The sequence below is a fragment of the Pipistrellus hanaki genome (assembly GCF_964339955.1).
Source record: "Pipistrellus hanaki genome assembly, chromosome: 3".
Taxonomy (NCBI): Eukaryota; Metazoa; Chordata; class Mammalia; order Chiroptera; family Vespertilionidae; genus Pipistrellus; species Pipistrellus hanaki.
Window position 1 is genome coordinate 182,255,741 of NC_140505.1, and position 459,642 is coordinate 182,715,382.

The window sequence follows — 459,642 nt, forward strand, 5'->3', positions numbered from 1 at the left end:
ATTGATGAGAGAGAAACATCGATCAGTTGCCTCCTGCACACCTCCTACTGGGGATGTGCCTGCAACCAAGGTACATGCCCTTGACCGTGCGTAATTGAACCTGGGACCCTTGAGTCCACAGACCAACGCTCTATCCACTGAACCAAACCGGTTAGGGCTCAGTAAGCTCTTTGAAGGTTTATTTTACTGAACTGGGTGTCCAAGGTCCTGTCTTCCTTGCGGGAGGGGTGGGGCGGAAGTGGGGAGGCAAAGACAGTCGGAAGGCTGACCGTTGGGAGGCCCTGCTGCCCTCTAGTGGCAGCGATGAGAAAAGCCTCTGCCTATGCCCCTTCCCCATGACATGGTTCACTGGCCCCCCATCCCAGCCAACCTGGGCGGGGACCGTTTACCTCTGTGTATTCCTGGCACCAACCAGGAACGGTGTGACAAACTATGAAAAGATGATAAGCCATGGTCCTTGCTCTCAGGGACTCAAAGTCGAGTGGAGGAAACTCGACCAAAGGGACTGGGAACACAACAGAGATCTGAGCAGAGGGCTATGGGCGGGTGCGAAGGCAGAGGGGACAATCGGCTGGATCTAAAAGTATGGGGGGGAGGGGGGGAGAGGGAGAGGGGAGGAGAGCCTTCGGCAGGGTCTCCTAAGCAGAGGTAGCAATCCATTTGTGCTTCACGAAGCCTAATGGGTGCAGGGGACCCACTCAGAAGATGCTGTGGGAGGTGAGCCCTCCTGCAAGGTCTTCCTGTGACCGACCAGGGTGACAGTTCCACAGTCACTCGAGCTCACCTGCTGCCAGGCCTGTGCTGAGCCCCGGGGAGCCCCAGGGGAGCCCCCTCAGTCCCAGAGCATCAGGGGTGATGGGAGGGAGGGAAGTGCACACAGAGGTGACAGCACTCTGATAAGGACAGTCTCAGAGGCCTGTAAGTACAGGGGTAACGGCTTTGGGACCGATGCTCGCATGAGGTGCTTGGCTCACCACGTATTATTTCTGGGACCCAGGGAAAGTATCATAACTTTCCAGGGCTTTTGCTTTTTCTATGTCACTAGAGGCCTGGTGCATGAAATTCGTGCACTTGGAGGAGGCGGGGGGTGTCCCCTCAGCCCAGCCCTCTTGCAGTCCGGAGCCCTCAGGGGATGTCTGACTGCCACAGAGGAGGGAGAGGCTCCTGCCACTGCAGCTGCGCCTGCCAGCCCTGAGCTGGCTTCTGGCTGAGTAGCGCTCCCCCTGTGGGAGCGCACTGACCACCAGGGGGCAGCTCCTGCATTGAGCGTCTGCACTCTGGTCAGTGTGCATCATAGTGACCAGTTGTTCTGCCATTTGATCAATTTGCATATTAGCAAATTCTATTTATTTGCATATTCTATTTATTAAATAGAATCATGAAGACTAAAAGAGGGGTGCATGATACCATAATCAATAAAAAATATATGTATATATTTAAAAAAATAAATTAAAAAAAGAGGGGTGCATGTATAGGATTCAGCATGGTGCCTAGTACACAGCAAGTGCTCAATAATTGCTCACTGTGCTAGAAGGTACAAAGGAATCCTACAGGAAGAAATGATGAATTCCACCACAGAACAAGTACCAGAGAAGGTGATGCCTGGTCAGGAATTTGAAGGGTCAGTCGGATTTACTGTGAGCAGAGTGAGGAATGGATATTCCAGGCATGAGGACGTGGAAGTCGGTGCCTTAGGACTCGGTTTGGTTGTGGCTGATGGAAAGTCCAAGATAACATGGCGGCCGCGGGAGAGCAGTTAGAAGTCCAGAGGCAGTGGTCCAGGGCTGGTATGGCACACACAATGTCAGGGACCTGGCCACCATCGGCTTTAGTGCTCGGCCATGCTACACACATGGCCTTCACCTCTTGACCCAACATGGGTGCTTGAGCTCTAGCCATCGTGCCATCATCCCAGCCAGCAGGAAGGCAAAAGAGTGAAGAAGGTTGTGCCCTGCCTCCTCTCCCTCCACCCCCCACCTTTAGGGACACTTCCCGGGAGCTATAATCAATACTTCCTCTCACTGCACAGCACGTGGCCACGCTCTCTCTAAGGGAGGCTGGGAAATGTAGTGTTTACTGTCATATGGCCATATCCTCAGATAAAAACCTGAAGTTCTAAACTAAACAACACCAAGCCAAACTCATAGATACAGACAGCAGGTTGGTAGTTACCAGAGGGGAAGAGGGTGGGGGATGGTGAATTGAGTAAAGGGTGTGAAATATATGGTGACGGCCCTAACCGGTTTGGCTCAGTGGATAGAGCGTCGGCCTGCAGACTCAAGGGTCCCAGGTTCGATTCTGGTCAAAGGCATGTACCTTGGTTGCGGGCACATACCCAGTAGGGGGTGTGCAGGAGGCAGCTGATCAATGTTTCTCTCTCATCGATGTTTCTAACTCTCTATCCCTCTCCCTTCCTCTCTGTAAAAAATCAATAAAAATATTTTAAAAATATATGGGGATGGATGGAAACTTTTGGTGGTGAGTACACTACAGTGTAAACAAATATCAAATTACACTGCTACACACCTGGAACTTACATAATGTTATTAACCAATGTTACCTCAATAAAAATAAATAAATTCAAAGAAAGAAATTAGGAAGGAGGGAAGAAGGTAAATTGAATGTAAAGGAGACAGTTCTACCCAGAAGTTATAACAAGCATGACCTATGCAGGGCAGCACAAATATTTTGGTGTCTCTGAGGTGGCAAAGGGGAGGGAGAGAGGGAGGGAAGGAGAAAGAGAAGGAGGGAAGGAGGGAGGGAGGGAGGGAAGGAGGCAGAAAGGGACGGAGGGAGAGAAGGAAGATGTGGCCAGAGAAATAAACCGCCATCCACGGTTGGACAGATGGCGGCCGGTGGCCGGGGTCCCTGGGAGGTCGGATCCCCCAGGAGCCACTGAGGGGGTTCCGGCAGGGAAGGCCGTGGTCTGTGCAGACGGAATGACGGAATGGAGGGACAAGTCTGGAGGCACACGACATTCCTCCCCAACATTATGTTAAACAACTGTCCATGCACGCAGCAAAGGGGAAAGAGTTTTAGAGCAAACACTGTATTATACCCGCCACCTAAACTCCACCACGGGCATTTCACTAGTTTTATGGCACATCTACTCACCCCTCCAAGCAGCCACCCATCTTATTTCTGTGGCATTTCTTTTTTCTTTTTTTTTAAAATTAGTTTTTATTGTTCATATTATTACAAATGTTCCTTTCCCCCCCCTCCCCACCATTGCTCTCCTCCACCAGGGTCCCCCCCCCCCTACCCTCTGCCCTTTCCCCACTCCCCATTGTCCTCATCCATAGGTGCACAGTTTATGTTCAGTCTCTTCCCACATCCCCCTCTCCTCTTTTCCCCAAGAATTGTCAGTTCACTCCCCTTCCATACCTCTGATTCTATTATATTCAACAGTTAATATTGTTCATCAGATTTTTTTAATTTCCTTGGTTTTTAGATTCACTTGTTGATAGTTACGTATTTGTTGTTCATAATTTTTATCTTTATTTACTTTCTCTTCTGAAAGAACCCCCTTCAGCAATTCATATAATTCTGGTTTGGTGTTAATGAACTCCTTTAGCTTTTTTTCATTAGTGAAGCTCTTTATCTGACCTTTGATTCTGAGTGATAGCTTTGCTGGATAGATTATCTTTGGCTGTAGGTTCTTACTATTCATCACCTTGAATATTTCTTGCCATTCCCGTCTGGCCTGCATGGTTTCTGTTGAGAAGTCAGCTGACAATCGTATAGGTGCTCCTTTATAGGTAACTACCTTCTTTGCTCTTGCTGCTTTTAATATTATCTCTTTGTCTTTTGCTCTTGGAATTTTAATTATGATGTATCTTGGTGTGTTCCTCTTTGGATTCCTTTTGTTTGGGGTTCTGTGTGCTTCCTGGACTTGTAAGTCTAATTCTTTCACCAGGTGGGGGAAGTTTTCTGTCACTATTTCTTTCAGTATGTTTTCGATATCTTGCTCTCTCTCATCTTCTGGGACCCCCATAATTCTGATGTTGGTTCGCTTGAAGTTGTCCCAGAGGTTTCTTACATTATCTTCAATTTTCTGGATTCTCTTACCTTCTAGCTTCTGTGGAGGAGTGTCTTCTGTTTCTTTATGTTCCAAATCTTTGACTTGATTCTTGTGATCTTCCATTCTGTTTTTAGGACTCTGTATAATATTTTTTATTTCAGACAATGTATTCTTTATTTCTTGTTGATCCCTTATCATTTCTTATTGACCCCTTATCATTTCTTGTTGACTCCTTATTAATTCTAGTTGATCTCTTTTCATATCCTCATAGGTCTTATCCATCTTTTCTAGGAAATTCTTGAAAAACCTTATAAGGGTAGATTTGAACTCTATATCCAGTCGCTTTTTGTCCTCCATTTCTTTCGTTTGTGATCTATTTCGTTGTCGCATTTCGCAGCTACAGATGGGATGGGATTTCAGGGTGGAGCCTACAGCCTTGGCTTCCGTCAGCCCCGCCCTATGCGGCTCCTGTGTCTCAGGGTCCTTCAGTACTCACTGCAAAGCGCTCTGAGAGATAGGTGCCCTCGATTTTCGCCTGCTGCCAAACAGTCTATGCTCTCCCCCAATGAGCCTGGTATTGGGGTTCAGTTCAGTTGGAAGTGGAGTTGGAGGTGGCGTTCAGAGCAGACTGGAGCCCCAGTCTCCTTCCCGTCAGGGCAATCCCGCAGCACAGCCGACCGTCCCTTCTCTGCACACAATGTGCAGGCCTCCGGGACCTCCTTTCGTCGCTTCTCCGGGGTTCCGCCTTACAGCCCAGCTCCCTATGGATGAGCCTGGGTCCCCGGGGTCTGGCCTAGAACTGGGGTTCAGAGCAGTCGGAACTGGGGCCCAACACAGTCAGAGTTTTATCTCCTTCCTGCTAGGCACTTCCAGCCAGGCACTCGGCCTCCCTTCTCTCTGGCTTCGTCCTCTCCGCGTGCCGTGTGTCTCCGTACCTTGGGCTTTTACAGCTCCTCCGCGCTTCCTTCTGGTTTTCTCCTTGCTTCTCATTGTAGAATTTCCAGTCAGTCGACTTTCCTGTAGTCCTGGGTAATGTCCATTTTATATTTTAGTTGTACTTTATTGAAATTGTTGTGTGCGGCTACGGCTAGGTGTTTACCTGGGCGCAGCTATCTTGGGTCCCCCTTCTGTGGCATTTCAAAGTAGATTGCCGGTGGGTGTCATCTGTGCGGCCAGTTCCCCAAAAATGCCTCAGCGTGCCTGTCCTTAATGAGCTCAATATTTGCATTTGTTCCTTTGATGTCAAATTTCCATCCAATGCAGTGCGCGTGTCTGAAGCGCAGGTGTCTGTCTGAAGCGCACATTTGCTGCTGTTTGACAAACACGTGCAACTGGTAACCCAAACCTCCCATCAGGATCCCGAACCAGCTCCCACAGGCCCCTGCGGTCAGTCCCACCTGCCCCGCCTCTCAGAGATAACCTCTGTCCAGGTGTGCGGTGTTTTTTTCCAGGTTTGGGGAAGAGTGGGGGCAGGGTAGAGGGAGAAAGAGGAAGAGGAGGAAGGGGAGGGGGAGAGGGAGGAGGGACGGGAGGAGGGAGGAGTGGTAGGCTCTATAGGGGAGGTTGGGGAGGGGGGAGTGAGTTCTGGCTGAGTGACCGGCAGATGGTGGTGCATTTATTAAGGAGCCAGGGCCAAGTCTTCCATGGGAAAGCAGATCTGGAGAGTGTGGGACACCTGTCAAGCAGACTTAGGGCACACGTGCGTCTCCGAAGGACAGGGCCTTGCTCTCCAGCCTCTACATCCTCCCAGCTGGGCTCCAGGGTTCACCAGGCTCCCACCACCAGCAGAGGGCCCTCCTCCACTGACCCGCTTCCCCAGGCAGCTGTGTAGGCTGGAGGTGGCTTGGGGCACGGGGATGACGCAGAGAGGACTCTCATTCCCAGGAGAGCAGGGGCAGCGCCTTTCACCCCGCCTTGCACCCTCTCTCCGGACAGCATGTACCCTCCCCTCTCCCTACCCCCCACCCCTCTCCTCAGACCTCCCCCTCCTGGGCCTTATGACTGAAGGCCCCTCTAGGGGTGAAGATATCAGCTTTGCTCCTGGGAGGGGACGGTGGGAGCAGAGACACAAAATGAAACAGGGACCCACCAGCCAGACAGATGGGTTTTCTCTTGCCTAACACCATCCAGCACAGAGCGGCTTCTCCCTCAAAACCCACTGTCCACAGAGACCCGCCCGGACTTCCCACCGGCGGGACTTGGAGTATTCCTTGGGAGTGAATGTGCTGCCCTGGTCCTACTGAGAGGACTGGCCCAAACCCAGAGTGTGGCACAGAACACCCTGGATTTACCTGGGAATGTGGAGAAGCCTCAGTGTACCCCATCTGCACAGGCCCAGAGGCTGAGTTCGGTAAAGCAAGCAGCAGAGGTCCCGGAGGAGAGGATAGAGAGGAGAAGGAAGGACCCTGGAGAGCATCTGGGCATTAAGAATTGGGAAGGGGAAGAGAAGATGAACGAGCAGACCTCCAAGGAGAGTGGGGAGTCTGAGAAACTAAGAGGACAGAGATGGGTCAGGTCTGCATGTGGAGGGTGGTCTAGAGGGACACCATGGAGGAGTGAGGCAAATATTAAGGACTCCCATGTTCTAGGCATGGGGGAGGGCTGAAGCACAAACAGATGTGTCAGTGTATGAGTTAGAGACCAGCTGCTATGACAAGCAAACCCCCAAATCTCAGGGCCTATTCGTGACTTCATAATACAGTGCCAGCTGGAGGCCCGGCTCTGCTCCACTTATGATTCAGGGAACCAGTCCTGCCCCCAAGGATTTCAAAGACCTTGGACCCCTCTGTAGCCAGTAGGCCAACTAGAGATAGAAACGAGTGTGAATAACATGCTTTATAACCTTGTGGAGAGATGAGAAAGAGGAGCTCGGAGTAAAACATTCATACAAACAGCGTCCTAATAGCCCCCAGAGCAAATAGGAGGTGCTCAGTATTTGTTAACGCCCTTCAGGATAGGTCCTGGATAAGACTGGGACGCAGATAAGGAATGGCTCTGAACTTAGGAATGTGGGTGACTCTTCAGCAGGCCCTGAGGACTGGCTGCTGTTGTGGCTTGGGTGGGGCGGCGAAGGGGGTTCCTGGGATGGTCAGCAGGGTCAGTTATGGCTACAAATAAACACAATGGCCCAGCATGGAGAGCCAGAGGCAAACAATGGGGCAGCTCCGTGGCAGCCAGGTGTTTCCTTGGGATGATGTCAGCCTTCCTGTGTGGAGCCTCGGCTCTGGGCTGTCCCAGGACTCCGTTCTGGGCCGTGGGAATATTCACAGTTGTGATTGGAAACTGAATGATGGTTGTCAATTCTTAAAATTATGTAGTGCCCAGCCGCCATGGCTCAGTGCTTAAGTGTCAACCTATGAACCAGGAGGTCAGGGTTCAATTCCTGGTCAAGGGCACTTGCCCGGGTTGTGGGCTCGATCCCCAATGTGGGGCATGCAGGAGGCAGCCGATCAATGATTCTTTCTCAGCATTGATGCCTTTCTCTCTCTCTCTCTCTCTCTCTCTCTCTCTCTCTCTCTCTCTCTCTCTCTCTCTCCCTTCCTCTCCGAAATCAATAAAGTATATTTAAAAGATAAATAAAAATCATGTATTGCAAAAGATAGACATAGAGACAGTAAAGCAACAAGCAGACTGTCGAATTACAGCGGGGAGGGAGATATGGGGGAGATAAGAGATCAACCAAAGGACTTGTATACATGCAAATAAGTACAACCAATGGACACAAAACTCTGGGGAGGGAGGGCATGTATGGGGGGGGGACAATGGTATATATACAGAGATAATAATTAAATTTTAAAAAAATCATGTATTGTTCAGCAGGCTTGATCCAAGGCCTCACCCCCATCTCCCCTCTCCTCCCCCCGCCACCCAGGCACCGTCTAGGGTGGGAGGAAGTGTGGTGGGGGTGGTGGGGGACCATAGAACCAGAATCAAGAAAGGACCCCAGCTCACCCAGTGGGCTCCCTTGTTTCCTGCTGTGGGCGGCCTTCTGGTGGTTTCCGGGAGCCCACCACCTCCCACACTCATTCCCGAAGGTTGGGGCTCCTCCCTCCTGAAGTCATTCCCGGTGGTGATGAGGTCACGGGGGACCGCAGCCAGCGGGAGTCTGACTGCCCACCCATGTGGGGGAAGTGCCCTCAGACACTGCATGGGGGTGAGCAGAGCTGGGCCCATGACCCCTGGGGAGGGTCAGGTGGCTTCGGGACTTTGACCCTTGGCCGCTGTGACCCTTCTGGGGCCACCCCAGCAGTTCCCTGGACAAACATAAGCCTCTGGGTAAGACAACACCCAGCTGGGCAAGAGGGCAGTTCTGATGCTGCGGACATCTTTCCTCAAAGGCCAAGTGCAGAGAGCTCAGCGGACAGCCCGAAGTAGATGCTTCCGCTGCGGCAGGGTGGGCGCCGGACAGGGCTCTGCAGACCCGCAGGCACCAGGTCCCGGCCCAGGAGGACCGGCTGGCTGGGAGGGAGGCCACTCTTCAAAGTGCCGTCCAGCCTGGCCTGGGCCAAGGAGCTCGGCCAGCTCTTTGACCTGAGCCTCCATGGAGGACAGTCCATAGCGGCACCCTCTTTACTGGGGCCTGGCTCATTCCCCACCCCTGCCCCCACACCACCCCACCCCCAACCTCCTGGTTCTGGTGAGGACTTCCAGGAGAGGGAATGTGACCCTCGCTGGGAGTCTGAGAAGCACAGCCCCCCGCCATGAGGACCAGTGGGACAGGGACACAGGTTTGCCCAGAGAGACCGCCCCAAGGACTCGTCCTACTGAATCTGAGGGGGACACCCTGACAGCTACGATCCAGCAAACAGAAGGGAACGAGTGGGATCAGGCCTGGGCTCTGCTCTGCTATGGAGAAGTCCTCCTGTACTGGGACCGAATGAGGCTGGGATCCCAAGAAAAGCCCAGGGCTTGGGGGAAAGTGAGAAGGCCGGGAGACCTCTGACCTCTGACAGGGTCCCTAATCCCAGGACCTGAAGTTCCCAGAGCTCCGGACACCGTGTGGATTTCCCTTTGGATCTGTGAGCTAGATCAGGAGCGCTCCCACGTTCTATCCATGACCCGTTTCACACTGCAGTCCAGAACACACACACACACACACACACACACACACACACACACAATACACACACACTCACACACAAACACACACACAAACACATATGCACGCTCACACATAAACATACAAACACACACAAAAACACACACACTAAGGCATACACGCACGCACACAAACACACACACACTATAGTGTTAAGACTCTACATACGAATGTAATTCTCATGAAATAATACCTACCCTCATTGTGTATAACACCACCTGATGATACTTTCTGTTCTGTTCCTTGCCATTTTCTTTCTTTCTTTTTTTTAATATACATTTTATTGATTTTTTACATAAAGGGAGAGAGAGAGAGTTAGAAACATCAATGAGAGAGTCATTGATCAGCTGCCTCTTGCACACCTCCTATTGGGGATGTGTGCACAACCAAGGTACATGTCCCTGACCAGAATCAAACCTGGGACCCTTCAGTCCGCAGGCCTACACTCTATCCACTGAGCCAAACCGGTTTTGGCATTTTCTTTACTGCAACGTTGAGACGCACTAAGTTGATTTCATGACACAATGAAGGGCTATGGCCTGCGGTATAAAAACGGCCCAGCGGGACATAGCCTTCAAATCAATCTGTGTTTTGTCAATGCTACTTCAATGTGGGTTTGTCACTGGTGAGCCAAGAAGAAGCCAGTCCCTCGCATGTCCCCTGCCTCCGGCTCCAGCCCTGACCAGCCCACTCCTGGCCAGGCTGCCACCAGGAAAGGACTCACTCACTTCTGGAATGAAGGCTTCTGGAATGTGCTCTGGTGGAAGGAGCTGGGAGTTGGATGGACGGTGGTTCTAACCAAACCCAGCCCTCAGCAGTGGTCAGACAGGGCGCCTGGGGGAAGGTGCTCCGGCCATGAGTCTTAGTCTTGGCAACTCTAGGTTGTGCTTGTGGTCCCCACCCTTGAGGAGGAGCCTGTGGATGAAATGATGCTGCACAGGAAACACTCTGAGACACTGTGATGTAGAATTAGGCAATGTGGTTGGCCTTTGACCCGGTTCCAGGCACAGAGCTCTTAAAACCCTCGGTACTTCCGCAGGGGTGAGAGCGGTAAGGGGTCCGAGTTGCACTCTTGAGGCGACTTTTGGGAAGCTCCTAGCTCTCCTGAGGATGGGGCCCATTGCCAGCAGAGCCAACCAGGAAATCAGAGGTTGGAAATGTCAGCCCATCCCTCTCCACCGCCGAGAGGGGAGAGGGGCTGGAGATGTTAGTCCAATTGCTGATGGTCAGTGACTTAATCAACTGTGCCTGTGCAATGACCCCTCCATAGGAGCCCCAAAGGGTGGGGTGCAGAGGTGAACCCCTGGAGGTGCCGGAAGCTTTGGGCCCTCCCTCACACCTAGCCCTGTGCTGGTCCGGAGTCACATCCTTTATAGAAAATTGAGCATCTATCAATCCGAGGAGGAGGAGGTCGAGAAAACCTGTATCAACGGCCTGCAGGTCAGAGGCACCGGTGAGGACTGCACTTGAGGTTGCTACTGGAGTTGGGGGGTCCTGTGGGACTGAGCCTCCACCTGTGGGTCTGCCGCCATCCCTGAAGACAGTGTCAGCACTGAGCTACATTGTGGGACACCCGGCTGGTGACAGCGACCTGCATGGTGCAGGGGGGGAGGGTCCGAATCCTGGAAGTGGGCGTAGAACTGTCTGGTCTCAGCACAGGGTTCCACGTGCAATGCTCTGCCCTTGGCAGTTCCCGTCCCTCCAGCCCCCCAGTCACAAACACCTTTCATGCGGGGTGGGAGAAGGAAGGAGATGTCCCCACAAGCATCTGTCCACTTCCCATGAAAGGAGAGTCCTGTGTGATAAGGACGACTAACCGTGGGATGACTAAACTCACTCAGTCCTGAGGGAACCCTGGAAGTGGGGGAACTGGTGCAGGAGGGTTATTAGGACAAAGGGCAAGAGCCTGGGACCCAGGGTGAGGGCTGCGGTCAGTACCCCTCTCTCGGTTCCTGCTAGCTAGACTCCAGCTGGAGGATTCTGGATTCCGGGCTACATGCATCCAGGCGAAGCCGTGGGGCATGGTTGCGACCTCTGCTACATTTGGCAAACTGCTCTCTGGGCAGTGCTCTCCAGCCCTAACTGAGGTTTAGGGAATCCAATAACACCAGGGTTAGAATGACCCGCAGGTCCCTCTCCATCCCTCGTGACTGCCCTGCCCGGCTCACTTGTGCAATGAGGCTGCCAGAGTCCAGGGCCTTTCAGGGCCAGTGAACATGGGAGAGAACATGGCTGGGATTATTATAACCGCGCCCTGCTCTGCCGGGCACAGTGGCTGGTGGTGCTGACTCTCTTGCTGCCAGCTGCCTCAGTGGAGCCAAAGGTGCCAGTCCAAAGCTTGGCTGCCTTTCAGGTGAAATCCCAGCCTCCCCTCCCCGCAGCTCAGGGAGGAGAGAGGGCACCTGTGCAAATTCCCCCTCGGCCAAATAAAGGGCCTCAGAGAGCAAAGAGCAGCACCCTCTATGGGAGATGCACTTAAAACGTACCATCTTCACTGTTTTTTAGTCTACAGTTCTTTTTTCCCCCTTTTTAAATCCTCACCTTAGGATATTTTCTCATTGAATTTTTTAGGGAAAGTGGAAGAGAGGGGGAAAGACAGTGAAAAATACCAATGTGAGAGGAACACGTTGATTGGTTGCCTCCTGCACATGCCCGACCAGGGCCCAGAGTCAGGGAGGAGCCTGCAACCAAGGTACATTTGGTCTCCTGGGCAGTAGACCAAATGGGCAGTGTGCAGCTCTAGAAGGAGGAGAAGGAGGAGGAGGAAACAATAAAATGGTAATAAATACATATCCATCAACAATTCAATCTAAAAACCAAAATAAACAAACAAGGCAGCTAATGAACAAAATAAACCGATGAATTAGAGGCATGGAAACATGGAACAGACTAACGAATCTCAGAGGGAAAGGGGGGAGGGGGTTGGAAGAGATTAACCAAAGAATACATGCATTACCCATGGACACAGAGAATAGGATGGTGAAGCCTGGATAGGGGCAGGATCCTGGTGGATGAGGACAATGAGGGGGGAAACTGAGAGAGACATCAGTAATACTCTCAATGATAAAGGTATAATAAAAAATAAATAAATAATGAAATATGAATTCTCCAAAAGAATGAAGGGGTTAAGAAGTACAAATTGGCTGAAACCAGTTTGGCTCAGTGGATAGAGCGTCGGCCTGTGGACTGAAAGGTTCCAAGTTGGATTCCGGTCAAGGGCATGTACCTGGGTTACGGTCACATCCCCAGTAGGGGGTGTGCAAAAGGCAGCTGATCGATGTCTCTCTCTCATCGATGTTTCTAACTCTCTATCTTTCTCTCTTCCTCTCAGTAGAATATCAATAAAACATATTTTTTTAAAAAGAAGGGAGATAAAATTAAAAAAAGGAAGTACAAATTGGCATTTGCAAAATAGTCAAGGGAAATTAAAGATGGCAACTGAGTAAGTGGATGCTGCACAAAGTGGACATACTAGCAGGATCTCACTGGAATTACAACTAAAATACAGAAAAACTTCCTGAATAATCAACGAAAGACTCGCTGGGGAGAACATTGATACCCAAAGACAGAAAGTGGAGGCCGCATAGAGACTGGTAAGAGGGGTGGAGGCACGGAAGTGCTGGCCAGGCTCCCACAGACTGCAAATGAAGTTTCACAGAGATATCTCAGCTCTGGGGGGTTGCCAATGAGAACTCTGGGGTTTAACACCCAAGCTGGACCATGCAGCAAAGAGCACCAGAACTGAGGGTACCCACATAACATCTGGCTGTGAAAAGCAGCAAGGTTGCTGTCTGCCAGGGAGAGACACCTGGAAATGCAGGCACCCTCTTCTAGGGCCAATGCACAAAATTTCCTGTTCAGCCACTCACCTGGTGCTCCAGAAGAGGGAGGGCAGAGTGGCCTGGAGCTGTGTGAGCAGAATCCAGGGTTGGGGTCTCTGGGATTAGAGCTTGAAAGGCAGACATCTCAATTTCCTGTGCTGAGTCATTACCTCATGCTGTGGAGATCATCTTTCTCATGCAGACAGTTACTATCTAGGCAGTTTTGTTTGAGGGGAAGACAGTTGATTCACAAAATACCTTGCCTCTAGGTGTGGAATTTCTGAGGCCCATTTAGAGTGTGAGAATAACAATTAGCCTCCAGGCAAAAGCAATTGCCCCCCCCTGTTGAAAAAACTCTCATCACACCTGTGGATGACAACCTGAGGGCTATCCAAGACTAGATCTAATCAGTCTGCAAGCAGAGGTAGTCTCTGGAGGTTTTGAGTCATTGCCTGATCTAATTCGTCAGAAACAGTGTTTGATATTGTCCTGCACTAGAGATTGAGAGGGATAGCAGTTCTACCTAATACATAGACACAAACCTGACCAGGCACCCAAAATGAAGAGACAAAGAAACAACCTCCAAATGAAAGAACAAAAGAATTCTCCAGAAGAAGAGATAAATGAAATAGAGATAAGAAATGTATCTGATACTAGTAGCCCTGAGCATGAATCTGTGTGCCAGTAGCTCTCTGTTGGGACTGGCCACTGCGCCCACTGCCCAGAGCCTCTCCATGGCCCAGAGGCCCATCCACGACTGGGCACAGAACACTTGACTTGTTGCCAGGGTGATGATGAAAGCATTCTGCATCCCAGCCTGGCCCATCTGCTGCTGGGTGTGGAACACTTGCCTCATCACTGCAGTGATGAAGCAAGCATTTTGCCAGGCCACTCATGCTTCCCGCTCTCAGTGGCAGACACCCTCTTTCCCCCGGGACTGGGGAACTCCAGCCGGGCTGAGACGACTGGGCACCGCCATCCTGTGGCTATGGAGCCACCATCTTTGTGTCGGAGTGATGGTTAATTTGCATATTATACCTTTATTAGGTAGGATAGAACTCAGAATTATGATGGTAAAGATGATCAACAGCATGAGAAAAGATAACTATGAAAACAGAATGACATAGCATGAATAAAAAATACATTGAAAGGAATGCACAGCAGATTAGAGGAAGCTGAGGATCAGATCAGTGAATTAGAAGACAGGGTGGAGCCAAAACCTCTTTGGCTCAGTGGTAGAGCGTCAGTCTGCAGACTGAAAGGTCCCGGGTTCAATTCAGGTCAAGGGCATGTACGTTGGTTGTGGGCATATCCCCGGTGGGGGCTGTGCAGGAGGCAGCTGGTCGATGTTTCTCTCTCAACGAAATTTCTGGCTCTCTATCTTTCTCTTCCTCTCTGTAAAAAATCAATAAAATATATTTAAAAAGAAAGAAAGAAAGAAAGAAAGAAAGAAAGAAAGAAAGAAAGAAAGAAAGAAAAAAGACGGGGTGGAAAAATCACTCAATCAGAGAACCAAAAAGAAAAAAAAATAGTAAAATAAAAATAAAAAAACATAGGAGGACAGATTAAGGGAGCTGTGGGACAACATGAAATGTAACAATATTCGCATAGTAGGTGTGCCAGAAGAGGCAAAAATGGAGAAAGGGTAGAGAACATGCTTGAAGAAATAAAGGCAGAAAACTTCCCTAACCTAGTGAAGGAAAAAGTCACAAAGTTCAGGAAGTACAGAGAGCTCCAAGTAGGAGAACCCAACAAGCCCACATAAACAAAATGAAAAACAAAAATCATGATCATATCAATGGACATATAAAAAGCATTCAACAAAATCTGACATCCATTTTTCATAAAAACTCAGCAAAGTGGGAATAGAGAATATCTCAACATGATAAAGGCCATAGATAACAAACCTACAGCAAACATCATACTCAATAGGTAAAAACTAAAACCATTTCCCCTAAGAACAGGAACAAACAGGAATGTCCGCTCTCACCACTCTTATTCAACTTAGTACTGGAAGTCCAAGCCACAGCAATCAGACAAGAAGAAGAAATACAAGGCATCCAAATTGGACAGGAGGAAGTAAAATTCTCATTATGCTCAGATGACATGATAATGTACAGAGAATACCCTGAAGACTCCACCAAAAAACTACTAGATTTAATGAATGAATGTGGCAATGTAGCAGGATACAAAATCAGTACCCCCAAAATTGATGGCTTTTTTATACACCAATAGTAACTTCTCAGAAAGAGAAACTAATGCACAGTCCATTTATCATTGCAACAAAAGAATTAAGATACTTAGGAAAAAACTTAACCAAGAGTCAAAAGACTTGTACTCAGAAAACTGCAGGACGTTGAAAAAAGAGACAGAAGAAGATATAAACAAGTGGAAGAATATTCTGTATTCACAGATTGGTAGAATCAGCATCATTAAAATGTCCATCCTACCCAAAGCAATCGATAGATTCAATGCAATCCTCATTAAAATACCAACAACATATTTCATAGATCTACCACAAATTCATATGGAACCAAAGACCCTGAATAGCTGCAGCAATCTTAAAAAAGAAGAACAAAGTTGGAGGAAACACCAGATATCAAGTTATACTACAAAGCCACAGTCTGGTACTGGCATAAGAACAGGCATATAGATCAATAGAACAGAACAGAGAACCCAGAAATCAACTGAGAGGGCAGGGCAGGGCTAGGATGAGCTCCCGACTCCGCCCCACAGGGCGGAGTTATCCCTAGCCCTCACCCAACCAATCAGGGTTAGCCGAGGCAGTGACATCACTACCGACTAGAGTAAAACCCCTGGACTGGGCAAAATTCACTCTCTTCCACCATGTTGCTGGCGTGAGTGGGAGGAGCCCATGCTAGCATGGAACAGGCTCTTTTGTTTATTGTATCGGACTCGGCTCCCTAGTGGTCCTTGGGGATCACGAAGTCTGGGCGTAACATATGAGGGAATTTGTCCGGGATCCCCAGCCAGGACCATGAGGGACCCAATCCGGAGAGTCTGACTGGCCGCGGTAGGTATGTGAGCGCTCTGGGGGGGGACGTAAAACCCCTCGTGGAATTGGTGCCCGAAGACGTCTGGCAGACGTGCCATAGGACCACGGGCAGGAGGATCAGAAGACATTCTGACCTCCCCGGAGGGCCCTAGAGGGACCCTTGTGAGGAGAGGAATGAATCCTCTCCCAGGACGAGGTGTGCGGCGTGAGCTGTTGCCTCACCTGCGGAAACCTTTCCTAGGTCTGAGTTTGGTATCTGCGGGAGACATGGCGCCCCAGGATGGAGCTGGCAAAGTGTGGCCGGCGTGGCGGTGCGGGGCCCCCAGGCAGCGTTGGGTCAGAGGGGGGGGCTTCCGCGGGGCTCAGTCTGTGCTTTGGAGCACAGCTGGGCAGGGGTGGGCTGGCTTGGGGAGCAGGCACCTGGGTTAATTTGCTGGCTGCCTGGAGAAGGGGAGGTGGAGCTTGCAAGCCACTGGGGCGATCCGCGCTTTCTCCTCGGGGCTGCCTGGGTAGCGTGGCTGGGGCAGCGGTAGCAGCAGCCTCCCTCCGGGGGCCTGGGCCTGGGGGTGCCTGGGCGGGCGTGGAGGCATAGGGTATGGGAGAAGAGCTCAAGGGCGAATCTCTGTGCTCAGTAAAGAGAAAAGGCCAGTTCAAAACGAGTGCGCATAGTTTGGACTGTGCTTAAAACGCTTTTCTGTGTACAGAATGAGCTTTAAAAGTGGTGGAGATAACTGGGAGATAAATTAAAACTAGTTTCCCAAGTCATTGTAAGCAGCTTTTGAAATTCCCAGCCGTGAGGCGGAAACTGGATGGTAATGGTAACAAGTTTACGTGAATGGTGGTGAATGGCCTTGAATGGTGGTGAATGGCCGGGAGTCTTCAGCTAAAGAATGTGTTCATTTGCATTTTAATGCTACTCCAGTGATCTGCAGGGAGTGGCAGGTGATTCCCTGGTGAAGCTGCCCAGATGGCCTTGCTTACAATGGTTAGTCTTTGTCATTGGTATCAGCTAAGCAGAGTCATATAGCTACTTAAGTATGAATTGTGATTGACCTATGAACAAAATTCATTCTTTTTTCTGACATTGTCTTGAATCTTAGTAAACTGCCTCTGGTGAGGAGAGGTCTAGGGGAGGCTGCAGAGTGCATGACTTTTTGCTCTCCTGCAAAAAGATTATTCAGTGCTTTGAACTTAAGAAAAAATTTTGAGATCTGAAAAAATGTATGATCAGATCTGTTGCTGAAACTTTACCCTAAGTAAGCAGGATATGTTAGAAATGTAATGGTATCAATCTAAAAAAAAAAAGCCAAATATATTTGACTTGCCGGCTTTAAAAGTTCAAAGTATAAATTGAATTAGGAAAAGTTAATTGCAGTAACCAGATGCCTAGAATATGGCAGGTCAAACTGTATTATATGTGTTTAGAATAAGCAGTAATGATCAAAGATCTCAAGGATTGATTTATTCTCATTTTTCAGATGAAAATGTGTGTAATGCTTACACTTAAGAAATTATTTTAAGTCAGTGATGCAGTATTTTTTAAGTCAGTTTTTCTAAAGTAATGTTTAATGTAACATGAAACTTTTATATTTGATTTGTTTTGTTTTGCTTTTCTCATATGCCATTGTTGTTGAATTTGGGCTTGTACCTGCATCTTGTATTTGTACATTCGGTTGTTTAAACTTTGGGAATCATTTTTGGTTTCAGTCATGTATGTAGATTTAAGTAGACTTCATCACAAAGGTTTATAATTTATTTAGAATTGTGTTAAAACAATGTGAAAACAATTATTTGTATGATTTAACCCCCCGCAACTGCTTGGACAATTTTCACCGATGTTCTGCAGGGGGGAGTAGAGGAGGCTTAGAAATGCAGATAAATCTGTATCTGTAGGAAAAATGTGGCATTTTAAATTTCAAGCGGCTGGAGGCCTGGGAACAGGTGCTGGACCTGCTCCCTCTTCCCTTGCCTTTTCTTTAAAATTTGAGGCATGGTTATGTATTTTTGGAAGATAAGAATTTTATAAAAGTTATAAAGAGAATGTCCTGACAGGTTAGCTAGGAGAGGCAAGCCTGTTAGTTTCCTGATGGGCATTGGGGCAGCCTATTTAGTCTTGAGAGAGCCAATAGGACTCATACATCAGCCCAGGAAGCCACCGGACAAACTGCCTGTTTTCCTTGGACATCAAGAAGGACTGTGGTCCTCGGAAGGAACAAGTACTGGGGGAATGCAGCTGTTGAACTGGTCCAAAGTGGAACAACGGACCTTTGAGGAGCTAAAAAAGGCTCTCATCTCAGCAGCTGCCCTAACCTCACCAGACGTCGTGAAGCCCTCCCACCTCTACGTGAGTAAGGTAAGGGGCATTGCCAAAGGGGTTCTCACTCAGACTCTAGGTCCCTGGAAGAGACCTGTTGCCTATCTGTCTAAGAGACTGGACCCTGTGGCAGCAGGGTGGCCAGTGTGCTTCCAGGCAGTGGCCACCACAGCATTGCTGGTAAAGGAGGCACATAAGCAAACTCTGGGCCAGGAGCTAAGCTTTTCTCCTGGACCAGCCCTGTGTCCGGTTTCAAAAGACTCTGGCCATCAACCCTGCCAGCCTGCTTCCAGATGATGATGGAGGAACCCATTCATGACTGCACAGAGGTAACAGACGACAAGGTACTGTTCACGGATGGGAGCAGTTATGTTCAGGATGGGACCTGATATGCAGGAGCAGTGGTAGTTACCCTGGACCACACCATTTGGGCACAGTTCCAGAACTTTTGGCCTTAATCCAGGCCCTTTGATGGAGACCCTGTGCCATCCACAGAGAAAAGAGGGTTACCAACTGCAGCCGGAAGGAATCGGCTGAACAGAAGCAAGCCCCTGACAGACCAGATTATTGGTGAACCCTCCAGATGACAAGACTGTTGGTCCCAGAGGCTCTAGGTCAGAGTTGCCCAGTGACACCAGATTACCCACTTAAGTGTCACCAAGACTTCTGAACTTCTGTGAGGCAAAGTTACTAGAAGTACTGTCTGTGCACAGGTAAATGCTAAACAAAATAAGGGGGTCCCCCTGGGAATTTGGGTCCCAGGGAACTTCCCCAGAAGAGCATAGGTAGGAGGATTTCAGAGATTAAACCACCAGCATTAAGATCTAGTTTTTGTAGACACTTCAGATTAGGTTGAAGTATACCCCACTAAGAAAGAAACTACCTCTATAGTAGTCAAGAGATTACTATAGGAGATTATACCTAGATTCAGGCTGCCAGTATCAGATAACAACCCCACCTTGGTAGCTAAGGTATCTCAGCATATAGCTCCAGCCTTAGGACAGGTAAGTGAGACTCTGGAAAAGGGGTTTAACTAAATATGTCCTAGAATCGGTGAAAATTGGACCAACCCCCTGTCCTTTGCCCTCTTGAGGGCCAGGTGTACCCCTTACTGGGACAAATTTCCCCTTTTTTGGGAGGGGATCATGTATGGTAACCATTCCCTTGCTCAAGTCCTTACAGGCTCTGCAGTTTGCTCGTTCCAGATGCACTGCCAGTGCCCACCGCAGACCCTGTAGCCCCGGAACTCAATGTGGGTAAAGAAATTCACTGCCCAAGGACTCAAAGGGACGCTGCACTGTTATCCTGAGCACGCCCACTGCTGTTGAAGTAGATGGCACCCAGACCTGACTACATGACTCCCAGCTCCTTCATGGCCTGGATCCTGGCAACTACAGGCCAGGAGGAGAACTGATTTCTGCAGGAGGGGAACTGGACTTCAGTGAGGACAATACTGATGGGAACTGTGGTACTAAGGGTCTTGGTAACTGTATTTGTTGTTTATGCTGAAAGGAAGTAGGCTGAGTCAATGATTTGACTAGGCACATTAGACAAGGGGGGAATGAGAGGTCAGGGCGGGGCTAGGATGAGCTCCCGACTCCGCCCCCACAGGGCGGAGTTATCCCTAGCCCTCACCCAACCAATCAGGGTTAGCCGAGGCAGTGACATCACTACCGACCAGAGTAAAACCCCTGGACTGGGCGAAATTTGCTCTCTTTCACCATGCTGCCGGCGTGAGTGGGAGGAGCCCATGCTAGCATGGAACAGGCTCTTTTGTTTATTGCATCAGACTCGGCTCCCTGGTGGTCCTAGGGATCACAAAGTCTGGGCGTAACACAACCCAACCCATTATGCTCAACTAATACTTGACATAGGAGGTAAGAGCATACAATGAAGTCAAGACAGTCTCTTCAACAAATGGTGCTGGGAAAATTGGTAGATACATGCAAAAAAAAAAAAAATGAAATTAGACAACCAACTTACACCATACACAAGAATAAACTCCAAATGGATAAAAGATTTAAATATAAGTCAAGAAACCATAAAAATCCTAGAAGAAACCATAGGCAGCAAAATATCAGACATCTCTTGTAGCAATATGTTTATGGATTTATCTCCTAGGGCAGTGGATGGCAAACTCATTAGTCAACAGAGCCAAATATCAATAGTACAACGATTGAAATTTATTTTGAGAGTCAATTTTTTTTTTTTAAACTTAAACTTCTGCCGAAACTGGTTTGGCTCAATGGATAGAGCGTCGGCTTGGGGACTGAAAGGTCCCGGGTTCGATTCTGGTCAAGGGCATGTACGTTGGTTGCGGGCATATCCCCAGTAGGGGGTGTGCAAGAGGCAGCTGATCGATGACTCTCTCTCATCGATGTTTCTAACTTTCTATCTCTCTCCCTTCCTCTCTGTACAAAATCAATAAAATATATATTTTTTTTTAAAAAAACTTCTTCTAATGCCACTTCTTCAAAATAGACTCGTCCAGGCCGTGGTATTTTGTGGAAGAGCCACACTCAAGGGGCCACAGAGCCGCATGTGGCTCACAAGCCATGGTTTGAGGACCACTGTCCTAGGGCAAAGGAAACTAAGAAGAAAATTAACAGATGGGACATCAAAATAAAGAGCTTCTGCACAGCAAAAAAGAAACCTTCAACAAAACAAAACGGAAGCCCACAGTATGGGTGTGGGAGGCCACCCATTGTCTTCACTCTCAGAAAAGCGGAAACAAGGAGCCTGGCTCACTGGTGATCTTGAGCTCCTGGCAAAGGCCAGAGCTATTCATTGGTTGTTTAGTCCAGACAATGGTGGCTTAAGTAATTTCCTGACCAAACAGTCTCAGAGTAAATATTTCCAATACTTACTGACCTTTAATCTGTTATTGCAATTACCTGCCTGACTAAGGGCTAGATGCGTGTCCAAAATTGAATAAAAGATTGGCAAGGCCTGAGCACCAATGGAAGTGCTTTCCCTTGCATTGGGCTTCCCTCATGGCCCCCAATATCTCCAAATTATTATTTCTTGTTTTGTCTCATTCATTTGCGCACACGGCCCTTCTCCAGATCCCGAACCCTGAACCATGCAGGACGTGCGTCTCACATCGGGAAAACATATGTAGTAATGATACATCTGATAAAAGGTTAATATCGAAAATATATAAGGAACTCATACAACTTAGCAAAAGGAAGACAAACAATCGAATTAAAAAATGGGCAAAGGACCTAAGTAGACACTTCTCCAAATGGACATACCAATGGCCAATAGACATATGAAAAAATGCTCAAAGTCCTAGCTGTAATGCTCACTCATCATCGGAGAGATACAAATTAAAATGACAATGAGGTACCATCTCACACCTGTCAGAATGGCTACCATCAACAAATCAACAAATGACAAGTGCAGAAAAGGAAACCCTACAACACTGCTGGTGGGAATGCAGACTGGTACAGCCATTATGGAAAGCAGTATGGGGTTTCCTCAAAAATTTAAATATGGAATTGACATTTGACCCAATGATTCTAGGACTATATCCTAAGAAACCCGAAACACCAATCAGAAAGAATGTATGCACCCCTATGTTCTAGGCAGGGTTATTACAGTAGCTGAGATCTGGAAACAGCCCAAGTGCCCATCAGCAGTTGAGTGGATAAGGAATACTACATTACAGTAACATTCCCTTTGAGACAGCATGGAGGGACCTGGAGAGTATCATACGAAGCAAAATAAGTCAGTCAGAGAAAGACAAGTATCACATGAGCTCACTCATATGTGGAATCTAATTAACAAAATTAGCTGATGAACGGAGTGGATCCTGAGATATGGAAGCATGGAGCAGAGTGTGGGGGGTGGCAGGTGGGGAGGGGGGGTGAATAAGACATTTGAATGAATTTGCTTCAACAACTCACCCCCAAATGATTGACTTCACCTGACAGAGTGGGTTTTCCATCCCAACTGAAGACCTTGTAGACATATACGCATAACCCATGGCCACAGACAATAGGGTGCTGAAGGCCTGGGGCAGGGAGTGGGGGCGGGCTGAAGAGGGTCAAGAGGAAGGGGGTAAGGAAAACATATGTAATACTTTCAACAATAAAGATTTATTTAAAAACAAACAAACAAACAAACAAACAAACAAACAACAAAATAGTCCAGGGAATGTAAGGCACAGCATAGGGACTAAGTCAATAACTATGTGTAGTAGCAGGGGCATTGGAATTGTTGGGGGGGGTCACTTTGTAAGTTATACAAATGTCTAACCGCTGTGCTGCACACCTGAAACTAATATAATATAGAATGTCAATAGTAATTCAAAAATTTAAAATTATAATAAGTAAACATTTTTAAAAGGAAAAAAAAAAAAAAGAAGAACCAAGGATATGAAAGTAGGGTGAGAAAGGGCGGATATGACCTGTGATGGGGAGGGAAACAGGCAGATGAAGGGACAGGAGCAAATGCCAGAGGCCCGCCTGTGGCAGAGGGGGTCTAAAAGTGCCCCTGGTGAAGAAGGTGGCTCAGAATGTGAGGGGACCACCCAGGGGTCCGGGCCGCCTGTCCCCACGTGAGCCATTAAGCAGAGACAGGGTGGAGTCATGTATGAGCGTTTGTTCTAGGGATGCCAGCAGGATGGGAGAGCAGCAGGCCATCCACAAAAATCTGCTCTGCACCCCATGAGCCAGTCACTGCCATCGGTTAGATTAGAGGTGTCGAACTCAATCAGAGAAGGGGCCAAAATCTAAAATCCAGCCTAAATCGCGGGCCAAATGGTTTACTGAACAGTCATAAACTGACAATGTCATAAACTGACAGCGGAGTGCAGTGATGACAGCCTTGCAATGTGGCCCACACCGCCCCTTCTCTGATTGAGTTCGACACCCCTAGGTTAGATGGACAAAGATTACACGGAAAAGTGTAATCATTACAGGTTACAAGTCTTATGGACTGGGGGCAGGAGGGGGTAGAGGCAGGGGGATAGGTCACAGAGGCCCGGAGCCTCGGAGCGCCCTGGGACCAGATTGCAGGTAACAGGGGCTGAGGGTTGTAGGAGCAGGTGCCTCTGGGACTAGCTTGGTTCAACCACAAGATCATAAATCTTTCCATAATGACAGGCAATTCTCAGGCCAGGAGGGTGGACTGCATTCCGATGTTGGCTCCCAGCTCCCAGCCCCCAGCCAGGTGAGAATGTGCTTTCTCTATGCAGAATAGAACCATCACATTAACAGAACATGATTGATGTTTCTTATAATTACTATTATAGGTAGTTTCCAATATTCTATTTCTGCCCCTAACACAGGAACAGCGAGGACAAGAACAGGGGCAGGAGGCGGTGTGGCTGCTCAGACCGAGAGAGGGTCAGAGATACCACCTTCCCTCTGCCCTGTCCAGTCCCTACACCCACCGCACAGCTCCTCAGGGCCTGGGCAAGGCGGGGAGAGGGGCAGAGGGCTCAGGACCTCAGAAAAGTGTGGTGCAGGTGTGGCTGAAACCAGCTGGGAGGGTGGAGCGAAGGAGGCCGTCTAGTGAGACCCCGGAGGGACAGGGCAGACACCCAAACTCAGGCACCATCTGGGGGCACGGCGAACTGTTAAGAAAAGGGAAAGGCAATGATAGGACATTTGAGCCTGGATTTGCCTCAACAACTCACCCCAAATGATTGACTTCACCTGACAGAGTGGGTTTTCCATCCCAAAAGGCTGATGAACCTGAAGGCAAGCTTGTTTCTTCTTAGCAGGATGGCTCCCCCTTCCCCCAGTGGAAGCTTTGGGGCGTTTACAAAATGAAGCAACCACATCTGGTTCCACATCTCTGGAATACACACACACAGAGTCCCCCAGGGGGCAGATCCCTTTGCTGGGGTTCTCCTGGGGTTTCTGTTTCTCAAGAGCTGCTGTGGTAAACACCACCCCTAGCCCAGTGGCCAGCCTGGTCCAAGGCCCCACGACTGAGGGGGAAGATCAGGGAGCCTGGCTGGCACAGCTTCCTGGCATGCCCACATTCGGAGGGACACCCATTCTCAGCGCAGGACTGCCCCACAGGCTCATTCCCACAGACAGGTTCTGCCATCGCCTCGCTGTGTGGCCACGGGCAGGCCACCAATCTCTAGAAGCTTCCATTTCCTCATTTGCAAAGTGGGAGAGTTGGGGAACCACCGCCGTCCTATATCTTAAATCATGGGGGCCAGTGTGTTTTTGGAGTTTCCATTTTGGGGGGCACAGGTATTATAATGTTACGTCTGATCCAATCATTGAATCCATATCCCCTCCCTCTGGGAGCTCCCCTTTGGGCCACCTCACCATGGACATTACACCTGCGAAGACCATCCTCTCCCCCCTCCAGACTTTGCCAGAATCCGGACCTGCACAGAGAATTCTCCGCCCAGAAAAGGCCCGTCTGGAGGCCTTTAAAAACCTCTGACTCCCCGTCTTTGAGTGCCGGCCCTATTTGGGGGCTCAGCCCACCTGGTATCCAGATCACCTAATACATTTATAATCCCTCTCCACTTTGGGCTGCTGCATTCCTCCTCCGTGACCCTAACAATACACCGTGTAACGCCCCAGCAGCCCTCCCTGGTCAAGCACAGTCAATACTTTCCCAGTAAAACAGAATATTTGCATAAAGTGGGGGGCGTGAAAAGTATAAACATGCACTGATTCAGGTCAAATTTCACCACTCAATGCCCCAGGAAAGAAGTTTGTTTTCAGCGCATTTTGCATTTCACACTTCAGGTAAGGTGGGAGCTCTCCTGCCCTCCCCTCCCACCATGGGAAGGGATGTGACAGCAATCATTCCAGCTGCCCCCGTGGGGGCTCCTGGCTCCTCACCAGGGCTCTGTGTCCGCACCCTCACACAGCCCTCTGACTCTGATGGCACAGCCCCCACCCCTCACATCTACTAGACCAGGGGTCGGCAAACACGTCCGTCCACAGAGCCAACTCTCAACAGGACGACAATTGACATGTCTTTGGAGAGCCACATTTTTTTTAAACTTAAACTTCTTCTAAGGCCACTTCTTCAAAATAGTCTCGCCCACACTGTGGTATTTTGTGGGAGAGCCACACTCAAGGGGCTTTTCTCAAGAAACACAGTTTGCTGATCCTTGTACAATAGATAAGCAAGAAGGAAAGTGAAAGTGAAAAACACCACATCTCGGAAAGCTCAGGCTTCCTAGAAAAGGTGCTGAGAACCACTGGCTTTTCTGTGCCAGGAATTTTGAACCCCTGATCTTTTCACTTTCTCACGGTCCCTGCTCTGGCCAGAGCTTGGCCAGCTGCAGGCAGGAGGCCGGGGGCGGGTCGGGGCGGGGGCGGGGCTTGAGCCTGTGCCTGGTTAGAAATACCCGATGGCCATAGGCCACTGGCCACTTCCCTCGCTGCCCTCGCAGCCTGGACGGACACTCACAGTGCCCAGTGGACCTGGCGGCCCCGGAAAGGTAAGGACTCTCGGGCAGCAGTGGGAGCGGGTGGGGCACAGGCAGAGGAGGGAGGCTGCCTGGGGGCCTGAGGGGTCGGCTACGGACAGGAGCTGTGGTCAGGGCTGTTAGGGTTCAAGTCCCTGTCCTGCCAGTTACCAACTTTGTGAGCCTGGAGAAAGTTTGAAGTTGAAATTCATTTTTTTAAAATTGAATTTTAGAGAGGGAGGGAGAGAGACAGAATAGAGATAGAGATAGAAACATTGATTTGTTTTTCCGTTTATTTATGCATTCTTGAGTTGATTCATGGGTGTGCCTGACTTGGGCTCGAACCAGCAACCTCAGCCTATGTATGATGCTCTAACTGAGCCACCCGGCCAGGACTGCAGTTCAAATTCTTCAAAAAACCAGGGCAGGCATCCCCTTCTCAGGAAAACCTGATGAAGGGTGTGATATGACCAACCAAGTGGAGTCCCCAACATCTGCCACCTCAGCCCCAGTGGGAGGGGGGACCCCAGGGTCCTAAAGGGAGAGGGCCTGGCTCCCAGAATGCAGGAGACCACAGGGAGCAATTTCCTGGAAGCTCCCTGCAGGCGAGGTGCAGGGCTGTGGTCTCTGCAGAAGCAAAGGGGCTGGGTGAATTGTAGGAAAACGCAAAGCCAATACAGTGGTGCCTCGCATAAAGAACGCCTCGCACAGCGAACGCTGCACACAACGAACTTCATTTCATGATTCATACAACGAACTTCGTTTCACACAACGAAGTCGCCCGAGCTTCCACGACCGCTGCCGATGTATTGCATCCTTCCGCGCAGGCACTGCAGGCAGTCGTTAGTCACTGCGCTTAACTTAAGCACGTATCGAGGCAATCGTTCTTCATTACAAATTAAATCACGCACGTATCACGGCAGTCGTCCTTTTAAGTTAAACTCAATACACTGTATCCGGATTCAGCTGAAGCAAACAGGATCAACGATCTTTACTCCGATACTCTTGTCCGTTATTTCCGGCAGATGTTGGAGAAAAGAGAAAAACAAAGGACTTCGGACAGGTTTTTCATGAAACCATCGGCCAAAAAGCAGAAAATGGATGAAGATGTGCAAGATTCGATAGACTCTAATTAGTCTGTCTTAAAATTAAAAAAATGTGTGTTTTTTTTTAAAAAAAATTATGTTTTTAGATGTATCTAAATAAAAATAATAACAAAAAATTTATCTTTTTTTATGTCATCTTAGCATATTTTATGCTACAGAACGAATTATTTTTTTTAACATGTATTATGGGAAAACGCTTTTCACATAACGAACTTTTCGCATAACAAACTTGCTCCTGGAACGAATTAAGTTCGTTGTGTGAGGCACCACTGTACCAGTGCCTGCTGGGGTGTAGGTTTCTTTGGGATAGCCAGCCGTGGAAGGAGGGGGCCGGCCCCACGCTGTGTTTTCAGAGTCACCCCCCTTTTCTTAGGGTGGAGGCTGGGGGAGTTGGTTTGCGGGAAGGGGCCATCGGGCAACAGAAATAGGAGCCCTCAGACGGGCTGGCGTGGCTCCGTGGCTGAGCATCAGCCTATGAGCCGGCTGGATTCCCGGCCAGGGCACATGCCAGGGTTGTGGGCTGGATCCCCAGTGTGGGGCGTACAGGAGGCAGCGAGATCAATGATTCGCTTTCATCATGGATGTTTCTATCTCTCTGAAATCAATTTTTAAAAAAAATTAAAGAAAGGAAATATGAGCTCTCAAATGAAGGCCTTATCCAGTCATCAACCCCATTGTCTCCTCTCACATCTGGGGAGGTCAGTAGGGAGGGGACCTGTCAGGACCCAAGAGCTCCCTGCTGGCCCCTCTGCCCTTCGTCCGCCCAGTAGGACTAACATGAGAACTGGGGGTGTCACAGGTGCTGGCGGAGAAGGGCTTCAGGGAAGTTCCTCAGCCTCAGCACCGCTGTCGTCCTGGCTGGGTCATTCTCTTGTGGGGCCACCCTGAGCAGTGCAGGGTTAAGCAGCATCAGATGCCAGTGGCACCCCCACCTCCCACCAATGTCTACAGACATTACCAATCTCCCCTGGGGAGAAAACTCACCCTCTGATTGAGATCAACTGGAATCACGCTGGGTTCTCCCACTTACCAACTGTGTGACATCAGTCTCCTTGTGCCTCAGTTTCCCCATCTGTAAACTGGGAATAATATTTCCATCAATTTCTCGTCGTCAGAGAGGATTACAGGTGCCTAAAGTAAGTAGGTGCATGTCTGGCTTAAATCATAGCCATGGGCACCTCGGAGCCAAATCCCCCCAACCCAGCTTTATAAACTAGAGAGGAGAAACCTTTTTTTCTTCTTGAAGAAAAATCATTGATGCATTAATTCTACCTCAAAGACTATCCCAAAGAAATCACCAAACATGTGACCAACATGTCTGGAAGGATCAAAAGCTATTTATAAAAGAAAAACTGAAACTGCAAACAACCCAGAGATGCCACAGCAGGGGAGCAATTAAATGCGAAAGGATACCTCCACGGGGAGAAAAGCTGCAAGGCCTCTGCACTGTCTGAAACACTTTAGTGACATGAGGAGCCACTAGAATATAATGTTAAGTGACAACAACTCATGCAAAACCGTAGGAGCAGCGGGAGTCTAAATTGTTTTAGCTTGTAGAATAAACGGCTGGCGGTGCTTATTTCTGGGGAGTGAGAGTGCAGATGCGTCAGATTCTTTGCGTCTAAAATGTCTATTGTAAATCTGCATTGGTTGAAATAATTAGAGGAAAATGGGCTAGAAGGGTTTTGGTAACGTCAAAATTGGTAAAGGAGGATTTATTTTCTAAGATTTTTAGAAGTGGAACAGGAGGGGGAGATGGGGAAAGAGGAGGTCATGAGAGAGTGGGCTTATCTAGAAGATACCATTTCTCCACAAGCCTGGAGAGAGTGCCAAGGACAAGAGAGTGGGGGTGTGGAGATGGGGGAGGGGTGAAGATGGGGCGGGGGTGGGGGGACAGAGATGAGAGCCAGCCTGTTTTTTTCCTAAGGCTGCGATAGCAACAGGACCACACACTGGGAGGTCTTGAACTGCAGAAATGTATTCTCTCACAGTTCTGGAGACCAAGGTGTGAGCAGCGCCAGTGCCCCCTGCAGGCGCTGGAGGAGAATCAAGCCTTCCTTGCCTTCTGCAGCTTCATGCTCCCTCCCCCCTCCCCCCGAGTTCTCGGCTCGGGCCAGTCCAGTCCTTGAGCAAAAGGATGCCCTGTGCTAAACCTTTCCACCTCTGCTTCCATCAGTGCCTCACGTCTTTTCCATATCCCTCTATGTTCTCTCCTCTTAGAAGAAGGATTTAGTTCCACACTCAACCACCTAGGATAGTTTCTATCTCAAGATCCTTAACTAATTACATCTGCAAAGACCTCTTTCCAAATAAGGTCACATTCTGAGGTTCCAGCTGGACACAGAATTTGGGGGCACATTATGCAACCCACTCCAGGGAGCAAGCAGTTTTTAAAAAGTGTGTTGGGATCACAAGCGGACAATTGGCTGAGACAAAACGTACAGGAGGGTGTGCGGTGACAAGCCAGTGTGTCTTTCAGCCCTGACCTTAACAGGGTGGACCAGCTTCCTGTCTGCACAAGCACAGGGGTCTTTTTTGTACACAAGGGAAGCATCTCTGCAGGGTCTGCTCCCTGACTCTGCACTTAGCATGTCTATGGGAGGTCCCTCCACAACTACCTCTTTTGGTTTCATGGCTGTGTATCATGTCATTGCTATATAACTTATGTCACCAATCCACTATAAAAGATTGCGGGGTGCTCCTTTTTTTTGCATACAATGTCTGCTACTTAAAAACTAGATGCCTGGTGCACAAAATTCATGCACTGGTGGTGATGGGTGTCCCTCAGCCCAGCCTGTACTCTCTCCAATCTGGGATCCCTTGGGGGATGTCCAACTCCTGGACATCCCTCTCACATTCTGGGACTGCTGGCCTGCCTGCCTGATTGCCCCCTAACCACTGCCCTGCCAGCCGGTCACCCCCAACTGCCCTCCCCTCCTGGCCCAATCACCCCCAACTGCCCTCCCTTGCTGGTTATCTTGTGGTGGCCATCTTGTGACTACATGGGGCAGCCATTTTGTGACCACATGGGGCAGCCATCTTATGTGAGGATGTTACAGTAAATTTGCATATTATCTCTTTATTATATGGGGTAGACTTTTTTTTTAGGTTCACAGCAAAATTGAGGTGAAAGTACAGAGATTTTCATATACCTCCTGCCCCCACACTTGCACAGCCACTCCCATTATCAGCAGTCCCTACTGAGACCACAATGACCCATCATTATCAGAAGAAGTCCATAGTTTGTATTAAGTTTCAATCTTAGTGTTGTGGATTTTATGGGTTTGGATGAATGTATAGTGACATGTATCACACAGAATAGTTCAATTCTCTAAAAATTCTGTGCTCCACCTACTCACCCCTCCCTTTTCCCAATCCCTGGCAACACCTGATCTTCCCATTTGCAAAGTTTTGCCTTTTCCAGAATGTCTCATAGTCAGAATCAGAGAGAGTGCAGTGTTCTCCGACTGGCTACTTTCTCTTAGTAACAGGCATTGAAGGTTCCTGCATGTCTTTTCATAGCTTGACAGCTCATTTCCTTTAGCCTCAAATAATATTCCATTGTCTGGATGTCCCGCAGTTTATTCATCCCCTCACCTACTTACTAAGGTCATCTTAGTGGCTTCCACACATTGGCAACTATAAATAAATCTGCTGAAGCATCCCTGTGCAGGTTTTTATGTGCACACAAATGTTCAATTCCTTTTGGGTAACATACCAAGAAGCACAGTTGCTGGATCATATGGTAAGAGAATGTTTAATTTTGTTTCTTTATGTGTTTTTTTAAAAAAATATATTTTATTGATATTTTACAGAGAGTAAGAGAGAGGGATAGAGAGTTTGAAACATCTATGAGAGAGAATCATTGATCAGCTGCCTCTTGCACACCCAGTACCAGGGATATGCCCGCAACCAAGGTACATGCCCTTGACCGGAATAGAGCCCAGGACCTTTCAGTCCGGAGGCCGACGCTCTATCCACTAAGCCAAACCGGTCTCGGCGAATGTTTAATTTTATAAGAAACTGATTCACTGTCGTCCAGTGACCGTGCCATTTTGCATTTCCATCAGCGATGACCAAGAGTTCCTGTTGCTCCACATCTTCACCAGCATTTGATGTTGTCAGTCTTCTGGATCTTGGCCATTTTCATAGGTGCATGCTGTGTATTTAAGTGTTAATTTTGAGAAAATTGGCCTGGCCAGCATGGCTCAGTGGTTGAGCGTCAACCTGTGAATCAGGAAGTCATGGTTCGATTCCTGGTCAGGGTACATGCCTGGGCTATATTCCCAGTGAGGGGTGTGCAGGATGTTTCTCTCTCTTCCTCTTCCTTCCTCTTTTTAAATCAATAAAAATATATTAAAAAAAATTTTTTTTTGAGAAAAGTATAGATTCCCATACAGAGAGATCCCACATACCTCCCTTAACCCACTTCCCCACCAGCAATGGCTTACAGAACTCTATTACAACTAAGAAGTGGATGTGGATACAAACCACTTCCTCAGATTCACCAGCTCTCCTCCACTCATTTGTGTGTGCATGCATGTAGTTCTCTGCAACTTTTCACACGTGCAGATCTGTGTGGTCGCGGTCACAGTTAATTTGCAGAAGTTCCATCATGAGAACACTTTGTGCTACCCTTTCCTGAATGCAGCCACCTCCATGACCTGCTACACATCAGCTCATCCTGTAGGTTTAACTTTTTAAGCCTCTGTTTCTGCTGCAATCACTTGTAAGTAGTGCATGTAGTTGGATTTCACCTTCTGACCCAATCTAAGACTCTATTTCTTTAATAGAGGATTTGTATCCTGTTCATAATTAGGAAAAAATGCAGAAACTACTGTCCTGCAACATTTATGAAGAGAGGCAGTGTCCTCTCGACTTTACAGGTGATGAAAGGAAAACTGAGAGCAGTGAGTTTCCTTGAAATCACAGAACTGGTGAGAGACGGAGGCAGGCTGTGATTCATTTGACCACACTGACTCTACTAATGCCAAGGTCAGCCTTTTCCTCCCGCAGCGTGAGACACATCAGCCAGATGCCCGTCACTATGAATTTGGAAAAGACCCAAGATACCATTTCCGACGTGGCAACTACAGAGACAGCTCCCGTCATCGAAGGTAAGCTCCCCCTCCCAGCCTACATGGGGAAAAGCAGAGTCCAGTGACGTCTTTGTAAGAGAATGATGGCGAGCAGAATGGCCCAAAACACGTGAGAATTCAAGGTTACACAAACACCCGCAGTCACACACCCTTCACTGGATCCCAACACTTGTCCCTAGTTCTGTCCTTCACCAGCTGCCGCCTCCCTGCCTGGCTGAACTGGTGGTGTCCTCCAAGGCTCAACCTTGGGCCATTCTTGGCTTCTGCCACTATCTCCCCAGGGTTCACATGCAATTAAAAAAAATAATAAATTAAAAAAAGTTATATATATATATATATATATATATATATATATATATATATATATATATAATGTATAATTATTGATGTCAGAGATGAAGAGAGAGAGAGAGAGAGAGAGAGAGAGAGAGAGAGAGAGAGAGAGAAAGAGAGAGAGAGAGGGAGAGAGAGAGAAAGCGAGGGGGATAGAAATGTCAAGGTAAGAGAGAATCATCGATCAGCTGCCTCCTGCACGCCCCCTTTGGGGCTCTAGCCTGCAACCTGAGCATGTGCCTTGACGGGGAATCAAACCACAACCTCCTGGTTCATAGGTGGGTGCTCAAGCACCGAGCCACTCAGGTGGGGCTCACGTACAATGTTGGGGCTTGAATTACTTTCCACGCTGTTGGCTCCCACGTTTGCTCGCCCAGTCAGAACGAGAGTCATCTATGCGCATCAGCATCACTCTAATCAGGTATCTCAAACTCAGTCCACCCCAACCTGAACTCAATGCCCCACCCAGAAAACCCTTACCCATCTTAGTAGATGGGCTCTTCCCTGTAACAGTCCTTCAGGCCCCAAACACGACTCACCCTGAGGTCACCCTTGACTCTGCTCTCGCCCATCCCACATCCGCTGATAAATCCTGTGGAACCCTTCAAATCCACCATGTTTATCATTTCTACCAGCCTGCTTCAAGCAGCTGCCGCCTCTTGCTCTGACCATTGCAATAACTTCCGAAGAGGTCAGCCCGTTTCCTCTCTTGCAAACCTAGTTTGTTTTCCAGCCCAAGCACTCGTTTTCACACCTACCTTAAATCAGGGCCACTGCCAGACCACGTGGTGACTTAGGGCTGGTTAGGAAAAGTGGATACAGCTCTGTGAACCCATAGCTCTACAAATGGATGACCACCTGGTGCAATCAATCAACCAACCAATCAACCAAAGTGCCCCTCTCTCCTGACTGACACACACCTCCCCTGATCCCTGAGCCCCAGGTCTCACCACCTAGCAAGTAGATTCTGGGAGGGTTTCAGACCCCCCCCCCCCCACCCTGTGTGTTTAGACAGGACATTTTGCAGCTCTCATGATATTATTATTTCTTTAAGACTATGACTGATATACAAAGGGGCCTTATAAATTGTTGCCAAGTCCTGTGTAGATGATCTTTTAATCATTAAATCAATCCGATATAATGAAAGCCAAATATTCTGAGTGTCTGGTCATCTGGTGACTAGTCAACTGTCCAAGCAATTAAAATGTAATCTATAGTAATAAAAGCATAATATGGTAATTAGTTTGGACAGCCAAATGACCTTCTAGATGTCATCCCTGACATCCGTCTGGACAAAGCCGCTGCAATGGAGGCTGAGGCAGAGGTGCTTAGGGGCAATCAGGCAAGCAGGAGAGTGGTTAGGGGTGATGAGGCAGGCAGGCAGGTGAGCAGTTAGGAGCCAATGGTCCCAGATTGCAAGAGGGTGCAGGCAAGAGACGCCCACCCCCGCACGAATTTCATGCACTGGGCCTCTAGTTTGTTCATAATAACCAATGGCTGGAAGCTATCTAAATATATATATATATATATATATATATATATATATATATATATATGTATATATATATATATGTATATATATATACACACATATATATATAGATAGATATAGATATAGATATAGATATAGATATAGATATAGATATAGATATAGATATAGATATAGATATAGATATAGATATAGATATAGATATATATGGCTAATATGCAAAGTGTCTCCCCTGGAGTTTATGACATGCGCTGACCACCAGGTGTGGCAAGGATGTGCATGGAATGAAGGAAGGCCCCGGCCGGCAGCCAGAAGGCCTCGATTGGCCCTGATCACCCGCCAGGCCTACGAACCCTACCGGTGAATGAATTATTTGCAGCAGGCCTCTAGTATCAATTGATGAAAGAATAAAAAACCTAAACATATCCATTGACAGGAAAACAGATAAGCAAATTGTGGTGCATTTATATAATGAAATAATGCATCCCAAACATTTTTTAAAACTGCTGATACCTGAAACATTTATATGAGGTTCAAAAATAGGCAAACTAATGAGTGGCTCTATAAGTCAGAACAGTGGTTCCCCCGGGGTGGGGTGAGTGCTGCCTGGGGGCAGTCACAGGAAACCTGTTCTGTATCTTGGACGATGATGACATTCCTCCAGGTGAAGATGTAGAGCAACAAGATGGCGGTCTGTCCCCTGAAGAATTAATATTTCTGAAAGAGTACCCCATGATGAAAGTGAAACTAGAAGAGGCCATCAAAAAGCACCGTGCCATCGCAGACGACATCGACAAAACCCACAAAAAATTCACCCAGACCAACCTGGTGACCGACTCGATCGCTGTGGTCTCCGGGACCATGAGCCTCCTGGGGCTGGCCTTCGCTCCGGTCACAGCCGGAGGAAGCCTGATGCTTTCTGCTGCTGGTCAAGGTTTGGGGGCAATGGCTGGGGCCACCAGCCTGGTGACCAGCGTTTTGGAATACCGTCACAATAAAAAAGCCCAAGCTCAGGTCAGCCGCGAAGTGTCTGACTCTGGTCAAAAGGTCAAGGAGGCTGTCAATAGTATCATGGGGGCCGGAAAGACTGTCTATAGCGTTGGGAAAACCATTGAGAACATTGAGAACAACATGCGGGCCTTGGAGTTAGTCAGAGCCTACCCGCTCCTGGGTGAGGCCGCAGAGAATCTCCTCCTCACTGGCCAAGCCTCGGCCCAGACGACCAGGATTGTAAGGAGGGCCTTCAGAGGCACCCCGCTGGCGATGGGGACTAAGGCTCTCTTGAAGCACGGCGCCTTGGCTGGCGTCTTCCTTGGCATGGACATGAGCAGCCTTGCGAAGGACTGGAAGCAGCTGAAGGAGGGAGCCAGGACCGAGGTGGCAGACCAGCTGAGGGCCCAGGCTGAGGAGTGGGAGAGAAAGCTGGCAGAACTCACCCAGCTCTATGAGCACCTGCAGGTGAGTCTGGAGGGAGGGGAGAGGGACTAGGCCTCATGGGCACTCAGGGTTAGGGGAGGGTGTGAAGGAAGCCAGAGTGTGCAGTTTGCATGGCTGCCCCTCGGACGAGGGCTCCTGGAGATGATGATGGTGCTCAGCCTGGACAGGCCCGGCCGTGCCTCTGTGTCTCCCTTGATGTCTCTCCAGGCTCCTGGCCTGGGAAGAGGGCCTTCCTGGTTGTACAGACAGGACACTGAGCCACAGCAGGTGCTGGGGATGGAAATGTGTCCCCCTAAGACACATCGCTCTGGAGACTGTTTGGAGATGCCGCTTTAGGGAGGGGTTGGGGTTGAATGAGGTCATGTTTCATGATCCCTGACCAGAGACCCCATTGGCGTGCACCTTGGTCTGGGCCCCGCAGCCTCCAGAGTGATGAGAAATCACACGGGGTTTTCTGTCACAGTGGCCCTGGCTGGCTGGGACAGGGAGCTCCTGTAACCTGCCCCTCTCTCCCAGGTGGAGCAGGTCAGGATGAAGCTGGGAGCCGGCCTTCAGAGCTGGCCGGCTCTGCCTGGCTCTGCCCACCTCGGCCCCAGAGCACTCCTGAGATGGACGGTTGTGTTTCTTTACATAAACTCTTGCAGGAAAGAAGCCTTAGGAACTCATCTTCCAAGGAAGAGGAAGCCGGCATGACTCTGCCTCAGCCCCCAGCCAAGCAAGGGAAAGCAGGCCCCAGGGCCACAGGTGAGGCAGAGGCTCAACCAGAGGCTCAGCTCTGAGGGGAATCAAAGGGGCCTGGCCTAGATGGGCGGGTTGGGGCGGCAGAGAAAATGCCTGTGGCCTTGCCAGCGGATTCCTTCCTGTGCTCTGGGGGTCTGGGCACTGTCAGCTGGCGAGTGTAGTGAAGGTGAACCTGTCCTCTCTCCTCCATCTTCATTGCCCCTCGTTCCTGCAGGGAGGGGGGGGAGGGGGGATCTAACTCATGGCTTCCTCAGTCCCCGCGCACTCTCTTCCAGTGCTGAGGACAGTAGGGTCCCTGATGGGAAAGGTGTCACCAGAAAACAAAAAGGCCTTCGGAAGGGAGGGGGAAACTATTGTGTATTTGGGACCACGAAGGATAGCTCTTGAGGAATCATGAATTCAGGCGGAAGCCCAAGTAATATTCTGATTAGGAGACCGAGGCCAGGGGTATCATGAGCCAGGGGAGGCGAACAATTACACCAATCAGAGGAAGTCGAAAGGGATTCTAGGGACCACACAGGCAGGCTTAGGGAATACAGAGGGTCCCCGGGGGAGGATGCATATGGGGAGGACAGAGGTATCCCTCTGGCCTGAGCAATGAAGGCAATTGTAAGGTGGATCAGACGCAGCCCTGACCTGAGCAGCCGGGAGATCCACCTAGGTAATAACACTTCCCTTGGCCAAGACAACTGAGAGAGAGAGCCCTAAAGGAGATCCAAGCCACTCCAACCTGAGCAGGTAAGACAGGGCTGTGAAGGACAGAGAAATGCTGCCGGAGAAGGGGATTAAGGAAAGTCATGGGGTACTGGGATGGAGGAAACCTATAAGGTTCTCCTTCCTCCCAACTGGTGGGCAGAGTTGTGACATTGTTGGCACCTGTCACAGGGGCATCTCCAGGACACTGAGCCATGGATCAAGGCCTGCCAAAGTGTCCTGGAGCCCACCCCTTCCTGTTCTGCCCTGGGTCCAACCCTATCCTGTTCCTCCCCTTAAAAGGACCCCCAAACCAGCCACGTGCTGCTGATCCTCCACGTCCAGGTGGCAGCCGGCTGGTTCCATCTCTCCTCCCAACTCCTTCAATTCTGATTTCTCTACCTCCATAATGAGTCCCGCTCATTACTGGGGAATAAACTTTACTTTAAAACTCCTTGGTGATCAGTTTCCTGTGCCTCAAACCTTACAAAACCTACTTTCTCGGAGGAGAGAGAAATGTCCACAGAATTGATGCTGGAAAGAGGGGACCATACTTTCACAGGAGATAGAGGAATGTTGCAAGATGAGGGAGAGAAGAACCAGCACCAGGTGAGCTTTGGACTTTGAAACAAAAGAGAGACCAATTAGGAGAGCACAGGGTCCGAACATGGGGAAGAGGCCCAATGAGAAAGGGTCAGGGTCACACCAAGAACTACAGCATTTATAAACTGGAGACACAGGACACCAGGCAGATTACACATTTTAGATTTTTGGATGTAGATTTTTTTCTCATTAGAGAGAGAGCGAGAGCAAGAGAGAGAGAGAGCGCACACACCCGCCCCCCCCCCCATAGAGTTTATATATGCTTCCAATAAACTTCCACATTTTTTTTTTAAATTAAAGAAACCTTTTTGTCCACGAGTTTATTCTTCAAACTTTGTCAGACAAGAACTCACAAGAAGGAGTCTGTGCCCCGAAGCCCACGTTTCCCAGGCATTTCCATTGGGGCAGACGACATCCCATAGGGAAGCTAATTCTAAGCAATGTTATTTAATTCCCAGTCCGGTGGTCCTCTGTCCGGTGGTCCTCACAGTGACTGCTGTCTGCTGATCACTGCAAGCAGGTTTTTTTTCCGTACAAGCCGAGGCCCAGGGCGGAGGCCCCTTTAACACTGCAAAGGGCTGAGGCACATGGCACGCAGGCAGGTCCTCGGGGATGGCAGCTCCAGCTCCATTTTCAAGGAGCTCCGTTTATATGATCCTTCACCCGGGTTTGCAGTGTGGTTCCTTTCTCATCAACTCACCGGCCATTTTTTTCTCTCTCTCCCCACCCCCTACCCCCCCAGCAGCAACCGCAGCAATTGCTGGATAAGATCCTTTGTCTGTGCACAGAAGGACTGGAACCTGCTCCACCAGATTCCATCCGGGAAGGGAGAGGCCCTGTCATCCCCAATACTATCCCCCCGACCCCCACCCGTGTTCCAGGCCTCCTTCTGACCTCCTTCAGAACTGTGTACACCTTCCTGCCTTCCCCGCTCACCTACCTTACACTACCTTGTTAGCTGCTCTCTTGAAAGCAGTGCATTGCCATTAAATACTTTTTTTTTTTAATTCCAGAATATAAAAGAATAAAATAAAAATAGGGTGTGGGTGCTAACATGCTTACTGGCTTCTGTGGCTGTCATGAGCCTGCCTGCTGGGGACCCTCCCTCAGGCTGTGTTAAAACATAGGTGTTTTTTGTTTTTTTCTTCCTGAAACCACTGGGTTTTCTCGTTCTGGGCGCTCTCCTTCGCCTGCAGACCTATGACTTTTCCTTGTCCTGCTTTCCGTCAGCCATATTCAGCATTGATGCATCTCTCTCTCTCTCTCTCTCTCCCTCTCTCTCTCTCTCTCTCTCCCTCTCTCCCTTCCTCTCTGAAATCAATAAAGTATATTTAAAAATAAAAATAAAAACTCATGTATTGCCAAAGATAGATATAAAGACAGTAAAGCAATAAGCAGACTGTAAAAATTACAGCGGGGAGGGAGATATGGGGGAGATAAGAGATCAACCGAAGGACTTGTATACATGCATGTAAGTATAATCAATGGACACAAAACTCTGGGGAGGGAGGGCATGTATATGTACAGAGATAATAATTTAATAAAAAAAATCATGTATTGTTCAGCAGGCTCGATTCAAGGCCTCACTCCCATCTCCCCTCTCCTCCCACCCCCCACCCAGGCACCGTCTAGGGGAGGAGGAAGTGTGGTGGGGGACCGTAGAATCAGAACCAAGAAAGGACCCCAGCTCACCCATGGGCTCCCTTGTTTCCTGCTGTGGGCAGCCTTCTGATGGTTTCCCGGAGCCCACCACCTCCCACACTCATTCCCGAAGGTTGGAGCTCCTCCCTCCTGAAGACATTCCCGGTGGTGATGAGGTCACGGGGGACCGCAGCCGGCGGGAGTCCGACTGCCCACCCATGTGGGGGAAGTGCCCTCAGCCACTGCATGGGGGTGAGCAGAGCTGGGCCCATGGCCCCTGGCGAGGGTCAGGTGGCCTTGGGACTATGACCTTTGGCCTCTGTGACCCTTCCGAAGCCACCCAGTTCCTTGGACACACATAAGCCTATGGGTAAGATGACACCCAACTGGGCAAGAGGGCAGTTCTGATGCTGCGGACATCTTCCCCCAAATGCCAAGTGCAGAGAGCTCAGCGGACAGCCCGAAGTGGATGCTTCCGCTGCGGCAGGGTGGGCGCCAGACAGGGCTCTGCAGACCCGCAGGCACCAGGTCCCAGCCTAGGAAGACAGGCTGGCTGGGAGGGAGGCCACTCTACAAAATGCCGTCCGGCCCGGGCCAAGGAGCTCAGCCAGCTCTTTGACCTGAGCCTTCATGGAAGACAGTCCTCAATGGCACCCTCTTTACTGGGCCCGGATCACCACCACCCTGCCCGGACCTCCTGGTTCTGGTGAGGACTTCCAGGAGAGGGAATGTGACCCTCGCTGGGAGTCTGAGAAGCACAGTCCCCCGCCATGAGGACCAGTGGGACAGGGACACAGGTTTGCCCAGAGAGACCGCCCCAAGGACTCATCCTACTGAATCTGAGGGGGACACCCTGACAGCTACGATCCAGGAAACAGAAGGGCAGGAGTGAGATCAGGCCTGGGCTCTGCTCTGCTATGGAGAAGTCCTCCTGTACTGGGACCGAATGAGGCTGGGAACCCAAGAAAAGCTCAGGGCTTGGGGGAAAGTGAGAGGGCTGGAGACCTCTGACATCTGACCTCTGATGGGGTCCCGAATCCCAGGACCTGAAGTTCCCATAGCTCCGGACACCGTGTGGATTTCCCTTTGGATCTGTGAGCTAGATCAGGAGCGCTCCCACATTCTATCCATGACCCGTTTCACACTGCAGTCCAGCGCGCACACACACACACACACACACACACACACACACAAACACACACACACAAACACACACACACACAAACACACACACACAAACACACACAAACACACACACTCACACACACTCTCACACACACAAACACACACAAACACATACACACAAACACACACAAACACACCCACACACAAACACAAACACACACTATAGTGTTATGACTATACGAATGTAATTCTCATGAAACAATACCTACCTTCATTGTGTATAACATCACCTAATACTTTCCATTCTGTTCATTGCCATTTTCTTCTTCTTCTTTTTTTTTAAAATATACATTTTATTGATTTTTTGACAGGGAGGAAGAGAGAGGGATAGAGAGTTAGAAACATCGATGCGAGAGAGTTATCAATCATCTGCCTCTTGCACACCTCCTATTGGGGATGTGCCTGCAACCAAGGTACATGTCCCTGACCGGAATCAAACCTGAGACCCTTCAGTCCACAGGCCGATGCTCTATCCACTGAACAAAACCGGTTTTGGCATTTTCTTTACTGCAATGTTGAGATGCACTAAGTTGATTTCATAACCCAATGAAGGGCTGTGGCCTGCGGTATAAAAACGGCCCAGCTGGACATAGCCTTCAAATCAATCTCTGTGTTTTGTCAATGCTACTTCAATGTGGGTTTGTCACTGGCGAGCCAAGAAGATGCCAGTCCCTCGCATGTCCCCCGCCTCCCGCTCCATCCCTGCCCAGCCCACTCCTGGCCAGGCTGCCACCAGGAACAGACTCACTCGCTTCTGGAATGTGCTCTGATGGAAAGAGCTGGGAGCTGGACGGACGGCGGTTCTAACCAACCCCAGCCCTCAGCAGTGGTCAGACAGGGCGCCTGGGGGAAGGTGCTCCAGCCATGAGTCTTAGTCTTGGCAACTCTAGGTTGGGCTTGTGGTCCCCACCCTTGAGGAGGAGCCTGTGGATGAAATGACGCTGCACAGGAAACACTCTGAGACACTGTGATGTAGAATTAGGCGACGAGTTTGGCCTTTGACCCGGTTCCAGGCACAGAGCTCTTAAAACCCTCGGTACTTCCACAGGGGTGAGAGCGGTAAAGGGTCCGAGTTGCAGTCTTGAGGCGACTTTTGGGAAGCTCCTAGCTCTCCTGAGGATGGGGCCGGTTGCCAGCAGAGCCAACCAGGTGATCGGAGGTTGGAAATGTCAGCCCACCCCTCTTCACAGCCGGGAGGGGAGAGGGGCTGGAGATGTCAGTCCAGTCGCTGATGGTCACTGACTTAACCAACCATGCCTGTGCAATGACCCCTCCATGGGAGCCCCAAAAGGTGGGGCGCAGAGGTGAACCTCTGGGCCCTCCCTCACACCTAGCCCTGTACTGGTCCGGAGTCACATCCTTTATAGTTAACTGAGCATCTATCAAGTCCGAGGAGAAGAAGGTCGAGAAAACCTGTATCAACGGTCTGCAGGTCAGAGGCACCAGAGAGGACTACACTGGAGCTTGCTACTGGAGTTGGGGGATCCTGTGGGACTGAGCCTCTGCCTGTGGGTCTGCCGCCATCCCTGGAGACAGTGTCAGCACTGAGCTACATTGTGGGACACCGACCTGCATGGTGCAGGGGGGGCGGGTCCGAATGCTGGAAGTGGGTGTAGAATTGTCTGTCCCAGCACAGGGCTCCACGTGCAATGCTCTGCCCTCGGCAGTTCCCGTCCCTCCAGCCCCCCAGTCACAAACACCTTTCATGCGGGGTGGGAGAAGGAAGGGGATGTCCCCACAAGCATCTGTCCACTCCCCATGAAAGGAGAGTCCTGTGTGATAAGGACGACTAACCGTGTGATGACTAAACTCACTCAGTCCTGTGAGAACCCTGGAAGTGGGGGAACTGGTGCAGGAGGTTTATTAGGACAAAGGGCAAGGGCCTGGGACCCAGAGTCAGGGCTGCGGTCAGTACCTCTCTCTCGGTTCCCGCTAGCTAGATAGACTCCACCTGCAGGATTCTGGATTCCGGGCTGCATGCATCCAGGCGAAGCCGTGGGGCATGGTTGCGACCTCTGCTACATTTGGCAAACTGTTCTCTGGGTAGCGCCTTCCAGCCCTAACTGAGATTTCAGGAATCTAAGAATACCAGGGTCAGAATGACCCGCAGGCTCCTCTCCATCCCTTGTGACTGCCCTGCCCGGCTCACTTGTGCAATGAGGCTGCCAGAGTCCCAGGGCCTTTCAGGGCCAGTGAACATGGGAGACCTGGGAAGAAGGAAAGTGAAAGTGAAAAACACCGCTTCTCAGAAAGCCCAGGCTTCCCAGAAGAGGTGCTGAGGACCACTGGCTTTTCTGTGCCAGGAATTTCGAACACCGGACCTTTTCACCTTCTCATGGTCCCTGCTCTTGCCAGGGCTCCGGGGCTGCAGACAGGTGGCCGGGGTGGGGCGGGGTGGGGCTTGCGCCTGTGCCTGGTTAGAAATACCCGATGGCCACTGTCCGCTGGCCACTTTCCTCGCTGCCCTCGCAGCCTGGACGGACACTCACAGTGCCCAGTGGACCTGGCGGTCCCAGGGAGGTAAGGACTCTCGGGCAGCAGTGGGAGTGGGTGGGGCACAGGCAGAGGAGGGAGGCTGCCTGGGGGACTGAGGGGTCGGCTATGGACAGGAGCTGTGGTCAGGGCTGCTGGGGTTCAAGTCCCTGTCCTGCCAGTTACCAACTTTGTGAGCCTGGAGAGGGTTTGAAGTTGAAATTCATTTTTTTTTTTTATTGAATTTTAGAGAGGGAGGGAGAGAGACAGAATAGAGATAGAGATAGAAACATTGATTTGTTTTTCCTTTTATTTATGCATTCTTGGGTTGATTCTTGGGTGTGCCTGACTGGGGCTCGAACCCGCAACCTCAGCCTATGGACGATGCTCTAACTGAGTCACCCGGCCAGGACTGAAGTTCAAATTCTTCAAAAAACCAGGACAGGCGTCTCCCTCTCAGGAAAACCTGATGAAGGGTGTGATATGACCAACCAAGCAGAGTCTTCCCCAATACACCACCTCAGCCTTCCTGGGCGGGGACCCCAGGGTCCGAAAGGGAGAGGGCTTGGCTCCCAGAATGTGGGAGACCACAGGCAAGCATTTCCCTGGAAGATCCCTGCAGGCAAGGTGCAGGGGTGTGATCTCTGCAGAAGCAAAGAGGCTGGGTGAGGTGTGGGAAAACGCAAACCAACACCAGTGCCTCCTGGGGTGTAGGTTTCTTTGGGATAGCCAGCCGTGGAAAGAGGGGGCCGGCAGCACGCTGTGTTTTCAGAGTCACCCCCCTTTTCTTAGGGTGGAGGCTGGGGGAGGAACCATCGGGCAACAGAAATAGGAGCCCTCAGACAGGCTGGCGTGGCTCCGTGGCTGAGCATCAGCCTATGAGCCGGCTGGATTTCCAGCCAGGGCACATGCCAGGGTTGTGGGCTGGATCCCCAGTGTGGGGCGTACAGGAGGCAGTGAGATCAATGATTCGCTTTCATCATGGATGTTTCTATCTCTCTGTCCCTCTTCCTTCCTCTCTGAAATCAATTTTTTAAAAAAATTAAACAAAGAAAAGTAATATGAGCCTTCAAATGAAGTAACATGGCTTATCCTGTCATCAACCCCATTGTCTCCTCTCACATCCGGGGAGGTCAGTAGGGAGAGGACCTGTCCGGACCCAAGAGCTCCCTGCTGGCCCCTCTCCCCTTCGTCCGCCCAGTAGGACTAACGTGAGAACTGGGGGTGTCACAGGTGCTGGCGGAGAAGGGCTTCAGGGAAGTTCCTCAGCCTCAGCACAGCTGATGGGATCATTCTCTTGTGGGGCCGCCCTGAGCAGTGCAGGGTTGAGCAGCATCAGATGCCAGTAGCACCCCCACCTCCCACCAATGTCTACAGACATTACCAATCTCCCCTGGGGAGAAAACTCACCCTCTGATTGAGATCAACTGGAATCACACTGGGCCCTCCCACTTACCAACTGTGTGACATCGGTCTCCTTGTGCCTCAGTTTCCCCATCTGTAAAATGAGAATAATATTACCATCAATTTCTCAGCGTCAGAGAGGATTACAGGTGCCTAAAGTAAGTAGGTGCATGTCTGGCTTAAATCATAGCCATGGGCACCCCGGAACCAAATAACCCCAACCCAGCTTTATAAACTAGAGAGGAGAAACCTTTTTTTTTCTTCTTGAAGAAAAATCTTTGATGCATTAATTCTACCTCAAAGACTATCCCAAAGAAATCACCAAACATGTGACCAACATGTCTGGAAGGATCTAAAGTTATTTATAAAAGAAAAACTGAAACTGCAAACAACCCAGAGATGCCACAGCAGGGGAGCAATTAAATGCAAAAGGATACCTCCACGGGTGAAACGCTGCACAGCCTCTACACTGTCTGAAATGCTTTAGTGACATGAGGAGCCACTAGAATATAATGTTAAGTGACAACAACTCATGCAAAACCATAGGAGCAGCGGGAGTCTAAATTGTTTTAGCTTGTAGAATAAACGGCTGGCGGTGCTTATTTCTGGGGAGTGAGAGTGCAGATGCGTCAGATTCTTTGTGTCTAAAATGTCTATTGTAAATCTGCATTCGTTGAAATAATTAGAGGAAAACGGGCTAGAAGGGTTTTGGTAACATAATAATTGGTAAAGGAGGATTTATTTTCTAAGATTTTTAGAAGTGGAACAGGAGGGGGAGATGGGGAAAGAAGAGGTCATGAGAGAGGGGGCTTATCTAGATGATGCCATTTCTCCACAAGCCCCGGAGCGCGTGCCAAGGACAAGGGCTTGGGGGTGTGGAGATGGGGGAGGGGCGAAGATGGGGGGTCAGAGATGAGAGCCAGCGGTTCCTTTCCTAAGGCTGCTATAGCAACAGGACCACACACTGGGAGGCCTGGAACCGCAGCAATGTATTGTCTAACAGTTCTGGAGGGCAGAAGCCCAAGACCAAGGTGTGAGCAGAGCCAGTGCCCCCTGCAGGCGCTGGAGGAGAATCAAGCCTTCCTTGCCTTCTGCAGCTTCATGCTCCCTCCCCCGTCCCCCTGAGTTCTGGGACTCATGCCAGTCCAGTCCCTGAGCATAAGAACGCCTTGTGCTACCCTTTCCATCTCTGCTTCTGTCAGCGCCTTCCATTCTTTTCAGTGTCCCTCTGTGTCCTCTCCTCTTAAAAGGGTTTAGGCTCACCCTCAACCTAGGATGGTTTTTATCTCAAGATCCTTAACTAATTACATCTGCAAAGACCTCTTTCCAAATAAGGTCACATTCTGAGGTTCCAGCTGGACACAGAATTTGGGGGCACATTACCGGTATGCAACCCGCTCCAGGGAGCAAGCAGTCTTTAAAAAGTGTGTTGGGATCACAAGCGGACACAGCGCTGAGACAAAACGTACAGGAGGGTGTGCGGTGACAAGCCAGCGTGTCTTTCAGCCCTGACCTTAACAGGATGGACCAGCTTCCTGTCTGCACAAGCACAGGGGTCTTTTTTGTACACAAGGGAAGAATCTCTGCAGGGTCTGCTCCCTGCCTCTGCACTTAGCATGTCTATGGAGGTCCCTCCACAACTACCTCTTTTGGTTTCATGGCTGTGTATCACGTCATTGCTACATAACTTATGTCACCAATCCACTTTAAAAGAATGCGGGGTGTCCTTTAGGCTTTTAAAACTATGGATAATGCTGCAATGCTCCTTTTTTTGTGTGTCTGCATACAATGTCTGCTACTTAAAAACTAGATGCCTGGTGCACAAAATTCATGCACTGGTGGTGATGGGTGTCCCTCAGTCCAGCCTGTACTCTCTCAAATCTGGGATCCCTTGGGGGATGTCCATCCCTCTCACAATCTGGGATTGCTGGTCTGCCTGCCTGATCGCCCCTAACCACTCCCCTGCTGGCCAGGTCACCCCCAACTGCCCTCCCCTGCTGGCCCAATTGCCCCCAACTGACCTCCCGTACCAGCCCATTCGCTGCAAACTGCCCTCCCTTGCTGGCTATCTTGTGGTGGCAATCTTGTGACTACATGGGGGCGGCCACTTTGTGACCACATGAGGTGGCCATCTTGTGTGAGGGTGTGATGGTCAATTTGTATATTATCTCTTTATTATATAAGATAGACTTTTTTTTTTTTTTTTTTTAGGTTCACAGCAAAATTGAGGTGAAGGTACAGTTATTTCCATATACCTCCTGCCCCCACACTTGCACAGCCACTCCCATTATCAGCATTCCCTATTGAGACCACAATGACCCATCATTATCACCAGAAGTCCGTAGTTCGTATTAAGTTTCAATCTTGGTGTTGTGCATTCTGTGGGCTTGCATGAATGTATAGTGACATGCATCACACAGAACAGTTCAATTTCCTAAAAATTCTGTGCTCCACCTACTCACCCCTCCCTTTTCCCAATCCCTAGCAACACCTGATCTTCCCATTTGCAAAGTTTTGTCTTTTCCAGAATGTCTCATAGTCAGAATCAGAGAGAGTGCAGCGTTCTCCGACTGGCTACTTTCATTTACTAACAGGCATTGAAGGTTCCTGCATGTCTTTTCATAGCTTGACAGCTCATTTCCTTTAGAATTGAATAATATTCCATTGTGTGGACGTCCCACAGTTTATTCATCCCCTCACCTACTTACTAAGGTCACCTTAGTGGCTTCCACACATTGGTAACCATAAATAAATCTGCTTTAAGCATCCCAGTGCAAGTTTTTGTGTGGAAGCAAATATTCAATTCCTTTTGGGTAATATACCAATAAGCACAGTTGCTGGATCATCTGGTAAGAGTATGTTTAATTTTGTAAGAAACTGATTCACTGTCGTCCAAAGTGACCGTGCCATTTTGCATTTCCATCAGCGATGACCAAGAGTTCCTGTTGCTCCACATCCTCACCATCATTTGATGTTGTCAGTGTTCTGGATCTTGTCCATTCTCATAGATGTGTGCTGTGTTTTTAAGTGTTAATTTTGAGAAAATTGGCCCAGCCGGCATGGCTCAGTGGTTGAGCATCAACCTGTGAATCAGGAGGGCACAGTTCGATTCCTGGTCAGGGTACATGCCCATTGTGGGTGTGTAGGATGTTTTTATGGGCTATATTCCCATTGTGGGGTGTGTAGGATGTTTTTATCTCTCTCTCTTCCTCTTCCTTCCTCTCTTGAAATCAATAAAAATATATTTTAAAAAAAATTTTTTTGAGAAAATTATAGATTCCCATACAGAGAGATCCCACATACCTCCCTTTACCCACTTCCCCATGAGCAATGGCTTACAGAACTGTATCACAACTAAGAAGTGGATGTGGACACAAACCACTTCCTCACATCTCACCAGCTCTCCTCCACTCATTTGTGTGTGCGTGCATGTAGCTCTATGCAACTCCTCACACGTGCAGATCTGTGTGGTCGTGGTCACAGTTAATTTGCAGAAGTTCCATCATGAGAACCCCTTGTGCTACCCTCCCTGGCCTGCTACCCCTCAGCTCATCCTGTAGGTTTAGCTTTCTAAGCCTCTGTTTCTGCTGCAATCACTTGTAATAAGTGTATGTAGTTAGATTTCGCCTTCTGACCCAATCGAAGAGTTTTTTTCTTTAATAGAGGATTTGTATCCTGTTCATAATTAGGAAAATATGCAGAAACTACTGTCCTCAACATTTATGGAGAGAGGCAGTGTCCTCGTGACCTTACAGGTGAGGAACGGGAAACTGAGAGCAGTGAGTTTCCTTGAAATCACAGAACTGGTGAGAGACGGAGGCAGGCCGTGATCCATTTAACCACACTGACTCTATACTAATGCCAAGGTCAGCCTTTTCCTCCCGCAGCGTGAGACACATCAGCCAGACGCCCCATCACTATGAATTTGGAAAAGACCCAAGAGATCATTTCCAACGTGGCAACTACAGAGACATCTCCAGTCTTCGAAGGTAAGCTCCCCCTCCCAGCTGCTTGCATTGGAGGGAAAAGCAGAGTCCAGTGACGTCTTTGTAAGAGAACGATGGTGAGCAGAATGGCCCAAAACACGTGAGAATTCAAGGTTACACAAACACCCGCAGTCACACACACACACCCTTCACTGGATCCCAACACTCGTCCCTAGTTCTGTCCTTCGCCAGCTGCCACCTCCCTGCTGCCTGGCTGAACTGGTGGCGTCCTCCAGGGCTCAACCTTGCTCCATTCTTGGCTTCTGCCACTCTCTCCCCAGGGTTCACATGCAATTTAAATATATATATATAATTGATTTCACAGATGAAGAGAGAGAGAGAAAGAGAGGGGGATAGAAATGTCAACGATAAGAGAGAATCATCGATCAGCTGCCTCCTGCACACCCCCTTTGGGGCTTTAGCCTGCAACCTGAGCATATGCCTTGACCAGGAATCAAACCACAACCTGGTTCATAGGTGGGTGCTAAAGCACTGAGCCACTCAGGTGGGGCTCACGTGCAATATTGGGGCTTCAACTACTTTCCACGCTGTTGGCTCCCATGTTTGCTGGCCCAGCCAGAACGAGACTCATCTATGCGCATCAGCATCACTCTAATCAGGTATCTCAAACTCAGTCCACCCCAACATGAACTCAAAGCCCCGCCCAGAAAACTCTTACCCATCTCAGTAGATGGGCTCTTCCCTGTAACAGTCCTTCAGGCCCCAAACGCTACTCACCCTGAGGTCACCCTTGACTCTGCTCTCGCCTGTCCCACATCCACTGACAAATCCTGTGGAACCCTTCAAATCCACCATGTTTATCATTTCTACCAACCTGCTTCAAGCAGCTGCCGCCTCTTGCTCTGACCATTGCAATAACTTCCAAAGAGGTCAACCCGTTTCCTCTCTTGCAAACCTAGTCTGTTTTCCAGTCCAAGCACTAGTTTTCACACCTACCTTAAATCGGGGCCACTGCCAGACCATGTGGTGACTTAGGGCTGGTTAGGAAAAGTGGATACAGCTCTATGAACCCATATCTCTACAAATGGATGACCACCTGGTGCAATCAATCAACCAACCAATCAATCAAAGTGCCCCTCTCTCCTGACTGACACACACCTCCCCCGATCCCTGAGCCCCAGGTCTCACCACCTAGCAAGTAGATTCTGGGAGAGTTTCAGACCCCTCACCGCCGTGTGTGCTTAGATGGGGCCTTTTGCAGCTCTCATGATATTATTATGTCCTTGGGACTATGGCTGATATACAAAGGGGCCTTAAAAATTGTTGCAATGTCCTGTGTAGATGATATTTTAATCATTAAATCAATCCGATATAATGAAAGCCAAATATTCTGAGTGTCTGGTCATCTGGTGACTGACGTCAACTGGCCAACCAATTAAAATGTAATCTATAGTAATAAAAGCATAATATCCTAATTAGACTGGACAGCCAAATGACCTTCTAGATGTCATCCCTGACATCCTTCTGGACAAAGCCACTGCAATGGAGGCTGAGGCAGAGGTGCTTAGGGGCAATCAGGCAAGCAGGAAAGTGGTTAGGGGTGATGAGGCAGGCAGGCAGGTGAGAGGTTAGGAGCCAATGGTCCCGGATTGCAAGAGGGTGCAGGCAAGAGACCCCCCACCAACCCCCGCACGAATTTCATGCACTGGGCCTCTAGTTGGTTTATGATTGCCAATGGTGGAAGCTATCTAAATATATATAGATAGATAGATAGATAGATAGATAGATAGATATACACACACATATATATGGCTAATAGGCAAAGTGTCCCCCCTGGAGTTTATGACATGTGCTGACCACCAGGTGTGGCAAGGATGTGCATGGAATGAAGGAAGGCCCCGGCTGGCAGCCAGAAGGCCTCGATTGGCCCTGATCACCCGCCAGGCCTACAAACCCTACCCATGAATGAATTATTTGCACCAGGCCTCTAGTATAAATTGATAAAAGAATAAACAACCTAAACATATCCATTGACAGGAGAATAGATAAGCAAATTGTGGTGTATTTATATAATGAACTAATGCATCCCAAACATTTTTTTATAATATATTTTTTTTTATTAAATTATTATTTTTGGACATATACCAATGCCCCCCCCCCCATACATATCCTCCCTCCCCAGAGTTTTGTGTCCATTGGTTGTTCTTATATGCATGTATACAAATCCTTCGGTTGATCTCTTATCTCCCCCAGATCTCACCAACCTCCCCGCTGTAATTTGACAGTCTGCTTGTTGCTTTACTGTCTCTATATCTATCTTTTGGTTCTTCAGTTTATAATGTTCTTTATCATGCATAAGTATAATAAGTGAGGTCATGTGGTGTCTCTCTTTCATTGACTGGCTTGTTTCACTCAGCATGATGTTCTCCAATTCCATCCAGGTTGCTGCAAACGAGAAATTTTTCTTTTTTATGGCAGCATAATATTCCATTGTGTAAATGTACCATGGTTTTTGGATCCAATCATCTGCTGATGGGCACCTAAGCTGTTTTCAAATCCTAGCTATTGTAAATTGTGCTGCTATGAACATAGGGGTGCATATATCCTTTCTGATTGTTGTTTCTAGCTTCTTGGGATATATTCCTAGGAGTGGGATTACTGGGTCAAATGGGAGTTCCATTTTCAATTTTTTGAGGAAGCTCCATACTGTTCTCCACAGTGGTTGCACCAGTCTACATTCCCACCAGCAATGCACGAGGGTTCCTTTTTCTCCACAACCTCGCCAACACTTGTCGTTTGTTGATTTGTTGATGTTGGCCATTCTGACAGGTGTGAGATGGTACCGCACTGTTGTTTTGATTTGCATTTCTCGGATAATTAGTGACTTTGAGCATGTTTTCATGTGCCTCTTGGCCTTCTTTCTGTCTTCTTTTGAGAAGATTCTATTTAGATCCATTGCCCATTTTTTAATTGGGTCATTTATCTTCCTTTTATTAAGTTGTATAAGCTGTCTGTAGATGTTGTAGATTAAACCTTATCAGTGATAACATTTGCAAATATGTTCTCCCATACAGAGGGCTTTCTTGTTGTTTTATTGATGGTTTCCTTTGCTGTAAAAAAGCTTTTTGTTTTGATGTAGTCCCATTTGTTTATTTTCTCTTTAGCTTCCATTGCCCTAGGGGAAGTATCAGTGAAGAAGTTCTTTTGGCATATGTCTGAGATTTTGCTGCCTGTGGATGCCTCTAGTATTTTTATGGTTTCCCATCTTATGTTTAAGTCCTGTATCCATTTTGAGTTTATTTTTGTGTATGGTGTAAGTTGGTGATCCAGTTTCATTCCTTTGCATGTATCTGTCTGATTTTCCCAACACCATTTATTGAAGAGACTGTCTTGACTCCAATGTATGTTCGTGCCTCCTTTGTCAAATATTAACTGAGCATAGTGATTTGGGTTGATATCTGGGTTCTCAATTCTATTCCATTGATCTATCTGTCTGTTCTTGTGCCAGTACCAGGCTCTTTTGAGAACAGTGGCTTTGTAATACAGCTTGAAATCTGGTATTGAGATCCCTCCTACTTTACTCTTCTTTCTCAGGATTGCTGTGGCTATTTGGGGTCTTTTGTTGTTCCAAATGAATTTTTGAATTGTTTTTTCTAGGTCAGTGAAATATGCCGTTGGTATTTTAATTGGGAGTGCATTGAACCTATAGACTGTTTTGGGAACTATGGACATTTTGATGATGTTGATTCTACCAATCCCTGAACATGGTATGTTCTTCCATCTGTTTACATCTTCCTCTATCTCTTTTTTCAGTGTCGTGTAGTTTTCCGCGTATAGGTCTTTTACCTCCTTAGTTAAGTTTATTCCAAGGTATCTTAATTTTTTTGGTGCAATGGTAAATGGGATTGCCTTTTTACTCTCTGTTTCGGCAAGTTCACTATTGGTTTATAGAAATGCCATGGATTTCTTGGTGTTAATTTTGTATCCTGCTACATTGCCAAGTTCATTTATTAAGTCAATTAGTTTTTTAATGGAGTCTTTTGGGTTTTTTATGTACAATATCATGTCATCTGCAAATAAGGATAACTTTACTTCTTCTTTTCCAATTTAGATGCCTTTTATATCCTCTTCTTGTCTAATTGCAATGGCTAGTACTTCCAGTACTATGTCAAACAGGAGTGGTGAGAGTGGGCAACCCTGTCTTGTTCCTGTTCTTAGAGGGAATGGTTTTAGTTTTTGCTCATTGAGTCTGATGTTGGCTGTGGGTTTATCATATATAGCTTTTATTATGTTGAGGAATGATCCTTGTACTCCCACCTTGTTGAGAGTATTTGTCAGGAAAGGGTGTTGGATTTTATCAAATGCTTTTTCTGCATCAATTGATATGACTATATGATTTTTATCTTTCAATTTGTTTATGTGATGTATCACGTTTATTGATTTGCGAATATTGTACCATCCTTGCATTCCTAGAATAAATCCTACTTGGTCGTGGTGTATGATCTTTGTGATGCTCTGCTGGAGCCGATTTGCTAGAATTTTGTTGAGGATTTTGGCATCTATGTTCATAAGGGATATTGGCCTGTAATTCTCTTTCACTGAGTTGTCTTTATCTGGTTTTGGTATTAAGGTGATGCTGGCTTCATAGAAGGAGTTTGGAAGTATTCCTTCCTCTTGGATTTTTTGGAATAGTCTAAGGAGGATAGGTTTTCTTTCTTCTTTGAATGTTTGGTAAAAGTCTCCTGTGAAGCCATCTGGCCCTGGGCTTTTGTTTGTTGGAAGCTTTTTGATGACTGTTTCAATTTCTTCCCAAGTTACTGTTCTATTGAGATTTATAGATTCTTCCTGATTGAGTTTTGGAAGGTTGTATTTCTCTAGGAATATGTCCATTTCCTCCAGGTTGTTCAGTTTGTTGGAATAGAGTTGTTCGTAGTATTTTGCAACTATCCTTTGTATTTCGGTGGGGTCTGTTGTTATTTCACCTCTTTCATTTGTGATTTTGTTTATTTGGGTCCTCTCTCTTTGTTTCTTGGTTGGCCTTGCTAGAGGTTCATCTATCTTGTTTATCCTTTCAAAGAACCAGCTCTTAGTTTTGTTGATCTTATGTATTGTTTCTTTGGTCTCTATGTTGTTTATCTCTGCTCTAATTTTTGTTATTTCCTTCCTTCTGCTTACACTGGGCTTTTCTTGTTGCTCTTTTTCTAACTCTTTGAGTTGTAGAGTTAGATCATTTGTTACCATTTTTTCTAATTTTTTGCAATAGGCTTGTAGGGATATGAACTTCCCTCTCAAAACTGCTTTTGCTGTGTCCCATAGATTTTGGATTGTTGTGTTTTCAGTGTCATTTGTTTCCAGGATGTTTTTAATTTCTTCCTTGATTTCTCTGGTAACCTAGTCCTTGTTTAATAGCATGCTGTTTAGTCTCTATGTGTTTGATTTCTTTGGATTATTTTTATTGTAGTTAATTTCCAGTTTTATGCCATTATGATCTGAGAAGATGCTTGATATGATTTCTATCTTCTTGAATTTGAAGAGACTTTGCCTATGTCCCAACATATGGTGTATCTTTGAAAATGACCCATGTGCACTTGAGAAGAATGTATATTCTGTGGCTTTGGGGTGGAATGTTCTGAAGATGTCGATTAATTCCATCTGGTCTAGTGAGTCATTTAGGATTGATATTTCTTTAGTGATTTTTGTTTAGATAATTTGTCGAAGGATGAGAGTGGGGTATTAAAATCTCCTACTATGATTGTATTGCTATTAATCTCTCCCTTAATGTCCTCCTGCAGTTTTTTTTTTTTTTTTAATGTATTCGGGTGCTCCTGTATTTGGTACATATATATTTACCAGGGTTATTTCTTCTTGTTAGATTGCTCCATTTAGTATTATGAAGTGGCCTTTATTATGTCTTCACTCTGAGATCTAATTTGTCAGATATAAGTATTGCTACCCCAGCTTTTTTTTCATTTCCATTTGCTTGGAAAACCTTTTTCCATCCCTTCACCCTCAGTCTGTGTGCATCTTTTTTTCTGAGGTGGGTTTCTTATAGACAACAGATGTATGGGTCTTGTTTTCTTATCCAATCTGTTACCCTATGTCTTTTGATTGGAGCATTTAAACCATTTACATTTAAAGTTATTAATGATAGGTACTCATTTGACGCCATTTTTATTCTATACCCCTGTGTTCCTTCTTCGCTTCTTATTTCTTTATTTTTACAGTAGACCTTTTAGCATTTCTTGCATTGCTGGTTTAGTGGAGATAAATTCCTTTAGTCTATTTTTTGTCTGTGAAGCTCCTGATTTCACCTTCAATTTTGATTGATAGCCTTGCTGGGTACAGTATTCTTAGATTCAGACCCTTCCTTTGATGACTTTGTATATTTCATCCCATTCCCTTCTGGCCTGATAAGTTTCAGTTGAGAAATCAGTTGTTAGTCTGATGGGGGTTACTTTATATGTAACTTTCTATCTCTCTCTGGCTGCTTTTTAGATTCTTACTTTGTCGTTGGTGTTTGCCAATTTAATTATAATGTGCCTTGGCGTCGGTCTTCTGGGATTCATTTTGCTTGGGACTCTGCAAGCATCTTGGATTTGTGTGGGTTTTTTCTTCTCTATCTCGGGAAAGTTTTCTGTCATTATTTCTTCAAATACATTTTCCATGTCTACCTCAGTTTCCTTTCTTTCCAGAACCCCTATTATTCAAATATTGTTTTGTTTTGCATTGTCCCAAAGCACCCGTAGGCTCTCCTCCTGCTTTTTAATCGTTTTTTCTAGAAGCTGCTCTAATTGGGTATTTTTTTCCATCTTGTCTTCTAGCTCACTGATGCAGTCCTCTGCTTCTTTTAGTCTGCTCTTGATGCTTTCTATTGAGTTCTTCATAGTAGCGATGTCATTTTTCATTTCTTCTTGGGTCATCTTCATTTCCTCTTGGTTTTTCTTCATTTCCTGTTGGGTCTTACACATATTGTCAAATTTGTCTTCCATTCTTTTTAGCCATCTTATGATCGTTACTCTGAATTCTTGCTCTGGTAGGTTGCTTGTCTCTAACTCGTTTACTTCCTTTTCTGGTGATTCATGTTTTTCTTTCATTTGTGGGCTGTTTCTTTGTCTCCCCATGGTCTCTCTTTTCAGGATGTCTCTTTCCTGCATTGATTTCTCTTTCTGCGTTGATTTAAAGCACAAAATACAACACAACCAGGTACAACACACAAGGCACTGAACAGAAATGTATTTGCAATATTAATAACCTCCAATAAAGGTAACTACTAGGGAAAGGCAAATTAGGGAATAGGAGAGAAAGAAGAAGAGTAAAAAGAGAAGAGGGATGGAGCAGAAGAAAAAGGTAGGAAAAAAGTGTCAAAATGAATTTGGGTAACAGGGAGAAGAAAGAGAGAGAGAGAGAGAGAGAGAGAGAGAGAGAGAGAGAGAGTAAGAGATAAAAGGGGAATAAACTATATATATGGGGAGAGAATTTCAATTGAACAACCACTAACCCCAACAAATGCTGTCAGCAGTACCTGGAGAATAATACAATCTACAACACCCCCTAATTTCCAGCACAGGAAGGGAAAACAGAAGTAATAAAATAACAACAAACAAAAATCAATCAAATAAGAAAATACCAGGCAACAGCAACAACAAAAGAATAAGCAAAATACTCGCACTAAAAAGCATAAAAATACAATATAGTCATCATTCCCCCAAACAGCATCAAAAGAACAGTGAGGAAAACAATTTTTTTTTTTTTTTTTTTTTTTTTTTTTGCTAGTTAATACAGCTCAGAGAGGGGTGTGTATGCACCTGGCAATGGGGATTGGAAATTAGATATATAAGTAGGGTAGAAATTCTAGCAGGGGGGATACAGAAAGAGTAAGGAAATCTAAAACAGGAAAGGGTTAAGATAAACAGGATAGCAAAATGGGGAAGGTTAGGAAGAGAGTGATGGTGTAAAGGTCATGTTGAGATAGGGTTAAACAATGTTAAAGGAGAAATGAAAATAAAATGAAGAACAGTAATTCCAATGTAAAATAAAGAGAAAATAAAATGGCACTTAAAAAAAATTAAAATAGCAGTAGTAAAAATGCTTGTTGACCCTAAAAATGTAATAGTTAAAAAGTTAAAATCTAGTGAGGAAAAAGGGGGAAAAATTGTTTCTTAAGTAAAAGATGCAAAAAATGAAAATTAAAAAATAATTAAAATAAAAAATAAATTTAGCAAAGAAAGTGTGCAGTTGTGAAGGCCATTCACTTCTGTCATTCTATTTGATACACTCGTTTCTCAGTCCAGACTGTATTGCAGTTTCCTGCGTTCTGCTGCACCTCAGTGGCAATTCCTTATTTTCTTGGTTTTTGATCAAATAAAACTAATAATAAACACAGTCAGTTTGTACTCCAGACCCTAGGTGGCAGTCTATGTGGATTGATGTCCCATCTTTTTGGGTGCTCTAGCCTTCTTTTTCTATGGCACTCAATACCGGTTTGTTTGTTTTTTTGTTGTTTATTTTTTTTTTTTTGCCTTGGACCTGAATCCTGGATGATTTCTCCCTGCTCTGCTTCTCAGTTTCCAGAAAAGCAGTTTCCCCCTGCTTTCTCTTAAGGTCAGCCAATCTGGGTGATCTCTCCTTTGTAATCAGAAGCAAAGTGTTGCAGGGGAACCAGCCTAGGTGCCCGATGGGCTAGTCTGCGCGCACTTACAGACTGCTTTCCAACTCCTATGTTCTTCCACCGTGTCGGATCAGAATGGGTTGCTCCCTAGAGAACCCCACTAGTAGCAACCTTGGGGACCCCCGTCCACTCTCTCGAATCACACCAGACCCAACAGTGGGGGGCTTCTGTGGACGCAGATTTCCGGGGTCTCAGCACGCGCTTTTGTCTCTGCCACCCCAGTGGCCGCAGTGGCTGCCGCAGGGGTTGCCGCAGGTGCCGCTTTAGCTTTCCTTGGGACAAAGACACCCCGCGTTATCCCCAGCAAAATCCAACCTTTCTGTGGAATCCACCAGTCCGCGCTGGTCGAGGCCCCACAGCTGTGGTCCTTTCAGTTCTCAGGTAAGATCCCCCGTTGCAGGACTGATATGGTTGTGGGAGGCAGCCCATACAAGTGTTTACCTGGTCGCCATCTTCCAGGAAGTCCCCCAAACATTTTTTAAAACTGCTGATACCTGAAACATTTATATGAAGTTCAAAAATAGGCAAACTAATGAGTGGCTCTAGAAGTCAGAACAGTGGTTCCCCACGGGGTGGGGTGAGTGCTGCCTGGGGGCAGTCACAGGAAACCTGTTCTGTATCTTGGATGATGATGACATTCCTCCAGGTGAAGATGTAGAACAACAAGATGGCAAACTGTCCCCTGAAGAATTAATATTTCTGAAAGAGTTCCCCATGATGAAAGTGGAACTAGAAGCAGTCATCAAAAAGCAACGTGCCATCGCAGACGACATCGACGAAAACCACAAAAAATTCACCGAGACCAACCTGGTGACCAACTCCATCGCTGTGGTCTCCGGGACCATGAGCCTCCTAGGGCTGGCCCTCGCCCCGGTCACAGCCGGAGGAAGCCTGATGCTTTCTGCTGCTGGACAAGGCTTGGGGGCAGTAGCCGGGGCCGCCAGCTTGGCGACCAGCGTTTTGGAATACTGTCACAATAAACAAGCCCAAGCTCAGGTCAGCCGCGAAGTGTCTGACTCTGGCCAAAAGGTCAAGGAGGCTGTGAGCTGTATCATGGGGGCGGGAAGGACTGTACATAACGTTGGGAAAACCATGGAGAACATTGAGAACAACATGCGGGCCTTGGAGTTAGTCAGAGCCTACCCGCTCCTGGCTGAGGCCGCAGAGAATCTCCTCCTCACTGGCCAAGCCTCGGCCCGGACGACCAGGATTGTGAGGAGGGCCTTCAGAGGCACCCCGCTGGCGATGGGGACTAAAGCTTTCTTGAAGCATGGCGCCTTGGCTGGCCTCTTCCTCAGCATGGACATGAGCAGCCTCTCGAAGGACTGGAAGCAGCTGAAGGAGGGAGCCAGGACCGAGGTGGCAGACCAGCTGAGGGCCCAGGCTGAGGAGTGGGAGAGAAAGCTGGCAGTACTCACCCAGCTCTATGAGCACCTGCAGGTGAGGCTGGAGGGAGGGGAGAGGGACTAGGCCTCATGGGCACCCAGGGTTAGAGGAGGGTGTGAAGGAAGCCAGAGTGTGCAGTTTGCATGGCTGCCCCTCGGACGAGGGCTCCTGGAGATGATGAGGGTGCCCAGCCTGGACAGGCCCGGCCGTGCCTCTGTGTCTCCCTTGATGTCTCTCCAGGCTCCTGGCCTGGGAAGAGGGCCTTACTGGTTGTACAAACAGGACACTGAGCCATAGTGGGTGCTGGGGATGGAAATTCGTCCACCTAAGACACATCGCTCTGGAGACTGTTTGGAGATGCTGCTTTGGGGAGGGGTTGGGGTTGAATGAGGTCATGGGGCGGGGGGGGGGGGTGGGGGCCGGGAAGGGAGGAGGTGTTATGATCCCTGACCAGAGACCCTGTTGGCCTGAACCTTGGTCTGGGCCCCGCAGCCTCCAGAGCGATGAGAGATCACACGGGGTTTTCTGTCACGGTGGCCCTGGCTGGCTGGGACAGGGAGCTCCTGTAACCTGCCCCTCTCTCCCAGGTGGAGCAGGTCAGGATGAAGCTGGGAGCCGGCCTTCAGAGCTGGCCCGGCTCTGCCTGTCTCTGCCCGCCTCGTCCCCAGAGCACTCCTGAGATGGACGGTTGTGTTTCTTTACATAAACTCTTGCAGGAAAGAAGCCTTAGGAACTCATCTTCCAAGGAAGAAGAAGCCATTGCAATTCTGCCTCAGCCCCCAGCCAAGCAAGGTGAAGCAGGCCCCCGGGCCACAGGTGAGGCAGAGGCTCAGCCAGAGGCTCATCTCTGAGAGGAATCAAAGGGGCCTGGCCTAGATGGGCGGGGTGGGGCGGCAGAGAAAATGCCTGTGGCCTTGCCAGCGGATTCCTTCCTGTGCTCTGGGGGTCCGGGCACCGTCAGCTGGTGAGTGTTGTGAAGGTGAACCTGTCCTCTCTCCTCCGTCTTCATTGCCCCTCGTTCCTGCAGGGAGGGGGGGGGGGATCTAACTCATGGCTTCCTCAGTCCCAGCGCACTCTCTCCCAGTGCTGATGAAGACAGTAGGGTCCCTGATGGGAAAGGTGTCACCAGAAAACAAAAAGGCCTTCGGAAGGGGGGAGAGGGGGGAACTATTGTGTATTTGGGACCAGGAAGGATAGCTCTTGAGGAATCATGAATTCAGGCGGAAGCCCAAGTAATATTCTGATTAGGAGACAGAGGCCAGGGGCATCCTGAGCCAGGGGAGGAGAACAATTACACCAATCGGAGGAAGGCGAAAGGGATTCTAGGGACCACACAGGCAGGCTTAGGGAATACAGAGGGTCCCCGGGGGAGGATGCATATGGGAAGGACAGAGGTATCCCTCTGGCCTGAGCAATGAAGGCAATTGTAAGGTGGATCAGACGCAGCCCTGACCTGAGCAGCTGGGAGACCCACCTGGGTAATAACACTTCCCTTGGCCAAGACGACTGAGAGAGAGAGCCCTAAAGGAGATCCAAGCCACTCCAACCTGAGCAGGTAAGGCGGAATGTGAAGGACAGAGAAATGCCGCTGGAGAAGGGGATAAAGGAAAGTCACAGGGTACTGGGATGGAGGAAACCTACTTTCGCGGAGGAGAGAGAAATGTCCACAATTGATACTGGAAAGAGGGGACCATACTTTCACAGGAGATAGAGAGGGTTGCATGATGAGGGGGAGAGAAGAACTGGGCACCACGTGAGCTTTGGACTTTGAAACAAAAGAGAGACCAATCAGGAGAGCACAGGGTCTGAAAATGGGGAAGAGGCCCAATGAGAAAGGGTCAGGGTCACACCAAGAACTATAGCATTTATAAAGTGGAGACACAGGACACCAGGCAGTTTACAGATTTTAGATTTTTGGATGTAGATTTTTTTTTTCCCCATTGGAGAGAGAGAGAAAGAAAGAGAGAGAGAGAGAGAGAGAGAGAGAGAGAGAGAGAGAGAGAGAGAGAACGTGCACAGATTTTTCCCATTTGGGGGCCTCTCCCAAGGGGGACCCCTTTAGGGGACCCCCCCCCCCATGGCGTTTGTATATGATAGATTAAATAGAGAAGACACACAGGCTTTATTGGAGGGAAGGATACCCCTGCCGGCTGCTTCCATGGAGATGTGCAGAAGAGAGGGAGTGAGGGGCTTACAAGCAACTTTAAGGATAGGGGGCGGGGCTTAGGGCACTCAGCACACAGTGATTGATTAGGGACCTAGGGACTTAGGAATGGGGGCTTAGGGTATTTGGCAGGTGCTGATGGGTGGTTCAGAGCTCAGGAATGTCTGGCCGCAGGTGGGGTTTATGTCTGTCCATCAACTGAAGTAAGGGAGGATCTATCAATATATGCTTCTGATAAACTTCCACATTTTTTTTTTTTTAAATTAAAGAAGCCTTTTTGTCCACGAGTTTATTCTTCAAACTTTGTCGGACAAGGGCTCACGAGAAGAAGTCTGTGCCCCGAAGCCCACGTTTCCCAGGCATTTCCACTGGGGCAGAGGACATCCCATAGGGAAGCTAATTCTAAGCAATGTTATTTAATTCCCAGTCCGGTGGTCCTCTGTCCGGTGGTAACCCGTTCAGGTGTCACAGTGACTGCTGTCTGCTGATCGCTGCAAGCAGGTTTTTTTTCCATACAAGTTCGCCGAGGCCCCTTTAACACTGCAAAGGGCTGAGGCACATGGCAGCTCCAGCTCCTTTTTCGAGGGGCTCCGTTTAGATGATCCTTCACCAGGGTTTGCAGTGTGGTTCCTTCCTCATCAACTCACAGGCTGTCTCCCCCCCTCCCCCTCCCCCTCCAGCAGCAACCGCAGCAATCCCTTGATAGGATACTTTGTCTGCACACAGAAGAACTGGAACCTGCTCCACTAGATTCCATCTGGGAAGGGAGAGGCCCTGTCGTCCCCAAGACCATCCCCCCCAGCCCTTACCCCCCACCCCGGTTCCAGGCCTCCTTCTGACCTCCTTAGGGACTGTGTACATCTTCCTGCCTTCCCCGCTCACCTACATAAGCTTGTTAGCTGCTCTCTTGAAAGCAGTGCATTGCCATTAAATACACTTTTTTTTAATTTTATTCCAGAACTTAGAAAAATAAAATAAAAACAGGGTGTGGGTGCTAACATGCTTACTGGCTTCTGTGGCTGTCATGAGCCTGCCTGCTGGGGACCTCCCTCAGGCTGTGTTAGAACATAGGTGTTTTTTGTGTTTTTTTCTTCCTGAAACCACTGTGTTTTCTCGTTCTGGGCGCTCTCCTTCGCCTGCAGATCTATGATTTTTCCTCGTGCTGCTTTCCCTCCGCCATATTTTCTCCCGTTCAGTGTTCCACCTGGCTCTTATGAACACTGCGGTTTTAGGTTGTAAAATATTCTCTTGCCGGTGCGTGCAGTCTTTTCATTAGACATGTGTTAGTCTGCACTCTGTCCAAACCAACTCAAACTGGCCTCTGATAGGTCCTCCCTTCCTATCAGGACAGCTGTAAACCCCACCTGCAGCCAGACATTTCTGAGCTCTGAATCACCCATCAGCACCTGCCAAATACCCTAAGCAACCCATTTCTAAGTCCCTAGGTCCCTCATCATAGGCCTTACATGAAGCCACCAATCAGCGTGTGCTGAGTGCCCTCAGACCCGCCCCCTATTCTTAAAGGTGCTTGTACCCTGGCCCTCACTCTCTTCAGTGCTCTCTCTCTCTCTCTGGAAGCAGCTGGCAGCGGTACCCTTCTCTCCAAAAAAGCCCATGTCCTGCCATCCCGGTCTCCGGCTACCCTCTTTATTTCAACTTTTAGCCTCCACTTAAAAGGCTCAGGGGAACAAGTGGGCTTCCAGTGTGTCAGAGCCAGAGGATAGCAGTCATGCCATCAAGCCTAGGGCTTCATTTCCCAGACTTCCTCCACCTGCAGGCAGGCAAGAGGGCCCCAGCTCCCCCAGAGACGCCCCTCCCACCTGGAAAGAGGCGGGCCAGGAGTCCAGAGGCCCACTCTGATTGGCCACCAGCCTTTGTCTGGGCGCTGCTGGGACCTAAAGGGTCTGGGACTGGGGAGAAAGCAAGAAGCTAGAACCAAGGTCGGCAAACTGCGGCTCCCAAGCCACATGAAGCTCTTTGGCCCCTTGAGTGTGGCTCTTCCACAAAATGCCACGGCCTGGGCGAGTCTGTTTTGAAGAAGTGGCATTAGAAGAAGTTTAAGTTTAAAAAAAATGTGGCTCTCCAAAGAAATGTCAATCGTTGTCCTGTTGATAGTTGGCTCTGTGGACTCATGAGTTTGCCGACCACTGGGCTAGACGACCACATGATGCACTAGATGCACCTTCCCTTTCAGAAACACTTAGGTGGGTTCAGATTTCTGATTGTCGGTGGTGGCAGGATGAGAAGGTGGTTTATCCCCAAAAGCTGCTGCGGGGTTGTTAGAACTCTTTTCTGAGAGGAGACTCTCTGAGCGGGGAATCCGCAAATGAAGAATGAGCTCAAGAAGGGGCAGGAGGAGTCCCCCCTCCCCGTCCCCGCCCCCCTCCCCCCATCACATCAGTGAAACAGCTGCGGGAACTTGGGAAGGAGGGGACAGGGGGAGGGAAAGACACATCAACGTTTTGGACAACACCTGCCAGGCCTGCCAGCCGGGGCGCTGAGCAGCGGTGACCCCGCCTGGCTGGTGTGTTTTCAGCTTTGGTTGCTCTCTGCTCCTTGCTTTACCTTTTTCTGAGCTCAGCGGTGAGTGACAGCTCCCTGAAGCCTTTTCTCTGGTCTCTCAGTGCGGGAGCTCCGCGAGGCTCCGAACACACACGCTCCCCAGGATCACGTGGCCGGTGGCACAGGCAGCACAAGAGACACAGACACAGAAGGCACAGGTGGCATCAGCGGCACCGGTGGCACAGGCAGCACAGATGACACAGATGGCACCGGCAGCACAGACTGCACAGATGGCACAGAAGGAACAGAAGGCACAGATGGCACCGGCAGCACAAGCGGCACCGGCGGCACAGGTGGCACAGGTGGCACCGCCAGCACAGGTGGCACAGGCGGCACAGATGACACAGATGGCACCAGCAGCACAGACTGCACAGATGGAACAGAAGGAACAGAAGGCACAGATGGCACCGGCGGCACAGGCGGCACAGGTGGCACAGGCGGCACCGCCGGCACAGGCGGCACAGGCTGCACAGATGACACAGATGGCACCGGCAGCACAGATTGCACAGATGGCACAGAAGGAACAGAAGGCACAGATGGCACCGGCAGCACAGGCGGCACCGGCGGCACAGGCGGCACCGGCGGTACAGGCGGCACAGAAGGCACAGAAGGCACAGGTGACACAAGCGGCACTGGTGGCACAGGCGACATTGGTGGAACAGCCAGCACCGGCAGCACAGAAGGCACTGATGGCACCGGCTGCACAGGCAGCACAGGCGGCACAGGTGGCACCGGCGGCACAGGTGGCACCGGCGGCACTGGCTGCACAGGTGGCACAGGCGGCACCGGCGGCACAGGAGACACAGATGACACAGGTGGCACCAGCGGCACAGGCGGCACAGATGACACAGAAGGAACAGAAGGCACAGATGGCACCGGCAGCACAGGCAGCACAGACGGCAAAGGCGGCACAGATGGAACCGGCTGCACAGGCGGCACAGATGGCACAGGTGGCACAGGCGGCACTGGTGGCACCAGCAGCACAGATTGCCCAGGTGGCACAGGCGGCACAGGCGGCACAGGCGGCACAGAAGGTACAGGCGGCACCGGTGGCACAGGCGGCACAGACGCACAGAAGACACCAGCGGTGCAAGTGGCACCGGCGACACAGAAGGCACCAGCGGCACAGGCGACATTGGTGGAACAGCCAGCACCGGCAGCACAGGAGGCACAGATGGCACCAGCTGCACAGATGGCACCGGCTGCACAGGTGGCACAGGCGGCACAGAAGGCACAGGCGGCACCGGCTGCACAGGTGGCACAGGCGGGACAGGCGGCACCGGTGGCACAGAAGGCACCGGTGGCTGGGGCGCTCGGGGCTCGCTCGGGATCAGGCCTGATGCCTGGAGCTCAGGACAGAAGGATGCGTGAGAGGAAGAGCTCTGAGACCCGCCTCCGATCCTGTTTGCTGGCGTTTCTGTGCTGCGGATGTTGTGGGGCGACCGCGAACCGCGAATGACGACCACCAGTCAGCCAAATCGAAATTTAGGAAGCCTTTCTTATGAACTCGGGTCCGGGCTCACGTCTAAACTGACACAGCAGCGAGCAACGAGAGCCCAGACCCACTCTGAGCACGCTCCTTTTATCCCGTTTCAGGGATGCCTGGTTAAAAGTCTTAACAAAGAAAGGGCAGCTGTATGAGCTGTAGGAAATTCCACTGGTACAGTAACATTTTTGATGGTTTGCACAGCACCTGGGGTCGGTTTATTTTGAGTGCAGGCAGTTACAGTTGGCCTGGTCTGTCTGTTTACGCCGCCTTGCGGTGACTTGGAACAGGACCTGCCTGGGGCTGGAGCACCTGGGGGTTTGTAATAAGCTGTGTTCAGAGCTAACAAGTCATGCTAGGCGAAAGCGCACCATGCTACATTCTTTGCTGTGGGCCTGGCTGCTCGTTCCTCCCCTGGGCTGGAGCCCTGCCTCGGCAGGGTCTTGCTGGCCATCACATGGTGTCTTCGGCCAGGAAGTCGGTGTCACTGAGTGGAGCCACCCCTGGACGCGGGCCGGACGGCGGTGCCCCTCACAGAGGGGGTCTGGGAGGAAACCCGCGACAGAAACCCAAACCCTGGTAAAACGCCTGGGCCTAAAGCAAAGGAGGTGGGAGAGGCTCCTTCTTCTTGCCTATCTCTCATTCTCAGACTGTCTTCCAGGAGGGGCAGCAGCTCTGGAACCAGCTCCTCCTCCCCCTGTGCCTGGTCCCTCCCCCTCTGCCTGGCCACACCCCTCTGCCTGGCCCCTCCCCTCTGCCTGGCCCTTCCCTCTGTGTGGTTCCTCCCCACTGCCTGGACCTTCCCCTCTGCCTGGTCCCTCCTCCTCTGCCTGGTCCCTCCCCCTATGCCTGGTCCCTCCCCCTCTGCCTGGCCACACCCCTCTGCCTGGTCCCTCCCCCTCTGCCTGGCCCCACCCCTCTGCCTGGCCCAACCCACCCCATCCCCCTCTGCCTGGCCCCACCCCTCTGCCTGGCCCCACCAAACCCATCCCTCTCTGCCTGGCCCCACCCCCTTTGGCCCCTTCCCCTCTACCTGAACCCTCCCCCTTCCTGACTCAGCCTGGACAGCTCTCCTACTGGCTCCCTCCCTGCCAAGCCTCCAGCCACAAGAAGCTCCCCATGGCTCCTCTCCTTCTCTGAGGCATCATCTGCTCCACCTGGGGTTCTGTGAACAAATGCTCACCTCACATCTCCACTATTGACTATGTCTCTCCTCCTCACCACAGGAAGCCCGTCATCTCTCCCAGCCACTCTGGGCAGTTCCACCCACCACTGTTCTCCCCTTTTGTGGGGAGTGGGGCCCCGAGGGGGTGCCGGGCCCTACGGTGGTCAGGCAGACCACGAGTTCTGAGGAAGCTGTCCACTCTCCCATGTGATGCATGCTTTATTAAGAAGAGGAAGCAGCACAGATTTCAATGGAAATGGAGCAATCGCTCGCAGGTGCCCCCCACTGCCATGCCCAACACTGAGGCTCTGCCAGCTTGTGGGACCTTCCAAGCAGCTAGTGGATTTGTCCTGCCGGGCTGAGGTCTGTGACCTCGGGCGGTCAGGTGTCCTGCTCACGACCTCTCCTCCTGTACCAGAAGCAAGTTAGGGATCTCAGTCACCAAGCTGAACCTCACAATGGCTGAGAACCCCAGCGGAGGCTGGGGTTCCATCAGCACCTGACTAGCTGTGGGTGGCCTCAGGGGGCCTCCTTGTATCATTCTGGCTCGTCCCAGCCCACCCTCACCAGCCAGGAGCTTCCAGTGGCCCTTGAGTTTGTGATGAAATGCAAGGTGGTGTCACCCATAAGTCACTCTCTTGGGTCTAAAATCTGACTTTCAACCAAAAGCAAACCAAAAGGTCGCAGTGCTCATTCAGTGCCCAGGGTCACAGGCAAAGAGAGTACGTCAGACAGCAATCTGAACCCTTTCTTGGACTCTCAAGGAAGCTAGAGGGAGGGAGAGGTATTCTTTTTTTGTTTGTTTGTTTTTAATCTTTATTGTTGAAAGTGTTACATACATCCTCCCTTTCCCCCATTGACCTCTCCAGCCGCCCCTCCCCCCACCCTGGGCCTTCGCCAACTTACTGTCTGTGTCCATGGGTGATGCATATATGCATACAATACAAGTGCATTGGTTGATCTCTTCCCGCCCGCCCACCCACCCTACCCCGCCTTTTCTGTCTGTTCAGGAGAGATAGTCTTAATTCATGGTTACAATTCAGCTACCAACACCCCAGCGCAAAGCTGGCCTTCCTTTCTCTGATAGGCAAGCTCACGCAGACCAGGACTGTTCAGTGTGGCGGCCACTGGTCCTGTGGCCATTGAGCCTTGGGAACGGGGCAAGTCCAATCTAAGGTGTGCTGTCAGCGTGAAATGCACACCAGACTTTAGAGACGTAGGAAGGAAAACTATATCAAGTACCTAATTAATCGTTGTAATAATTTTAGTTGATCACATACTGCTTTAAATACAATATAATGTGACTATAGACAATGTTCACGGGGGGGGGGGCAATAGTAAAATATGTACAAAGATAATAATTTAATAAAAAAAGAAAATGTTCACTAACATGCGTGGCTTGCATCATGGTTGTATTGGACAGCACTAATGTAGAGAATCCAATTTCAAAAATGAAGATAATGCTGCGGACTCCCCCCATCTACCCATCCCTCCACGCAGCCACCCATCTTATTTCTGTGGCATTTCAAAGTAGATTGCCGATGGGTGTCATCTGTCCGGCCACTTCCCCAAAAATACCTTAGTGTGAATGTCCTTAACGAGTTCAATATTTGCACTTGTTCCTTTGATGTCAAATTTCCATCCAATGCAGGGCGCGTGTCTAAAGCGCACATTTGCTGCTGTTTGACAAACACGTGCAACTGGTAACCCAAACCTCCCATCAGGATCCCGAACCAGCTCCCACAGGCCCCTGCAGTCAGTCTCACCTGCCCCGCCTCTCAGAGATAACCTCTGTCCAGGTGTGCGGTGTTTTTTTCCAGGTTTGGGGAAGAGTGGGGGCAGGGTAGAGGGAGAAAGAGGAAGAGGAGGAAGGGGAGGGGGAGAGGGAAGAGGGAGGGGAGGAGGGAGGAGTGGTAGGCTCTATAGGGGAGGTTGGGGAGGGGGGAGTGAGTTCTGGCTGAGTGACCGGCAGATGGTGGTGCATTTATTAAGGAGCCAGGGCCAAGTCTCCCATGAGAAATCAGATCTGGAGAGTGTGGGACACCTGTCAAGCAGACTTAGGGCACACGTGCATCTCCGAAGGACAGGGCCTTGCTCTCCAGCCTCTACATCCTCCCAGCTGGGCTCCAGGGTTCACCAGGCTCCCACCACCAGCAGAGGGCCCTCCTCCACTGACCCGCTTCCCCAGGCAGCTGTGTAGGCTGGAGGTGGCTTGGGGCACTGGGATGATGCAGAGAGGACTCTCATTCCCAGGAGAGCAGGGGCAGTGCCTTTCACCCAGCCTTGCACCCTCTCTCCGGACAGCATGTACCCTCCCCTCTCCCTACCCCCCACCCCTCTCCTCAGACCTCCCCCTCCTGGGCCTTATGACTGAAGGCCCCTCTAGGGGTGAAGATGTCAGCTTTGCTCCTGGGAGGGGACGGTGGGAGCAGAGACACAAAATGAAACAGGGACCCACCAGCCAGACAGATGGGTTTTCTCTTGCCTAACACCATCCAGCACAGAGCGGCTTCTCCCTCAAAACCCACTGTCCACAGAGACCCTCCCGGACTTCCGACCGGCGGGACTTGGAGTATTCTTGGGAGTGAATGTGCTGCCCTGATCCTACTGAGAGGACTGGCCCAAACCCAGAGTGTGGCACAGAACACCCTGGATTTACCTGGGAATGTGGAGAAGCCTCAGTGTACCCCATCTGCACAGGCCCAGAGGCTGAGTTCAGTAGAGCAAGCAGCAGAGGTCCCGGAGGAGAGGATAGAGAGGAGAAGGAAGGACCCTGGAGAGAATCTGGGCATTAAGAATTGGGAAGGGGAAGAGGAGATGAATGAGGAGACCTCCAAGGAGGGTGGGGAGCCTGAGAAACTAAGAGGACAGAGATGGGTCAGGTCTGCATGTGGAGGGTGGTCTAGAGCACATGTGTCAAACACAAGGCCCGCGGGCCAAATCCAGCCCGCCAGGCCTTGCAATGTGGCCCGCACCACGCTGTCATCACTGCACTCCGCTGTCAGTTATTGACATTGTCAGTTTATGACTGTTCAGTAAACCATTCGGCCCGCGATTTAGGCTGGATTTTAGATTTTGGCCCCATCTCTGATTGAGTTTGACACCCCTAGTCTAGAGGGACACCATGGAGGAGTGAGGCAAATATTAAGGACTCCCATGTTCTAGGCATGGGGGAGGGCTGAAGCACAAACAGATGTGTCAGTGTATGAGTTAGAGACCAGCTGCTATGACAAGCAAACCCCCAAATCTCAGGGCCTATTCTTGACTTCATAATACAGTGCTAGTTGGAGGCCTGGCTCTGCTCCACTCATGATTCAGGGAACCAGTCCCGCCCCCAAGGATTTCAAAGACCTTGGAGCCCTCTGTAGCCAGTAGGCCAACTAGAGAGAGAAACGAGTGTGAATAACATGCTTTATAACCTTGCGGAGAGATGAGAAAGAGGAGCTCGGAGTAAAACATTCATACAAACAGCGTCCTAATAGCCCCCAGAGCAACATAGGAGGTGCTCAGTATTTGTTAACACCCTTCAAGATAGGTCCTGGATAAGACTGGGACGCAGATAAGGAATGGCTCTGAACTTAGGAATGTGGGTGACTCTTCAGCAGGCCCTGAGGACTGGCTGCTGTTGTGGCTTGGGTGGGGCGGCGAAGGGGGTTCCTGGGATTGTCAGCAGGGTCAGTTATGGCTACAATAAACACAACGGCCTAGCACGGAGAGCCAGAGGCAAACAATGGCAAACAATGGGGCAGCTCCGTGGCAGCCAGGTGTCTCCTTGGGATGATGTCAGCCTTCCTGTGTGGAGCCTCAGCTCTGGGCTGTCCCAGGACTCCGTTCTGGGCCGTGGGAATATTCACAGTTGTGATTGGAAACTGAATGATGGTTGTCAATTCTTGAAATTATGTAGTGCCCAGCCGGTGTGGCTCAGTGCTTAAGTGTCAACCTATGAACCAGGAGGTCAGGGTTCAATTCCTGGTCAAGGGCACTTGCCCGGGTTGTGGGCTCGATCCCCAATGTGGGGCATGCAGGAGGCAGCCGATCAATGATTCTTTCTCAGCATTGATGCCTTTCTCTCCCTCTCTCTCTCTCTCTCTCTCTCTCTCTCTCTCTCTCTCTCTCTCTCTCTCTCTCTCTCTCTCCTTCCTCTCCGAAATCAATAAAGTATATTTAAAAAAGAAATAAAAATCATGTATTGCAAAAGATAGACATAGAGACAGTAAAGCAACAAGCAGACTGTCAAATTACAGTGGGGAGGGGAGGGAGATATGGGGGAGATAAGAGATCAACCGAAGGACTTGTATACATGCAAATAAGTACAACCAATGGACACAAAACTCTGGGGAGGGAGGGCATGTATGGGGGGGGGGGCAATGGTATATATACAGAGATAATAATTAAATTTAAAAAAAATCATGTATTGTTCAGCAGGCTCGATCCAAGGCCTCACCCCCATCTCCCCTCTCCTCCCCCCGCCACCCAGGCACCGTCTAGGGTGGGAGGAGGTGGTGAGGGACCATAGAACCAGAAGCAAGAAAGGACCCCAGCTCACCCAGTAGGCTCCCTCGTTTCCTGCTGTGGGCGGCCTTCTGGTGGTTTCCAGGAGCCCACCACCTCCCACACTCATTCCCGAAGGTTGGAGCTCCTCCATCCTGAAGACCTTCCCGGTGGTGATGAGGTCACGGGGGACTGCAGCCAGCGGGAGTCTGACTGCCCACCCATGTGGGGGAAGTGCCCTCAGCCACTGCATGGGGGTGAGCAGAGCTGGGCCCATGGCCCCTGGCGAGGGTCAGGTGGCCTCGGGACTTTGACCCTTGGCCGCTGTGACCCTTCGGGGGCCACCCCAGCAGTTCCTTGGACAAACATAAGCCTCTGGGTAAGACACCACCCAGCTGGGCAAGAGGGCAGTTCTGATGCTGCGGACATCTTTCCCCAAATGCCAAGTGCAGAGAGCTCAGCGGACAGCCCGAAGTAGATGCTTCCGCTGCGGCAGGGTGGGCGCCGGACAGGGCTCTGCAGACCCGCAGGCACCAGGTCCCAGCCCAGGAAGACCGGCTGGCTGGGAGGGAGGCCACTCTTCAAAGTGCCGTCCAGCCTGGCCTGGGCCAAGGAGCTCGGCCAGCTCTTTGACCTGAGCCTCCATGGACGACAGTCCAAAACGGCACCCTCTTTACTGGGGCCTGGCTCATTCCCCTTCCCCCGCCCCCACCCCAACCCCCAACCTCCTGGTTCTGGTGAGGACTTCCAGGAGAGGGAATGTGACCCTCGCTGGGAGTCTGAGAAGCACAGTCCCCCGCCCTGAGGGAGGACCAGTGGGACAGGGACACAGGTTTGCCCAGAGAGACCGCCCCAAGGACTCGTCCTACTGAATCTGAGGGGGACACCCTGACAGCTACGATCCAGCAAACAGAAGGGAACGAGTGGGATCAGGCCTGGGCTCTGCTCTGCGATGGAGAAGTCCTCCTGTAGTGGGACCGAATGAGGCTGGGATCCCAAGAAAAGCCCAGGGCTTGGGGGAAAGTGAGAAGGCCGGGAGACCTCTGACCTCTGACTGGGTCCCTAATCCCAGGACCTGAAGTTCCCAGAGCTCCGGACACCGTGTGGATTTCCCTTTGGATCTGTGAGCTAGATCAGGAGCGCTCCCACGTTCTATCCATGACCCGTTTCACACTGCAGTCCAGAACACACACACACACACACACACACACACACACACAAATACACACACACTCACACACAAACACACACACACAAACACATATGCACTCTCACACATAAACATACAAACACACACACAAACACACACCCAAATACACACACACTCACACACCCAAATACACACACACTCACACACAAACACACACAAACACATATGCATGCTCACACATAAACATACAAACACACACAAAAAACACACACACAAAGGCATACACGCACGCACACAAACACACACACACTATAGCGTTAAGACTCTACATATGAATGTAATTCTCATGAAATAATACCTACCCTCATTGTATATTACACCACCTGATGATACTTTCTGTTCTGTTCCTTGCCATTTTCTTTCTTTCTTTTTTTTTAATATACATTTTATTGATTTTTTACATAAAGGGAGAGAGAGAGAGAGAGTTAGAAACATCAATGAGAGAGTCATTGATCAGCTGCCTCTTGCACACCTCCTATTGGGGGTGTGTGCGCAACCAAGGTACATGTCCCTGACCAGAATCAAACCTGGGACCCTTCAGTCCGCAGGCCGACGCTCTATCCACTGAGCCAAACCGGTTTTGGCATTTTCTTTACTGCAACGTTGAGACGCACTAAGTTGATTTCATGACACAATGAAGGGCTATGGCCTGTGGTATAAAAACAGCCCAGCGGGACATAGCCTTCGAATCAATCTGTGTTTTGTCAACGCTACTTCAATGTGGGTTTGTCACTGGCAAGCCAAGAAGAAGCCAGTCCCTCGCATGTCCCCCGCCTCCCGATTCAGCCCTGCCCAGCCCACTCCTGGCCAGGCTGCCACCAGGAACAGACTCACTCGCTTCTGGAATGAAGGCTTCTGGAATGTGCTCTGGTAGAAGGAGCTGGGAGCTGGACGGACGGCGGTTCTAACCAGCCCCAGCCCTCAGCAGTGGTCAGACCAGGCGCCTGGGGGAAGGTGCTCCGGCCATGAGTCTTAGTCTTGGCAACTCTAGGTTGTGTTTGTGGTCCCCGCCCTTGAGGAGGAGCCTGTGGATGAAATGATGCTGCACAGGAAACACTCTGAGACACTGTGATGTAGAATTAGGCGACAAGTTTGGACTTTGACCCGGTTCCAGGAACAGAGCTCTTAAAACTCTCAGTACTTCCACAGGGGTGAGAGCGGTAAGGGGTCTGAGTTGCACTCTTGAGGCAACTTTTGGGAAGCTCCTAGCTCTCCTGAGGATGGGGCCAGTTGCCAGAAGAGCCAACCAGGAAATCAGAAGTTGGAAATGTCAGCCCATCCCTCTCCACCGCCGGGAGGGGAGAGGGGCTGGAGTTGTTAGTCCAATCACTGATGGTCAGTGACTTAATCAACTGTGCCTGTGCAATGACCCCTCCATAGGAGCCCCAAAGGGAGGGGTGCAGAGGTGAACCCCTGGAGGTGCCGGAAGCTTTGGGCCCTCCATCACACCTAGCCCTGTGCTGGTCCGGAGTCACATCCTTTATAGAAAACTGAGCAACTATCAAGTCCAAGGAGGAGAAGGCCGAGAAAACCTGTACCGACGGCCTGCAGGTCGGAGGCAACAGTGAAGACTGCACTGGAGGTTGCTACTGGAGTTGTGGGGTCCTGTGGGACTGAGCCTCTGCCTGTGGGTCTGCCGCCATCCCTGGAGACAGTGTCAGCACTGAGCTACATTGTTGGACACCCGGCTGGTGCCAGAGACCTGCGTGGTGCAGCGGGGGGTGGGCGTGGGGGGTGTGTGTCCGAATACTGGAAGTGGGTGTAGAATTGTCTGTCCCAGCACAGGGCTCCACCTGCAATGCTCTGCCCTCGGCAGTTCCTGTCCTTCCTACCCCCCAGTCACAAACACCTTTCATGCGGGGTGGGAGAAGGAAGGGGATGTCCCCACAGCATCTGTCCACTCCCCATGAAAGGAGAGTCCTGTGTGATAACGACGACTAACCGTGGGATGACTAAACTCACTCAGTCCTGTGAGAACCCTGGAAGTGGGGGAACTGGTGCAGGAGGGTTATTAGGACAAAGGGCAAGGGCCTGGGACCCAGGGTGAGGGCTGAGGTCAGTACCCCTCTCTCGGTTCCTGCTAGCTAGACTCCAGCTGGAGGATTCTGGATTCCGGGCTGCATGCATCCAGGCGAAGCCATGGGGCATGGTTGCGACCTCTGCTACATTTGGCAAACTGCTCTCTGGGCAGTGCTCTCCAGCCCTAACTGAGGTTTAGGGAATCCAAGAACACCAGGGTCAGAATGACCCGCAGGCCCCTCTCCATCCCTCGTGACTGCCCTGCCCGGCTCACTTGTGCAATGAGGCTGCCATAGTCCCTGGGCCTTTCAGGGCCAGTGAACATGGGAGAGAACATGGCTGGGATTATTATAACCGCGCCCTGCTCTGCCGGGCACAGTGGCTGGTGGTGCTGACTCTCCTGCTGCCAGCTGCCTCCATGGAGCCATAGGTGCCAGTCCGAAGCTTGGCTGCCTTTCAGGTGAAATCCCAGCCTCCCCTTCCTGCAGCTGGAGGAGGAGAGAGGGCGCCTGTGCAAATTCACCCTCGGCCAAATAAAGGGCCTCAGAGAGCAAAGAGCAGCACCCTCTAAGGGAGATGCACTTAAAACGTACCATCTTCACCGTTTTTTAGTCTACAGTTCTTTTTTCCCCCTTTTTAAATCCTCACCTTAGGATATTTTCTCATTGAATTTTTTAGGGAAAGTGGAAGAGAGGGGGAAAGACAGTGAAAAATACCGATGTGAGAGGAACACGTTGATTGGTTGCCTCCTGCACATGCCCGACCAGGGCCCAGAGTCAGGGAGGAGCCTGCAACCAAGGTACATTTGGTCTCCTGGGCAGTAGACCAAATGGGCAGTGTGCAGCTCTAGAAGGAGGAGAAGGAGGAGGAGGAAACAATAAAATGGTAATAAATACATATCCATCAACAATTCATTCTAAAAACCAAAATAAACAAACAAGGCATCTAATGAACAAAATAAACCGATGAATAAGAGGCATGGAAACATGGAACAGACTAATGAATCTCAGAGGGAAGGGGGAGGGGGTTGGAAGAGATTAACCAAAGAATACATGCATTACCCATGGACACAGAGAATAGGATGGTGAAGCCTGGAGAGGGGCAGGATCCTGGTGGATGAGGACAATGAGGGGGGAAACTGAGAGAGACATCAGTAATACTCTCAATGATAAAGGTGTAATGAAAATAAATAAATAATAAAATATGAATTCTCCAAAAGAATGAAGGGGTTAAGAAGTACAAATTGGCTGAAACCAGTTTGGCTCAGTGGATAGAGCGTCGGCCTGTGGACTGAAAGGTTCCAAGTTGGATTCCGGTCAAGGGCATGTACCTGGGTTACGGTCACATCCCCAGTAGGGGGTGTGCAAAAGGCAGCTGATCGATGTCTCTCTCTCATCGATGTTTCTAACTCTCTATCTTTCTCTCTTCCTCTCAGTAGAATATCAATAAAACATATTTTTTTAAAAAGAAGGGAGATAAAATTAAAAAAAGGAAGTACTAATTGGCATTTGCAAAATAGTCAAGGGAAATTAAAGATGGCAATTGAGTAAGTGGATGCTGCACAAAGTGGACATACTAGCAGGATCTCACTGGAATTACAACTAAAATACAGAAAAACTTCCTGAATAATCAACGAAAGACTCGCTGGGGAGAACATTGATACCCAAGGACAGAAAGTGGAGGCCGCATAGAGACTGGTAAGAGGGGTGGAGGCACGGAAGTGCTGGCCAGGCTTCCACAGACTGCAAATGAAGTTTCACAGAGATATCTCAGCTGTGGGGGGTTGCCAATGAGAACTCTGGGGTTTAACACCCAAGCTGGACCATGCAGCAGAGAGCACCAGAACTGAGGGTACCCACATAACATCTGGCTGTGAAAAGCAGCAAGGTTGCTGTCTGCCAGGGAGAGACATCTGGAAATGCAGGCACCCACTTATAGGGCCAATGCACAAAATTTCCTGTGCAGCCACTCACCTGGTGCTCCAGCAGAGGGAGGGCAGAGTGGCCTGGAGCTGTGTGAGCAGAATCCAGGGTTGGGGTCTCTGGGATTAGAGCTTGAAAGGCAGACATCTCAATTTCCTGTGCTGAGTCATTACCTCATGCTGTGGAGATCATCTTTCTCATGCAGACAGTTACTATCTAGGCAGTTTTATTTGAGGGGAAGACAGTTGATTCACAAAATACCTTGCCTCTAGGTGTGGAATTTCTGAGGCCCATTTAGAGTGTGAGAATAACAATTAGCCTCCAGGCAGAAGCAATTGCCCCACCCTGTTGAAAAAACTCTCATCACACCTGTGGATGACAGCATGAGGGCTATTTAAGACTAGATCTAATCAGTCTGCAAGCAGAAGTAGTCTCTGGAGGTTTTGAGTCATTGCCTGATCTAATTCGTCAGAAACAGTGTTTGATATTGTCCTGCACAAGAGATTGAGAGGGATAGCAGTTCTACCTAATACATAGACACAAACCTGACCAGGCACCCAAAATGAAGAGACAAAGAAACAACCTCCAAATGAAAGAACAAAAGAATTCTCCAGAAGAGGAGATAAATGAAATAGAGATAAGAAATGTATCTGATACTAGTAGCCCTGAGCATGAATCTGTGTGCCAGTAGCTCTCTGTTGGGACTGGCCACTCTGCACCCACTGCCCAGAGCCTCTCCATGGCCCAGAGGCCCATCCACGACTGGGCACAGAACATTTGACTTGTTGCCAGGGTGATGATGAAAGCATTCTGCATCCCAGCCTGGCCAGAGGCCCATCTGCTGCTGGGTGTGGAACACTTGCCTCATCACTGCAGTGATGAAGCAAGCATTCCGCCAGGCCGCTCATGCTTCCCGCTCTCAGTGGCAGACACCCTCTTTCCCCCGGGACTGGGGGACTCCAGCCGGGTTGAGACGACTGGGCACTGCCATCCTGTGGCTATGGAGCCACCATCTTTGTGTCGGAGTGATGGTTAATTTGCATATTATACCTTTATTACGTAGGATAGAACTCAGAATTATGATGGTAAAGATGATCAACAGTATGAGAAAAGATAACTACGAAAACAGAATGACATAGCATGAATAAAAAATACATTGAAAGGAATGCATAGCAGATTAGAGGAAGCTGAGGATCAGTTCAGTGAATTAGAAGACAGGGTGGAGCCAAAACCTCTTTGGCTCAGTGGTAGAGCGTCAGTCTGCAGACTGAAAGGTCCCGGGTTCGATTCAGGTCAAGGGCATGTAAGTTGGTTGTTAGCATATCCCCGGTGGGGGCTGTGCAGGAGGCGGCTGGTCGATGTTTCTCTCTCAACGGCATTTCTGGCTCTCTATCTCTCTCTTCCTCTCTGTAAAAAATCAATAAAATATATTTAAAAAGAAAGAAAGAAAGAAAGAAAGAAAGAAAGAAAGAAAGAAAGAAAGAAGACGGGGTGGAAAAATCACTCAATCAGAGAACAAAAAAGAAAAAAAATAGTAAAATAAAAATAGAAAAACACAGGAGGACAGATTAAGGGAGCTGTGGGACAACATGAAATGTAACAATATTCGCATAGTAGGTGTGCCAGAAGAGTCAAAAATGGAGAAAGGGTAGAGCAGTGTTTTTCAACCTTTTTTGGGCAAAGGCACACTTGTTTTATGAAAAAAATCACGAGGCACACCACCATTAGAAAATGTTAAAAAATTTCACTCTGTGCCTATATTGACTATATATAAAGTAATTCTCTTGAATCGAATCAAATAAACACAAAGAAAGTATTTTATAATTACTTTATTATGAAATATTAAGTAAACAAAATAGTGAAAAATTATAAAATTCTTGTCTTGTCTGCACCTACGGCACACCAGGTAACATCTCGCGGCACACTAGTGTGCCACGGAACAGCGGTTGAAAAACGCTGGGGTAGAGAACATGCTTGAAGAAATAAAGGCAGAAAACTTCCCTAACCTAGTGAAGGAAAAAGTCACAAAATTCAGCAAGTAAAGAGAATTCCAAGCAAGGAGAACCCAAACAAGCCCACATAAACAAAATGAAAAACAAAAATCATGATCATATCAATAGACATATAAAAAGCATTCAACAAAATCTGACATCCATTTTTCATAAAAACTCAGCAAAGTGGGAATAGAGAATATCTCAACATGATAAAGGCCATAGATAACAAACCTACAGCAAACATCATACTCAATAGGTAAAAACTAAAACCATTTCCCCTAAGAACAGGAACAAACAGGAATGTCCGCTCTCACCACTCTTATTCAACTTAGTACTGGAAGTCCAAGCCACAGCAATCAGACAAGAAGAAGAAATACAAGGCATCCAAATTGGACAGGAGGAAGTAAAATTCTCATTATGCTCAGATGACATGATAATGTACAAAGAATACAGAGAATACCCTAAAGACTCCACCAAAAAACTATTAGATTTAATGAATGAATGTGGCAATGTAGCAGGATACAAAATCAGTACCCCCAAGATTGATGGCTTTTTTATACACCAATAGTAACTTCTCAGAAAGAGAAACTAATGCACAGCCCATTTATCATTGCAACGAAAGAATTAAGATACTTAGGAAAAAACTTAACAAAAGAGTCAAAAGACATGTACTCAGAAAACTGCAGGACGTTGAAAAAAGAGACAGAAGAAGATATAAACAAGTGGAAGAATATTCTGTATTCACAGATTGGTAGAATCAGCATCATTAAAATGTCCATCCTACCCAAAGCAATCGATAGATTCAATGCAATCCTCATTAAAATACCAACAACATATTTCATAGATCTACCACAAATTCATATGGAACCAAAGACCCTGAATAGCTGCAGCAATCTTAAAAAAGAAGAACAAAGTTGGAGGAAACACCAGATATCAAGTTATACTACAAAGCCACAGTCTGGTACTGGCATAAGAACAGGCATATAGATCAATAGAACAGAACAGAGAACCCAGAAATCAACTGAGAGGGCAGGGCAGGGCTAGGATGAGCTCCCGACTCCGCCCCACAGGGCGGAGTTATCCCTAGCCCTCACCCAACCAATCAGGGTTAGCCGAGGCAGTGACATCACTACCGACTAGAGTAAAATCCCTGGACTGGGCAAAATTCACTCTCTTCCACCATGTTGCTGGCGTGAGTGGGAGGAGCCCATGCTAGCATGGAACAGGCTCTTTTGTTTATTGTATCGGACTCGGCTCCCTAGTGGTCCTTGGGGATCACGAAGTCTGGGCGTAACATATGAGGGAATTTGTCCGAGATCCCCAGCCAGGACCATGAGGGACCCAATCCGGAGAGTCTGACTGGCCACGGTAGGTATGTGAGCGCTCTGGGGGGGACGTAAAACCCCTCGTGGAATTGGTGCCCGAAGACGTCTGGCAGACGTGCCATAGGACCACGGGCAGGAGGATCAGAAGACATTCTGACCTCCCGGGAGGGCCCTAGAGGGACCCTTGTGAGGAGAGGAATGAATCCTCTCCCAGGACGAGGTGAGCGGCGTGAGCTGCTGCCTCACCTGCGGAAACCTTTCCTAGGTCTGAGTTTGGTATCTGCGGGAGACATGGTGCCCCAGGATGGAGCTGGCAAAGTGTGGCCGGCGTGGCGGTGCGGGGCCCCCAGGCAGCGTTGGGTCGGAGGGGGGGGCTTCCGCGGGGCTCAGTCTGCGCTTTGGAGCGCAGCTGGGCAGGGGTGGCCTCGCTTGGGGAGCAGGCACCTGGGTTAATTTGCTGGCTGCCTGGAGAAGGGGAGGTGGAGCCGGCAAGCCACTGGGGCGATCCGCGCTTTCTCCTCGGGGCTGCCTGGGTAGCGTGGCTGGGGCAGCAGTAGCAGCAGCCTCCCTCCGGGAGCCTGGGCCTGGGGGTGCCTGGGCCGGCGTGGAGGCATAGGGTATGGGAGAAGAGCTCAAGGGCGAATCTCTGTGCTCAGTAAAGAGAAAAGGCCAGTTCAAAACGAGTGCGCATAGTTTGGGCTGTGCTTAAAACGCTTTTCTGTGTACAGAATGAGCTTTAAAAGTGGTGGAGATAACTGGGAGATAAATTAAAACTAGTTTCCCAAGTCATTGTAAGCAGCTTTTGAAATTCCCAGCCGTGAGGCGGAAACTAGATGGTAATGGTAACAAGTTTACGTGAATGGTGGTGAATGGCCTTGAATGGTGGTGAATGGCCGGGAGTCTTCAGCTAAAGAATGTGTTCATTTGCATTTTAATGCTACTCCAGGGATCTGCAGGGAGTGGCAGGTGATTCCCTGGTGAAGCTGCCCAGATGGCCTTGCTTACAATGGTTAGTCTTTGTCGTTGGTATCAGCTAAGCAGAGTCATATAGCTACTTACGTATGAATTGTGACTGACCTATGAACAAAATTCATTCTTTTTTCTGACATTGTCTTGAATCTTAGTAAACTGCCTCTGGTGAGGAGAGGTCTAGGGGAGGCTGGAGAGTGCAAGACTATTAGCTCTCCTGCAAAAAGATTATTCAGTGCTTTGAACTTCAGAAAAAATTTTGAGATCTGAAAAAATGTATGACCAGATCTGTTGCTGAAACTTTACCCTAAGTAAGCAGGATATGTTAGAAATGTAATGGTATTAATCTAAAAAAAAATATGCCAAATATATTTGACTTGCCGGCTTTAAAAGTTCAAAGTATAAATTGAATTAGGAAAAGTTAATTGCAGTAACTAGATGCCTAGAATATGGCAGGTCAAACTGTATTATATGTGTTTAGAATAAGCAGTAATGATCAAAGATCTCAAGGATTGATTTATTCTCATTTGTCAGATGAAAAAGTGTGTAATGCTTACACTTAAGAAATTATTTTAAGTCAGTGATGCAGTATTTTTTAAGTCAGTTTTTCTAAAGTAATGTTTAATGTAACATGAAACTTTTATATTTGATTTGTTTTGTTTTGCTTTTCTCATATGCTATTGTTGTTGAATTTGGGCTTGTACCTGCATCTTGTATTTGTACATTCGGTTGTTTAAACTTTGGGAATCATTTTTGGTTTCAGTCATGTGTGTAGATTTAAGTAGACTTCATCACAAAGGTTTATAATTTATTTAGAATTGTGTTAAAACAATGTGAAAACAATTATTTGTATGATTTAACCCCCCGCAACTGCTTGGACAATTTTCACCGATGTTCTGCAGGGGGGAGTAGAGGAGGCTTAGAAATGCAGATAAATCTGTATCTGTAGGAAAAATGTGGCATTTTAAATTTCAAGCGGCTGGAGGCCTGAGAACAGGTGCTGGACCTGCTCCCTCTTCCCTTGCCTTTTCTTTAAATTTTGAGGCATGGTTATGTATTTTTGGAAGATAAGAATTTTATAAAAGTTATAAAGAGAATGTCCTGACAGGTTAGCTAGGAGAGGCAAGCCTGTTAGTTTCCTGATGGGCATTGGGGCAGCCTATTTAGTCTTGAGAGAGCCAATAGGACTCATACATCAGCCCAGGAAGCCACCGGACAAACTGCCTGTTTTCCTTGGACATCAAGAAGGACTGTGGTCCTCGGAAGGAACAAGTACTGGGGGAATGCAGCTGTTGAACTGGTCCAAAGTGGAACAACAGACCTTTGAGGAGCTAAAAAAGGCTCTCATCTCAGCAGCTGCCCTAACCTCGCCAGACGTCGTGAAGCCCTCCCACCTCTACGTGAGTAAGGTAAGGGGCATTGCCAAAGGGGTTCTCACTCAGACTCTAGGTCCCTGGAAGAGACCTGTTGCCTATCTGTCTAAGAGACTGGACCCTGTGGCAGCAGGGTGGCCAGTGTGCTTCCAGGCAGTGGCCACCACAGCATTGCTGGTAAAAGAGGCACATAAGCAAACTCTGGGCCAGGAGCTAAGCTTTTCTCCTGGACCAGCCCTGTGTCCGGTTTCAAAAGACTCTGGCCATCAACCCTGCCAGCCTGCTTCCAGATGATGATGGAGGAACCCATTCATGACTGCACAGAGGTAACAGACGACAAGGTACTGTTCACGGATGGGAGCAGTTATGTTCAGGATGGGACCTGATATGCAGGAGCAGTGGTAGTTACCCTGGACCACACCATTTGGGCACAGTTCCAGAACTTTTGGCCTTAATCCAGGCCCTTTGATGGAGACACTGTGCCATCCACAGAGAAAAGAGGGTTACCAACTGCAGCCGGAAGGAATCGGCTGAACAGAAGCAAGCCCCTGACAGACCAGATTATTGGTGAACCCTCCAGATGACAAGACTGTTGGTCCCAGAGGCTCTAGGTCAGAGTTGCCCAGTGACACCAGATTACCCACTTAAGTGTCACCAAGACTTCTGAACTTCTGTGAGGCAAAGTTACTAGAAGTACTGTCTGTGCACAGGTAAATGCTAAACAAAATAAGGGGGTCCCCCTGGGAATTTGGGTCCCAGGGAACTTCCCCAGAAGAGCATAGGTAGGAGGATTTCAGAGATTAAACCACCAGCATTAAGATCTAGTTTTTGTAGACACTTCAGATTAGGTTGAAGTATACCCCACTAAGAAAGAAACTACCTCTATAGTAGTCAAGAGATTACTATAGGAGATTATACCTAGATTCGGGCTGCCAGTATCAGATAACAACCCCACCTTGGTAGCTAAGGTATCTCAGCATATAGCTCCAGCCTTAGGACAGGTAAGTGAGACTCTGGAAAAGGGGTTTAACTAAATATGTCCTAGAATCGGTGAAAATTGGACCAACCCCCTGTCCTTTGCCCTCTTGAGGGCCAGGTGTACCCCTTACTGGGACAAATTTCCCCTTTTTTGGGAGGGGATCATGTATGGTAACCATTCCTTTGCTCAAGTCCTTACAGGCTCTGCAGTTTGCTCGTTCCAGATGCACTGCCAGTGCCCACCGCAGACCCTGTAGCCCCGGAACTCAATGTGGGTAAAGAAATTCACTGCCCAAGGACTCAAAGGGACGCTGCACTGTTATCCTGAGCACGCCCACTGCTGTTGAAGTAGATGGCACCCAGACCTGACTACATGACTCCCAGCTCCTGCATGGCCTGGATCCTGGCAACTACAGGCCAGGAGGAGAACTGATTTCTGCAGGAGGGGAACTCGACTTCAGTGAGGACAATACTGATGGGAACTGTGGTACTAAGGGTCTTGGTAACTGTATTTGTTGTTTATGCTGAAAGGAAGTAGGCTGAGTCAATGATTTGACTAGGCACATTAGACAAGGGGGGAATGAGAGGTCAGGGCGGGGCTAGGATGAGCTCCCGACTCCGCCCCACAGGGCGGAGTTATCCCTAGCCCTCACCCAACCAATCAGGGTTAGCCGAGGCAGTGACATCACTACCGACCAGAGTAAAACCCCTGGACTGGGCGAAATTCGCTCTCTTTCACCATGTTGCCGGCGTGAGTGGGAGGAGCCCATGCTAGCATGGAACAGGCTCTTTTGTTTATTGCATCAGACTCGGCTCCCTGGTGGTCCTTGGGGATCACAAAGTCTGGGCGTAACACAACCCAACCCATTATGCTCAACTAATACTTGACATAGGAGGTAAGAGCATACAATGAAGTCAAGACAGTCTCTTCAACAAATGGTGCTGGGAAAATTGGTAGATACATGCAAAAAAAAAAAAAATGAAATTAGACAACCAACTTACACCATACACAAGAATAAACTCCAAATGGATAAAAGATTTAAATATAAGTCAAGAAACCATAAAAATCCTAGAAGAAACCATAGGCAACAAAATATCAGGCATCTCTTGTAGCAATATGTTTATGGATTCATCTCCTAGGGCAGTGGATGGCAAACTCATTAGTCAACAGAGCCAAATATCAATAGTACAATGATTGAAATTTATTTTGAGAGTCAAATTTTTTTTTTTTAACTTAAACTTCTTCTGCCGAAACCGGTTTGGCTCAATGGATAGAGCGTCGGCTTGGGGACTGAAAGGTCCCGGGTTCGATTCTGGTCAAGGGCATGTACGCTGGTTGCGGGCATATCCCCAGTAGGGGGTGTGCAAGAGGCAGCTGATCGATGACTCTCTCTCATCGATGTTTCTAACTTTCTATCTCTCTCCCTTCCTCTCTGTACAAAATCAATAAAATATATATTTTTTTAAAAAAAACTTCTTCTAATGCCACTTCTTCAAAATAGACTCATCCAGGCCGTGGTATTTTGTGGAAGGGCCACACTCAAGGGGCCACAGAGCCGCATGTGGCTCACAAGCCATGGTTTGAGGACCACTGTCCTAGGGCAAAGGAAACTAGGAAGAAAATTAACAGATGGGACATCAAAATAAAGAGCTTCTGCACAGCAAAAAAGAAACCTTCAACAAAACAAAACGGAAGCCCACAGTATGGGTGTGGGAGGCCACCCATTGTCTTCACTCTCAGAAAAGCGGAAACAAGGAGCCTGGCACGCTGGTGATCTTTAGCTCCTGGCAAAGGCCAGAGCTATTCACTGATTGTTTAGTCCAGACAATGGTGGCTTAAGTAATTTCCTGACCAAACAGTCTCAGAGTTAATATTTCCAATACTTACTGACCTTTAAGATAGTCTGTTATTGCAATTACCTGCCTGACTAAGGGCTAGATGCGTGTCCAAAATTGAATAAAAGATTGGCAAGGCCTGAGCACCAATGGAAGTGCTTTCCCTTGCATTGGGCTTCCCTCATGGCCCCCAATATCTCCAAATTATTATTTCTTGTTTCGTTTCATTCATTTGCGCACACGGCCCTTCTCCAGATCCCGAACCCTGAACCATGCAGGACGTGGGTCTCACATCGGGAAAACATATGTAGTAATGATACATCTGATAAAAGGTTAATATCGAAAATATATAAGGAACTCATACAACTTAGCAAAAGGAAGACAAACAATCGAATTAAAAAATGGGCAAAGGACCTAAGTAGACACTTCTCCAAATGGACATACCAATGGCCAATAGACATATGAAAAAATGCTCAAAGTCCTAGCTGTAATGCTCACTCATCATCGGAGAGATACAAATTAAAATGACAATGAGGTACCATCTCACACCTGTCAGAATGGCTACCATCAACAAATCAACAAATGACAAGTGCAGAAAAGGAAACCCTACAACACTGCTGGTGGGAATGCAGACTGGTACAGCCATTATGGAAAGCAGTATGGGGTTTCCTCAAAAATTTAAATATGGAATTGACATTTGACCCAATGATTCTAGGACTATATCCTAAGAAACCCGAAACACCAATCAGAAAGAATGTATGCACCCCTATGTTCTAGGCAGGGTTATTACAGTAGCTGAGATCTGGAAACAGCCCAAGTTCCCATCAGCAGTTGAGTGGATAAGGAATACTACATTACAGTAACATTCCCTTTGAGGCAGCCTGGAGGGACCTGGAGAGTATCATACGAAGCAAAATAAGTCAGTCAGAGAAAGACAAGTATCACATGAGCTCACTCATATGTGGAATCTAATTAACAAAATTAGCTGATGAACGGAGTGGATCCTGAGATATGGAAGCATGGAGCAGAGTGTGGGGGGTGGCAGGTGGGGCGGGGGGGTGGATAGGAGATTTGAATGAATTTGCTTCAACAACTCACCCCCAAATGATTGACTTCACCTGACAGAGTGGGTTTTCCATCCCAACTGAAGACCTTGTAGACATATACGCATAACCCATGGCCACAGACAATAGGGTGCTGAAGGCCTGGGGCAGGGATTGGGGGCGGGCTGAAGAGGGTCAAGAGGAAGGGGGTAAGGAAAACATATGTAATACTTTCAACAATAAAGATTTATTTAAAAACAAACAAACAAACAAACAAACAACAAAATAGTCCAGGGAATGTAAGGCACAGCATAGGGACTAAGTCAATAACTATGTGTAGTAGCAGGGGCATTGGAATTGTTGGGGGGGTCACTTTGTAAGTTAAACAAATGTCTAACCGCTGTGCTGCACACCTGAAACTAATATAATATAGAATGTCAATAGTAATTGAAAAATTTTAAATTATAATAAGCAAAAATTTTTAAAGGAAAAAAAAAAAAAAAGAAGAACCAAGGATACGAAAGTAGGGTGAGAAAGGGCGGATATGACCTGTGATGGGGAGGGAAACAGGCAGATGAAGGGACAGGAGCAAATGCCAGAGGCCCGCCTGTGGCAGAGGGGGTCTAAAAGTGCCCCTGGTGAAGAAGGTGGCTCAGAATGTGAGGGGACCACCCAGGGGTCCGGGCTGCCTGTCCCCACGTGAGCCATTAAGCAGAGACAGGGTGGAGTCATGTATGAGCGTTTGTTCCAGGGATGCCAGCAGGATGGGAGAGCAGCAGGCCATCCACAAAAATCTGCTCTGCACCCCATGAGCCAGTCGCTGCCATCGGTTAGATTAGGGGTGTCGAACTCAATCAGAGAAGGGGCCAAAATCTAAAATCCAGCCTAAATCGCGGGCCGAATGGTTTACTGAACAGTCATAAACTGACAATGTCATAAACTGACAGCGGAGTGCAGTGATGACAGCCTTGCAATGTGGCCCACACCGCCCCTTCTCTGATTGAGTTCGACACCCCTAGGTTAGATGGACACAGATTACACGGAAAAGTGTAATCATTACAGGTTACAAGTCTTGTGGACTGGGGGCAGGAGGGGGTAGAGGCTGGGGGATAGGTCACAGAGGCCCGGGGCCTCAGGGCGCCGTGGGACCAGATTGCAGGTAACAGGGCCTGGGAGTTGTAGGAGTAGGTGCCTCTGAGACTAGCTTGGTTCAACTATGAGATCATAAATCTTTTCATAATGACAGGCAATTCTCAGGCCAGGATGGTGGACTGCATTCCGATGTTGGCTCCCAGCTCCCAGCCCCCAGCCAGGTGAGAATGTGCTTTCTCTAAGCAGAATAGAACCATCACGTTTCTAAGAACATGATTAATGTTTCTTATAATTACTAGTATAGTTAGTTTCCAATATTCTATTTCTGCCCCTAAAACAGGAACAGGGAGGAGAAGGACAGGGGCAGGAGGCGGTGTGGCTGCTCAGACAGAGAGATGGGCAGAGATACCACCTCCCCTCTGCCCTGTCCAGTCCCTACACCCACCGCACAGCTCCTCGGGGCCTGGGCAAGGCCGGGAGAGGGGCAGAGGGCTCGGGACCTCAGAAAGGTGGGGTGCAGGTGTGGCTGAAACCAGCTGGGAGGGTGGGGCGAAGGAGGCCATGTAGTGAGACCCCAGAGGGACAGGGCAGACACCCACACTCAGGCACCATCTGGGGGCACGGCAAACTGTTAAGAAAAAAGAAAAGGCCCTGATAGGACATTTGAGCTTGAATTTGCCTCAACAACTCACTCCCAATGATTGACTTCACCTGACAGAGTGGGTTTTCCATCCCAAAAGGCTGATGAACCTGAAGGCAAGTTTGTTTCTTTTCAGCAGGATGGCTCCCCCTTCCCCCAGAGGAAGCTTCGGGGCGTTTACAAAATGAAGCAACCACATCTGGCTCCACACCTCTGGAGCACACACATACAGTAGCCGACCCCCATGGGGCAGATCCCTTTGCTGGGGTTCTCCTGGGGTTTCTGTTTCTCAAGAGCTGCTGTGGTAAACACCACCCCTAGCCCAGTGGCCAGCCTGGTCCAAGGCACCAGGACTGAGAGGAAAGATCAGGGAAACCTGGCTGGCACAGCTTCCTGGCTTGCCCACACTCGGAGAGACACCCATTCTCAGCACAGGACTGCCCCACGGGCTCATTCCCACAGACAGGTTCTGCCATCGCCCCGCTGTGTGGCCACGGGCAGGCCACCAATCTCTAGAAGCTTCCATTTCCTCATTTGCAAAGTGGGAGAGTTGGGGAACCACCGCCTCCTATATCTTAAATCACGGGGGCCAGTTGTGTTTTTGGAGTTTCCAATTTGGGGGGCGCAGGTATTATAATGTTAGGTCTGATCCAATCATTGAATCCATATCCCCTCTCTCTGGGAACTCCCCTTTGGGCCACCTCACCATGGACATTACACCTGCTAAGACCATCCTCTCTCCCCTCCAGACTTTGCCAGAATCCGGACCTGCACAGAGAATTCTCCGCCCAGAAAAGGCCCGTCTGGAGTCCTTTAAAAACCGCCGACTCCCCGTCTTTGAGTGCCGGCCCTATTTGGGGGCTCAGCCCACCTGGTATCCAGATGACCTAATACATTTATAATCCCTCTCCACTTTGGGCTGCTGCATTCCTCCTCCGTGACCCTAACAATACACCGTGTAACGCCCCAGCAGCCCTCCCTGGTCAAGCACAGCCAATACTTTCCTGGTAAAACAGAACATTTGCATGAAGTGGAGAGCATGAAAACTATAAACGTGCACTGATTCAGGTCAGATTTCACCACCCAATGCACCGGGAAAGAAGTGTGTTTTCAGAGCATTTTGCATTTCACACTTCAGGTAAGGTGGGAGCTCTCCTGCCCTCCCCTCCCACCATGGGAAGGGATGTGACAGCAATCATTCCAGCTGCCCCTGGGGGGGCTCCTGGCTCCTCACCAGGGCTCTGTGTCCGCACCCTCACACAGCCCTCCGACTCTGATGGCACAGCCCCCGCCCCTCACATCTACTAGACCAGGGGTGGGCAAACTCATCTGTCCACAAAGCCAACTCTCAACAGGACGACAATTGACATGTCTTTGGAGAGCCACATTTTTTTTAGCTTAAACTTCTTCTAATGTCACTGTTTCAAAATAGCCACGCCCACACCGTGGTATTTTGTGGGAGAGCCACACTCAAGGGGTTTTTCTCAAGAAACGCAGTTTACTGACCCCTGTAGAAAAGCAAGAAGGAAAGTGAAAGTGTAAAACACCGCATCTCGGAAAGCCCCTGCTTCCTAGATTAGGTGCTGAGGACCACTGGCTTTTCTGTGCCAGGAATTTTGAACCCCTGATCTTTTAACTTTCTCAGGGTCCCTGCTCTGGCCAGAGCTCAGCCATCTGCAGGCAGGTAGCCAGGGACGGGGCGGGGGCGGGGCTTGCGCCTGTGCCTGGTTAGAAATACCCGATGGCCATAGGCCACTGGCCACTTCCCTCGCTGCCCTCGCAGCCTGGACGGACACTCACAGTGCCCCGTGGACCTGGCGGCCCCGGAAAGGTAAGGACTCTCAGACTGCAGTGGGAGTGGGTGGGGCACAGGCAGAGGAGGGAGGCTGCCTGGGGGACTGAGGGGTCGGCTACGGACAGGAGCTGTGCTCAGGGCTGCTAGGCTTCAAGTCCCTGTCCTGCCAGTTACCAACTTTGTGAGCCTGGAGAGGATTTGAAGTTGAAATTCTTTTTTTTTTTTTTTTTAATTGAATTTTAGAGAGGGAGGGAGAGAGACAGAATAGAGATAGAGATAGAAACATTGATTTGTTTTTCCGTTTATTTATGCATTCTTGGGTTGATTCTTGGGTGTGCCTGACTGGGGCTCGAACCCGCAACCTTGGCCTATGGACGATGCTCTAACTGAGCCACCCGGCCAGGACTGCAGTTCAAATTCTTCAAAAAACCAGGACAGGCATCTCCTTCTCAGGAAAACCTGATGGTGTGATATGACCAACCAAGTGGAGTCCAGCCCATCTGCCACCTTGGCCCCAGTGGGAGGGGGGACCCCAGGGTCCTAAAGGGAGAGGGCCTGGCTCCCAGAATGTGGGAGACCACAGGCGAGCATTTCCCTGGAAGCTCCCTGCAGGCGAGGTGCAGGGCTGTGGTCTCTGCAGAAGCAAAGGGGCTGGGTGAGTTGTGGAAAATGTAAAACCAACACCAGTACCTGCTGGGGTGTAGGTTTCTTTGGGATAGCCAGCCGTGGAAGGAGGGGGCCGACCCCACGCTGTGTTTTCAGTCACCCCCCTTTTCTTAGGGTGGAGGCTTTGGAAGCTGGTTTGCGGTGAGGGGCCATTGGGCAACAGAAATAGGAACCCTCAGACGGGCTGGCGTGGCTCCGTGGCTGAGCATCAGCCCATGAGCCAGCTGGATTCCCGGCCAGGGCACATGCCAGGGTTGTGGACTGGCTCCCCAGTGTGGGGCGTACAGGAGGCAGCCAGATCAATGATTCGCTTTCATCATGGATGTTTCTATCTCTCTGAAATCAATTTTCAAAAAAAATTAAAGCAAGGAAATATGAGCTCTCAAATGAAGGCCTTATCCAGTCATCAACCCCATTGTCTCCTCTCACATCCGGGGAGGTCAATAGGGAGGGGTCCTGTCCGGACCCAAGAGCTCCCTGCTGGCCCCTCTCCCCTTCGTCCAACCAGTAGGACTAACATGAGAACTGGGGGTGTCACAGGTGCTGGCGGAGAAGGGCTTCAGGGAAGTTCCTCAGCCTCAGCAACGCTGATGGGATCATTCTCTTGTGGGGCCGCCCTGAGCAGTGCAGGGTTGAGCAGCATCAGATGCCAGTAGCACCTCCACCTCCCACCAATGTCTACAGACATTACCAATCTCCCCTGGGGAGAAAACTCACCCTCTGATTGAGATCAACTGGAATCACGCTGGGTTCGCCCACTTACCAACTGTGTGACATCGGTCTCCTTGTACCTCAGTTTCCCCATCTGTAAAATGAGAATAATATTACCATCAATTTCTCAGCGTCAGAGAGGATTACAGGTGCCTAAAGTAAGTAGGTGCATGTCTGGCTTAAATCATAGCCATGGGCACTTCGGAGCCAAATCCCCCCAACCCAGCTTTATAAACTAGAGAGGAGAAACCTTTTTTTTTCTTCTTGAAGAAAAATCTTTGATGCATTAATTCTACCTCAAAGACTATCCCAAAGAAATCACCAAACATGTGACCAACATGTCTGGAAGGATCAAAAGCTATTTATAAAAGAAAAACTGAAACTGCAAACAGCCCAGAGATGCCACAGCAGGGGAGCGATTAAATGGGAAATGATATCTCCACGGGGTGAAACGCTGCACGGCCTCTACACTGTCTGAAACGCTTTAGTTACATGAGGAGCCACTAGAATATAATGTTAAGTGACAACAAATCATGCAAAACCATAGGAGCAGCGGGAGTCTAAATTGTTTTTGCTTGTAGAATAAACGGCTGGCGGTGCTTAGTTCCGGGGAGTGAGAGTGCAGATGCGTCAGATTCTTTGTGTCTAAAATGTCTATTGTAAATCTGCATTCGTTCAAATAATTAGAGGAAAACGGGCTAGAAGGGTTTTGGTAACGTCAAAATTGGTAAAGGAGGATTCATTTTCTAAGATTTTTAGACGTAGAACAGGATGGGGAGATGGGGAAAGAGGAGGTCATGAGAGTGGGGGCTTATCTAGAATATGCCATGATGCCATTTCTCCACAAGCCCCGGAGAGAGTGCCAAGGATGAGAGAGTGGGGGTGTGGAGATGGGGGAGGGGCGAAGATGGGGCGGGGGTAGGGGGGGCAGAGATGAGAGCCAATCCGTTCCTTTCCTAAGGCTGTGATAGCAACAGGACCACACACTAGGAGGTCTTGAACAGCAGAAATGTATTCTCTCACAGTTCTGGAGACCAAGGTGTGAGCAGCTCCAGTGCCCCCTGCAGGCGCTGGAGGAGAATCAAGCCTTCCTTGCCTTCTACAGCTTCATGCTCCCTCCCCACTCCCCCAGAGTTCTTGGCTAGCCCCAGTCCAGTCCTTGAGCATAAGGACCCCTTGTGCCTCCCTTTCCACCTCTGCTTCTGTCAGCGCCTTGCGTTCTTTTTCGTGTCCCTCTGCGTCCTCTCCTCTTAAAACAAGGATTTAGACCCACCCTTAACCTAGGATGGTTTTTATCTCAAGATCCTTAACTAATTACATCTGCAAAGACCTCTTTCCAAATAAGGTTACATTCTGAGGTTCCAGCTTGACACAGAATTTGGGGGCACATCATGCAACCCGCTCCAGGGAGCAAGCAGTCTTTAAAAAGTGTGTTGGGATCACATGCGGGCACATCGCTGAGACAAAACGTACAGGAGGGTGTGTGGTGACAAGCCAGCATGTCTTTCAGCCCTGACCTTAACAGGGTGGACCAGCTTCCTGTCCGCACAAGCACAGGGGTCTTTTTTGTACACAAGGGAAGCATCTCTGCAGGGTCTGCTTCCTGCCTCTGCACTTAGCATGTCTATGGAGGTCCCTCCACAACTACCTCTTTTGGTTTCATGGCTGTGTATCACGTCATTGCTACATAACTTATGTCACCAATCCACTTTAAAAGAATGCGGGTGGCCTTTAGGCTTTTAAAACTATGGATAATGCTGCAATGCTCCTTTTTTTGTGTGTCTGCATACAATGTCTGCTACTTAAAAACTAGATGCCTGGTGCACAAAATTCATGCACTGGTGATGATGGGTGTCCCTCAGCCCAGCCTGTACTCTCTCCAATCTGGGACCCCTTGAGGGATGTCCAAATGCTGGACATCCCTCCCACAATCTGGGACTGCTGGCCAGCCTGCCTGATCACCCCCTAACCACTCCCCTGGCAGCCCGGTCACCCCCAACTGCCCTCCCCTGCTGGCCCAATCACCCCCAACTGACCTCCCCTACCAGCCCAATTACCCCCAACTGCCCTCCCTTGCTGGCTATCTTGTGGTGGCCATCTTGTGACTACATGGGGGTGGCCTTTTTGTGACCACATGGGGCGGCCATCTTGTGTGAGGGTGTGACAGTCAATTTGCATATTATTTCTTTATTATATAGGGTAGAATTTTTTTTAGGTTCACAGCAAAATTGAGGTGAAGAAACAGAGATTTCCATATATCTCCTGCCCCCATACTTGCACAGCCACTCCCATTATCAGCAGTCCCTACTGAGCCCACACTGACCCATCATTTTCACCAGAAGTCCATAGTTTGTATTTAGTTTCAATCTTAGTGTTGTGCATTCTGTGGGCTTGGATGAATGTATAGTGTCATGTATCACACAGAACAGTTCAATTTCCTAAAAATTCTGTGCTCCACCTACTCACCCCTCCCTTTTCCCAATCCCTGGCAACACCTGATCTTCCCATTTGCAAAGTTTTGCCTTTTCCAGAATGTCTCATAGTCAGAATCAGAGAGAGTGCAGCGTTCTCCGACTGGCTACTTTCTCTTAGTAACAGGCATTGAAGGTTCCTGCATGTCTTTTCATAGCTTGACAGCTCATTTCCTTTAGCATCGAATAATATTCCATTGTCTGGATGTCCCGCAGTTTATTCATCCCTTCACCTACTTACTGAGGTCATCTTAGTGGCTTCCACACATTGGCAACCATAAATAAATCTGCTGTAAGCATCCCAGTGCAGGTTTTTGTGTGAACATCAATGTTCAATTCCTTTTGGGTAACATACCAAGAAGCACAGTTGCTGGATCATATGGTAAGAGTATGTTTAATTTTGTAAGAAACTGATTCACTGTCGTCCAAAGTGACCGTGCCATTTTGCATTTCCATCAGCGATGACCAAGAGTTCCTGTTGCTCCACATCCTCACCAGCATTTGATGTTGTCAGTGTTCTGGATCTTGGCCATTCTCATACATGCATGCTGTGTTTTTAAGTGTTAATTTTGAGAAAATTGGCCCAGCCGGCATGGCTCAGTGGTTGAGTGTCAACCTGTGAATCAGGAAGTCACAGTTCGATTGCTGGTCAGGGTACATGCCTGGGCTATATTCCCAGTGTGGGGTGTGCAGGATGTTTCTATCTCTCTCTCCCTCTTCCTTCCTCTCTTGAAATCAATAAAAATATATTTAAAAAAAATTTTTTTGAGAAAAGTATAGATTCCCATACAGAGAGATCCCACATACCTCCCTTTACCCACTTCCCCATCAGCAATGGCTTACAGAACTCTATCACAACGAAGAAGTCGATGTGGATACACACCACTTCCTCACATCTCACCAGCTCTCCTCCACTCATTTGTGTGTGCGTGCATGTAGCTCTATGCAACTTTTCAGACGTGCAGATCTGTGTGGTCGTCGTCACAGTTAATCTGCAGAAGTTCCATCATGAGAACCCCTTGTGCTACCATTTCCTGAACGCAGCCACCTCCCTGGCCTGCTACCCCTCGGCTCATCCTGTAGGTTTAACTTTCTAAGCCTCTGCTTCCGCTGCAATCACTTGTAAGTAGTGCATGTAGTTGGATTTTGCCTTCTGACCCAATCGAAGAATCTTTTTCTTTAATAGAGGATTTGTATCCTGTTCATAATTAGGAAAAAATGCAGAAACTACTGTCCTGCAATATTTATGGAGAGAGGCAGTGTCCTTGTGACCTTACAGGTGAGGAAAGGGAAACTGAGAGCAGTGAGTTTCCTTGAAATCACAGAACTGGTGAGAGACGGAGGCAGGCTGTGATCCATTTAACCACACTGACTCTATACTAATGCCAAGGTCAACCTTTTCCTCCCACAGCGTGAGACACATCAGGCAGACACTCCATCACTATGGATTTGGAAAAGACCCGAGAGATCATTTCAGACGTGGCAACTACAGAGACATCTCCAGTCTTCGAAGGTAAGCTCCCCCTTTCAGCCACTTGCATTGGAGGGAAAAGCAGAGTCCAGTGACTTCTTTGTAAGAGAATGATGGCTAGCAGAATGGCCCAAAACACATGAGAATTCAAGGTTACACAAACACCTGCAGTCACACACACACACCCTTCACTGGATCCCAACACTCGTTCCTAGTTCTGTCCTTCGCCAGCTGCTGCCTCCCTGCTGCCTGGCTGATCTGGTGGCGTCCTCCAGGGCTCAACCTTGCGCCATTCTTGGCTTCTGCCGCTCTCTCCTCAGGGTTCACATGCAACATATATATATATATATATATATATATATATATATATATATATATATATATATATATATATAAAATTATTGATTTCAGAGATGAAGAGAGAGAAAGAGAGAGGGATAGAAATGTCAATGATAAGAGAAAATCATCGATCAGCTGCCTCCTGCACGCCCCCTTTGGGGCTTTAGTCTGCAAACTGAGCATGTGCCTTGACCGGGAATCAAACCACAACCTCCTGGTTCATATGTGGGTGCTCAAGCACCGAGCCACTCAGGTGGGGCTCACGTGCAATGTTGGGGCTTTAACTACTTTCCACGCTGTTGGCTCCCACGTTTGCTCGCCCAGTCAGAACGAGAGTCATCTATGCACATCAGCATCACTCTAATCAGGTATCTCAAACTCAGTCCACCCCAACATGAACTCAAAGCCCCGCCCAGAAAACTCTTACCCATCTCAGTAGATGGGCTCTTCCCTGTTACAGTCCTTCAGGCCCCAAATGTGACTCACCCTGAGGTCACCCTTGACTCTGCTCTCGCCTGTCCCACATCCGCTGATAAATCCTGTGGAACCCTTCAAATCCACCATGTTTATCATTTCTACCAACCTGCTTCAAGCAGCTGCCGCCTCTTGCTCTGACCATTGCAGTAACTTCCAAACAGGTCAGCCCATTTCCTCTCTTGCAAACGTAGTTTGTTTTCCAGCCCAAGCACTCATTTTCACACCTACCTTAAATCGGGGCCATTGCCAGACCACGTGGTGACTTAGGGCTGGTTAGGAAAAGTGGATACAGTTCTGTGAACCCATAGCTCTACCCAATCCTACAAATGGATGACCACCTCGTGCAATCAATCAACCAACCAATCAATCAAAGTGCCCCTCTTTCTTGACTAACACACACCTCCCCTGATCCCTGACCCCCAGGTCTCACCACCTACCAAGTAGATTCTGGGAGGGTTTCAGACCCCTCACCCCCCTGTGTGTTTAGATGGGGCTTTTTGAAGCTCTCATGATATTATTATGTCCTTGGGACTATGACTGATATTCAAAGGGGCCTTATAAATTGTTGCCATGTCCTGTGTAGATGATATTTTAATCATTAAATCAATCTGATATAATGAAAGCCAAATATTCTGAATGTCTGGTCATCTGGTGACTAGACAACTGTCCAACCAATTAAAATGTAATCTATAGTAATAAAAGCATAATTTCCTAATAAGACTGGACAGCCAAATGTCCTTCTAGATGTCAACCTTGACATCCTTCTAGACAAAGCCGCTGCAATGGAGGCTGAGGCAGAGGTGTTTAGGGGCAATCAGGCAAGCAGGAGAGTGGTTAGGGGTTATGAGGCAGGCAGGCAGGTGAGCAGTTAGGAGCCAATGGTCCTGGATTGCAAGAGGGTGCAGGCCAGGGCACCCCCACCCCTGCACGAATTTCATTCACTGGGCCTCTAGTTTGTTCATAATAGCCAATGGCTGGAAGCTATCTAAATCTAAATATATATATATATATATATATATATATATATATATATATATATATATATATATATATATATATATATATATATATATATATGGCTAATATGCAAAGTGTCCCCCCAGGAGTTTGACAGGGAGACCAGGAGTTCAATCACGTGCTATGACATTCGCTGAGCACCAGGGTGTGGCAAGGATGTGCATGGAATGAAGGAAGGCCCCGGCCGACAGCCAGAAGTCCTCGATTGGCCCTGATCACATGCCAGGCCTACGAACCCTACCCATGAATGAAGACATTGCACCAGGCCTCTAGTATAAATTGATAAAAGAATAAACAACCTAAACGTATCCATTGACAGGAGAATAGATAAGCAAATTGTGGTGTATTTATATAATGAACTAATGCATCCCAAACATTTTTTTTTCTAATATATTTTTTTTTATTAAATTATTATTTTTGGACATATACCAATGCCCCCCCCCTCCCGTACATATCCTCCCTCCCCAGAGTTTTGTGTCCATTGGTTGTACTTATATGCATGTATACAAATCCTTCAGTTGATCTCTTATCTCCCCCAGATCTCCCCAACCTCCCCGCTGTAATTTGACAGTCTGCTTGTTGCTTTACTGTCTCTATATCTATCTTTTGGTTCTTCAGTTTATAATGTTCTTTATCATGCATAAATAAGTGAGGTCATGTGGTGTCTCTCTTTCATTGACTGGCTTGTTTCACTCAGCATGATGTTCTCCAATTCCATCCAGGTTGCTGCAAATGATGAGAATTTTTTCTTTTTTTGGCAGCATAATATTCCATTGTGTAAATGTACCATGGTTTTTGGATCCAATCATCTGCTGGTGGGCACCTAGGCTGTTTCCAAATCCTAGCTATTGTAAATTGTGCTGCTATGAACATAGGGGTGCATATATCCTTTCTGATTGTTGTTTCTAGCTTCTTGGGATATATCCCTAGGAGTGGGATTACTGGGTCAAATGGGAGTTCCATTTTCAGTTTTTTGAGGAAGCTCCATACTGTTCTCCACAGTGGTTGTACCAGTATACATTCCCACCAGCAGTGCACGAGGGTTCCTTTTTCTCCCCAACCTCGCCAACACTTGTCGTTTGTTGATTTGTTGATGTTGGCCATTCTGACAGGTGTGAGATGGTACCGCACTGTTGTTTTGATTTGCATTTCTCAGATAATTAGTGACTTTGAGCATGTTTTCATGTGCCTCTTGGCCTTCCTTCTGTTTTCTTTTGAGAAGATTCTATTTAGATCCATTGCCCATTTTTTAATTGGGTCATTTATCTTCCTTTTATTAAGTTATATAAGCTGTCTGTAAATGTTGGAGATTAAACCCTTATCAGTGATAACATTTGCAAATATGTTCTTCCATACAGAGGGCTTTCTTGTTGTTTTGTTGATGGTTTCCTTTGCTGTAAAAAAACTTTTTATTTTGATGTAGTCCCATTTGTTTATTTTCTCTTTAGCTTCCATTGCCCTATCAGTGAAGAAGTTCTTTTGGCATATGTCTGAGATTTTGCTGCCTGTGGATCCCTCTAGTATTTTTATGGTTTCCAATCTTATGTTTAAGTCCTGTATCCATTTTGAGTTCATTTTTGTGTCTGGTGTAAGTTGGTGATCCAGTTTCATTCTTTTGCATGTGTCTGCCCAATTTTCCCAACACCATTTATTGAAGAGACTGTCTTGACTCCATTGTATGTTTGTGCCTCCTTTGTCAAATATTAACTGAGCATAGTGATTTGGGTTGATATCTGGGTTCTCAATTCTATTCCATTGATCTATATGTCTGTTCTTGTGTCAGTACCAGGCTATTTTGAGAACAGTGGCTTTGTAATACAGTTTGAAATCTGGTATTGAGATCCCTCCTACTGTACCCTTCTTTCTCAGGATTGCTGTGGCTATTCGGGGTCTTTTGTTGTTCCAAATGAACTTTTGAAGAGTTTTTTCTAGGTCAGTGAAATATGCCATTGGTATTTTAATGGGGAGTGCATTGAACCTATAGATTGCTTTGTGAAGTGTGGACATTTTGATTATGTTGATTCTACCGATCCATGAACATGGTATGTTCTTCCATCTGTTTACATCTTCCTCTATCTCTTTTTTCAGTGTCGTGTAGTTTTCCACGTATAGGTCTTTTACCTCCTTAGTTCAGTTTATTCCAAGGTATCTTAATTTTTTTGGTGCAATGGTAAATGGGATTGCCTTTTTAGTCTCTGTTTTGGCAAGTTCACTATTGGTATATAGAAATGCCATGGATTTCTTGGCGTTAATTTTGTATCCTGCTACATTGCCAAGTTCATTTACTAAGTCAATTAGTTTTTTAATGGAGTCTTTTGGGTTTTTTATGTACAATATCATGTCATCTGCAAATAAGGATAACTTTACTTCTTCTTTTCCAATTTAGATGCCTTTTATATCCTCTTCTTGTCTAATTGCAATGGCTAGTACTTCCAGTACTATGTCAAACAGGAGTGGTGAGAGTGGGCAACCCTGTCTTGTTCCTGTTCTTAGAGGGAATGGTTTTAGTTTTTGCTCATTGAGTCTGATGTTGGCTGTGGGTTTATCATATATAGCTTTTATTATGTTGAGGTATGATCCTTGTACTCCCACCTTGTTGAGAGTATTTGTCAGGAAAGGGTGTTGGGTTTTATCAAATGCTTTTTCTGCATCAATTGATATGACTATATGATTTTTATCTTTCAATTTGTTTATGTGATGTATCACGTTTATTGATTTGCGAATATTGTACCATCCTTGCATTCCTGGAATAAATCCTACTTGGTTGTGGTGTATGATCTTTGTGATGCTCTGCTGGAGCCGATTTGCTAGAATTTTGTTGAGGATTTTGGCATCTATGTTCATAAGGGATATTGGACTGTAATTCTCTTTCATTGAGTTGTCTTTATCTGGTTTTGGTATTAGGGTGATGCTGGCTTCATAGAAGGAGTTTGGAAGTGTTCCTTCCTCTTGGATTTCTTGGAATAGTCTGAGGAGGATAGGTTTTAGTTCTTCCTTGAATGTCTGGTAAAACTCCTGTGAAGCCATCTGGCCCTGGGCTTTTGTTTGTTGGAAGCTTTTTGACGAGTTTCAATTTTTTCCCAAGTTACTGTTTTATTGAGATTTATAGATTCTTCCTGATCGAGTTTTGGAAGGTTGTATTTCTCTAGGAATATGTCCATTTCCTCCAGGTTGTTCAGTTTGTTGGAATAGAGTTGTTCGTAGTATTTTGCAACAATCCTTTGTATTTCGGTGGGGTCTGTTGTTACTTCACCTCTTTCATTTATGATTTTGTTTATTTGGATCTTCTCTCTTTGTTTCTTGGTGATCCTGGCTAGAGGCTCATCTATCTTGTTTATCCTTTCAAAGAACCAGCTCTTGGTTTTGTTGATCTTATGTATTGTTTCTTTGGTCTCTATGTCGTTTATCTCTGCTCTAATTTTTGTTATTTCCTTCCTTCTGCTTACACTGGGCTTTTCTTGTTGCTCTTTTTCTAACTCTTTGAGTTGTAGAGTTAGATCATTTGTTACCATTTTTTCTAATTTTTTGCAATAGGCTTGTAGGGATATGAACTTCCCTCTCAAATCTGCTTTTGCTGTGTCCCATAGATTTTGGATTGTTGTGTTTTCATTGTCATTTGTTTCCAGGATGTTTTTAATTTCTTCCTTGATTTCTCTGGTAACCCAGTCCTTGTTTAATAGCATGCTGTTTGGTCTCTATGTGTTTGATTTCTTTGGATTATTTTTATTGTAGTTAATTTCCAGTTTTATGCCATTATGATCTGAGAAGATGCTTGATATGATTTATATCTTCTTGAATTTGAAGAGACTTTGCCTATGTCCCAACATATGGTGTATCTTTGAAAATGACCCATGTGCACTTGAGAAGAATGTATATTCTGTGGCTTTGGGGTGGAATGTTCTGAAGATGTCAATTAATTCCATCTGGTCTAGTGAGTCATTTAGGATTGATATTTCTTTGGTAATTTTTTGTTTAGATGATTTGTCGAAGGATGAGAGTGGGGTATTAAAATCTCCTACTATGATTGTATTGCCATTAATCTCTCCCTTAATGTCCTCCAGCAGTTTTTGTTTTTTTGTTTTTTTAATGTATTTGGGTGCTCCTGTATTGGGTGCATATATATTTACCAGGGTTATTTCTTCTTGTTGGATTGTTCCCTTTAGTATTATGAAGTTGCCTTCATTATGTCTTGTTATGTTGTTATGTCCTTCACTCTGAGATCTAATTTGTCAGATATAAGTATTGCTACCCCAGCTTTTTTTTCATTTCCATTTGCCTAGAAAACCTTTTTCCATCCCTTCACCCTCAGTCTGTGTGCATCTTTTTTTCTGAGGTAGGTTTCTTGTAGACAACAGATGTATGGGTCTTGTTTTCTTATCCAATCTGTTACCTTATGTCTTTTGATTGGAGCATTTAAACCATTTACATTTGAAGTTATTAATGATAGGTACTCATTTAATGCCATTTTTATTCTATACCCCTGTGTTCCTTCTTCACTTCCTTTTTCTTTATTTTTATAGTAGACCCTTTAGCATTTCTTGCATTGTTGGTTTAGTGGAGATAAATTCCTTTAGTCTTTTTTTGTCTGTGAAGCTCCTGATTTCACCTTCAGTTTTGATTGATAGCCTTGCTGGGTACAGTATTCTTGGATTCAGACCCTTCCTTTGATGACTTTGTATATTTCATCCCATTCCCTTCTGGCCTGATAAGTTTCTGTTGAGAAATCAGTTGTTAGTCTGATGGGGGTTCCTTTATATGTAACTTTCTGTCTCTCTCTGGCTGCTTTTAAGATTCTTACTTTGTCATTGGTGTTTGCCAATTTAATTATAATGTGCCTGGCGTCGGTCTTCTGGGATTCATTTTGCTTGGAACTCTGCGAGCATCTTGGATTTGTGTGGGCTTTTTCTTCTCTATCTCAAGAAACTTTTCTGTCATTATTTCTTGAAATAGGTTTTCCATGTCTACCTCAGTTTCCTTTCCTTCTGGAACCCCTATTATTCTAATATTGTTTTGTTTTGCATTGTCCCAAAGCTCCCGTAGGCTCTCCTCCTGCTTTTTAATCTTTTTTTTTAGAAGCTGCTCTAATTGGGTATTTTTTTCCATCTTGTCTTCTAGCTCACTGATGCGGTCCTCTGCTTCTTCCAGTCTGCTCTTGATGCTTTCTATTGAGTTCTTCATAGTAGCGATGTCATTTTTCATTTCTTCTTGGGTCATCTTCATTTCCTCTTGGTTTTTCTTCATTTCCTCTTGGGTCTTACTCATATTGTCAAATTTGTCTTCCATTCTTTTTAGCCATCTTATGATCGTTACTCTGAATTCTTGCTCTGGTAGGTTGCTTCCCTCTAACTCCTTTACTTCCTTTTCTGGTGATGCCTGCTTTTCTTTCATTTGTGGGCTGTTTCTTTGTCTCCCCATGGTCTCTCTTTTCAGGATGTCTCTCTCCTGCATTGATTTCTCTTTCTGCATTGATTTAAAGCACAAAATAAAACACAACCAGGTACAACACACAAGGCACTGGACAGAAATGTATTTGCAATATTAATAACCTCCAATAAAGGTAACCACTAGGGAAAGGCAAATTAGGGAATAGGAGAGAAAGAGGAAGAGTAAAAAGAGAAGAGGGATGGAGCAGAAGAAAAAGGTAGGAAAAAGAGTGTCAAAATGAATTTGGGTAACAGGGAGAAGAAAAAGAGAGAGAGAGAGAGAGGGAAAGAGAGAGAGGGGGAGAGAGGGAGAGGGAGAGAGAGAGAGAGAGAGAGCGAGTAAGAGATAAAAGGGGAATAAACTATATATATGGGGAGAGAATTTCAATTGAACAACCACTAACCCCAACAAATGCTGTCAGCAGTACCTGAAGAATAATACAATCTACAACACCCCCAAATTTCCAGCACAGGAAGGAAAACAGAAGTAATAAAATAACAACGAACAAAAATCAATCAAATAAGAAAATACCAAGCAACAGCAACAACAAAAGAATAAGCAAAATACTCTCACTAAAATGCATAAAAATACAATATAGTCATCATTCCCCCAAACAGCATCAAAAGAACAGTGAGGAAAACAATTTTTATTTATTTTTTGCTAGTTAATACAGCTCAGAGAGGGGTGTGTATGCACTTGGCACAGGGGATTGGAAATTAGATATATAAGTAGAGTAGAAATTTTAGCAGGGGGGGATACAGAAAGAGTAAGGAAATCTAAAACAGGATAGCAAAATGGGGAAGGTTAGGAAGACAGTGATGGTGTAAAGGTCGTGTTGAGATAGGGTTAAACAATGTTAACGGAGAAATGAAAATAAAATGAAGAACAGTAATTCCAATGTAAAATAAAGAGAAAATAAAATGGCACTAAAAAAAAAATTAAAATAGCAGTAGTAAAAATGCTTATTGAACCTAAAAATGTAATACTTAAACAGTTAAAATCTAGTGAGGAAAAAATTGTTTCTTAAGTAAAAGATGCAAAAAAATGAAAATAAAAAAAATAAATTTAGCAAAAAAAGTGTGCAGTTGTGAAGGCCATTCACTTCTGTTATTCTATTTGACATGCCTGTTTCTCAGTCCAGACCATATTGCAGTTCCCTGCATTCTGCTGCACCTCAGTGGCAATTCCTTAGTTTCTTGGTTTTTGATCAAATAAAACTAATAATAAACACAGTCAGTTTGTACTCCAGACCCCAGGTGGCAGTGTATGTGGATTGATGTCCCACCTTTTTGGGTGCTCTAGCCTTCTTTTTCTGTGGCACTCAATACCGTTTTTGTTTGTTTGTTTGTTTGTTTGTTTGTTTGGCTTCGGAGCTGAATCCTGGATGATTTCTCCCTGCTCTGCTTCTCAGTTTCCAGAAAAGCAGTTTCCTCCTGCTGTCTCTTAGGGTCAGCCAATCTGAGTGATCTCTCCTTTGTAATCCGAAGCAAAGTGTTGCAGGGGAACCAGCCTAGGTGCGCGAAGGGCGAGTCTGCGCGCACTTACAGACTGCTTTCCAACTCCTATGTACTCCTACCGTATCGGATCAGAATGGGTTGCTCCCTAGAGAACCCCACTAGTAGCAACCTTGGGGACCCCCGTCCACTCTCTCGAATCACGCCAGACCCAAAAGTGGGGGGCTTCTGTGGATGCAGATTTCTGGGGTCTCAGCACGCGCTTTTGTCTCTGCAGCCCCAGTGGCCGCAGTGGCTGCCGCAGGGGTTGCCGCAGGTGCCGCTTTAGCTTTCCTTGGGACAAAGACACCCCGTGTTATCCCCAGCAAAATCCAACCTTTCTGTGGAATCCACGAGTCCGCGCTGGTCGAGGCCCCACAGCTGTGGTCCTTTCAAGTCTCAGGTAAGATCCCCGTTGCAGCACTGATATGGTTGTGGGAGGCAGTTCTTATAAGTGTTTACCTGGCCGCCATCTTCCAGGAAGTCTCCCAAACATTTTTTTTAAACTGCTGATACATGAAACATTTATATGAGGTTCAAAAATAGGCAAACTAATGAATGGCTCTAGAAGTCAGAACCGTGGTTCCCCCGGGGTGGGGTGAGTGCTGCCTGGGGGCAGTCACAGGAAACCTGTTCTGTATCTTGGACAATGATGACATTCCTCCAGGTGAAGATGTAGAGCAACAAGATGGCGGTCTGTCCCCTGAAGAATTAATATTTCTGAAAGAGTTCCCCATGATGAAAGCGGATCTAGAAGCAGTCATCAAAAAGCAGCGTGCCATCGCAGACGACATTGACAAAACCCACAAAAAATTCACCCAGACCAAACTGGTGACTGACTCCATCGCTGTGGTCTCCGGGACCATGAACTTCATGGGGCTGGCCCTCGCCCCGGTCACAGTCGGAGGAAGCCTGATGCTTTCTGCTGCTGGACAAGGCTTGGGGACAGTGGCTGGGGGCACCAGCCTGGCGACCAGCGTTTTGGAATACCTTCACAATAAACAAGCCCAAGCTCAGGTCAGCCTCGAAGTGTCTGACCCTGACCAAAAGGTCAAGGAGGCTGTCAACAGTATCATGGAGGCCGGAAAGACTGTCTATAGCGTTGGGAAAACCATCGAAAACATTGAGAACAACATGCGGGCCTTGGAGTTAGTCAAAGCCAAGCCGCTCCTGGCTGAGGCCGCAGAGAATCTCCTCCTCACTGGCCAAGCCTCGGCCCGGACCACCAGGATTGTGAAAAGGGCCTTCAGAGGCACCCCGCTGGCGATGGGGACTAAAGATTTCTTGAAGCACAGCGCCTTGGCTGGCCTCTTCCTCGGCATGGACATGAGGAGCCTCGCGAAGCACTGGAAGCAGCTGAAAGAGGGAGCCAGAACCGAGGAGGCGGACCAGCTGAGGGCCCAGGCTGAGGAGTGGGAGAGAAAGCTGGCAGTACTCACCCAGCTCTATGAGCACCTGCAGGTGAGGCTGGAGGGAGGGGAGAGGGACTAGGCCTCATGGGCACCCAGGGTTAGGGGAGGGTGTGAAGGAAGCCAGAGTGTGCAGTTTGCATGGCTGCCCCTCGGACGAGGGCTCCTGGAGATGATGATGGTGCCCAACCTGGACAGGCCCGGCCGTGCCTCTGTGTCTCCCTTGATGACTCTCCAGGCTCCTGGCCTGGGAAAAGGGCTTCCTGGTTGTACAGACAGGACACTGAGCCACTGGGGGTGCTGGGGCTGGAAATGTGTCCCCCTAAGACCCATCGCTTTGGAGACTGTTTGGAGATGCCGCTTTGGGGAGGGGTTGGGGTTGAATGAGGTCATGGTTCATGATCCCTGACCAGAGACCCCGTTGGCCCGCACCTTGGTCTGGGCCCCGCAGCCTCCAGAGCGATGAGAATCAAACGTGGCTTTCTGTCACGGTGGCCCTGGCTGGCTGGGACAGGGAGCTCCTGTAACCTGCCCCTCTCTCCCAGGTGGAGCAGGTCAGGATGAAGCTGGGAGCCGGCCTTCATAGCTGGCCGGCTCTGCCTGGCTCTGCCTGGCTCTGCCCACCTCTGCCCCAGAGCACTCCTGAGATGGACGGTTTTGTTTCTTTACATAAACTCTTGCAGGAAAGAAGCCTTAGGAACTCATCTTCCAAGGAAGAGGAAGCCGGCATGATTCTGCCTCAGCCCCCAGCCAAGCAAGGGGAAGCAGGCCCCCGGGCCACAGGTGAGGCGGAGGCTCAGCCAGAGGCTCAGCTCTGAGGGGAATCAAAGGGGCCGGGCCTAGATGGGCGGGGTGGGGCGGCAGAGAAAATGCCTGTGGCCTTGCCAGCGGATTCCTTCCTGTGCTCTGGGAGTCCGGGCACTGTCAGCTGGCGAGTGTTGTGAAGGTGAACCTGTCCTCTCTCCTCCATCTTCATTGCCCCTCGTTCCTGCAGGGAGGGTGGGGGGGGATCTAACTCATGGCTTCCTCAGTCCCCGCGCACTCTCTCCCAGTGCTGAGGACAGTAGGGTCCCTGATGGGAAAGGTGTCACCGGAAAACAAAAAGGCCTTCGAAAGGTAGGGGGAAACTATTGTGTATTTGGGACCACGAAGGATAGCTCTTGAGGAATCATGAATTCAGGCGGAAGCCCAAGTAATATTCTGATTAGGAGACAGAGGCCAGGGGTATCATGAGCCAGGGGAGAAGAACAATTACACCAATCGGAGGAAGGCGAAAGGGATTCTAGGGACCACACAGGCAGGCTTAGGGAATACAGAGGGTCCCCGGGGGAGGATGCATATGGGAAGGACAGAGGTATCCCTCTGGCCTGAGCAATGAAGGCAATTGTAAGGTGGATCAGACGCAGCCCTGACCTGAGCAGCTGGGAGACCCACCTGGTTAATAACACTTCCCTTGGCCAAGACGACTGAGAGAGTGAGCCCTAAAGGAGATCCAAGCCACTCCAACCGGAGCAGGTAAGACAGGGATGTGAAGGACAGAGAAATGCCACCGGAGAAGGGGATAAAGGAAAGTCATGAGGTACCGGGATGGAGGAAACCTACTTTCTCGTAGGACATTGAGAAATGTTCACAGAATAGATGCCGGAGAGAGGGGACCATACTTTCACAGGAGATAGAGGAATGTTGCAAGATGAGGGGGAGAGAAGAACCGGGCACCACGTGAGCTTTGGACTTTGAAACAAAAGAGAGACCAATCAGGAGAGCACGGGGTCCGAACATGGGGAAGAGGCCCAATGAGAAAGGGTCAGGGTCACACCAAGAACTATAGCATTTATAAACTGGAGACACAGGACACCAGGCAGATTACAGATTTTAGATTTTTGGATGTAGATTTTTTTTTTCTTCCTATTAGAGAGAGAGAGAGAGAGAGAGAGAGAGAGAGAGAGAGAGAGAGAGAGAGAACGTGCACAGATTTTTCCCATTTGGGGGCCTCTCCCAAGAGGGACCCCTTTAGGGGACCCCCCCCCCCAGATGGGAAGTTTGTATTTGATAGATTAAATAGAGAAGACACACAGGCCTTATTGGAGGGAAGGGTACCCCTGCCGGCTGCTTCCACGGAGAGATGCGGAAGAGAGGGAGTGAGGGGCTTACAAGCACCTTTAAGGATAGGGGGCGGGGCTTAGGGCACTCTGCACACAGTGATTGATTAGGGACCTAGGGACTTAGGAATGGGGGCTTAGGGTATTTGGCAGGTGCTGATGGGTGGTTCAGAGCTCAGGAATGTCTGGCCGCAGGTGGGGTTTATGTCTGTCCATCAACTGAAGTAAGGGAGGATCTATCAGTATATGCTTCCGATAAACTTCCACTTTTTTTTTTTTTTTAAAATTAAAGAAGCCTTTTTGTCCACGAGTTTATTCTTCAAACTTTGTCGGACAAAGGCCCACGAGACGAAGTCTGTGTCCCGAAGCCCACGTTTCCCAGGCATTTCCATTGGTGCAGACGACATCCCTTAGGGAAGCTAATTCTAAGCAATGTTATTTAATTCCCAGTCCGGTGGTCCTCTGTCCGGTGGTCACCCGTCCTGGTGTCACAGTGACTGCTGTCTGCTGATCGCTGCAAGCGGGTTTTTTTTCCGTACAAGTTCGCCGAGGCCCAGGGCGGAGGCCGCTTTAACACTGCAAGGGGCTGAGGCACATGGCACGCAGGCAGGTCCTCGGGGATGGCAGCTCCAGCTCCATTTTCAAGGAGCTCTGTTTTAGGGGTGTCGAACTCAATCAGAGAAGGGGCCAAAATCTAAAATCCAGCCTAAATCGCGGGCCGAATGGTTTACTGAACAGTCATAAACTGACAATGTCATAAACTGACAGCGGAGTGCAGTGATGACAGCGCGGTGCGGGCCACATTGCAAGGCCTGGCGAGCTGAATTTGGCCCGCGGGCCTTGTGTTTGACACATGTGGTTTATATGATCCTTTACCAGGGTTTGCAGTGTGGTTCCTTCCTCATCAGCTCACCGGCTGTCTCCCCCCCTCCCCCTCCCCCTCCAGCAGCAACCGCAGCAATCCCTTGATAGGATACTTTGTCTGCACACAGAAGGACTGAAACCTGCTCCACTAGATTCCATCCGGGAAGGGAGAGGCCCTGTAGTCCCCAATACCATGCCCCCAACCCCCACCCTTGTTCCAGGCCTCCTTCCGACCTCCTTAGGAACAGTGTGCACCTTCCTGCCTTCCCCACTCACCTACATAAGCTTGTTAGCTGCTCTCTTGAAAGCAGTGCATTGCCATTAAATACACTTTTTATTTATTTATTCCAGAACATAAAAAAAATAAAATAAAAACAGGGTGTGGGTGCTAACATGCTTACTGGCTTCTGTGGCTGTCATGAGCCTGCCTGCTGGGGACCTCCCTCAGGCTGTGTTAGAACATAGGTGTTTTTTGTTTTTTTTTTCTTCCTGAAACCACTGTGTTTTCTCGTTCTGGGCACTCTCCTTCGCCTGCAGACCTATGACTTTTCCCTGTGCTGCTTTCCCTCCGCCATATTTTCTCCCGTTCAGTGTTCCACCTGGCTCTTATGAACACTGCGGTTTTAGATTGTAAAATAGTCTCTTGCGGGTGCATGCAGTCTTTTCATTAGACATGCGTTAGTCTGCACTCTGTCGAAACCAACTCAAACTGGCCTCTGATTGGTCCTCCCTTCCTATCAGGACAGCTGTAAACCCCACCTGCAGCCAGACCTTCCAGAGCTCTGAACCACCCATCAGCACCTGCCAATACCCTAAGCCCCCCCCCATCCCTAAGTCCCTAGGCCCCTCATCATAGGCCTTACATGAAGCCACCAATCAGTGTGTGCTGAGTGCCCTAAGCCCCGCCCCCTATCCTTAAAGGTGCTTGTACCCTGGCCGGAGCTCTCTTCAGAGCTCTCTCTCTCTCTCTGAAAGCAGCCGGCAGAGGTACCCTTCTGCCAATAAAGCCTGTGTCCTGCCATCCCGGTCTCTGGCTACCCTCTGTATTTCATCTTTTAGCCTCTACTTAGAAGGCTCAGGGGAACAAGTGGCCTTCGGTGTGTCAGGAGCCAGAGGATAGCAGTGATGCCATCAAGCCTAGGGCTTCATTTCCCAGACTTCCCCCACCTGCAGGCAGGCAAGAGGGCCCCAGCTCCCCCAGAGACGCCCCTCCCACCTGGAAAGAGGCGGGCAAGGAGCCCCGAGGCCCACTCTGATTGGCCACCAGCCTTTGTCTGGGAGCTGCTGGCACCTAAAGGGTCTGGGACTGGGGATGAAGCAAGAAGCTAGAACTGAGGTCGGCAAATTGGGGCTCCCGAGCCACATGCAGCTCTTTGGCCCCTTGAGTGCGGCTTTTCCACAAAATGCCACGGCCAGGGCGAGTCTGTTTTGAAGAAGTGGCGTTAGAAGAAGTTTAAGTTTTAAAAAAATGTGGCTCTCCAAAGAAATGTCAATCGTTGTCCTGTTGATAGTTGGCTCTGTGGACTCATGAGTTTGCCGACCACTGGGCTAGACGACCACATGATGCACTAGATGCACCTTCCCTTTCAGAAACACTTAGGTGGGTTCAGATTTCTGATTGTCGGTGGTGGCAGGATGAGAAGGTGGTTTATCCCCAAAAGCTGCTGCGGGGTTGTTCGAACTCTTTTCTGAGAGGAGACTCTCTGAGCGGGGGATCCGCAAATGAAGAATGAGCTCAAGAAGGGGCAGGAGGAGTCCCCCCTTCCCGTCCCCGCCCTCCCCTCCCCCCATCACATCAGTGAAACAGCTGCGGGAACTTGGGAAGGAGGGGACAGGGGGAGGGAAAGACACATCAACGTTTTGGACAACACCTGCCAGGCCTGCCAGCCGGGGCGCTGAGCAGCGGTGACCCCGCCTGGCTGGTGTGTTTTCAGCTTTGGTTGCTCTCTGCTCCTTGCTTTACCTTTTTCTGAGCTCAGCGGTGAGTGACAGCTCCCTGAAGCCTTTTCTCTGTTCTCTCAGTGCGGGAGCTCCGCGTGGCTCCGAACACACACGCTCCCCAGGAGCACGTGGCCGGTGGCACAGGCGGCACAGGCGGCACCAGCGGCACAGATGGCAAGGTGGCACCAGCGGCACTGGCGGCACAGATGACACAGGTGGCTCCGGCTTCACAGGCGACACAGGCGGCACAGAAGATACAGAAGGCACACATGGCATCGGCAACACAGGCAGCACAGATGGCACCAGCGACACAGGTGGCAAAGGCGGCAAAGGCGGCACAGAAGGCACCAGCGGCACAGGCAGCACAGACGGCAAAGGCGGCACAGGCGGCACCAGTGGCACAGATGGCACAGAAGGCACAGAAGACACCGGTGGCACAGAAGGCACAGGTGGCACCGGCGGCACCAGCAGCACAGAAGACACAGAAGGCACAGAAGGCACAGGCGGCACCAGCAGAACAGGTGGCACAGGCGGCACAGGCAGCACAGCAGGCACAGGTGGCACAGAAGACACAGAAGGCACAGAAGGCACAGAAGGCAGAAAAGGCACAGTTGGCACCAGCAGCACAGGCGGCACCGGCGGCACCAGCGGCACAGATGGCACAGGCGGCACAGGCGGCAAAGAAGGCACAGGCAGCACAGACGGCAAAGGCGGCACCAACAGCACAGATGGCACAGAAGGCACAGGCGGCACAGAAGGCACCAGTGGCGCAGGCAGCACAGAAGGCACAGGTGGCACCGATGGCACAGGCAACACAGGCGGCACAGGCGGCACCGGCGGCACAGAAGGCACCAGCGGCACAGATGGCACAGAAGGCACAGGCGGCACAGAAGGCACCAGCGGCACAGGTGGTACAGGCGACACAGAAGGCACAGGCGGCTCAGAAGGCACAGAAGGCACCGGCGGCACCGGTGGCCGGGGCGCTTGGGGCTCGCTCGGGGGCAGGCCTGATGCCTGGAGCGAAGGACAGAAAGATGCGTGAGAGGAGGAGCTCTGAGACTCGCCTCCGATGCTGTTTGCTGGCGTTTTTGTGCTGTGGATGTTGTAAGGCGACCGCGAATGACGACCACCAGTCAGCCAAATCGAAATTTAGGAAGCCTTTCTTATGAACTCGGGTCCGGGCTCAAGTCTTAACTGACACAGCAGCGAGCAACGAGAGCCCAGACCCACTCTGAGCACGCTCCTTTTATCCCGTCTCAGGGATGCCTGGCTAAAAGTCTTAACAAAGAAAGGGCAGCTGTATGAGCTCTAGGAAATTCCACTAGTACAGTAACATTTTTGATGGTTTGCACAGCACCTGGGGTTGGTTTATTTTGAGTGCAGGCAGTTACAGTTGGCCTGGTCTCTGTTTACGCCGCCTTGCGGTGACTTGGAACAGGACGTGCCTGGGGCTGGAGCACCTGGGGGTTTGTAATAAGCTGTGTTCAGAGCTAATAAGTCATGCTAGGCGAAAGCGCACCATGCTACATTCTTTGCTGTGGGCCTGGCTGCTCGTTCCTCCCCTGGGCCGGAGCCCTGCCTCTACAGGGTCTTGCCGGCCATCACACGGTGTCTTCGGCCACGAAGTCGGTGTCGCTGAGTGGAGCCACCCCTGCACGCGGGCCGGACGGCGGTGCCCCTCACAGAGGGGGTCTGGGAGGAAACCCGCGACAGAAACCCAAACCCTGGTAAAACGCCTGGGCCTAAGCAAAGAAGGTGGGATAGGCTCCTTCTTCGTGCCTATCTCTCATTCTCAGACTGTCTTCCAGGAGGGGCAGCAGCTCTGGAACCAGCTCCTCCTCCCCCTGTGCCTGGTCCCTCCCCCTCTGCCTGGCCACACCCCTCTGCCTGGCCCCTCCCCTCTACCTGGCCCTTCCCTCTGTGTGGTTCCTCCCCACTGCCTGGACCTTCCCCTCTGCCTGGTCCCTCCTCCTCTGCCTGGTCCCTCCCCCTATGCCTGGTCCCTCCCCCTCTGCCTGGCCACACCCCTCTACCTGGTCCCTCCCCCTCTGCCTGGCCCAACCCACCCCATCCCCCTCTGCCTGGCCCCACCCCTCTGCCTGGCCCCACCAAACCCATCCCTCTCTGCCTGGCCCCACCCCTTTGGCCCCTTCCCCTCTACCTGAACCCTCCCCCTTCCTGACTCAGCCTGGACAGCTCTCCTGCTGGCTCCCTCCCTGCCAAGCCTCCAGCCACAAGACCTCTCCATGGCTCCTCTCCTTCTCTGAAGCATCATCTGCTCCACCTGGGGTTCTGCGAACAAATGCTCACCTCACATATCCACTAGTGACTATGTCTCCGCTCCTCACCACAGGAAGCCCGTCATCTCTCCCAGCCATTCTGGGCAGCCCCACCCACCACTGTTCTCCCCTTTTGTGGGGAGTGGGGCCCCGAGGGGGTGCCGGGCCCTACGGTGGTCAGGCAGACCACGAGTTCTGAGCAATCTGTCCACTCTCCCATGTGATGCATGTTTTATTAAGAAGAGGAAGCAGCACAGATTCCAATCAGCTCGCAGTTGCCCCCTGCTGCCACGCCCAACACTGTGAGGCTCTGCCAGCTTGTGGGACCTTCCAAGCAGCTAGTGGATTTGTCCTGCTGGGCTGAGGTCTGTGACCTCGGGCGGTCAGCTGTCCTGCTCAGGACCTCTCCTCCTGTACCAGAAGCAAGTTAGGGATCTCAGTCACCAAGCTGAACCTCACAATGGCTGAGAACCCCAGCGGAGGCTGGGGTTCCATCAGCACCTGACTAGCTGTGGGTGGCCTCAGGGGGCCTCCTTGTATCATTCTGGCTCGTCCCAGCCCACCCTCACCAGCCAGGAGCTTCCAGTGGCCCTTGAGTCTGTGATGAAATGCAAGGTGGTGTCACCCGTAAGTCACTCTCTTGGGTCTAAAATCTGACTTTCAACCAAAAGCAAACCAAAAGGCCGCTGTGCTCAGTCAGTGCCCAGGGTCACAGGCAAAGAGATTACGTCAGACAGACAGCAATCTGAACCCTTTCTTGGACTCTCAACGAAGCAAGAGGGAGGGAGGGAGAGGTATTCTCTTTTTGTTTGTTTGTTCTAATCTTTATTGTTGAAAGTGTTGCATACATCCTCCCTTTCCCCCATTCCTCCCCCCACCCTGGGCCTTCGCCAACTTACTGTCTGTTTCCATGGGTGATGCATATATGCATACAATACAAGTGCATTGGTTGATCTCTTCCCGCACACCCACCCCACCCCGCCTTTTCTGTCTGTTCAGGAGAGATAGTCTTAATTCATGGTTACAATTCAGCTACCAAAACCCCAGCGCAAAGCTGGCCTTCCTTTCTCTGAGAGGCAAGCTCACGCAGACCAGGACTGTTCAGTGTGGCTGCCACTGGTCGTGTGGCCATTGAGCCTTGGGAACGCGGCAAGTCCAATCTAAGGTGTGCTGTCAGCGTGAAATGCACACCAGACTTTAGAGACGTAGGAAGGAAAACTATATCAAGTACCTAATTAATCGTTGTAATAATTTTAGTAGATCACATACTGCTTTAAATACAATATAATGTGACTATAGACAATGTTCACTAACATACGTGGCTTGCATTATGGTTGTATTGGACAGCACTAATGTAGAGAATCCAATTTCAAAAATGAAGATAATGCTGAAATTGGGTTGGCTCAGTGGATAGAGCGTTGGCCTGCGGACTGAAGGATCCAGGGTTTGATTCCAGTCAAGGGCATGTACCTTGGTTGTGGACACCCCCCCAGTGGGAGGTGTGCAGGAGGCAGCTGATCGATGTTTCTAGCTTTATCCCTCTCCCTTCCTCTCTGTAAAAAAAAAAAAAAAAAAAAAAAAAAAAAAAAATCAATAAAATATATATTTTTAAAAAAATGAAAACAATTTGAATCAGTTGGGGTTCGTGGGGCTAATAGATAGCACCTCTTTTTCTCCCATCCAAGTTTAGATCCAAGGAAGAAGTAGACCAGGAGGCAGGCAGGTGGAGGTCAAAGTATCCACTTGATGAAAGCTGTGGAAGGAAGCGGCTCTGGGTTGGTTCGACAACTTGGCTTGCTAACACTTCACTGCTGAATCAGACGGCCCTCGCCCTGCCACACGCCGTACGACGTCAGGCCAGCCCCGTGCAGCCTGGGAGCACAGCGTCCTGAGTGCTCTCAGAAGTCGGTGTCAGTTCCCCCGGCCAACCTGCCCACCGTGGCAGTTGCTCCTACCCCCTGGGAGTTGGTAAGCAAGAGCATGGAGAGAGGCCAGGAATGCTTGGATGAACCCCTTCACGTGGAAACAGTAGGAAATAAGGGATCCTTCTAGAGCAGTGGTTCTCAACCTTCCTAATGCCGCGACCCTCTAATACAGCTCCTCATGTGGTGGTGACCCCCAACCATACAATTATTTTCATTGCTGCTTCTAATATCTGTGTTTTCCGGTGGTTTTAGGCTCTACAGCAGTGGTTCTCAACCTGTGGGTCGCCTAATTCCCACAGGTTGAGAACTGCTAGCAGGGTCTCCTAAGATTATGGGAAAACACAGATATTTACATTACCATTCATTAACAGTAGCAAAATTAGATGTTATGGTTGGGAGTCACCACAACACGAGGAGCTGTATCAGAGGGTGGCTGCATTAGGAAGGTTGAGAACCACTAGTGCTTCCTAACCTTCGTTTAATAATGCGTTGACCTTTAAGTCCCTGGTCAGCAGGTGGCAATCAACCATCCAACAGAACGGCCCTGCTCTCAGCTTGACCCAACTGCTCGTCAGTGCCCGTCACTTCTGCTGTCCGAATGGTCCCGGGTCTGCTGTTGGAAAGTTGCCACCAAGAGGTTTCAGGATGGGTCAGATCAGAACATTCATGAACCCCGAGGCCTGTCTCCTCCCACGCCCCATCCCAGCTGCTAGTAAGCCACAGCCAATATCTCGTCAGAGACTTTGCAATGAGATCAACATTTAGCATAAAGATAGCCCCATCCTAAAAGGCCAATAGGAAGAAGCCATATTGCATATTAACTCCCTCCCGTTGCAAACTTCCCAGGGAGAAATATTAAGATTCGATTTCCTCGCAAATTAAAGTCGAAGGGAATGAGTCCGAAATCAAATTGTGCTGCCCTCGTGAGTTCAAAGTTCAAAGAAATCAAACTCTTTTAAAGTCCAAAAGCATCAAAACCCCAAATCAAATTCTCTTTTAGAGTCCAATGCAATTTTTAAAGTAAAAAAAAGGAAAAAAATTATCCTCCCCAAAGTGCTGGACGTTGAGTGCACTGCTGTGACTCTTGACCTTTTTCCTTTGAGCCTGGCTCCATGTTGAGCTTTGCCAGTAGAGGGCGCACTGCAGGGGAGGAGGCTCTACCCCTGCTCAGTGGCCATCAGAGGAATGCCAGTGGGTATTGCCTCCAGTGAGTTCAACATCAGCCTCAGGGGCAGTCTCCCTTGGGCACTGGGAACCTTCGAGCCCGGGCTTTCCCTGGAAGGTGGCATCTGCCCATTGGACCCCTCCACCTCCTGAGGTTTTGCTACCTCCTCCCCCTCCCCCCAGGGGGCAGGTTCCTCCTTACAGCCTTGGCCTGCAGAAACCTCAGCAAACTTATTTGCCTACATTTCTTTTAAAAAATATATTAGTTATGCCGAAACCGGTTTGGCTCAGTGGGTAGAGCGTCGGCCTGCGGACTGAAAAGTCGCAGGTTCGATTCCAGTCAAGGGCATGTACCTTGGTTGCAGACACATCCCCAGTAGGGGGTGTGCAGGAGGCAGCTGGTTAATGTTTTTCTCTCATAGATGTTTCTAGCTCTCTATCCCTCTCCCTTCCTCTCTGTAAAAATCAATAAAAAATATATTTAAAAAGAATATACAAGAGTATTATATATATATATATATATATATATATATATATATATATATATATATTTTATAAAGTCTATCACACTTATTGGGTGCAGTCACAGGTTGGTGTCTGAATTCTCTGATGGCGGGAGAGCTTGTGTGGCGAACACAGCCCGTGCAGTGAAGCCTGCCCGGTGAGGCTTGGAGCCCATGGGCACGTCTGAGGGTTTAGGGTTGGCCCCTCTGTTGGTCCAGAAGGTGGATCAGAAGACGATTTTAAGAAAAGAGGAACCAGGCTCGGGGCAGCTGAATGGACACAGCCTCCCCACGTGTGGCGCTAACGATGGTTTTGAACCTGGATAAGTGCAATTCCCTCTCTCTTTTTACCACGTGTGGTGGAGTGTACGGAACGGCATATGGACCTGTCCAGGTCCATTGGCAGCGCTGGGCAGCTGCCCCCGCCACCCTCTCCAGGACTTGCCTCATCTTTGCAAAACTGAAACTGTCCCCAGGCGACACGTGGTGGGGGCACTCTGAGTTTGTCCAACCGGGGGGTCATCCGGGGATGAGAACAGAGGCCAGGGCTGGGACCATCAGGAGTCAGGCCAGCGGGCCACGAGCCACAGGCCGAAGCCTGGCCTGGAACTTCAGAGCCACGGGGACCCCTGGGAGTGTGGTTGGGAACTCAGACCGTCAGGCCTTTCCCAAAACCCACTGAGCCCAAATGGGCAATCCGAGGAGGTCCCAGGCCTTGGGGGCACATGAAGTCTGAGAGGTGCTGGTGTGTGAGATGTGTTGGTGTGTTTGTCCTCAGGGTCACGTCCTGCTTCAGAAATACCCCAACCACTGAAAGGAAAGCAAGGGCGGGGCGGGGGTGGGGGGTGGGGAAGGGGGGGCTGTGCCTGGACAAGGTCCTGTTCCGAATAAATACACTCTTTCCGCGGAGCCGTTGACCATCAGAGGCTTCATTTGGGTGGAGAAACCCAAATAGTTCTGTGCCTCCTCCTACCTGGGGGTAAGCGGTCACTTATTTGTCCAACCTTTGGCCTCTGTCCACACGGCTTAGCTGCCGGGGTCAGCGCGGCCTGGACTCTGGAAACCTGGCTCGAGGCTGCCCCATCCCATCTGCCTGAGATCCCACAGCTAGAGAGACACGCCTTCACGTGTGGGGGCCCCGAGCAGAAGCCAAAGGCAGACCGACGGAAGGGAGGGTCCCCGGCGTCCTCAGCCTGCGCCCACGGGAGAGACCTGAGTAAGTCCTCCGCCTGCGCGCACGGAGCGTCCCTCGGCTGTGACATGCACGAGACATACATGCTCTCGCCTCACAAGGTTCTTTAGGGCAAATTCGAGGAAATGAATGTGAAGTCTTTTATGAAGTAACTAGGGGCCCGGTGCACAAAATTTGTGTGGGGGAGGGGAAGGGAGCGACCCTCAGCCCGGCCTTCATCCTCTTGCAGTCCGGGTCCCCTCAGGGGATGTCCGCCTGCTGGCTTAGGCCTCTTCCCTTGAGCCGACAGTTGGAAATCCCTCTCGCAGTCTGGAACCCCTCGCTCCTTACTGCCCGCCTGCTCGCTGATCCTTCCCACTGCTGAGAAACTCGGACTTCTTCCTCTGCGGTCACACACCTGCCACACGCCAGGCAGTCACTCAGACATACCTTGGCATCGGCCAACTTAAGGAATTTTCCCTTCTCTCCATTCTCCTGAGCCAGACTCCGAATCCTCTTGGTCATCATATTTTGTGTGTGTGTTTTTTTTTCTTCCCCCAAAAATGTTACAAAGTTTCTATGAATATGAGGTGCAGCCTCTTTTGTGGGAAGAGGGAGGGAGGGGTGGCTAAGTAAGGCCCACGGAGCTGCAGCGAGCACCAGCGGTGGGGAGGGCCAAGGGGGAGAGGAGGTTGGCACAGAGACCCTAGAGCCATGGCTGGGGAAGTGGGGATCCCCGGTGAGTGCCACTGTTCTGAGACTGAACTGACTGGTCCAGCTGAGGCAGAGGTGGGTGGCCGCATCAGCCATCTTTGGTGCTGTTTACCCTTTCCGGCTGGCCCCATCCTGTTGTAAAACAGCCAGAGCCCTGGATTCCAAAGGCCTGATCCAGAGCAGACATCCTGGAAGGGAGAGAGAGGAAGAGGATAGGGTAGTTTGCAGCTCCACCCTCTTCCTTCCTTGAGGCCTCAGATTTCTGAGAGAGGCTCCGAGAGAGCCAGAGCGAGGGGGGGAAAGAGAGGGAGGAAAGGCTGTGAGCTGGTGGGCGCTGTGTGTGTCTGTGTGTGTGCAGTTGTGAGTGAGTGTGAGTGCTGGACACTCTCTCTCCCCGTGTCCTGGGGGAGGGCCCTGCACGCGGGTGCTGCGGCGACCCAGGATCCACGGCCACCGCGGTGTGGCACTGAGAGGAAGAGGGACTTGGGGCGCCTTCGGGAGGCAGTGTGAAGATCCTGGGAGCCTCCAGAGGCGAGGGCACCCTCCTCCACCCCGCCTGTGGCTTTGGCTCCCCTGCTCCCTCCTGAGCACCACACGTGAGTTGGGGAGGGGGTCGGTGACACATCTCAGTCCTGGCCCCCACAGGCCTCCCTTCCATCCAGTCTGTTTTGTTTCCATCTCTCCATCCCAGGCTCTCCCAGTCTCTGTCTCTCTTTCTCCTCTCAGCAGTCCTCCAGGCCTGCCTGCCTCCCTTTTCTCCCTCTCTCCCGCCTCTCTCTCTCTCTCTCTCCCTCTCTCCCGCCTCTCTCTCTCTCTCTCTCTCTCTCTCTCTCTCTCTCTCTCTCTCTCTCCCTCTCTCCCGCCTCTCTCTCTCTCTCTCTCTCTCTCTCTCTCTCTCTCTCTCTCTCTCTCTCCCTCTCTCCCGCCTCTCTCTCTCTCTCTCTCCCTCTCTCCCACCTCTCTCTCTCTCTCTCTCTCTCTCTCTCTCTCTCTCTCTCTCTCTCTCTCTCCTCTCTCCCGCCTCTCTCTCTCTCTCTCTCTCTCTCTCTCTCTCTCTCTCTCTCTCTCTCTTTCCCTCTCTCTCTTTCTCTCGGAGGGGCTGAGGCCTCTTTCTGAGAGAGGCTCCGAGGAGGAGCTGGGAGGGAGGGAAAGAAAAGGGAGAAAAGGCTGTCTGCTACCATGGGTGCGCCAAGCGGGGGGAGGGGGGGGGGAGTCATCCTACAGGCCTTGCCGGAAATAGCTCAGGGAGGCGCCTCAGGGCTGGTGGGACTGACAGAAGTGGGGATGTGGCATGGAGGTGGTGCCTGTGCCTGCAGGCCGTCTAGAGGGCTCACAGCCTCCGCAGCCCCCATGTGGGGAGTATAGACCCCCCTCCACTGGCCCCACCTCCCCCATCCCCGTCCCCATTCCCATCCCCATCCCCATCCCCACCCCATCCCCATCCCCATCCCCATCCCCACTGCCACACATCCCTGCCTACCCGAGCCTCCTGCACACATAGCCTGGCGTTCGGTCATTTCTCCCATCCTTTTGAATGTTACGAACCCTGGCTCTTTATATCTATAGATTAGAGGCCTGGTGAACAAAATTCATGCACAGGAGGTCCCCTCAGCCCAGCCTGCACCCTCTCCAATCTGGGATCCCTCTGAGGATGTCCGACTGCTGGTTTAGGCCTGATCTCAAGGATTGAACCTAAATCGGCAGTTGGACATCCCTCTCATAACTCTGGACCTCTGGCTCCTAACTGCTCACCTACTGCTTGCCTGGTCATCAATGCTGCCCTGCCAACCTGGTTGCCCCTAAATGCCCCCTGCTGCTGATCAGGTCACCCCAACTGCCCCCTCCCTGTCAGCCTGGTCACTCCTAACTGTCCCCACCCCACTGGCCTGGTCACCCCCAACTGACCCCCCCCTCCAGCCTGGTTGCCCCTAACTGCCCCCTACTGCTGGCCAGGTTGCCCCCAACTGCCCCCTCCCTGCCAGCCTGGTCACTCTAACTGCCCCCCTGCTGGTCTAGTTGCCCCTCCCTGCCAGCCTAATCACCAACTGCCCCTCTTGCCAGCCTGGTTACTCCTAACTGCCCTCCTGCTGGCCTGGTCACCCCTAACTGCCCCCTGCTGCTAGCCAGGTTGTCCCCAACTTCCCCCTCCCCCCTGGCCTGATCACCCCTAACTGCCCCTCCTCCCCGGTCTGGTCAACCCCAACTTTCCCCCCCTGCCAGCCTAATTGCCCCCAACTGACCCCCCACCCTGCTGGCCTGGTCGCCCCATGCAGCCTGCTTGTTCAGTCATTTGTTCTGTCATTTAGGTCATCAGGGCCCCTGGCTTTTTATATATTAGGATATACCAGTCAAAATATTTGTTGTTTGGTGATTATCATGGGGTGGGGGAACGTGGAGGGGGAAGGGGATGGGAGGGGGGAAGGTAGGGGGGATCAAAGGGATTTGTCTCTGCTTCCTTTTGTTTATCTTTAATGTCTGCAAAATGAGGGGTGTGGATTCTGAATAAAAAGCCAAGAAGAGAGACGCATTATGAGTTTCTAGATAAATTCTAAAAAGCAGATGTAAGCTATTACCAACCAAAATATCTCTACTTCTATGCACCTAAGAGCATGTCACAAAAATACTCCTCACAGCTTTTGTAGGCGCTGCTCCAACATCCATTCTGTTCGCATCTCCCAGTTTTCTTCTTCGGGGATTCCGATCAGCGCACGGAGCCTCGATTCCGTACATGCTGGCCCAAGTTTTTCAGCACTTTGTTTTCACTTCATTTGCTCACTTTCTTCATCTGTCTGCAGTGTTGCTTTTAATTTTTTTTTTTTTTCTAAAATAGGGTCTCTTTTCCCTTATGTAAATTCCAATAAGCATTTATTTTTGTGACGGCTTTATTTTTCTCCTCTCTTCTTTCCTAAACTTCCCCAGTTAGTTTCCTTGAACCCTCAGAGCTATTTCCTTGCATTGTCAAGGAAATTGCTTCCCTGGCTTTAAAAATATTAATTGCCAAAATAGTGTTTGCTATTTTCATTGGCTTTTTGGTAACACTTTCCTGGTGAGTATTCTTTATTTGCCACTTATTTTTCTTGTTGTTGTTACTGTCTCTTTTTTTTTTTGTGATATATATTTTTTATTGCAGTAAAATATAACATAAAACTGACCATCGTAACCATTTCTATGTGTCCAGTTCAGTGGCATTAAGCACATTCATATTATTAGGCCAGCATTTTTCAACCGCTGTTCCGCAGCACACTAGTGTGCCGCGAGATGTTGCCTGGTGTGCCGTAGGTGCAGACAAGACAAGAATTTTATAATTTTTCACTATTTTGTTTACTTAATATTTCATAATAAAGTAATTATAAAATACTTTCTTTGTGTTTATTTGATTCCTATTCAAGAGAATTACTTTATATATAGTCAATATAGGCACAGAGTTAAATTTTTTAACATTTTCTAATGGTGGTGTGCCTCGTGATTTTTTTCATGAAACAAGTGTGCCTTTGCCCAAAAAAGGTTGAAAAACACTGTATTAGGCAACCATCCCCACTGCCCATCTCCAGAACTTTCCATCTTCCCAAACGGAAACTGACCCATTAAACCCCTTGTTCCCTCTACGGTCGGCATTTCCCAGGGCTCCCCCTCAGCCGCCCCCCCTCCCCCAGCCCGTCCTCTCCCGTGGGGTTCACCTGTTTGTGAACTCCTAGGCCTGAGTTCTGTGTGAAGCCGCTCCCCTCCTGAGTGACAGCGGGTCTGCTTTCCTCTTTCCCAGGTGGGGCGGCATCTCTTCCAGCCCAGACCCATCGCCACCTCCGGAGAGAAGCACAAGGAGCCCTGGAGGCACCATGGCCATGGCACCAGCAAGAATCCACTCAGGTAACGCTCTCCGCTCCTCGACAGTGTCTTCTGGCCACAGTTCACCATCTCAATCTGTGACGGGTGACCCTGGAGACTGGGCAGTGGCCCGGGGCCCTGGATGTGGGTGAGGATCCTGCCCTATTTCCCATGAGGTCTGCTCACCCTCCTCCCCCAAGTAGAGACATCCTAGGTCCCTTGGACACAAAGACTGTATTTCATGAGCCCCAAATCAGAATAAATACTCAGATCACCCCCTCCGGCCGCTGTGACTCTCAGCTGGCGGGCTCAGATCGCCAGGTCGGAGGTCATCCTGTGGTTGTGCAGCCAGGAGTCAGGACCCCCAGAAGTCCCTGAACTTGGCCTTGGGCCAGCCACACCTCTTCACGCAGGGTCATTGCCAGAAACCATGGTGATGGGAACCCAGGGCAGCACCTCCTACACTCCCGGGTGGGCTCGGGTCTCCTGAGCACAGTCCTTTGGCAAGACTGGTTTAATTATGGGATTTAACCCCAGAGAGCCTCGTTGTTTTTCACATTTTAAGTCTTTATCTCGTATTGGTGTACTTTCATGTAACCCGTCTCCCTTCATGGATATTTCAAATTGTGTCCACTTGTTTTCACCACTTCCAGGACCTGGTGGGCAGCCTTGCACGTGTCTGTGCACACGCCAGTGTGTTTGTGTGGCATGAATGTCTGCAGGGTGATGCCGAGTGTCGGACCTGTGTACATTATATGTTACTTGATATTCCGAACCGTCCTTCCAAAGGCTTCTATTCTGGGCTCAGCCATGTGTCTGAGAACACACCCTCCCCTCACTCAGCGCAGGATGCTCCCGGCATCCTTTTCACTTCTGCCAAAGTGACCAAGGAAATGGCGCCTCGCTGTGGCCTGCGTTTGCATTTTCTGGCAACTCCTGCCTGATGTTAAACAACTTTTCATGAGTTGATCGGCCATTGTCTTTCTTCTTCTGTGAAACACCTTTTCAAAGAACACGAGAAATCCCTGTTTACGGAAAATGAGAACCAAGTGCACTTTGAAAGAGTAGGGATTTTGTTATTGCTTCTTCTTTTTTTAATGCTATGTTTTTTGTTTTTTGTTTTTAAAGATATTTTAATTTATTTCAAAGAGGAAGGGAGATGGAGAGAGAGAGAGAAACATCAATGATGAGAGAGAATCATTGATTGGCTGCCTCCTGCACGATCAGGGATCAAGCCTATGACCTGGGTATGTGCTCTGACTGGGAATCGAACCCTGACTTCCTGGTTTATAGGTTGATGCTCAACCACTGAGCACTGCCACCAGGCTTGTTATTGCTGCTTAACTCTTCAAGCTGGCATGGCTCACGGTTGAAGAGTTCGATTCCCAAGGCCACAGTTCAATTCCCAGTCAGGGCACACGCCTAGGTTGTGGGCTCAACCCCCTGTGTGGTGTGTGTATGAAGCAGTGGATCAATGATTCTCTCTCATCATTGATCTCTCTCTCTCTCTCTCTCTCTCTCTCTCTCTCTCTCTCTCTCTGAAGTAAATAAAAAAATATATATTTTAAAAAAGGACAGGGGGGAGGGTGGGAGAGAGAGGTTTTGGTCTCAGTGAAGAGAAGTGGAATATGTTTGTTACTCACATTAAAAACTTGAAAAGATTAAAAGCATCCCAGGAAGATGAGGCAAACATAAAAAAACCTGCAAGCTCCTTTAGAACTTCAGAAAACAAGCAACTTTCATGTAATATAAATTGTTCCAGAAATGTGTTATTACCTATATTCTATGAAGTTTTCAGGAAAGAAAACTATAGTTCAATATCACTTATAACTCTAAGATAAACAATGAATACAATATTAGAACATATAAATCTGTAACATGCCGATGCAAAAATCTGCAATGGTTTCCACGGAATATAAGAATAATTCAATATATGGAAATTTATGCACATAATACACTATACTCATGGGATAAATAAAAAAGGAAAATTACAATAATCTCGTTAGAGTCTAAAAACTCAGCACCTCATCCTAATAAAAATACGGAAATACAGGCATAAAACGTACCGCCTTAGGTGAAAGAGTGTTTTTATAAACCAACTGCCAACAGTAAAATACTGGAGTCAATTTCATAAAATTAAATAATTTAAGAATTCAAGCTAGCCTAATGAGATATGGAACCAAAATAAGAAAAAGAAATATTGAAAAAAAAAAAAAAAAAAACCAGGAAAGAAACCCAACATTATGTGTTCATGAGTTATTCATTTAATCACTATTGTAAGGAATAAAAATTCGGTGAAGCCCAGAGGAGTATTAAAAATGAATACTGTTTCTACCGAGTAACTGCATCAGTTAGAAAACACAACAGTAAGTGATAGTAGGAAATAACGTTAGCATGGAATGCAAAGCAGCGGCAAATCTTACCTAGAAGGAGGAGGGAGAATAGAATCCTGAGAAGCATATCGCATCGCTGGGTAGGAGGGGATGCAGCAGACTGTGGGTTCACTCAGGATCTAAGCTGAGACCTTCTCAAAGGCACAGGTTTGTCAATACGATGACAGCAAGTAGCTTCCTTTCCCCAGTTTAACTGGAAATATAAGCAGCTCCCCAGGCCCTGCACGCCGAACTGCAAGCAGTCAGAAAGCAGAGGCGGGCATGGGAACCAATCCCTGGCCCAGCCACTGGCCAGCGTGGGGACAGCAACCAGGACAGGGTCAGTGCCATGATATGAGGGACTCACACGGGTGACAAACACATGAAGACCCCGCTGTGTGGCAGGAAGGGTGTATGTCTGTAAACATGAAGGCAGGCCCCTCTTGATGAAAGAGCAGAGCCATCAAAAACAATCATCTGGCCAAAACCGGTTTGGCTCAGTGGATAGAGCACCGGCCTGCGGACTGAAAGGTCCCAGGTTCAATTCCAGTCGGGGCCAAGTGCCTTGGCTGCGGGCACATCCCCAGTAGGGAGGTGTGCAGGAAGCAGCTGATCAATGTTTCTCTCTCATCGATGTGTCTAACTCTCTATCCCTCTCCCTTCCTCTCTGTAAAAAAATCAATAAAATACATTAAAAAATAATAATAATCATCTGGTAGTGGTGTAGCAATATGGACAATAGTTGTCCTACAATATTACATCTGGAAAATAACAGACACAGTCATAGCATGCTATGAAAGCCACGTGAACAAGAATATGCATTTGAAAAGTTACTGGAAGTAAATGAAAAAATCAACAGGATCAGGGGTGATTTCTGAGCAACACAGGAAGCTGCAGCATAAGGGATTCGAAGCAAGGGTAGCTAGGCAACATTATCTATGGAGGGGAGGAAAAATAATTTTTCCTCTACCCTTCTGAGTTCTTATCAGACCCTTGTAATAAAAGAAAAACCAGTCGAAACCGGTTTGGCTCAGTGGTAGAGTGTCGGTCTGTGGACTGAAAGGTCCCAGGTTTGATTCCGGTCAAGGGCATGTACATTGGCTGTGGGCACATTCCCAGTAGGGGGTGTGCAAGAGGCAGCTGGTCGATGTTTCTCTCTCATCGACATTTCTAGCTCTCTATCCCTCTCCTGTAAAAAAATCAATAAAATATATTTAAAAAAAAAAAAAAACAGAAAAAAAGAAAAGTCTGTTGACACATATCCTTCATGAACAAATGGGTGAGACCCAGGGAAAAACGAGTAACTCCCTAAGGAGGCTTCCAATTCAATCTTAAGTACCATTTTCATAGAGAAAGGGGAGGGGCTGCAGGCCTCGCCGAGGGGAGTAAATTATTTTTTTAGGAAAGATGAAGGATCCTTGGGAGAAAAGAGGGGAGGTATGATAATTCGTGACAAAGTGTGCCTGGGTGTGGTGTCAACTTCCAGTCTCCTCTCCTGTAACAAGAGTCTACCTCCCTGGTTGATGACACTCCGGGAAGGGAACCCAGGACAGCTGACTGCCTTTTGGTGGATGTGTCCGTAGGCAGACGAAGGGAGTTCAGAGACAGCCTCCTGCATTGCTGTTTTCCAGGTGCCGACAGCTCAAAACATTGCGTGATCGAAGAGGCATCTTTGGGGTGACATAGTCTGCTGCCCGACACTGACCTGGTTATACAAACAGCTAACCAGCCAGGGAACGCCTCCGCTCAGGAAGGGTTGAGCAGGGACTGGACAATCCTTCTGGGAAGGTAGAGCAGCGGGCTGGACGGAATGCACGCTCACTTGCTTCTGAGTTTGCAATATTATAACTTAAACTAGATGCCCCTTGCAGGAAGATTCCTGCAATAGGGCTTCCTGCTGCCGTCTTAAATGGCCCTAATCGTCTTGGTGCCTGTTGTTGGGTTATTGGATGATCATCAGAAGATTTTTGTGACTAAACATGTGATAGCAAAAATTCGAGAGCCACCAGAAACCTAAGAGATGCCCAGTTTGACTGCATCCTGGTTAGCTCTGGGCATTGTCACGGTTCGTTTGTTTGAAATCACCAGGCAAAAAAAAAAAAAAAAAAAAAAAAAAAAGACGTGCAACTTGTGAGACATTACAGTTTTTGACGTATTCTAATGTTGCTCATGTTGTTCCCTAATGTTGTACTTAGATGGTCTGCTTCCCCGGAGCATCGTTGAAGGCCTCGCCACCATGACCACAGACGACATGCACTGGCTCCTCTCTGATTGGCGGGCTTGGGAGGCGGTGACGGAGCAGCTTCGTTTTGGAAGGTAACCCCAGAGCAGTGATGTCTGGGGTGGAAGCACCGGAGGGAGAGCTCTGTGCGGGCAGGGACCGGGCTGGTGTGCTCGCTGCCAGAATCCCAGCACCGGGAAGGCGGCTGGCACGCACCGGGCACACAGTGACTTGATGGGAAGGATGTCAGAAGCCGCTCCTGCTTCCCTGGGGAGGGGGCAGCTGGCCGGTCTACCGGAAGCTGCTGATGGCTTGCCAGGCACCAGAGGGCTCTAACACCATTGCCAACAGCTCCTCCGGAGCTTGGGGCTGCTTGGGCTCCGTCGGGTTTTCCTGCGAGGCCTGCCTCCTTCCCCATAGACACGCCCTCTCCAATATCCTAAACCCAGACCCCGAGGGCCAGACAAGTCAGACTCCGTAGGAAGACGACTGCAGCATCTGGCACAGGCCCACGGTGTCCACACTGGCAGCCCCTCCTCCTGTAAGACAAGGCGCCTCTCCGGCCTGTTAGCGAGCAGAGCAGAACCCGCTGTTCCCAAGCACGGCCGCCCTCTGTTGGAAATCTGCTTCCAGTTTCCAAAATGCACGCATGTCCGAGTGAATGGCCAAGAGCCCTCCCCTAGGGGAGAGGTGATATTTGGTGTCTCCCTGGAGGCCCCCCCCCCCACCTTTTTTTTTTATCTGTGTAGGCTATTTTACCATTTTTTAAAATGCGTCTAATGCGTGCACGTGGTACAAAACTTGAAAGGAACAGAAGGGCAGACAGTCAAAAGGAAGTGTCCCACAAAGCTTTGGCCCCAGGGGTCCGCTCCCTCCCCAGAAGCAACCATGATTTCCAGATAGACCCCCTTTAAACAGAAAAAGCAGAAATGGAGAACACAACTTCCACAGGCTCTTATACTCTATTTCCCAGGACAGACCTGCTCACCAGCCTGTGCAGATGCACAAATTACGCACAGAGGTGTGTTTATTAAGAAAAGATTCGGTGACGAAAGCCAATGATGCAGGGACGGGACAATATTGTGCCTGATTCATCACATGGGCGTCACAGCCTGATAGGCCGTGCAGAGGGATCGCATCCACAGTTCCTGCCACCAGAGGGGGGCAGGCCTGAGGGCCACCGTCTGTCTCACTGCTCCCCAAGTTGTACCTTGACTCCCAGGGCACTGCTCCCCACGTGCGTTCGGGAACTGAGATGACCTAGAAGTCCTTAGCCTCCCAGGTGAGCCCGTCCCCGAGTTGGGAAAACACGCGTGTGCTGTGTCCGCCCACAGGAACGAAGTTGATGTGCTGTACTATATGGTGGCCCAGGAGCTGATGCGACGGGAGGAAGGGCTCGGGCCGTCCGGGAACCTGTCCCAGGAGGAGATGATGCTTCTCCAAGAGTTTCCCTGGCGGAAGCACCAGCTGGAGAAGACTATCAGTGAACTTCGCAGCATCGCAGACCAAGTTGACACAACCCACAAGATGCTCACCAAGACCAGCCTGGTGGCCAGCTCCTCGGGGGCGGTGTCCAGCGTCATGACCATCCTGGGTGTGGCCCTGGCACCCGTGACAACAGGAGGGAGCCTGCTGCTCACAGCAGCAGGGCAGAGCCTGGGGTTAGCAGCTGCTGCCACCAACATTTTGACAAATGTCTTAGAAAATAGGAGCAATTCGGCAGCAAGAGACAGAGCTAGCAGACTGGCGAGTCTCTCCATGGGCGCGGAGGCTGGAACCGGGGGAGGGATGCATTTCTCTGATGTGAGTTTCATCAGGAGGTGTGTTGACGCTCTCGGGAGCATCAGGCAGCTTCGGGCCTTCCGGGAGGCCCAGGCCAGCCGTAGCTTCATTGCGAGGGTCAGGAACTTCGTGGCCACAAGGCGTGTGCCCTTCTGGAGGGCCACAGGGGTGCAGAGAGCGGCGGGGGCGCCTGTCCTGGCTATGACCCGTGCTGCCCGGATGCTGAGCGTAGCTGGGGCTGGCTACTTCCTCATGCAGGACATGAGAAGCATCCAGGAGAACTGGAGGCACCTGGAAGACGGGGCGAGGACGGAGATGGCCGAGGAATTGAGGACGCTCGCCCGGGAGCTGGAGCAGGAGTTGGACCAGCAGTCCCAGCGCTACATGCTGACCATCCAGAGGCTGAACCAGGAGGGAGGAAGAAGGGCAAAGGATGCCGAGGATAAGTGGGGATGCCAACCAGGTAGGCATGGAAACCCACATAATCACAACTGCCTTTTCCAGAGGGGACTTTCCCATACTCCTCCCTTAAATGAGGTCCCTCCTGCTCTTTCCAGCATCCTGTGCTTTTCTCCCAAAGCGCTGACCGTGCGTCTTTGAAATCACCTGTGTTTGTTTTTTGTTGTTTTTTAAAATATATTTTATTGATTTTTTACAGAGAGGAAGAGAGAGGGATAGAGAGTTCAATGAGAGGGAATCATCCATCAGCTGTCTCTTGCACACCCCCTACTGGGGATGTGCCTGCAACCAAGGTGCACGCCCTTGATCGGAATCGAACCCTGGACCTTCCAGTCTGCAGGCCAATGCTCTATCCACTGAGCCAAACTGGTTTTGGCCTGTATGTTAGGTGCTGGCTGGCTGTCTTTCTGCAGAGCGCCAGCAGGTGAGCCGTGCTGGGCTCACAGCAGGTGCTCCCTAGTTGTGTTGAATGACGTGAGTGGCATTTCATGGTAAAGGTGACCCTTCAAACAAGTTGGGAAAGGATCCTTCCTTAAAAAGGAGTTTGTATTCCTAGACTCTCTTATTCAGAGACATTAACTACCTATGTGTAGGAAATGAAAATGACTATCAGGAAAATGAAGCTGAATTTCAAAATTCCTCCTTAATTCTACAGAAAGGGTGGGATGGGACCGGATAGCAAGGCCACTGCCTCAGATGCTGGGAAGAGACACAGAAGACTGTGAGGCTCATAAATTCATTCATTCATTCATTCATTCATTCATTCATTCACTCATTAGTTCATGCACTGACCCATTAATTGGGGCCTGTGACGGGGCCAAGGATGAAGAAAGTGTCCCAATCCCGTCTGCATGTTGAAATCGCCTGGGAAGCCTTAACACACACCGATGAGTGGGTCTAACTGATGTGGGGTAGGACCCGGGCTTTGGACATTTGAAAGGCTCTCCTAGAGATCCAGGGACCCCCTGTTTTAAGCGGGGTGGAGGTGGGGGTGGGGGTTCTTCCCATTCCTCTACAGTCGAACCTCGTTTCTCCAACGTCTCCCACCTCCAACAACCTGGTTCCAGGCCAAGTTGTTCACAGAAAAAAAAAAAAAAAGTCACTGTTTTGGAACAAAATTTCCATTTTCGAACAGACAACCCTTTCAAGTGAGGTATCAGCATGGCAGGCAACATGCAAAGGAGAAAATGCTTTGGTTGCTGAATTTAGCATAATTTTAAAACATAAAGAAGCCATCAGCCCAGGCTGGTTTGATGCAGAGGATAGAGCATCAGCTTGCAGACTGAAAGGTCCTGGTTCAGTTCTGGTCAAGGGCATGTGCCAAGGCTGCGGACTCCATCCCCAGAGTCTCTCTCATCATTGATGTTTCTCTCTCTCCCCGTCTCCCTTCCTCTCTGAAATCAATATAAATGTATTTAAAAAATAAAATAAAGAGGCCATCGATTAGCAAAAGCTAATGTTGCTAAGGGTGTGAAAGTGCTCACAAAACAGCAATCATAGGAACCGAATAGGTAGAAAAACTGTTGTGGCGTGGATAAAGGAAAAGCAGTTAGCCTGTGATAGCATTTCAGAGGCAGGGACATATAAAAAATTCCTTTAAGATTAGAAGGGGGTGGTTTGATAAATTTAAGAGAAGTGTTTATAAATTAAACAGTATATTAGACATGGCCTAATATATAAAAAGCCAGGGCCCGTCACAACCTAAATGACCAAACTAGTGACTGAACAGCAGGCTGCATGGGACAACCAGGCTGGCAGGGGGGTTAGTGAGGGACGACCAAATGACTGAATAGCAGGCTGCATAGGGTGACCAGGCTGGCAGGGGAGGAAGTTGGGGGCAATCAGACCAGTGGGAAGGAGTTGGGGGCAACCAGGCCAGCAGATGGGGCAGTAAAGAGTGACCAGGCTGGATGGGGGGCTACCAGGCCAGCAGGGGGGGAGGAGGCAATTAGGGGTGACCAGGTCAGCAGAAGGGGGCAGTTGAGGGCAACCAGGCCGGCAGGCAGAGGCAGTTAGGGGTGATCAGGCAGGCAGGCATGAGCAGTTAGGAGCCAGCAGTCCTGAATTGTGAGAGGAATGTCTGAGTGTAGATGGCAATTGGACATCCCTGGAGGGGTCCCGGATTGGAGAGAGACTCTAGGGATGGAGTCTGCAGCCCGGGCACATGCCCTTGACCAGAACTGAACCAGGGGACCCTCTTCTTCCTGTGCACTAATTTTGTGCACCGGGCCTCTAATACTGTATATAAGAAAAGTTGAAATAGGGAATCATTTTGGGGTCTGGATTGGATTAATTCAATTTACATTATTTCTTTTTTTAAAAAAAAATATATTTTATTGATTTTTTACAGAGAGGAAGGGAGAGAGATAGAGAGCTAGAAATGTCGATGAGAGAGAAACATCGACCAGCTGCCTCCTTCACACCCCCTACCGGGGATGTGCCCGCAACCAATGCACATGCCCCTGACCGGAATCGAACCTGGGACCCTTCAGTCCACAGACCGACGCTCTACCACTGAGCCAAACCGGTTTCGGCTCAATTTATATTATTTCTAATGGGAAAAAAAATGATTAAATTTTTTATCACATCGTTCTTGAAAGGCCTTGTGGAATGGATTAAGTTTGAGAAACAAGATTCCAATGTACATCCATATCCTTTTACCCACCGGGTACATTCTCCAGCTTCCTAATAGGCCAGGGGCAGATTTGGGGGTAAATTATTTTACACAAGGATTCATATTCTGAAGGGCCTTGCCCACCCTTCCCTTGCCTGTCTTGGAGCAAGCACAAGCTCAGGCCAGGTGTCTGCAGGGCACCGAGGATCCTGAGAAAAGACAGTCTCTGCCCTCATGGTACTTGAGGAAGGACAGACCCCAGATAAGCCATTACCGAGGAGGAGAGGTACATGGAATGACACAAGGAGGACAGGATGGTGGGTACTCCCAGGGCGGGGGGAGGGGGATGGGTAGTGGAAGGTGGGGGGGAAGCCCAGGCGGTGAGAGAAGTGGGTGTCTTCTGTTTCTGCTCCGCAGACATGCATTCTGGGCCTGTGCCCTTGCCCGTCACCTCACTGGTCCCTCTGCACATGGCCTGTGTGCATTTCCAGCCAGAGGGGCCAGACATTCAGTTCTTCAAAGCACAAGTGTCATTAGCACCTGGGTGCGGGCACATGTGGGGCCCAGCTGTGAACCAGACCAACGGAGGCTGCTGTGTAGGTGGGGGAACTACCTCCTCAGCCCTGTGAGAGCTGGGCGCCCACACGAACCCGTGTGCGATCCCAGTCAATCCACGGGAGTGACTAACTCCTTTCTTCTCCTTTCGCCCTAGTTGGCCAGGCTGGTCCCAGCAGAGGCAGAATGCACGTCTTCAACGATGGGGTGCCCGGAGAGGGTGCTAGGAGACCTGCAGCACTGTGCGGTAACCCCCGGGGACTCCAGAAATACCGGGGACTAGACTAGATTTGCAAGAGATCAGTCGCTCTGGGGGGGGGGGGGCAGTCAGGGTTAGAGTCCAAGGAGACCTAAACATACATGTCAGTTCCGACTGGGGCTGAGACACATTTAGAACACGTGTATTTTCCAAATGGTATATAATTACACAGTACAATTACAATCAAATGGGAAAACGCCTCTGTCTTACAATAAACTATGCTCTGCTCCCCTGCCACCCCCCTCCTCACGTGGTCCCCACCCCGTCACTACAGTCACACCACGCACGCAGTCTTTGTTGCTCACGCTTAGGTAGGATCTACATTCCGGTGGCAAGGAGAAGTCAGCGGTTAGAGAAAAGCCGTTACCGGGAGGAAGTTATCCCTTTACAGCAGCAGAATTTATAACTGAAAAATGGGACACCATTAAAATGTTCCTACACTAAGACTGACGCCATACAGGCCAGTCATCCACTTAAGAGGCTATTACGTAGCCATCGAAACAATGTTCAATAATTGGATTAACATGGAAAATGTTTTATCAAGTTAGGTGAGAAAAGCAGAATGAAAATTTATCTATATATTTCCTCACCTTTTGCCTAACCAAAGGAAACACATATCTCAAGCCTGTATGCAAAAACACACGCGAGCGCTCGCGCACACACACACACACACACACACACACACACACAGCGAGGTCACACCGTGGCTATCTTTATTTAGAGGGAATTTTGGTTACTGTTCCCTTCTTCTCTTTGCCTTTCTGTACTTTTCAAGTGTTCTATTATGCGAATTACTGTTTTATAAAATGAAAAAACCCATATTTTAAATATTTACATCAAAATTAAAGAAACAGCCTGCTATTCTTAAATTAGCCTGTTAAATCACTGGAATGAATAGTCTCCTCAGGGCTGACTGCAGCCAAAGTGGGAGAAGAATGAGTGTTTTCATGGAAGACCATTCTCATGATGTTAGCAAAGGCTGACATTGAGGGAAACCTAGTATTCTGGGTTTCTGGACCAATCCTAATGTGTATGTGTAATGGTGTGTGTGTGTGTGTGTGTGTGTGTGTGTGTGTGTATTTGTGTGCTTGTATGTTTGTGTTCATGTGTATGTATGGGCATGTTTGTGTGTGTTGTGTGTGCTGGTGTGTAGTGTTCCCCAACAACCAATTCTGTGACATGAACAAGGTGCCTGAGAATTGAGTTAAACTCAGAGTCTACTCCACGATTCAACAGGTTGAGGGCTCCATCCACAAGACTGCCCCACTTCACACACAGATCGCAAGTCAGTGACACAGTGGCCCCTGTGCTTCTGACAGACTGGCTATGAGTCAGAGGTTCTCATTACATCCTACTCGCCCCCCCCCCCCCCCCCCCCGCCAACTTGGATTTGGTTAATTTGCTAGAATGGCTCACAGAACTCAGGAAAACCATTCGTTCACTAGATTACCGATTATTACAAAGGACACAGAAGGGCATGAATCACTAGCCAGTGAGACAGGGCGAGGTCCTCACCAAAGGAGTGCACACTCTCTGAACACTGTTCAGGGTTTAATGGAGGCTTCATTACGTAGGCATGACTGATGAATTTATTGGCCATTGGCAATTGATTCAGACTCTAGCCCCTCTAGATATAAGGGGGTGGGACTGAAAGTTCTAATTCCCAATCACACGGTTAGTTCTCCTGGCAAAGAAGCACCCATCCTTAGGTGCTTTACAAAAGTCACCTCATTAACATAAACCATCCATCAACCAACCTATCCACATTCATCCATCCATCCACACCACCCACACCCACCCATCCATCTATCCACATCCATCTATTCACATCCATCCATCCATCCATCCGTCCATCCACCCATCCATCTATCCATCCCCATCCATCCCCCAACCCAGATACTTGAACACTCACCGTGTGAAAGGCATAGTTCTAGGCATTAGAGATAAACCAGTAAATAAAACAAACTCCTGCCTTCATGGAGTTTACATTCGCATGGTGATAGTGGGAGAAACAAATAAGAAACATGTTAAATATTATACAGTACTAGAAGCCTGGTGCATGAAGATTCGTGCACAGGGGGTGGGTCCCTCAGCCCGACCTGTACCCTCTCCAATCTGGGTGCCCTTAAGGGAGCCCTCTCCAATCTGGAAGTTTCTGTCTTTGCAATCATATAAGTGAATTGTCTGAGATCCCAACCCAGTTTGGTTTGTTGCTCAAAGAATAATAGATACATTTTTCTTTGCTTCATTGGTGGAGATTTCTTGAAAGTTTTAGGATATCTTCCCTTTAATTTTTCCTAGACACTCTGATTTTACTTATGTGTCTCACCTTTGCTTTCCCTCCATTCTCCCATTGCAACAGTAACTTGCTCCAGGCTCACTTTGCTCTCTGCCACCAGAACTATGATTCCCAGCATTCCTGGTACTCCCCATGTTCTGGGCTTCCACTTCTGGTCCTGGGGCTGCCACCAGAACTACTATTCCCAGAATTCCTGGTGCTCCCCAAGCTCCCTTCCTGCTCTATCTCTGTCCCTCAGCTCCCCACTCTGCCAAGGCTTCCAAGTCGCCAGCTCTCCCTCTCTGCTCTCCAGCTGGTGACTTGGGGAGCCAAGTTCCCCAAGCCACTCCACTCTCTGCTCTCTGCCTGGTGCCTGTGTATGCAAATTAACCCATCTTTGTTGGGTTAATTTGCATACACACTGCTGATTGGCTGGTGAGCAGAGGTACAGCCAATTTACATGTTTCTCTTTTATTATATAGGATAATATAAACTAATGCATATCAGGGAGAAAAATTAATCTGAGAAGGAGAATGCAAAATGTAGGGTGGGGAACATGCAATTTAAAATAGGATTATCAGGGAAAACCTCTCTGAGAGGCTCATATCTGAGCAAAGACATGAAGGCGGTGAGGGAGCCTGGTGTGCCGGGAGCAGAGTAATGGCTCAGGAAGTACGAAGGGAGGGTAGGAGATGAGGTCCACTGAGAGGCAATGAGAGGCCAAAAGGTGCAGGGTCCTAAGGGCTACGGGAGGATTTGGCTTTCACTCTTAGTGAGGTGAGAAAACATGGGAAGATTTTGAGCAGAGGAGTGACATAACCTAACGGAGATTTTAACAGCATCACTCTGGCAGTTGTGTTGAGAAAAGACTACAGGGGCAAAGCCATCACAGGGGTACCAGTTAGCAAGTTACTAAAATAATCTGTGGGAGAGATGGGGGTGGCTCAAACCAGTGTGGTAACAGTGGAGATGGTGAGTAGTGGTCCAACTCTGGATGTATTCTGAAGGTGGAACCTACGGGATTTGCTCATGGATGGGTGTGTGGTGTGAGAGAAAAAGAGCCAGGATAGCGCCAAGGTTTTTTGTTCCTTACCATTCTGCCTCTTGTCTATTTCACCAATAGCCTCCATGCTGCTACATCCGACCAAAGCTCAAACCTCATTGTTCTTGACCTCAGAGTCCTTAGGTCTTTCTTCACTTGGTTCTGATCAAGCTGCCATTACCTGCAATGGACAGGGTGGAGGTGGGGGGTGGGGGTGAGATCAAGGAGCCCAGTTTGGAGATAAAGTTTGAGATGCCCAATACACAGGCAAGTGGAGATGTTGAGTTGACGATGAGATATGAATCTAGACTCAAGATCTTGGATCTCCAACAATTGATCAAAATGTATAAACTTGTAAATAAATATTTATTTATTTATTATTTATTTATTTATTTTACAGTGTAAAATTTTTATATTTAGAATTAGGCAGCTGGATACAGTTTAGATGATTCCAATTTTGTTGGCAACATCCAAAGCATCATAGTTAGGAGCCAGTCGAACATATGCCTTCTTCTCGCCATCAGGCCTGATCAGGGTGTTGACCTTGGCCACATCAATGTCATAGAGCTTCTTCACAGCCTGTTTGATCTGGTGCTTGTTGGCCTTGACATCCACAATGAGCACAAGTGTATTATTGTCTTCTATCTTCTTCATGGCTAACTCGGGAGTCAGGGGGAACTTGATGATGGCATAGTGGTCAAGCTTGTTTCTCCTGGGTGCGCTCTTCCGGGGATATTGAGGCTGCCTCCGGAGCCTTAGTGTCTTTGGCCGTCGGAAGGTGGGTGACGTGCGGATCTTTTTTGTGTGGCTGTGGACGCCTTTCAGCACTGCTTTCTTTGCCTTCAAAGCCTTTGCTTTGGCTTCGGCTTTGGGAGGGGCAGGGGCTTCCTTCTTCGCTTTCGGCGCCATCTTCGTGAAAAGGCAAACTTGTAAATAAATATTTAAAATTATAAGAGTGGAAAGGATTATCTAAACAGTAAGCTTAGGTACAAAAGAGTAAATGTACAAGGTCAGCATCCAGCGCACCTGGGCTAGTAGAGGATAAGAGGTGAGGGACTATCGAGAGAGACCAAGAAGGCTCAGACACGGAGGTGTGGGGGGGAACCAGCAATGGGGTGTCTGGAGAGCTAAGTGAAGAAAGCCTCGAGGACATGAGGTCAAGGACAATGAGGTTTGAGCATTGATCAGACTTACCAACACGGAGGCCACTGGTGACTTAGACAAGGACAGGAATGGTAGACGACAAAGAACTTGACTAGAGAGGGCTGAAGGGAGAAAGAACCTAAAGGACTAGACTTTTGATGACTTTTGTTGAAGTCTTCCAGAAAAATGGGGCACCAGCTGGAGTGAGGCAGGAAGTGAGGTCAAGGAAAAAGATAAAGGAATGCTATCATGGTTTTGTGAGATGAAGAGATGGTGGTGGCAATGCCCAGGGTCTGCCCCCTCCTCTCTCAGTTCCTGGGGCCCATACTGGACTGCAAGCTGGACTGGACCCTGCCCCGGGACTCCACCCACATGCCTGTACCTCTGTGTCCACTGCATCCTACTTCCCCATACCCCTGGCAACAGGGTTCTTAGAAATACCAATCAACTTGGAAACTGTATCACTTTAAAATGTGGAAAAAGGCAGTTAAGCAAACATTGGTTTACTGAATACTTACATGTGCCAGGCCCTGGAGATACAGCAAACAGGACAAAGTCCCTGACCTCCAGGCACTCACAGTCCAGTGCAGACAACAGATTAATGCAGCAGGGAGTACCCCCTTCTACCCCCCAAAACCCCAAGGCCTTACCATCAGGGGGGCTTACCCAGGGACGCATGCACAGAAGCACATCACCACGCCTTTATGCTGTTAACAGTGCTGCGTAGGGACCAGACATTGGTGTGTATGTGTGTGTAGGGGGGCTGCTTCGGGTCCTGTGGGGAGAAGCCAGCCAGCAGCAGGGTGAAGAGTAAGTGGACACAGCAGGCAGAAGCTTATTCCAGAAGTTTGCTGTGAAGGAGAGGATTTGGTCTCTTGAAAAATGATTTAATGTGTTTAAAAAAGTTAAGCATATTTAAATGCCACAGGGACTAGAGGACAAAGGTTAACCACGCTGGAGAGGCGGGGCTGGAGCAAAAGGGATAATGGGTGAGCTCAGGTAGGTGTGCAGATCTGGAAGCAGAGTTCAACCCAGGAGCTCCCGGTGATGGCTCATCTCCATGAAACAGGAAGCAAGCTGATCTGAGAGTGATGGAGGTTGGAGGTCGGAGTTCAGGGAACTCCTGGCTAGAGGAATAGCTGAGAGAGAAGAGGGTCGGGCGTGAGGTGGAGAGCACTTCCCGCAGGTAAGGAGAAGGCTCAGGAGCCTGGGGAAGGCAGTGACAGAGGGAAGGCAGGAAGGTGCCCAAGGCTGCAGGAAGGTCAAGTGGGCGGACTGGGCCCTGGGGTCATGGGGGGTCACAGGGTGGCCAGCAGTCAGGGCGGATGGGGGTGAAGCAGTGAAGCTGGTGCCGAGAGACCACAGAAACAGGAGCACCAGAGGAGCTTCTGCAAAGACCGGTGCTCAGAGGGCCAGAAGCCACAGGGAGGCTCCCGCAGCCCCGGCCTTGGGCCTCACGGACCTCTCCCAGGTTAGCCAGCTTACAAATTTAGGAAGCCACCTGCCGCCTTCTTTCTTCATCTGAAGCCAAGTCCACATTGTATCTTGGATTGATGGATTAACACACACACACACACACAGGCCAGAGAATGGTGTTTCTCTCTTTTATTTAAAAACAGTGCTTCATTACCATTGGCAAAGGCAGAGGCGGTGCTCCCCCTTCGCGTAGAGTTTATAAAAGCCAGCAACATGATCAATAATTTATACACATGGATAGTAATACAAAAAAAAAAAAAAAGGAATAAAAGCTAAAGATCTAACTACTCCGACCTTCACAATTCCAGCTACTTGATAATAATAGGAGTAACCCAATGAATACTGTATGGTCTGAAAGCTACTATACAATATGATTCTTAACGAGAAGGGAGGGAGTCAGAGGCTGTCACAGAGCCCTGGGTGCTTCTCTGGAGTCCGCAGGGAAACGGGACCCTGGGCGAGCAGCTCGGGGGTCCTAGGAAGTGATCTGGGGAGGGGAGGGCGAGAAGGCGAGGCGGTCAGTTACACAAGCATCCCACGTGACGCCCCCGGGCCCCGAAGGTACCTGCTTGCCATGGCAATGGGAGGGGCTGGGGGACGCGTGTGGCATGGAGGCCGGTTCGGTCCCTGCCACGGGGGTGGGAGGAGAGGTGCTGTGGCATTTTGAGCCTTGCAAAGATTTGGACTGGAGAGCTCAGAGACTCGGGGAGCCCGCCTGCCAGGCACCGGGACCCCGGCCCTCGGCTCCACAGCCCGAGCTTACGGGTGGCAGCCCCAGGTTTGCTCCAGCTTTTCACAAGCAGAATTATAACACAAGAGAAACAACTCATGTCCCTTAGGGAAAAAAGAGGATCAATTCACACTCGATATATAATACAGCCGAAACGAGCTGCCAAAACAAGCACACACACACACACACACACACACACACAAATACTGTGAACAGAAAAATACAGGAAATGACTAAGCTCGGAGCCTTGAAGGGGCACAGACGCTGCGCAAAGCACTTAGTCCCCAGAAAAACTAAACCAAAAAGACAGGGTTTTTTTTTTGTTTTGTTTTTTTAAAATTCAAAATCTCGTGGACCCCCCTGGGAATCTGGTGTCGCTCACAGGGCCGGGGGGGCGGGGGAGAGAAGAGAACCAGCGTTCCCTTTCTGCCTGCAGTGGCCGAGCCCTCCCAGCGGCACACAGGGCGGCCGGCAGAGGCCCGGGCCCGCACTGGCAGGCTCCTAAAGGCAAGGTTAGGTGTTGGCTGATGGACGTTCTCAGTCACCAATCCCTGCCAACCAGCACCGCCATGGCTGAAGTGATCGACCGTTTTCCTGAGTAAACTAACTGGCTACAGTGCTGGTGACGTGGACGGGAACTCGGCCCCCACAGCCAACTGCGACCCTCCAGCACCCTCGTGCCTCGGCTCCGTGTGGGGATCAGGAATTGGAGAACCGGCTGCGGTCCGGTCTGCAAGCCTCACTGTGAGGACAGGCGCCAGGCACTCCGCCACTCCCCACCCCGGAGGGCACATGCTGGCTTGGGACACCGGAGTCCCTGCTTCGTGCTCCACTAGCTCCCGCACTGAGAGCTGGCACTCGGATGGCTATGGCCTGGTTGATCAGTAAAGCAAGTGTGAAGGAAGTACAGAGGAAAGGGGAGAGGGAGGGAAGGAAGAGGCTTTTGAACAGTAACATTTTCAAAACGTAAAATAAAATAGTGTTTTATGCAACAGAGAATCAAGTTTCACTGTGTACACTACAAATGGCCAAACATTTTCAAGAGCAAGACAAAATAAAAACACACAAATTTACGTCTGATGTTCACCTTGCCCACTATTTTTTTTCCTATCTTAAAACAGTGCAAACAGGTAACTTATGCTTTTAAAACACCACTACCCCTTCCCCAGCCCCTAAGGTCTCTTTCCTCCTGTTATCCGGGGGTGGAGTGAGGGTGGGGGTAAAATCTGCAAATGTTACTGTGCTCAAGGGTTGCAAACAGCAGAGAAGCGGCCGGCCTTGGCGACAGGGGCGGTTCAGACAGCGCCCCCTCTCCTTCCTTACATGTCTAGTGCCTTCCAGACTGTCTCTCTTGCTTGGCCAAGTTCTCCTGCCAGAGGGAAGGGGTAATCAAGCCCGCCTCGCAGGTCCCTGGAGTTGCTTCCATCCCAAGTTCCCACTTCCCTCCTATCTGGAAGCTACGTGACTAGTCACAGGGTGATGGCGCCTCACCGAATTCTCGGCTGCCTCTAGGAAAGCCTAACCTACACTAAGAGCAGTTCAGCCCCTGAGGAGTCACACGTGTGAAGAAAAGCTGCTATCGCTTATTTCTAGGAAATATATCTCCACTAGCTCCCCTTAAACTAAGAGCTGAGCCCCGGCCCCCTTCCTCTTGAAAGGAAAATAAAAGAGGCTCAATCTGACTGTGGCTGCTGGAGGGTAACGGTGATGGTAGGTTTTGTGAGACCAGAGTCTTAGAAAGGACCAATCGCCACAGCTGACCCCTGACCCAGTCCTTGGGAGCGGAGCTGGGTAATACTAGGGATTCTGGGAAAGACCTAAGGACAGCTCTCTGGGGGCAAAGAGGCGTGTTTAGATAAAGATCTCCACTAGGGGTCTCCTTGAAGGAGCCCAGCTTCTAAGAGCAAGATGCTTAGTATAGAAAGTCCACGTCATGAGCTAAGTGAGCTGCTGAAATCTCTCCTGCACGGCGACTCAGCATCAGTATGTTTTTAGGAATTATCAACCAGCACGCTCTAACGAACTCGCAAGATGCCAAACTCTCTTCTGACTCGGTTACTCAGTCCTGGAGGAACCTGCCTCTGATGGAGTCTCCAAGTTCAAAGGTGGATGGGAGGCCAATTCAGCCAAACCCAGGGGTTTCCGAGCCCTCCTTCTCAGGGGGGATACCCAAACCCAGAGGCCGGTTAGCGAGAAGCAGAACCCGCCTGGTCCTGCTCAGGAGGGAGCTGGGGGGCAGTGTTACCACGCCTGGAAGGCAGCAGAAGCCCGCAGAGCACACGGAGCTTGCCTGGGGTCCTCAGCCAGAACCAGCTGAACTGAAATGCACGAAAGGTACCTCCCGCTCAAGCTCTGCCTCTTAAAAGGGTCGTGGGAGCGGCCTTCTCCACCTTTCCCTTCATCCTCATCATTTCTGGGGAAGAGAAGACTCTCAAACTCACTGCCCTCCTCCCTGCTGCGGACACGGCTGTTCAGAATGTGGCCTGTCTCCAAGGAGGGTCTTGCCGTTCTGTGAGAATGGCCCTCTTTGAACATGACGTGAAATTTCTCTCATTTCCTTTAGTCAGTAAAAGCTCACCTCAAAACAAAAGAAAAAGACATCTTCCTGCCCCCCAATTCCCTAGAACTTCCCGCCCCCCACCGCTAACTAAAGGTTTATATACACACAACAAAAACTGCCTTGACAGCAACAAAGCAAACTTTGGCTTGGGGAGGTGAACCCTTAAGAAGTGGCCAGTGGACTGGGCAGCTTGGTGTCCCCTATTCTACACACTCCCCAGAATCAACAAGGACTGGATCAAGGCCTCTGTCTTCCTTGATGTCTCCCCTAGTTTCAGGGTCAGCCTCCCTCCCAGTTGCTCGGACAGAGGATCCCCAAGGGGAGAGACTTGTATTACAGCCGACAGGCCGGTCCCTCCCAGACACGACTGCTTACAAAGAATGCTTGATGCTGTCACGTGTCAGTCACTTTAATGCAGGGACACCAATCAGACAAGAACAGGTGTGGAGGCAGGAATTAAAAAACCAAAACCAAACCCATAACAAACCAGAAGCTCTGTGTCTTTGAATTACTCCCTTCATGAGCTATCCCTTGGGTGAAAGGTCACCCTAGTACCAAAGTGAACAGACCGGGGAGCCAGACAGACCGTGCTTTCCTATTTTCTATGCCTTCAGGCTGAAAGACAGGACCCTTGCCTCTATCAGCAACAGCTAACAGCTAGAAGAGAAACCCTTTCTTGCCTACCTCGATCACGCACAGAGCTGAAGGCAGGCAGCAACAGCCCTAACACACTGCATGGGCCGCCCCGTAGCTCCTGGCCATCCCTGCCTCCTTCCCACTGGAGGAGAGCAGCCTCGGGGCTTCGTGCTTTCTGTCCTGTAGTGTTCATGAATACCAAGTGGTCCAGGTGCTCAGCTGGGGTCTTTGGAGGATAATAAGAAACTGGGTGGAATGGCCACGGGGGCTCAAGACTGGAGAGAGAGACTCATAAAGGCTCTGGAGGATGACATTCCTATGGCTTTGGAGCTAGTACAGTGCCGTCGCCGCCCTGACAGGCTTCCAGGGACAGCTGACCCAGGACTCGGTGCTTGCCTCTTGCCAAGTCTTCATTCTGCCTTGTACTCTGAACTGCCTTTCTCATGGAAGAGGAAGATCGGGAGCATCAGAGTGCCTTGCAGACAGTCTAACAGCCTGACTCTTCCCTTTCTCTTCTGTACTGGCTCTTGACAAATTGTACTGCATCCTCAAACTGTGTCCAGGAAGAAAGCTGGCAGCTAGCTATTTATTTACTTTTCTGTCCCTGGGTCCTAAATTCCTGAATCTTGAGGACATGTGGGCAGGATGTTCCTAAAAGGATAGATGAGCTAAGCTGTGGTTCAGTGAAAAGGGAAGGAGCCCAGCAGGAATGCTAGAATGGCAAGAAAGAAAAGAATCTTTTTCATACTCCAGAGTTCATTCTGAGATTGGTTTCCTAATGAGGTGTTTATTATCCACAGTCTGAGAGCAAGTTTGGAAATACTAATATTACAATTCCAAAAACTCTGCCAACTGTCTCAGGCTGTGCATGTAAGATGATTGTAAAAAGAATGGAGAAGACAGGAGGGAAGAGGAGAGGAGAGTGAATTTTTAATTCTCCTGCTTGGCAAGCACAAATTCCTATCATCCATTAGCATGTGGGTTCCAGCCACAACCAATCGGAATTGCCTGCCAAAGACCAGAAACTCAGAAGACTAGAAGGCTATCCTGTTGTAGAAAGATCTCTCTCGCCTCTGCGTGTCCCCTCGCCGGCCAGCACCAGATACACTTTGGTAATTCTGTCTGCTGATTTCTGATCAGATGCATTTCTCAGTTCCTAATCTCTCTCCTCCCTCATTACTTGCCTCTTCCGTGATTGACAGAAAGCTAAGCACGGACATACAGACATGGAAATGCATTTTTTTTTTTTTTACCACAGTTAAAAAAAAAAAAAAAAGGAAAAAATAAAAGAAAAAAATGCACAATCTTTGGAACAAAAGAATTAAAGGCAGAAATTTAAAGGAAAAATACATATTCAAAGAACATAGTGAGGTATAAAAAAGTATTCTCTCTTTTTTTGTGTTTTTTTTTTTTGTTTTTTGTTTTGTTTTGTTTTGTTTTGTTTGTTTTTCCTCTTCATCTTGCTATAGAGTTCCTCTACTAGTAAATATTGCAATAGCCAGGCCTCATGAACTGGGGGCTGTCCCACTTGCAGGGTCTCACGTCACTTCAGTAGGGGGCAAATCGGCTGTAGCCACCTCGGTATAAACTCGCCTGCAGTGATTAAAGACATAAAAACAATTAAAAGGTTGATGAGAGAAGCATTAACAATGAAGAAAAATGTTTTGGGAAAACAGCTTCCTTAGAAGCTTTAAAGCAGCTGATGCGATGCTGCCGGGTGCAGGGCAGTCAGGAAACCACTGGCCTCTGAGAGGCTCGAAGCAGAGCTCGGGACGCTCCCCGCTGACCTGAGCTTCTCAGAACGAGGGCATGCCAATGGGGCGCTTGGTTATCCACATGAACCAGCACAGGGTCAGCACAGTGCACAACTAGATCTGTCGATGGGTCTTCTTTTACCTCGACGACATCCTTACAACCTTGACCTTCTTACACTTGTCAATGGAGGACATGCCACCTCTGACCACTATTTCTGTCATATCCCATGTTTGGGACAGTGTTGGATTTAAATCTGAGTCAATCTTTCAATGAATAAAGCCCATTTCCTGACATACATGTATGCATAACTGGGGTTTTAACTGGGTTTTATTCCTTTATGTTTATCTAATGGCATCTCTTTTTTTCAGATAAAATATCCCTAGGAGCATAGATAGCTCTCTTTGCGTTATTGTTTTAGTAGAGGACTAATATCATGTTGGTATTAAATAAAACCTTAGGAATGTCATCACTTTCTTCGTATTGTATGTCTCTACCTTAATTCTAAACACACCTCTCCACTCCCACAAATCTCCATGGGCAGAAAGTCAGTGCGACAATGACAAGCTCTCTCATTTACTTTAAGTCTTAAATCCAAGCCCTCAGTCTGCCTCCCTCACACTCTATCCACGCTCCCAGGCAGCGGCCAGGCTACACTTTGATGGCAGAGTTTCGGACATTAGTAGTGTTACAGCGGAAAGGCCCATCTTTGCTGGGGTCAGTGAGTCCCCATTGTTGGACCTGGAGGCATCCAGACCAACACAAAAATCTTGGGGTGAGGATTTGAGTTCGGTTAGGGGCCATGATTCTATCCTTCTATGGAAAGACCATATTTTGCAACAGATGTTACTAAAGCATCTTTGTAAGGCATTCACCTGGTGATTTCTAGTACCATCTAGCAGAAGGCTTAAGAATAGCAGGGACAGCTGAAACCGGTTTGGCTCGGTGGATAGTGCGTCGGCCTGCATTCTGAAAGGTCCCAGGTTTGATTCTGCTCAAGGGCATGTACGTTGGTTGCGGGCACATCCCCAGTAGGGGGTGTGCAAGAGGCAGCTGGTTGATGTTTCTCTCTCATCGATGTTTCTAGCTCTCTATCCATCTCTCTTCCTCTCTCTAAAAAAATCAATAAATTAAAAAAAAAAAAAAAGAAAAGCAGGGACAGCCTTTGGCACCTGCATTTGAAACTGGTACAAATTAAGTTTTCTGAAAAGCTTACCGTGAAAACTGGAGAGTCTTATGCCCTGAAGTCCTTGCTAACACCTATCAATAAAACTACGCTACAGTTATGAATCCAACATTTGAGCCATTAAGATATCAATCTGTTTCCTTCTTTCTCTCTCCAAAAATGTCTTACCCGGGGAAGACTGCCACTGCCCATTCCTCTCTGCTGTCCTTGCCCAGCCTGTGGCTTGTGCTGTAACACCCAGGGAGAGAAGGTGCTTTGAGATTTCCAGCTGGTCCTATGTGGCTTTAATACTTTAGTAATGGAAGAAGGGCTAAATTTATTATCTCCCTAGACCTTATATAGTCTGTAGGTAGAAGTTAGGAGTAAAATGTTAAAAAAAAAAAAAAATTGTATATATACTTACCACAGCGCCAACTCCATAGCTAGCGGCAGGGGCAAGGGCATGGTAGGGGTCAGCTGTGTACACCCTGCCATAACTGGAAAGAAGAAATACAATGAGGGAGAGAAAGAAAAGATAGTGAACCCCTCTCCCCCAAATTAAAGGATTTACTGTGTTAAGACTTGTGAGCGACTTGGTCTTAGAATGATTATTAGGAAGTTGGCAGAATGGAAAAAAAACCTTTAGATTCCTATTCCTAAACGCAGTACTCTGAAAAATTCTGAAATCTCTCAGATGGAGAAGGGAGTTGGAGATGACAAAGAGGGAGGCTGGGGTCAAAGGAGGCAGTGCCTCGGCTTTTGGACAGAGGCCAGGAGAAGGCCAGGCCTGCAGGCAGTCCCGGCACGAGGTGCCGTTTTGGAAGCGGGGAAGGGCGAAGGGACGGTGACACTTGGGACCACGTACGTACCCGTCGCTGTAAGCGGCGGCAGCGGCTGCAGCAGCCGTGGCTGCGGTTGCAGTAGCAGGCTGTGCATATCTGTAGGCTGCATATCCGGCCTACAGGAGAGAAGAGAACTGACTTTACAGCTACCTCTCCCCCCGGAAGCACAAATGAACACACACCCACCCACACGAGACAGACACAGGGAGACACAAACACTGACACACACATGGGAGGAGGATGTTTCAAACTGCATCGGTCTACATGTTACTCCCCTAGTGCAAGAGTAAGCTCCACCCAGCGCAGGGACTTGCTGTTCAATTTGTGATGGTAACAAGACAAAACAAAAAAATCCATCTTGGTAGTAGCTGCTCTCAAATTTAAGAAATGAAGATATGAATTTCGATCTGTCTTGTTTCAGTCTCTGCTGGAACTTTCAGCAGGGAAAATATTTATAGGAAGTTGGGAGAACTTGGACTGACAGGAAGTATCAATGATAGGATGAAAACATTAAATGAATGTGTGTTAGCGTCAGATTGCCTGATGCATACGCAGACTCTTACTGCTAAGGGACTGCAGTATATAACAAAGGCCTTGTATGGCGATGCCCATCGACCCAGCATGCTTGCAGAGGGGCTGAGAGAGGAGGCAGTCTATAGAAGGAAAAACCAGGGTAGGTCAGGGGTGGCAAACTTCACCCTGTGAGGCAAGGTCACTTGTCACCTGTTTTTGAAAGTAGTTGTGGCAGAGACTGCCTGGCTGACAATATTGAACTCTTGGCCCTTTACAGAAAAAGCTTGCTGACTCCAAGCTGTATTTAAAACTCAGGCAAGTCAGACTACAAATGGCTGATGCCCTTTTGGCTGGATTAGAATAGATTTAGAACCGCCCACCCCAAGCATTTAACTGCATTTATTCTCCTTTCCTGTAGGATTATGGATTCTCAAGTCCTGATCGCATCCAGGCTGGGGAGTTTTCCTACTAATGGCTCAAATACCCTCACTCCTAAGGAGCTGCTACTGCCTCAGCCTCGAAGGTTCTCACTGCTGGGTGAACCCCATGTACTCCAGAAAGGGGCGCAAAGGTAACCACACAATGCCTCACGAGGCAGGCTATTGCAGTGGCAAGCCCGACCTTTGGTTTCTTCTTTAACCTTCTAGAATTCCTCTATTCAGGTGTGAATTTTTATTACTGCTGACCCCTATCAAATATGACTCTGCTCAGCTGGCCCATTCTGATACCACTTCAGGAGTGGACAACAGCACGGTTGGTTTCTACAGGTTAGCATGGCCATTTCTCATGGACATCTGGAGCTTTCTGCCCTGTGCTTTCTACTTTCTATTCCCTCAAGTGTTCAAGTTTTGTTAAATCTACGCAAGGAATCACAAATTCTGTTCTGTATCATTTCTTAGGATGGATAACAAGTATCTTCTAATGGGAGTCTTGCTCTTCTTGGCCATCTGAAGTGGCAGCTTCTAGCTGGCTGCTCTTATTTCTGTCCACATCTTACTTTGGACATATCTGCAGTTCCTGACAGGCCCCTAGAGCTCTCTGCTTCCCTCTTCTGTCGTGTGTGCTTTCCCTAGCTGAAGAAACGGCACCGAGGAGCATTTACTCTTGCTCTTTAGATTTATTTGCCTGAGTCGGAGACCTTCAAATGTGCACTTTAAAATCCCCTGATTTGTTTTCAGTGGTTATGTATTATCCCATCTTTGCTCTTCAAGGGAATGACTTAAAAAAGTAAAAATTTATTTCTCAGTTACAGATTATTCTACAGATATTCATACAAATTAAGAAAATTCTGCCCGGCCAGTGTGACTCAGTGGTTGAGTGTTGACTTATGAACTAGGAGGTCATGTGTTCGATTCCTAGTCAGGGCATATGGCTTGATCCCCAGTGTGGGGTATGCAGGAGGCAGCCGATCAATGATTCTTTCTCATCACTTATGTTTCTCTCTCTCTCCCCCCTCCCTTCCTTTATATATATATAACCCTTTGCACTCCGAACCATTCTGGACATTGGCTACCAGCTACTCGACGCTACTTTGCGGCGGAAACTCAATTCCCCGTAATCACTAATAAACTGCAATCTCCCCTGAGAGGGGACATCCGAATGATATGCTAGAATTCCGATGTCCTCTGAGAGGGAACAGCGGAGTGCAAAGGGATATATATATATATATATATATGAAAATTCTAATTAATATTAGCAAGCACTGGCAATGACAGGACCTGCAGGAAGAACCTTTTAATCAACATGCCTCCTTTCATTCTAGTCAGTTCTGTGGGAGCAGGAGGCTGGACCGATGTGGGTGACACTGTCCAGCCCAGCTGCAACCTATACACATCACATCATTTATAAACTAACAGAAGTCTCTCTCTCTTAAGTTCTAAAGGAAACAAAGCAGCAAAGGCATTTGTTAAGGCAACAAGCTAGTAAACACTGTTGGAATCTAGGCTCTGAGTGAACCTTAAAGGCTCAGTTTCCATTATAACGGGAGACTCCATCAGTGCAGAACTAGCGCTTGACCTGTAACGTGTGCAGCAGGGTCCCCTCTGCTAAAACTTCTTTGTGAACCAGGCTAATGTGGTAAAGAAGCATTCATGGTTTGCCTCAAGTACTCTCTCAAACACAAAAATATCTTTAAAAAGTAAAAATAAAAGTCAAGGTAATAAAAGCAGTTAAAGCCTCACATTTGTCTACTTGAACGGAAGATTAAAACTGAAGTTCTGCTGAAACCAGTTTTGCTCAGTGAATAGGGTGTCGGCCTGTGAACTGAAAGGTCCCGGGATCGATTATGGTCAAGGGCATGTACCTTGATTGCAGGCACATCCCCAGTAGGGGGTGTGCAAGAGGCAGCTGATCGATGATTCTCTCTCATCAATGTTTCTAACTCTCTATCCCTCTCTCTTCCTCTCTGTAAAAAATCAATGAAATATATTAAAGAAAAAAAACACACACAAAACTGAAGTTCTAAGCCATAGGGGTCACGGTACTATAAGTAAATCTCCCTAAAGACAGAGATAGTGGGGAGTACATCATGTCAGCACCGCTCTGAGGGACACCCCACTATTTCTGGGGGGAAAAAAAGAGCTTCTGAATGAGATTTCCGATAGAACAATTCCCCTCAGGAGCCACCAGAACCCCGATGTTTTGGGGGCGATGTTATTTACACTCCAAAGGGATCAGACTGCGGGAAGAAGCTTCCTTCCCAGCCAGAAGGAGGAGGATAAGATCCACCTGCAGCAGTTTCCTTCGATTATAAGTGAATTTGACTTTGGAGTGTGCATCTGTTGGGCTTCTCTGCTATTCAAATTCAGGTAACAGGGCAGGGATGCAAATATTTTATTGATAAGAAAAGGCTCCAGGATATCAACATTAAGAAAAACTACATTAATGTTTTTTTTAACCATAACTTAATTACTTCATGATAATGGTGTGACTGGGAGGTCTTTTACATGGGGGTCTGTGCTTAGGATGGGCAGGTAATATCCTAATAAACGAATTTGGTAATTCATGATGATTACTGCAAAATTAATATTTCTGATCCTGCTTTAAATCGATTGTTGAACAAACTATATCACAAAATATAAAACAGGACAAAAAAAAATCCAGATATTTCTATTCCAAATTAGGAGTGAATAAAGACCCCAGGCTGATACTTTCCCTTCTGCCAGCCAATCTGAAACCTTTTATGGAACATGAGAACAAAGTGCAGTTTGAAACACCACCGTTTTCATTACTGACTCTTACGTTTTCCAAAAGAACAAGGGTAGGGAGGTGGGAAGGAGAGACAGGGCTCAGGCGAGGGGAGGGGATATGGCGCCACATTTATTAATCACATTAAGAACTAAGCATGCCAACATCTGGAGCTAAAACAACCAGCAAATCACCACGTTCAGACTCGGATTGGCTAACTCTATCTATCCCAGCATTCTCTTGGGACAGCGGTTTGCCCTAGGCTACCACAAGCTCGGTGAAGTACAGCCTCAATTACTAGAGCGTGCAGCCACAACGACCTGGTATTACGGAAACAGTCAGTCACCACTTGAGTTAACATTCCAGACCCTAACGACTGGCCCCTCCCCAGCTCAAAGAAGAAGGAAACCTTGCCCACCCTAGCCCTGGCCCACACCACAATGTTAATAATTATAACAAGCAGTAACCCATCTGTTATATCAGAGAAGGGAACAGAGACTCCACTGAGAGATTTAGAGTGAGATGTTAACATTTCTTCAGCTGACTGCACAAACAAACAAACAAAAAAAAAAAAAAAAAAAGGAGGAGAAATAATTCATTTGGAGATATGAAGTCATGAAATAGCTGATGTGTATTGCTTTTAACCATGCACTGATGCAAAACTGAAGCAACCATTAATAATAAAAATTAAAAAGGACATATGTATTTACACACAATCAGACCTGTTTGATCTGAAGCAGTTTGCAGATTCTATCTGTGTGTGATTTGAAATAAAACAAAAAATGGGGATTAGCATGGCCACAGCACACCCTAATGTAGGAGGGCACACACGGACAGCTTTCGGAACCCTGATTGCTGGATAAATTTGACATGGCTATGCCTGATGCAAATATATACATGCCCCTTTAAAAATAATGACTTTCTGAGTCTTCTGCAATTCACTAGGCATGACTCTTAGTGCTCCAATGGGGCAGCCTGTGCTACCTCACCCCCCTAGTCACCCTTCCTGACCTGGCAACGTGCTCAGTCCTGGCCTGCAGCCCTCTCGGGTATGCTTGCCCTCGGTCAACACCCATACATTCTGACCCACAGTGTTCTTCTAAAATGTCTCCTGTGTAAGCATTTATTATTACGCATAGCCATAACATATATCTGCCCTCAAATCCCAGCTTTTTCAAAGGAAAATGCTGTTACCATTAAGATCCTTTTGTTGTTGTTAAAGTCTGTTTTCCATGACTCAGAGTCACCTCCAGGGGATTTCCTACTGCACTCAGTCTATTCATCACCTAATGAGCTGTGTGACGTTGACACACTGACCACCCGCCTCTGCAGCTGGGCTAGACCACACTGGGAGGGCTCTCCATATCATCCTCCTGCATCTGACCTTTGGCTGCCGCCAATTCTCTTAGCTTAATCTCACACTGGCAGACTTTCCCGTCCTGGTTTTAACCTAGCCTTTAACTGTATGATATTTTGTTTTAGGTTTACATTAAAACAGGACTTTGGTGAGCATGTGATGTCAAGACACCTTCGTTCTACCTGGAAGACAATGACGTTATGTGACACTGAGGAGAAGGGTGTGTACTTCAATACCAGCAGACAGAATGAGAGCCTGTTCCTTGTATGTGGTGCAGGTTGATAAAGCAAGAGGTGTGTGTGTGTGTGTGTGTGTGTGTGTGTGTGTGTGTGTAATGGCAGGTGTGTGGAATGAAAATCACCACAGCAGAGAAAAACTGGCCTGGGCTGAGTGCTTCTGCGACCCATGTTGTTTGCCCCTACACGCTTCTACTCCTCCCTTCCCTCGCCTCTGCCCCTCTTCGGCAGAGAACTGCTGCTCTAGAATGCTCTCGTGTGAGGGCCTCCTGAGGAGACAGGGTTTTTATGTGGCAACATGGAGCCTTTGAAAGTGAATAACACAGACGTGAGTATAAAAATTTATAATTGTTACAATCAACTTATCTTTCACTTATTCCTTCTCAGAGAGATGTGAGATCATCTTTAATGAATTAAATTTTTTAAACACTGCTATTCCACATCTCCCCAAAGTCGTTCATTTCCAAGCTCTCGCTGGTGTTATATCAATGAACTAACTGAATTGTGAAAAGCTATCCTAGCATCCAGCTACCAGCGGCAAACCTTCTAACAGTGTATTAGTTTCCAAATGAGATCACTGATGTTGTTTTAAGATGAAAGGAAAGTGGAAGGGAAATACATGTTTCAGTTTTAGAGTCCCAATGTGTCTAGATTTTTAAGGCAGCACAGTCCAATTACCACTAGGATTCTACTACAGGGCCCAATTTGGGACTCAGGAGTCCTCTGTGGACAGATTCTACTTCCTCCCTCCTCTCATTTCTTTCAGAGTAGTAAGAAAATGTCCCTATCTGCTAAGATCTCCAAATAGAAAAGCCCGTTTAAGCACCACTATTTAATGTGATTGACAGACTAAAAGAGGTGGCAGTGATGGGACAGTGCACTAACACACCCGGGGTGGATATGTGGCAATGGGACAGGGGCACTTAATTTTAGAGGTAGTGCCATCATGTATGAACTTGACTGTGTGCACTGCTGAGTAGCAGGGCTTAGATCACACGCTCACAAGTCTTGATTGTCCAAAAAAAGCCTCTGTTCCCATCTCTAACGTGGAGCTGGAATGGTTAGTATAATTCAATTTTTTTTCACTGCAATCCACATCTGATTGATTGGCAGGTCACACTGGCACTCCTACCTGAGGTATTTTAGCGCTAATGATTGGTTCCTGTAAGACTATTCTATAACAGAACACAGGAAGAGCAGTTCAAAAAACACAGCTGTGGAAGGAAAACAATCATACAAAAAGCCCACTATGGGGCCCACCAGCCTTTTCTTTCCTTTGGATGCAAGCATGCTTTTCACAGGGCGACAATGAGGAGCAGTTTGTTACCCACTTAAAAAGTGAAGTAGATTGGACCATGCCTTTTCTACTGGTCAATAAAGGCAGGGGGGGGGGGGGGGGAGTGCGGATGAACACATAATCTGTGCTTACCCCACGGGTTGGGGGGGGGGGGGGGAGGATCACTTTATAAATTACATCAGTTCTCAGAGAAGAAAGTGCATAAAAGACACAGAAAGGAAGAAAACGACTAGCAAGGATTTCAGCCTAGGAGCGGATCAGAGAAAAGAGATTTCAAAAACCTCCACAATTAATAGTCTAAATTACTATAACAAAACAAAAGCAGCAACTTACACTCTTTTCATTCATGTCATCTCTCAAGTTCAAAGCCCGTTCTAACTAGCTAAACCCTCCATCTTTCTATTTCTAGTCTGCCCTCTGAGGAAACAAGAGCTAACCATACCTTGGTACATTTCCACAGATGGAAAATGCACAGAGAGAAGCAGAACAAACTCAAGGTAAAATGATAGGGCTTTCCTCTGTGTGTGTTTTTAAGACGAATCCTTTGCTCCCTCACATATGGAATAGAAATATAAAATTCTAAAAGCTAGAGTTATATCTCACTCAACAGTTGCCCCATAAAGTATTCTTATTTTTCATTAGTGGATTCGGATATGATTTCAGTCCCAGTGACCAACTTTTTCCTCCAAGTACCTGCTTTAAGATGGGAAGTAAAAATAGTAATTACTACTAACTCCTTTCATCAACAAGAGGCCACAGATCAAAAAAATATTTTGGTAAGGTCACTGAATTATTTCTGTTTAGCTTGATATGGTAATCCAGCAAGTAGATAAAAAAAAAAAAATCAAGGGTATTTTCTCAACTATAGAAACATAATCTCTCTCTTAATGAAATCATATACTATGAACTATGAAAATGAGAGAATTGTCAACAAATAATTTTGGTTAATTGACTTAACAAGGTGGAAGTAGGCCATACTTAAAAAAATCCCCAAATATGGAACATATTAGAGAGGGGGGAAAAACACCTTGATTTAAGAAATAATTCATATAGAAAGTGTACGCTAACAGAACAGATTTCAAGAAAACAACTTTAATAACCTAAAGATGAGTTTCATGAGAATATGGACACTAATGTAAATGGGAAAACATACATGCTAAGGTCGTATGCAAAATGTGTACATACAGAAAAGTGTCATTTGGTGAAAATGAGGAAATATTTCCCTAATCCTTAAGTTTCACTGTCAGCACAGGAAAGAACATACCTTTCCATACCTCTTGAAAATCAACTGAGGAAATATGTGAATTTTGATTAAATAGTAAGAGAGGTAATGAAATATGGATTAGTTGGGTTTTGTGCTTGGTTATACAATAACTTATGTAATCAAGGGTAAGTCACAATCTCTATGAGAGACATATCTTAGAAGTGAGAGGATTGGGCCCGAATCATGGCTAAGGTTCCTTGAAGCATTTCTCAAATTAAAGAATATTTTGAATAGGATAGGTGTATATAGTCACAGTACCATATAGGACCATTCTACCCTATCTCTACTTCCTGCTACACAGACCCTCTACATGCATTCTGAAAGTACACAAACATTTTTAGATTGCCAGAGAATCTTTGGCAGATTGTGAAAATTAGTTCACTAAAAAGGTACCCTTAGTGATTTTGAGACATAAGGGTGGAAAAAGCATTTCTAGACAATTGTAACCTAGGTCCAAGAAATAATTTCATGGTGACAAGTTTACCTTACAAAATTGTTTTAGTGATTTAGTGGTTAGACCAAGCTTGCATTCAGAAAAAGGTCATTTGGGGAGGTCCCTGTAAAAGACTTCAAAAACTCACAAACTTTGACTCTTTGTCAGGTCACTTTGTTCATATTTTAAATGATATACGACAAATCAATCAGAATGTTAGCTACAGCTAGACAGTCTAAGTACTGGATTACATGTTTAACATGACTGGTACAACCAACAAATCATGTATGAGAGTCCAATGTTTGTAAGAGAAATCTAGGCTGCTAATTCTGCCACTCGTTTCTTTCTAGATGGCCCTTAGGAAAAGAGACCTACCGGTTGTGAACCTTCTAACACAGAAGGTCCTTAGGCAAGTGAGCATTGGTTTCCTCTCCTTCCCACCCACTCTTCACTGGCATCAGTTCCTTCTTTCGCTTTCACACGTTATTGCTCTCTCACAGGCAAAGACCAATTCAGAAAGATCACTGCCATCTACATAAATCAAAGCTCTAATGATCTAAAGAGGGATGTGAAATGAGAAGAAAAGCAGAAAAGGAAAGGAGCTGGTTGAAGGCTAACCTGTCCTGTCATTTATGTATGCACATGATACGACAGTAATAAAAGACTTTAAACCTGCTGATCATCTCGCAAATATGTTCGTGATCCATAGGCAGTCTGTGGGAACGGGGAAGGGAAAAGAATATGTCCAGTAGACTGACTCCAGCAATGATCAGGAAACCCAAAGGCTTAGTTTGGCACCCAGGGGAAAGCGCAGTGGCAGAGAAGCATGCTTGCATTCTTAAATATATAAATATATATATCCACAAGGAAAAAGAAAACAAAAACTAAATAAATTATATTTAAAAAAAAAACAAAACAAAACACCAAACCAAAGAAACAGAAAAAAAAGGCTGGCTTGTCAGGGGGTGGGGTCGAAAAGGCCCCAGTGTGTGTACTTACATAGAGGTCAGCACCGTAAAATCCGTCCTGGTAAACCACACTGCAGAAAATCCACACAAAAACAAAAACAAAAAAACAAAAGAACAGAAACACATTCCGGTTATTGAGGACGGCAGCATGCACATGCGCTTTACATGGGCAGGTGATGTATGAATACATGGCCTGGGCTCAGGCCACGGCCAGTCAGTGAGGACACAGGAAGTGCACGCACGTTACTCAGCTCCAGGACATGCGGAGAGGAAAGGAATGCAGGCTTGGAATGAACCACCTGGATGTCTGGTAATTAAAAGTAAGATGAAAACAATCAAGTGTATTCCCAGAGGGCCTAATACAGCTATTGAAAATCTGCTGGATTGCAAGTATCAACTTTTTGTACCTGCAGTGTTTTGTTTTTTTAAAATAAGCTTGCTCTAGGAGGAAGTTTCTCTTTAAAGAGCATCAAAAGAAGTGTGTGTATTTGTGTGTGTGTGTGTGTGTGTGTGTGTGTGTGTGTGTCTCATGGGGGCTGGCATAAAGAGAGGGGCTTAACATGAAAAAAATGAACCCAAAGAATTCCATAAAGGTGAGACCTAGGCTAAATTGGATTTCAAAATTATGCTTAGTATCTTGTTTTATTTTTATAGTAATATGTAAATTTTTTCTGATATCCATACATCACCTGCTTTTTACCCTGCACATTAGACATGCGATAAGATTTGGCTGATCACACAAGCATGCAAAGTATTATTATTCAGCATTTTAAGAACCAATGCAACACCTCAGAAAAACAAGTCAATCAATTCTGACCAAAGTAAACAGAGAAATGTAATTAAACAAAACAAAACAAAACAAAAAAACACAACCAAAAATACCCACAATGCATTGCTTTCACAAGCAGAGATAATGAGCTAATAAAGGTTAAGGTGATTGGTCCAAGGTCCAAGAATTGAAAGGTGCAGTGGGGATCCCAGATAGTAACAATATAATCCAGAGTGGGAAGGAGTAACTAGAAGATTTTAAGGGTTCTTTTTTGACCATAAGAATACTCATGGAATTCTGAAAAATACAATTGTTAACTGAAGTTCTGGGCATGACCTGTTTCATTTAAAAGAATAAAACTGAAAAGGTAGCTGATTAGGAGTAGGAGGGTTATCTTCCTGTTTAGAAAATTAATTTGTATCAAACCAACAAGGTACATGGCTTCCTTTCTGTTTTAATCCTAAGCAACATTAAAATAAAAATACTTTTGAGGCATTTTATGCATTTGTGCAAAACATTATTTTGGAATCAAGAGACATAGAATAGTGGTAGAGCTAAAAGATAAGGCTTTTGTCTTTCTATTTGTTAAATCAAGACTTGTCTATTTTAAATTAGATGTTTATTGTATATTCAACTAACAAACTGGAAAATTCCATCACTACCTTCACTGTTACAATAAACAAGTCAGCAAGTAAAATCATCACATCATATTTTTAACTTGAACATGAAATCACTCCCTCCTTATAGGTAACAGGAAAGTTTCTGATTCTGCCTTCAGGAACATATTGTTGTTTACAGGACAGCAGGTCACATTCTGCAATGCCCACATATGCTGTGCCTTTGTCTTACACAACAGGCAAGCTGAACTCATCTGTGATGTTCATTGAACTAAGTTCTACCCATTTTTAGAGTCTCCAATTGCAGCTGAAGAATGGTGTTAGAAAGTAATCTGCTTCTCAACTGCAGAAAACAGAGACTTGCTCATCATGTGAATTCTAATAAAATGCAAAGCATAGATGCCAAGTGGTGATTAGTTAACCTTCAACTATTCCAGTACGGGGAGACAGGCAAAGATTGGAAAACATTTCTTCTATAGAGAAGAGTGGTGGCATGAAAAACATGAATAACCTTTACACTAAGTTGCGTCACTTACTAGGAATATTTAGTTAAATTCTAGACGAATTCCAATATTACCTGTATCAAATGCTACAGGAGGCTAGAACACAATGATTAGTGATGAAATTAGTTTACTAAGCTGAGAAGCAATTTTAGGCCATTCCCCATAAAATACTGGACTTATTCCTTGCCATCTTCCATGTACATAAGTGGTGTAGTTAATAAAAAAGAAAACATGGGACATTAGTGTTCAATGTAATGCACAGAAATTGATGTGAGTAGACATAAAGATAAAATATCTTTGAGCAATTATAAACCTGACACAGGCTTGGTAGAAAACTGGTTCTCAAGTTTGGCCAATAGACTGAAATGACCTACATCAAATATGAGTGAATTGAGCCACTTTATAAAGTAACTCAGGAATATCACAAAATAAAGATGTCCCATGTTTCTGGTGAGCAGAATCTCTTTGTGACCATGCCGGTCAACTCTCTTTGACTGGAAGACGCTTCCTGAACAATTTTCCTAGTGTATAGAACTCCCAAAGGTTTGTTTTTGTGTTTTAATTAAGTATTTCTTGGTGAAACAATACTGCATCTTAATTTACTTCTTTAAAAAGAGATGTCAGAGGTTGAAGGTCAAAGGTCAAGTTGGGGGGGAGATAAAATTAAAAGTAATGGCAGAAGATGGAAATGATGGAATGCATGGGATTTAAACAATTACACACTGCAAACCAAAGTTTATTTCTAAAGCAGTTCCTTTCTAGTGGTGGAGCCTTCAACATGCACACTTCTCTTATCTAGTACACATGTTCTACCTTTGTGGAATGGAGGACCCCTAATGGCATGTCCATTTGGTCAACGAATGAATGCTAAATTAGCACACCTGAAAGCCAATTTTGCCGTAAGAAAAGGACCTACAAAGGAGGCTCTTTCCCTTACATTTTAACTAAGTAGCAATGAACAGGGTCCTCTGCCACTATATTTATTCCTCCGTAAGAATATGGAAAAAACTATCACAGGCAGAGAAAAGGTGAAGAACTCAAATGCCACGTCTCTGAGGAAGGAAAGTCCCTGATGCTACTGCCCTATAAAAAGTCCACTCTAAAAATATACATGTTAGACTCACACTGAGAACAACTGAAAACAAAACCTGCATCTTCACTCCTTCTCCCCATTCAAGAACAAAGGATTTATTTGTTGCTATGGAATCAGTCCACTGCATGAGACACCCTCCATACAAAAATCAAAGGGTGAAGGATGCTCAGCTACATTAGTTGTTTTACCATCATTCAGAAGCCAACTGTAGTTTAATTCTTCCTACTTCTCCCTTTCTCCCTTGATTCAATTGGACTTGGTTCATCTTTGAATTAACCTTTTAATCCGTTTCCTACAAAGAAAGCAAATCCATTGTGGGTAACTAGCTCTGCTGCTCACCACCCAGGCAGTGAAACCAAAAGGGAGGGCACATGTGAGAGCCTCAGCCCCAACCCAGGGTGGTGATGGGGGTGAGCACAGCAGAGGCAGTCTTGTACTACAGCCTTTAACTCCTATTTTGGTTCTCTGCGGTAGTGTTAATCCATATTCGTGCGATGCTGAGTGAACTCCATGCCAACACATTGCTAGTAAACACAAGACGGTTCTGGCTACTGTCTTAAGCCACTACCGTGAGGGCTTAAGGTGGCCAAAATGAAGATTTAAATAATTGATATTTGTTATATTCTGATGATGCTAAATTTTGGTTCTTGCCATCTAATTCGTTAATTTGTAAATAATCATAGAATCTCTACTTTGTGGCACGGCAACATCCCGGAAGTTATAAGAGGACCATGATATTTTCTTGTCCAACTGTTTATTCTGGAATCGAATACTTACCCTGGATAGGCGGGAATGGCTGTTGGAGGTACCGCTCGCACTGCACCATAAACCGTCCGCCCCCTGCCCCTCAGGTGGGCTCCTCTGAAAGCGGCCGCCGTGGTGGCTGCAGTTGGGTAAGGAAATCCAGGAACTAAAGGGAGACCCAAAATATGACAGAAATGTCAACTTGCATTCAACGGTAGGAGTACAAGCACAACTTGCTTTGAAGCAGTTACAAGAAAGATTAAAAAGTATGCTCCACATCTTTTCTGAAAAAAGAAAAGAGAAAGAGACCCAGGATGCAAAAGCTCACGGTAGCATGTCTCTTTGATCACAAATCTTGAGTGAGTTTTCTTCACTCCTTCCCATGCTGACGTCACCACACAAGCTGGTGAGAAGCAGGTCAAGAAGCTCTAAGAGCTACCACCACAGTAAGAAAGGACACTTTCTATTCCTGTGCGCAGTTTAAATGGACTGATATAAACTCTCTAACTGGCCAATTATTAATGTTGTTTCCAACATTATTAAGTGCATATCGAAATTATTCATCATGGGAATATTCTTTTGTGTTTTTACATGGTGTGAAATTCCAAGGTACAAAATAGGCTTCAATTATTTCAACTTTATTCCTTTATCTAAAGTATTTTAATCCAGAAATGGTGGGTGAGAGGGAAACTCCATCTCCACTGTGGCCTTGTATCCTGTAGAGGCAGTCATTGTCTGAGGTCTATTGTAAGTGTGCTCTCTGGAAGACACGCAGAGACACTGATTCCATGTCCACCAAACCGTTAATTCTACCTCTTGCTGGAGCAAAATGACTCAAGTCAAAGTAACTTAAAAGATTTTTAGCATATCACTGCTTACTCAACAATCAAAACCCATGCCAGGCCAACATAGGCTACTTACTGATTAAAGGAATGTAAGTGTTAATGCCCCCTCTTCCTGATAGGGGCACTGCTGCTTCGTTGCCCAGGGACACATCTGCTTGAAAGCTGGATGCTGATTGCATTAAAAAAAAAAAAAAAAAAAAAAAAAAAGATTACAAAGGAATAGTGAACTGCAAAACAACAGATGTTGTTAGTTAAAAAGCACACACAGAAAATTCAACGTAAATACTACCTGCATATAACTCAGGGCCATATACAGCTCCAACTACTGGGCTTAACTTCCAACCTAAAATGGAAGAGAGGGTGGTGAGTATTTAAGGTGGCATGAAAATACAGGGAAATGGAGTGATGTGCAAGTTGGCTTCAGATGTTTCTGGGTTTATTTTTGTCTACTCTCAACTTTTCTTTCGAATGCCAAGTGGGGTTTATATGAGAATGATGACATTTCTATACCTGATTATCTTCAAGTAGGACTGTGATGGGACAATGAGCAGTGAGGGGATGGGTGGGGTAGGGAAGGGAAGGCATAAAAGGAAGGAGAGAAAAAAACTGGGAGGGAGGGAGGAAATGAAAAGGGAATGAGAGAAGGAAAAAGAAAATTAAATATTGTAAATCTTGGCTTTGGTGCAGTGTCTCTTATAGAATTGCCTAACAACCTATTCTTTGTTTAGGAAAAGGAAAAAGGCAAAATATAGTACATGTCATTCTATATCGTATGTATCATCTTAACACTATTTATTACTCTAGTTGTTATATAAAGGTGTCCTTTGACTGAATTCAAATTTGACCTGGATCTTGGCATTCCATGTTCGATTATACCATATCGATGGGATTCTTGGTAAACTGAGATCTCCTTTCACCGAGATTTACCATTGGGATTTCTCTGGAGTTAACCAAGTCAACAAGGAGAAACATTCAGTAATAAACTTGAAGCTATATTCCCAACTTTAATGCATGTCCTCTGAGATTTTAATTTGTAATAAATACATTTAAGTGCATCAGATTTTTAAAGGTTACTAGACTGCTGAACATTAGCTTAAATATTTATAAATTCTAAGTATTTCCAGACAGTTTGGTGTCAACTGAATTTCTTCATTCTCTTTTTATATTCATAGGACTATAGCAAGTAAATAAAATGTACTACTGCCTACTGCTGAAGATTAGAATTACACATAAAAACTTTAATCAATAAATATTTATTGAATTCAAACATGCCCTATTATGTTTCTGAAAGACTGGTTCTTTGGTTTACTTCTTTGATATTAGTTTAAGGGCCTAACATTGTGCCACTGCTACTCTATAAAATTATAAATGGAAAGAAGAAGAGGTCAATGATCAGATTTAAATGGCCACATTATTCAAGAGAAAACCCATTAATTCTGAATTAACCCAGTCCCCATTCATTATTTTATGTGCTTGTAGACATTCCCCTTCAATATTCTACATAAATATTGTGCCAAATCTGGGTTCAAATCCTACGGAATTGTAAGAGCACAAATGTTCTGCAATGTCAGACAAATAAGTGTTTCCAATCACCATAAACTAAAATGTTTGAGAATTCACCAGAAGGATACCTTGCACTCTTGTCACAATCTTTAACATGACAGAGAAAGAGTTCTAAAATGTGGCTCCATTAGACTTGAATATTGATTTAGAATATTCAAAAATGATCCATTTCTTTCCAGCTAATGGCACTATTAAGTACTTCCTTTAAATGCATATAATGGATGCACATTATAATAATGGTATACAATGCTATGCTGTCAATAATACGTCCAGTTTTGTATAATTTACAATGTACCTTCACAGATATTTATTCATTTTGATCTTCACAAAACCCAACATAGGTACCACTTGTAGGACAATGAGGAAGTACTGTATTTTTCTGGGTTTCATGTCCTAAATAATCACAAGCTAAGAGGGTTGGATCTTGATGACTTCTAAAGAATTTCCTGGTGCTAAAATTCTGTGACTGCAAATTTAGAGATGAAAACAGAATAAGATAGGAAATTGGCTCATTGTCACAGAGTAAAAATAAAACAAAGAGTCAATCTAGAATTAGAATTTCTATCTTCTGAATTCCAGGGGTTCTTTCTGCCACACCGCCCTCCCAGGATCTGAAGGAAATCTGACATACTTTGCCTCTCCCATTAAAAATAAATAAATTACACACACACACACACACACACACACACACACTCGTGCATGTGTGCAAGTGTGTGTGTGTGTGTGTGTGTGTGTGTGTCTACATTGGGTTTTTCTCAAAGTTGCAGACACTGCCACTTTTGTGAGAGCAGTGCAAACATGAGGTAAAGGGGGAGGTACCACATGATATACCACTGATAAAATAAGTAGGGAAAATGCTAATTATGCTGATTTGTGTCATCTATTTGAAAAGCTGGGTTCAGTAATTTATTGAAGACTTCGTGGGATATACTTCTATTTCATTTAAGACATTACCAGAACATACTGTTACACTAGCAGTTAGGTTCAAACTTTCACAAAGCACTAAAAGGGGAGAAATCCCCCCTTTAACAATCTAGATAAATCTTGCAGAACTCTAAAATAGGAAACAGAGAATGAGTTGCTCAGACTAAAGTAGAGCTGGAGGCCTCAGGAACCAATCCATGGAGTTTCCTCTCCTGTTCCCCCACCACCCCCACAGAGCACAATTTGTAAACCACTGCTGCACAGCAGATTAAAATGATATCCCATCTCATTTAGAGAATATGAGTTTAGATGAAATTTGACAACTGATATAAAAGTTGCTTCTGTTAGACAAAATAGTCACAGAAATTTTTCTTCTCAATAAAAAAGATTTGTAACACTCACTATATGACATGTACTAGTCATGGAGTAGAAAATAGAAGACATACACCATGGCTATTACCTCTAGAACAAAGGAGAGCTAAGTGTCAAGAATTATTCTACTCATGCTCAAATAAATAGCAACTGGCAGTAAAAGTGAGAATTGGTGGGCATCCAGGGGTATTACAGACAAACCTAATAATATATTACAGAGAACTACAGCAGCCAAAAAAGAGGTGCTTCAGTGGGACCGAGTTAAGAGATAACCTCAAATGACACATTCACACTGTATATCAGATGAATTTTATTGAGACCAGAACACCTTAATTAAAAAATTAACTTAATTCTAAGAAAAAAGTTGAATTCTAAAAAACGAAATACCCTCCAAGGTAAATGAAACAAACTGTCCTAAGACTGAAATCAATAGAGATTCTTTGATGTTTATAAAAAGTTCATTATTTTTACAAGAATAAATGGCATTATTCTGATGATGATTTGTGATCTCTTACCATTTGCATATGGTGTGACCATCTTCTTATTGGTCATTACACGTGCTGTAGCATTATTCACCTAAAAATAGAAGGAAGGGGCAGGGGAAGTAGACCACATTAAGGAACATGATGTTGTTTGTCCAATAACATAGTACTCAATTTAAAATGTAAATTTAGAGAACATTGATTTAAATAATATAGCAATATAAAATATTAATATGTAATATTTTAATTAAAGTGTTTATTAAATGAGGCTAACAAGAGTAAAATGCAGTTTCTTAGTCTCCAAATGGAAAACTAGGGCCACTTTACCACCCAGTACTCCAAAGGAAAAATCCATTTGTAAGTACATTGGAGATCTCTTAAACAGAGAAGTAAATCTCTGCATTAAGACAAATACAGGGGAATAGTAAATTAGAAACAACTGTTTTCACATGAACTCTTAAGTAGTTCATTAATAAAATAGAGAACATAGATTTATAGGAAGATAAGAAAGAAAATAAGTCTGTGAATTCCATCTATTCTAATGTTTAGCATTTTTGGTATGTTTAAGATTTTACTGTCTGAAGTTAGTCAACAAACATAGGAACTAAATTTCCATGTTGACAGTCTTCAGAACCATTGTGAATTTTCTAGACCATGTGGTCTATCCATTTATGAATCAAGTTTTCAGAAGGCCTTTTGATTAGGTACTTAAAAGAACTGAAAACAGTAAAGCGTATGCTTCTTGTTGTATGCTACTCTCCGCTCTCATTTCAGAGTGGCATAATTCAAAGCCCTGCTGGTGCCAATTACAGAAATGGTGCTGATGAAGGAAGATGAAGCGGCTCAGAAGTGAGGGCGCTGCAGCCCCGTGGCAGAACCTGCCTCAAAGCTCCGACCACACAACTTGACTGCACACTGTGCTATCAGGTCATAAACAGGCCAGTTTTGGAAAAGAAAAAAGAAAAAGATCAAACATATAAAATATGTCTTACTTTGCCTCTGGGGATTTACATAATCTTAAATTTGTATAGTGATAAATTTAGGTTACAAAAAGACCAATTTTAGGTAGAACAGGAACTTAAAAAATGCTTTAATATGTCTTTTAGGATTTGTATAGTGGTAATGTTCCTATGTGAGGAAAAGAGCTTGAAACTCCATTTACTCTGGTTTGACCCACCAAATAATACAAACATTTCACATTTAAAAAGAAAGAATGGGATACAACAACGATGAGACAGGAGCATGCTGTTAAACACACACACACACACACACAAATAAAAGGAAAAAACAATCACTTTTGGGGAGAAGGGAGAAAGTGAAGAGTCAGGCTCTCACAGACAGGAATGAGAATGAGGCAAGAGCTTACACTAGCTGCTGCAGCAGAAAGCACCCAAGCACTTAAAAGAAAAATGGCCAGAACCAATCAGAGACCACCAGTCAGCAAAAGAGACCAATAGCTGCATGGATCAGGGAGAAAGGGTGGGAAGGGAAAAGGGGAAAGGACAGGAACAGAACTTGGGCAAAGAGAACAAAAAGGCATGGAAAAGAGGAAGTCAGGGCAGGAAGGAGAGCAATCAAAGGCAAAGGAAGAACAGTCAGCTCTGAACAGAGGCTCGGGAAAGAGGAAAAGTAGGAAAGGAAATAGGGGCAGAAAGTGCATTAATAAAACCAGCCAAACTGGAGTTCAGTAACTCTGAGTAAGATGTGCAAGGGGGGCAATCACCATGACGTCAGTATCAAACAGCTCAGATGCTACAAAACAATGTGCATCCAAAGTCCAGGCCGCATTACCCATAGCATTGGAAATAAAAGGGGAGGAAAAGGAAGAGGAGCAACAAGTCAAATCACATTTTGTAGTGATAATGTGAGATGGCAGATGGACTTTTTCTTTCTTACTTAATTGTTTTGTAATTACGTTTTATAAAGCTTCTTCTCTAGTGCTCTGATTTCACTTACCGCCAACGGGCACCATCGCCAGCATTGTGTATAGTTACCATGGAAAGAGTGAGTCAAGTGAAGGGCCCTTAATGCTAAACCATTGGAAAGGGAGGGGGAAAAAAAAGCAAAATATGCAGACATCTTACTTAAAATGGTGGATTTTATATCTCATACTTCTCAAAATTGGGGAAGGGGAAAGGAGCCAATTAACATTCATTGCCTTATTAAGAAGGGCTGGTGAACACCAGGTGGCTGACTCAACCACAATGGTAGGACATTCATTCACCAGGCAACCACCAAACCCTCTGTTTGAGGACTTTATCCATTAACTGTTGAAATTCTTGACATCAAATACATTTGATGAGTGGGTTCTTTCCTCCCTCCCAACAAACTCTATTCCTTGCTTATCACACACGGAGGTGACTGGCCTCCTGAGAGAGAGGGCATTGGCTGGCCCCTTGACTTATTACAGGACATAATATTATAAACTGGATAGAGATAAAACATTTTTAAAGTTAGTTTTATATTGGCCTGATCATAGGAATTTGGAATCTGGCAAACTGAAGCAAAGGAAAAAAATCGAGAGAGGAAAGGATGAACACCTTGGAGGAAAAAAGTAAATGAAAAATACATAGACACACACACGCACAAGTAAAATAAAATTAAAATTCCCAAACAAAAAAGGTGGGGGAGGAAATAGAAGTGTTGCTTTTATACATTTTAGTACAAGAAGGTGAAGGACAGAGACACAAACACACATACATGTGAGCACACACACAAACAAGACAGGGCTCCAAATGTGAAATAAGTGAGGCAATACACAAACGGAGAAACAAAAATATAAACCAGAAATTGAATTATTGAAGACATGCACCTCGATTTTACGGCCCTCTACCACGGTGCCGTGTAATTTCTCCCTGGCCCTGTCTGCATCAGCACTATTCTCGAAAGTTACGAACCCGAATCCCTGCATGCAGCGGGAGAAGGGGGGAAAACATGCACATCGTTATATTGAAATACTGATCTCGTGGTCAAGAGAGAACAAAATATCACAGTATGAAACCGACATCAGCAACAACTCAGCAATATGCTCCCGAAGTCACATTTGTGGACCATGCATATTTTGTAAAGGGAAATTAAATCCAGTAAGAGAATAAAGAACTGTTGTGGTAGTAGTAATAATAATATAATCATCAATAATAACAACAATAAAATAAAACATAAAGCACGTGAGGCCAGACCAAAATTAAAGTATACAGTTACTCGGGTAAAATTACTCAACCAAGAATTCGAGTATTTTTTTAAATGTCCTACTTTTCTCTCTCATTTCATGCTGTTAATATGTGTTCCTTTATGTAACACTAAGAAAACACTTCATTAAATCAGTTATTCCCTAGTAACTTCTACAAGAAAAGTGGTATTTAAGTATAATCATTATGTAATGAGATTTTTAAGATATCTAATCATTTGAGTCCCTTCCCCCCCCCCCCCACTTTGCCTCCTGCTTGTACCACCTTGGAAAGAGGATAAATTAAGACAATCTTGATGTATAATTCTGTAGGTATTGGGTGTGGTAAAGAAAAGCACTCATGTTTGTCTATGCAAATGAAACTATCACTAAGCAGTGTCAGTCATTGACATACCTTCAGTGACAATTTTAAAAGACCACACTGGCACACAGAGTAAAAATATAGGGGTGGGCAAGAATAGCTTTACAATTATAAGTACACAAAAGTTTATTCTTGTATTATTTAACTAGAGGCCCGATGCATGAACTTTGTGCAAGAGTAGGCCTCCCTTCCCTTGGCTGCTGGTACCAGCTTCCCTCTGGCACCTGGGACCCAGGCTTCACTTGGGACCTGGGCTTCCCTTGCAGGCCTGCCTTTGTCCAAAAGATCGCCTGAAGGATGTCTGGTCTAATTAGCATATTACACTTTTATTATTATAGATTACTAAAGGCCCGGTGCACAAATTCGTACACAGGTGGGGTCTGGTCAGTCTGCCCTGATCTGGACCGATCCGGCTGGCTGACCGGGGGAAGGGACCATGAGCAGTTGGCTGTCTGGCCCCCGCTCCTTGGTCAAAGGGATAATTTGCATACTAGCCTTTTATTATATAGGATTGTGTTATTTTCCATACAAACAATGATAAGCCTACTTCTGCCCAGCCTTTTACATTCACCTTAATTTCAGAAAATTGCTTATCCAAATTTGCCTAAGTTGTACAATTGCTGACACCTGCATCTGCTACCAAATGTATTAGAGATTTTTCACATATGGAGAAAAAAGGAAGTAAAAAAGGCAATGGAAATGAGATCTAAGTTAGTGATATCAGTTGCATACTATTCAACAAGAAAAGAATACCATAAAACAGTAATACAGCTGCTACCTTGAATTAGGATTAATTTATTTGTCCACTGTAGATACTGAACAGCAAAAACCCACGAAGCTTTACTTCATTACGTGGACAGAGCAGGAGACCAGGGAGTTAGCCCACTTTACTGTTCGCAGTGTATTTGAAAAGACTGAATGGGTTATAATCATACTGTTAATTTCAACATCAGCAGGACTTACTATATTCTTATACAATTCTTTCATAAAGCACTATATCTGTTTTTTAGATGCAACTATAAAATTTTCTCAATTTATTTACATCCGTCAAATGGTAAATTCTTAGAAATTTCTGGGAAAGTCCTCATTTCTCAATAGCCCTAGTGTTCCTGTAGCATTCTTTAAACATCTCATTGTAGGATAACCTGGAATCTTTTTACTCAAGTTCTGTTTTACAGCTTATTACCATTGAGTTCTCCTGTATACACAAAACGTGTTCTTCACTGAGATGGTGAACAGTGTAAATTGCTCAGTAACATTTTATAAAAGCAACTCCATCATCTTAAAGGGTTGGATCACTCAGCATCTGAAGGATTATATGGCCAGGCAGCAAAGTATGGAGGATTCCAATGGATCATCTCTACCTTCAATTTGGATAGCACCATAAATACCCTAGATATTTATGCTAAGCTGATAGAAAATTTTCAACGTATGTTGGCTTGGGATGGAACAGTACGAGTAAATTAGTTAACACTTCCCTTAAAAAGAAATAAATGTGTTGAAAATATCAATGGGAACACATTTTGAAAATCAAATTTTGATGTTAGTATGTATAGGTATATAAGAGCAAGTTACTAATTAATTCCACCATTTGTTGTCTATACTAGATCTGCTGGAGACAGAAAACCAGGTCTCCAATTCTGGAGAATCCTCCAGAAAGTTAAAACTTTTAAGAGAGGTCATAGGTAGTGATGAGTTTGATATTACATTTTATAAGTATTATTAGCTGTAATCCAACTGTTTGCTACAGCCTCATACATTTTATGCTTTGGATAAAATTGATAAATTAATACTTATATAATAATGAATTATGTGCAGACTAAAGCTAGGTTTTTAATTTGAGCATTAAGACTATTATCTATATACATATGTACATACGTAGATGTTTACCTTTTAAGCAAAACCATGGGGCAAAAAGGCTAAACATGCTGGTTTCATTTAGAAGGTAAAGAAACTGAATCAAACTGAGGTTAACTACTCAATAAGCAACAAGGCTCAAAGCATCAATAAGGCCTTCTTTCTTCCATGTAGCTTCTTCCTATGCTTATATGAAATTATGTTTTAATTTGCCTTCATTGTTAGAAATCTAATTCACATTAATAAGTCAGGCCATTCAGATCTCTTTCTTTGAAAAAAATTAGTAAAATTATGTCCAAACCTAACATTTTCCTTAGAAGAGCTTTAAAATGAGCAAAATATTAAACAGGGAAACATTAACCAGTCTAATTAGCTGCAAAGTCAAACTAAGGTTTAATGTAAAACTCTTAACAAGAGAAAATATATCAGGGATGTAAGAAAATAAAAAAAAGATAAAAAGTAAACCTTAATTTTAATTTAAGAAATCATGTTGATATGTTTGTCAAACTGTCAATAATGACTTAAATATTCTGGAACAAAACTATCAGACAGAAATATAACACAATCCACATATAATTTAAAACTATTACTAGCCACTTTAAAATAGTAAAACTAGGTAAAATTAATTTCAATACTGTATCTTATTTAACTGAATATATACAACATATGAGTGAAATGTTTGACATTCTTCTTGTGTGTTAAGTCTTTGAAATCAGTATGTATTTTCCACTTAAAGCACATCTTAATGTACACTTGCCACATTACAAGGGCTCAACAAGGCCACTGTACTGGACATTGTAGGTCCATGTGCTTTATACTTTTACCTAAGGTTCTCAGTTCCCAACGTTCTTCTATGTGAACAAATTAAATACACCCATGTTACATTAGTGGTTACCAGCTCTCTTTTGGAAATCGAGGAATACTGTGGTTATTGGTTGTGGTTAAAGCTTCTTCCAGTGTGACAAAATGTTATCACCTGCCTTGACATCATCAAGGGCATAGAAGCCGAATAACTGTCACCTTTTTAGTCTGGCCTCAGACGGCAATAAATAACAAGCAATAGGATGAGCATTGTGAAAGTATTTTTTAATTTGTATAATTTTGAATTTTTCCATCTCAGAAGAATGAGAAAGAAAATTTACCATGTAACTTTTTAGGGAGAAATCAAAAGCAGACGGTTCTCCTGGGTATGGCCAGAACACAGAAATTAAAAAATAAATAAAAGAAAAAGAAAACTAAAACCCATAAAATGGAAACAAAAGAAAATAAACTAAGCCCTTTGGAAATACATGCACTATTAATTCAGTCTTAAGTACAATGAAAATCATTTCACCTCAGCATTACCTGTCAATTTTCCTGAAAATTACAAATGCTGACTTAGTGCAATTTCAATACAGTCTTTTGACCATATTTATAAATAAATAAATAATCCTTTTTTTCTATGAAACTGAAAGTCAGGGAAATAGGGGAGAAGTTAGAGCATAATACGTATGTCTAAGGAATGGAAATAAGAAGTTTTATCTTCCCTAACTCCAGCTTAAAGTTTAGTCAAACCAGACAAATCTCCATCATTCCAGAAATCCACCTGTGAGAAGGAATAACACATCAACTAAAAATTTCCTAGCAAGCTCAATAACTGTTACTGTGCTCTATTTTTCGGTCCTTTCATCAACTTAATAACTGGTACTATCTGAAGAAGTAAAGAGCTTGTACACATTCAGTATTATAACACATACATGTCCTTTCAAGGGACAGCTCTACTAGAAGTATGTTTAAAAAACTTCATGAAAAGTACAAATGTTAGCATAAGCGTATTTCTTTATTTAATAAATTTGATAATTATGACAAATTGTTATAGGGCTGGATGACGATGAACAGGATGGTGGGAAATCTGAATTTCAACAATGGAATAAACTTTGAAAAGCAACAAGTTTGCAGGTTCTAAAAGTGTCTAGCAGAGAATGCAAGGTCAAGAGTACTGGGGATGGGCCGAAACCGGTTTGGCTCAATGGATAGAGTGTTGGCTTGGGGACTGAAGGGTCCCGGATTCGATTCCGGTCAAGGGCATGTACCTTGGTTGTGAGCATATCCCCAGTAGGGGGTGTGCAAGAGGCAGCTGATCGATGACTCTCTCATCGATGTTTGTAACTATCTCTCTCCCCTCCTCTCTGTACAAAATCAATAAAATATATTTTAAAAAAAGAGTACTGGGGATGGAACTAGGTTACCCTTATTTAGAGTTCTGTTTAAGATTCTATGTGAGAAAAAAAGACTGGAAGGAAATATATGATAATATTAGTGAATATTCTCTTTAATGAGCTATGTATGTTTTTTTCCCTATTTCTCATTAATATCTTGTTTTCCCTTTATAATCATTTTTAAAAGGGTGCTTTTTAAAAGTTGTCACTAAAAGGACAATATAATTTACTGTTCAATCTGACACTTTATGGAGAAAAAGGGACATTATTAATAATTATGTTAAGACAACAGGCATAAAAACTGGGATTGTCCTAGATAAACCAGGACATATGGCCACTCTGTATATATCTTCTTATTTATATTAATGCTGGGTTATGTCTGGTGAAATCTGGAGAATCAATACAGCTACACATGTCTATATAATCCTTTTCTAGTTTCTGTTTGAGTACCTTAGTTAATATTTTGGCAGGGGTACCATTTTTCATCATATATCCTAACTGAACACTTTCAAAAGGAGAGTCTATCCTTGTTTCACTTAATCACAGAAATTAAATACAGCTGACTTTACATTTATACAACGGACTAGGGAATAAAAAGACTTTTTTAAATGGCATGAAATAATTTAAATGTGTAGGGTGCACGGGTAAGCATGTAAATGACATATATTTGTTCCATAATCTAGGTAAACCAAATGCACAATATACTGTAAAGGTCAAAGAAGAAAAAAAAAAGTCAGCAACAGGGGACAATTACTTCCTGGAGCACAGAAATTCTACTCTGCAGGCAAGCTGTAAGGTAGAGTATTGGCAGGCAGGAAGGGATGGGCATGGCAGCATACAGTGCCCACTGATGATTTTAAGTAGGGATATTCTAAACCCCTGGGCTGAAAGTCTCATTATAAAAAATAAAACATGGCAAAGAGTTGCTTTTTGTTTTGGAGCCATTTGGTTAAATACCGTTTTACATGTATTACTTATCTCAGAATTAATTTGTGACTAGTTATTCCATTACTACTTTAAAAATATTTTTTCAATAAGGCTAATTTCTGTTCAGAAAGCACTCCGAAAAGACTGAACGACTCTTAACTGAACAATAGGACACGTAAGATTCCTTTTCTTGGGTTCCTTTCAAGACGTGTAATTTTATAGTAAACCCAAATATATTAGAAATGAGAAACTAAACTTAATTTAAAAAAAGAAAAGTACTGTTTAATTTATCTTCGGTGGATTCCAGAAGAGGTATCTAGGTTTGACTCCAACATAAATCTCTATTAATGAGCCTAAAACAGTTCCAGAGGAATCCATTCCAGCAAAGAACTTTAGGTAACAACAGGAGGGCAAGGGTGAAAACGGGTTCTGTGCCAGTCCTTGTAGGCAGGTTCAAGACAATCCCAAATTCTGTGCTTTGTTTTACAACAGTTACCAATGAGTAATAGTCTGTCTTCCCTTCAGCAGCCCAAAGGGAAAGGGGCAGTGAGGACGCAGCATGGAGCTGAGAGGCAGCATATGCTTGTAGATTTCCCAAAGAGGAGAGGAAGACTTCTGCCATTTAAAATGAAAATTATAGGGGAGAAGCAATTGAATCGGATAAATTTAAAAATCCTTGAAGTCAATGAAAGAAGCCTTAAGAAAGATCAATTTCCTTTGCTTCAAAGAATTCAATCAAATTATTTTCTTGGTAAAGAGCCTGATGAAATTATATTGGGCTTTCCGTTGTTAGAGTCTTGTTAAGGATAGTTTAAGTGCATACACTTAAAAGCCAGAAACATTTAAAATGCTACTTGAGATAAACAGTGTGGTCAATAATCTTCACATATTTATTTTACATTCATGTGCCTCTCATCTCTAAACCATTGTCATTGTTTCACCTTGTATCTAAAAAGGTCACAAAAAATAAAAGCAAACTTTATGACAAAGAAATAGGAATCTGTTGTGAGGAAATTACAAGCATTGTTTCACTGGTTACAGTTTGAATTGATTCCACTTTAAAAATACTTACCAAGGAAGTTCTGGAGAAAATTCTGTATAGGCATAATAATCTTTTTTGTTTTAACAGAAAACTGAAAGCTTAGAATATAATTACCTCTTAAATATTAAAAATAATTATTATGGCAAAAATTAAACACTTTTGTTGATGCATTCTATAAAGGAAGGGAATAACGATCAGGAGCATTAGAACAGTACATACATTTGTGTTGGTACAGCTGGGGGAAGCAGCTATATAACTCTGCAGAGAGGTGGTATTAATTTGGAATAAGAAATTAAAGAGATAAATACTAAAATAAATAAGCAAATAAATGAGTTTTCTCAAATTACATTCTTAGAGATTTAATCATAGCCAAGGGCTATTTTCAAAGCTCTGTAGAGTTGACCCAATGAAAATTAATTAAAAAACTGGTCTTACCTAAAAATGACAGTAGAACTGAACATAGCAAGGTAAATATTTATAAGCTTGGCCACAGCTGATTTTGTCTGTGGGGTGTACTTAATTTGTTAAGGAGGAAAAAACTTTCAAGTAAAACTTTCCCAAATTCAGTTAATCAAATATTTTCTCATAATGCCATTGCAAGATTTTACCATTCACGCATTCCTAAAAAACAACATTGCTCATTTTAGCGTATACTAGTAAAAATTCTAAATCACACAGATTGGGAATTTAATAGTGAATTATTAAAAAATGTTTTAATTAAAAATATTTCAGTTCTTGTATAGAACACATTTAGAAGAGAATCCACATACCAATTTGCACTCTGTTACTTCTTTAATTCTTATGCCAAAAAACTCACTCGCTGTATTCTGCAGCTGGCCTGTATGGCTTTTACTTAAAGGAGGAAATCAGTTCATAGTGAAGTCCTAAGTCACTATACTCTCTATATTTAAGTCTTGTCAAATTTCATTCGAAAGAGAGAGCAAGTTAACTGAATAACTGAAATATTAAGTTTGTTCTGAATATGTCATTTCAAAGTTCTATTTTTAAAAGCTGAATTGTTCTGATACTTCAGAATAGAATTTTCATAGAATTTCACTTTCTTTGGTCTTCTTTTCCTTTAATATAAGAAACTTAGGACAAACTGAAGTCTGATGAAGGATTGGTCCTACATCCTGTTTTCCTGACTGCCACACTCTCCCCTCCAACTCCTCTTGCTTCTATGCCATCACTCTCCTGGTTTAGGTATCAGGACAAAGTTTGGCCATGTGGCAGCTTATTTTTAGAGATAATCTAACCCTAGCTAGACAGCTGGGGATACTTTTTGCAGGCTTGAAAAACAGCTTAGGTTTTCTGACTACTTACTTTTTAAAATAAAACAAAACTAAAAAGAAACCAAGCTGACTTAATGCTGAAATGGAGCTTACCTTGGAACCACGTTCATTAAAGATTATTTCTACATCTAGGATTTTGCCAAATTGCTGCAGAGACAAAAATAAAAACATTCGTTTATGGTCAGCTGTTTATCCGCATGCTTTACTTTCGTCTGAAAAAGAAACAGGTCTCCCCATCCTCTACCCCCTCCGAATACCTATTTAACACCCATGTTTCTATTTGTTGGTAGGTCCCAATACCAGTTTCTGAGTTTTCTCCTTTTCCACTTGGTTTTCAATTCACTCACTCATGCATTACCCCCCCCCCCCCCCCCCCACTGTATGGTGGCAGCTGTCTTCAGAATATATTCAGAGAGTTTTCCTATGACATGCCTCTTCACATGGGCAAGAACTAGGGATTTCCCCCATGACATCTGTAATTTTTAAATGTCTCAATTTTAAGAAGTAAATCCTATGTAGAAAGATTTGAAGTCTGTTTTGCTTCCCATTCATTTTTCTTTAACTTATGAAAGTAAGCCATGTTCATTATCAGCTCCAATCTTACCACCTTAGTTCTGGTACACAGCCTTCCTGGCTCTTCCTTAGGCATGTATAAGCATGTATAGGCATGTAACTATTTTCACATATACTTAAAAAAAAAACTTAATATACTATGAACAACTTTCCAAGTCAATAAATATATGTCTGTGTTATTTCTATAGATTACATGCTATTTTCCATTATACTTAAACGTTCATAGACATTATGGATGACCTCATTTATTTGCCACTTTAATCTTTTTGCATTGAACACCATCAAGAATATTTTAAATAGTAACTTTGCTTTGTAATTAGTTAAATATTTTAAATTTGGAAAGTCAAAACAAAGCTGAAACTACAAAGCCTAAGAACTCTATTGTTAGGTAGCTAACAGCTGACTAGAGGGGCATACACAACACAGTAATTATTTGGAGAAGATGTGTATATAGAAACAAAACTTCCTGTGCTAATCAATCCTTGGATAAACTGCACCGAGAGGCTGTGCAGTAAATCTCCAGGTATCTTTTTACTAGTAACTCACACTTCTCTCTGAGTACTACACTCATACCCTATTATCTATTTCACTTGGATTTGAAACCAGACTTTGGGGACTATACAAAAATTAATAAGATAAAAAGAGAAAAAAATAATGCTTTCTCATTGGGCTAAAATATTATCATCATCATAAAAATCAGGTAGTAAGTGCCCTAGTTTTCTATAATAAACTTCTGGGCTTGCTTCTTGTTTCATCATTAATAGAAAATTAGAAAAATCATGGAAAGAGGATTTATTTTGGGTTGAAAAGCATTTCATTTTTTCCCCTATAAAACTAAGATTTGTATGGTGTTTTAGAGTTTGTTTTCTTTTATGTTTTCTAATGCATCCTCATAGAATCCTTCTAGCGTAAAAACTACTTCCCCTTTATGGTTAAAAAAGGAGGCTGAAAGAAGCTATTTTTCCAGTTTATAGAGCTGATAAAACAGAGCATGCAATCCATGCTCTTTACCAATGCAACTGTCCTTCTAAGTAGTAGGTACTAACCATGTGGAAGAAGACAGAGCAACCAGGTACCCTTGCAAGGAAATTTAATTTTTATGCACTTAGTGCCTTATGGAAAGGGTATAATACATTTCAAGAAAGCAATGTTAAGTGGCCTGGGCAGATCTTCAGTGGAAAACACACTTCTGACAAGAGAATGCACTCCATTTTCAGAGCTTAAAATTCCATGTTATCTCTGACATTTCAGTAGAAAACCTAATAACTCATACTCCTGGGAAGTTTCTTCGCAAATGTAACCGGAATTCTTTATGCTGCATTTATATCTTCTGTTGTGCTCTTTCCTGTAGAGAGGGAGACCAGCTGGCTACCATTTTCTCTGTAAAAGCTCTCTTCCAAGTTCTTCAATATTATTAAATCTCAACCCTGGCCTTGCATCCAAGTGCAACACACATCCAGGTAACCAGCTATAAGCGACAGAACTCTGCTCCAAGGTATTGTCACCATGAAGCGGCCTACACTCTAGGAAGGGGACTTGGGTTTTCTGATAAAGCACCAGACTGTGATACTAATAAAAAATTTTAAAACCCAGTTGTCTCTTAGTCCTAGATTAAGTTAAGAGTTTGCTCAAATTAAAATAAGGCAACAACACTATAAGCTCAGAAAAAATTTAAGATGTTCAGCAGTCAATCACTTTCCAGTAACTCAAATCTTTGCTCTTACATGGTTTCTATGATTGATCTGGGGAAGAATTAAAGAGCTGGAAGAAAACATCAGAGGCAACAAACTAACACCCAGACCTGATTTTATAATAGATATTGGTCTTGACTCTGTTGAGTTATAAGCAAGAAAGTGAAAATAAAACAAGGGTACTATCTGCTTTCACAGGTATTGTATTATTTAATTTGCAACATTCTGAAAGGTAGTAAATGCTATTTATCCTAATTTTAGCACTGAAAGTCTCACATGCAAGCAAAGGGTCACCTTATTTGAGAATTTGCAAAGCTGGTATCTAGTAGACAGGTGATAGGAAAAGTTTCTGATGAAAATATTGATTTATCCCAGGATCTTCCTCAATCTATTTGTAAGTTTTATCCTAAAGTACTAATGACTAATAATATATGTGGTAGATTAAATTATATTTTAACTATAAACCCCCAAAATGACTACAGAGACTTACCCCAAACATCTGTCGGAGATCGGGGTCCCGGAAGCGGAAAGGGATATTAGAGACATGCAGCCGTTTAGGGGTAGATTTACTCTCTGAATTTTCACTACTTTGTGTCTGTGATGGCTGGCCATCTGTCTGTGCTCCGCCTTCTGTCTGCTAAGCAAAGAAAGAAACAGTGAACAAAAAATAAATACAATTAATTCACAAGAATTATGTAAAATACAATCCTCCTCCACCCAAATCATTCTCAAACAGTGTCTTTAGGCAAAAATTACTGTTGTTCTTTTATGAGAAAAAAACAAAGAAAGATGTTATCTATGTTCAAAATGCTATAGTTTACAAATAAAATTTAGGTCTTTTGAATATCGATAGCACATTGGTAAAATGGGAGAAACAGAAATACTAAGTGACGTGCCTAAGACCACATGGAGATACATTAGAATAACTGAAGATATAAAAATAGTACCAGCCATGGCCTGTGTGGCTCAGTGGGCTGAGTGTCCCTTAGTGCACCATAGGTTCAATTCCCTGTCAGGACACATGCCCTGGCTGTAGGCTCGAGCCCCAGTAGGGGGCGTGCAAGAGGCAGCAAACTGATGTTTCCCTCAAAAAAATAAAATCAATAAAGACATATTTTAAAAAAATAAGAGAAATAAAAATAGTACCATTACTCTTAGATTCTTAGTAAAACTTTCTGTTTTAGATCTGCTTGTCTTGAAGAGTTGGTTGAATTAGTTGTAAGATCAATGCATTTCTGGCCTATCATTTCAGGACACAAAGGAATATTTTTATATTTTATTCCTTCTATGAGTTCCAGAGTTTATGACTACTGGGCTACCAAAGTATTATTTATATAAAGGGACTCTTGGTGACAATGGCCACTTTACTGAAAAGCTGAAGACACTTCTTACTCTGAAAGCAGTCTGTACTCCCCTCCCTAATCCACAAGAATCCAGGAAACTTTAGCACATACGCCAACCTTTCGCTGCTCAGAGCAAAGTTGTGTTGAGAAAATCTGTTTGGAAAGGCTTTAAGGGAGCTGACTAACCCACTACACACATATAAATGATAGATTTGTATAAATCTATAGTGAAAGTGTGTGAGTGTGAGGGAGCATTTTTAATCATGAGTCTCTTTTGCAGCATCCCAGACTTGTGTTCGTCTAATCACCCCCTCCCCCAAGAAATCCTCAAAAATGGTGCTATGTTGAGAAACACTTTTGGCAAATATCTAGTAGGTATGATTTATTCTAAGCATTCAAAAACCATTTATTTTGAAGCATTCACCTGGCAATTTCAGAACCGCGTGTCTTACTCTGATGTGCATGCCAAACCTGAGCTCATTAAAACCAACGTATTTTGAAACAGGGATGGAACTTACTATTCTTATTATTTCAGTAGAGTTAGAATTGAATCCCTAACTGATTCTTCTGGGTGACACAACAAATCCGTTCCCTTTGACCCAATGTTCAACTAAAAATAAAACAAAACTGTGAATCAGAGATACTTTTCTTAGAGATGTTAGCAACTATTGTGGAATGAAGTTTGAGACTTTAAAATATAAAGGATAATCAAGAATAAATTCCGAATGAATACCAGCTTTTCAAGTGTCAATCTGAGTGATGGCAGCTTTTATCTCATTCCATTCAGGCCTTGCAGATGGCTTAAATGTGCAATGATTCATGTGATATAAAAATAGCAGAAATAGGAAGAGCCCTGAAGCAATGACCTGCAAAAGTGTCAGGTTTTCAATCATCAATCTGGGCACAATGTAGACTACACAAAACAAATTCCACCAAAAGAAGGAACTCATTAAGTTACTAAGACCGCATCATGGACACCAAAAATAAGCAAGAGCACCAATTATAATGAATGCTTATCAAGAACCTTCAACCTTGCCTCTTATATCTCACAGCTGGACTACATGAAGCTTTCTTCAATCAAACTTTGCAAGCACCAGCTCAGGTCTGAAGGATGTCCCTGAAAAGTTAAAATCACTCAAGAAAAGTTAAAAAGACTGATTCCAGCTCCAAACCGGTTTAATATATAACTATCGGCAAGGTGCACGAAATTTGTGCATGAATGTGATGGTGGTGGTGTCTCTCATCCCACCTGTACCCTCTCCAATCTGGGATCCCTTGGAAAGCTGGATTTAAACCACTCACCTGCCTGCCTGCCTGCTCTCCCCAACCCCACCCCCCCACGCCCCTTGCTGGCCTGCTCACTCCCAACGGGCCCCCACTGCTGGCCTGCTTTCCCCCAACTGCCCCTCCCCTCCTGGCCTGATTGTCCCTAACCACCTATGCCTGGGTCCTGCCACCATGGCTTTGTCCAGAGGTCTCTTGGTTTAATTAGCATATTACCCTTTTATTAGTATAGCTCTATATACAGGTGGGCAAAAGTAGGCTTATGGAAAATAATACTATACACACACACACACACACACACACACACACACACACACACCCCTAAGTGATTGGCCAACTGCTATGATGCACAATGACCACCAGGGGGCAGGCGTTCAATGTACAGTCAGGAAACATGGAACAGAATGATGAATCTCAGAGGGAAGGGGTCATGGAGGAGAGCGGAAAGAGATTAACCAAAGATGTTATATGCATACTAGAGGCCTGGTGCATGGATTTGTGTATTGGTGGGGTCCCTCGGCCTGGCCTGTGGAGATTGGGCCAAAACCGGCTCTCCAACATTTCCCAAGGGGTCCCAGATTTCGAGAGGGCTCTGGCCAGGCCAAGGGACCCCGCTTGTGTACCAATTTGTGCACCAGACCTATAATTAATCTATATAATACATATATATATGCGCAACCAAACAACTGATCAATCGGTTGCTATGATGTGCACTGACCACCATAGCAATGCACAGGGCAGACACACAATGCAGGAGCTGCCCCCTGGTGGTCACTGTGCTTCCATAGTGGGAGAGCCGCTCAGCTGACCAATCAGCGCCAGACGCAGGGCTCATGGCTTGACAAGCACCGCTGTGGTGGCACACCCAATTACGACTGACTGGACACAAGCCTACAGCAGACGCAGCAAGGCCAGGATGAGTGGGAGCCACCCAGCCTGGGCAATTCTAGAACGCTTGGCAAGTAGAAAAAGTGAACTATTGTTTCCAAAATTCTCAAGCTTTTTGAGTTAATATAAATTTTCAATTAAAGTTTAACATACGTAATAGATACAAATGCACAAATAATAAGCATATCGCAGAACAAATTTTCACAACGAAAATACACGCAGGTGCCAGGACCGGTTTGGCTCTGTGGATAGTGTCGGCCTGCAGACTGAAAGGTCCCGGGTTCAATTCCGGTCAAGGGCATGTACCTTGGTTGCGGGCGCATCCCCAGTGGGGGGTGTGCAGGAGGCGGCTGATCGATGATTCTCTCTCATCAATGTTTCTCTCTATCCCTCTCTCTTCCTCTCTGTGAAAAATCAATAAAATATATTAAAAAAAGAAAAAAAGAAAAAAAAGAAAATACACGCAGGTAACCATCACATTAGATCAAGTAGCAGAACTCCAGAAGTACCCTGGGCTCTACTCCAGTCACAGGTCCCCTGCTGAAGGGTCACCACTATCCTGTTGGCAAAATTAGTTTCGCCATTTTTAAACTAAAAAAAAAAAAAAAAAAGCAGGGGGATCACACCATGTGTACTTGTCTGCCTTCTTTTACACATATTTTATATACACATCATAATTCACCCTCCCCATCCCCCGGTTTTATAAACATACAGAATTTATATGAGCTGCTTCCAGTTTTTGGCTATTAAGTTCTTTGTTACATGAATATTTTTGTTATGTCTTGTTATATGGAGCATGCATTTCTTGTGTGTGTTACTGTAAATGAGTCTAGGAGTGGATTTGCTGGGTTAAGGATATGCATAAGTTGAGCCTCAGTAGGGGGCCACTTTTTCAAAGCGCTGTACTAACTTATACCCAACTGTGTATGAGAGTTATAGCTGCTCTTAGTGTTGCCATGTTCATTTAAATTATTTGGTGGGAGGAGGAAAAGTAGTGGCATTATATTGTGGCTTTAATATGCTTTTCTCTCTCCAAAACCACGAACTTTCTTCTTACAGAATATTGTTGAAAAATGGGAACATCCTGTAAAATAGCATCTATTTCCTGAGTGTATACTATACAATGAATTCTTATCTAAGCCTTTTAATAATAAGCAATATTTAAATAGTGTTGACTATTTGCCAATACTGGCCTACATATTCTCTATATTTTAACTAATGTATTTCTTTCAACAATTGTAACAGTCGGTACTTTCTTTTTTTTTTTAAACTTGAGAACATAGTAGGTACTATTTTTTAGCCTACTTTTCAGATGAGGAATCTGAGAAATAGAAAAATTGCCTAAGTAATGAAGCAGGCCTAAGCCACAGTCTGGCCTCACTCTGTGGGAGGCCCCCAGGCTGATCAGGGGAAGGCACCACCCCCATCATCCCGCTGCTGCTGCCACTGCCACTGCCAGCCACCGCAGCCGCCAAGGTGTTTTCATCAACATGGATTTCAGTCCTTTCACCATGAAAAAATGACAACTTTCTTTAGGTATTTTCAAGATGTCTCTTTCATAGGATATGACATTTCTTTCTTTCTTATCTTCACCTGAGGATATTTTCTCATTGATTTTTAGAGAGTGTGGAAGAGAAAGGCAAAGACAGAGAGAAAAATAGCAATGTGAGAAGGACACTTTGATTGGTTGGCCCCGGCCAAGGAGGAGCCTGCAACCTAGGTACATGCCCTTGATCAGAATCAAATCCGGACCCTGTGGTCCACAGGCCGGGGCTCTATCCACTGAGCAAAACCGGCTAGGGTAGGATATGACATTTCTTAGCCCTTCCAGCAGCGGACTGTCGTTTTTTCTTCCAGGAGTGAGGTGAAAAAACCCTAGATCACCTTCTTGGATTCTTATGACCCAAGTTACCAAGAACACTGCTCGTGGCATATGGGGAGTTTAGCGAATGAGTGGTCAGAAAAGGTGTTTCCTCTGCAGCTCACGCGCAGAGGTGGGACTGCTGGCGTGCCGTTGGGGCTTGGGCAACCCCCTGTGTGTGTGTCCGCTCCAGGCCTGCTCCATCCATAGTTTGCTTCACTGCACACACAGTCCCCTCCCACCCATCTGCGTGCACAGCCTTCTCCTGAGCTGGTTGTGACTGTACAGCATCCCAGCTAATTAGCAAATTACCTCTTTTATACACACACACACACACACACACACACACGCATATATATATATACATATAGATTATTGAGACAGACAACACTCAGAGAAAAGGAAAAAGTTTTTAGCTATATCTTTGTTAAAAGTGAACAGATAACCTGTTCTGAGAAAAATCTCAGTCAATACAGCATTGGTTTGCTTTATTTCCTAGCCACTGAGCAACTTTACTGACTATATGACCAATCTCAGAAGGTTCTGTCTTTTCCTTCTTTGGTCATTTACTGACCTAATTTATTCACTGGGCAGGGGATGAAACAGAAGAGGCTGGAGTCTGTGACTGAGTTTACAGTAGGACTGGCAGTGGCAACGCTAGATGGGATCTGATGACTCAAGTCTGTACATCCATGCTTCAAACAACACAGCCGCCCAGTGAGGTCCAGCTATCTGTCAACACTGCAGAGCCTAGAGCTTTTACACTGAACAGCACAGCAGAGTTTAAGTCTCAAAACCTCATTCTAGAAATGAGGACTAAAAATGATTTGTTTTGTTAAATTCAAACTTTTAAAATTTGTATAATTGGGAAATGGATGAATGTTTCTGTTTCCTCTATGAAACATAAAAATATTTTAACTATTTACACTGTGAATCAATGTTCTGTTCTGGGCTGAAAAAGAACTCTGGCAATACTAGCTGAAGTATAACCTTCCAAGTCTTTATCATAAAACTTTATATGAGATACAAAGGAATCTCTTAATTTAGGAATAATATTTTGATTTATGAAGTAAACATTTCCTTCAATATTTAATTTTCTTCTGTTTCCTAGGATGTAATCATTTCTTATTTTCACCTCTGTAAGGCTAATGGGAAGGAGGGGAAATTCAATCCACACAGTAAGTCTCTCGAGAACCTGATTCATGTCTAAAACAACTATTAAAACAACACATTTTAATGAGTGTTTGGCTGGGTACAGAAATCTAGGTTAAAGAAAATTCCTTTAGGATTCTGAAGGCAACTTGCACTTGTTGTCTAGCTCCCAGTGATGCTGCTGAGAGGTCTGAAGGTATCACGATTCCTATCTTCTAGTATGACTTGCCCCCCTTCTCTCCGGTATACCCAGTGTTCTAAAATCCCACACAGATATGCCTTCATGTAGGTTTATTTCATTTTGATCTATTTTGCTGGGAATCCCATGGTCTCATAAGTTGGAAATTATTACCCTTCAGTCCAGGGAAGTTTTCTTGAATTACTTTGCTGATTATTCCCATCCTATATACTTTATCTTTCTCTCTTTCTGAGACTTATATTATTAGATGCTGGATATTCTGCTGGTCCTCTCATTTTCTTACCTCTTTGTTGTACTTTCTATCTCCCTGCTGTTTGACTATATTTGGTTCTGAAAATTGCAAAATTTAAGACTAAACTTACCCAAGGATAGAAGATATTTCTATAACTGTAAGGGTAGAACTACCATGTAAATTGCCATATAATATATAAGCTTTGAAATTAGGCAATTATTAACAAAGTTTTCATTTAGGAAGATTCACATTGGTTCTGTTAAAAGGAACCAGACTGGGCCCAAAATGGAGTTGCTTATGTCCAGACACATGCCAACAAACCAAAACCTAACTAAAATTTATATGCTTGGTTTTCCCAGCACTTGCCTGCTCAGCACAAGGTACCACACCACACCCAGCTCCAAGATTTCCCTTTCCTTCACATAAAGGAAGCAACCCTGTTTTAACCAATTAGCAAATGCCCAGTATGACTCCTTGTTCCTGCTCCCTTTGGCCTATAAAATCTCTTGCTTTGTACAGCTCTTCAGAGCTCCTTTCTATCTGCTAGACTGGATGCTAATCAATTCATAAATCACTGAATAAAGCCAATAAGACCTGTATAACTGTCTTAGTCAAATTTTATTCTTTAACAGTTTAAAAGTTGCCCCAAAGTGAAATTTCATTAATTTTTCTGTATCACATTGCAGTTCGAAAAATTCATATTTGTATAAAATAAGACTGGGATGTATTTTATACCTAAGCACATCTAAAGGACATATGTATGTTTGTGCTTTACACACTTAAGAGGAAGCAATAACCATGAAGTTAACTATATTAACAATATAACGAAAGGATGTTTTGAGTCTCACATGACCCAAAGGGCAAGTTTCTCTATTAAAAAATATGCACGCCTGGCTCTGAGTGTGCTTTTCTGTAGCAACTCTTGTATTTTCAGATCAGGCTAGTTTCCTCAAGGATCCAGCTTTGAAACTGCCATGCTGCTTACAGGCATCAAACTCCAGGGCTGGAAAGTTCAAGCAATTATTTTTAAGGGCAAATGGATGAGTGTAGACACTTTGTATAGGCTCCACATCCTCTACCTTTTATTACTCTGGGGAAAATGAGGGTGTCTCTTGGAAAAGCAGGTGGTGGTTGAATGAATTCCCTTTTTGTCCCAGGCCGCTAACTCTAGTCTGAAGGAGAATGTGCTGATAACAATCCCTCTGCTGCAGGCTGATGGTAATACAGCCCAACAATACATCACGTGATAGAAAGATTTGGGCCCTATTTTCCCCATTGTGTTCCAGAAGCCCTTATTTGGGCAAATGGGCCCATTTTGAAGGGGTACAACTTTTTGGCTATGTTTTAGTGGGTAACCAAATTCATAAGGGAGTCAGTGGGTAATTCCAAGGGAAGCTTGTCAGACTGATCTTCTGACAGTCAAGGAGTGCAAGAAAATCAGAATGCATCTCCAAAGAAAGGATGTAGCGAAGAGACTGAAAAGAGTGGACAATATGGGGTCAGAGTCATCTTTATTTAGCGATGAACTCGAACGCCCAAGAATAAACATCAATTATATACCAATAGGAGAAATAAGAAGAGGACAATGGTTCCTGCCCTCAAGAAATCTAATAAGGAGGTAGAATAGGTATATAAATATGAACCTTAGATCTGAAGATTATTCACCAAAGCTTGTTTACTTCAAATACTTTGGTTTTTTCATGCCTGCTGGCATTTGGAAAGAAATCTAAACATACAGAAACTGCTGTCCTTTCTTCTCTGCAGCAGGCTCAGGAATAATCAAACCTCTGCAGACCCAGGTGGGAGACCCCTAACTGCTCTCCCTCCCTAATGCACAGCGTGAGACCAACTGACTGTCAAAACAAGCTCTCATCTTAAGAGCACATGTTAAAATCAATTTCTAAAAACATTTTAGAGATAAAATTCCAGATTTCATTGCTTATTTCTCCTTTTCGTATGAGAAGTCCTTTCTTTTGTTCCCCCTATCAATAAGATGGGACTATCCAACATAAACAAGACCAGTATTAAAATACAGCTATAGCTCACAATTAAAAAAAAAACACACATGTAAGCGACATCAATTGGAACAACTGATTTAAAAAGCAATTTTCTTAAAGAACTATTTAAACAAGTAATTTCCAAACATTTATAATTTATTCTCACTCTAATCCTGTCAGATATATTCATTTGATAGATGAGGAAACTGGAACTTGGGAGGTAAAATGATTTATTCAGGACACAGTTATTGCATAAGAAACACACAATCTTTGACAGTGATCTTATTTTACTCATCCAATCAGCTGTCAAGTCCTGTATATACTATCTTCATAATTTCTCTTTAATTCCCTCCTCTAGCCGAAACCAGTTTGGCTCAGTGGTAGAGCGTCGGTCTGCGGACTGAAGGGTCCCGGGTTTGATTCCTGTCAAGGGCATGTGCATTGGTTGTGGGCACATCCCCAGTGGGGGGTGTGCAGGAGGCAGCTGGTTGATGTTTATCTCTCATCGACGTTTCTAGCTCTCTATCTCTCTCTCCCTACCTCTCTGTAAAAAATCAATAAAATATATATATTTTTAAAAAATTCCCTTCTCTACATGAGCACTGCAACTCCTAGTCCAGAATCTCATTATCAACTCCAAGCCTAAGACACTTTCCTAAGAGTCTCCTGGCTTCTCTACTCATCTTGCATACACAGATTGAAGTACAATTCTCACTTCCATGGACTTGCACAAAAACCTTCAATTAAATTATTTCTCAATTAGGTATTCAAATACTCTTACCAACAGGTACTCCAACGACCTTCTTCCAGCTTACTTCCCATGGGTTTGCCTCAACACCCAAAACTTTAGCTGAATGGAAATCCATGCTTTCATTCAAAGATTTTTTGATTTTTCCCATTTCTCCACCTTTGCTTTGAGAAATTACTTTCCTATTCTTCCCCCACCACCTACACATGTTCGAATTCTAATCACTCTCAATACAAGGCCCAGATCAACACCATTCCACTAAGCCCCCCCCCCCCCTTCTTTCTCCTCAGATCTCTCCTGGCACACCTGTATTTTCTTTCATTTTTTTACCCCAAGAAATATTTACTGAGTAACTATTAAGGACCAAGTATGTGAAAAGTAAGGGAATGAAAAGATGAACAAAAATAACTTTATCTTACAGTTTAGTTAGGGAGACAAAACTACAGAATAAATCACACCTTTTAAGTACCACACACAGTGGTCAGCTTGGGACTCTACTTGAGCTTAAATCGAGAATACACAAATCGGGCTTCACTCGCACTCCAGGCACGGATTCCAGCAGAGCTGACTTGGCTGAATGGGAAACAAGGCCAAGAGCCTGCTTAGAGCAGCGCTCGCCAAGCGGTGGTCCGCAGACCACTAGGGGTCCCTGAGGTCCGAAAGGTTGGTGACCGCTGGCTCAGAGGACCAGCGCAGAGCCACACTGCCTTCTGCTGTGCGGTGGGAGGCAGAGTGCTGGAGGGGAAAGTATGGACTTTGAATACCTTAACATACCACAAAGGGCTATTTTATGAACCACAATAAAATACTGTTTGTGGAAGCAATTTTTAAACTAAAAAGTGGTTTTGCAAAGTTCAGATATCATTTATTTATAAATAACAATGCTTTCTAGCTACCTTTTGAATTTAATTTGCCTCAGGAATCACCAGACCCACCCATTTTAAGAAATATTTAATTACGTAGTAAAATTTTACCAGAATAATATGTAATGTTGTCAAATCCAGATTTTATGATACACTGCTCAACTCCTCAATCTCTCTAACTACATACATCCCGCAAGAACACACATACATACAACTCTCAAAGGCAAGTGGCTTAAGAGCAGCAAATTCACTCACGTTTAAAATGACACTTAAAAATATAATACCTTCAACAAAGATCCCTAATAATTTACCATTGTTAGCAATTTCCCAAATTATAAAATCGGTACTATCTGTTTGTAGGCACAGCTCGAAAGGGACTTTCCATTTTCTACTCAGCACCAATAAATTCACAATCTAAACAGGGTGTCACATGGATTTCTATTATCATTTCAATATTTCTTCAGGAACACAAATTGGTCAATATAATGCCAAACTGTACAGCAAATGGTTGTCTTAACTGTATAGATTTATATTTAGAAACAGAGCTCGCCTTTAATACTACCCAGAAACATAGATACAATCCAGGAGCCTGAAAAAAATGGGAAATGGTGGCAACAGGGAAAAAAGAGGAAGAGAAATGAGCAGCAGTGAGGAGAGGCAGTGAGTATTGTAAATTACCATGAAATGGGAAGGGGCTTCTAGCTATGATGGCATGAACAGGTCAGGGAATCCTCTCCTCAAACCAAGAAAACAATAAGAACACTGGACAAAGTTGTCCAACAGTCATTTCAGAGTTCTGGCAATCAACCAAAGGCAATTAATAAACAGAGAAATTCCTTGTAAAATTGCGAGAGCTTAGAGTAAGACTAGCAGGAGTCTACAAACTTATTGCCTGGGGCTATTCTAACCCACTAATCCACTCCAAACCCTCAGCAGTACTGGGGAGAACTTGGTTTTATAGCCTAGGGCTGGGGCAATGGAAACCAGTGGACTCAACCAGAGGCATCTGGAGGAGAGGGCAGAAAACCCACAGCTCTGTCAGTGTGGAGTGGCAAACTTAGTAGAAACTTAATGGAAAATACAGTTTTTCTAGCTTAAGGTTGTGGTCTAATCGGGGTGAGTGAGTGGTGGGCCAGCCAGAAATCTAAAGGGGAGACCCTGGAAATGATACAATCACAGAAGAGCTGGATCCACTCTCCTCACTGACTATGAATCCATACGGATGAAGGGGAGATATGAGAGGCCCCAAGAAAAGAAAAATCCAAGGAAAACTTGAGAACTGGGTGAACTCCAAATGTGCTTCCCACCCACAAAGAGATGGTGAAAGCTTTACAAGCTGTAGATGCTTCAGCACACCTCTGCCCAGATGACTGGTTCACCACTAAGCCATGGAGACACGGGGCGACTTCTAGTCAGGCTTAAAAGTAAAAACGAGAGTGAAAATCACTATGCAGAAACATTAGTGGCTGCACAGAGTAGCTTAAGTCCAGGCAAAGTTCTTAAAAGAAATACATACAAATCTTATCATATGGCTTAATGGCTGAATAAAGCTCTTCCCCTGATAATCTGATAGAGGAAAGGCAAAAGAATTTAAAAACTACAGGGAGATATTTCTATGTAGAGTGTAGAGTGTTTTAGTGTCAGAAATATACTATACAATCCCACAGACAATATGATTTCCTGTACGATAATATATATGTGATACAAACCTATTGTTAATTTAAGACAGTTCCTCTACTTTAGTAAGTAGTAGTAAGAAATGAAGTCAGAGAGATTGGGGCCAGAGATTAGTAAAGCAAGTAGAGAGTTTGGATTTTAGTCTGAGTATGTTGGGAAACCACTAGAGTTAAGTAGGAAAATAGCATTATTTGCATTTAAAACAACAACAACAAACACCTATCTTGGCTGCTATGTGGAGAATGGCAATAGCAACACAGGAAAAAGTGATAAGGTCTGAATTAGAGTAGTGACAATGATAACTACCTCACACAACTTAAACTCTTTTCAGTCTCCCAACAGCCACTTGAGGCAGGTACCAATGTCCTCACTTTACAAATGAGCAAGCCAAGGTGAAAAGAGATTAAATAACTGACCCAAGGTCATAGGGGCCACATTAGGACCCAAACCCAAGAAATCTGACAGAAGAGCTGAGCTCTTAGTCATGAACACTATCCAGCTGTATTCTTAAAATAACGAGAAGAGCTTGAAGAAAATATTGTCAAGTTATGGTTGCCAATACTTGCTGATGGATGAGATGTAGAGATGAAGGAAAAACAACAACAACAACAAAAAGAACGACTTACAGGTTTTGCTTGAGATATTAGACAAATTTCGTAGCACAACTATATACAACTATAGAGAGAATATAAAATACTACCCAGGCCTAAAGTAGTGCAACATTTAAAAGTTGAGGAGAGAGAAGAAGAACCAGCAAAGTAGACTAAGAAAGAACTCTCACGGCTTAGGAGGAAAATAGTGGGATCACAAAGCCAACAGACTTAAGCCAGCGTTTTTCAACCGCTGTTCCGCGGCACATGTTGCCTGGTGTGCCGTAGGTGCAGACAAGACAAGAATTTTATAATTTTTCACTATTTTGTTTACTTAATATTTCATAATAAAGTAATTATAAAATACTTTCTTTGTGTTTATTTGATTCCTATTCAAGAGAATTACTTTATATATAGTCAATATAGGCACAGAGTTAAATTTTTTAACATTTTCTAATGGTGGTGTGCCTCGTGATTTTTTTCATGAAACAAGTGTGCCTTTGCCCATAAAGGTTGAAAAACACTGACTTAAGCATTTCAAGGAGGAGGGAGAAGGCAATGTGCAGAATGCTGCTGAGGGACTGTGTTTGAGAACGGAGAAGGGACCATGAGATCTCTGCAGAATGGAAGCTCCTGGTGATATGGAGAAGAGCAGCATCCCTCCTAAGCTTAGTCTCACCACTGCACTTATCTTGTTAAACTGACCCACCTCCAGTCTGTAAGCTCCTGAGCTGGGGCTGTGAGTTTGAATGCTAAATTCTTATCTTCTAATTACATGCTTGGATTAGAATTAAATCGACATAAATGCTATGTAGTGTAAATGCTAAATTAATTCAAAAGGGTTTCTGGTATGACAATTAAGGTGATGATCTCAAAGAGGACACATACCCTTCCACTTTCCACCTCATAATTCACATACCGTAAGAGATCCATTCTGTGTGCTGGGTGAGTTGCTACTCTGCTCTCCGTGGGCTTGCGTACTTCCGTAGAGTGTCAGGTTATGTTCACTGGTCTGGCCGGCATAGTCCTGAGTGTGTGGCACTCCATATTCTGTGGGAATTCCGTTCTGTGGAGGAGGTGGAAACGGGATGGTAGTAAAAGGCTGAACCATTGCATCAGGAGTTGTTGTTGGCTCCTGGTTACCCTATAAGAAATAGTGAGAAAGAAAATAAGGAGAAAAAGGGATTTTTAATTCTTATTCCGTAATTATTTTTAAGGTGATTATACAAGATTATCTGAATACTCCTTCACTGCTCAGGTAAAATGTAATACTACTGCCTTACAATTGGGGGAAATATTTCACACACACACACACACACACACACACACACACACAACCCTACCTAATAAAAGAACAGCATGCTAATTGACTGTATCTTTGTGACGCCCATCAGACAATCAGGAGTGAGTATGCAAATTAACCCAACAAAGATGGTGGTTTAGTTTGCATACACAGGTGCCAAGCAGCCGGGATGGGGTGTACACTTGGGACAATGCAGGCGGTCTGCACCACCCCAGCCACTCGGGCTTCTGGTTAGAGTGGTAAGACAGAAAGGTGGCTCCAGGCTGGAACAGAAAGGCTGCTCCAGCCAGAGAAAAGGCGGTGCCAGCAGCCAGGGGAACGAAGGCCCATTCTTGCAAGAATCTTCATTAGTGCATCGGGACACTAGTATATGTAGATGTATGCTCACACAAACACATACCCAACATCAGTCAATTTGTGATTACCAGACAGATCCATGATCATATTCAAGTTAACTAGTTACCAGAGTGAAAAATTTTCCTTCAAGTTTTAAAAAATGCCAGGAAATTTCTCGCACAAAATAAATTATAAGAGTTGAAATTAGTTTTTGCCATTAGTATTTTCTTTTCTTTTCTTTTTTTTTTTAGTATTCTCTTTAGGGCCTTCTTTTCCTTTAGTGATTCTTAGGGGAAACAAATCAAATTCATTAAATTGCAATTTATAACAATAGAATGACATTATAAATGAAATTCTCAAAACTACACAACAGAGACATTCCAATTTTAAGAGCATAGAGTTCAGGAGAAAGTATATTATAAAAAAGAATTAACCTTTGGATTTCAAGGTACAGATTTAAATTTTGGCTACTGGGTTAATAATACTTTTCCTTAACTTCAAAATATTCAAGAAGTTTTCCATAATTACTGCCAACACTATCAGGTTAACAACATAGCAGGACTCCTCCACACAATATCCATTCCCACATGCTTGCTTGGGATCTAGTGTGATATTTGATATATCATAAAGAACGTGCAGTAACTATAGAAATTATTATAAGCCATTTTAGTTCCACAGTCCTTCTCTTATTTCTGTTCTTTAAGTTCACATACAAAATCCGAATTTAAATTTTGGGTAATACGTTTGGCAAAACCCTCCCTCCTCAACAGTTCACCTCCTGACCTCCCATTTTATTCCATGAAAAGCAAAGCCGTAATTTTACTGAAAACATGCTCATCTGCAATTTTGAACCTCTGTCATTCTGGAAATTGTTGGCAGAGATGGCTTCAAAATGTTAGCATTTTGATCAACATTCCCCTCCCCACCTCACATTTTAGACATCAAGTCCTTAGGGATCAAAGAAAATCTGGGTGTATGTCAGTTAGTTTCCTCCTAACCATGAGCATCACTTCCTTCAAACAAGGAAGCAATGATTCCTTTCTCTCTCCTCCCAATTTCCTCAATTCGAGAAGGGATTCTCTACCCACTGAGAAGTGCAGGAAACAGAACCTTCAGCAGCATTTTCTAAACCTCATGTCAGGCTTTTAACATTAACTTGATGGCCATTAAAACTCACACTATTGTAAACAAAACACATCCAAAGTTACAGAAAGGTCTCATGCGGGGGCCTGAAGCTGCAGGGACTCCCTTTTCCATGTCCCGCATGGAAAGAGAGATGAATGAACCGGTTCTAAGTGGAGGTGCTCAGTGATTGAGAAATATTAGAAATCAAGAGAGAAGACACAGAGATAGATTTTAAGCTGGGAGGGCCACTGACCTCCTCTGCTGGAGAGACAGACTGACAACCTCCTGAGCCACACAGCACATCTATTTATACTCCAATCCAACAAGGGGTTTCACAGGAAAACAAGGAGCCTGGGAGAGCCCAGGTTCCACCCACTCCTTCCTCCTGAACAAACACATTAGTCAGGAACTAAGAACATCTCCGCACTCCCAGGGCGGGAGCGCAACTGACATGATTCTGCCAATATCCCGGGTCCAGTCAACATATAGAATGTCCAGGTGTCTTCCCATTTGGCCCTCTACAGTCTCACACTATTTTTAAAGGAAGAATCAACCATCAATACTATAATCAGTTATTCTGCAGAAAAGATGAATAAAGAGGAATATTTAATGCAATAATGTTAATCCTTCCAAAAATAAAATGTCATTTCCAATCGGAAGCAAATGTGTCTGGGGAAGGAACTAGAACTAAATACCTTTCCAATTTGTATATGAAAAACTACTAGGTAACTTTGGAAAATGACAAACTATGAAGAGGGGCATGCTCTACCATGTATTAAAACTTGCTATGAAACTACTGTGATTAAACAGTAAGAATATACAAAGGGATTAATGAAACAATGATAATCCTAAAAAAGAGTGGAGCTTATCTGAGAACTTAATGGAAGATAAAGGTTGCATTTCAATTCAGTGTGTGTGTGTGTGTGTGTGTGTGTGTGTGTGTGTGTGTTGAGGGAAGAGGGAGGTATTTATCCTATGGTATTTGTAAAAGTTGGGTACTTTCCAGAAAGAAAATAAAATTAACCCTTTAGTGTATAGTCCACACACAAAAAAATTTCCAGAAGGAATAAAATCTAACATAACAACTACAAAAATAAAATAATTTGTGAGAATAACTGGAGTCTGGAAAATTCTTAAGTGAGACAGGAAACCTAAAAACCAGAAAGGAAAAAAGAGAGGGTAAGTCATAGGGAGGGAAAAAGAAAGGGGGAGAAATGGACCTCAAAATCAAAAGTAAGCCAACCAGGGGGAAATATTTTCAACAGGTAAGAAAGACACAACGGGTTTTATCATTACTAATGCAAGAGTAAGTTACACAAATGGAAAAGAAATACAACAGAAAAAGAGGCAAACTGAATTATTCACAGAAGATGAAATACAAATGGCTAATCCAATAAACATGCTCAATCTCTAACAAATGAAAATACATATTAACAACAAAGTAAGTCTAGTTTTTAGTCATTAAATCAGAAAATTAAAAAGTTTTATTGAGGAGTAACTGGCATACAATAAACTATCTACTTAATAGTATAAAATATAGCCCATTTGATATATATGTACACATTTCATATGTACACACATGAAGTCATCACCACAATCAAAACAGCAAACATATCTATCCCCAATCCCCAAGTTCTCTTGTAATAATAAGCATATGTTACTTTTGTAATAAAGCCTATAGAGTATTTTTAATATAAGAGAATGAAAAGAAAAATGCAATCAATAAGAGGAAGCCAATATGCCGAAGCACTGAATTATTGTGCTATTCTTAAGAAAATGAGAGTGACATTCCCTAGAGATAAAGATTCATAACGGTCTTTCATTTTAGTTACACAGCATCAAAATTCAGCAGTCTCCAGTGTCCAAGAATAATCCCTACATGGTACAAAAGTTTGCTTTACATAAAAATCTTCTCTTTGTTTAGTTCTTAGAAATTATGCTATGAAAACTTTAAATTTTTACCTATAATTTTTCAGGGGAAAAGTCTACTATTGTCATCCATCACTGTATAAATTATTTTCATTATCTTAATGTTGGGCTATTGTAGATGATTTCTCCATAGCTGTGCTAGGTATCCTAAAAGTAAAACTCTCTTCCTCTCCTTCTATCAACTAAATGTTATTATCTCTACCCACTCGCTCACCCACCCACCTACATGAAGCAGTATGCTTCAGAAGCCCTTGCAGGATTTACTGGCCTGAAGACAGATATGAAAGCGAACCTTCAAATTCAGGTGGACTGGTGAATGAAAGAGGTAAGAGTACCAAAGGTCTCCACAGATCCACACTCCAACTTCAGGATAAGTATGATCTGATAGGACTCAGGGAGGGTCCACTAAATGATTGGTAAAGGCTAAACGACACTCTTTCCAGTTATGAACAACATGGCAAAGGGAGGGGACTGGGAGTGCTCTGCCTGGGATCCGCTCCCCACCCGGCCCTGTGGGGAAGGATACTCCAGCACACTAGTACACAGCCTTCACGCTCCCCGGGGGTAGTCTCCATGAAGCTGGCTCAGCCAACTACATAAACAGCAATTAGCAGTGGGAGATGAGGGAAGAAAGGCAAAAACATTCTATAGGATCCACTTGTAGCCTCAGTACTGTGTGTTTCAAGGAGATGAAAGGCAGAAAAGGGAGATCAAGAAGCAATTCTGGGTAGATTATTTTGTTACTCATAGGAATGATTTTTATTTTTGTTAAACAAAAACAATCATACTTAAATACTAAGGGAATGAAATTGGGAGAGGAGTGATTTCATATTTTATCTCGGACACTCTGCAATGTTTGAAAAATTTCCCAAGTACGTATGCATGTATTATTATTATTATTATTTAAAAACGTTAAATGGTTTCTGATTTCTATTAAACTTCTGGAGTTATAAGTACAGAAGAGAAGTACTATAGCCACCAGCAAAATAGGAGATAACCGTTCCCATGATTCCTTCTGGGCCAGAATTTACCTCTGTATTTGTGTGAAAATGTTTTTGTTATTAATACTACAGGCTAAAGAAGCTCAGGTGTCTCTCACCTGAGAAAATGAATTATTAACTAAATACCTACTGTGGGTCCACAATTGTCATAGATACTGAGACATCATAACAAAAGTTAGAAATACGCTTCTCAGGAGTGAACGGTCACATGAGGGAGGTTATTACAAATATGCAAAACTTCAATACGATTCAGAGCAGTAGATATGAGTACTGAATTGGTGACACAAAGATTCACTATTCCCTACTAAATACATTCAAGCTCCTCTAGACCAGAGGTTCCCAAACTTGTTTGTGCCGTAGACCCCTTGCCATGTTTTTCGGTTTTGGGTAGACCCCCTACTTACCTGATATTGATTTTTTTGTAAATTTCTAACTGTAGTGAAGTTTAGTGTTAAAATTTAATAAAAAATAATGTACCTACTTTTCTCCGGCATTCTCAAACAAAATAACACTGATTCACTATAATTTGTATGATAAACTACCAGTTTATATTTTTTTAAATGTTTTCTCAGCACTTTCCTATTCAAGATTCAGGAAACGAATGAACGTATTTTTCTCACATTCATATTTATAGAGTGATGAATTGAACAAGTCGCTGCAAGTTCGCGAAGCTTTGAGACAAAAATTGGCAAGAATGTTTACTGCGCGTATGCTTGTAACAAGATGATACTGGTATATCATTATGTGCAGGTTTTTATCCTACAACTTACACAATTTTATAAACATATAATAAATTTTTTACTTCATAGGTACTTTTATAAATAATTTATATGTTTTTATATTATAAGATAATATGATGTAAGTAAATAGGTACTATCAGTGTATGTTGAGATCCACTATTGTGGACCCCCATTTTCATTTCATGGACCCCCAAATTTTTTTTTCACTGACGTAGACCCCTTGCAGGTTGTCATAGACCCCTGGGGGTTGATATAGACCACTTTGGGAATCACTGCTCTAGACCTTCCCTCACCTGGTAATATTAGCTGCTTACATATAATAATGCTTATTATGTATCAAGCAATACACTAAGCAGTGTGTGTGTATTCATTCAATTCTCAGACCCTTCTAAAATAGGTATTCCCATTACTCTCCTTTTACAGGGAAGGAAACTAACATTTTGAAAGGTTAAGTATCATATCAAAAACCACTCAGCTGGTAATTGACATGAGCAGACTCAAAGCCAGTGTTCTAGTCACTACTCCAGGTGGCGTCTCCAGTGAGCGGGTCTTTAACCAATTTCCTCCAGTCATATACACAACTCCTAAGTCTAATTCTGTGTTGCAATGAATGGAGACTACTCAATATTCCCACATAGGGTGCTTTCCCAAACACAGCCAGACTGTTACTGTAGGGATCAATGTCCTTCCCCAAGCTGCATCCGCTAAGGAGAATATTCATGTATAATGAAAAACTTAGCTGGCCATAAAGAATTGACTCAAATAATCCCTCCTCCCTGCAGCCAGTCCTAAAAAGGAAGTACGTAGAAAGCAGGGCTCAGCACTTTTTCTGTAAAGGGCAGGTAGTAATATTTTAGGCCTTACAGGCCATAGTATTTGACACAACACCTCGACTCTGCTGTTATAGCACAAAGGCAGCCACAAAATGTCTTTTTCCTATAAATCACATGTAGTAACTAACAGAGTGACACATTATCATACGTGGTCTTTTGTGTACAATGTGAAATATGTCAAATGTTTTCATTCTAAATATAATATACTGTCACAGTGCATTACAGGAAACATGTATGACCCCAGGACCAAGTCTCAGCCCCTTCATCAGTCTATTCCCTTACCCACAACAATCTCAGAACTTCAACTATTATAGGTGGCTTTCAAGTAGCTTTTAGGTCTAACCATGTCCTTTCTCCCAAGCTAAAGTAGAAAGAAGAAAGACAGGCCCCAGTTAAGGTCCTAACTATGCCTCTTACCAGATATGGATAAACTATTTACTTAATCTTCCCAGCTCGTTTCTTCAGCTGCAAAATGGATTTACTTGAGGGTTGTTGTGAGGATTAAATGAGAGCAAGTGAAACTCGTTAATATAGCACCAGTCATCCTAATTGGATTTCTTTCCTTGCTTCCAATTCTTCCAGGTGCACATTTCCAACTCAGACTGGATCCGTCCACCCTCAGAGTCCCCCTAACATTACAAACTCTGTACATCTAAGTCAATTTATTACCTTCTTCTGCTAAGTGAGTCAAACATTTTTTCCAGTGAACTAAACTTACTTGAAACCTCTCCCTATCCTTTATGATATTTTGCTCTATACACTGCTTGGAGTAAATGAGTCTGTTTTGTTATTGTTCTTTAAGCATAGCCTCTGTTCCTACTTAATCATTCTGAGTATTACTTACATCAATTACTTACCGACATTTAAGCATCTATAACATGCTAGTTGTGGGAGGAAAGGGAAGACACAAGGGCAAAAAGAAGACTTTGCTTTCAGAGGACCAAGTTTAACAGGTCAGAAAGGCACAAGAACATAAATATCATTTGTGATACAAATAAAGCTAAGCATAAAGTGCTGTGGAGAACATAGAAAGAATGGCCCACAATGAAACTGTCTTCATTTTCCTATAGTAAGATCTATGTAATTGTGGAGAATGGTATTTTCATTTGTTTTATATCTTCCCATTTATTTTTCAACTTCATTTTAATACTTCCAGTTTGATAATCCTGTATCCCACTTTTATATCTATCAACTCTTGTGCTGCTGCCAACGAACAGGCTGTAAATTCTGAAAGTTTCCCAATTCCCATATTACACTTACGATCAGAATGGGTCACCATTCTGTCACCAACAGAAATAGATCAATATTAATTTTATTCTCACCAACATAAAAATAATCCCTTTGTTATTGAGGTAGAGCACCTTTTCACCAGTTTACTAACCCCTGCCAATGTCACTAATCATTTTCAAAAGGCTGTTAGTAAAAGTAAATTAATTCTCTAGGATTGTAATAGAAAGGAAATATTTTTGCCTTTATGCATTTTACAAATGATGTCATTTTTGTCCCCTGGGATTTGCTTAGATAGGCTCAGATTTCAAATTCTACCTGTCTTTGTATAAAAGTTTACAGAGTGCTCTAGGTTGGCAGTGCCTAGCAGGGGTCGGCAACCTAAGACATAAAGAGCCACTTGGACCCGTTTTCGAAGGAAAAAAAAAACCTCGGAGCCGCAAAACCATTGCGACATAAGTGATACAGCTCCCCGCCCCGCCCTGCTATCTGCCCTGCTAGTGTCAGACCTGCTGGGGGCCGCAGCAAAGGTTCAAAAGAGCCGCATGCGGCTCCGGAGCCGCAGGTTGCCAACCCCTGGAAGGAAAGGCCCCTTATTTTTCTCAGCTGCTGAACGAAAAGCAGTGATTTCTGCCCAAAGGGAAAAAAGAGCGGTATAACTGTTATCACAGAAAGAAAATTAAACTGGATTTAAGATCATCTAGAATCAACTTTAAAAAAATTTAAAAACTATGTAGAAAAAAGAAAATACAGAAAATAAAATGGATGAATAAACATGTACAAAAATAAAACAATGCTCATTTACTAGACATAAAGAAAAATTCATTTTAGAGTCTCAATTAACCTCCATTTTTAAATTTAATAATGGCAAAATAAAGTCAGAAAGATAAACATATTTTCTCTCTCACAATGAATATAAATTATACCCAGAACCAAAAGATGTTAGACAACCTGAAGGTAAATTAGAAACTGGGAGGAAAAACCTCTCCAATTTTTATGTTCAGGTTGAATTCCAACAGTTCATTCTTCATTTGGTTGTCTATAACTTAGTTGATAGCTGGGATCGCAAAGAAGCTCTCAAAAATAGATTTTGAGGAACACATGATAATGATCATAGCAATAAAAACACAACCACCAACTGAAATATTAACTTGAAGGGAAGTACTGTTGGATTCCGAGAACAGAATTCTATTCCTGCTGCAGTCTGAACAATAAGGTCACTAACCCCATCCATTTGGACTAACTTCACTACACTCAGCCCCCACACCCGGACTCATCTTCTACCTGGTTCCTTGAGTGCAGAGATTCCCAGATTTTTTTGTGCCTAAGATACATTTATTTTACTTTTAAATTAAGGTCCTCCCCCTTGATGATGATTCAGTGAGTTGAAATAGGGTCCTGGTTCTACAGGTATAGATGGTTTGGTGGCGTTGGGTGCCTCTAAAAAATGACCTGAGGCATCTACACTTGTAGAAGGCCAGAGATTAGGGAAGGAATAGGTTATGAGAGGAAGATAATAGTGGCTATAAATGTAAATTACCTGAAAGGAGAGGACTGCCTTCTTATATGGAACCCCAGATGAAATGCAAGCCTAACAATGAATGGGTCCTCCTTTTAGCGTGGGGAGAACTGAAAAACTAGGACTCAAAGTAGGAGTGTGCTGCAGTTATCTGAAGGGGAGATGGAGAGCAGGCGGGAACTAAGTGCAATCCTGAGCTTTTGCAAATAGACCATAAGTAAAAAATAAATCAGGGAATATAACATACTTAGAATAAAAATAATTACTGAATCTGGTACATGCAAGTCCAAGGACAGGTCTAAGCTTGGCCAACAATACAGCAAACTTGCCAGCACATCATGTCTTCAACACACACACACACACACACACACACACACACACACACACACTCTACCTCTTTCAAATTACTCAGAGAAAAGCCAGCTCACCTCTCCCCTGAGGCTGAGTTTTGCCATCTCAAAGCAATGAATATTTAAACAGATAAATAAATATTTCAGAACTAAGTCATTCAAACCAATATAGTCTATTAGGTTAAAAATGACCAACACTGTAATAGTTTAATGTTTCCAACCTCTTAAAAGCTCTTTCTTCCCTAGCTCCTGAAAACAGCATTTAGAACCTCAAACATTCACAAATCATGCATTCCACCGGCAATAAGAGATGAGAAATACTCTGGGTCAGCTTCCTGCTTCCTTGGAAATGGAAGGCCCCACACACAATTACTGATTGGTTGTCCATTCTATTCAATGTCATTATTGGTTTATACAACACACAAGTGGTTATTCTTTTTCTTTGTCAATTTTTTCACTACAGTTTAAATTAATTTATTCTTTATTTTGTCTTTATGCAAACAATTAAGTTTGCATTTTCTGTATACTAAACATTAAATTGGAATATCGTTGAACATAGCCATAAATCAGTTTCAGAATAAAACATTAGCAAGATTTTGTAGTGCCTCCTGCATCATAAAATATTTAATTATTCCTCATAGATTTTGCACTTGATGTCCTATTATAGTCCACTTCTTTAAAATGAATGATTCAGATGATACACATACAGTAACAGACACAATATTTCCCTAAACCCATCCCAGCAGCATTTTGTCTGAAACACAGTTACATGATGGTTAATTTCATAAGTAAAGCTCCTAAGCAGATCAGGATCTGAATCACATACTTCCTCACCAAATCATACGCACATAACAGTTGATCTTTGGAAAATGCTTGCTAAATTGAATTAACCAGGTAGTTGAATATCTGCTTCTAAATTAGAAAGTCTGTAAAAAAGAAAAGAAATCTTTCTCCCAACAGTTTTAGGAATGCTGCAGAAAGCTTACCACAATATAATAATTCATAAATATTTACCACAGAAAATGAATTATTACAGTTCTATTAAATACGAATATTAACTGAAAGGCCACACAAGAGAGTTCACATCCTGCACTGTGAAAAGTGAAAAAAATAAATAAGACTCTTACTAACTTTCATCCAAAAGAATTATTTCTTTGAATAGTTCTCCTTTCTTCTTACTTAACCTCAAAGTAATCAATTTCCTAAGCAGCTGCTAGAATGCTATTTCTAAAATAAAACCTAAGTCAGATATTGTTAATGAATTCCCTTCTTAAAAATCCTAGGTTCCTCAATGCCTTTAGTCTCAAGTCCAAACAACTCAGTGTGTGCAGGAGTCCTGCCCCTTGCTTATTACTTCATCTATTTAACTTCAATTCTTGCCATCAAATATTTATGATGATTAAATAGGCAAAGTTTCTGTCCTAGTGTTTGACTCTAGTAGGAAGAGACAAATAACAGGCAAAGAAAACCATGAAGCAGATGGTATGCTCTGGTGAAGAATAAAACAAAGAAGAGGATACATGAGTTCAGGGTTGGAGGCATGGAGGACCACTATTTGAAACAGGGTGGTCAGGGCAGTTAACATTTGAGCAGAGACCTAAAGAAATTCAGGGAGCAAGCCAAGTGTTTACCTGGGGGAAGAGCACTCGTGACAAAGGGAACACAAACTGGAAGGCTCAGAGGTGAAAACATGCTCAGCTCATTGTAGGAACTACAGTAGAAACAAGGAGGCCCATGTGGCTGAACTGGAATAAGCAAAAGAACGGAGTGGCAGAGGACGGAGAAAGGTGCAGTGGCTTAAGAGCCATGTTGGGTAGAAATCTTGTAAAGCTTAAACCACTGCAGGGATTTGGGTTGTTCCTCTCCAATGAGTTTTGGGCAGGGAAGCGCAGTGGTCAGATTAGGGTTTACTGGATACTCAGCAAAGACAGGTAGATCTCTACAACCCAACTGAGAGATGACAGGTGGTAGTCTTATGTGTATCAAATCTTGCAAGACACCTTGTGCGGTTTCACTTTCCCGTTTCTTTGCACCTGCTAGTCTTTCTGCTTAGAAAGCCTTTCTCCTTTCTACCCATCTGACCAACTTGAACATACTCTTTAATATTTAGTTTGATCATCTACTGCTCCCTGAGGTTTCTCTGATTCACCCAAATAGGAAAAAATAAAACCACTCTTGAACCTAATACCTAATTTTATTATAGCACTTCTATTCTATCCCGATTACTTATTTACCCATCTGTTGCCTATATAGAACATGGACTCTTTGAGCGATGGCTATTGTCCAGGTTTAATTCATCTTTGTATCCCCAGTGACTGCCTTAAAAGCACTCAATAAATTCTGTTAAAGAAAATATGTACAACCCAGTAAAGTGAACAAATACCTACAGACTTTTGTTATTTTTTGAACATTATAACCAAAGTTAATACAAAAAGAGACCAAAAACTCAGCACAGAAAACCATAAGTGACATGAGGAAGAGAAGAGAGAGACCTGTGAGGATACCAAAAACTCTAATGGAACATATGTAAGACTATGGACTACAGAAGAGGCAGGGGGAACTAGGTTAGGGGACAAAAGAGACGATCCAAAGGTAGAATCAGCAGAGCCTGGCAATGGGCATGGGGGCAGACTACACCTAGGTTTCAGTCCTAGGGGACTGCATGGTAAGGGGGTGTAAGGCAAGAATGGGTGATAAAGGGGAAAGGATCAATTCTAGAAGTCCCACTTCCCATTTTCTTACAAAAGATTATCCTGATTTATACTACTAATTAGATTTTATTTTTCAATATATGAAGTTAATTTTTTCCAAATGCATGGGAAAAGTACTTTGATATCTATTTCTAGGGTGTTTTTGGTAACTAACTTTCCCTTGATAATTTAAATCTTATTTTTACCAAATGTAATACATGTAAATGATAACAAATCAAATGGGTAAAGAAGAGTTTATGATAAAAAGCAGAGGTCGCCTACTCTTCCCAGGGTCAGCCCTCTTGGGAGTGATGTTTTTTAGGAATTTCTTAGAAGACAGGTTGGCTGCCACTAAGGGTTACTGACTCCTCTCACCTTTCCAGGCTTCAATGGCAGGTCACTCTGCAAATCTGTGTCCACAGCTGGTAGGACCTTCCCTGAGGCAGGCCACTGAAGGGGGCAAGAGTGTTAACTGTTTATATGGGAAACTGACTGAGCAGGAGATGAGAGGAAACCAGTACAGAAAATTCCTCCCCCATATTCCCTTTTGGATGCACTGGTCAGAGGAGCAATAACTATGCAACCTCACTGGACTTCTATTGAAATCACGCAATCAGCAATACCTGTGACAAAGCTTTGGCCAGTGTTTCTTCCTGGTTTTCAAGCACCTTTCCTCAGCCCTGCTTTCCTGAGATTGTGCTCCCTCATAAAGTAGCAGCAGGTGAGTTTTGTCTCAGGCTCCGTTTCTAGGGAATGTCGTTTAGGAAATCACCCGAGTCTTGCTCTACATTTAAAAAAAGCCTATCTAATGAAGAGGGAATATGGTAATTGACTGTCTTGCCCTCACAAAATGGCAGCACCAACAGCCAAGAAACAGGGAATATGTTAATTGACTGTCACACCCCCAGAAGATGGTGGCACCCACAGCCACAAGATGGCAGCACCCAGTCCCCTCAGCCCTGTGGGTCCACAGGCGCCGCATGCCTCATCCAGCCGGAGTCCGCCAACCCTCTCAGCCCTGCCTCAGTCCCCCAGGTCCCTCAGCCCTGCCCTATCCAGCCAGAGTCCCCCAGGCCCCTCAGCCTCAGGGGAAGGCAGTTGGGGGCGATTGGGCTGACAGGGGAGGGCAGTTGAGGATAATCATGCCAGCAGGGGAGTGGTTAGGGGGCTATCAGGCTGGCAGGCAGAGTGGTTAGGGGCAATCAGGCAGGCAGGCAAATGGTTAAGAGCCAGCAGTCCCGGATTGTGAGAGGGATGTCCAACTGCCCGTTGGGATCTGGCCTAAACCAGCAGTCAGACATCCCCTGAGGGGTTCCAGATTGGAGAGGGTGCAGGCTAGGTTGTGCGCCCCTCTTCCATCCCTTACCCTCCCTCTCTTCTCCCCTTCTCCCTACACTCCACTCTCTCTAGTAGAAAAAAATATCCTTGCCCCTCAGGCGATGTTTAAAAAAAGAAATAAAGAAAAAAGTAAACACATTATTCTAAGTCCTGACAAATACAAACAAATTTCAAGGGTCTAATCACTCTCAGAAAATAAAACAAAACAAAAATCAAGTATTTACCAATCAGAATGCCTAAGTCATCACACGTCCCTCCTTCTTCATGAATACAACTGTGTCAAGATCAGAACACAGCCTAAAGGGAGGAGAACATTTCCCTTTACCCCCATGATCTCTAACACGTGGATCAATAAGGCCTGCCACGGACTCTGACCCTTCAGTCAGGAACAGCAACGAGATCTAACTGGTGACTGCAGTATGTAATTCTTTATCACAACGAGACAAATAAACCTAGAAAAGAAATAAGGGTCCTTTGCTGAGAGAAGTCATCAAGAAGCTATCATAGAGCAGCTGTCATTAAGAACAGGAAAACCTGTCTCAGAGTAAGGAAGGACATTCAATAGAGAAAGGTGGCATGCAGAAACACTAAGAATGGAGGTCTAAAATCAGCTCTTAAAGCACCAAAAGAAGCTGTCTGTACTTCTATATTTCAATGGTTGCTTAGTAACGAAACATACCCAGATTTCACTCCATACTTCCTATCTTTCCATGCCAAGTCAAATTCTCAAAAACAAAGACCCCAAAAATCTTCAAGTATACTTAAAAAAAAAAAAAAAAAAAAAAAAAAAAAAGGCATATCTATTTCTTCTTCCACCTTAAAATCTTTTAGAGCTAGAAACTGGTTATTATCATTATAACATCAACTAGACCAGCTTCATTCAAGAACAATTTTCTAACAAAGAATGCCCAAGATACATGATTTTTACTCATTAGAACTTTTTCCCTTTCAGGAAAGAGCAGCATATGGACTTGAAATTTTAGCCTCTCTAAATTAAACATCTTTTGTTAAAAGCCTGAACTTCCTAGGAGGAGGATCTGAGGGTAGAAATAATACTGACAGAGACTATGGAAAAATGAGTTCTAACTCCAGTTCTGCCATTACATTGCTATGTGACCTTGGACAACTTCACTTTCTCTCTAGATCTGTATCCTGACTTGTAAAATAAAGACCACCCTAGCTCTAAGAATATGTGATCCTGTGATAATAAGGCCTTACAGTGATGAAGAAACATTATGTACCATATGAAACTGAGTATTATCTTCTGTAATGGAAAGAGTCAATCAACGAAGTGTCATTAAGTTGTTTATCTGTTCCCCTGCCAAAAGAGGCTAAGAGCTACTCTAAACAGCCAATACTTGGATTTCGCTCTTACCCTGCACAAATATTCCCATATGAAATACTAAACAATCAAACTGCAAAACGTCTGAGCATAAGATAAAACTCCAGGAAACTAAATTGTTTATAGAATAGTCAAATTGATCAATTCTACAGTCATCCCAGAAGAACCTAACATTTCTTAAGGTTTTGGCCATAGGCGAGTTACAGATTTTTCTTATATATATATAAAAATTAAATAAATATTATGGCCTGTATTCTTCATATTAAACTGTATGCAATAGTTATCACCCTCCAAAAAGAGGTAAATAGTATAAACTTGGGAATATGATAAACGTGGGTTTTAACCCAATTAGCAGAGTGACTATGGACAGATCACTTAACCTCTCGATGCCTTATTATTTTAAAAAAATATATTTTATTGATTTTTTACAGAGAGGAAGGGAGAGAGATAGAGAGTTAGAAACATCGATGAGAGAGATACATTGATCAGCTGCCTCCTGCACACCCCCCCACTGGGGATGTGCCCGCAACCAAGGTACATGCCCTTGACCGGAATCGAACCCGGGATCTTTTAGTCCACAGGCTGACACTCTATCCACCTAGCCAAACCAGTTTTGGCTTGATGCCTTATTTTTTTATCTGTAAAATGAGAAGGATAGTTACCTAATGGGTTATCTGTTAAGAATTGTGATCCTATATACAAAATCCTTTGCTTTTGGCTTAAAAAAAAAAAGTGGTAGAGATAATCATCAATGCTGTGAAGGAAAAAAAAAGTGCAAGAGTATATATACAGTCCACAATATAAGACCCAACAGCTGAGTGATAACCTTAAAGGTTCTTCATGGTTTTTTGTTTGTTTGTTTGTTTTTTAATATAAACAGCCATAGCAATACAAATAAAGGGGAACCACATTCTTCTTAATAAAGGCTTTATATAAAACACTAGGGGCCCAATGCACGAAAATTCATTCAAGAGTAGGCCTTCCTTCCCGGCTGCTGGCACCAACTTCCCTCCGGTAACCAGGACTCAAGCTGCTTCCCTCTGGCCGCCCTTTGGCACCCAGGCTGGCCTCCCTCCAGCTGCCCGCAGGCACCCAGGCTGGCCTCCCTCCAGCTGCCCGCAGGCACCCAGGCCCGGGGCTGTCATCCCTCCGATCACCCCACTTTGTCAGGAAGGGTGACTGGAATGACATCCGGTCTAATTAGCATGTTACCCTTTTATTATTAAAAAGATAGGCTAAGTGAAATTAAACCAACACACACACAAATTAGCATTTTCTCAGAAACGTCTCCTGGTTCCTCAAGAGAGAAAAGTTTAATGCATATACTTGGATGAACTTTTGGTCACAGTTGCTTTGCTAGGAAATGATAGTCTGGCAACCATTTTAACTGAAGTCAAGAAAGCTCTAAACCAGCGGTTGCCAACTGGTGGTCTGCGTAAGCTGGTGGTCCGTTAGTGCCATCCAAACTCCTTAATGTTTTTAAGTCTTCACAGCCCAAAGTGCCCTTATCTTACACACTGCTTAAGTGAACAAACAGTACTTTGGTTTTTCTCCTTCCTTATCTGCTAGAAGTGCAATAATAGGGAATCCACAGGGGAAAAGGATCTTTCTCCTTTTCTACAAGAGACCACGAATCATGCTTAATTACAAAAACATGAACTCTATTTTCCCTGTGACCTTGTGCATATATTTTTTGTTAATTATTTTTACGTTTAGTTTGACTAGTCTTAAACACTCTGAAACTATTCTGCCACTGAATCTCATTCAATACTCAAGAATTTGGTTCTAGAGTAAGACATAATACATGCCTTTCTTCTCCCCTTCTCTGCTTCAGCCAAACTTACCAAACAAATTCTTTCCTCATCTGGACTTCTAATGGCACTTTACTGATACCATATTCATATAAGTGACCATATTTCACCTTGTATTTTAATTATTTATGCTCCTTATGCATTCTACTCCTTGAAACTACTGTTCAACTGACTTTTCATTCATAAATTAGGACTATATTAAACAAGATACTACTTAATTTTCATTTTAAAATAAGTGGTCTTACTTCTGCTTCCAATCAAGATGGAGTAACAAGGACCATCTCAAACAACTAAAATCCAGAAAGAAAAAAATACACAAAATGGCAGCACTCAAGGCACTGTCCAGTAGACAAAGAACAACAGTGGTCCCTAAGACAGGAAACAACCAAGGTGTGCTTTTAAAAAATATATATTTACTTATATACAGAGAGGAAGGGAGATAGAGAGGTAGAAACATCGATGAGAGAGAAACATCGATGAGCTGCCTCCTGTACACCCCCTACTGGGGATGTGCCCACAATAAGGTACATGCCCTCAACCAGAATCGAACCTGGTACCTCTCAGAATGCAGACTGACACTCTATCCCCTGAGCTAAACCAGTCAGGGCCCAAGGTGTGCTTTCTAACTGCCCTAGCTACTGCCTGAAGAGAGTGACACAGAGAGAGGGAAGCCAGGCAGAGCCTGGAGGTCTCCATGAGCTGAGGAGATCAAGCTAGGAGTCCAGATAAGCCAAGACAGCTGGAGTCATAGGGGAGAGTAGTGCAGAAGAGGAAGCTGCCCAGAGGACTCTGAAGAGCTCAGCTAAGTATGATCACCATATGTACATGAGGAACTACCTGAGGCTAAACAAATGACAGAGTTGGAGGGAGTAGTGCCAGGAGCTCAACAGTACCAGGAATACAGCCTGTTCTCAACAAGAGTGGAAAATTTAAGGAGCATCAGTTAGGGTGCTAAAAAGAATCTTGTCTCAACAGTGGGCAAAAATTAACCAGAGACCAAACAGAGCTCTGGTCATATCTAACAAAACTTAAAAACAAGAACTGAAAGGATCAAATTATTTCTATGAAAATCAGCTCAATAATATTTATAAAATTTAAAAATATCTAGCATCCTACAAGGTAACAGTCACAATGTTTGGCATCCAATAAAAAATTACCAGGCATAGTCTGGCTGGTATGACTTAGTGGTTGAATGTCAACCATGAACCAGGAGGTTACTTGTTCGATTCCAGGTCAGGGCACGTGCCCAGTGGGGGGGAGGGGTGTGTGTGCAGGAGGCAGCTGATCAATGATTCTCTCATTGATGTTTCTATTTCCTTCTCCCTTCTTCTCTAACATCAATAAAAACATATTTAAAAAAATAAAGGAACAATAAAAAAACTTATCAGCATACAAAGCAGAAAATTGCAATCCATAATAGAAAAAAAATCAATCAATTGCAACTGATCCAAAACTAATATAAATGTTAGAATTAGCTGACAGAACATCAAAATATCTGTATTCCATACGTGCAAGAAAAATGGTATGTAAAAGAGAAAAATGTGACCGAAGAAACAGAGAAAAGAAGACCAATATAAAAAATCTAGAGTTGAAAAATCCCCCAATTTTCTGGGGAGGAATGAAAGAGCAGGTCAGGGGTTTCATACTGATCCAAGGTTCCACAGGTCTAAGATAAACTGTTAAAACAGTTTCCTAATATGAAGCTATGTGGGAAAACTTTCCCTAAACTAAAACAAGTAGGGAGGACCTGCATCCCTCTAAATGAGAGGTTGGCAAACTATGGCTTTGGTCCAAAGCTGGTCCACCATCTATTTTTGTGCAACCTGAAAGCTAAGCATGGCTTTTCATTTTTAAATAGTTGAAGAATATTTTGAAAATACTAGTATGAAATTCAAATTCCAATGTCCGTAAGTAAAGTTTGCACTGAAACATAGCCACCCCCTTTCCCTTAGGCATCATCTGACTTCTTTCCTGCCAACAGAAGAGCTGAACAGTTGTGACCGAGGCAGCATGGCTCCCAGAGCCAAATATATTAACTGTCTAGACATTCACAGAATATGAGTGTCTCTCTAAGTTCAAATTTTTCCAAATCTCATTCTCTTTACTCTAGTGTCAGTTTGCCTCTCCCAAACTTCTTACAAGGGATCTCATAATCAATATTAATTAAAAGAATATAGTTATATATAATTTGTGGATATAAAAGTATTTTTATAATTTCATAAAATAATTATTGCTTCACATTAGTATATTTTCTACTTAAATATTCCTTTATATATGAAATATTAAATTTTAGTCACAGAACTTTATCCTGTAATTCTGAATGAAGCTATTAGTTACATAGCTTCAAGTTATAATTTTAATTTTTAAAAAAATATATTTTATTGATTTTTTACATAGAGGAAGAGAGAGGGATAGAGAGTTAGAAACATCGATGAGAGAGAATCATCGATCAGCTGCCTCTTGCACATCCCCTTCTGGTGATGTGCCGCAACCAAGGTACATGCCCTTGACCGGAATCGAACCTGGGACCTTTCAGTCCGCAGGCCGATGCTCTATCCATTGAGCCAAACCGGTTTCGGCTCAAGTTATAATTTTAAAAATTATTTAAAAACTATTTATTTTTGTTAATAGTAGCCTAGCTATACCTATATCCTGAGCCATTAATTAAATAAGAAATGTTATTCTAATATTCTGAAACTAATAGCTCTGAAAAATTCAAGAGGCATGATGAAAAGAACAAATATGCTAACATAAGCTAAACTAACAATATTTCTATGGTATTTGATTTATAATAATAAGTATTATTAAATCAGAGTACTTTCAGGTTTTAATTTTGTTTGTTATATGTTACTGCTATTCTCAATGAACATGTTTTACTGTTGTTATTGATTTAAAAAACTACTAATTCACAATTTTTGCTTTCTAACACTTTTTTGATATAATTTTTCCAAGATTTCAAGGGAAGTGATTAAATTTCCTTTCACTGATTTTCAACTGTGTCATTTGTTGTTCCAATTGACATCTTCAAAACGATTTCTACAAAATAAGTTTTAAAATAAAAAGTTCAGTGTTAGAAACTTTTGAGGGATCTGAGCAAGATGTAGAGGCTCAAAGGCAGGTAGATTCATGCCAATCAGACAACAGCATGCTTTATAATGAAATACAACATTCTATTTAAGAGTTGAGGGTAATATCCCTTATTTTGGAAGTTATAAATCATTGACAACATTAAATGATCATTAAGCTTTGAAAATTGAGTAGAGACAAACATGTCAAGAAACCCACTTACAACAAAGTTATCATATTTAATAATATTCATATTGACATTTTATTTAGTAATTAGATATAAACAATGTCATTCATATAAACTGACACAATTAATTCAGGACAGTCAAGACCCTGGAAACCATGAATTATTCTATCTATGAGGAATAATTCAAGGAAGCAGATGAGCCAAGAGAACAGAAGATTAAATAGAAAGAACCCTTAGCCAGTATCTTCAAATATTTGCTTTTTATGAAGAGAAATTAAACTACTCTATGTGACTTGGTATGACAGAACTAGAAAGAATAAGAAGCCAATAATAAAAACAGTTTATCATATGGAAAACTTTTCTACTTTTTAATGGCCAACAACAGAACTATTTACCTTATGAGGCTGGTAGTAAAATGGAAATGTGTGCAAATTTAGAATATATCTCAATTTTGAAACGATCACTGTCTGTATCCAGAGTTATCAAGTTGCTTACAAGACCTCAAAAGTCTAATGAATGGAAAAAAATTGAAAAAATACCACTGACCTCAAAAGGTGATTGTATGATATATAATACAAATATTGTTATGGATATAAATGTGATCTCTATGCAAAATAGGTACACAGTATATATGCAAAAATCAAGTTATTTCAATAACAGTCATTATTCCTAATGGTTAAGAACAGAGAAGCTAGAGCCAAACTCCTTGGGTTTAAATCCTGGTACTGCCAACTTAGACAAGTTATTTAACCTCTCTGTACTCCTGTTTCCTAATTTCTACAATATGGATATTAATACTTATAAGGCTGCTAAAAGGAGTAAATGACATGATATATAAGGCATTGATGTAATGCCTGATGCATAATATGTACTCTGTAATGTTACCTATTTTTATGTAGTACTAGAGAGGCCCGGTACATGAAATTCGTGCACACAGGGTGAGGGGGGGCATCCCTCAGCCAGGCCTGCTCCCTCTCCTAGTCCGGGAGCCCTTGGAGGATGTCTGACTGACTGGGGAGCGGGCCTAAGCCGTCAGTTAGACATGCTTAGTACTGCCACAGAAGCAGGAGAGGCTCCCGCCACTGCCACTGCACTCGCCAGACATGAGCCCAGACTTGTGGCTGAGCGCTGCTCCCCCAATGGGAGTGCGCTGACCACCAAGGGGCAGCTCCTGCATTGAGTGTCTGCCCCCTGCTGGTCACTGCACATCATAGTGGTTCTGCTGTTTATTCTGCTGTTCGGTCGATTTGCATATTAGCCTTTTATTATATAGGATTATAATATTGAACTCATTTTATTCAATAGTGAATTCCCTTTTAATACAAGTATTCCATCAAAACTTTGAATAAATAAGAGATGACAATTCCAGAAGTAATCAGTCTCAACTAAATTAATTCATTTACATATTCAACAAATATTTACTGACTATGTAATACCTACACGAAGATGCAAGTGCAGTGGTTAAGAGTATGGATTCCCTAACCCTAACAACCCCTCTTAAAAAGAAAAAAGAAAAGAAAGAAAAAGAGTAGGGCTTGCCAAACCAGTCTGCGGAAATGAATCCCCATAGCATCTCTTAGTAGCTATATAAACTTGGGCAAACTACCAAACCATTACATGCCTCAGGTTCCGCTTCTATACTTTGGGGTAATTGTAGCGGTGCTGGAGGACTCAATGAGCTCATGGAGGTAAAGTGCTTAGAACAGTGCCTGATAACTTATAACATTCCAGGCACAGTTCTAGACACCAGGAATATAACAGACTGCTGTCAAGATCCCCGACCCTTTTGTTGGGAAGGGGCATGGATAACGAAAACAAACATAAAAAGTAACAATAAGCCCTAACCGGTTTGGCTCAGTGGATAGAGCATCGGCCTGGGGACTAGGAGGTCCCAGGTTCGATTCCAGTCAAGGGCTTGGTTGCAGGCACATCCCCAGTGGGGAGTGTGCAAGAGACAGCTGAATCGATGTTTCTCTCTCATCGATGTTTCTAACTCTCTATCCCTCTCCTTTCCTCTCTGTAAAAAAATAAAATATATTTTTTAAAAAAGAAACAATAAGCACTAAAAATCAGTGAAGACAAAACAGGGTAGGGGACAGAATGACAGGAGGTTTCAAGTTGAGATAGGAAGGTCAGTGAAGAGCTCTCTTGGAGAAGTCATGGGGTCTGAGAGAAGCGCATTTCCAGCCGAGAGAAGAGAGACAGAAAGGCCTGCGGAGAACGCAGGTGTGTAAGGGAGTAGCAAAGAGGTCAGTGTCACTGGTGCGAAACAGGGAAAGAGAAGGCAGCAGGAGATGCAGTTGTAGAGACAGCCAGGTTCCTGATCACACAGGGCCTTAGACACTGGAGGAGGGACACAGGATTTTACTCTGAGCTTGAGGGAAACAACTAGAAGGTTTTAAGCACAGGAGTGGCAAAAATCAGACCTGCATTTTACATGGTTCACTCTAGCAATGCCGCTAGTGATTTATTTGATGCCAAAGTGTCCTGGATTCAATCATTCCAAAAGTACGGGAGGGTCATTTAAGCATCTGAAAATGGAAACAATACCGCTCGGCAGACTGCAATTTCGGACTGCGTGGAGAGGAGTGAGCCTGGAGTCCAATAAGACAGTCACTACATTCAAAACAGCAAACCATTTACTGCAGGGGATGCCGCATTCCGTCTGTGTTTGCTGGGTTTAATATGTGAAGTGTTGCATGGAAATGTTTAAGAAAGACTTGACAGCGGTTTGGGAATGTTGGGGGGAGAGGGGAAGCGTGAGGAGGTATGGCTCCAGAAGGGAATGCTGGGGACACCAAGACAGAATCCAGATGAACAGTCCATCAGAAGGACGCCAGTGGGCACTGGGGCTGTCCCATCACTGTGACTGGTTCCTAGGGAAGATCTGAGGGCCACACCCAAATGTCCAAGAAACACCGAGAGGGATGAGGAGTGTCATTCACCTTTCAACGTGGAGATGTCCTCTGTAGCAATACAAACTTGAACAGCAGATGGCCAAATGCTAAGCTTACCTAACTGCAAAACTAAGGAGAAAGATAAAGGAAAAAATAAAGGGAAGGGCAAAAGGGGCGTATGCTTGAGGTGGGGACAAGCGAATGGGAAGAAAACCCATTTAATGATGGTTTAATCATATATATTTATGGAATTCTGAGTGTCTTTTCAGAAAAATAGCCGTATTTTTTCAAGAGCCAGTCTCGGGCTTGGCAAGGAAATGCTTATAGAGGAAGATATGGAGTAGAAGGATTCAGAAAGAAACCAAATCTCTGGAAAAAGTGAGGCTTTTTTTGATTCATGGTAAAGGAACATAAATCACTCTCCAGCCCACAATCTCCGCCTACCCCCCACTTCCCAGAGGCCTGCGCAGCGCAGAGCGGAGAGTGAGCCAAAACAAACAGCGCGGCTGCGGCGCTGGGGATGGAGGGTGGGATGAGGTCCGGGTGGAACTGGCAGGCACCCGAATGGAATCACTTTAAAGCCATGCCACAAGATGGAGACTAAATAATCACCGCGGACTTGCACAAATCACAGAAAATTGGATATGCTCAGCGAAACCAAAGAACAGATTCCTTACCCCAACCCGTTTCAACAAAGACAAAAAACGAACAAAACCCCTAGAAAGGACAGGAAAAAAGCGGAGACAGAGCAAAACATACCTGCTCTCTTATCTGTCTTTAATTATACCATAAAACACCATCCCTCTCCTTCTCCCAGCCACCCTGGAAGGACACTAACTGGCAGCGGCTCAGGTGAAAGCCTTCAGCCTTCCAGCTACAAAGGGGAGATAGCAGACAATGGAACCGGTGATTCATTACAAAAGAATACACTCCGGAGCGGCCTGCTGCCACATGGGCTCGCTGCACTATTTAAAGGAACAGTCACCCCCTTTCCAACCTCCCTTATTCTTAACACCTCCCCTCCTCTCGGTCCTGATGGAAAACAGATTTTGAAGAAAATGCCAGCAAAGCACTGAGCTGTCCAAGAAAGGGAGGGCTTTGTGTTCCACACAAACTGGCAGAAATTTTCTTTCACATCCAACGGTAAAATCTTTTCCTTTCTGCTCAGTATATTCTCCCTTTCAGCCACAAATAATATAACTGAGTCTGCGTCTGGCTAAGCATATTTTAAGATTAATTGGAGTTGGCGTCATTTGCAATTTTGTTTTTCTAATTTCACACATATTATAAAAATGAATTTTCCTCTTTTCCTTCAATTCCACATTGTTTTTTTGCATAGACGTAAGAAGACACAATGATTTGGTTCACATGTTCAGAAATAAGAGTTATCTCAGTGAAATACTACTACAACATATACATGAACAAGAGAAAAACCTAGTTATAAAAAATATGGCACTAGCATGTCTGCCATATTAAAATTTTATGATTAAATTTCTATTTGCTTTTTGAAAAAAAATCCTCACTTGAGGATGTGTTTTTATTGATTTTGAGAGAGAGAGAGAGAGAGAGAGGAGAGAGAGAGAGATGTGAGAGAGAAACATCCATTAGTTGCTGACCTGTATCAAACCTGCAACCGTTTTTTAGTGTTTAGAACGAAGCTCCAACCAACTGGGCCACCCAGTCAGGGCTGTTTGCCTTTTTAAGGCAAAGCACTGATTACTTACTGTAAATCACAAAGTAGTTTGCTTAAGTAGACAACAAAGAGGCCTTATAAAACTAGAGCATGCATAATAATGGAGCGCACATTGTGCACGTGCTGATACAGATCTAAATTGTATGATGAGAATGCCATCCCCTGAGAGCCCTCTCCCTCTTCCCCTGGGTGAGTGATGGACACGCAGGGACATAGAGATGTTAAGACCGGAGAAGCACGTGCCAAACGGTAAAATCGGGTATAAATAATTCTAATACACTGATCAAGATATTAAACACAACAATTAACCATCTAACTTTGAAAACAAACCGTAACAGCACAATTCTTGTTTAGACACTCATGTAACAGACCATTATCACATATTTAGATTAGATGCCTGGCTTGACAAACAAAACAAGTTCCCCTCAAACAAAAAAACACCTCTTCCCCCCAAAACACACCCCACAGCCAGGTAAACATTTGGCCGGCCCTTCTGGTTATGTCCTTTGATTTCCCCCCCTCTAAATTACCAACAACTATGTATGTTACATTATCACAGAAAGTGTACACCAAAACAAGTATGCTGGAATAGTGAAAACTGACAAATTTGATATTCTCTACTTTCCCACTGTATAAGTTCAGGAGGGGCAAAAACAAGTTTCCTTCAGCATTCAGCACATCCTGAGAAAAACCATAATGATTTTAGTTTATCTATTATACTTCCTCAACATTTCTTTCCTTTTTCTGTATCTCTTCTGCTTCATTCCTAAAATTACAGAGTCCTTAAATACCAATGGTAAGACCACAATATTAAGTGTGCATATGCCTGTGCATTCTAGCCTGTGCTTACACATTCTTAACCAGCTCCTCTAGAAATTAAGGGCATGTTCCAAGAGGTATAAAAAGTCCTGGTTTAAATTACTCTCTCGCTGATTTAAAAATGTATATGATGAAAAGTCAGCTAGTTGAAAAGCCTTCAGTAACAGCTGAGAAAGCACAGAGCCATACCCTCTAATATTGCCAGCTAATGAAAATTGAATGAGGGCTCCAAGGTTAACAAGTATCATCTCGCAAGCAACAAAGGCAATGCAGAAATTGGTTTCCTCTATGAAAATTTTTCTAAAAAGTAAAGCAATATTTCAAAAGAGTTAGTCTGACAATGAAGGGATAAGAAAAAGAAGCGAAGATATTTTAAGGGTCTCCACTTTCTGAAAGAGGGAGAGGTTTTGTGATATCTCCAAACTCAGATCTAGTGAAGAATTACTTGGAAAAAATATTAGAATATTTAGAAAAATATTCTCTGAAAGTTCCCTTTCCTCTAGGTCACGTTGAGAAAACCTGCCTAATGCTGTCACACCTTCCCAACAGTACTGCGGGCATTATATAACATTTCACAGATCCGGGATTCCAGCCCCTAACTGATGCCTCTGTCCCGAAGGCTCACCGACTCTCTCGCCCTCCGGTGGTGACTAGAAGAGGCAGAGAAGAGAGGATACAAAAAAGGGGCAACCTCCTTAAAAGGAAAGCACTGTCCAGTGATGAAATGTCCCCCCGGAGCATGAAAGCCTGCAGTGAAAATGACCCTAAGTCTGAGTCTAAAGGACATGAACATTCTACAGCGCAAGCAAATGAGTTCTCGCTGATAAATCACATGCTCATCACCCCCTCTCTCTATAAAGGGAAAGGGGGACAGGGGCACACAAAAGGGTGGCAACAAGAAAGGTAGCACTGCCAGGGGGAACCTCGTAAGAGTAGGTGCCTTCCATTTGTCAGGAATGACTTGCTAAAATGCAGATTAGATATTGCCTGGCATAACCAAAGGGGGGGGGGGAGAGAGAGAGAGAGAGAGAGAGAGAGAGAGAGAGAGAGAGAGAGAGAGAGAGAGAGAGAGAGAGATCCCATTCTCCCATTTCCCACTCCCTCTCCTTCAAATGCCTTTTCATGCCCCCGTGATGGTCATTTCTGCACTCAGCTCCGTTCTGCCAGGAGCTTTACCTGCCTCTGCTGCACCTGCATGCTCCTATGTTCCTACTGAGAACATTCTTCGCCAGAAACAAAGCCAGGAAAATGGAAACACTTTCCTAGTCTTCATTTTTAATAAACCATCCGGAGCAAAAGTAGCAAAACTGCAATTCCATAGCCAATTCTGAGAAACCGAAGTGAATCGGGAATCAGATTTCTCCGTCACACACATTCCTCTGCAATTCTTAAAAGGAGTCAGTCCCTCGCCCCTCTTTTGGCAGTGTGCGAGAATCTCTCCTACCTCTGCAGTCTCTCTCCCTCCCTCCCTCTTCGCAGAACCAAGACAAAGAGGTAGACAAATCCCCACAGGGTTTTTCCTCAGCTACAGCTGCACGTACAGGAAACGGGAATCTGCTGCGGAGGGGGTGGGGGAGGAAAGGCTGCGGATACATCCCTCCTTCCCTCTCTCGCTCTCATGAACTCACCGCACACACAGACTTTTCCGTTGATGATAATAAATCTGGTCTTCTCTAAGAAGACAATAATAATGAAAACTCTAATGGCTACACCCCACCCCCGTATCTTTATTTAGATCCCAGGAACGGGAAAAGAAACACACGGAGGAAACACAGACCTTACCTGAGTTACCATTTTCTTTTTCTCCATAAACCAAACGGAATAGCGAGGAGCACTTCAAAGCAGTCGCTCTAGGGCACACCTTCCCCGGCCTTCCTCTCCACCCCCTCCCCCCCAGCCTAGCTATTTGAGGGCGAGTGATCGATCTCCCTTTATCCCCCTTCCTTTTTCTTTCTAGTGTTTCTTCCTTTCTTTTCTCTTCCTCTCTGGCAGTCTCTCCCCCTCCTTCCAGCTCCAGCTCCCTCCCATATCTCAGGCAGATGGCTGAAGGAAGCCCCACCCCTGAATGCCTAAGGCAATTAATCAGAGGCGAGCCCCACCTCTTCCTCCTCCTCCCACCCCGCCCAGCGGGCTGCAGCTCCCAACTCCAGAAACAGGCCAGCGGGAAGGGCAGTGTGGTGTGTGCCTTGCGCACGCGTGTGTGTGTGTGTGTGTGTGTGTGTGCGTGCGTGTGTGAGGGGAAGACGGGAGGAGGGGGAGGGGGGACGGGCAGGCGCCATGTGCAGGCATATTGATATTTTAAGGAGTGAATCTCTGCGATGGTGGCATTAACTGTGGCACTGGAAGCATTTGTAGCTTACAATAGTTAATACAGATTCAGAATAGTCCACCCATGAATATATAATAAACAAGAAATGAAACAATTTTTTAAAAAAATATACATTTCCACTGATGCACACTTTATAGATGTAGTGGATTTAATGAAACATGTAAGAAGCTGTTGATTGGCCTTTGACTGGAAAGGTTTTCAAGGAATGGGAGGGGATATGCAAGAATCTGAGCTAAACCAAGTTCAGTGACTGAAAGGACTAAAGGAGAGGAGGAAGGCAAAGAGGGTGCTTATTTTTTCTGTAAAAAACCCAGGGGCCCAGACCGGTTTGGCTCAATGGATAGAGCGTCGGCTTGGGGACTGAAGGGTCCTGGGTTCCATTCCGGTCAAGGGTATGTACATTGGTTGCGGCCACATCCCCGGTGGGAGGTGTGAAAGGCAGCTGATCGATGATTCTCTCTCATCGATGTTTCTAACTCTCTGTCCCTCTCTCTTCCTCTCTGTAAAAAAATCAATAAAATATATTAAAAATAATAAAATAAAATAATAGATACATATTTTTAAAAAATAAAAATAAAAAACCCGGGGATTCTGAAAAAGCTGTCTGCTTAAACATGACCGCTTAAGGCTTCTGGCTTCATTAAAAATTCTGGCTAAGTGAGAATTTTCCCTTTGTGATCCCCAGGCTTCTGTATTTCAGCCTCTATTGAAAAACATAAACCTTTTCTTACATACACACTGGACATCTGTGTCATTATTGTAATCAGTAACTGTTACTATAGAGTACTATTATATAGATATACAAGGTTTGGGAGAATATTGAATTTAAGAGTTTCTCTTATCAAAAGGAAATAGTGAAAAAAAGCATCAAAGATGTACTTTGGTTCAGAATTCCTGGTCTAAGTTCTAACTGGGCCCTTTACAATTAAATGACCTTGGAAAAGTTTTGACCTCTGAGTATAATTTTATAATCTACTTTATATTATTAAATATTCAAATAGAACAATCTATGTGAGTGTTTGAGTTTGTGGTTTCTTATTGTCTCAAAAAATAGATTTTCTAATTTTGTTAGTATTCCAAAAAGATCCTAAAGGATTTTATTATATGTTTTAGTTATGCTATATTTATTATGTATAATCTCTAACAGATTACCCAAAGGGCAAAGAGATTAATTCCAAAATTAAGCTTCCTATTTTTAAAATAAACAAAGAAATAAAAATTACAAATCACATTGAGAATACATAGTTTTTTGCTCTCTCTATAAGAATTGTTTGGCATGTATGTGGGGGGGCAATGGTATATGTACAAAGATAATTTAATAAAAATAAATTTTTAAAAAGAATTGTTTGGCAAAATGTGTAACCACACTTACCAAAAATTTACTGTATAATAATGATGGTTGGTGCTGGGGCCTGACACTGCCGGGGATCTCCCTTCTCCGTGGCCAGCACGGAAAGAGAGATGAAATTGGTTCTTCGTAAAGGCAGCCAGGGATTGAGAAATAAAGAAATGAAGAGAGTCGATGCAGAAATAGGTTTAAGCTGGGCCCCACGTTGGGGCCTGAAGCTGCAGGGATCTCCCTTTTCCATGTTCCGCATAGAAGAGAGATGAATGAACTGGTTCTAAGTGGAGGTGCCCAGTGATTGAGAAATATTAGAAATAAAGAGAGAAGACATAGAAATAGATTTCAAGCTGGGAGCTGGGAGGGCTGCTGACCTCCTCTGCTGGAGAGACAGACTGACAACCTCCTGAGCCACGCAGCACATCTATTTATACTCCAATCCGACAAGGGGTTTCACAGGAAAACAAGGAGCCTGGGAGAGCCCAGGTTCCACCCACTTCTTCCTCCTGGACAAACACACACAAGCCAGGAACTAAGAACATCTCCGCACTCCCAGAGCGGGAGTGCAACTGACATGATACTGACAATATGCCGGGCCCAGTCAACAACAATCTATAGAATGTCCAGGTGTCTTCCCATTTGGCCTTCTACAGGTTGGTACATTACCAATATAATAACATCATGCTCCCACTCAAATTAATAATTATTCAAACAATTCTGTAAAGAACATAGGAGGGAGGGTGGGGGTATGGGGGAGAGATCAACCAAAGGACTTGTGTGCATGCATATAAGCCTAACCAATGGACACAGACAACAGGGGGGTGAGGGCATGAGGGAGGGGATGGGGGGTAATGGGGGAATAAGGACACATACTATATAACATCGTAATCAATAAAGAAATTTTAAAAAAAGAACATAGGAGCCTGGCAGGTGCGGCTCAGTAGTTGAGTGTCAACCTATGAACAGGAGGTCACGGTTCAATTCCCAGTCAGGGCACATGCCCAGGCCTCAATTGCCAGTGGTGGGGCATGCAGGGGGCAGCCAACCAATTATTCTTTCTCATCATTGATGTTTCTATCTCTCTCTTCCTACCTCTCTGAAATCAATAAAAATCGTTAAAAAAGAAGAATAACACAGGAACTAACAATCTATAGACCCTAGAGAAACTGGCACGATCAGAGCTATTTACTGATACCTATAATTCCTAAGAGCACTATTTTGGGCATTTTACAGACATCTGTATACTTTTGCTATAATCTATAATATGTAAAGAATCTTTAAACATTAGGGAAAAAACATGATGAGAAAGAAATAGATCAGTACCAGGCTTGTTCTTATTTAACACTTTTAAAAATGATCTGGAAGATAGAACATATTGCATTCTCTAAATTTGCAACTGAAAAGCCATTAGGAGATAAAATGCAGTCAAATTTTTTAAAAGGCAAAGTGAGTAAGCAGAAAACAGGTAGGTGAATTTCACTGAAAGCAGGGGCAACCTGGTGGACTTTTGGAGGAATCTAAATCCTATTCTTGGGATAATTATATTTTCAGTTCTAATGTAAGAAATAAACCTGAGAATCACTGTATACCATTCTCTAAATCCACTGGCCCCCCATTATAGTGCCAGGGGCAAAAAATCCGACATCAAGAAGAGAGACTCCCCGACTCCCTGCCACACACACACACACACACACACACCCCTTATGAAAGCACAGGTATCTTGAAGCAGCCTCTACACATAAAGACAAGAGAATTGTGTGTGTATGTGTGTGTGTTAACTAACAAGGCAAATGAGAGATCCCCACATACAAAAAGTCTAGGATTAGGTCTAGGGGAAAGGTTTCCTTAGACTTGGTATTCATGCCTCTTTTCTACATTTAGGACTAACATTTAATACTGCAAATAATAAGCTTAGCACAAGTTAGTATGAGCTAAAGCAAAAATAAATATTAAAATGATTTTTATACATTCACTAAGTAACAGGATCATTGTGAGCTCTGGACAAATTCAAGGATATTTTCAAGTGTGTCCCTGACTTTGAAGGCTGACATTAGAGAGGACAATTTGCTCCCTGGTGCCCGAGAGAGGGGAGAGCAGCTGAACAGCCTGGCTCTGATCCAGCAGAACCACTGAGTCCTAGATGGTGCACCAAGGAAAAGCTCATTTCTGGGCTTTTTCCGGGTGGGGCTGGGGCTGGGGAAGTGGCCAGCAAATACAGAGTAAGAATGTCAGCTAAGGGAGGAGACCACATCCACCCTCATGGTTCAATCCCCAGACTCTAGCATTGTGCCTGGTAGGTACCCAATAAACTTTTGTTAAATAAAAGAATTTCTCCTAGTTATCTCAATTTCTCGATCGCTTCCTTGATATTTTATGCAACCCCAGAACTCTAGCTTCCTTTCCCCCATACTTTTCAACGGAAATTATCTTCCTGAAGTCACCAGTCTGATGGTCAAATTCAATGGACATTTCACATTTCCTCTGACTTAGCTGTGGGCTTTGGTCCTCTCACCTTTAGGAAATTCTCAGCTTAAAATGATACCAGTCTTTCCTGATTTTCCTCTTTTCGTGTTCACTGACTTCCTTCTTCGTTTCCTTCCTGTCCACCCGCTACATGTTGCTATTGCTAGGTGCCCTCAGACGTCTATTAACTGCACACCGCAGATGCTTCACCTTAGGTGCAGAGCTCCTCACACAGGCGCCCTGTGGAAGTTTGTTGACATATGTACACTTCTGTGCAGAGGATCCATAGGACCCATCAGTCTCCAAAGGGTTCACACCTCAGAAAAGTTCAATACTGCTGAATGCGTTTGCGGTAGGGGATGTGACCCATCCCATCGCTGCAATCACCACCCATTTACCCCGACCTCCACATTTCTGTGTCCGCTCCGCATGTCTTCTGAACTCCAGACCAAGAAATGAAACTGCAACCCCGGGCCAGTGCTGCTAAGTGATTAGAGGTTGGTTGGAGCTCTGAAGGATCCTAGGCTTGATCTGGGCCCCAGTAGGGGTGCATGCAGGAGGCAATCAATCACTGCATCTCTCTCACAATGAAGAGATGTTTCTCTCTCTGTCTTTCTCCCCCTACCCCCCCCCCCCCCGCCCCCTTCACTCGCTATAAAAATCAGTTGGGGGAAAAATCCTCTGGTGAGGATTAACAACAACAAAAAACCAACTGCCAAAGAATGGTCAACTCATTTAGGTATCTCTAATTTAAAAGTCCAAAACTAAATTCTCAAAGTTAAGTCATTAATTCATTTAACAAATGGTGGTGGTGGGGGTGGGGGGTGGGGGGGATAAACAAATGGTTGAGTACCTACCATGGGGAACAAGTAAAGGACAAAGGAGTTAAAAATCCCTCTGTGTGAAGCTTGGATTCTAGGTACCCATCGCACCATGGTGGTTGTCTTCGGGAATGGTTAAATTTCATGACTGGATAAGTAGCTACCATTTCTTTGGAATTTACACTGTGGTGGCTTCTCATCAGGCAAATACTTATTAGCTCACTTCATCCTCATGGCGAGATATTTTAATCTCCTTCTACCATTCTTCCCATCTGAGCTTCTTGCTACTGCCAGAGCAACCTTTCCAAATGCACATCTCATTGTGCCACTTCCCTGATTCAAATTCTCAACTATTCCCACAGCCCCAAAGGGGGGAACTCCTAATGCTTATCAGAGTCACTCCCCACCCCTCACTCTTCCTGCCCCTGCCATACGGAACAACATGCAGTATGCAGTTAGTTCCTCAATGACACAGTGTTTCTGTTTTTATGTTCTTACTCCTCTGAATATGGCCTTCTATCTGTCTAGCTCATCCTTCAGGGTTCACGTCATGGATCCCCTAGTTCAGAAAGCCTTTCCTGACTATACCTGCTCCCTTATGTGGGTTGGGAACCCTTTATCCCTGTGCCTCAGAGCCTAACCCACAGTTCATAACTGTTGGGGTTAGTGTTTCTGTTTAACTATGACTAGACTGTGAGCAATCTGAGGAGAGGAGTTGTGTGTTTCAAATCTGCAGTTCCTAACCTAATACCTGAATTCATAGTAGACGAATAAATGTTTGTTGAAATCAAACAATAATGCCTTGATTTCTATCACTAGCCATTTATTTATCCATACATGATACCTAAGAATAAAGAGTATCTATGAGGTTATCAAAATATTATAAAATATAATTCTTCTAAAAGAGTACTTGGAAATAGCTTCAACTTCATAAATTTATTCCAGTATCTTAGAAATTTGAAGCCTAAAGGAAGACGTACAAAAAAAAAAAAAAAAAAAATGGGAGAAAGGCCTTTTCCAACTTTATTATAATAGTTCAGATTCTAGACAAAATAACTCATTGATTAAAAAACTCACAACTTTAGGTGCTCTTGCCCTTTACAATTTCACACAGATGTGACTCAACTTCTCTCCCTTCCACCCACGTACCAGCAATGCCAGAAAAGCAGATCCCAGAGTCCCTGACTAGAAGGCAGGCTTTGCTCATCCTTTCCCAGGCTGCCTCTGGCACCCAAGTGAAAGGCAACATTAAAGGGACAGCATTTCCTGCAATAATAAAAACTTGTTAATATAACAGCTCTGCACAGCACGCCCCCACACAATAACCCTAATTAAATGTAAATAACAATTTACACCTAATAGATATTAAATACCTTCTCAGAAGCATATCAATAACACTTTAATATTCTTTGCCCCAAGATTCCCTTTAATATAAATGTAGTCAAATTATACCTAAATCTATTATTTCCTAGCTTCTTTTTTCTAGTTCAAACAGGGTTCACTTATACAGAACCCATTCTAAAAAATAAGGTCAGAGCAGAATTTGAAATCAACTGTTTTAGACTTTATATGCTTATAAAATCAACTAACACATATTTATTTCTTGCCCCCCAAAATCAAACATTTAGAACAAGAGCACAAATAACACACTGAAACACAGTGATACCAGAGAAATTAAAAAGAAAATCACTTCATAAATTATTATCCAGATTTGGGTAATATACTCATGTACTTAAAAATCCCAAACTTTAGACACTAGAATCAAATAATTAAAATTATGTATACAGTCTTTGTATTCTAAGAGAGATTACAGAAAAGGTTCTCAGGCAAATATTAAAAAGGAATGGGAGGTTAACAAATTTATCAATAACTAGATTATAAAAAAATTAAGCCCTGGTCGAGTAGCTGGGTAGCTCAGTTAGTTAAAGCAACATCCTGATACTCCAAGGCTGTGGGTTTGATCCCCAATAAGAGCACATACAAGAAGCAACCAGTGAATGTATAAATAAGTGGAACAACAAACTGATGTTTTTTCCCTCTCTTTCAAATCAATCAATAATAATAATAAAAAATAATACCCAACTAACTTGTGAAAAGTGAAGTGCTTGGCTGTTTCTCCAAAATTAAAATATATCATGTCTCTCTGTCTTCTTCATCACTACTACTAAATCCTGTGCTGGCACACAGTAGGTACTCAATAAAAGATTCTCAAAATGAGAAATCAAATAATGCATAAGTCACTCTAGTGGTTCTCAACCTTTCTAATGTTGTGACTCTTTTATATAGTTCCTCATGTTGTGGTGACCTATAAAATTATTTTTGTTGCTACTTCACAACTATAATTTTACTTCATAACTGTAATTTTGCTACTGTTATGAATCCTAATGTAAATATCGGTATTTTCCGATGGTCTTAGGCTCTACAGCAGAGGTTCTCAACCTGTGGGTCGTGACCACATGCAGCTCTTCGGCCCCTAGAGTATGGCTGGGCGTTAGAACCACTTCTTCAAAATAGACTCGCCCAGGACAAAAACTGACTTCTGTGCATGGGCCACAAAGTTTCAAATGCACTCTACGTGCATGCCTGCACGTGGTATTTTGTGTAAGAGCCACACTCAAGGGGCCAAAGAGCCACATGTGGCTCACGAGCTGCAGTTTGCCAACCACTGCTCTAGGGCATTCTGCACACCAGAGCACAGGCTAGGCAAATTTACCTTTTATTTATTTACTAGAGGCCTGCTGCATGAAAATCATGCACTTGGCGAGGGGGTCCCCTCAGCCCAGCCTGCATCCTCTCACAGTCCAGGAGCCTTTGGAGGACATCTGATTGATGGGCTTAGGCCTGCTCCTTGCAGTAGTACATCCTTAGTGCAGCCGCAGAGGTGGGAGTGGCTCCCGAACCGCTGCCAGCTGTGAGTCCGGCTTCTGAATGAGCAGCACTCCCCCTGTGGGAGCTCACTAACTACCAGGGGGCAGCTCCTGTGCTGAGCGTCTGCCCCTGGTGGTCAGTGCGTGTTATAGCAACAGGTCATTCTGCCATTCAATTTGCATATTAGCCTTTTATTACATAGGATTTTTTGAAATATATTTCTTTATTGATTTCAGAGAGGAAGGGAGAAGGAAAGAGAGAAACATCAGTGATGAGAAAGAATCATTGATCAGCTGCCTCCTGCATGCCCCCTTGGCTGGAACTGAACCCAGAGGTCGTTAGTCTACAGTAGGGGTGTCGAACTCAATCAGAGAAGGGGCCAAAATCTAAAATCCAGCCTAAATCGCGGGCCGAATGGTTTACTGAACAGTCATAAACTGACAATGTCATAAACTGACAGCGGAGTGCAGTGATGACAGCGCGGTGCGGGCCACATTGCAAGGTCTGGCGGGCTGGATTTGGCCCGCGGGCCTTGTGTTTGACACATGTGGTCTACAGGCTGACGCTCTATCCACTGAGGTAAACTGGATGGAGCCACATGTACCTTTTAGATAGGTAACTTTCTATCTCTTAGTCTTCTAGGTGCCCTAAGTTGTACTTGTCTGTCCTCAATCCTCAAATCAGGACACTTAGTTATACTCCCGATAATGTAAGGTTCTGCTTCTTTCTCCTCCAACTGCCCATTTACCTCAAAATGATAATCAGTGCAAATGTGTTCAATCAGTAACAGGTTAAGTAAAACTGCTTCAGGAAAAACTGTGATAATAAGCAAACTCCTAACTTGCAATAACAGTTACACACACACACACACACACACACACACACCCCGCCCCCAATATTTTTTATTTTTATTGTGGTAACATAAAATTTACCATGTTAGCCACTTTCAAGTATAAATTCAGTGGTTATTATATATATTCCTAATGTGGTACCATCACCACCATACATCACCAGAATTCTCAGTGGTGAGAGTGTTGACCCATGGACCAAAGGATTGTGGGTTCAATTCCCAGTCAAGGGCATGTAACTTGGTTGAAGGTTTGATCCCCAGCCCCGGTCGGGGTGCTTGTGAGAGACAACCAATCAATGTTTCTCTCTCTCCCTCTCTCCTCCCTCCCTTCCACTCTGTCTGAAAATCAGTGGGAAAAATATCCTCAGGTGAGGATTAACAACAAAAAAAGAACTCTTCATTTTTAAACACTGAAACTCCATATGCATTAAACAATACTCTCCATTCTCCTTGCCCTCAGAGTCTTAGAAACCACCACTGTATTTTCTGTCTCTATGAATTTGACTATTCTAGGCCTGTCATCTAAGTGGAAACATACTGTGTGTGTCTTTCTGTGGCTGCCTTATGTCACTTAGCATAGGTTCTTCCCTGTTGCAGCTTATTTCAGAATTTCCTTCCTTTTTAAGGCTGGGTAACAGTCCCGGTATGTATGCACCCTATTTTTTTTTTCCAATGTGGTATTCATTTTATTTTGCACCCTATTTTGATTATCTATTCACCCACTGATGGCCACTTAGATTGCTACATCTACCTTTAGGCTATTGTGAATAATGTTGATATGAACACGGTGAGCAAATATCTCTTCAAGACCCTGCTTTCAATTCTCTTGGGCATATATCCAGAAGTAGAATTGCTGGATCATATAATAATTCTACTTTTAATTTTTTTTGAGGAACCACCATATTGTTTTCCACAACAGCTGTACCATCTTACATTCCCACCAACAGTGTACAGGGTTCCAATTTCTCCACAACACTTGTTTTCTGTTTGACTGACAGTAGCCATCCTAACAAGTTATATTTATACCATCCAGTCAGAGGCAGTAAATATTTAACACAAAGGAATAATTTCAGAAACAATTTCTCAAATAGATTTTTTTTCTTCTGAGCAGGGATACGATATTCATTGTCCTTTAAATCATCTCTAGCAAGCCCCTATCTACTTACTGTGCCTGTATTTTAAACTGATTTAGCCCAGGTTTGGTTCTGCAAAAATTCCAACTAATAAAATAAGCAATTTCAGTTGCACACTCTTAAGATAGACATGATTTTATTAACAATAAGAGCAATGAAAGGTCAAGTACCTAAAATATTTTATTGCCTCATGTTGAGGAGATGCACTTTGTTTCATTATCTCAACCCGAGCAAATCTAGAATAGAGTGATCCTTAGGAGCTTGGACCAACATCCCCCTCTTGCCCTCCCTCCCCTGCCAAATCTCAGTTTAACTTGACTCTACAGTGGGCAGGTTCGCATCTAAGGATTCTATTATACCAACTTCAGAGAGAAAACAGTATTGTGATCTGTGGTTGGACCCTCAATTTGTATGGGAAAATATTGTTTTCATTGGGGGTTGATTGAATCTTCAGATGAGAAATCCCCAGATTCAAAGGGCTGACTGTATTTATTGAGAAAACAAAATCCACATATAAGTAGACCAGCAGAGTTCAAACCCATGTTGTTCATGGGTCAACTTACTTAACTTTAAAAATAGGTGCAAAACCTTCATTAAAAAAATACTTTTCCAGTAATACTGTAATAACTATGTATGGTGCCAGGTGATACTTGAAATATTTTGGGGGTGGGTGGGCTACTTTGTAAAGTACATGATTGTCTAACCACTAATACAAAACAAAATGAAATAAGATAAAATGCTTTTAATCACGTCCTCAATAATTTCCAATTATATAATGCAATGTGGTACAGAATCACAACTATTATGCAATGACGAGCTTTGACTTAATAAGAATATAACAAAAGCTAAAAAATAAAATTTTATAACCACAGTTAAGCATTTGGATAGCAAATAGCCATCTATCACCCATTTACAAAGGTACTAAAAGAAAACCGTTACTTTAACAGATTTAACATTTAAGATTATATAATAGTTTTGGATCCTTCAACTTAAAATTGTTTTTTTAATCCCATTAATTTCTCTTATGTGGTGTAATGAAGGGTATATTTTTAAATTTTAACACCCCATTACCTGCCTTTCTAAGCTACTTTAATTTCAATAGAATAAACCTACCAAAAGGAGCAAAGCCAGGGAAAGTGCTGTTTCAAATACAGAACACCACATTCGTTAGTACTAAATTTTAATGCTCCAAAATATTTCCAGTGGCAAATTCATTTTATCATAAATGGATACAATTTTACTGTAAAAGACTTTATCAAACCTGCCATAATTTCTAAACAGAAACTTTTTAAATCCACTCTACAACTTTTATTGGGGGGGGAGGGAGGCAATTTTCTATCTCAAAAAAATTCATTTACATATGAAAATTGTTTTTACTATTGTACTTCCAATTACTTCCATCTTCATTGGAAACACTTTTATGTTTTATGTTTTCAGTTTTTTACTTCAGACAATTTTGCTTATATTACAGTTATTACAAGTCCCTTACTTTGCTACATGGGTCTCAGAAATTTACTGCTCACAGATGTTTCTCTTAAAAAACATATTAATATTTACTTTTAGGAAGCTTTGCTTCCAATCTATCCTCATGACATTTCCAGCCTTAGCTATAATATAGACCGATATATTGTTTTATGCAAGTAGAGAAATAAATCATAGATAAATGAGACCCACAAATATATAAAAACTTCATTATGGCAAATATAATATGCTCTTAATTTGAATAACTCAAAAAATGGAAACTGTACATAATTCAAATAAAACATATAGTATATAGACCAATGGGTTAGAATCTATTTAAAGAGGCAACCACATCCCCTCCCATGTGACTGGTGACTTGACTTGACTGAGCTGTGAGTTTACTCTGGAGGCTTCCCATCAGGTCCAATTGAAAAAGCTTGGTTTTGCCCTGGCCCGCATGGCTCTGCTGTTAGAAAGTCCGCCGGTTCGATTCCAGTCAAGGGCATGTACCTCAGTTTCAGGCTTGACTCACACATGTGGGAAGCAACCAATCGATGGGTCTCTTTCACATCAATGTTTGGTGTGTTTTTTTTTTTTTTCTCTCTCTCTCCCCCTCCCTCCCTACCTTCCATTCTCTAAAAAGCAATGGAAATATACATCCTCCGGTGAGGATTAACAAACAAAATTAAATTTAATTTAAAAATAGCTTGGTTTAGCCTTTTGGCTAAATACCTAATAAAATATACTGGTTATTCACAATCTTTAAACCTATGTATTTCTGTCCAACTTAAACTTAAGAGCTAATTATTAGAGAAATGACCAAAGAAAAAAATAACTGCCATGAAAACACAAATAAAGTAAAACAAACTGAGAAACCAAGTAGTATATATAATTCAGAAATAATTGTACTAACCATTTTTATTTTTCTGTCCTAGTTTAACAGCATAGTTACTTAATATTTCAAGGAATTGATGGCAAATGAAAGATCATCTGGTCCAACCCCTTCATTTTATATACAAGGAAAGTGGGGTCAAGGAAAACAAAACTAATTAAACATGAACATGGAGGTGGTTAACATTATAGCTTGACTCAGAACTCAAAATATCCAGGAGTATGCTTGATAATTTTCTGGTTCTAGATTTCAACAAATTAATAACTAAGATGCTACTTATCTTTATCACAAAAATTATCTAAAATGTTAAGTGTAAAGTATGTCTTCTACCTTTCTTAAAAATGCAGCATTAAGAAAAAAATACAGTAACAACATTTGGAAACTGCATCTATGCTTCTCATCTACTCAAAACAAAGCCTGAAGTTTATATAATATGGTGGCTTTATGTTATTTATAATGCCAAGCCCACTCTGTTTAAAATAGACACATGTGTGCATACACTCATGGACACTGAAGTTTCAGAACTTCTAGAGTTGAAAGCAACCACCCCTGCCAGCTTTCAATACCATGTAAAACTCAAACTTCCTATTACAGCAAATTAGCAAAAAAAAAAATTTTGGGAAATCTATACCCTTAATAGTACCAGGTCAAAAGACAGAAAGCTTATAAGCATTTCATTCCACCATAAAACCTTCACATCAATCAAATAGTATCTCGAAAACAAGTTAGAACCCTTAGCTTACCTGGACAACAGGATATTGATAATCCATACAATATACACCATACATAGCAATGGGGGTAAATCTTCAGATAACGATAGTACAAAAAAGTGCCTAAGCTTTCGCCTTGTTTGAACTAGCTGTCCTGTCCAAAGGAATTAGGCAGCACCAAAAGATCCTTGGCTGACTTCCAGTCTACGCAGATAGGTATGCTGGCTCAGATGAAGCCGGAGCTTGGTCAGCCCGGGCTTCCACCCCAATAAGATTCAACACTACACAGAAGAAATGTTCAGGAAAAAGCAAAAAGCTCCAACTGAGCTGTAGCTGTAGACTGAAAACTACACTAGAGATTTGCTGTTACTGTTGGTTTTACTGACAACTCCACCAAAAACTCGAGGCAGAGAATGACAGCCAAGAAAGGGAACACGGGCTCCTTAAAGTGCCACGCAAAAACAGTAGGAAGCACAAGGTATCCAGGATCCAAAATGATATATATGTTCCCGGCTTTAAGTGCGTCAGAGGGAACACTCCCAATCCAAGCACGGAAAGGCGGATGGGACTGGTATTATTTCTCTATTCCTTCTTGGGCAATACTGGGCGCACGCGCAGACACACACGCGCAGACACACACACACACACACACACACACACACACACAGACACACACACCACCTCTTCTCAATGTCTCTGGCAGGGACAGGTGTTAGGATTAGCAGTATAAAACCCTCGTGTTATGAAAAGGAATGGAAGAAAAAAGAAGTTACACTGCGACATGCAGTAAAGGGATCGCTTTCATGACACTGTATGTTTGTGTATCATTTAACACCCCCTTCGCTCTGCTTCAACAGAGGCTGGGACAGCTGGCAGGATCAGCACCAGAAAAGAGGAAGGTGGCCCCAACTCAGAGGCAACATGAGTCTACTGGAGACCTTCAGATATGCAAGAGACTCTCTCAGCTGTTCCAATCAAACACGCAAGGATTAACTCTGGCTGCCTGCAAAAAGGTGGGGGTGGAAAGGTCTTTTCAGAAAAGCCAGTTGCTTTCCTGTTTTAGGAAGCTGCTATACCCACCCTGCCATTATATAAAAACACACGTGAGCACATATTTCTATAGCAGATATTAAAAGCACTAACGAACATGGGCAGGTGCTAAGTCAGTGAGGTTAAAGAGCTGGCTTTCAGAGCCCAAATGGCCCATCTAAAAACTAGACAACTGCTAAGAAAAATTTTTAGAAAATAGGACACAGAAGGAGCAGAATGTGAAAATAAATGCATAGTAAGAGACATACCACTTACAACTATCATTCCTAAGAAATCCCCTACTTGGGGCAATCACTCGAAGGTTCAAAATGATAAATAATTCTAAATTAGTTTCAGGGGTTACGATCTCCCTTATCTTGGAGTGCTAGTAATATTATAACATGTTTTGGTAAGATTAAACCATGAGGATTAAACACAACTGTGAGGCATTTGTGAGAGTTGTGTATTACTGTGCCCCGCCCCCACCAGTGTAATTTTTCTCCTTTTATAGTCGTTGCAACTTATTTTTGGATTGTTCAGAAAATTGTTTTTCAAGAGTCAAAATGCCTTAGTATATCTAGATAGTTTTCTTAGTTAAATATCTGCCTTCACTCTGCACCAACCATAACCGTAGGGACTGCAAGTTTTGCCAAGTATTGGATAACCAGAAAATATGTAATACTCTTCTCTTTTCTCCTCTCTCATTCTTGTGTTTTTTATCTCCCTTTCTTTCCCTTCTGCCTATGCCACAATCCTACCAAGAGTGTTTGTTCAAAGCTACTAGTTAGGACTCCAGTGAGAATGCTTTATAAAGATTGCTGGGAGTTATACCAAGCATTCAAAGAAGAATCAGAATATTCCAAAAAATTCAAGAGGATGGCACACTTCTAAGGTAATTCCATGAAGCCAGCATTATTCTAATTCCAAAACCAGATAAAGATACCACACAAAAACAGAGAACTACAAGCCAATATCCTTTATGAATATAGATGTTAAAATCCTCAATAAAATTCTAGCAAATCGGATCCAACATTACATTAGAACAGGGGTCTTCAAACTACGGCCCTCGGGCCACAGCCCCCAGGGGAGTCTGATCCTGCCGGCCAGGTTTTTTGGGCAGTGAGCGCAGCCAAGGTGTTACAGTAGGAATTAGTAGTTCATATAGCCCGGCCCTCCAGCTCTCTGAGGGACCGTGATCTGGCCCCCACTTTAAAAAGTTTGAGGACCCCTGCATTAGAAAGATCATACACCACGACCAAGTGGGATTTATTCCGGGGATGCAAGGATGGTACAATATCCGAAAATCAATAAATGTGATACACACATAAGCAACCTGAGAGACAAAAATCACATAATCATATCAATCAATGCAAAAAAACAACAACATTTGACAAAATCCAATACCCTTTCTTTTCTTTCTTTTTTTATATTTTATTGATTTTTCACAGAGAGGAAGGGAGAAGGATAGAGAGCCAGAAACATCAATAAGAGAGAAATATCAATTCAGTTGCTCCTGTACACTTCCCACTGGGAATGTGCCCGCAACCAAGGTACAAGCCCTTGACAGGAGTCAAACCTGGGACCCACCAGTCCACAGGCCAACCCTCTATCCACTGAGCCAAACAAATTAGGGCACAACACCCTTTCTTGATAAAAACTCTCAGCAAAGTGGGAATAGAGGGATCATACCTCAACATAATAAAAGCCTTATATGACAAACCTACAGCCAACATCATACTCAATGAGCAAAAAATAAACTTATTTCCCCTAAGAACTGGAACAAGACAGGGATGCCCACTTTTATCATTTCTGTTCAATACAGTACTGGAAGTGCTAGTCAAAGCAATCAGAAAAGAAGAAGAAATAAAAGGCATCTAAACTGGAAAATAAGAAGTAAACTGTCCTTATTCGTAGATGACATAAATACATAGAAAAACCCCAAAGACTCCATAAAAAACACTAGATAAATTAAATTCATTTATTACTAGACCTAATAAATGAATTTGGCAATGTAGCAGGATACAAAATTAACACCCAGAAATCTATGGCCTTTTTATACACCAATAATGAACCCACAGAAAGAGAAACTAAAAAAACAGTCCCATTTAGCATTGCACCAAAATAATAAGATATTTAGGAATAAACTTAACTAAGGAGGTAAAAGACCTGTACTCCGAAAACTAGATGACATTGAGATAGAAGAGATAGAAGACATACACAAATGGAAGAACAAACCATGTCCATGGATTGGTAGAATCAACATAATTAAAATGTCCATGCTACCCAAAGCAATCTACAGATTCAATGCAATTCCCATTAAAACACTAATAGCATATTTCAAAGGTCTAGAACAAACTCTCCAAAAATTCATCTAGAATTTTAAAAGACCCCGAATAGCCACAGCAATCCCGAGAAAGAACAAAGTTGGAGGGATCACAATACCAGATATCAAGCTGTATTACCAAGCCACGCTTCACAAAACTGCCTGATACTGGCACAAGAACAAACACATAGACCAATGGAACAGAACCGAGAACCCACTAATTTACCCAAGACATTATGCTCAATTAATTTTTTACAAAGGAGGCAAGAGCATACAATGGACTCAAGACAGTTCCTTCAATAAGTGGTGCTGGAACCCGAGCTGGTTTGGCTCAGTGAGTAGAGCGTCGGCCTGCAGACTGAAGGGTCCCAGGTTTGATTCCAGCCAAGGGCACATGCCCGGGTTGCAGGCTCGATCCCCAGGGTGGGGCGTGCAAGAAGCAGCGAGTCAACGATTCTCTCTCATCATTGATGTTTCTATCTCTTCCTCTTCCTTCCTCTTTGAAGTCAATAAAAATATTTTTAAATAAATAAATAAATAAATTGTGCTGGAAAATTTATTCAGATACATGCAAAAAAGAAAAGAAACTAGATCACCAACTTATACCATACACAAAAACAAACTCAAAATGGCTAAAGGACTTAAATGTTGATGGGAAACCATAAAAATCCTGCAAGACTCCAGAGGCAGCAAAACAGCAGACATATGTTGTAGCAATATCTTTACCAACACAGCTCCTAGGGCAATGGTGACTGAGGAAAAAATAAACAAAGAGGGCTATATCAAAATAAAAAGCTTCTGCACAGCAAAAGAAACCATCAATAAAACAACAAGAAAGCCCACTGCATGGGAGAACATATTTGCCAATACTATTTCCGATAAGGGTTTAATCTCCAAAATTTACAGAGAACTCAAACTTAACAAAAGGAAGATAAACAATTTAATAAAAAAGTGGGCAAAGGACCTAAATAGACACTTTTCGAAAGAGGACATACAGAATGGAAAGGGGAACAACTTTGGAATGTCTAACAGATATTCAGAGATGTAGGTGGTAGCCCCAGAAGAGAGAGGCAAGGGTTAGGCATGAAGATCCAGCAGGAGTATGGGAGGAACAGCCAAGGCCAGAATGTGGTTGAGATTTTCTCCCACACTAATCACTGCACATTTTCTGAACACCAACTATGTACTTCAAAAAAGAAAAGACAGCCTTAGCTGGTTTGGCTCAGTGGATAGAGCATCAGCCTATGGATTGAAGGATCCCAGCCTATGGATTGAAGGGTCCCAGGTTCGGTTCTGGTCAAGGGCACATGCACAGGTTGCAAGCTAGATCCCCAGCAAGGGGCGTGCAGGAGGCAACTGACCAATAACTCTCTCTTATCATTGATGTTTCTCTTTCCCTCTCCCTCTCTGAAATCAATTAAAAAAATATTTCTAACAGATTTTAAAAAGAAAAGACAAATAGAAGAAAGTGGAAGTGGGGGGAGGAGGAGGAGGAGGAGGAGGAGGAGGAGGAGGAGGAGGAGGAGGAGGAGGAGGAGGAGGAGGAGGAGAGCGAGCGGGAGCAAGAGAAAAGAAAACAGAAGAGAGAACTAAAGACACAAGGCAAAGGGCTGAAAATAGAACCTTAAGGAATATTCCCTTCTAGAAGGTAGAAATAGCAACAAAGGACAAAAAGATTAAGCAGGATCGAGCACTATTCACAAAAGCCAGGACACAGAGGACATCTGCTACTTTTCTTCAATCCTGAGTTCTTTACACTGTGGAAAGTATTTCATAAATTGATACCAGAGATGAGTATATAACAATGTCAAATATATAACCTTTAACAGAAAGGTTAAAGGGCATACGAATTTAGAAAAGATGGCTGAATTTAGCAAACAGGAGATCAAGGTTAGTTTTGAGAGACAGCTGTTTCAGTAATATCGGTTAAAGGATGGCGGCAAAATTGATAAATTCATGATCAGAATGAAAATAGACATGATGGCCGGGACCGGTTTGGCTCAGTGGATAGAGCATCGGCCTGTGGACTGAAAGGTCCCGGGTTCGATTCTGGTTGAGGGCATGTACCTTGGTTGGGGGCACATCCCCAGTAGGGGGTGTGCAAGAGGCAGCTGATCGATGACTCTCTCATCGGTGTTTCTAACTCTCTATCCCTCTCTCTTCCTCTCTGTGAAAAATCAATAAAATATATTTTAAAAAAAAGAAAAAAGAAAATAGACATGATGCTTAAACTTTAACATATACTTTAACAAAACTTTCTATCTTGGGATACTACTTCTTTGTCTTCTAAGCAACAATAAAGTACAAAGACAATTATAGATACTGCACTGTTGCTCCAATTAGAGTGGATTTTTATCTTTTTTTTTTTTTTGCCTCAGTGTTTTTCTTTGATCATTTTCTTATCCATATGAAAATGTCCAAATCTTTAAATGGACCCCCTGGAAGTCTACCTTAAGTGCTAATATGCTCCACAAAGTTCATCTTGATTGATTCAAAAATATTAACGAGTCCTACTGGTTCAAAGGTACTTTGAGAATTGAATTTTCAATGGAAATGCTTTAAACTACACCTATCAGAGAACAGCAAATCAGTTAACTACTCCTTTATATGACACACAGTACATGCTCTGGCTGAAATGCATCATTCTAATTAACACAAGACACACAACATGCAAACTGTGAGGCCAGAAATGAGCACTTTTGTTACTAAAAGTATCTCTCCTTACTCTTTTTATTCTAAATAAGTACTACTAAGAAGTAAAATGTATCCATAAATAATTTTAAGTCTAGAAAGACCACACATAAAGGGTAAGAGTAAAGATGTAACGTTTAAAGCAGAAAATAATTGTAAATATTCTAATACTGTTAGGAAAATATGTTTACAATATACAACATTTAACTCAAGATCGATGACAGAACTGTAAGATTCCACATCTTATATAATAAAGCTTTTTACCTCCACAGAAACTTTTATCTCAATTCACTCGTATTTCTGAGGTAGATTACAAAAGGGGTCACAATATTTCACAGACCCTCCAACAAGATTTCCCTCCACCCCTTGAATGTGGTTTGGGACTTGTGACTTACATTGGCCTTTGACACATTAGCAAATGTGATGCAAGCAGAGGCTTGACAGGTAGTTGTTCACTGGGGCTTGCCCTCCCTTGCTACTTTCTGGACCCCAGAGACCACTGTGTGAAGAACCATGAAGGACAGATGAGAAAGCAAGTGGAATAGAGATGAACTATTTCAGGTCAGTCCCCCAGACCAAACAATTTGCCAACAGCCAGACATGAAAGTGAGGTCATCCTAGACCACCAAGGCTCAGCCAACTCAGACTAGAATGCCTAATTGGTGCACATAAACAATGCTGTGTGTGGTTAAGAGTTCAGGGATCTGAAGCCAGACCACTTGAATTCAAATCACAGATCCATTACTTCCTAGCTGTGTTAACTTTGGAAAAATTATTTAACGTATGTATCTCTGCCTCAGCTCCTTCCTCTAAAAAAAGGAGATGTTAATACCTACCTCACAGGATTGATGTGATGATTTAATCAGTCAAGATATGAATAGGCCTGCCATTAGTGACTATTAAGTTATAAGTCTTGTTGTCATCATGGCATCATCATTGTCGTCATCATCATTATCATCTCCAATAATTTAAGAAAAGCATTTAAAGGAAATTCAGGATTATCTTATTTGTGAAGCCAGCTCTATATCTGAGGCATTTGTGGACTCAACAGGAAGCAGATAGTATATAAAGGGCTCTGTAATTGTGTTAGAAGGAGGAAAGTCAGCAGTGGAGGGGAAAAGAGAGAGGAAGCTCCTACACTTACCCAGTGGTAGGGCAATACATTTCTGTTAAATGAATAACTCAATAAGTGAGAAGACCATGCTTGACCAAGAAGGGAATATTAATATGTAAAGGAGCAGAGAATGTACAAGTGATTTTTATCCCAACGCAAATCTCCACAAGTGCAAAGCAGGTAACATGTACAATGAGAAACCATTCTGTGTTCCTAATACAAAGATAACCAACAGGCGAGGCCAAGGGGTCTTGGTCGTGTAGCTGCCTCTCTTCTGGGATCGTGTTCACCATACTGTGCCTTACAGATGAACTATCAGACACCACCTGACTCTCATCCCTACTGGGGATAGGGATATGGCTCTCTGATGGCAGCAATGCAGCAGTGTGGGAATCCTTGGGTTGGCACCAGCCCCTTGCTCAATTCAGACCTGTAATCTCTTCTGACTTTGATTTAATGCAGCAATTACTGGTAATGTGGTTTGAAGGAGATAAATGCCCAGTACAGTCGGCTGTCGCTTACTCTGCTCACGATGCAAGAACATTTTTTAATTAAAATTCTCTTTATGATAAAGGAGCTGCTTCACTGAATGTTTCTGTGCAGCCCTGATACGGAGCTTCCCCCAAAGAGGATTAGAAATCACAGTTGCCTCTCCTCACTTCTAGCAAAGTATGCACAGGCACAATCACTCCACCTAAAGAGAGTTCCGTAACCCTAAATTTTTCCACTTACCTAATTAGATTCTGGTAAGAACTTCTTTCCAGTTCTCACAATCACAATGTCAGCATTACAGTAATGCCAATAATAAAGGTATCTCTCATTTTTTTTTTTTTTTTTTTTTTTTGCAAAGAAGTTCCCTTAGTTTGCTTTTAAATAAATATGCAAAGCCACCCAGCTGGTGTGGCTAAGTGGTTGAGCATCCCATGGACCAAGAGGTCCACCAGCTTAATTTCCAGTCAGGGCACCTGCCTGGGTTGTGGGCTTGGTCCCCAGTAGGGGGCGTGCAGGAGGCAGCTGATGGGTATTTCTCACTCACCAATGTTTCTATTTCTCTCCCTTTCTCTCTCTCTCTCTAAAAAAAACAACAAAAACATTTAAAATAAATATACAAACATGCAAAGTAAACTTTCATCAACATTCATGCATAAAAAGACCTTGTATCCATTTTATTTGGAAAAAATACAGGATGACTAAGTATAAAATATCAATAGTTCTAAAATGTATTTTATTTTAATTCACAATACAATGGTTTACTATACCTTTCATATTTAGGAATCCTTGAGTAATTTTCAGAAGAGAAATAATTATAGGAAAATTAATAAAGATATCTACCAGGGTTCCCCCCCCCCCATGATATACAACTAACATGTACTAGCAGTTTAAGGAATCTACATTAGTATCCCAATTGTTAGTTTTTAAAAAACAACAGCAACAGCCATTCAACAACTAATGAGAGAATAGTAATTACATGAGGCTCCAAGAAAAATAATTTGCTGTAATAAATATGCAAAAATGTTAACCCAAATACACAACCTCACACACCTAAAAGTAGAAATAAGGAAATTTACAGGGTGTCCCACCAAAAATGTATACACATTTTAACAGCTGATCGTTCAATTTTGTATATGAAATGTACTTTAATAAATACTGCCTTTATAATTATTCAAAGTGTGTGTATACATTTGCAGGGGGACACCATATATATACTGTATGTATGGTCGGCTAGGATCTATTATTGTGATTGCTGGGAGAGGACAGTTGCTGACAATTATCTGAAGGGAGGGAGGAAAGGAGGAAAGACCAGGTCCATCAGTTACATTCCACAAAGTGGAAGCAGAAAGATCCAAGACCAAATGTGTATTTTCTTTTCTGAAGGCACACAGCACAGTCTCAATGTGAAGGCTGAAAGTTAAGAATTGATATTCTGTTCCACTATAAGAGAGTGGTGTCTCAGTTATAATTAACTCAGCTAATTTTAATTTTTTTCCTAAAAGTTTTTAAACACAAAATCCCTTTTTCAGAAGGGTGCCAGCCTTCTCAGGAAATCCAAGATGAAGAAGACTAGATTCCCTCTCAGGATGGCTTGTCAAGACCTTCTTTAACCTCAGGCATAAGAATACAGAGCTGATGTCCCCCTGGCAATGCCAATGCTGCTCTGGAGAAGTGTGTGTGGCTCTAGGGCTCTTTGTGAGAAAAACTGTTTTTGGTTTTTTTTTTTCGGAGAGAAAGCTATCTTCGGAAAAACAACTATATGAATATTTACTTCTCTCTCTCTGACCCTGAGAAATTGGTCTGGCATAATTAACAAGATTAATGTTGGATTTAGAATACGTAAGATGAAAGTTAGTCTGATCCTTACAGGATTAAACTCAAAAATCCCAATACTAATCCAATGATTTTTAAGATCAACCTCATATAACAAGATTAAACCAATAGGGGCTTTTGTTTTCATCCTGGAAACAATCACAGATGGCAAATCCAGGTCTAGAGTAAGTACCACTTCAGTAGTTAAACAGTGTGAGTGTGTGTGTATATGCCAGGATATGGGGGGGGGGGGAGGGGGGGTCTGTGTGTGTGTCAGGACTAATAATAGAAGCCCTTACTCCAACCCAGTTCGCTGACTGCCCTATTTCCACATGTCCAAAATTCCTTATGTGTAATTCCAAAAACCAAAAACAAACAAACAAACAAAAAAAGCTTGGAAAACTATTTCTTTCTTCTTCCTCCCTAACCCTAATTTTGTGTGGTGGTGGTGGTGAAAGAATAGGAATTCATTTGGCGATAAAATGTGACCTAAACACCAAAACTGATGTGAATATTCAACAACAGTTAGCTACAAACATATGAAAGTGTGATTACAAGGTGTTACCTTAATGCAGAGCACAGTACTTCATTTCCTTTCTAAAATCCAAGATTCCACATTGCAATAGGTATCTGGCCCCAAGGGTTTCAGATAAAGAACTGTGGACTTTTCTTAACTTTCCCAATATATAGTTCTTCAGCTTAAAAAAGGTAACCATTACCTGAATGACCACAAATCAGGAAACAAATTAAAACTGCTGACACAATAGGCAACAGCATGCCAAATAACGGAACCAGCGTGTCTAAGATGGCCACGCACAGGGATAAATTAGAAGAGAGAGACCCAGCTGGAACCATATATGTTGCAGATTGATAGTTACTTTTTAATAATAATTGATAGTTACATTTTATCCTCAAGTGAGGATTTTTTAAAAAATGCAATTATCATAGGATCCAGCAATTGCAGTCATAGGCATTTACCCCAGAGAAATGCTCATATAAAAATCTATACAAGTCGAAACCGGTTTGGCTCAGTGGACAGAGCGTCGGTATGCGGACTGAAAGGTCACAGGTTCAATTCCGGTCAAGGGCATGTACATTGGTTGTGGGCACATCCCCGGCAGGGGGTATGCAGGAGGCAGTTGGTCGATGTTTCTCTCATCGATGTTTCTAGCTCTCTATCCCTCTTCCTTCCTCTCTGTGGAAAATCAATAAAATATTTTTAAAAAACCTATACACAATGTTTATAGCAGTTTTATTCATAATGGGCAAAAACTTGAAAAACCCAGATGTCTTTCAATGTGTGAATGTTTAATCAAACTATGGTACATCCAAACCATAGAACATTACTAATCAATAAAAAGGGTATGTACAACAATCAGGAGGACTCTCCAGAGAATCATGCACATTTAGAAATAAAACCTCAAAAGGTTATATGCAGTATAATTCCATTTATATAACATTCTTGAAATGACCAAATTACATAAACGGAGAACTGGCTAGTGGTTGCCACAAGTTAAAGAGAAGGAGGGCAGGTGAGAAGTGCCTGTGGCTTACGTGGGAAATAGGAATCTTGTGGAGATGAAAATGTTGTGATATGTGCTATAGTTTTACAAGATGTTACCGTTGGGGGGAAATTGTTAAAGGGGGCACATGGGATCTCTCTACATTATATCTTATAACTGTATGCAAATCTCAATTATCTGAAAAGTTTCATGAAAAGGGAAGGCTATCTGTTGCCATAAAGAACATTATTGGGACAAATGGCAAATTGGAATGTGGGTTGCGGATGAGATAATGGTATCGACATTAAATGTCCTGGTTTTTATAGTGGCACTGTGGATATGTAAGAGGCTGTCCCCTGTTTTTAGAAAATAGTACAGAAGTACTATACTTTGAACTAAAGGGATGCCAACACACACACACGTACATACACACATATTTTTTTCCACATTTTTCCAATTTGAATCTTTATTGCATTTTATCACATTGTAAACTATTCCACATATTTTTAATTTACTCCCAAATGGTTCAGAAAAATTATAGAAAGAAAATTGTAAAGCAAATGTGGCAAGATAATAAAGAAGAAACTGGGAGTGATGGATATATTCATTATTTTGACTGTCACAGGTATTCACCTATGTCAAAATCCCATCAAATACCACTTTAAATATGTGCAGTGCATCTACAATTATCTAAAAATAAAGCTTAATTAAAGAAAAACTACGTAACGCCAAAATTCAGAATAATCTGATACATCTGCCAGCAGCTTTATATTTTGATGACACCCAGAACACCAAAATGACTATGCCAAATGTTTGCAATGATCATATCGTATGTTTCTTCTTATAAAATTACTGAAACATTTCATGGACATTACAATATATTGTGTTCACTTGACACATATTTCCCCACATTATAAGACAAAATTAGTATGCAGACACCTGCTCATACAGCCTTTCATTTATTACTCATGTTTCTTAACTAAAGGTTGTTGTGCTGGTAAAGGCTATTAGAACTTAAGAGATCTTTCCTTGATTAATATGTTTGATTAGCTTTTTTTTAAATAGCACTCTTTGAAAATTATTTTATGGTGGAAAAAAAATGGCTCACACCTTCCATTTGATCATCAGTTTCAGAGTTAAAATTTTTTTCTTTATTACCTCCAGAATAAATTTTCTTCAATCACCTTAGCCAGAAACAAAATATACACATCAAGCAAAAGACACAAACACTTTTAGATAATTATTTTACCAATGGAATATTCAACATTGTACATGATGCCACTTTTTAAAAATCAGGTTTTATATTATCCATATAAATTATTAAAACTCAATGGAAGGAAGAAAAGGAGGAAAGGAAGGAGGGAGAGCTGGTGGAAGGGAAGAAAGAAGAGAGACAGGGAAGAAGACTGATTAAGACAGAAGTTCTGATTCAAATCCATTAAGGACCAATACATACTAATATGTATAAAATCTTTCTAGATAGTCTAAGTTAATACTATAGTATTTGTTACTTCCCACTGAAAACAAGATGAATATTTTGGGGTCATCATTTAAGATAACATGAATATGATTTCTGAGAAAGTGATAATCAAAATCACGTTTCTTATGAAACTGTATAAAAAAACATATTATTTACCACCAAAAGAAAAAAAAAAAGAAGCTAGGTTAAGTCAATCCCCTAAGTTCTAAAATACTTGTGAGGGCAGGAAGAAATAACTTTTACTTGCTGTCTCCTTCCTTTCAATCTAGCCAGGTTGTCTACACTCTGCCAAGCTTCAGGCTAACAATTTTAGGAATCCACTCCTACCTTCACCAAAAACAGAAGTAGCTTGTGATGATGCAATGAACTGATTCAGCATCCAAATCAAGCCCTCTATGTATTCCCAGCACCTACTAGAGCTCTTGGCACACAGTAGGTTTGCACAACATATTTACCGAATAAAAGATAAATAAATAAATAAATAAATAAATAAATAAATAAATAAATAGTATCCAAAACCTATTTACTATAGATACCTGACCCAAGAAGCTTATCTCTAAAATACTGCCTAGGCTATTTGCCTCAACATCAAAATTTACCTGCTAGACTACTGTGGCTCTTCAGTATGTACTGACCTTTCGGTATTTACTCAGTCCGTAAGCCCCCTCTGGCTCTAGTTTTCCTATACACAGAGGCCTCACTCCAAATACATCGCCTGGATCCAGCCTGCTATTTCCACCTAACTCTAAGCTGCCGTACACGAAACATCCAATTTCACATCTGCCTCTGTGATCTTGATTCCTCATCTTGTAGCTCTACCCTCCCTGCGGCTTTAGTGGGGAAGTTATGGGACGTGGAGCAATTCTGTTTGTTGCTTTTCCATATCCTACAATTTTAGTTTGCTAACAGTATCTTTTTATGATGTATCCTTTTTGACAACAGGATAAATGACCTGTTCTGAGTCACAGTGAATGACAGCAGCTGGAATACAGCCAATTTTCCAGGACCTTCTGTCCAGCACATTAAATAGCATACCTCATATTTCAGCTGTATCAATTATGTAATCTGTTTTTAATTCTAATCAGAAGAAAACTCATTTGATCCATATTGTAAGGACACTTTAAAGACAACCAACGTTGTGCTTTTACTTTTATTAGCATTTATTTTATGCTGAATTTATTCCCAGGATTTAAGTTTTTGTTTCTTCAGTTTCTTCTGGAATATTTTTTCATCTATGCAGCTATCTCTTGTGGTGTAGGAACCATGAGCACTGTAAATTCTACGCCACATCTTGGAGTTCTGTTCACTGGGATGTGCTCAATGACCAAAGAACCTACAACTAAACCCTTAAGTTTTGTTCTCTGCCTTTGGAAGCAAGTGCAGCAAAAATTCAGCCTCTGTGGACCACTGACCCTGCGTCCGGCCACTGTTTGGCCTGCGCACACCTACCAACCACTCCACACTAACCACAGAATGCACGCATTGCTTCTGTACAATGACATCCTTCAGATTCTTGGTGGCTTTTTGGATACACATGCCCTGATGGCCTGGGAAGTTTCACATGTATTCTTAAAGTGAACACAAAAATTTGAACCTCTAGATTTGCATGATTTTGTGGGGTTTTCTGGGTTAAGTAAATAGCAAATCATTTTCAGAGGTCACCTTAGGCCACTTACAGAAAGTGAAAGCATGTTCAAATTTTTAGATACTAAGTAAAGAGACATGAAAAAAAATTAAGTTCTTTAAAATCCAGATACTAATATTGTCTGGCCCAAGAATATATATCTAGTAATGCACACATACATTTTTACCTTGAATGTAATTCATTCTTTATCCACATGCCAAACAAACTTAATCATCTTATAGCATCTAAGTATTTCCTATGGCACCAAGTTCACTATATTTTGGCTAAGTCTGAGCGGTAGCAGATGACAGAAGAGTTAGCGCATTTTTAACATCATTGGGCTTCACAGGGCCCATGGCCCTCTCAAAACTGTGCAAAATGTAAATATGTACCCTGCTCTGGGGACTTGGTCCAGCGCTTTCATTAGATACTCAATGAGGTTCGAGACCCACAATAAAGTTTAAGAAACAATAGGCCAGAAAATTAACAAAGTTATTCAGTAATACCTTCTTCTAAGGTGCCATTCCATTCAAACACTCCTATTTTTCCCTGGTGAACAACTAATATTTCCAACTTAGGCATTTGCCCCAAGCTCAAGTACTGATCCCACCTCTGTTGAAGATTTCCCTTTAATTCAAGGGCCTTTTCCTTCATTTCTAACCCTCATCTGCTTTAAAAACTCCACCCCCTTCTCTTCCAAGCGCTAGGCCAGAGACCCAAATCCTAGGCTCACTGTAACTCTTTCAAGTCAGGAACCAACTGATGAGAAAACATTCCTGCTCCCACATTCCAACTGTCTTACTGAGGGGCTGGTCCACCAAGACATGTCTTTGTTTATTTGTTGTGTTTTTTTTGTTTTGTTTTGTTTTGTTTTTCCTGTTAAACAGTTGTTTGAACCAATCTGGCTTTAAATCCTCAAGGGAAAACCTGGGGTCACGAATCTATTGTCTCTTTTTGGTCATGCCTGAATTTTCCTCAAGTCAACCCACATCTCTTAGTCTAAACAAGCTCTAATGATATACTTCTACTGCTGACTTACCAATGTGGAAATTCTTTTAGTCACTCAGAAAATTAGAGACTCTAAACGGGTATTTCTTAACCACTTAAAAATCCCTTGTCCTATAATATTTAACTCACTTTTATCTTCTGAACCTTCCATCAGCTCAGAATACCACAATCTTACTTTCTAAAATATCCATAATGATTTAGAAGTCTAAATATTCTTTTCTAAACTGTATAGTACCTCTCTTCCCAACCCTGAGATTCTGATTTATACCTCCTCTTCATACCTGACTGAGAGCATGGGTCTAAACATATATCAATAGAATGTCAATATGGACTTTTGTGGCAAGGTCCATTCAAAAGGTTCAAAATAGTAATCTATAAACAAAATGATAAGGATAATAGAAAGGGGCTTTACAACAACTTTTGTGTCATAAGAGAAACAATAAAATCAAATTTAAAACAATAGGAGGTTCTGGTTAGCTGAGAACTGTCATATGTGAGAATCAATAAAATAATATGGAACTACACTAAAAATATCTGGCTCACATCCTGAACATCAATTATAATGCAGAATATAGGCACACAGTGTAGGAGACTTGGCTGCAGTTACACAGAACATAAGCTATTCTGGATAAACGGCTAATAAAAGCAGGTCTCAATTTCCTCTGGAAATAGTAGGGTAAGCTTTAGGTATTGACTTCCAGTTATTTGAACTTTTAGGATTTGTTTAGAGGCAATAGGAATTTAATGAGCTATATTCTTTTGACCTTTTATTCAGAGATGTATAAATAAAAAAAACCCACAATTCAGTCCACGTACTAATACAATGAGAATATGAAATTTAAAGAAAAAAACTGGGGCTTGCAATGTATGCTGAATTGCCTCTGTTATTATTATTTTTAAAACTTTTCATATTAGAGCCAGCACCACTTCCCCTTTCCCTTACTCTCCTTGCTTCCATTTAGTTCCTAGTTCTGAAACACTGAATTCCGTTTCACAGGCTTACTCTCCTTGCTTACTTCATGCCAGTCGGCTTCCAAGCTCAACAGCGTCCTGGGGGAGTTGGTGTGTTGCTACCTCCCTTGCAAGCTATTCTACAAGGTCACTATTATCATTTGTGTTAATTACCTGGGGAGAGACAGATGAAGAGAAACTGAACTTGGGCAGTACATAAACATATTTCCAAGACCCACGCTTTAAAATACAACTGGGTTTCCCTAAGTAATATGTTGTATAGTTCAAGGAGAGGGAAACAAAAGAAATGTGAAAGTAAGAGAAGGGATTATTTATTTATTTTATATTTTTATTGATTTCAGAGAGGAAGGGAGAGGGAGAGAGAGAGAGAAACATCAATGATGAGAGAGAATTGATTGGCTGCCTCCGGAAGGCCCCCTACTGGGGACCGAGCCCAGGCATGTGCCCTTGACTGGAATCTAACCAAGGACCCTTCAGTCCGCAGGCCAATGCTATAGGGCTTTTTCTTTTTTTTCCTCTCTCTTTTTTTTTTTAACCCTTTGCACTCGGAACCATTCTGGACATTGGCTACCAGCTACTCGACGCTACTTTGCAGCGGAAACGTGCGTTGAAATAACTCAATTCCCCATAATCACTAATAAACTGCAATGTCCCCTGAGAGGGGACATCTGAGTGATATGCTAGAATTCCGATGTCCCCTGAGAGGGGACAGCAGAGTGCAAAGGGTTAATAGGAGGTGGAAAGAAAAGGCGTTCTAAACAACAGTTAAGAGGAGCTTCAAGTTGAGTGTAACATTAGTATGCAACAACGAAAATAAAGGGAAATGGTGGAGTCCTGTGAGCAAGGAATTATTAAACTGAGAAAAAGACTTGTCAAGATGGAAACTGGGAAAAGATGCATCACCTACAGAAAGGTCAAGATCCAAATGATCAAGTCTTAGGTTATAGCAAACTAGCCTAATCTGAGCTGTTCTTGTTCGAGGGGTTCACCGTGAGAAGACAAGGCAAAGTTTACTTTTCCTAGTCACACAGGAAGGAATACTATAAAACTCGAGCAAAAAAAGGGAATCCAGGTCCAATAAATGTTTAAAAGGCACTAGCAAAGCATGGTTGAGAAAATCCTTTGTTAACTGGACTGGGGATCAGCATCCGTCACAGGTCCCAAGATAAACTAGAATGTCTCCATGCACCGGAACAAAAAGACCAGGGAAGAGACTAGACAATCTAATAAGGGTAATGTTTAACCCCTGGCACACGGGTAATGAGGCATCAAATTGTTTAAAGACCGTGCTGACTAGTAGGAAAGTAGCTGCTTAACCCAGGGCAGACTAAACTCTCTAATTTAGAGAAATGAACTTGAAAGCCTTCTGTATCCATAGCTGGACAGGGCATTGGCAGGCAAAGACTGACAGCTGTAAACCAGACAAGCATTCAAGTCCGTTCAACCTCTACTTCCTGGTAGGTGTTCAGCACTACAGTAATTCATCCTTGACTTTGAAGAGTTTATAGGAGAAACTAGAGTGGCCAGTCCAAGACCACTTACCATTGGGCTGCTGTTAGAATTTGACGTGTTAATGACTTAAAAATATTTGGTGTAAAGTCTGGCAGGTAGTAAACATTCAAAAATCAGTGGCTGCTAATCAGCATCCTTATAATTATTACCAGCATCACTACAATACCTATTACTATGTTTAGGAATAACGGATTTTAAATTCTAGAGGCAACATCTTTAAATTGTGAAGAATTTGTTTCTAAATAGTTTGTTTCTTAATACTTTGCCATTCCAATCAAGAATTTCTGTTAAAACTGGGGCAAGACCTCTCCCCACTCATGATCTAGTTCCTACAATAGTCTTGGTGACACTGTTTCTGGCAAACTTTCTCAATCAGCCATGGAAATGGTGACACCAACATAGTCTCGCACCCATATTACCCGCTTTTTTACATCCTGTGAAGAAGCTGACTTCGCAGTTTGTTGCTGATATTCACAAAAGGAGAAAAGCCAGAGACTTTAGAAAAACTACTTTCAAATGTCACAGACCAACAGGGAGAAATTAGAAGGGAAAGCACAAGGCTCTCCTTCCCCTAAGAGTAAAAACATACATCATTGTCATCATGTCACCATACTTACCCATTTCCCATATGGCTTAGATGCTTATATCCCTATCCTCCTCAGGATAAACTCTAAGAGAGAATGCTGTGAGAAAACTTGCCTCGCAAAGGGCAGCAGATTATAGGGATATAAACCAAATACGTTCTAAAGTGCCTAAAAAGCAATTTAATTTAGAGTAAATTTATTTAAAGGTTTGCAGGATATCTAACAGAAAGAAATATAAAATATTCTACCTACTGGCTAAATTTCCAGTGTGGCTCAGTTGGCTGAGCATCATTCCATGCATCTAGAGGTCACAGGTTCAATTCCTGGCCAGGGCACATGCCTGGATTTCAACTCAAATCCCAGTAGGGGAGATGTAGGAGGCAGCTGATTGATGTCTCTCTTTCTCTCCATATAAAACATATTTTTTTTAAAACTGAGAGAAACCCTAATACAAACAATGAAAACAGAACTACTATTGATTGACTTAGAATGAATCACAGCTACTGACTAGTTTGACACATTTGTCTCATTGATAAAGAAATTGCAGTCTGGCCAGAATGGCTCAGTGGTTGAGGGTCAATCTATGAACCAGGAGGTCGTGATTCGATTCCTGGTCAGGACACATGCATGGGTTGTGGGGCTTGATCCCCAGTGGGGGGCATGCAGGAGGCAGCCGATTAATGATTCTCTCTCACCACTGATGTTTCTATCTATCTCTCCCTTCCTCTCTGAAATCAATAAAGATATATTTTAAAAAAGAAAAGAAATTGTAGCGTACTGAGATTAAGTAATTTCTCTGAACTTACATAGCTAGGTCTATAAAGGTGATTAGTGCATAGTAAATACTCAGATTTTTGATGAGTTACAAAGACAAGTACTATGGTCTGAGTGTTTTGTCTCCCCCTCCACCCCAAATTCGCACGGGGAAGCCCTGAGCCCCAGTGCGGCAGTATTGGACAACAGGGCCTCTACAGAAGTACGGAAGGTTACATGAGGTTATAAGGAAGGCCCTGATCTGATAGATTAGTGTCCCTATAAGAAGAGATAGCAGAGAGCTTGCCCACAAGTGCTCCGGTGCATTCCTGCTCTTGCTCTTTTTCCCCCAACGCATGCACAAAGAGGACATGTGAGCACAGGGAGATAGATGGAAGCCAGGAGAGGCCTCAGAATGAAACCCACCTTGCAGGCACCTTGGTCTGGAGGTCTTCTCAGCCTCCAGACTATGTGAGAGAAATTCCTGTTGTTTAAATACCCAGTATGTGGTAATTTGTTATAGCAGTCCCAGCAAACTAAAAAACAATGAGCCAAGCAGGAACTGGTTTGGCTCAGTGGATAGAGCGTCGGCCTGCAGGCTGGAAGGTACCGGGTTCGATTCCAGTGAAGGGCATGTATTTGGTTATGGGCACATCCCCGGTGGGGGCTGTGCAGGAGGCAGCTAGTCGATGTTTCTCTCTCATCGATGATTCTAGTTCTCTATCCCTCTCCCTTCCTCTCTGTAAAAAAATCAATAAAATATGTTTAAAAAATTAAAAAACATAAAACAAAATAAACAATGAGCCAAAGGTCATGGGTTTTATTCCAGTCAAGGTCATATACCTGGGTTGCAGGTTCCATCCCAAGGTGTGTCTTTCTCTACCTATCTCTTCCTCCCTCCCCTCCCTATCTCTAAAAAAAAAAAAAAAAAAAATCAATGGGAAAAATATCCTTGAGTGAGAATTAAAAAAAAAAAAAAAGGAGGGGGGGGAAGGCCCTGAATCCGATAGTTCTCAGTACTGCTACTCAGGAATATAGTTGACACATGCCTCAGAACAACTAAGATAAACCCAGAAAGATTAGCAATCATAACAACTAACATGCATTGAACATTTATTATGCACCAGGAACTGTTCTGAGAGCTTTACATGGCTCAAAACAACCCTCTGAGGTACTACTTTTGTTCCAATTGTATGGGAGAGAAGGCACAGTAATACGAAGACAGAACGCAGCAGAGCAGACCTGAAACCTAGTCAATTTGGTTCCAAAGCCTGCGCCATGCAGCATCACTGCCCCCACAGTGTAAACCAGAGGTTCCCAAACTTGTTTGTGCCGTAGACCCCTTGCCATGTTTTTCGGTTTTGGGTAGACCCCCTACTTACCTGATATTGATTTTTTTGTAAATTTCTAACTGTAGTGAAGTTTAGTGTTAAAATTTAATAAAAAATAATGTACCTACTTTTCTCCGGCATTCTCAAACAAAATAACACTGATTCACTATAATTTGTATGATAAACAACCAGTTTATATATTTTTAAATATTTTCTTAGCACTTTCCTATTCAAGATTCAGGAAACGAATGAACGTATTTTTCTCACATTCATATTTATAGAGTGATGAATTGAACAAGTCGGTGCAAGTTCACGAAGCTTTGAGACAAAAATTGGCAAGAATGTTTACTGCGCGTATGCTTGTAACAAGATGATACTGGTATATCATTATGTGCAGGTTTTTATCCTACAACTTACACAATTTTATAAACATATATAATAAACTTTTTACTTCATAGGTACTTTTATAAATAATTTATATGTTTTTATATTATAAGATAATATGATCCACTATTGTGGACCCCCATTTTCATTTCATGGACCCCCAAATTTTTTTTCCGCTGACGTAGACCCCTTGCAGGTTGTCATAGACCCCTGGGGGTCGATATAGACCACTTTGGGAATCACTGGTGTAAACCATCACAGGCACTTCCGGGGACAAGTGGTCCCTAGTAAATGAGAGAGAATGGCTGGTGACTAACACAGAGAGTTCCACACACTGAATTCCTAGTTACTGAGTATTCCTTTGTTAAAGAAAAAGTAGAAAACCTCTGGAATGTCGCACCCATTTGATAAATACTTTCTGAACATCATTCACTATTCCCGACATTAGGGAAACAGCAATAAACAAAGCCAGACAAAAGCCTCTAAAGGAGAGATAAGTAGTTTAAAAAAAGAGATGTTTTTATACTGGAAGATGGTTAAGAGTTATGGAAAATTTAAAGCAGAATGACTAAAAAAAAAACTAGCTGAAAGGTAACATTTGAACAAAAATGTGAGTGAAATGAAGAAGACAGACCTGAGGAGGGGGGCAATGGGAGTATATGTACAGCTGTAATAAAAATAAATAAATAAAATAAAGGGCGGGGGGGTTAGGGGGAAAGAACAGGAAATGGAACCAAAGAGGTACGGAAGCCAGCTCGACCACAGTCTTGTCCAGAGGTCCCTTAGTGAAACACATTAGTGGGTTTTTGAGCATGATCAGATTTAAATATATTTTTTAAAAATATATTTGTATTGATTTTTACAGAGAGGAAGAGAGAGGGATAGAGAGCTAGAAACATCCATGAGAGAGAAACATCGATCAGCTGCCTCCTGCACACCCCCTACTGGGGATGTGCCTACAACCAACATACATGCCCTTGACCGGAATCGAACCTGGGACCTTTCAGTCCATAGGCTGACACTCTATCCACTGAGCCAAACCAGTCAGGGCCAGATTTATGTTTCTAAAGGATCACATCTGATGCTGTGCTCAGAGTAAATTATTTGGAGTTAAGGTAGGAGACTGTTACAATAACCCAGGCAAGAGAGGATGGAGCACTGACCCAGGATGGAAGTAGTAGAGCTAGTGAGAAGGGGTCAGCTTCAGGTTATTTTTGAGAGGCAGAGCCCAAAGAATTTGCTGATTAATCAGACTGAAGAGAGAGAGAAGGACCCAGGATAATGCCAACTTTTTCTGGTCCAACAGAAAGATGTTGAGGAAAACTGAGAAGAGGAAAACTAGTTTTTCCCACAAGTTTGAGAGTGATTTTTCACCAACCTTTGCTCATTAGTTATTCCTAACCATGTTTTTAAAATGAATAAAATAATAAAATAAATGATGTGCTCACTTAGAAGAATGATGCAAAAATGAAATAAATTATCATTAACACATCATCCTTCAGTTTTCCTACTGCATTGTACGAAGTACTGTGTCACCTTTCAAGAAGGCAATAAAAAAGACCGGAGAAACTGTCTTTATAGTTTGCTTAGTTTTCATTGAACACAGTTAGGAGTTCAGTTTTTCCCTGCCCACCCATAATGACAAGGAAAAGAAAAACACGGGAAAGTGTTTCACAACTATTAGGTGAATTGAAAATGAATACAAACATGGACAGCAGCACTCTAAATCCCAATGATGATGGTGAAATTTTCTTTTATTTTTGGATGATTTTTATTCATTATCTTTAAAATTTTTATTTTCCTTTTTATTGAACTTATTGGGGTCACACTAATTAACAAAATTACACAGGTTTCAGGTGCACAACTCTACAATACACCATCTGTACACTGTATTATGTGTTTACCAACCCCAAGTCAAGCTTCCACTGATGATGGTGAAATTTGATATGCAAGGAAAATTTGAGACTTCTTTAAAGTTAACAGTTCAGTTAACCAAGTCAAGAATCAATATTGAACAATATTTTTCTAAGAACAAAATGTATTATGGTAGTTTCATTCAGTTCAACAGAAAGTATTTCTTCATGCAGTATATTTTTTTATTGTTGACACTACCATAGATGTCTCCCATTTCCCCCCATTTTGCCCACCTCCACCCAGTCTTCATGCAGTATTCTGCAAAACTGGGATCATCCAGTTTCACTAAAAGGACACGTGACAGTATTCTTTAATCTCTTTTTTTAAAAAAATATATTTTATTGATTTTATACAGAGAGGACGGGAAAGAGATAGTTAGAAACATCGATGAGAGAGGATCATTGATCAGCTGCCTCTTGAACACCCCTACTGGGGATATGCCCGCAACCAAGGTACATGCCCTTGACCAGAATCGAACCCGGGTCACTTCAGTCCCCAAGCCGATGCTCTATCCATTGAGCCAAACCGGTTTCGACTCTTTTATCTCTTACAATGCGAGAAAGTTTGCATTTTGTAAGTGGCTAAGTGCTGAAGGCAAGTGTAGATTTAAAAAATTATTTAATCATTCCAAAATGTTTATAAATCTAAAAATAAAAATGTTTTGTAGTTATGGAGCAAAGAAGACATCCATCCTCTCTTCAACAAAATTATGTACTGTAAATAGTTTAAAAAAATATTTTAAATATGATGCTTAGACTACACAAGAGACCCAGATGTATAAGAAGCTAGAACCTATTAGAGATGTATTTGGAATCAGGAATCAGAATTTACAAAATGCTTATGTTCCAGGTTGATGCATGAAAGCTCATAAGCAATTAAATTACATTTGAAGAAGGCTGCCTTTTGAGGTATATATGATTTCAAAACCAGAAAAATAGGGAATAAAAAATTTGAACTGCATGTGTCAGTGAAACTTCACTTATTTGGAAGATTCTGATCTACACAGTGAGAGAGGTACAACAGGAGCAAGAGCGCAACCAAAAAGCAGTGCAGGCACTGACCCAGAACCCAACAATCGCTGCAAAAGTGTGACAACTCTAGAATAAAGTTTGAGACTGGCTTGAGTAGTGCTCAGCAAGAAACTTGCCTTGGTTTGCACTATGAGGAAGAATAGAGTTGAATTTCAGATGGAAAAGGAAAAGAAATAAAGAGCACATTATTTGGACTTCAAAGAGATTGAACGATTCTTTCTTCCTGTTAATGCTCTTTTCTCAATGTTTTCTTAACTATTAACAGATATTAAAACCCCTGTTAAAAAAAAATACCTGCATTAATCTTGTACCACTAACAAGGGTAACGGTGGGTGGGGGTCGGGGGGGGGGGGGGAACGACAACACATTGATAAAGTTAGAATCTAGACTTGGAAATGAATGACTGGAGGATAGCTTGTATGTATTTTCTTCAATATGGTTGACATTAGTACAGTGAATGCCTTCATTTTACAGGAAAAGCTTCAATGATAAGACTGCAAATTGATCAGAGAGTTCCTTACACAGGTAGGAAATGAACTTGCAGGAATACAGAACTAGAAAGACAATTTCTATAAGCACAGACTATATAATAAAAAGAAAAAAGCCCTGGCTGGTGTTGTTCAATGGTTAGAGTGTTGGCCTGTGCATCAGAAGGTCTCATGTTCGATTCCTGATGAAGGGCACATACCTGGGTTGCAGGTGTGATCTTCACCCCTGGTCAGAGCCTGTGGGAGGCAACCAATTGATGTATCTCTGTCACATTGATGCTATTTTTCTCTTTCTCTTAAAAACAAAAATCAATGGAAAAATATCCTCACTCCTCCATGAGGATTAAAAAATAAAATAAAAAAGAGAGAGGATACAAAAAGGATTAAAGAAAACCATGAAGCATTGCCCTTTTCGATCTTACGTTCCTACTAAAATGGTTAGAAGCCCTAGTGTTTGAGAACCCTTTTCTGTTCTGTCTTAAAAAAGGCTTTACAGCCACACTCTCAGTTTCATCTTTTGACTACCATTCTCCTGGCAGTGCCCTTGAACGGATCTCTGCTAAGAATCCATGTCTTATTATAATTTTACCACCATTTGCCATGCAGAAAGGCTGAAAAATTTCAAAATCAGGTCCTGGCTGCTTTTTGTTTAAGTCCTTCCTTCCATTCATTTCTCTCCTTCCACTTTACCAATAGCAGCAAGAAGAAACCAGGGAACCTTCAATGTGCTGCTTAGAGATTTACATGGCTAGCTCTCCCAGTTCATTAGGCACACTTGCTGCTTTCCATAACTACAAACAATAGTGTTGCTAAACGTTGCCCTTTCTCCCAGTTTCCTTTCCTGTAAGCCCTCATGGCAATCTCCTCAAAGCCTCACATTTTACAAGCAATGTGTTCAAGGTACTCTCAGTAACACTCTCCTCAAAGTCTACTGCCTGGTCCCAAAGCCACTCCCACACTTTACATTTCTGCTGTAGAAGCACCCCATACAGAAAGCGCTAGAGAGGGCAAGCACCCAAGATGAAAGATAGTATCTTTGTAACCAAATCTTGGAAGTAACATCCTATCACTTTTGCTATATTCTGTTACTTGGAAGTGCGTCCCTAGGGCCAGTCCATACTCCACGGCAAGAGACTGCACAAGAGAAGCATACCAGAGTGGGGGTCACTGGGGCCATCTTAGAGGCTGGCTCTCACAGCCGATTGGAAGAATTATAGCGTATTGTTTAAAAGTAATGGCTGAAGGAAGACGCTGTTCCAAGCAAGAGATGCCCCCTGATTTCTTCTTGCTGCTTATGGTAAAGTGCGAGAGAAAAAAGAATTGAAGGAAGGACCTTTAAACAAAAAAAGTAGCCAGGACTTGATTTTGAAAATGTTCAGCCTTTCTGCATGGTTTGACTCTTGTTTCCACATTATAAAATTATTTCATAATAACACAATAAAATAATAGTTGTGAAAGGACCTAACCCAGTGCCTCATACACAGGAGGCCCTTGGGAATCTCTATTCCTTCTCCTTTCCGATCCCAACCGTTTTTTAACAATATTGAAAATTTCTCTGGTATTGGATGGAATCTGCAAACATCTACTACAAGAGTAACATACAAAAATATGATTCTGACTTTAAATAAGAACGGAAAACTTATTTTTTTAATAAATTTAATAAAATTAAATAAGAAAACGAAAGAGTAAAAATAATTATCTAGAATTCATGAATATAGCAGAGGGGAACATACACACAATAGCAACTGTTATCCCCAAACACATGTCCCACCCACAGTGCCATCTGCTTTTAAATTGTAATGTTTAGTGAGACTTTCAAAGTAATGTTGGCAAAAAATATCACACTGGTTTTTATCTAATTGGCAACTATAAATACAATAAACAATAAATAAATCATTAAGAATGTTTTTATTTAGATGTCATTTTATTTGAGGAATCACTCAACAATGTGAGTGAAGTAACATCTTATGGATGAAACACAGAGCATAAGATGAGTTGCTATAATCACAGAGTAGGTTAATGATTGAGCCACGAACAGAACTGTAACCATCATATAATGTAATATTCAACGAAGCTGTAATTGGTTATTTCTGATTTTCATGGATATGACAATTTGGCCAGTATTAAAGAGTTCATCTCACACTCAGGAAAAATAACTTGTCAGTTATTTTAAAGAACAAAAAGTTGGCTTTGATTTATTTTACCTCAGATTTAATGGTCTAGATTCAAATAAGCAAGTAAAATACCATCTGAGTTACTACACAAATAAGAATATGGAACCTACACTTGGAATTAAGTGGAAACAAAACTGAATATTTTAGTTGGACACTTTGCTACACAGACAATTCATTATATTAAGAATATTTAATTAACCTTGCAAACAATATTTGTGGAGTGCCTATTCTATGCTGGCCTTTTATTAAAAGTGCTATTGTATATATGTTATTTCATTTCATGATAGTGAAGAATGCCAAAAAAGCATTTATGAGGAAGAGCAGCAAGTTCACATTCTAACTGCAAACAAGAAGGCAATGCTTAAAACCAGATCTCAAATTTTAAAAACAGCACATATTTCCAGAACAAAGAAGGTAGCTAGTGAAGGAAGACCATACATAACTTCTGGTATCTACATTACTCATTGAAAAAGAAACTAAAGGCCGAAACCAGTTTGGCTCAGTGGATAGAGCGTCGGCCTGCGGACTGAAAGGTCCCGGGGTTCGATTCCGGTGAAGGGCATGTTGTACCTTGGTTGAGGGCACATCCCCAGTAGGGGTGTGCAAGAGGCAGCTGATCAATGATCCTCTCTCATCGATGTTTCTAACTCTCTATCCCTTTCTCTTCCTCTCTGTGAAAAATCAATAAAATATCAATATATTAAAAAAAAAAAAAAGAAAAGAAAAAGAAACTAAAGGATCTGAGGTGGTGGGCAGAGGTTTTCTCAGGACAGCTTGTCAGGCATCTCTGCCTTTGGAGGAAGTGAATATATGATCGTTTCTTTTTAGGGATAGCTATTTCTAGAAGATGTTGAATGTCAGATCATTACTCTCGTAGAAAGTCTGATTATCAGCAAACATTTGTTAAATATCATGTGCAGCACATGAGGATATCATGTGTGCTGGGAGATACTGTAGCCCAGGGGTCCTCAAACTTTTTAAAGTGGGGGCCAGATCACGGTCCCTCAGAGAGCTGGAGGGCCGGATTATATGAACTACTAATTCCTACTGTAACACCTTGGCTGCGCTCACTGCCCAAAAAACCTGGAGGGCAGGATCAGACTCCCCTGGGGGCTGCATGTGGCACTCGGGCCGTAGTTTGAAGACCCCTGCGTAGCCCCTGTGTCCCCTCCCTTCACTTATATGTGAGCTTTGATCATACTGATTTTTTACCCTTCCCAAACGTACAATTTAAAATCTACAAGAACGAATACTTAATTGCTTACAAATTTATTCCCTAATTTATAAATTCTAGAAAAATAAAAGCCCATATTCTGGTTTGAAACATGACAAGTTATATTGTTTAAGGTTATGTGCCATATTAAAACATACATATCAAAACAAGGCAGCTTTTTTATACAACTGGAAAGTTCATCTTTTAGCACTCATGCATAAGGCTTCAACTCTACTTAAAAATTGTATTTACTTCCAAACCCTGATCCCAAGGCCTAGTTATCTCATTCCTCAACAACTACAATAGTAATTGCTATTGCTGCTTCTAGTCCCTCCCCAAGCCATCCTCTCCACAGAACCTAATTACAAAGCACGATTTCAAGAAAGTTAAATATTGGTTTACTGGATTTTTAAAAATAATTCCTATTTTCTACAAAAGTAGTTATCTAACATTCAACATCTTCTGGTTTATCCATCAAACACTGCTTCCATTCCTGTCTTTTCCAATGAGACTGGCCTCTTACTTTTCCCCAAAGTTTCCTTCCTCCCTTCTTTTCACTCCACAAATGCCCAATCAGTGCCCAGTATGTACCAAGCAAGCACCTTTGTATGCTCAGAGGATAACCAGTGCCTTCATGGAGCTTACATTCTAGTTGGAGAAGAAAGACATTAAACAAATACACAGCAAATCAAGATGGTGGTGGGTGCTACGGAGAAAAATAAAAATGGGGAAGGGGGATGGAAAATGTTGCACAAAGAGGTAGGGAATTACCACTTTCATAGGATGCTCATGATAACATGACATTTGAATAGATTTCATGTATGCAAGAGTTGTACTGACAGCTGGAGAAAGAACAGGGGGATAGGCAAGTGCTAAGACCCTGAGGCAAGGGCATGTTTGATATGTTCATAGAATGGCCAGGAGTGTAGAAGAACATGAGTTCAAGAACTTAGCCAGGGAAGCCTTAAGCCCAGGGCCTTAAAGGCCAGGGTAGGGTGTTTGATTTTTACAGTGAGTAAGATAGGAAGCCCCTGGAGTAGGGGTGTCGAACTCAATCAGAGAAGGGGCCAAAATCTAAAATCCAGCCTAAATCGCAGGCCGAATGGTTTACTGAACAGTCATAAACTGACAGCGGAGTGCAGTGATGACAGCGCGGTGCGGGCCACATTGCAAGGCCTGGCGGGCTGGATTTGGCCCGCGGGCCTTGTGTTTGACACATGTGCCCTGGAGAGGTCTGGACAGAGGAGCAATATAATATGACATTTAAAAGGAGCATTTTGGCTGCTGTATTGAGGACAGACTTCGGGAGGGGGGTGGGTGCAGAAGAACAGGAGCAGGGAGGCTAGTTAGAAAATTATTATAATAATATAGGAAGAGATAATGGTGGCTTGGGCCAGGATGAAAGTAATGGGATTCTTGAGTAGTCAAGTTTCATGTTCATACTTGACACCATACCTTTGCTTATGCCAGTTTTCCATCTGGCTTGTCTCTGTTTGGTCCTGCCAGAATCTAGCTTAAATTATACCTCCTTCAGGAAACCTTCCCCAACCAATCCCATCTTCAGTGATTGCCTATTTTTCTGAACTCCTATTGACAACTGCCCGTTATCACCTACAATGTGATCTTTGCTACAATGTATTGTTATTTATCTATTTAACTTCTGTGCTCCTTTACCCCATTAATCTTGGGGGGAAAGGGGTGACTTGACAACTTTTGGTGTCCTCATTGTGCTGCATAAAATAGACATTCAATTAATGTTTGATGATAATCAAACTGAACCATTTACAAGCTGCTTTCTCACAAAGAAAAGATCAGACCCTCACTTCCTTCTTCAACTGCCAAGGTCAGAGAGATGCCTGACATAGCTGTCCCAAGGAAGCCTCTGCCCGGCACCCAGGCCACACACCGCATTGGGCCACAACTAGCTTCTTTGGAACAACAGTTTCTGAGCGTGGTCTCTGGACCAGCCGCACCAGCATCACCTGGGCATTAGTTAGAAATGTAAATACCTAGGTCCACCCAGATCTAATGAATCCAAAACTCAGGAGGTGGGCCCAGCATTCTGAGACACTATGAAGTTTGAGAACTATTGCTTTGGCTTAAAGGTTTAACTAATTACCCAGTTTTTCCAAGAGAACAGTTCCATCCTGGCTTATAGCCTCCTTTACCTCAATCATCATCAGAAGTCCCCTCCCTTCCAGATGGCTCACCCCACACAACTCTGTAGGTCCACTCATCTGACCTCATCTGCTCTGTGCCCCATGCGCCATGAGCACCCTCAGCAAACTCTTCCATACACTTGCTCTTTTTCCTGGGATGTCCCGTCACCTTTTTGCTCCAAAGGAAACCGGGCTGGCCCTGAGAATACTGCTCCTTCCACAGTGGAAGGTTCACTCCTCCGCATCACATACCTCCAGCAGGAGCAAGCATCCTCCTTGTTTGCCATTTAGTGTCGGGCCTTGCAAGTATCCTCTTTGCTTTTCAATTCTACTTCCAAACCACTTCTCTTCTCTCCACCCAAACCGCAGATCCTTTGAAACAGGTATCACCGGCCAATCTGCTCAAGTCTTAGGACAGGGCTCCCTGTCTTCACCCTCTTTGTTGGTCTTATTCTTGATGACTTTAACCACTACACGATGACTCATCCAATACCTTGGCCTCCTAGTCGTTGTTTTAATGTCGTTAGCACCAGGTATATATTTTTCCATTTACCCTAAACCATCCACCTAACTTCATGTCCTAGTACTGTCATCATCAATAACCATACCATCTCCAAAAATCTTAAGCATTTCAAGCATTCTACTTTCATACAATCAAGCTGGCTTGCTCTAGATGTTTTCCCACATTAGCTTTTCTCTAACCCACTTGAGACTCTAATCTACAAGGTGATCCTACCACTTTTTCATTCCTCCTCCTGTTCTTCCTCCCTCCTCCACCTCCGTCTTCCTTCTCATGTTCTTATTTCCCCCCTAAGCCAAATCAGATTCTAGGGTCCAATACTATACGTAGTCCTTTTCAAAAGTCTCATTTCCCTTGTCCCTTTTTCTCTTAGTCCAGCTTATATGGTATAATCTCAACTCCTGGTTAAATCTAACTGTCTACTTATTCCTGTCTTGCATCTGAACAGTAGATTGCTGAGTAAAAATCATGCATTGACTTGCCACCACTCACATCAAATTTATGACCACAGATTTTAAGCCTCTTTAATAAGTTCACTCCCATTTTTTGAGATGACTATTTCACACGTTGTTCTCTCTCCTCAAATCTGCTATACTTCTCTACTCCCTACATGTCCGGTTTCAGCTATGTTCATCTTATATATTATAAAGAAAGCAGGCACAATCAGAAGACTCATTCTTCTGCCTGAAGCCAATACCTGGCTCTAACCCCACTGTGCCTCCATCCTATTAAAAAGAAAAAAGTGCTCTGGCCCTATCTATGACCAATCCCTCCTCTGTGTGCTGGATGTAACATACTTTACTGCTCTGATTAGCCTCCTTCTTTTCAGCATCCTGGATTTTTCCTATTGACATAAAACATGCCTTAATATCATCTATGTTTTTAAAATCCTCCCTTGAACTCACCTATCCGTCCAGTTACTCCCCCAACTCATTGCTCTACTCCACAATTAAACAACAGACACTGTGTCATCTTCACCTACCAATTAAAACGCAAGCTATTCTGACTGGCTATTTATCCCCATCATTCCAGTGAAACAGCTTTACCAAGTTTACCATGACCAATATCTTACCAAGGCCAATGAACCATTATTTGGTCTTCAATTACGCAAACCCAGAATGTTCTTTTCTGAGTCTTGCAATATCACTTACTTGCCTTCTTTCCCTCCTACCCTTCCGAATTCTAAGTGTCCTTCAGACCTCTACTGAACTTCCTCAGCCCTATTCTCTAGTCACATTTTCTCCCAAGACTTTAAGTATGTTCTCATGAATCTCAACCTTACACGCCCAGCTCACATCTTTCTTCTGAACTCCACTCATACCAAATTGCCACTGACCTTCACCTGGTTGTCTAACAGACATTTCAAATTTTAACAAGTCCAAAGCATAAACACTGTTTTTGTGTACTCTCTGTTCTGTTGTAAGGAAACAATTAATTCCTCAAGCCAAAACCCAAATAACTCAGATCCCTCTTTCATTTCACCACACACGCAAGCCCTCTTCAGTCCTATCAAACCGCCCTCAGAGCCTAAGCCATCACCTCTCGTTTAGATACAGCAAGGGCTTCCTGACCTCCTTTATCACTCTTCCCAAAGAAAACCACTCTCCTGCCTGAATCTCCCACTACCTCCCATTTTAACCAGAACAAAATTCAAACTGCTACCACAGGGAATGATCTGGGGGAGTACATTTCCAATCTTATATATCGTCCTATGTCCTTTTTTTCTCTGCACTCCAACCTCACCACCCCTATTTCCCAAAACCCCAAATGCATTTCCAGCTGACGACTGTATTTGTTACTCCATCTGCTTGTAATGCTTTCCTTCCCTGTTTGACAAGATGGTGTTTATCATTCAGGCTTCTTTGCAACCTATCCAAAGCACTCGTGTTCATATTACCTTCTCTTCTCTATAGCACTTACTCTAGTTTTCTGAAATTATCTTGTTTCCTTACACCTTTACAGTTTTCTTTTCTCAGTTAAAGAATACAAACTATGGAAAAAGACTTCGTCTTAGGGAAAGCATGCTCTTTCCCTACCCTTTTGGAAGCAATCAGCACACAGTAGTCATCAATAAGTGTGTTTACTATTTGAATCTCATATTATTAATATGATGAATTTCTTAGCCCCTTACAGTTTTTAGAGCTTTTAAAATATGCATCAAATCATTTCACCCAAAGAATAAATATAAATTCTGAAATAATAAAGCCTCTTATGATCTTTCTAATATATAAGTCTGATCATACCCGATCCTGCTTAAAATCTATCAGTGGTTCCCTACTGGAATAAACAAAGAAATACCTTAATAATAATAAATAGTCTGGCCTCTGAATTTAAGATTTTATCCACCACTATTCCACTCATCCCACACATGCAAGCCACATGGAATTATATATGGTTCCCAAACATAAATACTTCTTCACCAATCTTTTCTTTTTTGGAAAATCAATGACCCTTTTCATACCTCACCCACTCTGCTTGTCTACCTTCTCTCTGTAAAGACTTTTTGAACTCCTAAATGCCATTAGCTCATCTGTCCTCATCTGCTTTGCCTCCTGTTAAATGGGAGAGTTCTCCCTCCTTCTAGAGCCAATACCATTTCCCCAAAGTATAAGAGCATGTATCCCTCCTCTTATATAGTACACCTCTTTTCAAATAAACTTATTCAATTAGCTTTTAAACATGGTTAAGTCTTTTTTATTTAAAATAAAACTAATAAACCTTTTCTACTCCTGATACTCTACATTCCTTCCAAGTCAAACTTTTCCAACAATTGTCTACACCCACTAATTCAAGCTCCATTTCCTTGTCTCCCCATGAACTCCTCAACTGACTCCACTACTCGCAGGACTCTGCCCTCAACAGTCCAGAGAAACAACCCTTGAAAAGATTATCAATGACCTCCATATTGTTAAACTCATATTTTAGTTCTCTTCCTGCCATTCTTTGGTTTGTTTTGTTAATCCTCACCCGAGGATATTTTCCTCCCATTTATTTTTAAAGAGAGTGCAAGGGAGGGGGAGAGACAGAGAAACATCTATATGAGACACAAAGAATGGTTGCCTATCGCATGCGCCCCAACCTGGGGCAGGGAATTGAGCCTGTAACCAAGTTATGTGCCCTTGATTCTTCAGTGCCCAGGACCAACACTCTAACCACTGAGCAAATCTGGCTTGGGCTTCCTGACACTCTTTTATCTTAATTTCCTAGTGTCCTGGTTTTCCTCCTGAACAAGTTCTCTGGAACCTGTTCCCTGCCTTCTTTGACAATTCATCTCCCATATCTGTGGTCGGCAAACTGCTGCTCTCGAGCCACATGCGGCTCTTTGGCCCCTTGAGTGTGGCTCTTCCACAAAATACCACGGCCTGGGTGAGTCTATTTTGAAGAAGTGGCGTGAGAAGTTTAAGTTTGCCCTGACTGGTTTGGCTCAGTGGACAGAGGGCCTGCGGACTCAAGGGTACCAGGTTTGATTCTGGCCAAGGGCAAGTACCTTGGTTGTAGGCACATCCCCAGTAGGAGGGGTGCAGGAGGCAGCTGATTAATGTTTCTCTCTCATCAGTGTTCCTAACTCTCTCTCTCTCTCTCTCTCCCCCTTCCTCTCTGTAAAAATAAAATAAAATAAAATAATAATAATAATAATAATAATAATAATAAATCAAAAAAGAAGTTTAAGTTTAAAAAATTAGGCCCTCAAAAGAAATTTCAATCATTGTACTGTTGATATTTGGCTCCTTTGACTAATGAGTTTGCCGACCCCACTGTCCTATATCAGGTATTAACTTTTTTGTTCTACATTTTCTCCCTAAAGGTCATTCTCCTCTTCCGCCATGATCATACCTGCCTACAGGTTCAGTTACTATTGCCTACGTGTATATTTCCTTATATTCCAGACCTAGGTAGCCAACTATCTAAGCAGTATTTCCTCTTGAACATCTTAAAGTTTACCTCCAAATGAAACTCATTATCCCCTTCACCTTTATTCTTATAAAACAAACAAACAAACAAACAAACAAAGAAACCCACAATCCTGGTCCTCTCCAAATCATGGCAATATCTTGTCAATTTTACCTTGTGAATGTCTTTCCTCTTCCAAATCATGGCAATATCCTGTCACTTTCACCTATGAACATGGGTCACACAGTTCTAGTTCTCTCTAGCACATGTTGTCATTATCATTCCCTGTCACTTAGACCGTTACACAACAACCACCTAACTTCTTTCTGCAGCTTACTCCCCTCTAATCTGTGTAGATAACTTTTAAAAAACAAATCTAATTATAAACTCCACTCCAGCCTATTCCAATCTTACTTAAAATCTTCTAATGGCTTTTCACTGCCAAGTATCTAGTGACAGTATCTGGCCTCCAATGTTATCTAAACAAAACTGTTCCTACTTTTGTGATGACTTAATTTACTATTAAGTTTAGTATGATAACTATGTAGAACAATTAGAATGGCAAAATAGCAATAAACAGTGAGCATTAATTAAAAGATCAGCTTGAGCCGGGACCGGTTTGGCTCAATGGATAGAGCATCGGCTTGGGGACTGAAGGGTCCCGGGTTCGATTCCGGTCAAGGGCATGTACCTTGGTTGCGGGCAGATCCCAAATAGGGGGTGTGCAAGAGGCAGCTGACCGATGACTCTCTCTCATCGATGTTTCTAACTCTCTATCTCTCTCCCTTCCTCTCTGTACAAAATCAATAAAATATATTTAAAAAAAAAAAAAAAAGATCAGCTTGAATAATAGATGTTATTATTATCATTACCTTATTTTTTGCTCATTACAAAATGCTTCCATAAAACTTTAACAAAGATTATCTCAATAATCTGTTAGGTATTAATAGTCCCATTATAAAGATTAAAAAGCTAATTTTAGAAAGGTCATACACTGACAAATGGTATCATCAGACCAAAACTGTCTTCTGACCTACAGTATATGATTTTCATGTTTTATGACAAAGTCATCAGCTACTACTTTATTTCTAAAATGGCTGAAAGACATTTTTCTAAGATTACTCTATTAATGTTTTCCCAAGATCTATTATGTTCTTTTTACAACCTGGAAAATCAAGATATATACAGTTTAGTAAATTGTCTCAAGTAATTAATGGATATGGAAACAGAATTCAGGTTACCTTATCTTCATTTCTCTATTCTGCCTGTATCATGCTGAATAAACCTGACACTATTGAACGAAGGAAAGAAAATGTGGTGTAGTAAGCTCTGAGGCCAAACAGACCAGGATTCAGATCTTACTTCTGTCAATTCTGTGATTGTGTGACCATAGCAAGTAACTGAAGTTTCTATTTCTCATCTGTAAAATTAAGATAACAGCTAACTCCCAGGTGTGTTAAGGACTAAGTAAGATATAAGCCAAACATAAATGTTATCACTCAATAAATGGTTTAAAGTTAACACAACAAAAACATTAGCTTCTCCCCAAAAAGGAGTGTGGAAAGAAAGAAAAGCCAGAGTTAAAAAAATAATAATAATAATAATAATAATAATGCTAAAAGTTTTCAGCTCTGCCATTTACTGTCATGCACTCTCTTTCAGTCTCCTCATTTGTACATCAGAGATAATGATACTCAGCCCTTAGCACTGCTGTGAGGGTGAAATAACAAATAAAAGCACTTTCTTAATTGAATAGTTATAAAATCATTATCTGTGTATGCATAATTGCTATCACTGTTATAAATTCTTCCAGGGCATGAGATATCTTAAATCATCTTTGCATATGTTAACAGCTGGTAGAACAGTCTTCTACCCATTATAGGTGCTCATCAAATGTTGGCTGAACTGATTAAGAAGACAGGATTGCCCTGGCTAGTGTTGCCAAGTAGTTAGAGTACTGGCCTGTACACCGAAGGATCTGAGATTCAATACCTGGTCAAAGGCACATACCTGAGTTGCAGGTTCGATCCCCAGCCCTACACAGGGAAGTGTGCAGGAGACAACCAATTGATTGATATGTCTTTCTCACATTGCTGCATCTCTCTCTCTCTCTCTCTCTCTCTCTCTCTCAAAATCAATGGGAAAAATATCTTCGGATGAGGATTAACAGAAGAAGGAAGAAGGAAGAAGAAAGAAGAAGGTAAAGATAAAACTATGATAAAGCAACAATTCAAAATGAGATCCAGAAGTTCATCCATATAGTATATAAGTAAAGAGAGCCTGCTAAGCTAAGTGCAGACAGGGAGAACACATGTGTCATCTGGGAATTTATTTAAGTAGTCTGCTATTTTGTTTACTGAGTAAAAATTATACAATCAAACAAGTAAGCTCAAGAGTCATGTGTTAAGTGTTACCCTCCCTGTTTCAGACAATGAAGAGGAGGAAATAAATGACATAATGAATACTTCATAGATATTTACTGAGTATTAATGTGCCATCCACTATGGTAAGCATGTTTCTGAGATTATTTTGTATCTTCACAATAATCCTGAATGACAGGCATTATTTTCCCTATGTGATAAACGAAGAAACTGAGATTTAGAGAGGTTAAGTAATCTGTTCACAGCCACACAACTGGAAATGACAGAGGAGGGATTTACATCTAGTAAAGTCTCTAAAAGCCATATTTTTTCCACCATACCATGCTGTCCACTGATGCCACCACATTCACTAAAAAGGAGGGTAACTCAATAGGAAAGTGGGGAGAAGATCTGGCAAAGAGCCATATACAGAGCACAGGATGGCATTCTGGCTCAGAGTTCTAGACACACAGGAGCAAGTCAATTAGCAGCTCCGAAGTATACAAACTAAAATGCTTGGAATAACTATAACGTTTACTCCCCAGCTCTACAGGTCTTAAAAAGGTCCACACCACTCATTGGTATTAACAACTGAACATAGTTCAGTAATTTTTCTAGAATACTCAGAAACAGTACCTTTAGCTCACTGCCAGTACCAAAACAAGCAGGCAATGGAGGTAATATGTTTCACAGCTTGCTTGTGTTTTCTAGGACCCAACCATTCTTGTACAACTGAGTGTTTTTCTGGCATATGTATTGCTACATAAAATTCACTTCACAGAACTTCAGAATTAGAATAGGTTCTATTAGTTTATGGCAGCTCAGAAGAGTTAAATGATTGCTCAATGTCTAATAGCTGGGTACTGGCCTAGACAAACTCATCTCCTATTCCTTACCCAGTTAAGTTTCTCCACAGCACCTCCTCAACACCTGCCACGTAATGCTTGACGGCCTAGATTTCCTTCTCTATGTCTGGGTGTCATACAGCGATGGCTCTTCCTGGACATTTTCAATGAATTCAACAAATGTGTAAGGGCACTGGGCTAGACAATCCAGAGAACAAAGAGATAGAGCTAACACACTTTTTACTCTCTAGAAAAAGCTACTCAAACATTCAATTGTCTAGCCAAAACTGGTTTGTCTCAGTGGATAGAGTGTCAGCCTGCAGACTGAAAGGTCCCGGGTTCGATTCCAGTCAAGGGCATGTACCTTGGTTGAGGGCACATCCCCAGTGGGAGGTGTGCAGGAGGCAGCTGATCAATGATTCTCTCTCATCGATGTTTCTAACTCTCTATCCCTCTCTTGTTAAAAAAAAAAAAAAAAAAAAAAAAAAAAAAAATCAATAAAATATACATATTTTTAAAAAACATTCAATTGTCTTGGGTATATAGTATGTGTATGCACACGAACATACTAGAGTACACATGGTCCAAGTGACCAGGGAAACCCTAGGCCCCACCTGACTGCTCTAAGGGCTGAGAGGAATATTACCATGGCATACAGGTATCTCAATCCAACATGTGGTACTTTGGCTGGGAAGCTCTGTTCTAGGGCTACTAAATGAAGGGATTTAAACAAATTTACAAATAACTGTAATTTAAGCACAAAGGAAATAACTGAGGAGACTATCACTGTCTGCTTTCTTCAAATATAAGTGAGTGGAAATGAAATTAATTCAATTTGCTTCCTTTCATAACTCCTCTTCCAAACAAACCAAAGACAGAATATCCCATCCTCTGTCAACAGATAGCTGAACGTCCCACTGACAAGGCTACAAAGACCCTGGACACAGATGTCAAGTTCACAGGGAGATGAAAAGTACTTAAAGCACATAGTGTGCCAGAAAAGTTCTTTGACTTCTCATAAATAATATAAAAAATAATCAATAGAGGGAGGAAATTACATTTCAAGGTCATATTCAAATATAAAGGAAGAAGCAGGAAGAGCCCCTCCCAACATATACACCCCCCATACATACCCTCTGTGACCAAGCACAATCTCTGTAACCCTACTTAAAATTCTGCCTTCTGATATTTATAAATTTAGCCTGCCTGAGCCAAGTAGGTCTCTGCAATTCCAGACATCTAGGCTGAAGGGCAAAGGGCAAAGTGAAACTTTCAGAAGCTGGCTAGTAGCCAAGGGCATCACATCTAGGAGGCTCCCTTAGCAACACACAGCAGCTGTCTGCTCAAGAGAGCATACGGCCATCTTTGCAAGAAACCATAGATGTTCTTGTTTTCACAACTAAAAGCAGGGTTTATTTTTCCCCAATATTATTTTCCTTGTCATTGTCCTGAAAGTTATCACATTTCATAATTGAAAAACCTTTCCAAGCCCAGTATGTTTCCCTTTATCCCAAATTACAATGTCATAGCTAACAATAAATTAAAATAGCAAAAGGTGTTAAGTTCTTGGCAAATATAAAATGTTTTAAAATGTCTGGTTATTAATGACTACTCTAGCTGCTATAGATTTAGTTTCTAACTACGAGCAAGTCACTCTTAGAGACTTAATTACTTCCCTCATAAAAATTTAATAACAACAGTGACCTACTTCTCAAGACTATTGTGAAGGACAATAAAAATGATTAGACCCAAAAATTATAAAAGTTTATTCCTTATGAAGAATCATGCCACCTACTGGCTTTCAATGTCTAAAGAGATAGTTCGGTTATCGAAGTCAGTGCTCCCCCCTCCCCCCAAAACACACACACACAACACAGGTGGATCCTGACCACCAGGAAGACTGCAGCTGCTCAAGGGACCAGCGCCTTTCACCTGCCCCATGTGCCTCCTGTGAACCTGCCGGCAAGCCCAGAGGATGGCACTGCGCCGGAGCTCACGCTCTCGCCCAAGTCTAATTAGATAAACAACATTTTAAAAAAACAAACACCGACCAATGTCACAATCACTGCTGGGCTTTAAAAGCCTAACACCTGTGAGGAGAAGGGTACATGGCTGCCTGTGCTCTGCGGGGAAGGCCGTTTGTGCAAGAGCAGAATCTCGCAGCTTTCCACTCCTTATATGAGCAAGTGCAAACCCTCACCCACAGCACTCGGTACTCACCCAGAGGTACATCATGTCAGCCCGGGCTGCTCAGACTCAGTGGTCAGTTGATCCTGGACTGCACACAGGCACTCTCAGTAGGTAAGGAGGTGTCAGAACAGGGGACCAGGGTTCAGGGTGGGGAGAAACTCCCCCCCAGAATCACTTGAGTTTCAAAACACGACCAGTCTCCTCCCCCCTCCTCCCTCCTCTCCAGCTGACTGTTCTGTTGTTCTCTCTTCTCTCTCTCTCTCTCTCTCTCTCTCTCTCTCTCTCTCTCTCTCTCTCTCTCTCTCTCTCTGGGAGTTCCCAGCCCCGTGTGTCTGAACTGGAGTGTGCAGCACACTCTCTCTGTATTTGCCTTTAAGGAATCTCAATATCTCTCTCTCTCTCTCTCTCTCTCTCTCTCTCTCTCTCTGTCATTCTACTTCTAGAAACACAGTCATTACTCACAGAAATTATTGCAAAAGGCAGGGATGGGTGGGGTTAGTAATAAACCACCAGCACCAGTTTCTAGTGCTAGATAGATAAACGAGTTGAAGATGGGTTCTTTAAACATTAATGAAGCAATCAAAAAACTCTGACCTCCAAGATCAAGGGAAGGGAGCCAAGCTTCCTCTCTGCCCCAATTCTGGAGCCCCTTGCAGAAGCCAAGCGTGAGCACAGAACCTGCTCAGGGCCTGCATCCCCTCCCCGAAACATCAGCCTTACATCACTGTGCTTTATAAATAATTCTAAATCCTAGATTTTAAAACAGAAAACACTATATATAAACTGAAGTAAGTTTTTGCCTATTTTAAAAAAATATATATTTTGTTGATTTTTCACAGAGAGGAAGGGAGAGAGATAGAGAGCTAGAAACATAGATGAGAGAGAATCATCGATCAGCTGCCTCCTGCACACCCCCTACTGGGGATGTGCCTGCAACCAATGTACATGCCCTTGATTGGAATCGAACCCAGGACCTTTCAGTCCGCAAACCGACGCTCTATCTACTGAGCCAAACCGGTTTCGGCAAGTTTTTGCCTATTTTATTACTATCATCTTCTGAGTTCAGATCAAGTCTCTCTTCTGAAAGGAAAAGGATAAGGGTTTCAGAGTCAAGTGGGTTTTTAGCCCCTAGAAATGGCAACGGAGCAAGATACAAAGCCTGGGTTTGCAATCTGGGTCTCCAGTTACTATCGTCACAGCCTAAGGAAAGTTATTTAACCTGCCCAGGCCTCTGTTTCCTCAACCAAAAACTGGGTACACAATACTATTCCTTTTGAAGTTGTAACTAGATCAAAGGATGTAACTAGGTAAACTATCTGCCATGTTCCTGGGGACCACATTTTCTAATTCAGTTCAGTTCAACGTTTATTAAGTGCCTCCTATATGCCAGACATATAGTTATCCATTATGTTCAATGCTGAACATCAAATCATCTGTTCTAGTGGTTTCTATTCAGAAAATAACTAACTTCTCCACATGCCAATGCCCATGATTGTTCCTTGCTTGTCTACCCATTTCTCCATATTCAAATCCAAAAACCCAGCCCAGCTGTAACTGATCTCTCCCTTCTCCGGGATCCTGGTGTCTGTAACAAGACAGTCACCACCTCTGCCAGTTTCTACCACAGGCATTCCTGTGTTTACCAGTCTTGTCTCCTTTATCCACATCTTTCAGGATATATCATTCATTGGTTTTAGGCCAGCAAGTCTTTAGCATAGTGCCATGCACATAATAGGTGCACAATCCGTTCTCAAAGGTTTCTGTGTTTTGAGGAATGTTTCCCTCTTTCACTCATTAAACTAAACTAAAACAAGAGCCCTACCACCTCCCAGCTGCCTCCGGGTTCCGTTTCCCTCAGACATGTCGGAACAGCTCTCTCCTGCTTATAAAACCTCTCAGGTCTGCAGGTCTCACATTCAAGGCAGGCCCTGTGTAGGTGGCATGTTCACTCCCCGGTCTGAGTTACCTGCTAGGTGACGTTTCTTTTTCTCTTAGGATAGAAGTAAAGTCACTTTTCCTTTTCTTCTGCACTAAGATGTGCCTTTTCTCTCCCACCTTCAATTCCCAACTCACGTAAACTCAAAGCATACTGCCCCGCCACACCCCAACCTTTGCTTTAGGCAGAACTTCTCAGCTTCCTCTGGAGGCAAGATTACCTCATTTCCAGTACAGAAGAATTTATGAAACAGCCTTTTCCATTTTAATGGAAAGTCAAATCTTGACTTTCTATAAACTACTATTTAGAGTGTGTTAGATATCCATAATCAATGTTTATATGCAACTTTCCTCTAGCCCATGGCCTAAAGCTTATGCCACCAGACTCCCTATACTACATCCTAAATAACTGTATTAAAATCACACGAAGAGATTATAGTTCTTTCAAGCTCCTTGGCAACATGGAATTGTTAATATTAATTTTTAAGCAAGTATCAAAACACCACGCAATAAAATTTCACAGACTGTCACTTTAATGGTCTGATCTTTTCATCAAGTTTAGGGTAAGATAAAGATATTCCTGCTTTCCTGCAACAAAGTAGGAGAAAATACACAGAGAAAAGGGAGCCTCGAAAGGAAATAAAAACTAAAATATGTCACAAAAACTCTGGCACCTCCCAAACTCCCATTAGTACAACCATTATCAACTTCTTTGGAACCACAGGAAGAGTTACTCAGTTCCTACTCTAAAGGCATCTCTTCCTTTCCCGATTATAATTTTAAAAACTGGGGAATAGTCTGGTCAAAACTCAAATGCTTTTGTGTGTTTTCTACACACACACACACCCCCTCCAAAAACCCACAGGCAAGCTAAATAAATCTTTTTATTCATGCTCCTGCATGTCTACATTTCCCTACCTTTAAAAAAAAAAAAAAAAAAAAAAAAAAAAAAAAAAAAAAAAAAAAAAAAAGGAAGAATGAAAGGAATCAAAGATGTAACAGAAAAAAAATTGTCTCAAATCATCAAAGTCAAATAAGGAAATCTACGCTTTGCAGCTACACAGGATTCAGACTGAGAGACACAAAGGTCTAATAGTCTCGCAGTAGGAAGACACCCTGGAAAGGATCAGTCTTACACATAGGATTAAGATACACACATACTAATTCTATCAGAACATTTTATCAGACGGTGTTACTGTATTTGGAAGCTTATCAGCCTTTACATTAGTTTGGAGGGGAGGGAAGGGGAGGGGAGAGAATGTGTGAATTTGAGCATGAGAAAAGAAAGTCTTCCATGGAAGGCCCTCAGGGGAAGTCAGGTATACTTACTTCTGAGAAAGAAAAATCAGATTATCTAAGACAGCAATAAGGGTGCTGCCAGGAATTCTGACCTTACTACCGTGTTTCCCCGAAAATAAAACATCCTTAGAAAATAAGACCTACTTACAGGTTTCCTTCTGAGTGAAATATAAGGTATCCCCCCGAAAATAAGGCCCTCCCTAGGCTCTGTCTCAGAATGCTATTGCTAAACATGAGAGATTTGGTCTACTGATTCTGAAAGAAATGGAGTCACAAGAAATTCACCAGGAAATTCAGGAATTGGATTATTATGATGATGTTCCAGAAGATGATGATATGATTGCCACTGAATAAATGAGTAAAATTCTTGATACTGTAGGATTCAGTTTGTCTGGTTTGTGTTGACAACTACCATACCGTATACATGTAATAAATTTCCTTTATTTTCATTTAACAAAGATGTGTACTGTATTCTTCTTCATGGAAAAATAAGACATCCCCTGAAAATAAGACCTAGTGCATCTTTGGGAGCAAAAATTAATATAAGACACTGTCTTATTTTGGGGGAAACAGGGTAGTATAATGTATCCTGAAATCCGGCTTCTAAAAATGCTGGATTTTCCAACGTGAAGAGCAGGGTGGGGAGAAAGGATTTTAGAGCCATACTTTAAAGAATTTAAAAATATTTTTTTTCCTCTCACCATTTATGCCCCCTACACCCTCTTCCACATCCCGCAATCACCAGTGTTGTCCATGTCAAAGAGCTCTTTATATTTTTTCTTTCTTTTTCGCTCAATCCCTCCACCTCTCCAGCCACCCTCCCCAGCTGTCAATCAGCTCTCTATGAATCTGCCTCTATTTTGCTTAGTAGTTCAGTTTTTTTCATTATATTCAACATATGAGTGAAATCATATGATACCTGTTTTTCTCTGACGGTCTTATTTCACTCAGCATAATGTTCTCCAGGTCCATCCGTGCTGTCATAATGAATAGAATTCCTTCTGTATTATGGCTGAGTAGTATTTCATTGTGTAAATATACCAGAGCTATTTAGTCCACTCATCTACTGATGGTCACCAGGGCTACTTCCAAGTCCTTGGAGCTACATTTTAGACTCCCTGCCTCACAGTCTAAAAATTCAAGAGACTGTTGTGTTTTATGCAAGTTTCTCTGTGAGTGTAAAAGGCTGGTGGGGGAACTACGGACATCTGAGGAGCCAACACAATTTCTCAAAAATATTCTTGAGAAGTCAGGCACTGAAAATTTTTCAAAAGAAATCAGAGGCAACCTCTATACATAATTGATACTCCTTTCACTTTCAGGATTGTAGAGACAATACAGACTTACCACAAATAGTGAGCTATAGAAACGGGCCATCTGAGGTCCAACTGAATTTTACTTTTGAAAAAGGTTGAAAGAATGGGGCTCCTTAAACTTTGTTTCCTCTCAGCTTAAAATCACGAGCAAGCTAAATGAATCTTCTTATTCATGCTCCTGCATGTCCACATTTCCCTACCTTAAAAAAAAAAAAAAAAAAAAAAAAGGAAGAATGAAAGGAAACAAAGAAGTAACAACAACAAAAATGGTCTCAAATCATTCAAGTCAAATAAGGAAACCTACGCTAAGATTCCCAGAGGGCAGTTCTCTATTGGAATCTTGCTACTCAAAATGTGGACCATGGAGCAGCAGCAGAGTAGCATTAACTGGGGCTTCTTAGACATGGACAATCTCAGGCTCCATCCTGAACTTACAGAATCAAAATCAACCCAGTCACGAAAGCTCCAGGTGATTCCCATGCACATTCAAGTCTGAGAAGCTGGTGAAGATAGAGCACTGTCCTCAGCAGCAGCAGACACTTTAGGGATCCCCACTTTCCAGTTAGAGGATCTGTTAGTTAACTAAGCACCCTGCTTGCTGATTTCAACATAACAAACCAGCTACTATTTAAAGAGGACACATGTGTGGGAACTCTGCATGCGTTATCTCATTGGATCTTCACACTATCTATGTAAGGTAAGTTCTATGTTCTCTTTTTCACACATAAAAACAAACTGGGGCTTAAAATGGTCAAATAATTTGCCCATTGTCTCACAGCAAATGAGTAGAGAAACCAAAAGCGGAAAACAAGTTTTTAAGATTCCAAGATCATTTCAATTACAACACACGTACTCACTGATAAAAATTAACCAAGACTACCAGAATCATTGGAAATTTTATCCTTGGTAGAACCCTGCAGTCTGCCTCTGCCTCTTACCAAGACTGCACACAATCAGTGACGGAGAAGAGGTTTGGGACTCCATGTACACACATTGCACCTGAGTTTCCAAAGGCTGGGCCTCTGGTCCAGTACTGCTACCATGACTGATGTCATTCAAAGAATGATTCCAGAAACTCTTGTTATTGTTACCCTCTAAAGTGAGCTCCAAAAAAGGGTACGTCTCAAAGCTCACCTCTAGGAATCATTTGTTAGAGCTCTTACCCCCATTTTTAGGAAACCTAGAGGGACCATTCTTAAAGAGGAAAATGTATTATCTTAAGTGCTCTGCTTTTCTTCAGTATGTTTCAATCATGCTCTCAAATAACCTACCATATTTCTAACTAACTTGTTCTGGCAACCCCTCTACTACACTTTTTGAGTTCTTGAAGCCCTTATCCCAACCACATATTTATTTATCCATTCCAGTCCTGTCCTCCACTCACTCCATGGCCCATAATTACAACCCCTCCCTTGTGAATATCCATAGGAATTTGTGTTCTCCATCACTACTGTCTGCCAATACTCCATCCTGATGAAATACAAGTATCTGCCTTCTCTGTGCCGGGGCACAATCAGCTGGATGTTGTGGAGATAAATCATATAACCTAGTTGACTGACTTCATTGTATATTCATAACACAAACCTCAACTGGGCACTTGACAACGAATGCCAAACAATCCTACCAAAGCTCCCTCATAAGCCTTCGGGCTCACCACTATTAGTACTATTTCTTAGCCAATCCTCAAATCTCCTTCATTCACTCCTTACCACCCAACTCTAAGCTGTTGCTCTACCCAAATATTTCATTTTAGAAAAGAGAAGCATTAGACAGCCTCTTCTGTCCGCCAAATCTACAATCCTATCTAGAGATGCATGCATCTCCTCCTCCTCACATTCTGTTAGAATGAAAAACGCGTCCCTAGCATCAAAGGCCCATGTCACCACTTGTGCTCACAGGGGAGGACTGTGTGCTGGTTATCGTCCGCTGTCTCCCTCTCTAATCATTACTGTCCCACCAGCAAATAAACACATGTCCATCTTCAGAAAAACTCCCCTCTGCTCTCATATACTGCTGGGGAAGGTAGACCCTGGTATCCACTCTGGAATCAGATTGGCAATATCCAGTTTTGAAATGTGCATGGCCCATGGCTCAGCAATCCACCTCCAACCAGCGTAACTTAGAAAATCCCATCCGGAGTAGAAAAAAGTACGCTAGCACTCTGTAAAAGGAGGGGGAAACCTTCAAAAATACAAATGCCCCGTCATAGGTGGCTAAATGACCATGGTTTTTAAACAGTCTCCTTTCCTCCTTCTAGTTACCTACCATTTCTCTGCTCACCACTTCACAGTAAAACTTCTAAAAATTGTCTCCACTTTACCTCTCATTTCTTCTTCAATCTACTAAACATAAAGTTTCTAAGCTCCCCATTCTATGGAACTAATTGGTCAATGCCAACCACTTTCAAGTTACTTAAACCAATGGACATGGTGCTGTCCTCAGCTTATCTGACATCACAGCAGGATTCAACAAAGTTGGCAGCCTTCTTAAAGCATTCTATTCTAGCTTCTGAGATACTGCAATCCTGGTTTTTCTCCTGCATCACTGATTACTTCCCAGTATCTTTTTCTGGCTTCTCCCTCAACAAACCTCTAACAAGGAAGTGTTCCTGGGGGCTGGTCCTGGGTCATTCCCGTCTCTCTTTTCAGTAGTCTCATTCTTTCCCTATACTTCCAATACCATCCATAGGCTCACAATGACCAGTTATATCTCTGCCTAACGTCTTCTCGTGCTCCAGTATGACTATGTAGCTGTCTCACAGGCAAGTCTAACATACCTGCACAAAACTGGGCTCTGAAATCTCTGCAGCCACCAGCCTTGATACCTGGTTTGCCCCTGGCTCTCCTCACCTCGGTAAGTGCGATTATGAAAGCCAGAGACCCTTCCCTTTTCCCTCACCCCTCATATCAAACCCATTAGTGAGTCCTGTGTGTCTGACGTCTCTTGATCTCCACCGCCACCACCTTAACCCAAGCTAGCATCACTCTTTCCTGGACATCGCAATAGTTACTCCATTCTATTGTTGTTTCCCTTGAAAACATTCATGACAGCAGCCAGAAGGAACGCCTTGAAATGAAAATCAGATCATATCACTTCTCTGATTCTATAAGTTCACATTGCACTTAATTTTTTTTCTATCTGAAGTCTGTATAATGGCCTGTAAGGTCCTTGATGATCTGCTAAGTGCCTGCCTCTCCAGCCTCATTTCATATCATTATCTCCCTTTCAATCACTACGCTTTAAATACACTGATCTTGTGTCAGGGCAGTTCCTGGTCTAGAGCAAATCCATCCATCTCCCTGGCATCCCTGCAACCCTTTCCCCCCTCTTCTTGAAATCCCTGTTCACCCTGCCTTCATTCTTTGCAAGGCCTGCTCCTGCTTATCTTTAAGACCTCAGCTTAAATAACACCTCCTAAATTAAACTCCAGACTCTATCTAGCTGGAGATCCTTCTCCACAAGTCCACATTCTCTATTACTGTGCTCTGTTTGTTTTCCTCCTAGCAGTTATAAAGATCCATAACATATTTATTGGCTTTTCTTATTTGTTATAGATTTATCTATTGGAACGTAATATCCTGTGTATATCATACACAACTAAGATCTACTGTGGAACATTTTACCCCTTGACTTTTGTTAGGGAAGGTCAAAGTTATTTGTAGGCGTTTCTGGCACTCAGGCAACTGTCTAACCAAGTCCTATAAATAAAGTTAAGAGTGCCACTAATTTTTCCCTACTTACCAAAAGGACAAAAGGATAAAAGTTTTACCCTAGCTACAAATCATAACCACACGCCAGCACCAATGGCTTTATAATACTAGTTTGAAAAAAATCATAATATTAATATAAAAAAGCAGTTCTAATCTAATCATTTACTTAAGCTAATTTGAACATGAACAGTCTGAACTGTCTCCCTCCCAATACTATAAATTTGCTCAGCACAATAAAATAATAGCATCCCAATCCAAATTCCACTGTGATCAAGCTCGCTGTAGAGAAGTTAATTGCCTAGAGCCTAGAACCATGTGCCTACACTTGTTACATGTGGTTATTTGAGTTTCATTTCATTTAAATTAAAAATGAATATTAAGATTCACATTCCTCAGCCTTAATATTAAAATTTCAGTTCCTCAGTCCCATTAGCCACATTTCAGGTACTCAAGTACCACATGAAGCTTGTGTCTATTTTAATGGACAGGGCAGATGTGACACATTTTCACTGACCCAACAACCTCTACTGGGCAGGACTGGTGTAGAACATGTTAATAACCAGGAAGCAAAAGGCCCTCTAATCACCCAGAATATCAAACTGTTCATGTACTTTCATCAGCAGAAAAGCTCCACCAGGCTTTCTCTCTAAATCTATTTGTTTTTATTTTAGAAATATTTCTGTATTGATTATCTGGCTGCTTGCCCACCAAATATTAAAGCAAATTAGGGAAGGGAGCTAGGAAGCAGTAGGGAATAAGTACCAGAGGATAGAGGAAGGCAGCCACATCCAGAAACAAGAGAGGACCAAGAGGAAAAAAATCTAAACAAGCAGATATCAGAAAGTAGACATGTCAAAATGAGGCGATATAGTAATAAAAAAATGAACAGAAACTCCTGAAATATCAGTCTTTTACAAAGTCCTTAACAATAACTGATGTTGACAATTGTGTTAAACCATTAAGAAAAGCATCTAGCATTATACTACTAAGAACACAAATTATATAGTTATACAGCACATTTTATAAGGCTTTATTTCATCCATAGAATGGAATACTACATAGCCTTTGGGGAGGGATGAGGATGCTCTTAAAATACTAATATGAAATACTCTACTACATGTCTTTAGGTGTTTGTTTTTTTTTAAATATATTTTATTGATTTTTCACAGAGAGGAAGAGAAAGGGATAGAGAGTTAGAAACATCAATGAGAGAGAATCATCAATCAGCTGCCTCCTTCACACCCCCTATTGGGGATGCACCCGCAACCAAGGCACTTGCCCCTGACCGGAATCGAACCTGGGACCTTTCAGTCCGCAGTCTGACGCTCTATCCACTAAGCCAAACCGGTTTCGGCTTTAGGTGTTTTCTAAAAGCTTCAGAACAATGTATAGCACAGTACCACTGAATTAAAAAGGGGGGTAAGGGATAATTATATACAAAAAGGTACCCCTTGACTCTAGGGGAAAGATACTGGGGACTTAAGACAGGAATACAGAAGCAACTTTTCACTTTGTACCTTTTGAATAAAGTTTTTTTATTAAAAAAAATAACTTTAAATTTAAGGGGAGGGGGGTGAAAAGCAAGTTCTTTATCCCCAAGAAATATAATCTAATGCTTATCTGGGCATCAAAAAAAAACTCAAGGAAAAAATTTACTTTTTTTTTTCTTTACCAATGACTAGTCACCTAAATATATAACACATTTATTAAGAATAAGTATTCTTAATAAAAAAAACTATTTGAAGTCCCAATAACTGATTTTTAAAAACATGAAGTTGAACTTCTAAATCTATCCCCCTAATCTACTGTCCTTAAACCATTCAACACCAAAATAATGGAAATAAACTTTTAACTTAACAATTACTGATTTCTATTAATGAAAGAAGTCAAATACACACACACACACACACACACACACACACAAACATTTTCATCATCTGTAAAATGGGTAGTAATGCCCACAACACCATGATGTCAGACCCAAATAAAATCGATTATGTTAAACTATTTAGTAAACAGAGCATAATATACTACTAGAGGCTCAGTGCAGGAAATTCATGCAAAGGTAGGGTCCCTAGGCCTGGCTGGCGATCAGGGCCCATCAGGGCCATCCTTCCCTGACAGCTGGGAGCAGGGGCCATTTTTCATTCTACACCATCCCCTGGTGGTCAGTGCCATCATAGCAGGCGGCTGAACTCCTGGTTGGTTTAACTCCCAAGGGGACAATTTGCATATTAGCCTTTTTTTATATAGGATCATTACCATTACAATCACCACTATAACAGCATGTGAGTTACATAACAAAAATGAGATGAGAGTAATTAAATAAACAGAAACTTGGGCTTGGAGCCCAAAGAATGCTGTGAACTTGTTAAACCTCTTGCACCAACTTTATTATCTCTTTATTTGCAGAAAATATTACACCAGGAACTTCAGTTTCCTTCTTTAAAGAACTGAAGAAGAGGTGGGAGTTAAGTGGTTGTGAGAACAAGAGTAGTAAAAGATTTAAAGCAATTAGGGAATAAATATATCTGAAATATATAACCTCTTTTAGCAAGTTGTCAATATGCAGTCCAACAAATTTTAAACTGATGCTAGCAGTACAGTATTTCTCTTCTACAATTTATTCATTCAAAATAAAAATACTAAACATATGTATATCATTTCTACTGAGTATACACCAATCTATTGTTTAAAAGTGGGATGCCATTTTGAGAAATAAAGATAATAAGTGAGATCCTGTGATGCAGGAAGACAATTTTTAACCAGTGCACTAAGGCATAGGCTGTATAACTGAAACAAAAATGGCTTAATCTTTTTCATTTTTTGTACTTAAAAATGACTTAACTTCTCCAAAACATGCTTTGAAGACTGAAGCAAATGAATTTACTTCTTGAAGCCATGAACTCAACTCTGACACTATTTCTGGTGATGATTTTAACCCATACCCACATTTGTGCGTGAGTCATGCTGCACTGTATTGTTCAGTGCAGTCTATTTTGAAAAGCAGTAATGGTCAAATAATTTTGAGAAACAGGCAATAAGCAATTTCATTATTTGTCAAATTTCAGCTTTCCATAACCTCCTAACAGCATACTAAAAGTATCTATTGATACTTTTTACCAATTTCAAATATATTTGCAAGGAGAAAATAAGCTATCCAGGAGTTTAAGAGATTACCTGACAGGCAGATAGATGCCAAGAATTTGTTGCACAATTTAAAGGGTTACAATCAGGATAATGTGAGTATGAGAAACAGACAAACAGCTTGAAAGTTTTATACCAAAGGTACTGCTGATTTATATACTTCTCTGCTCTGAATGACCATATTCAAGCAGCTTTAAATAAGCGGTTAAGATTGCTGGAGGATCAGAACTCTGCCTTTCCTGGATGATACACTTAGAATGCCTATTTATGAGTCTACATGTATGATGAGGTTGAGGGTCTTCTGAACCAACAGGAAAGGAAATCTAATCCATGCTAGACTGGACTAGACCATTCTATCCCAGACCTAACTGATGGCTTCAATATCAAAGTTCTTCCAAAAGTTAGCACATAACAAACTCTAGACACTTACTTTCAGGCTATGACCACACTTTCAATAACGTAAGTGAGTTCTGTGGGACTTACTTCAATCATTTCAGAAACATAGTTTATTTTTAGTAAATATAATAGTCCCCCACATGGGAAGCTACAACCATGCCAAAAATTTCTATGAGGAGATAAAACCCTATTTATAGACCTATCAGTTGCTCCTTGCTTAGGTGGTAACATAGTTTCCACTTTAATCCTGATATGACCTCCCCTGACTTCTCAGGTCTCTAATGTTCTTTTCACCCTAAAGTTGCTCACATTTATCTCTATCTCCACAGGGTACTTAAGCTACTGAGGGGGGAGGAGGTGGAGTGAGGGAGGAAAGGATCTCCTTTCCCTAAATAAGCTTTCTCCTTTTCTGGAGACTTTTAAGTAAGTTTCAGAAAAAAAGGAGAAGAAAATTGTTCTTCATTTGGTGAGTTTTTGGGGAAGAGACATTCAGCAATCATCAAGATTACTGCTACACAGGTGAGCAATGTATGTGGCAAATGAGGCTATTGATGTCTTCATCTGTATATGATTTAGCTTAAAGTTTTCCATCTTGTAAAGGGTTTCTAATGTACAGAATACTGTACTCAAAAGCTAACCAGGAAACCAAAAGATAAATACAAGATTATATTTTTCTTAAAAATTGTGATCTCAGAAATTGAGCTGTTGCTTTACATTAGCTGCTGTCATCTTTACATGCTTCACTTAAAGTGCTATGGAAATGACCTACCCAGGTTTCTGGATATGACTCCATCCACAATTCTATAAGGACATCTTACTCTGACTTGGTGAGCCATTTTCATTGTTTCCTTTCACTAGCAGGGGCACGACCCAGCCCCATCTCACCCCCCCTGCCCAACGCTATACTCTGGATGAAACTGTAAATAAACCCCATCTTTACAGCTGTTGTAAACCCTAACCCCCTTCATCTCTGATTTACTGTCCCTGGTTCACTTTTTTTTTCTTTCTCTTTTACAATCTTAAGCATATACTGCCTTTTGTTATTAACTGCATGCTTGTAGGTCTTATGTCCTGAATGAAACTGCAAATTCCACTCAGTTATGAGCTCCTCAATGGCATGACCATGTCTTATTTGTCTCGGTATCATCAGTGTCAGTAAACATTGCTGAAATATCTGTTCGCCTGATCCAGATGGTGAACAGGGTAGTAATTACACATCACTTAGTGGACCTCACATTGCACACAACTGGGAAAGCCCACTAGAACTGTAGTAGAATTGAATCACAAGAAATTCCTAAAAGGAAGGAGAAGCACAGGGCCATTCAGTAATGCCAACACATCTTCCGTTGGATTCTCCTCATCTTTCTCAGGTGATCTGAGAGATGATGAACACAGAATGTACCAAATGAGGGGCAAAGGATAACATTTCCTTACCACAAGAAAATTCTAGCTGCCTTGTTCCCTATATATTACTTACCCTCTAAGGCTGACTTCTTCCTGCCTACCCTAATCCACAGTAAAATCCCTAACCCTCCAATACCTGATGTAGTTACTTAGCATTTTTACTTGTAACAACAAGGGATGGATGGCTTTAAGTTTCACAAAAAATAAAATTAAACATGGGTACATTCACCTGACTGTAAAAGTCAGCAATCACCTTCACTTGGGGTGGTAAACACAAAATACAATGTATAGGCGATGTTTTGTAGAATTACCGTATATGTCTGAAACCCATATAATTTTATTAACCAATGTCACCACAATAATTTAAATCAATCGATAGATAAACAATGTTAGCAACCACCAGAAAATATTACTTTAAAAATATTTTTCAACAGTGAAGTTTACCATATAAAATGGCATTTCTCTTTTTTTTTAGATTGATTTGAGAGAGAGAGATTTGAGAGAAACATCAATTGGTTGCCTCCTGTACACACCAGGACTGGAGACTGGTCCAAAAATCAAACCTGCCACCTTTGGGTGTATGGGATGATGCTTCCTTTTTAAAAGAAGACATATGGAAGTACTGAAGAAAGAACTTAAGAGTTTGGAAGTGAAATAGAACAGGAATCAAACTGCCAAATCACTACTCACTAGCTGTGACCTTGAGCAAGTACTTTAACCTCTCTTAACCTGTTTTCAACTAAATTTGTTCTTCATCTATAAATGCAGTGTTATTAGGAACATTAGAAATAATGTATTAAAACACCTAGGTCAGTGCCTGGCTTAATAAATTATCATTGTTAATAGCTTTGCTTATTGTCACTTTTCTTAGCCCACAATAAACAGCAGAAAATGACCCGTTGGAAAATATGACAGTTGAAGACTATCAATATAATTTACTTTCAACTGACAACAAGAGAATATCACTAAGATCCACCTAAAGAGAGCTATTTTCTCTGAATTTAAAAGTAAAATCTGCAGGACCTGGCATCATCCTGCAACACAAAAGGTTGCTGGTTAAGAGGGGCGAGTGGCATGCAGCAGGCAGCCAATAGATGTTGCATCCTCACTTTCTCTCTCTCCCTTTCTCTCTCTCTAAAAATCAACAAATATATATGTATATATTTTAATTGAAAACTGTAGGAAGAGAAACACAAAGTGTTCCACTAGGCAAGATGTCCCTATTAAGCCAGATGGTAGGATAATTTATAAAGACTGTAATGAAAACAAAGCCCTTAGGGGGGAGGGGAGCTATCTAATGGAAGATAGCTACCTTAGAGACTCCGGGTAGGGGAAACCCAATATTGCAGTAGCTGTGTCATTGAAAGCTTTGAATAAAGGAGATGTTCTTTAAACTCCTCAAAATTTTCCCCTAAACCGGAGATACTTACCTGACCATCGTAAACACAAGGCAAGGAGAGAAGGAAGCCCCTGTGGTGTGTGAGAAAGGGGGCTACTGAGGAAGTGGGAGAGGCTGGTGACCAGGAGGAGAACTTTGTTATGGAGGAAAGAGAACACCAGCTACACCGTTTTCTGCTGCTGCTTTCAGGGGATGGCAGGAATGTTTATGTCACTCACCTGCTCTAGTGAAAGGGGAGACAGTAGTGTTTGGCCTTTCTACACGGCAGGATGGAAAAACGATGAAGGAGTTAAAGCTTTCCTGTGAGAACGAAAATGCTGGAAGGACTTCAGGGATTTTCTAGCCAGCCCAGTGAAATGGAAGAAAGTCTGGGCATCAGAGCCAGATGGGCCTTCCTAGGTATTTGACCTTGGGCAAGTTGGACAGCCTCTGCAGCCTTCCCTTGTCTCATCTACAAAATCGGTTGGACAGCATTTGCCCTGCAGAGGACAAACTGTGAAAAGCAAACTGTTCAGAATTGGCACTCAATACAGGTTAAATGGGGCTTTTCCCCAAACCTCGGGCTGGCCGTCCATAAAATACGCTGATGGCTGGTATATATAGCGAAATCATAAACATTTGTTCTCTCGCTTTCCTTTTCTGCTAACTTAGCAGAAAGGGAATCAAATCAAGTCCAAGTAGGGAAAGTGACTTTCCCAAGGTTACACTGGCAGAGTTAGGGCTTAAAATCAGTTTCTTCAAGCTCAATGCATTGCATTTGCCTCATTTGTAACATCCCTTTGGGGACGCAGCAAGCTTAGATAAGTATTTCTTATGTGGGTTCAGAGAGTCAATTCGAACAAGAGAACAAACTGACTGCAATGCCAGCAGCTCCCTGTGACTCAGACACCCAAGAGTTAAACACTCAGCCTTAGCCAAAGCTCCAGAGAGCTGTGGTTGGGCAGACTTCTTATGGGAGCAGGCCAGGGAGGCACTGAAATCCATTCCTCGGTATGATTGGTTGGTCCTCAAAGGAGGGCGGTTGGGGGAGAGAGAAAAAGGGAGAAGAATGTCACCCGATCCCCACGGGTAAACAACAGCAGGAGCATCTGCTCAGGTTTTCAACTAAATCCGTACAATATTTCTGAACACTTGACCACCAAACTCGTAATGCCGCCACCTCTGACCTTCACAGACAAGAGAGCCCTTGTTCGGTAATGACCAGATTCTTAGTAATACAATCTGGACGAACAAATGCAAAAGGACAGTTTAATATTTCTCTAGCACAAAATTAGTACCCAGCGCTTGTGCTCTAGGTGCCTGAAATCAAAATCAGCACAGCCATCATACTCCTCCCAACCCCCTTGCCGCTCTCAGAGGGACCAGCCTGCTCCCTCCTACTCCACTGCCATTTCAGATACAAGATGAGGCAGCACAATCACATCCCTTCCATCCTTTTTAAGAGGAGCCCCCTCCTTTTTAAAAAGGGTATCTTATTGCAAGATGCAACCTCTCTGTAATTATGTTAGCACACATGTGCAAAGCAGAGAGAGGGGAGGGCTTGGGGAGAGAGAAACCCAATACCTTGCCAAATCCATTGGGAAGTCTGCCCAAGTTATTAATCCAGGCGGGGCCACTTAACTGAATTGGTTGAGGCAATGCCCTTCAATCCTGGCTACATTCTTTCCCCCAGGGGATAATGCAGGAAGGGCCGTCTCAAAATCTTATTATCCCCAACTATACTCCGTTTTCTCAGAAGTTTCTCTCTCCCACTTCAAAGGCATACACAAACATTTCAGTTCTGAGCAGAGAATGAGAGAGGCAGATGCATCCCCAATGCACTTCTGGGACTCCGCAGACTGATCACCAAGGGGCCCCTGAAAACTGCATTCTTTGTCCTTACATACGAAGACTTACATACCAAAGTCCCAATAGCTGAAACCCAGGGAGAGAGGAGAACTGAAGACAGACTAAGGAGAACACCTCCTACTGAATTACTAAACGGGGAGGACCTTGAAGAAACCAAGTCAGTTCAGGGACCTACTTGAGTCCACCTTAGTGTGGCCCTAGGGACCAAACGGTCTGAAATACCCATCTCTCGGGATTGTGTGGACCAGGAATGACCTGGAACCATGGTGGACTCAAAGAGCAAAGGCGCCTCACCAGTGGGCCCAACGAAGCAAACCGGTTTCAGGAAGTGGCCGGCACTCCTTATGTCTCCTCTTTGTTTCTGCTTTATAATACTAACACCAGATTTAATCTAAACTATGCTGCTAATGCCCTTTGCTAACACATGTCTCACTTATAAATCTCAGGGAACATAAGTGACTCAGCTCTCTTTTGCAGGAATGTTCAGCAAATTAACTATTCAAGGAGATTCCACGTGGTCACTAAGCACACAGGCTTCAGTGTCAGGTAGGCCTAGGTTTAAATACCTGTCCCACCACTCCCTAGCTCTGACCTAAACCTCTCCAAATCACAGGTCTTTCTTCTGTCAAATACGGCTCCTACTGTCTGCTTCATACAGAGAGTTGTTAAGAATACTGAGGAACAGAGGGTGTGTGTGTGTACTTAACATAGTACTTGATGCATTACTAAGCATTCGATAAATAGGAGCTGTCACTATACATTATCACTGAGGATTATAAAACAACTCCTATAAAGAAACAATACTGCCATCTGACAACTGTATTATCATCCTGCACCTTAGCCATCCCATCAGAGAGTTGTAAATAGCAGAAAAATGCCAAAGATTACTTAATGACTCTCTATTGAACAGTATGCTAGGTGCTAGGGAAGAGTGAAGGACACAACCTCTGCCTATAGAATATCTCACGCTGAGGACGGACACCACAAAAAGGAAGTCATGAGGAGGTCATGTACCAAGGGGATGGGGGTCTCGGTAGGGAACCACTACTCAGTGTTTGTGTTCCACTGCGGAAGGGTTTTGTGTAATTCTAGTCCCCGCAGTCTGGGTCATGTTGAATAGATCTACCAAGGTCATGGAGCAGGGGAGTGCAGGAAAGGAAAGCAAAGTCCATTCTGGAACTCTATGTACTCAGTGTGAGAGGAGGGGAGAATGGGAATATATGCAGTGGGGGAATTTTGGTCTTTTCACATTATACCAAGCAAAAATAATACCAAGCATGGAGTTGGCAACCATGACCAAGCATTTTCAGGCAGGCACTACACAATCACTGCTTATTGGCTTAGCGCAGCAGTACATAAATTTTTTAGCAAACAGACATGGAGCTCTCAAAGAATTATACCCGTGTAATAAAAAACATATATACTCACTGGAAACCATGTACTGGGGAAGAACAGAAGGGCTGGATTCTACTAGTCAGTGGCACCCAAACTCACATTAGTGCTCTTTCTCTCTGACAGATTTTCATCATCACAATCCCAACCTGGTCCACTCTCACACACACCTTAAGGTCTGCACTGTTGATGGAGTAGAGCAGGGCCAGACCATTCTTGGTCATGACAGCATCCATCCATCAGGTAACAAAATAACATTTGGGGGAAGCATGAACTGAGAATGAACGCTCTACGTCACAGACCCAGCTCTGCCACTACCAAGAGCTCTAAGAATATAAGACGATAGATAGCCTTGGGAAAGTCGCCTAACCTCGCTGGGACTCAGTCCCCCACATGCAAAACAAGGGCGATGTGATGAAATCCAGCTCTGACATTCAATCATTTAGGACCTGAGGGCCAAGTTGATGTTCCCTACCCTGTTCTTGTTTCAATGTTAGGGCAGACATGCCACAGAGAAGCCAGAGTATTAAGATCAGTAATTATAATTCTCTCTCCAAACTAGATGAAAGTTCAGGCACAGAAGAAAGCCAGCACGCATTTCTGAAATATAAACTAAAAGGTTTGGGGACTTACAGTCCTGGCCTAGACCATTCGTTTTATGAAGGTCAGGACTTTTTCTTCTTGGATGGTAGACCAGGAAAGAAAGCACCAGAAAGCAATGGGACAACAGTAAAGGACCTAGCAACTGGAAGGGCACATCATTTGCTTGCCAAAGGAGCCTTCCTAACACTACATTGAGAAGGACATGCTGGAGCCTTAGAGTAAGCATTCATTCCAAAAATACAGGAATGAAGGCTGCTATTTATGGCCAATGGGTCAGGACCTGAAAGGTGGGTGTAATCTTCACTGAACAAATCCTATAGTCAGAAATAATCTTGCAACTGCCAGCACTCAACAAACTGGCAGCTCTTTGGAGAGAACTCTCTAGGGACCCAGAGCTGCAGTAACCAAGGGAAATGTATCCAGATTAGATCAGCACAGGCCTCTCTGGTTCCACGTGAAGTATTGTAGGGGGCAAAGGCACTGGCCAACACACAAGATTTACACAATGAGCTCCCTGAAGGCTGCACGTGTTCAGGTCAGAAGAACTGCTGTTTTGCTACAAATGCCTCATAAGCAGCAGATGCTAAGTATCCTATTTACCTATTGATACCTTTAGCTATAATTCCTCAAGAGAGTCTAACTGGTTTGTTTTTCAGCATAGTTGCCCATTCTAAGTTAGAAAGAATAATTCTTATTTATTGTCCCATTCATCCCCTTTACCTTTGTCTAACTAAAATAAAATCCTAAATAAGATGTGGTGGTCCGTGAGGTCCGAAACGTTGGTGACCACTGCAATAGAGTATTATCCTATATAATAAAGAGGTAATATGCAAATTGACCATCACTCCAACACACAAGATGGCTGCCCCCATGGAGACACAACATGGCTGCCACAAGATGGCCAGCAGGGGAGAGCAGTTGTGGGTGATCAGGCCAGCAGGGGAGGGCAGTTGGGGATGACAGGGCAGTTAGGGGTGACCAGGCCAGCAGGAGAGGGAAGTTGGAGGCAACCAGGACAGCAGGGAAGGGCAGTTAGGGGCAATTGGGCCAGCAGGGGAGGGCAATTAAGGCTGACCAGGCTGGCAAGGAAGGGAAGTTAGCGGTGACTGAGCAAGCAGGGGAGGGCAGTTGGGGGCAACCAGACTAGCAGGGGAGGACAGTTAGGGGCAACCCGGCTGGCAGGGGAGGGCAGTTAGGGGCAATAGAGATGGCAGGGAACAGTTAGGTGTTGATCAGGCTGGCAGGGGATTGGTTAGAGGGTTATCAGGCTGGCAAGCAGAAGCAGTTAGGGGCAATCAGGCAGGCAGGTAGGCAAGGCCCATGCCCAAAATTCATGCATGGAGGGTAGGGTGTCCTTAGCCCGGCATACACCCTCTCCAATCTGGGACTCCTCAAGGGATGTTGATTTGAGCCCGATCTCTGTGGTCCGAACCAGCAGTCGGACATGCCTCTCACAATCCAGGATTGCTGGCTCCTAACCACTCACCTGCCTGCCTGCCTCATCGCCCCTAACCACTCTCTCTGCCGTTCTGATCGCCCCCAACCCCCCTCCCCATCAGCCTGCTAGCACCCAACTGCCACCACCCCCCTTGCTGGTCATATCACCCCCAACTGCGCGCCCCCCCCCCCCACCCCCCGGCCTGATCTTCCCTAACCGCCTCTGCCTTGGCCCTGCCACCATGGCTTTTTCCGGAAGGATGTCTAGAAGGTCTCCCAACCTAATTAGCATATTACCCTTTTATTAGTATAGATTGAGTCCATTTATATGAAATATCCAGAAAAGGCAAATCTATAGGGACAAAAAGTAGACTAGTGGTTTTTTAGGACTTGGAGGGATACGGAGGATAGAGGAACTAGAAAATGATGACTAAGGGGTACGTGGCTTCTTTGTGGAGTGATCAAATGTTCTAAAATTGGTTGTGGTGACAGCTGAACAACTGAACGTAACAGCTGTGAACATACTAAAAGCCAATGAACTGTATACTTTAAATGAGTGAACTGTACACTTTAAATGGATAAATTGTATAATATCAACTTATATCTCAATAATGGTATTAAAAATGCCTCAAAGAAATGCAACCTCCACTAGCAAGGGAAATTTAATGAGAGATTAAAAGTTAAATATACTTTATTTTTATTTTATTTTATTCTGGCCATCCCTTGTTTCTAAAGGCTCCTCACACCTTCCTTAGCAACTGCTCATTTTGCTATTTCCATCCCTTGCTCCACTGCAATCTCCAGCTCAGGCTTATGCTCTTCCCAGATAACTAGTTGGAGGTTGCACTGCTTGGGTCTTAAAGTCTTTCCCAGCTCTCTCTTTACTTTAGTGTCCTTCCTTTTACATATAGCTTCCCTCTGTCCCAGAAGAGATAGTAAAATCACCCCAGCCCGCCCTCCCCAGCGGAAGCTAATGACCTGCTGCATGATGAAAAAAGAATGAACATAAATGACACTATAAAAGCACAAGTTTGGGAGTTTCAACAAATCTGAGTTCCAATCAAAGCATCTGAGCGAGTTACTCTAAGTCTCACTTGCAGTTTCCACTTCCATAACTTTTTTTTTTTTTTGGGGGGGGGGGGGAGCACACGACCTAATGCATCTAATGCATGTGATCAGTACAAAAATTAAATGGGAAAATCTATGTAAATGATTACTATGATGCCTGGCACACAGAAGGAATTTAATAATTAATAACCATTATTTATAGAAGCCTTATGCCCAATCTTTTCATACTGTCATCCAGCACATCAGCCTATGTGTCAAAAAGGCGGAACAAAAGCAGGCCATAAGTACCATCAAATTGTTTATAAGCATTCTTCTATTTATTTTGACCCCTCTCTACTCACACATCACTAATCCAGTCTTAATACTTTTAGAGTTTTTACTTCAATTATTTTTTTCTAGACTCACTTTAACCTCAAATATTAGACTCAGTATTGTCTCTCCAGCACCATGTTCCCTCCTCAAACATAATCTGTATGTATCACCTTAATGGTAACACTTGAAGCCACTGTGGGTGAATTGTTTACCCACAGTAGCCAGCACTCAGTATCCTATTCCTCATAAAAGCCTATCATCAAATCAATACAACTTAAGATTAAGTTTAGAAGAAATTATGACAGAATCTTACAATAGCATACTAGGCAGCCATGAAAATGGTGCTACAGAAATAGTTAATGGCATGAAAAGGTATCTACAATGGAATAGGAAAGAGCTGAAAGTACATTACAAAATTTTGTACAATGTGATGACATTTTATATGAAATTTTAAAATGTGTGTATATGCAAATACAGCTGTACAGAAATAAGATTAGACCAACAAACAATAAAAATATAAAGTTAAATATATCAAATTCTTTGGTCTGCTGTATTTTCTAAATTTTCTTTTATGGGTGTATATTGTTTTTAAGAAAAAGTTTACAACAGAAATTTAAAAATTACAAATATTTTAAAATATATTTTATTGGTTTTCTAAAGAGATTAGGGAGAGGGATAGAGAAAAACATTAATGAGAGAGAAACATCAATCAGCTGCCTCCTGCCCACCCCTTACTGGGGATGAGCCCGCAACCAAGGTACATGCCCTTGACCAGAATCGAACCTGGGACCTTTCAGTCTGCAGGCTGACGCTCTATTCACTGAGCCAAACCGGTCAGGGCAAAAAAATTACAAATATTCTTATCATTTTCTTAGCAGAAACTATAGCATGGCGTCTAGAGTAAAAAAGACCAGGATTCAAATCTCTACCACTTAATACATGTAAACTTTAGCAGTCACTAGAACCTGTAGCCTTGGTGTGCTCATCTGGGAAAAGCAGATGAAGATGAACACCCTAGCGGAATGCTCGGCAATGGTCTTCAGTGAGTCTGTGTCCTATTCTCCGGCAGAGGTTCTCAACATGATCAGAGTCACCTGGAGAGCCTGCTGAGCCGGAGAGCTGGTTCCAGCCCCAGCGTTTCTGACCAATAGGTGTGGGGAGGAGGAGACCATGAATTTGCATAAGTTCCAAGGTGATACTGATGCTTCTGGTCTGTAAAACACATTTTGAGGATCACTGCTCTGGGTAATGAGAGCAAAGTCTTCTTAGAATATGCTACGCAGATATTAATTGTGTGCTCTTTCAGAATAATAATATTTCAGAAATATTTGCACAGTGGATACTGAATTAAATAAATTAGAGCCTAATACTGCCCATTCACTTAAAAATCTCAGACTTGACAACATGGAATAACTCACTCCAAGACATTAAGGGAATTGGTTTTCCACTTACGTTCGAAGCAAATAATAATAATTAGGATTGAATTTAGCATATCCGACTTTAGCATGGAACAAAATGTCTGAGAATGTGGACATGGATACAACAAAATTCAAGAGACAGACATTGTGACTGCGCTGGGGGGTGGGAGGAAGGGCACGGGGAGACAGGGCGCAGGGAGAGCAGTCTCTAGAGTAGAGTGTCAGAGCGCTTGCTTTGCTCCAGGTGCCCTCTGCTGATGGAAACAGACATAGCCACTTGCTCCATGGCTCCCTCCCTTTTCTCCTCTCCTCCCAGGAGAGCCAAGAGTCCTTGGAGTGTGACTCAGACTTGAGGAAAGGTTTCCAGTTATGAAATTTTCCTAAGCCCATCCACAGTCAGGATAAACCTTTTCTTCTGTCAGCTTTCCCCTTTTCTTTTTATCTGCAGCTTATCTCTCCAACAGTTAACTGCATCAGGATGGCAGAACAAGTGAACAGCATTTATCATAAAGGTACTGTATGTGGAATTTAATTTGCAACTGCATTTCACTTCAAAAAAGGCTAGCATTGCCGAAACCGGTTTGGCTCAGTGGATAGAGCATCAGCCTGTGGACTGAAGGGTCCGGTTCAATTCCGGGCAAGGGCATGTACCTTGGTTGTGGGCACAGTGCAAGAGGCAGCTAATCGATGTTTCTCTCTCATGGATGTTTCTATCCCTCTCCTTTCCTCTCTGTAAAAAAAAAAAATCAATAAAAATATAGTATAACTTTTTTAAAAGGCTAGCATTTAGCACAGTGGGAAGAATTCCTTTTGTAAACAGTCTCCAATGCAATGTGAAACCCTGATAGTATTAAAAAAAAAAATACTAACTGATGAAGCATTTAGTTTATTTCAATGAAAACTGTTTTATAGCACCATTCCAGGCAACTAAAAGTAGTTTGAGAAAATTTTAGAGCTGGTAAAGATCTCTAGTATTATCATCTCTAACTTCCTCATTGGTATGAGGAAACTGAAGAACTGAAGAGGTAAAGTGACATATACAAAGTCAGACTCAGTGACCAAGCCAAGTTTCCTGACTCCTGCATGACTCATGGTCTTTCCACTATATTATGCAGTCTTTATTTAGAAACAGTTTTCATTTAGTCATTATCAAGACAAGGTAACTGAATTTTAACCAACTCATAGAGGGTAAGAAACTAATGAAACTATTCCTGAGAGGAGAGGGAGAGAAAAAAATTCTATCTTTTTCTACTGTAAAAATTAAGACTTTCCTACTATCAATCATTTCCTAGTAGCAATCATTTTTAAATCAAGTTAATCTTTACAGGATCAAAAACTGCACTGATTATCAGCAGTTTAAATGTCTAAATCAGGAGGAGGCAAACTATGGTCCATGGGCCAGATCTAGCCTGTGGCTTCTTTTTATACTACCCACGTACAACGTACAGACCATAAGCTAAGATGGTTTTTACATTTTTAATGGGGTGTGGGGATCAAAAAAAGCATAATCATGAGACATTTTTATGAAATTCTAATTGCAGTGCCTGAAAATAAAATTTATTATCAATAGAACACAAAGCCATCCTCATGCCTTTATACTAGTATAAAACTATGGTTGCTTACTTACTACAGCAGCAGAGTTGAATAGCTGCACCAGAAACTGTGTGGCCCAAAAGAGTCTAAAATATCTCTCTGATATCTTTACATGAAATGTTTGCCCATTCCTGTTCTAAACTATTGATAAATGTGATATGTGAACCTTTGTTCAAGTCAAAGTATTGGGTTATACGTCCTATGGAGGTTCGGTCCCAGTCGTGAGCTCCCCACAAATTTAGCAGGAGTCCTGCAAAGGGTGAGTGGATGCACAGGGTGGATGGCCTGTATGGCCTGGCAACCTGATCTCCCCTCCAGACAAGCAGAGGGCACTGTGCTAGGCTTTGACGTAGTTTTTAATTGCTATTTACCAGCAATGCTATAAAAGCATTCCCACTTTATAAATGAGGAACCAAGCACAAGAGATAAGACAGGTTAAACATCAGGCCTAATCTAGAATTTGAATCTGGCCTGTCTGATACCAAAGTTCTCTGATCACTCCCCAGTGTTTTTTAAACATGTCCCAGTCAACTGAGAGGTTTATGAGCAAAAGGAAGTCCAGAGAGTGGGGCTCCACTTACATTTTTTTATATATTGTGTCCATATATTGGGTCGGCAGCTAAGTAATTGCGGATTTTTTAAAGAAAATCATAGACAATTTTTTCATGGAACTAAATAACTTTATTCTGTAATGTATTGCCCATTTTGATCAATGACCTTTTGCCATCTTTCAGGCAGCATCATAATCCCACGTTCAAAAAACTTCTGGTTTTTATTAGCAAAAAACTGAATCAGGTACGATTTGACATCATCATCATTATTGAAATTTTTACCATTCAAGGAGTTTTGTAAAGATCAAAACAAAAAGTAATCAGATGGTGCAAGGTCAGGACTATATGGTGGATGTGGCAAAACATCCCAACCAAGCTCCATTAATTTTTGCCGAGTGACCAAAGATGTGTGTGGCCTTGCATTGTCATGATGGAATACAACACCTTTTCGATTTGTCAATTCGAGCCGCTTTTCTTCAACTGCATTGTTTAATTTCGTTAGTTGTTCAATGTAGACATCAGAATTGATCGTTCGGTTGGGTGGTAAGAGTTCAAAGTAGACAATTCCTTTGTAATCCCACCAAACTGATAACAAAACCTTCTTTTGATGAATATCAGCTTTTGATGTTGTTTGAGTTGGTTCACCTGGCCTGCTCCACGATCTTTTCTGCTTGATATTGTTGTAAACAACCCATTTTTCATCGCCAGTTATCAGTCGTTTTAAAAATGGATCATTTTCATTACGTTTCTTTAGCAAATCGCAGCTGCTAATGCGTTGCGTTAACTGTGATTCTTTAATTTCGTGAGGAACCCATGTATCGAGTTTTAAAACATAGCCAAGTTGTTTTAAGTGATTTTCAATGCATGTATGTGATACATGAAGCTTCTCTGCAATCTCACGTGTTGTACTGTGACAGTCCGAATTGATTATTGCTTTGATTAGGGCGTCATCAACTTCAACTGGACGACCAGAGCGTTTTTCATCTTTGAGTGAAAAATCACCAGAACAAAATTTGGCAAACCAATTTTGACAGTGCCGTTCTTTCAAGGCTTCGTCACCATAAACAGCACATAACTTTTTATGAGCTTGCGATGCGTTTTTCCCTTTGAGGAAATAAAAAAGCAAAATATGACGAAAATGTTCCTTTTGATTTTCCATTTTTTAACGAACGCCAAACGAAAACTACAAAACAGATCTAAAAACTTTTTTTACTGATTAACAGCTGAATAGCCAACTATCAAATAACAAAATGTGTTTTACATTTGTACGTCTGCAAACCTAAAAATTCAACTGAAGCCATGTGTGTGAAACCCGCAATTACTTAGTTGCCGACCCAATAATTTGTTTGAAAGGGAATTTGCTGTTAGAAAATGTATTTAGATTGTCAGCATACCTAAAAGCTAAACTCTATGCCACTTATTACCACCTTTGGCAAATCTCTCACAAAAATGGAAAGCTTAATATTCTCATCTACCAATGGAGATGAAAATTCTGATCCCCTACACACAGACCACGCTGGGGTCTCACCAAGATCAAATGAGAGTGAATATGAAACCGCTACACGAGATTACAGAAATAGAGAATTATCGTGTCAGAGAAGTGCTGGAGAGGGAAGCAAATAAGAAAATAATACTTGTTGCTAACTGAAGAAAAATCAAACCGGCAAGTAAAATGTAAAAAACAAACAAACCCATGCAAGTAAAAGTAAATAAGTAAAAGACATATACACAGTAGAAATATCATAAACTTTGAAATCTTGATGATTGCCAGATTGAGGGAAGAGTTGGGGGAATAGAAAAAAAAATGGGAAGAGATTAAGATGTACAAATTGCCAGTTATAAAAACAGTCACAGCATAGGAATTATAGTGAACGATATTATTGTAACTATGTGTGGTGTCAGATGGTTACTACACTTATTGGGGTGATGACTTCATAAATTATATAAATGCCTAATTATTACCTTGTACAACTGAAACTAATATAACATCATATTTCAACTGTAATTAAAAATCTTAACAATTATTAAAAAATAATAAACTTTGAAATCCAACACATTTAAAATTAAAACCCAGCTTCCCAATTAATAGCTACATAGCCTTGGGCAATGACTTAAATCTCCTTGAGCTTGGTTTCCTCACCTGCAAATGGGAAGAAATAAAATAATACCAGCTAAATGCTTTATACAGGACAGGTACAAAATCAGTGTTCAATTCGTGTTAGCTCTCTTTTCATGGGGATCCCCCACCACTTGTTACCCTGAAATTAACACATACCTGCTAGAAGTAATGCATGAGTTCCCTGTACCAATAACGAAATAATAGAATTAAGAAGCTAAAACATCTTCAGCAGAGATGATTCTGTGATCCACATGACACCACAAAGCTTGTTAGCATAGGCCGTGGTTGGCAAACTGCAGCTCGTGAGCCACATTCAACTCTTTGGCCCCTTGAGTGTGGCTCTTCCACAAAATACCACGGCCTGGGCGAGTCTATTTTGAAGAAGTGGCGTTAGAAGAAGTTTAAGTTTTAAAAAATTGGCTCTCAAAAGAAATTTCAATCACTGTACTGTTAGTATTTGGCTCTGTTGACTAATGAGTTTGCCGACCACTGGCATAGGCTAACAGAACTCTAAAGGAACAATGAAAGATCCTAATAGTGGGAGGTACACAGTCCCCCGATGAAAAATTCTACTAATCTAATAAAGATATTTATTGAGTGTTCCATGGCTCCATAAAATGACAGATTTACATTTAATATCCACTTGACCAAACTCATTAAACTTGTAAGAGATCCTCTCTTGGTTAAGATCAGATATCTAGCTTCTTAAGTATTAATTTTTCATATCACTCTGGAAAAGCAAAGGCAATAAAAATCTAGTAAAAGTCTGAACAAAATTTTTTTCTTTGTCCACAGGAAAAAAATCCCAACAGAGTAAGCTCTCTATTTCAAGAAGACTGAAGATAAGTTTACTTTTTAATTTGCCACTTTACCAAATTCTTACTGGGCATTTACTTTGTGCAAAGTATCTATATATATAAAAGGCTAAGCGACTGTCGCATCCGAAACAACCGAATGGTCGACCAAACAGGCTGTGTGGGGTGACCAGGCTAGCAAGGGGGTTAGTGAGGGACGATCAAATGACTGAGCATCAGGCTGAGTGGGGCAACCAGGCCCATTGGGGGGAGGGGGGCAATTTGGGCAGCCAGGCCGGCGGTAGGGGCAGTGAGGGGCAACAAGGATGGCAGGGGTGGGGAAGCACTATGGGGAAACCAGGCCAGTGGGGGGGGGAGGAGGAGATACTATTAGGGGTGACCAGGCTGGCAGGGGGGGACAGTTGGGGGCCACTATGCCGGCAGAGAGGGCAGTTAGGGGTGACCAGGCCAGCAAGGGGGGCAATTAGAGGCAATCAGGCGGGCAGGTTAGCAGTTAGGAGCCAGTGGTCCCAGATTGTGAGAAGGATGTCAGACTATCAGTTTAGGCCTAAACTGGCAATTGGACATCCCTCAAGGGGTCCCGGATTGGAGAGGGTGCAGGCTGGGCTGAGAGGACCCCCTACCCCTGCACGAATTTCATGCACCGGCCTCTATTAAAAGAATAAGAAGCATGACAGAGTCCTTGTTCTCAGAGAACTGTACGGGTCATCCAACCTGTTCTCCATAAGCTAACAGGCAGTGAGTGATAAAGTGTCATTACTGAGAAGAATGAATGTGCTTGGGAGTTCAGTGGACATTAAGAGTCAATTCCCAAATAAGTGCTTCAGGCAAGGCTTCATGGAGGAAGTCGCATTTAAGGTGGGATTCAAATTCTAGACTGTATTTAAACGTGAAAAATACCGTAAAAAATTAGAATTAAAAAAAAAAAGAAATTAGAATTAAAATCTATATCCAATTTCAAAGCTATACTGCCCTGTCCCATAGTGTGTCTAAAACACGAAATACCTTCTATGACACAGAAGGAAAAAGACTAGGGCCAGATCATAGAAGGTGCAGAATATCCATCAGACAGAGTTTTCAGCAGATAAAAGCTAAGCAGAGTAATGAGATCCCAGTCAGATTAGAGCTGTGCTTTTATTTAAATGCATGATTACATAGAACTTGCTGAAATTATTTTCTGGTGGCACCACATTTTCTAACAAAGACCTTACATCATCTATTGTATTCCTTTGCCTCTCTAACTCAAACCTAAATCCACTCAGTATAATGGTATACAGCTAATGCTACTAATAAAAATATTTAATCTATAACTGAAACACACAACTGTATTTTTTGTCAACTATGAGACCTTTTGCCTTATCTTTTTCTTACCTAGTTAGTTTTATTCTAAATCATCTGATGAATGACTTGGATTCATGTTGACTTAGATGGCTGTCTGTTGAAGAACAAAAGGTTGAGAAGACATATGAAGCTTCTGAAAAGTAGCTCACAAAAATGGTAGTCAGGGATGGTTGTGAGAAGACTATCTGCTGTTTGCTGGTATACTAACCACTACAACAAGAATAAAGCCCACTAACTACTTGGCTATCTTAAGCAATTCAAGACAAAGTTCCTAATTTCGAAAATTGCCAATAAAAGAAATCCTATAATTTTCCTTTGTAAATAGTCCCAGTGATTAACAAACTTTAGAAAGATAATTCGGATGGCCACAGTAAAACTTCTCATTATAATATAAATCAACTGCCTATATACAAAGTATTAGGTCAATCTACTACCGTGTTTCCCCAAAAATAAGACATCCTCTGAAAATAAGACCTAGCACATGGAAAGATAAGACCTAGCGCAACTTTGGGAGAAAAAATTAATATAAGACACTGTCTTATTTTCGGGGAAACAGGGTAGAAAGCCAAGCAGTGAAGTTATGATCCATCTATCAACAAAACATTTGTCTTACTTAAGCAATTGGATCAAGAATTGAATACAAACTGACAGCCTAAAATCACAGCAACCCTAAACTGAGCAAAACAAGGCAAAGCTGGGGGAAGAAGTCAAACTGTGGCATAAGATACAGAGTGTGACAAAGAAACCAGGTACAAAAGAGACTAGAAGAAAAGCCAGATATACTTCTACGCTTCTGGCTCAAGTCACTCCATCCACAGACCCATGGCAGTCCTGCTGGATAAGAGGTTAAATGATAAAATCTCCTTTCGTTTCCATAACGGAAGTGTGGCACGCTCAAGATCCACAAAGTCAAACCCATTAGAGCCAAAGAGCTCTTAAAGGAAAAACAAAAAAATGGGGCAGAGATGAGAAGAGGCTTTGTAGATTACATGGAAAGCTAAAGGCAGGTCGGTACAACATCACAGCATCAACCATTAAGTCACTCTTGACCTAGAAAATTTTTAGAAATGTAATCCTTACAACCACCTTACAAAAGTACTATTATCCTCACTTTCACAGATGAGAAAACTGTGAAACAGTCTCATGCTACAAACAACATGTTAAATGAGTTCAAATAATTAGAGGCAATTAGATAACACTTCATAAAGGAAATTAAGGTGTAACCAGAGATGCCTAGAATTCTGCTGGGAAGTGGAGAAAAATTTAAACAAAAGGCAATAGGAAGAAATAAATATCCAAGACAGATATTTGAAGGACTGTGAGGCATACAGAGCTGGAGAAATATACGAATAGGGTAACAATGAGCCAGGGAAGTTTCAAGAGACTTGAATGTCTGGCTCAGTTTGGACCTGATTCTGTTAAAGTCATAAAAGCATCAAAAATGACTCTTTTTCTGTTGACACTGCCAAGACCTGTAATGAGTTAAGTAAATAAACTGACACATATTTCATTTCCCTCACACAAAAAATTTTTCTTGAAAATATGGCAAAGCTATGTTCCTAAGCTAGAAATTCCCAATCTATAGATATAATTCATTTCAAATGGTAAATAACTAAGAATCAAAAAGAGAATAATGAAAAAGACAAATAGAGACTGTGAGAACTAAGCATTTCCTTTTAAAGCTTCCCAAAGGCCTCTTCCAGGGTACTGGACCTGCTCCCTCCTACCTTGCCTTTTCTTTAAAATTTGAGGCATGGTTACGTATTTTTGAAGGATATAGAAAGAAAGTTAAGAAGTTAATTTGAAATTATAAAAGGCCAGCAACTAATAGGAAGGAATTAGTATGTTTATTGTAGAAAGCAGGGAGCCTCCTTGGACATCGAAGAAGGACTGTGGACCTCAGAAGGAACATGTACTGAGGGAATGCAACTGCTGAACTGGACAACGGGCCTTTGAGGAGCTAAAGAAGGCTCTCGTCTCAGCACCTGCCCTAGCCTTGCCGGATGTCACGAAGCCCAGCTTCCACCTCTACATGAGTGAGGTAAGGGGCATTGCCAAAGGGATTTTCACTCAGACTCTAGGTCCCTGGAAGAAACCTGTTACCTATCTGTCTAAGAGACTAGACCCCATGGCAGCAGGATGGCCAGCGTACCTCCGGGCAGTGGCCACCACAGCATTGCTGGTGAAGGAGGCAGATAAGCAGACTCCGGGCCAGGAGCTAACCCAGATGGGCCAAGCTTTTCTCCTGGACCAGCCCTGTGTCCGGTTTCATAAGACTTTGGCCATCAACCCTAACAAAGAACCAGTATTTAGCCTGGCTGGTGTTGCTCAGTGGTTGAGCAATGATCCATGAACCAAGAGATCACCGGTTCGATTCCCGGTCAGGGCGTAAGCCCAGGTTTCAGGCTTGATCCCCAGAAGGAGGCAGCTAGTTGATGTTTCTCATCTATGTTTGTATCTCTCTATCCCACTCCCCTCCTCTCTCTCTAAAATCAATAAAAATATATATATTTTTTTAAAAGAACCTGCATTTTAAAACTCTTACAACTCAATACTAAGACAAACAAACCAAAGTGGGCAAAGACTTGCACAGATGTCTCAACAAAGACATATAAATAGCTAATAATCAGCACACAAAAAGGTACTCCAAATTGTTACTCATTAGGGAAATGCAAAATTAAAACCACACTGAGCCCTGGCCAGGTGCCTCAGTTGGCTGGAGTGTCATCCTGAACACCAAAAGGTTACAATTTATGGCACACATACCTAGGTTTTGGTTCAATCCCTGGTTGGGGAGCATATGGGAGGCAACTGATGCATGTTTCTCTCTCCCTCACTCTCTACTATCAATTAAAACATATCCTCAAGTGAAGATTTAAAAAGTTTTAAACACAATGAGATACCATTACACACTCACTATAATAAAAAAAAAAAAAAGGTCAATAAAACCAAGCCACTTTGGAAAATAGTTTGACAGATTCTTTAAAAGTTCAACATCAATTGAAACCCCAACAATTCTACTCCTAGAAATCTCTCCAAGAAAATTAAGACATATGTCCATGCAAGACTGTATGCAAATGTTCATAATAGCATTATTTATAACAGCTAAACTGGAAACAGTTCAAATATCTATCATCTGGTAAATAATAAAATGTCGTACATCCATATAATGGAATACTACTCAGCAATAATATAGTGATACTTAATAAAAGTAATAATATAGTGATACTACAACATAGACAAACCTCAAAAACACTATGTGAAAAGAAAGAAGTCAAACACAAGACTACATACATATCATATGATTCCATTTAAATGAAATGTCCAGAAAAGACAATATTATGGAGTCAGAAAGCAGATCAATGGTTGCCTAGGGTTGGAATGGGAGTGGAGATTGAGTACAAAAGAATTCAAGAGAGTTTGGGGGAGAGGGGATAGTGGAAATGTTCTAAAACTGAACTGTAGTGATGATGGCACAACTCTATAAATTTAATAAAATCACTGAATAAATATAATAAGTGAACTTTATGTATGGGATTCATATAGTGCCATTTCAAAAAGTAATTATTAAATATATATTTACTTCTATATTTTTATGTATATATTTACTAGCTCCAGGGGAAACAAAAAGTATATAAGGGAATGTAGTCGTAATATTTTATGATTCAACTATAAAAATATTTAATCATAATAATATAATTATTATGCAATCATAAATAAATAATGAGTCCAAATTTAACCAAAAAAATGGCTTTATTTGAAAGGAGACAGTGTTTGTAAAACTTAATTTCTGGTCTTTAATAACAGGAAACCAAAGGATAGGGTGGTGTCTAAAATTGATAAATCAAGAAATAGCAAAATAAGCATATTATTTAAATACACAGAAGCAAGCAGCAGAAGAAATAAAATGGCTTTTTCCCAGGAGGAAAAAGCTTATAAACGATCTGCAGAAGGCAATCTTAAGCCTGAGCTGATTACGTGGTCTGAGAAAAGTGCCTGGAACAGTAGATATAGTTACTAGACCTTTGTCCACTAGAGGGTGTAAGGCAACACCACAGAAGGACCTCAACCAATGATGTCAGATACTGGAGAGAAACCTCAAATATAACCTTGCATGAAGACTGAAAGTGGGGTTCTAGACAACCTAATACAGGGGTTGGCAAACTGCAGCTAGTGAACCACATGTGACTCTTTGGCCCCTTGAGTTTTTAGCAAAGGGCAGCTTAGGAGTACACTAATTAAGTAAATAACAATGTACCTACCTATATAGTTTAAGTTTAAAAAATTTGGCACTCAAAAGAAATTTCAATCTCTGTACTGTTGATATTTGGCTCTGTTGACTAATGAGTTTGCCGACCACTGACCTAGTAGAAAGAAAAGAAAATGGTTTCATACTTTCTGTAATTGAAAGGCAAATATTTTAGTTCATAAAAGCACTGAATAAATACAATGAATCTAGGGGACCAATAAGAAAATTATTATATCCTTTGAGACACAAAAAGAGGTATGAAACATTTTACTTCTGAACCAGTCATTTTAATCTACTCCACTTGGGAGAGGGGGGTGAAAAAGAATTTCTCACTCAACAAGTAAGTTCTAGCTGGAATCAATATTTAACACAGCAAATGATAAATTTATTGCCTAGAGTCTAGACAATCTAGGCTGCATTTGGGGAAGAGGGGTCCCTTCTAAAATTCATTCTTCACAGCAACCAGAATGTTGTTTTTAAAAATGTAAAATAGATCGTGTCACTTCCCTGCTGAAAAACCTTTAAAGGCTTAGCATTAAATTGAGGACAATATTCATTTATTCATTCAACAAACATGTATTGATCTTCCCCTACACACCAGGCTCTGCTCTAATCAAAGTCACAGCTTGCACAGAACTTCTATTTTAGTGGGAGAGACAGACAATAAAGTACCTGCACTAGACAACCTCAGATAATGATTAGAAATGTGAAGAAGGTAACACTGAGCTGTCAGTTATGTGGACAACTTTAGGTTGGTACAATCAGAGAAGGCTTTTCTCTGTGACCTGAATAAAAAGGTGGTAAGGATCTGGGTGAAGATTACTGCAGGTCTAACGGTGGAGGAGACAGTGGTTCCACAGGCCTGAAGCTAGGACCAAGCTTGATGAGTTCAAGAATGAAAAGAATTGCCAATGAGGCTGAAGCCAATTATAAGAGCTGTAGGAGTCAGAATTACAGAGATATGCAGTAAGTTACCCTAAGAATGCTCCGATACCAACCCACATGATGGGATACTATTCTGCCCCCCTCCCCAAAAGGAATGATACTGACTCATGCTAGTGTATGATGAACCTTGAAAACACTATGCCAAATGAAAGAAGCCAGTCACAAAAGACCAGATATTGTATGATTCCATTTATATGAAATATCCAGAATAGGCAAATCCACAGAGACAGAAAGGTTAGCAGTTACTGAGAACTAAGGTGAAGGGATAGGAAATAGGGAAAGGGGATGAGGTTTCTTCAAGGCTACATTTTTATTTTTTATTTTTATTTTTTTTTTTTACAAATAATACCTTCCATGACCATGATTTAACATTTTTTAAAAATATATTTCATTGATTTTTTTTACAGAGAGGAAGAGAGAGGGATAGAGAGTTAGAAACATCGATGAGAGAGAAACATCGATCAGCTGCCTCTTGCACACCCCTTACTGGGGATGTGCCCGCAACCAAGGTACATGCCCTTGACTGGAATCGAACCCGGGACCTTTCAGTCCGCAGGCCGAAGCTCTATCCACTGAGCCAAACAGGTCTCGGCCAGGGCTACATTTTTAAGGACAACAATTATTAGAATTTTGTTTATAAAACTATACACTGCAATTTATTAGTGGGTCAGGAAGGAAATAAATTTTAGTCAATCATCTGTAGGTCATATCAACAATGTTTACTGGAATTAAAATATCACAGTGCTTATAACCAAAAGGTGGCAAGGGGTTGGTCTTAGGATTCCCACTGTATGTTCCAGGAGCCCCTGAAAGCCATCACAAATAAACAATGTTAGCAAAAACAGTAAGCTTGCTATGCAGAACTAACGCTAATCAGATGGTTGCTCCTAAACCTCTCCTATATAAAAACTCTGGAGCTAATGCACACAAATTCTCTCTCATTTAAAACATATTACAAATCCACAAAATATTCCAGCCTTAGTCAACACTTGAGGGCTTACGTAAGCACATGCACATACACATAAATCACAAAGAAACTGCCAGCAAGAAATCTAAACCATTACCTTGTACCAACCTAAAACCCTGCAGAGCCTCCGATAGAACACTCAGCCTTCTGAGCTGGTTTTCACCTCAGTAAATCTGGAACAATGTTTGGCTCCTCCACTTCCATAAAGAGATCACATTAGCATGCACAGTAAAGTGCTTGGAGTGCTTCCTAAAAGCAATGGACTGCCAACTCATAAAGCTTGTTAATTCATTGGGAAAGAAGACCAAGGTGACCTTGCATAAAAAAGCAAAATCTCTACAAGGTGGTGGGTCTTTTCCCCCCTCCTTTCCTTCACAGGTTTTAATTCAAGTGTGCTGCCAGGGACTTCAAAATAGCATGAAAAGGGTCATTAAAACAGTGAGATGTTAGTCCACTTTGTGCTACAGAACTTGGCTGTAATAATCTTTAACCACAGGCCATACACTCCTAGATCTAAGGTTGAGCTTCAAAGGGCCTATGAAGCCCCCAAATGGTATACTGACTGAGAGGGCACACATGCACATGACTATATTTTCCCTTGGGTGAATCAATAATTCCCCATATAGAGGAAGGGGCCCTCAACAAACAGAAGACAAATTTTAGTTCTTATTCAGCTACTAACTTGCATTGTTACCTTGAATAAATCATTTTAATCTCTGTGTGCCTCAGTTTCCTTATTTTTCCAAAGGCAATATTTGTTTTATTTACTTTAAAAGGTGGTTGTGAGAATGAGAAAATTTTGATAAAAGTGCTCTGCACCAATCAAAAAACTGTAATTTTTATCTCTTTTAAAATCACCAGTAGATGCTGATAAGAAGCCTGCCTGGGGATGGCTCCTATCTACCTAGAAAGGAACAGTAAAAGAATTAAAGAATGCAAATAATGACACAATTAAAATTCACCTTTCTCCCACTTCCCAGCTCCTGGATTTGCTGAGCCAAACCACTCTGGGGAGATGTAAAGATCACAAGTTCAGTCTCTGCCCAGCTCAGGCTGCTCAGTGACCAGTGTTTCACACTGATAAATGCTTCCCAAGTCTCAGAGCACAGAGAGTTCATAAGGTTAGGCGCATTAATTAGCAGTACTCATTTGGATTCTGTATTCATCAAATAAAACAAGCAGCTATTCAATATTTGCTTATTCACACTACTCTAAGATCTCAAATTCAAAGATTTGGCTAGAGAACAGGAAAATAAACTAAAATAAACCTGTCCCCATCAGAATGTGCCTCAAAGTGAATGAGAAGCTTTACACATGGCAAAGGGTCTGCACAGGCCTAGAGCAGAAGTAGTGTAAGTACTGAACGCACAGGTTAGAGGTGGGCTCCTGCTGCAAAAGAAGAGAAAATAAGTAGCTCCAAGCAAAGCCTCTACTTTTTGTGCTTTAACAAATTCCTCTTCATTCCTTTTGCTTGACTCCTTATTGATCTGTAATGCCCACAGGAAGATCAGAGCATTATACAGTACCCTTTCAGATTCTTTTAAACTCAGTAAGTCTATTCCCATACTTTACACTTCAATTAGTTTTATCTTCGTATATTTAAAATCAGCCTGCATGCAAAACAATAAACACTTTGTAAATAATTAAATACATACATCAGTATGCAAGATTAGATTAAGAGACTTCCTGTGACCCCTTCTACTTTAAGAGTCATAGGTGAAAAGCACAGAAATAGAAAATATCACTCCTTTAAAGCAGCCCACAGACCTTGATTTGCTTACCAGAATCCCCTATAGGAATTGCTATATATCTGAATAACAAAGCCCAATCTTAGACCTACTCAATCAGATTCCTGAGGGCTAGATTTTCAGGCAACAATATTTTTCTGATATATGAACATGATATAGAACTACTATCAAAGGGCATATATTTTAAAGCTTACAGAATCTCTAGAGCAAACCCAAACTCTATACTCTTTGGATATGAAGTAAATGACCCCATCTTTCACTGAAAACTTCCAGAGACCATCTTAAATTCCAACGGCAATGATCCCATAGAGATAAACAGAGGTGAGCAGCACTTTATCTCCCTTGTTCTCCAATTCTCCCTAGGGCCCTGGTGATGACAACCCAGCACCAAAAGGGTGAGAACTGGGCAGATACTCTCAAATCTGGAAACCCCTCCCCCCAGAGGTGACTACTGATTATGGGGCCATCCTAGTTTTTAAAATCAGCTGCAGGGGCTTTGATGAGGTTCAAGTAATTCCTAGAAAGGGGAACTGTGTCAACTTCAGGTTAGCATTCTGATGACACATATCCCTTGGACAAGTCTAATAATGGTGGCACATACAAGAATCAACCAATAAATGCATAAGTAAATAGGACAAATCAATCTCTCTCTCTTTCTCTCTCTCTCTATCTATATATATATATCTCTCTCTCAATAAATAAATAATTAAATAAATAAATAAATAAGATTTTTTTAAAAGAATGTCAAGGAGGTAAATTTCAAAGACTAGGTGTCTTAAGCCATATGATCTGTCTGAAGCAGCCTTACCCATTCTTCTGCCCTAACTCTGCTCCAGCCTCATCTGCTCAAAGCTTCAAATAGCAAAGGACAGAGAAGGCATTTTATACACTCACCTAAACCAGACAGAGGATGTCCCGTAGGCTGCAGTTCTGCGCTAGCCCACAATAGGGCCTGGGCTCTTTCCAGCGGTCCTCCCTATCTAACAAAGAAAGACAGCAGAAACTTCCCTTCCACAAGCAAGCCTTCCCTGATTAAAACCATATGGCTGAATTCCCCCGGGAGGAGAATGGAATTTTCTTGTTGCAGATTATTGTAGGACTAAAAAAATTTGTGCAAGCAGCAGCTAAGTGACAGAGGATAAAGAGACAAATCCAGCATTTAGAATTATGAGGCACCAAGAAAACCTGGTTTAAAATTATTATATAGCCTGGAGAAGAAAAATAAAAGCAATTATGATTGCACTTGAGTGATTTTTCCCCCTATAATATCCACAATTTCAATAAGGTGATTACAATACTTTTAACCATATCACTCTCCAAAATAAATAATTTCAGGACATGCTAGCTATCATAGCATCCTTAGTTACACACACACAGACACACACACACACATCATCTGAGTTATAAATAGCAGATACCAACCTGGCTGTCCCGTGCTGGGAATCCATGATAACCTGGGGTCAGAGGCTCGTTCTACAAGAAGGAAAAGAAAGGAAAACTATAAGAAAAAGAAAATGTTAAGAATAATCCAAATTGATGAAATATAAATCCCTGCACCAGACCCTAAGATGCTCTGTTGCTATATTCCACTCTAGCTAACTACAAACATTTCCCAGTTCAGACTCCACAAAATCAAACACATAAGAAAACCATTATTTGCTTACAAATCCTCCTTGTTCAGATAAATCTATTTCCTTCCCAGTATACCAGTATATCAACCACGTAGCTACTGGGATTTGGGGCCAAACCATTCCTACCCTCACACTGTGGGACTTTAGCATCCCTGGCCCCTAACCACTAAAGCCAGTAGCAGTACTGAAACCAGGACAACCCAAAATGTCCACACATTTCCAAAAGTCTCTGGTTGGAAAGGCGACAGTACTACCTCTACTGAGAACTACCTCTAGCCCCGAAAAGTTTTAGCCCTTCCTTCTACTAATCTGTTCTTTTAAACCTGGATGAAATTCCAACTCTGTTCCAGACTTCCTCTAACACCCTATATTATGTTGTAGACTCCAGTAACTCCTAACATGTATACTTGTTAAAATTTGTTTAAGTTACTTATACAATTTAATTTTCATATTACTTATGACTCAATAAATCTTATTTTGGTGTATCATATTCAGTGTCTCATATTCACATTAATCATTAAATCTAGATCTTTGAGGGCAAGAGTGATAGTTAATACAAACCATACAAACCCTAACTTAGTATAGGGTCATACAATATGAGCACTTATTTATGGCTTACTGGACCTATTCAATCATTAGGTCAACATATATTGAATACCTATATTTTCAAAACACTGTTTAATGGCTCAAAGTAAGAAAGATGAAAAAGAAAAAAAAAACACAAAAAAAACAAGTCCCTTTCCTTCAAGGGAACTTTTAAATGGGAGGTACACACAAAGGTGTAAATAAGAGCTTATGGTGCTCTTGTAATTTTTTCTTCCAAGTGCTCAACACAGCTACCTGAAAGACCCTCATACTCTTCCATCCATTTGTACTTGCATCCCTACTAGCAGAATAAGAAGAATTTTCATTAATAGGGCTTTCATAAAAAGAGTGTAAACTTTCAACCTAATGGTACATCTGCTTTGTTCATATCCATAGCGATTATAATCAAAGTCCACACTCCTTTCAAAAACTTGAAAGCCAGGATTCAACTTAAGCTCACCTGCAGACCCCATGTCTTGTTCATCATGGTTTTCCTACGATTTAGCAGTGTATAACACATGATGAACACCCAAAATAATGTGTAAATAAATAAATGAAGTTCAATAACCAGAAATTATTTAGGCATTTAGTCGCTGATTCAATCATAGATAATCTGGCGCTCTTTTTTTATTCCTAAATCTTTATCTGGACATTAAGTTAAGTCTCTCTACAGAAAACACACAAAAAGGTAACTGCCTTAAAAAAGCACAGGTGCCAAAACAATCTTGAGAAAGAAGTGCAAAGTTCGAAGGACTCATACTTTCTGATTTCAAAGTTTACTACAAAGTTCAGTAATCAATGTAGTGTAATACTGGCATAAGGACAGACATATAGACCAATGAAACATTACTGGAAGTCTCAAAGTAAATCTTTAGTTAAAATAAATTGAGTTTTGATAGGTTGCCAAGAAAAAAAAAAATCAATGGAGAACAAAGTATCCTTTCAACAAATGACGATGGAACAACTGAATATTCCCATGTAAAAGAATGAAGTTGGTACTCTATCTCAGAACATATACAAAATTAATTCAAAATACATCATAGACTTAACACCACAGAACTCTTAAACACAGGAGTAAATCTTCATGGCCTTTGATTAGGTAATAGTTTCTTCAATATGACACCAAAACCAGAAATAAAGAAAAAAATAGGTAAATTGGACTTAACCAAAATTTTGCATATTAGCCTTTTCTTGTATAGGATAATATTCAATTATAGATATACTAGAGGTCCAGTGCACGAAATTCATGCACGAAACTCAGCCCAGCCTGCACCCTCTCCAATCTGGGATCCCTCTCACAATCCATGACTGCTGGCTCCCAACCACTCACCTGCCTGTCTGCCTGCCTGCCTGATTGCCCCTAACCCCTTGACTTCCAGCCTGTTTACCCCTAACCACTCCCCTGCCAGCCTGATCGATGCCTAACTGCTCCCCTGCTAGCCCGATTGCCCTTAACTGCCTTCCCTTGCAGGCCTGTCCCTTCCAACTGCCCTCTGCCGGCCCAGCCACCCCTAATTGCCCTCCCCTACAGGCCTGATTACCCCCAACTTCCCTACCTTACAGGCCTGGTTCCTCCCAACTGTCCTCCCCTGCTGGCCATCTTGTGGCGGCCATCTTGTGTGTTGGAGTGATGGTCAGTTTGTATATTACCTCTTTATTATATAGGATATCACAATGTCCACTATCAACTCATGAACATTTGGATTGTTTCTACTTTTTTGGCTATTATAAAATAATGCTGCTGTGAACATTTGTGAACAAGGTTTTGGGTGGACATACAGTTTCATTTTCTTGCTTATACCTAGGTGTAAAATTGCTGGGTCATATGGTAAATCTGTTTTAACATTTTCAGGGACTATCAAACTGTTTCCAAAGCGTCTGTACCATTTTACATTGCTATCAGCAATGTATGAGATTCCAATTTCTCCATACCCTTCCCAATACCTATAATTGACCAACTTTTTTATTATAGCCATTCAAGTGGGTGTGAAATGTTATCTCACTGTGTGTGTGATTTGCATTTCCCTAATGACTAATGCTGTTGAGCTTCTTTTCATGTCTTTATTCACCATTTGTATATCTTCTTTGGAGAACTTCCTGTTCAAACCCTTTGCTCATTTTAAAATTTGGGTTGTCTTTTTGTTGTTGAGTTGTAAGAGTTCTTTATACTATATTCTGAATACAAGTCCCTTATCAGATATATGATTTACAAATATTTTCTCTCATTCTGGGGTTTCCTTTTCACTTATTGGTGTCTTCCTCCACCCCCAGCTGTATTGGGTTATTACTGATGTATAACATTATGTAAGTTTAAGGTATACGATGTGTACATTTGATTCACTTATATATTGTAAAGTGATTACCACCTCAGCCTTAGTTAATACCTGCATTATGCCATATAATAATAAAAAAAAATTTTGTGTGTGAGAACATCTAATACAGGGGTCTTCAAACTACGGCCCGCAGGCCACATGCAGCCGCCAGGGGAGTCTGATCTGGCCCGCCAGGTTTTTTGGGCAGTGAGCGCAGCCAAGGTGTTACAGTAGGGATTAGTAGTTCATATAGTCCGGCCCTCCAGCTCTCTGAGGGACCGTGATCTGGCCCCCACTTTAAAAAGTTTGAGGACCCCTGATCTAAGATCTCCTTTCTTGGCAATGTTCAAGTATATAATATAGTACACTGGGCCTCTAGTTCAGCAATAAACAGGAATGCAGTACTGATACAACATGGATGAATCTTGAAAACATCACTGTTAAGTGAAAAAAAGAGAGAGAAAGAAAAATGGCTATGAATTGTACAATTCCATTTATATGAAATATCCAGAATGGGCAAATCCATGGAGAAAGAAAATAAATTAGTTATTCCAGAAGCTAAAGGGGAGGAATGGGGAGTGATTGCTGATGGGTACTAAGTTTATTTTTTGTAAGGAAATTATTCTGGAATTAGAGAGTGGTAATGGATACACAATACTATAATTATAAGTATATTGGGACCACTGTTTTAGAAAGCAGTATACAATAATTATTAAAATATTAGTGCAAGTATTTTCCTATAATTTCACATCTTTGATTTCTATCTAAAGAATCACTTGCACATGTGCTCAAAAAAGCATGTGCAAAAATTTTCAATAGTTTGTAACAATGAAGAACTAGAAAGAACCTCAAGTCTTCATTAAAAGTAGGAAAATAGTATCAACTATTATTTCAACATCCTCTGTACAAGTTTTTAAAAAGGTAAAATCTCTATAAATAGATAAGTCATATTAAATTATAGCAAATCATTTATTTTTTAATTATAATACATTAAATTTCTACATACATATAAAAAAATAATTAAGCCCTAACTGGTTTGGCTCAGTGGATAGAGCGTCGGCCTGTGGACTCAAGGGTTCCAGATTCAATCCTGGTCAAGGGCATGTATCTTGGAACGGGCACATCCCCAAGTAAGGAGTCTGAGGGAGGCAGCTGATTGATGTTTCTCTGTCATCGATGTTTTTAACTCTCTATCCCTCCCTTCCTCTGTAAAAAAATCAATAAATTTATTTTTTTTAAGTAAATAAATGCACAAAGACATAGAAGGATATATAAAAAACTTGTAACTTCTAATAGTGGTTACCTCTAGGGAGAAGAATAAGATCTGTGGAAGGTGGAGAGGGCAATACTTTATCTGGATTGTTTGAATTTTACAAAATGTAAAATTCACTGGCTGCTTAGAAGCTCCCATATGCATCTGTGTTAGAAAAATCAATTTTACAAAACGTAAGATTCATGTATTTCTGTGTACAAAAAATATATAACTACTAGTGTTTCATGTTTTAAAAAACTTACAAAAACACCTTCACATCATCTTATTTAATCCTCACAATACAGAAAATATATTTGATAACACTCATTTTTTAGATGACAAAACTAAATTTCAGGAAGATTAAGTGACCTGCTCAAGGACAAATAATAGTGGTTGAGCTGTCATCAAACCTCGGTCTTAAGTCCACACCCAGTACTTCTGCTGCTTCAAGACAAGTAGTGAAAAAACATTCCCCTGGTCCAGGTAGGGATGATTATGATTGTCTAAAGATCTGATTTTTTAATCGGTGTAAAAATAATAACTGACATGTAAAGCCAAGATGGAATCACAAGAAAAGCTAACCAAGCAGATGGGATACAAATCAGGTATGTTAAACTCTAAAGAGGAAAGAAAGCCTTTAGCAGCTATGTGCCTATACGTAAGACCTATTGGCCTAGTGAGACTGAGTTAGAAACTGACTCTGCCTAAGCAAAGCACAGAGAACGCACAAAAATAAAGTGGCCCTGGCCAGGAGGCTCAGTCCCGTACACCAAAAGACTACAGGTTTGATTCTGGGTCAGGGCACATAAGGGAGGCAAACCAATTGAAGTTCTTCTCTCAAATGGATGTTTTTCCCTCTCCCTCTCTCTTTTTCTCTCTCTAAAATCTATAAAAATAACATGTCCTTAGGTGAGGATTTAAAATAATAATAAATAAATGAAATTGATACCAACCACAAGAATCCTTGCCGACTACAGAGGACAGCAAATAAACCAGTTTAGGAGTTTTCAATTAGTGAACATGTGCAAGAGTAACAGAAGAATCTTTAAGTAACTGTCCAGCGGCAATGGATTGCGTGTGTATCGTGGAAACAGAGAAGTGAAGGAAAATATCATCACACACTGAATTCTTCACTGGCTGCTTAGAAGCTCCCATATGCATCTATGTTTAAAAAAAATCAACTTAAGAATAATAGGGAGGAGGTAAGATGGCGGAAGAATAGATGGGCGGATTCTGAGCCCTCTCCCGAAGCAGAAAGAGAGAGCAACTGAGGGTCTTGTGCTGTGAGTGTTTATTGGCAAGCTGGGAAACAGCGAACACCAGAAGAAACTGCTGGGGGGCTGCTGACAGAGGTGCCCCTCACAGGGAAGCACCCACGCGGGCTGTGTCCCTGCCCGGAGCTACCTACCGGCTTGGACGGGGAAACCTCGCCATCTTGAGAGGAAGATAGGATCGTGTCAGAGGCCTGAATATCCACAGCCGCAGCGACCACCAAGCATCTGTGACCCCCAGAACGCAGATCCCAAGCGGCGCGAACACTTGCCCTCACAGGATTGCCCCACTGCTCAGCGAAAAGGTCAGATTTCGCGGGGAGAGGGTGGAGAGCACTCGCGGCGAAAACAAAAAGCCTGTGCGCACAGAGCGCGCTCCCGGAAGCTGGAGGACAGGGGTGGTGATTACAAGTAGAAGCCCCCGCTGTTGGGCGGTTGTCACCCTTGAAAGTGGACGGGGCTCCTAACAGGGGAGATATCTAAAGAGCAACACATTTGGATCCGGCTCGGAGGGATATCGGAGAGTTGCGGGAGATTGCAGTTGCTCGGACCTGCCCCCTCCCCCCCTCCATAGTTCCAGCTTCAGAGAGGACGGGGAAAAAAAAAAAAAAGCTGGAGAGGCTTTAGAGTCTGGGAAGTCAACCTAGAAACACTGCCCCCAGAGGCTAATTCACAAATTGACTCTAGTGTAATAAAAACAAAGCAAAACCTGCCTAAAAATCAGGACTGGATCATAACAATAGAGGAAGCGAATGACCTTCATTACTGCTAATTTTAATTAAATTTTTAAAATTTTATTATTATTTTTTTTTAATTTTTAAATTTTTGTTTTTTACTTTTGTTTTCATTATTTGCAACGTTTACTCAAGAAACTATTTTTTTTCTTTTTCCTCACTTGATTTTATCTTGATAATTATTACATTGTATATGTAATCAACATTATTACTACTACTAATTTACCTTTTTCATCTTATTTTCTTTTGTTTATTTTTATTATTTTTATTCCATTTGATTATATATATATATATATATATATATATATATATATATATTGTTTTTTTATTTTTTTTTTAATTTCAGGATTACTGTTCTACAGTCTTTATCTATCCTTCTTTCTCCAACGCTTTATTCTATCTCAACCCTACCTTTATGCCCTCACCCTCTTTCCAATCTTTTCCTTTGATACCCTGTTTATCTTAACCCTTTCCTGCTCTAGATTTCCCCCATTCCATCTGTCTACCCCCTCCTAAAATTTCACCCTACTTGTATATATCTAATTTCCAACTACCTGCTCCAAACCCATTCACACCTCCCTCGCAGTTGTCCTAAAAACAAAAAAAAAAAACAAACAAAAAAAAACAGTCTTACTCTCTAACTCTGAAGTTGTATGTTGAATGTTAACTTTACTGAAGTTGTATGCTTTTCTTTTATAAGATTGATTTGCCTATGCTTTTTGTTTGATTGCATGTTTTTGTTAGCTGGGTTCTAGTCACCCTTATTGGTGGTTATTAATATCGCAAACACATTTCGATTCAGTGCCTTGTGTGTTGTACCTGGTTGTGTTGTATTTTGTGCCTTTAAATCAAAGCAGGAGAGAGAGAACTACACAACCAGACATCATAGATCATGGGGAGACCAAAAAACAGCCCGCATATGAAAGAAAAGCAGGCTTCACCAGAAAAGGAAGTAAACGATATAGAGGCAAGCAACCTACCAGAGCAAGAATTCAGAGTAACGATCTTAAGATGGCTAAAAAGAATGGAAGACAAATTTGACAATTTGAGTAAGACCCAAGAGGAAATGAAAAAAACCCAAGAGGAAATGAAGATGACTCAAGATGAAATGAAAAATGACATCGCTACTATGAAGAACTCAATAGATAGCATCAAGAGTAGACTAGAAGAAGCAGAGGATCGCATCAGTGAGCTAGAAGACAAGATGGAAAAAAATACCCAATTAGAGCAGCTTCTAGAAAAAAAAATTAAAAAGCAGGAGGAGAGCCTACGGGAGCTTTGGGACAATGCAAAACAAAACAATATTCGAATAATAGGGGTTCCAGAAGGAAAGAAAACCGAGGTAGACATGGAAAATGTATTTCAAGAAATAATGACAGAAAATTTTCCTGAGATAGAGAAGAAAAAACCCACACAAATCCAAGATGCTCGCAGAGTCCCAAGCAAAATGGATCCCAGAAGACCGACGCCAAGACATATTATAATTAAATTGGCAAACACCAATGACAAAGTTAGAATCTTAAAAGCAGCCAGAGAGAGACAGAAAGTTACATATAAAGGAACCCCCATCAGACTAACAACTGATTTCTCAACAGAAACTTATCAGGCCAGAAGGGAATGGGATGAAATATACAAAGTCATGCAAAGAAAGGGTCTGAATCCAAGAATACTGTACCCAGCAAGACTATCAATCAAAATTGAAGGTGAAATCAGGAGCTTCACAGACAAAAAAAGACTAAAGGAATTTATCTCCACCAAACCAGCAATGCAAGAAATGCTCAAAGGTCTACTGTAAAAATAAATAAATAGGAAGCGAAGAAGGAACACAGGGGTATAGAATAAAAATGGCATCAAATGAGTACCTATCATTAATAACATTAAATGTAAATGGTTTAAATGCTCCAATCAAAAGACATAGGGTAACAGATTGGATAAGAAAACAAGACCCATACATCTGCTGTCTACAAGAAACCCACCTCAGAAAAAGAGATGCACACAGACTGAGGGTGAAGGGATGGAAAAAGGTTTTCCAGGCAAATGGAAATGAAAAGAAAGCTGGGGTAGCAATACTTATATCTGACAAATTAGATCTCAGAGTGAAGGACATAACAAGAGACAATGAAGGCCACTTCATAATACTAAAGGGAACAATCAAACAAGAAGAAATAACCCTGGTAAATATATATGCACCCAATACGGGAGCACCCAAATACATAAAAAAACTGCTGGAGGACATTAAGGGAGAGATTAACAGCAATACAATCATAGTAGGAGATTTTAATACCCCACTGTCACCCTTCGACAAATCATCCAAACAAAAAATCAGCAAAGAAATATCAATCCTAAATGACTCACTAGACCAGATGGAATTAATTGACATCTTCAGAACATTCCACCCCAAAGCCACAGAATATACATTCTTCTCAAATGCACATGGGACATTCTCAAAGATAGACCACATTTTGGGACATAGGCAAAGTCTCTTCAAATTCAAGAAGATAGAAATCATATCAAGCATCTTCTCAGACCATAATGGCATAAAACTGGAAATTAACTACAATAAAAATAATCCAAAGAAATCAAACACATGGAGACTAAACAGCATGCTATTAAACAAGGACTGGGTTACCAGAGAAATCAAGGAAGAAATTAAAAACATCCTGGAAACAAATGACAATGAAAACACAACAATCCAAAATCTATGGGACACAGCAAAAGCAGTTTTGAGAGGGAAGTTCATATCCTTACAAGCCTATTGCAAAAAACTAGAAAAAAGTGTAACAAATGATCTAACTCTACAACTCAAAGAGTTAGAAAAAGAGCAACAAGAAAAGCCCAGTGTAAGTAGAAGGAAGGAAATAACAAAAATCAGAGCACAGATAAACGACATAGAGACCAAAGAAACAATACATAAGATCAACAAAACCAAGAGCTGGTTCTTTGAAAGGATAAACAAGATAGATGGACCTCTAGCCAGACTAACCAAGAAACAAAGAGAGAGGACCCAAATAAACAAAATCAGAAATGAAAGAGGTGAAATAACAACAGACCCCACCGAAATACAACGGATTGTTACAAAATACTATGAACAACTCTACTCCAACAAACTGAACAACCTGGAGGAAATGGACATATTCCTAGAAAAATATAATCTTCCAAAACTCAATCAGGAAGAATCTAAAAATCTCAATAAACCAGTGACTTGGGAAGAAATTGAAACAGTCATCAAAAAGCTTCCAGCAAACAAAAGCCCAGGGCCAGATGGCTTCACAGGAGAGTTTTACCAAACATTCAAGGAAGAACTAAAAACTATCCTCCTCAGACTATTCCAAAAAATCCAAGAGGAAGGAACACTTCCAAATTCCTTCTATGAAGCCAGCATCACCCTAATACCAAAACCAGATAAAGACAACTCAATGAAAGAGAATTACAGACCAATATCCCTCATGAACATAGATGCCAAAATCCTCAACAAAATTCTAGCAAATCGACTCCAGAAGAGCATCACAAAGATCATACACCACGACCAAGTAGGATTTATTCCAGGAATGCAAGGATGGTACAATATCCGCAAATCAATAAACGTGATACATCACATAAACAAATTGAAAGATAAAAATCATATAGTCATATCAATTGATGCAGAAAAAGCATTCGATAAAATCCAACACCCTTTTCTGATAAAAACTCTTAACAAGGTGGGAGTACAAGGATCATACCTCAACATAATAAAAGCTATATATGATAAACCCACAGCCAACATTATACTCAATGGGCAAAAACTAAAACCATTCCCTCTAAGAACAGGAACAAGACAGGGATGCCCACTCTCGCCACTCCTGTTTGACATAGTACTGGAAGTACTAGCCATTGCAATTAGACAAGAGGAGGAAATAAAAGGCATCCAAATTGGAAAAGAAGAAGTAAAGTTATCCTTATTTGCCGATGACATGATATTGTACATAAAAAACCCAAAAGACTCCATTAAAAAACTAATTGACTTAATAAATGAATTTGGTAATGTAGCAGGATACAAAATTAATGCCAAGAAATCCATGGCTTTTCTATACACCAACAGAGAAACTGCAGAAACAGAGACTAAAAAAGCAATTCCATTTACCATCGCACCAAAAAAATTAAGATACCTAGGAATAACTTTAACTAAGGAAGTAAAGGACCTATATGGGGAAAACTACACGACACTGAAAAAAGAGATAGAGGAAGATGTAAGGAGATGGAAGAACATACCATGTTCATGGATTGGTAGGATCAACATCATCAAAATGTCCATACTTCCTAAAGCAATCTATAGGTTCAATGCACTCCCCATTAAAATACCAACGACATATTTCACCGACCTAGAAAGAACTCTCCAAAAGTTCATTTGGAACAATAAAAGACCCCGAATAGCCACAGCAATCCTGAGAAAGAAGAGTAAAGTAGGAGGGATCTCAATACCAGACTTCAAACTATATTACAAAGCCACTGTTCTCAAAACAGCCTGGTACTGGCACAAGAACAGATATATAGATCAATGGAATCGAATTGAGAACCCAGATATCAACCCAAATCACTATGCTCAACTAATATTTGACAAAGGAGGCACGAATATACAATGGAGTCAAGACAGTTTCTTCAATAAATGGTGTTGGGAAAATTGGACAGACACATGCAAAAGAATGAAACTAGATCACCAACTTACACCATTCACAAAAATAAACTCAAAATGGATACAGGACTTAAACATCAGACGGGAAACCATAAAAATACTAGAAGCATCCACAGGCAGCAAAATCTCAGACGTATGCCAAAAGAACTTCTTCACTGATACTACCCCTAGGGCAATGGAAGCTAAAGAGAAAATAAACAAATGGGACTACATCAAAATAAAAAGCTTTTTTACAGCAAAAGAAACCATCAACAAAACAACAAGAAAGCCCACAGTGTGGGAGAACATATTTGCAAATGATACCACTGATAAAGGTTTAATCTCCAACATCTACAAACAGCTTATACAACTAAATAAAAGGAAGATAAATAATCCAATTAAAAAATGGGCAATGGACCTAAATAGAACATTTTCAAAAGAAGACAGAAGGAAGGCCAAAAGGCACATGAAAACATGCTCAAAGTCACTAATTGTCCGAGAGATGCAAATCAAAACAACAATGCGGTACCATCTCACACCTGACAGAATGGCCAACATCAACAAATCAACAAACGACAAGTGTTGGCGAGGTTGCGGAGAAAAAGGAACCCTCGTGCACTGCTGGTGGGAATGTAGACTGGTGCAACCACTGTGGAGAACAGTGTGGAGTTTCCTCAAAAAACTGAAAATGGAACTCCCATTTGACCCAGTAATCCCACTTCTAGGAATATATCCCAAGAAACTAGAAACACCAATCAGAAAGGATATATGCACCCCTATGTTCATAGCAGCACAATCTACAATAGCCAGAATTTGGAAACAGCCTAAGTGTCCGTCAGCAGATGATTGGATCCAAAAACTTTGGTACATCTACACAATGGAATACTATGCGGCCATAAAAAATAAGGAATTCTCATCATTTGCAGCAAACTGGATGGAACTGGAGAACATCATGCTGAGTGAAATAAGCCAATCAATGAAAGAGAAACACCACATGACCTCACTCATTTGTGGATAACAAAGAGCATTATAAACTGATGAACCAAAAGATAGATATAGAGACAGTAAATCAACAAGTAGACTGTCAAACTACAGCGGGGAGGGGAGGAAGATCTGGGGGAGATAATAGATCAACCGAAGGACTTTTATACATGCATATAAGTATAACCAATGAACACAAAACTCTGGGGAGGGAGGGGATGTGTGGGAGGGAGGGTGGGGGGCAAAAAAAAAAAAAAATCAATAAAATATATTAAAAAAAAAAATAAAAAAAAAAATAAATAAAAAAAAAATAAAAAAAAAATAAAAAAATAAAAAAAAATAAAATAAAATCAATAATAGTTCACAATAGCATTAGTAAAGAAATATATAAGGCTATATTTACAAGCCTATGTTGTTTAGTAAACTTTTCTGAATATTATTAATGAAATATTCACATTAAAAATAATTTTTTGTCAGTATTGGTTAAAAAAAAAAAAAAAAAAAAAAAAAAAAAAAAAATCAACTTAAGCAGAAGAATCCTTCATTGAACAATTGCTTTATTACAAGTACTGTGCTGGTATAGTTGCCCTTGAGGAGCTCAGGGTCATAATTACAAGATAATGTGACTGGTTCTATAACTAAAGTCTATAAAAATAAAAAAAACTATAGACTTCTGAAAATATCAGAAGATCTTTTAAAAAAGTGGAGGAAGGTAAGGGGGAGAATAACCTCTAACTCTTACTGGAGGACAGGATCCCAATACTGTAATGGGCAGATGCATGCTGAAAAGACCATTTCTAAAGCCACTTTTCTAAATGCATTTGGAAAATCTTCAATATCATCTATTCTATATAATAAAAGGCTAATATGCAAATTATCCCCTCAAGCAGGAGTTTGACCAACCAGGAGTTCAACCAGGGGGTGGGGCTGGCTGGCCAACCAACTGTAGCCCCTCTCCTTAGCCAACCCCACCCCCAATCAGCTCCCCCACCCCAATCGAGGGTGGGGCCAGCCCGCCAACCTCCCATGTCCCCTCCTCAAGGCCGGCCCAGCCCAATCAGCCCTAGCGGGGGTAGGCACACCCATGCACGAATTTATGCACAGGGCCTATAGTATATGTAAAAGACTAAGCGACCGGCTGACCAGCTGACCAACCTATAACCATGATACACACTGATCACCAGGGGCAGACATTCAACGCAGGCGCTGCTGAACAACAGCAACTTTGCAGAGTGGCCTCTTGCACTCTGGGACCACTTAGGGAATGTGGGGCTGCCAGTTTCAGCCCAATCCCAGCAGGCCAGGCTGAGGGACTCCACCTGCCTGCGGGACCCTGCTCACTCCGCAGATGCCCTTCGAGCCCCAGGGCCACCCCAGGTGCGGCTGGCCAGGGAGGGAGTGTGGGAGGTTGGCTCCAGGGCGTGTCCAGCTATCTCACTCAGTCCCACCCCGCCAGCCATCTTCTAATTAATTTACTTTCAATGTGCATAAATCCGTGCACGGGGCCTCTAGTTTCTGAATAATTAGCCAATATATTTTCCCATTCCAAATTAAAATTTTCCAGAATACTGCATGTGACAAGGAAATAAAAGTACTGTTTCCTGAAGCATTTTAAGAAACCAATTAAAAGAAAGATGCTATGAGGACTTAGCAATACTTAAGATTTAAAAAAGCCCTGCTTCTTCCTAGCTGGTTTGGCTCAATGGTTAGAGTGTTGGCTCTCTGAGTAAGGGTTGAAGGTTCAATTCCGATCAGGGCACACTCAGCCCCAGGTCTGGGTGAGAGACCAATCAATGTGTCTCTTTCACATCAATGTTTCTCTGTCTCTCTCCCTCCCTTTCACCCTAAAAATCAATGGGGGGTAAAATCCACAGATGAAGATTAACAAAAAGAAAAAGCCTGCTTCTGTTACAAGAGTATTTCTTCTTTCTGGCTTCTATCACTAGGAGGAGGATACAGAAAACTGGACATGCACAGTGAAGTTATACCAAGCAAAAAAAAAAAAGTTTAAGAACCACCCTGTTGTCTCTTATGTCTAATAAACTCAAACCTACATCACAAAATGGAAGGTGAAGGAAAATACTGAGAAATGAAACAAAATAAAGTCTTGCCACCATGCCCCTTAGGGAGAGAAAAGCAAAAGGAATCAAAGGAAAGAAAGAAACAACATTTATAAACAACATTTGGGCAGTGTTACAAGCCCAGATTTTCCATTGACTTAATCCTGGTTGAAAGTGAATTTCACATTACCTTACACACATTTAACAATTGAAGGAAAGATGAAATTAGACCATACTGGCAGAGAGAAAAGCAAATCACGTTTTCCAGGGCAAATCACATTTTCCAGGTTTCACTATCTTATTTTGCAGCCAAAGTTATGGTTTTCAAGTAGTAAACCTATTTTTGAATTGGGACATGGGAGGGAACACCACATGAACTGAAGATATGCCTAAATTCCATATGCTATTCATGCAAAATGAATCCCAGCAACAAGTACCTTTGGCCTAGGCAGACAGATTAGTAAAAGACCAGGTATCACTCTGCTTCCAAACCATATAGGGTTGGAGATACCCACAGATAACATAAAAGCTTATAAGGGGTATGAATCTAGTGGTAAATAACAACATAGTCCCATTAGAAGGTCTACTTGGCAACTGGTAAATTGAGCTTTCATGCTCCAATAAAATAATTTACTCCACCTCCCTATCAAGACAACTGATGATAGTTCTTTGTGACACTCACCACTCCATCACAAATATCTGTCTCTCTTTTTAAGTTACAAATGCCCTAGTACTGTGGTCGGTAAACTGCGGCTCACGAGTCACATGCGGCTCTTTGGCCCCTTCAGTGTGGCTCTTCCACAAAATACCACGGCCTGGGCGAGTCTATTTTGAAGAAGTGGCGTTAGAAGAAGTTTAAGTTTTAAAAATTTGGCTCTCAAAAGAAATTTCAGTCGTTGTACTGTTGATATGTGGCTCTAGTGCACATGTGTCAAACACAAGGCCCGCGGGCCAAATCCAGCCCACCAGGCCTTGCAATGTGGCCCGCACCGCGCTGTCATCACTGCACTCCGCTGTCAGTTTATGACATTGTCAGTTTATGACTGTTCAGTAAACCATTCGGCCCGCGATTTAGGCTGGATTTTAGATTTTGGCCCCTTCTCTGATTGAGTTCGACACCCCTACTCTAGTGAGTAAGGAGCTTGCCAACCACTGCCCTAGTATAAATATTTTTTACATCTGACACAATAATTTGTTGGGTCTTCAAAACCCACCTTTGGAACACACTAAAATTGTCCTTTTCAGAAATAGTCACAGATTTCTAAGAGATAACCAGTCAAATCCCCTTTCTTTATAGGTGAGGAAACAGACTTAGAGAAGTGCCCTGTTCATAGTCAGTCAACTAAGCAGACATAAAAAAAGAAAATAGAACTTAGATCTCTTGACTCTCAAATCATGTAAGCTCTTCATGCCTCAGACTCTGCTAATTGCAGATACAGCCAGCTCCTTTCATGATGCAATAGAGAAAGCATGAACTTTGGGAGCCAAATACTAGCTGTGTCACTTTCTAACTATATGAGTCTGGTTAAATTAATCTCTCTGAATCTCAATTTTCTCAACTGTGTAATAGACAATCTCTACCTCATAAAGTTGTGAGGATTAAATGAGAACTCACCTGGGTGAAATTTATCTGGCAAGAGTTTAACATACAAAAGAAGCTCCATTAAGAATTCCTTCCCCAACCCTATGTCTATCAGTTGCAAATTACTTGAGAAATCAAATCTTTCTAATGGAGTTTAGGAGTTTAAAAAGGTAGTCTTTTTAAACTCCTAAACTCCATTTTTAAACATAGTCTCATTCTCAAAAGTAACTCATTTCCAAATAACTGAACTTCAATTTTTCTTAGCTTATTCTAAAGTCAGTTCTTTGGGAATATGTGCCAAATGGTCATCTGGCCTCACTAGATAAAAATTAATGATTTTAAAAATGACGGCAGAGTAAGTGGATGTTTCACGGACATGCTCTCAGGAGCAAACTGGTGTTACAACAAAAATACAGAAAAACTTCCTGAATAATCAACAGAAAACTCACAGGAGAGAACCTTGATACCAGCAGATGGAAAATGGATATCGCATAGAGACTGATGTTCTCAGAGGAGAATGATGCCAAAATTGTGTAAAATCCTATCTAATCAAAGAGTAATATGCAAATTGACTGTCACCCCACCACACAAGATGACCACCCCCATGTGGTCAAAGATGGCCAACACAAAATGGCCGGCAGGGCAGGGCAGTTGTGGGCAATCAGGCCAGCAGGGGAGGGCAGTTGGGGTTGACCAGGCCTGCAGGGGAGGACAGTTGGGGTGACCCAGGCCTGCAGGGGAGGGCAGTTGGAAGGGACCAAGCCTGCAAGAGAAGGCAGTTGTGGGTGATCAGGCCAGCAGGGGAGGGCAGTTGGGGGCGATCAGGCCTGCAAGGGAGGGCGGTTTTGGGTGATCATGCCAGCAGGGGAGGGCAGTTGGGATGACCAGGCCAGCAGGGGAGAACAGTTAGGGGCAACCAGGCTGGCAGGGGAGGGCAGTTAGGCGTGACCAGGCCAGCAGGGGAGAGAAGTTAGAGGCAACTGGGCCAGCAGGGGAGCAGTTAGTTATCAATCAGGCTGGCAAGGGGGTAGTTAGGGGGCAATCAGGCAGGCAGGCAGGCGAGCGGTTGGGAGCCAGCGGTCCAATGGGATAGGGCATAAATAGGCATTCAGACATCCCTCGAGGGGTCCCAGATTGGAGAGGGTGCAGGCTGGGCTGAGGGATATACACCCCGCCCCGTGCACAAATTTTGTGCACCAGGCCTCTAGTTGTTTATATTACATTCTGGATCCAAATTACTTGTATTCTCTGTATTCTCTCTCCTGACTGAACCCAGACGGATACAGGTGAACTGAAACAAAACTTTAACAGCCACTTAACTATATACAGGACGTATATTATACTTAGTGTTTTCTATACATTATCACTTTCCATCCTCACTAAAACTCTGTGACATATCTCTGTTTAATAAGAAAACTGAGGCTCAGAAAACTATGCAATTTGTCTACAGTAATACAAATTCAAGTCTGTCTGACACAAGTCCCTGCTGATTCTCTGCTATGGCAGTTATTTTAAGGAATTAAATAAACCTCTATGTACAGGGAAAGAATGAACACAGCAGGCCTGACTGCTATCCTTAGAAAGGGCAGTTGGCAAGGCTGGCCTTGGCAAGTATCTGGAAACTTAGATTTCGGGATAGTTCTATTCCCAGAAGAAAGGGTGGCTCACTGTGCTAAATTGTGCAAAACAATATTGTTTTTTGCCAAATACCTGCTTTCCTTCTGGGAGTCTGGAATTTTGGTGAGTGCTAAGGTAGAGGGTAGCTTTGTGAACAACCCTTCCCACCCACCCCAACAAAGAAAAATCTCAGCACTGTCTCTAATGGCTTCCCTGGTGTCACAATTCACTGCTGAAGGAAGTAAGCACATCCTATGTGACTCCACTAGGAGAGCACTCTTGGAAGCTTGATCCCAATTTCTTCTGACCTCACCCCAAACATTTTCTCCTTCTGATTTTACTTTATATCCGTTCACTATCACAAAACACTGCCATGAGTATGACTACATGCTGAATTCCATAAATCCTACTGAATCACTGGACCTAGGGAAGTCTTGAGGAGCCTCAACACAACCTATGACATGCCAAGCATTTTATTAAATGAGGGGGACACAAAGACGAATAGGGCCTTTGCCCTCAAGGAATTTGACAGTCTATTTAAATTTCCCTTCTTTCATTTTTGATCTTCACTTTAGTCTGTTCGCCACTTAAAATAGATTAGATACATTTCCCTGAGCTAAATTTCATTCTTAGTGCTGAAGTGATGCTAAATATTTAATAACTCCATCAGGCAAAAGCTGAGCTACAAAGCTCTAATAAACTCAAAGGCCACACATTATTTTCCCTTTACTTTCCCCATCTTATTGTGTTCCTCATTAAAAATAAATTGACAAGCCCTTGTACATTGCTGGTAGGAATATAAAATGATGCAGCTGCTACAGACATGCTCAGCAGCTCCTCAAAGTTAAATATAAAGCTACCATATGGCCCAGTAATTCCACTCTTAAGTATATTCCCAAGAAAATTAAAAACAGGTACTCACATACATAGCACTGCTATGAACATGTAACACACATGTTCATAGCAGCATTATGCACAACAGCTAAAAGATGGAAACAATACGGATATCTATCAATAAATAACTGATAAGCTATAGCATATACATACAAAGAAGTATTATTCAGCTATAACAAAAAAAAAAAAGTAACAATATACTGTTATATGCTAAAACAGATAAACCTTGAAAACATTATGCTGAGTGAAAGAAGCCAGATACAAAAGATTACATATTGAACGATTCCCTTTATATATATTCAGGACAGGTAAATTCACAGAGACAGAAAGCGAACTGAGGGTGGTCAGGGGCTTGAGGAAAGGGGGAAGGGAGAATGAGTACTTAAAGTGTATAAGTGGTTCTTTTTGGGGTGATATAATGTTTGGAATTAAATAGGGGTGGTGGCTGCACAACACTGTAAATACTAGTATACTAAATACCATCCAATTGTTCACTTTAAAGAGTTTGATTTTATGTTACGTAAGTTTCTTCTCAATAAAAAAAAAAATGTTAAGCAATGCAATATACCCTATGATTTAACTGAAGAAAACTAAATTTTCCTGATGTCATGTGAATTGGTACTTGTAGCTTGAAATAAAATCATCAGTGACTGCAACAGATATATATTCCCATTTTGTCACACAGAATAGTAAAAAGATAAGTAATCAGAGTAAAGATTTTATAATACTAGTCATTTTTACTGCTTCAACAACATTCTTAAGTGAAACTGGATCTTTTTTTCTTTTTTTTACTGCAAGTATGTGGTGGTGAACAATATAATGACTATTAGTACGATTTGGTGCCACTGTCTTGATTCATGCAAGGGTTTTAGCAGTTTTACCCATCACTGCTTATGCAACATCAGTGCAAAAGCCAACACACTGGAAAAGGCAAATAATATCTTAGTGTTATTATAAAAATGGTTTTGACCTTAAAGAACCCCTAAAAGGGTCTTGGGTACTTTGAGAGGTCCCCTTTAAGAATCACTGTACTGTATTGTACTGGACTACAACAGAATTATTTTAAATAAATAATCAAATATCTTGCATTTAGTAAGAGAATGATTTCATGAAACGTGTTTTAGTCACACATATACAAATAAATATTTAACTATATACTAGATTGTCAAATAAAGTGGATCTCTTCTCATGGGTCATAAAAGCTTGCAAAACACTCCTCTAGCCCCTAGCAATTACTCCCTTCTTAAAACTACTATAGCACTTACTGAGTGCTTGAGTTTATTCCACTACAGACTAATTCTAAATATATTATGTATATGCCTACACTTTCTATTTCCAAAGAGGTCATAAGTTCTCAAACTACATCTATGCATCTTTGTATATTCTCTCAATGATACTATTTATATCACAGGTCCTCAAAATAACATCTGTATTACATTTCCTCATCTATAATAATAAAAGCGCAATATGCTAATTAGACTGAACAGCCGAACGACCTTCCAGAAGAAGACAGGGCTGCAAGGGCCGAGGCGAGCCGCATCAGATCTCTAGTTAGTGTATTATGAGCCTAAAAAACAATTAGTCTATGGCATACTAAGCCCACAAAAATTCTTAATTTTGACATATCTTGAATTCATGCATAGTGAGGTACGAAGGGGAAAGTACTGTCATTGGTAACACACTGAACTGAGATATGTCCTTGACGTTTACTAGCTCCATAATCATGGAATGTTACTTCATCTCTGAGCATCAAATTCTTCACCTTCTAAATAAGAGCACCACCTACCTCCTTGGGTTGTTACAAGGACTGAGTGAGATAAATACTTACAAAGTGACTTTTACAATACCTGTTCCTTAATGTTCCTTATTCATACAAAACACTTCACCACATATAAACCATAGGCAGATCCAACAATTATAGGATCACAGATTTTGAGGGGACCACAAACATCATCTAATTCTAATCCAGCTCCTTTGCCTGCATTCTCCTCTCCTTCCCCACACTCACACACAGACAGACATTACAGATAAGAAAGTCAAAGGAGCACAAGGTTCTAAATGCCTTTCTCATAGTTGTAGAGCCAGTGAGGAGCAGAACTGGGTGTCAAACACATCCTCTGATTCATAACAATCCTGCTAAATAGATAATATTGTTATTCCTTTTTGACTGATAAGAGAAACTCAGAGTCAGACTTGCTGATGTTAAGTGACATGTCCAAGGTCTCTTAGGCAGCAAATAACACATGGAAACCAGGTGTAACTGCAAGTCTGGGGTTCTCCCAACTATAACTTAGCTATCCAAGAATACAAAATTCACTTTGAATTATCATTGATAATTATCTGCATTTAGATCTGAATAAAATAACTGACCCTACAATTACCTACTGGCTATAACTGCAATCCTCTCACCTAAACTCTCTGCCATCTATTTCTGATGTCTCCACAGCAAGTCCCTGAACTTGTTTTTACTGTATTAATTGCCTGGTCAGAAAAAAAAAAAAAAAAAAAAAAAAAGTAATGCTAATTACTTAATAATTCAATGATTTTCTGAAAATGCTATGCTAATCCTTGCTTGGAACTAGTCTAAAAGACTTCAAATAAAACTATATGAATTAATGGTTTTTTTCCCCCCTAATATCAGTTTTTTAAAAACACAAGCTTAATTGTCTTAAACATATGGTCAACTATTATGAATTCAAATCACAGCCACCTCCATCAGATCTCATCATACCTTGATTCCTATGCCAGCTCAACTATTCAACTCCTATATTCTTCTTCCAGCCTTCTTGAATAGTAGTCTCCATTAAGTAAAAGGCACTTGGTAGAAAAATATAGCTAAGAAAACTATATACTAGTAAACGGTTCTATGTAGACCAACTAGATGCTCAAGATAGCTGGGAGAAGGAAAAGAGGCAAGGTTGGTGGCCCTTTCAGAGGGGAGAGTACTACTATACAGATTCTCATTTAACGGTTGAAGGAAGGATGAAAGGGAAGGGAGGATGTACATATACAGAGATTACAATGTGCTAGAAACACATTATTTCATGGACTAGGTGAGTAATCGGCAAACTCATTAGTCAACAGAGCCAAATATCAACAGTACAACAATTGAAATTTCTTTTGAGAGCCAAATTTTTTAAACTTAAACTATATTGTTTTTAACTACATTGTTATTAACTTATTAAAGTAGTCCTAAACTGGCCTTTGCTAAAAACACAAGGGGCTCACGAGCCGCAGTTTGCTGACCACTGGTCTAGGTAAAACTTCCATTGTCAGGTAAGAAGACAGACTCAGAGAGGTGAAATGACTGAATCAAGGTCACACAGCTAGTAAGTGGTCAAGCCAGAGACACAATTTTAGCTCTGCTCTTTCAATTCCAAGGTACACAGTGTCTTAGTCCAGAGAAGCATTTCGCCGGCGAACCAACAGGGAAGGCAAGTGAGGATATGCTCATCTATACTGGGTTGGCCAGACTGTTTCCCGCCCACCATGGGAACAACTGAGAGAGAATTCATCTTTAACCTGTAGTTACTGCCCAATTACTCCACTGCCAGAAGAAAAGCAGTCTCTTACATTTTAACATGCATACAAGTCACTCTAGGGTATCTTGTTTAAAATGCAGTGAGTTTGGGGCAGCACCTAAGATTCTGCACAGGAGATGAGGAAGCTTCCAGTACTTGGGCCATACTCAACACAGATTATACTCAGCGTTTCCCAAACCTGGCTGATCATCAGAATCATTTAAAAACTATAGATTCCTGAGCCCCTCCTTCTAAGACATTCAATGGTGTCTGGGACCTTCTATCTCATAATTTTGTAATTCAAGGAAATGTGTAATTATTAATGAGAATAACCAAAGCAAGCACTGACTGAGAGCATACCAAATGTCTAAGTGCTTCCCACATTAACCTACATCCCCTCACACCACACTATACAGCTGGTACTTACAGCACCATCATTCCTATTTTACAGATGAGGAAGCCAACACACCAAAGGCCAGTTACTTGTCCAAGGTCAGTCGGCGAGTAACAGAACAGGGGTCCAGAGTTGAGCCAATCTAATTCAAGGTGTCTGTGCTCCCAAGCACACCACATAAAGCTGCTTCCCAGCTTATCCAATGGTAACGTCACTGATTTTAACAGACACTCTTGAACAAACATATCCAAATGGGTCACCTCAGAAGATGTCGCCCTGGGAAGGCTCTGTTCTTATTTCTCAGATGCTGTCATATTCCAAACATTGCCACTGCTAAATTAAACGATCTGAAAATAAAAATGCCTTCAAAACCTAAACCCTATGTATGACTTTAAATACCTTTAACTGGGATAAAAGCTCATCATTTGAGCACAGATTTGATTTTTGACAACCCAAAATCAGGAAACCCAATTCAAAGAAACCTAGTGTCTGATCAAGTTAGGTATCTATAATAATAAAAGCATAATATGCTAATTAGACCAGAAAGCCAAACAACCTTCCAGACAAAACGGGAGCTGCGAGGGCCAAGCCCCTTGCATGAATTTCGCGCATGAGGCCTCTAGTTTTTAAATAGAAAACTCAGTGATGCACAACTGGTGGGGCTCAGTGGTTGAACATCAACCTATGGGCCCAGGAGGTCATGGTTTGATTCCCAGTCAGGGCTTATGCCCAGGTTGTGGGTTCAGTCCCCTATGTGGGGTGTATAGAAAGCAGTCATCAATTATTCTCTCTCACCATTGATGTTTCTAGCTATCTCTCCTATTCCCTTCCTCTCTGAAATAAATACACACACACACACACACACACACACACACACTCACATACAATTCAGTGCTGGGTACTAAAAATGTTTTTCCCATCACTCATCTCTGAAGCTGATTCCAGTGAGAAGTCTTTATGCTTTGCGCAATGGCTGCATCACCAGAGTCAAAGTGACTATTTTGAAGGACAGCACTCATTTTGGGGCACAGAATTGTTATGTAAGTTTAAAAAAAAATTTTTAGCCTCTTAGTCATTCTAAAAGAACCGTATTTGCCTTCACTATCAGTATAAACACACATGCATATGTTCAGAATGACAATCTTGAAGCATGCAGCTTTCCTTTCTGCCGCAAAAGGAAATGCTTTGATTTTCTTTCAGGTTTTTCTAATAAAAAGTCTATTTCATTTATATACATCCACCCATAGAAAAATAAAAATTATAATCAGGTGTTAATGAAGCATTTAACTGCATGCAGCACCATAAAAGGCATCACACAAAGGCAACTATATATCCAAAATGTATGCAAAAATACCCTCACACGGGATAAAGGCACACACAAATACTACAGGGAGAATAACTATAAGAAGGTATTATATTCTACATCTACGTAGATTAGCTCTTTTGTTAAATGAATGCATCCTTTTTCAACAAAGAAAGCATTCTGCAAATTCAGAATGATTTACAGATTTTTAAAAAAGCAGGCATTAATGCAGATCAGCACAATTCCATACAACCAACCTCTCTGCTTGAACTGGACTCTCCACACCTTACTGAAGCCACAAATTCCCCTGCACAAACTCCCACTCCACCACCCCCCACGCACACCCAACTCCCCACCAACCTCACAGGGGTTCCTGGGCTGGTCCATGGAATCTGATGACATCACTCTCTCTTCCTTCCTGGAATTCTAAACCCTGCTGCTCTCCCCTTGCACACAGCTACCATCTCCATGGCAACCTCACCTCCTCCTGCTTCCCTATTGGCTTCATAGAACAGGATACACAAAAAGGTTTTCCGTTTCCCCATTACCACCCGCCCCCAAAAATGATGCTTTCAACAGGAACCTGAGCTAAATTTAGCTACCTGGGATTCAGAGTCCTATGACTAAGAAACAGAGAAATGTGCTCCTTCTTACGTTCCATCCTCCTCTCAATCCCACCCCAAAGTGGCTGCTTCACCTCCTCCTCTCTGGCCCCCAACCCAAAAGCAAGTGGCAATATTTGCTGAGTGTCAAAATCAGCTGGATTACCCCCACAGAGGTCTGGCACACACGAAATTCTCACACCCACCTCTCCTCCCAAGAAGAAAGAAAAAAAGAGAACAAAAATAAAAGTATGCACCAGTCAAAAACATTCCCTGTGCTAAGCATCAATCTTCTGCTGCTTCCTTCCATCCCAAGCTAAGGACTGGGAACTCCATGCCTAAAGGCACAATAGATTCTAACACTTAAAAGACCAGATTCGCTTGTTATTTGCTTGATATTATTTCTCCCACCAGAGGAAAAGGAGGAGGCGCCAAAAGGGAAGTGAGGTATAAAGACAGCATACTTCAGTGACCAAACACTCTAAGCCTAGAACCACAAATCCTGGGACCGATTTTCCATTCCAGGGACTGACCCACTATGTACTTAAAGCAACTTCTCACATACCTCATCTAAAAAGCAGCTTCCACTCAGTATAAGAAGTACTGACAAATTAATATAAAGTAGTTTAAGTCCCTGGGCTAAAGGGATTAAATAAATAAACTGACATCATTAGGAGTGAAATTTCTGTGTATATTAACAGAAATTAATAACCCTCAAAGGGAGAACATGAATGTCTCGAAAATTATCCTTTCATAAGCAGAGATATACTCTAAAATATGCACAATTTCTTGAACCACAGACAATTCCTTAAAAGGTATCTACTTCCAGTAAATCCAGCTATACTCACCTCATATACCATCCAATTTTTGACTGGTATTCAATTTTGGAGTTAGCCCTATTTTCTCTTTGCTTAGTCCTAAATCTAATTTGGCATTGCTACTCACTCTCCCTGAATGATGACTGAATATGAACCAGGACCTGATTATCCAGCTCGGCTGTCCACTTCCCATTCTAGAGAAGGAATTTTTTCACAGAACCATATGTGATAGCTGAACGCTGAATCAATCCAGGGGCTATGTCCTATATGATTCTAAAGGACAAAGCGTTAATTGTAACCAAGTAGGAAAGGCTCCAAGGAGGTCAGAGCCTTGTAATGTGAAAGGGAGTGGATTAAAATAAGACACACCTGGGAAAACTGTATTTTTGGTTTGCAGGGCAAAGACTCAACTCTAGGGCACCAACTCCCCAGTGAAAAATATAGACATGAAAGGAAAATGACTTAGTATAATAATAATAATAAAGTCATTTACCCCAAACAGAACTTAAACAATTTGAAACATTTAGCAAAGGCAAAATGTCCTACTAGTTAACCCTCAGGCATCCAGAATAAGTTTCACAACTGCTGTGGAAAACAGCAAAGGATGCAGCAGTTGTAATAAACGGATGGAACATTCTAGGGGTAAGGAAGGGAGGAAGGAACTCAATCCGATTAGCCCATCTCAGATATGTTCTTTTATCTCACCCCTGTGGACTCCTAACAAGGCATTTCTTGCGTGAAATCTTTCCTGTGCACAACCCTAGCCAGACAGCTTCACAGGCTATGATGAGCACTTTGCTGAAAACCCTGCCTAACACTCTTAAAAACGAAGAGAAGACCTCACTCTGCAATGGGAAGGCTGAAGCACAGTTTCCAAGATTGCCCATCACATCACTTACTGAGCTTGACTTCTGTTGGTGTCATTTTGAAATCTATCAACAATGGTTGGGACTAAATGGACTGCTGCAAATAAAGCTCTATTTATCCACTCCTTTCATTCAAGCATGTATTGTGTGCATTTATTAAGTGCCACCGGGTTGTTACTTCTCAAAAATAAAACCAAACACTGCAAGCTGTGTATATTCTTACCTCACTTTACAAAGAAACAAGAGTTTCAGAGATGTCAATGTGACCAAGGTTATATAACTCATTTAATATTTTAAAAGCTGAGATTCTAACTCAGATCTGCTCTGTCTCCTAACTCAGTGCTTTTTCTACTTGGCCTACCATTTACAGACTGTTGGGATTGGAAAAAATTATTTATAAATCATTTTGCATCTGTGTTTTCTACATCATCAATAAACACAAGTTGCTTGACATCAAGGTCAAAATCTTACTTTTTACATATTACTAACAACATTAAATCCTAAGGCACTCAATACTTATTAATTATTCTAGTCCTAGCAGTCTGAACAAATGGAAATGATTCTAGTCAGATCTTTTTAAATTAAAACTGGCTTGAGAAATTACAAGCTGAAGTGAAATTACAAAACTTCAGATAACATATTTTGGAATTTAATTTTATATTTGAGATGAACAAAATTATTATTGTCATAATGCCTACACTGACCCAGTCATAATGTCCTAATGCCTACACTGTCTCATCTGCTGATTTTAATCCACAAACCCTAGTACAGTCAGGATCTATACACAACATTTATGATTTCTAAATTCTGCATACAGAACCAGAGCATCTCAAAGTATTTCTCGAGGGATTCCACTAAAATTAAATCAGCTGATTAGAGGACAATGCTAAAGAGGCCAAGGTCACATGTCTGATACCAATATGAACCAGTTAGCATCGCTCTCTCCTACTGCCACAATATGTATCCTGCTGTAAAATTACACGCTAGTTTTACTGAAAAATTAATGAGAAGTATCACTTAAAAAACCCTTTAAACATGTATACTGAAGTCAAATACTATAAATGGCTCTTATTCTTTAAAAAATTATTGTCTTTCAAAAAATATACCTATCATTCATTCTTTCAGTGTTGAATGAAAACCTATCATATGCCAGTGGATAGTTTCAAAAGGCTAACACTGGAGGACAAACTCACTTATGTATGATATATATGACTCAGCAGAGGTGTGTGTTGTGTATAGGTCCAGTGAAGATACACAAAAGGGAACGGCTAACGCTAGCAGGTATCATGGAGAGCGAGCTCTGGGAGTTCACTTAGGTAAATGAGGCAGGAAAGGGACTTCTCAAGAGAGAGAACGAACAGGTATACAAAGGTGTGCTTATCAGACAACATAAGAAACTTAAGAGAAATTTCAAGTATTTCACTGAGGCCAGGTTGAGAATTGAAAGACATGACCAGCTGAGAGAAGGCAAACATCTTTTAGATTTTTCTACTTCAACAAGGTTAAGTTTTCCTAAAATACCTTACTGTGAATTAGATTTCCACAGAGTAAGGGGAAAAAATATTAATACCATGACTTTCAACATTATGGAAATGTTTTAAAATAAGTTGATATATTTATAAAATAGAATATTTCACAATAATAACAATGAATGAGCTATTGCTATACTCAACAAATGTTGTGCACTGGGCTTCTAGTGGTGTACATAATAGAATATTATTCAGCCATAAAAATGAAGGAAATCCTGTCATTTTCAACAATATGGGTGGACCATGAAAGCATTATGCTAAGTAAATAAGTCAGACAGAGAACAACAAATACCATTAAGATTTCACTTATATGTAGAATCTAAAAAAAATAAGTAATAAATTCATAGATACAGAGAACAGATTGGCGGTTGCCAGAGGAAGGGTGTGGAAGAAAAGGGTGAAGGGGGTCAAAAGGTACAATTTTCCAGTTATAAATAAATAACAGATGGAGATATAATACAGAACATGTTGACTCCAGTTAATAATACTATATTGTATTAAAAGTTACCAAGAAAGTAGATGGATGATTCCCTCATCGATGTTTCTAACTCTCTATCCCTCTCATGGATAAAAGTTCTCATCACAAGAAAAATTCTGTAACTATGTGAGGTGGTGGATGTTAACAGACATATTATTGTGATCATTTCACAATATATACATATGTTGAATCATTATCCCTGAAACTACTATAGTTATATATTAATTATATATCAATTTTTTAATAATAAAGGTCAAAATGAAATACATTCTTCTGAAAATGAAACCTTTAGTGGCTGAGAATCCTTAATTAAGAGGTTATTCTGTCTGTAGAACAAAATCCAAGTTTGCTGCCTTGTGAAGTATAATGGAAGTTTCTTTATTTTATTTAGAGAATGTGTTGAATACCTGAAAAGCAAATTAATCTATAATAATGAAGGCGTAAAGCTTCCAGATGCTAGTTCAAGTAAAGGTTTATCATGAAGATATTCTCATCTGGAAACTTTAATGACATATCATTTAAAATGCATTATTGTTACTATTCCCAGGCACATCATGTATGTATATACAAAATGTACAGATGAAGTTTTCTTCTACCGCACAGATCAACAAACTCAATCTGTGAGTTGAGTGAGATCACACTAAAGTAATTAAATGCCTCTTATGAGCCCAGGACTGTATTAGGTGCTACAAGAGATAAAGGGAATATGTAAGAGGCGATTCCTGATCTAACTAAGTATTAACCTCACCTCATAGTATGACACAAATATTAGTTGTGTCTAGTGTTGAAGTAAAACTCACTGATGATTTTAATATTAGAGATCAAAAACTCACTGATGGTTTTTTAATATCAGAGCTTTCCAAGCAAATGTCTACTTCAATAAGGAACAGTAGGACAATAGCATTACTTTATTACTGCTACTGCTTCTTCAACACACACATCTAAAAACCATACCATTGCCGAAACTGGTTTGGCTCAGTGAATAAAGCATCAGCCTGCAGACTGAAAGGTCCCAAGTTCTATTCAGGTCAAGGGCATGTACCAAGGGCATGTACCCCCAGTAGGGGGTGTGCAGGAGGCAGCTGATGGATGTTTCTCTCATCGATGTTTCTAACTCTCTATCCCTCTCTCTTCCTCTCTGTAAAAAATCAATAAAATATATTTTTTTAAAAAATAAAAATAAATAAATAAATAATAAAAACCATACCATTTACCAATTTTCATAAGAGTAGATCAAAGATTTATAACTACAAATCAGTATTATAGTCCCAACAACCTAAAAAAAATAGCTAAATCTAAAAAGTATGTAATTTTTCCCAGAAGAGAAAAATATTTATGTACACACGCTCTCTCACACACACAACCCTACATGTTCTCCCAAGTTTTCCAATTTTTTTGCCCACAATTACTTATCCTGTTCTTCCTGGTATTGGGGAGAAAGGTTACCTAAAGAAAAGAAAAGCTTAAGAAAGTCTCTGTGAGTTAAGGATAAAATATATACATGACTCCTTTATAAAAGATAAACTTAGGGAAGGTCAATTCTAGGATGAGAAGTTGTAAGGAGTTGAATGAAAGAACAGGGAGTTTTTAAACCAATGAGTTTTCTTTGTTTTCCTATTTAGTAATAAGCCTCAAACTAGAATTGTTCTACTCTTTCAAACATGTAGAACAAGAGGGGAAAGAACAAGTTTGCTATTTCTAGAGGTCAAGGTGGATCAGATGCTTCATAGCCGGGGCTTCTAGCCTTAAGCACATTTTCTGAAATAAAGCAAGAATCCATTAGTAGATCTAAGGAATGCCCTCAAACAAGGGAAGTTTACAAGTTTGCTGCTTTTTTTTTGTTTGTTTGTTATTTTTGTTTTGTTTTTTATGGGTGGTGGTGGTGGTTGTAGTGGTGGTGGTGGTGTGTGTGTGTGTGTGCGCGCATGTTAATATATATATTTATTGATTTCAGAGAGGAAGGAAGAGGGAGAGAGAGAGAGAAACATCAATGATGAGAGAGAATCATCGATAGGCTGCCTCCTGCACACCCTCCACTGGGGATCAAGCATGTGCCCTTGACTGGAATCAAACCCAGGACCCTTCAGTCCGCAGACCAATGCTCTATCCACTGAGCCAAACCAGCTAGGGCACTACCTTGTTATAAGGAGAGAAAAAAAGAAGCCTATGAAATTAAAACTCTTTAATCAGGGAAAGTTTCAAACTCAGTACACTGACCTAAAGTAATAGGCAATGGCATGACCAGTGAAAAATTAAACTCTTCAACAGGAATCATAATTTCCATAGTATTCACTCATTCAACAAACTTTGATGATCTTATACACCTCTCACAGTCTAGGCATTATACACACAGTGTGAAGAAGAAAAAAGACACAGTACCTGCCCTAATGAAGTTCAGTCAAATTGGAGAAAAGACATTACTCCAAATAAGTAAGAAATATTTAGTTACAAATCCATGATAAGTAATTAAAGAAATGGAGATAAATGTACGTTACGTTAAAAAAGACCTCCTTAGCAAGATAACATATAAGCTAATGGGGAACAATGAATGAAAGAAATCTTCAGAGTGATCACAACCAAAGATGTCTGGTTGATTCACTCCTACCAATTCCAACTAATTCCTTTCAAGGTCTGCTATTGTCTCCATCCTCCAACTATCTCTACATTCTGAGTATTGTCTCTGCTCAAGCAAATCAAGATTCCATGGTAGGGCCTGCTTCAACTAGGAACTGCAATTGGGTGCCTCTCATGGTATGGCATTTAATAGTGTTTGTTTAGTGTGCAGTCCAAAGACAGCAGAGAGCTGTTAAGGTTAGCAATGTCTCAACAGCTCCAAATACAACCTCCTTAGAAGATGAGCAAGTGTTTGCCTGCCTCTAAATCAGAACCTCTGCCTTCCTGCCCTTCAAAAGCAGCTTTTGTGCAACTGTATGTGAATCTACAATTATCTCAATAAAAATGTCAATTGAAAAAGCAGCTTTTGGCCAAAACCGGTTTGGCTCAGTGGTAGAGCATTGGCCTGCGGACTGAAAGGTCCCAGGTTCGATTCCGGTCAAGGGCATGTACCTTGGTTGTGGGCACATTCCCAGTCGGGGGTGGGCAAGAGGCAGCTGGTCGATGTTTCTCTCTCATCGATGTTTCTAACTCTCTATCCCTCTCAATTCCTCTCTGTGTAAAATCAATAAAAAACATATATTAAAAAAAAAAAAAAAAGAAAGAAGAGAAAAAGCAGCTTTTGGCCCGGCCAGCATAACTCAGTAGTTGAGCGTCAACCTATGAACCAGGAGGTCACAGTTTGATTCCCAGTCAGGGCACATACCTGGATTTTGGGCTCAATCTCCAATTCTCTCTCATCATTGATGTTTCTCTCCCCCTCCCCCTTTCTCTCTGAAATCAATTTAAAAACAAAAAAAAACTTTTTTTAAGTAGTTTTTGCAGCCCTAGCTGGGTGGTTCAAGTTGGTTAGAACATCATCCTGCAGACTAAAAGGTTGACAGTTCAATTACCAGTCAGGGCACATACCTAAATTGCAGGTTTAGTCCTGGTCAGGGCATGTATAGGAGGCATCCAACCAATGTTTCTCTCTCACATTGATGCTTTTCTCTTTCTCTCCCTTCTTTCTTAAAAAATAAATAAATAAATAAATAAATAAATAAATAAATAAATAAATAAATTAGTAAAAACATTTCCTCAGGTGAGAATTTTTTAAAAAGTAGCTTTTGCAGCCTCAAAGCCTTCCTATAAATAGTAACTAAATGGTTCACCTCGTTCTACTGTCCAGCATCAGCTTTTTATATATCAGAGGCATGAAGTTAGCACATCTATAATAAACTGAGAAGAGGATGACAATAAAAATAAGTTTAGGCCCTGGCCAGGTAGTTCATTTGGTTAGAGCATCACCCCTATACACCAAGGTTGCAGGTTTGATCACCAGGCAAGACACAATGAACACCTAAATAAAGTGGAACAGCAAATTGATGTTTCTCTCTGTGTCTCTAAAATCAATCAATAAAATAATATGAAGTTTTAAATGTTCTTTAAATAAACTTTTAATCACTACATTCCCCTTAGAAAAGAATTTCTCCTAAAAAGAGTTTGGGACATATAACTCAGAGTGTGGAGGAACATATATCACCTTTGGGTCCAGAACATAAGGGACTGAACCTGTCTCTCGAACACTTACCAGCTGTGTGACACTGAGTAAGTGCATTTCCTCATCTGCAAATGGAAGTAAGGCTGCCTCATATTAAATGAGATAGCAAGTCTGAAAGTTAGCAAATAATAACCACTATAAAAAAACAAAGCAGGCAAACACACACGCGCGCACCTTAGCTGCCTTCTCTTCTTCACACTAAAGGACGATCTTAAAAAATTAAGATGAGGGAGATAGGAGAAGGTAAAGGGAGGCTTGGAGTGGTGAACACACAATACAATGTACAAATGATTTATTACAGAATTGTACCCTGAAACCTACATAATTTTATTAACCAATGTCACCCCAACAAATTCAATAATTAATTAATAAATGTAAGAAAGAAGATCCTACAGGTAAATTGAGAACATTATCACAAGCAGCTGATAGTTAAAAATATCAGGTAACCCTGGCCAGTGTTGCTCACTGGCTAGAATGTTGGCATGTGCACCTAAAGGTCACGGGTTCGATTCTTGGTCAAAGGTACATACCTGGGTTGCAGGTTTAATACTGGCCCCAGACCTGGAGGCAACCAATCAATGTGTCTCTCTCATGTCTATTTTTCTTTCCAAATACTCTGACCCATTCATTATTCCCACTAACATCAAAATATCATAGAAATTCAAATATTTCCATTTCCAAGTTATATTTCCCAGACAATCTCGTTACCTAGAAACAGCACAAAAGTTTTTCATCAAACAACATAGTTCACAATTGACTCAAGAAATATGTGATCATCAGGGATAAAAGGGACATCAAAAGTAGACAGGTCAGGAAAGCAAACCAATGATGCTGAGAACTTTATAACCATATAGTATATTTCTACATAGTCTATCCTGTTAAATTCACATTTGTGCAACAACATGAATACCTGAATAGATCAGAATGAAAGTACAAAGACCCAGATGAACCCAGGACTGCAGAGTTTCTGAAATTATCAGCTAGCTCAAGAAGACTGAGATATGAATATCAGGTATACCCTTAGTTTAACAGGTAGCTGTTTAAAATCAAGTTATACATAAAATATATCCCTAGGAGTCTGGAAGGCCCATAAGAACGACTCCTTGTCCCTGCAATTGAGCCTCACCACGACATCCTCTTGTAACCTTAGCAGATATGGTGCAGTAGTTGAGAAGTGGGCCAAGTTCAAGCGGACATCAGAGCACAGAAGGTATGCTCCCTTGGCAACAGTACTACATGGAATCTGATTGCAAAACGCCCTGCTACCTCTACTGGGTTTAAAGTCACTGTCAAACTTGCCCTTTGACACAAAGCCAGAAAAAGCCAGTAAGAGTCAGTTTATAATGTAAACACATCATCCCCATGCAACATTTTGAACACTTTGGAAAGGGTGCCAGGATTGAAAAATAAAAAAAGTGGCTCGGTTTTCCCAGTTGGCTTCACATTTTCATGTTCCTAATACCGACTTCCAACAAGCATCTGCCACGTTCAGGGGAGGAAAAAAAAAAAAAGCCTTTCAGCATGTGCCTTTAATTTAGGCATTCCTCCCTCCTCTTCCTTCCTCCCCCCTCCTCCTCCCGGCTCCCACTCTTACAAGGACTAGGGAAATATATATATATATATTTGCATTCAATTCATACTTGTTTTTTAGTGTTCCCTGAATACAAATGGAGAAGAGATTAGAGAGGAAAGGAGTCTGAAAAGGGGAGGGAAACTGGACAGTCACAGAATGAGGCCCAGAGAAGACGAGAGATGGCTGCTCTCTCTCTTTCTCTCTGGAGCTGCGGCAGTGAGGGCTGTTTCTGATTAAGTGAGTACAATGGCAGGGCTGTGCAGGAAGTGCTCAGGGGCCCTCGGGCAGCCCCATCCCAAACACACTGGAAACCTCTGTACTGTAGCAGGCCCATCTGGAATCAGTTAGGACCAGGCTCCTAGCAGGCCTTTCCTTTAAGGGGCAAATAAAAAACCTAAAAGCACTAGGCTGAGCTTTCCGGCTTTCCCCCTTCTCATCCTTCTCCGTAAATCACCCTTCAGAGCACATTTCTCCATCTCCCGTTCTAGGGTCACCACAAACAAAAGAGTCACATTAAGAACATGAAGCATTCAGAAAGCTAGCTTCCGGGCCCAGAAAACCCTTGAAAATTACAGTATCCATGCAACTAAAATCCCTTTTACACAGTTTTGGGATGTCTTAAGTGTTATTTTTAGAAATCTGAAGTGGCCTACTTTGTTATTTAAGCATTTTCATGAAGCATATCCTTCATGGAACTTTTTTCACTTTGTTCTGTCTTCCAAATCATGCAAAAAAGTAGAAAAAGAGGCCCTTTGGAATAGTTTTCCTAGTATTCAAAAGGAAAAATGTTTTTCCACTCACATTCCTCAGTTAAATTGCCAATAATCGTTTCTGCAGAAAATACATTTTTACTGATGCTTTCTATAAAATAAAATAAAATAAAATAAAATAAAATAAAATAAAATAAAATAAAATAAAATAAAAACACAGAACTTCCCTGGTAGCATGGTAAATACCTAGAACTAAGACTCCGGAAACCTGGAGAACAGCCTTGATGGTGCTTAATGAGCCATGTGGCTAGGAATAAACTACTTCATCTTTCTGAGTCTGGTTTGTGTGGGGTTTTTTTTTTTTTTTTAATGCATAGAATGTGGGGATGAGATAGAGCCTCTAAGATTATTCCCAGCACCACTACCCTTGCAACTTCTACACACCCAAAACGAGTACATACACAACTCGCCTCCACCTTTACCTAAGAATCACCATTTTAAGGCCGTTTTCTTATTGCCCCCAAAGACGATACAGAAAGGAGTTAGGTATATGGGGGAAAGAATGGGCAAAGCCTAGTAGCCAGTATGATTCTTCTATAAGCCATGTTCCCTGTCTTCATGCTGCTTAGGGATAGTATAGCCAAGGCATTGGTAAAACCTTCAAGGAAAGTGCCAAGCTAGTCATCTGGGCCTGCCACGTGATCACAGAAGCACAGCACAAAGACCTAGAGAATTAAATTCACAGATAAACTACTGAAATATAACTCTGTTCTTTGTGCTCAGTTTAGAAGCTTCTAACTTAATTGATCTCAATAAATTCTGATTGAATCTACTAAGAAGGCCAGAATCTCTGAAGAATACAAAAAAAGAATCAGAAACTGCCCTCTCCTCAATAAGTTTATAATCTACAGGAGACACAGAGATGTTCAAGTGCAATTTTAGTTCAAGAATTGATAACAATGAGGTAATTATAAAGTACTGTGAAGTCCCCTGACTGCTGCTCCCTCCAAAGCCTTCCTAGAGGGCCTATTCTTTTTTAGAGCTCTTTCTCGTATCTTCTCCCTTTGGCCAAACTGTTAGGGTTCAATAAGTCTGAAAATTATGTTTCACCATGCAATTTAAAGGCTGGCATTGTAAACTCTCAAAACTAATCACATGATACAATAAGTGTTAAATAAGCAGTTTATAACCAGAGAGAGAGGTGCAGACCTACATAAACATCCCCAATCCACAGCTGTCCTGGTGCAGGAGCACTTGAACACTGTAACAACAGTTATGCCTAATGCAAGCGGGAACCAACTCTTGACCCTGAGGGCCAGCCGGTGTGGCTCAGTGTTTGAGCATCAATCCATGTAGCAGAAAGTCAGGGTTCGATTCCTAGTCACAGCACATGCAAGTAGGGAGTGTGCAGGCGGCAGGGGATCAATGATTCTCTCTCATCTATGACGTTTCTCTCTATCCCTCTCCTTTCCTCTCTCTGAAATCAATAAAAATTTATTACCAAAAAAAAAAAAAAAAAATCAATTGGGGGCCCAAGTAGCTCAGTCGGTTAGGGCATCATCCTCATATGCCTAAGTTGGGGTCCGATCCCCAGTCAGGGCACATAAGAGAACCAACCAATAAGTAAGTGAAACAACAAAATTCAACGTTTCACTCTCTCTAAAAATGAATAAATTTATTTTTTTAAGTCTTACAAAAAAAAGAACCAGTTAAGTAAGTAAAAGACTTGCTGATTAGAACTAGATTAGAACTGTCATAAGTGTGCTGCCTTGCCCTCAGCCTCCACCAGAATGTCAGGAATTAGCGACCACTAGTAGGGTTTGGAGCTAGAGGTAAATACCACAAAACACCTGCCTTTATCTCTGGTCTGTGATCAATGTTTCCCTCATAAGGAAAATGCTCAAACAAGGATCTAGTTCTGGAAAGGCCTGTTTTGTCATTTTGCCATTTCTTATCTGAGAGTAGAGAAAAAAATAATCCTATGAAACTGATCCTATGTCTTTTCTCAATCTCCAATTCTAGGTTACCTGAAGGCTGAGTGAGCTCCTTTTCCCGGGCCACTGCACAGATATTCCATTCTGGGTAAGCTCCCTAAAAACATCTTCCCTTCAGTGAGTTACACGCCCCCCATCCCAACCCCGCCCCCAAACCGCCAGCAAGACTTCAAACTGTGAGAGAGAAGCAACAATCTATGGCACAGGGCTCCAGACACCGCAGGGTCACATTTCCCCTGGGACGGGGAAAGCTGAACTGTAGGAGGCGCACCGAGGGATCTGGCCCCCTCCCTAAACATGAACACGTTTCAGATTAGGTACATTGAACTTGGCAGCTCAGCTGACTCCCAAACCACTCTGAACAAAACTGGATTGGTCAGGAATCATCGTGGCAAACAACAGTACAAGGGCCAATCAAAACTTTTGGCCCTGCCAAAGAACTCCAGCCTTTTCCTTAAAGGGAAAAACACTTCAAGGTGAATGTTTGTGTGTGTAGTTTTAAGGAGAGGAATTTTCAGACTTTCTAAAATCCAACCTGCAGGTAACTTTGCTTCCATATATTTCTTTTTTTATATTTTTTCTCTCTGAAACAAGAGAGCATTGCTACAGAGTGTAAAAAAAGGTTAGGCTGCCGGGACTGGTTTGGCTCAGTGGATAGAGTGTCCGTCTGCGGACTGAAAGGTCCCAGGTTCGATTCTGGGTAAGCTGAGCGTGAGGTCTCTTTCTTTCTTTAATTTCTTTTTTTTAATATATTTTATTGATTTTTTTTTTTTTTACAGAGGAAGAGAGAGGGACAGAGAGTTAGAAACATAGATGAGAGAGAATCATCGATCAGCTGCCTCTTGCACACCCCCCACTGGGGATGTGCCCGCAACCAAGGTACATGCCCTTGCCCAGAATCGAACCCGGGACCCTTCAGTCCGCAGGCTGACGCTCTACCACTGAGCCAAACCGGTCTCGGCTCTTTCTTTAATTTATTAATCCCCAGCTCCTCCACTCAGGAATCTGACTGTTTCCTTTTCCGTGATGGAGATAAACACGGAAAACAGAGAAACAGCTCCCCGCACATACTATCATCAAATACTGTTCAGGTTTATGGAAGGATTAGAAAACAGCAGCAAGGAATCTAGCACAGTGCCTGAATGAGACTAGGAATCCAATAAAATAATAACTATTACTATCAGGTTTTTCCAGATATTTCCTTTCATCATTCTCTTTTAATCAAAGGCAATTCCAATTCCAGTAAATCCTAACCTTAAGAGTTAGTATTTTCAAAACCAATGGATAATTAGCAAAAGCCAGATTTATGAACTCTCACTGCCTTTAGTATCTTTTCCTTTTTTGAATCAGGAAGAACCAAACCTTCCTCTTGTGCCATAATGCATTCCCTTTTATTTCTAGTGTTTTCTGTTTAACCCAATATATATTCCAATTTGATTTAGTCAAACTCTTACCGGTTCAATCACCAATTCTGCTGTCAGTCCAGTTTTGTTGTTTTGTTTTACTAAATACTAGATATAATAATATTTATAAATTATGTAAAGATATAAAGAATAACAAAAACATGTATCACCCCCGCTTAGAATTCTCCTTTTCCCCGTCCTCTCCTCTCCCCCCCATACACTGCTAAAGCCCTTCTTTGCAACTGTTCTAAAAGATCTTATTTAAGCCCCAGCTCTGCCACTCTGTGACCCATATAATCTCTCTTACATATCCAATGAAGGTCCCTGTTTAATTTCATCTAGGCTCAACACTTTCAACACACTCCATGTTATACTTACTTACTTACTTACACACACGCATGCATGCACGCACACAATTCCTCTTATGCTCCTTACCTTTCGATTTTACAGTTCTAGCATCCATTCTCCCACCCCAGAATTGGCTACATTGAATTCTCCCACCAAAGACTGGCTACCACCATCACTCTTATTTTTTCCCTCAGTCCTTCCTTCCTTTTCTCAACAAATACCCTTCAGGAGTGGGAAAGAGACAATTCCACCTGATCCTCCAAGATCATTACTTTCCCTGAAGGCTAGATTCATCCTCTTACAAATATTTCTCTTGGGTATTCTCAGCATAAAGACTATACAGAAAGCCCCAAAGAATCCAATCCAACATTTTTGTATACTACAGAAGCTATTTTATAATTTAAAATAAAAGAATGGGAGAAAATATCTGCAGCACATTTGTGATAATGGACTGGCAGCAAGAATATATACACAACTCTCAAAACTCATTAAGAAAACAAACAACTCAATTTTTAAAAAGAGGAAAGGATTTAATAGACCCACCATCAAAGAGAAATGGATGGCAAATATGCAAATAAAAGCAGCTTAACATCATTAGGATTTAGGAAAATACCAATGACAACCACAAAGAGAAACCACCATATACCTATTGGAATGACTCAATTTAAAAAGAGAAAAACAAAAACTGACAATACCAGATAGTTGAAAGGATGTAGAACTGTAACTCTCTCATTCCCATTCATTGCTGATGGGAATGCAAAAATGGTAGGCCATTTTGGAAAACAGTTTGGCAGTTTCTTACAAAGTTAAATATATGCTTAAGAGATGATCCAGCAATCCCATCTAGAGGTATTTACCCAAGAGAAATGAAGACACATGACTATACAAAACCCAAAGACAAACATTTACTGTCACCTTATTTATCAAAAGCTGGAAACAACCCAAGTGTCCATCAACTGGTGAATGGAAAATTAAATTGTGGTACAGGAATAACTAAATAACTACTCCACAATGAAAAGAACTAATTATCTATATATATAAAAGGTTAAGTGACTGTCCAACCATCTGTCCAACCGTCCAGCCGTCCAGCCGGTACATATGACATGCACTGGTAATTTAAAAATAAATGTTGACTCACATATGCACAATGCATATAAAGGTCTCACTGGCACCAATCGCACGCAATGCCAGAATGTATCTGAAGACCAACTATTGGCACACGTACTTCTGAAGCTGAAAGTGACATCATTGACAGAACATTATTTATTTATTAATCAACTTATATATATTATTTTCATATACATTTTATTAATTTTCTTTCATCTCTGATACTTCCATTATAAAGAAAGGGTGAACAGCGATATTAAAATATTTTGAATTTTAATTTTATAATACTATATTATATATACTATTTTGACATGTAATTTTTTGCAATAATGTAATTATTGCACAAATCTTTCTTCTAATTAATTTCCTTTCAATGTGCACAAATCTGTGCACCAAGCCACTAGTCTACACTAATAAAAGAGAAAGATGCAAATTGACAGTACCTTTGTGACATCCACCAGCCAACCAAAAGTATGCAAATTAACCCAACAAAGATGGCAGGTTAATTTGCATACACAGGCGCTGAGCAGCGGGGGGGAGGGGAGGGGGGGTACTTGCATTGTCACCATGGCGACAATGTAGGCGTTCCACACCTCCCCAGCCGCTCCAGGCCTCTGGGCAGTGTGGGAAGACAGAAAGGCAGCTCCATCTGGAGCAAAGGTGGTGCCCACAGCCAGGGAAAGGCAGGCCCATTCTTGCATGAATCTTCATGCATAGGGCCTCTAGTTAATACATAAAACAACATGGATGAGTCTCAAAAGAATACAAAGTGAAAGAAGCCAAACTAAAAAAGCTACATAGTATATGATTCTATTTATATGACATTTTAGGAAAGGCAAAACCCCAGGAACAGAAATCAGATCAGTGACAGCCAGCAGCTAGAAATTGATGAAAGGATAGACTAGGAAAAAAATTCCCACGGTAACTTTCTGTGGTAATAAAAGTATTCTATACCTTCATTTTGATAGTGGTTACATGTCAGTTACATTTGTCAAAATTGATAAAAATGTATACCTTTAAAAGGATAAATGTTACTGCATGTAAATTATACCTCAATAAACAAATAAAAAATATGTAACCTCCCTCAAAAAACATTAATAGCCTCCTTCCCCTTCCATCATAGAGGAGGGTCAGCACAACATCAAAGACAACAGGGTTGGGAGTTGAGGAATTATAAGGAGGCACAGGCCAACAGGCCCAGAGGCCAAGCAGAGGTGGGGGTAAAGGGAATTTGGGACTATGAGGAAGGTTGGGGAACTGTGGGATGTTGGAACACCCTATGGATGAATGGGCCAGAGGGCCCCATTGGCTGATTCCAGGACATGATGAGTGGGGTACAGAAGTAGAGGAGAGAGACAATGTGGTTGGGAAGTTGGTTATTTAAGCAAATATGTAAAATGAAATAAGTACTGTAAATATACTGAAGATAAAAGGAGCCAAGTTTCTCCCTACTTGAGAATATATTTTTTTCTTTTTTCTTTTTTTTTTAAATATATTTTATTGATTTTTACACAGAGGAAGGGAGAGAGATAGAGAGCTAGAAACGTCGATGAGAGAGAAACATCGACCAGCTGCCTCTTGCACACCCCCAACCGGGGATGTACCCGCAACCAATGTAAATGCCCCTGACCGGAATCGAACCTGGGACCTTTCAGTCCGCAGACTGACGCTCTACCACTGAGCAAAACCGGTTTCAGCAAGAGAATATATTTCTAAAAATGGAAAGAGATTGGCTAGCTTTAAGATGGAATCATAGGCATGAACTCAGGTTTTATAATATAAAATATATAAACTACACACACATACATCTATACACATGCAAACATCATGCATATATTTGTACACACACATACATCTATGCACATACAGAAATACCGAAAGCTACAGATATACATTTATGGTGTATGTATGTACAGAGTATGTGTGTGCTGAGTGTACATATATACCTTGTTTCCCCGAAAATAAGACATCCTCTGAAAATAAGACCTACTTACAGGTTTCCTTCTGAGTGAAATATAAGGCATCCCCCGAAAATAAGGCCCCCCCTAGGCTAAACATGAGAGATTTGGTCCACTGATTCTGAAATAAATGGAGTCACAAGAAATTCACCAGGAAATTCAGGAATTGGATTGTTATGATGATGTTCCAGAAGATGATGGCATTATCATAGAATAAATGAGCAAATTCTTAATACTGTAGGATTCACAGTTTGTCTGGTTTGTGTTGACAACTACCGTACTACCGTACTGTATACAGGTAATAGATTTCCTTTATTTTCATTTAACAATAAATGTGTACTGTATTCTTCTTCATGGAAAAATAAGACATCCCCTGAAAATAAGACCTAGGGCATCTTTGGGAGCAAAAATTAATATAAGACACTGTCTTATTTTCGGGGAAACAGGCTACTTACATATATTTTCTAGCTCTGTCTCCTGACAATGACACCCCAATAGCAATGTGCATAGATGTATGTGTGTGTACAAATATGTGCATACCTAGCACCCAGATTTTGGTTTCTAATTACTATCCTTTATTTAAAAGAACCAAAACTCCTTGGAAATTGCTGATTCCAGGACTACGGCAGGAAAAGAACAAGGTAAGCCTGGCTGGCATTGCTCAGTGGTTGAGAGTGGACCTATGAACCAGGAGGTCATGGGTTCGAGTCCTGGTCAGGGAGCATACCCAGGTTCTGGACTCAATCCCCAGTAAGGGGTGTGCAGGAGGCAGCTGATCAATGATTCTCTTTCATCATTGATGTTTCTATCTCTCTCTCCCTCTCCCTTCCTCTCTGAAATCAATAAAAATATTTAAAAGAACAAGGCAAGCTTGAAAATCTGTGCCAGAAAGTCAAGAAACATCCCAGGAATGATAGGTTAACAGTATGAAGAAGCCAGCATAAACCAAATTGGGGACAGTTTGAGGATCAGAATAATTATAGAAATGAATTACAAACAACTGACTAAAACAAGAGTTCCTGAGTCTCTGACAGAAATAAAAATAAATAAATAAATAAATAAATAAATAACGAGAAGGGAAAACTGTACCTTATAGTAGAATGGTAACTAACAAATATAGATAGACTGATAGAAATAGAGAATGCGACAGCTATTACAGAAGTGACTGATTCAGGAAAAAGCTGTCAATGGATGTCAGGTAAAGGAACAGGCTAGTGGTATCATCTCAGAATCTCTTTCCACAAGATAATGATAATTATAAAAGGGAAATGGTGAATTTAATGTGGAGAAACCTGGCAAACACCAAATAAAGCAAGTGATAAAGGTTAATATCACGGATAGTGGGGCAGACAGACATCATATGCCTGTGTGTCTAATACATACTGAGAAGAGAACAGCAACATCTCTGGATATTTGGGTCAAGAGTGATATGGCTGTTGTCACGAAGAAACAGACAGACACAGGTCTCACTCAGCACTTCAAAAATGTCAAGGACACAAAAGAAAGGCAAAGACTGATGAACTGTCCCAGACTGAAGGAGTCTGAGGAGACATGCAACTAAACGTTAACACACACTCCTAGAAAGGCTCCTGGACCTAAAAAAGGGAAAAGGAGACATTACAGGAACAACTGGCAAAATGTTAATGGAGTCTGTGGATGGAGGGTAATGTACCAATATTGATTTCCTGACTTGGAGAGTTGTATACTGATTATATAGGAAAGTTCTATTTGGGGGAATGAATACACACCAGAGTGTTTGCTCTTAAAGTTCAGAAAAGAAATAATCTATAAAGGGTATGTATGTATGCATATATACATACATACATACATACACACACAGAGAGTGGGCATGAAGAAAATGCAATATAATAAAAACAACTGGAGAATTTGAGTGAAGAGAATATAGGATTTTTAAGAGTTTTTAGTAGTTCTGCCAACTTTAATTGTGAAATTATTTCAAAATAAATTATTGGGGGGCAGGGGGAGATAACAGCTATTTACTGCCAGAGATTATGCAGGGCACATATCTTTTATCCTTACAACAAAAGCTTGCCTTAAAGCTCAAAAGATTAGGCACTGGCCAGTGTTGCTCAATTGGTTAAGCATTGTCTCGTGTACTATGAGGTTGCTAGTTCAATTCCCAGGCAGGGCACATGCCTGGATTGCCAGCTCGATCCCTGGTAGGGAATATGGAGGAGGCAGCCAATCAATATCAATGTCTTTGTCTCTGTCTCTCTCCTTTCTCTTCCTCTAAAATCAATAAAAGCACATTTAAGAAAACACAAACTCAGAAGATTAAACCCTAGCCAAGCTAAAGGTCCTCAGCTACAAAGTGCAGAACCCATCGAAATTGACAAACTCTATAACTTTCAATCTTCTACCACACCTTGCTGTCTTACTCAACAACTAGATAATCAACACTTATTAAAGGACATGCCAATATCTGTACTGATAACTGAGGTACACGTAAAATAAATCAAATGTCCCTGCCCTCAAAAAATTCATTCTAACAGAGATAGATTTGTAAACTGTAAAAAGTGATAAGTGCTATGGTTTGCCTTTATTTCAGAGGGAATTTGGCCCTCACTCTACACTAAGTCAGTATAATCCATTAGAAGGTAGAAGATCATGTTCTACCATGTATAGGACAAACAGGCCAATGACTACAATGGAACATACTTATTTAGGTCATGTAAGTGAAAAGTCCCCCCCTCTCTCTCACATACTACTCTCCAAGGTTTGAACAGCCATTAAGAAAACAAGAGGTGTCCTAGCTGGTTTGGTTCGGTGGGTAGAGCATCGGCCTGTGGACTGAAGGTCTCAGGTTCGATTCCAGTCAAGGGCACAAGATCGGGTTGCAGGTTCAATCCCTAGTAAGGGGCGTGCAGGTGGCAGTCAATCAATGATTCTCTCTAATCATTGATGTTTCTAACTCTCCCTCTCCCTTCCTCTCTAAAATAAATTTTTTAAATTATTTAAAAATTAAAAAAGAGAGAAAGAAAACAAGAAGCCCTGCCAGTATAGCTCAGTGGTTGAGCATCGACCCAGGAACCAGGATGTTATCAGGGTTCTATTCCTGGTCAGGGGTTAGGGCACGTGCCCAGGTTTCGGGCTCGATCCCCTGGGGAGGGGGAAGGATGTGCAGGAGGCAGCTAATCGATGATGTTTCTCTCTCATCATTGTTTCTATCTAGCCCTCCCCTTGCCTCTTCCCTTAATAAAAAATCAATAAAAACATATTTTAAAAAAGAAAACAAGAGGAGAGAGAAATATGCCAGTATATTTGAGGAGTCTCAAAACTGGTCTTCTCCTGAGGTTTTCACTACACCCAGAGGTATTCTGCGTTTGTTTAAAAGGAGCCTTTTCTAAAAAATAGTGGATATTGAAGGATTAGAAGTGTTTGGCCCAATTATTAAATTTGGATTGCTGCCAGAAATCATTCCCTTGTTTTCTATTCGGAGCCAAAAAGCAATTCTTGTGTATGAAGAAGAGCAAAATGAATCGCTACCAAAGCACCAAGAAACAGGTTTACTAGGCTCCCTGCTTCAAATCTACACCAAAGGAAGTGGGTTTTACCATAAACTATGTGCAAATTCAGTGGTTTTCTTCTGGTTATAAATCAACTAGGGATTGTCCTGAGTTTTGCAATTACGTTGGTTCAAACCATATATCATACATCATTTAAGTGAAGGAGGAAGGTCCAGGCTACACACTTGCAATGTAATAGCACACATGACAGTCACTGTCCACCAAAATAGTACAGATTAGCAGGGGTAAAATAAGTAAATAAATAAAAAGAGTACTAGGGAAACATCTAGTAAGGACACCTTCTAGACTGGGTGGAACCAGGGTCAGGAAAGGCTTCCTTGAAAAGGAATCACCAGTTAGCTGAGATCTAAAGAACAAGAGAACATAAGCTTAAAAGTACCAGGTTTGTGTGATTATGTGTTTTATTTGGTGCATTTTCTGAGAGGGCAGGTGAAAAGCAATACAAAAATAAATGTACAAAGCAAAGGGGGTGAGAAAGAGCAAGGGATTCCATTTTGCTGAGACACACATACTAAGAAAGAAGCCTGTCAAAGGCTTTTTGTAGCAGAAAAATTAACATCTGATCGTTACAACCATTCCATGGCAGTTATTAACTTCAATGTACTATGACAAAACTGAGGCTTGAGAAAAGTTAAGACTACTGGACAAGGTCTCAAAAAATCCATGGCAGGTCGGCTGTAAAGCCCATCCTGTTTCTATTCTATCCGCCTTAGCATTTTACCCAGAGTACAACTAGCTCTTTGGATTCCCAGACAAATCACCTGTTTCCTTGATAATCAATCTTTGGTGTTTATTAACACTCAAAATCCAGCAGTCACCAAAGTTAATTTTAGCTGTATTCAGGGGCCAATCCTTCAGTAAAATCAAACATCCTCATTTTTATGTTTTCACAATGTAAATTTTAATACAAAAACAATACAAAACATGTTTCCCTTATGCTACAGAGGCCCAAAAAACCTTAAGGCAGCAGTAAGAAGGCAACCCACACAGAATTCTTTGTATACTTGGCAAAATACAACACATCAGCATCTATTTTATCTGGCAGCAGGAAGAGTAAGTTAGGACCCCACAATTATCCCTGTAGAGAGGCACTCCAAAGGGCATGCAGGCATAACAGCTACCATAATGGTAACGCAAATAGCCATTGTACTTATTGCCAGTCATGCCAAGAGCTTTTAAACACCCACATCTCTAATCCCTCCTGCCCTCCGATGCAGGTGGGCCAATTTCTTTCCATTCTTTCCAGCCCACACAATTCCAGAGGAATCGAAAATCTGCCGCCAGGAGTGGGAAGCAAAGAAAGCTGCTGTACTTTCAACACAAAAGACCAAAAAGGAAGGGTCCTAACTCCTCACCCTGTGTCCTATCCGGTAAGCCAGAGTTTCCCTATATCTTCTACTATCTGAAACACACAGAAATGTAGCTCCTTTTACCTCTCCCAGCTCCCATTCCTTTATATCCACCCCGGCCCATAGATGAGGTCCCCTCTCCCCCATCTCCACATTTACACACCTTTCTCGTGGCACTCATCACATTATCTATCAGCTTGGCATTAATCAACCTCCCCGCCACACTGCAGCGCCCGAGATCAGGGACTGTCTCACAATCTGCCTCCCTCCACACAGCCTTAACAGCCAGCATAGTGTTGGGCATAGAGATACTGAATTAAAGTTCACTGGATGAATTGCTTAATGAAAACCGCTGGATAAAAGAGAAGTGAGCAGTGGAAAAAGGAAATGGTTGGACAGTAATTTGAGGTTTGATGGTCTAGCACAAGCACATCAAACTCAAGGCCCACAACAAATATTTTTGCAGCCCAGCCAATATAATGGTATTTAAGAAAAATTTTAATAAAGGTTTCATAACTTGCCCTAACTGGTTTGGCTCAGTAGACACAGGGTCGGCCTGTGGACGGAAAGGTCCCAGGTTCGATTCCGGTCAAAGGCATGTACCTTGGCTGCAGGCACATCCCTATTAGGAGGTGTGCAGGAGGCAGCTGATCGATGTTTCTCTCGCATCAGATGTTTCTAACTCTTTATCCTTCTCCCTTTCTCTCTGTAAAATTCAATAATATATATATATATATTTTAAAATTTTGTAAATTAATTTTTACAATTTCCTGTTATACATAATCCTATATAATAAAGAGGTAATATGCAAATTGACCATCACTCCAACACACAAGATGGCCGCCCCCATATGGACACTAGATGGCCGGCAATGGAGGGCAGTTTGGGCCATCAGGCTAGCAGGGGTGGGCAGTTGGGAGAGACCAAGTCTGCAGGGGAGGCCAGTTGGGGGTGACCAGGCCTATAGGAGAGGCCAGTGGGGGGTGACCAGGCCTACAGGGGAGGGCAATTGGGGGTGTCCAGGCCTGCAGAGGAGGACAGTTGGGGGCAACCAGGCTGGCTAGGGATACAATTAGGGGCAATCAGGCCAGCAGGGGAGCAGTTAGGCATCGATCAGGCTGGGCAGGGAGTGGTTAGGGGCTGATCAGGCTGGCAGGCAGAAGTGGTTAGGGGCAATCAGGCAGGCAGGCAGGCAGGCAGGTGCACAGTTGGGAGCCAGCAGTCCTGAATTGTGAGAGGGATCCCAGATTGGAGAGGGTGCAGGCTGGGCTGAGGGACACACACACACACACACACACACACACACACACACCTCCCCCCATACACAAATTTCGTGCACCAGGCCTCTAGTTATTAATAACGAAGTATAACTTTTGCTAATGACTAATTACTATAATCATGTTGCATTCATTTCCCTTCCACACAGGTGCACCATTTCTCTCCACTAATATTAGCAGCAAATATTTTAGCAGCCAATTGCCATGTCATTAGTCTTGGACTAACTTGTTTGGTGTGCTCAACAGAAAATATCTTGTTTTTGAAGAACGAGAAAAATATGTTTATGTGCGTTACACTTATTAATTTGTGCAATTATTCAGTATCTGGTAAGTTAATGTTCAAGAAAAAATATTATTTTTATTAAAATGTTCATTATTTTATGTTAGCAATTACTAATTTATTTCAGCCCCCCCTTTTTTTAAATAAATCTTTATTGTTCATATTATTACAAATGCTCATTTTTTTCCCCCTCCATTGCTCCCCTCCACCAGGTTCCCACCCCACCCTCTGCTCTTTCCCCAGCCCCCATTGTCCTCATCCATAGGTGCACAGTTTATGTTCAGTCTTTTCCACACCCCCCACTCCCCTTTTCCCCGAGAATCATCAGTTCACTCCCCTTCCATACCTCTGATAAAATTATATTCACCAGTTAATATTGTCCATCAGATTTTTTAATTCCCTTGGTTTTTAGATTCACTTGTTGATAGTTACGTATTTGTTGTTCATAATTTTTATCTTTATTTTCTTCCTCTTCCTAAAGAACCCCCTTCAGCAATTCATATAATTCTGGTTTGGCAGTAATAAACTCCTTTAGCTTTTTTTTATTTGTGAAGCTCTTTATCTGGCCTTCGATTCTGAGTGATAGTTTTGCTGGGTAGAGTATTTTTAGCTGTAGGTTCTTGCTATTCATCACCTTGAATATTTCTTGCCATTCCCATCTGGCCTGCATGGTTTCTGTTGAGAAATCAGCTGACCATAGAATGGGTGCTCCTTTATAAGTAACTATTTGCTTTGCTCTTGCTGCTTTTAATATTCTTTGTCTTTTGCTCTTGGAATTTTAATTATGATGTGTCTTGGTGTGTTCTTCTTTGGATTCCTTTTGTTTGGGGTTCTGTGTGCTTTCTGGACTTGTAAGTCTATTTCTTTTCCCAAGTGGGGGAAATTTTCTGTCACTATTTCTTCCAGTATGTTTTCGGTATCTTGCTCTCTCTCTTCTTCTGGGACCCCCATGATTCTGATGTTGGTTCACTTGAAGTTGTCCCAGAGGTTTTTTACATTATCTTCACTTTCTGGATTCTCTTATCTTCTTGCTTCTGTGGAAGAGTGTCTTCTGGCTCTTTATGTTCAAAATCGCAATTCTTGTGATCTTCCATTCTGTTTTTAGGACTCTGTATAATATTTTTTATTTCAGACAATGTATTCTTTATTTCTAGTTGATCTCTTTTTATTTCTAGTTGATCCCTTTTCATATCCTCATAGGTCTGGTTTATTTTATCGGCCTTTCCTAGGAAATTCTTGAAAAACCTTATAAGCATGGTTTTGAACTCTATATCTAGTCGCTTTTTGTCCTCCATTTCTTTCGTTTGTGATCTGTTTCCTTGTCTCGGCATTTTCGTTGCTTCCCTGAGTTGGTAGGGTGGCTTTGTGTGTTAAGGTGTCCTATATGGTTCAGTGGGTCAGTCTCCCAGTTACCTGAGGTGGACACTCTTGGTGCCCCCTTTTGTGGACTGTGTGTACAGCCTTGTTGTAGTTAAGTCTTGATTGTTATTGGTATCACTGGGAGGAACTGACATCCAGGCCAATTGGCTGTGAGGATCAGCTGTGTCTATGCCGGGAGACAGCCTTATTCGACTAGACTTGGAAAACTGCAGAAACCTCTGTGCCAGAGGTTCCCAAACTTGTTTGTGCCGTAGACCCCTTGCCATGTTTTTCGGTTTGGGGTAGACCCCCTACTTATCTGATATTGATTTTTTTGTAAATTTCTAACTGTAGTGAAGTTTAGTGTTAAAATTTAATAAAAAATAATGTACCTACTTTTCTCCGGCATTCTCAAACAAAATAACACTGATTCACTATAATTTGTATGATAAACTACCAGTTTATATTTTTTTTAAATATTTTCTCAGCACTTTCCTATTCAAGATTCAGGAAACGAATGAATGTATTTTTCTCACATTCATATTTATAGAGTGACGAATTGAACAAGTCGGTGCAAGTTCGCGAAGCTTTGAGACAAAAATTGGCAAGAATGTTTACTGCGCGTATGCTTGTAACAAGATGATACTGGTATATCATTATGTGCAGGTTTTTATCCTACAACTTACACAATTTTATAAACATATATAATAAATTTTTTACTTCATAGGTACTTTTATAAATAATTTATATGTTTTTATATTATAAGATAATATGATGTAAGTAAATAGGTACTATCAGTGTATGTTGAGATCCACTATCGTGGACCCCCATTTTCATTTCATGGACCCCCAAATTTTTTTTTCGCTGACGTAGACCCCTTGCAGGTTGTCATAGACCCCTGGGGGTCGATATAGACCACTTTGGGAATCACTGCTCTGTGCTCAGCTTGGATGGGGCGGAGTTTCAGGGTGGAGCCTACAGCCTTGGCTTACCGTCAGCCCCGCCCTATGAGGTTCCTGAGTCTCAGTGTCCCTCAGTGTCCTTCGGTACTCGCTGCAAGCACCTCTGAGAGAAAGGTTCCCTCCAGTTTCACCCACTATCAAACAGTCTAGGCTCTCCCCCATTAGCCCAGAACTGGGATTCAGTGCAGTTGGAAGTGGGGTTGGAACTGGGGCTCAGCACAGTCCACAACTTTTGTCTCCTTCCCTCTAGGGCAATCTAGCAGCACAGTCAACAGACCGTCCTCTGCGCACAATGTGTGCGCCTCTGGGACTGCCTTTCACCGCTCCCCTGAGTTTCCACCTTACAGCCCAGACTCCCTCCATATGGGCCTGGGTCCCCAGGGTCTGGCCCTGAACTGGGGTTCAGTGCTGTCGGAACAGGGGTTCAGCACAGTCCGGAGCTTTTATCGCCTTCCCACTAGGAAACGCCAGCCAGGCACTCAGCCTCCCCCTCCTCTCCGGCTCTGTCCTCTCCGCATACACAATGTGTCTCCGTACCTTAGGCTTTTACAACTCCTCTGATTTTCCTTCTGGTTTTCTCTTTCCTTCTAGTTGTAGAATTTCTAGTCAGTCAACTTTCCTGTAGTTCTGGATAATGTCCATTTTGTATTTTAGTTGTATTTTTTTGAAATTATTGTGTGAGGCTGCAGTTAGGTGTTTACCTATGCCACCATCTTGGTTTTTTCCTATTTCAGCCCTTTGTATTCAGCATGTCTCTATCAAAATAAACCTACGTTTCTGTGAAAATTGAAGCTTTTGTGTGTGTTTTTGCGACCCCCATAAATTTAAACCTTGTTTATTTGGCCTGTGTTAGCCTTTGAGTTTGACATGCTTAGTCCAGCATGTCTGAAGAGAAATCAAGGTATAGTCTGTACAATGGAACAACATGTTGAATGCAACATTTACATTAGAATATCATTCTTTAATAGTTGCTAATAAAGTAAAAACAAAAGATGAAGCTAAGAGTATCATTTAAAAAACAAACAAACAAACAAACAAAAAAAACACACTACACCCTAGCTAGTTTGGCTCAGTGGATAGATCGTTGGCCTGAGGACTGAAGGGTTCCAAGTTCAATTCCAGTCAAGGGCACATGCCCCCGGGTTGCGGGCTCGATCCCTAGTAGGGAGTGTGCAGGAGGCAGCTGATCAATGATTCTCTCTCATCATCGATATCTCTATCTCTCTCACTCTTCCTCCTTCTCTGAAATGAATAAAAATATTTTAAAAACCACCTAATAATAATTATTAGTGTTATGCCCCCAAAAGCAAAACACTCAACAACAGAATAGTCTACAAAAACTATGTCAGCCTTACCACCATCCCCAGGTCCCAGCACAAACAGCTTTTCAGGGCTCCTTTTCTGGGGGCAAACTTTTTTGCCCACCACTTCCCCTTCCGCTCTGCATTCTCCCCTCCCCCTTCAACCTGCTAAAGAAAACAAAGAATGTTTTGCAATATCCAAGAATTCTGAGAAAGACACATATCCCCAGTTCTCCCAAGTTTATCTTGAGAGCTGTGGCAAGATAAGCCATTTGTTCCCAGTTATAGCAGACTTCATCTGGATAATAAATGGAGTCAACAGCTCCTCAACATGGTGCTGGGAACACGGCAAGATCTCAAAAACAAACTTTGGTAGCATCATTTCCCAATCTGCCTGCAACTATTTGACTGTGAGGCTTTTGCAGACTCTTCTTTTGCTCTAATCCATCCGCTACTTCCTCCCAGTCTCTCTCCTGTAAAATAAGTAGAGTGGATTAGAGGGGGACTGCAATGACACCAGAGGTAACATCAAAAATCAAGTACACAGGTAGAGACTGTAATCCTGGAGCAAACAGGCCACTCCTAAAGGAAACAGCCACTATTCAGCTCCCACAGAGTGTACCAGGCAGGAATGCAAGCCCAGTGCTTCCGAGAGAAACTAAAACCCTGGATTTCATGTGAGTTCTCCCAATATTTAATGTTAAATCTAAATGTCTTTAAAATATTGTGTTAGCTAAACAAAACCCCTGTGTAAGGACCAAACCACAGGCCTACAGTTTGCAACCTCAGGACTGGATCATCTCAAGTCCTTCGGAGTTCTAACAGCCCAGGGCTCTAAAATGAAATCTTCTTAAAGAAAAACAACGAAGTCACAACAGGATTAGAGAACAAAAAGAAAAAAGAACAGTCTCCTTCTCCAGCATTCCAGTCAGACCGCAGAAGATTCTTCTTCATAACTCATCGGGTAGTAAAATCTGGTTACCTGGAAAGAAAATTATGTTTCCTGGAAAATCCAAAAGCCAATCCAACCTCTCCTTTAGATTATAAAAGCAGCGAGTCCACTGGATTTTTTTTTTTTTTCTTTGAAGCTGAACTATTGTGCTTTAGCCAACATGTACTCAATAAATATTCTTTTCCTAGGCAATCAGGAATGTTTAAACAGAGGCACAACTCATGAACACACAAAGACACATACGTATGCCACTAAGCAAGGAAATCAATTATGCTGAAGACTGGCAAGTTGCCCCAAAGACACGACAGAAATTTGATATGAACAGCAGGATGAGGAAGAAGAATGAATAATTCAGACTCCCTGATTCACTTAACAAAGTTCTGTCAACCACAAGCTGAGACCCATGGTTTGTGAGCTGGGCTCCCTCAGCTGAAAGGCAATACCAGCTCCCTGTTGAATGGAAAACCAGCTGTGCCTACTCTAAAGGTGGGAGAGGGAAGAAATGACAAACCTGCACCTAGAATACACTGAGAACCAATTCATCATAAAAGATCAAACTTGAAAGCAGACAATGTTTTCATACTGTCATTAGCAAAGGAAAAGGAACATACATATTTTATTTATGCCCACCTGCTTTAAGAAGGCCTGCATTATACTTTAAAGCCAAAGCAAACAAGATAATGGGGAAAGCAAAAAAAAAAAGTGTCAGCCAGGACTGCTAAAAGTGTATAGACAACTTCCCAACCCAAATTGTCCTACACTTCCAAAGCTGAAGACAGTTACCAACATTAATTACCTTTAAACATTCAATGATGAGCCATTTATGAACTACTCACATGATTTTTAAACAAAACTTTCATATATTTTTATTAATTTCAGAGAGGAAAGGAAGAGGAAAAGGGAGATAAAAACATCAATGATGAGGGAAAATCATTGATCAGCTGCCTCCTGCACGCTCCCTACTGGGGATCGAGCCCGCAACCCAGGCATGTGCCCTTGACCGGAACTGAACCTGGGACCCTTCAGTCCCCCACTGAGCCAAACCGGCTAGGGCCACATGATTTTTAGACACTGGCAATTCTGAAAATAGATCCACATCTGTCCTGACCACTAACCAGTCATCATAAACTCTTAGTTTATTGGAAATCTTATAAAGATTTTTGCTGTTACCAGTAATTGCTACATAAATGATCTAGGAAGAAAGAAAGGTAAGCAGCCCAACATGTTTTCCTGTGTGTCTATGCTAGGTTTGGTTTTTAGCTCCCATTTTTGTTTCTTTTTAATGACAAGAGTAGAATATTTGTCATCATTCAGCATTTAAATCTCTCAAATCGATGACACTTATTGATTCAAGTAATTGTTTCAGTATTGTATTTGTGAAATATAACTGTAAACCCCACAGCAAGAATGTATTAACTTCTGAGCACCTCAGTACTCAAGTTGTGTTGGTACAAAAATCAAGGGAAGAGAACAAATTGAAGGCACTCCTGAAATCCTAAGGCTGTGAAGAGACAGTCCCTGTGCAATAAACAGATCCTAAATATTATACTATAGTTGAGTAGCAGGAAACAGATTTCATCCAGCAATTACTACCACAAATAAGTGCAATCAAGAATGAGCTCATACTTTTAGAAACCATTTTAAAAATTAATCTGATTCCTCAAAGTTACCAAAAGCAACAAACAACTCCCCCACAATTCAATGGCTGAATGGGGAAGTTTCAGCCTTAAAAACAAAGAAGAAATAGCTTTTTTGTTTTCTTATTCTCACCCAAGAACATTTTCCCCATTGATTTTTAGAGAGAGTGGATGAGAGAGGGAAAGCCAGAGAGAAATATCGATGTGTTCTCACATTTATTGGTTGCCTCCTGCACGCACCACAACCAGGGCCCGGGAGGAACCTGCAACGGACGTACACGCCCTTGACTGAAATCGAACCAGAACCCTTCAATCTTCAGGCCGACACTCTATCTACTGAGCCAACCAGCTAACATGTTTTTTAAAGTGGTTAAATAACAACCACTCCTTCTAGTTCTTATTTACATAAGTTGCCCCCAGAAAATTAATCTGTCGCCCATCATGAAGAGGCTTGTGATACAACAGCAGTGACTCAAACCAGAGACACTATTAGAGAAGACAGTGAATATACCAGATGGAAACTTTTTTGCTCACATTCTCTATTACGGGTCATGATCCAAAGATTCATAAAGCATATTCCCAAAGGTCACAGACAGAAAAGGACCCCTAACTTTCAAATCCTTAATGTCTGATGCTTCTAAAAATCAAATAACAAAAACTCTTACCTGCCATTTCTTTTGTCAAAGAGCAATAAGGCTACTGTGGATCAATTTTAACAAGCTGGAAATGATGGCTTCTCAGAATAAGAATAAAAGTTGCTTTCTTATTTGGTGAAGTTGGGCGATGTGATTTTTTTTAAGCTCCCCAGATGATACAAATGGGCAGAGAGAAACAATGGTCTAAGTCTTGAAACAAACTAGCTAGGGTTACTTAACTAGTGAAATTAAGGGTAAAACATTAAAAGGTTTTGGCCCTTGAATATGACTTTGTTTGAAATTATTCTCTCTAACAAAAGAACCAAATGCCTCTCAGCAATCATTCACCAGGAAAATGTGGGATCTCTATTCTATACAGATAAGGTTTTTTCAATTCTAAAATCTTATAACTTATCAAACCATTACACATCCAATAAACATAGGCCTACTATATATCAGGCACTGTGTTAGATAATGGGAATTTAAAAAGAAAAAATATCAAAGGGTAGTCCCTTCCCTCTGATATCTTACAGTTTGGGGGGTTTATTTTGTGTGTGTTTAAATATATTTTTATTGATTTCAAAGAGGAAGGAAGAGGTAGAGAGACAGAAACATCAATGATAAGAGAAAATCACTGGTTGGCTGGCTCCTGCACATCCCCTATTGGGGATCAAGCCCACAACCTGGGTATGTGCCCTTGACCAGAATCGAACCTGGGACCCTTCAGTCCACAGGCTGATGCTCTAACCACTGAGAAAAAACAGCTAGGGGTAGGAACTTACAGTTTTGAAGATCAAAGTAAATAGGCACTTATAATTCAGTGAGGTTAAGTGCTAGAAGGAGAAAAGTACAACTTGTACGACAGCAGTTAGGAGATGTTCCACACAGCTTCCCCCCCAAAAAAACTGACCTCTAAACTGAAATTTCAAAGCAGGAAGGGGTGGAAGGAGAAATATTATAGAGGTAACTTCAGGTAGAGCTGCATGGTCTGTGTGTGAGTGGGTATGGGGTTTGGGAGAGGAGGTAAGAGCCAGATCACTAATGTGTTTTAATGGAACTAAAAGGCAATTAATGATATGATGAGAGCTGTTTCAGAAAGATGACTCGAAAAAAGATCACTACAATGCAGCGATGGGGAATGGGGGTGACAAAACCAAAGGCAGGTGCACACTGAGCAGCTGGACACAGACTCGGAAGTGCAGGAAAGAAATTTAGACTAGAGACAGCAATCTGGAAATTGTCAGCAGACAGACAATAAAGCCTTAGCTGTGGATGAGCTTGCCCGAGAAGAGAGAAAAAAAGGCCTAGTTGGAAATCCTGAATAACATTAACTTTTAACTGGTGGGCTGAGGAAGGGACTAAGAAAGGATACTGGCAGAGAGGGGAAATTTTCTGAAGGATGATACCAGAGAAGACAGGGGAAGAGAGAGAATTTAAGGTTATAGAAGACAGAAAAGGTTAGTCAGTGGATTTAGCCACAATGGGGTTATTGGTGGAATTGGGGAAAGAGTTTGAATGTTGTAGTTGAAGAAGAAACCAGACTGCAATGGGCTCAGAGGGTACAATTATTTCTAAAAGGTGATTTGTAGAACACAGATGAGTGGAAAGGAGCTAGAGAGTGAAGAAGTGGCCTTCGTGGAAGGAAAGAGGGAGGGAAAGGGCAGTGCTTAATGTAAGGAAGAGGGACCACTTGGAAAAACTGGGAGAAACAACAACAAATTCTACCTACAAACCACCAACACCAAGAATTAGAGTGAGCACAAAGATCATCATCCCCATTTTAACTGATGTTTCCCTCTGCATTCATTTCTATGCCCATTTCACACACAACTCTACGCCCATTTGAAAAGGAAAGAGGCTGTTTGCTCTGAAATGGAAGGTTTGGAAGGCAATAAAGAGGGGATAAAAAGCAAAAGAGCATTTGCTTTTTCCAAAAACACTCTTCCAGCTAACACATTTGCCTCCCCTCCCCCAGCAATGCAAAATTCTAAGATCACTGCTTTAGAGGGTAAATCTCACCCAGAGCCTCAGCAGACAGTAATCTCAACAAAACCCACCCACTCCAGGACCACCAGTCACCCTCTTCCTCCTTCCAGTCCTACTTCTTGAGAAGCTGGATTCAGACCAAAATGGAAAAGAGCCCTGTTGTGTGAGTCACTGCAGCCATCCCAAGGGGCCTGGCCAAGTCCAGAAGACAGCTGGAAACAGCTGCAGTGAGATCAACTGCAACTGGGAGGGAAGGAAGAAAAGAGAGTGAATTCATCGTTTATTACACATGATCCCATTCTGGCCTCATAAAAGCTGGGGGTTTTATTTTCTCTTCCAAACAGAAAGATTCTTCTCCTAATGACGGTTGCAACAACTGATTCACCACTAAAGCCCCACTGAGACCATTATCCAATGGGGGATACCACTCCCACCGTGTCTACGGGTAAACAAGAATCCATCAGGTAAGGAAAAGGATGCTATAAAAGCAGTTATAAAGGCAAGACATCTTTGACTTGAATTTTAAAAAAAAAAAAAATTTAACTCACCAGGAAATATGAGACTGCTTATTTCAAGCAGAAAAACAGCTGCAGGGAAAGAGGGGTTCCACTCTCATTCCTCAGATGATGATGTGTTATAAACGCTGCAGATTAAGGAAAAGGGAAGGAGTGCCAGAAGTGTTTCTTTGCACAGCTAGAAGGCCCCAGCTCTGGACTTCTTATCCACTTTCTCACTAAGCAAAAGGTGCAGATCCTCACACATCAGTCAGTCCTTGAGGTCCTGACGAAGAGGAGCTGACCCCGGGTTTAGAGAGCATACTAAAATGAGCAGTGTGACAACAGGTCCCTACCTGTCCCAATAAGAACTCTCTCAATGTGATAGGGAAGAGGAGGGGAAGGGGTTTATTGGCACCTGGCACAAACTAGTATCAATAGGTTCTGGTAGTCTGAGACATGGGGAACTAACAACCATTCTCTTCTCCCCGGTCTTGCTCCACCCAGATAGCCACCCTCCAAACCCTGTGCCTATAGCTCAAATGGCTTTGAGCAACACACTCCTGGGTGGTTAGTCTTGGATTCTTCTGTCATTTTAAATATTCACATGGTAGAAATAGTCCTTGCCCTTCAAATTCACCAGTGAAACCATCCTTGAGAACAAAAGAACAGCTGCCTTCAGAAGAGATCTAAAGAGGTTTTTTTTAAGCCAATGAAAATCCTCTTCAACTCTCCCAAGTGCCCACCTGACAAGAATAGCATTGTTCCTAAAGTAAGATACAAAGATTCAAAATACCCCTATACATTCCCATCTTTCACTACAGAATTTAGTTATTTTACACACACACACAGTATTTACTCTATTACATCAAATATCGGACTTCTTGCAACTAATTTCCAACGCCAGCCCGTTGGAAATGCTGGGAGGACTTGAGGAGGGGAGGGAGTAGAGAGGGAAGTCTGAGTCAGCTTCCAGGGCCAGAGGAAAGTTTCCCTTGGCTGCCACGGTTAAGATTAAAATAATGTCCACTTGGTTAAAAATATATATATAAAGCCATACGAAATTTTTCTGTTGCTGTAGCTTACATTCTGGATACCCCCTTTTTACCCTGCTGTTACATTTCATCTTTCCAGGCATACAGCAAATCTAGAAAAACTGTGGTACAATTTTGTATTAAATACAGTCTTTCTCACCAACAAATCAGCAGGGTTACTATATTTTACACCACCAATTTAAATTGTTATTTAATGTTGGTTGAGTTTATGTATCATCACCCAACTAAATCAAAGCCTTAACAGAACATGCGCTGGCTCTCACCCTTCCTGTCCACACTCCCTTCACACTGAGCATACCTCAAACAGCACCTCTTGATGTTTTATTTTATATGAAATGAGTATAGGGGTAAGATGGAGAGATTAGATCGACAATGCACAAAATGCCCAGTGGCATGGCTCAGTGGTTGAGTGTCGACCTGTAAACCAGGGGGTCCCAGTTCCATTCCCAGTCAGGACACATGCCCGGGTTGTGGGCTCGATACCCAGTAGGGGGAGTGCAGGACACAGCCAACCAATGATTCTCTCTCATTGATGTTTCTCTCTCTCCGTCTCCCTTCCTCTCTGAAATAAAAAATAATTTTTAAAAATTAGAATGCACAAAATGAGAGAGCAACAAAGTCATTCTTTCCAGAAGAAGGCCAACCCCCAGGAGTGTAGAAGAAAGCTTTTGATCAAATCTCAGGAGAGGATACAGCTGAGGCCTCTGCATCTCCCCACAACAGATAGTGAGCACAGCTAGGCAGCCGCAGCCACAGCCACTTACACTTCATCCCCATCTCCTTCAGTTTGCATTTCTGATAACCACAATAACTTCCTTTCCAATTGGCCCACAGTGACAGCCACTGCCATGATAACCAGCAATGATTTAATAAGTTGTCATGTGTTTTCAAGGGCAACTTGAGGAAACCAAGAGATAAAAATGTCCCAGGCCAGCTCTGGGGTCGATAAGGCTGAGAAGGTAAAAAGGGGTTTGTGAGAGGAAATTATCATCAGCTAAAAGGTCACAGTGTATTCAACTCAAGTGTGTACATGATAAAAACCACAGGATTTTTTTTTTTCTTTTTCGTTTCCCCCCACAGCCAAGGCAACAAGAAAAAAGAATCTCAATTAGGGTCTAGGGGCAAAGTAAAAATTTATTTTTAAAAAAAATTTGAACATTATACTTTAGCAGGATGTCATATAAAAAATTTGGTTAACAATACATTGCTACGCAGGTACATTATCCATGCTTAGCAGACAGAGAAATAGAGAAGAAGTTCAACATCTAATTCAAGGTTTACAAATGACAGGTATCCAAAGCAGAAGCTGGATTTCTAAAGACCTAATTTACAGAGAGAACTTAACTTCTGTCTTAGACATGAAATACAAAAAACCTATAGGAATGCACTGTTAACATTTAAGATCTAAAAACAGCCCTAGCTGGTTTGGCGCAGTGGATAGAGCATCAGCCTGCAGACTGAAGGGTCCCGGTTCAATTCAGTCAAGGGCACATGCCCTGGTTGCTGGCTCAATCCCCAGGGGGGAAGGGGGGGAGGTGTGCAGGAGGCAGCCAATCAATGGTTCTCTCACATCATTGATGTTTCTAATCCTCTCTTCCCTCTCCCTTCCTCTCTGTCTCTAAAATCAATAAAAATACTTTTTTTTAATATCTAAAAACAGAAAATGCAAAAGTTATATAGCTCTTATAACAACACTAAAACACACGCACTCTATTTAAACAGAATTTTAGAGCTGGAAGGCATAGCTAGACAATAAATCAATATAATTACAATTCCAACCACTCTTGTGCCCAAAGGATTCAAAGCACTTGGCTTTAAATACTATATATACAGCATGAATAAGACTTTAAAGCTTTAACTTTTACACTTTTTAATTTCTGCTAATTCACAATCTTTGTATTACACTTAACTTTACTCTGAGAAAGAGAAAGGGAAAAGAGAAAGCTGGGAAGGATGGAAGGAAGTCAGGAAAAAAGGGAGGAAGAGTGAACAAATAAAAGTACCCAAAATGTTTCTTACTTCTTATGATATAAAAAAAGAAAAAGAAAAGAAAAAACATCCCACTCGAGTTATCTACCTGCCTTGTGTCAGGTTTTCCTCTATTTTCTCTGGGTTTTTGTTTGTTTGTTGCTGTTTATTCACAATCCTGGTTTTCCTCTCCATCATCCTTTGTGCTCTCACCTATCTTCCTCCCATGCCTGCCTCTTTACACCTTTCCCTTTACCTGCCTCCAACACCACATTTCCACATGACACAGAAGTAAATCCCACTCAAAAGCACACGTGAAAATTTCAGAACTGCAAGTTCTTTACAATGTTCACTCCCTGATCCAACCCTTCTAGTTTAAGAAACTGTTGGGTGTAAAGGGGTGTATATCTACACATACGTGCATGTACAGAATTTCCTCAGGATACAACAGAAACTACTAGGGTTTCTGTCACACTAACACTCCAGCAGGACCTTTAGGACTCTTCCAGTTCTGAAACACTGCTGAACTAGTAAGTTCTTCCCCACTGCTAACCGACAATAACCTTCTTCAAGACTCATCCACTACTAGTACTAGCTCCCCTTGCATGCTTAAACCTGGTACAATGAAGATCTCTGTTCCTTGTCAGCCTCTTCTTTCCTTGGTCCCCTTTCTACACTTCCACAGCTTTGAATTTTCCTTCACTCTTTCAATACTTCTGCATCCTAACATTAACTCATTTTTCTATAACATACCTCACAGCTTCCAAAGCCTGAATCACGGAGTTGTCATTCTTTTGCTTCCTTGCTGCTTTTCTATCAATTCATTTCATTCACTATTCAGCAAACATTTATTGGGTGGCAACTGTATAGCAAATATTATAGTAATAAGTCAAAAGGAGAAACCAAACCTGGTCCTTGTTTTAATAAACTAGCAGCTTAGGACACATTTTCAAAATCAAACCTCTTGCCACCCAATAAATGTCCTGCGTTCACCTAACCCTGATGCCTCCCACAAATACAGACAGCATCTGTGTATGTTCTACTTAAAGAATCCCTAGGTCCTCACCAAATCTAAGTCATAACACTCCTCCCAGCTTCTGTCTCATGAAGTAATTATGAAATGAGAAGCTTGGCAAAATAGAACAAACCATTTCTCAAAAAGTGTTCTAAGCTTTATTTTTCTTGACCTTTAGCTTATGATAGCTCAGAAACATTTCTTAAAAGCATTTGTAGTCGGCCATTTTTGGTAACTTGTGAGCAAAATTATTTTTAGCTGAAAATTTTATTTCAATCCCTCTTTCCTAACTCAAAAGCATCTGACCAGGTTTGGTTCAAGTTTTCCAGAATAAGTTATCTTTGAGTGTATTCAAAGCATAGAACAGCCGAAACTGGTTTGGCTCAGTGGATAGAGCATTGGCCTGCGGACTGAAGAGTCCCGGGTTTGATTCCGGTCAAGGGCATGTACACCTTGGTTGTGGGCACATCACCAGTTGGGAATGTGCAGGAGGCAGCTGATCGATGTTTCTCTCTCATCGATGTTTCTAACTCTCTCTCCCTCTCCCTTCCTCTCTGTAAAGTCAATAAAATATATTTAAAAAAAAAAAAAAAAAAAAAAAAAAGCATAGACCATTTCAGCTTCAAAGGAGAAACTTTATCCGTAAGAGGCATAACAACCAAAATGTGCTAATATACAAGATATGTGAAGATATGTCACTTGCCTCCCTGCCACCTATCCTGGTACACTGTGAAGATTAAACACTTCAACATTCGGAAAGTTTGTGAAAACCTCTGATGGCCAAAACATTGTTATTACAGCATTCCTGCTATGAAGAGCAAAATGTGTGCTTGCATGGCAGGAAGGGCTTCACAGAGACTTAAAAACAGTGCACTGGAGCATCAGCTCAAATTACTTCCATGCCGCACTCAACTATGACTGCAAGTGGGGGTGAGTGGTTCTGCTGGAAGCCTGCACAACTGCATACCTACAACATTACCAAGTGTAGGTTTTCCCTCTCTCAATCTCTCTTTTTTTTTTTTTTTTTTTTTGGTTGGGGGGAGAGGGGGAAATGGTGAATAAAGGCAGTGTTACTACTCCACCTACCACTAAGAGGCCATGCTCCTTGAGTGGTAAGATAATCCAATCACCATCATCCAATCAGCTTCGAGAAGAATGGTACATGACTGCAAGAGGATGGCAGTCAGTGGATGAACTCACTACCAAAGACACTGGGAAAATCCCTGTCCCCCTGGCCTCCATTCCAAGCCTACTGACCCACCTGCAATTCCTCTCATGCCTTGTCCTTGTATGGACTGCTGCTTCCTCCTGGAACTGCCTGCCCTCCCTCTCCTTTGCCTGCCTTACCCCTTCTCACTCACTCACTCACTCAGCACCGGCTCCTACAGAATCTTCTCCCTGTGCCCATCCACCCCAGCTGGGTAAGAACTCTTCAATTACTCCGCTCCCATAAAACACTGTCCTCACTCCTCTCAGGTAGAGAAGCTCCTCATTTATCATCAGGTTAGGTCTGGAACGAAAGACAGCTCCTAAGTCTATTAGTTCATAAAATTCAATGTGAAAAAGTCCAAGTAACCCTGGGGTGCATATCTAGTGAAGGAACATTTCTTAAGAAATCTGGAGAGGCTTATGGTAGTGATTCTGATTTTTTTTGTTACTTCTCAACTCACTTTATGATTTGCACTTAACGCCTTATAACTGTGCTGTTGAATCATTCATCCTGTACAAATATTCAACATTGTTTCCATTTATAATCATCTCTACATTTATCCACCCTTTGTATCAGCATTGTATCAGCATTTTCATTATAATTAGTTTTTCCTTATTGAGTAAGACAGTTAATAATAAATATAAGCACTGAAAACACCTTATATACCAACAAAAAATGTGATAACAAAATTAAAATAACCTCATGCCACTACTAGCACCATTTTGTCTTTGTTTGTGGTATGCAGAATTGGCACACTTTTACTCTTGCACATAACTTTATTGTCTGGTCCATGAAAATAAGCAAGTGCAAAGATCTTAATTAAGTACAATACCTCCTGTATTTATTCCTATGTAATTTTAATAAATTATTTTAAAACAATATATGTAGCCTGGCTACTCAATACCTGTTACTCAATACCTCTACCCAGAGGCAACCAGTTACAGTCTTGCGTTTCCTGGCAGAGTGCCTATGTGCATATCAATATATACTTTTTTCCTTTACAACTTGATGTATTTTAGAATCTCTATGTCCATTCATACACAGCTAAATCTTTTAGTGGCTGTGTGGTATTCCACTGTATGACTATAACATTTTAGTTGACAGATCTATCAAAGAGCATTTTGGTTTTTCAATCTTGCTATTTCAAATAATGCTTTAATATATATTAGATTTACACATAGATGCTAGAGTTTCTGTAGGATAAATTTCTAGAGATGGAACTGCTGAGACAAAGAATATTGCTAAGTAGCTCTCTCTTCATGGAGGTTATGGGACTTTTTACCCCACCAGCAATATGAATACCTATTTCTGTACCTACACCCTTATCAATACATTGTATGATCAAATATGTATTCTATTGAACTAATGTTCCAGAAACCAGTCCATATACCTCACAGGTTCCATAAAAACCTCCTTGAACTCTGTAACCCAGGGCAAACATGTCCTAAGCATTCAAATGTTGATGGAAGAAAGAATGACCAAGCAAAAGGGTAAGGGTTTTTTCACAATAAGAGGTTTGCTTTTAATATAAAGAACAGTGAAACTGATTTAAATATTAGCTTTTCTTTTTTTCCTTGTAAAGAGTGAGGGGGAAAGAGAATGAAGAAAAAAAGGGTGGATGGATGAATTGATTCTGACCTGAAATGGTTTCTCCTAGACGTTTTAAAAAATCAGGAAAGATTCATTCCTGTCTGAAATAGGTAAGTATTGTTCTACTAAGTAAGGTATATATAGTCTTTCTTCAAAATGTCGAGAAAACTCAAGGGTCTTTAATGCAACTCTGAAAGGAGGAGCAAGATTCCTTCTATGAAAATGCCATGGAATACTAAAGTTTCTCACTTTTTACACAATTTTCCAAAAACCTGTTTTTATATTTTCATTGATTTCAGAGAGGAAGAGAGAAGGATAGATAGAAACATTAATGATGAGATAGAATTATTGATTAGCTGCCTCCTGCACAACCCCAACTGGGGATCGAGCCCACAACCCGGGAACTGCAAGTTGAACTGTGACCTCCTGGTTCATAGGTCGATGCTCAACCACTGAGCCACGCCAGACAAGCCAAAAAACTGATTCTTATCGTGTATTGTACACAATTGCATAGTTGGCAGCCATTTCATTGATTTGCTTCTGAGTGATGCCTGACATAATACTAAAAATCTCTTGGTAAATACAATAAACACTGAACTCTGCATGGCCCTTGGTCAGCATGTGTTTGCCATGGTCTCTGGTGCCCCTCCTCAGTGCTATGACAACCACCATAATAACAGATAACATTTATGTAGTGTTATCATGGACCAGGCACTCTTCCAGGCACATTATATTTATGATATTAATGCATTTAATACTCGTAACGATCTTGAGGTAGAAACTATTATTACTACCCCATTTTATAGATAAAAAAAGTGAAGCACAGAGGAAGTAACTTGCCCAAAGGACATAGTTACCGTACGCAGGTATAGAGAAAGAATATGAATCTAGACAGTCTCACACCAGAACTGGTCCCCTTAACCCAATATTTTATTACAGTGTGATAATTACTCTGATACAGTAGTACACAAAGGATATATTACCAAAACACTAGGGTCTGACATACATTCCTCTGTGTGCACCTCAATCAGAGAAATTACCTCATTGTATTGAAATGATCTGTGTACACATCTATACTTCCCACTGCACAGGCAAGTCTTAAGTCATCACTGTGCCCCTACATGACTCATAAATTCTTCAACTGGGTTTTAGGTTAAGAAAATAGTAGTTCTATTTCTTGAGTTTGTACTTCAGGTTTTCAATGCTGGTGCTTCTTCTGCTCCTTTGTGCTACCATTTCCTAAGACCAATCTCATGTAGATATGATCTGTTTCTCAAACTGTGCTGCTTCCCTAGTGATGCTGGAAAGGCCTCTCAAACTGCCGTGGGTACATTCTTGGAGTCCTGAAACACCAGAGACCCGCACCACCATTCCTGGTGGGTAGAACGCTGGCAGTACAGCTCCCACCCCCAGCGGCCAGCAGCCTGGATCAGTTGGCTCTTATCAGGAAGATGGAGTTATTTGAGCTACCTGCCAACCCATCTCTCAACTGCTAAGACAGGCGCTTTCTGCTATCGGGTTGCACAATTGCCTGGAAACCTTATACCGGGTGTGAAGGAAGAAGCAATAGGGGAAACAACACAGCATCTGGTGCCCTGCCGGCTTCCATTCACTGCTTAGGGCCATGGAGATCAAGTAGACCTAATACACTCCAGTGAGGCCTTAGGACCATAAGGACTGTATGGTGAGTCAGATTAACATGGCCATACAATAGAGGTCAGCATTCATCTAGAGTGCAAGAAGACATCCTTAATGGCGTCATTCTCCAAATGGTTGCATGCTACCTCCTCTCTAATATTCTTGGGGAGACAAAGGTCCATTGCAGAAGTCAACTCTGAAAAGCACAGTTTTACGTCCTATCTTTAATTGCAGAAGTCTGTAAAGGATAATAGAGCTAGAAACAAGCCTATGCTGGAAATCCTTAATTCTATGTCTAAATTAGAATCCGCTATGTTCAGTAAGCAAAAGAAAAATACTCCCTGTTTGTTGAATCATATCTATTTACTTCCCATCCAGTCTCAGTGGCAGAGTGGGCATATCCCAGGGATCAAAAGCATTCACTCAGTCCTGGGACTTTCCACAAACACAGGGGATAAAGAAAACCAATGACAATTATGGCTGCCAAGATGAAAAAACTTATAAGGAATTAGACCTTCCTTTCTCCCAATTCAATTCAAAATCTGGCTCACGGAACAGCCTCATGACACCACTGACATTCAATCAAAATAAATCTGGGCATTTTAGATATGGCTGGTATAAAGGATGTCATACTGAATAAAATCACACTGTGGTTAGTAGATGCCACGTGCAATGACTCAAGGCAGATCCTGAGTCTCATTACTTACTCAATGACAAGCAAGGTTATCTGAACCAAAATGGGCCCACTAGGGGAAAAAGAACCAGGAGCAGCTGGCTGGGGCAGGTAAAAAGCTGAGGAAGCCTATATTTTACTTCTCTTTAAAGTATCTTTATTAGCCCAGCTAGTTTGGCTCAGTGGTTGAGTCCTGACCTATGAACCAGGAGGTCATGGTTTGATTCCTGGTCAGGGCACATGCCTGGGTTTCATGCTTGATCTCCAGTAGGGAGGTATGCAGGAGGCAGCCAACTGATGATTCTCTCTCATCATTGATGTTTCTATTTCTCCCTCTTCCTTCTTCTCTGGAATCAATAAAAACATACTTTAAAAAAAAAATACTATTTGGAATACTTTAAACAATAAAATAAAATAAAAGCAGTTTCAGAATAGTTTGCATTACAGAAAATGATACTAAGGCCTGGGGAATTTTCTATCAATTTCCTGAGAGGCTAAGAAGTATAGCAAATTTCAAAAGAGCAAATCAGAGGTAGATGAATGTATTTTGATGTCAATCCAGGGACTTTCAAAATTGCATATTAAGTATGACACATTTAAATAAGTGCATTTAAAATAAAAAATAAATAAAAATAATAAAAGAGTTAGTGGGCTGAAACCGGTTTGGCTCAGTGGATAGAGCATCGGCCTGCAGACTGGAAGGTCCCAGGTTCGATTCCGGTCAAGGGCATGTACATTGGTTGCGGGCACATCCCCGGTGGGGGGCGTGCAGGAGGCAGCTGGTCGATGTTTCTCTCTCATCGATGATTCTAGCTCTCTATCCTTCTCCCTTCCTCTCTGTAAAAAATCAATAAAATATATTTTTTTTAAAAAATAAAAAAAATAAAAGAGTTAGTGGTAAACTACTACCTTTAATAATAATGATAAATATCTTTACTATATTTTAAAGCCTATCTTTAAAAGGTATCACCAGTCAGGGATTTGTAAGGTATTAGTGTGAAAGAATGGAGATACAAATTAGGTCTCCCACCATATGATTCCATGATTCTAAAAAAACCACCATGTAGACTCAAACTTTGGGAGATCTTGTATTAAACCAGGGGTCTTCAAACTACGGCCCGCGGGCCACATGCGGCCCGCAGAGGAGTCTGATCCGGCCCGCCAGGTTTTTTGGGCAGTGAGCGCAGCCGAGGTGTTACAGTAGGAATTAGTAGTTCATATAGTCCGGCCCTCCAGCTCTCTGAGGGACCATGATCTGGCCCCCACTTTAAAAAGTTTGAGGACCCCTGTGTCATCCTTCCTAGAGAAATTTAGATCTAGTTATTTCAGTAGACCAAAATAGAATAATCCCAATTCCAGAAACCTAACAAATAGAGGGGAAAAAAATCTAAATATAAAAGTGATCTCCAAATACAGAGAAAAACAAAACAAAGAACAATATGCATATTAATACTTCCACTTGAATTTTTAAAGGGGGGTGGAGAAAATGTTATTCAGGTACTATCTTTGAAAGGATACCCAAATAACTAACCATACTGATCACCTGCAAGGAGAGACACTAGGTGGTGGGCAGCAGGCAGAAACTTTTTACTCTTCAATCTGCTGCACATTTTGAATCATAACCATATGAACATATTGTATGCTTTAAAAATAAATGTAAAAATAAAGGGGAAAAACTCCATACACAAAACTGAGAAATCACACAGAATAGTTAAAAAAAAAAAACAAACAAGAAATGAAAGAATCTATTAAGCCAAATGTTGGAGCATATTGTTTATTCTCACATACACTCTCTGAGCCTGCGATACACTTGCCCATTAAAATGAAGGCATCATCTACTTTTCTTGACTGAAGCAAAGCTGCTCCAGATAACCGCTAGATGGCTTCAGCTATTACGATTTCATACTACCCACCATTGTCAGCTGTTGATTTATCTACTGTTGACCTATAATTTGCTCAAATCATAGATGAAATAGGTTTGAGGCAAAAAAAAAAAAAAAAGACAACACAACAACAAACCACCATATATATTATTACCCCTTTTAAATTCCCTTGAATATGAACTACAGAAAAGTGAGATAAACACATAAAGTCCCTAATACAATGCTTGGCACATTCAAGTACACAATAAATTTTAGCAAAATCCCAATTCAAAATACTGGCTTGATCCAAATTATTGAAGAAACTGGAGTTTAAAGCTGACTTGAAGTTTTACATAAATCAGCTTTCAGGTAATGGGTAAAATGTTTTCAGTATTAAATATATGGCATGTGAAGACAAGGAAGTACATATTCAACTCCATTCCTCAGCAACCATACTCTTTGGGCTGAGGGGCCTGAGGCCCAGAGGAAAAGGCACTGGATAAAGAGCTACAAGATCTGGGTCAAAGCATCATCTTTGCCACTTCCTAGTCATGAGGCTTAGAAAGGTCTATCTGCAATATCTGAAGAGTCACCAGTCTTTCAGGGCTGTTGTAGGAAATAAAGACTTGAGTCAAAGTATTTTATAAATTGTAAAATATAATATAAATTTAATAACTGTATGTGCATTTTTAGTCACTGTACTTCAAATCAGATGATTATAGAAAAAAGCAACAAAAATTATTTTAAAATTTGAAAAAGTAGATTATATAAACATTGATATATTTTTTCAACATTTACTCAATTTTTATTATCATATAGCCTTGGCACTGAAGGAGGAGCCAAGGATACAAAGATTAAGAGACTGTTCCTGCCTTTAAGGAATTAAAAAAGCACTAGGATACAAAATCATGGGCCTGGGTAACAATAATAAAATGGCTTTTATACAGGGTGGGGCAAAAGTAGCTTTACAGTTGTGAGTATGCAAGAGTTTATTCTTGTATTATTATTTATTAATTAAGTAGAGGCCTGTTGCACGAAGATTCGTGTAAGAATAGGCCTTCCTTCTTCTGGCTTCGCTTCCGCCAACCCAGGTGCCTGAAAGTCCTCACTGCCCGCCAGAGTGCCACTCCTGTAGCTCCCTCTGCCCCTCCCCTCATAGCAAGCGTCCCACTCTGCCTGGCCACTCCACACCTAGGTATGCAAATTAATCTGCCATCTTTGTTGTGTTTATTTGCATACTCACTCCTAATTGGCTGGTGGGTGTCACAACATTACAATCAATTTGCATATTTCTCTTTTATTAGTGTAGATTGTTTTATTTTCCATACCAACTTCAGTAAGCCTACTTTTGCCCCACCTTGTATATTGAACAGCTACTATGTGTCAGGCCTGAACTGAATAATAAGCACATTACGGTATATACCTGGTCTCTTTATTCTTATACTAATCCTACTGACTTAACCAAGTAACTTAAGGCTTATTTACTTAACCAAATAACTTAACCAAAATCACACAGCTATGAAGTAGTAAGGCTGGGACTCCAACTCAGGTTTATCTGCAAGTCCATTCTGTTTTTTATAATCCCGACATGGGAAAAGCTTTTGTAAGCATGATACAAATAAACAAAAATCATTAATGTAAACATTAATAAACCCAGTTACATTAAAAAGTAAAATTATCCTCTGATATAGAAAATTAAAAAAACAAAGTGCAAGAGAATGTAGCAAATATGCTAGTTTGTGTAAAAGGAAAAGAGAAATAACCTAAGAAACAACAATGGGCCGAAACCGGTTTGGCTCAATGGTAGAGCGTCAGTCTGCGGATTGAAAGGTCCCAGGTTCAATTCCGGTCAGGGGCATGTACGTTGGTTTCGGGCACATCCCTGGTAGGGGGTGTGCAGGAGGCAGCTGGTTGGTGTTTCTCTCTCATCGACGTTTCTAGCTCTCTCTCTCCCTTCCTCTCTGTAAAAAATCAATAAAATATATTTTTAAAAATTTTTTAAAAAGAAACAACAATGGTACTCATTCTGTTAATTAACAGGGTATAGGGCAGATAAGGAACAGGGATGAGAGGGAGATCCTTCACTAAATGCCTGTTTATGAATTGAGTCACAGCATCTGCTTATGAAAAGTAAAATGAAATAGTTAAGAAAACTGTGTTTGACATTTTTCCCCCAGAATGATAACTATTATTTCTCAAAGAGTAATCAATGAAAACAGGTTGGTATACCTGAAGTACACAATTTCCTTCCTTAAAACAGGATGCTGTACCAGTCAAATATTTCAGGTTTCTTAAACTCTAAAATACTGGTAAAACAAACAAGTATTTACTGTTTCCCTAAAACTAACACAGCAGAAAACAATTCATAGTAAAGCCAAATCCAGAAAGAATGAATGACCCCCACACTAAACTCAAGAAAGTAAAATATAAATGGTCTTAAAACAGGCTTCCCAGAATTAAAAAGCAAAATCTAAAGGATAACATTCCAAACTACTCACAGAGAGAGAAATGCATAGTAAGCATAAAGGAAAACTGCACATACACACTGACAGACACACAGGTATCTGTTCATCACAGCATTTTTATACCGCTGACAAAAATGTCTAATGGTACCTGACAGCATTTTTTTGTAAGGCCACCAATAACCCATTGATTTTTAACACTGTAAAACACAGCCAGTTCAGAGCTAAAATGTTGCTGCAAAAAGATCTATCTACTATGACAACAAGCAGCCAAAGACCTAGAACAGCAAGTAGGGGGACAAGGATGTGTCTATAATGCATAATGAGCAGCAGCTGGGAATGGGGACGAGGTAGCCAACAGAAATATTAACCTCTAAGCTCAACAGAGCATCACTTCAAAGTCTAGGATGATATCAAAATTAGCCAAATTAGCTTATTAAAAGTCATGAGTCAAACTGTGATTACAACATACAAGCCATACAATAAAGTTTGTACATGAGGATAGCAAACACAAACATTTATGCAATGGGCCACATAAGTGATAGCTGTATGGTACTATTCACCATCCTTGAAACAAGTCTGCCTCTTCCTCTCTCACAGAGATGCCCAGCATAAAACCACAGACACACTTTCCAAACAAGTGTTACCACCTCCCGGTAAGCTTTGCCAAAGTTCCCACTGTGAGAGGCAGCCATTGTGTAGACTTCCTGAAGTTCAAAGTCCTCACACCCACTGTGCCAGCCACTGACAGTGACTGTGTTCCTGGAAGCTTGTATGAGGTGCAAACCAATGAGTAAAGCATTGTGGGTGTTGGGAGCCAACACAAAACATCTTCCAATTTTGCCAGTTCTTGCTTTGAAATCACACAGTCCTACTACCCCATCCCCTGGAAACCAAGAAATAGCAGGTGAAAGCTGTCAAAGCCACACACATATTCAGACTGATTGGGGACAAGCCAGTCTAATGAGAGGATAAGCAAACTCATTTGCAGATTCTTTTTGCAAAAGATTGAGGGGAGAGGGGGCGCGGTGGAGAAATTCAGAAAGAAAGTGGAGGAAGGAGCCAAACAATTCCTGCTTTCTACCCAAAATTATTACCTACTCTCCTCAGAATTTTTGTGGCGCACTGAACTGCAGAGGGGGGAAAAAACACGTAAGGTCCTAACTGTGACTATATAAAAACCCCCAAGACAGAATGACCTATGAAACTAAGCTCCATGCAACAAGGACTCTAACTATGCAGCTGCTTTTCTACTTGCTTAACGGTCCAAGATAAATAGAGCAGGCTCAGTAGCCCACCAACTTCCAGGAAAAAGGAACCAAAGTCCTCTTGACTCAGGATAAGCCACACACCCCTGAAATAGATTCCTAAATGAAATCCATATAGGTCTGCTTTGGAAATCATCTGGCTGACAGCAATTAACACCCCCTCCTCCAAACAGCTCCGATCTGCAGAGGGAAAGCTGCCCAAATAAAGCATCTGGAAGAACTCCCCATGAGCCTGTTCCAAAAGTGTTCCCACCCAAGCAATAGCTGGAGCTCACATGCAAACCACAGAGCACCCCCAATGTCTGCAGTACCTCTAGTTCTGTTAGTATAGCTTCTGCCCCCACCCCACATCCCAGAGCTGAGAGTCCCACAGCTACCGCCGTCCATCCCTCCAGATGAATCATGCTTTGTTTGTGATATTCCCAATTAGAATCCGACAAAATCAATGTGGCCAAAAAGAAAAATAAATAGTATGCCTCCTCAAAAACCACATGTCTGGGATAAGTATCCAATACTCAGTGTAAAACCTCTTTTCCCCTGCAAAGGAGAAACCAAGGAATTGTCCTCTACGTGGGAAAAACCCCACATACCAGGGTATTATCTGGGGACTTAGGTCCCTAAAAAAACCAAGTATTGTGGTTGAACACACCCAAGTGGAAGTCTAAATTTCAAAGGTTCTATTCCCACACTTGAGAAAATAGGTTTTTAAGCAGCTACTCATCCATTATGATTTGACGATTCAAAATTGTCCTGTACTTCATAAGTGGTATTTATCATGTGTCCTGTGCCTTGAATCCTCAGCTGAAATTTCTGGATGCCACGTATGTGCAGATCACGTCACAAGGAAGTGATATTACTCTCTCCCTCCCTCCCCCTCTCTCTATCTCCCTCCCTCCCTCCCGCTTATCCCTTCTCAGAACCTGCTTCATTCAGAATCCAAAAGCCAGAGGCACTACAAAGCATGTTCATTTGCCTTTAAACAGGCCCAACTAAACTAGCAAGAGACCAGGAGAGAATTATACAGAGCACAAACCAGAAGCTGAAAGGGAAGGAGGAGGGGAGAACAAGGGCCAGTGAGAAATGATTCCTGTAAAATTCTTTTATGAATCTATCTCCAAAGGTGAGATTTAAAAGAAATGTATCAAACTTCCTCATTCTCAAACATATCTAATGTACAATCTGAAAAATAGCTTGTATTTGTGAGTTATCTCAGTTTGGTATTTTTCCTGCATCCATAAAAACGAGCTATGACAGCTTATGAAAGTCATCGATTGACAAGGGAAAGGTTAAGGTCCACTGTTGATCAAATGGGCACAGTCCCAAATGGTGGTAAGAGAGCCAACTGCAACACTCCAGAATCTCTCAGCAGCATGCAGAAGGCAGATCAACAGACTGCTCCAGTGAACTGGAACAGTTTAGCTCTAATTGCCCTTTACTTGTGTGGGTCCTCTATTTTCCTTAACCACACCATCACAAAGGCACTTTTTAGACATACACACGTGCATGCAATTAATATCTGAGCGCAGGAAACTAAACATCAGGTTGCCATGCCCACCCAGCACATTCAGCAGTTAAATTCCACCCCGGCTTCTGTTTTCAAAGACCCCCTCTCTCACCTTTAACCCGAAATCAATGAAAAGATCAGGTACCATTCACAAATCCCACAACACCCAGCCTTCACTTGAGCTGGAAAGCAGACCAAGGACCAGACCTTCTCCCCCACCCCCCCCACCCCCACCCCACCCCCCACCCGCCCCCTGCCAGGGAAAATCTGGAGAAATAAGTAAAGCCATCTGCAGGCCCCAACTGAGAAGCAGAAAGACAAAAGTTCAGTTCACAAGCTCCACAGCCCCAGGCACAGTGCTAAGTCCTATGACCTCCAAAGGATCTGTTGACCTCACAGTCTGGGTAGGGGTGGAAGGGCAGACATTTGAGCAAATGTTAATCTAAAAAGTCTTAAAGCAGAGTATGGACATTACATGTTTTGGAAACCAGCAGGAAGGAATGGGGGAGGGAAGGGAGCCAATACAAAAGGCATCCAGTAGGAATCAATATCCCAAATGATTCTTGAAGATCGAGCCTTACAAATGAGAGATGGGAGGCAGGAACTGCAAGCTGAAGGAATGAACAAGAGGCATGAATTAACAGGGGGTGGCAGTGTGCTCAGAAAACTATAAGCCTCTGAACATGGACTTGGAAATGGAGTGTAGAAAGAGGTGAGGTTAGGAAATCAGGCAGAAATCAGGACCTGGTGGCCAAACAAGAGAACAGACTTTATCTTGAAGTCAAAGACAAGCTATCAAATGATGTTAAGCTCTTTCAGATGGATGACTCTGTTAATAGTCTAGAGCAGAGGTTCTCAACCTGTGGGCTCAACCCCTTTGGGGGTCGAACGGCCCTTTCACAGGGGTTGCCTAAGTCAGACAGCCTATATATCAGATATTTACATTATGACTCGTAACAGTAGCAAAATTACAGTTATGAAGTAGCAACAAAAATAATTTTATGGTTGGGGGTCACCACAACCTGAGGAACTGTATTAAAGGGTCGCGGTATTAGGAAGGTTTGAGAACCACTGGTCTAGAGGGTGGGTTTAAAGACACTAGAAACAAAGAGAATGCTAGAGACAAAAGCATCCCAACTTAATTTCCACAAACCAAAATGAGAGCAAAAGATACCATCTATTTGATGCAACGTATTTAACCAACAAACCTTGTAAAGTTTGAAACATAAACATATACCACCAAAGCAGCCGGTGTATAACAGTCAGCTAACCCCCAGGAAAGATCCCACAGGTTCCATGAACTGTCCACATGCCTGATGCAGTAGTCCTTTCAGCCCTTAGCCAATGTCTCCTCTTCCTCTAACGAGGGAGAGACCACATAATCAGATCCATTTTCCTCCTCTACCCTGATGACCAGCAAATTAGGTTTCCCAGTTTAACACATTGCTCATCTCTAGTAGTTCCCAACTCTGGCACTTAATCGAAAGTGTATTAACCACACCATGCTGATCTGGCAGTAAGCAGGAACTCAGAGTGCTGTACGGCAGGCTTAAGGAGGCAAGAAATAAACATTTACTGCTGGATTCCATGATAGGCACTTTAAATAATCTCGGTTATTCATTACAGCCGCTTATTAGAGTATGTATTAGTTCTTCCTGTTCACAGAGGTGTAAACAGGAGTGCAGATGTTAAGAATCTTGCCAAAGGTCATTCAGTTGGTAATAGAATTCAAACCCAAATATGACAAATTCGAAATGTATTTCTTTCATTACACCAAACTTCAAGTATATATGAACAACAAATGTAATTATATGTTAAAGGTTGGTAATAATAATGGTACCGGTGATAGTAATAATAATAGTATCTCCCTTTTAAAAACTGAGAGGGAACCCATATCATATTATTTTGGAATAAGGCATCACTCAGTGAAGTCACACCTGAGTTATCACAACTGGAATCTCCAAATACTACTAAAAAAGGTCATTCCTGAAAAAAAAATGTTCAGACTCAAATAATCAGAGCAAGAGGATTTAATATTTTCCAAAGAAATATATCAAATGCTCCATGCACTTTCCTCTCAGAGTCCCTAACACGTTTGAAAATGCATAGCAGCTCTTGTTTTCTCTCTTTTTCTTCCCACCCCTCCCTCCCTCCCTGCCTTCCTCCCTCCTTCTCTCTCTCCCCCTCTCTCATTCCCCCCCCAAATTACAGAAATATGTCCGGGATTCACTTGGCAGTTCTGATCCGATTTGCCCCAATCCTGGCTCAAGCAGCTTTGCATTACCCTCCTAACTAGATCATCGGCAGCCAATGGGTTTATTCAAGCTGATCTGTGATGGATTAGATCATGAAACCTTAGTCATGTAAGCTGGCTGCTTGTATTGGGGCTGAAGGGGAGAAGAATGAGAAACTCGAAACTCCTAGGGGCCACCTAGAACACCAAATGCAGCCGCCATCCCTCACTCCATCTGTTTGCTCCAATTACTGCCATTTCCTTTCCATCATCCCTGATGCTCTTCCCTCTTGTTTTGGAAGGAAGCGCACATCTGCCCCAGAATAAAAGATGTTTATTATGCTTTACAAATGCATATCAACAAAAATTCAAACAAATGTACTCATTAGAATGACTGCCTTCATGGTTTCTACAATTAAAGCCTGACATCAAGCTGACAGCCTGAAAGATGTCAAACTAGTAATTCACTAGAGCGACATTCTTGCTTAGACTAAGTAATATAGTGACTTTCTTTTCCCACAGTCCTGTAATCCTGAGGCCTGTCCGCACCAGTCTGCTTTCTATCAAAATGAAAGTTAAATCTCTAGTTAGCTTCTGCTGCGTTCATATGTCATTGTGATGGAGAAAGAAATGACAAGGTGGCTAGGCAATGGAAGAGATGGGAAACAAATTCAACTCGGGTTAATTTCTTGAGTCACCCTGAAAAACAATTCTCTGAATTCAGACCTGAATTTCTCCTTCTCAAAAACATTCCCAGTTTTACATTCGCAGTCTTCTCTGTGAGGCTTTTTTTTTTTAAATGTAGTCATTTTTATGTGATTATACCTGTTTCTGCATCTGCAATACTATTTATCACTCTGGCAGCGTAATGGGCTGAATGTCTGTGTTCCCCCAAAATTAACCTAGTGAAGCCCCAGCCCATGATGTGATGGTATTTGGAGGTAGGGCCTTTGGAAGGTGATTGGGTTTAGATTAGTTATAATGATAGGACGCTCGTGCTGGGATTAGTGCCCTTATAAGAAGAGGAACAGATACATCTTTCTCTGTCCAGGAACTCACACCGAGGAAAGGCCATGGGAGCACACTGAAAGAAGGCAGCTGACTGTCAGCCAGGAGGACAACCCTCGCCAGACGGTGAGTCTGCCAGCACCTTAATCTTGGATTTCCAGCCTCCAGAACTAAATTTCTGTGAGAAATAAATTTCTATTGTTTTTTGTTATGGCAGACTGAGCAAATTAAGACAAGGAGAGATTCAAGAATTTTAATGAGATTATTAATGATTATTACTTGGAAGGAAAACACATTATGTTTTTATTTTTAATCCTTACCTGAGGATATGTTCTTTATTGATTTTAGAGAGAAAGGAAGGAAGAGGGAGAGAAACATGGAATCGAGAAACATCAATTGGTTGCCTTCTGTGCACACCCCAACCAGGGATCGAACCCGCAACATGGGTATGTGTACTGACTGGAATTGAACCCAAAACCTTTTGGTATATGGCACAACACTGGCCAGGGCAGGAAAAAACATTACTTTCATACTCTATTCAAATGGTAGCACTATATTCAGTTTCAGCACCTAAATACCCAAATAAGAGTCCCAAGATACATCCACCTAGGAGGAAAGAAAACCAGAAACAAGCAAATGGGAAGATAAACTATTTCAAGAAAATACAGCATCCACATAGCAATTACAGGCTACCTGGAGCCCCTCCCCTGAGACCAGGTAAAAGTCTTCCTACTACTAGAATCAACAATTAATATGAACTGCTGAACCCACTTAGCTACCTTGGATTTATGAGTCTATGGTCAGAAGCAATTATTCAGCCATACAGCCATCACAGGCCAACATTTCACTGCCATAAAGAATTTTGCTGGAAGCTGTAAGTAATACTTTAGGTGCACCTTGCCTTGTACAGCAGCTAAGTTCCTGGAGAGTTACACAAAATTGAATTTTTGTTAAGTTGTTTTTATTCATTGGAACAGATAAGCAAATTCAATAGTGTCTTAGAAAGCCCAATTTTCATACATATCAGACTTCCATAAAGTGAAATGAGCCTCTGAAATCTATGCAGTGAATCTTCCACCAGGTTAGAGTACAATGTCGCCAAGTACCCTCTTTAACAACGTTGTTTCTTAAACCCAATTCCAGTTTTCAAGTTGGATTTCTCCTCCCTCCTGCTCCAGGGTTCAGGGCTCTCTGTTTCTATACTATTTCCAGGGTTGTGCTGACTCCTCTTCCACCCACATAAACCTTCTGGATCCTGCCCTTGGAAGGACCAGCCCTTCCCCTATCCCCTCGTGAGCCTAAGGATTACAACGTAAGTACCACCGACTCTCTCCTGTTCTCTATGGTCCACTCTGGGAAGTAGTGATTTACTCCAAAAACTCAGTGGCAGTAATTCAACAGGGTCCAACTTTGGAATCTCCAACTTAGAGGTACAGCTCCACTTCGTAAGCAGCCTTGTGAAATTAGCCCAATAAGAAACTTCCTTCTGTAAAACAAGATTAATCTTGGCGGGCTCTCTCTGGAGTATGCCCATGCCTCTTCTCCCTCTCCAGGGTGCATTTTTACTGTTCTCTCCCCATGAGACCTGCAACCAGGGGAGCAATGGGCAGTGGCAGCTTGTCCTGGGCTAATCCCCCAAATCTGTCTCCAGTGCAGATTCTGTCTCCCTTTTCTCTGACTCCCAGTGAGCTAAAAGCAGCCCTGCTGGGGCCTACTTCTTTCCTATAATGTTTCCAGGGAGCCAAAGCCGCCTACCTAGGCTCTCCCCTATTGGTTCTTCTACCCTAAGCCCTTCATTTGTTTCACTACCCCCCAGCTTTAATAAACATCCTTCAAAGTAAAATAAAGGGGAGAGGGGTAATCTTTTGACACTTAAAAAATTGGAGAATTTCATGAAGGTACTCTCACCCCTGAATTTCTTTTCTATCCCTTAATTATTTATAAATAAAAAAGGTCAATTTCAACTTCATCTCAACAGGCATTGAGCACTTGCTATGTACCCAAAAGTGTTGGGCATTAAGAATAAATACATCTTTAAAATAATTTTTAAAATAAAATAAACACAAGGAAAACACCGCTCCCATCTTCTAGAAACTTTTGGTCTCAACAGGAAAACAAGAATAACAACACAACTGAGGGACAATATATATGATGCATAATTAAGCATCGATATAAAGGAGATAAGAGGTCCCTACAGTTGGTTGAGCATCATCTGTGCACCAAAAAGTCATCGGTCTGATTCCTGATCAGGGCACATGCCCAGGTTGCAGGCTCGATCGTGGGTCAGTGTGTATGCAGGAGACAGTCCATCAGTGTTTCTCACATTGATGTTTCTCTCTCTTCCTGTCCCTTTCTTTCTCTAAAATCAATAAAAACCTATTTTTAAAAAAATAAATACATAAAGGAGACAAGGTAGGGCTCTGTTATCAACTAAACTGTCAGAAGCCTTTCCAAAAAGAACTATGAGCTCAGAAAAACTCTATTTGTGTTAAGTTGCAAGAAAAAAACGCATGCTTTAAGACATACTCATACAGAGATAAGGCCATGTAACTATGGAAGCAGAGAACAGTACGGTATTGCCACCAGCCAATGAGCCAAGGGGTTGGGGCAGACTCCAGAAGCACGAAGAGGCAAAGAATGGATTCTCCCCTGGAGCCCCTAAGAGCAACCAGCCCTGCTGACATTTTAACTTTAGATCAGGGACACTGACTTTGGACTTTCAATGTCAGAATTGTAAGACAATAAATTTGTTTCCTAAGAAAATATTAATAAGTAAATAATAGCCCATATACCAAAAAGGTTGGCTGCACTAAGGATTTTTAAAGCGTTACTTACATATGGCCTATAGCATTTCTACACCGTTTTTTATATCCTCTCCTATGGCTGACAAACCTCTGCTCTTTCTGCTCCAGCTATACCAGTCTCTATCCCAGGACATTAAAGAGACAGTCAGTACCGTAGCTTTAGAAGATGCAACTGCCTCAGTACCCAGTTCTTCTACCTGAGCCCTCTTCTCTCAAACATCTGAATGGCCCATCCCCTCACTCCATTCAAAGGTCACCTAACAGAGGCCTTCCCTGACCATCTTCTTCATTCTCTCTATCCCTTTACCTGCTTTCCATTTATTTTTAGCAACTTACCACCATCTAATAGTTGTTCACTTCTTTATTACCTGTCTGTTTTTATTAAAATATGCATTCCATGAGGGTAGGATCTTGTTTAGTTCACTACCATATCTCCTAGACTGTTCAACAAGGCCTAGCACATAGGAGTTGCTCAATAAGCATTAGTTAAATGAATATTAAATGTTCTACAATTATTCTCAGAATGATACAAGAACATCCTAGAGGTAGGTTTAGATCATCTAGGCTTAAATTTTATCTTTTCGTGGACATTATTTCTCCTTTACTCCCAATTATATCTCAAATTTCAACTTTCCCATAAAGCCTTCCTTGACCATTTCAGCAGGAATGATCATCTCCATCTTCTGGACCCAGTGGCACAAATCCTCTGCATACTTTGGCTCTAAATTATGAAATTATGAAATGCCTTTTGACATGCATCTATCCTGTGGTATCTCTACTCCTGTTCCACTAAACTTACAAAAAAAAAAAAAAAATCACTTATTTAAACTTTTTAGCCATGTTGTCTCTCCATCTAAATTGTAAGCATCGAGTACCTTAAGATCAGGGAGCTTGACATATTGTTTAGAAGATAACTCAGAAATCATCCTGTATAAACACTTTACAACTAAGGAAACAGAGGCCCCCAAAGGATGGATTTTCCCAGAACCGTACAGCTAGCTGAAAGCAGGACACTACATCAATGATGATATGAATACCTGTGTGACATGGTCTGTTGGAACTACAACAATGAAAATGCATACAGTGAAACATAAAACACCCACAAATACACAGAATGAAAAAAAAAGATTCTCTGTGGGATAGTTCTCAGTTGCCCATGTGTACCCGAAGGACCTAATCCACTCCTTCCTCTGCATAACCCAAAGTCCCTATGCACTGCTCCACTTCCAAATACTACTATCCTTAGCCAATTTGAAGGCAACCAGCAAATAATGGGCCCCAGGAGGGAAGGGAGGAGTCTCACTAGTATCTATGATTGACAGAAACAATAAATGAATGCAGACATACACAGATATATGCACACACCAAGCAGAACAGGCTCAACAGCACCAACATCCAGCCTCCCCTCCTGACCATCCACTATTAGCCCTCCCTTCACCTAAAGTCTCCCCATATTCCACTACATTTTTTCCCCTGGCCTCAAGCTTTTACTTCTCACAATCCCTCAGCCTAACAGAGTTCTAATGGAGAACAAAAGCAGGCAAATAAAAGAATTTTAAAATAAACACCAAGAAGGTCGGGTTTGTTTTTTTTTTAACCCAAATCAACAGAAGGAACAGAGTGGCCTCAGCGAAGGAGACCCAGAAGCACACAGCAAACTTGCCAGGCTTACATGCAGCTCCATCTCCAACAGGAAGTCAGGCACAGCCTTGAAAGGCAGGAGCAGAGCACAGGAAGTCTCTTAGCCCTACAGAGATTTCCAAGAGCTGTGTAACGGAGAGAGCTAGGGAATAGGAATTAGAAGACCACGCTTTCCGTTCTAGTTTTACCACCAGCTGACTGGGAGGCCTTAGGCAAGTCACCAGTCTTCCCTGGACCTTTGATTCCCCATCTATAAAACGAAGTAGTGAAATCATCTGAGGTCCTGAATCCACTCCACACAACAATACCTATTGCCTCTTCCCCACCAAAAAGTGCCCGTAAACTGTTCTGCATAAGAATCTTCCAAGTCTCCCCAGGTTAAGAACCCCTGGAAAAGATGTCTCTGGTCCCTCCTAACATTCTATGGTTCTAAGAGAATTAGGCAGATGTCAAAACAATTGCTGGTATGTGAGCCCTCCGCCCCCCTACCCCGAGGCCCACTTCATAGCAGGTATTTTCTGAACAGAGACCAAATCCTAAAACCTACGAAGGTTTCGTGGTCGATGGCCCCATCCCTGTATTTCCCATCCCTTGCCCAATCTGACCATTTTATCTTGGAGTCCACGACTCAGAATCCAGTCTTCTAACAGCCCTCTACATTTCCCTTGCTATCCCAGAGCACTCAAGAGCTAGCCCATGCCCTAGCCATCGGTGTAAGAAGATGCAACCGACAAAGTGCAAGTGGAGGGACGGGTCCTGGCCTCTCTGCAGAGCCCATTAGCAAAGCGCCACAAAGTTAATGTGACTGAGCGCCACGCTGTCCCCACAACACAGCCAAACTTCCCCGTGATTTAACCCACAACCGAAGCCACATCCCCTTTCTGGCTCTCGAGGAGTTCTCTCGCTTTCCACTCCGCTCCTTCGGACGCCACTCCCTCACCCCAGGGGGGTGGGTCGAGGGCTGCCCAAACGGCACTCCTCCCCGGGAGGGCTCCCACCGCCGCCCCCTCGCCCTCCACTCCGTCCAGCGGCTCTCTGGGCAGCAGACTCAGGACCTCCCTGGCTGGCTTCCACTCCACCCAAGCAACTCTAAGGAAAGGGTTGGAAGAAATGGAATCCATCCCAACCATGTTCGATTTCCCCAAAACACCTATCCACGCGTCATGCCCGCTCATCCTCTCAGGAACCAGGACCCTCGTGGCCACCCCGGGGACCTCCCGTCCCCTCCCTCGCGTCCACGCCGGAGAGCTCCCCTTTCAACCAGGCCCCGACCGGCCCCCTCCCACCTCCAAGCCCAGGATCCCGGGAGTCCTCCCCGCTCCACGCCGCGGGAGCCCGGGCCACCGCCCCCCTCCGCTCCCCTCCCCCCGGGCCCCGCGCCGTAACGGGATGCCCGTCCCGCGCGCTCACCTGCATCCCGCCGCCGCCGCCGCCGCCGCCGTCGTCGTCGGCCGCCGCCGCCTCCTCCGTGCGCGGCCGCTTGCTCAGGCCGGGCTCGGCTCCGTCTCCTCCCGCTCCGGGCGCCGGCAGCTCCAGCTCCGACTCCCGCTTCATCCCCCGGGCAGCGGCGCCGGGCCCGAGCTGAAGCGGCTGAAGCGGCTGAAGCTGCGGCTGGGCGCCTTCCGCCATCCGCCCGCGCCCCCCTCGCCTCTGGGAGCCGGGCGACCCGCGACAGGCCGCCTCCCTCCCCCTGGGCCTCGGCCCCCCGACAGTCGCGACAGGCGGCCGCGCGCCTGCCCCCGCCCCCGCGTGCGTGCGTGCGTGCGCGCGCGCGCGGGCCCGGCGCCCCTCGGCCACGGGCTCCGGGCGCTCGGCGCTCGCGGGGTCCTCGGCTCGGGGCGGCGGGCGGGCGGGCCGCGGCGGGCACGCACTCGTTCGCGCCCTCTCTCACGCGCGCACAACACACGCGCGCGGGACCCTCGGCCTGGTCTGCCGGGTGCCCCGCCTCCCGCACTCACGGAGCTCGCCCGCCGGCCCGCGCCGCCCGCTCCCTCTCACTGTCCCTCACAACACGCCGGCCCGGGAAGGAAGGGGGCGGTCCGGCTCCCGAGGTGCGGGGAGGGGTGTCTGGTGGGGGGAGGAGTGGCTCGTAGCAGGGACGAGCTGACTGGCCGGGATCCTCCGGCCCGCCACTGTGGCAGCGCCGGGAAGGCGGGGAGAGAGAAAGGAGGAGGGGAGGAGGGACCGGGATCTGGGAGACTCCCTCCGGCCCGCGCGGGAGGCGGCGGCGGGGGTGGGGCGGCGGGGGCGGGGCCGGGTGGCGGCCGAGCCTGCGGAGGGGGCGGGCCCAGCGTTCCTCGGCAATCTCCGCCTCCTCCTCCCCAGGCGCCCGAGGGAGGCCGGGAAGAGGTCGGAAAAGTTCGGGAATCTCCGGCGTTGGTCGGCGAGGGATCGTCGTCCGGGAGGAACTGCGCGGCTAGAATTCCAGCCGGCACGGAGGGGGCGGGGTCTGCTTTCTTTCGGGGCGGGGCCACAGCCTGAGGGAGGCGGGGCTTGAGAGGCCCAAGGGCCGGATTGGTTCCAGGAGAGGGAAGGGCACTGTGGGCGGGGGCACTTGGCCTGCACCTTGTCGGGCGAAGAATGGGGGATTGACCTACTATTGGAAGATCTGGGAATGTAAATCACCACTTCAAGGTTCTCCTTGAAGTGCTGAAAGCTTTTACTCTAATCATTATAATAGTTACTATTATCACATTCCTGATCATCTTTAGTAACACCTGAGGTTTGTAAAGGGCTTTACAGTTTGCACAAGGCGTTCACATACCCGTTTTTGAAGCCTGCTTCAGTCCTGCAGCTAAAAAAAATGGCAGATCCAGATCTCATTGTCTCTCTACACCTTGCTGCTTATGTAATACTTTATTTCTGATCAATACTTTATTAGAGGTAATTGTGCAATCCCTTCTCTCTCCTAAGAGACTGTAAGGACCAAGAGGGCATCCATTTTCTCTGGGTTACATATCGTGGCCTGTATGTTATAGAGATAAAATGAAGTTATATGATGACCTGGATTCTACTTCAAACAAGTTACTTCATCTCTTTGGGCCCTTGATACATCATTTGTACAGTGAGATGGTTTAGGTCAGTGCTTTGCAACCAGGAGCGATTTTGCCCCTTTCCTCTCTCCAGGATACTTGTCAACATCTGGAGACATTTTTTGATGTTACAACAGCAAGGTTGCTTCTGGCATCTAATGGGGGAGATGTTGTTCACAATCCTGTGATGAACAGGACAGTTACAACAGTTGTCCAGCCAAAAATATAAATACTGCTGAGGTTAAGAAACCCTGGATTTTATTATTTACTAGAAGCCCAGTGCACAAAATTCATGCACGGGGAAGGGGGGGGGGTGTTCCTCAGCTCAGCCTGTACCCTCTCCAATCTGGGACATCCCTCTCACAATCCAAGACTGCTGGCTCCCAACTGCTCGCCTACCTGCCTTCCTGATTGCCCATAACCATTTCTGCCTGCCAGCCTGATCACCCCCTAAACACTCCCCTGCCAGCCTGATTGATGCCTAACTGCTCCCCTGACAGTCTGTTTGCCCCTAACTGCCCTCCCCTGTAGGCCTGGTCACCCTTATTTGCCCTCCCCTGCAGGCTTGGTCGCACCCAACTTCTCTCCTCTGCCAGCATGGTTACCCCTAACTGCCCTCCCCTGCAGGCTTAATCACCCCCAACTGCCCTCCCCTGCTGGCCATTTTGAGGTGGCCATGTAGTGTCCACATGGGGGCAGGATCTTTGACCACATGAGGGCATCCATCTTGTGTATTGGAGTGATGGTCAATCGGCATATTACTCTTTTATTAGATAGGATAGAGACCTGGTGCATGGGTAGGGGCCAGCTGGTTTGCCCTGAAGGGTGTCCCAAATCAGGGTGGAGTTCCCTTGGGGTGTGGGCGGCCTGGGCAAGGGCCTGTGGTGGTTTGCAGGGCAGCTTTGCCCTGCCCGCGTGCCCCTCCTTCCCCCAGCCACCCAAGCAAAGGTGCTGGTATCTGTGGCTTATTTATCTTCTACAATTTAAACTTTGTAGCCTGGAGCAGAGCCAAGCCTTCTGCTTGCTCCGTGGCAGCAGCCATTTCTGTTGGGACTTACATATCTTCTATAATTGAAACTTTGTAGCCTTAAGCAGAGGCCTGGGCTGGCCAGAGTGTGCGAAAGCTTGGCTTCCTCCATTGCGGGGAGGGCAACCCTAGCCTCCTGTTCTTTCCGGTCAAAGACACATGCCCGGGTTTCAGGCTCCATCCCCAGTAGGGGGCGTGCAGAAGGCAGCTGATCACTGATTCGCTCTTGTCTTTGGTGTTTCTATCTCTCCCTCTCCCTTCCTCTTTGAAACCAATAAAAATCTACTTTAAAAAAAAAAAGAATTTCTATATAGAAGGAGTTTAGGGCCTGCTGACTGATTAGAAGGGAGAACTGACTAAAGGACTTGTCTTGAAGGCTAGTTTTCATAGAAAGCACATATTTTTTACCTGGGCTGTATCATATCTACTATATATACACTGGTAAAAGGCTAATATGCAAAGTGTCCCCTCAGGAGTTCGACTGGGAGACCAGAAGTTCAATGGCTTGCTATGACAGGTGCTGACCACCAGGGGGCGGTGCAGAATGAAGGAAGGCCCTGGCCAGCAGCTGACACCTTGGGAAGGAAGGCCCCAGCCGGCATCTGGAAGGCCCCAATCGATCCTGATCTCTGGCCAGGCCTAGGGACCCTACCCATGCATGAATTTTGTGCTCCGAGCCTCTAGTAGATCAATAAAAATAGCCAAGTTTTATTCTGCCACTTATAAGTCATAATGCCTTGTGAAAGCTACTTAGCCTCTCTATGCCTGTTTCTTCATTTGAAAATAGGATACTGTAATTATAGTACCTTCCTGAAGGGATTATTGTGAGGATTCAATATGAGTTATTACAATGAGTTAAGAACTTTGAACATATTGACCTATGGTTACACTCGATAAATGTTATCTATTATTACTATTATCATTATCATTGTATTCACATTTTAATTAAGAAGGAGAAAAATGTTCATTGTCAAGATCAAAGAATAGCATTATCACTACTGTTGAATTTTTTTTAATTATATAAGGTAGAGATTAAGATGGGCAGACAGCTGAAACCAGTTTGGCTCAGTGGATAGAGCATTGGCCTGCAGACTGAAGGGTCCCGGGTTCTATTCCAGTCAAGGGCATGTGCCTTAGTTGTAGGCACATCCCCGGTGGGGGGTGTGCAAGAGGCAGCTGATCAATTCTCTCTCATCGATGTTTCTAGCTCTCTATCCCTCTCTCTTCCTCTCTGTAAAAAATCAATAAAATATACTTAAAAAACAAAAACAAACAAAGATGGGGAGACAAAGTTCCACAAGTCACCCTTTGATGCAACCATTATGTTGGGCAAGTCCTATATTTCCATTTAGCTTTACATTCCTTGTAAGATAATAATAGTAACGGTGTTGTTCTAAAAGTTAAATGAGACAAAATGAAACACTTAGCCTAGCACCTAACATATAGCAACTGCTGATTAAGTAATTATTTACCATCTAATACCACTATTTGGGTCATCAAGTTGGAAGTCCAAGTGCCTGCAAACTTGTTCTCAAGCTGAATTAGACAGTCTCAACCTAATTCAGAGGTCTCCAGTTAGCAGTACCCCATAGCAGACAGGCTTAATCCTGTGCAACTGAGCACAAGCATTATGGCTTTGAAGAAAATCAGATGTTTCCTGTGTGGCCTATAAGACAACAATGGGTGTGTGTGTGTGTGTGTGTGTGTGTGTGTGTGTGTTTTAACATAGGGAAATCAGTGGTTGATTTTCTGAAAATTTTACTAGACTGGTATCTTCCCTCTCTACCTGCCTTGTCATAATACTGGAAACTTATTGATGCTAGGTCCTTTCTGGGCTGCTCCATGACCAAGCAAGAAATAAGATTTGGGATCAGGCCTGCTTATGGCTCAACTTATTGTTATTCAAGTATTTCCCTTAGAAATAGAGCAGTAAGGTTTGAATGACCAGGCAGAACAAAGAGAAACTGGATCCTGCCCTTTAAACAAACATTAAGCATTTAGGGAGAGGGAAGGGAGGAGGAACAGGAAAGGGAGGGAGAAGAGAGGAGAGGAGAGGGGAGGGGAGGGGAGGGGAGGAGAAGGGAGGGAGGGAGAAGGGAGGGGAGAGTAAGGGGAGGGAGGATGGAGAGAGAGAGGGAGAGAGGGAGAGAGGGAGAGAGGGAGAGAGGGAGAGAGGGAGAGAGAGAGAGAGAGAGAGAGAGAGAGAGAGAGAGAGAGAGAGAGAGAGAGAGAGAGAGAGAAAGAGAGAGAGAGAGAGAGAGAGAGAGAGAGAGAGAGAGAGAGAGAGAGAGAGAGATGCCTATAAATAATTGAAGGGGCCAAATTGTGCCCATGGCGGCACAAAGACCAGGACTGTCTCTTTCATGCACATCTGTAGCTACCTCTGTGAGAACAGATGGTTATAAAATATTACAGAGGAAGAAGACAGTTAAAGAATATTGTCTTAGCTGAAACCAGTTTGGCTCAGTGGATAGAGCGTTGGCCTGCAGACTGAAAGGTCCCAGGTTTGATTCTGGTCAAGGGCATGTACCTTGGTTTCGTTCACATCCCCAGTAGGAGGTGTGCAAGAGGCAGCTGATCTATGATTCTCCCTCATCCATGTTTCTAATTCTCTATCCATCTCTCTTCCTCTCTGTAAAACATCAATAAAATATATTTTTAAAAAAAGAATATTGTCTTAGAAATAATTTTAGCTGCAAAAACTACTGAAGTCCTAACGTTTCTTCATTTATCCATTCAACAAACTATGAGCAAGGGTCTGGGATACCAAGAAGAATGAAATTGATTCCTGGTACCCAGGAGTTCTCAGTCTAGAGAAGAAAGGATAAACAAATAAAAAGACAATTACAGTGCATCATGATAAGGAGGTCATCTGTCACAGTGATCAAGAACATGAACTCTGGTGTCAGACAGACACGGGTTTGAGTCTGAATTGGCCATATATTTGACTTTGGACAAGATCCTTAGCATCTCTAAGGCCCAGTTTCTTCATTTGTTTGACAAGCACTGGTAGATCCCCAATATCCATCTTATTCCTTACTAGCATTAGAGAAGCCCCATTTTGTTCAGGGTAGAAACCTTCCTAGCTTTAAAATAGGGGGGGAAATTCTCAGCTTCCCTGACAGCTGAGGGTGGCCACATAACATAGTTCTGGCTAGGCAGCTGTAGGTGGGGGATAGCATTACTTTCCAATAATAAGTCAAAAAGAAAAGGCTCTTTGCCCTTCATCCTTTGCCCTTTGCCCTTTGCCCTTTATCCTTTTTCCTGCCTGGAACACAGATTGGAAAAACAGCAGACATCTTGTCTCCATAGTAACAAAAGCTACCTGCTAAGAGTGGTATTGTGGAGCCACCATACCAGCCTTAGCCTCTCTACCTTTAATTTATTGTTAAAATTTGAGCAAAATAAGTTCCATTTCATTAAGCCACCATGGACAGGTTTCCACATGCAGCCAAACTCAACTCGCAGCTGATCCAATCTGTAAACTGAGAACAATAATAGTATCTGCCCCTGGGGTTCTTTTGAGCTTTAAATATTGCATGTACAGCACTTAGCATGACACCTGGCTCATAGGCACACTCAACCATGGTAACTTAGTCCTTTTTACTACTATTGTCCTTATTGATATGATTAGTATCCGTGCCAAAAGCTATAGGAGAAAATAGGAAGGTGTCACTCCCCCTGCCTGGGGAAGACAGAACAAGCCTCTCTGAGAAAGTTATGTTTAACCTGCTTCTTTAAAAATGAGAAGGATGCCCTGGCTGGTGGATAGAGCATGGGCTTGCTAACTAAAAGAGTCCCAGGTTTGATTCCGGTACGGGCACATCACAGGTAGGGGGTGTGCAGGAGGCAGCTGAATTAATGTTTCTCTGTCATCAATGTTAGTAACTCTCTATCCCTCTCCCATCCTCTCTGTAAAAAATCAATAAAATATATATTAAAAATAAATAAAAATGAGGAGGGTTCCCTGGCTGGTTTGGCTCAATGGATAGAGCCTTGGCCTTCGGACTGAAGGGCTCTGGGTTTGATTCCAGTCATGGACACATGCCAGGTTGCAGGCTTACCGTAATCCCCAGTGGGGGGTGTCCAGGAGGCAGCCAATCAATGATTCTCTCTCATGTTAATATCTCTCTCTCTCTCCCTCTCTCTTTCTCTCTGGAATATATTTTTTTAAAAAAAGAAATGAGGAGGAGTTTCCCAGGATATGGTTTGTGAGCAAATTCTTGTGTGCCTGCAAGGGCTTAGGAGGAGCTCAGCGACAGAGAAAACTCTGATGGGATGCAGCACTGGCCTTAGGGTGAGAGCACCGGGAGTGGAGTCAGGACCAGCTGTGGTCCTCAGACTGAGACAGAGATAGGTAGGTGGGTGTCCGAGCAACTAGCCACAGGGCTATGTGGGCCCATAGGAAATGGTACACCTTATGAAAAATCTATGCAAACACCATTTATTGTTATTCCCATACTCTGGGAACCTGACAGCCATCAGACAACCTGGTGGTGTCCATCTATAAACTTTTGGAACATGAATGCTTTCTTATTTTTTTTAAAATATATTTTATTGATTTTTTTTCTACAGAGAGAAAGGGAGAGGGATAGAGAGTTAGAAACATCGATGGGAGAGAAATATCGATCAGCTGCCTCCTGCACACTCCCCACTGGGTATGTGCCCACAACCAAGGTACATGCCCTTGACTGGAATTGAACCTAGGACCCTTGAGTCCACAGGCTGACGCTCTATCCACTGAGCCAAACCGGTTAGGGCCATGAACGCTTTCTTAATTTCTTCCTTGATTTTTGTGTCTCTAGCACCAACCACAGAGCTTGACACCAAATATGTGGCTATTCCAACAATCCTAAAAATATTCAAAAACACAGCCTGAGCCCTCAACACACACACACCCTGCCCCCGTCCCCACCCCGGAAAAACAGAGAGAGCCCCAGAACAGATGAGCTTAGCACGCTGTCTTAGCCACGCACTGCTCTAAATCAGACAGAGGGCTCAAGGCCGCAGTACTTGCCCCAAATTTATCATCTCTCTAATGAGAGAGAGAAGGGTCGATATAAATAGAAGACAGCATGTTCCACTCCAAAGCTTTCTTTTTCCAAAAGAAGGAAGGCAGAATACCCTTGACAGTTCATGGGCCAGAGGAAGTGGCAGCCATAATTCCTGCGGTGCGGCTGGCTGGTGCAGGGGCCGATCCAAAGCCTAAGGAGAAACGGGGTTCAGCAAGAGAGGAACATGTGGTGTGTCTGAGCCTCGTGAGTACCACAGAACCAGCCTTTCCACACGAGCCCCGCTATTGACTTTGACCGCACTTCCCTACCCGCCTCTGCTCACGGCATTATTGAACCTGGGATTTTCCTATGGGCCAGAGCCGTGCCAACCCCTTTGCCCTTCACATAATGTGTTTGTCTGGTTTCTATTTCTGTAGTTTGATGAAGGATGATAGCAGGGTATTGAGTTGTTGTTTTTCATTTAGTGCCGTTGCCGCCCTCACCCTGTCCCCTACCCCACCCTGCTCTCAAGTCGGAATTTCATTGTCTGGTAGGTGCCTCCTCCTAGGTTTTTATTGCTTCCTTACAGAAGTGGGGGAAGGTATTTATTTTATTTTAGTGTCCAGGCCCTGGTATACATAAGCTCACGGGTCCATCTTTTTTGCAAAGAATGACGGTGTTTTGAAATGGAAATGACCTTGAAGGGAAAGGCCAGGTGCAGATGTTTGCCCAGCCCCTAATAAGAACCAGGTCCTGCTTTTTTTACTTTTTTATTTTTATTTTTTTGCACGTATTCCCCACAGCACGTCCACGAGGTAGGCAGTGTTATATCTCCTTTTACAGATGAGAAAACTGAACTCCTGAGAGGTGAAACGACAGGTTCAAGGTTACACGGAATGACTACTGACAAAGGAATGCTGGTCTCCTACCCAAGTCCACTGCCCCTCCCACGCCCTACCAGCTTTGTGACATTTTAGGGTGTTTTCCTGTGGGTGGGTCCAAATTCCCTGAAAAAGAGGGAACAGGCGAGTGTAACCTCTTGTTCTCTGAAACAATTAACTGCCATGATCCTGCATCCCATCTGGGCACAAGCTCCTGGACCTTCGTGGCATTGAGGCTTTGGTCTTCGTTACCCCTGGCCCACCTGCTCAGGTGTCTTCCTCTGGGTCCCCATCCGGCTGTCCGGTGGATCCGGCTGGCCTCCACAAGCTGTCCTTGGCTCCTCAGTCATGATTCTCCCAGAGCACAGCTGGCGGGGCCACCCAGAAAAGGCTCCGTCTGTGGGCTCCACAGCGCCCTCAGGGTGTGGGGTGGGAAACCCTGGCGGCTCCCACTGCTCCGGGGGCTTGGAAATCTCTGAGAGGCTGTCTCTGGCCCCTGCTGTGTAGACACACCAAGGAGGCATCCCTATTCCTCAAGCCCTTGTGCCCCCCAAGACCTCCAAGGGGAGGTGGGCACAGATAGCTTCTCCTTCTTGGTGCCACACCCTCCAGCTCTGCCCCCATCCCCCCTTTCCCTCCCGCCAGATTCCATGGAGAAGGAGGCAGGGGTCCTCCAGAGCCTCCACAAGGCTCCAGCTCTGTTCTCTCTACTCTCATTCTCTCTCTCTCTCTCTCTCTCTCTCTCTCTCTCTCTCTCTCTCTCTCTCTCTCTCTCTCCAGCCTCATCAGAGTGGAGCAGGGACAGGAGAAGGGTGATACTGACTCTGACAAAAATCTCTAGATTTTGTAGGGCATGGATATAATGGTCAGAGTCATGCAGCCTGAGGGTTGAGACTTTGGTAGTTAAAAAGACCATGCTTTAAACACACACACACACACACACACACACACACACACACAAAACCCAAGACCAGGCTTTTAGCTCAGGGGTTAGACTGTCACCTCAGTTGTGAGCTCAGTCCCCAGCTCCTGTCCGGGCACGTGTGTGGGAGGCGACCCATTGAGGCATCTCTCTCACATCAATATTTCCCTCTCTGTGTCTCTCCCCTCCCTTCCACTCTCTCTAAAAAAATAATCCATGGAAAAATATCCTTGGGTGAGGATTAACAACAACAAAAAGAGACCAGGCTTTTGAAACCGAGACTTTTCCCTCAGGCCATATGTTTCAAAGTCTATTTGGTAATTTGAAACTCAAGCCCATTTTCTTTCTTTCCATTTCCACAGTAACAGCTTTAATTCTGAAAGGGAGGGAGGGTGGGATAGTGGAAGATAACCTGGCAGGTTGTGGGGTGGGGGAGGGGGGGAAGGAGAGAACATAAATTAATATTTCTGTGGCAACATATGGAAATAGACAATGGAGTGGTGAAGACCTGGGAGGGGTGGGTGTGGTGTGGAGGGGGGGGTCAATGGGGGGGGGGGGAGGCCAAAAAACAAAGGGGACATCTGTAATACTTTCAACAATAAAGAAAAAGGAGCCCTAGCCGGTTTGGTTCAGAGGATAGAGCGTCAGCCTGTGGACCCAAGGGTTCCAGGTTCCATTCTGGTCAAGGGCACATGCCCAGGTTGTAGATTCAGTCCCTAGTAGGAGGGGAGGAGGAGGCAGCCAATCAATAATTCTCTCTCATCATTGATGTTTCTCTCTCTCTCCCTCTCCCTTCCTTCTGAAATCAAACCTGAAACCTTTCAGTCCACAGGCTGAAGCTCTACCCACCGAGCCAAACCGGTTTTGGCAAAATATATATATATTTTTAAAGAAAATCTCTGCACTATTTCTTCCTACTGAGAACACCAGGAGATATTTCTCAGCCTCCTTGGCAGGCAGTTAGAATGGGGACGCATGTCAACTTATTGGCCAATGGGATGTGGATAAAACATAGAGATTGCTATGGGCCCGGACCCTAGAACACCCCTGCCAAGATGCTAGCCCTCTCGTGCCCCTGCCACAGCAGCTGGGAGACCCTGAGCTAAAGACAGTAACATCACAAGAGGAAAGGAACCCGGATGCCTGAGTCATCCATTGGGGGAGAGCTATAGAAGCTGCATAAAAAGCTGCCCCCAGCCCCCTCTCATCCCCACAACAGACTATGATGTGATCAGGAAATGAAACTTAATTGTGTTAAGCCATTGAAGTTTAGGAGTGTGTGTGTGTGTGTGTGTGTGTGTGTGTGTGTGTGTTATTGCAGTTTATATTACTTACTCTGATAAAATACTTAAATGTTGTTCTTTTTAAAAATATATATATATATTGATTTTTTTTTATGGAGAGGTGGGGAGAGGAAGAGAGAGTTAGAAACATTGATGAGAGAGGAACAGCAATCAGCTGCCTCCTGCACACCCGCTACTGGGTATGTGCCCACATCCAAGGTACATGCCCTTGACCGGAATCGAACCTGGGACCCTTCAGTCCACTCTATCCACTGAGCCAAACCGGTTAGAGCCTTAAATGTTGTTCTACCTCATAATCAATGCACAAAAGATCAGAGATTGGGAATCAGAAACTTGACCATTTTGATTAAAATTTATAAAATTGAAGGTGTATAAAATGATACAATTCTAAGAAAATACTAAGTATTATCCTTGGACAACATTCAAAGCTTGATGTTGAAGGAGAGTGATGGGGGAGAAGAGCAAGAATGGTATGTGAAACCCCTTCCTTCAGCCAGCCTGGCATAACACCTGGCATGCTGAGATGCTTAATAAGTAATGACTGACTGAATGAAAACCCATCAATCTATCAACTCTGATCAAACCCAGGACATTCACTTTTTTTTTCCTTAATTTTACTTTCAAATATTAGTTATACGTAATCCCCTTTAATCTACACCCACTTTACAGCCTTGATACAGGCATTGCAATGATTACTTTCAATAACTTTTTAAAGATTTCAAATATATTTTAATTTTTAATTATGCTATATTTAAATGAGCAGCGGAGTGCTTAAATGACCAGTTAATTTTGAAATAATTCTGTATTACACAACTGTAATGGTTACTCATCATTCTACTCTTTTATGGTGCCGCTGGCAGCAGGGGACAGGCTTCATTCTATTTCGATCCGTGTGGTTGTAAATATCCATGGGACAACACAGAAAGTGGTTCCCCTGGCTAGGACAGCATTACCATATTTGTCATGAAAATCTGGGAGTGTTTTCTGGAGCTCTGTCTTGTCCTAATTTGCTGAATGCTTTGAATTTTGAGGCTTCTTAATATATTTCTAGCCAAGGAAAACATCATGAAGGGGTTATAAAATTGCAATTGATTGCAGTTGCTGGTCTATTTCCTTTCCATTCCTGGTGAGAGCCCTATTCCTGGCATGTAAACTACCGCCTTCTCACTGTGTCTTCACATGTAAGAGAGAGAAGGAGAGGGGAAGGGAAGGAAAGGGAAGGGAAGGGAAGGGAAGGGAAGGGAAGGGAAGGGAAGGGAAGGGAAGGAAAGGGAAGGGAAGGGAAGGGAAGGGAAGGGAAGGGAAAAGGAGAGGGAGGGGAGGGAGAAGAGGGGAGGGGAAGAGAGGGAAAGGAAGGGAAGTGGAGGTGAGAGAAGGAAAGGGAAGAGAAGGGAAGGGAAGAGGGAGAGAGGAGAGGAGTGGGGACGGGAGAGAGGAAAGGAGAGGGGAGGGGAGGGAAGGAAAGGGAACGGTAGAGAGAAGGGGGAAAAAAGGAAGGGAAGGGAAAGAAAGGAAGGGAGGGAGGAGAGGGGAGGGAAGTGAAGAGGGAGGGGAAGAAAAGGGAAGGGAGGAGAGGGGAAGGAAGAGAAGGAAAATGGAAGGAAGGAAAGGGGAGGGGAGGCAAGGGAAAGGAAGGGAAGAGGGAAGGGAAGGGAAGAGGTGATGGGAAGAAAGGGAAGTGGAGTGGAGGGAAAGGAAGGGAAGGGAATGGAAGGGGAAGAGGTGAGGGAAGGGAAGAGGGGATGGGAGGGAGGAGAGGGGAGGGGATGGAAGGGAAGTGGAGTGGAGGAAAGAAGAGGGGAAGAAAGGGAAGTAAAGGGAAGAGGAAAGGAAAGGAAAGGGGAGGGGAGGGGAAGGAAGGGAAGGGAAGTGGGAAGGAAGGGAAGGGAAGAGGGGAGGGGAGGGGAGATCTCTCAGGACAATTAGTAGTTTAGGTTTTATGGGGAGGAGCAAAGGAGATAGAGATTAAAAAAAAAATTTAAGAGAGAGAGAGAAGCAGCAGCAGGAAGGAAGTAGGAAAGAATGAGAAGGCAAGGTGGAAATGATTTTCCAGAAAACATCTACCTTTACCTATTCTCACTTTTGTGACTTAAATCTGTGCTTATTGGCCAGAACCCCCTATGGCTTTGTTCTTTACGTGCTCACAAACGTAAGGTTACAATTTTTATTTATTATTGATATCAACATATAAAATGAAGCTGGTGTGAGAAATGCCACAGTGAGTGGCAGGCAGAAGCCAATAAATTGGAAAAGGCCGATCAATCCCTAAGACTTGGGATCATGCAGAAAGACTTCTGAAGTTTGGGCTCAATACCACCTTTCTTCCCTACCAAGTCAGGAACCGATATAGAGACCTATGGGGCGGGGGGGGGGGGGGGGGGGGGCGGGGGATAAAAATGTTTGACTTATTACTGATAAACCCTGGGTGTGAGTGTGCCTCCACATGAATGGGCTGTGAGCCTCCTCTCTTGAATTGACCAACTCGACCACCCAGCCACTGGCAGAGCAGGAAAATGGCAGATTGTCCCCAACAGAGATACGTTCCTGACCGCCTGGCAGAGAGCTCACTAAAAACCCCTCTCAGAGCCAAGCAGATGTGAAGAACGAGTAAGGAAGAAGCCTGAGTCAAGCCACGTGCGGTTCTTCTCAAACCACCAGTCACACAAATCACCTCTTCTATGAGTCAGCTAAGGTATGAGGCAAGAGCAAATACTTGCAAAACCTCAGTGGCTTCCAACCACAAGATTTCCTGCTTATGCATGTCGTTTCCCACCTCTGGGTTAGAGCGTTGGCCCTGGACCCAATAATCATGGGCTGGATTCCTATCAAGAGCATGTACCTCAGTGGCAGGTTCAAGCCTAGGCCCCAGTGGGGGCACAAGCAGGAGGCAACCAAATGATGTGTGTCTCACACATCGATGTTTTCTATCTCTCTCTCCCTTCCACTCTGTCTAAAAATCAATGGAAAAAATATCCTCGGTGAGGATAAAAAAAGAAATACATTTCATAAGACTATAGCTGCCATAGATGGATATGGGCAAAGTACACTAAAGGATTCACCATCTAGATGTCATTAAGAACATTTGTCCTGGCCAGCTTGAGCATCAACCTGTGAACCAGGAGGTCACAGTTCAATTCCAGTCAGGGCACATGCCTGGGTTATGGGTCAAACCCCAGTAGGGGGCTTGCAGGAAGCAGCTTATCAATGATTCTCTTTCATCATTGATGTTTCTATCTCTCTCTCACTCTCCCTTTCTGAAATCAATACATACATATATATATATATATATATATATATATATATATATATTTTTTTTTTTTTTTTTTTTTTTAACAAAAAAAGATCATTGGTGATACATGAAAAGAGTTTAAAATATCAATACTAATAGTTTGGAAGAAGTTGATTCCAACCTCATGGATGACTTCGAGGGCTTTAGGACTTCGGTGAAGGAGGTAACTACAGATGTGGTGGAAATAGCAAAGGAACTACAATTATAAGAGGAGCCTGAAGGTGCTGCATATGGTGATAAAACTGTAGTGGATAAGAAAATGCTTCTTATGGATGAGCAAGGAAAGTGGCTTCTTGAACCAGCTGGTTTGGCTCATTGGATAGAATGTTGGCCTGTGGACAGAAGGGTCCCCGGTTTGATTCTGGTCAAGGGCATGTACCTCAGTTGCAGGTTCCAATCGATGTGTTTCTCTCACATCAATATTTCTCTCTGTCTTTCCCTCTCTCTTCCACTTTGTCTAAAAATTAATGAAAAAATACCTTCTGGTGAGAATAAAATTTAAAAAAAAAAAAAAAGGAAGAAAATGGTTTCTTGTGATGAAATCTGCTCTTGGTAAAAATGCTGTGAAGATAGTTGGAATGACAAAGGATTTATAATCCATTTATATATAAGCCTAAGTGACTGACCAACCGACCAGCCAACCGGCTGGTAGCTATGATGCAAACTGACCACCAGGGGGCAGATGCTCAACGCAGGAGCTGCTGAGCGGCTGTGACTTGGCAGCTGCAGTTCTCGGGTGATGCATCTGGGACCGGAGAGGAGGAAGCCTGATTCTTGGGTGCGTTACCTGAGAGCTGCCCTCTCGCAATCCAGAGCCCCTTGGGGTATGTGATCCTCACAGGCCAGACCAAGAGACCCCAGTGCATGGATTCTAATATTACATAAACTTAGTTGTTCAACAGCAGCAGGGTTTGAGAGGACTGATTCTAATTTTGAAAGAAGTTCTACTGTGGGTAAAATGCCATCAAATAGCATTGCATGCCTCAGAGAAATTGTTCAAGAAAGGAAAAGGGAAAAGGCAATCAATGCAGCAAACTCCATGGTCATCTTATTTTAAGACATTGCCTCAGCCACCTCAGCCTTTAGCCACCACCGCCCCGATCAGTCAGCAGTCAGCAACATGGAGGCGACACCCCCTTACAGCAAACAATTATGACTCAAATGATGGTTAGAACGTTTAGCAAAAAAGCATTTTCAACTAAGATATGTACATTTTTAGACACAATGCTTTTGCAAACTAAATAGACTTCAGTAGAGTGTAAACATAGTTTTTGTACACACTGGGAAACCAAAGAATTTGTGTGACTCTCCTGATGGTGATAGCCACTTTTGCAGTGGTCCACAATGAACCCGCATTATCTCCACAGTGTGCCTGTGCTGGTCTTTGGCAGAGGGATAGGAGGGAAGCTGGGGGACCCCATGATGGAAGGGATATAACCTGTATGCTCCCCTCATTCCATGGACCAGAGCGAGTTACATGCCCAAGCCTGCCCTCAATGGGGTGGAGATGTTTAGTCCTCCTAAAGAGAGAGGCAGTGAATATAACAACACAATCCACTCCATTCCTTCTCCCAAGGGGGGAATAAAAATGTGGGATTCGCATTTCTCCATCTGTTCCCAAAGGCCAAAGGAAGTAGCAGGCGCTGCTATTGCCACACGAATATCCCTTTGGCCCATCGTGGAAGTCGTTCTGCAGACAATTCCCACACACTGCGCACACGTCACCTGCTTCCTAACTTGGACACCGGCCCGAAGGGCTCTCTGGCTGCAGGAGCATGCTTGGCCATAGGGCTCAGGGTCCCAGGAATGCCTCCAGGGCATCCCCTCACCCAGGAAGGCCAGACGGAGGTGTATGAATTTCCCACCTTCCCCACCTCTCAGTAGAACAGTCTGAGGTATTTATTTATTCTTTTTTAAAAAATATATTTTATTTTATTTCATTTCATTTTTAAATATATTTTATTGATTTTTTTTACAGAGAGGAGGAGAGAGGGATAGAGAGCTAAAAACGTTGATGAGAGAGAATCATCGACCACCTGCCTCTTGCACACCCCCTACCTGGGATGTGCCCGCAACCAATGTACATGCCCTTAACCGGAATCGAACCTGGGACCTTTCAGTCCACAGACCGATGCTCTACCACTGAGCCAAACCGGTTTCGGCATAAAAATATATTTTATTGATTTTTTTTTTTTTACAGAGAGGAAGGGAGAGTGATAGAAAGTTAGAAACATCGATCAGCTGCCTCCTGCACACCCCCACTAGGAATGTGCCCACAACCAAGGTACATGCCCTTGACCGGAATCGAACCTGGGACCCTTCAGTCCACAGGCCAACACTCTATCCATTGAGCCAAATCGGTTTCGGCAGTTTGAGGTATTTCTGCACAACCTTTCAAAGGACCCACAATGGGAGTGAGCCCCAGTTGCCCACAGTAATTGGCTCATAAACACACCTTTTCCTCTCTTTTCTTCCTTCCCCACGATGCTTCCTGGGATCACAACCCAAACAGGCCACTGCACGCAAATCCCTGGGTCAGGTCTGTCCTGAGGAAACCCAACTACCACAGGGATGAGGCTTCTCCTCCTTCTACAGCCATTCTTCTTCTGCCTCCTCAGACCCACAGCACAGATCAGACAGAGTGGGTGCAAAATGCATTGAGATGAAATCTACTCTTGGTAAACATGCTGTGAAGATTGCTGAAATGACAACAGAGGATTTAGAATCTCTCTATGCCAAAACTGGTTTGGCTCAGTGGATAGAGTGTCGGCCTGCGGACTGAACGATCCCAGGTTCAATTCCTGTCAGGGGCATGTACCTGGGTTGCGGGTACGTCCTCTGTAGGGGATGCGCAGGAAGCAGCTGATCGATGATTCTTTCTCATCGATGTTTCCAACTCTCTATCCCTCTCTCTTCCTCTCTGTAAAAAATCAATAAAATATATTTTAAAAAAATAAAAATAGAATCTCTCTATATAAGATTCCTTTGGGCTGGAACTGGCATCTTCTAGTAATATGCCAGGGTGACCAGCACAACTGGCAAGAGCAGAGGCACCACTCTGTGCTCTCGAGGCCTCTCAGGAAACACGAGCTGCTCCTTTGGCCTCATTCACACAAACCTACAAGGCAGGTGAGTTGTCACCATCATGGGAGTGGGCCCTCTCCAAAAAGAACGTCCCCCAAATACACCCATGGCAAACGGGGAGGAGGCCCCAAGGGTGCCCAGCACGCTGTTGGCATTATAGCAAACAAGTGAAGGGCGAGATTCCTGTCCAGAGAGCTGATGTGAACTGATGTGTGCCTGGGGCATCTTTAAGCACCCCAAGAGCTGAGCTAGCTCCCTGAGAAGTATGGAGGACAAGGGTCAGAAAAAGAAGGAACCCAAAGGGAAAAGCATTGGGTTCAATTGAAGCTCCAGCCTGCTTGACCCAGAGAAGCACACTTTGTGAGAAGCAATGGAAAGGACCCTGAGCCGCTGGGACCCGTTCCCGGTTAATTCATGGCATCGCAGGGATATAAATAAATCACCCCCGGCTTTAAACAAGAAAAATAAATAAAATAGCTAACATTTATATACAGCACCTTCCTACTCCGAACCTCGCTATTTAATTCTCCATGTGAGGTTGGTATCATTATTGTCCCCATTTTATGGATGAGCAAACTGAGGCTCAGAGAGCAGTCTACTCCAGGCACTGGCTCCACCCATCCAGTGCCGGCTCTCCTAGCACTGGTGGGAGGCTTCTGGCTTCTTGCCAAACCACCTTGACTCTTTGGCCATCTCAGCTGGTGTTAGCTGGTCTCTGCCTTAGACATCTTGGTGCCTCTTCCTTTCCAGCCTGCAATTTAGGGTTTTTAAACAGTCCCTTTGTATCCACTGTCATGCCTCCGACACAGTTCATTCCCATCCAACCAAGGCAGGGTGAGTCTAAGGGGCAGGACTGCGGTAGGTGGGCACGTGGGAATATGAGAGTGAAGACAGACCAGGTGCCAGCTCGCAGAGGGAGAGTGAGCATTTGAGAGTGATAGTGCTGCTCAGAGAATCAGAAGTGATGGAATTGAGAAGGAGTGGGTGCCTGATTTTCTTTCTTCTTTTTAATATATATATTTTTAATATATTTTATTAAATATATATTTATATATATATTTTTAATATATTTTGTTGTTTGCTTGTTTGTTTGTTCTTGGGGAGACCAGGGAAGGCTTCTTCTCTGAGGAGATGACTTTTTTTTTTTTTTTTTTTTTTTTAATTTTCATCCTAGGCCAGTTGTCTGCAAACTCATTAGTCGACAGAGCCAAATAACAGTACAACAATTTCTTTTGAGAGGCAAATTTTTTAAACTTAAACTATATAGATAAGTATATTGTTATTAACTTAATTAGGGTACTCCTAAGCTGGCCTTTGCTAAAAACTCAAGGTGCTAAAGAGCCACATGTGGCTGGCGAGCCACAGTTTGCCGACCACTGCCCTAGGACATGCATAGAGAGAGGAAGAAAGAAAGAGATAAACAAAGAAACATCAGCCCTAGTTGGTTTGGCTCAATGAATAGGGCATCGGCCTGTGGACTGAATGGTCCAAGGTTTGATTCAGGTTAAGGGCATGTACCTGGGTGGCAGGCTCCTCCTCGGCCTGGACCCTGGTTGGGCCTACTGCAGGAGGCAAACAACCAATGTGTTTCTCTCACATCTCACATCGATATTTCTCTGTCTTTCCCCCTCTTTCTAAAAATCAATGGGAAAACATCCTCAGGTGAGGATTTTATTTATTTATTTATTTATTTATTTATTTATTTATTTTATTTTTAAAAAATAAATCTTTATTGTTCATATTATTACAAATGTTCCTCATTTTTCCCCCCTCCCTTGCTCCCCTCCGCCAGGTTCCCACCCCACCCTCTGCCCTTTCCACACACCTCTTTGTCCCCATCCATAGGTGCACAGTTTTTGTTCAGGCTCTTCCCGCACCCCCCACTCCCTATTTCCTCGAGAATCATCAGTTCATTCCCCTTCCATAACTCTGATTCTATTATATTCACCAGTAAACATTGTTCATCAGGTTTTTTAATTCCCTTGGCTTTTAGTTTTACTTGTTGATAGTTACGTATTTGTTGATTATAATTTTTATCTATATCTTATTCCTCTTCCTAAAGAACCCCTTTCAGCAATTCATATAATTCTGGTTTGGTGGTGATGAACTCCTTTAGCTTTTTTATATTTGTGAAGCTTTTTATCTGGCCTTTGATTCTGAGTGATAGCTTTGTTGGGTAGATTATTTTTGGCTGTAGGTTCTTGCCATTCATCACCTTGAATATTTCTTGCCACTCCCGTCTGGCCTGTATGGTTTCTGTTGAGAAATCAGCTGACAATCGTATGGGCGTTCCTTTATAGGTAACTACCTGCTTTTCTCTTGCTGCTTTTAATATTCTCTCTTTGTCTTTTGCTCTTGGGATTTTAATTATGATGTGTCTTGGTGTGTTCCTCTTTGGATTCCTTTTGTTTTGGGTTCTGTGTGCTTCCTGGATTTGTAAGTCTATTTCTTTCCCCAGGTGGGGGAAGTTTTCTGTCACTATTTCTTTCAGTATGTTTTCAGTATCTTGCTCTCTCTCTTCTTCTGGGACCCCCAAAATTCTGATGTTGGTTCGTTTGAAATTGTCTCAGAGGTTTCTTACACTATCTTTAACTTTTTGGATTCTCTTATCTTCTTTCTTCTGTGGAGGAGTGTCCTCTGGCTCTTTGTGTTCCAAATCTTTGATTTGATTCTTGCGATCTTCCATTCTGTTTTTAGGACTCTGTATAATATTTTTTATTTCAGACAATGTATTCTTTATTTCTAGTTGATCCCTTTTAATATCCTCATAGGTCTCATTTATTTTATCGGCCTTTTCTAGGAAACTCTTGAAAAACCTTATAAGTGTGGTTTTAAACTCTATATCCAGTCGCTTCTTGTCCTCCATTTCTTTTGTTTGCGATCTGTTTCCTTGTCTCAGCATTTTCACAGCTTCCCTGAGTTGGTAGGGTGGCTTTGTGTGCTAAGGCATCCTATATGGTTCAGTGAGTCAGCCTCCCAGTTACCTGAGGTGGACAGTCTTGGTGTAGCCCTTTGTGGGCTGTGTGTGCAGTCTTGTTATTAAGCCTTGCTTGTTGTTGATATCACTGGGAAGCGCTGATTTCCAAGCCAATTGGCTATGAGGATCAGAAGTGTGTCAGCTAGGAGGGTTTCTATATTCTGCTTGAATGGGGTGGAGTCTCAGGGTGGAACAGACAAGTTTGTTGAATCCTGCACAATTGGTTGCAGGCGCATGCACTTCTTTGGTATAGGCGCAGACAAGCTTTAGATTCCTGTCTTTCACTCCCTAGGAGAGTCCTTATTCACTGCAAACAAGAAAGCTAGCCACTGGAAGGGCTTCTGTGCTCCACTTGGATGGGGCGGAGTCTCGGGTGGTGCAGACAAGCTTTATTCAGCCCCTCCCTACGAGGGTCTGGTTTCTGAGTCTCGCAGTAATGGCCACTGGCTTCACACACCTCTGAGAGATCTCTGCCCACTGCCTGACAGTCTGGCCTCACCCTGTCTGAGGCCATCTATCAGAGCAATAGGGTGGTTCTGTTTTCCTCCCGAACAAGAAAGCTAGCTGCCGAGCATTAACTGTCTGCCCTCTCCGCGCGCAAGGAGTAAGCCAACAGCAAACTCAGCCCGCCCTCTCAGCACTCCACAAGCAAGCCAGCAGTGAAGTCGGGCGGCAGCCTTTTTGCGCGCACAGTTCTCCACACCTTCACAGTTCCTGAGGTTCAGTGCGCCTTCTCTCTCCTTCCCAGATGGCAAAGCCTCCTCTCAGCCAGCCGTCTGGCACTTTAGGGCGATGTTTCCTCTGTTTTCTAGTTCTAAATTCAAATTTGTTGTGGTAGGCTGCATTCAGGTGTCTACCCTATGCTGCCATCTTGGTTTTTTCCTCAGGTGAGAATTTAAAAAAAACACATATCCATGTACCTGCCCCAACCAGGAATTGAACCTGAAATCTGAGTATGTGCCCTGACCAGGAATGAGACCTGCAACAGTTAGGTGCACAGCACTACACTCAACCTTTAGGTGCTCAGCACTATGCTGAGCCACTTTGGTTGGGCAAGAGGATCCCTTTTACTAGTAAGCTAAGAGCTGAACAACAGGAAGATGCCAGCCATGGAAAGATATGGGGAAGAACATCTCCTCCTCCCCCAGAGAAAGCAGCATATGGGAAAGGCTGAAGGGAGTACTGGCTTAAGGAGGTGAAACTAGAGGGTATTAATAACAAAGCTGCCCTGCCCTGGCCAGTGTGGGCTCAGTTGGTTGGAGCATCATCCTGTGCACTGAAAGGTCGTGGGTTCAATTGAACCTCGGTTCGATCCCTGATTAGGGTGCATACAGGAGACAACTGATCCATGCTTCTCTCTCTCTCTTCTCCCCTCTTCTCTTCCTCTCTCTCTAAAATCAATAAAAACATATTTTAAAAAAGAGACGTGCTAAGTCAGTGGTCTGCAAACTCAGTAGTCAACACCAACTATCAACAGGACGATTGAAATTTCTTTTGAGAGCCACATGTTTTAAACTTATACTTCTTCTAACACCACTTCTTCAACATAAACTCACTCAGGCCGTGGTATTTTGTGGAAGAGCTACACTCAAGGGGCCAAAGAACCGCATGTGGCCCGAGAGCCAAAGTTTGCCGACCACTGTGCTATGTGCAGAATTCTCTGAAGGCCACAGTAACCTTGTTCTGTGAAACCTTTCCTGACTTCTACTTCTCCCCACTCTCATGCTCCCATAGCCCCTGTGACAGTTCCAGGTTAACAGTTACCTAGCAACGTGTCTGTCTCCCCCTCCAGCTGCACATCCCGGTGTCACACCACATGCCCACAGGTGCAGGCAGGGTGGGTGTGTGACCCTAGCACCTGCGGGCAACAAGATGTCAGTGGCAAACAAATTGTCAGGTGATGCTGGACATTTGGGTTTTTATGGGAAACCTTCAGATATTTAAGTGTTAATTATTTGGAAACAGTATATCAGCCCTCAGGGGCAGGGACCTCATGTTGTTCATAACAGTATTCTTTCTCAGTGTGTCACACAAGAAACGACAAATAACACTTGCTCAATAGCACTTGTTGAACACACGAAACAAACTCTATGGAATTAATTAGATCACCTCTTCTCATTGCAGTCCATTAGGACTTCCATTGCCATCATCTGGCTTCACCAAATTTGGGTCCCAGTGACATGGAGGGTGGCCTTGGTGTTCTCTGTTCCGTCAGGCAGTGGCCTTCCCATTGGCTTTCTTTATGGCTCCACGATCCCCAGGACTCCAGGGCCCCTGGTTTTCTGGGGGGAAGATCAAATGCCTCCAGAGCAGCCAGTTTCCACAGGGGGCTCAGCTAGGTTCACTCGCTAACCAATCAGCCCTCTCCAGACGAATGGCTTAGGATCCAGAAACGTTGCACTGACCCTCCCAGGACCCCAGCCTAACGCTGGGAGCACTCGGCCTCCAACCCACAGAAAAAGAAAGGCATTTGGAAAGGGACCCACCCAGGGTCACGTGGCTCTCGGCGGATTCCTCGCCTCTCAGTGCTTTCTTTGGCTCTGCCCAGCAGGGAGCCACGTGTCCTCTTCTCTCAGCATCTCCAAGGCAGTGCCCGATCTTGGTGATAAACACCCAAATATGTCGAAAGCCCTCGGGACTGGGCCAGAGTGCGTGCTGGCTGTAGACTCTCCTTGGACCTACACCAGCACTGCTGCCATGAAAGGGTTTCTCCAGAAATGTGGACTGAGGCTGAGCACAGACATTCTAGGACCAGCAGCCCTGAAGGACACCTGGGAGATGAGTCAAGGGAGGGATTGGTGGGTTGTTCTCCTTTTGTATCACAGGAGCAGCTAGCAGAGGGCTTTCTAGCTAAGTCCCCATTTGAGCAGTAGTGGCCGCTGTGTGCTGGGCATTGTTCTAAAACAGAGGATCACAAAATAGAATCCTGGGGACCCCTGATGCCCCTTCAGGTGGTCAAAAATATGCCCACCAGGCTACTAAATGTTATTACCTTTTTCACTCCCACCTCTCCTGAGCTTCCAGCGGAGTTCAGAGGCTAACGATGGCCGATAAGAGCTTACAGAATGTGTGTTTGCCATTCTTGTGTTTTGACATTTTCTCTTTTAATTTCAAATATGTAAATATCAACAGACCAACTCACATAATGAGGTGTGTTTTTTGTTTTAAGTCTTCAGTAATATTTAAAAGCATAAAAGGGGTATTGAAATAAAAAGTTTGAAATCTAATCTGGAGGATGTGAAAAGCTTATACATGCTCTACTGTGGAAAAAGGAAAAAGTAGAGCAGGGGAGGGGGAATGGAAAGGGCCTGAGGACAGGAGGCAGGTGATGGGGAGCAAGGGCCATCAAGGGAGGGGCAGCTTACATTGTTACAGAAGACCGGAGAAGAACCAAGTAATACTTAAAGAGATGGAGTTACATTTACTGAGCGCGGTCCAGAGGAAAATGTCTCAAATTTTGGGCCCCAACATGGAGGAACTTTCCCTGTTTATATGATTTTACCTTCTTTGTCTTCCAAATATGGGGTGTTTCCGGCCCCCTTTGCAAGTTCTTAAAGAGCCCCTATGTGCTGGGGCCTTGAGATCTCAACAAAAGCTTGGCCTGGTGCCAGCACTGGTAATTTCATCTGGGGAAGGTTTAATGGTCTCTCTGAAGTGGGAGTAGTCTTATTTTCCTTATTATTTAAGCAAGCAAGCATTTACAGAAGCCAAATAGCAGGGTTAAAATTTCAAACTGCAGGTTTTTTTTTTTTTGGTTTTTTTTAAAAATATATTTTATTGATTTTGTACAGAGAGGAAGGGAGAGAGATAGAGAGAAACATCGATGAGAGAGAGTCATCGATCAGTTGCCTCTTGCACACCCCCTACTGGGGATATGCCCGCAACCAAGGTACATGCCCTTGACCGGAATCGATTCTGGGTCCCTTCAGTCCCCAAGCCGACGCTCTATCCATTGAGCTAAACTGGTCCCGGCGAAACTGCAGTTTTTATATAAGATGGATGCTTCAGCATATGACACAAGATGATACAAGGTGGCCTAATCTACACTAATAAAAGAGAAAATGCAAATTGACCATACCTTTGTGACACCCACCAGCCAGTCAGGAGTGAGTATGCAAATTAAGCCAAACAAAGATGGTGGGTTAATTTGCATACACAGGCGCTGAGCAGCCAGAGGCGGGGCAGGATGCTTGAGTCATTGCCATGGTGACAATGCAGGCATTATGCACTGCCCCAGCCACTGGGCAGCATGGGAAGGTGGGGCCGGAGCAAAAAGAGGCGGCTCCCAGGCTGGAGCAGAAAGGCTGTGCTGGCAGCCAGGGAAAGGAAGGCCTATTCTTTCACAAATCTTCATGTATTGGGCTTCTAGTTACACATAAACTTACAAATCAAACATATCACTGGCCCTCATTTATCCTAAATTTAAATTTTTTATTGTGAAGTGAATCCCCAATATAAGAATCAATAATTATATGTTGCCATTTAAAAAAAAAATTGGTTAGGAACAAAGACCGCTTCTGGTAGCCTCAAAATCCCACCCTGAGCCCCTCCAAGATAGCATCATTCTCCTTACAAAGGGGATCCCTATTCTGATGTTTCAGTTCATTCCTTTGCACCTCTTCCCAATTTAGCATCTGCATACAGATATGTGCGTTTCTGTAAATGACATACTGGTTAGTTCTGAATAACCAAGAAGAAAGCTCAAAGCATTATAAGAATGGGGCCATATTGCTATTAATAGATTTTTCTCTCCCAGGAGAAAATCAACTGGACGATAGACTGGGGGTTCCCAGGGGCGCAGGCTGTTTACAAGAGCTGCTCCCCTGAAGTCAGTGATATTATCAGGGCATCTGAAAGGGCAGGGGGGGACATTCCTTCATGGGGCGAGGGCTATGCCTATTGTCTTTGTTTTTGTTTTCTGGATTGCTTCTTAGCAGGAGGTCTTGGGAGCAGATCAAAGCTGAACACATTTAGCCCTAGCTGGTTTGGCTTAGTGGATGGAGTGTCAGCAGAGAGACCATCATAGAGCATTGGCCCCCAGACTAAAGGGTCCTGGGCTCAATTCTGATCAAGGGAATCCCGATTGCAAGCTCAATCCCCAACCCTGGTCAGGGCACAAGCAGGATGCCACCCATCAATGTGTCTCTCTCACATCAATATTTCTCTCTCTCTGTCTCTCCCCTCCCTCCTACTCTCCCTGAACATCAATGGAAAAAACCCTCAGGTGAGGATTCACATCAACAACAACAAAAGCTGAACACAAGTGGGGCTGAAACCACTGCAGGGCACCCCTGGCAGAGCTGGAACTCCAGGAGCCCCCGGTCAAGGCAAGCAGGTCCCAGAAAGAATCAGAGCTCCACTCAGCTGGGCCCTCTCTTCCTCGCGCTAGGATCCTGGCAGGAAGGACTCAAATATGTCCCCGAGTCTATATGCCAAGTCCCAGGGCGCCCTCTGAACTGGTGGAACTGGTTACCGTGGGTCTGGACCACAAAAGTCACTCTCTTCTGCTCAGGGATTCTCCCTCTTTGTTTTAAGTGGATCCAGTCCTCTGTGGCTTGCTGAGAAAGTATGTTGGGACCTTGGATGTCTAAAATGTTTTTGTCAAGTTCTTCGTAGCCCGCTGATACCTTCAGCGAGAGTCTAGAGTAAAGATTTATTTTCATTGACGTTTGACATCATTGGGTCATTTTCTAGTCTGCAGTGTTGCTCTGAGAAGTCTGAAGCTGTTCTGATTTTGTTCTCTCTCTAGAATGCTGTAGAGACTTCCTCCTTTCCCTCAGCATTCGTTCTAAAATTTCAGTAAAGTGCCTTTCTTTGGGTCTATTTTTATCCACCACGCTGGGCACTTGGCCCTTTCCGTTTGGAGAATGGGATTCTGCAGAATTTCTTAAGTTTCTCTTAAGCAATTTCTCACTACCACCCCCACCCCCATTTCCTCTGTTCTCTTCTGGAACCCCTCTTATTCTGATATTGGATCTCCTGGTCTGCACTTCCCTTTACTCTTCTTTTTTTTCAATTTCTTTGTCTTTTTGTCATCTTCCAACTTTTTGACCGATTATTTTTATTTCAATGATCATATCTCTCATTTCTAGACCTTGGAATGTTTTCTTTTGGTATTCTGTTTTCGGTTCAGTTTAGAGATGCAATGCTCTTTTTTTATCTCTCTGAAGTCAATGCTTTTTTAAAAAACCATCCTGCATGGGACCTGTGTCCTCCTGGCTGCTTTTATCCTGCTTGTTTTGGTCTCTCTCTTCCATGTCCCAGGTTTTCTTCAGGTACGAGGCCTTCCTGAGCTCTGTGGCCCAGGAAAAACCAAAAAGCTCACTGGAAGCTTTAGCACCTGGGGGACTGTCCACTTGGAGCTTCCAAACAGGGTTGCCTGTGGACCTGTTTGTTGGGAAGCCAGGATGGCAGCGCTTTTCAATCCTTCCTTTAAGCCAGACATCCTCCAAGCCCCACCCTGGAAGGTAGGGTTTGTTTGCCAGGGTCCCAGGAACCACGCTGGGTTGGAGGAGTGGAGGTGTGGTGTTCCCACCATCAGCATGAAAACACACATGCTGGCTTTGTCCCGTTTTCTGTGCAATCCCCATGCCCTCAGCTGTGCTCGGTGCCCCTGACCCACAGTTCTGCTTCACCCTTCACCCTTCCTGGGAACAATCCTCCAGCTGCTCCCTGTGCCAGAGGATCAGTGCACGGGAGTGTGGGGAACATGGGGTGGGAGAAGGCATCGAGGATACGTTTGCTTCTTAAATAGCTCGCCCAATCGTTCTTATTTTAGCACCGCTGCCCCCTCCCTCCCAGGGGCCCTGGGTTGCCAGGCTCTTTGTCTTTGGCCGAGTCCGCGTGCCAATCTGGTTTCTGCTCAGCCTTCCTGTGGCTGCTGGGGACTCGGCTTTCCCAGGCCTGGCAGAGCAGTGACCCTGCTGCTCTCTGTGGCCGTGGTTTCCCATCCTGTGTGCTCAACATTGTGGGTTGACTGTGTTTTTCCAAAATCCCTCTCCCAGAAGAGTTAGTGGTTCAGGAAGGAGCAAATTTAGACGCATATGTTTAATTGGTCAGTGTAACCTGAACGCCACCCTAAAATTCTGAGCTCCCATCTGGTCTGCATTCCAACTGCCCTGCTGGAATCTGGGGATATAGATGTGTTCAGGGCAAGGTACCCCTCCTCAAGGGTTTCGGATAAAGAGGAAAATATGGCCATATTCAAGGGAAAGGAATACAAGTCCACAATCCTTGAGGGTCATATGGCTCTTGGATTTCAGAATTATCAGATTTTAGATACTATGGGGCATATACCATTGTTCTCACAGCACTCCACATGGGAATGAAACATATTTATATTCTGCAGTGAAATGTATGAGTATTCCCAGGAAGTAGGCTAAAAAAAAAAAAAAAAAAAAAAAAAAAAAAGACTATAAATAGCCTCCTGTCCATTCAAGGCAGGTTTTAAAACCCAATGATTTAACAAACCATGTCCACGTTTCAGCTTGGGGATTCTGAGTTGTTGATCAGGCCCATTGACCCTCTACAATGCATTAAGGTCAATGAATGAGTATATATATCCACAGTACTTTGTATAGCACAAAGTACTGCGGGTATAGACTGGAAGGCTTCACAAAGGAGGTGATAGTTGAGCTGAACTTTGGTGAATGAATAGGAACTCACCAGAAAGGAAAGCAAGTTCTAGGGAGGCCCTGGGGTCAAACCATATGTTCAGAGTGAGCAGCTCAAACAAAGGCCCAGAGGTTTGGAGCCAGAAACAAGGTCACTTTGCTTCCTGCTCCTGGAGAATATGAGCTGCTGGGCAGCTTGGTTTGGGTTCTAGAGGCAGGTCTCTTCCCCCAGGTGAGCCACCCTTTCCAGGTAAGGCATGAACTAGAGTAGGCATGCAATGGTATGACATATGGGCAGGGCAGGTCATAGGGAACCATCTGGGCCACACCAAGAAGTTTGGGCTTCACCCTGTAGGACAGCATTTCTCAAAGAGTGGTCCCCAAAGTCTTTCAAGAAGTTCACGAGGTCAAAAGCATGATCACCTTATGCGTTTGCTTTTTAATAACTTTGTTGACATGTGCAATAATGCAAAAGCAGTGTTGAGTAGCACTGCTGGCACCTTAACAAGAATCAAACCATACAGGTAGGCAGTCACTTTATGCCTCACCACTAGGCATTTGCATTTTTTTTTTTAAAGCTTGCTTTACTTAAGAATATTCTAAATGATTCCCTCCCTGTGTTCATTATAGTGTTATTTACAATAGCCAAGATATGGATACAACCCAAGTGAATAAAAGAGTGGTGGCACATGTATACAATGGAATATTGCTTGGCCATAAAATCTTACCTACTATTTGCAACAGCATGGATGGACGGACCTAGAGGGTATTATGCTAAGTGAAATAAGTCAGACAGAGAAAGACAAATATTATATGATTTCACTTATATGTGGAATCTAAAGAACAAAATACACAAACAAACACAGTTAAAACAGACTCATGCCACAGAAAATAGACTGATGGGTGCCTGAATGTGAGTGTGGGGGGGGGGGGCGGGTTGGCTGAAAAAGGTGAAGGATTAAAAAGTACGAACTAGTTACAAAATCGTCACAGGGATGTAAAATTCAGCCTAGGGAATAGAGTCAATAATATTGTAATAACTATGTATGGTACCAGGTGGGCACTGGAATTATTGGGGGGACATGTTGTAAAGTAAATGATTGTCTAACCACTATGCTGTACACCTGAAACTAATTAAAAGTAATATTGAATGCAAAATGTAATTGAAAAATAAAAATGTAAAAATACTGTTAAATGACTCAAAAAGATTGTGGGTTGGATTCCCTGTTAGGGGACATACCCAGGTGGCAGGTTTGATCCCTGGTTGGGGCAAGCACAAAGCAACCAATCAATTTTTCTCTCATCAATGCTTCTCTACCTCTCTCCCTTCCTTTCTCTCTAAAATCAATAAAGGTATCCTCAAATGAGGATTTCCCACCCCCCCCAAAAGTACTGTTAAATACTACCAATGCAGAAAAATCCTTCATGAGACAGTAATATTATTGTATTTACTAAGCCTTGGCCCTTGAGTATGTGACTTTAAATTTTTTTTTTTAAATCCTCACCTGAGGATATTTTTCCATGAATTCTAAAGAGAGTAGAAGCAAGGGAAGATGGAGACAGATGGAAGGGAGGGAGGACGGGAAGAGAGAAACATCCAGGTGAGAGAGACACATCCATCTATCTATTGGTTACCTCCTGTATATGGGGCTGGGGAATGTGCAACCGAGGTACCGGCCTTTGAGAATCAAACCCAAGACCCTTAGGTCTGTGGGTCGATGCTCTAACCACGGAGAAAAACAGGCAGGGCCCGTATGTGACCTTCTCTGATGTCATGCATGAATGAAATGGAAAGATGCATAAAACATTTCTGCTCAAACGGAAGCTCCATGATGCTCTCCAAAGAGCACTCGTGCAATCGTTTGAGTTACAGATAAAACTGGCCATTTGTCTTGGAGCTCCATTTCCACCTGAAGACAATTGTTAAAACTGTAGATCTGATTATTCAGATCCAGCATTCGGCAGGCATCTTCTTGAAAATGAACATAGTGAGTCTGTGATTTCAAGGAAACCAACTGACAGCTACTTGTTGCCAATAAAATTTGAGTTTATGAGCAAAAATATAAATGTTGGAAATTCCACACCATGGATTTGACAGCTTCCCAATAGTGAAAGAATTTGCTGATGAAATCAATGGTAACATGAAATTTTTTCATTATGGGAATGAAATGTGTCAATGGTTCAAAGATTTGCGGGAGTCAGTGGTTCGATATCTTTTAACAGGACTAATGTATTATGCTCCAAAATCATGCATGGATAAAAGATAGTTTAAAATACAAGGTAAGTCAATGGATTTTTTTTTTTCATCCTCACTGAGGACATGCTTACTAGTACTTATTTTAGTGAGAGAGGAAAGGAGAGAGAGGGAGAGAGAGAAATATTGATCCGTTGCCTCTTGTAAGGGCCCCAACTGGTGACTAAACTCACAACCTAGGTATGTGCCCTGACTGGGAATCGAACCTGCCACCTTTTGGTGTACTGGACGATGCTCCAACCAAGTGAGCCACTCTGGCCAGGGTGAGCTCAATGGGTTTTAATGTAAAAGAGTAAGAAAAATTCATTGGTATGATCTCACATTTTATACTGCAACTAACTTTTTAAAAAATATATATGTTTTTATTGATTTCAGAGAGAAGAAAGGAGAAGGAGAGAGAGAGGAACATCAATTGGGACCCCAACCTCAATCAAGAAACACACCCACCACCTGGGTATGTGCCCTTACTGCCACCTTTTGGTGCACAGGATGATGCTCCAACCAACTCAGACACATTGGCCAGGGCTTTTCAGATATTCTTTCATTCATCTTTTCAGCAACCTGTGAGGTAGCTGTGATTATGCCCATTTTATAGACGAGGAAAAAGGCAAAGAGAGATGAAGTAACTTGCCCAAGGTCACACTCTAGTTAGTATCTCAGCAGGAGTTTGAACCAAGGAGTTTGACCCTTACTCCACATCACACCTTCTCTGCCAGGATAAATGGATCGGGGAAGAATCTAAATATCTCGTATGAGGGGCTGGGCCCCGATTTCTGAAGTGCTCCCAGATCTTTGGGTCTATAATGTTGACATTCTACTTATCTACAATATTAATAGGCTACTTAATTTATATATAAACAAATACATATTCTACAGTAAGTATATATTTACATGTGAATAAATGGTTCTCTTATGCAACACGCATTTATCCGCTGTGTGCTACACGTCAGGTTCTGTACGAGGCACTGCACACACATCTTCTTTAATCCTAAGAGGTAGGTATTATGATGCCCACCTTACAGATGAGAAAACCGAGGCTCATAGAACTCATGAATGAAGCAGAGTCATGCTGTTATTAGCAGAAGCAAGATTCCAGCCCCTGGTCCCAAGTCTATACCCCCTTTCAAACGCAAGGTCCTTCCCTGACCCCCGCCTGCCTCTCTTCAAGCACAGAGAGGCCTGCGGGGTCTGATGGGCATGAGGTCCTGATGAACTCATGGAAGGGCCTGGAGAGTCAGGGGGCAGGAACTGCCCCCTCACTGGCAGTCAGGGCTGGGATCTGAGGGCACCAGCGTGCTCTAAAACCCTGGCTGCAGAGGTGGTGGAGGATGGGAGTAGGCGCGGGAGGGAGCATTTGAACACAGCCCCACAAAGTGTCACTTTTTATCCTAACACTCTCCTTTCCCTCCAGCCTCCTCTGGCCAGTGTCAGTCACCTGGACACACAATTAGCCTCATTAGCAGAGAGGCCAGAGCCGGGGGGACGCCCAGGTCACTGAACAGCAGGTCCTATGCCCATGGGACCCTACATCCTGGCAAGGGCCGCCTTCGGCCAGGCATCGCAGAAGGGTCTGCAGAGGCTAACTAAAGCTCCCTGGGCGACATCAGGGGAAAGTGAGGCAGACACGATCAGATCTGAGGTCCTGCTTATGCAGGGACTGGGGGGAGGGCAGAGGAACCGCAGCCCTGCTCCAAGGAACTCACAGCCCAGCCCTCCTGGGAGCCGAGACAGGTCACCTGACTGCAGTCCCCCAGGCCGGCAGGCAATGAAGTCACGGCCACAGAATCGCCGTGAATCACACACTCTTGGCACTCCCACCCAGAGCGTTACAGGAAGTGCCCTGCTCTCCTCGGGGTTTCCAAGAACTCGCAGGGCGCGGACGCATCCCGGGTCCCTGTGGGCACCGCCTGCGAGCGCGGCGGCGGCTCAGGCGCGCCCTCTGGAGGCGAGTCGGCGGCCGGCGCCTGTCCGCTGTGCAAACACCTGCGGGGCCGCCTCCTGTTTTTAGAGCGTGTGGTGGCCCAGGACGTACCTTCACAGGTCTCTCTGGAAGGAAGAGGGAGAAGAGAACGTCGTCCCTTCGTGTCGCCCTCTGTTTCCCAGCAAAGCTGCCAGGGTCTTACCTAAACGATTCTTTCCCAGCATTTCTCCCTACTTCCTCTGGGGGGCGCGCGTGCACTGCCAGGATCCCTTTGGGCTGGGCTGCCCACGTGCTTATCTGCTTTTCTCCCAGCCACTTGGCTGGCCCAGTGATGTGCTGTGGCAGGGACATAATACCACCAGCGCAAGGCTGGAGATCTGAGAGCAGCAGGCCCAGCGTTCCCGCATGCAGCATGGGGTGGGGGCAGGAGCAGAGAGAATATGTCTGTCAGCCACTGTCCTAAGCACTTTTTGCAAGTTCTTGCCCATTTGATCCTCACAACAACCACTGGAGGTATTATCACCCCCTTTTCATGGTTTGGTTTAGGGAGGTTAAGAATCTGTCCAACGTGCCATGGCTACTAATGGCAGAGCAAGATTCAAATCCAGGCTTCCTGGCCCCACACTGTGCTGGGTTGTGGGGGGCTGGGGAGGGGGGGATGTGTGTGTGTGTGTGTGTGTGTGTGTGTGTGTGTGTGTGTAGGACTGGCCTGAGACAGCCCAGGAGGTGGCTGGGGGTTGATGACTGTGATGGTCTATTTTACAGGTAGGCTAGAGTCCCCGGTTACTCAAACATTAGGTGCAGCTGTGAAGGTATTCTGGGGCTGGGATCAGTATATGATCAGTTTCGGTAAGAGAGATAGATCACCTGGGTGCATCCGGGTCAATCAGTGGGAAGGCTTTCGGGACAGAATGGAAGCCCCGCTGAAGAAGAAATTCCACCTGTGGATCAGGGTCAGCCTTCCTCACAACCTGTCCTGCAGATTCCAACCCGCCTGGCCGGCTCCCGCCATGGCAGAAACCAATTGCTGGCAATACATCCCTTAATACATCCCACTTGCTCCTGTTTCTGCACCGGAACCCCGACTCATACAATGCCCACGACCAGACAGATGCCTGTGAGGGGGCAGAGGAGATCGCTCCCGAGGACTGGGTTCCATGTGAGTCCCCTCCGCGGGCTCGCTGCCACCCTGGGGAGAGGCGGGACATCCCAGATGGACAGATATGTTTCCCTCCTCGAAGAGAATGGAGAACCAATAAAGAAATCTTGTTCAGATATGGAAAAGGGAAGAAAGACATCTGTGCACTCCCAGGTTTATGGGCTAAGTGGAATGACATCTACTACACCATGTTAACACCCCAGACCAGTGGTTGGCAAACTGTGGCTCGCGAGCCACATGCGGCTCTTTGGTCCCTTGAATTTTTAGCAAAGGCCAGCTTAGGCATAGGCCTAATTAAGTTAATGACAATGTACTTACCTATATGGTTTAAGTTTAAAAAATTTGGCTCTCAAAAGAAATTTCAATCATTGTACTGTTGATATTTGGCTCTGTTGACTAATGAGTTTGGTCCAACAGAAATCAGAGCTACAGTAACACTAACCAAACCATAATAGTAAGAGTAACACGACCTTACTGTAAGAAAGTGCCCGTTATTGTACATTACTTCCATCACATTAGCTAACAGTAACCTTGGGAAGGGTGGGTGGCTATTAGCCCCTTTCCAAAGAGGAACGGAGACCTGGGAAGATAAAATAGTGGCCTCGTTATCCCGTGGCTGGCGAGTGCGGCTCAGGATTCAAGACCTGCCCTGTTGCCTCCAATGCTGTACTTGAATGACAATGCTGATCTGGTCTCTGGCGCAATGACTGAGATTCCCCCTTCAGGCCCACCATTCCTCCTTCAAAGTCCCTAAGAATCTCCCCCGTGCTCCTCAGCCACCACAGAGACCTTTCCCCTCTCCTGGCAGTGGCCCCGTGTCCTCTGGTCAGCCCAGGACTCACCAGGAAGCTCCCAGATTCCATCAGTGTCTCTGCGCCAGGCTGAAGAGGTTTATAGTGTCACTGACTCGGGGCTGGGTCACTCATGCTGCCCCACGGGACTCCAGGAGTCCTGCCTGCCCTTTCTTGGCCAACAGCACTACTCACAACAGCCCAAAGGCGAAGACCGTTCAAATGTCCATCAATGGTGAGTGGGTGAGCACATAGCGGTGTACCCATACAATGGAGTATTAGTCAACCGTGAAAAATGAAACATTGATGCATACTACAACATGGATCAAGAACATTATGCTAGCCGAAACCAGTTTGGCTCAGGGGATAGAGCGTCAGCCTGCAGACTGAAAGGTCCCAGGTTTGATTCCAGTCAAGCACATGTACCCTGGTTGCAGGCACATCCCCAGTAGGGTGTGTGCAAGAGGCAGCTGATCGATGTTTCTCTCTCATCGTTTCTAACTCTCTATCCCTCTCCCTTTCTCTCTGTAAAAAAATCAATAAAATATATATATTTTAAAAAGGAACATTATGCGAAGTGACAGAAGCCAGACACAAAATGTCACATATTATATGGTTCCATTTATATGAAATAACCAGAATAGGTAAATCCAAAGAGAAAGAAAGCCTACTACTGGTTGCTAGGGACTGGGGGGTGGAGAGGTGGGGGGGGGGGCTGGAGAGATGAGGAGTGACTGCTTCATGGGTACGGGGCCTCCTGTGAGGGGGGTGAACATGTTTTGGAATTAGATAGAGATGATGGTTGCACAACATTGTGAATGCACTGAGCGCCACTGAATTGTGCATTTTAAAATGGCTAATGTTGCCGAAACCGGTTTGGCTCAGTGGTAGAGTGTCGGTCTGTGGACTGAAAGGTCCCAGGTTCGATTCCGGTCAGAGGCATGTATGTTGGTTGCAGGCACATCCCCGGTAGTGGGTGTGCAAGAGGCAGCTGGTCGATGTCTCTCTCTCATCGACGTTTCTAGCTCTCTATCTCTCTCCCTTCCTCTCTGTAAAAAATCAATACAATATATTTTTAAAAATTAAAATATTAATAAAATAAAATGGCTAATGTCTGGTGTGTGGATTTGCTTCAATAACAACCAATAATTAAATAACACTAGGTCATCCGTGGACATCCGTGTGCGCTCATACTGCTTTCCCTTCTGACTTCCTGTCAGCCATCCTCTCCCTAGGAACTTGGTACCAGGTCCTGAGGCTGATGCTGGGCTCGCAGGCGATCTGACAGCACTGCTCTGGTCTGCCTTAAGTTCCCGGCCTTTCAGTCCCCAATGGGTCTTCCCAGGCAAGTGGGGAACACTGTCCCTTTGGGGACCTCTCCCACCCCGTCCCTGCCAGGGAGGATGTGAATATCTACTAATCAGGGCTTTTCCTTGCAAGCAACAGAAACACACTCAGCCTGACTAAGCAGAAAGGAGCTTTATATACAATTGATTTCAGAGGGAGAGGGAGAGAAACATCAATGATGAGGGAGAATCATTGATCGGCTGCCTCCTGCATGCCCCCTACTGGGGATCAGCCCACAACCCAGGTATATGCCCTTGACCTGGAATCAACCCTGACCTCCTGGTTCATAGGTTGATTCTCACTGAGCCATACTGACTAGGGTGAAAGGAGCTTCATGAAAGGAAATGAACTCACGGAATTGGCTGAGGGACTGGCAGGCTTGGCTCCAGGCTAAGCTTCCAGGATTGATGCCTGAATCAGCCACAGAAACTGCAAAGCCACCGCTGCCGCTGCTGCTCCGTTAGGGTATTTCTGCACCAAGATTTTCACCGAAACTGCGCGCCGCAGCCACCCTCCGGGACAGAGCTGCGCCTCTTTCCTCACGTCCTCACCCAGGTCTCCCCGGGGCGAGTCTGATTGCCGGACCCGGATCACCTGTGTGCGCCTTAGCTGCAAGGGAGGCTGGGAAGCCAGTGTGGGACGGGGAGAACGGGGCTCCTGAGGCTGGGATTTCCGGGCAGTCCCCAGGGGCTGACCCTGTGGGGCATTCGGAACAGGACCAGCTTCAAAGGCAGCATCTACCAGTCCTCCACTGCGCCGGCCATGGGCAGCCCGGCTCCTCTGATATGGTCTCTCCTGCGGCAACTTGGGCCTTCAGCAAACAGAGTCCCAGCCTGGCCGGCTCTGGGGTTTGATTGTCCAGAACTTTTGCTCCTGGCCCTGCCCCTCCCCCAGACATATAGGCCTCCTGGGGCTGCCATTTATAAAGTGCATCCATCCCACCACCCCTAGTTAGGGGGCAGGCAAAGTAACTCAGACTGGATCATTGCCCAACCATAGTGAGGGGTCCATGGGGGAACCATGATCAAAGCAGTACCATTTAGCCCTAACTGGTTTGGCTCAGTGGATAGAGAATCAGCCTGTGGATCGAAGGGTCTAGGGTTCTATTCTGATCAAGGGCACATTCCCGGGTTGTGCACTCAATCCCCAGGAGGCAGCTCATCCATGATTCCCTCTCGTCATTGATGTTTCTCTCTCTCTCTCCCTCTGCCTTCCTCTCTGAAATCAATAAAAGTATATTTAAAAAATAGTGCCATTTAGGACTTCCCCTGGAATTGCTATGGGGATGGTGGGTGGGGTTAGGAGGGTGTCGGTTCTCTTTTGCCCTGGAGTTAAGCTAGGAGGACGTTTGTTTATTGCAGGCAGTGGCCATCTTCTCTGGCCAAAAGGAAGGAACTATAGGCAGTAGGAGAACAGTAGGTCAGCTTAGCGTGAAGCAGAGATGAGAGATGGTGAGACAGCCAGAAAAACAGGGTTTTATCTCCTGGGTCCAGGTGAAGCCACTTGGTCTCTGGTTTCTAATTCCATGAGCCAACATGTGCCTTTATACAGCTTCAGCTAGTCCGCATTGGATTTCTCTCATAAGTCTCTAGGGGGAATTTATGGACCTTTCTGTCCGTTATCTCATTTGATAGTGGCCTTTACAAGTAAGAACCGAGTCTTAATAATAACAAAATCAAGAACTTGATTATCCCCATTTTACATAGAAGAAATTTGGGGCTCAGCCCTGCTCATTCTCGCTCTACCCCTCTCCCACCCATTCCTCTCTCTTCCTCTCTCTCTCTCTCTCTCTCTCTCTCTCTCTCTCTCTCTCTCATTTTTGTTCCATCCTGCTCTTATTCTCATTCCACCTCCCCCGTTAATAATTTTCCAACATCTTGTTATGAAAATTTTCAAACAAAGCAACATTGAGTCAGTGTCACAGTGAGCACCCATATACCCACCTGCCAGAGGCCATGGAGGCAGAACACCCCCAAGCATACCTCTCTGAGCACTCCAGGGTGGGACGCAGTCAGAAACCCCTTCTCACCCCACAGCTCACATCCACATGCAGGCCCTGGCCTCCAACTCCTTCCTCTCTGTCAGTGGCCATCTTTCCGGCCATAGGAATGTCCCTGTCCTGCCGTGGTGACCCTGGGTCAGACCCTCAGTGCCTTTCTCAAGACATCAGAGGGAGGAGGAGCTTGCCAGAAAGCACCTAGGGCCACGCCTGCCAAATGCTCCCTGCATGGAGCTATGAAAATTGCTCGTGGGCTCTCCTTTGGTTGTGAATGGCCACTGGGTAAGAGGGGGGAGAGAGGGCAAGGGTACTGGGATGCTCCCTGGAGGTGATGTGTATCCTCTCCATAGACACGTGATCATCTAAGCCAGTGGTCGGCAAACTGCAGCTTGCAAGCCACATGCAGCTCTTTGGCCCCTTGAATGTGGCTCTTCTGCCAGCTTAGGAGTACCTTAATTAAGTTAATAACAACATACCTACCTATATAATTTAAGTTTAAAAAATATGGTTCTCAAAAGAAATTCCAGTCATTGTACTGTTGATATTTGGCTCTATTGACTAATGAGTTTGCCGACCACTGTATCCCACACGTTGTAGGAGCTCAGTAAATGCTATGTCATCACCATCACCAGGGCAGGAGCAAAGCTGGTGATGAAGGTAGGCCTGGGTGGGTTTCCCTGAGGGTGTCTTTACAAACATCACCACAAGGTGGCAGCTGTCACCACACTGATCACTTACCTGTCCTTGTTGGTACTGGAGAAGGAAGTGTGTGTAGTCTTCTCTAAGGGTTGTTCTGGGAACAGGGAGCACATGAAGAAATAACCCCACGCCCCCTACACTGGGGTTCAGCTGTTATACATCCTGCTCTGCTCCCACTCCCATGAGCCTATGCTCCGTTCCTCTGCTGCTCCCACCTCCCACACAGGATGGCCCTTCCCCACCAGCCCCTGGCCCGCTGGCTCCTGCCAGCCCCACTGCATACAGTTCACCAGCTTCCTCGGGCCTCCCTGCCTTCGCTCAAGGGAACTTCTGCTTGCATTCCACTCCTGGCAGGTCTTGTCACGTTCTAGAAGCCTCTCCTGACCCCTCCGCCCAGACTCCAGGTAGCGGGGGGGCCCCCTCATCCCTGCTTTTCCCTGTCACAGCCCTTGACTGCACCCCGGGAGACTCTGACCTGTGGGCACTGGGCTGACAGTCATTCTGTAAATATTCACCGTTTCCCTCCCCAGGCCCGGTGTTAGGCACCAGGGACCTACTGGCACCTTTCTCCCAATAAACAAACCAGAACCCTGACAAAGAGGGCCTCTTCCAAGGAGATCATCGGGTGCTAGGTTGGCTGGCATCTAGAACCACCAGTTGTTTGCCTCCTCCGATGCCCACTTTGCCAGAAGCAGGCAGCACAGGCACGTAGCCCCACACCAGAGTGATGTGCCGAGGACTTGGGTGGGAAAAGCAAGAGACGGGACAGAGCCCCTGGCAGCTAGGAGGAACCCGAGGCTCTGTGCTCCCACAAGACAACTTCCAGAGCAGGCTCCCAACTTTCTCCTCCCCCGTCATTGACTCCCATCAGGAGATACATCCCCCTCAAATCAATAAAAGCCAAAGCGTTAAAGAGAAGCACCGAGTCCTAACTAGTTTGGCTCAGTGGATAGAACAACGGCCTGCGGACTGAAGGGTCCCAGGTTCGATTCTGGTCAAGGGCATGTACCTTGGTTGAGGGCATATCCCCAGTTGGGGGTGTGCAGGAGGCAGCTGATTGGTGTTTCTCTCTCTCTCTCATCGATGTTTCTCTCTATCCCTCTCCCTTCCTCTCTGTAAACAATCAATAAGATATATTTTTAAAAAATAAAAAAGAGAAGCACCAAGTTCTACAGAAGATGGGCCGGCACTTAAGGAGATGGAAGGAATTTAATAAAATTGTCCAGTGTCCTCGGAGCACTATGAGAGGAATGAAACAGCCATGGTGCAGGACTCAGCAGACGCCTGCTCACGTTCCTCACTTTGGTTCACAGTGAACGGCCCCTGACTGCCACAGCCTGCATCTTCTTGCCTGATATTTTTTATTCTTTTTTTTATTTTTATTTTTAATATTTTAAAAATTGAGTTACAGAGGGGAAGGGAGAGGGAGAGAGAGATAGAAACCTCAATGATGAGAGAGAGTCACTGATGGTTGTCTCCTTGCATGCCCCACACTTGGGATTGAACCCTCCACCTGGGCATGTGCCCTGACCGAGAATGGAACTGTGACCTCCTGGTTCATAGGTCGATGCTCAACCACGGAGCCATGCCAGCCAGGCTTGTTTTTGTTTCTGTTTCACCTTCTGATTCCCAGAGTCCTCTTTGCCAACCATGTGGCCTGCTGGACGTGCTGAGGAATTATACGGGAAGCATCCCTCAACCAGGGACCGATGGGCATTGGCAGAAATGCCCAGCCCCTCCCGCCTCGGGTGGCACAGCTTGGAGACCTGTTTGACAGGCTTCCTGGGTTTGCAGCATGATTGATGGTGGTAACTGGCTTGATAACGCACCCCTCACAGGCTGCCTTCCCTTCCCCATCTCCTTCCCAACTCCTCTGCAGGGAGCCCCTGGCTTCATCTCCCCGATCAGTCACTTGAACTCAGATAGTTTGCTAAGGGTTTGCTTAGTAAAGAACCCAAACTAAGCCCGAGAAACAGGCCGTTATGAGAAAGAAAATAGGTAGCTAGACTGGATAACACCATGAACATAGATGGATAAAGAATTGAGAGAATGTCCCATCTGACCCAATAATCCCACTCCTAGAAATATATCCTAAGAATCTGAAAACACCAATCAGAAAGGATATATGCACCTCTGTGTTCATAGCATCACAATTTACAATAGCTAAGATTTGGAAAGAGCCTAGGTGCCCATCAGCAGATGACTGGATCACAAAACTATGGTACATCTACACAATGGAATACTATGCTGCCATAAAAAAAGAAGGAATTCTTACCATTTGCAGCAACCTGGATGGAATTGGAGAGCATCATGCTAAGTGAAATAAGCCAGTCAATGAAAGAAAAATACCACATGATCTCACTCATTTATGGATAATAAAGGACATTATAAACCGATGAACAAAAAGATAGATACAGAGACAGTAAAGTATCAAACGAACTGTCAAATTACAGTGGGAAGGTTAAGGAGTAGTGGGGGAGATAAGAGATCAACCGAAGGACTTGTATGCATGCATATAAGCATAACCAATGGACGCTGGGGGGTGAGGGCATGTATGGGAGTGGGTTGGGGGGGGCAATGGTAAGATATGTACACATATAATACCTTAATTAAAAAAATGGGGGGGAAAAGAATTGGAAGAATGTGACAAATACGAAAGAAAAGTTAAGTGGCATAGGTGGTAGATCCAGAGGGCCCCAGTAGCTGTCGAAAAGAACAGAAGTAATGCCTTCAAAGGAAGGCATAACCCAAGAAATAGTAGAAGAAAATCTGTCCTGGTTGAAAAGAAAGCCACTGCAAATCTTCAGGTTGAATCAGATATGAATGAAGAGCAACTCATCCTGATAAAATTTGTGAACACCAAGAGTAAGAGAAAGCCTGAGAAGCTTTTAAAGATAAAAAGTGGCACCCTACCCGGTTTTGCTCAGTGGATAGAGTCTGTGGACTGAAGGGTCCCAGTTTGATTCCGGTCAAGGGCATGAACCTCGGTTGCAGGCTCCCAGCCCTGGTTGGGGGAATGTGAGAGGCCACTAATGGATATGTCTCTCTCATATCCGGTGTTTCTCTCTGTCCTTCTCCCTTCTACTCTCTCTAAAAAATCAGTGGAAAAAAATATCCTTGGGTGAGGATTAAAAACAAAGAAGTGGGTTACTGCCCAGCTGGTGTGCCTCAGGGGTTAGAGCACTGCCCCTGGGACAAGAGAGTCTCAGATTGGATCCCAGTCAAGGGCATGTACCTAAGTAAAGGGCAGGTTTGATCCTGGCCCTGGTTGGAGTGCATGGGAGAGGCAACCAGTCAATGTATCACTCTCATATTAATGTTTTCTCTCTCTCTCTCTCTCTCTCTCTCTCTCTCTCTCTCTCTCTCTCTCTCTCTCTCTCCCCCCTTCCCCATTCTTTGTCCCCTCCACTCTTTCTAAAAAAAAAAAAAAAAAGGAAAAAATAGCCTTGGGTGAGGATTAAAAAAAAAAATCGGGTTACCTACAAACCTATATAAATGTCTATCCACACACTGTACACCTGAAACTAATACAAAATAGTGCTGAATGTAAAATGTAATTGAAAAATAAAATAATAACTTTAAAAAGCAGGTTACCTACAAAGAAGCGAGCTTTGAGAGGGCCAGAAGTCATATTGTGACACTGAAGACTAAAAGACCACGAAACAGTCCCCTCCACATTCGGGGGAAGGTAGGTGGAACTCGGCGTCCCAGGCCTCGCCAAGACTCAGTGCAAAGAGCGGGGGAAACAAAGACGTTAGAAACATGCCAGAGCCTAGGTCCACAGTCACTCCCAACAAAATGAGAAAGAGCCCAAGAGCAAACTTTGTGGTGGAAAAAGGCAGAAAGCCGAGTCCTAACTCTTCCCCAGACTCTGTAGCTCCATGTTCGGGGGCTATCGCTGGGCCCACAGAGGTCTTGCCTTCCAAATTTTTAAAAATATATGTTTTATTGATTTTTTTTTTTTTTTTTTTTTTTACAGAGAGGGAGAGGGATACAGAGTTAGAAACACTGAATGAGAGAGAAACATCCATCAGTTGCCTCCTGCACACCCCGTGATGGGGATGTGCCCGCAACAGAAGTACATGCCCTTGACCGGAATTGAACCTGGGACCATTCAGTTTGCAGGCCGACACTCTATCCACTGAGCCAGACCAGTTAGGGCTTGCCCTCCAATTTGACATTCAATCACCTGTTACCTTTGAAGCACGGTAGCAACCTTGCTTGGGTAAAAATGGCTGTTAAACATGTTAACCCTGCTGATGTGGCTTCTGTAAATATTTGCTTGCTAAAATACTAGGAAAGTTGTTTTGATTTCCTGAACATATATAAGTCATCCCATTCGATTGAACGCTCCATTGATTGTGGTTTGAATATCCCGTTGATTGGGATCTTATTGGTCTTTCGAAACACAGGCCTCTGCACCTGGAGACCAGGACAGCACAATTACTCTGAGCTGCCTCAGTGGCTCCAGATGATGCGTTTCCGTTGCCTCAGGGGTCCCAAGACCCGAAACTACAATTAATCTTTGTAGATAACTAACCTGCTCAATCTAAGCTTCTGTAACAAACCACTTTTTGCAAACTAGGTTCCTCATTCCAAACCTCGAGATGGAATTAATACCTCTGTGATATTTGCCTATGTCAGTCTGATGTTTCAGCCAGGGGGGCCGGGCACTATGAGATTTGGAGAGCATTTGCCCTTCGGAGTCCTGGCTTTGAAATAAATGTGGCTCCTTAATTCAACTTCTTGGGGTGTCCTTTTGTGATTCGAGGGGTATATTACAGCAACCTGAGAGCTGGCACAGTGTCCCAGCAACCATTTCCCAGTGGCATCTCAGCTTCGCTATTCATGTGTTTGCTTAGCCTCCCTGCTCAGATTATAAACAGTCAACCACCGGGACCATATCCTGTACATAATCAATACAAAATCCAGGTTGCAGGTTCAATGCCGGCCAAACCACATACCTAGGTTGCGGTATGTACCAGTAGGAGAGGCAACTGATGGATATTTCTCTCTCTCTTTCTCTCTCCGAGATCTGTAAAGGTGAGAATTAAAAGAACTTTTTAAAAAATCAATCTCTCGCCGAAACCGGTTTGGCTCAGTGATAGAGCGTCGGTCTGCGGACTGAAAGGTCCCGGGTTCAATTCCGGTCAGGGGCATGTACGTTGGTTGCGGGCACATCCCCGGTAGGGGGTGTGCAAGAGGCAGCTGGTCGATGTTTCTCTGTCATCGACAGTTTCTAGCTCTCTATTCCTCTCTCTTCCTCTGTAAAAATCAATAAAATATATTTTTTAAAAAATAAAAAATAAAAAATCAATCTCTCGCCAAACCCCGTTTGGCTCTGGATGGAGCGTCAACCTGCGGACTGAAGGGTCCCGGGTTTGATTCTGGTCAAGTGCATGTATCTTGGTTTCGGGCACATCTCCAGTAGGGGGACTGCAGGAAGCAGCTCATCGATGTTTCTCTCTCATCGATGTTTCTAACTATCTCTCTCCTTTCCTCTCTGTAAAAAATCAATAATATATATATATATATTTAAAAATCAATCTCTCATTTCACACACTCTAGCATCCTGCTGCTCCCAGCCTCTTCCCCCAAATTGCTCTAAACACCCTCCTAAGTCTCAGTCAGCTGGCTGTTCTCCTCTTTTCTCCCCTTACTCTCCCTTTCTAGCTCCCCTATCCTTCCCCCAGGCATCTGGGCCAGCTCTGTGCTCTCCCAGGGTTCCGTACTCCTTCAGTACAACCAGAGCCAAGAGCCCAGCACGTGCGGGCAGTGTTCCCAGCCCTCTGCGTAGATCAGTGAATTCCCACTTGGAGCTCTGCTGTGGGATCAGAACTGTTACTCGTCCATTTCTCAGATGGGAACATCAAGGCACAGAGAGGGGAGGTCACTTGCCTGAGGACCCAGGCCAGGTAGAGTTGGGATTCTGCCTCAGACAGTCTTGCACTTGATCTTAACAGTAATGAACTTCAGAGATATTGCTGCGTCCCACCCCTCATCAACCAGCCCAGGCCCAGCAATAGAAAACCAAGGATTGGGATTGGAGCTAACTGAGACAAGGGAAAGTTAGCTTGGGAGGTAGGTGACGCGCCATGTGGAAACATGTGATGTGTATAAAGTTGTAGGGTTCACAAAGCACATCGCGTGTCCTTGTCACACTTCACTCCATCCTGATGGCAATTCTTAGAGAAAAGACTGGGAGGGGTCGCTGCTCCTGACAGGTGAGGAGTCTGGTGCTCAGAGAGGGTGAGGGCCTTGTTCATGGTCACACAGCCAGGCAATGGCAGAGCAAGCTCTTGAGCACTGGAGCTACCCGACCCCAGGCAGGAATCACTGGAGCCCAGGGTGCTGAGTGGAGGTTCAGAATGCAGCGGGGGCTTAAGCAGGAGTGGTTAGTGGACCCTGTGCAGCTACTGAACATGACGTTGCTATTAATACGCCCACTATGTATTGCTATTAATATGCCCACTATGTGTTGCTATTAATACGCCCACTTTGTGTTGCTATTAATAGGCCTACTATGTGTTGCTATTAATATGCCCACTATGTTTGGTTGGGGCTTCAGGGGGAGTGGGTCCTCCACAGCCATTGCAGGCACATCCCTGCAGCCCCTCCAGCTGCCGCTTTGCATACCATCCGGCCAGACACAGGGACCCGGGCAGGAAAGGCGTGGTGGGCGGACGGACGAACGGATGGACAGAGCAGGAAAATGGTGGGCAGACGGATGGACGGACAGAGCAGGAAAATGGGAGGCAGCCTTTGGAGAATTCATATTTTCCATTACGTGACGCAGGAGTGACGCCCCCTCTTCACCAGGTGGTGTTAAGATGCTCCGCATCTCTTGCTAATTATCTGGTCGTGATGGCAGGCCGCAGGGGAGGAGGGAACCGTGTGGGGGATGAAGGCAAGGGCCCTCCTTGGCATCGATAAACACACGCAGGAGGCTTATGTGTGCCCCAGGTTTAGCTGGAAAAACAAATGGTGACCCACAGCCCCACTCCCTGGAGCCAGAGAGCCAGCCCTAGGGGCCGCTCTGCCCTGTTGTCTCCGCTCTGGGCTGTGGGGCCAGGAGCCTGTGCAGCATGAGCCAGCCTCCGGCCCTGCCCACCCCTCACCCCCCTGCCAAACAGTTTCCCTGCCCCATGTCCCTTCTGATCACAGCAGAAGGTCCTAATAGTATTTTGTTTTTTTTTGTTTTAATGCTGGCTATTATTTTTTAAAATATTTTTTTATTGACTTCAGAGAGGAAGGGACAGGGAGAGATAGAAACACGAATAAAGAGAATCATTGATCAGCTGCCCCCTGCACGCCCCTTACTGGGAGCCCGCAACCCCAAGCATATGCCCTCAACTGGAATCGAACCTGGGACCCTTCAGTCTCCAGGCTGAGGCTCTATCTACTGAGCCACACCTGCAGGGGCCACATAGTGCTCTCTGAGTGTCCAGGCCTTGTCTGCCCTTGGGGAGGAGAAGGTGAGCAACGCCTGGTCCTCATTCTCAAGGGCTTTGCCATTGACCAGGGAGCTTCATGTGTGTCTCATATCTCTCACCTGGCCACATGCATGAAGCAGGGCCTCCCCGGGGCCTGTGGGGCGCAGAGAGCGAGGACCCAGCCTTAGGACAGAGACTTTTACGCTTGGCCGGGGCCAGACTCATGGCTGGACAGCGTCCTGGTCATGTGGCCCCAGACAAGGGATTTGGCGTCTTTAGGTCACTCACCCAGCTGTGAAACAGGAACACAATAGCACTCACCTGCAGGGCTGTGGAGAGGAGAAGGGCCCCCTAGGGACAGGGTGGCTGCTTACTGATCAGTCAAGATCATCACCATCGCCACTCAGAGCAGGAAGCCTGGGCTTGAAGGAGAGGCAGGCCTGGGGCCCGGGAGGGGGCCATGCAGAGAGAAGGGCTGAGATCCGGCAGGGCAGGGGCGAGAGGGAAGGGTTAGGCAGATGCACCTCTCCCCCTGGTGGCTGGGAGCTCAGGAAAAGATAGGATTGGCCCAGAGGGTGGGGGAGGGGGGAGGGTCAGGACCCCATGTGTGTTGGAGAGACTGGACCTAGCTCTGGGCCAAACTGCCCTGCACCTCTGCCCAGGAGGCAGCCTCCTGCCTGGTTGGCAAATTGCTTTGGCTGGAATTTTCTGCTGGGCGGGGGGCGGGGGGGGGGGGGAGTTGTGGAGCCAGGTGCAACTTTAAGAATGTCCAGTTTGCCAAAACCGTTTGGCTCAGTGGATAGAGCGTCGGCCTGCGGACTCAAGGGTTCCAGGTTCGATTCCGGTCAAGGGCATGTACCTTGGTTGCGGGCACATCCCAGTAGGGGGTGCGCAAGAGGTAGCTAGTTGATCGATGCTTCTCTCATAGATGTGTCTAACTCTCTCTTCCTCTCTGTAAAAAAATCAATAAAATATATTAAATTAAAAAAAAAAAAAAGAATGTTCAGTTCCCAGCCTTCCCGAGGCAGATGCAGACGAGGCACACAGGCTGCACAGCCTCAGTGGGATGGGGGAGCAGGTGGGGGGAAGGGGGCAGAGGAGATGGATGTGTCAGGCATCCTTGCCCAGCTTGGAGCCATCCCTGGGCCCTGCTCTGGGGCTGCTGAGCACAGAAGCATTGCTCACAGGTGAAGGGCCCTGCATCCTGGAACCCTGGGGTTGGGAGGGGCCCAGGAGCACGCTGCCCAGCCCGCTTTACAGATGAGGAAACAGATGAGGAAGCGAGGAGGGCTGCCCTAGGCAGGCATTCCACCTCAAACACTAGCGCCCCCTTTAGGAGCTGATCTCACTTTTGTGTTCCCAGGGGGACAGAGAGCCAGCTGCCTGCCACTTAACTCAGCAAGCGGGCTGCAGGCCCCCGGCTTCCCGCCATCTGACTCCTCACCTTTGGGAGTTTTGCTAACTCACCGCCAACCTAATCCACAGGTCAGGGATTATCTCCCCATTTTCCTGATGAGGGAATCGAGGCTCCGAGAGGATGAGTAACCTCTCCACGGTCATTTACAAGGACCCCGGACCCCATTGCCCCAGAGACCAAGTTCATCTACTAGCTCAGGGTGTCTCTGTGAGGTGTGCCGCCATGCTCCAGTCCCAGCAGCCCCCGAGGCTCCCTTCCTGGGCCTCGGGTGCAGTTGTCTGAGTCTCCCCTTGGATTTAAGCTACTCATGTAACCTCTCGGCACGCTGGGGATGAGCTCAGGCTCAGGGTTGTAGATCTGGGTTTGAGTCCTGTCTCTGCCTCCTGGAACTGAGTGACCTTGGTTAGATCAATTCTAAACTGTCTATTTTATAAGATATTTTTTATTGATTTCAGAGAGGAAGGGAGAGGGAGAGAGAGAGAAAAACATCAATAATGAGAATCACTGATTGGCTGCCTCCTGCACGCCCCTTATTGGGGATCGAGCCCACAACCCGGGCATGTGCCCTTGACTGGAATCAAACCCGGAACCTCTCAGTCCGTAGGCCGACGCTCTATCCACTGAGCCAAACTGGGCAGGGCTAAACTATCTATTTTTGACCAAGTGATAAAAGTCCATGCTACAAAATTCAAAAGCGTATAAAATATTTAATAAATCTCCCCCTCACCCTTGCTCACTAGACACCCCCAGTTTCCCTTCCCAGAGGGGCACCTTATCAATTTCTTGTCTCCTACAGGCTCTCCGTGACTATGCAGGTGGCGTGTGCTCCTGTGTAAGAGGAAGGACAAAGCAACTTTACGGGGAATGACCCCAGGGAACCTGCAGGTCCCAGGTGTCACTGGAGGAAAGACACCCTACAGCAGCTTGGGTCTGTCTTCTAGGTTTCTTCTGGGACTCTGCTTCCTGAGATGTCTGGGAGGGAAGGCCCAGCAGCAGGCCCACCCACAGTTTGTGCATCCCTGTGAGGGCATGCCCCTCCTCCCAACAAAAGCAGCATCTATGGCTGAGTCTGGTCATGTGACTTCATTGGACCAATGGAATGCAGCAGAAGTGTTGCTATGTGGGTTTAGGCCCAGCCCTGGATTTTTGGTTTTGCCCTCTTGGCTCCCAGCTGCCCCGGGCTCAGGAAGTCCAGGCTGTCCTGGTGAAGGATGGAGAGAGAGCCCTGGACGAAAGGGTACCATGTGGCGTGACACCCCAGCGACTGCCAGCGACAGTGCTGAGAGATGTCTTCTGGGACCTTCCAGCCCAGGCCAGCCCAACCTGCAGCGGAACGCAGCTGAGCTCTGCTCAGTCCCTAGCCATATCTCATGAGCAGGTGCAAGTCATTGTGCTTACACCACTCAGCGTGGGTGGCAGGTTTTGCAGCAGCACACAACTGTACAGACTCACCTGTGGGAGAAGCACAGCTCTGCAAACCTTGATGTGGGCTCCGCTACACATTGGAGCCGAGACGCGTTACGATAAAGAAGCCCTGCCCTGGCCGGTGGCTCCGGTACATCAGAGAGGGTGTGGGTTCGAATCCTGCTCAGGGCACATGCCTGGGTTTGGGATTCAATCCTGGTTGGGGCAGTACGGGAGACAACCGCTCCGTGTTTCTCTCCCTAAAATCAATCCAATCACATCCTCAGGGAAGGCTGCAAAGAAACCACACAGACTCCAGGAGAACGTCTGTCCTCTGAGAAGCAGCTGGGACCTGCTGTCCCTCAGATGGAGCCTTGGAAGATGGCCCTGCAGCCACTGTCACTGCTGGCAAGACCTGCAGCCTGGCCTGGCAGGAGAGGCCATTTCTTCCCCTCCGGTGCAGGGCGGGTTAGGGGGAGGGCTGCTCCCGGCCCCAGGTACCAGGTCACCACCTGGGACGGCCGCCTTCTGCTCTCTGGGGTGTGTTCTCTCTGAAATGCCCGGGTTCCCCTTCAGTGCTCAGCCCGGAAGCAGTTTGCTCACGGCTTCTTGCAGCTGCGCTCAGCGGAGGACAGAGTAGGTGGTCCAGCTCACCTGAGAGGGGGAACTCAGCTTGAAGGCTCCCGGATGTAGCAGCTGGAGGTCACAAACCCACCTGCAGCCCCAGCCTCCCCAAAGGCTGATGGTGCCACTCCCCATCACCCTCCCCGCTACTCTACCCCCGTGCTTAGCCCTCATCACGCCCAGGCAGAATCACCTCAGACAGTGGTAGCTGAGTCTTCATAATTCTAGAAGGAGGGGCCTGGGGCGCAGTAACAGCAAACGCTCCATGCCCGGTCTCAAAGGCGGGCTGAGGAGCAACACAGCCACTAAACACCATCCTGGATTGGAGGGAAAGGCGCTTAAGTGTCATTATTTGGACCAAATAGCAAAACCCAAATATGGACTATGCATCAGATAGAAATATAGGGCTGCCCGGCAGGTGTGGCTCAGTGATTGAGCATCAACATATGAACTAGGAGATCACAGTTTGATTCCTGGTCAGGGCACATGCCTGGATTTCTGGCTTGATCCCCAGCAGGGGGCGTGCAGGAGGCAGCCGATCAGTGATTCTCTTTCATGACTGATGTTTCTACCTTTCTCTCTCCCTTTCTCTTCCTCTTAGAAATCAAGAAAAATATATTTTTTATATATTTGGTTTCCAGAGAAAATACAGGATGCTCAGTTAAATGTGAATATCAGATAAGGAAAAATAAATTCCTATATAATAACAGAGTAATATGCAAATTGACTGAACAGTGGAATGACCAGTCTTCATGATGTGTACTGACCATCAGGGGGCAGACGCTCAATGAAGGAGCTGCCCCCTGGTGATGAATGAGAATCATTGATCGGCTGCCTCCTGCACACCCCCTACTGGGGATCGAGCCCACAAACCAGGCATGTGCCCTTGACCAGAATCAAACCCAGGACCCTTCATTCCCAGGCAAATGCGCTATCCACTGAGCCAAACTAGCTCGGATTCTATGCTTTTAGAAAACAGAAACAACAAATGGCCGACAGTGAATTGTTCCCATTACCTGTAATTCTTATTGTCCTTTGGTTGCTTCAGCCCCTCCCTGACCACAGCTTGATGGACAGCCCCGTGAGGGAAGAACATGATTTTAGGAGTCAAGTGGCCCCATACTTATATCAGCTCCGCAGGAAAAGCAGCATGATTTTGGCCTGGCCCCTTCCCCTCCCTGGCCTCCGCCTCTGCCTCCGCCTGCAGAGCCGGAACAACCCTGGAGCCAATGACCTCCATGGCCCTCTTGCTCAAGGAGTCTTTGGATCTTTTCGGTCTATTTTTATCGGATACCTCTCCCAGGGGCCTGTGGACCTGAGCTGATTTCCCTGCCTGGCCCCAATCCAGGCAGCTCAGGTGGAGAGCACCAAGCTAATGAGGCCAAGGTCATGGGCCAGTTAGCAGCTCTTGGAAGAAACATGGCTCTGCAGCCATGCTGCGGCTCTCAGACCTGTCGCTGGGCTCAGCACAGGCAACCCCAGGGGGCTGAAGAGAGCAAAGCTGGCTCCTGCAGGTCGTCACTTGCAGCCAGAGCCGCGTGGAGCCCAGGCCCCAGGAACCCGTTGTGGCTGCAGTGCATCCCGGAGTCACGTCAGAAAGCAGGGCCTGGGCTCGAGGAGCCTGTGGGGTGGGGGCAGGGAGAGGACCAGATGGTTTATCAGGTGCATCCCACACCGGGTCAAGCCAGGGAGACGGGAACCAATCTCTTCCTGTGAAGCTACAGCAGCGAGTCCTCCACATCCTCCCAGAGTGCCCACACGGCTCCCTCACTCGCTGTGCCAGTCACGTTCCTGCCTGCCACTCAGAGGTGAGGGAGAGAGGGGCCTCCTCTTTACCCTGGTATCTGCCATGCGGTCTGGGGTTGTCTGTTTTGTTAACTGCTGCACCCCTGGCACCTGGGTTGTGCCTGGCATTCATGCAGTCTGAGCTCAGTAAGTATTGTTTGTGGGGATCGATTCTCCTTTGTCCCAGAGAGAGGCTGCGGACTGCTTTGAGAGCGCATGGAATCACCCGTGGGTTCTACTTGGTTATTTTCAAATAACCCTCTTCCCCCGGGGGTGGGAAGTTCGAATCCCTGGGAATCTCAAATCACTGTGAAGCTCTAGGAAGAGAGAATAGCTCCTTTTACAGTGTGCTGCCGCCCCCTAGTGTCCACAGTTTGCAAATTGGAATTCTCTCTCTCTCTCTTTTTTTTTTTTTTTTTTTTTTTTTAAAGAGAATTTTTGAGTTTATTTGAGCGAAACTGATGACATGATGGGAAGCAAGATCTCAAATCTCTGGAACGCAAACTTGAATTTTCTTCTCTCTTTTTTAGAAAAATATATTTTATTGATTTTTTTCCAGAGAGGAAGGGAGAGAGAGAGCCAGAAACGTCGATGAGAGAGAAACATCGACCAGCCGCCTTCTGCACATCCCCGGTGGGGATGTGCCCGCAACTAACATACATACCCTTGACTGGAATCGAACCCGGGACCTTTCAGTCCGCAGACTGACGCTCTACCACTGAGCCAAACTTGTTTCGGCCAAATTTGAATTTTCTTACTTTCTTTGTTTTTTTTAGAAATAATTTTTAAAAAATATTTTATTGATTTTTTTTCAGAGAGGAAGAGAGAGGGACAGAGAGCCAGAAACATCGATGAGAGAGAAACATGGATCAGTTGCCTCTTGCACACCCCCTACTGGGGATGTGCCCGCAACCAAGTTACATGATCTTGCCCGGAATCGAACCCAGGACATTTCAGTCTGCAGGCTGATGCTCTATCCACTGAGTCAAGCCAGTTTTGGCTGAATTTTCTTTTCTTTTTCTTTTTTAAAAAAATATACTTTATTGATTTTGTACAGAGAGGAAGGGAGAGAGATAGAGAGTTAGAAACGTCGATGAGAGAGAGTCATCGATCAGCTGACTCTTGCGCACCCCCTACTGGGGATGTGCCCGCAACCAAGGTACAATCGAACCCGGGACCTTTCAGTCCCCAAGCCGACGCTCCATCCATTGAGCCAAACCGGTTTTGGCTGAATTTTCTTATTTTCAAATTCAAATTTCCAACTCAGTTCAGTCACTGCTCATTATTAATCACTATAATAATTTTTAATTGAGTCCTTACCATCAGCCAGGCTTCGAGTTAAGCACATACACAGTACTGATTCATTTAAATTTCATAACGGCCATATAAGATGGGCGCTGCCATTACCCCCATCTTATGGGTGAGAAAACCGAGACAGACAGGTCAAGCAGCTTGCTCAAACCCACAGGGATAGGAAGCTCTGGAGCCCGCACTCCCCATGGCGGCTGAGGCTGCTGCTCAGGACTTACTCTGCACGCAGGTGTCTGCCTAGGAGGTGCTGGTGGTCAGGAAATGAATAGGCCATTCCAGTTCACAGTCAAACACACGGTGGCCCACCCACACCCTGGGGTGCTGCTCAGCAATGAGGGGAACAAGCGCTCCGGCGAATGATGCCGAGTGTAAAAAGGCAATCCCACTGGTGTCAGAGTGTCTGATGCCATTCACTCCACCGTCTTGAAAGGAGGAGGTTATAGAAATGAAGACTCAATTGGTAACGCTGTGGGCTAAGGGGGGAGACGGGGGTTGGAGGTGGGAGGGGAGAAGGTGTGGCTATAAAAGGGCCGCACCCGAGGTCCTTGTGGTGACAGAAATGTTGTGTCTTGACTGCATCAATGTCCTGGTGGTGATATTGAAGAGGAGGCAAAGGAAGGAGCATTTAGCACAAAAAAATACAATTAGCATGCTGGCTGGGTGGCTCCCTTAGAGCAGCGTTTTTCAACTGCTGTTCCGCGGCACACTAGTTGCCTGGTGTGCCGTAGGTGCAAACAAGACAAGAATTTTATAATTTTTCACTATTTTGTTTACTTAATATTTCATAATAAAGTAATTATAAAATACTTTCTTTGTGTTTATTTGATTCCTATTCAAGAGAATTACTTTATATATAGTCAATATAGGCACAGAGTTAAATTTTTTAACATTTTCTAATGGTGGTGTGCCTCGTGATTTTTTTCATGAAACAAGTGTGCCTTTGCCCAAAAAAGGTTGAAAAACACTGCCTTAGAGCACCATCGGGTATACCAGAAGGTAGAGTTCCATACCTGATTGTCGCGCACACGGGAGGCAACTGATCTCTCTCTCTCTCTCTCTCTCTCTCTCTCTCTCTCTCTCTCTCTCTCTCTCTCTCTCTCTCTCTCTCCACCTCTAAAATCAATAAACAGCCGAAACCGGTTTGGCTCAGTGGATAGAGCGTCGGCCTGCAGACTGAAAGGTCCTAGGTTCGATTCTGGTCAAGAGCATGTATCTTGGTTGCGGGCACGTCCCCAGTAGGGGGTGTGCAAGAGGCAACTAATCGATGATTCTCTCTCATTGATGTTTCTAACTCTCTATCCCTCTCTTTCTCTCTGTAAAAAATCAATAAAATATATTAGAAAAAAATAAAGAAAGACCAGTTTCACCACCTGTCCCTCTAAAAAAATAAAATAATAAAATAAAATAAAATCAATAAACATATCTTCAGGTGAGATTTACCAAAAATCAAATACAATTATTAGCCTGTAACTCCAACAAAGAAAATAGCTGTTTGTGTGCTAAATCTGTGTGTGTTTATGTCTAGAGTTTAAATATTTAATTTACCACTGAGGGAAACTGGGTACAGGATACACGTATTATTTTGTACAACTTCAAAGTAAAAGGTTTGATATTTGAAAAGAAGGAAGCAGCATTCGTCGGTTTGGCTCAGTGGATAGAGCATCGGCCTGCTGACTGAAGGGTCCCATGTTTGATTCCCATCAAGGCCACATTGTGGGCTCCGTCCCCAGTAGGGGGCGTGCAGGAGGCAGCTGATCAATGATTCCCCCTTGTCACTCATGTTCCTATCTCTCTCTCCCTCTTCCTTCCTCTCTGAAATCAATAGACTATGTATTTATTTTCAAAAGGAAGCCGCCATCGGCCTCTCCCTGCTTGGGCTCCCGGCCTCCTGTTACTGCTGACGTGGAAGCAGTAGCTCCATGGCACCGTCCTCCTGTTCCCAGGCTGCAGACCCACAGCTCCATGAGGTGCTGTCCTCAAAGAGCTCACACTGAGGGAGCTCCCACCATACACCTGACACAGCCGTGTGGTGGCAGAGGACAGCCCTGCCTGGCGGGACAGGGACAGGAAGGGCTTCCAATGCAGCGACACTGGAGCTGATCTCTGAGGGGTTAACAGGGGGGCAGTGAGGAAGGGCATCTGGGGCAGGTGTGAGTAAGTGGGGCCCACAAGATGCAGATCATTGCAATGTGTGAAGGCATGATGTGGGCTATTGCCCAGCTTGCACATAAACATTTTAAAGTGACGGACAAGCCCTAATTGCTTTGGCTCAGTGGATAGAGAGTCAGCCTGTGGACTCAAAGGTCCCCGGTTCGATTCCAGTCAAGGACATGTACCTTGGTTGTGGGCATATCCCCAATAGGGGGTGTGAAGGAGGCAGCTGATCGGTATTTCTCTTTCATTGATATTTCTAACTCTCTCCTTCTCTCTATTCTTCTCTGTAAAAAATCAATAAGACATATCTAAAAAAAAATAAAGTGATGGACAAAATTACCCTCTTTCCATTTCTCCTCACCCTTTGGTGCCTGCTGCTGCTCACCTGTAAGCGAGCCCAATAAAAGGGTAAAGGCACGAAGATTCCTTTGTGAGACGTCATACCAGGGAGCTGGCGCCTTTGTTCAGCTTGTCAACGTCATCTTTCACGTTCAGTGTAGTGAAAAGGCAGATGTTAATGTTTTTCCTACTAAGAGATTGTTTCTTTTTAGAGTGCATGGTTATTTTTTCCGTCCTTGGCCTAGACCTGCTTTATATATAACAGCAGCGTAGTGGTGGGAAGATTGAGGGTTGGCGCTGAAAGGACCCTGTATTTGAATCTCAGTTCTACCACTTACTAGCTATGGTCTTGACCTTCAGTCTCCCTTAGCCTCAGTCCCTTCATCTCTATTGATGAGACAAATTATACTACACAGGTCTGTATTACAAAACACACAGGGCTGTGGTGGGGATCACTAGGAAAACATTCGCCAAAGGACCTTGTATAATGCCTGGTGCATAGTAAGCACTCAATAATTGGTATTCATCCTATATAATAAAAGGGTAATATGAATATAGACCAGATGGCAGAACAAGTGAACAACCAATAAAAGTGTAATAGGCTAACGATATGCTAAGGCTGCTCACCCGCTCACTATGATGTTCACTAATCACCAAGGGGCAGACAGTCAACTGGTTGACCAGTTGCTATAACATGCATTGGCCACTAGAGAGCAGGTGCTTTGACCAGTAGGTTAGCTTGCTGTTGGGGTCTGGCAAATGGGGACTGAGCTAGATGGGCCAGGCATGCCCTGGAGCCCTCCCATGATCCCTCCTCAGCCTGATGGGGTCCCTCAGCCTGGCCTGTATCTTCTCACAATCCGGGAACCCTCGGGGTATATTGGAGAGCTGGTTTTAGCCCGATCCCGCAGGCCACTCCAGAGGCAGGGCTCATGGCTGGCCAGTGCTGCTGTGGCACCACAAGCCTCTCCCTATCAGGACTGATTGGGTGTGAGCCCACAGTAGGCACAGTGGGGCCAGAATGAGCTGGAGCAGTGGGTAGGAGCTGCAGATGGTGTTGAACTGCGGGTTTTGGCCTGATCCCTGTAGGCCACCCATAGGGGACCCACCCTTGCATGAATTCATGCACCAGGCCTCTAGTTATTGTTAATAATTATTCTAGCTTATATAAGAAATTAAAGATATATGCCTTTCACAGTGCTCTACAAATAACACCATGTTTCCAGGATTGTATCAGCCAGGATAGTCTGGGTTTTGCTGCAGTAACAAAACACTCCCCATATGAGCCACAAAGGTTGCCTCCTGATCACGATGCAGTCTGCTCCTGCAGTTCTCCCTCCAAGACCCAGGAAATTGGAACAGCCAGTTTCTGGAATATTGCCAGCAGAGGAAAGGGGTCTTCTATCCACATTAAATGCTGCTAAACCAGCAGTCAAACATTGGTCTCATAATCCAGGACTGCTGGCTCCTAACCACTCGCCTGCTGGCTTGATCGCCCCCCCCCCCCCCCCCCCCCCCGCCATGCCGGCCTGATCTCCCCCTAACTGCTCCCCTCTGCCAGCCTGATAGCCCCTAACAGCCTCTGCCTAGGCCCCTGCCACCATGGCTTTTTCTGGAAAGAAGTCCAGAAGATGTCCGGTTTAATTAGCATACTGCCCTTTTATTAGTATAGATAGTTAAGACTGCTGGAGGAATTACACCACACACGAATATGCAGTTGCAAATCACACAGCACTTTATTACTCACAGGGCTCCTGGTGCCAAGGGCTCAGGCTTAAAGGGGTCCCCGGAGGAGAGTGGGGTCCTCTGCGGGCAACGGCAGATTCCTCTTTGGGTGGCTGGCCGTCTGATTGTGTCGAGTCAGCGGGAGGCAGGTGACGGAAGTCTCATGATCAGAGGTTTGGCCGTTCTCCTGCCGGCCGGCTGGCATGGAGTGAGGCCGCATGGAGGTGGACCAAAAGGATGGTCGATGTCTGACGCCGGGGACCGTTTTGAAGCCTGTCCTGGCCCACGGCCGTCCAGGTGGCTTCACATGTGTCATCACACAAATGTTAACCGGAGTGCAGGCTGGTTATCGGCCCCAGTGTGGTGTCTATAAAGTTCACACACGTCGTTCCTCAGGGTAGCACTCAGCGATGGTCTAATCTCCATGGTGCAGATAGGGCTGGGCCGGAGCGGCCACTCCCTGTGCTCTTTACTATTTCACACAAGTATTTCACAAAAAATAATTTTTCTATGAATTAATTTGTTATGAAGACAGCGAGGAAGCCAGTTGTGTTCAGCCCAAGCCACCTGTGCAGAAGCTTCCTCGGTGTCCCAGCGGAGATCCCAGGGCACCGAGGTCTCAGGGACTTGACTGGACGGGAGAGTGAAAGCCCACTGAGCAAGCAGGACAATGGAAGATTTGCGCCCTGAGTTCCTGGAGCCCAGAGGAGCCCACCAATCCCCACAGCAAAGGCTCAGTCCATCTTACTGAACCGAAGTCTGCAGAACACAGGTGGGGAGAAACAGGGGGCCTAGAATATCATCGTGTCCATACCACTTCCCCACTGCTGGGGAGGCTGTGTCTCAGGGCTGACTGGTAGATCTCCTTGACCTGCTGTATCTGTTTTCACTTCTCTCTCTCTCTCTCTCTCTCTCTCTCTCTCCCTCCCTCTCTCTCTTTTCAAATCAACCATTATTCTAAGAGCATTTGCAGTTTCATTATAATTTCACTGGTCTCTCAGAGCATCATGGCCCCAACGAGCACCAGCAACATTTCAAATGTTCCACCCACTCCGCTGTCATCACCACCCCATCACAGCCCCTTCATCATCATCATCATCATCATCATCATCATCATCATCATCATCAAGAAGTCACTGCCTATAGTGCATAACATTGTAATAACTATGAAGGATGCTATATGGCTGCTAGACTTAGTCGGTGATATATTTTCTAATCAGTATATTGTACACCCAAACTAATACAATATTCTATGTCTACTATAATTGAAAAATAAAAACAAAACATTTTTTATGTCTATCTAAGATGTGCTGCTGGAGACAAAGGCGAGCTGGGACGGGAAAGCAGAGCGAGAGACCAGGACAGGGGAGGGACGTGGAACCTGCTGGGAGGGTGAACCCTGGGGAGGGCCAGTCCAGGAGCCACTGTAACTCCCATATCCCAACACCTCAAACTCTTTCCCCTTCTTCCATTGTCAACTCTTCAGTAGTTCCGGCCTTCTTGGTGCTTATTCCTCCACTTCTCTTTCTTTATTCATGACGCCCTGTCTTTTTTAGTCAAAATACAGTCCCTCCTATCTCTCCCCCCCCCCCCCATCCCTGTCTTCCCTGATTTCAGGTCCAGGTTCCTTCCTTCTCTTTGACCCACCTGCCATCTGCATGAACCCCTCCATTGTGCTCAACACCTTCCCATGCAGTTCCATCCATTTTATCTCAACGGCTTTTCCCCTCTAACAATGTCAAGTCCACGCCTTTGTCTCCCACACACCCTGTTCCCTGCACTGTCAGGGGATCATGGAGTCAGGTCCTCCTGCAGACTTTCGTGAACGAAGGTGAGTTGTTCCAGCCTCTTCTCCAGCTCCTGGGCCTGCTGCCTCAACTCTCCCGCCGTCTGAGCCTTTGCGCCCTCATGTAAGTGTATTGACTTTTTCACCAGGTCCACTACATCCACGATAAGGAATACACCTGCTGTGGCTACACCAAAGACCCTGGCTCCTTTGCCCAGGGCCTGAGCAGTGCTTCCAAAAGCTTTCTGCAGCTGGAGGCCGGTTTGAGCAAAGACTGTCCCCGTGCGCTTAAAGCCAGAAGCCTCAGCTAGATTGATAGAATTGGATTCCTCTGCATTGAGGACATCAGCTTTCGTCAGAATGCATTTCAATTGTGGGAAGCACTTCTCTGCTAAGGAAGCAACTTTGGGTGTGATGCAACTTAGAACCTCCTCGACCAACTTCTCTGTGTCGCTGCCAGTTGACACGAGGTGGCTGGCTTTGGCTTTTGCTGACCCATTCTTTGAGACTTCCACAATGTTCGCAGTCACACCAGTCACAGCAGCTGCTGCCCCCAGTCCCAACCCAGCTCCTGAAAGCACCAGACTAGCTCCTGCTGTGAAAGGTGCCAGACACACGCCAACGATGCTCAGAACGCCAGACACAGCGCCGGTGGAAGCGGCTGCCACCTGGGTGATAGTGCAGTCCCTGTGCACCTTGTCAACCTCATCAGCAAGTGCTTTGAGCTTTCCTATGCGTTTCTCAAGGTCCTTTTTGACCTGAGGAAACTCATTCATAAACCGTTCCCTGTTCTCCTTGTCTTCCATGGTCATGAATGTTTTAAGCTGGCTCAAGTCTGCATAGAGTAGATCTGCCTCATCCCTGCAATCACAAAGGACAGGGGATTAACCACAGCAAATATATGAATTGCTAAAGCTGAGACCCCCTTCTGGATGACCTGGTGCAGGAAGCCCTGTCCTCTATGGTGGGGACATGTGCATGTACTCTGAATCCCTCAGATGACACCACTTTGACAGCCCCCATTCTGACCGGAAGTGATCTCTGAGCCACATTGCCTTCCCTCTGGTCAGCGTTACTCCATGGGGAAAAGAAAAGGGTCCCACAGGGAGGTGAGGAGCCCTCCAGCTCACGGACAGGGTTGGAGCACATGATCACCCAGGGCCCTCTGCCCCCAGCAGAAAGGGGATCAATCAGAGAAGAAGAAATGTGCCCCCTGCCCCTGCACAGCCCTTCACTAGATTCCTGGCCTCCTCAGGGCAGTGTCCATGTGCCTCAGCTGCCTCACTCTAGTCCAGACCCACTGCCAAGCCTTCCTACCAGTCCTCCCACCTGAACCATCCTTACTCCATCCAGACCCCGAATTGTGACCCTGCTCCAGGCCTCTCTGGGCCTCCAGGATGACTGCACTTGCTTCTTTACGCTTGACCCTGTAGTTCACCCCTAGGCCTTCATCAGAGTCCTATCAGATGGACTTGCTATTTCTTTGATGAGGGAGATGACATAAGCCCAGAGCCCCAGAGCAGGGCAGAGATATAGTCAGGATTCAACCCAACACGGTGCAACCTCACTGCGGCTCTCTGCCCTCCAGGCCAGCAGGACCCTGCAGAGCTTGTGCAATCCCTTTCTTAGGGAGAGCAGGCTCTCTAGCCACAATCCCCAGGGACACAAACTGTGCCAGCATTTTCTGGCTTGTCCCACAGGAAGTCCGTTGAGGCCCTCACATCCAACAAGAAGACATGTGGGCCCTGTCTATTCCCAGCATCTTTTCTAAAGTTCATGTGAACTGTCCACCTACTATGTGTCAGTCATTAGGCTAAACAGCTAGAGGCATGATCTCATTCTCCTCACAGTGGACTGGAACAGATGAACGATAGAGAGTGGTTAAGTAACCTGCTCAAGGTCACCTAACTTTCCCTTTGCAGGTCTCCTCTCTTCTCAACTTGGGCCCCTTCTCTGCCAACAAATTTTACAAAGGAAATGTTTCTCATAGACTGTTGAGAAGGAACTTATTTAATCCCAAGCTCAGGATCCTGCCTGGAGGAGGGTGCCTGCCAGAGGAATCTGGATGCAGGGGACATGGGGGTGATGATATAGACATCCCCTGGAGGTTACCTGGACAGCTTGGCCGCAGCCACAAATCTTTTCCAGGATCCATCACTCAGCAGGCGTTGCAGTTTCTCTTTGTTCCATGGGTCCAGTAAATACTCAATGGCATCAATAAAGTCTTTGCGCTCTAGATGGAAAGCGAAAACAATGAGGTTAGAAGATAATGGGTAGAATGGAAATGGACTCGAGTATCTAATCTAATAAAATGGTAATATGCAAATTGACCATCACTCCATCACAAATATTGCAGCACCCATAGCATCCCAGGCACATGCCACAGAGGGAGGGAGGGGGTCAGGGCAGGCAGCACACCTCTATCCCAGACGACAAAATGCAGGGTTAGGGGCATGTTCCTGGCAGCTGCCTCAGGGCTCAGAGCACACCTCCACGCCAGTGGACACAACCGAGTGGCTCTCTGCATGTGAGCTGCAGAGGAAACACCTTTTCTGACCACTCATTAGCTAAGCTCTCTGTATGCTGCCACTTGCACTATTCTTGGTAAATTGAATAATGAGAACCCAAACAAGTGATTTAGATTTTTTTCCACACTCCTAGAAGACAAAAACTAACGTCTGCTGCTTGTGGGGCTAAAAAATGTAATATTTTGCCCTAGCCGGTTTGGCTCACTGGATAGAGCTTTGGCCTGGTGACTGCAGGATCTGGGTTTGATTCTGATCAAGAGCATGTACCTAGTTTGTGGGCTCCTCCCTGGCCAGGGCCCAGGTCAGGGCTCATGCAGGATGCAAAGAATTTAAGTGTCCCTCTCACATTGAGGTTTCTCTCTGTCTTTCCCTGTCTTCCAAGGTCTCTAAAAATTAATTGGAAACATATCCTCAGGTGAGGATAAGAAAGAAGGAAGGAAATAAAGAAATAAAGAAAGAAAGAAAGAAAGAAAGAAAGAAAGGTCAGATCCTATGAAAGAGATATCTGGAAAATGCCTAAAGAAAGTTGTCATTTTTTTGTGGTGAAGGAACTGGAGTCCACATTGAAGAAAACACCATGGCAGATGTGGTGGCTGGCAGTGGCTGCAGCCGTGGGGTGATGGTGCTGGTGCCTTCCCCTGCAGAGGGAGGCCAGACTGTGGCTTAGGCCCTATCCTCATAGGAAGCAAGGTTAAGCAGTCAGTAGGACACCCCCCAAGGGCTCCCAGTCTGTAAGAGGAGGCAGGCTGGGGTGAGGGACCCACCCCTCAAGTGCACAAACTTTGTGCACTGAGCTTCTAGTAAACAAGGTGGTTAACTGTTCATCTTCCTGAGCAGCTGTCACCTGAGGAAACTTTTTAAAATTTTATTAATCTGGGGAATGTTTGTTGAGTTACCTGGTATTATGGAATGAACTGTCCACCCCCCAATTTATATATTGCTGGCCTGACACCCCATGTAACTGTACTTATTCATTTATTTTTTAAATATATTTTTGTTGCTTTTTAGAGAGAGAGGAAGGGAGAAGTATTGAGATAGAAACATCGATAAGAAAGAAACATCTATCAGTTGCTCCTGCCTGCGTACTCCTGGAGGTTGGGCTGCAATCCAGGCATGTGTACCAACTGGGAATCCAATCAGTGACCTCTTGGTTCATGAGTCAACACTCAACCACTGAGTCACAATGGCCAGGCCCCATGTGATTGTATATTAAAATTAAGGTTAAATGAGGTCATAAGTGTGATACCTAATGCAATATGAATGGTATCCTTATGAGAAGAGGGTGAGACACCAATTCTCTCTATCAGCCACTTATATTTCTCTCTCTCTCTCTCTCTCTCTCTCTCTCTCTCTCTCTCTCTCTCTTTCTCTCTCTCTCTCTCTCTTTAAATCTATAACTTTTACAAATCTTTTTAAAAATGTGTGACTCTCAGGGATTTGGAGACTCTGGAAATGCAGATAAGGGGCTGGGGACTGGTGTATGTTTTGTGTGTGCAGAGACAAGATGTGAATGTGTTTCCTGTCATATACATACAAGACGTATTATTCTTTTTTTCATAGACAAAGAAAGTGAAACTCAAACAGGAAAAGAAGGCTGAAGTGAAGAAGCAGAAAGCTCACAGGTGGAATCCAAGGTCAACCACCAGCCATTTCCTGACATTTGTTTGAAGCCTCCTTAGGTTTCAAAAATTCATGTGATTCGTGCAATCTACCCTATAGTGCCCCTTTGGGATTTTTTCAAAATTTGAAAATGTTTCAGATCACATACCATTGATGGAGTAAACCTACCAGGCAAAGAGGATGCTCCAGGGTAGGGAGTAGAGGAGCTGTCTTCAGGTAGGTGGGGCTTGGGCCCTCAGCTCTAATCCTGTGATCAATCAGTACCACCTCTCCCCTTCCAGGCTGGGCTCAAGGGCCATAGCTCCCTGGGCAACTCTGACTCCACCCTCACCCTCTTCTTAAACAGGAGGTCATCTTGTGTATTCTTAGGAAACCACCAGCTTCAGTCCTCCCTCAGGGAACCTGGGGCCTGCTCAGGAGCTGCAGGCTTCTGAACTGTCCGCTTCCCCCTTATGCTGCAACAAGAACAAGTTTTATCCCCCCCTGGGGGTGATGTGGTTGCCTAGAAAATGCAGTGTTGATTTGGGTAGTGGAGGGGTGTTTTTTCCTTTTCTTGCTTCACCCACTGAGGAAGAAAGTAAACCTGGGCTTAGATGGAGGGAACCCAGAGAACTACATCTGTGTATCTGTTGGCTAGGTTGTGGGTGGGTGTGGGAAATAACAAAGCAGGCCGGTGCAGGGAAATATGAGATCATCAGAAGTTCCTGTCTGACAGTCACACCTAGCACACAGGTGTTTATAGTTGGGAGCACAGGTCAAGGACCCAGCCGAGCTGTGGGAGGTGGCAGTGCTTTGGAAGAGAAAGTTTCCACCAGGAACTAGCAGGTTCCAGGTACAGGGGACAAGAGATTCCCCCCTCCCATGGGCTGTCCTGGCCTCGTTGGAGTCATTGCATGAGTTGCAGAAGATTGGAGGCAGTGAGCAGTGTGAGGAGAGAGCTAGAAGAAGATCCCCACATACACTTCTGGTTGAAGGGACTTCCCTTGGACCCTCTTGGGGATTTGAGGACACTCATCAATCCCCTTTGAAGTTCTTGATTCCTGTGTAGCTTAACCCATATTGGAGATGCCTCCCTTAATTCTAGATCATGAGCAGGAACCAGCTAAGAGGAAGAAGCTGACTACCTGGGCAGTTCCGGTCAGCTTCTGAGGCCATGGTGTCAGGTTTGGGATCTCAGAGTTTCCCCTTCGGCTCACCGGTCTGTGTTCAGCTGGAAGGAGGTGTTGCTTCACCCTTGGGGAAGAGAAAATAAATTGTGGGGTGCAAGGCGAGCCAGCTGTGCAACAGGGAGCAGCGAGGGGCTCCGTTTCTGGTGTTTCTTTCAGGGAAGGCCTCAGATGCCAAGATGGACTCAATCCATTGTGTTTCCATGTCTGCCAGGCTCTGCCAGCTGCAAGTTAGGAGCAGGTACTCACCTCACTCAAGCCCATTGCAAGCCAATGGACAGCTCCCTTGTCCTGTGGGAGCACAAGGAGAAGAGCATCAGACAAGGAAACAGACTGGTGAGGAGAATAAAACCAGACACGAAAGATGGGAAGGAGAGATGGGGAGGAATGCTTTGGAAATGACTTGAGGTAGGGGACATCTGGGTTACTAATCTCTACAGCTGATATTGATGGTGTGTCCACCACAGGCTCCTTACCTGTTCCCTCAGCAAGTACTCGCGCACATTCCACTTGGTGGCCACCATTGTGGCTCCCATTGGAACGTGGAGGAAACCACCACACAGTGTAGGTTTTCACCTAAACTTGGGTTAGCCCAAGTGACACAGTAGTGCTAGAGCTAGGACTCCAACCCAAGTCTTCCGGATCCCAATACCGTGTTTGTGAGGACTACGCTCTACTCCCTTTTACATACAAAAACGCTTATTGATGTGTCTGTGCTGCTTGCAAATCAGGCTTCTGATTCCCAAACGCTCTCTTGCGCCCTGTGCCCAGTCTCTGCATTGATAAATTCCTGGAGCTGTGTCCTCCCAAGCCTGCACCCATCTTGCTTCTGCAAGACCCTCATGGCCTAAGGCCCTGGGGTCCTGCAGTCCCGGCCCCAGCCCTGCAGCCCTGATGTGGGTTGCCTACTCCTGGCACTGCCGGGTCCTCTCCACTGGCCACACCCACCGCTGGACCTTAGCTTGTTTCCAGTTCTTTATGAAAATAGTGCAGAGACAATCCCCGGACATAGAAGCTCATCTGCATTTGAGCTTGCTTCCCTTAAATATTTAATTAATGGAATGACTGGGACAGAGTGTATCACCATATAAAAATTCCTTTATGCCTAGAGCCACACTCTAATGCAAACCAATTGCACCAATTTACATTTATGCTCATAGGATAGTGGTTGGCAAATCCCGGCTCTTGAGCCACATGCTGCTCTTTGGCTCCTTGAGTGTAACTTTTTCATAAAATACCACTTGTCGGGGCACACGTACAGTGTGATAGATACTTCGAGGCCCATGCGCAGAAGTTGGTTTTCGGCCTTGGTGAGTCTATTTTGCCGAAGTGGCTTTATCAGAAGTGGGGTGTCGGTCGGTCAGGTGACTGCATGTGGCTCGCAAACCACGGTTTGCCAACTACTCTCATAGGATATGATATGCACATCTTTTCCATATTTCAATTCATGGTACTTTTTAAATGCTTGAGTGCGCGCGCACACACACACGTCTTTGTTTTTAAAATTATTTTGTAATGCTAACAAAAGGGCACAACATAAAATTTTCCACCCTAACCATTTTTTAAAAATATATATTTTTATTGATTTTTTTACAGAGAGGAAAAGAGAGGGATAGAGAGTTAGAAACATCGATGAGAGAGAAACATCCGATCAGCTGCCTTTGCACACCCCCTACTGGGGATATGCCTGCAACCCAGGTACATGCCCTTGATCATAATCGAACCTGGGACCTTTCAGTCCACAGGCCGATGCTCCATCCACTGAGCCAAATCAGCCTCGGCAACCCTAACCATTTTTAAGGGTTAAGTTCAATATGTAAAATTATATTTGCACTGATTTGCAACCAATCTCCAAAACACTCTTCAACTTATAAAACAGAAAATTTCTACCCACTAAACAATAACTTGCCATTCCCCATCTCCCAGCCCCTGGAAACTGCCATTCTACCTCCCATCTCTATGGATTTGAGTGCTTCATATAAGTGGAATCACACAATGCTTCTCTTCCTGAGACTGCTTTATTTCACTTAGCACAGTGTCCTCAAGGGTCATGCATGTTGGAACATGGGTCAGAATGCCCTTCCTATTTTGTTTTGTTTTTTAATATATATTTTATTGATTTTTTACAGAGAGGAAGAGAGATGGATAGAGAATTAGAAACATTGATGAGAGAGAATCATCGATCAACTGCCTCTTGCACACCCTCCATTGGGGATGCACCCACAACCAAGGTAAATGTCCTTGTCCAAAATCCAACCCGGGACCCTTCAGTCCACAGATTGACGCTCTATCCACTGAGCCAAACTGGTTTCGGCTGCCCTTCCTTTTTAAGGCTATAATTTTTTTTTATAAAGGATTTTTGGGAAAATTTATTTGAGCCAAATTGCACTAGATCTAAAATACTCTGGAGAATAATAGTTTCTCAGCTTCTTCTATGCATTTGAAATGAAAGGGATGTAAGAAAGGTTATATGAAGTTGGGAGGAAGCAGTGAGGATTGGAATACAGGACAGTAAACAAGAGTGTGGTCTCTTTTTAAAAAACAAAACAAAAATGATTTCATTGACTTACAGAGAGGAAGGGAATGGACGAGAGAGATGGAAACGTTGATGAGAGAGAAGCATCCAGTGGCTGCCCCCTACATGCCCTCTGCTAGGTTTTGAGCCCACAATCCGAGCATGTGCCTTGAATAGGAATCAAACTGGTGACCTTTTCATTCATGGGCCAACACTCAACTATGGAGTCACAATGGCAGGCAAGATAGTGCTCTCTGGAGAGTGGCTATTTCTAAGGTGTGTTCACCTAGGTGCACAGATACAATGGACAGGGCTTGCCTAAGGAAAACAAACTTTCACTAAAGAGTATAAGCCTGGGATGTGACCACCCACCATGACCTGCCCAGCTAGGAATTATGATCACATCACCCTGTGGGTTACTTGACATAGAACCCATTTCTCATCCACGGTCCCCCTTTTGCTCACAAGTCAGTTTGAAGGATGCGTGGATGACCAACCTTTTGTTGGAGAGCGTGGTCCCACAGCGCAAGGAGGGCTCTTTCCTGGGAGGTGTCAGTGCCCACCTTGTCTTGGTGACCATGGGGATGGGGCCACACTGCAATCAGGGGCTCTGTGTTGAGGCCAAAGGTTCCCAAAATGATGCAGGCAGGGAAAGGGGAGGCAGACAGGTCTAATGGCCTTCACTGTGAAAACACACTCTGGCCCTGCCTAGAGCAATCGATGTTTCTCTGTCTGTCTCTGTCTCTCGATCTCAAATCAATAATAATAAAAACACTCTGGGTCGTTTCTGTTCTGTGAACTATCATGATGGGAACAGACCTCTCCATGGAGAGGATTCCCCAGTTCTGTCTGGACTATTTTGCCCAGGAGCCCAGGGAAGAGAGGAAATGTTTTCGTTTGTATTTTCTTCACGTCCCTCCATATCCACTTCCTCTACCTGCTCCACATCCCCTCACATCCCCCTGCTCCACAACCCTCACATCCCCCTCCTCCACATCCCCTCACATCCCCCTCGTTCACATCCCCCCACATCCCGCTACTCCACATCCCCCCACATTCACCTCCTCTGCCCCCTCAAAATTGTCCCACACCCACCTCTTCTACCTTACCCACATCCCCTCAGATCCATCTCCTCTACCTCCTCCACATCCCCCTCATCCACCTCCTCTACCACCTCCAATTCCCCTCACATCCACCCCTTCTGCCTCCTCTACATCCACTGATATCACCCTCACAACTGCTTTGTTTTGGTGTCACTGACTCTGATTACAGGGAGTCCAGTTCTCAGCTAAGCTGGAGGAAGGATGTGAGCCCACCTTAGCAGTGTCCTCCTTCCTCTCCATGGTTTAGGGGTACTGGGGTAGGGAGGAACCTCAGACAAATCTGGTTTCCAATCCAGGTTCTGTCATTGCTTACATGTGCCTTTGAGCCCATTACCACCACCTCTCTGCCCCTGCCCCCCGCTTTGATTCCCTCACCTACACAATAGTGACAATATCCTTGTCTCAGAAAGTGTGAGGATGAGGAGAGGAGGAGGTGCTCCTACCCTCCCATCTTATGAAGATTCTCCCTCTGCCTGTAGCTGTGCAGAACCCCTCTGATGCTGTGTCTACACAAAACCAGCCAACTCTGGGACCAAGGTTACAGGAAATAAAAAATGAAAGTAAATTCCAATTTCTGAGAAGCTCAGGGTCAACCACATTGTCTAATGTGCACCCATCGCCACAGACCAGACTGCTCTGCCTGCTGATGCATTAGAGCAGGGGTTCTCAACTTGAGGGTTACGACCTTTTTGGTGGTCCAGTGACCCTTTCACAGGAGTCGCCTAAGAACATCAGAAAACACAAGTATTTACATTATAATTCATAACAGTAGGAAAATTGCAGTTATGAAGTAGCAATGAAAATAATTTTATGGCTGGGAGTCATCACAACATGAGGAATTGTATTAAAGGGTTGTGGCATTAGGAAGGTTGAGAACCATTGTCTTAGAGCAACCCCAGGTCTGATATCCTTGGTTCTTCTCCGCTCAGCCCATCCTGCCTCCCTCAGGTTTCCAGGAGGAAGACCTGCCACAGACACACAGAGGGATCCTGGGCAAATTTCTCCATCCACCCCATGGGCTTGTCCCCAGAACCCTCCTATCTCATTCTCCCTACACGTGCCAATGCCCCCCTAAGTCACTCTCTGTCCCAGCGATGAGCAGAGGCTCACTGCCTCCTTGCATTGCCTTGGTGCCTGCTCCCATTGCAGGCGCCGCCCAGGCAGTTTCCAGACATTTGCTTTTGTAGTCCTTCTGCCAGGAGCACCTGCTTCTCCCACCTGGAACAACATGCTCCTCCTTCAAAGCCCAACTCTGGAATCACCTCCTCTGGGAAGCCCTCCACATCTCCGCTTCCCAGAATCCACTGTCCCCTGCAGACTCTTCTCCCCTGGCACCTGGGGAAGGCCCATGGCCACTATGTCCGCATCTCCCCTGACCCTTTAGAGCAGGCCTCTCTGAACCTGTCCCTGGTGGCTGGGTCAGTGCCAGCGACCTGTCTGAGGAGGCCATCCCTAGTGGTCATTTCCGTGTGGGAGCACAACATTGTGGGCATTGGCAGAGAGAAGGCTCTTACTCACTTACCTAGCCCACACTTTTTGACTTCCACCACACCCCAACTTCCACCTCCTTCACTCCCTCCACATCCCCCAACGTCCACCTCTTCTGCCTCCCCCTCACCCCCCACATCCACCCCCTCTTCTCCCTCCATATCCCCCAATGTCCAACTCCTCTGCCTCCTCCAAATCCCCTCACATTCACCCCCTCTGCCTCCTCCACATCCTCTGATATCCCCCTCACAACCCCTTTGTTTTGGGGTCACTGACTCCTATTGCAGAAAGCTAAGCTGGAGGAAGGATGTTAACTCACCTGAGCAGTGTCCGCCTTCCTCTCCACGGTTTAGGGGTACTGGGTAGGGAGGAACCTCAAACAAATCTGGGTCCCAATCAGGCCTCTGTCACTGCTTACATCTGCCTTTAGGCCCATTATCACCCACTCTCCGCCCCCCTCTCCTCTACTTTGATTCCCTCACTTACACAATAGTGACAATATCCCTGTCTTAGAAAGTGTGAGGATGAGAAGATGGGGAGGCGCTCCTATCCTCCCAACTTACCAAGAATCTCCCTCTGCCTGTAGCTGTGCGGAACCCCTCTGCTGCTGTCTGCACAAAACCAGCCACCCCCGGGGCCAAGGCTCCGAGAAATCAAAAATGAAAGTAAATTCCAATTTCTGAGGAACTCAGGGTCAACCATATTGCCAAATGTGCACCACCACCACAGGCCAGCCCCGCCCTGCCTGCTGATGCCTTAGACTAGGGGTTCTCAACTTGAGGGTCATGACCCCTTTCGGGTTCAATTACCTTTTCACAGGGGTTGCCTAAGACCATCAGAAAACACAGATATTTGCATTACGATTCAGAACAATAGGAAAATTGCAGTTATGAAGTAGCAATGAAAATAATTTTATGGTTGGGGTCACCACAACCTAAGGAACTGTATTAAGGGGTCACGGCATTAGGAAGGTTGAGAACCATTGCCTTAGAGCAACCCCAGGTCTGACATTCCAGGTCCTTCTCCACTCAGCCCATCCTGCCTCCCTCAGGTTTCCAGGAGGAAGACCTCTCACAGACACACAGGGGGATCCTGGGAAAATTTCTCCCTTCACCCATGGGTTGTCCACAGAACCCTCCTCTTTCATCCTCCCAACTCTCCCCCAAAACCCCCTTTATCATCCTTCTGTCCCAGCGATGATCATGGCCCTGAGCACAGCAGAGGCTCACTGCCTCCTTGCATTGCCTTGGCCCCTGCTCCTATTGCAGGTGCCGCCCAGGCAGTTTCCAGACATTTGCTTTCGTAGGTCCTTCTGCCAGGAGCACCTGCTTCTCCCACCTGGAACAACATGCTCCTCCTTCAAAGCCCAACTCTGGGATCACCTCCTCTGAGAAGCCCTCCACATCTCCCCCTCACAGAGTCCACTCTCCCCTGCAGGCTCTGCTCCCCTGGCACCTGGGGGAGGCCCATGGTCACTGAGTCGGGTTCTCCCCTGACCCTTTAGAGCAGGTTTCTCTGAACCTGTCCCTGGTGGTGGGGTCAGTGCCTCAGAATCCCAGAGACCTGTCTGAGGAGGCCATCCCTAGTGGTCATTCCCGTGTGGGAGCACAACATTGTGGGCGTTGGAAAAGAGAAGGCTCTTACTCACTTACCGAACCCCAACATTTTGGCTTACCTCCATCCCTCCACTTCTACCTCCTCTACTTTCTACACATCCCCTCACATCCACCTCCTCTTCTCCCTCCATATCCCCCAACGTCCAACTCCTCTGCCTCCTCCTCATCCCCCACAGCCACCTCCTTTACCTCCTCCACATCCCCTCACATCCCCCTCACAACCCCTTTGTTTTGGGATTACTGACTCCTGTTTCAAGGAGTCTAGGTCTGAGCTGAGCTGGATGGAGCATGTGAACCCACTTGAGTAGAGTCTCCCTTCCTCTCCACTGTTTATGGGCACTGAGCACTGGGGTAGGGAGGAACCTCAGATAAAGCTGGGTTTCAAACCAGGCTCTGTCACTGCTTACATCTGCCTTTGGGCCCATTTCAGCCCCCACCCCAACCCCACCCCCAATTTTTGACCCCTCAACTATGCAATAGTGACAATATCCTTGTCTTAGAAAGTGTGAGAATGAGAATGTGGGGAGGACCTCTAACCTCCCAACTTACTGAGAATGTCCCTCTGCCTGTAGCTATGAGGACCCACTCTGCTGCTGTGACTGCACAAAACCAGGCACCCCCGAGGCCAAGACAACAGGAAATAAAAAATGAAAATAAATTCCAATTTCTGAGAAGCTCAGGGTCAATCACATTGCCAAATGTGCACCGCCCACCACAGGCCAGCCCCGCCCTGCCTGCTGATGCCTTAGAGCAGGGGTTTTCAACCTGCGGTCAGGACCCCAATGGGGGACCATTGACTCTTTCACAGGGGTCACCTAAAACCATCAGAAAACACAGATATTTACATTATGACTCATAACAGTAGGAAAATTACAGTTATGAAATAGCAATGAAAATAATTTATGGCTGGGTTTCACCACAACATGAGGAACTGTATTAAAGGATTCATGCAGCATTAGGAAGGTTGCAAACCACTGCCTTGGAGCAACCCCAGGTCTGACCTCCCAGGTCCTATACTGCTCAGCCCATCCTGCCTCCCTCAGGTTTCCAGGAGGAAGACCTGCCACAGACACACAGAGGGATCCTGGACAAATTTCTCCCTCCACCCTATGGGCTTGTCCCTAGAACCCTCCTCTCTCATCCTCCCCATATGCCATAAAGCCCCCCTTTGTCACCCTTCTGTTTGTGGGAGCACGACATTTTGGGCGTTGGCAGAGAGAAGACTCATATTCACCTACCCTGCCCCAACTTTTCTGCTTCCTCACACCCCCCCACTTCCACCTCCATTACTATCTCCATATCACCCACATCCACCTCATCCACATTCCCCCCACATCCACCTCCTCCACATACCCCACATCCACCACCTCTGTCTCCTCTACTTCTCCCACATTCACCTCCTCTACCTCCTCCACATCCCCTCACATCCACTTCTACTACCTCCTTCACATCCCTCACATCCACCTCTTCTACCTCCTCCACACCCTCTGACATCCCCCTCATAACTCTTTTGTTTTGGGGTCAATGACTTCTGTCTCAAGGAGTCCAGGTCTGAGCTGAGATGGAGGAAGGATGTGAACACACCTGAGCAGTGCCCCCTTCCTCTCCACAGTTTAGGGGTACTGAGGTAGGGGGAACCTCAGACAAAACTGGGTTCTAATCGGGCTCGTCACTGCTTACATGTACCTTTGGGCCCATTACCACCCCCTCTCTGCCCCCGCCCCTCACTTTGATTCCCTCACCTACCCAATAGTGACAATATCCTTGTTTTAGAAAGTGTGAGGATGAGAAGATGGGAGGCACACCTATCCTCCCATCTTACAGAGTATCTCCCTCTGCATGTAGCTGTGCGGAACCCCTCTGCTGCTGTGTCTGCACAAAACCAACCAACCCGGGGGCCAAGACAACA

At 43.9% G+C, this 459,642-nt stretch overlaps 5 protein-coding genes and 2 long non-coding RNA genes across 44 annotated transcripts; 2 read left to right on the plus strand and 5 right to left on the minus strand.

Moving 5' to 3' along the window:
- Positions 1–25,559: 25,559 nt before the first annotated feature.
- Positions 25,560–110,222, plus strand: LOC311618964 (uncharacterized protein). The gene is made up of 13 exons (XM_084876766.1): positions 25,560–25,699; positions 31,659–31,889; positions 56,707–56,865; positions 57,131–57,924; positions 58,587–58,686; positions 62,659–62,898; positions 63,151–63,321; positions 63,412–63,546; positions 63,592–63,630; positions 63,675–63,734; positions 63,807–63,896; positions 108,550–108,711; positions 109,063–110,222. The coding sequence occupies exons 2-13, from the start codon at positions 31,760–31,762 to the stop codon at positions 109,356–109,358; spliced, it is 2,376 nt and encodes a 791-aa protein (XP_084732892.1). The 5' UTR covers positions 25,560–25,699; positions 31,659–31,759; the 3' UTR covers positions 109,359–110,222.
- On the minus strand, positions 27,388–32,167 carry LOC311619006. The gene is made up of 2 exons (XR_014794433.1): positions 31,428–32,167; positions 27,388–28,951 (listed from the first exon to the last, which is right to left on the minus strand). It is a non-coding gene; the product is annotated as an uncharacterized lncRNA (long non-coding RNA).
- LOC311619005 lies at positions 63,907–112,262 on the minus strand. 2 transcript variants are annotated; one of them, XR_014794431.1, is made up of 3 exons: positions 110,379–112,262; positions 110,222–110,293; positions 63,907–65,005 (listed from the first exon to the last, which is right to left on the minus strand). It is a non-coding gene; the product is annotated as an uncharacterized lncRNA (long non-coding RNA). The 2 variants fall into 2 exon arrangements; XR_014794432.1 differs by having other exon boundaries at positions 110,350–112,262.
- A 4,070-nt stretch (positions 112,263–116,332) lies between these two features.
- On the plus strand, positions 116,333–131,025 carry APOL5 (apolipoprotein L5). Its single transcript, XM_084876822.1, is given in 7 exon segments — positions 116,333–116,668; positions 119,833–119,936; positions 124,462–124,582; positions 125,822–126,698; positions 126,700–126,732; positions 130,055–130,094; positions 130,097–131,025. Coding segments are annotated over 6 exon segments (1,191 nt in total). The 5' UTR covers positions 116,333–116,668; positions 119,833–119,905; the 3' UTR covers positions 130,186–131,025.
- Positions 131,026–131,532: 507 nt separating this feature from the next.
- LOC311619001 (large ribosomal subunit protein uL23-like) lies at positions 131,533–136,072 on the minus strand. The gene has a single exon (XM_084876879.1). It carries the CDS (start codon positions 134,383–134,385, stop codon positions 133,918–133,920), a length of 468 nt encoding a protein of 155 aa, XP_084733005.1. The 5' UTR covers positions 134,386–136,072; the 3' UTR covers positions 131,533–133,917.
- Positions 136,073–136,209: 137 nt separating this feature from the next.
- Positions 136,210–388,464, minus strand: RBFOX2 (RNA binding fox-1 homolog 2). Of its 35 annotated transcripts, none has more exons than XM_084876808.1 (16): positions 387,837–388,464; positions 305,814–305,864; positions 187,828–188,052; positions 174,565–174,711; positions 171,904–171,957; positions 163,759–163,851; positions 160,980–161,040; positions 157,895–157,948; positions 157,682–157,774; positions 156,794–156,926; positions 153,066–153,105; positions 148,202–148,233; positions 143,808–143,896; positions 143,363–143,435; positions 140,114–141,614; positions 136,210–140,042 (listed from the first exon to the last, which is right to left on the minus strand). In XM_084876808.1, exons 1-15 carry the CDS (start codon positions 388,053–388,055, stop codon positions 141,560–141,562), a joined length of 1,419 nt encoding a protein of 472 aa, XP_084732934.1. In that variant the 5' UTR covers positions 388,056–388,464; the 3' UTR covers positions 136,210–140,042; positions 140,114–141,559. The 35 variants fall into 35 exon arrangements, with proteins under 35 accessions (XP_084732934.1, XP_084732919.1, XP_084732912.1 ...); XM_084876793.1 differs by lacking the exon at positions 148,202–148,233 and adding an exon at positions 150,205–150,247; XM_084876786.1 differs by having other exon boundaries at positions 156,794–156,936; positions 157,680–157,774.
- A 55,434-nt stretch (positions 388,465–443,898) lies between these two features.
- Positions 443,899–456,759, minus strand: LOC311618989 (apolipoprotein L3-like). 3 transcript variants are annotated; one of them, XM_084876855.1, is made up of 5 exons: positions 456,681–456,759; positions 451,261–451,302; positions 450,970–451,078; positions 447,810–447,930; positions 443,899–446,558 (listed from the first exon to the last, which is right to left on the minus strand). In XM_084876855.1, the coding sequence occupies exons 3-5, from the start codon at positions 450,998–451,000 to the stop codon at positions 445,703–445,705; spliced, it is 1,008 nt and encodes a 335-aa protein (XP_084732981.1). In that variant the 5' UTR covers positions 451,001–451,078; positions 451,261–451,302; positions 456,681–456,759; the 3' UTR covers positions 443,899–445,702. The 3 variants fall into 3 exon arrangements, with proteins under 3 accessions (XP_084732981.1, XP_084732980.1, XP_084732982.1); XM_084876854.1 differs by having other exon boundaries at positions 456,437–456,730; XM_084876856.1 differs by lacking the exons at positions 451,261–451,302; positions 456,681–456,759 and adding an exon at positions 456,437–456,554.
- Between the last annotated feature and the right edge of the window lie 2,883 nt (positions 456,760–459,642).

What these genes read in the sequence shown, in the direction of transcription:
- LOC311618964 (XM_084876766.1), top strand. Translation starts at nt 31,760, where the DNA reads ATGCCAAGGTCAGCCTTTTCCTCCCGCAGCGTGAGACACATCAGCCAG. An exon ending in AGGCGGCACAGATGGCACAG is followed by an intron (nt 63,547 to 63,591) that starts GTGGCACAGGCG and finishes CAGATTGCCCAG; the next exon opens with GTGGCACAGGCGGCACAGGC. An exon ending in CGGTGGCACAGAAGGCACCG is followed by an intron (nt 63,897 to 108,549) that starts GTGGCTGGGGCG and finishes CCGGCTTCACAG; the next exon opens with GCGACACAGGCGGCACAGAA.
- LOC311619001 (XM_084876879.1), bottom strand. Translation starts at nt 134,385, where the DNA reads ATGGCGCCGAAAGCGAAGAAGGAAGCCCCTGCCCCTCCCAAAGCCGAA.
- RBFOX2 (XM_084876786.1), bottom strand. Translation starts at nt 388,055, where the DNA reads ATGGCGGAAGGCGCCCAGCCGCAGCTTCAGCCGCTTCAGCCGCTTCAG. An exon ending in TAGAGGGCCGTAAAATCGAG is followed by an intron (nt 161,041 to 163,758) that starts GTGCATGTCTTC and finishes TTCTATTTTTAG; the next exon opens with GTGAATAATGCTACAGCACG. An exon ending in GCCATTCCCGCCTATCCAGG is followed by an intron (nt 153,106 to 156,793) that starts GTAAGTATTCGA and finishes GATTTTCTGCAG; the next exon opens with TGTGGTTTACCAGGACGGAT.
- LOC311618989 (XM_084876855.1), bottom strand. Translation starts at nt 451,000, where the DNA reads ATGGCCTCAGAAGCTGACCGGAACTGCCCAG. An exon ending in AGCTGACCGGAACTGCCCAG is followed by an intron (nt 447,931 to 450,969) that starts GTAGTCAGCTTC and finishes CTTTCCATCTAG; the next exon opens with AGCGCAAAGACTTTATTGAT. An exon ending in GCTGCGGCCAAGCTGTCCAG is followed by an intron (nt 446,559 to 447,809) that starts GTAACCTCCAGG and finishes TTGTGATTGCAG; the next exon opens with GGATGAGGCAGATCTACTCT.